The 495,017-nt window shown below is 46.8% G+C and overlaps 2 protein-coding genes, 2 long non-coding RNA genes and 1 other non-coding gene across 15 annotated transcripts; 3 read left to right on the top strand and 2 right to left on the bottom strand.

The window, feature by feature from the left end:
• Positions 1–80,645: 80,645 nt before the first annotated feature.
• DNAH9 (dynein axonemal heavy chain 9) lies at positions 80,646–450,702 on the bottom strand. Of its 10 annotated transcripts, XM_039501323.1 has the most exons (69): positions 450,546–450,702; positions 447,537–447,695; positions 443,640–443,770; positions 437,496–437,707; positions 435,719–435,952; positions 428,538–428,705; positions 425,102–425,218; positions 423,686–423,836; positions 417,394–417,508; positions 412,552–412,620; positions 410,059–410,185; positions 407,971–408,226; positions 404,817–405,058; positions 401,194–401,329; positions 395,993–396,189; positions 395,471–395,895; positions 394,486–394,708; positions 391,609–391,775; positions 388,435–389,305; positions 386,701–386,831; positions 385,207–385,333; positions 378,422–378,574; positions 377,343–377,468; positions 376,201–376,440; positions 375,239–375,399; positions 374,288–374,444; positions 361,312–361,416; positions 355,334–355,491; positions 352,958–353,096; positions 351,617–351,904; positions 350,709–350,919; positions 346,632–346,759; positions 343,132–343,240; positions 342,340–342,487; positions 340,184–340,358; positions 333,113–333,286; positions 331,269–331,476; positions 311,170–311,335; positions 307,109–307,211; positions 305,461–305,700; positions 294,423–294,584; positions 286,305–286,501; positions 282,436–282,598; positions 276,524–276,647; positions 272,066–272,208; positions 266,325–266,486; positions 265,156–265,389; positions 249,890–250,150; positions 241,984–242,409; positions 237,169–237,288; positions 227,164–227,352; positions 218,217–218,452; positions 216,002–216,124; positions 213,268–213,472; positions 183,805–183,969; positions 178,627–178,767; positions 174,885–175,055; positions 169,756–169,878; positions 144,567–144,760; positions 134,724–134,872; positions 128,807–128,934; positions 108,018–108,245; positions 100,881–101,072; positions 100,126–100,317; positions 99,149–99,319; positions 97,956–98,138; positions 89,682–90,071; positions 89,264–89,419; positions 81,717–81,804 (listed from the first exon to the last, which is right to left on the bottom strand). In XM_039501323.1, exons 1-68 carry the CDS (start codon positions 450,671–450,673, stop codon positions 89,411–89,413), a joined length of 12,756 nt encoding a protein of 4,251 aa, XP_039357257.1. In that variant the 5' UTR covers positions 450,674–450,702; the 3' UTR covers positions 81,717–81,804; positions 89,264–89,410. The 10 variants fall into 10 exon arrangements, with proteins under 10 accessions (XP_039357260.1, XP_039357258.1, XP_039357259.1 ...); XM_039501326.1 differs by lacking the exons at positions 89,264–89,419; positions 450,546–450,702 and adding an exon at positions 449,960–450,013 and having other exon boundaries at positions 80,646–81,804; XM_039501324.1 differs by lacking the exons at positions 89,264–89,419; positions 450,546–450,702 and adding an exon at positions 448,825–448,906 and having other exon boundaries at positions 80,646–81,804.
• LOC120383339 lies at positions 221,440–226,269 on the top strand. Its single transcript, XR_005588418.1, has 2 exons — positions 221,440–221,497; positions 225,943–226,269. It is a non-coding gene; the product is annotated as an uncharacterized LOC120383339 (long non-coding RNA).
• Positions 252,960–253,031, top strand: TRNAQ-CUG. The gene has a single exon. It is a non-coding gene; the product is annotated as a tRNA-Gln (tRNA).
• On the top strand, positions 363,429–371,954 carry LOC120383338. The gene is made up of 3 exons (XR_005588417.1): positions 363,429–363,542; positions 370,879–371,121; positions 371,494–371,954. It is a non-coding gene; the product is annotated as an uncharacterized LOC120383338 (long non-coding RNA).
• Positions 450,703–466,207: 15,505 nt separating the features above from the next.
• ELAC2 (elaC ribonuclease Z 2) lies at positions 466,208–494,785 on the bottom strand. Of its 2 annotated transcripts, none has more exons than XM_039501886.1 (24): positions 494,717–494,785; positions 493,876–493,926; positions 493,710–493,780; positions 492,204–492,268; positions 490,908–490,965; positions 487,024–487,092; positions 486,272–486,427; positions 485,449–485,507; positions 484,611–484,669; positions 484,441–484,513; positions 482,898–483,010; positions 480,734–480,832; positions 479,483–479,621; positions 479,313–479,398; positions 477,142–477,260; positions 476,114–476,210; positions 475,482–475,620; positions 474,277–474,315; positions 473,996–474,105; positions 470,389–470,488; positions 470,185–470,305; positions 469,462–469,540; positions 468,391–468,535; positions 466,208–466,987 (listed from the first exon to the last, which is right to left on the bottom strand). In XM_039501886.1, the coding sequence occupies exons 1-24, from the start codon at positions 494,767–494,769 to the stop codon at positions 466,733–466,735; spliced, it is 2,355 nt and encodes a 784-aa protein (XP_039357820.1). In that variant the 5' UTR covers positions 494,770–494,785; the 3' UTR covers positions 466,208–466,732. The 2 variants fall into 2 exon arrangements, with proteins under 2 accessions (XP_039357820.1, XP_039357819.1); XM_039501885.1 differs by lacking the exon at positions 494,717–494,785 and adding an exon at positions 494,346–494,687.
• Positions 494,786–495,017: the final 232 nt, after the last annotated feature.

Raw genomic sequence — 495,017 nt, 5'->3', positions numbered from 1 at the left:
CACAGAGCCCATGGTAGGTTTGCAGCATCCTAGCCTGGCACGGTGGGGCCCTGTCACCATCTCTCACACCAGCCCTTTTGGCCAGTACTGAATTTTTCAGTGACTACTTCTATTGCTCTTAGCTGCTAATAGTCACAGGCAAGCGTTAGATGCTAGGATGTCCCCCAGGTAGCTGTTGTTCTTCCTGATTTAAAAGTCAAAGCTTACTAGGGGACTGTCAGCTCTAGTGACACAATTAGCCTAGCTGATAAATGAAGTGTTGTTTATATTAAATATACTCATAAAACAGAAATATAATAGTGCCTACAAATTGCCTGCTCTCTCAGTGTAGGAAGTAGTGGGGTTGACGTGTCAATAAGCACAATTATGCTGAAATGCTCGTTAGGCCCTTTCTGCACTCATCCTAATTTCTGCAGTCTGTAAATAGAAAACAGGGGTGGGATTTCATTGGTTCAGCTTCTTGCCGACATGATGCCGGAGGCACCAAAACTCACCATAATTTCATTGCTAAAAAGCACTTTGGGTGAATCACTGGCTCTATTGAAATAGTAAAACTCCCATTGACTTCAGTGGAGCCACGATTTCACCATCCTATTAACATCTCATCCCAGTCCAATTCCTCAGCTCTGTTTCTGAGCCTAATTATTCCTCTCAGTGACAACTGAGGACTCACCATTTCAGAGGAATGGCAAGCTCTCTGCTAAATCTGTTTGAACAGAGACAGACAGAAAAGTTTGTCTATTAACCCAAATCTAGATGGATATTTTCCAATCATCATCTGAGCAGACAGTTACATTTCATGTGCATAAATTATATATCCAACATAATTATACTAAATGGGCATGTTGTATATCTGATGTATAATACTAATTAGATACAGAGTATTTGTAAATTCTTTCAAAAATAGACTCATGGGTCCAAAATTTGTGAAGTGTTTTGTATCTCAGTCTGTATTTACATTCTGTAGAACTAATTCAAACTAGGACATACCTCTGTGCACTGGGAAGAATCTCAGAGCTTTCAAAAGGCAGGTCAGCATCCCAGACCAAGTGATGGCGTCTGTGACCATGTTAACGACCCTTCAACAGTTGCTCAATATGGCACACATTCAGTTCCCATCACATGAGCACGTTTTCCCAACTGGCAGAATGGAGCCCTCTGCCTGGATAAGATAATGAATGACTTCAGATTTTAAATACACATCTTAATAATTACTAATTTAACTAGCCCATCTCTCTGCCTCTCCCCCACATACTCAGTAACTGTTCTTCCCTCTTATACCATACAAATGCCCCCCGCCATATCCCATAAATGGCCCCTCCTCTCTTACCCTGTAACTAGCTGTCTTTGCCCCTCCCCCACACTCCCCTTAAATGACCCTTCTCTGCCCCTCCCCCACAGACCCTGTAACTGGTCCCTCTCCTATTCACTTTAATTATCCCCACATACCCAGTAACTGCTGCTCCTCCTCATAATCCTCATACCTCATAAATGCCCCTTCCCCCTCGTATCCCATAAATGGCCCCTCCCACTTATATACTATAACTAGCTGTCTTTGCCCCTCCCCCACACTCTCCTTAAATGGCCCTCCTCCTACTCACTTTAACTAGCCCATTTCTCTGCCTCTCCCCCACATACCCTGTAACTGGCCCCTCTCCCACTCCCCTTAGCAAGCCCCTCTGTCTTCCCCCCCCAATTATCTCACCCCTCCTAACGCTGCTTTGACTCCCACCCTGCAGAGCAGGCGTGTGGTGTGAGATGATCCCTGGCTCTGTCTGGGCTCCGGGCCCAGGCTAATTCTGAGGCACTCTGGGTCCCGTGGTGCCAGGCTGGCAGTGGGAAGGGGTTCTCCTGGGGTAGGCTGTTAAAGGCAGACCCTAGTGATGAACCTGTTCCCATTTGACACTCATCATGCTGCAATGCTCAAGGGCCCCATTCTGGGCTGTGTTTGACCCAGTCTCTAGGTCCCAGGGCTCAGTACCTTGGGAAAGGAGTCAAGCTATTAGGAGTACAGGGCTTTGTTTGACAGAAACTGTGCTGGGATGGAACAAACGAGGGTCACCCTGGTCTAGGTGCCTGTATTATGTTCCCTCAGGGCTAAAACTTCTCTGGGTCATGTGATCAGAATGAATCCTCTCCCTGCTTGTATAGCGTTCTGCCATGCCCCCCGCAGGGGACAGAGGAACAGCCTCTCTGAGCAGCTCCTGGCTCCTTTCGCTCCACTGATGCTCCCCTCCCACCTCCTCAGCCCAGTCCCAGCCCTTCAGATGTGGACGCTTCTCAGAAACAGCCACGCCCCTGAGCCTTCACCCAGACTCCCCATGTCTTGAGGGCTGGGGCTAATTCTGAACAGAATGGAGCTGTTTGCAGCTGCCGCTATCTTTGATAGGGAGATGCTGATCACAGAGTCTGTGGAGCTCTGTGTTATGGACCAGGATGTAGGTGGTCTGGCCTAGTGGTCAGAGCAGGAGTCAGGACTAGTGGGTGGAGCAGGTATCCAGGTTGGGGAAATGAGATGAGAGTCAGCACCAGAGTAAACGGCCAGTTACCAGAGCCAGGAGTTGAAGCTGAGGGTCAAAACCAAGGTCAGATTCCAAATGCCAGAGCCAGGCCAGGGAAGGAGCCAATACTGTTAACTGATGATTGGAGGTGAGGCACAAGGGTAGGAACTGGAGGAGAGGCAAGGATCAAGCGCAGAGCAGGACCACGGTGGGAATGGGAGTGAAGGCGGCCATGAGGCAGGAATGGAGCAGGAATAGGGTTGGGTGCAGGAGGCAGGCACAAGTTAGGGCCAATGCAGCCACAACAGGAAATCGCCTTGCTGCTCAGACAAACTTCCTGTTCCTCCTCCTGCCTTAAATAGCATGGTTGGACCAATCAGTGGAGCCGGGCAATCCACCAATCAGGGTGCCCATGGTGGTGCCTTGGCTGAGGCTATATAGTCCTACTAGCTTCTTGGCCCACCAGGTTTCGGCAGACATTGGGTAGAAGCCAGGATACAGCAGCTGTCTGGGAAATCCCAGGACTTCCTTCAAGACCCAGGACATCACACCCTGATTCCCTTCTCACTCCAGTGTAAACCAGGAGCTATTCCACTGTGAACAGAGTGTGAGAAGAGATACAGGCCCGGTTTCCAGCAGTCCCGGGGGAAGAGCAGGGCTCAGTGTGGGATGCTCAGGCACAGGGTTAGGACACTCATTTCTCTTCTTCTATGGCCAAGCACAGCTCTCTGGATGGCTCTTTTCCCACAAACTCCATTCTTTGCTTCCACTTTCAGTCCATGAGTTAAGGAGCTACTGGACTCTTCTCCTAAGTACTCTGCACAGATGCTGTGTTGTGCTCCAGGCCATTTGATTGCAGAGTTTCACCTGTCCCGTTTCACAAAGGTTGCAGGTCTTCTGCCAGCCTGTCCTACTTGGGCAATAATCTTCCAAAGAAATTCTGGCCCCCCTTTCCCTGTCTCTTTCACCCATGCAGCTGGGTGAAGTTGATGTATCTCATAGGAGCAATCAACAGATCCTTCAATGCACACCCTCTTCAGGGAAGCAGTCGCCATCAAAGCGAGGTTTGGAAGTTTCTCTTGAAAATGCTTCTTGCACTGGATACTGCATATCTCTTCTGGACACCGCTCTGTTGTGTGACTTGCCTTGTGTGGTATGATAGGCAGGGAACTGGCACAGCAATGTTCAGCACAAGCCATTGTGTTTGATTGGATTGAGTTCCTCCTTGTTCCTCTTTCTGAGGGCTTGTCACTCAGAGGATGCATGGTCTGGGGCTGGGAATCACGATGATGCTGGAGGACTAGTCCCAGCTTTGCCAGTGACTGGCAGTGCAACCTCCCCGTGCTTTGTTCAGCTCCCCTTTAGCCAAAGGAGAATAATAATATGGGGGTGTGGTGGGGTTAATTCAGTAATGTCTATAAAGTGCGTTGAGAGCTGCCGAGTACACCACAGAAGAGCAAAGTATTATAATTAGTACTAGCATTGTTATTTGTTGGTTGGAAGGCCCTGTGCTAAATTACTGTGTCTGGACTGCCAAGAGTCCACATATGGTCACCCTATTCAGAGGGAGAGTGCGCTGGTTGGGGCAGCTTCACAGAATAACCCGCTGGTTTACGTCTCTCCTGTAACCTGTCCATTGTCTCTCTAGCCAGCTGCAGTCCCCATGGCAGTTCTCACACATCCTTCAACTTCCTTGCTTCATGCTGCCCAGGTCTGAGCCACCTTATGACCCTCTCCTCAGGAGAAAAGCACCACACAGTCCAGATTCCTCAGTACAGTAGATCTGGCTTATGATTAATCTTTTCTGTCCTAGCCGTGGGTGGCCATAAGCATCTGCAGAGTGCCAAGTTCCCAAAATGCATGTGGGGAGGAGAGAAGAGGGAGGTCCAACACAGTATGCCCTGGGTTTATAGCATTTCCTACACGCTGATATTGACTTTGCATGCCCCAGGCAGTGTTCTACAACAGTGGGTTCATAGGGGAACCCCGGAATTCAGACTGACCTTGGAGCAATCTTATCCCCTGAGATCTATAGACACAGTCTTTGAAATATGGAAACTATTTTTAATGAACCACATATCACATAAAAACTTCATCAGAGCTGATGGAAATGTTATCAAATCTATTTTAAAGGCACCAAATTGTGTTTTAATGAAAAATTACAATATTTTCCAATATTTTAATGTTCCTTTTTTAAACGACACTCTGATTCAGGGATGTGGAGAAGCGTGAGGTGGGAAATGGTTACTGAGATACAAGATGTCCTTTCCTTGCCCAGAGTTAATTTCTACTTACTGCTCTGCTTTCCTGACCACATGCAATGAGAGGCCCATGAAGCTGGGCTTCACAGCTGCAGATACATGATATTATATCAAACCAATCCACATCCAAAATGTGCAACACGATGGGATTTGGGCGCTGACTCTATACAAGCAGAATCATCCCAGGGAAAAGGGGGAGAGTTCCCAGCAGTTGGGAAAAGTCCTTCATAACAAACAAAGCTTCATGAAACAGGGTAACATTTAACTGTAATGGAAGTATATGTTCTAATTTTGACTGATTAGCCATTTTCAGTTTATGTAGCAGAGGACTAGCTCATCTTAGCTTTAGTTTCAGATTTATTCTATAGAGCTGGAAGGAGGAACTACACTGAAAGCTGGTGAATACATGTAGATTTCATGTGCTGGGGAGGTAAAACTATGGGAAAGTTTTGAAAAGTTGGATTAAATATTTTCATTAAAAAAAGTGTTGTTAGCAATAATTGTGTCCGGCTGTTTCTTAGAAAATAGCGACTTGTATGTTGTATGTTCACAAGCTGATCATAAAGGTGTAATTAGAAGGCTGTCTTTAGCTGGCTTAGGCTTACAACTGAGATATCCTTGTTAGTTCTAAATTTGACTGGCTAAAAAAACAAAATTAAAAAAAAAATCTACATTTGACCCACTGAAAGCCCGTAGGCTAGAACGGAGATGGATTATTCTGTTCCAATATATTTATGTAAATCTGAAAGTGATCTACTATCTCAATAGTTAAAGAAATGACATTTTGTGTCTCTTTTGTGCTCTTATGCGTAAAAATTCTCACGGTTGGTGCCATTCACGACAGCAGTGAAATGTGAGAGCCACGACATTCTGAAGTTCTGCCCATGTGCTTTGTAATAGCTTCTTACAACCTTCATTCCGTAAATCGGTTAGAAATTTTGTAGCGAGAATTTCTTGGCTCCAAGAAAGACATTTCTTACTGTAATATTTTTAGTTTGGGGGACAATATTTCCTAAGAGGGGTTAGGTGGACATTTTTGTGCTTTAGCCCAATTTATGGATTCCGTGTTTATTATTCAGTAGTCCTGATGAGAAAGTACATTTGTATCTGTAACTTTGCACAGACTCTTGGTTAACCATTAAATAAGCTTCAAAATGAGCAGTATTTGACTGTTTTTCTCTGTATTATTCTTGTTGTTATACTTACCAGTAAAAGCACATTCTATATGTACTGTAAACAAAAATATTATCAGTTTAGTAAAATTTAGAGTCTTAAGGATTTTTCCACTTTTGTCAGTAACAAATATTTATGGATTCCAAAATAAAGCAATTTAAACATATCAATTGTTTCCTTTTTTATATTGGGGGGGGACATCAAAGGCCATTCTGTTGGCAGCTTTTGCAACCTTTGTAAGCGCGAGTTTGAAAGGTGCATATCTCTATTTCCGTCCGTGTGCTTAAATAGCAACTATTAAAATGAATACTATGAGGTGTGGAGAGTCTTTATTTTTTATGTATTTATTTATTGCTTTTCATCATCATGCTAGGAAATAGAAAGGAGGTAGGAAATCATGCCATTTGCTGTAGAAGTTCTGTCCTAGATTACGGTAAATCATTTACCATTTATAAGACTATTTTTTAAATTTGTCCTATTTGATTTAGTATTAGAAAAAGGTGCTCTACTTTTTGCATTCAGAGTTTTACCTCTGCCCATTCACCACAACACTCTAGTACAGGGGTGGCCACCCTGTGGCTCCAGAGCCACATGCAGCTCTTCAGAAGATAAAATACGGCTCTTTGCATAGGCGCCAACTCCGGAACTGGAGCTACAGGCACCAACTTTCCAATGTGCTACAGGGTGCTTACTGCTCAACCCCTGGCTCTGCCCCAGGCCCCGCTCCACTCCTTCCCCCAAGGCCCCCGCCCCTTCCCCTGAGTCTGCCATGCCCTTGCTCTCCCCTCACCCTCCGAGCCACCTGCACACCACAAAACAGATGATCAAGGCAGACGGGAGGTGCAGGGATGGAGGGTTAGGTGCTGATCAGCGGTGCTGCTGGTGGGTGGGAGACAGTGGGGGCAAGGTGGAGCTGATGGGGCTGCTGACATGTTACGGTGGCTCTTTGCCAATGCACATTGGTAAATTTTGGCTCCTTCTCAGGCTCAGGTTGGCCATCTCTGCTCTAGTACACTGCAAGTGAACTGTGTGACAAAGCTCCGAGCCTGTACTGGTGGGTCCTGTGATTCTGGGCAGATTCAGTGGCCTCAGAAGCTTGCTAAGGCCTTCATTGTGACCTCCCTTTCCCAGTGTAGTGGCAAGGGTCACAGCCGATCAAGCTACTTTCATCACAGGCCAGTATGGGAGGTGGAAAGGGGGAATACCCCACAGTCTCTGTTGCTCCCTTGAGCTAGTAGGTGCAGTTTGGCCTCCTGCCTGGACCAAGGCCTGCTTCCCCTCTCAAGGGGATCTCTGTAGAGCAGAGAGGGCATGGGGGGACGGGACACCCTGACCCACCCTCTGCTCCAGGTTCCAGCCCAGGGACCCTAATGGTGGCAGCTGGTGGTGGCTTCCCCTTCACCACTGGAGATGCTTTGATTCCCTGGCCCACTTCCCCGTGGTCCCCTTTTCCTTGCTTCACCCTTACCTCAGGCTTCAGCAACACTTCCTCTCCTCTAGCTCCTTTCACTGAGGCTTTCCTGAGGGAACTGGAAGGAGAGCTTTTAAGCAGTATGAGTGAGACCTTGATTGGTTCCAGCGGTCTTCATTACCCTAATGGCCGTAACTGGTTAATTGGCATCAGGTGTCTCAATTGGCCTAGAGCAGCCCCTGTTTGGCTATCCAGGGAACAGGGACCTGCTCATCCTAAGGCTGATACCCTGCCTTCCCCCACATTCTTATCTCCTTCTGGTCTGAGTCCATCACAACTGTTACAGAAATTCTACACCTCTTGTGTTCTTCACTAGGTTATTAGTAGAACTTTGCATATAACATGTGCGCGCACACACAAAATTCCACAAATATTCATTCGTGGTTTTAGTCAAATTTGCTTTGGCAGCCTTTGTGACATGTTTGTAGCCATCTCTGCAAATAGAATGTTCACTGAAACAGAAGATCTTAAGTGAATATTAGAGAAAAGCCATGGAAACAAATTTTTAATTCATAAGGGCTTGTCTACATGAAAATTTAGTTCAAGGCAAGCTGGTATATAGATTTATTCTGCACCAACCTGTCATGCACAGAGGCTTGGTCCGCAGTAAGAGTTTAGGTCCGTATAAGTACATTATTCACGGACGTCAAAAATCCACACCCTTTAGTGACACAATTAACTGACCTAACCCGCAGCGTAGACAGTGATAGGTTGGCAGGAGAATTCTCCCGTTGACCTAGCTGCTGCCTCTCAGGGAAGTGGAGTACCTATGCCAGTGGGAGAACCCTTCCCATCAGCACAGGTAGCATCTTCACTGAAGCTACAGCTGCACCACTGCAGCGTTTTAAGTGTAGACAAGCCCTGAGTGTCTATGTGGACCTTGCTGAAGCACACTAACGGTTCCTTAGTGCACTTGGATCTACCCCACTATCAAATGGAAGTGGATCAAAGAGCACTGAGGAGCTATTAGGGCATGTCAGCAGGATCCGCCTGGACAGTTAGTGCACAGCAGGCTGGTGTGGGGTAGATTTACACCCCAGCCTGCTGCAAACTAAATGTTCATGTAGACACGTGCTCCCATTCACAGCAGGAATCTGAACCAAAGTGTCAGGCTCCTCCGCTCAAGGGCAAGAAACACACAACATGGTCTGTTTGCCCAAGTGAAACTGACTAGCACAGCTTGAATTTGGCTGTAGGAGCCTTGCAGAGAAGTGGTTGGAAGGCTGGTCTGGTGGACAGAGCACTGGCCGGGGATACAAGAGACAGGGCGGGAGGTAAAATTTTCAAAAGTGTCTAAGGCCTGTTGTCTACATCAGGTGTCTACACTACATGGTTAGGTTGGCATAAGCTGCCTTACATTGAGCTAGCTGTGGAAGTGTGATCACTTAAATTTGGCTCCCGCAGACATAAGTGCCTCTCTATGCTGATTTAGTAACACACCTCCCTGAGTGGTGTATGTAATTAGGTTGACACGGTGTCAGTGCAGACACTGCATTGCTTACGTTGACTGTTCCTGGCTTTCAGGAACCATCCCACAATGCCCCACACTGACAGTACAATCAATACAAGCGCTCCTGGTGAGGACGTGCACTGCTGACACAAGGAGCCAACTGTGCGCCCACACAAGTGATGTAATAACTACAGTGGCTAATGTAAATTAGGGTGACATAACTTTAGTGTGGACGTGGCCTGAGTGACTTGGAAGCCTTAGTCCCACTGACTTTCACTTTTGAAAATGGGACATAGGCATGTGACAGGTTCGGTCACAGAGACTCCCCTCCAGACCGTCACTCGATGAGCTGGGATACCACTGAGAACACCCCTCCTGCCAGAACAGGTGCCCCTCCACTCCTGTCTTGCTGAGTTAAACACTCCAGTCAGCTCCAGCACAGACCCAGAGGTTGGGCCACACCTCTCTGCAGTTCACTGAAACTGACATTCACTCAGCCCAGGGGCTTCTCAGTTAACAGGGACTTTCCCAGTGCCCAGTGTTCAGCCTTTCTGGGAGCCTGAACCCCAAATACATCCGTTTACTCTGTATAAACCTTATACAAGGTAAGTTCATAAATTGTGCACTCTCTATAACACTGATAGAGAGATGTGCACAGCTGTTTGCTTCCCCAGGTATTAATCACTTACTCTGGGCATATTAATAAACAAAAGTGATTTTATTAAGTGTAAAAAGTAGGATTTAAGTGGCTTCAAGTAATAACAGACAGAACAAAGTAAGTCACCAAGCAAAATAAAGCAAAAACACACAAGTCTAAGCTTAATAAATTAAGAAATTTGTTACAGATAATATTTCACCCTCAGAGATGTTCCAATAAGTTTCTTTCACAGACAAGACTCCTTCCTGATCTGGGCCCAATCCTTTCCCCTGGAACAGTCCTCGTTAGTTCCAGCAGACATCTCAGGTGGTAAAGGGGTTTTCTCATGACTGGCAATCGCTTTTGTCCTGCTCCACCCTCTTTTATAGCTTTGGCACAAAGTGTGAATCTTTTGACTCTCTAGGCCCCACCCCTCCTTCTAAATGGAAAAGTACCAGATTTAAGATGGATTTCATTATCATGTCACTGTAAGACCCCTACTCTCCATTCCCCATGGGCAGGCCCACAGGTACACGGGAAGGCTTTCAAGTAACTAAGGCCATTTACAACCGATTGTCCTAGTCAATGGGAGCCATCAAGATTCTAAACCACCATTTATGGCCCACCCTTTGCATAATTACAATAGGACCTCAGAATTAATACTTCATATTTCTAGTTTCAGATACAAGAATGATACATGCATACAAGTAGGAGGAATATATTCAGTAGGTTATAATCTTTGTTATGATACCTGTGATACAGCATGGCCAGAGGGCAGCAGGAGAGGGTTAGAAGGGAGCCTTATTCCTTGTAAGGGGAAGAAAGTTTGCTATAGATTAACTAGAGCACCTGAAGCCAATTAGAGCACCTGCAGTCAGTCACATGATAAAACCCCCCTGCTTCAATCAGACAGTGTGGGAGTTGGAGCAGAGAACAGTTTGAAGGAGCTGGAGCAGAGAGGATTGGTGTTGGAGCAGAGAACAGTTTGAAGGGAAGCAGAGGACAGTTTGGAGAAGTGCTGCAGTGGGCTAAGAAGTACAAGACCCTAGCTAAAGGGGCACCTGGCTTGTGCAGAGGGAGGGCAGGAAGCCCCCACAAGCTGAAGGGCAGGAGAGGGAAGTAGCCCAGGGGAAGGAACCATCAGTTCAAGTGGTTCACCACTATCCTCAGGGCCGGGACCTGCAGTAGAGGGCGGGCCCAGGTCCCTCCCTCTCCACTCCCCTCCTCTAGGACACTAGTGGGGCAGTTAATATTCAAATTCAGGGGCAAGAAATGGTGCCCTGAAACCCCCATCCCCCAAGAAGAGAAAGCGGGAGACCATCATAATAGTGCCAGCAATTTGCCACATACCTTACAAGAGACCTTTTGCATAAAGCATATTCCATTTACTTCATATTCACACTCATAAGCATATTTCCATAAAACATATGGAGTGCAACGTCACAGGCACCTAAGTCATTTTGGCACACTGGAATGTGTTACCCCTGGACCTATCCCTGGCTCAGCTGCAAGCTCCCTGTGAGAGCTGTGGCAAGCCATGTAATCTACCCTTTGTCTCTGTGCCCATCTGTACCAGGGGCTTTGTACCAGCTCTGCCATATCTCACAGGGTATTGTGGGGAGAAATACAGCAGTGATTGTGAGGAGCTCAGGAACTGTCCTGGTGAAGGCCAGGGGAGCAGATAGAAGCATCTACGCACCAGGAACTAGTCAGTGATTAAATGGGAGGAAATCATATGTTGCTCATGGAGAATTTACTGAAAGGAAAATCATTCGCTCAGCCCATTATTATTAGAGCTACAGCATTAGGGCCAGATTTTTAAAGAGCTTTATTTTGAAATCAGTGTAAGTGAAGTGCCTGCTCAGGAGCTCTTGACAATCCCACAAGGCACCTATCTGTATCTTTAGGTGCCTAAATCCCTTTGTAAATCTGGCCCTTACTCCTGACCTTATCATAGATGACAGGTCAGGTCAGACATTCTGCATCAGGCAGGCTGCATCCTGCTGGTCACCATGTTATCTGGCGCTCCCCCAGCGTGCAGCACGTGAAGCAGCGAAAAGCCTGATTTCCTGCAGGTGGGCAATGCAACAGACACAATTAATTAACAGACTTCCATGATTATCCTATTGTTCAACATTCCACACTGTTAACAGCCAGTGCCAGACTCAACAGCTTCCTCCCCCTTTGCTAGACATGTAAAAAACCAAATTGGGAATAAATAAGCATGTCCTGCAAGCTTGTGCATTTGCGAATGGAAGCAATTTGCCGCATGTCGCCGGTCAACGTCCCAGCGGCAGACATAGGGTGTATGCATGTGTAGAGGTCGGGGAAAAAATCACATTTTTCTCAAAAATGCAGAAGATTTTGTGGTTTCACTGGGAGTTCCTGCTCATCCTAAAGGCGGAAGACGCCTGGGATTATTTCAGGTTGAAGTTGCAGGAGCTGTCAGAGGCCTGTATCCCGAGAAAGGGAAAACGGTTCGTAGGTAGCAGTTTTAGACCAAGCTGGATGAGCAAGCGTCTCAGAGGGGTGATTAAGAAAAAACAGAAAGCGTACAGGGAGTGGAAGATGGGAGGGATCAGCAAAGAAACCTACCTTATTGAGGTCAGGGGGTGTAGGGATGCAGTGAGAAAAGCCAAAAGCCGGGTAGAGATGGACCTTGCGAAGGGAATTAATACCAACAGTAAAAGGTTTTTTAGCCATATAAATAGGAAGAAAACTAAGAAAGAAGAAGTGGGACCCCTTAAAACTGTAAACGGAGTGGAGATCAAGGATAAGCTAGGCATGGCACAATATCTAAACGAATATTTTGCCTCAGTCTTTAATAAGGATAATGAAGGGCTTAGGAATAGTGACTGATGGGAATGAAGGTACGGGGTTGGAAATTACAGTATCCGAAGTGGAAGCCAAACTTGAACAGCTTAACGGTAGTAAATCAGGTGGCCCGGATAATCTTCATCCTAGAATATTAAAGGAATTGGCGAGTGAAATTGCAAGCCCGTTAGCGATAATTTTTAATGAATCTCTGAACTCGGGGGTTGTTCCGTTTGACTGGAGATTAGCTAATATAGTTCCTATTTTCAAGAAGGGGAAAAAAAGTGACCCGGGTAACTACAGGCTTGTTAGTTTAACATCTGTAGTATGCAAAGTCATGGAAAAAATATTAAAGGAGAGAGTTGTTACGGACCTTGAGGTCAATGGCAATTGGGACAAATTACAACATGGTTTTACGAAAGGTAGATCGTGCCAAACCAACCTGATCTCCTTCTTTGAGAAAGTAAGAGACTTTTTAGACAAGGGAAATGTGGTGGATCTAATATATCTTGATTTCAGTAAGGCCTTTGATACGGTACTGCATGAAGAATTACTGGTTAAATTGGAAAAGATGGGGATTGAAATGAAAATTCAGAGGTGGATAAGGAACTGGTTAAAGGGGAGACTGCAGCGGGTCGTATTGAAAGGTGATCTGTCGGGTTGGAGGGAGGTTACCTCAAGGTTCTTTTTTGGGTCCGATCTTATTCAATCTATTTATCACTGACCTCGGAACCAAAAGTAGGAGTGGGCTGATAAAGTTTGCGGATGACACCAAGTTGGGAGGTATTGCCAATTCGGAGAAGGATCAAGATATCCTCCAGGGAGATTTGGATGACCTTGCAAACTGGAGTATTAGTAATAGGATGAAATTCAATAGTGAGAGATGCATTTAGGGATGACTAACAGGAATTTTAGTTATAAGCTGGGGACGCACTAGTTGGAAGTAACGGAAGAGGAGAAGGACCTCGGAGTCCTGGTTGATCGCAGGATGACTATGAGTCGGCAATGTGACGTGGCCGTTAAAAAAGCTAATGCGGTCTTGGGATGCATTAGGCGAGTTATTTCTAGAAGAGATAAGGAGGTGCTAGTCCCGTTATACAAGGCATTGGTGAGACCTCATTTGGAGTACTGTGTGCAGTTTTGGTCTCCCATGTTTAAGAAGGATGAATTCAAACTGGAACGGGTACAAAGAAGGGCCACTAGAATGATCCGAGGAATGGAAAGCCTGTCGTATGAAAAGAGACTTGAGGAGCTCGGTTTGTTTTCCTTAACCAAAAGAAGGTTGAGAGGAGATATGATTGCTCTCTTTAAATATATCAGAGGGATAAATACCAGGGAGGGAGAGGAATTATTTCAGCTCAGTACTAATGTGGACACGAGAACAAATGGATATAAATTGGCAGTTGGGAAGTTTAGGCTTGAAATTAGACGAAGGTTTCTAACCATCAGGGGAGTGAAATTCTGGAACAGCCTACCGAGGGAAACAGTGGGGGCGAAGGACCTCTCTGGCTTTAAGTTTAAGCTTGATAAGTTTATGGAGGGAATGGTTTGATAGGATAACACTATTTAGTCAATAGGTCAATAACGTGCCGCCACTGGTAATTAGTACCGAGGGTCAATGTTGGGATATTGAAAGTCTTTTTCCCGAGTGTCTGGCTGGAGAGTCTTGCCCGCATGCTCGGGGTTCAGCTGATCGCCATATTTGGGGTCAGGAAGGAATTTTCCTCCAGGGTAGATTGGCAGTGGCCCTGGAGGTTTTTCTCCTTCCTCCGCAGCATGGGGCAGGGGTCGCTTGCTGGACGATTACCTGCTACTTGAAGTCTTTAAACCAGGATTTGGGGACTGCAACAGCTGAGTCAAGGGAGAGAATTATTTCAAGAGTGGGTGGGTCAGCTTTTGTGACCTGCATTTTGCGGGAGGTCAGACTAGATGATCATAATGGTCCCTTCTGATCTTAAGTTCTATGATTCTATGATTCATCCTGGGAGAGCGAAAGCCCGTCACTAGAGCTGAGAATGCGCTCCCAACCCCACAGGGGGGGCTGGGATGACACCGAGCCCAGCTAGTGGCGCTGCACCATAAGGCTGGGTCTATGCTAGGAATGGGGCTGGGTCACAAACAGATCCCCTCCCTCCAAGAACTGTTCTTTGGTTGCTGATGCGGACAGGGGCCTAGATTCACAAGGGCACTTGGGCACCGTGATGCTCAGCATCATATCACCTAACTTAGGAACCTGGAATATCACAGGAACAATACTGCAATTCACCGAGCCTGAGTTAGGCACCTAGGCTCCTATACAACAAATGGGGAGAGACGGGGGCTGCAGACTTGGATCCACAAAAGCCAACGCGCTAGGCGGAGAGCCGCCAAAGCTAGCCAATGGGAGATGCTGACTGGGTGGGGGGTGCTAGTTACCAACAACCAGGAACCCTGTCCTGGGAAGTCAGGTGGCTTATGTGTTTCTTGTGTGAATGGGCCAGGCTGGCACCTTACAGCCAGGGGAGGGAGAGGTGCCCATCTTAGCACCCACCAGGCAGAAAAGGGATTTGAACAGGGGTCACCCCTCTCACATGGGAATTCTCTACCCATGGAGCTATAGGATAGCAGGATGTGGGGCTCCCTCTGTCTGTCCTGGTGAAGCTATTGCCCTGTGTACCAATAATTAAAGAGTCATTGGAGCAGGGAGACTAAATCCTGGGCTCCCAAGAAGGGACCAGGGACGGATTAAGGCAGGGGCTTTAGGAGCTGCATCCCAGGGCCCCGGCTCTGCTGCCCCTGGCAGGGGAGGGGGTGGCTCCGTGCACTGCCCCCGCCCCCAGGACCCTCCCCGCAGCTCCCATTAGCTGGAAACCGGCCAGTGGGAGCTACAGCGGTGGCACTTGTGGGCACGGGCTGCACACAGAGGCCCACTGACCCCTCCCCCCAGGGGCCACAGAGACGTGCTAGCAGCCAGCCGCTTCCAGGAGCAGTGTGGGGCCACGGCAGGCAGGCAGCCTGCCTGAGCCCTGCTGCGCCACCAGCCCAGGAGCTGCCTGTGATAAGCACCTCCCAGCTGGAGCCTGCACCTCACACCCCCTCCTCCATCCCAACCCCCTGCCCCAGATCAGAATCCCCCTCCTGCACCCACAATCCCTCCCAGACCCTGCATCCCCTCCTGCACCCCAATCCGCTGCCCCAGCCCCCTCCTGCACCCACAATCTCTCCCAGACCCTGCACCCCAATCCGCTGCCCCAGCCCCATCCTGCACCAAAATCCCTCCCAGGAAAAAGACTTGTATACAGGGGTCCCACAAAATCTAATAGCCCCGGGTCCATAGAAGAGTTAATCTGGCCCTGGCCCTGAGGTTGGGACTCACACTCCTCCACCACCGCTGGGAGAATCACAGTAAGGTTTAACCAAATCTACTCTGTCATTTCCCTTCCCTCTCCCCAGTCCAGTTTCCTGTTTAAAACCCTCTGGTCACTGTGCTTGCAACTGGGGAATAAACTGCCTGTCAATGGCACCAGAGTGATATACGTGTTTGTAGGTTACGCGGTTACCCAGGCGGGGCTCAAACCTAAGTGTTAGAAGAAACCCTAGGAAGTGAGATCCTGGCCCTGGATGGTGTGCAGAAAGGCTGCAGGAGCACTGCAGTATCGGTCTCACCAAGGCCAAATCCCTCCTCCACCTGCCTGCTCCCGTTTCTGCACCCAAGGATCACATGAGCCCTTTTTGCCCCAGTGTCGCACAGGGAGCTCATTCGTGGTGTTTGTCCTCTGTGACCCCTGAAGCCTTTCCAGAGGCCCTGCTTCCCAGGATCTCACTCAGGCCATGGAGATGTCAGCTGCAGAGCCGTCCTGTGGCTCTCAGCCATCACTTTGTTTAGTCTTACCTGGAGAAATGGATTTGTGTGAGAAATCGACTGGGGCTGCTGGCCCATGCTCATTAGACTTAAAAACGGCTATGTCCAGTGAAACCCAGGATGTTATAAGCAATTTCCCTCCCCCCTTTATTTGACATTATGAGGGCCAGTGTCCTGCACTTTCGTATGTGCCATCATGCTCCCTGCACACGCAGAGCTCACACCCTGACTCCAGTCACCTGTTCCCCTCACACAGACAACTGATGGCAGATGATGGCCAAGCCAGGAGAACAGCACACTGGAGTCCAGATCCTCTGTGCATATCCCACAGTGGAATTTTACCCAGTGAGTTAATTCTCCATGTCCATACACTGGGATAAATCCTGAAGTCTGTATTCAGGCAAACAGGCAGCCACTGGGGTGAGAGGACGTTTATCCAGAGAAGGTGGGTAAGGACTTCAGGATTTAGACCTGGCTGTGCATCCCTGGGGATGGAGAAGGGTCCCACCACAACAGTCTTTCCCACACTGCTCTCCCCATGGCCAGCCGGTGACGTCTCCGTTTGAACCACTCATTGTCAGTCAATGCTACAATTGGAGCAGAGAGAAAGAACCAGTATGGAGAGGTGCAGATTGCAGGCAAAGCATGGTTCACTGCCCAAGTTCTGCTCCAACCCTGACCTCCACACACTTCTGATGAGACTCATGGCTCATCATGCACCTCCTTGCAATATGACCATCTTTCTCTCTCCTGAGGGCTTTGCACGCAGTGATGTTGGCTGATAGTCATTAGCTCACACACCATGACCTGCTTCTCTGAATCAGACTCCAACCAATGGCCCAGCAAGTCTCAGATGTCAGTGCAGAAGGCCTGTTAACTACGATGATGGAGCAAACAGCATTTGTAGTATTTTTGATGGTTCTGGTAAGTGGTAATGGAAATCACGGCAGGCCCATGGGCACTTTGGTGCCCCCACAGTCTCAATGGGCTATGGAACCTAGCAGTGATTCCTTTGATGTGCATGACCTTTCCTGCAGCAGCTCCCCACAGTCTCTAGGAGTGTTTCCATCAGACACGACCAGCTCTCCAGGCCAACTGTTCCACGGGCAAGATGCTGATACCTTGGTTCACGCTGGAGTCAGTGCAACTGCTCAAGGACTATGGTACTAGGCAGCGCAAGTAAAGACAGCAAACGCCGGCCCAGAAGAAAAGCCCGCTAAATACTTTACATAGACTTGGGGCAGTGATCACCATCCTGTTTCCTGACAAACTCTCCTCAACGCATTTTCCATGGTGCAAAGAAACCCCACTCAGCCACTGGTGCCAGCATGAGATTGCACTGACATCAGCGTGTCAGCTGCTAGTGGTGTCCTCTCCTTTCTTTGCATCTCTCTTGGGTGCTCTCCCAGTCATGAAACAGAGTCAAACCTGAGCCCCAAATTGTGCTGGGGTCAGGATATTTCTGAGCCCAACTGGGCCATATTGTCTTGGATCTTGGGCTTTGTCTGTGAGGGTTTTACTGCAGTTTTTGCATAGAATGTATACTGCAGGGAGCTGTTATGGATCTCTGACCTGGTGCCTCATGGGAGACCAGCCAGGATCTAGCCAGTGACAATTGCCTGTATCTATACACTCAGTACAGTCCCCAGCCCATCCTCATTGTAGGGAGACAAGCTGCTTGTCAAAGAGCTCCTCCAGCTCATTCACTCCACTGGTGTCTCATAGCGCCTCCAGCAGCAAGCTCTGGTCTGTGGCTGCGCAGGTGTTGTATGAGGAGTTTGGGCTGAATTAACATGTGAGCTGCCACTCTGGACTGTTTCCCCAGCAAGATGGATGCCCCCCCAGCTTGAAAGGAAACCTGGCTGCTCTGCAGGAAGTGTTCAGTGCAGTGACTGCACCTCAGAGAAGCCAAAGCAGCCGCAGCTCTCATTGAGATGGAGGGACTGAACCTGGAGACAGTCCCACCACTCTCCCGTAGCGCAGTCAGGACTGCATGCTTGCTTAAGGCTGTGGACTCATCCACCATCACAGCATGCCCTGCCCTCTTCTCCTGTATAATTGTGATGCCTTTTCTCTTTGCATCCTGCCTAAATATGCAGTGATGCCCTCGGGCACCCTCTGATGGAAGAACTCACCCCTGGGGGAAGCCGCTCAGTTCTGTACATGAGTGCAAGCAGACAAGGCTCTGAGGTCATCTAACAGCACCATTTTGTGTGCTCTGTGGCGAATTTGGCAGGTGGCTCCCAGTTGGCAGATGCACTCTGGGACACTGTGTTTGAGGGCTAGTTTGGCTGCTTTTTCAAGTGCTTCCAGCTGGAGAATGTGCCTCCCATAGCTTGTGTTTGCAAATCTGTTTTTGTGGGGCCACCAACCTCCTAAGTAAAGAGATTCCACGGTTCGCCTGCTCCACAAACATAGACTCTCTGAGATTTGCTTCTTCTCCTCTTTCTGCAGAGAACAATCTGCCTTCCCCTTCTTTATTATGGGGCAAGGGCATCGGATTGGTACTGCACGTGTTGCTGGCGAGCCCAGCAATCCCAGCACCTGCTCCAGAAAGTGGAATCTGCAGCACACAAAGAGGCATAGGCCACAGACACACACACACACACACAGAGACAGCCTCTATTTATTGTCTTTTGCTCACAATATCCCTGCTGAGCTTTATATTCCAGAGGATGCTCCATACTCTCAAGAAAACTCATATTTTGGGGAAGGCAAGCTGAGGTCTCCCCCTGGCAATTAGAAACACAGAGCAGACAAATTAACCATGATAAAAACATGAAAGTAACAAGCCTGTGTCCACCCTAGATGTGGAGGTACCCAGCTGTGGCTGATCCATCTGCTCAGCTCTGCTTAGTGCTAGGAACTCGCTGGCTACACACCCATGTGAGACAGATATTGAGACAACAGAACTAGTTAGTCAGACTGAATGAACTTCACTAGGACACAGCTATTGTGGCCTGCACCGTTTCCACTGTTGCCCTATTCCCAGCTCATCCCATTGTTAGAGTCTTTCATTGCTAGTCTGCTCAGCGATACTCTTGCCTAGCTGAATGCTCCCTGCACCTCTTGCTGGGGCTTAACAGAGGGCTGGTGATTGCCGGTTAGGCTAGTGGTGTGGCTAGAAAAAGTCTTCTATTTACCCTACAGCTTGAGTTGTGTGCTGGTGGGAGAGAGGAGTTACTTTGCATGACTGTGATGGGGTGTATTCCCTAAACCGGCCCTCAGAGAGCTGAATTAGGCCAGCTGGGGCCAATCAACCAATTAAGCAACAAAGGAGGGAGATTTAGTGTGCGGAGAGAATGGGCCCCACCCCTTCCACCCGAGGCCCCACCCCTTCCATGCCCCCGACCTCTCTACCCGCCCCGGAGCACTGGGAGGGCGGGCGATGCAGCTGCAACCCCCCACCGCTGGGGCACCAGGAGGGTGGGTGGTGCAGGCACAGCCAGAGTCAGGGCCAAGGAGACTGGAGCCATGCTGAGCAGGAAGCAGGGGAGGCTTGGGGGGCGGAGCATGGACAGGGCCACACCTGGCTGTTTAGGGGGGCACAACCTCCCCCCAGCCTATGATACCTGCCATCCTTGGTGGAGAGCCTTGATTAGGTTGGTTTGTATTAAGGAGGCGTGTGTGGAATTGACACTGGGAGTGTCTGTGCACTGAGCCTGTTAATTACTGAAGCCTGGCAGGCCTGCCGTCTCCCAGGACTATGAGAAATCACCTCATGCTAAACGGAACACCCTTGAATTCCACTGCACCGGGGCCTGGACATTGACTAATAGGGTCTCCAAGAGGTGCTAATTTGAATTTACCTTGGGAAGGGGATCAGGTCGGGAAGGGGAATTAATCACAAGCCCTTACATTTTACGAAAGCCATTTCTGAGTGTCCTTGGCTCCGTCCAATCACCTGCCCTGGGGCTACCTCGAGAAAACAGCTTGAACTCATAACAGAGCCAGACGGAGATGATGCTCCAGTGCCCTTTGGCTTGAGGCTGGGCCAGGAGGAAGGCAGCAGGGCCACATGCTTTTAAGACCATCCTGGGAATAGATTTTTATCCCCATTCATTGTTGCCCCAGAGCTGCAGGGCAGGGGGAAGGGCCTCAAGGGAACAGCCTAGCACAGGGGACCCCAGAGCTATGCCAGCTCTGCACTGCCTCTGCAGGAGCCCCTGGTGCCGGCAGGATTCAGAGGTGGGGAGCGGGAGGATCCAAGGAGGAACAGCACCGGGGGGCATGGCTGAAGCATTCTTACCCCATCTCTTCAGCACTTTGCAAAGTCTCACAGGGGGCGCTGAAGCAGGAGCACAAATTAAGGTCACGTCAGAGTTGTGCCTGGGGCTGCAGCAGCCCCCCCCCCTCAGCGCTTTGGCAAGGAAGGTGCAAGCTGTCTTGCGCTGGCGGTTGCAACAGCACAAGGATGGATCTGGCAGTATGAGCCAAATGGTGCCCTCCAGGGGCCACGCTTGCAACCAGTGCCGGGCGGTGTTAGAGGGCTGGGGTTGCGGTGCCAAGGCCCAGGACAGGAGAAGGAGGGAGGGAAGGAGGAAATTTGTCTTTCATCCTGAAATGGCAGAGGAGCCAAAACCCACAAAGCCAGCGAACCAAAGGAAAATTAGCAAAGCCTAAACCCCAGAAGCAATGCTGCCCCTCCTCCCCCCGCCAGCACTATGGAATCCAAGCTGGTGGGGGCAGGGGCTGGTCTTTGCACATGGCGAGGAAGCAACCAGCACAGGTTGGGCTCCTGCTTGAATAATAACATACATCCTGAGAGCTACTGTGCCCCAAGGCAGAGCTCCCGCCTCCCACCTGCCAGCATAGGACCCCAGCAATCCAGAGGTGTGATGAGCGACTGGCATGCGGGCCACCTGTATCTTGCTGCTATCTCACCATAAATGACAGGTACACGTCTTTAAGGGTAACACCTGGCTCAAAGGGTGTTCTCTCACTGCGCGGATTAAATCAACCCGCTTTTAAAAGAAAAGCAAAGGAGTAAAACTGCTGCTCTGTGACTCACAAGCAGGAGTTGGACAGCAAACCCCAACACAGCTCCGTGCCACTTCAGCTACAGCACCAATCCCTGGCCTTCGCATGGACCGGCTACTGGAGGGGGACTGGAACCTACCTCCCCAATGCGTTACACAAGTATTTGCTAGCCAGCAGCACAGCCTATTGGAGATGAGAAGACTTGGGTACGACCTATCCCACACTCAATAGCTACAGCAGAACTTAGCAATCGGATACCCAAAGCCCAGTGTGGCTGTGGCTCGAGTCTAGTCTATCAGTGACCTTGGTTCTGTGTCGGCTTCTGCCTGCAGTGACCCTGTAACTAATTTACAAAGTGGGGGGGACGGGGGTTATTATTTGACTCTACCTTGTGCTAGAGGCAGATCAGCCCCTACCTGCCCCAGGATTGGGGAGGAGAGAAAGATGATGAACCCCTCCCCACGCCCAGCTGCAATGGGCACTCGCCAACGCGGTCTGAGTTGAGGTGGCTCGGCTGCTGGATGAGCTTCAATCTGCCCATGTCTGGCTTCCATTAGTGCTTGCTGCCGGATCCTTTGTGGTGCAGCTTTTCCAGAGTAAGCTGGCGGCTCCCTGGATATAGATTTTAAAAGAGATTCACGAGCAGAGCTCCCAAGAACACGGGCAAGGAGTGAACCTGATATGCCACGAAGCCCTCTGCACGTCTCAGACATCGGCCACCCACACGGTGCTTGGAGACCATAGCCAGGGCAGCTCTGCAAATCCCAACAGCCATGAGATGTTTCTGTGTAAACAGAGCCGGGAAGAATTGCTTTGTAAGTGCCTCTGTATTTTGCTCACAGCAGGATGCTCAATCTCTCTTTAATGAGTAGTAACATGCTCTCCTGCTATTTCTCAGAGCTATTACTTAGGACTCACTAGCTGAATATCTAAAGCTTGGGTGACTAGCTAACAGACTGCTCCGCATATTAATGTCTCTTGGTAGTAATTCTTCATAAACCTTGGGACACAGCTGTTGTGTGCAGGAGGATACGGCACTAAGCCGCTAGACTGACCCAGCAGCACGGCACAGGATGCTAAATATGTTGCCTAAGGTGAAAGGATATTTGTGGCCAAGCTGAGTAGAGATCAGCTCTCCTAGCACACAGCCCCTACCCAAACACCACATTGCTGGGTGCACTGTAACACCGTGGCTAGATAGCAGACAAGCTGGGGCCTCCTCAAAAACCAAGGCCTCAGCCACTTCTGCTATTTACTACTAAGGCTCTCAGCCTCTTTCTGCACCAGCCATTGGGGGTGACCTAACACCATAGGACTGTCCTGGATCATCAGCTATCCAGCCGCCAGCTATCTGGGACCCCGGGCATCCCTGTAGTCACCCCACATACATTTACAATGGTATTTGTACAAAATAGCCTTGTGAGGTATCATCCGAAAACTCATAACACAATGGATGATAATATCCTGGTGAAACGTGTGTGCCAGTGCTACATGGGGAGTTCTGGCTGCCCTCTGATACGCTGTCTTGAATGAAGTAGAGAGCAGGTCTGCCCAGGTCTTGAATACAAATGAAGCAGGGTGACCAGTGACGATGGGTTTGCAATGTACACGTGCCGTAAACAGAACCTTCAAAGCTCAGGTGGTGGCTGGAGATTCAACGTGCCTGGCTCACAAAGGAAGGCCAACTCCTAGTCCACTGGTGTCAGGAATTCCTATAGGGACATTCACATGGTAAAACTGCAGCAGGAAGCATGACACTGGAACATGCCAGGGGACACCTTAGTCAAGATGGAGTTGCCTCCCCATCAGAATGGCTGAACCCCAAAGGCTCAATTTGACCCCTGAAGCAAAGGAAGACATTGAGATATAAGGACACACAGACAGACTTTGGGTTATCCTTCACCTGAGGAGGCAAGGAAAGCCAGCGCCTCAGACACGAGGGGAACCTGGCCAAGAGCGAGAGAGCCATTGCTGGAAATGGAAGATTGGAGAGGAAACAAAGACTGTAGCTTGTTGAGTTAGGCCTTAGCCAGTAGAAAGCACATGTTTACCTGTTTGTTTGTATCCCTCTCCACCTGTATTCCTTATACTTGGTATCACTTACACCCATGACTTGTTGTTTAATAAACTTGTTTTATTTTTACTGCAAACTGATTCAGGGCTGTGACTGAAATCAGAGCGTTTGTCAAACCCCAGTTCAATGAACAAGCTGCAGTCTACTGACTCGCTAAAGGAGCAACAAGCTTAATATCATCTGTGACTGCGCAGTGACGGGGCTGTGCTTTACAGAGAGACAACTACGAGGAGCTCAGGGGCTGGAGTTCACTGGTTGTTACCTGCTAGGCGAGGTTTGGGCTGGCAGAGCCCTGAGGAGTTGGCTGGGGAGCCAGCCAGGCTGGGGTGGGAGGCAGCTGACACACCGGCTAATCGCTAGCAAAGCTCACGCTTGCTGAAACAGAGGCAACACAGTGGCTCACAGCTCTGGATGTCCCCAGCAGTGTATTATACTATCACAGGAAACCTCATCATATAATCCTGTTCCTAATGTATGGACTCCATCTTAAAACCGATTAAGCTGTTTGCCCACACTGCGTTTATTTGGGCGGGGGGGCTGCCTCAGAACCTCCTTCCTCTGATGGTTGAAAAATCTTCTCATTTCCAGCCTGAATTTACTCATGGTCAGGTCACATTTGTGCCAGCATTATCCTTTAGCTCAGTGTTTCTCAACTTATTTGATACCAGGGACTGGCTTGCTGCCTTCCTAAATGGTGTCAGGGAGATTTGAGGGACTGACGCTGGTCCACAGAGCGGTCATTGAGAAACACTGCTAACTTTACTAGCACTGCCCCTCCCTCATGCCCCCCCCCCACTTCTATTTATAGAGAGCAATCAGATCCCCTCAACCAAGTCTCCTCCTGCCAGATAGTCCCTCCATTCCCATGAGCAGCCCAGTAGCCTTGCCCTGCGTACTGGGCAGGTCTCACATTGCCTCTAGCAGCAGGCGGAGCTGAGACCCACCCACATTATGCTGCCTCTATGACAAATTCACAAAGCTCTCCCCTGGGGTTCAAGGTTCAGATCCTGCAGTCAGGTGCCTGTTTGCACAGATCCCTGCTGTACTGATGGCAGGGAGGTCTGTATGGATTTTATGGACTGGGGACCTTGGATTTGAACTCTTGTGAACCCTGGCCTCTCAGGCATGGGCTGGGGAAGAACATCTTGGCCCTGTGTGTATGACAGCTGGGAAATCATGAATAACTAAATATTTATTTACTGAATTTGAGTTCCGGACCCATCTGTGAGCAGACTGTGATTTACTCCGCATCACTGGTGGCTTGGCTTTATTCATAGAATCGTTTCTGCAAATACGTCGTGTTCTGTAGTTTGCTTGTGAGTAATTCTTTGAGAGTATTTGGTATTAGAGATTCAGGCTGTTTTGATTGGTCACAGAGGTTACATGGTTTTTCTCTGTTCCTGGACTGGAAAATTGGAGCTCTTCGAATTGGGTTTCCCATGTGAGTACCTGTGATTTAGAATCTAAAATTCACTTTTGGCTTTGTTGTTTAATTTGGCTGTTCTGGAGAACATGCATATGTAACCCACGCACCTCTTGGGTGTGGTGTTCTGTCCCATCTAGTGGCACAGAGACCACTTAGGGAGTGAGAGGTTAATGAGTTTTCTCTACAGCCTCAGCTAACAGCCACTTGTCTTTTAGCTCGTGCTGTAAAGGCTCATGCACTAAGCTCCAGAGGTCCCAGGTTCAACCCTGTCCGCCAACAACCGGGATCTGTCAGTGTTACACATAGATTCCAAGGCCAGAAGGGACCACTGTGATCATCTAGTCTGATCTCCCGTATAGCCCTGGGCACAGAATTGCCCCACAATAATTTCTAGAGCAGATCTTTTAGACAAACATTCACTCTTGATTTAAAAATTATCAGTGATGGAGAATCCACCACAGTCCTTGGTAAATTGTTCAGTGGTTAATTAATGGCTAATAGTCCCACTGTTAAAAAATTCTATCTTATTTTCAGTCTGAATTTGTCTAGCTTCAACTTCCAGCCATTGGATCATGTTATAACTTTCTCTGCTAGATTGACGAGGCCATTATTAAATATTTTTTCCTTATGTAGGTACCTATAGCCTTTGATCAAGTGACCCCAACCTTCTCTTTGTTAAGATAAATAGACTGAGCTCTTGAAATCTATCACCATAATGCAGGTTTTCTAATCCTTTAATCAATCTTGTGGCTCTTCTCTGAACCCTTTGCAATGTAGCAACATCCTTCTTGAATTGCGGGCACCAGAATTGGGCACAGGATTCCAGCAGTGGTCACGCCAGTGCCCAATACAGAGGTAAAATAACCTCTCTTCTCTTACTCCTGTTTATGCATCCCAGGATGACATTAGCTCTTTTGGCCACAGCATCACATTGGGAGTTCATTCCTCCCCGTAACCTCCCATGCTGGAACAGTGAACAGATGGCGTCTGAAAATGGTAAAAGTAAATTTATTTAAAAACTCAAACCTGTCTACAGTCATTGCCAGAAGCATTTGCCCAGTGATAATGTGTGAGAACCATGCCCACCACTTCTCCTTAGTGGGTGACGTGCGTGACATTGATCATAGCAGCCTGTAGTGACTACAAAAGATAGAAGTCTTACTACAGCAGCTCACAGGAATTCACCTCTAAGTCTCTGAGGTCTGTGCATAAGATCTGTGTTCTTGGCTAATGCCAGCAAAGCACATGTGTGCAGTAGCTCACACCTGTTATGTCCTTGTCTGCCTCCCTGGGTTCATTCTAATGCTAGTGTGTTGACCTCAGAGCTATTTACATGATCTGGCTTTTACCACCACCACCCATTGATTTTCCTTATCTAGACCGCTACACCCTCTCACAATGGGCATCAAGCCATGTGGAAACACCATGGGAATAGACATGAACATCCTCTTGCGGTGCCTGGGAACATACAATGCTACAACCATTTGAGCTGCATTGCCCAGAGGAAAGGAACTCCCCAGAAGGGTCGTGGAGGGGGATGTGGTCACTGCTGGGTTCTGTTCCCCTGGAGGCTTTATGTGTCAGGATCAAGGCCTTGAGCTGGCAATGGAAGCAGATGGAACCCAGTGGAGTGCGATCCTGGGCTGTCTTCTGCTTGATCCAAAAAAAGCCAGCATGCATCTGAGCTGACACTAGCTTCAGGCAGAGTTAAAAACAGCCCTTCCCTTGCTGAGTCTCTTGTAAATAGAATATGGTGCTTCAGTTTCACATTTCGCTCTTGCTCCCTGAACCTAAGGCATGGCACTTCATCTTCCCTTTCCCTATCAGTTCATCCTTCCTCCAGTTCCTATTTATAAACCCTCTTTAATGAGCCCCTAGTTAGCCCTTCCCTGCCTCTCTTAGCATGGGCTTTCACAAGCTGCTTTTATGATCGCTCTCTGTAATTCTCCCACTGACCCAACTCAGAAGAACTGAAAGACTTCTCAGTAAGGTCAGCACCAGCAATCTCAGTGGGGGCTTCCTGGACAAGCCGTGTGGGGATTTTTCAACCAGCCAAAAAATGAGGAAAATGTTCAGAAAGTGAATGCCAGATAAAATTCTGAATGGCTGCAGTTCTGATCCTCAGCTGGTGTAAAATCAGCATAGCTCCACTGAAGCGAAAAATAACTCAAAAGTATTCTAGTAGACATTGATATGTAATGAGAACATCTGCAGTTACATAAGACAGCTGAAATATAGAAGGGACATAAAACCTTAGGCATCATTCGGTATGGACCATGGTAGTGAAGGTACAAAACTGGACGAGATGCTCTGATCAGTCTTGTCTAGAGCTGGGTGGGAAATGGTTTTCTCATTCCATGAAAATATGGGAGATTTCAGCCAGAGAGAGACCGATGCTATAGCTGTGTGGTTAGGTTAGGTTACGCCCCGCGGATGTGGCAGAATGTGGTTCAAGTCACTGCCCAAATAAATATTCAAATAAAGTGGAACAGCTCCAGCAGGACGTATTGAGAGAGTTTGATATTCAGAGCAAGGACTTGATCCCAGGTCTTCAATACCTCAGGTGAGTGGCCTCAGCACTGAGCTGTCAGCAGTGGGTTGGCCTTCTGTGGAGCAGCATTCATCCTGGGCCTCAGAAACCATTTCATCAAACATTCCTGACCATCTGTAATCATGGTACTTTCTATATCCCTGTATGCCAAGGGAGGGCAGAGTTAAGGTTGTGCGCACAACCTTAACGTCTGTATTTTCTGATTTTGAAGTGCTTAACCACATAGCCTCAGTGTTCCTCAAACATAGTTTTATATATGAAAGTAGAAATGATTTTTGTCTTAAACACTGATGTGCTGTCACATCTGAGCACAAACCAACAGGTTAACACCAGCTCGCCTGCTAGACAATCAGGGATCCAAAGAATTTCTAGGTTACTCTGAATATTTATCATAGGTTCCAAAGGAGACTGAACAGGACAGCCACATGTCAAAGGCAGCAAAGTTAGAAGGAAGTACACTTGCAGTAGCTATGATAACTGACTGCACAATACTTGGAATAGAATGGCTGCTGCTGTGACAGAAAGACTTTTGGGTAAGTAATGGGTCTTTTGTGATTAATTAGATTATATTTTATATCAGAGAAATCCCAGAGCCATTAATTTAAAGTGAACATACTTAGTTTTTTGACTAGTCTTCCCTGCAAGTTATCTGAACAAATATGCATGGTATTAGGACAAGTGGGGCTGGTAGCACTGCCTATCATTATGGTCGAGAGAGACTATGTGTGTGAGGTAATATCTTTTATTGGACCAAATTCTGTTGGTGAGAGAGACACGCTTTGAAGAACGGAAGTTGATCCCAGAAAAGATATTACCTCACTCACCTTGTCTCTCTAATATCCTGGACCGACATGGCTACAACGACACTCTAATACAACATAGTATTATGATTGTCCACCATTCCTACTATAAGCACCTGTTTTCAGTTGCTTATAACTTTGCCAAACTTTAACCAATCAGGCTGAAATGTTCAGTGCTGGGTGCCAACATCAGACTGAATTGTTACTGGAAAATGCCAGCCTCGAGAATGAGGCTGGGGAAAATACTTTGTTTTTCTCATGTTAAAAAAATTCTGGTGACTTTTTCTTTGAGTGGCTCTAACGCCCCCAAGCTTTGGACGAGACCAGGAATTTGGAAGGTGGAGTGGGCTGTGTGTCAGGGATGTGCTTTTTGATGTCCTCATAAGAATTTGCCCAAGTTAAGCCAAGATATAAAAAATCCCAGTTTGCACCTGGTCAGTGAGACTTCGGCAACTTTAGCACCTAAAATCGCCACAGATTTCATCCTCACTGAGCATGATCCTAGTGCTGACTGGGCTGCACATACGCCATCCTCACAGCACGACTGAGCAAACTCCAGACCAAGGCTGTGGTATGAAGACTGAAGCCAGACTGTCCCTGAGATGGCTGCTGCTGGCTGCTCCAGGATGGCGTGGGGCCAAGCCCTAGAACTGAGAGCAGGGAGCCGGTCCCTTCTGTGCTCTCAGCCCCCGGCCCTCCCCCTTGCTGGCACCTGGGCATCATGGAGGAGCAAGTCATCTGCTGCAAATATAGAGAAGACAAGAACCAGACCAGGTGGGGGAAAGAAGGAGACTGGGATGAGGGGTCTGAGATTTGGACTTGATGGGGGAGATAAGTTGAGGCTGGGACTGGCTGGGCAAGGAGCCTGGGAGCTGGTGAGGGAGGGGGAGACCAAAAGCCTGTTGGCTGGCTGAGATTGGATAAGGAGCTGGGGGTGGGAGGAGACGGGGACTAGGAACCAGCATGGCAGGAATGGGGGAGGCAGAGACGGGAGACAGATCTGACAAGGAGCTGGGTGTGGGGAGAGACCTGGAACTGGACAGTCAAAGGGACTGGAACAAGGTGCCAGGGAAGAGAGGGCTGAGATTGGATGAGGAGCCCAGGGAGGGAGGGAGACTAAGATTGAGAACCATTTGCGGGGGAGGGAAGAGAGATCAGACGAAGAGTTGGGAGGGGAAAACTGGGATTGGTTGGGCCAGGAGACTGGGACTGGGAGTGGGCAGAGGGAGAGACAGGGAGTGGGGGGAGATTGAGACTTGACAGTGAGCTCAGAGGGGGAGACTAGGATTGGCTGGGCAGGGAGCCAGGCACTGGGATGAGAAGAATGAGGAAACTGGACTGTGACAAGGAGCCGGGGTGGGGAAGAGACAGGACTGGAACAGGGACAGCTGGGACTGGATGGAACAGAAGAGTTCAAGGTCGGGAGGAACAGGCAGAAGGGTCTGTGCCCACTAGAGCACACTCCTCCAGATTCCTGGGGCTCACCATTCCTCTGCCATGTGCAAATATCTGTGAAACCCACCCGCAAAGCATGCCTCTCAGCCTGTCATGCACAGTGGATGATAGCCTACTACAGCTATCCGTTGCTCTGTCAGCTTAAGTGGCAGAGGTCTGTGTGGTTGATCTAAAGGTTCCAAGCCAGCTGAAGACACATGTGGCTGTCAAATCATGTGACATGATGAAATTTCTGTTCTCCTCAGTTTGCTTTTTTAAAAAAACCTAGGAAATTACACACAAAAATCTAAAAGAATCTAATTAATGTTACAACTCATAAGTTAGGAAATGCCACTGACCTGTGCACTGAATGAGGAAGGAGTCCTGTGGAAAAAATTGTATGTGATCATGTAATTAAAGACTGTATCTTGCATATGCTCAAAGGGGTTAAATTAAGATTCCACTAGAAACCTTAATTCCGGCATTGCCTAATTATTGCCTGTTTGACTTTGCAATCTTCAGGATGTTCTTCTAAGGTAGGTTTTGTGTGTGTAATTTATGGATATAGCACTTTCACAAGCTCCAAAATGCTTTAGACACTTACAGGTTTACAAAGAGAGAGAGAAAGAAACAAATCAGTGCCCACCTATCAACTTCACAATCGTGACTATGATTCGCCCTCTGGCTGACCAGAATGTCACAGGAACAGCAGGACAGAGCCCAGATACCAGAGCCCAGATTGCTAGGCTATCACCAGCACAAGCCACCACCACTTCAGCTAAAGGAGACACTCCATCAACAATGCAGCGCTCATGACACACAGGTGAGCAATTCTGATTGCACCCAGAAGAGGGCAGTGGTTGACATACACACTCGCCCATTCATTGAAATGTTTGCACACACACACATGCTCTGTATGGGAGCAGAGGAACTCTGAGATTTGCAGAGGGGCTATTCAGGGTGTGGAGCCATTTAAACTCCCCTAAGTCCAGACAGCAGCAAAAATCTCTATACAGACCAGCAAGTGAAACTTTGAATGAACCAGTGCAGACAGGCACCTGCAGCGACAAAAGGAAAGATTCTGCTTTTATATGAATATTTTAACTTTTTTTCCCTTAGAAAAGGGTGTTTTCAAAAGTTGTTACTTTTGTTCAAGTACCTTCTTGCCAAAATGACTATTTATTATCACTGCACCAAAAATGGGCACAGTGTTTCAAGTGGGCAGTTGGTTCCAGGCAGCATGCTTTCTCCATGAGCATCCACGTGTGTGCATATTGACCTGTGTGACTCTGTCACACCCAGTGCCATGCACACAGAATCCTAGATTCTCTGCTGCCTGCAACACCAGTAACTTCAGCTGAAACGTATCAAATTCCTCAACGAAGCTTTCCCCCTTAGAGAGTTTCCTTAACAATCTCCCAATCAGCACTAATCATTTCCCAGCTATCTCCCCCATGCCAGTTTTGATGTAAAGAACCGCAAATGGTAGCTGTTACCGATTTGTATCATTGCCACAGTGACGCATTTTACCAAAGTGGACGCAGCTTCTGGGGAGTTGGATGCTGCTATGAATGGGAAGGGCACGCTCAGTCCGCAAATGATTCATTAAAAGAACTTCTGTCCCATCTGGCATCACTGCCATCACTATGCCATTTTACAATCTCCGCGGGTGGAGTAGCTGAGCCCTTCCAGAGAAAATGAACTTTGCATTGTCTTGAACAGAATATCTCCCACCGTGTCACAGCTCAGATGCACTTACTGTATCCAGACAGAATAAAGACACATAAGTAAGAGCCATGGAATCCAGACACGATCAAATGGCTGCCTCCCAGATAACCAGCCCAATCCGGTATGTATCCCACAGTGCGGAGCCGAGAGAAGTCACAAGCTAATGCTAAATGGCACAGATTGTGACCAAGTATGATTCTGTGATGCAGGCTGTAGGCACAGAGCAGAAGCTGATATTACTCAAATTGATCAATCACATTAATACAGAGATTGTCTCAATCCAGGGCATTGTCTACAACAAAATGAGACTCTCCCCCCCCCCCCCCGTGCAGTTACTGAATCTTCTTCCAGCTGTAGTTAATCAATATATTTGCCTGAATCTGAAGCTATGCTGCCAGCCAAACTATTTATATGCAGCATGGATTTGTCCCCACTGAGTAATAATGCAAAGTTTCTGGGGGTCTCTGTGTTGCCTGAAAGAAAACTCCACACAATCAGAGCATTAATTTTATTAGCATCTATTAATCAGCACAAATGCCAGCATCATGCCACAGTCATTTTAAGATAGATTCAACCTCTCGTTGCTCTTTAACAGCATGAACGTCTTGCCATAACAGGGCTCTCTCGGATTTCCTGGTGAAAAATTTCCCCCAGTATTTCTCCATGACGGAGTCACAGCCTCTAGCAAGCCATCTGTGAGGAAGAGTCTGCATTACACAGGTCACCAGGCAGTATAACTGCTGACGGCCTGGAAAGCTGCACTGCCCAGCCCACCCCCAGCTTACCAGAGGGACTGAAATAAGGTTGAAGGACCCAACTGCTACATAGTCAGCCACAGAGGCAGAAAGACTTATTCTCTGACTGAATCAGTGGTATAGCAATGCCCCGCATGCCTGATGCGGCCGTACAAGGAGTCAGGGCAGTAACAGCAATGATTGGCTGGGTGGGAAAGGTCAGAGAAGCATCCAAAGGTTTAAACATTGACAGGAATGGATCCAGACCTAATTGCCCTAGAAACTCATCAGAGCAAGACTCACAAGTCCCACAACTGCTTCCTTCAGAAACCTGCTCATGGTGTCCCATTGTCCTGCCAGGCCCAGCAGGTGCACAGACCATCCAAGCTAAATCAGGGTCCACAGCCCATCTTGACCTCAGAACACCAACCCCGGGCTCCAAAACTCCCCAACTCCTCCTGCTGCAGCCACACCAGCTGCTCACAAACCCAGCTTGTGATGACAGCGATCACTGAAAACCAGCAGCTTCCTACCCAGCAGCTCTGCTCCCTCCCACAAGAGGCCCCTCTGCTGGTGTTAATGTCATATGGGGAAAACTGGCAAAGGCACAGATGGGCGTGAGGTGCCCAGCTCCCTTGGGCTCTCACCTAACTGACGCTGGGCCTCCAACAAGTTACCATAACTTCTCCCTGCTTTTGACTCCAGAGCCCAAAGAGTGACAGTGCTAAGAGGTAGGGGGCTCGCATCCACTTCTTATGCAGCAGCAGCAGCACCATTTACTGGGGGCCAGGCTCTGTAAAGTATCTAAGCCCCTAAAGTAAGCATGGAGGCACTTTTAAAAATCCCACTACGCCTCTGTGCATCTTCAGGTGCCTAATAGCTTTCAAAGCCTGGCCCCTAGTCATGGAGAGACACTACAGAGGGGCTGCATGATGCCATCCATTGTCACAGTCCCTCTCCAAGGTGAAAACATGCTTACAAGACAGTGAGTGAGGAAACCTCTTGCTTCCTGCTTCCCGACTGAGAGTCCAGCTGTTCCCACAGCGCTGCTCTGCACCCAGCCTGTTCTCCCATGCAGAGGGTGGTAGGAGCTGTACCTCACTGAGCTTCATATGTCAGAGCTGCCAGTTGCCTGCACTTGTGAGCAACCCTGAGCTGTGTAAAAAACCTGGCATTCAGAGTAAAACAAGCCAAAATCGGTTCCTGAACATTGACAGGCACAAAGGAGGAAGTGGCCTCTTGTGTTTCACATAGTGCCATGAAAGCCAGTACTACTGGAGTCTCTTCCCCACTCTGCCACAGATTCATTGTGTGACCTTGGGTGAGTTACTTATTTAACTTCTCTGGGTCTCAGTTTCCCTTTCCCTGAATAGGGAACGTTAATGCTTCTGGAGCTAATGAGGTCTGATGCAAAGCTTGACTCATTAGTGAATGGTTGTGGAGGGTGTGAATGTGCTGGGAGGAAAATACCCAGCTCCCTCTCGCTTGGGGAGCTGCCAGGTGCTTTGCTTTGAGTGGGCGACACAGTTTGCTGAATGTATTTTTCACAGTAATAACTAATCAGAGATGAAAACTGTAGCAAACTGACAGACACTGCAAAATCCCACAAAAGGGGCTGACATCTGCCTCTGGAAAGATCTGCAACACTCCCCCCTCCCGTTTGGCTGCAGAATGACTGTAAAATGTCGTCCTCATGATGGGTCTTCATGACAGTGATAGAGTCAGAACGTTTAAGGCCAAGAGGGACCATTAGATCATCTAGCCTGAACTCCTGCATGTCTCAGACCCTGACATTTCACCCTATTATGCCTGTGAGAAAGTCCAACACATACCTGGCAACAAGGCATCCTTTCTTCACCTGAAGACATCCAGAGATGCAGGATCCACCACGTTCCTGGGCAGTTTGTTCCAATGGTTTCTTGCCCCCATGGTTCAAAATGTATGCCTTATTTCTAATGGGAATATCTTTGGCTTCAGCTTGTAGCCATTTGGTTCTTGTTCATGCCTTTCTCCACTAGCTTAAAGAGCCCAGTGTTTGCTCCCCAGGAGGGCACTTCTGCACTGTAATTCCATCACCGCTCAGTCCGCTTTACAAACTAAACAGTCTGAGCTGTCTGTGTCTCTCACTGCACAGCACTTTCTCCAGCCCTCAGATCATTTCTGTCTCTCTGTTCACATTCTTGCCAATTTTTCAGCATCCTTTTTAAAATGTGAACACCAGAACAGCAGGCAGGATTCCAGTATTGGTGTCACCAAGGCTGTACATGGAGCTTAAATCACTTCTCTGCTCCTATGTGTACTCCCCTGTTTATACATTTAGTCTGCAGAAATGAAGATTGAGGGGGGATTTGATAGCAACCTTCAACTACCTGAAGGGGGGGTCCAAAGAGGATGGAGCTTGGCTGTTCTCAGTGGTGGCAGATGACAGAACAAGGAGCAATGGTCTCAAGTTGCAGTCTAGGTTGGATACTAGGAAATACTATTTCACTAGGAGGGTGGTGAAGCACTGGAATGGGTTCCCTAGGGAGGTGGTGGAATCTCCAGCCTTAGAGGTTTTTAAGATCTGGCTTGACAAAGCCCTGGCTGGGATGATTTAGTTGGGAATTGGTCCTGCTTTGAGCAGGGGGTTGGACTAGATGACCTCCTCAGGTCCCTTCCAACCCTGATATTCTATGATTCTATGATCGCATTCGCTTTTTTTGCAGCAGCACCGCACTGGGCACTCATGTTAAGTTGCTTGTCCAGTACAACCCCTAAATCCTTTCCAGTGTCACTGCCTTTCAGGATACCCATCCCCCATTCTGTGGGTCTGGCTGCATCATTATTTACCACTCCACCAAACTTTGTGTCATCCACCAGTTGTATCAGCGGTAATCTATCTACTGCCAGAGCATTGAGGAAAACCTGAAACAGGGTCAAGCCTAGTACCAATCCTCGCAGAACCCCATTAGAAACACCCCCATTTGATGATAATTCCCCATTGACAACTGCTTGTTGACCTCTGTTGGTTAGCTAGTTCTTAATCCATATAACGTGTGCTCATTTAATATTGGATAGTGCTAAGCTTTTACTCACAATGTCATGTGGAGCTAAGTCAAACACCTTACAAAAGGCTAAGTATATCACACTTAGCCAGTTACCTTTATCAACCAAACCTGTAATCTCATCAAATAATGAAATTGGATTTGCTTGACAAGAGCTGTTTTCCAGAAAACTATGGCAACTGGCATTAATTATATTCCTAGCCTATAACTCTTTATAGTTCGTTAACATCCTCTTAAGGAAGCTGCTGGCGGGAATGGGGGGTGGGGGGGGCGATCCTCACATTTTGGAAATACTCTTGTTTGAGGACTTTTGTACTGGAGTATTTGGGCTATCAGACATTTATTGTGGAAATAATATGTAACCTGTGGGTTTGCTTGCCCTTTATATTCCTATCCCTGCTGCAGTTCTACCTCTGCAGCCAGCGGCCCTGCCCTCCTGTAGCAATTTTCAGAGTGCAGACTCCATCTTTATTGAGGCAAGGATTGTGGACACATCCCTGCCCATTGGTGGTCCTATGGAAAGCTCGTGTCTCATTGGTGGTCCTGTGGACAGATCCTCTCCTATTGGTGATCAAAGAACGTCCTTGTACCAGTAATTGCTTACATGGAAAAGTAACACTAGAATGATATTTAATGTATCTCATGGTGTTTGAGCAGCTGGAGATCAGGGAAGAGCCAGGACCGTGTGGCCATCCTGCTCAACACAGTCCACCAGCAAGTGCTCCATGAGCTATGCACTGACTCAAGTTTGGGAGCCATTAGTCTAGTGGAGAAAGCCAAGAGATCTGTGCTTTTTCTCTGTCACTATGGGGGAGTTCCCTCTCCTTGCTTTGTCTCAGTTAGCCTGGGCCAGATTTTCAAAGGCCTTTGGGCTCCTAGAGATACAGATTGGTGCTTTTGAAATCCAACTAGGCACCTAAGCAGGCCGTGACTATTGGGACTTAGGCACATAACCTGCTCAGGTGCTTTTGAAAATCTGAGTAGGCATCAGTGTCCAACTTTAGATGCCTGAAGACCTTTAAAAATCTCCACCCCGACCCTGAATAGGGATAATCATTCCTTACCCCCTGCACAAAGCATGCTGAGATCTAGGGATGAGGAAGCTGTATCCACAGAAGAGCTAGTGACCAGAGTAGGGAGATGCTGCTGCTCTTGGGACAGCAGTGGACGGGCAGGATTTCAGTGGTTGGGCTAGCAGCAAATTAACTTCCACTCTTGTGATCCCGAAGGTTCATTGGGTGAGGACCTCTCCCTGTCAGTTACCCTCCTTCTTTGCCATGAGTGCAGGGGACTGGACTAGACGACCTCCCAAGGTACCTTCCAGTCCTAAGATTCTATGATTCTATGTCCCTTCCTGGGGCTGCAGCAGCATGAGCCACCTCCATGCATAGATCTTGACTGACACATTTATCCACTGCCTGTGTACGGGGAGACTGGCAAACCAGTAAAGTGCCTAAAACCACTATGGCTTATTGTTAAAGGTGGCCTAGTCAGCAAACTGTAAATTGGCCATTCAGCAATCTCAGCTTGACCAAGGCAGGAGAGGAGGGGGTTTTGGGTGCCACAGCAAGGGCAGCTTGACCCCGCCTCCTTCCTGATAAGAATTGTGTTGAAGTTGCTGATACATGCATTTTAAAAGAGCAGGATGTACCCTCAGGAATGTCTATTTGGGGTCTCAAGGCTGCAGACTCTGGAAAAATCCACACCAGGTTAATCAATAATCAGAAGGAGCCTCTTGCTTGATCATTGAAATTGTTTACAAGGTTTCTTTAAGGGACATGTCATTCTATTACTAATGTATAAATAAGGGGAAAAAGCTTGTGATAGTTGGACTCATTTGGGGACTCTTTTGGGCTCTCCCTCTGGATACATCTTGTGGTCCCCATCGGCAGACGGAAGAGTTGGCCACCGGAAGCCTGCCGCTGTGTCACCCGAAAGCCACACTCAGCTTTGGTAATTGTCAAGGGTTGGGGGTGTTCTATTAATCTTGTTGCACACGTGTGTAAGTGCTTGAGACTAGTAAAGTTTAGCTTTAAGTGAAAGCACTCTTGTGTTGTCCTGTTTGTGCCAGCCATCTATCGGGCAGAGGGCCATGTCTCCCCTGCTTTATTTCCTGACACCACCTCACACACAGTAAAAGTTACCAAGCGCTTTGGGTTGAAAGAACCCCAGGTAACACCTGCTTGATACATCGTCCTTTCATTGTGATAATCCAAAGGGTGATTCCATAGGTCCTGGTTGACCCCCCAGACAAGGGTGGGGTAGAAAGAGGGATGCTGACTTCCAAATAGTACCGAAGAGTTGTCCCTTTTTTATTAAAAATGGTAAGATTCAAAATATTTTGCCCAACGCCACCCAGGCTCTGACTGATGATGCCCACTGTGCCAGCAGGGGCAGCCCAACCCACATGAGCAGAACCCTGAGGCCGTGCCGTTCGCCCGCTGTTCAGGTTCTGCTGCCTCCGTGGTGGGTGAGGCAGCAAAGCAAAGCCCATCACACATTTCCAGGGAGCTGGGAAGAGCAAATTCAAAGCAGATGGTGGAAAGCTCCAGTCAGGCCCAGGTCAGGGCTGTGCTTTGGCATGGTGACTGCACAGGAGGAGGGTGTGCGTGTGTGTGCGCACTGTCTGTGATGTGCTGGGAATCACCTTCATTCAAAAGCACTGGAAATCCACATTGTGGAGCATAACTTCCCCAGCCTTCCCTGCAGAAGGAATGGGCTAAATGCCGCAGATAATCAGCACGGTGACATTTAGTGCAAAGGCCCCTACTGCGATATCCAGGAATGTCTGTGTGATCTTATTGAGATGAACTGTGACCGTATTGATCATTGTTGCAACAAGGGTCCTCTGGCTGCACCAGGTCTTGTACAGAGGATGTCAAGTGGGGTGTCTATGGAAAGGTTGTAGTTTGCTGGCTATGATTATGCTGTCTGTCTGTATCAGTTTTGTATTTGAAGTTATGAATATTGGCTGTGTACCTGTATCTCAGTGTGTTTGATTCTAAGTAGCCTCAGTGAAGTATTTGGTCAGCTTCTTGAGAATGGGCACTTACTGAGAATAGTCCTGTCAAGAAACACTTAACTGACAATGGACTTTGGGAGACACCAATCCACAGCTGAGTTTTCCTGGGAACATTCAAACTAACATGTAAACAATGATGTCAGTCTGCAAAAAGCTGAATCGTTCATGGACATGTGACTTCCCCAGGGGGCTACAAACTCCATCTTGTTGCTGTGACTTTGCACAGAAGAACAAAGGGGTTTCCGCCCACAAGAGAGAGAATATAAAAGGCCCTGGAAGCCTCTCCATTTTGGCTTCAGCTCATTCATTAGATGGTCTCTCCACCCCAAAGAGATGCCTGAAAGAACCTGGAACAATGGACAGTAACTACGGGTGAATATTGACCTCAGCTTCACCCTCCATCATTATTTGCCTCTCAGCTCAATAAATCTCGATGTTTTCATTAATTGAAGTCAATAGCTGCTCCGGATCTTTTGATGTGATATGAACAAAATATCGGATTCCCAATTGTTTCCTCTCCACGTATTAGTGCTGTTAAGTGTTGTGTAATTTTGAGTAAAACTGCCAGTGCACAATGGAAGCCTCTGCCTTAAAAATGCTTTTCATTAGCCTTGCTAGGCTTATGCACTTCTGAGGAATTGCTGATACATGGTAGCAGTGGGAGATTGCTGCAGGCTCCACAGTTATGCAGAAAGAAGCCCTGGAGAACTAGCCGGGTAAGGAGAGCCCCATCTCCCTGGCAGTGGGGGAACCCACTCGGAACAGGGACCTGCTCTCTGTGGGGATTGTTTAATTAATGTTGAGCAGCAAGGGGGTGGGGGACAAAGTGCTGAGGACAGACTCTTGCACTTAACATGGGAGCTCAGGGCGTGAGCCTTGGCCTGGGGGCTGAGAGACTCACCTGGCTGTTAGCGTCTGCACTTTCGCTGGCACACAGGGCTCTGTGCTTTCCCGCCACAGGCGCCAGCCTAGCCCTGGCCAAAGGGTAAGGAGCAGAGGAAGGGGTGAAGCACAGGTGGGTGAGAACAGCTTCTCCCAAAGGCTGAGAAGCCCTTGGGCCCCACATGGCAGCAGCTTATGAGCTGGATGTGGGGCCCAGTCCTGCCAGCCCTGACTCAGATGAGCCTCTGCCACTTCAGCACAGGGTCAGTGCTGACACTCGCTGGTCTCACTGATCTCTGCTCGGGAATTTGCTCATGAGACTTTACTTACTGGATAGTGGCTTTTTTGAGGATACACATTTTCAGGGAGAAAATTCTGTTCCCATAAAAAATGTGCAGGTTTTCCAGGACTTGGGCATTTCCGGGCTGTCGATGACAAAGAGAAGCCCAAACTTAAAGGTTTATTCAACAAAAACCTCACCAAAACATGAGGAAAAAATGTTATGAAAAGGAATATTCATTATCATTGAATGTTTTTTACAGGGGAGGAGGGAGAACGGTTCAGGTATTTTCCCAAATGAAACAGCTGCAGCAGAAGAGATTGTGAGAAAGTGACAATGACTCTGTAGCCTGGTGGTTAGAGTCCCCTCTAGGACAGGATTAACTCTCCTATGGGCCCGGGGCTATTAGATTTTGTGGGGCTCCTGGATACAAGTCTTTTTTTCTGGGAGGGAATTTGGTGCGGGGGAGGGGGGCTGGGGACTGGGATGTGGGAGAAGGTGTGGGGTCTAGGAGGGAGTTTGGGTGCAGGAGTGGGATTCTGATCTGGGGCAGGGGGTTAGGTTGGAGGGGAGGTGGGTGTAAGGTGCAGACTCCAGCCAAGAGGCACTTACCACAGGCAGTTCCCGGCTGGCAGGGGCTGCAGCCCAGAGTCCCAGCTCAAGGGGGGCCATGCAAAAATAAATCACAGGCAACAATCTCCAACTCCAGGCCACTAAAAGTCCTGCAGTGCATGGTGCACTCAGGCAGGCTGCCTGTCCGGCAGCCATAGCCCCACGCTGCTCCTGGAAGCGGCTGGCTGCTAGCACATCTCTGCGGCCCCCTGGGACAAGGGAGACAGCATGTCTTCATGCGCTGCCCGTACCCACAAATGCCACCCCCGTAACTCCCATTGGCCAGGAACTGGCCAATGGGAGCTGCAGGGATGGTGTGGGGATCGGGAGCAGCACGCAGAGCCATCTCCCCGCCAGGTGCTGCAGAGATGTGCTAGCAGCCAGCCACTTCCGGGAGCAGCATGGGGCTATGGCTGGCGGGCAGGCTGCCTGCCTGAGTGCACCATGCACCGCGGGACTTTTAGCGGCCCGGAGTTGGAGATTGTTGCCTGTGATTTATTTTTGTGGCCCCCGCCCCTTGAGCTGGGACCCTGGGCTGCAGCCCCTAAATCCCCTGCCTTAATCTGGTCCTGCTCAGGGTAGACTTTTAAAAAACAGGACACAAGCCCAGGTTGGTCATGAGGTCTAAACTTAGATTTCAACCAGCTGCATCAAGTGCCAACTCTTCAGTCACATTAACAGCCTTAAAGAGAATCACAGACAGTCCCCTTGGGTACACTAGTCTCTCTTGTCATCCAGGTGAGCGTATCTGCGACAGGTGGCCCTTACAACCAAGAATCACAGCAATGTTCAGGTTACGCCTATTCCCAAAAGACCAGTCACTTACCCCAGGTCCATTATACCTTCGATCTCACACCAAGGACAGGGCTTGCAGCCAATCCTACCATAAATTAGATGAAGATTTATTCATTAGGAAAAGGAAGCTAGAGAAGTATTTACAAGGTTAAAGCAAAAGAATATAGACACACAAATGAGTTACAGTCTGAGGTTTAAAAGGGAATAGAAGTTTCTATAGTCAGCAAGCCCTTTGTCCTTTTGGGTTCACCCAGGCTAAGCTACTGGGGATCTCTTGCTTATGCCTAGGAAACTCCTTGCCCCCCAGAGTCCAAGTAGCATAAAGATCCCTAGTACCTTTTGTCTGGGGTGTTTATCCACCTCTGTCCATGTGCTCTCACCTGCTGTCCACCAGATGCCAGCAGAGAGCTCACTCAGCTCCCTTTTCTCATAGCCTTCAGGGCACAGGGCTCATGTGGCCAAGTTTTCAACCAGAACAGCAGAACGCTGTGCAGAGAGGAGCCACACAAGTGATTCGAGGGCTGGAGAAACTGCCGTACAGTGAGAGACAGAATACGTCTACACTGAGAAGAACAGCCACAGCTGCGAGGCTCAGACCCTGGGTCGATTGTTTCAAGCACGCGTGGTTCATGCTACAGGGCTAAAAATGGAGGAGTAGACATTCTCAGTGGGCCTGGAGTTCAAGACCTGAGTTCTGGTGAGGCGAGTGGGTCTCAGCGCTTGAGCTCCAGCCCTAGCAGGAATGTCTACACTGCTAGTTTTAGCCCTGTAGCATGAGCCCCAGTCATCAGAGTCAGTTAACCCTGGCTCTGAGACTTCTGCAGCAGGGTTTGGTGTTTTGCAGTGTAGACACATCTGCAGTGTAGCACTCAGTTAGTTTATCACAAAGAAGATGGAAAGATGACATAATTACAGGGAGAAAATACCAGGTTCCAGGGCTCTTTAATCTAGCTGAAAAAGACATAACAAGCGCCAATGGCTGGAAGCTGAAGCCAGACATTCTAATTACAAATTAGGCATATGCTTTTAGCAGTGAGAGTGATTAACCAGTGGAACAACCTGCCACAGGAAGTGATGGGCTTTCCATCGCTTGCTGTCTCCAAGTGAAATGGGGAGGCCATTCTGGAAGAGATCCAAACATGAATACAGGGGTAACTGAGGGAAATGTCCTGGCCTGTGCTATACAGGAGGTCAGAGTACATGATCTAATGGTCCCTTCTGCCCTGCGACTCCACAGAGTCTGTGAATACCCACTCTGGCATTGCTTTACACAGCCTCTTCCCCCATTCGTTTCACAGGAAAGTCAGTCACAGTCTGTTAAGCGTTTCTTTCAGATTTAAACTTTAGCCAGCTGTACCATTGTGATCACCCCAAGACTGAAGCAGACTAGATTATTACCATGCAGAGCACGTCTCTGTTATCAGCTGCCTTGTCAGTGTTACTAGACAATTTTTATTGCTATCCACATCAATTAACTTCTTCAGTGCCCTGGATCTGCTCCCAGCTGCAGTGGCTCCTTGGAAGCTGAGAGCTGCCAACTTCTGTCCAATTCTGGCAGGCAATCAAACAACTCGTTAGTGTGCAGAAGGTGATCACAGCAAGGGGAAGAACTTCTAAGATGTCTGCATCCTCAGTGGCGATGTCATCTGCTCTGGGGACCAATCACTTGGGATCTGGTTTTATTCCAGGATTAAATGAATTCTTGAACACACTCCACCTCCCTGTGAGGTACAGGCTGTCCTGTCGATCTGTCCGAGTACATCTGCTGCAGCTGGTTTTAGGCCAGATGTAATAGCTGGCTACTTCAGCTCTTCACTGACCAAACAGCTCTTGGGCTTAGTACAAATAAAAGGGAAAGTCTCCTGTGCAACTGCCATCCCGTGAACCGCAGCTGGGATGGGAGATGAGCGGAGTCTGGGTGAGAGAGTTGTTGGCGTGGACAGAGAGAAAGGAGTGGATCTGAGAGATGCTACGGAGGAAGGAACACCAAGTTTTGGGCAAGGCCTGGATGGGAAGGCCTAGAGAGGGCACAGTTGAGGCTAATGCCCAGGTTATATGCCTGAGGCACAAGGAGGATGTGGTGTCAGTCCATTTTCATTAGCACTAAAATCAGCCAGCAATGAACATAAGAACATAAGAACATAAGAAAGGCCGTACCGGGTCAGACCAAAGGTCCATCTAGCCCAGTATCTGTCTACCGACAGTGGCCAATGCCAGGTGCCCCTGAGGAGTGAACACACAGGCAATGATCAATCTCTCTCTCTCTCCATCATCATCCATCCTCTGACAAACAAAGGCAGGGGCATTCACCCCATCCTTCCCATCCTGGCTAATAAGCCATTATGGACTTAACCACCATCAATTATCCCCAGTCCTTAAACATTGTTATAGTCCTAGCCTTCACAACCTCCTCAGGTAAGGAGTTCCACAAGTTGACTGTGCACTGCGTGAAGAAGAACTTCCTTTTATTTGTTTTAAACCTGCTGCCTATTAATTTCATTTAATGAAACATCAAACCAGTTCTGATGATAGGAGCTGACCAGATCCCTCACCCTAAGCTGGCTTGACCCCAGCTAGACCGGTATTATGTGAAGTCAGGGATGTCGTGTTCTGCCCAGAGCCCCAGTAAAACATTTACTCGGTGTTGATGCTGCACAGACACTACCACCTTATTGCTCACAAAAGAAACACACAGACCTACACAAAGATGGTGAGTCCACTACATGTGCCCTGCCTCTGCCTCCTCACCTTTGACCTTGGCCAGTCTGTGCCCTTCTCCAGCTGCCTGATCATTCCATGTCTCTCTCTCTCTCTACCATCTCCATGAGAGTCCTCTTGGAGATGGTGGCTTGGTCACCTGGCTTCTTGGGCCTGGGCCTGAGTCTGGGCCTGGGCCTTTCCCACTCCCCCCAGACAGTAAGACTATAGATGGGCAAACTCATTTTCCACAGGTGCTTAACTGATGATCACTGAGGTCTGAGAACCCACTCCTGTCCCTGGCCTGACAGATGCCACAGCCCTGTCAGCTGGTGGTGGACACACATGCAGATGGACACTCATGCTACACCAATCTGCACAGTGACAACCTGAGAATAACCTCATCCTGTCAATGAGAATTCACAAAGTTGTACAGAGCCGCCACCTTGTCACATTCCGTCACTAGCTGTCTCGTCAGTCAGCATCATCCACTGAGGTACTTCCTTCCTCTTCAGACAGCAGGGCCGCTTCCCGCAAGAGCTCCCCAGGCTGCAGGGGCCTGTGGGCTGGCAGTGACGAGACCTCAGCTCAGTCTCCAGCTCTACCATTGGCTTGCTCTGTGGCCTTGGGTAAGTCACTTCACCTCCTTCTCTGGGGGGGAGCTGAACTGTTCCAGACTGGGGGTGGAGTTTGGGACAAGGATGGAGCTGCGAGGGGTAAGTTTTAAGCCAAATGTTTAATGTGCCGCCACTCCAGACTTTCCTTAGCATTAAAGCAGCTTCGAAGCTGGTTCAGCCCTGGGGCACGGGGCATCTACACAAGGACAGCAATTGATCCCACTTTGCAGGGCAGGAGCCAGAGCAGCACCAGCTCTAATGCCACCCCAGCACTTTGCACCATGTGGATTGGGCAAAATCAGGGTAAAAGTCTCACTAGTGCTGTCCCCGGGGGAATGGCACATCAGGATGTCCTGTCTGGTTCTTTGGCCGCTTTCGCTATCTCCCCAGGGGGCAGTTTTCCAAACCCCATTGTGCAGTGCAGCTCTGGTATTTTCTGCAGCAGCGGCTTTCCAGGGGAGGGAGCAACTCTGCACTCCTCTTTCCCCAGCCACACTTGCCATTCCCTCCTCAGGCTTTGATCTATAGAGCTGACGGTTCCGCCCCTCCAGGCTCTGAGTTGTACAGTCCAGAGTGTCTCTGTGCAGCTCCATTTGCTCACACACCTGCAGGTTTACATCCCCGGCAGCCAGTGGCGTAGCAAGGTTTTCAGTGTAGGGGGAGCAAACAAAAAAGGCGCCCTCCCTTGGCTCCTCCTCTGGCCACAACCCCCGACCGGACACACCCCCCCACGCTCACCTTTCGTCCTGCGCCGCCGCCTATCCCCGGCCTGCTCCCAGCGCTCGGTGTGCTCCACGCGGGGCTGGCCAGTCAGGCGGCCTTAAAGGCACAGGGGTCCTTTCGCCTCCCCGCGCCCGCCGCATTAGCAAGGGGGGGGGCGGGGAGCGCTTGGCTGCCGAGTCCTGAGCCGAGGAGCTGGCCTCCTCGCTCCTCCGGCCATGTGTGCCGCCCCCGCATGGCTCCTCTGGCCATGCTGTTGTCAGCGCCGGCCAGCAGGCGCCACGTCCGCGCCTGCCGCCCTGAGGAGAAGCGGCTGCTTCCACTGAACCCCGCTAGCTACGCTTTTGCCGGCAGCCCCCTTTGTGCCCTGATCTTGCTGGACACCCCCATGTGCTTTGAGAGCTGCCATGTATTACTTACCGTGTCCTAGGGACAGCCCTGGCCTCCCCCCGGGCACTGCAGGACAGGGAGGGCTGCAGAGCTGTAAAGCAGGAGAGGTCTGTTTGATCAGGATCCCTCTCACCTTTGCTGCTCCCTGCGCTGATTTCCTGGCAGGATGGCCGTAGTAGAGCCGGGCAGGCTGCCTGCTGGCTCTGGAGGAAAGCGCCTGCTTCTGTGAGCCAAGCAGAGACCGAACCAGCACGAGGCCAGCCAGCTCTGATCATTACATCAATACACAAAGACATGTCTGGGCCGTGAGCTCAGCCCACACCCTGCCCTGCTGAGCTCCAAGCGGGAGAATGGCAGCTCTGCAGAGGATGCTGCTCAGGGCAGCCAGCAGCATCCTGGGGCAAGAACTGATCTGGCTTTGCTGCCCCATTGCTCTGGGGGACCTGCCTGGAGACGCACCAGCTGATTCTGCCTGGGACACTGGGTTCTACCAGTGATGATGGGCGCCTGGTCCCTGGTGCTTCATGACTCGCCTCTGCCTCTGTGCTCCCACAGCCAGGTTCTATTTTCAGGGTTGGCCACTTGCAAAGGGAGCCCATTTGCCTGGTGCCAGGGAGAGCCCACCGGCATGGTACTCCTCACCGACATTCAGAGCCACAGCCGGGGCATCCCATGGCTGCTTTCCGCTAGTATTCGGGGTGGGACGGGGCAGCCTTAGCTCTCCTCTAACCTGCTCTCTCATGGCCTGCATGGGCCGCTCTGTGCCAACCCTAGGGCACAGCAGGCAATGAGCACAGGGCACCATTGGTGCCAGGCAGATGCTACATTCACCAGGCAGTGCCACCATGGCACAGGGTGGGAAATGAAGCCATCCCACCTGCCTGGTGAGCAATGCCCAGGCTGGTCACTCGCTGACAGGTTTATCTGTGCTCGCTTGTGATGAGCCGGCTTCATTTCCATCCCAGGAAGCTGCTCTTTAACTGACCATGAAAAGCATCATGAGCTGCAATTGCTCGGGGTCAATGTATGTAAGAGCAGCAGTGGGAAATCTCCCAGGTCAGAGAAGCAGAATCATGAGACTTCCTGTTCATGACCAACAGGACAGGGATTCAAAGGTCAGCCAGCTGCTCCTGCAGCCTTTCACAGAACAAACCGGCCCATGCACGCCCCCACCATGGGCCTGAGCACTTCACAATCCTGCACTGCAGCCGTGCTGCACCCTCAGGAATCACAGAAGACTAGGCAATGGCTCTAGGCTATGCCCTGACCTTCAGCAGAGCCCTTAAGGGCCGCACCAGGATTATCTCGCATTCCCAGAGCAGGTTTGGTGGTATGTTTCCTTCCCGCCTGGCTCCCCCAAGACTGCTCCTAAGTGATTTAGGAGCCCAAACCTCACTGACTGGTGCCTCTCGGTCACTCAGGTGGTTTTGAAAATCCCATCCCAGGTCCGTGGATCTACTGTTTCCTTCTTCTCATCTCATCCTCTCCCACCTCCTCCCTCCCCACTGCCATTTCTTCTTGTGCCTGTGGGTTTTACACCACATGCTAGAGGGGCAGATGTCAGCGCCACCTGCCCAGAAAGCTCCAGCAGCCATGCCACCCCAAAGGGCTGAGTTTGGTGAGTCTGGAGGGACGTTAGGTTCAAGGGAGCTTGTCCTTTCCAGAATCACATGGCATATGGACAGCACCTCCCGCCCTTGCCACTCTGCCCCTACTCCCCAGTGCCAGCATGGGTGTGGTCAGCACTCCAGATCCTGCCAACCTGCTTCTCTTCTCTTGCTCCTGTCTGTCAGCAAAACAGGGCCAAAGGGGCTGAATGAAGTCTGTCCACCCCTTTCTATCGAGAACCAGCTTCACAGCTTCTTTCATATTTAAACTCTTTGATCAGGTCATAATTCACCATGTCTAACCAATGCATCCTCAGTCCTCTTCTATTTCTAGTTCCTTGCTCTGTGCATGTATTGCTATGTAAGGAGTCCTGTCCAGGGTTAATCTTCTGTAACAGTTATTTCTTGCCCTAGCCATTTTCTTATCTCTTCCTTTTTAGATCTGCAATCTTGAAATTCTTAGTATTCCCCTCAGCCAGTTCATTTCTGCAGTCAGCGGCTTTTGTTCATTGGCTTTTCTCATACCCCAGCATTCCGACCCATACAACAGTACCATCACGACAACCATTGCATTTTAGTTTTTATCAAAATGTCTTTAGCCTTCCAGATCTTGCAGAGTTTTCCAACTGTGGTAGTTGCTATCCAATTCTTCTTTTTATGTCATATTCACAATTCCCATTTTTGATACTACCTCTCCATGGTACACAAATTATTCCACTTGTTCTAGTTCTTTGTCTCTGAGTTTGTTCCTTCCCTCTCTCTCATCTTCTAACTACCATCATTTTTGTCCTCTCTGTTCTTATCTTCAATCTGAATTTTCTGCTTTCCAGGTCTACCATGCCAGTTATGTTCTGTGAATCTTCCTTGGTCTGCAAATCTAAGGTTATATACTGTCTTATCACATAACATAATTCCTCACATTTCATCTCTCAGTGCTTTAGCCATTACAGCTTCCAGTACCTAGCTGAACAAAGCTAGCAACAGTGTGCATCCTAACACACGGAAAAGTGGTGCACAAGCCGTTCAACAAGATTTACAAACAAGAGCAAGTGCTGAATGAATGGAGAAAAGAGATAATAGTGCCAATCTAGGAAAAGGGAGATAAGAGTGAGTGCAAGAACTACAGAGTAATCAGCTTATTGAGTCTGCTGGGGAAAACATTCACCCAGCCATTGCAGAGAAGAATGAAGAGGTAAGTGGAAGTGGTGCCTGCTGGATTGGAAAGGCTGGATTGAGGCCAGGATTAAGTACAATAAATCAGTAATTTCTGATAAGACAGATATTGGAGAAGTACATAAAACACAATCAAATCTATTACAACAATGTCATGGACTTCAAACAGGCTTTTGATAGCATGTGGCAGAAAGGGTTATGCAAGTTATGAGAATCTATGGCATTTCTGAAAGCTTGATAAATCAGAAAACATCTACAGCAAGTCGATGAGTGCAGGACAAGTAGATAAAAACTGATGGAATGGTTCAAGATGACTGAAGGAGTGAGACGAATGCACTATAACCTGCCCCTACTCACCAGCATCACAGGGGGTATGGATGTCCCCTCCCAGACCCTGTTAATCCACCCCTATTCACCAGTGTCACTTTACATAGGGACAGCACCTCTGAAACCCTGCAAACCTGCCCCTACCCACCAGTATCACATGGTATATGGATGGGCCCACCTGACCCTGCCAACTTGTCTCTAGTCACCAGTATAATATGGGGTATGGACAGCACCTCCTGACCCTGCTAACCATACCCTACTCACACATAACACATGGGGTATGGATGGGACCTTCCAGACTCTATTAACCCAATCCTACTCCTTAGTGTCACATGGGAGATGATGGCACCTCCCGAACCTGTTGTCCAATCCCTACTCAGAAGTATCACATGGACTATGGACACTGCCTCCCGAACCCTACCAACCTGCCCCTAATCACCAGTATCACATGGGGTTTGGACCGCCCCTGCCAACCTGCCCCTAATCACCAGCATCACATGGGGTTTGGACGGCCCCTCTTAAACCCAGCAAACCTACCCTGACCACATGAGGGCCTAGAAGTTTCTTAAAATTTATTTCCTGCTGTGATGGGGTGGGACGGTCCCATTTTTCTGCCATATAACAGATGGCTGGGTCCTCCTGGAACACCTCCCTTCCTGGTGAGAGAAGGGAGGAGCCAGTGCCTCCCACTCATAGGGCTGCCGTGGGCCCAGAGCACAGACACCTACCCTAGGCTTACAGTAGCAGAGCCAAGTCAGGGATTTGCACCAGAAGTACACGAAGAGACAAATACAAGTTTCAAAGAGACACGTGAATCCCAGTGCATTCCCACAGCTTGGTGCATGCAGAACGCTCTCTCTTGAGTCTGCCAGGCTGGCCAGGCCACGTTCCCATCCACAGATCCGTGGTTCCCATGGACACACAGCAGGTTTCATCACTGCACTGTGGCCCCATGGCCCCTTGGCATGGAACACTCTCTGCCAGCGCAGCACCAGCTCTGCCAGCCTTACCCACCACCACAGAGACCCAGCAGGAGGAGGTATAACCCACACACCTCCTGGGTGTGGGGCTATGTCCCATCCAGTGGCACTGAGACCACTTAGAGAGAGATTAATGAGTCTGCTCTATAGCCACAGCTAAAAGCCATATGGCTTTTAGCTCATGCCGTAGAGACTCATGCACTAAGCTTCAGAGAGGCCCCAGGTTCGATCCCATCCACTGACAACTGGTGTCTGTCGGTGTTAGAGGCAGGGCATGAGGAGGCTGGAGTGGGGAGGGGACACGCTGGGGCAGACATGCACCCCACTGTCACAAGCCCCTTGTGGGGGTATGGATGGGGGAAGGGGGAAGTTGCCTGTGCTCAGTCCCTGCTCCAGCACAGGGTGGCTCTGGCCTGGTTTTGAGTGTCCTATATAAACTGACAAAGGAGACTCCATGGGAGCATGGAGGGGGCAATGGCTCAGCAGTCTCTGCCTCTAAATGGCCTCTCTTGCCTGTAGGTGCTGGGGACGACACTGTTCAAAGGGTCAAGAGCTGCAGCATTATTAGGTCCCTGGTGTTCCAGAGCCCAAGGGCCTGGAGAGAGGAGGGTTGAGTTCTGGTGGAAAAAGCAGCGACATCCCATTGCACCCCTCACTCCAGGCATCTCCACTGGCCCTGACATTCTCAAGCAATTCTAATTTGGAAATAAAATGACTATTGGCCTTTTTGACCACTATCCAGCTCCTTCGGATTAGACATTCGACATGCTCTCCAGTAAGTCAGCCATTGCACTGCATCACCCCCGCCATCCTCCAAGCAGGTGTGTGTGGGGGTGTGTGCTAAGGGCCCCTGCCATCCCCAGTACTCCCTCCTCATTAATCAATGACTCAATTAGCTTTTCAAAGTCAGACAGTCCACAGAACGCATTCAGTGAGACACCACAAACAGCAATTTATCTCTAATTATCTAATCCACCTCCTCTAAATCTGTTTCTTATTACCAATAATCTGATTAACTCCAGAGCTCATTAAGTACACAGAGCACAGTAAAAGGGTATACATCCCAACTACATGCAAATGCCATCGAAATCGGGTAAGAATGGGGGAATGGAGAAAGCTGAGGCAGGATTTCAGAAAATGACATTGTGCCGGGTAAACCCTATTCGGATCTCTATATGTTTTAATTGTTTCTCTTCACTGATCAATTGAGAGCTCATCGAAGAAAATAGTCTCTGACACTAACAATTTTTCTCCATTGATTTATCTGACAGGGAATCACGTCTAGTTTTCAAATGACGGTAATTCCTTAAACATTTGCGTATTTCTTCCTTTGAAAACTGCTTCTTGCATTGGCAACATCTACCTATGGATGTGTTGGAGAAACAGAAGGATACATAGGGTATAACTGCATTGCAATGGGAGATGTGATTGCAGCTGGGGCAGACGTTTCCACTCTAGCTTTACCTACGCGAGCATGGCTAAAAATAACAGGAGAGCTGTGGCGGCATGGGCTTTGACGCAGGCTGTACAAGTGTGCTTGAGACCCTGGCTAGCATTTGTACTAGAGTGGCAATCACACCTTTGTCTGCAGCGCAGACAGACCGAAATAAACATTTGACACTTTTTTGCAAAAATATCAGAAAGGAGTCACTTTAAAGTGTTTTCAGCTAAAAAAAAAAAACTCACTCTAATCAACATTTTTCAAACGCACTCTAGTTGTCAAGGAGACAAGAACCTCTCTTTTTAAAAGCATGGGGAGTTTTCATTTCTTATGCTTTGGAATCTCAAGAGGGATAGACAGGACAGTTTTATAACAGGGATGTGTTTGCTATTAGTTCTCCATACCAGCTAACACGTCTGCAAAACAAGACTAGAATTCTGGTCCTACATCTTTAAAAAAAAAAAATCCACAGGTCTCTGGTATGTAGGCTACAACAGAAACCCCATGTGCTTGCTAAGCTGCAGCCAGCCAGCACAAGACAAGGTGGTGCCTGATCCTGCTGTCACTGAAGTCAATGGTAAAAACCACCCATTGATAAGATAAGTCTCTGAACCAGACAACAAAAATCATTAAAAACTTTATATAGTTAAACAACTTATTTTTTACAAACAGGAGATTGAACATATGGAAAGTCTGACCAAACTAGTTTTGAGTTAGAAGGAGACAAAGAAATATGGAGAAAAGACATGTCCAATCATGATAATTTTTGATAACTTACAAATGAAGAACAATTTAATACATTTTCTTCAAACTCTGCAGAAATTCCCTCCTTTGCCTTCCAAATATATCTTATAATTTTCAGGTACAACAGATATTGCAAGCCGAAGATGGAGGGATGGGGAAGTAAAGTTGGCCTTTGCAATGGAAATTATGTGCAACCTTAACTTTGGAGAGGCTAATCGCTCTTCATGTTTTGCATTTTTAGAACACCTGCCAACTGAATGTCTGAAAGCACTTTGGACTGTTCACTTCATATTTCTGTTGTGGTGGGCTTGGCCTGCCTTAAATTTAGAACAATCCTTTTTTTGTGACCAATTTTGTCACAGTTCCAGAATTTAACGGAACCGTTTCCTTTAATTTTTGCATTATTGCTAATTTCCTTTGTTTCACAAACCAAATTTATCAGTTTTTCTAATTGTTCAATATGGTCTTGAACCAGATTAGAATCCTCTTTATCTTACATATTAGACACAGACCAATTGTACTTACAAGGATCATGGTGATCAGCAGCCATCCTCCTCACCAGTGGCTGCTTCCTCTTCTTATGCACTGCCACAAAGAAAGATTCAAGTTCTGTTGCAAATTCCACAGCTTCCCGGAATGTCTTTGGCCAATCTTGATCTGCAAGTCCAAGTCCAGATGAGTATCTATAGAATAGTCCATTGACAGTTTAGCCTGGAAGGCTCCATTGATATCTAGATGTGCCAGGAACACAAGTCTTCACAGGTCTTGTTTTAATTATTGCTGGCCATTTCTGATTTCTGCAAATAACTTGACTATTTGTTCCATCTTGCTAGCCGGGTATACCAGCTCATAGTCTCCCTCTTTGAAAACTGGATCCCATTCTCACACCAGTGTTGCCGCTTTTGTACCCGAGCCATTAGTTAAAGTTTGGGGCCCTGAGGATGGTCTAGTTAGGTGGAGAAATGTGTGATAAGTATTTACTTTGATGCAATCTTGTTAATTTAAGAGGAATGTACAAAGTCCTGCTTCTCTGAAGGCAGGAGGAACCAGGAACAAAACGAGCGGTTTCTTAGCTTGCCCCAAGCCTCTATGGCCAACAGACCCGAAAGCAGTCGCTCTAGCTTTTTCCAGGGTCGCCCTGGGCTCACAGGTTACTCCTTGGCTTTCTTGCTTTCTGTCTCTGCCTCTCTTCCTGTTCTTGTCCGTTCCTCATTTGTGTGTGTGTTTGGCTTTCCCCACACTCACCCCCACCCCTAAACTCACCCATCCTGAAAACAAAACTCAGCAAAACCCATCCACCCACTTAGTCCAAACTCTTGGGCAGGTTCACAATCCCCTTTTGCCCTAGATTGGTGCTTACCCTTACAGTTATGTTAATTGAAGGGTGAGTTCACACCTGTCACTCTCAATGAGGGGTTTATCCCAGTCCATATGTGATGGGGTTTACAGACCCCACCCTAAGAGCAAGGCATAGGACTGTACTGGGCCAGACATGCCCCACCCCTAAGCAGCTGCAGGGCATGCTCCAAGTGGAGGGACATTTTAAAAAGGCTCTGGTCTCCCAAGGGAAGGAGTTACAGACTGCACCAGATGCCTGGAACTGAAGACAAAGTGACTACAGTGTTGGTAAAGCCACTCTGGAAGTGGTGATCCATATCCAAATTTGCGGATGACACAAAGCTGGGGCGAGGGGGTGTGCCAAGACTTTGGAGGATAAGGCTGAAATTCAGAGGGATCTCGATAAATTGGAGAACTGGGCAATAGACAACAAAATGAAATTAAACAAAGACAAATTTAGGTGCTACACTTAGATAAGAAAACCAAATGCAGAATGGGGGATAACTGGCTTGCCAGCAGCATGGCTGAGAAGAAGCTGTGAGCTGTGATGGATCACAACCTCAGTACAGGTCAGCAATGCAATGCTGTGGGAAAAAAATAAAAATGCAATTTTAGGTTGCATTAACAGAGGCATAGCATGCAAGTCACAGGAGGTGATAGTACAGCTCTACTCTGCTCTGGGTAGGGCTCAGCAAGAGTACTGTGTCCAGTTTTGGTCACCAATGTATAGAAAATATGTAGAGAAACTGGAAAGGAGCCAGAGGTAAATGACACAGATGATCAAAGGGATGGAATGCAGCCATATGAGCAAAGGCTGAAGGAACTGGGTATGTTTAGTTTGGAAAAGAGAAGTGTGACGGGTTAGACACCCCCCCTCCAGGGTGCCACCAGATGTGCTGGGGTCCCACTCAGCCCTCCAGGCCTGCCAGTCTGGGTTTCCCTTGCGTTGGGTTGCGGTGCCAGGCTGTAACAGGGCAGGACTCACCCCTGCGGTGCCTCCTGTCAGTCATCTTGGGAATTAGCTCTTTGACCACGAGCATCCTCTGGAGGCCAATGTCCCGCTTGGTCCCGAGTCCCTCTTGGACCCCAGTGCCCCTTTCTCTGGGGTGCTGCCCCTCTGGCAGTAACCCCCAATCTCAAGGTCTCCCCTCCCAGGGAAACCCCCACCCCCTATCTCCACCTCACCTCAGTCTTGGCTACTGCCAGTCACCACTTAGCCCCCGTTCACTGGGGCAGACTGCAGTGTACCAGCCACTCATCACAGGCAAGGGGGGTCTGAACGTGCTGCCTCTGCCTTGCCTACCTGTGGGCTGCCTCCTGCAACCCCAAGTGCCCCATTGGCCTTACCCTAGGGTTTTCCTAGGCCAGAACTCCCCGGCTCCCTTGGCCTTTCCCCAGCCCTGCTCCACTCTAGGCACTTGGTTAAGCTCCCTGCAGCCAGGCCCTTCTCTCTCTGAACGCAGAGAGAGACTGTTTACTTGAGCTCCTGGCTCAAGCCTTTATAGGCCCAGCTGGGCCCTGATTGGGGTGTGGACCCAGCTGAGCCTCCTTCCCACTCAGCCTGGGCTGTTCTCCCAGCCCTCCAGCCCTCTCCCAGGGCTAGTTTTAACCCTGTCAGGGCTGGAGTGGGTAGCCACCCCGCTACACAGGCTCTCAAGCCCCTTTCCAGCACACACCCAGGCCAAACCACACCTAGCTGCAGACACAGACTGCAGTCAGCTCTGTGTGAGAGGATTCACCCAGCACTCATGTGCACACACACTGTGGGGAGGTAAACCCCAGCTAATATTGTCTTGCGCTGCGTAGAAAGATCTGCACAGTGCAAGCTCATAAAAATTCACCCTCTCCCTCAATGTGAAAGGAGATATGCACAACTTCTTGCCTCTTCCCCCCAGGTATGGATTGCACAAACTGGGTTGTGTTATAAACAAGAAATAAGTTTATTAACTAAAAAAGACAGATTTTAAGGGTTTATAAGGGATAGCAAACAGAACAAAGCAGATTATTAAGGAAATAAAACAAAACACACACACTAAGCTTAAGATCTTAAAGAGACTAGTTTCAAGAAGTAATTTCTCACCCTAAATGTTATTTTCTGCCAGTTGCAGAGTTTCTGTAGCTTATTTCTTCTTACAGACTGGGCCCCTCAGTCTGGATTCACCCCTGCCTTTCGCCTCAGGTTAGTTCCTTTGTCCCTTCAGGTATTTTCAACAGTCTTTCTTCTTGGGTAGGCAAAGGAGGAGAGTGTTTATGGCCTTGCCTCACAGCCTTAAATAAAATGTACATAAGGCAGGAAGCCTTTGTTTTCAGTGGAAAACTACCAGCAGTGTCCAACGTGGTATTTTGCATCAGGTGACATTATCACTGGACCTTGTAGTGTCAATGCAGCAACCCAGGAGACTCCTCAGGGAGGTGGCAGATTAGCATCTTCAGAGTTCGATTGTCCTTCTTAAATGGCTCATTCAGGAAGATTGCTTACTATCTGGTAGGCGTTTCCCCAAGTACACACACAGTTGTAATTGTTACATAGTCAATATTCCTAACTTCTGGTACAGAAACTATACATGCATACAAATGGGATAATCACATTCAGTAAATGATAACCTGTCCAATGATATCTTGCATGAGCGATCTTGCATAAAATATAGCTCAGTTATGACATATTCATATCTTAAGCATGTTTCTATGAAGTATATGGAGTGTCACGCCACAAGGAGATTAAGGAGGGAATGATGGTGGTTTTCAAATACTTGAAAAGCTGCCATAAAAAAGATGGAGAAAAGTTGTTCTGTCAGAGGGCAGGACAAGAGGCCTGGTTCAAACTACAGCATAGCAGATTTAATTTCAGGAAGAACGGGATAACTGTAAGACCAACAGGACAATAGAACAGACGCTTAGGGAGGTCACGGAAGCTCCTTCACTGGAGGTTTTCAAAAAGAGCCTGGACAGCCATCTGGCTCGGATGGTTTCAATACAACAAATCTGGCATCTTGGCTGGGTGTTATGCTAGATGACTCCTTGCAATCCCTTGGTTCTATGATCTGCCCCCACACACACTTTGGAGTTGGGATCCCTGGAGAGACCCCAAGGAAGAGAGTACTATCTCTCTGGCAGATTGTGACCATGCTCTGAATGGAGGAGTCAGAGCCTGGTAGGAAGTGATATACCTCTCGCATAGAACTGGAAGGGACCCTGAAGGGTTATTGAGTCCAGCCCCCTGCCTTCACTAGCAGGACCAAGTACTGATTTTGCCCCAGATCCCTAAGTGGTCCCCCTTAAGGATTGAACTCACAACCTTAGGTTTAAGCAAGCCAATGCTCAAACCACTGAGCTATTCTGCCCTGTAAGTAAGCTGGGGGGGCTGTAACTTGGAGTGGATCAGTGAGTGGTCCAGACACTGCAACACCCCTTTAGGGCCCTGGATCAGGAGCTGGTGGAGTGGGAGGACCCAGTGGCCTTCCCCTCCCCTCTTCTGCCTGAAATAAATATAAGAGCCATGGCACGGTGGCTGGCTATGCTACTGCAAAGTCTTAACATTCCAAGTGAGGAAGGAGCAGGATTCGAGCAGGTGGACTCTGTGATTGGTCAGATTTCTTTAGGTCTCAGACATCAGCTATCACCTCTCTATGGGGAGGGACCCTCTTTCCATGCCTGTAAACTGGCTATTGTTTTGATATGTTTTTTTTTCTTGTTCTGCTCTCTCCCAGGGACTATGATAGGGTTACCTGAGCAACAAGGGTGATGTTGTGGTGGGCGTGTGCTATAGACCACCAGATCAGAAGGATGAGTTAGACGAGGCTTTCTTCAGAAAACTAACTGTGGATAGCAACCTAGGCAGCAGCGAGCATGAGATGGTTTTGTTCAGGATCCTGACAAAAGGAAGAAAGGAGAGTAGCAAAATATGGACCCTGGACTTCAGAAAAGTAGACCTAGACTCCCTTAGGGAACTGATGGGCAGGATCCCCTGGGAGGCTAATATGTGGAGGCATGGAGTTCAGGAGAGCTGGCTGTATTTTAAATAAGCCTTATTGAGGGTGCAGGAACAAATCATCCTGATGTGCAGAAAGAACAACAAATATGGCAGGTGACCAGCTTGGCTTAACAGCTGTGAAAGTTACTAATGACCCCCCTTAACAACTAGCAGTCAGCCAGTAGGGGGAAGCAGAAGCCTCACGTACACAGTGACCTGAACTTTTGAACTGTCTTTCCTCCTCTGCCTTGAAGCAGAAGGAACTAGCTCCAAACTGGTTTTCACTGACCAGATAACAGAAACATGGGGTCTGGCAACCACCAATCAAGTGTTAACACGACAAGGGTCTTTGTCTGAATGTGTATAAAGGATCTGTAAAACTTGTATGAGGCAGAGTCTTCTGTATCTTATTACAGGGCTCTCCTTTCTTCTGCAGGATAAAGCAATCTTTTCCTTATCCCTGTCAGGCTGTTATTGGCTCTCAGCTAGATGGACCCGATATTTCGGTAACAGTTTCTGGTGACCTCAGACGGGACACTCCTAGCTCGGACATTGGACTCCGGACGGCTGCGGCGAACTGGGAACAGCGCCAACGGGGTGTTTAGCCCCTCTTTCTCTGCTTCACCACGGCCCCTGGGGTTCGTGTTCCGATAAGGTAAGTCCTAATAGAATAAGGAAACACTATCTGATTCTGGTTCTGGTTCTGATTCTGGTTCTGGTTCTGTTCTGGTTAACCGATTGCTGTTTTTCTGCTTTATACATTTGAGCGTTAGATGCGTGGGCGGAACTGAGCCTCTCGTTCGTAATTCCTCAAAGTGGAAGCCATAGCGTGCGATGAAGCTCTGAGGTCGGATTGAGATCCTTCTGTCCCATCCCCTGTAGCAGTCAGTGTAAGTAGAAGTAGAAAATCCTGAATTAGACGACCGTAATTCCCTCTGCTCTCTGTTTAATTCTCTGTGTAAGTGTCAGAAGACAAATGGATGAGTCTCAGAAAAAAACCTCTAAGAATAGCCCTTTAAATTATATGTTAGGTAAATGGCCTTTACCCGCTGTTCAGAAAAAAATGACTGTTCTGTGTTGCAGGAGGCTACTGTGGAAATCTCTGGTGTCTCAGCCTCCCATGCCTTTTTGCTAGCCCCTGACTCTCCAGTTAATCTGTTGGGCAAAGATCTGTTGTGTAAACTGCGTGCTCAGATTTTCTTTTCAGATGACAGAATCATCCCCTGGTTACCTCAAAACCAGCTTCCCCAGCTATGTGCTGTTCTGACCCAGGCTACTGAGGACCCAGTCCTGCCTGCGGGCCCGATGATCCTACCCGAGCAACTCAAACAAAAATATTCCCCTAAATCAAGACAGCTGTGGATAGCTTTAAATCCAGAAGCAAGCCAGAAAGCATCTATATTAATGCAAATTATCTAACTGATAAGATAGAAGCCACTGAAATCCTGGGCTGCCTATAAAACAAATGCAAAAAAATGGGGTTAAAAAAAGCCAAAAAAAACCAAACCAAAACAAAATAAATTAACTAAAAAAAATAGCTAGCAAGCTCAGGCTAAAAATAAAACACTGGCCCCATTCAAGGACACTGCTCACAGCTAAGACTTGGCTGACAGCCAAGAAAAGGGGCGGCTTAAATGTGCCCAAGCAGCTATAAAATTTGCAAAACACTGCCAGGCATTAATTAAATGTGTTAGGTTTCTTTTCTCACAGGTAAAGAAGCGCTACCCAAAGACCCTAGCAGCCCTGCCAGTCCTTAAAACCAAAAGACTGGATCTATGTAAAGGTCCACCAACAAAAGACTGCTTTGGCTCCATGCTGAAAAGGCCCTTACTAAGTCCTGCTAACTACCAACACTGCTATGAAGTGCCAAAGACTGACTGCCTGGACCCATAATTCTCACTGCATAATTCTCCCTCCACCTCGGGAGAAGTCTCCTACTAATAATTAGCCTGTTTCTCCTTCTAGCTATGCTGTGCCTTCTGGACAGCAGGAAAAAAGGACAAGGTGAAGTGCTAGTAACCTCTCCCTTGTCCACTGACAGATCTACTGTGCTTTTGAATTTTTCTAAAAGAATCAAAACCATTACAGGGTAATGTGCTGGTAACCTCTCCCCTGTAGAATGCTAAACCAAACTTTAAAGCTTAAGCTCTCCAAAATATGTGCACAGACTGGGTTAAAATGGCTTCAGGCTCTGCCTTTGGCCCTTTTGACAGTCCGAACTGCCCCTAGAGGCCGGCTCCATCTCTCACCTTTTGAACTCTTATTTGGCAGGCCATACACTGGATTTGCTGATCCAGGACCTGTGACTGATTTAGCCACTTGGAGTGACAAGGAGCTAACCAGATATGTTCTTTCCCTCCAAACCACTCTCATGTCTCTCCACAGGTACGCAGCTCAATTTCAGTCCTTATCCGCTGACGTCCCTGCCCATCGGATCACTCCGGGGGATTGGGTCTATGTGAAGGAGTGGAAACACGAGCCTCTCCAACCCCGGTGGGCTGCCCCTTTCCAAGTCCTTCTTACCTCCCACACTGCAATTCGAGTGAGAGAGCGAGACACTTGGATTCACCACACCCGAGTCAAACTAGCCCCTAGGCCAGGGCCAAAAGCAGACGACTCCAGACCTCAAGGGAGCACCGCCAGCTCTTCCCACCACGACCCGGAAGAGCCAGAAGCAAACGGTACCTAAAAAGCTGAACCTCTCGAGGGACTGAAACTCCTGTTCTGGTGGAATAAATCCTAAGACTTTATAACTATAAATTTCTGGGGGGTGGTACAATGGCTACTTCCTTTAAGTTTGCCCTTTATACATGCCATCCCCCACCCAGCGGTCGAGTCCTTGCAGCAACTGGCCACATTGAAACACCTGTCTGATTGCTGGCTGTGCCACCAAACCCGTTCTGAAGAAGGCATAGGGTTATGGGTTATACCTGCAAATCTCTCTGAAGTACTCTCCTTACAGGTAGTACGAAAAACTGAGTGGGGGTGGGTTGGGGAATATCAGTATAATAAATATGGAAGGGTGTCTGAGGTTTGGCATTATTTCTGGGCGGCTAAGGGGGTCCCTCTTTTTAATATCCTTGGGGTTGGGTATAACCTGCCCCTTTGCTAGGAAAATGCTGAAGGGATTGGGAAGGAAGTGGGCTACCTTCCCCTTAAGGCCTGTAATCAAACCCTTCAGTTTCATGTCAGAACTGAAGCCCTTTACCCTTCAATTACTCCTGAAAAAGCCCAGAAACCCCCTTGTCTCCTGCAAAGGGCCTTTACTATAAAATCAACAGGCATCCATTATCAAGGGCAGTGGTTTCCCTCATTCCTCCCATTAGGCCCCATAAATAAAACACATGCATATTATATGAATATTTACTCTGGCGTTCTGTTGCCTCACCCATCCCTTAAAAGGATGTCTGAATGTCCAAAATCCATGGGGTCGCTTGCAGGTTTCACAGCTAATATATTTGCTGTTATGTATTGTAAAGGCATCCTAAATGCTACCCATACCCTAGGACACTTAAATGTATCCCATTGAAGGTGTCAGGACTGCATAGTGGGTAACTCCAAACACTGGGATGTGCACGTGGGCTGGCGTTGTGCAGTCGCGGGTAATACCCTTACCCTCTATTTAGAGGCCCCGGGCTTGTATTTTATCTATGGCCATAGTGCCTACAAAGCTCTCCCTCCAGGTTAAAAAGGTTGGTGCGGTGTGGCCCGGGTACTACCAGATGTCCAAATAATCCACACATTAGATTCCAGTCAAATCCTCAACCTGGAAAGCTATTCTCACAAGCTCTTCACCCCCCCATAAAAACTCAAGCAAAACATGCCGAAAATCCTTTAGTAGTCAGACAAACAGGATTTCATTCCTTTGTTCGGGCGCTCAGTCCTGAACTGGGGGTAGCTGAGCTAAAAAAAGCAGTAGTTAACATTTCTGCAAAACTTAAAAAAGCAGCTAATGCCTCCTTAAATACTTTCCAAAAATTACAACAAAAAATTAATAAGGTAGCAGAAGTAGCTTTGCAAAATAAACGTGTGCTAAATGCCATAAATGCTAAAATAGGGGGGGGCTTGTGCTCGCATTAAAAAAAAAGTTGCTTCTATGTTAATCACTCTAGCTTAATTTAAAAAAATTTACAAGCTATTAAGAATGCTGCTGTTGTCTTTCATGCTGTATCTCTTAATCACACCTTTAGTTTTAAGAACCTCCTCCCAGACCTTGGGTCATGGTTTACGGGGTTCTTCCGAACAATCATTAAGTAAATTATTTTCCTTCTTTTCTTTCTATGTGTTATTTAAATAATAATACAATGTGAAAAATGTCTGTGTAATGCCATGACCAGAAGCTCTGCTATCCAAAAAAAACCCCAGATATCTGTCCCTCCAGCTCGATCGCAAATTGCGTAACGGGCCTGACAATTTGGGCTTGTCAGGCCCGAAGGGGGGGCTGTAAAAGTTACTGGTGACCCCCCTTAACAACTAGCAGTCAGCCAGTAGGGGGAAGCAGAAGCCTCACATACACAGTGACCTAAACTTTTGAACTGTCTTTCCTCCTCTGCCTTGAAACAGAAGGAACTAGCTCCAAACTGGTTTTCACTGACCAAATAACAAAAACATAGGGTCTGGCAACCACCAATCAAGTGTTAACACGGCAAGGGTCTTTGTCTGAATATGTATAAATATCTGTAAAACTTGTATGAGGCAAAGTCTTCTGTATCTTATTACAGGGCTCTCCTTTCTTCTGCAAAATAAAGCAATCTTTTCCTTATCCCTGTCAGGCTGTTATTGGCTCTCAGCTAAACGGACCGGATATTTCGGTAACACAGTGAAATCTTCTGTGAGCTTAAACTAAAAAGGACGATTACAAGAAGTGGAAATTCAGACAGATGACTAGGGAGGAGTATAAACATATTGCTAGAACATGCAGGGTGTAATCAGGAAGGCCAAGGCACAATTGGAGTTGCATATAGCAAGGGATGTGAAGGGTAACAAGAAGGGTTTCTACAGGTATGTTAGCAACAAGAAGAAAGTCAGGGAGAGTGTGGGACCCTTACTGAATGAGGGAGGCAACATAGTGACAGATGATGTGGAAAAAGCTGAAGTACTCAATGCTTTTATTGCCTCAGTCTTCACAGACAAGGTCAGTGCCCAGACTGCTGCACTGGGCAATACAATATAGGAAGGAGGTGAGCAGCCCTCAGTGATGAAAGAACAGTTTAAGGACTATTTAGAAAAGCTAGACCTGCCCTCAGTGATGAAAGAACAGTTTAAGGACTATTTAGAAAAGCTAGACATGCACAAGTGTATGGGTCCAGATATAATGCATCCAAGGGTGCTGAGGGAGTTGGCTGATGTGATTGCAGAGCCACTGGCCATTATCTTTGAAAATTTGTGGTGAACAGGGGAGGTCCCAGATGACTGAAAAAGGCAAATATAGTGCCCATATTTAAAAAGGGGAAGAAAGAGAATCCAGGGAACTACAGACTGGTCAGCCTCACTTCAGTCCCCGGCAAAATCATGGAGCAGGTCCTCAAGGAATCTATTTTGAAGCACTTTGAGGAGAGGAAGGTGATCAGGAACAGTCAACATGGATTCACCAAGGGCAAGTCATTCCCGATCAACCTGCTTGCCTTCTTTGATGAGATAACTGGCTCAGTGGATAAGGAGAAAGCAGTGGATGTGATATATCTTGACTTTAGCAAAGCTTTTGATACGCTCTCCCATGGTATTCTTGCCAGCAAGTTAAAAAAGTATGGATTGGATGAATGGACTATAAGGTGGATAGAAATCTGGCTAGATTGTCGGGCTCAACAGGTGGTGATCAACAGCTCGATGTCTCGTTGGCAGCTGGTATCAAGTGGAGTGCCCCAGGGGTTGGTCCTGGGGCCAGTTTTGTTGAACATCTTCATTAATGATCTGGGTGATGGGATGGATTGCACCCTCAGCAAGTTCTCAGATTACACTACGATGGAGGGAGAAGTAGATATGCTGGAGGGTAGGGATAGGGTCCAGAGTGACCTAGACAAATTGGAGGACTGGGCCAAAAGAAATCTGATGAAGGAACCAGGGAGAATATACAGAGAGAGGCCTGTGGTTCTTTGCATGGAGTCTGAGATCTGATGACTTTGAATTCAGCCTTCTCTGACATAAAAGCTGATATTCCATGCACCCACATTGTATTTACAGCTGACTCATCAACAGTGACTAGTCACCTCTTCCACTGGCAGCAGCAATTGAAATCAGTCCTTCATCTTCATAATAATCTCTATTTCTCATGTGATTGCTCAATGACCTGGAAGGAAGAATCCCATGCACCGCTACAGGTTGGGGACCGACTGGCTAAGCAGCAGTTCTGCTGAAACGGACCTGGGGATTACAGTGGATGAGAAGCTGGATATGAGTCAGCAGTGTGTCCTTGTTGCCAAGAAGGCCAACAGCATATTGGGCTGTATTAGTAGGAGCATTGCCAGCAAATTGAGGGAAGTGATTATTCCCTTTTATTCGGCACTGGTGAGGCCACAGCTGGAGTACTGAACCTAGTTTTGGTTCCCCCACTACAGAAGGGATGTGGACAAATTGGAGAGTCCAGCAGAGGGCAATGAAAATTATTAGGGGGCTGGGGCACATGACTGATGAGGAGAGGCTGAGGGAACTGGGGTTACTTAGTCTGCAGAAGAGAAAAGTATGGAGGGATTTGATAGCAGCCTTCAACTACCTGAAGGGGGGTTCCAAAGAGGATGGAGCTCGGCTGTTCTCAGTGGTGGCAGATGATAGAACAAGAAGCAGTGGTCTCAAGTTACAGTGGGAGAGGTCTAAGTTGGATATTAGGAAACATTATTTCACTAGGAGGGTGATGAAGCACTGGAATGAGTTACCTAGGGAGGTGGTGGAATCTCCATCCTTAGAAGTTTTTAAGGCCTGGCTTGAGAAAGCCCTGGCTGGGATGATTTAGTTGGTGTTGGTCCTGCTTTGAGCAGGGGATTGGACTAGATGACCTCCTGAGGTCTCTTCCAACCCTAATATTCTGATTCTACCAGCCAGCTTCCAGAGCACACAGTACATTTATTTTAGGATGAAAGTGTTACAGAGAAAACCTATCAAAACAATACAAACACAGGAGCTTTCCAGGAGCCACCCATCTTCTCCAGGAAGACCCTGGTGGGTTCCAGTTCTTCACACCCTTCCAGCAGGTTTTTGTCCTCTTGGTTACAATCTCACACCAGTATTTGGATCATAATAAGAAATTTTCAGCCAGTTCAGGCAGGCTCTTTATACCACAAGCTCTTCCTTTATCTGCTGGGTCCCTTGAACCCAGGCTGCACCAGTATATGCAATTCCCCCTGGGGGGTGGGGTACCTCTCTGGAGCAGTTTCCTGTCCCTGGTCTGCAGTAGTTACCTTCCACTGACTGCAGCTCCTGTGGGGGAAGCTCAGGAACCTTCCCCCATGGAGCTAGAATGCAATCTTTGGCTCACAGAGATGCAGATTGCAGTTCTAAAGTTGATACAATGGTCCCAAAGATATTGTATGTGTCTGTAACATCAGTGAGACACCCTGCGTCTGTTTCTGCAGTAACTACACCATGGTTAACATTGCAACATGGGTTCCCTATATAGGATCCCCTATAGGGATTTTGCATTCCTTACTATAATCCACGTGTAGAGTCAGATTGGCTTGAAAATTGGTCTGCCAAGTCAGGGAATGGGATAGGATTTGTGTGGCAAATTTGAGCTCACTTAATCTATGATTTCCTGGGATATATCCTTCCACCCATGACCTCAATATCAATTAAGCTCTTTCCTTTGATGAGCTGGTGACTCCTAAGAGCACTGTGGTGTCTCTGGCTGTGGCTATTTCTGGAGTGCTCCATCTCTTCCCTGATATGTTGGTGTGTAAATACTGTGCTACCTTACCTCACCAATGAGTGACACTGAAATGGAAAGCTGGACTGGTTTTGCAGCCCATTTGGAGCCTGGCTAGACAAGCTCAGTTGGAGGAAAATCAGACCCTCAGCTTAAATGTTACAGATGTTTAGACTCAGCATTTTGTTTCCTGTTCAGGGGAGGAAGGATATTCTGGTGTTCAATGCCATCACCTGGGATTTCTGAGCCCTGGGTGCTATTTTCTGCTTCCCCACAGACATCCTGTGTGGCTTTTGCACACAAGTGCTAGAAATCTAAATACTAAGATGGGTGTTAAATGAGGATATTGATATAACAGGCATCACAGAAACTTGGTGGAATGATGATACTCAATGGGAAACGGTATTACCAGGGTAGAAAATATATCAGAAGGACAGAGTAGGTCACACTGGCGGGGGAGTGGAACTATGTGTGAACGAAAGCATAGAGTCAAATGTAGTAAAAATCTTAAATGAATCAAACTCTACCACAGAATCTTTATGGATCTAAATTCCATGATTCAATAATAAGAATATAACAGTAGGAATATACCACCAATTACTTGACCAGGATGGTGATAGTGACTGTGAAGTGCTCAGGGAGATTAGAGAGGCTATAAAAATAGAAAACTCAATAATGGGAGATTTCAACTATCTCCATATTGATTGGTTACATATCACCTCAGGACAGGATGCAGAGATGAAGTTTCTAGACACCATAAATGACTGCTTCTTGGAGTAGCTAATCCTGGAACCCACAAGACGAGAGGCAATTATTTATTTAGTCCTAAGTGGAGCACAGGATCTGGTTCAAGAGGTGAATACAGCTGAACCACTCATTAAGAGTGACCATAATGTAATTAAATCGGAGGGAAGATATCAAAGAAGCCCACTACAGTAGCATTTAACTTCAGAAAGGGGAACTACACAAAAATGGGGAAGCCAGTTAAACAGAAATCGAAAGGTACAGTCACAAAAGTGAAATGCCTGAAAGCTGCATGGAAACTTTTTAAAAACACCACAATAGAGGCTCAGATGAAATGTATATCCCAAATTAAAAAACAGTGCCACCATGGCTAAACAGGGTAAAAGAAGTGGTTAGAGGCAAAAAGGCATCCTTTCAAAATTGGAAGCCAAATCCTACTAAGGAAACTAGAAAGGAGAATAAACTCTGGCAAGTCAAGTGTAAAAGTGTAATTAGTCAGGCCAAAAAAGAATTTGAAGAGCAATTAGCAAAAGACACAAAACCTAACAGCAATTTTTTTTAAGTACATCAGAAGCAGGAAGTCTGCCAAACCATCAGTGGGGACACTCGATCAAGGTGCTAAAAGAGCATCACGGAAGACAAGGATAAGCTTGTGGAGAAGCTAAATGAATTCTTTCCATTGGCTTTCGCTGCAGAGGATGTGAGGGAGAGTCTCACACCTGAGTCATTCTTCTTATGTGACAGATCTGAGGAACTGCCCTAGATTGAGGTGTCAAGAGAGGGGGTTTTGGAACAAATTGTCAAATTAAACAATAAGAAGTCACCAGGACCAGATGGTAATTCCCTAAGAGTTCTGAAGGAATTCAAATATGAAATTACAAAACTACTAACTGTGAAACATAAACAATCATTTAAATCAGATTCTGCACCAGATTACTGTGGGATAGCTAATTGATACCATTTTTTTCAAAAAGACTCAAGAAGCTATCTTGGTAATTACAGGCTGGTAAGCTCACTTCAGTATTAGACAAATTGGTTGAAACTATAGTAAAGAACAGAATTATCAGACACAGAAATGAACAAAATTTGTTGGGGAAGAGTCACACGGCTTTTGTAAAGGGAAATCATGCCTCACCAATCTATTAGAATTCTTTGAGAAGGTCAACAACATGTGACATGGGTGATCCAGTGGATATAGTTTATTTGGACTTTCAGAAAGCCTACGACAAGGTCCCTCATGAAAGGCTCTTAAGCAAATTAAGCTGTCATGGGATAAGAGGAAAGATCCTCTCATGGATCTGTAACTGGTTAAAGACAGGAAACAAAGAGTAGGAATAAATGGTCAGTTTTCAGAATGGAGAGAGGTAAATGGGGGGTCCCCCAGAGGTCTGTACTGGGATCAATGCTGTTCAACATAGTCACAAATTATCTGGGAAAAGGGTGAACATTGAACTGGCAACATTTGCCTACGATACAAAATTACTCAAAATAGTTAAGTGGAAAGCTGACTGCGAGGAGATGGCAGATGAAATTCAATGTTGATAAATGCAAAGTAATGCACATTGGAAAACATAATCCCAACTACACATACAAAATGATGGGGCCTAAATTAGCTGTTATCACTCAGGCAATAGATCTTGAAGCCACTGTGGACAGTTCTCTGAAAACATCCACTGAAAGCGCAGTGACCATGAAAAAAGCCATTAGAATGTTAGGAACCATTAGGAAAGGGATAGACAAGACAGTAAATATTGTAATGCCGCTATATAAATCCGTAGTAGCCCCGCACCTTGAATACTGCGTGCAGTTCTGGTTGTCCCAACTCAAAAAAAGATATTAGAATTAGAAAAGGTACAGAGAAGGGCAACAAAAATGATTAGGGGTATGGAACAGCTTCCATAGAAGGAGAGATTAAAAAGACTAGGACTGTTCAGCTTGGAAATGACTGAGGGGGTATATGATAGAGGTCTGTAAAATCATGCATGGTGTGGAGAAAGTAAATAAGGAAGTGTTATTTACCCCTTCACATAACAAAAGAACTATGGGTTACCCAATGAAATTAATAGGGAGCAGGTTTAAAACAAAGAAAAGGCAGTATTTCTTCACATAACACACAGTCAACCTGTGGAACTCATTGCCAGGGTATGTTGTGAAGCCCAAAATTAATACTAGGTCCAAAAAAGAATTAGATAAGCTCATGCGGGACAGGTCCATCAATGGCTATTAGCCAAGATGGTCAGGGATGCAAACCCATGCTCTGGGTAGCCCTAACCCTCTGACTGCCAAATGCTGGGACTGGATGACAGGGGATGGATCACTCAGTAATTGCCCTGTTCTGTTCATTCCTTCCGAAGCATCTGGTACCCACCACTGTTGAAAGACAGGGTACTGGGCTGGATGCACCATTGGTGTGACCCAATATGGCCATTCTCATATTTAGGGTTTGCTCAAATTGCAACACCAACTGACTCAGGGGTCTAAGTCTCACTGAAAGTCAGTGGCACTTAGGTTCCTAAGGCCCAGATCCTCAAAGATGGGTGTCTGGCACCTAAATCCATTTGAACATCTGGGCCACAGGAGCTAGATTCACTAAGTTGCCTAGCTGCCTCTCTAGGTGCCTAAGTCCAACATTTAAGCATCACTGACATTCTCAACTTCCAAGTAACCCACAGGCGGCTGAGATTCTGCTGGCGAGAATGTGCAGCCACCCAAATGCCGGTGCCCCAGCCAAGGCCCCAGTGGCCTGGAAGCAGGAGTCTCAGGCTAGTTCCTCCACCTCTCTCAGCAGCAGGCCTAGTCCTGTTGGCATGCTCAGGTCCTGCACAGAAGACAGCTGGGTGGGGGAAAGGTGCATGTGTCGTAACCAGCAGCCCAGTGATTGGAGCACTCACCTAGCACAGGGAAGGTGGAGGTTTGAATCCCCATTCTGCCCGATTGCAGCAGTGACTTCAGCGGAAGTGTCCCAGATGAGTACCCTAGCCATGGGTTACAGTCGCTCTCACCAGGGAATATCTCCATGTGTACAATGTAGAACAGTTTCAACAGGAGAGTCTGGGAAAGCACCACCCCAGCATACCCAGCAGCCCTGGGGGTTAAGGCGCTCTGCTGTGTTGTGGAGAGACCTGGGTTCACATCCTTGTGCTATCTCAGAGGGGCTCTAAACTCAAGTGTCCTGCATCCACTAGAAGCGCCCTGGCTAGTAGGTATCATGGGCTCACCCTAGCTCTGGCTTTCACAAGAACGGGCTGCCCGTGGCTTGGGTGCTGAACTCCAGCACAGGGTTCATAGAAGGGAATCCTAGTGGAGGAAGGTGCCCAGAGATCAATGGGAGTTAGGATTTGGGCCTGAGCCCCACCCCTTTCCTCTGCATGTCACTCCTGGCTGGCTTAGGCAACTCAGTGGGCTAGCGTGTGACGATCCCTTTCTGAGGCACTCAACTCTTCCCAGACAATGCGGGGGAAGCAGGGCTCAGGATGCCAACAGCAGCAGGGCACCTAGGTTGAGGATCGCCATGCCTGGCACCTTTCAACATCTGGGCCTTGATCTCCCGGCTCCTGCCTGTACAACCCGAGGGCCGTTGTGAGGCTGAACATATGACAGATTGTGAGGCACCTTGTCGCAGAGTTCGCTACTTACTGCTGCAGTCCCTATTCAAGCCCAAATTAATGGTGTTAAATTTGCAAGTGAATTTTAGTTCTGCAGTTTCTCTTTGAAGTCTGTTTTTGAAGTTTTTTGTTGTAGTATGGCTACTTTTAAATCTGTTATAGAACATCCAGGGAGATTGACGTGTTCTCCTACTGGCTTTTGTATGTTATCATTCCTGATGTCCGATTTGTGTCCATTTATTCTTTTATGTAGAGACTGTCCGGTTTGGCCAATGTACATGGCAGAGGGGCATTGGCTGGCGCATGATGGCATATATCCAGGGGCGGCTCTAGACATTTCACCGCCCCAAGCACGGCGGCATGCCGCGGGGGGCTCTCTGCTGGTCGCCGGTCCCGCGGCTCTGGTGGACCTTCCACAGGCGTGCCTGCGGAGGGTGCACTGGTCCCGCGGCTCCACCGAAGCCGTGGGACCAGCGGACCCTCCACAGACACGCCTGTGGGAGGTCCACCGGAGCCGCAGGACCAGCGGACCCTCCGCAGGCATGCCGCCCCAAGCATGCGCTTGGCGTGCTGGGGCCTGGAGCCGCCCCTGCATATATCACGTTAGTAGATGTGCAGGTGAATGAGTCCCTGATGGTGTGGCTCATGTGGTTGGGTCCTCTGATGGTGTCGCTAGAGTAGATATAGGGACAGAGTAGGCAACTCCTTTCTCTTCACGTGTCAGTATAATAATGCCTGGATCTGTCATTTTCACTCCATGCATCTGAAGAAGTGGGGTTTTTACCCACGAAAGTTTATGCCAAAATAAATTTGTTAGTCTTTAAGGTGCCACCAGACTCCTTATTAGTAACTTTGTTACCACTTCTTGAATACAACAATTGAAACAGATGTAGAAAAATCTACAATTACTTTCTATCATTTAGGCTACTTACTTTTTGCAGTTCACCAAGCTTGGAACAGAACATTTAACTTTAGGAAACATCCTTACAGCCCTTTCTTATCTTAATCACCCATTAATCACTCTGTTTATAAACAAAATTCTGACTCTCTGCCTCAGGGGTTCAGCAGCACATCTCCCCTCCTCTGCAAAACTCATTGCATTGTGCACTCAGGCTGCCTGACTATGAGGCTTGCAGTTTGGGGGGGCAATGCCCCCCCCCGAACTCTGTGTATGCCCAGGGCAGCCAGGAGAGGAGAAATAAGAAGAGGCTGAGACCCAGTACCCTGTTACACTCCCTGAGTATTAGCGCCCGCCCAGCCTGGGGCTGCTCTAACTTGTGCCAGCTGGCAGCAGACCCCCCAGAGACCATGCACCAGTGGGGGAAGAGCCAGAACACAGCAGGTACCAGCCATGCCCCCCCATCCCCAACTCCGCCAAGTACTAGGGGCTGGGGGAAGAGAGGGCAGGAGCCAGCCGTGCCGAGAGACCCAGTGTGGGTCTGTTTGTAGGCAGTTCTGCTCCCCTCACGTCACCTGAATGGTGCCAGTGGGGTGAAGCAAGGCAGAGAATCTTCCCCAACCTTGACTTTAGCTCCTTGTCCTTTATGAAGTAACATCTTCTACCCTCCCCCCACACCTGTTGTCGTAGACATTGCCCTGCCCGCACCTCAAACCCCTCCACCTCCATTTAGGAAGAAATGTTCCCTTGGGCAGGTTATGCCACTACTGTCTATTACAGTGGTTCATTCCTGGGCCATGGCTCATTTTAATTCATGCTGCACCCTGGTGGAGCCATTGCAGACACTGGGGCCTGGAGCGTCGGGAGGGACGTAGCTATTGCGATCCTTACACGTTACAACGCCTAACTAGAAAATCACAGGTACAAGAATGGGATCCCCAGAGCCTGAGCAGGGCTCCTACACAGTGAATGGGGCAAGACTGGCACCTCGCAGACTGCGCTGCACAAAAGCTAGCATGCTAGGCAGGGAGCCTCCTAAACTAGCCAATGGGAGATGCTAAGGGGATGGGTGAGTCCAAAACCCCACCCCTCTCTGTGACATAGGTGCCTAGGGCCCAGCTGCAGGGAGGTGCCTAGCTCTGCCAGCGATCCATGGCCAGGAGCCCATATCCTGGAGCCAGGCAGCTTTGGCACCTATGCCATTTTTAGTGGGAATGAGTTAGGCTCCTTTGTCATGCCACACAAAATGGCTGGAGGCAAAAACTTTGCCTAGCCTATCATGTCTATCCTAGCAGTTAGTACTTTTGCCTGGGGTATGGGAGCCCCAAGTTCGAGTCCCCCTTCTGCCTGGGGGAGAAAGGATTTTAACAAGGGCCTTCTGCCTCTCAGCAGGCCGCTCTAACCACTGAGTCATGAGATGTTCTGATGCAAGGCTCCCCAGTCTGTCAGGTTGAAACTCCTCTGGTGTGGAAAAATAATTAAAGAGTGAATGGAGCAGAGGGAGCGAATGCTGGGTCCTTCACCTCCAGGGCTCTACCCGACCCACCAGGCTACAGAGTTGTTCTTGTTGGGGGGGGGGGGGAATTGAACTTGGGTCTCCCATGATCCAGAGAAGTGCTCTCACCACTGAGCCAAAAGTTATAAGGTGGGCACCACCACCATTGCTTCCTCCTCCAGCAAGCTTTCAGATGGGACTCACTCCAGTAAGCAGCCTCCCAGTGTAACCCACAACCCTCCTGGGTGTGGTGCTATGTCCCATGTAGTGGCACTGAGACATGTAGAGAGAGATTAATGAGTCTGCTCTAAAGCCTAAGCTAAGAGGCACGTGGCTTTTAGCTCATGCAGTAGAGTGTCATGCATTTAGTTCCAGACATCCCAGGTTTGATCCTGCCTGCCGACGACTGGGGTCTGTCAGTGTTACATCAGCACACCTAGCAGCTTGGGCCCTGCACACAAGTTAGGCAAATGCCTCTCTTCCCCTGGTTTGTGGATTGCTCCAGACACCATGGGGCAGGCAGCAGTGCTCATCCCCAGAGGCAGAAACATAGGCACTGAGGGATTTTACCATGCAAATTTAAGCATGAGAGAGTTTTGGTGCCTCTGGGGTTTGGCAAGAATTTTGTGGATCACACTGGAGCCTAAAACTGGACTGAGGTGCCTAAATCCACACCTGAGTCTGAGATTTAGGCACCTCAGTAACTTTATGAATCCCACCTGGGATCCACTGCAACATATGGCTCCCCAGACCAGCTCTGCCCCACTCAATGCTTTAAAGGGCAATATTAGGCAGTTAGGAAGCTGATTCACTCACCCTGGACCAGACCACTCTCAATCCACCCCTTGAAGCTTTCTGTAACAATCTTGATGAATAGCCTGAGAGTTTCCAACAATGAACCCTGGAGACTTTGCATGTTGGTAAACAGACATGTGCTAATGCCTCACACATGCTTTATAGCCCCAAACGATTCCTCCACACAACAGGCACAGCCATTGCTTGTGTTCTGAGGGCTGCCTATGGCTCCTTGAAGGTCTTATCGCTGCCAGAAACCATTTCAAATGACGTGCACAATCCTTAAAGTAAATGCATTTGTCGAGTTGCTTGACCAATTATAGCCATTTCAGAAACCATTCATAATAAACTGCTCAAATCTAATAACCCAGTTCTAATTACGTGTGCTAATTCTGCCGTTCGGGTGCTAAAGGAAATGTATCTGGAGCTGATGAATTATGGCTGGTTTTGTGCTGTAAATAATCAGCAACTAATGTGCACATCCCTTATTTAAACATCACTGTGGGCTGACTACCAGTGGGATTTCTAAGTGTTCATTAAGCATTATGTTAAATTTGTCCCTAAACAAACCCACTGTCCATCAGTCTGTCATTCAACTGGGGTTGCTTCCCCGTTTCATACCCTCACCCATGCCTGTCGTCGCTGATCTATTGTACTGGCGGGGGAGGGAGGAAGGGAGGGCTCAGAGTGGCCCCTATATTTAGATTGTCTAATGCTTTCCATTATACAGGATTCTTGTAGCCTTTTCTTTGAAAAGTTCTCACACCGCCCTTGTTTGCAGCAGGTCTTCGAGATTTAGCAGGTGGAAAGCCCTCAGGCTAGAGAAGTACCTTTTCTTTAGCCTAGGATGTTTTGTTCAGCATTTGCTGAGATAAACGTTTGAAAACGACCATTTCCCAGCCCTTGCTTTCATTCCTTAGGGAAATTTTGGCAGCCTGTCAACATGTAATAATCGACTTGAACATTGTGAAGAGCCAGGCCCACGCTATGCCCAAAGCAGCTTGTAGATGAGTGGACTCACCCCTGTGGCGCCTCCTGCTGGTCTCTCAGGGAATTAGCTCGATTCCAGCTCCAGAGCGCCCTCTGCAGGCCAGTGATCCACCTGTCCTCTGGCCCCCATGTCCCTCCCTGAACCCTGGTGCCCTTTTAAATGGGGTGCTGCCCCCTGGCAGTAACCCCTTTCTCTCAGGGTCTCCCCTCCCTGGGAAACCCCCACCCTCTATCCCCACCTCACCTCAGTGTATGGCTACTGCCAGTCATCGTCTAGCCCCCACACCCTGGGGCAGACTGCAGTGTCAGCCTACTCATCACTGGCAAGGAGTGTTTGGACCTGCTGCCTTGGCCTACCCCTGGGCTGCCCTCTGCAACCCCTAGTATCCCTTGGCCTTCTGCTAGGCTGCAGCCTGGGGCTTTCCAGGCTAGAGCTCCCCAGCTCCTCAGCCTGTCCCCAGCCCTGCTTCACTCAGGTACCCTGTGTCTAGCTTCCTGCAGCCAGGCCCATCTCCCTCTACAGGCAGAGGAAGACTGTCTGGGCTCCTGGCTTCCCCGGCCTTCTTTTAAGGCCCTGTTGCTCAGTTTGGGGCATGGCCCCAGCTGCAGCCACTTCCCCCAATCAGCCAGGGTTTTACCTTGCCCTCTGCAGGGCTTTTCCCACCCCTTCCAGGCTGGAGCAGGTGGTCACCGCGCTACACAGCTCCATACATGGAAGCATACGCGGCACTGTGAACACCTGGGAGCTGCCAGTAGACGGGGAGAGCTGGGCTGGTCTGACCACTGGACCCCATGCATGGGTCCCGTGGCCAGTGGCACCACATGGGGCAGGAGCTCCCCCAACTCCTCGGCTAGGGAGAAAGAGAACACACTGGCCCCAGCAGTCCATCCCCACAGGGGGGTAACAGCTCTCCCCTGCGAGCAGTTAATGCCATTAGTGCTGCCAATGGTGTCAGCCTCTGCTGAAGACACAGGGTTCACACTCGGCTGATGCTATAGGAGCAGGGGTTGTACACAATAAGATTGGATTTTACCTTTTTCCTTAAAAAAGTCCCTAAGAAATCATGTTAGTTAGGCTGTAACCTAAAGCTCTCAAAAGTTAGGACATGCCAGACTTACAGATGTCATACAACTTTAATCCCCACCCCCGTGAATATGCACCCAGAGACAGCTTTAATGACATGATCACATACCAGTTTTTCCATAGGACCCCTGCCTCATTCAGTGCCCAGGCTGGATGCACGAGGGGACTGAATTGAAGTTGTTCGGGTAGCCTCAAATACGACATTCCCTCACTGTCAAGTGCTTGATGGGCTCTAAGGCTGTTCACAAGCCTTGCTTTGCCCGGGTAGCTGGAGCACAGGGGACTGGAACACTTGGCACTGTAGTGGATCTGTCATAGGCATGACAGTGAGGCAAATCAATTGAAACAGCTTTAGTGCTACATTCACTCAGCTTAGGGATTACAGGATGCCATAAAGGTGACATTGTACAAACCAGTATTAAATGGAGACACCCACACAGAGAATTGGTCCTTAGAATCAAAGGCACTGAAATTCATTTCCTCTGCACTTGAAAAACAAACCGAACAAAGCAGAGCACAATAAAACCTGCTTTAAACAACAGAAAGTCCTGTACCAAATGGGCACATGGGGCCTGTTGCTACCAGGCCTTTTAACAGGCCATGATGCAGGTCCTACAGCCCCTGGGGCACATAGGTACGTCTTAATTTTCATGTGGCAACAGACTCAAGCAGTTAACTTGTCTAACATTGTTCCAGTGCTGCCTGGCTGTGACAAGTGTCAGGTGCTTCAGTTATTTTGGCTGGCAGCTGGCTGATCCCCCTCTGAAAGCACCCTTCCCTTCAGGCAAAGGCTGTGTGCTTCTTTCATGGTGGTTCATAAAGGGACGGCACCCTCGGTTCCTCTTGGTCTCCAGTGGTGCCCAGAAGGCTCCAGGTGTGTTCTGACCCCGTGGCTCTGGGAATGCAGTAGGGATGGGTGAACTGAGCAGACCCTGAACTGAATCTTGGAGCAGGCTTGTAAATGTCTGTGTAAGGCCCTCAGCTCTGTGCAGTCTCCCCTGGGCCCGAGCCACATAGGCCACAGGCTTGCTGCAGAGCTGGGACCCTTAGCCCTGCTGGCCATCACCTTAGTAACTGGGCGCTGTCTATGTAAAATCAATAGCAAGAGCAAAGTCCTTAGGGCATGTCTTTTCAGTCTCCTCTCCATTTCTCATTTCAAACACTTCATGGGAGAGGATAGTTGGGTCTTTTGTCCTTTTTAAGAAATATTTTCTTACATTTTCTTTTTTTGTGTGGTTTGTTTTGGGGTAAAGGGGGGGGGGTCAGGCTTGGGGCTTGGGAGTGGAAGGAAGGTCAGGGCTGGGGGGTGAGAGGCGGTATCAGTATGTGGTTGCATTCTTATGGTGCAGCCTTGTCCAAGAGGAAGGTGTTTGCAGTGCTTCCTGGAGCCACTCGGATGCTGGACTGGCCTGATCTCCCCATGGAGGTGACTGCACAGTTAGATCCCTTCAACAGTGAACTTTGACGGGAAACACTCACCTCCCATGAGCACCTCCTGTTGGGTGGGTGTGAACCTGTACTCGCTCTCTTTTCACAGTGCCCTGTGGGCTACTGCCCTCATTAGGCGGGTCCTCAGTGGCTCCGCTCTCCGGCTAAATCACACAAAATCTAAAATGGAGGAACCCCTTCTGGGGTAACAAAGTCGAACATATGGTTGGCCCTCTTCAGCCCCATCTCTGGGCCTTCAGTACTGAGTATTATCCACTTCTGGGGCGTACTCACTTCCCTAGTGGCCATTGAGGGTCCAGGCCTGCCCGCAACTCCTGATCCCAACCCAGGGACCCTACAAATAGCAGCCACATGCTGCTTTCTTTAACAGTTGCTGTGACTGCATTCCCTGAGCTGCTTCTCACTCTGGCCCATCACTTTCCTGGGTCCTCTGTTTGTTTCCTGTTTGAGCAGGGTCTCTCCCAGGCATCCGTGCATGGACAGTTTCTCGGTCTCTGTCCTGATTTCTCAGGGGTCTTCTCCCAGGCCTCTGCCCCCTTTTAGTCAGGGTTCTCCCTCCCAGGCCTCTGCACCTGGAGAACTCCACAGTCCAGTCTCTGCTTAAGCACAGTTTCTCTGCAGTCTCTACCTGTGGTGTCTCACAGCCTTCCACTCCTCCTTCATCCTTCTGGTCACAACAAGCTGTCCTACTTCACCCCTGCAGCACCTTTTAACTGGGCCTGCTTCACTCTGATTGGCTGCTTCTCTGCAGCTTCTCTAGGCAGGCCTGGAGGACCCACCTTCACTGCTCCATTCTTGGGTGTGGTAGGCCTGTGAGGCCTCCAGCAAGGGGCCTCAAAGGGTCTGGTACACCCAGTCACAAGTTTCAGAGTGGTAGCCATGTTAGTCTGTATCAGCAAAAAGAACGAGGAGTACTTGTGGCACTGTAGGGCCTAACGCATGTATTTGAGCATAAGCTTTCGTGGGCTACAGCCCACTTCATCAGATGCATGCAGTGGAAAATATAATAGGAAGATATATATACAAAGAGAACATGAAAAAATGGGTGTTGCCATACCAACTGTAATGAGAGTAATTAATTAAGGTGAGCTATTAGGTGAGCTATTATCAGCAGCAGAAAAAAAACTTTTGTAGTGATAATCAGGACGGCCCATTTCCGACAGTTGACAAGAAGGTGTGAGTAACAGTAGGGGGAAATTAGAATAGGGAAATAGTTTTTACTTTGTATAATGACCCACCCACTCCCAGTCTTTATTCAAGCCCAATTTAATGGTGTCTAGTTTGCAAATTAATTCCAATTCTGCAGTTTCTCGTTGGAGTCTGTTTTTGAAGTTTTTTTTGTTGTTGGAGTATTGCAACTTTGATATCTATAATTGAGTGACCAGGGAGGTTGAAGTGTTCTCTGACTGGTTTTTGAATGTTATAATTCCTGACATCTGATTTGCGTCCATTTCTTTTGCATAGAGACTGTCCAGTTTGGCCAATGTACATGGCAGAGGGGCATTGCTGGCACATGATGTCATGTATCACATTGGTAGATGTGCAGGTGAACGAGCCTCTGATGGTGTGGCTGATGTGATTAGGTCCTATGATGGTGTCCCCTGAATAGATACGTGGACAAAGTTGGCAACGGGCTTTGTTGCAAGGATAGGTTCCTGGGTTGGTGTTTTTGTTGTGTGGTGTTGCTGGTGAGTATTTGCTTCAGGTTGGGAGACTGTCTGTAAGCGAGGGCAAGAATGCTTTGGCCCCGGCTCACCTGAGCTTTTGGGCTCTCTGATCCAGGCTGCCCTGGAGCACTGCTGTAGCTCAAGAGCCGAAGGCCTCTTTACCACAGCCAGGGCTTGAACCTCAGCTCTCCCTGATGTACCTGGGAGCAAGGGTCTAGCCACCACTCAGTTCTTTCCACTCCCATAAGGCTCCACAGAGTGGGGAAGGAGGTGGGCAGGATAGCTCCATGCAAGCAATTGCCTTAAAGAGCCATGCACCGCAGATGCCCACCTTAGACTAATGCATTGCTCCTAGTGAATAGCCTGGCCAGCTGCATTTAATTACCTATTTTAAACCCACACAGTTAGGAAAACACACAGTTTTTTCCCCTAAAGCACCAAATGATTTGTTCTCGAGTTTCTTGTACCATTTCTCACCTGAATCCTAGCTGCGATGGTTTTCAAAAGGATGAGGGATGAGCGCCTGGGTGACATTTCTAGTGTCTATAAATATCTCCCAAACACCCAGCTGGCCCAACTGGTGAATTATGCAGGAAGAGCTTTATCCATAATAAAACAATTGGAGCCGTTTTGGTGTCGGCATCCCATTTTTCTTCAGATGGCAGGAGAGCAGAACAGGCGATTTACTCTGGAAAGAGCAGTCGGTGCTTGGGGAATGTAATGAACTTTTCCCTTTCCTGCAGATAAGTGGGTATCTCAGAGGGCAGCACTGAGCAGAAAGAGGGGCTAGTCCGCTGAAGAAAGGATTTAAAATCAATGCAATACAATGGGCCCAGCATTTATACACACCCAGCCTCTATAACATGGTCCAGAGTTCCAGTAACGTGAATGTACAGCTCTCTGGCCTTGCAGTATTAAAGAGAGATGTCAGGCCAGGCAAAAGGTAAGGCAGCGGTCCCCAACGCAGTGCCCGTGGGCGCATGGCGCCCATGGGGGCATCTAAATGCGCCCGTGTCCTGGCCGGCGGTCGAAATTCAGCGGCATTTTGGCGGCTGCTCGACTGTCACCATGGTCCTTCGCTGAGTTAAGGGTTTTATAGCTACACCACTAGGCTCTAACCCCCACGCTACCGTCTTTGCACTCACTTTCTCTGGCCCAAATGACTCTAAGTGAAAAACAGACAGAGCTCACCCCATGAGCATGCCTGGTGGTAGGGTTGCCATAGGCAGGCAGTAGGGTTGCCAACTTTCTAATGGCACAAAACCAAATATCCTTGCCCCGCCCCTGCTCCGAGGCCCCACCCCGTCCCTCCGTCGCTCACTCTCCCACACCCTCACTCACTTTCACCAGGCTGGGGCTGGGGGTTGGGGTGTGGGAGGGGGTTTCAGGTGTGGGAGGGGATGAGCGTTCTGGGGTGGGGCCAGGCATGAGGGGTTTGGGTGCAGGAGGGGGCTCTGGGCTGCTGCTTCCGGGAGCTGCATGGACCCAGGGTACGCAGGGAGCCTGCTTTAGCCCCGCCAACTGGACTTTTAGTGTCCCAGTCAGCTGCGCTGTCTGGAGCCACCAGGGTCCCTTTTCAACCAGGCGTTTCTTAACTTTTGCATGGCCTGACCTTTCTCTGCATCATTGCAAGGCCACGGCCCGGAGCCCTAGGATCCAGGCCCCCTACTCCACTAGTTCTTTCACTATTTATCCAGCAGGCAACAGCTTCAACCAGTGAGACTGAGGGAGCCCCACAGAAGAATAGCCCAGAGCCTGATGCTTCGAGCACTTCTTGTGAGGGGTGTCAGATCCTTGTTCAAATCCCTTCTCCCATGTGATCACTGGTGAGGACCCTCACCACTGGGCTAAGCATTATGAGGGAAGTTGTCGCAGTGATTTGTGTGATGTTTCCTGAGGGGCCCACCCTGTCAGGCAGTCTCTGAACACACCCACCAGACCAGGCCTCACACGCAACAGGACTGAATACCTGGCTTACCCCAGTTTGAGACCTGCTCTGTGGCTCAGGCAGGAAATAAGCCCCGGGATGACTGCACTGCACACGCCCAGAGGCAGAAACATAGGGGCGGAGGGAACTTTTACTGCAAACATTTTAGGGGCCAAGTGAGTTTAGGGTCCACCAAGATTCAGCGGGAGTTTTATGCATCACACTGATCCCAAAACTGGGCCTTAGGCACCTAAAGCAGGGACATAGGCACCTACCTTCTTTGGTGCATCCAGGCCAAAGTCGTGAAGATTTGCAAGATACTCGAGCTGTGGTGAAGCATGCACAGAAATGCCCATAAGACAATTCAGCGGTCCGTGCAGGGTTTGGATAGTGGCAGAAAAGACAGCATAAAGCCACACACTGAATGATGCAGATAAAAAAAAATACTAAGCAGTGGAATTAGACAGGTTGCCTGAGGGGGAAAAGACCTTTCCTCGCCTCAGCGATCCTCTGGGAGGTGCCAAGCCCAGGGCAGTGCACCGAGCCCCACCCTTCCCCTCTCACGGAGTTTGGTGCCTATGTCTGGGCCACAGGGAGGCACCTCCCTCTGCTTGGGAAGCTCAGCTGTGAGCCTGCCCATGGGGTTAGGTGCCTACACCATTTGATTCACAGGCAGTGGTGGCCCATCTTTACAGCTTCTCAGGGACCCCCAGGTCAAGTCCTCTCGGCAGCTGCAGGGGAGAAAGGGTTTGACTATGGATCTGGTATCTCTCCGGTGAGTACGCTGGGCTCTGGGCTAGTCTGATGGGGAATCTCCCAGTCTCTCCTGTTGAATCAGTTGCACGCTGGATAAATAATTTAAACAAGGCATTGGAGCAGGAGGACTGGCTCCTGGGTCTCCCCGCTGAGTGCACTAACCCTCAGGCTAGAGTCAGGCTCATGTTGATGCTCTTTCTCTTTCATTATTAATCTACAGCAGGCCAAGGGAGCCCCACATCTGACTATCCCATAGCCCAGCAATTAGGGCAAGCCCCTGAAAGCTGGCAAATCACTCAGCCCCCTTTGGGGCTCCCCAGGTGAGTGCCCTGATCAATGGGCTAAACGTGATGAGGGAGCACCTGGTTGGCTCTTTTGTGTAAGCTTCCCTATAGGGGCCCGGCCCAGTAGGTGTGCTCTGAGCTCACGTTCCAGACCAGTTAGGCGGCGGAGCGCCTAGCTTCCCTCAGTTCCTGACTTGCTCTGGGGCTCTGGCTGCCTGGCGTGGGGCTGCAGTGCAGCACATGTGAACAGGCAGAACCATTTGCTGCAAAAATTAGGTGCTAAGCAAGTTTAGGTGCCTACAGGGTTCAGGGGTAGCTGGGGCAGAGCTTCTGGGATTTGGGCTCCTAAAGTGGCAGTAAGGTGCCTAAGTCCCTTTTGTGAATCAAGCCCTTGCAGTAGCGATCATGAGATATTTCTAAACTGCAACTACCTGCATACTTTCCCTGGTCCCTCATGTCATACACACGATTCATTCTCCCTGCGCAGTGGGGTAGTGTTGATATTTCAGACCAAAAGAAACAAATGGGAGATCTCGAGGCAAGTCCAAGAATAAAGATTTTATTAGGAAATGTACACCCTTCTGAAATGGTTTGCTTTACTTAAATAATCTGCATCTCCCTCATTCAGCTTCATTAATAGCCTGGCGGCGTTCTCTCTCCTTCCAGTGTTCCTAGAGTCTAAAGGGATATCAGTGAGGAATCCTAAATCATTTAAAATCATTTATTCCCCTAATGAGTACTGTGCTCCCTGGCTTTCCGAATTTTTCTTCACACTTCACTGAAACATTTGGTTGGATTAAAAAAAAACAGTGTAAAGAATTACAAAGCTTATTCAATTTAGCCAGATCCAAAGCGCATCTAAGTCAATGGAAAGACTCCCTCTGACTTTGACTGGCTTTGGCTCAGAACCTACACAGAGGAAAATATAGATTAGGTCAAATTTGAGTGTAACAGCCCTTTCATCCTCTGGATGTGATAGATATGGGGCCACTCCTTCAGCTGGTTTAAATCCACGTAGCTCCATTGAATGAATGGCAATCTCCTGATTTATAGCAGCTGAGGCTCTGGCCACAGTTTCCAGTCACATATATAAAAATACCTAGCTCTTACGCAGCACTTTTCATCAGCAGATTCCAAAGCACTTTACAAAGGTGGTCAATATTATATCCCCTTTTTACAGATGGGGAAACTGAGGCATGGAAGGATAAAATGATTTGCCTATGGTCATCCAGTAACCGAGCTGGGAACAGAACTTAGGCCCTCTGAGGCCTACATTGATAGTCCAGCCACTAGGCCACACCACCTCTCCCGTAGATGCATCTGCTACTGCATGCTACATCCTCTTAAGAATTCATTTGCCAAGCTTGCTAAATGCCTGCACTCAAAGAGTTAAGAAGACAAAGGGTTTTTTTTTTACTCTACGTATATTATTTTAGAAATTGCTTGAATGTGAAATGGTTCAAAGCTCCCATTGAGACATTCTCTGTTGGTGAAACTCTGTGTCAATCAGACCCTAAATTTGCAGAAGCAGCGCCACCCCAGCTAGGACCCATTTGGAAGGGTTTTCTTTAGTTTTCAGGTTAAAAGTCCACACATAGGTTGGCCCTCTCTGACGTGTTTTGTACACGGGACATGGGTACACGCTGCGAGTGTCCTGTTTGTCAGCAGGAATGGCCTTGATGAAAATAACGGGCATGGCTGGAGTCAGATCCTTCAGCCTGGCATCTGTCATCATCCCTGTCTGCAGAGGAAAGAAGAAAAGGTTTTAAATGCCTTTGAAGGATGCCAAGACTTACCACCAACTGGGTCCCCTATATGCACGATCATTTATAGCCTCCCGCGCCTTCCACAGCCTGTTTCCTGCCATGTATTACTTCCTGACTGTGCCCTTTGACAACTCTGCTGCTTGTGCCCTGGCCCAATGAAGATTATATTATATCAAAGTAAAGTATCAGACAGTTCTAACCTCTGGACATCTGACATCTCACCCTCCCTCACTCCTGCACCAATCACTTTCCCCAGGTTAGATCCCTGCTCCACTTGGACTCCTGCGGACACACAGCACTCCTCTGTGCAGACGCCCCCTGGCAGGACGTCCAGAGGGAAGAGATGATCCAATTTGCATGGCTGTACATTGAGCATCTCAAATACTACGTTTGGTCTGACTAGAAAAGACCTCAGGAATGATGCCCAGTGTCAGTTTGAGGGGTGACAGGCATGAATGTTTCAGTGCAAAGTAAACACGTGACTTCGGTCAGGTGAAAACATCTTCTGTTAGGGGTTAAAATATGCATGGAGGTGCCAAGATCATGTGTCCAGCCACTTTCATCAGCTGCCTCTCTCTAATGTAGCTTATTCAAAGGGAAAAGGTGCAGTTATATCCTGACTCTAGCTGTTCTTACATCACAGGGTCCCCAACCCCTCCTTCCCCCCGGACCAGGATTCTGACTCTAAGATTGGGAGACGAATCCTGAAGTCCCCATGCAGTGGTTTTTCAATCTTTGACCTCACTGGGCTCTTTGCTGGAGCAAAGACTAAGAGTGGCTTCAGGGATCAGGGTGTAAGATTGTAACCAATGGGCTTTTATTGGCTATTGCTCTTGAAATGCGCTACAAACGAACAATGGCAACACTCCAGTCACATCCTGGAGAACATGACCCCATCCTGCAAGGCTGTGTCCAGCAATGCCCCTGGCCTCGGAGAGTGAGGAAATCAGTCCTTCCCCCGCATCACCTACACCCCCCCTCCTCGGGCCAGGGGCAGCTCTAGCTTCTTTGCTACCCCAAGCACGGCAGGCAGGCTGCTTTCGGCGGCGCACCTGTGGGAGGTCCCCGGTCCCGCGGATTCGGCGGCTTGCCTGTGGGAGGTCCCTGGTCCCACGGCTTCAGCGTACCTGCCACTGAATTGCCGCCGAATCCGCAGGACTGGCGGACCTCCTGCAGGCAAGCCGCCAAAGGCTGCCTGACTGCCGCCCTTGCAGGGACCGGCAGGGTGCCCCCCGCGGCCTCTGGCTTGGAGCGCTGGTGCCTGGAGCCGCCATGAACACCTGATCTCAGACAGAGGATTTATGCACCAACATGAGCAAACTCCCCATGACAATGGGATCAACTGGGCTCTGCTCTCATACACTAAACTAGAAAAAACAATGTGTCAAATTACAGTGACTTTCACCCTGTGAAACCCATTGGGGTTGCACTGGGTATTTCCAGGGCAAAATCTGGCCCAGTGTTAAACATATCCTAATAAACTTGTATTTGACCAATGTGAAATGATGGCGCCTTCCAGAAATAGGAAGGGGGCAGCTTATTTATTGGCTCTGAGACAATGTCCATAGGGACCCACAGCTGAGCAGGCTGCTGCTGTTTGGTTTTTAATATAAACCCTGGCTGATTAGCTGTATACAAAGCACAACACTCAAAGGGGCAGAGAACAGATCATTAACAAGAAGGGAAGTACCAAGGGACCTGTGAGCTCGCTATGCCCTTGGCGATGAGAAGGGGCTTTGGGATGCTCATTCTGAACCCTGAATGGGGATTAGTTGAATGGCCCTGCCTACTAGAAAAGCCTGGGCTCCTACTACCAGGGATGCTAATGGAAAAGCGAGGATACGCATGGGCCATTCCGACGGAGAATCGTTTGTAGTGAGTGAGTCTCCGGTGTCCTCTGCACAGCACAGCTCTGCATCAGCAGGTTGCCATGACCCAGCAGAGGAAGCCAGATTATGTCAAACTGGCTGGTTTGCTTCCCCCACTTTGGTCTCTCAGGCAACTACTGTCCCTTCTTCCAACTGTAAAATGATTTATCTCTGAGTCCCCTTCTGGGAACAGCTTCTATAACTGCCTGATGCAGGCCAGAGAGAGGGAAATACAAACAAATATGGAGTAGGAACTCGTACCTCACTGTGCTACAGGGACTGCCTCTCCCTGAAGATTAGCTTCACAGATTATTTTATTTCAAATGTTCCCAAACCAGTATTGTGTGGTGAGACTGAACCTATCTAGTGATTTATTCAGTCCTGGCAATAAGCAAAGTAAAGTAATCACTCTTGCACATACCCCGCTATCTTAATTTAATGTTAACAATACCATTTGTTATAAGAAGATAGTAATGATAATACTGGACTCTTATATAGGACTTTATATTTTCAATGCTCTGTACAAACATTCACTAATCCTTGCAACTGCTCTTGAGGGTGCTACATGGCAAATGTTGTTATTGTGTATTATTTTTACACATATCCTTTTAATTTGTTGTGACTGGATTCTGATCAGATAGGTTGTTTATTGATGGCAATAATGGAAATAGATTTTCCATGAAATATTCCATCTGTTTCTAGGTTGACAAGGGTTTCAATCTCTCTGAGATATCTCAAAGGCACTTATCCTTGTTCTATCTCCGGGCTGGGTTTCATTTGCATTTTTATCTCCCTGACGATCAGAAATGAATTCTGCTTTGAAAACAACTGTCCCTAACTGCTAGCAAGGTGCACTTGTTACATAGCAGCCCTGGGTGTCCCCAGAGACCCAGACTCTCAGATCCCGATGGCGAACTCTTCTCCAAGAGCAGTTTGATCTGTTCTGCCTTCTCAAAAGCTAGCTGGAATGGTGGACAAATTATATTGCCACGTTACACGGGAATGGGAGCCCAAAGCAAGCTACAAACCAGGGGGTATTAGCAGTAGGATTAAATCTTTAGACCAGTGCCTGAGTCGCCTTTCTCCTGGATGTACCTAGAGGCTCTGCTAACATAGCACCATTTGCATGCCATCATGTTGGGGTATAATTGACTTGATATAATTTTCTTGGTTTCTTTACAACCCCATCCACACTGTTTTGCTGCCTTTTAATTGGACTTGCCTCTGACCTCAGGTTATACAGGTTGTGTGTGTGAGGGGTGAGATGATATGTTGGGTGCATGGGTTGGTGAGACATGGGCAGGGCAGAGGCAAGGGGAGAATCCCATTTCAAGTTGGGGCAGGTGAAAGTATTCAGCACCTGTTGGTTTAGGGTTCTGCAGGAGATGTACAGGGGGGAAGAGACCTGTCCCTTGGCCAGGAGCAGTCCTAGCCATTTTGCCAGCCAGAGTGGAAAACATTTTTGGTGACTCCCACCCCCCTACCCCCTGAGTGGCTGAGCCAAAAAAAGAAAAAAGAAAAAGAAACAGAGGGGAAAAGTGACTTCTCTGCTCGCCTGCTCGAGAATCAGCCGTGCCCTTGTGCTCATGTGTCTGTTCAACAGGCGGAATCCAGCAGTGGAGTGGATGCTTGATTTGTGCTACCCAAGTGGGCCATGTGGGAGGGAGAGTTTTGCCCTGGGTTGATTGTAGGGTTCAGGGATGGATAGAATGGGGTTACCAGGTTAACTCTACATCAGATTAACCACAAATAACAGCCCATGTATCAGCAGGGGATGACAAGTATTCCCTCTGAATTCACCCTGAGACTTTGGGGCTCTCAGCTGCAATGAGAGCACCTAGTGTGGGCGCTAGCACAGAGGCCATGGAAGTAGAGCAGCACTGTTGGTTGCTGGTATCTGGTGGACCAGGTATCTCATGATTAGCAGAGACACGAGCCTTCAGTTCATGCGATTCAATGCGCAGGCAGCTGCCCATAGGAATATATCATCCACGATTTACTGGGGAATGCGATTCCAGACATTGCTTGTATTACGGAAGCCTGGATTGGAATGCTCCTGGCCCTGTTTGACTAGCGTTTGTCTGGCTAGGGCCTCAAATAGGTGAGGAAGAGTTTGGCCGAGCTGTTTGTATCGGTCTTAGCCTTTGGGATGTGCCCCATTCGAAACATGCACTCGTCAGGAACTATGGAGGTGCATGGGCCACCTCACCATCCCCATGACTCCTCTCCAAGCTGACTATTAGAAGCATGTAGGCTAAATGCAGGCTGTGATTGTTCCTCTTCAGGGTGGACCCCACCACAGGGAGCCTTTGTAACCCCCAAGCTGGTTTACTGCTGTGTGCTTTACACGGAACTACTATGGAGGCATCAGCTGGTGCTGAATGCAGCAGTCTGTTTGTGAAGGCAATGGGGGCCATGAGCGCAGAACACCATTGCTCAGTGCACCCGCGTATTTGCTTCCAAGGGCAATTCAGTGTGTCACGTATGCTCTGCAAAGCACCAAATGGAGTAATGCCCAGTTATCAGAAAGATCACCTCTCCCGCTCTGTCCCATCGTGGTATCATTATTACAGTCCCCTGGGCTGGCATCACTGTTGGCTCCTAGGATTAAGCTCTGTATGGCTAGTTGCAGGGCATGCAGTGAGCAAACCAAAACTCTTAAAGCAGCCTTCCAAAGCATGCGTCTAATCAGCTTCATGGCACCATTAGCTAAATTCTCTGCAGAAACTCTGACTTCAGTGGAGCTACACCAGCAGGGAATTTTGTCCCCTGTACAATCTGGTAGGTTTGGCTTAGTTTAAAGCTGGCTGTTATTTATAATGATTGATTTATAAATGGAAGGTGCCCAGGTGCGAATACAAATAGATACAGTAAAAATCTATAGAGGAAGTTTTTATCTTCTTCTTCTGGACATAAAATTGGAGGTATCATCTTAAACATGAAATAGCTTTTCTAAAAGCAGCAAAACTCCTCAAAATACTTACTCTAAATACCAGTTGTCATTCTTATCAGAGGATAAATTTTCAGTGGATATATATCCCAGATGGGCTGTGCATCTGTGATACTAATTCTTCATTCATTAATTTATACTGGCCCCCACTAGGATGCAGGTAAATGAATAGCTCCATCAGATGTGGGATTGATGGTTCACTGTGAACTATGAAATACTCAGATGTTCTTTTTCTTTCTTAAAAAACGGAAGTGCAACGCTCTGAGATTGTGAATGGTTCTATCAATGTTCGTGTTCAGTGCTTTTCAACTACAGAAAACAAAATAACTGGAAACATACATTTGTAAAAGATGAGATCATTTTTGGAACACATCGCTAGAGCTGAGCAGAGTTACCTTGATGTGAGAATTAGCAGGAGCAGTTAGAACCATAGCATGATCCGTACATGATTGCAGGGGCTACACTAGCAAACTTCCCAGCTGTGATCCATCACTGCTGAAGCTCCAGCAGTGGTAGCAAAGGTGCAGGCTACAGTCCCAACAGGACTCAGGCATTTTGGTCACCATGTTATCTAACCCTGCAAAACTACCAGCAGCCATTTCACTAGGTTTTTAATAAGGCAGGATTAGAACATTCTTCCCATCTGAGCTGTTCTACAAGGAAGGATCCATTATTCTGTTTTATCCTTCCTGGTTGATATCATTAGTTGAAAAAATTAGTTCCTGCAGGCACTTGAAATCTAGTGGTGCTTACCATAGATTCAGGATCTCACGCCCTACAAAGGGGGCAGGGCTTTTCTGTGGACCCACCCTGTTGGCAGTGGTTAGAACCCTGCACACAGCTGCTGAGAATATTCCACAGATTCATCAGTGGCAGGTGTATCTTGTTAATCTCACCAGATGAGGAGGGAGGTGAGTGTGAATCTCTGGTCAGACAGAAAGGGGGGCAGAGAAAGCGAGGATGCAGGAAACCCTAGGAACAGCCAGATTCAGGAAGTGTGCTGTGGTTGGTATATGTTCAGTTACTGAGATTTCAGTTACCAGTAAGGCCAAACCCAGCGAGGAGGTAAATCTGAGCTTATGCAGTGTGTGAAGTCTTTATCTGGAGCAGGACAGGAACTCCACCTGCTCACAGTTTGTTTGTATTTCTGTTACTGTCAGAATTCCTGGGGTCTGTAGCATTCCAAACTCACTGCGCATCGCTACACACCCTGAGATGGAATGGGACCTGGAGCCTTATCTTTCCCGGTCCTCTTATAGTCACTTCAAGGAAGGAAGATTATAGATAAAAAGCCACCGCTCAGCTTCAGGGTAGGAGTTCTAAAATGTTCTAGTTCCAAGGATGGTGATCACATTTAGAGCCTTTCCTAATTTCCCATCCTCTGTGATAAACTATTTTAAAGAGAGAAAACTTAAAAGCTTAAAACTCTTCAGAATCCATTTGATTTGAATTGCAAGGTCAGGATGAGATTCAGCATTTGAGACTTCACCCTCTCTACACGGAATCCTAGTACCAAGTCCCGTCAGGGGGATGATCTTCAAGGTTGAGTCTATGAACCTTGACAAGAGCTGCTACTGAAAGAAAAACTTCCCCATGCCAGGGGGTGGAGGGGAGAACTCAGCATAGCTAAGTGAGAGACCCACTTTGATCAGAGCTCACTCGCAGATCACTGGCAGCAGAAGCATAACACAGGCTGCCTAGAGTAAGAGCTGCATGAATCACTGTCATTTAATTCCTGCAAACAGCACAAATTGTGAGTTATGCGACCACAGACGTGGCAACCTGCAGGAGCAGTCTTGGTGGGAATTCGTCATTCTAATAGCTTTCACTCTGCAGACTGAAATCCCAGCGGCTGACAACTGTCAATGGGAATGTCAGTGACAATTGTTCTTCAGGATTCTGGCTCCGATGCACTACACTGTAGGAGCAATGTGACTGGCTGTGTAGTCACCAAACAATGTCTGAACACTCCTGCGGGTAGGGAGTGTGCATACAGCCCTCCAGTCCTGCCTCCTACTGACTGATACCCCACCCTGGTCAGGCCAGCCGCTCCTCTGCACTAGGACCACTTTCAGATACCTCTGCACAAAGGCTGTAAAAGATCCCTCTGCACAAAGGCTCAATCCCTTGAAGTACTTTGGTGAAGGGTATGCCTGAAGACTGATGTATCTTTGGAGCCAAACCCAATCCCTTCTCTTGTGGGATCCACCATGGCAGCATTCAGACTAGATCTGTCACCTGGACTGAGGAGTCCATGGACACTTAGGTCCAAGCTAAATTGGTACCATCAGTGGGTCCTTGGGATCCTGGGTTCTGGCCACATGTGGAGTTGCATTTTGATCTGTGGGAATTCTCAGATCTGAGAAAGCTGGTTCCATCCCATTCTCTTTTTGCTACTCCCAGGGCTCCTAAATTGGGCACTAGAGCTTCTCTCCAGCCATTGTTTTCTGTTGAGTTGACAGGCTTATCTGGGGCAGGATCCACTCTAGGGTATTGCATCCCTGGTGTATTTTGGCTGCCTGGTTCTCCAACTCCTGCCTCTGTGACATTACTGAAAGTGAAGCTTCTGTGGGAGGGTGATAAGAGCCCTGGGTCCCCCTCCCCAGCTCCACTCACATCTTAGCTCTGTCTTCATCCTCCTAGCTCTGTGCTTTTACAAGCTGAGGTGTTGATATGTTCTCTGGGAAGGGGAGTGCATGTATATCTCAGGGCAGAACTCGACCCCTCGTCTGGTAAACTGGTACAAGTTATTTCAAATAAGTCCTAGAGTCCCTGGAGAGAGGAGATTGTAGCAAGCATATCAGCACCAGTACAATAACAGTTTGCCTTGTACATGTGTAGGTCATGTGTGAAGCAATACCATGGGCATGCAGAGACCCTGCAATATCCACATGTGCAGGGATGTCATGGTCACGCGGAGACTGTGGTCTCTATGAGACAGAATGTGGGCTTCGGTTGTAACCATAAACACCCCAAACAAATAGTGTATAAACTGCAGTGACTCATCTTCTCATCAAGTAATTGCTAAGCTTACCTGCATATCCCAGCGTGCACCTTCCATGAATAAACCATGTACGTAGGCACCCTCACGGGGAGGGCTGCTCAAATCTTCGCGGTTCCTCTTTGTCACATCGCACTGCAGAGTCATTTTATCCAAAGGCCACTCGTTCTTTCGGGCCATGGACTGCATGATGGCTGTCAGGAAAGACTGAGGGTTGAAGAATCCCGCTAGCCACACAACAGAGGGCAAGACAAAGTCTCCTGTCCATGTCTCAAGCTCCTTGATGCGGCTGAGCAGGTCAGCAAACCAGCCAGCCAGGCCAGCCATGGAAGGATAAGCCCTCCTAGTCCAAGACTCGGGCACAGTGTCCAGGAAGATGGCATTCTGTAGGTTCTCCATATCGCTTGTCATTGTCAGCTCTCCCTGGTGGAGAAGAAGAAAGAAGAGGATAATAGGCAGATACACACTACTGAAATGCAGCCACCTCTTGAGTGAAATTTGGCAGCTGTTTAACACTGAACACCAGCTACCTTTACACAACAGGTTAAGCTGGAAAGTGTAAAAGAATGCTGCACCCCAGGGGTTGTCACGTTTGCACACCGTGGGATCTCTTCATTAATTTAAGATTGTCTTGTGGACACTTCCTACTGCACCCTCCCAATTTCTCACCCTTCTTGCAATACAAATAATGCTTGGTGGAAAAGTACACAAAAGTAATATGCGGGCAGAATTGCTTTCAGCTAATGGCTATGTCCTCCATTTGCTCCCTGGGCTGTTTTTATTTCCTCTCCAAGGGTGAAGGTCTTTTAGGGCCAGATTTTCACAAGTGCTCTGCACTTCCCAGCGGCTCCCATTGTTCTATTTTGAAAATCTCACCAGACATTTGTCAGTACCAAATCACCCCTCGTTCCCCACAGCCTTCGCTGTTCTGAATAGTGCAGGTTACTCTGTAGTGTGGGTCTGTCCTCTCATCTTCTTGTGTTGTCAGATTTAATTATTTTAAAACAAAGAAACACCCAACAGGTTAAAATGTGATGCAGCCATGCAGGACTCCTAGATTGTAATACCAGATGGGACCACTGTGAGCATCTAGTCTGGAACTTCGCCAAAATAATTCCTGTTTGAATTGGAGCGGAAATTTTATAACTCTTGATTTTAAAATGGCAGTGGGATTCGGGCAGGCTCAGGCTTCAGTCCCCCCTCCTAGTCATGTAGTAATTTTTGTTGTCAGAAGCGGGTTGGGGTGCAATGCAATTTGAGAACCCCTAGTCTACACTGCACAAAAGTGGCCTGGATCAACTGACCTGGGCTTCAGGGCTATACAGTTGCAGAACCCGAGATCTGAGATCCTGCAATGGGGGAGGGTCTCAGGGCTCAGACTCCAGCCTGAGCCGGAACAGCTACTCTGCAATTTTACAGCCCCGCAGCCCAAATCAGCTGGCCCGAGCTGTGCTGCGTCTTTTATCGCAGTGTAGATATACCCTAAGGGTCTGATCCTGCAAACCCTCCTGTAGGTGTGTAGTGCCCACATTCCTCAGATTTCAGCTGCATAAATACGGCACATCATGTGAGTAAAGGTTTGCAGGAATGAGACCTGCAAAGGCAACTGGCCTTGAAGCTAAAGGCAACTGGCCAAGTTAAATTAAGGTATTAGAGGAGTCAGGGGCTATTTTCAATTAGTCCAAAATCAACAGGAACAATGTTTTTGCCTTTCAAAGCATATGTGGGCTTTGTTAGTTCCACAGGCACTAAGTGCCTGCGCATATCTCTGTAATGACAAGCTAACTTGCCCTACGTCTACACTACCCGCCGTATCGGCGGGTAGCGATCGATTTTTCAGGGATCGATATATCGCGTCTCATCTAGCGATATATATCCGATCGCGCTGCGCGCCTCTATCGACTTCTCCCACCGCTAACGGCGGTGTGGCGTGTGGCGGGAGAGCCCCGGACATCGATCCGATCCTGCCAGGGAGGAGATCGATATATATAATATATATTACTTCAGCAGCCACGTATTCACGCTAGCTGAAGATCTATCTTCGATTTTTTTTTTAGTAGACCTAAGTCTGTGTAAGTAACTGACATTAATTCATCTAGTTAGTTCTGTCCTGTGAGTGTATATTCTCCTGGACTCCAGAAATGACTAGTTATCCGGTAAGAAATCTTAGACGTGCCTGCTAATTTCAAATACAAGGCCCAAGCACAAATGACAAATCTCTCTTCCTTTGGTATTTGTCATGTAATTACAGAGGAGCAATAGGGCTGTGTGTGCTCTGTGAAATAAAGAGCAATTGTGTATTTCCCTTTTTATATTTCAGCTGTTTTCGCTTGCCAGTAGCTTGTGTTACTGCAATGTGCCGACCCACAATTTAAAAATTCAAAATAGAAAAAGAGGGACAAGGTCAGGAGGACTGATAATGGGGCTCACCAATGTGAACCTTTAAGATCAAAAATTTGGATCTGATCCAGACGAGTAGCGGCTAAAAGGCTTTACTATCTAATGTCTGTTTGGTGGAGTAGTCTGCCTCTCACCAATGATACTGGGGGCAGCCATCTCAGCAGAGGCCAAGGACTAAATGGACCACTTCCCTCAGCTCTTCAGGTAGATCCTTCAGCTCTGGGTTAAAGCCATTGGCAAAACAGTGTAGGCAATGAAGTCTGGGAGAGAGAGTAGTCTAGTGGTTACAGCAGGACACTAGGAATCAAGAGACCTTGGATAAAATGTCCAAAACATGTTAGTCACTTAAGAGTCTAAGGGCTAGATTCCCAAAAGGACGTAGGCACCTAAGTCCAACTACAGCCGTTAGGTACAGCACCACTGAAGTCAGCAGGAGTTTTGCAATTGATTTTAATGGGACCAGGATTAGGTCCCAGCAGTATGGCAGGAAGGGAGAAAATCAGTAAGGAGTTCACCTGCCTCCATAGTCAATCGTTACTCTGGGTGCAACACTATGCAGGAGCATTAGTCACATGGAAGCTATTCTGAACTAAAGCTTTTTAAACATGATGCACCAATTATTGTTGATGGTTACGATCCTAACTGGACGTCTCCTATTTCTGGACCAGACAATGGCTTTGTAGTTAGATGCACACAATGAACTATTCAAAGATTCAAATTAGTCTTGAAATATCCAAGTCACCCTCTGTTAGCAGATATTCAGTGGGCAGCAAAGAGGCATACTTTCTCCCCACAGTATTTATTCTACTACAAATCTAGGTCTCTGCTAAGTAAGCTTCCTTTTTCCTCTGCGTCCTGTCAGTATAGATCCCCAGTTGTGAGAGGTCAACAAGCATTAACAACTTGCCCACGAGGGGGTTTGGGGAGTAACAATTACACAAAGGTTTCACTCCTAAATTGGGCATGAGTCTGGAAGGAACTCCAGATAGTAGCCTTATACATCCTAATTGAGACATTCCGATCCTCAGACATGCAGCAGAGGCTGCTTTGAACCAGGGAGAATGAGAAGAGGCATGAGTCGATGATGAACATACCTGCCCAAAACCAGACAACTTCCTGGGATGGGGCAGAGAGAAAGCTCCCCATATTGGCTAAGATTGTCTAATATTATGGTATTGTCTCTACACTGCTTTCCTCCTGATTTGCGTGAGAGGTTCTGCCAGCTGAATTGTTGACTCAGCTCTAATTTACCTGCAGCTTGTTCTCTGAATTTCCAAAGATCTTGAATTGTGAGATGACCTGAGTGAGCTCCCCATGCTGCCTGGTGTATCTGTCACAATCACACCTGAGGGTAGAGGAGAGCTGAAGGATACATCTCTGCAGATGTTCTTCGGCACTGTCCACTGCTATCAAGTGTCCTGGATATTTTAGGGCATGGTCACAAGAGACTGAATGGGTGGGATTTAGTGCAGGAGGTCAGACAGGATGATCTGGTGGTCCGTTCTGACCGTAAGCTTTATCATCATTGTCGTGCTGAGGCTGATATACTGACCTTATCAAGCTGCAATATATCTCACTCTGAGTCTGACACACAGCATTTACACAGAAGAAGGAAAAAACAAAACTTGGAAAGTCTCATGAAAAATCACATGGTTGATTTATTAACTGAGTTCTCACAGAGTCGACTGACCTCTGCACCTCCAGAAACCTGCCATCTGGTGAGTGAAGTCCACAGTCTGAGTCAGAGAAATGGCAGTCTCCTTGCTGCAGGATCTACCGACTGAAGAGGGGACAGACACGATTCCTGGTGGAGGCTGTGGTCAACATTTCCAAATGTGAATGTCTAGTGTTAGGCACCTAAGCCCATATTTAGGCATCTAAATAAGTGATCTGATTTGCCGAGTTGCTGGGGACCTGCAGTTTCCATTTTCCATGCTGGGCAGTCAAGTGATATAACCTGAAGGATCAGACTGTCTGGGTCTCTTAACTTATCACACCTCTTCGTGTCTCTGAGATCATTCCTCACAGTCAGGATTATGACTCGGCTGCAGACAGTGACGTCACGTCTAGACTGCTGGGCCAAGTCGCACTGGGCAGTCTGAGCAGAGTGTACAGTCATTTCAACACTGTCTGGAGGCTTCTCTGCCATGGAGCCTTTCTATACATCTCTGAATCTCACTCAAAGGGTTGCATTACATCCTTGCTGTACTTTGTGGCAGCGTTTCTGGGGGACGTGCATGTTGTGTTACTGCCTAAACTCTGTTCAAAGCCTTTGTGCTTTAGTTCAGGGCCATCCTTCTCATTGTTTTCCCCGGACAATATGTAGTAGCTTGCATTTCTCCACATTAAATCTAATTGCTACACATTGTCCTGGTTACAACATCCTCTTGTTTGCGACTCAGAGATTGAAACATTAAATCACTTCTGTTTACCTGTCTCAAGAAACGGAATTTCCAATTCAACTGCCAAACACTGGTAAATGAAGTAAATCTGTTTAAAATAATTGGCAGCATAAACATCAGCCTATTTTAAAGTGGATTGTGTATATTGCAGAACTAGAAAGCACACACAACATTTTTATCTCTTTAGTCAACAGAACAAACACCAATTTTTCAGCAGTAGACAGATGTCACTTAAATGTTTGAATTTCAGTTTTTAGCACCTTCTAAGTGCAGGAAATGCATATGAAAAATGTGCTTTGTATTCACCACTTTGCTATTTAAAAAATAAGACACAAACTGATTAAAACAGATCCATTTTTCCATGCCATACTGATCCCACACTTTCACTTTCATGTGATTTTTCTAAATGGTTGGACAGCTGAATTATCTGCAGCATATTAATCAGTCCACAAAATTATGATAAAATAATATTTCTTAGCACTTTCTTCCACAGATTTCAAAGATCTGCACAAAAGTGGTTAAGCATCATTATCCCCATTTCACAGATGGTGAAACCAAGAGAGAGAGAGGGGGCTAAATAGACCAACATACCAGAGTCCAGCTGGAAGAGGTTACATCAACCATGTGTTTCAGAGTGTACTTATAATAAGCCTCTTTTAACCCAGCAAGCAGAGTGTTACTATGTAAGCAGGACATGATGCCAAAGAATTAAACAGAGATTTTCCCCCCCAATGTTAAATTTCTAGTACAGCAAGCTGGAACCCGGTTTAAGAAATACTTTGTCTGACTGGTCACTTTCTCTTCTTTGAGAAGGTGTATGTCTGCTGACCCTTTATTTGCCGGTCGAGTTCTCACTGCTGATTTGACTGGAGAAGCTACAGCTTTGCCTCTGAGCAAGCTTGGTAAGAAAGGGGCCAGTCCTCCACCTTCCCATTCGAATGAGCTGCTATAAACTCCAAGAATATGTCAGTTATCATAGATATCTGCAGAAGGGACCTTGCTGTAGGCAACAGAGTCTACTTATCGGGCTGTACATATGTTTCTCAGGAGACTTCCCTTCTGACGTGTCCTATCCATAAGAGCCAAGGGGAAGAACAGCATCTCCATCACCATATTGACCTCACAAAGTGACCGATGGGTGGGTTTCTCTGTTCTTTGAGTGACGGCATGTCTGCCGATCCTCTACTTGTAGGAAGCAGTCAGTAGTGAGAGGAGTAAAGGCAGGGCTGATGAGGATATGGAATTTAGGAGCTATCCAGACTATGCAGACAAACGGGCTAATTGTGCTTCCTGTGAATTGAAGACCCCTTTCCCAAAGGCTCTATCACCAGACCTGGAAGTTGAGATTATAATGGTTACAAAAAGTATGTGTCCTGGACCAGGCAGCTGCCTCATTGCTCACCTGCCAGTCCTTTCCACCCATAATACTGTGGTTATTCAGGACAAGTAACCTCCAGTTCCTTCAAGCACGGAATTCCTTTGGCTGTGCATGCCTCACTGACATAACTATAGATCCAAGTAGAGCTGCTATTCTGGTGGGTTTCCTGGCCCACATACCTCACATGATAGTTGCTAAACAGGACATTTGGCAGCCCTTCTTGATGTCTAATGGGCCACAGAAATGTCTTGACCAGGCTCGGGGGAGTGTCCATAGCTACCACTATGCGGGCTGCTTTGCTTTGGAAATATCTGAGTTGTGACACAGAGACAAAGCATGAGGATTATTACTGCAGCACCCTGGGCATTGCAAGCAGGCTGAGGAGTGGCTTAGTGACCCCGCTCCAGGGCATAGCTTCTTTGCTTCTGCAGTTGAAACAGCTGCATCACTTCCCTGTGGAACCCGGCTCCTGCCTCCCCTCCCCTCTGAGGTGGGGTGCTGCTCCAATCCATTCTTCCTTTGCTCTCAAAATCTCTGTCAGTAGGACTGTAAAGCTTTGCAGCTGGGGGAAAGTGAGCGGTGCCTGTGGTCTGTCTAGACAGGAGTGGGATCCATCAGTTCTTTGGCCTCTTGTTCCCAACAGATGACCCTACAATACCAGCTGTCCTGACAGCCTCTTATGGGATGGCAGCAGCCGTACAACAAAGGAATGTTAACTCCGTACATTTGCGTGTATCACAAGACACCAGACAACGCCCTGTTTCGGTGACCTGTAGCGTCCCACTGTTGGCAGTGCACTGAACTACACACAGGAGCTAGTGCCTGCCAGTCCAGCAGTCTCAACTCCTTGTCACTAATATCACTCAATCAAAGAATCCCACCTGTTTATGGGTCATCATCCATGCAGCCTGCTCACAGTTTTACATAAAATACCTTCCAAAGCAATAGCTCCTAGACACATGGGCTTTGCCATCCTGAATCAAACCAGTGCTCTGTCTCTGCAGCTTACAAGGAGGTGCAAGAAACCCTGCAGGAGGCAGTTATGGGATAAGCTGTCCATAGGGGCAGTTTCTTCCTGTCCCCCTTCATTGAGAGATTCGCTCATGCCCTGATGCAGAAGGTGTAATGTCCATTCCAAAACTCTTGGCTTTTGAAATCCATGCCATTGTTACTATCACTGTTATGTAAGAAAGATGTGGACAAATTGGAGAGAGTCCCAAGGACAGCAACTAAAACCATAAAAGGTTTAGAAAATATTGGCATGTTTAGTCTTGAGAAATGAACACTGAAGAGGGGGACCTGGTTAGTGTCTTCAAATAAGTTAAGGGCTGTTATAAAGTGGACATTTATCAATTGTTCTCCATCTCCACTGAGTGTAGGACAAGAAGTAATGGGTTTAATCTGAAGCAAGGGAAATTTAGGTTAGATATTAGGGGAAACTTTCTTACTATAAGGATAGTTAAGTGCTGGGATAGATTACCAAGGGAGGTTGTGGAATCTCTATCTTTGGAGATCTTTAAGAAAAGGCTCGACAAATACTTGCTAGGAATGGTCTAGGTGTACTTGGGTCTGCTTCAATGTGGGGGTATGGACTAGATGACCTGGTGGGTGCCTTACACTACTGTGATTCCAAATATGGATATTTTTTGTATCCTTATAAATGATTGAGCCTTTTTGAATCCTGCTAAGCTCTTGTCTTCAGTGATACCTTGTTGCAATGAGTGCCACAGGCTATTCAGGCACTGTGTAAAAGAGTACTTTCTCTTATCAGTTTTAAATTTGCTGCCTTTCAATTTCATAGAATGCCCCATTGTGTACCTGTAACTCCACAAAGGACCTATAGTGGGGTATGGGGGACCATGTGCATTTTTCATAGATTCCAAGGGAAGAGACCATTGTGATCATCCAGTCTGACCTGTGAAGAACAACTGTGAATTTTTCCTTATGGACTAAAGTTACCATTACAGCACACTGAGCTATTTGTTAGGTACCACTTTAAAATGCAACTGTTTAAAACGTGAGACACTTTTCATTTCTCTTCATGTCGTCATCACCTCTGCTTTCCAGTCATTCAATGTGCATATGAGATTTCACAAGACTGCAACCTCTAGCAGAGAGAGCACCTACCTTCAATCCCAGATCTAGCTCCTTAAGGGAGCGCTTTATCTCACTGGTGAGGATGTTCATGCGCTCACATTCCTGGAAGGCAACCACAATGTAGGGCGTCCTCTCCTCTACCTTTGCCATCAGCTCCAGGATGTTAAACTCATCTGTTAATTTCTCTAAAATCTCATCCAGAAGAGCCTTCACCTGTTTGCCAAAGGAAAGAGAGAGAGAGGAGTGAATGACCCATGTGCTTCCTCTACGGAATGGTGGAAGAGAGCTCCACCTGCCACTTACTGCATCGGAAAGTAATCAATGTCTTGCTGAATCACGCATGGCACCTTCCAAAACAGCTTGTCCCAACCTAGGAAAATTCAAATGCCTACCACACATCATGTCAAATGAGGCTCTTTTAAAAGGACTATTTATAAATGTCCACATGGCATGGCATACTCTATTCTGCATCCACGTTGGCATTACTCCTTTTTCCAAGGCCAGGTTCAATGCAGGAAGATGGATGAAGCTATGAAGATAAAATCAAATACTGGTGCCTCCAGGATTGCTGACTTTATGAACTATTCTTTAATGTTTTAGTGACAAAAATGGGAGATTATCTGAAATGGAATTTTAAACTGAATTTGGTATTCTGAATGACTACAACATGGGGAAAATGCATAACAAAGCAAGCTACTTCCTGTCTCCGTCACAGCTGGATTTGGAAATACGATCGTTAGTGTGTAACTGATAAACAGAAAATGCACCAGGAAAAACTCCAAAGCAACAGGCTGGCATTTTGTTTATGGTGCATTCTGGGAACCTGTACATATGCCAGCCAGACTGCCATCCCCTGTGGTTGATGGCTGTGTGCCAGCAGAGGCCACAGCCAGATTTATTCGCAATGTTCTCACATCATCTTCTTACGGTTTGGGTAGGTAGCAACAACTAAAAATGTGTATGTCCTCACATGGTGATAATGAAGGCACTGGAGCGCAGAGGACCAGTTAAAGTCAGGCCCTAGCACTGGCTATAGTACAATTACACTAATCATGGCGAGCGCCTGAAGAAGGCCAGACTGGTTATTTCTGTTCCTTGTACGCACTGTACAAAGGCTGACCAGGTTATAATAAAGGGTCATGAGAAAAAAACAGAGACTAAAATGCAGCCAAATTAAGCAAAGTCACTCAAGTGGCAATGGCTCCCTCCGCTGCCCATCTTACCTTTTCTTCCCTCGTAGCCCCTCCTCCTTCGCCAGCGTTAGTGTCACGAGGCTGCATCTCCAACACGGTGCGGAAGAGTTTCTCTGAGGTCTGGGTTAAGAAGCCGATTTCAGCATTCGGATGGAGACCGTACAGGTATGGAGACTCGGCAGGCAGGGCATCGTCTATGTACTACACAGGAAGATCACACCTCCCATTATTGTTACGTACAGGGCCAGGGATTTTACACATACTGATCGCATTGATGGACTGGACAGCCATCACACACAGTCAGCCCAATGCAGCGTATCCAGCTGGACTGCCCTGCGGTGCTAAGAAACTGCTAGGAAGCAGGAGGGTGTAATTAGTAAAGCCGCTGGAATAATAATAATTTCTGCCAGAAGAAAACAAGCCTGGCCATTGTTGCAGGATGTCTTGGCTACATATCTCAGAGCTGAGCTTCTTCTACCTTTTTGTTTGCTACACATTTGGGCATCAATACTCTGAACTCTTTGCTGGGAATTTCACTTCCAGGAGTAGAGATTGTTTCACCAGTTTTATGAACAAAAACGAACTAATGCGCCAGCCCCTGCTGTTGCCTCTGCACATAAAGAACGGATGAAATCAGTAAGTAAACATCCAAGAGTCTTGAGTGTTTCTCATCAGATCCAATGCTAAAAGGAGCTTGAAAGGGCCATTTTAGCAAACGGTATGCGGATGTAATTTTCCACTAGACCTGCTCAAGTCCCAATAACCAATACAGTTGTTCTATTCATGCATGAACAGAAGAGCTCATGATGAAGTATCAAATTACCATTAAACTTGGCTCATCCAAGGGGATGCTTAACAGTCTACAGAAAAAGAACATAACAGGAAATAATACAAGATGAGCTGGAACTCTGCAATCCTATTCACTGTCTCCTATGACAGATTAAAAGGTGATTATGGAGGACATTAAATTCAGCAATATAATTAATACCAGCAAACAAAGAGGCTACCTGGTGATAACCATTGTAGTCCATGTTCCCCGGGAGAGGGAATCCTGGAGCTAGGAAGAGCTCTCCCTCCAACATTTCTGACTTAATAAATTCCTCCAAGTAGGTTTTGCAAAGTCGTCTGTCCCAGTCATCTGTGATGTGGCCTCCATACATAATCTCACCGAAGAGGTAGCGCAAATCGTCATAAGGTACCTAAATAATGAACCAAGAGGGCATGAAAGAGTCTACGCAGATGCAGCTCCACTGACCTCATCATGGGGCTGCAGACTGGAAAGCAAAGAACTGATCTACAGGGTGAATGTTTTCATTTCACCAGTTCATTTTTCTAAGTAATTGAATATCATGTAGCAGTTAAATCACTACATGCAGGAGAGCGGCCCAGAGAAATCCAGCCTGCAGAACAGACTTTGTAGGGTTTCCCGATGAGAAGCGAATCTCTTTAAAGTTCCATACATTAAACATAGATGTCTAGGCAGCCAAACATTTCTAAATATTGTCCCTAAAACGACAGAGAGGAGACTCGCACATGCCAGAGCTGATATTTTATCTAAGTGTCGTTTGTAAGCTGCAACAGATGCAAGTGGAGCAGAGGCCGCTCTGTATCCCCCTAAGATACACTGAGTTCTGAAGCTAGAAAGCCTGATGATGCTGGGGAATTGGCACTTAGTGAAAAGGATTTCAGATGTTTCAACAGACGTGTAATAAGCATATGGGCTACAATCTGCACACAGAGCCGATTTCTTTGTTTCATGCACCTTTGAATTGGCCTCCAGGTAATTGTACAGCACGTTGACTGAAATAGTGAGGTCTCCAGTGTTAAAGGGGTAGGAGCGGTTCCAGCCCTGGGGCCCAAACTTGCGTCTTTCTGCCACCACGGCATGGAAATAACAGAGGGCGAACAGGATGCTTTTGAACTCGTTCTCCCGAGCACACATCTCCAGGGTGTCCTGAAATGGAAACAGAACAGCAATGTTGTGCATTTCCACCGCACTCTCCATCTCAGGGCTCTACCTGGGTCACAAACTCTATTGGATACAGGGCATGGCGAATCCTCTCACCCAGTGGCCCTGCATGGTGGAACCCTCATCTACTCATTTCAGCAGCAGCTAAGCAGTTTGGGGTTTTAAATCAAGGTTTTAGCCCATATAGTACTGAACAAACCTTCCAAATGTTCCCTGGGGCAGTGAGGAGTGTGCCCAAGTCTGCAGACAACAGAGCGCTGTGAGCTAACTGCGGTGCAAAGCTTGGGCAGAATGCATGGTCTGGGTGGCAGGGCTGAGCCCTGGTGAATTCCACCAAGGCCAGGGCAAGAACCTCACTTCACCACATACGTACACTTCACAGCCCTGCTCCAGCCTCAGCTAGCCAAGGGGGAGCCTCTCTGAGCTCTGATTAACTCATGAATCAAGGTAGGTCCCTGGTTTCTGTGGGACTGGACATGCTATGGGAGCTTTCTACGTTACTGCAATACCCCCTGAAGCACTGAGTGGGCAGGTCTGGCTATCGACTGCAGAGCTCTATTACTGAAGTTATCAAGGGGATGGCAGAAGGTTTGGACAACCAGGGATTTTGGCCCCTGGAAAGGTGAGGGGGTGGCTTTGGCTTTTGGCTCCCGGCTCCCACAGGGAGTTTAGACCTTTGACACTGAGAATAGACACATCTCCTCCCCCTCCCCCTTGTGCATAGTGATCGAGGGGACCTGATGTTCTTTGCTGTGCTTGAATTCCTTGTTCCTCATCTCACTAGCTCTTACAGCAGCTTAGCTGCCTTGCTCTCCTCTGCCCCCATATCTGCTGCTGCACCTAGCAATAACGGATGAGCACTTTAGCTGAATGTTTCCACTGAAATGATCAGCAGTGAACTGGCACCACATTGAGATCAACGGAGCAGTTCACATCTCTTCTACAGGCGTGCTTTAAGCAGACACTGCTGCCAAGGTTACATAGAGGTTTCTCTCCGAGGTTTCTTAACCATGGCAAGTGCTACACATTAAAGCTCTGGGTCTGGCAAATGATTCTTTGGTCACAGAATCATGGGACACGCAGGGTTCCGCTTTGACTCCTCAAAACTGCTGTCTTTCGGGGACTTCCACAATGCTTCAGCCTTCCCCTCCCCACCATCCCAAATCATGCATGCATTCGCCCACTGGCAGTCAGCTCACTGTAGACTGGCAGGATGAGTTGCCAAGGGCTCAATAAATGGATTAAAACCCAAGATATTTAGTACTGAGGGCTCCAAAGAATAGAGAACAACCCAGAGCCTTTCACCCCTGCCTCAGCCCCTGAGTCTGAGACTCCTGGCTTGTGAACTGGCATTGCCCACCTGCCATAACTATGGGCCTCTGTAGCAGGTGTGCCTACAGTACTGTCTCTGCCTGCTCTGACTAACATAATCTGCCACATAGACTGGCTGCCTCCAAAACCCCTTATGTTCTGAGCTCTACGGGTGACTAGTGCCCGCACAGCTGACTGGGAACGAGGGGTGCGACAGGCCAGAGCAGAAGTCTAAGTCTGGGACAGAGAACCAGCTGGGAGTCACGGTTGTAACAGAATCACTGTAGCACTGAGGCCTGAAAACTAACTCTTTGGTTCTCCGGGGTTTCATTAGCATTATTTACCCAGAGGGAGCTGAGGGCCAGGGGAAGGAGCAGTACATTACCTGAGAGGGGCTTCGTTTCCATTGATGATACATTCTGAGGAAAACAAGCCTAACTGCCCTCTCTCTTCTAGCATGTTCACCTGATAGATACGACCTTATTGTACTGAGCACCCACCCAGCATGTGCCAGTAGGAACTGCCAAGCAGTGGGGAGAATAACAAAACTGGACCTCTGACGCTACACACCGATGGCGGCTCTGCTGCCCATCTTCCAGGCTGCGCTCTGGATAGCGAGCAGGTAACGGTCAGCGTCAACCCGCCGGCAGGCTTGGAGGTGGAGGGGCGGAGAGCCTGAGTCATTTAGTCAATGAAGAGGAACAAAGGAAGCCAGCTTCCAGGGCTGAGCTGGGAGCAGGCAAGCGATAGTTAGGAGATAAGGCTTTGAGCGGGAGGCGAGCCGACTGCGTCCATCTCCAGTGGAGTGAGTCCCTCTCACAGCAAGGAGGGAATAAAACCAAAACACAGAGCCCCGCACTCCAGCAACACCTAAACGTGAGGGAATTGGAGCCCTCCCAGCAGGGAATGGTGAGCTCGACCCTACTCGGGGATGGGAGGCCCCGTTAGTTGAAAGTGGGAGCTGATTCCATTGTTCCCGGCCTGGCTGGGCACCCATTCCATTGTGACGGTCACCTTGTTTTCCCTTAAAAAGAACAGGAGCACTTGTGGCACCTTAGAGACTAACAGATTTATTTGAGCATAAGCTTTTGTGGGCTACAGCCCACAAAATCGGATGCATAAATTTGTTAGTCTCTAAGGTGTCACAAATACTCCTGTTCTTTTTGCGGATACCGACTAATACAGCTGCTACTCTGAAACTTGTTTCCCCTTGTGACTGTCATTGCAGTTTTTAACTTAAAGCCAGAGGAGCTCAGAGGTTTCTGCTGTAGCTAAGATGCCATCCCCGCACTGTGGCTTCTGGCACACCAGCACTAGAGGACGGCTCTACACTGCTTCTGAAAGCTGGTCTGTCTGTTGGTCTCCACTCCCTTCATGCATCCAGGTCATGGTAATGGCAGCCATGGGAGCTCTCTTTTTGGCATGGAACTCTGCATTGGAATCCAAGCTGCTATTTAAAAATATTTCATTTTTTGTGACTGGGGAGAAAACCTTACAATGCAACCCTGGTGTAAGCCAGTGCAGTAATGTCTGTCTGAGGCTGCAGTCAGCCTGAAACAATAGCTCAGGGAGGCGTGTATTACCCATTCACCTCATTGGGGCATTCACACGGAAAGCTAATGACAACTATTTTAGTGCCTGCCTTGTTAACTATTTCACTGCTGATTTTTTGGGCAGACACATCTAGCCCACGTTTTCATCCCACAATCCCAAATGGCCTTCCATGTCTCCTCGGTGCCAAAACTTCCAGCTTTGCACTGACAGCATCTCTGATACAGTTGTATGTTGCTGATACATTGAGAATTGAAGACGGGGGGTGAGGTTAGCATAAAATAAACAAAATTTAATAGCAAAATATGTAAAACAAAGGGTCACTGTACTGAGTATATGATTCAACTTCACACCCATTTGTTAACAGTTTCCATTTCTTAAGTTTCCCAACTCTGCAGCGGATTCCTAGGCTGCTGCACTGCCACACCACACCACTGCAGAATTCAGGGACCTTGCTAGAGAATGGAGGTCCCACTTGCCATGCAATGTGCTGATCCTTGTTTAATGGGAATCAGGCTTGGGCATCATGAGCAATCACTGCCCTGTTGTCCTCTCAGTTAGCGAGCAGCTTCTAAACCCCCTCGGTTTTTAGGGCGCTGCTTTGCAGATATTACGAAAGAACAGGGTCAAAGCACCCTACCATGCTTGGAGCCCATTCTTTCCTCCAGCAACCTCCCGGTGACTTCAAGGGGCCTTTATCTGAATGAAACCTGAGAAAGGATCTGGCTCGTAGCCTCATTTGGCCTCTCTCTCTATTTAATCCCGACCTTTCCTTTAGCTACAAAACCAGAACAATATTCCCCGTGTACAATAATAAGCCGCCTTTGTAGCTTTCAGCTGAGCTAAATTTGAACATCCATTCCGTACGCTGAGCAAGAATGGAACACAAAGCAGTGAAATGAGGTGTAAAGGTTCTCCTCCCACACACTGCAGGATTTTGTGATAAGAGGCATTTTATAATGCTCTAGCAATTTAGAAAATGTTAATTACTATCTGATTGAAATGAGCACAGGCAGGATGAAAACATTACTTTGGGGGAAGGTTCCCCCTCCCCTGATCTGTGGGACTTTCTGTGCAATTCAAAATGATGAATGGCAGTAGATAAAAATGGAATAATCTTCACTGACTGTTCACATTAACCCCTGCCTAGAACCTCCCACCTGCGCCTCCCTGGAGACTCCCTTCCTTACACCGCAGACGCCTTCAAAATCAGAGCATCTAACGGAGTACACATGACGCAGCACCTTTGCCTGACAGGACAGGCTCCCCTTGTGCCTCCCGGGCTGCAGGCTACACTGCAGCTACCCCTGAACTACTACAGGGGGGTGCAACCTGCAAAGCTTGATGCTTGTGCTCCTAGCGAGCAATGACTGGTCATGCCAACAGTAGCCTTAAAACCTCCTCTACTGGCCAGCAGCACCATGTGGGCACGGGGGGCCCCTTTTAAGGAGCATTCCACCTGCTGCACTGACATACATAGAAACAGCTGACAAGGCCAGACTGCCTCTAGGGACTACTCTGGGGCAGATGGCCTCTGTCCCCCTCACTTCCCACAACAGGGGCTCTAGCTGGGAGACCTCTGACATGGGTTAGTGTGACGTCACTGCCCAGCTGTGAGTGGAACAAGGCAGCTGCTCTGCACCAACTGGTGATCCAGGGCTGTCTTAGGGTAAGTGAAGAATAGCACGGAGATTTAGGGAGACAGAATACAGCTAGCCAGCTGGGATTCGGCTAAGCCTGGGGATAATGCCCCAGTCTCTAGGGAAAGATGCCATAGGATTTTTGATAAACATGAGTGGCCAGGGCCTTGGCTTTATCCCATCCACAAGAGAGGACAGGCAATAGCACAGCAGCCCCTAGCACTAGAAATGGCATTGCCCCAGTGCTGACTCGAAGCAAAGACGGCTTTCGACTGAATCTCCATATCAGTGCCCAGGGTTTTCCTTGTAGGTTCCCGTCCAAGCAGTGCCTAAGCAGAGCATATGTGATTTAGGTGGTTTGATCACTCACAGCTATCAAGTTGTTCCCTCTTTATTTAAATATGGAGCTGAAAAAGTAATCCAATTCAGAGACAGTCCCTATTCTCCGCACAGAGTGCTTACCAAAAAAAAGGACATTTGTGAACAGTTCCCACACTGTGGTCTCAGAGATACCAGTATTCCATGTACTTAGAATAAGAGACAAGTGGGGGTCCAGGCTGACTTTTAACGACTACTCTGTGTGCATGTCTATGAAGGGCTGCCTACCAACAACTGCTGCTGTTCTTATGGGGCTGGGATGTTGAAGTTGGCCTACTTTGTCCCTTGTTGATAATGGGTCCATGATCTGAAGACAGATCTGAGGGTCTCTCTCAGAGGGTCTGACCTCAGTGAGGCCTGCAGCTGAGCTTGCCTGCCTTTTTGGGCCAAGGCACAAAGCCTGATACTTTGAACAACAAACAAGAGCATGGCCTGCCCCAGGGCACAAGCGCGCATGTGCATCTGACTCCAGGTACATAGAGGGGCAAAAGATACCAGGCCTTCTTTTCCAGGTCTTTGGGCTCAGATCAGACCCAGCATCTGCCTTAGTTACTGTTGGAATGCAAAGTATTTCATATGAAACAAATACATCATCTGGCTTTTTCCTAAATATGGAACAGAAATATTTATTGAGCACTTCTGCCTTTTCTGCATTATTATGGACAATTCTACCATTTCCATCTAGTTACAGATCAATACGATTGTTAGGATTCTTTTTGTTCCTAACATACCTGAAAAACTCCTTCTCTCTGCTGGCCACAGATGTCTCCTCACATCCTTTTGCTTCCCTTTTCAATTTTGTACAATTCCTAGCTTCTGATTTATATTCCTTGCTATCCAATCCCACTTTCTTCCATTTGTTATGCACATTTTTTTTCTAAAGGGACTGCTAAGTGCTAATATGTACAAACCAGCTGGAGGAAAAACTACACAAACTGAAAAATCAAGTAAGGGGAGAAGATGAAGTATGACTCCAACCCATAAAACTCTGAGTAACTTAATTACCCCTTAGTGAACACTTTACTACAATATTATTTTTTTATTTTTTACACTGGCTTTCACTTTCCCTCTAAACCAGGTTGTTGTTTTTTTTAACCAATGTGGCCTTCTTTCTTGATTGTGGCTTTCTAGGCACCTAGTAAAATATCCTTAAACAGTTTTCAATTATCATTGGGTTTGGTGATTTTTTTGTTTGTTTGTTTTAATTCTCTCTCAACTGATCTGGATCATAATTCTTTTTAGCTTTTTGAAATTGGGCCTTTTAAAGCACCAAGTATATATTACTGATCTGGATTTTATTCTGTTGGCACTTAATAAATGGGATCAAGTCATGATCATTTTTACCTAAGTTAGCAGTAATTTTAGTTCTCTGATCAATTTCTCTTTATCTATTAACATTAGGTCTAATACATAATTCTCTCGAATTTGATGCAACCCTTTTTGAGTTAGGAAATTATCATTAAAATTTTTAGAAATCCCAAGGAGATTTTAGTACTGGCAGCATGAGACCTCCAGCGTATCACTCAGACTGAAGTCCCCATGATCACACAGCTTTTTCCCTACTCATTTATACATAGTTCTGTAAGGAGCTGGTCACCTCTAGAAGACACCATCTAGTACCCTTTCCTTGTGCTTTATCTGTTAAGACAGTGATCCATAAACATTCTAGATAATAACATAAGAGCGGCCGTACTGGGTCAGACCAAAGGTCCATCTAGCCCAGTATCCTGTCTTCTGACAGCGGCCAATGCCAGGTGCCCCAGATCACTTACTTCTGGACTGTCAGCGACTTGGAAACAGGTAACACTACTTTGGACACAGAGTGCCACTCCCCCGCCCCTTTTGCCCACACAGTGCTGCTTAAATAGATTGAAAGCAGACATTCTACAAGGTTATGCAGTGGCCACCTAGGAACAGAAAGTAGCAGATATGCCACATACATTGTGCTGTGCATCTGGATACATTAGTTCTGAACTAATCTGGCAACCTGTTTGGTTACTGTAGCTACCTCATGAAGGAAGCCAGTGATTCCTATGAAGTGTCACCCTACCTGGTTGAAGTTATCCAGGGCCTTGTGCAGGTTGGCATGCATCCCAGTTGGAGGTTCGTTGGTGATTTTGATGGAGTTCTCCAGGATGCCCTGAGGGATGATGTGGCCTTCAGGTGAAGGAGCAGGCTCTGCACTAATGAAGACACGGAACTCCTGGTGGCTGCCTTCACTGTGCTGCTCAAGTTTTTTCTCCAGAGAACCTAGCCACTTGGCCACCAGATGGATGTTCTAGTACGGAGAAATGGGACAATACTTTGTCAACTGCTGGCATTTACATCTGGAGTGAGCATTCATCAAATATAGCATCAAGATGAGGTCAAGGAGCCCCCTCATGCTCCAGAATCAGACCACAGCCTATATATAGCTGATTCCAGAGAGTGAACGGGGACACAGAAGTAAGGCTCCCTCCAACCTTGCTGATTAACTCAGTTAGAATACACATTTGCTATGCCCAGAAACCACTCCCTGAACCAGTTACCTTGCTAGTATCAGAAAATAGGAGCCATATTCTGTTCTCGTGTTACCTGGGGTAGCTCCACAGACTTCAGAGTAGCTTTCTGGATTTGCATCTTGCTATGTGAGAACCAGATATTCAAAAGTATTTAGGCACCCAAAGATAGGCACCTGGTGGGACTGTCAGAAATGCCTATGGAGGTTGGGCATGTAACTCCACAGATTTCAATAGGCATGTCCACTAGACGTGTTTGAAAATCACACTAAGTTCCAATCTGCATTTGTAGGCACCTAAATACCTTTGAAAATCTGGCCCTGAGTGTCTAATTACTTCCCAAGTCTTTTTAGTGCTACCGGCACCATGCTTTGCCTGCAGTTCAGAGTGGAATGTGCCACAGCAAAGCCATAGGGACTGTTTAAAATATCAGGAGGCAGGGAGAGGTGAAAAGAGGGAGGCAAAATGCAGAGACCACAGTAAAACCCATGGGAGCTGGCTGTGTTTAAATGGGTAACAGGTCAATGGGTATCTGTTTCTTTGACCCAGGCACCCTAATTTTCAAGGGAAAAGATCACTATCCTTGCAGCGTGGGGCTCTTCGTAGAAGGCATTCATCCAGGAGCTGGGACTGAATTCTCTCTTGGCAGGCAGCTGGCGATGCTGGTGCACTTCAGTCCAGTTTGCAAGGCAGCTAGTGTGCGTATTGTGTTTTTTATGTTAGGTAGATTTTTTATTGAGGCCTGTTATCCTACATACAAGGCAGCGTTTGCTCAATACAAAACGACACACAAAAATCTACATTAAAATGTTATGTTAAAGCTGCAAAGCCATGTACTTGGAAGCTAGGAAATGCCAGCATTTAGGTTGTCCATGAAACTTTAATTTGGCTCCCGTGTGCATATGCATCACAATGCAATCTATGATTATATGATCACATGATTTTTTTTTCACAGGACCTCTGCTGGAGCCTAGTCTGGGCCGGAATTGAGGTTTATGAATAAGGATGCAGCTTCCACAGTGGTGGCCCTTCAGGAATGCATGTAGTACTAAAGAGAAGAATAATTGTCCAGGGAATGAACAGGCACTGGATGGAGAGGTTAGATACTTCTCTCCCACAGGAAGTGGCTTGCATTCCTCAGTTCAAGTCAAATGGTACCCCAGAAGGAGAGGGTGTGGGTGTGGCTTTTGTTCATGTTGACAGGATGCAAGGTTTCTAGTTTAGAGCTTAAATACACAAAATAATAAATAAATAAATAAAATCACAGCTTTCCTTTCCTTTAATGATTTGGGAGCATGCTAGTATTAAGTGCAGCAGGAGGGACTCATGGGTCCCAAGGTGTCCTTTCTGTTGTAAAATATAACAGTGAGAAAAACAACAGACAAAATGCAATTATACCCTAAGTGTTAATGCAGCAGTTCTTTCCCACTGCAGTCAGGGCTAGAAATGGTAAGGAAATCCCACAGAGTCCAGGCAATCAACCTGCTCTAATATCACTAGTCCAATAACAAAACAAGAATTGAGAGACAGACACAACCAGCCATAAAGAGCTAACATTTTATGGATAAAGCTCAACACCACCAACAAAAATATTGTGCCTTGAGTATCAGAATATATAGAGAATACTTTATGAGGATTTTCATCTTTAAATGACACATTTTTTGTTTCTACATCCCCCCCCTTTTTTTTTAACAGAATCATGTGGTTGAAAAAATCTTTTGATTCAACTTGTGCTGATGTGATGCTACTGAATAATACTTGCTGGTATTGCTAGCCTTCTGAAGATTGATGCAAAGAGCATTTCTGATCTGATGGCTAATGGAGGGTCAGTGCTGGGGAAAACAACTCCAGACATTCTATTTATGCTTTATTCTTTTTTTTATATATAACTATTAAAATTTAAATAGTGTGAAGAGGGAAAAGGGAAAACAGATAGTATGCAATTTGTTGATATTAAGGATTTATGGCCTTGGTCAGATGAACAGTCCCTCAAAGGAAAGAAGTAAATAAGAAAATGGGGCAAATTTTCATAGAAAAAAAAGGACTGTAATATTGTGAAGATGATTTATAACTCCGAGGGGAACTCTGCAAATTGCTCCACTGCATGAGCCTTTCCCGCCAGCCAAACAACACTCTCCACCACACTTCTGAAAGCGTCTATTGCACCAGTTTTCTATCTTTTTCGCTTCCACAAATTAACTCTGGAGGCCCCACAGTAAATGGGGTTAAATAGTCATGTGATTGCTTTCCCATATATTTTTCTATGCCAGATTTGGAAGCCTGTGACAGAGCCCTTGTGAGAGTTAGGTCTGGATAAGTGCACATCAATAGGCATTGGAAAGTACCTCTGAACCCCCCATATATTTACAGCTAACATTTATGGCAGGCTGCATGCAGAGGGAGGCAAATCTCGCAGGCTGCGTGTGTGGAATTGTCTCAAGTGGAAGTGAAATTGAAGTTTCAAGTGCATTTTTCCTTATTTGTTTAGCTAGCCAGATCTTGGAGCTGGATCCATGCAGAAAGGCCAGCACCTGCTCCAAGCCCTGGTGAAGTCAAACTACTGGAAAGACAGAAAAAAAGGAAGCTAAAGAGAGAACTGCCACAAATTTACCCTTGCTGTAACGTCACTACTTTTGCAATTAAATGGTCATTTGTTCTACAGAGTGTGTGTGAGCCAGAACGAGTGTGCCTGTGTGAACGAGTGAACCTGAGTGTGCATGTGCAACATCGGAGTGCTTCTTCAGCCATATACTTCAAAGCAGCTTTACTCTGACAGAGGATGTATATAATATGATGCTGGGGTTGCCATAGTAATGATCAGAAATAGTAACACATACAAACCAGCATTTACTTCAGAATTCATTCCCTTCATATACAGTGTGAGAGTGTGTGAAGCACCTTCACATTTTGGGGAGTGCTGGGAATTTCTGATTCATGCCTTTTCCCAAATTGCCTTCCAAAGTAATGACAATTAGCCATTTTTACTAGATCTGATCGTCTCAAGAAACACATGGTGAAAACCATAACTTCAGGTACCCGGATCAGCAGGTAGTGATTGATCTATTGGGGAATCGATGTATCATGTCCAGTGTAGAGGCGGATAAATCGATCCCTGATCGCTCTGCCGTCGACTCCGGAACTCCACCATGGCGAGAGGCGGAAGCAAAGTCGATGGGGGAGCTATTCTCATAGCTGAAGTTGCGTATCTTCGATCGATCTCCCCCGCCCCCACCCCAAGTGTAGACCAGGCCTCAGTGTACAGTAAATCTGAGAACTAGGCTAGACAATGAGAACCCCTAGCACACAGTCCAGGGAGGGCTCCCTTCATCAGTTAAAGATGGTTACCTACCTGTACTGTAATTGTTGTTCTTCAAGGTGTGGGTGCAGACATGTATTCCACTCAGGTGTGCGTGTGCTCAGCACACCAAAGCCAGAGAACTTTGCTTAGCAGTACCAGTAGGGGCAGTGCTCAGGCCCTCTGGCCCCGTAGCCCCTCCCTGAGCTATTTAAGGGCACTGTTGCCCCAACCCACATTGGTTCCTTCGCACCAAATTTCAATGGGGCTCAGAGCCTAAAGAATGAGTGCAGAACTGCCTCCCCAAAATTTGCATCTGATCTAGATGCAGTCATAATAGCATACTTGGCAAAAGTACATATTGAAGAGAAAGTAGCAGCTGTGACCATCTGTATCCCCATGTGTACCCTTTTTACAAACCTACAATGGATTTTGTACAAAGTATGCCTTGTGAGGGATCATTTGAAAACTCATAATTTACTGATCATTATTGTCCTGGTAAAATGTGTGTGGCAACATTGTATGTAAAGTTATAAGAGTCTACTCTATAACATTATTGAGACATGCTTAAAGTTTAGAAAAGCAGGCACAAACCAATTCCTCAAAGACAAAAGATAAACTTGCACCTCAGCCAGGTGTCAACAAAATCAAATGGACTATCACCTGGTTAAGGGACCATTCCTTGGCAGAAAAAGGGTGTGAGTGAGAATTTTACATCTTGGCAAAGAAACAACTGGAGGTTCCTGTCCCACAGACTTTCTGTTCCCTGAACACCATCTGGTGAAGATTCTCAAAGAGGAGGAAACAATATAAAAATGGAGAACAGAGGCCCCAAATGATCTCTCCCTTCATCTATACTCATGGCAACAACAACACTTGAAGGACAAAGGAAACATTATTAGACTGAGGAGAGAGCCTGTTTGAACGGAGTTCAGCCAGTAAGACTCTAGAGCATGTGGTGAGAGAGATGTTTTGCTTTGAATTCATTTAGCTTGTTACGTTAGGTATTAGATGCCTTTTACCTTTTATTTACTTATAACCAATTATGACTTTTATGCCTCATTACTTGTAACCACTTAAAATCTTTCTTTCTGTAGTTAATAAACTTGTTTTATTGTTTTATCTAAACCAGTGTGGTTGGACTGAAGTGTTTGGGAAACTCCATTTGAGATAACAAAGTTTGTGCATATAATTTTCTATTAATTATATGACGGATTTTATATGCGCTTGTATTGTCCAGGTAGGTGCTGGGCAGTGTAATTCTTGGATGGATGGCTATAGCTGGGAGTGATTCACATGCTGGAGGCTGTGTGAGAGCGGATCAGGAGTGGTGGCTCTCACAGCACAGCAGTGTAAAACACTGCAGAGTTGAGGGGACACAGTTGTTCAACAGACTAGACTGAACCCTTGGGAATTTAACACCTGCTAATGTCCAATACCGAAACATTACTGAGAAATGAGATCGATGTCACTTCGGCCCTCATAACCTCTGTGGCGGCACAGTTCAAGCTATCCCTTACATCAGTGAAAAGCAGGATGTTATCCACCTGGAAACATTTGCATGGAGACTGCTTGACCCTTCACCCCATCCTCAAAGAAAATAAAAAGTCAAGGCAATGAAAAAGGCTGCAATTCTGTCATGGAGGTCGCAGAAGTCATGGATTCCATAGCTTTCCATGACCTCCATGACTTTTGCACCTGCAGCTGACCCCAGGACTTCCCGAGCAGCTGGCCCCAGGGAGCAACCAAAGAGCGGTCCTGGGTGCTGCAGGGTCAGCCACACCAGCCACTGCTGGAGCAGCCCCAGGGCCAGCCACACTAGTCACTGCTTGGGTGGCCCTGTGGCAAGTCACATCAGCCACTGCTGGAGGACTCTGAGGCCAGTCACATCTCCTGCTGCTGGACCAGCCCTGGGCAGCTGGCCCTGGGGCCGCCTGATCAGCGGCCGGTGCAACTGTTCCTGCAGAGCTACCGGAGCAGCAGTGGTCCCAGGGGCTGCCCCGGAGGCCTTCAGAACAGCAGCCCCTGGGGCCTCAGAGTAGCGGGTGACTGTGGGGCAATCAGCCTCCATTGCCAGTGCAGGGGCTAGCCGTCGGCCCCCTGGTGTCACTCACAGCAGCGGTGTCCTGGTGCCCTCCAGAGCAGCAGCGCGCCAGGGCCTCAGGAATTGCTAAATATTAGTCAGGGGTATTTATATAGTAAAAGTCATGGACAGGTCATGGGCCATGAATTTTTGTTTATTGCCTGTGATCTGTCCATGACTTTTACTAAAAATACCCTTGACTAAATCTTATTCTTAGTGATTAATGAAATGGCTTAACTGTTTCCAAATACAATGCTAAGTAATGTCTAACATCCAAGAATGAAGATGCTGTAGGTCTGTATTTGAATAAAGCTTTGGAAAAAATACAGGTGAGTGTATTGTCTGGTTAATATGAAATTGTGACATCATTTTAGACAAAGGGCTGAGGCCTCAAGGCCACCTTGTTTTTGAGTGTAGGGAAGGTCTGCCATTAAGGACTGCAGGTCACTGGCTCTCCTTGTGGAAGTTATGGCCACAAGAAATGCTATCTTTTGGATGAAATCCTCTTTTGTCTGAGCGAGGCTGCTACTACAGACATGCATTTGGTCGTACAGAGCTGAGGACAGGCCAAAGGGGTGCACAGTGTACTGACCGTGTTGACCTGCCACAACAAATCTCAGAAACCACTTGTGGCTTGGGAAAATTGCCACACGGAAATAAGTGTCCTGAACATCCAGTGAGGCAAGCCAGTCATTGTGATTCAATGTGGGAAGAACCGAAGCAATGGTGACTAGGTAGAATTTCATGTATGTGATGTACTTGTTGGGATTGGGGAGATCGAGGCTAGGTCTCGTTCCTCCCATGGACTTGGGGATCAAGAAGAGAAGGAGGAGAATCCCTTTCCCTCCTGCTGCAGGGGGACCTCCTCTCTAGCGCCTGAAGAATGCAAAATGGAACCTGCAGACGGAGCAGTGGCTCATGAGAGAGGTGCCTGAAGAGAGAAGGAGTGGGAAGGGGGAATCCACAGAAATTGGATTTCAGAACCCAATATCACAGTGCTTAGGATCCATTTGTCCATGGTTACTCTGTGCCAAACACTGTAAAAGTGAGACAGGCTATCCCCGAATTGAAGAGATGGAGATTGAGAGATCACAGCTGAAATGATATCCTGGATGTGCAAGTAAAAATGGTTGCTTGCTTGACATTGGAGGAGGGCGGGCTGGCTGGTTAAAGTTGGATCCAGAAGGCCTCCTCCTCTATGACCTATGAGGCTATGACTTGTTCTGGAGAAGTCTTGCTGTCTAAGAGTAAAGGACGACTGCTGGAAAACCCACTGTGAGCAATACTGCTGCTGTTGCTAAAAATGCCCATAATGACATACCGTAGCACAGTAGTCCTTAAAAGAATGTCAAGTCTTGTCAGTTTCCTCAGTAAACATAAAACAACCATCAAAAGGCAAGTCTTCTATGCACTGCTGAACCTCAGGAGCAATGTCGGAATTCTGCAACCATGAGGCCCTTCTGTTAGTCACAGCTGACACCATAATTCTGGGGGAAGCATCTGCAACATCCAGTGGTGACTGTAATAATGTTTTGGCCACCAGATGGCCCTTCACAATGAACAACAAACTCTTATCTGGATGATTCTGGCAGTTTATCAGTACATTTCAACACAGCGTCCCAACTGAGGAAGTCATATTTAGATAGCAACGCTTGTTGATTTGCAATGTGCATCTGTAACAATGGGGCTGAATAAATTTTCCTCTCCATCAATCCACACTCTTAGATTCCCTGTCCTTAGCGTGGACTTGTATCTCCCCTGCAATGATCTATCATTTACTGTCATTACAACGGGAGAGTTTAGGGGCTGGATGAGAATAGAAACACGCAAAACCCTGCATAGGGACATAATATTGTTAGAATGCCTGGCTGTAGGGGGCAATGAAGCTGAGGTATTGCAGGTTGAGGACTGGAGAATATGCAACAACTTATGGGTATTCTCCTGCATGAACTTGGCCTGCATGCCCAAGGTGGAAGCCTAACACCTCAGGAGGTCCTGGTATGACTTGAAATCCTCGAGCACAGGGAAGGAGAATCACCTAGTGAGGAGAAGGAAAGAGGAAGCAGGGCCAGTGGAGGCTCCCTGGGTTCAAAATGAAATGGACCAGGAGGAATGACCTCCGACTAAATCTGCAACAGAGGTGGCTCAGGAGAACAGGCTGCAGATTCAGTCGGCAACCTTATCCTGGACTGGGTCAAATAACAGGATCTTGTAGATCAAGGAAGGACCCAAATATTCCAAGGAGGCCACCGGGGAGAAGAATATGGCATTTATGGCCAGGAAGTATGGGGAAAGATGCCTATCTTAGTACTGATGGTGATCCAAGGATGGCCTCAAGGACTTCCGAGAGTGTTGCCTTGAAGGAAAGGGAGAGGAGAAAGATGTCCTCAAACATGGACCAAGCAAATGACTAGTCTCATCCAAATGCCAATATGGAAGTGGCATCAGGACCAAGGACGGAAGAGCAGTCAACAAGTTAAGTACTGCACCAAAATAGGCATCATACTTCCACTCAACACAGGAGCAGACAACAGTTCTGAAGCTGGAACTTGTACCAATCCCCAAAATGAGTTCTGCACTGAAGGTATTGTCGGTACTGAAGAGTGTGTCTGTGCTGACGGACCCCTCGGTACCAAAAAGGGGATTGACCTCAACTCTGCACCTTAGGTGGTGCGGAATATGGTGCTGCCGACTGAGACAATTCTGCAAACAGACCAGGCGGCACAGAGGACACAGCCAAAGCAGAAGAAGCCATAGCAGCTGAGTGCTCCTGAATTATTGATGAATCAGGAACAGAGAGGCAGAGCATGTCTGATGTAACCTGGTATGCCATAGTGTAGAGACAGTCGGTGCTGATGCCAACATTGTCAATGCCGGACTCAACAGATGCCCCATGACCAGTACCGAGGTCGATGGAACAATGTCCAACAGCTCTCGGTGTGGTACCGGGAAGTGGTTAGATGGGCCAACTCCATCCCACAAACCTGAAGAATCATGGTGCAAATGAGCACGCCTGTTCAAAGATGAAAAGGAACCTCTTGAGTCCTGGAATGGCCTTGTCTGTCTTGCAAGACCTCTTCTTCGGAGGACCAGAGGAAGGAGAATAATCCCCCTTCCTCTTAGGGGAAATATCAGACCTTGAGCCTGGAGCAACAACTTGAGTTGGGACTGGACGGTCTGTGGAAGTCCACAGTGCCAAAGCAGATCTCATGTCCTGTTTCAGAAGGTATTGCTTGAGGTAAAAATCTCTTTCCACCTGTGTTTTGTTGAACTATTTACAGATGGAGCACCTTTCCATAATGTGCCCTTCTCCAAGGCACAATAAACACTGAGTGTAGGGATCACTACTGGGGATAGCCACCCCACATGACAGATAGCGTTTAAAACCTGGTGAAGGCATCTCAGCAGGCTAAATCCTACTTAACTAACAAAAACTTAAGTGTATCACTATAATTAATTATATACACCAGAATCATGGAAACTCTGTGACAGAAAAAAAGTGAGGTAAAATACCACACATAATATTTCAACTTAAGCAGCAGGTGGCAAGAAGGAACTGAGTAGGGTTGGGGTCGTGCTGCTAGGGGAGGGGCTACAGGACAGAGGTACTGTGGGCAATGCTAAGAAAGGATTTCCAGCCTGGTTGCACTGGGTGCATGCACACCTGAGTGGAACACGTGTCTGCAACCACTTGAAGAAAAATGAGAGCTAAGCACAGATGGACAATGGAATCACTGGAATCCTATTCCCTCATTCATATTTACTATATAAGGCTGTGTAGCGTGTTGTCCCATGAGAAAAAGATACAATTATTTCAGAATGCCTCCATTAATCCCCACCTAGGATCATGGCCATGTCAGCATGGTCAGAGACATCTCACAGGTCTACAAAGATCAGCACAAACATTTGGTTCTCAGCCTGCAGCAGATCAACCATTGGGACCAGGACTGTCTCTGTGCAATACAGAGAACCAGACTGAAGGCCATCTGAGGGCTCCAGGAATTGTCAGATTACCACAACTGTGTCATAAACATCTCCCTAAAAGGTGAGATTAGAGACTGGGTGATAATTAGAGAGATTAACTATGTCCAAAACCTCAAAGTCAATTCCTTAAGTAAACAAGCCATGCTATGGGCAGCCATTCACAATCTCCTCCAATAATGGACACAATGTCTCCACTACTTGTCAGTAGCCTAGAGGGGCACAGATCCAATTTACCATTGGTGTCCTAAGGCTCCTCCGGAACTTGTCAGTAATACTGGCCCAAAGTCAGGCAGAGAAGAACCCGTGTTTGACCCCTGTGCTACCAGCTTTATCTATCTAGGTACATCAATGGCCCTCAAAACCATAGCATCTGAGCTCCTTCCAGACATGTATGGCTTTATCTTCGCAACCTCCTCTCAAATATAGAAGGATTATGGGGCATATGTGTAGTTCAAATATTCCTTTCCAATGTCTATTACTTTGTATTTGACACTAAACTGGGAGGAGTGGTAGATACGCTGGAGGGTAGGGATAGGATACAGAGGGACCTAGACAAATTAGAGGATTGGGCCAAAAGAAACCTGATGAGGTTCAACAAGGAGGCAGCAAACAGGGCTGCCAACAGGGGAGTTTGAGAGGGAGTTTGCAGGGGGAGGTGGAAGGGGGAGGCACCGTGTCCCCTGTGCTCCCCAGGTAAGAAAGCCGAGCGAGGCCGAGACAGCAGCAGCCATGAGCCAAGAAGCAGAGGACACACCGAGGATGAGAGCATGCAGCAGCTGCGGTATGTACCTGGTCCTAGCGGGGGACCCAGAACAGTACTATGTATGCATGAAGTGTCGCCTAATAGAGCTGCTGGAGGAAAAGATCCAGGGCCTAGAGCTGCAGGTAGAAACTCTGATAGAGAATAGAAGGGGGTTCGAGCAGCTGATGGAGCAATGGCAAGCAGTAACTGAAGGGGAACGCCCAGGGGCACAGGGGGGAGCAGGGGCTGAGGCCAATGAGGGGGGACCACCAGATGAGGCAGATGGGCAGTGGAAGCATGTGACCGTGAGAAGCAGGCCAAGGAAAAGGAGAGCCAGTGAGGGGGAAATTGAGCTAAGGAACAGGTTTGAAGGTTTGGAGAATGAGGAAGGGGTAAAGCAGGTGGTAGCTGACGGTGGGAGACCAAGGAAAAAGAGATGAGCGGCCAGTCCCATAGAAAAAGGGGAGGAGTCTATGGAGGTAGCACCAAGTTTGGGCCCAGGGAGGATACAGGATGGCTTAAGGGGAACCACAAGGGATGATAGGAATGGAAGGAGCTTGCAACCAGGGGGGACGGGGGATAGGTTAGAGGACCGCACTGTCCCCAGGCGAAGGCAGGTCTACGTGATTGGGGATTCCATACTGAGAAGGTTGGACAGGCCTGTGACCAGGGCCGATCCGGAGAACAGAAGGGTGTGCTGTCTACCGGGCGCTAAAATACGGGATGTGGACCTGAGGTTGAAAAGGATCCTAAGAGGAGCAGGTAAGAACCCTTTGGTCATCCTACATGTGGGAACGAATGACACGGCTAGATTCTCGCTAGAAAGGATCAAGGGGGACTATGCTAGGTTGGGTAAGACGCTCAAGGAAATTGAGGCTCAGGTGATCTTCAGTGGGATCCTACCTGTCCCTAGGGAAGGGCGCCAAAGGGGTGACAGGATCGTGACGATTAATAGTTGGCTGAGGGAGTGGTGTTACAAGGAGGGCTTTGGGATGTATGGGCACTGGGAGGCTTTTGGGGACAGACAACTGTTCTCACGGGATGGGCTCCACCTAAGTAGGGAAGGAAGTAGACTTCTAGGAGGGAGGCTGGCTCATCTGATTAAAAGAGCTTTAAACTAGACACTGGGGGGAGACGGTTGGGAGAGGTCCTGGTGCTCTCCACGCCAAATTTATACATTGGGAGTGAGAACAACAAGATAACAGATATAGCCAGAGAGGGACGGTTAGGTGTAAGGAAGAGGGGGGGGGACGGATACTAGATCTACAAGTCATACTGGAAGTACTGGGTCCCTACCAAGTTGGGTGAAAAGAGGGAGAGGAGCCCAACAGGAAAAATTAGGATGTTTGTTCACCAATGCGAGAAGCTTAGGTAACAAAATGGAGGAACTGGAGCTCCTGGTCCGAGAATTGAAACCGGATATCGTAGGAATAACCGAAACATGGTGGAACGGTAGCCATGACTGGAGTACAGGTATGGAAGGGTATGTGCTATTTAGGAAGGACCGATGCAAAGGTAAAGGTGGGGGAGTAGCATTGTATATCAATAATGAGGTGAAATGTAATGAAATAACTAGCAATGCAATGGATAATACGGAGTCTGTCTGGGCAATGGTCACATTGGGGAAGAAAACTACCAGAGCCTCACCCGGGATAGTGCTTGGGGTGTGCTATAGACCGCCGGGATCTAGCTTGGAGACAGATAGAGAGCTCTTTAATGTTTTTAAGGAAGTAAATACTAATAGGAACTGCTTGATCATGGGGGACTTTAACTTCCCGGATATAGATTGGGAAACAAATGCTAGTAATAATAATAGGGCTCAGCTTTTCCTAGACGTGATAGCTAATGAATTCCTTCATCAAGTGGTTGCTGAACAGACGAGGGGGGATGCCATTTTAGATTTGATTTTGGTGAGTAACGAGGACCTTGTTGAGGAAATTGTTGTAGGGGACAACCTTGGCTCGAGTGATCATGAGCTAATTCGTTTCAAAATAAATGGGAGGATAATCAATAGTGCATCTGAGACTAGGGTTTATGATTTCAAAAGGGCTAACTTTACTAAATTAAGGCGACTAGTCAGGGAAGTGGACTGGACTAACATACTTAGGGATCTAAAGGCAGATGACGCCTGGGGTTACTTCAGGTTGAAGTTGCAGGAGTTGTCAGAGGCATGTATCCCGAGAAGGGGAAAACGGCTCGTAGGTAGCAGTTTTAGACCGAGCTGGATGAGCAAGCGTCTTAGAGGGGTCATTAAGAAAAAACAGAAAGCGTACCAGGAGTGGAAAATGGGAGGGATCAGCAAAGAAACCTACCTTATTGAGGTCAGAGGGTGTAGGGAAGCAGTGAGAAAGGCAAAGCGATGGGTGGAGATGGACCTAGCGAAGGGGATTAAAACCAATAGCAAACGGTTTTTTAGCCATATAAATAGGAAGAAAACCAAGAAAGAAGAAGTGGGACCGCTTAAAACTTTAAACGGAGTGGAGATTAGGGATAATCTTGGCATGGCACAATATCTGAACGAATATTTTGCCTCGGTCTTTAATGAGGCTAATGAAGGGCTAAGGAATAGTGATAGAGGGACCAATGGGAATGAAAATATGGGGGTAGACATTACGGTATCTGAGGTAAAAGCCAAACTTGAACAGCTTAACGGAAGTAAATCAGGGGGCCCGGATAATCTTCATCCTAGAATATTAAGGGAATTGGCGAGTGATATTGCTAGCCCGTTAGCGATAATTTTTAATAAATCTCTAAATTCGGGGATTGTACTGTTTGACTGGAGATTAGCGAATGTAGTTCCTATATTCAAGAAGGGGGAAAAAAGTGACCCGGGTAACTACAGGCCTGTTAGTTTAACATCTGTAGTATGCAAAGTCATGGAAAAAATCTTAAAAGAGAGAGTGGTTCCGGAGCATGAGGCCGATGGCAACTGGGATAGATTACAGCATGGATTTACGAAAGGTAGATCGTGCCAAACCAACCTGATCTCCTTCTTTGAGAAAGTAACAGATTTTTTAGACAAGGGAAATGCGGTGGATCTAATATATCTGGATTTCAGTAAGGCGTTTGATACAGTACCGCATGAGGAATTACTGGTTAAATTGGAAAAGATGGGGATCGAAATGAAAATCCAGAGGTGGATAAGGAGCTGGTTAAAGGGGAGACTGCAGAGGGTCGTATTGAAGGGGGAACTGTCAGGTTGGAGGGGGGTTACCAGTGGAGTTCCTCAAGGTTCGGTTTTGGGTCCGATTTTATTCAATCTATTTATCGCTGACCTGGGAACCAAGAGTAGGAGTGGGCTGATAAAGTTTGCGGATGACACCAAGTTGGGAGGTATTGCCAATTCGGAAAAGGATCGGGATATCCTCCAGGGAGATTTGGATGACCTTGTAAACTGGAGTATTAGTAACAGGATGAAATTCAATAGTGAAAAGTGTAAGGTTATGCATTTAGGGATGACTAACATGAATTTTAGTTATAAGCTGGGGACGCACCAGTTGGAAGTAACAGAGGAGGAGAAGGACCTAGGAGTCCTGGTTGATCGTAGGATGACTATGAGTAGGCAATGTGATGTGGCCGTTAAAAAAGCTAATGCGATCTTGGGATGCATTAGGCGAGGTATTTCTAGTAGGGATAAGGAGGTGCTAGTCCCGTTATATAAGGCGTTGGTAAGACCTCATTTGGAGTATTGTGTGCAGTTTTGGTCTCCCATGTTTAAGAAGGATGAATTCAAACTGGAACGGGTACAAAGAAGGGCCACTAGAATGATCCGAGGAATGGAAGGCCTGTCGTATGAAAGGAGACTTGAGGAGCTCGGTTTGTTTTCCTTAACCAAAAGAAGGATAAGAGGAGATATGATTGCACTCTTTAAATATATCAGAGGATAAATACCAGGAAGGAGAGGAATTATTTCAGCTCAGTGCTAATGTGGACACGAGGACAAACGGATATAAATTGTCAGTCAGGAAATTTAGGCTTGAAATTAGACGAAGGTTTCTAACCATCAGAGGAGTGCAATTCTGGAACAGCCTACCAAAGGAAATAGTGAGGCGAAGGACCTCCATGACTTTAAGATTAAGCTAGATAAGTTTATGGAGGGGATGGTATGATAGGATAACTGGCTTAGTCAATAGGTCAATAAAGTGCCACACTGGTAATTAGTACAATGGGTCAATGATAGGATATTGTTAGCCTTTTTCCAGAGGGTCTGGCTGGAGAGTCTTGCCCGCATGCTCGGGGTTCAGCTGACCGCCATATTTGGGGTCGGGAAGGAATTTTCCTCCAGGGTAGATTGGCAGTGGCCCTGGAGGTTTTTCGCCTTCCTCCGAAGCATGGGGCAGGGGTCGCTTGCTTAAGGAGTGGGTGGATCGGCTTATGTGGCCTGCATCTTGCAGGAGGTCAGACTAGATGATCATAATGGTCCCTTCTGATCTTGAATTCTATGATTCTATGATTCTATGAAGGCAGGTGGGAAGAAAGGGGTGAGCTGGAGAGACAGGCTGCCCAAAGAAATGCTCTTGATGTATATATTTTACCTCAGCATGGTCTAGTGTTTCTAATTGCGCTCTCTCGAGTCCATAATTATTACTATTCTTCTGTGGTAGCGCCCAATTTGTAACAGATGCTTCCCAAACAGACAGAGGTCAGGGTAAAGGGAATCACAACAGGCAATGCAGATAGAAGTTAGACAGGAATCCATTTTGTAATAAGAACTCCACAGGCCTTGCAAGCAGAGCCTGCAGTGTGGCAATAGGACTGTTCTCTCTCACCCTTTTCTCCCCATTGCCCAGGGCAATGTGACGGACAGTTAGTCGTGTAGGGAAGGCCTTCAGGAGTACAGCCATTGACAGATACTGGGACAGCTTCCTTTCAAGGCCAGCCAAGGAGAACAGCTGGAGGTAGAAGGGCCTGTTGGATCACCCAGTCTATTTCCCAGGGGCCAGCACAGGACTACTACTTACTCTAGAGTTACCGGTCCAGTCTCAAATGATGGACTGACCATTAGTTCTAGATCCATTTAAGAATTAAATGTCACCTCTTCACACGTGCACAGAGAAATGGAGATGAGGGAGAATGCTGGAAAGATGCTCTCAGTGTGACTTCGGTGATAGATTATGTGGACTCCTCTGTGTGTATAACACAAATGGACCAGAGTCATCCATTTCCCCTATTTCTGTGCCCTAGCTTGCCTGATTTGGGGGCACTGTCTGTACAACCTAGGAGTCCTGGTTGATATTATGAAGTTATTCTGAAGTTGTTATCATGAAATTGCTGCATCATGGAAAGCATCATGTATGCAGTACTGTGGACAGGACCTGCAGCAGGTACACACCCGACTGAGGACAATGAGGAGTGCTAAGCTTTAATGTCTGTGCTTTGACCACACAATTATTATGCTAATGATAACTGCACACTAAGGGTACGTCTAGACTACCCGCCATATCGGCGGGTAGCGATCGATTTCTCGGGGATCGATATATCGCATCTCATCTAGACGCAATATATCGATCCACGAACGCACTCCCATCGACTCCGGAACTCCACCAGCGCAAACGGCAGTAGCGGAGTCGACAGGGGGAGCCGCGGATGTCGATCCCGCGTCGTGAGGACGAGAGGTAAATCGATCTAAGATACTTTGACTTCAGCTACGCTATTCACATAGCTGAAGTTGCGTATCTTAGATTGATCCCCCGCCCTAGTGTAAACCAACCCTAAGAGTAATCAGTTTTACCCTACCTCTCAGAGGGGAGCAGTGGAAAACACAGAACAAAGAAAGTCAGGTGCTGGTAGGGGATATAGAAATACATAGAGCCACACAGAAGGAGCTTGGGGTGTGACTCACAGAATGCTGGACAGGAGTAAGGTAGAGCATGGGCCAAGGTCAGAGGGGACAAGCTGAGGGGAGAAGACTCCATGTTTCAGCACACGTTTCAGCTCTGCAGCCAATGTACCTGGATGACACCAAAGGATCCCGACCCTGGTCCAAACAATGCTCTGGCATGATGAGGAAACTGAGGCAGGGAAATGTATGTAGGGTTTACTATTTTGTCTGATCTATATTCTATTGTGATTTATCCGTTAAGCGAAAGAGCAAATAAGGTGTTAGACTCTGTGCAAAGTGCATCTGTGCGTTATCTGCTTCACAACTGCCATCTCACCCTCTGAGAGGGTTAAAACTGTAACCCAGGAGGCTCTCGCCTTTGGTGGCATTCTGGAAGAGGGTGTCATTAAGGCTACGAGGGTATCTTGAGGGTCAGCACTGGTCCTGGGGGGCTCAAGCAAGTGGGCTGAGGAGTCCATTGTCATGAAGGGGCAGCAGACGACAAGTCACTGCCCAGGAAATGTGCTGGAAAGGCCTAGGGAAGAAACATTGCTGCAGCCTGCTGAGAACCAAGGGAGCTTAACACACCCAGGGACACGGCAGCTGAGTCCCCTCACCGCAGTCTAAAAGGCTAATGCAGTCCTAGGATGCACTGGACAAGATATTTCCAGCAGAGACAGGGAAGTGTTAGTACCATCACACAAAGTACTGATGAGACTTATCTGGAATACTGTGAGCAGTGCTGGTCTCCCATATTTAAGAAAGATGCAGATAAGGTCTACTAGGATGATCCAAGGAGGAGACTGACAGAGCTTGGCTTGTTCAGTCTAACCAAAAGAAGGCTGAGGGGAGATATGATTGTTCTCTGTAAAAACATCAGAAAGATAAATACCAGGGAGGGAGAGGAGTTATTTAAGTTAAGCACCAATATGAACACAAGAACAAATGGATATAAACTGGCCACCAACAAGTTTAGGCTTCAAATTAGATGCAGGTTTCTACCCATCAGAGGAGTGAAGTTCTGGAGCAGCCTTCCAAGGGGAGCAGTGGGGGCAAAAAAACTAACTGGCTCAAGACTGAGCTTGGTAAGTTTATGGAGGGGATGGTATGATGGGACTGTCTATGATGGCACGTAGCCGATCTGCGACTGCTAGCAGCAAATATGCCCCAACAGCATATTTGACTGGACACTAGATGGGGAGGTCTCTGAGTTACTACAGCAAATTCTTTCTCACATGCCTGCCTGGTGAGTCTTGCCCACATGCTCAGGGCCTAACTGATCACCATATTTGGGGTCGGGAAGGAATTTTCTCCTCAGTCAGATTGGCAGAAACCCTGGGGGATTTTCGCCTCCCCTGCAGCGTGGGGCCCAGGTCACTTGCAGGTTTAAACTGGTGTAAATAGTGTATTCTCTGTAACTTGAAGTCTTTACATCATGATTTGAGGACTTCAGTAACTCAGCCAGAGGTTTGGGGTCTATTACAGGAGGGGGAGGGGGAGGTTCTGTGGCCTGCGGTGTGCAGGAGGTCAGACTAAATGATCATGCTGGTCCTTTCTGGCACTAGAGTCTATGAGTCTAGAGAGTGGCCAAGGGGGAAGGGCAATTCAGCTGCAACCTGTGATGCCTCGTGATGATTAATTTTGTATTTTCTCTGTCAGGGCTGCACCGAGAACCCAGACTCCTGGGAGGGGGACAGGCACAGGCCCTGCAAAGGCACAGCTGAGATGTGAGAGGCAGGGAGTTCATCTGCATGAGTCTCCCTTCCCCCGGGCAGCTGCAGCAGCCCCTGCTGCAGGGCTCGTCTGCGGGCAGGAGGCTGGGGTGACTTGGCTTCGCTGTTGCACACTGTGAAATCCATGTTTTCTCACATCAGATGTTCACAGTGTTGTGGCCACTGGATCCTTAGCACCCATTTCAGGGAGCTCCATGACCAAGGACAAGCTATAAAAACGCTCAGTCCAGCTGCAAAGCCCACCCCATCTCACCGTATCTGGCCAGGCCTGTTTGGAGTGAGAGCCTGACCCCCGTCATTAGTGTGCCTCTGCCATTAGTCGGGGTGGAGGGGAGTGCTGCCTTCCCTGAATACTGATTGTTTAGTTCTGAGTCCTATAAAGCATATGGCGTAGGGGAAAGCAGCTGGTGTTCATCTCCCCAGCTCTGAGAAACGTAGCCTGTGTACATAAACAAATGGGAGGTGCGTATTACTTGCTGTCCAAGCTCATTATTTTCTTACAAGATGTCAGGAGCCCCCACTGAAAAGGGCTGCATGGCTGATGAATATGATTTCTACATGGATCTACAGTGAAGCTTGAGAACAGGATGTGCAGTTTGACTTTAATCAGGGCAGGAGACACAGGTGACACGCGGGAATTCTGAAAAGGAAAATCGTCTCATTAAGGGCTGCTACAACTCTTCACAAAACAGGAAATGACAGAACTTGCTTTTCCCTCTGTGCACAGGACTCCAAAGAATATTTTAAATTCCTGTTTGCTTCTTTCAGGTTCCTGGGCATCTGTAGAGACACATCAGAGGTGGGGAGGAATCTAGTATTCATATCTGTGTTTATGCAAAGTTATCAGGGTGGCGGGAGGGTGTAACGGAGAGGCAAAGCAGGCAGGTTGTATACTCAAAAGAAATGCAATAACAGCAGCATCACATCCTTCTCCTATCTCAGCTTGTAAATACTTTCTCAGAGAAGGAAAGAATGTTAAAATGAGAAGTCTGATTGTAAGATCTAGCTATGGAACAATCCTGAGCAAAGCATCCACTGCTGCCTGCTGGCAGAACTGTCAGGGCCACAAACGGAAATCAGTAACTCACATATAGCTAAGTTAGAGCCGATCAGGATGTTTGTGTCAGAAAATGCTGATTCATCAAACCTGAAACTGCTTGGGCGAAGGGCCAGTCTGATGAATTTCTTGTTTCAATATTTTTTGAAAATGACATTTTGAAATTGTCAGAATGTTGCATTTCAATATTTTTAAATGAAAAGCTCTATTTTTCCCTCCTATAGTCTCCATGGCATCCCATGTCACCAAAGTCAGACTAGGCCCATACACAACCAACCCAGCCAACCCACAGCCAGCTGAGACAGAAGGGTGCACTTAGAATAGGTGGTGGCTGCTGTATCTCACACACTGCTAGATGAGAACTGGAAGTAAACAGGAAGCTTTTTAACGGTACAAGTTAGGAGGTTTAATCCCACCAGAAACTGGTGAGTAAGTGCACAACCGGACCAAGATGTAGGTAGTCAGGCCTAGTGGTCAGAACAGGTGTGAAGTCTAGTGGGTGGAGCAGATACCCAGCGTAGGGAATGAAGCTGAAGATCAGCACCAGAGTCAACTGCCAGTTACCAGAGCCAGGTTTCAGCCAGAGTCACAACCAGGAATAGCAGCTGAGGGTCAGAGCCTGGGTCAGATACCAAATGCCAGAGCCAAAGGTCAAGCAAGAGTCAGGGTCAGAAGTTGGAGGCTGGAGTCGGAGCCAGGACTGGTCACTGAGGATTGGAGGTGAGGCATAATGGTAGGAGGAGAGGCAAGGTTCAAGCATGGAGCAGGAGCACGGTGGGAACAGTAGCGAAAGCAGCGTGAGGCAGGAGCCAGGAGTGGAGCAGGTGTCAGGAACAGGGCCGGGTGCAGGAAGCAGGCATAAGCAGGGTCCGATGCAGCCACAACTGGAAATCATCTTGTTACTCGGACAAACTTTCTGTTCCTTCTTCTGGCTTAAATAGCATGGCGGGAGCAATCGGTGGAGCCGGGCGATCCTCCAATCAGAGCTCCTGTGGGTGGCACTTTGGCTGGGGCTATAATCCTAACAGCTTCTCAGCTCACTCCATTTAAGTAGCCATTGCATGGTGGCCAGGACGTGGCAGCTGTCTAGGGGCTCGCAGGCTTGGGCTCAAGACCCGGGACATCACAGTATGTACTTGGCATGGTTAAGCCGTGCCTCTGCTGCTGCCGCCATCTGTGCGCAGAGCAGGTAAAGCATGGGCAGACGCAGCACAAACTTCCCGCAAAGGAATCCCCACAGATGTGCCTCTGGCCTGGAGAGGATACTCCATGACGGCAAAAGGACTTGAACCTTCATGCCCTTTTCACTGTTAGCCTTGCTGCTGAAACTGCCCACACTGCAAGCTGAAGGTGTGGCTGAGAGCATGTGGGCATCAGGCCACTTTGGGGATAGTGTAGGAAGCTCAGTTCCCACAGGCCACCTCTCATCTGCCATCTGATGGAAATTTGCAGTGCTGTAGCCACAGCTCGAAAGCTTCTCTCTCACCAACAGAAGCTGGTCCGATAAAAGCTATTACCTCGCCCACCATGTCTCTCTGTTCAATGGAATTCACTTCCAGTGTTCCTATTTATTTGGTCAATTTTGTAACAGGGGACTCAGAGGTGTTATTTTTAAAGTTAACTTACCTGAAGGATAACCCAGTGACCCTCCTTTGCAGCCATGTCTAGAGCTTGCTCTGCTACTACCTCTTGACCTTGTCCAAGGGAAACATTGTGGAAATTCCTGTTGTTAAATGTATAACCAAGTTTCTTCCCTATAAGGAGAAAGGAAACCTTTCAGCACTCTTTACCACAACAGCTCATGCAGCATTGCTGATCTCAAACAGTAATAACAAGGCAGAGCTCATGCTTATCAAAACTCCTTCACAAAACAGCTACCACATTTCTTATAATTATCTTATTTCTAACGCACTCCTTGCCTAGGCATTGAAAACAGCATTGGCTGCTTCCTAATTATTTCCAATTGCAGCACGACATCAACACAGAGGTACAGGGCCACAAAGTGCCTTTGTTTAAAGAACATTCCCCCATAACCTTGTGTGGAGATGCATTTTTAAATTATATGAAATTAAAGTCATTTCCAGCTGAATAAACAGGCTTTAAACCAGATGTCATTCAGTGGTGAAATTTATCCTGCCAATCCAGACCATAGTTAGCAAGGCATTTAGAAATACAGTCACTCTGGAAAAGGAAACTGAGATGCCTTTAAATATTGGAAATGGTTGATTGAAATCTGTTCTGGTGCCTTGTGCCCTTAGGTTATTTCCTTCTCTAGTTCCCTCGTAACAGCCAGTCCTTCCCGGCAGTGCTCAGGAGGAAGGAATCCTGCTATCTACTGGCTGTGTCTTTGTACCGCTCCCCCATCTCAAGAGGATAGAAATATATTTCCTAAAGGAGCGCTAGCCACCAAATTCCACAGCAGTTTGCAGTATCAATATGGCTTAGATCTAACCAAAGAACTTACTACTGGCAATTTACAGAAGAGAAAACAGAATGCATCACAGTGAACTCCTGACATGGAGGAGACATAACATTCCTTCAAACTCCACTGAAGAATTGCATTGTTTACTTTGTCCCTCACATGGCAGAAATCCCATTAGGCTCTGTTTCTACCCAAACTGTCAGAGCTGGCTGTGGGAGTGGTTCTCACTGACTGTGATGCAAAGTTTACACCATCTGTGACAGAGATGGCAATTTCCTGCAGTATCTTTGGGAGACCTCACTGCGTTAAGTTTATGTATCATTGTGGGTCAAGGATTGTATGTAATCCCATGGAGGAGGGTGACCACAGCTCCTCCAGGAGCTAAGCATCATGGGAGGTGATTAAGCAGATTCACACACCTCCAGAGAAGTACCCCCACATGGAAAGGTTCACATGAACTAGTTCAAACTGCATTCTCTGGAGACCAACAAACAAAGAAAAGACTTTTGGATAAATAGCCTGAATTTAAACTAACTCAGCACCTGCTTTCAGATCCAGCAAATGGACAGGACCTTCTGTCCAAGAGGCTAGGGGGGAGTCCAGTTCTTCCTGGGAAGGGTTGGAAGGACTTTAACTTATTGAATCCCCATCAGACTGATGAGTGTCCTCTGGCAAGCTTTTAGTATGTGTATAGGGACGTCTATTGTGTTTTATGTATTTTCTCTGTAATGCGTTCGCCTCAAGAATAAATGTGCTTGTTTACAAAGGGCTGTATGGGAACCTGTAACTGCTGCCAATTACAGCTGTTCATAGCCATCAGGGAGAGAAAAGCACACATACTGGCCTGGTTAGACAGTCTGGCTTGCTGGAGATATCACAATGCAGCCACGGAACTGTGCAGCCTGGAAAAACCCGTCAGGAAGGAGAGAGACATGGGCCTCCACCCACAAGAGGGGATGGCTGGGACTGGGAGCCAGAAGCCTGAAAGAGGTGCCCTTGGTGGACCACAGGTGCAGCTGCCCTGAACTGTGACTAGTCCACTAGCTTTTGGATTACCATATGATAGCAATAACTTATAACCAAGGCCCTGAAGGACGTGGTTATTTGAGGCCTTGATGGGGCCTGTGGTAATTTCTATAGGCTGGGGAGCTACAGAGAGGAAGGATGGTCTAATGGTTAGCATGCTAGCCTATGAGTGGGGCGACTTGGGTTCAAGTTCCTGATCTGCCATAGGCTTTCTGTGTGACCTGGGGGGAATCTCCTATATCCCGCATGGACAGGAACGCCATGGGAGTGAGGCGCCTAGGCACTGTTGGAAATCTCAAAAGGCACCAGTCTGGCAGAAGGGTTACATAGGAATATCTCAGAGACAATCTCTGCCTTAAAGACTCTCAGTCTGAGCAGGCAACAGAGGCACAGCTGCAGACGTAGCTAAAGCAGGTACTGGTGCACTGGGGGGAAGGAAGGTAAAACTGGGCCCTATTGGGGCCATCCCTCCTTCCAGCACCCGCTGGACATAGAGTTGTCCTCCCCCATCCCCTCCCCACCACATGGAAAAAAAAAAAGACAAAAAAAGAACAACAGAGGATCCAGATAGAGACCGAGGAGACAGAGGGGCGCAGGGCAGCTGCAGCTGAAGTCAGGCCTCAATCTTCATTTTTTTACTTTTTTTTTACTCTGATTTTTCTGGCTGTCCAATCCCCCCCATCCTTCACCCCTCTCATTCCTCCTCCCTCCCCACACCCCCCCTCACCCCACCACCCACCCCCCCTCCTCCCACCCATGTCCCTTTCCTTTCTTTTTCCTTCAGCTTCTTCCTTTAGCTGATGTAAACACACATACATGGAAAAAAACCATGGCACCAACATGACGTTTGCCACCATCCCATCATTCACTCTGCTGGTGTGTGCTACCTCATCCCCCATTCTGTGTCCATCTGGTCTGTGGAGACAGTCCGCTCTGTGGGGCAAGGACCATCTACTGCTTTGTGTCTATGTTGCGCGTAGCACAATGGGGCCATGTTCTCGGCTGGTTCTTCGGTGCTACCATAGGATTAATAATCATAAGTAACATTATTACTTCCACTTTACAGGTGGGGAGCTCAGGCACAGACAGCCTGGGCAATTTGCCCAATGTCACTCAGGGAGTCTGCAGTAAAGCAAGGAACTGTGCCCCACCTCCTGAGCCACAGGCCAGCCCCATCACTACAATGCCAGCCTTCCTTTCCAGCAGGCTTTAGAATCTCCCAGCTCAGAGAGAAGAGGAGAATGTGCTCTTGGGATCCTGTGGCTAGGGAACTGGGAAAGCATCTGGACTTAGAGTTAGAAACTTGTTGAGTAGAGAGTGGTGGGACTAGGACAGGACTCAGGAAAGGAGGGCACCTGGAAGAAGCTCTCTTCCATTTGCAAATATCTAGCCTGAATTTCAGAGAGATTTTAGTCTGCAGTAAAAGCTCATGGAGGACACACAAAATATTGAATAGAGAGATTGAACCAAAGTCCCAGTGGGCCAGGTTTAAGACTGGTGTAACTGCTTGGAAATAATGGCTTTGTTTTGTTTAATTTTTTCCACTTTTTTTCCATGCATAAACTTTGATGGCTGACGAAAGCCAGGTTCTCAATTACATGAGTCCTTTGCAATTCCAATTAAACCACTCATGTCGTAGGTCACAGTGCCTGACTCCCAGTGCAAGAACAGAACATAATGAAGACAATTTCACCTGCAGAACTATAAAAGTACAGCAACAATTTCTCATTTTCCAGCTACTGCCTTATCTTTTGAGGAAAATCATATAAAGGACAGGGCTCTCTTTGGGGTATGGCAAGCTCCACTTTCATGTAATTCAGTATTAATGGGACTTGATGACAGGAAAGGAATGGAATAAAATGTACAGAAATCTGTAGGGCATATAAGTGCAGACTCCTGGTCGCCATGCAATACACCATAGGTAGATCTACACCGGGGATGTAATTTCTACCTCGAAGAGATATACCCATGCTAGCTCTGATTGGGCTAGTGTGCTAAAAATAGAAGTGATACTATTGAGGCATGAGCAGAATGAACAGTGATCACAGCACCATGGCTATACCTCTATTCTTAGCATACATGCTCTGAGGGAGGTAGTATGGGTATGTCTCCTGGAGCTGGGAATCACACCCCCAGCTGGAAGTGCAGACATGCCCAGAGGGCCCTTTCCTCTCCCAGTACAATGAGAGCAGAGGCTCATCATGTGCCTCATGCTGCATTCCAGCCATTTTCTTTCTGCATCTTATTAACATTCTTGACATTTATTTGACTTTAGTGCTGGTGAGAGGGGCTGGGCAGACAGCCCTGGAAACTAAAGTCACTCTCTTCATACACGAAAAAAGGTGCATCACAGACAGAAGCAGAGGGAGCCCACTCCCCGCACACGAGTCTTAGCTCTGGCACTAAGGGATCACCTCTAGGGAGATAGGCTAGTTCAATTTAACTGTATTTGTGGTGCCTGGATTTTCTGCTGAGGCTATCAGCTGTGTTGGTGTTTGGTGTGGACAGTGACCCACTAAGAATGGAATGGAAACACATTGGCTTTGCACATACAGACCACTAAAGAGCTGATGGTTTTTTTGAATATTCCACCTCGCACTCCTAGGAGCCAAAGCCCCCCTGAACTGGTGAGGCCTGAAGTCAGGGTTAGAGAAGGGGAAAGCATATTGGATTAACATGACTGGGCTCCTGAGAAGAGCTGGAGCAGCGGCCAATGAACAAAGGATGTAGCCATACTTACAGGACGGGGAGGGGGGGTACTCTATCCTGGGAAGCAGTGAATCTGGAAAAGATTTGGGTTCATGGTGGATAATCAGCTTCTATGAGCTTCCATGTGATGCTGTGGCCAAAGGGGCTAATGTGATCCTGGGATGCATAAACAGAGGAACCACAAGTAAGAGCAGAGAGATTCTTTTAGTTCTGTATTTGTCACTGGTGTGACCGCTGCTGGAATTCTGTCCCCTGTTCAACTGCCCACAATTCAGAATGTTGATAAATCGGAAAGGGTTCAGAGATGAGCCACGAGAATGATTAAAGGATTAGAAAACCTGCCTTATTGTGACAGACTCAAAGATCTCAATCTGTTTTGCTTAACAAAGAGAAGGTTAAGGGGTGACTTGATCACGGACTATAATTACTTACATGGGGAACAAGTAATTAACCATTGGAACAATTCACCAAGGGTTCTGGTAAATTCCCATCATTGACAATTTTAAAATCAAGATTGGATGTTTTTCTAAAAATCTCTGCTCTAGCAATTTTTCCGGGGTCGGTCTCTGGCCTGTGTTATACAGGAGATCAGACTAGATGATCACAGTGGTCCCTTCTGGCCTTGGAATCTATGGATCTGTGAGATGCAGTGTGACAAAAGGAGCCTCTTTGCCAACGGCAGTCAAGAAGGAACTGGCTACAATGATCTGGGGGTGCAAAGAAAGGTCCTGCAGGGAGCTGGGCTCTGGCTCTACCTCATTATCACTACCTTCAAGGGGAAAGAAACCGTAAGGGTTAGGGGTGTTCCTGAAGCTCACACTATGGAGCTTAGCCCTTCAATGAGAATCCTGAATAGCTAGCAGCTTTGATGTAGAACATGTATTGACAACAGCAATTCAGTATGTCCCTGAAAGCAGTGCTTTACCGAACGCAGCACCCTTCTAGAAACCCCTTCTGCTTTGTGGTCAGCAGATCGCACTGGCCAAGGTGCTAGCACAGCAGAGTGAGGGAGAGGTCAAATACTGGAAATTCTGCTAGTCTTTGGGGGGAAATGTTATAGGAAAGTGGTTGCTATTTGTATTTAGCTGATAGCATACAAAAAACCTCTGATGTGGGTTATAAGTTGTATGACAAACTCAGAAACTACAGCCGTGTGAAGAGTGTTGGTATTCTAGGCAATACACAGAAGAGAGACGTTTAACTTAAGCTTTAGGTGAAAATTCACAAAACTCTGTAATGCACACTCTGGGCATTATCTATTTTTAACAGGTTGCTCTATTATCCATGGGGAGCCAAGAGCAAACCCAGGAGATTCATGCCAGGATAATGACATAGAAGATAACAAACCATGATGCTGTGGATTGTTCAGAGACTTGATATATTTACCTTGTTTCTCCACATCCTTCAGAGGGTCGACCCCTGGGGACAGGATAAAGAACATTGGGGTTGCAGGTCCTGACTCCTCAAATGATGTTGCAAAATCCAGAGATCTTCCTACCACATATTTACTTCCCAGCTTTTCTTCAACAAAATCTCTGCCAGAAAAACATTGCAAGACTGTTAATATTCAGAAAAGCCAGAAATACCCAGGGCAGACAGTATATTCCTAAACTGATGCACAATCTATTAAGTGTATTTATTGTATCTTGCAAACTCAGAGAAATAAGAAACCTCATGATAAACTGAATGCAAAATACAGAATCCTAATCAGGACTTGTAGCTTACCATTAGGAATTGCTATTTCAGTAGATGTATTTCTGAAGCCCCTGTGTGACATATACAAACAAACAGAATGAGAAAAAAGATGAGATAACCAGCCATAGCAGGGGCTTTTTGGGGGTGTTGTGGTGAGAAGAGATATGCTGCGGGGTTCTGGTGACTGCCTGGATCACAAACCAATTTGAGACTGGATGTGAACACACCATCGATTAACTGTCAGGATTAGCAAATCAGAAGCCCCCCACCTGAGACAAATGGGGGTTGTGAACCCACTCAGGAGTTCAGGTGGAGTGGAGGAAGGGGTTTTGTATTTTGTGGGGTGGAAGGTAGGTAGAACAGACAGAAACTGAGGACACATAAAACAGAGAAAGACTAAGAGGTAAAAAAGCAAGAAAGCCAAGCAGTAGCCGAGCACACTGTGACTCTGGGAAAAACTAGAGCCTTTGGGTCTGTTGCCTAAAAAGGCTTGGGGCTGTACATTGAGAAACTGCTCCTTTTGTTCCTAATTCCTTCTGCTCCTGGGTTCAGAGAACCAGGACTTCATAAATTCCTTGTAAATAAACAAGATGACATCAAAGAAATTACCAGCCTCCATCAATTTCTACTTCCACCTGGAACATCTCCAGGGTTCCAAAATCTGATTAGCTGCTTTTATCAAAACAATATAGGACATACAGAATGGCAGAACAGGAAGTCAAATAGAATCCCTATTTTCTGGAGTCCTTTACAAAGTTAATATTTTCAGCTGCCACTTATTTTCTCCCCTATCTCAGGTCAATGCCATTAACCGGCCTCTTGAAACTACAGCTGTTTCCTCCTCAAACTCTGTGAAGAACTCTGGGGTTCCCCAGTAATAATTATACTTCGCACTTCCCTCTCAGGGCAATGGGCAGTCCACAGTGATGAAGAAGGACAAGCTTCTGTTTCAAACCAATGGGGCTCATTTCAGTAATGATGAAGGGCAGGATGCAAAGACATGCATATGATAGCAGATGGCAACACAAAGCTGGAGACATCAGGAGAGCATCACACACACATACACAATTTGTATGTGACACTGTTGCTTTCTAGGCCAGGCTGACATACACCCAATGGGCTACTCTTTTAGATCCTGGTTGTAGAAGAAACTGCATCTTATTAGTCCATGCCCCTTGGCGGGGTACAGTTCCCATTTCTGACATATGAGGCTAATTTTAGGAGGAAACACCCAGAAAAAGTGCTTGAAAGGAACATGATCACATAGCATCTAAGCCATTTAAATGAGGTCATTCCTTGTCTCAATGTTGCCTGCAGTAGTTACCTAGAGAATGTGGGTGGGACAATTGAACTTAGCCTGTCTAGAAGTGATGTTCTCCACTCCTGGTAGGAATTCCCCATGTTCAGAGTTCTAAAGCCATTGGTTTCAGCTAGTCTGTCTCTTCCCTGCCTTGTAATGGAAGGCAGGGTCCTCCCACTATCCCAGCTGCCTTGCCAAGTCAGTAGTGAAATTGCTCCCATATGTGCAAATAACATTGGATAATAAATTAAAGAGGGAAGAGAAGGTGCAGAAATCTGGACTCTGTGGGGAGGAAGGCAAGTAGTGATCTGTTATGATGTTTACTTTCAGACAACAGTTAAAATAACCTCCATTTCTTTTCTGAAGACATGTGTCATAGATATTCCCACTCCTGAAGGCTAAAAGCTCCTCTAAATAGCCTACAGTGGGACAACAAAGAGAGGCCTCTTACCTTACTGTATGAGTTCTTTGAGATGCCTTTGTCCACATGGATCTCACCATAGGTCTGTGGCTTTGTATGTGTGAGCCTGGGATCTACTGGTGATCATAGAATATCAGGATTGGAAGGTCATCTAGTCCAACCCCCTACTCAAATCAGGACCAATCCCCAGACAGATTTTTGCCCCAGATCCCTAAATGGCCCCCTCAAGGATTGAACTGATAACCCTGGGTTTAGCAGGCCAATGCTCAAACCACTGAGTTATCCCTCCCTGTATACCATCCTGTCCCCTACCGTGAGGATATAAAGAATGGAACAGCCCCAACATCACTTAGTTTCTTCATTAATATAGAATATTCAGCTAAAGACTCCATATCAGTAGGCTAGGAGGATGGGCTGTGAGATCTGTGTGGACACAAGCCTTACAGAATTCCAGTTACTGTAAGGTAAGTAACCTTTGCTTCTAAAAGCATTTGTTCACACGTCTCCCACTATAGGTGGGTGACTAGCAGTTACCCCTCAAGAAGATGGGTGATTGGAGTTCTGTCTCAGTAATGACTATAGAAGCAGCCCTGCCACACTGGGCATCTGATCTAGAAGCTGCCACAAGGAAGTAGCAGTTGGTAAACGTATGAAGAGAAACCTAAGTAGCTGCCCCACAAGTCTCAGAAATAAGGGCTTCCCTGAAACAAGCTATAGCTGTTGACTGAGCCCAAATAGAGTGTGCCCTAACTCAGGAGGGAATAGGTAGTTTATTTAATGGAGTGGGAAAGCTTAATGCAGTTTGTAACCCACTTAGAGAGTCTTTCAGAGAAACAGCTTGCCCTTTAGACTTATCACCAAAAGCCATAAAGAGTCTGGCTGATTTACGAAATCGCTTTGTTCTGGAAAGATAAAAGGACATAGCTCTAAGAAAATCTAGTGTGTGGATTTTAACCTCTGCAGAGAATAATGAGGTTTAGGGAAAAACACCGGTAAGTATATAAATATTCAAAACCATTTTGGTAAAAACACTGGATGTGTCCTGAGAGTAACCCTGTCTTTATGAAACACAGTGCATGGATGGCTTGCCCTCAAAGCCTGAAATTTGCTCACCAGGTGAGCTGAGGTGATGGCTGTTTTAACAGAGCAGTGATATAATGAATGTAATGACATGGGTTCAAAGAGAGGGCCCATCAAAGGCAGGACAACCGCATTCAAGTCCCAGGTAGGGAATGTAACATACGTTCAGTTGTCACAGGGTGACTCACTCCTTTAAGAGGAGGTGGAGCCACCCTCACCTGTGGCTTAATTAGCTACTTCCCAGCCTGAGGGGGCAGGAACAAGGGAGGGTCAGGTGAGAGATTAATGGACCCCCAGGCCTCATAAAAGATCTGAGAGAGATCTGTCTGGGGTGTGGAACCACAAGGTGTGAGCAGGCCATATGGAAGGTCTGAGTCAGGGTCAGCAGAAAGCCAGGCACTCCACAGAAACCAGCCTGGGGGCCCAGTGCTCTAACCCAGAAAAGAAGGCAGAGGAACTTTTTCCTTTGTTGGGGCCCTTTAGTTTGACTTGTGCCACCTCGGAAGGGGTTAAGTCTGTGACTTGACTGGAGGGCTAAGCCACGTCTCTAGCCCTGTTTGTGGAGTTACTAGGGACTCTTAAAGAAGGAAACTGAGGAAGAACGTATCTGTGACTCCACACTTGGCCAGCAGGGATTGTTGCAGGGCAGGCATGTCCTATGACACCAGCCCATTACAAATTCTTTTAATGTGGGATAGGGAAAAAAAATCAAATGACCTTCAACAGATGACATCTGATAGAGCTAGTCAGGAGAGGACTCCAAGGATGACAAGTAGTCCAGGATAGCTGGAACTGAACAGCCGAAAGGCTGAATGTGTCTCTGAATAGATCACATCAAGAAACTCTTCCACATAGCTTTATATATCCTAGTATCAAGTATCAGAGAGGTAGCCGTGTTAGTCTGGTTCTGTAGAAGCAGCAAAGAATCCTGTGGCACCTTATAGACTAACAGATGTTTTGCAGCATGAGCTTTCGTGGGTGAATACCCACTTCTTCGGATGCAAGCATCTGTTAGTCCAGAAGGTGCCACAGTAGAAGGTGCACAGTAGTCTATGCAAGCATCCGAAGAAGTGGGTATTCACCCACGAAAGCTCATGCTGCAAAACATCTGTTAGTCTATAAGGTGCCACAGGATTCTTTGCTATATCCTAGTAGAGAGGCTTATCTGCTCTCTATCAAAACCTCGTGTCCACGCAGCTTAGTCAGCCAGCCTCCATATGGTCACATACAGAGTTGCCAGGACTGGGTGCCACAGTAGAATTTGGCTCTGCAAAATGATTTCCGGTAGGTTCGTAAGTGGAAGAGGTGGTCTGATGGACAGGTGCGTCACGCTGCAGTACCAGAACTGGTGCACCCAGGCTGGAACTATCATCATCCCCTGGGCTTATCCTGATGTATCTTTCTGAGGACATTGGGAATTAGCAGTATGGGAGGAAAGGCATAAAGCAGGTTCTCTTCACACCAAATCAGGAATGCATCTGCCATAGACTCTCAGCTTACTCTTCCTTAGGAGCAGAACACTGGACACTTCATGTTCCCATCACTAGCAAACAGGTTTATCGAGGGAACTCCCCATTTCAGGAATACCTGATCTAGAACTGAATCTTTCAGATACCAGGCATGAGTGATGGAGCTCTTTCTGCGTAGTCCATCTACAAATCGGTCTAGATACCTGGAAGATGGAGAACTATTAGGCTGATCTGATGTAGGATGCACCAGTCCCAATGTATCCTGTTTCCTGATATAAGAGGGATGATCTCACTCTCCCCTGCCTGTTTCTATAGTGCATAGCTGTTGCACTGACCATCAGGATTTGAGTCGTGGTGCCATGAAGGAGAGACAGAAAGATCTTGCAAGCTAGATACATGTACTAGAGTTCAGGGCCATTCATGTATAACAGAGACTCTGCTCAGGGCCACATGCCCAGTAGCTGGAGACAGTCCAAGTGTGCACCTCAGCTCAGTGTGGACGTATCCACCACCAGAGTCTTTGATGGGATAGGTGATGTTCTGAGGGTCTGTCCACCAAAGCAGAAATGTCTTCACTTTCAGAGGCACTTCGACAGGTACATACTTAGTGTGTTTGATTTGCTGATAAAATTATTTTAATCAGCCTGGAAGAGGGTGGAGGCATAACTGTGCCTATGGAGTCACATAAGTACAAAGCCTCCACACATGACCACTTAGCTTCAGGAGTAGCATCTGTTGTTGCCACCGCGCTGACTGAAACTGGTTTTAAAGCTGGAGCAGACTGCCGCCAAGGATGAGGAGCCTCTGAATCAGGAACACCTCTCATTGTCCTCTCCATAAAAAATATTTTCAGTCAGGCATCATAGACCTTTTCCTTTCCACTGCAGCATTTGAGTTTGTTTCTCCCAAAGAAAGGGAGACAAGGAGAGGGAAGAAGACATAGATAGGTGTGTTTTTCTCATCCTTTAATCATTCTTGTGACTCTTGAATTGTGGACAGCAGTGGTCACATCAGTGTCACATACACAGGTAAAATAACCTGTCTACTCCTACTCAAGATGCCCCTGTTTGGAATTCCAGGATAGCATTAGCTCTTGGGGTCACAGCATCACACTAGGAGCTAATGTTCAGCTGATTATCCATCATGATCTCAAATCATTTTCAGAGTCACTGCTTCCCAGAATAGAGTTTCCCATCTTGTAAGTATGGCTACATCCTTTGGTCCTACATGTACACATTTACAATTAGCAATATTAAAACCTATGTTGTTTGCTATAGCCTAGGTTATCAAGTATCAGAGGGGTAGCCGTGTTAGTCTGGATCTGTAAAAGCAGCAAAGATACCTGTGGCAGCTTATAGACTAACAGACGTATTGGAGCATGAGCTTTCGTGGGTGAATAACCACTTCGTCAGATGCATGTCAAGTGGGTATTCACCCACGAAAGCTCATGCTCCAATACGTCTGTTAGTTATAAGGTGCCACAGGACTCTTTGCTGCTTTTAGCTTATCAAGTAATCCAGATTGCTCTGTATCAGTGACCTTTCATCTTCATTATTTACAACTCTCTCAACTTCTGTTCATCTGCAAACATTATCAGTTATGATTTTTTATTCTTTTCCAAGTCCTTGGTAAAAATGTTAAATGGAGGAGGGCCAACTGTACAGGACCCTACTAGAAACACATCTGCACAGTAATGATTCCCAGTTTAAAATTACATTGTGAGACCTGATGGTTAGCCAGTTTTTAATCCATTTAATATCTCTAATATTAATGTTACATTGTTCTAGTTTTTTAGTCAAACGTCTTACAGAAGTCTAAGTATATTGCATCAACACTATTAGCTTCATCAACCAAACTTGTAGTCTTATCGAAGAAAGATATCAAGTTATCATATAACTGCTTTAAAATGGGGTCCTGTCTAAGCTAAAGAGAATGGGCCACAGCTATGAGGTGAGGGTCTGTAAATTCTTACCTGACTTAGCTAGACTAATGGGGAAAATATAGGGCCCCAGACTGAGAGCCTTTTACAGATCCAAGGAATGGATATTTTACATGCCCAATCCCTGCATCACTTTGAATACAGGCTACAGATTTCTGTTTCATCAGCAACTGAGGGGACCAGCAGCTCTTAGCCCAGGGGCTAGAATGCCACTAGCTGGGGAGATTCCCAGACTGTGTGTTTGCTGACAAGTTTCTGAAGGGTTTGAAAGGACTGAAGAGACCAGGTGACACACATGACATATTCTGACCATTCTACAAAAACTGAGAAATCATCTCTGAGAGAAGATCATAGGGGGATGTGTTTTGATGTGTGTTAAAGTACAGAAGTATAGATGCTGGAACTTTATATGTGAATATATGTAACAGCAGGGAAAGTCTGTATGAGGAACATGAGTAGATTTACTGTCTAATAACTTTTGTTTAAAAGTTATTCAGAGTATTATAAATACTATTTACCATGCTTTAAATTATTTATATGATTTTTCCTTTGCATTAAGGTTTGATTTACTCAGAAAGTGAATAGTACCACTCTCTTTGAGGTTGACTGGGAACAATTAACACATACTTATCAAGGTATTACACAATAGCCCTGAAGTTTAACTCTGTATGGACAAGGAGGGCATACTGGGCGCAGGTACAGCTCCAGTGGGCACATCTGGCAAAAAGATTCCAGATACACGCGCACATACCAAAAGTCAGATCCAGGTGGACAAATGCTTGAACAGAAGAACAGGCAGTTAGATGCACAGACAAATAACACAAATACCTCCAATAATTAGTCATCATGGATGTAATGGCACAAAACTACCCATTTGTTGTGGAATACATATAATCCCCACTCAAACATTTTGCAATCTTTACAGCAAACACACATGTAAAGAGAAATACATAAGAAGTGTAGGTCTGAGTGGTTGATCTAGATGGCGTAGGGATGCAGATATGAGAGCCAGGTGAGGACTGGATCCTTTCTGGAGCAGTTAGGTAGCTCTTGGGTGCTCTCATACTGAGCATGCAGAGTGTTTACCATGAGGAGAGAGGAACGGCTTCTCTAGAAAAACATGTCTGACTTCCATGAGAGTAGAGTGTTTCAGCCTCTGGAAGTCAGGCCACTTCTACCTAGCTACCTAAGTGTGGATTCAGGAGCCTAATTTTGGGTATCCAGGTTGGAAAATGTTGGGCATTAGCAGTACACTGGCTTCATGTTCATTTTGTATGTAATGTCCTTGGTTATTTTAGGGAACCCTACAGTCAAGCATCTATAATATGGAAGTCTTTAGTGAAGGCATCATGAATTATCCTTATTGTGCATGGCCAATGCTCTAAAACAACTCAATAATAAGTATAACATGTTTTAATGCATTTACATTAACATGTCAATTTTACATGCCCAGAACTGTACTCAACTGATTTCTTCCACTTTGGATTCTTTTTTCCTTATCATCAAGGAGTACTGTCATCAGAAGCAAAACTTCATATTTCTAGGTTCAGCCATTTTTGAGTAATGTGAGTACAAATATTTCCGTTGGAATGAACAGGGGAAGACTAGTAAAACATAATACCTAGTCACATAAACTCGGAAACAGTTTAGCTGATGTTAAACTTTCAAGAAAAAAAAATTATATTTGGGATGAGACAAGGCAGGAAAATCCAGCCCAAAAGGAGTTTGAGAAAGTTGTGAGCAATGGTGAGAAAAGGGTGGGTTAGAATTTGACTGTGGTATCTCCCAAAGGCCTCAGTCAGGATCTTGGAGAACAAGCACAAACAGAGATCTAGTTCCTGCATGGAGCAAGTTACAATGTGGACCTCAACCTATATATACACACATATAGGATTGTGTAGCTGTATAAAGCTATTCAACAACCTTTTCAGTAAAAGACTAATGTCTTACAGAAATGCCAGAAGCTGGAAGACAAGAACAATATACATGGAACAAGTCCTGATGAGTGAAAGACCTTTAGTTTTTCCTGGAACATCTGTTCTGTGTTGTCTGCCTACAGTTTGCCTATTTGCCTTCACTACATACACCTCTACCCCGATATAACGCTGTCCTCGGGAGCCAAAAAATCTTACCGTGTTATAGGTGAAACCGCGTTATACCGAACTTGCTTTGATCCGCCGGAGCGCGCACCCCCTATCCCCCCCTGGAGCGCTGCTTTACTGCAGTATATCCAAATTCGTGTTATATCAGGTCGCATTATATCGGGGTAGAGCTATAGTTTATAACTACAACTTTTAGAACCAGCATGATATATGTGTTATTTTTTCCACCATTAACCCAATGTATAAGACATCTCTTTACTCCAGCATCTAAGGAATAACAGCTATAAACAATTTAGTAACTAGTATCAATTATAATGAATTATACAGTTTGATTCTGCTAGAGTTATTTATTCTTAACTATTACAGACTGATGTGTAAAACCAGAGCATGCTAGGATGAAAGGGACAATTGCTGTGGAAGTCACAGCCTGTTCTTGTTTCTCTTCTTGAATCTACAGTTTGTGAAGCAAAACTTGAGTAATTATGGTAGATAGTATCCCACAGCCATTCATAGTAACTGTAGTGAGACTGCTGCTTATTCAAAGCAGTAAGACAAACCCATTAATAAGAAAATAGGCGAGTTTTCTGTTTGATTTGATTTTGTAAACAGCAAGGCACTGACACAACAATAATAATTGTGACGTATTCTGCTGCAGCTGTGCTTTATTTTTCATGTATAATAAAGCAGAGGTATTATAATGAAATCATGTCTGTTCAACAAGAGGTTCCATACAGCTCAATCTGTTCATCTCAGATTCTGTGGGTGTTTTTTTCATTCATTGCTGGAGAATTTATTGTGAAGTGGGAAAGCGTCTCTAAAGATTTAGGAATAAAAGACCATTTATGTACAAAAAGCTGCACAATTCCTGTTTGATATCACCCAATTTTTGACCATATATGTCCGCTCTTCAGACTGTTTTCTTTAAGCTGCTATTACGTATGATTAGGTTCCCTGGAAGTCATCCTGATGAAATGGATTTCCTGATTAAGAGGATCCTGATTAAGTGGAGTGGGTGCATTGCACTGCAGTTAGAGATGATTCATTTAGGGCCATTAACAAGAATCTTTTAGAAGAAGATTGTGTGAGATTCATATATTAAGGTTAAATAAATGTGAACACATTTTCTGAATCAGCTCTGCTTTCTTGAGCACACTGTTAAACAGTCTCCTCACTCCCCACCCCCAAATGAGAACATAACAGGGATGGCCACTGGGTACCCTTACCGGACAGCATAAGTCATGCGATCAGGCCGGATGGCTCTCAACATGCACAGACGCTGCAGAGCTGACTTGCTCTTCCATTCCTGAGGGAACTTCTCCTTTTCAGGGCATTCAGATTCTACAAATTTTTTCCAGCGTTTGGCAGATCCCTCAATATCTCGATCCAGGTTCCGGAATTCCTCCATAGATGACAGACTCTGGAAAAGTTTAGTGAACTCCATTTAGGACAGAAATATGACATGCCCCTGGGAATCATTTGTGACAGCTACTAGCTGCTACAGTTTTGCTATGTTGGAGTGGTTAAAGCAGAAGCCAAGGAGCCAGGCTCCTGCGTTCTATTCCCAGGTGGCTCACTTCCTTGTTGTCAGGCATCTAGCCTCTCTATGGCTCAGTTAAGCCATCTGTACAAGGTGAAGAATACAGTATTATCTCAGAGGTGTGTTGTGAGGCTTACTGAATTAGGCCCGGATTCAGGAAGGCATCCTACTCATGACAGCACTTGAGCATGTACTTAACTTTAAGGGCAATGGGACTTAAACCCATGGTTAAGCACTGTCCTGAATCAGGGCCACAATTAATATGTATAAAGTGCATGAGATCCCTAGAATCATAGAACCATAGGGTCATGAAGGGTTAGGGTGACCAGATCACCCAGGTCAAATATCGGGATGCGGGGGGGCGGGGCGGGGGCAGAGCAAAAAAAAAAAAATCCCCCACCCCCGATTCCTCCTCCCTCCGCAAGCGCTGGAGGGAGGCCCGGGAGACTCAGGGGAGCACAGGGCCGAGGTGAGTGTGAGTCCAGCCTGGCCCCGAGCAGGCAAGACTCAGGCGCGGTATCTAGAGGGAGAGTACGGGGTGGCCTGCGGGGCCAGGCAGCGGCTGTTCTCCTCACCTGGGCAGCAGGACTCGGGAGCAGCCGCTGCTGCAGCTCCCACTGCCGCGGGGGGAGGAAGCGGCCGCTGGCCAAGCTCGGCAGCTGCGGCTCTGGCGCCCACGAACCCCCCGAGCCCGGGCCTGCTGCGGGGACCCAGCGCGCACGCTGCGCATACCCAGCCCCTGGCCACTCGCGTCTGGGCTGGCTGCCCAGCTGGTGCAATCCTGCGGGCGGCCTCGGAGTGGGGGCAGCAGGCCCCAGCCCCCTGCATCCCGCTCGGGTCCTGCAGGGGAACAAACGGGACTGGGCTGCCGATGCCTCCGCCACGGGATTGCACCAGCTGGGCAGCCAGCCCAGACGCGACTGGCCAGGGGCTGAGCGCAGTGTGCGCACTGCCCCGCAGCAGGCCCGGGCTCGGGGGGTTCGGGCCTGGGCACCAAAGCCGCAGCCGCTGAGCGCCACGTGCTTGGCCACTTCCTCCCCCCGCGGCAGTGGGAGCTGCAGCAGCGGCTGCTCCCGAGTCCCCTGCCCAGATGGGGAGAACAGCCGCCGCCTGGCCCCACGGGCCGCCCCCCTACTCTCCCTCCAGGTACCGCGCCCGAGTCCTGCCTGCTCGGGGCAAGGCCAGACTCACACTCACCCCGGCCCCGCACTCCCCTGAGTCTCCTGGGCATGGCAGGCTTGGAAAGAGGCGGGGATTTGGGGAGGGAGACAATGGGGCAGTGAGGGGGCGGGGATGGGGGCGAGGATTTGGGGAAGGATCCAATGGAGGAAGGAGGGGGCGGAGTCGGGGCAGGGGAGGGCACGAGCCCTTCGGGCTCCGGAGCCTTTGCTTGTTTGTCCAGTGTCCCGACCTAACATTGGTCGGGACGCGGGACAAACAAGCAAATATCGGGACAGTCCCGATAAAATCGGGACGTCTGGTCACCCTATGTAGGGTGAAATTAACTCTGTAAATGCAAAGTATATTACATATCAGCCCAAAACAAATTCGGAACACCCTTGAACTATGGGGAAGTTCAGAATAAGAACTGTATTGCTCAGAGCCACTGCTAATTACTATGGGATACATCCTGCAAGATGCTGAGCAGCTATAACTCCCATTTACTTCACAGGTAATATAATTTGTCATCCCAAGCCACGTGAAATATGCACCAAAACAATAAATCAGCAAGTGGATCTTCACATACGCCACTAGAAATGCTACTTGATGTTTTGGCAAGTATGATTCCCTGCCGGATACCCAGGATTCTTGAGGTGATTGCACACAAACCGAATCACAACCTTTGGACTATGCACAATCAGCTGTGTGAGTCTCTAGAAAGCAGGGTTTACTAGATCCCAGTTGCCCTTGTAGGGTTTGAGGGTAAAAATGGGAGCATGGCCCGAACCACCCTTCAGCTCCTTCCGTAAAAAGCTTTAATCAGACTCCCAAGATGGGTGAGGAGAGTGGGTCCTGAGGGACAATCATTTTAAAGAAGCATAGTCCCCTCTTTCCCACCACACCCATCCATCTGGGTTGTGACCTCCTCCCAAGCACCAGACACATCAAACATGTGTCTATAACAGACATCACAGTGTCACATTATGCACAGGACTCGATGTCAACTTTCTTAGCCACCTCAGCCTGTATGATCCAAGGCCCTGAGGTGAGGAGAACATCTCAGCGGGGAAATCATCCTGGCAGAGTGACAGCAGGAGACAGGGATGCAGCCCCAGAGAGCTGAGCCCAGACCATGTCCACAATGGTGCAGGCCCTGACAAACACTGCTCTGTAAAGAGCAACCAAAGGGGCAGAAGCAGGGGAGCATTGACGGCTGGGGGTGAGGTCCCAGCCCGCTGCCAGACAGAACTGAGAGGCAGTTGGGGCCACTCCTGCTTTTTGCCCCTGGAAAACCTCTCCCTGGGAGGCGCAGGGGAGTGGGGGGCAGGAGGGGAAGGAAGAGGACTATTGTGTTCCAGAAGATTCTGAGCTGATGGCCGTCACATTATCCCGGCTGGGGAGAGTGAATATCTTCCCACATCAGCATGCACAGCGGAGTACAGAATTTGGCCCAGGTGGTTACTTTATACACAGTTCAGATTCAGACCCATGCCTGGCTTTGCAGCAGTCAGAAAGCGACACCTCTCCTCTAACTCTGCATACGATCTCAGGCTCTGTTACATGCACCTCCTCTCTAGTGATCCTGACCTTGACTGCTTCTTGGGGTACTAACTGGAAACCAAACTGCACCTCACTCCTCAGCCTTGCCTTTGGTGTCCTTGCCTGCACTCTATCCAGAGACACTGGGGAACCGATGCCCTCACCCACCAGAGGGGGTTAATGACTCTCCCTATCCCCAGCCAATATAGAGGTGATGTCCATGGACTGCATGAAGGCCTCTGTGGCTAAAATATGATCATTGCAACAGAGAGTCTGTAAGGAAAGGTGTAAGCCAGCAGAGAAAAAGATTACACATATCTACAGAGTATCTGCCCCAAATAAAGAGTTAAAATAAATCTGCATTCACATTTCCAAGAAGAGGATCTCTAAAGTGCCAGGCAAGAGACACTTCTCCCTGGGCACGCTGCTGTCAGCGACAGTGACACAAATGGCTAGGACTGGAATTTCTGGACCCGTGTCAAGCCAAAGGAATGGGGGCTCGGATTCACTCAATGAAGCCACACTAGGTGCATAAGTATAACCGGTTTTATTGCCAAAGTATAATAAGCTTCCCAGCCTTCACGCATTACTAAATATGTGCTTTCCAGCAACCAAGCAAGCATCAATGCTTACGCCCCTTCTGCTACGGACAGTCCCGGACCTGCCAGCCTTGTCCTTGAGGGCTTGTAGCAGGCGCTGCTCCAGCATGGGGAATTCCTGGGCACCCACAAGGCAAGGGTCCGCAGGTGAGACTGTTCATCTAAAGCAATTCTCCTAGCTGCTATCATCATCATCTCCTTCTGCGGGGGGGGGGGGGCATATTCACCCACAAGCAGGCTCTGGCAGGAAACACTACTGCTCTCTATTCCCACAGTCAACACTCTCCGGCCTTCCATATCTCTTTTCTTGTTAATCCAGTCGAGTGGCTGTAAGCCAGTCCAGCCGGTCAAAGCCAGTTCACTACTAGCCCCCCACCCCCTCCACCCCGCAACCATTCTGTAACAACAGCCCAAGGTAACTTGCGGTCAGCCCCACCATCCCAGTACTGGCAGGAGGTGCTGAGGGTGAGATCTCTGCAGAAAGTGCGTGTGGAAGCAATTCCCTTGTAGCATTAACAATCACAAAAAGAAATGGGAAATGGAAATGTTAACAGTACCATGAGCATCAGAAGGGAAATCTGATTAGCTCCAGCACTGAGAAATTCAAGAGCTGCAGCCAGCCACAGGCTCAGTAACACCATCTTCATCAACACGTGCAATTTCAAATATATTTGATAGCTGAAATCTGTCTCTTTCTATCCCCATACACACTTGCTATCTCTCCCCACATACACACTCTCTCTCTGCCTGTCCAGCTTCTCATGTTGGTGCTCATCACCATCGCATCTGAGTGCTTCCAACAGCCATAATACATTACTCTTCCCAGAAGGTAGAAGGAGCTCACGCACAGGCACCACTCCCCAAGCTGTGAAATGCAGCCATTCTGCACCAACATGCCATGACACCATTGAGGATGGGAAGTGGAGAATAACTTCTCCAAGTTAAGCCGCTGAGGCAATGGAGAGGACAGAATGTATTAACCAAGTGGGGATGTGGCCAGGAAGAGACCAGGGCTCTTGCTCCTTCTCTTGCAAAGGCGCCCGAGCATTGTTAACGGTTGCAAGTATGAAAGCCCTGAATTGTGTCTCACTCAAAAGGTGGCCCTAGAGCAGCACACGGCCACTAGCAGTGCAATGAAGCACCTAGAGTGACCAGAGAGCAAATGTGAAAAATCGAGACGGGGGTGGGGGTAATAGGAGCCTATATAAGAAAAAGACCCAAAAAATCAGACTGTCCCTATAAAATCGGGACATCTGGTCACCCCAGAAGCACCGCATCAGTGTTATCTCAGAGAGAAGAATTCCACCCACTGAATCACCAGCACAACTTGCTGTATTGCTTTTGTTTTCATCAGAAGTCTCACATCCGAGACGTGAATGGGTCCAAACCCTGATGGGGCGAGGCTCTAGGTCTGTGAATTTCACATATTCACATATGCAAAATAAAATCCTCCCCTGCCCTCGCTGTAGCAAATACAAGGGGCATGCTAACCTTTTCCTTAGAGACAGAATTACCATTTTCCATCACAATTCAATGTGGTTTATATTTACATTGTGTCCTTTATCTGCAGTATCGCAGAGAGTGGATCTGAGGGCAGAGAGAAAGGGAGAGCTTTACAGAGAGATGAGGATGTGAGAGTGTGGCTCAAAGGGATGAGGAGAAGCTCCAGGCAGACAGGGAAGCAACACACAATGCCTCACTGGGCTGCTACTTCTAGGGAATGGGTTGAATGTTTTATGCACAAGAAGAACTTCAAAGGGTTGGTGTCATTGTTACTTTATAGAACTTATCTTCCAGTGCCAGATACACAAAAGCCTACAGTAGTGTATTTATTGGAGAGAATACGTATTCTTATCACTGAATGCAGTCATTTTTAAGGACACTATCAGGTCAAATCTGCCCCAAAATGTAAGTGTTGCTAAAATGAGATTTTACACAACCTAAGACAAGTAGAAATAGGTCCATGGATTTTTTTTAAATCTTTAGCTTTAATGGAAATAGTTTTAAACAAACAACCCAAATAACCCTCCCCATGTATACTTTCAACCCAGACACTGCAGCATTGTTCTGTTGAGTCAGAATCTGAAAGTAAAAGTGACAAGTCTATTTTCTATGTCCCACCCTGAGGTTAATAATATAAACAAGTAAAATAGTATCAATAGCAAACTGCTTGCCATCCCCAAGTGTTTAAAAATCATGAATTGGGCCCTCCAAAATCCTGAGTGTTTAAACATGAGTTGTTTGTTTGTTTTTTAAATAATAAAATCTGGGGTCTTCTTATATGCCTTCTGCTTTTTGAGCCCTTTGGGTTCACTTGGTTTCAAGTTTTCAAGCTTTTCTCCCTAACCTTGAGCACTAGAAACTTCCTTTGGGGAAAAAAAGAAAGAGAAAGCTGAGAGTGTCACCTAATCCCAGGCTTCCAGCCTCTGCGGCTTTAAGAAACACCCCAAATGCCACAAGACTCATGACAGAATTGTGAGAATAAGCAACACTGTGAAAGCAAAGGAGATTTTAAACACTTTAGCAGTTTGAACAATCTAGGGTATTATTTGTGAGATGTGTTTTTATAAAGTATACTGTTTTTAACATGAGATTGCTCCTGTAGTGTCACTATTTTATATTGAGCACCTTTGAACAGTTTTTCGGAGTAACTGTAAGGTAGTAGCAGAGGCTCTCAGCACAGAGCACTATGGTCTCTATGATTACATTTAAGGAAAGATCCAATACACAAAGGTGAGGAGAAAGTAACAAGCAACACAAATATACGTAATTTATAGGCTTTACATTTGTTTTATTTAACCTTGCAAAATTCTGCTCACTCACTCCAGTAACTTGTCAGGTGACTAAAAATAGCCTTACTTTTTTCATCATTATTGTTATTATTGTGCCAAAGTGTCCCACTTTAGTAATAGATCCTGTATGAATAACACAAACAGTCCCAGAGAGCTCCCAATCTAAGATTTAAACAGTGCATGATAGATGAATAAACAGGCAAATGAGGAGGACAAGGTTATGGTGGACACAGATGTGTTTGCATGAATTGCTCATAACAGTGTTGCCAGTAGTCACGGATGGCCACCAGGCTAGCCAATGCCAGACAGTAGTAATGTACAGGCATCTTGGCAAAGGCTGACTTCAAGGAAGAAAAACTGGCAGTTTTGTGAATGTTGACAAGTAATTCTTTCTGAGTGGCAGGGGCAGCACACAGCGCAGTCTGTGAAAACTTACAGGGTCCTGGCTAGCTGTAACTGAAGCCAATGGCAAATCAAATTATTTCAGTGGGAGCAGCAGGATTATATCTGCGGTCTGGGAATGTTCATTTCTATTCCAAAGATCTAAAGGTTCAAGCTCTGCATGTAACTAGTCGTCTAAGCTATGGATTCTCCAAGTGTGCCGTAGTATTACTCCACCAATGTGCCAGAGATGCAGGCCTCCTCAATGGAAATAAGGTAAAGACTCCCCATAACCTTAGCATCCCATGATGTGTTTAGAGCAGTGCTTGGTGGAAGAACATGCAGTCAGTTCATTACGGTCCTTGTTTGAACTTTTAGAACTTGGTAAAAGCAGAACTGCTGAGTTAATGTTCAGTGTTTGATATTCAATTTAACTAGCTTGGATATTATAAGGCTCTTCTTACCACTGCATTGCTATCTTGGGCACTGGGCACTCAATCCCTTCTATACTGTGCCTGTGTAGTCTCCCAGGGGCTGTAATACTTTGGTCTAATTTCAGTTAAAAAATTTAGTCTTCAATTTAGCAGGTGCTGGGTGGTGGTGGTGGCCTGCGATATCAAGAGGTCTGACTAGATGATCTGATGACCCCTTCTGGCCTTAAACTCTATGGCCTTATACCTTCCATATGCATTAGAAAGGTCTTTTTTCTTGAGTGTAAATGTATTTTTCCCATTTCTCTCCTCCATTTGCTGTGGGTTTGCTCATGGCTCCTCAGGGAAGCCAGCATCCTCAGAGCCCGAGATACACCGCTCCACGGAGGATGGTAAAGCCATGCCTATGTCCAGCTAAGATTGATAAATTGGGTCGTGCTGGAAGCTGACACATTGGCAAATGAACTATTCCATTTGAATAATGTTAACTAGAAGGATTAGAGAATGATGGATTATTTGCCATCTTCCCAGACTAGGTTTTGTTTTGTATTATTCATTTGCCAGAGGTGTTGTTTTTGTTTAGCTGCACTACCTGAATTATTCAGCTCAGGAGTACAAAACTAATGAAGGTAAAAATAAAGACATGATGCGTTTGTCAAACTTCAATCAGCACTCAAGACAAGAGGTACATTTTAATCATCCTCGTTACTTTTATAGAGGCTGACAAGCTCACTGCACCTTATGCCCCCGTCTTCCTTCAAAACTGTCACCACTTTCTCCCCTTGACTAAGTTATTACTGTTATATTGGGATTAAAGTGTGCATAGCACCATTAATTTACGTGACCCTGTACAAACACCTCCTTCAGCTCATGCACACACCCCTTTCTAGGCTACCATCTGCTGCCATTTTAGCTGGCCAGTAGTGGGTGTTCTAGAAGTGATGGACCTCATCATGAAACTCCCAGCGAAGCCTGAGTAAGGAGTTAGGAAGTAAGGACTCCAGGATTGAGGCTGTTAGTATTAGTATATTTGTGTGGATATCTCCATTTAACAAAAAAAAGTCAAGAATGAAAAATTATCCATAAAAAAATCATCTGACCTGAGATCACAATGTTGCCATCATATAGTCATTGCATGGTGCCACTCAAGGGCGAAGTTAAGGGTGTGGTAGTGTGTGTGAACTTTGTATTTCCATCATCTAACATGTCTGGATTGCTTTTAAATTTACCCTTAACTCCAGAATGGGATTAAGGCACTGGCATTATAGGCCCATCTCTCAGGCCCCATTTCCTGGAGTCATGTGATTATATCAGAACCTGGGGTTCTATTTTAAAGGGAGTCACTAGTTCTCATGGTTGAAAAGAAAATCCTGAAATCCTGAAAACATGCCCTGAGTGTAATCAGTTCAGGGGTATTTGCCCGAGTCTGCAGACTACCTGAAACTATAGCTCAGAAAGGCAAGAACTGTGCCACCCCAAATGACCTGCTGCCCTGCCAACACCTCCCCTGCAGACGACTCTGTATGTGGCAGGCCCTGCCCATGTACCCGCCCAAGCAGTTACACTCCAGCTGCTGGGGTAAGTACTGAAGAGGCCCACTCCTGCCACTTCTGTGGGTGAGGTGATCCCGTGCCACTTCCCCTGCTTCGGGGGGAGGAGGGGGACAGAAAGCGGTGTACATTTGAGGATATGCTGTATTCTTCATATATAATAAGCTGAATTCTTCCTTCAAGAACAAAACTGATCATTCTTAACACTCTGTGGCTGTGACCAGCACCTCCATAAATTACAATCTGCTATTTGTCCAGTGTCCATACTTTGGTGTCACAGGGTTTCTGGCCCCTTAAGGGGAGTTGCTCCTCAGTCCCACTTGTGATAAGTTTAGCTCTTCTCCTCAGATGGGGAGGATGAGTAACAATGAATTATGTCATGTGACAGATGGGTCAGGTGGCTGAATCAGGCCTAAGGTAAATAAGGAAGAGGCCTAGAGAGAAAAGGTGTGTGTTAGTAGATGTCTGCAGCCACTGCAGAAAGTGAGTTCTCCTGCAAGGCCCTGCATCAGCAGGAGAGAAGACACAAAGGGAAAGGAGGCTGTCGAAGAAGGCAGACAAGGCCTTGGGTCCTCTCCAGGACCAGAAAGCTTAACTCCAGTCAAGAAGGCCGGGGAGTTACTGCTGGGAGAGCAGGAAGGCAGATCCTCAGGAAGGAAGGGCTGGGCCCAGCTTGGGACTGGGATGAAGACTGTTGTTTGAGTTTTATTTTGAGAGACTCTGCAAGATTTAATAATTTGGACCCCAGAAGGGGAACACTTTGAATGTTTCGACTGTATGGAGTGACTAAAGTGCCCTGAACAGAAGGTGAAATTAAGGCAGGGCACCATAGAGCCATCCAAGGTCGTGAGGGGGAGCTTGTGCAGCCGGTGACCCAATTACACTTGGGATAAATGCTAATCTTGAGCTGATAGCACATAGCTCTGGAACCTGGGATGTGTTAACCTTCTGACGGACTGCAAACAGAATCTCTATGGAACTTTTGATCCTTCTAGTTTGTCATCCTTCTAAAAGTGCGGCTCTCCAGCTCTGCCTGTCTTTCATGTTTAAGAGCAGATATCCAAAAAGGGGAAAATCTTGGCCCCAGCTGGGTGTGTTAAGCCAAATGTCTCCGTCCCTCCCCACCTGCCCCCCACCCCCACCCCCCGACTCCATACACAGACTGGAGCAGAGAGATCTGGTTGGCAAAGTTATTACCAAGCTTAGCTAACATAGCATGTGCACTTGAGCCTTTTCCTGTGAATTGCCAATTAGGAGCTTGTGGTGTTTAGATGTTGCCTGTAATTATCAGAACTGGGAGCACTGGCTGTTGGCAGTCTGAAAGGACAGGAAACAGGAAGGAGGGGGAAGGAGTTGAGGAGGCAGAGTGAGAGTTACAGAGGGTGTAGCAGCAGCTTGGTAAAGAGGTTTCCACTTTAAAAATAAAGTCCTATTGAAGTTTGTTAGTACCTTGCCTGGTTGATACAACAGAGCTGTCTTACTAAACGGCTTAGTACAAACTGAAGATCATACTGTAGAATCAGCACTTATGGATATCGTGTGGATCTGTAACCCCTCCTGAAGGACTTTGGGTCGGTAACCCACTGAACAGATCATACTCATCCTCCCAGGTAACTTCATTAACATTTATATTAATCTTTGTATAATAATGAAGCCGATTACAATTACAAACATATTTAGCGTATAACTCAAAATTCAAATAATGATACTTGATTAAAATATTGCACTGATTCCAAGTACCACACAGGCGTGCTCACAACAAAATGAGAATGGCTCCTATAAAGATGTTGCAATATATTCTACAGTGGTGAGCTACAGAATCTGACTGGGCAGAAGTAGTCTTGGCACATCAATTGGCAGTTCCCAAGGGGGTTTCTGTGATCCAACCCATCACATGTATTTCTTATTTTAAAACCCTAGGAAATTAATCTGCCCATCACACCCCCCCAAAAAAACCCTACATCTGATGTGCCTGCCTACATTGTGACGTTTTGCACCATTCCCTCCATCTAGAGAGTGGATTAATATTTCTAGAGAATGGATATGACCTTTGCATCAACAAATCCCAAGATAGTAGAATCCATATTTGTGATGGTGGGTTAGAAATAACCCCCAACTCTGGGCAGGTTATGTCCTTGTTTGGAGAGCACAAAGGCTTGTTTGAGGCACAAAGGCTTCAGGAATCATTGTAAGAGGCATGGAAGCATCTGGAGAAGCCATATTTCTATGCTGCCAGCCAGGCAAGAAGTCACCACTTCAGAGGTTCATCTCTGATCTGCCCAGCAGCAAACCTTAAGATGGAGACCAGTGTCAGTCTGCCAATAGGAACAGTTCAATCAGATATAAAAATTCTTTCAGTTAACAGGTTAAAATGAATAACTAAATGTTCCCATGCAGCACAGAACATTTCAGTCAGATGGGTCCATCAATGGCTATTAGCCAAGATGGTAAGGGACACAAGCACATGGTCCAGCTGTCCCTAAACCCCTCCCAGCTTGGAATCAGCTATAAACTTTAAAAGTGTGCCCGCTATGCAATTTTCTAAATCATTAATGAAGATATTGAACAGAACCAGACCCAAAACAGATCCCTGGGAGACCACACTCAATATGCCCTTCCAGCTTGATTGTGAACCACTGATAACTAATCTCCTGGGACAGTTTTCCAACCAGTTATGCATCCACTTTATAGTAGCTCCACCTAGGTTGTATTTCCCTAGTTTGTTTATGAGGAGGTCATGAGAGACAGTATCAAAAGCCTTACTAAAGTCAAGATATACATCATCTACCACTGCCCCCTGCCACAACCACAAGGCTTGTTATCCTGTTGAAGAAAGCTATCAGGTTGGTTTGTCATGATTTGTTCTTGACAAATCCATGCTGACTGTTACTTATCACCTTATTATCTTCTACGTGTCTGCAAACTGATTGCTTAATTATTTGCTCCAATATCTTTCCAGGTACTGAAGTTAAGCTGACTTGTCTAATTTCCCAGGTTGATCCTAGATAGCCTCCATGCCACAGCAGCACATTGAGCCACTGCCTCTGACCAACAGCCTTAGTGCTAAAGGCTTACAGCCCCACAGCAGCCACACTCCAGGCCCCTGTTTGGCTGCACAGACATCACTCTCATTGGATATATGGATCATACAAAGATCCCAACAGGAAGAGGAAGCTGTCTGAGCTACAGGCTGTTGCATAGACCACCGTGCCTGGCTGCCTCACCTGACCTCACATCCCTAACTCACTGACCTGGCCCCTTGGATTGGATCTTCTGGCTACCGACCCCTGCGAGAACTCTGATGATTGCACTGGACGCATCTGATACTGATTGACCTCTCGGCTACCTGATCACCCACACACATCTGACCACTACTCTGGACTGCCCCTTAGCCTGCGTCGGCCACTGGGCTTTACAGTGTTCTGTCAAAGATATTCCAATAAATACCCTTACATATTTAAAATGGAGTAAATGGAACGGATTTAATTAAGACTGTGATATTCTGTCATTAATATTTTGAACATACAATGTAGCCAATGAGCTGCAAGCCTTTTATATCTGACCCACTTGATCAAAAGGCCGTGGCAGTTTTTCAAAGAACACAATGTGCATTATATATATGCAGCAGTTTGTGTCAAAATGAATCTTTGCAAAGAATGGATAATTTAAGTGACTAAAAAGTACTCAGAGGGAGAAGCAAAGAAGAGAGTCTTCAGTTCCTTTGTCAAGAAAGCAGTTTTTTCTTAAATGCAAAATATATGATTCAGTATTTTATCTCATAAACCACATGTACAATCTTATCATCTGCATTTTGCAAAATTATAAATATGGAGTTGATATGCTACTTTGTCTACTGCTGTTCTCCTCGAAAGCTGAATTCAGTACTTAGAGCTTATTATTTGACATCACATTTATTAAACTATGTCCTTTCAGTTCCTTTTTCATATCTACATAATGAAAATTCTTCCTTTTCAGAAAGAGATGATGGGAGTGATTGGGATGAAAAAGTAATCCTAGTTGGCCAGGTGTATTCTTACTTATTATAATAAGTTTTACTTATCTTATGGGATGCATTTGCATTCAGTAAGAAATAGAGGCTGCAGAAAATATCACAAAAGAAATCAGACTTGGAAAATGGGCATCTACATAAAGAAGACCAAAAACTGCCTGGGTAGAGTCAACAGGCACAGGATTGCATAGGTGGAGAAAGGGTTAAAAGAGGAGAGTTCAGAGCCAAACAACATTTATTACAGCCCTAGCACAGGGTGATGGTGGCACAGAGTCCACCTGGGGCTGACAATGATGGAGAGAGGGAAGAATTGAGATGGGAGAAAAATGGGTGTTGTTTCCCCAAAAAAGGGATGTGGCAGCTGGAGCATGAGGTAATTCAGCACCTTCACCCAGGAAGACCAAGGTAGGACTTAAAGGTGTCCCCTCCCACCATCAGAACACATGAAGGGGAGCAGCAGTGGACACAGCACAGGTGGGATTTCTCCACTGTGGGTACACAAAGGCCAATTTCCACCATCCTGTCCCAGGCTGAGCGCATGTCTACACTGCAGTCAGATGTGAGTGCAGCACATGTAGACATACCTGAGCTAGCTTTGATCTGCTAGCTCAGACATCAGTAACAGTGAAGGTGTTACAGCACAGGCTAGCCCCTAGAGTACATATCCAGGGTCCTGGCTGGCTTGTACCCTGCTGCTGCCTGTGCTGTGGTGGCTTCACTGCTATTGTTACTTAAGTTAGCTGGAACAAAGCTAGCTGAGGTATGCACATACTGCAATCACATCTCTTACTACAATATATACGTACCCTGAGTGGCTCTGGTCTGCGACCTACAATCAAGTTATTCTAAAAGGAGCTGATTTCGATCCACTGCACCATGAAAATGGAGGACATATATACATTTTTATCCTAAGCCATAGAATAATCTGAATTGTAAGAAGCCACATTAACAGGGGATCACAGGTTTCCTATGATTTGGCTGTTGTGGAGAAATACTAATCTCTCTCTAGTTCAGTTGAAGAAAAGACAGTTATCTCTTCCATAACTGGTGTTCTTCGAGATGTGTTGCTCATGTCTGTTCCACAATAGGCGTGTGTGCTCGCCACGTGCACCAGTGCCGGAAGTTTTTCCCCTAGCAGTACCCATAGGGGAGCGCCCCAGTGACCCCTGGAGTGGCGCCTCCATGGTGCAGTATAAGGGGCGCTGCGCCCTCCCCCCACCTTCAGATCCTTCTTGCCAGACAACTCCGACAGAGGGGAAGGAGGGCAGGATGTGGAATGGACATGGAGCAACACATCTCGAAGAACACCAGTTACGGAAAAGGTAACTGTCTTCTCGTCTTCGAGTGATTGCTCATGTGTATTCCACAATAGGTGATTCCAAGCTATATCTGTTGGAGGTAGGTAGAAGTTCACAAATTCTCGAGATGGAGCACAGCTCTGGTCTGGGAGACGATCTCATAGTGGAAGGTGAACGTGTGAACTAAAGACCACGTGGCAGCCCTAGAAATGTCCTGAATGGGGACATAGGCCAAAAAGGCAGTTGACGCGGCCTGCGCCCAAGTCGAGTGCGCCTTCACAATTGGTGGTGGATGGATTCCCGCCACGTCATAACACCAACGGATGCAGGAGGTGATCCAGTTGGAGACCCGCTGAGTGGAGATTGTCTGACGTTTCATGCGCTCGGCCAAGGCAACGAACAGTTGCGAGGACTTCCTGAATGACTTAGTCTGTTCCAGGTAAAAGGCCAGAGCCCATCTTACATCCAGCGTGTGGAGGCGGCGCTCCTCACTGGATGCATGGGGCTTGGGGCAGAGGACCGGCAAAAAACGTCCTGACCCACGTGATAGGCGGAGACCACCTTTGGGAGTAACGAGGGGTGTGGGAGGAGCTGGACCTTATCCTTATGAAACACTGTGTACGGGGGCTCGGAGGTCAGGGCCCTGAGCTCTGAGACCCGCCTAGCCAATTGCAACCAGGAAGGCCACCTTCCATGAGAGGTGTGACCAGGAGCACGTGGCTAGCAGCTCAAACGGGGGCCCCATGAGATGGGCCAACACCAAGTTTAGGTTCCATTGCGGGACTGGGGGCCTAACATATGGGAAGAGATGATCCAAACCCTTAAGGAATCGGCCAGTCATAGCATGGGAGAATACGGTGTGGTCCTGCACTGGCAGATGCAAGGTCAATATGGCCGCCAGGTGCACCTTGACTGATGAGGGCACCAGGCCCTGGGCTCTAAGGTGAAGGAGATAGTCCAGGATAAGCTGGATCGGGGTGGCCACCCAGGAAACACCCCGCTTGTCTGCCCATCTGGAAAACGAGACCACTTTGCCAAGAAGGCTCGCACGTGGAGGACCGCCTGCTTTCTAGGAGGATGCGCTGAACCCCTTCAGAGCATGTCCTTTCCTTCCTACCTAACTATTGAGCAGCCACGATGGCTGAGTGGCCCTGGTCCAGGGCCTATGGGTACTGCTAGGGGGAGATCGGGTCTGGGCTGGACAGCAACAGCATGGCGACCCATGAGGGTCCCATACCAATGCTGTCAGGACCATGCCTCGGCAATCAGAAGGATCTGGGCCTTGTCCATCTTCATCTTTTCCAGGACCTTGCCTGCTAGGGGGAAAACTTCCAGCACCAGTGCACGTGGCGAGCACACACACCTATTGTGGAATACACATTAGCAATCACTCGAATAAGAACGGCCACAATGGGTCAGACCAAAGGTCCATCTAGCCCAGTATACTGTCTTCTGACAGCAGCCAATGCCAGGTGACCCAGAGGGAATGAACAGAACAGGTATCAAGGGATCCATCCCCTGTCACTCATCCCCAGCTTCTGGCAAACAGAGGCTAGGGACACCATCCCTGCCCATCCTGGCTAATAGCCATTGATGGACCTACTCTCCATGAACTTAGGGCAGGTCTACACTAAGAGCGGGGGTCGAACTAGGGTACGCAAGTTCAGCTACGTGAATAGCATAGCTGAATTCGAAGTACCCTAGCTCGAACTACTCACCCGTCCAGACGCCGTGGAATCGAAGTCCACGGCTCCAAGGTCGACTCCGCCACTGCCTTTTGCAGTGGTAGAGTACCGAAGTCGACCCCGGCACTTCCGGAGTTCGAACTATCTCGTCCAGATTAGACGCGATAGTTCGAACTCCGAGAAGTCGAACTCACCGCGTCGACCCGGCTGGTAAGTGTAGACTAGCCCTTATCTAGTTCTTTTTTGCACCCTGTTATAGCTAGCTTCTTTCCATCATAAGACTGATTTTGCCCCATTCCCCCTTATTTCACCCAAGTCAGACTGATTCATCTATTATTTCAAAAGGATGTTTTATGCAGAAAGATTAGCATTTCCTCTTAACTCCTTCTTAATAAAGTTTCTTGCCTAATTATTCATATTTAAAGCTAACTACAGAGACATGCAAAAATCAAGAAATTTTCTAATAAACTCTGCACTACAGATTCCAATCCCTTTTCTTCTTGATCCAGACCCAGACTGGGCTTCAGGGCGTGTGACCATTGGGACTATAACTGAAGCAGTTTTATTACCAGTTCTGATGCTTGAGAACTTCAGCATCAGCTGGGTCCCTGCAAAACACTGTAACAGTTGCTAAAGGCAATCTGGAGTCTGATCTGCATTTCTTTGTCATTGAAATCCTTTACTGCTATAACACTCTTTTTGTTCATCTTTGTGATCTTTTTTGAGTTTAAGTTGTAATGTGGCCACTGAAGATAATTATCTGAGCCAACACCTGCTCCTCTGCTGGCTCTGACATCCCTCAAAGAAGGTGCTATCTCTGAGATATACATATGGTCTATTTGGTTGACAGTCACTGTGACCATATAGATGATTGTTGCAACCAGGGTCCTATGGTTGCACCAGAACTTGTACAGAGGAGGCCAAGTGGTATGGAAAGGTTGTAGTTTGCTGGTTAGGATTATGCTGTCTGTGTGTATCATTTTTGTATCTGAAGTTATGAATATTGGCTGTGTATTTGTATCTCAATGTGTTTGATTCTAAGTAGCCTCAGTGAAGCATTTGGTCAGCTTCTTGAGAAGGGCACTTACTGAGAATAGTCCTAATCAAGAAACCGTTAACTGACAAAGGACATTGGGAGATACCAATCCACATCTGAGCTTTCCTGTGAACGTTCAAGCTAACATGTAAACAATGGCATCGGCCTGCAAAAAGCTGACTCATTCATGGTCATGTGACTTGCCCAGGTGGCTAGAAACTCCATCTTGTTGCTGTGATTTTGCACAGGAGAACAAAGGGGTTTCCGCCCACAAGAAAGAGAATATAAAAGGTCCTGGAAACTCCTCCATTTTGTCTTCAACTGGCTCAGGAGATCGCCTCTCCACCCCCAAGAAATGCCTAAAAGAAACGGGAACAAAGGGCAGTACTACGAGGGTGTGAGTGATTGCTGGACCCAGACTAGGAAGGAGTCCAGTCTGTGAAAGAAGCTTATTGGAATATCTCTGGGGGTGAGATTTCATCTGTAATCAGTTTCTTAATGTATTAGGCTTAGATTTGCATGTTCTGTTTTGTCTTGTTTGGTAACTTACTTTGTTCTAAGAAGAACAGGAGTACTTGTGGCTCCTTGGAGACTAACAAATTTATTTCAGCATAAGTTTTTGTGGGCTACTGCTCACTTCTTCGGATGCATAGAATGGAACCAGCATCTGAAGAAGTGAGCAGTAGCCCATGAAAGCTTATGCTGAAATAAATGTGTTAGTCTCTAAGGTGCCACAAGTACTCCTGTTATTTTTGCAGATACAGACTAACATGGCTGCTACTCTGAAACCTTACTTTGTTCTGTTATTACTTAACCACTTAAATCCTACTTTTTATACTTAATAAAATCACTTGTTGCTTATTAATTAACCCAGAGTAAGTAATTAATACCCGGGGGAGCAAACAGCTGTGCATGTCTCTCTATCAGTGTTATAGAGGGTGGACAATTTATGAGTTTACCCTGTATAACCTTTATACAGAGTAAAACAGATTTATTCAGGGTTTGGCTCCCAGAAGGACTGAATATGGATGCTGGGAAAGTCCCTGTTAAGTAAGAAGCCCCTGAGCTGAGTGGATCTCAGTTTCAGTGAACTGAAGATAGGTGTGGCCCAATCCCTGGGTCTGTGCTAAAGCTGACTGAAGTGTCTAACTCAGCAAGACAGGAGTGAAGAGAAGCCTCTTCTGGCAGGAGGGTTTGTTCTCAATGGTATCCCAGCACATCTAGTGACAGTCTTGAGGGAGTTTCTGTGACCAAACCCGTCACACTCACATTGTCTGGTGATCTCCATGTGGGCTTCTGATTCCTCTTGTTCTGGAATAGACTGCCTCCTATGTTTGTGCCACAGAGATTCAAGAGCCATTTGCCATGATCAGTTCAGATGCCTTCCACTGCTGTACCCATGACTCCTTCCCAGACAGTGCAGTTGTTGCACACCTATCATCAACTTGGTGTCAAGTTTAGGCACATGAGTCAATATTTGCTGCATCTGCTTGCAAAATGTGTCCTTTTCAATGTCACCTGCTGCATTTGTTTGCAGCCTGGCTATTGTTATTCTGTTGTTAACTGGCTTCCAAAACAGCAGGGTCTTCAATGTGATGTTATCCTGCATAATTCCTACACTTATTTCATGCATTCCTCCTCCTGAGTATAAGAACGTAGCATCATCAGACACCATCTTGCCAATCCCTACCCATCTCGTCTCAGCAACACCAAGTATATTCAGATGGTATTTTTTCATTTCTCATGTAACCTGTGCCAGATTACATATTAAAGTATGTATGCTCCACATGCCTGCTCTTTTACAATTTACTCATCAGGATTCAATGTCTCAAGATCTTTGCATTCATTTGGCTTTTGCTGAGATCTGTCATACTTAGGTTTTGAGCTCCCTCTGCACCTACGGTCCTCAAGGCTTGGTTTAACTTAACTGAACAGTTTCTGTTGCAGTAAGGTTTCACCTACATGAAAGAAGTGGAAGTGGAAAGAAAAGTGGGAGGAAAACGTGGAAGAAGATGGTAGTTGAGACAGCAGAGAAGGAAGTGGGCCAATAAAGAGGGTGGAAGAAAGATGCATGGATTACATCTGGAAAAGAGGTAGTGACTGATGAGCTGTTAGCTCTGAAGGTAAAAAAGGAACAGTGCAAGACACAGGCAGAACTCTTATGGGTGGATGCAAGATACAGAGAAAATGAGCAAGATAAAGAAGAGATATAGGCAAGATAGAAATGCCTGGACTCAGGAGAAGGCTGCAGAGGCAGAAGCAGCAACACAGAGAAGAGACTTCAAAAAGTTCTATAGAATAATGAAGGACCACTAAGAAAGAACCAAACCAATGCAGATGACGCCCACCAGGGACTCTCATGGACAAACATTGAAAATGCATGAAGAACAAGTCAGATCATGGAAAGAACATTTCCATTCTATATTGAACAGTCCAGAGCCAATGATCATGGACAGATTTGAGAGAAATGCCAATGCTAAATTAGAAATAGAAGAGGAACCAATAACACCTGATGAAATTAAAACAGCCAACACTCTTCCCTCTCAGGGTGATGGCACCTCCTTCCAGCCGCATCAAGAAGTTGGCACAGAAATTCATTGGGTGGGGTCCTGACCTGCAATTGTACAAGTTGGGCTAGGAGCAGTTCAGGTCTCTCACAGGAGAATTCAGCACACTTCCAGTCAGCTGGTAGCGTCAGCCTCCCGGTCTGACCCCTGGGCGTGGGCTAAGCACTTAACCAGTCTATAGCCCTCTGCCTCCCGGCTGGGGCAAGCAACCACAGTCTGTGGCTCTGACAGGTGAGCATGAGCGGAACACTTAAACAGTCTATAGCCCTCAGCTTCCAGACCAGGGCAAACAGCAACAGTCTATGCTTCAGGCCTTCTGGCCTAAGGTGAGTGCACAGCCAGCACCACGTGTGGAACTGGCATCAAGGGTAGGGGGACCCGGGTCCACCCTACTCCACTGGGTGCCAGCCCAGGGCCCTAGAAGTGATTGGCAATCCTGCCATAGGGTCAGCATGGAAACGTGTTGCTGCTGCTTCATGTCTCGGCAGCACAACTGGACCAACATCTTGCTTCCCTGGGTTATTTCCTACCAGCTGCTGCTTGCACTGCTCTGTCGCCCCTGAGACTTGGCTCTCAGTCTCAGTGTCAGGCGGCCCTTCCTCCAGTCTCTCTCCATAGTCTTCTGTCTCCTGTGGCAGTGGTTTGCCTGTTCTCTCCACTGTTGATCGTAGGTTCTGCTGAGGGCTCAGCTCCCTGGGAATGACATCTGCCTCCTTCCCTAGTCCAGCCCCAACTGAGCTGCAGGGCTCTGCTTTTATATTTTCTGCCCTGCCTCTGTGCTTCCTATGAGGAGGTCGGGATGGGGTTAGCTGTGCCCACCAAGGGGAGTTAACCATCTCCATACTGGAGGGAGACTACACTGCCTCACTAGACACCATCAAAGGCCTCAAACAGGAGAAAGCCCCTGGGGTTGACAGAATGCAAGCAGAACATGTTCCTCAGAAATGGAAAGATGGTATTATTAAGGCATTACCCAAAAAAGGGTGATCTTACTCAGTGCAGGAACTGGACAAGTATTGTAAAGCAAAGTATTCGCTACTGTTACGCTGAACAGCATGAAGGAGTTAGTGAATGAAATATTACGAGAAGAACGGGCTGGGTTCTATCCAGGTAGATTATGTTGTGAACAGATATTCACTCTGACAGATCTTCAAAAATCCATCTTAATCAACTTTAAGAAAGTGTTCAATGGTGTCTACACAGAGAACCTGTGTAATATGGCTAGAAACTATGGAATACCAGATACATTGACCAACGTAATAAGGAGTTTATATGATGGAAGTACATGAGCAGTAAGATCAGATACAGGCTTGACTGAGTGGTTTGATAGTGTGACTGGACAAGGGTGTGTGCTATGACCAATTCGCTGTGCATTAGCTGAAAACAAAAGACATAGTGGACAGGGTAAAATGCATTAGCCAAAATGAGTTACATGACCTTGAGTTGCCAACCACATTGCTTTACTAAATATGACATGGAATGGAATTATTGCCCTTACATCAGAGGTAGAAAAGGAACCAACAAAAATTGGATTGAAAGTAAATGCAGAGAAAACCAAGATTATGTATGTAGGAAAGTGGACAACAGATGCAAAGTTGTACATGGATAGAAAAGAAATCAAACAGGTAGACGAGTTCTGCTACCTGGGGAATGTGATGACATTCAAAGGTGACTCTGATAAAGATATTCATATGAGATAAGGAGACGCAAACACCATTTTTGGAAGGATGAACAACAACATCTGGTCAGAGTTCTCCACACCAAACTAAAGTTCCAATTATACCATGCGATTGTACTAAGCGTGCTGCTGTACAGAGCAGAGACATGGCTGATGACAATGGCTAACAAAAAAAGACTGGATGTTGCCCATCACAGATGGCTGAGGAAGATATTACAAATATCACAGAAATACAAAATAACAAGTACAAGAGTAAGGGAGCTGTCAGAACAGGACATGCTACAAAGTATCAAAGAAAGACTGCTCAGGTGGTTGGGACGTGTACACCATATGGAAGATGGGAGACATGATAAGAGAGCATTGAATTGGGTACCAAAGCAAGGAAAGAGAAAGCAAGGAAGGCTAAACAGGAACTGGCAGAAGACAGTAACAGAAGGTACTGAATGAACTGGCATTGCCTAGGAAGAACTACCACAACTAGTGAGCAACCATAAGTAATGGAGGAACTGGATAGCTCAATGTATTAGTGGCACAGGTCTATTGTATTAATGGCTCAATGTATTAGCGGCACTTTCTTTCTCAAGCATCTTTGAGAAGGAAAGTGCTCAGAAGGATGCTTGAGAAGGAAAGTGCTCAGCTTGACTCTTGGATCCCAGGCTAAGTGTGAAACATGTGCAATTAGAAAAAAAACATTTTTATTATAAACTAAGCTAACTTGCTCTAGAATCAATGAGACACAATGACCAATGACCCTCCTGGTGTCATTTTTACATCTCTTTTCCAAGTAGAATTGTGAACAGTAGGTTTTGGATGGGTGAAGTACCTGGGGAACAGATGAGCAATCAGACTACATTTTGAACTGTGTCTGATGGGCTGGGAGCACTTCTGGCAACTGCAGCACTTAGCACAGTGACTTTTCAATGTTCCCATAAAAAATTAAATAGAAACCTAAATTCTATTTAGAATTTGAAATATGAATCTGAAATATACTTTATTCAAGCTTTATTGAAGAAACAATTTATTACAGCATTAATCGTCCTGATAAAAGGAAAGGAAAGTTTAGCCATGACTAATTAACCTAATTATAGCAGACTATGACAAAATGGTTGTACGAGAACTGTTCCTTAAGTAACCACAACTGCCAAAACCTCAAAAGCTAATAAATCAACACACAATAATGAAACATAAACACTAATAAAGTTTACATCGTGCCTATAATTTGTAGTAGAATCAATACTGCAAACAATGATCACAAAGGACAATCAAATGGCTATTTAGTATTTGGTAACAAAGAGTTCATGAGCTCGACTAAGACTCTTTTATTGAGATATTTACACAACATAACATTTTGGTACAAAAGGGTGAATTTGCTATGCTCAGAAACTGACCTGTTTTTATTTGTGCACTAACCTTAAATATTCATTGAATTTGTTTTTAAAAAGGTCAAAAATAAAATGCTGCTGCCTGAACATGTAAAACACCCCACTGAACCATGGAAGAACAGACGAAGTGTGTTTATTTTTAAGAAATTCATTCATTATTATGCGACATCTCTGCAAGAATGAGCATGGCTAGTTTGGCCTCAAAGTTCCAACAACATTTTGCACGGCACTGCCAATTAAAACTCAGAGCAGTGAGGACAACACTGACAACTTGTAAAGAGTTCAATACATATGTAAAATGGAGCAGATTTCAGCCACCCACATCTTTAATATAGAGGTACAGCCCATGGAGATGACAGGTCTCAGTCTGTGACCATCTTCATACTAGGACCTGAAGTCCCTGGGGGCCCCACCTTCTGTATTAACAATGAGGGGAGTGGGGCACATTAGCTGCCTGGTCCATGAGTCCATGGTCCCTTTGAATCTTGAAGCTTTGATCCAATGGTCTCCCAAAAATGGAAAATGGGGGTGGGGGTAATCAAGATGGAAGCAGGGTTCTCTGTTTTTTAACAGCAGCAAAGAATCCTGTGGCACCTTATAGACTAACTGACGTTTTGCAGCATGAGATCTGCTCTGCTCTATGTACACAGATCTGCTCTAACCCCACAGACAGAGACCAACACCTACAAAATCTCCACCAAGCATTCTCAAAACTACAGTACCCGCACGAGGAAATAAGGAGACAGATCAACAGAGCCAGACGTGTACCCAGAAGCCTCCTACTGCAAGACAAACCCAAGAAAGAAACCAACAGGACTCCACTGGCCATCACATACAGTCCCCAGCTAAAACCCCTCCAGCGCATCATCAGGGATCTACAACCCATCCTGGACAATGATCCCACACTTTCACAGGCCTTGGGTGGCAGGCCAGTCCTCGCCCGCAGACACCCTGCCAACCTGAAGCATATTCTCACCAGTAACTGCACACCGCACCATAGTAACTCTAGCTCAGGAACCAATCCATGCAACAAACCTCGATGCCAACTCTGCCCACATATTTACACCAGCGACACCATCACAGGACCTAACCAGATCAGCCATATCATCACCGGTTCATTCACCTGCACGTCCACCAATGTAATATACGCCATCATATGCCAACAATGCCCCTCTGCTATGTACATCGGCCAAACTGGACAGTCTCTAAGGAAAAGGATAAATGGACGCAAATCAGATATTAGGAATGGCAATATACAAAAACCTGTAGGAGAACACTTCAACCTCCCTGGCCACACAATAGCAGATCCTAAGGTGGCCATCCTGCAGCAAAAAAACTTCAGGACCAGACTTCAAAGAGAAACTGCTGAACTCCAGTTCATCTGCAAATTTGACACCATCAGCTCAGGATTAAACAAAGACTGTGAATGGCTTGCCAACTCAGAACCAGTTTCTCCTCCCTTGGTTTTCACTCAACTGCTAGAACAGGGCCTCATCCTCCCTGATTGAACTAACCTCGTTATCTCTAGCTTGCTTCTTGCTTGCATATATAAACCTGCCCCTGGAAATTTCCACTACTTGCATCCGAAGAAGTGGGTATTCACCCACGAAAGCTCATGCTGCAAAACGTCAGTTAGTCTATAAGGTGCCACAGGATTCTTTGCTGCTTTTACAGATCCAGACTAACACGGCTACCCCTCTGATACTGTTTTTTAACAACAGTCTAGTTTGAGTCTGTCTTGGTTCATAAGAGTGTTTGATCTCAGAAGCAGTGGTTCCCACACTACATTGTACAACCTCACCCCAGCACAGAAATTCATTAATATGTGAGATAGCAGGTCCAGAACCCACTGTAGTGCAGCAAAGCCCAATGGCCATGCCCCAGAACGCTTTAAACTAACACCTGTATGGGCTTCAGTAGAGATGTGTCATAAAGTACCATAAACAAACACCTTCATCACATTCCTGGATTACAACAGTTACCAGAGATTGTTCATCAGCAGCAGTGCAACTACAGATATGGCTCCCAATTCAGCAAGATACTTAAAATACATGTGTAACTGTAAGCAGAGGAGTCACCTACTGATGTCAGTGGACTAGTCATATGCTTGAAGTTAGGCATATGTTTAAGCACTCTGCTGAAGCAGGAAGTACGTTCCATGCTGGTAGACTGGCAAGCAGTCAGGTAGTCCAGAAGGGTCATTCCTTCACCCTCCCTCCCCCCAGTGCAGCAGCTCTTAGACCGTTCCATTATGTCCCTGTGCACAAGCCTTGCTAAGGTCATATCAGCTGGTATTGTCGGGGCTACAGCCTCCTGCAGTAGTCTCTGCACCACAAGTCTCTGCACCACAGCCGGAGATACTTGTCTCAGCCTTATATTGCCCATATCATCCTGACCATGCATAGCACCTGGCCAGCAAAGATCCTGAAGTGCTTTACAGATTGTAACTGCTCAGCATCTGCTGAGTGTTACAGAGGGGGAAACTGATGCACGGAGAGGGAAAGTGACTTCCCCAAGGTCGCAGAGGGAGCCAGTGGCAGAGTGAGGAACAGAACCGATTGCTTTCACCACCAGAGAAAACTGCTTTCCTAAAACAACACTTTGTGCTAGCTCTAGACTGTGGTTGATGTTCCATCTATTGACTGATAGAGGAACTGATCCAAAGCCTATTGAATTAACACAAAGATTCCCATTGACTTCACTGGACTTTGATTCAGAGATATCGATAAGAGATATTGATGACATTTATTTTAAGTTAAACAGTTACCTTGATGCCACCCCATGAGTGATTAGACAGGAACTCCACTGGACTTGTGACTCCTGGCTGTGCTGGATATCGAAGCAGGAAGTCCAGCTCCACCATGTTAATTTCATTGTTCATCAGAAGTATCTGCAATGTCCAACAAATGATATACCTTAGCAGTGCTGTTCGGATTCCCGGAGTGTAGCAGAACAGATTAGAACATTCATTGTAAGAGACATCACATGCCAGAATGTGTGACTAAAATGTATAAACTGCCACCAGCCAAATGGGGCTGGCAAAATATACATCACAGAGGTGTGGAGTAGAAAACTAAGGAGCTGGAACAAACACATGGAGTCCACTGACTCATCTAGTCCACTGACCCAACATTGCTAAGGTCCTAAAACAGGACTTGGGAGGGGCTGTGGACCAGGTCCAAAGGGGGCACAGAGAGCAGCTGGGAATATCTTGTGGCACGGAGGAAGCCTTAGGGATGCGGTTGGTTCTCCATCACTTGCAGTCCAAGTCAAGACTGAGATCTTTCTCAAAGATATTCTATAGATCAAACAGAATGTATGGGGCTTGCTGTAAAAATTGCAAGGTAAGCTTCTATGGCCTGTGCTATGCAGGAGGTTAAAGAGTTATATTCATAAACACAATGGTTCCTTCTAGCCTTAAAATGCATGACCTTAGGGACAATGAGGTACAGTAAACATCTGTTGCATAAACAAAGCAACTACTTGCAAGCATCCTTATTCCACTACAGAAATTAAAGTATTTGCCCTTCTTTTTTCCAAGGGCTAATACATTTGGTACACAGGAATCATAAACTAATGTCAGAACTTTAACAATGTACAGTCAGTAAACTGGCATCCAACCCAGAACATCTCAAAGTGAGGTGTTGGGTTTTCACATGTTCCACTGCAAAGAATTTTCAGTTCCCCAAAATACCACAAAAATTTAAACCTGAGTTGGTGTGAGTGTATGGTGGGGAGGTGGTGAACACAAAATCACATGAAAGGAATTGGCCAAAAATTTTGCATCATTTTTCACACAGATGATGTCACTGCAATTTGCCAGTTTTGGCCAGCTCTAACCATTTTGTCCATGTGGGATCACTCAGTGATAGGAGAGAGGCATTCAGAGTGTGATGAGAGCCTGTGGAGTCTGAGCAAATAGCTCACATTTTCTGAGAGGGGTCTGCAGCAGCTTGGGCTGGAGATGGTCTGCAACATGTACCCATTATTATTGTTCACATGTTGTCAGGGGATGATTGGTGACTTTTCCTCATTTCTTTATTGCAGCATCGCTGACTCTACCTCTCTATCAACCTATGGAGCAATAGCTTTGGCAGTATCATGGAGTCATGTTTAGCATCTCTACAATTAAAGGGATGGGTGAGTTTTCCAACTGACGTAGGAATTATCTTATTTTGACATGGATAAAAATAACATGCGTCTTACCACCAACCTCACTCCACCTCTTGTTGAGTGCAGAGATTTCATTGCCTGAAGTAAACCCATTCAATATTTTCAACAGATAATACCTACTTACAAACTCAATATGTGCTACTTGTACACTTTACCTAACAAAGCTAGGCGTATATTTCCTGAAAGAGTATGTGTGCGTTGTGGATCAGAGTTAAGGCTCTTTGTGTAATGTATAAGGTGACATTTTACATGCCAATAATTTTACTAACAAAGTGTACCAACTTAAAGATAATGGAATATTTATATAAATCACCTTTCCTGGTAATGTCTATACTTTTTAGTGCCTAGGCTTTTTAAAGTGTAATGTTTTTGTTATATAATATGGACAAAGATTATATTACTCACTGGAGTGAGTTAACTATAAATTAACTATTTGTGTGGAGGGATCACCCACAGTCAAGTCAGATCTGTGTTCCATACTGTTCATTGCATGTTATACAGAAACATCTATCAAACTGCCACTCACTGCACATACTTTATAGCAGGGGTCAGCAAACTATGGAACGTGAGCCGATTTTTAATGGCACGCTGCTACCTGCCGGAGTCCCGGCCCGCTCTTCTCCATTCCCCCCGCCCTTGCGGGGGCAGGGGGCAGACACATACGTGTGTGCAAGGGATGTGCCCAGGCACACCCTAATGCAGGGGTGGGCAAATGGCCCCACTCTCCCAGGCCGGAGCGCCGGGCCGAGCGCAGCAAGCTGCCGGCCCCTCCCCCCGCCTTCTCCCCTCCCCTGGAGCAGGGTTTGGCTCTATGGGGTCACAAACATGCTCCCCCCTTGCCGGGAGCCATGCCGCCACATGAAGCGCTCTGGGGGCCGGGGCTGTGCACTCCCACGGGGCAGTGTTTGGCTTTGCAGGGAGGCAGACACACTCCCCCCTCCCCTGGAGCCATGCTGCTATGCGCAGCGCTCTGGGGGCCGGGGCTGTGCGCTCCCACGGGGCAGTGCTTGGCTCTGCAGGGAGGCAGACACGCTCCCCCCTCCCCTGGAGCCATGCCACCGCATGTGCAGCATTCTGAGGGATGGGGCTGCCCACTCCCATGGGGCAGCATATCTGGCTCTGCGCGGAGCAGAACATGCTGCTAGGAGCCTCATGGTAAGGGGTCCGGGGCCGGGGGGAGGGGTTGGATAAGGAGTGAGGGCAGTCAGGGGACAGGTAGGGGGTAGGGTCCTAAGGGGGCAGTCAGGGGAAAAGGAGCAGGGAGGCTTAGATAGGGGGTGGGGTCCTGGGGGGCTTTAGGGGCAGGGGTCCCAGGAGGGGGTAGTCAAGGGACAAGGAGTGGGGGGTTGGGGGTTCTGAGGGGGGCAGTCAGGGGGCAGGAAGTATGAGGGAGTGGATGGGGGCAGGGCAGGGGCGGGGCTAGGGCCAGGGGCGGCTCTACATATTCCACCGCCCCAAGCAGTCATGCGCGGGAGGCGCCCCGGAGCCCCGGGAGCAGCGGACCTCCCGCGGGCTTGACTGGTGAGGGTCCGCTAGTCGCGCGGCTCGGCTGGAGCTCCCGCAGCTGCGGGCGGTTTCCTGGTCCGGGGGCTGTGGTTGAGCTGCCGCAGTCATGCCTGCGGGAGGTCCAGCCGACCCGTGCGACCAGCGAACCGTCCGCAGTGACGCCTGCGGGAGGTCCACTGTAGCCGCGGGAGGAGCGCCCCTTCCGCAGTCATGCCTGCGGCAGGTCCGGTCGTCCCGGAGCTCCGGTGGACCTCCCGCAGGCGTGACTGCGGCAGGTCCGCCGGCCCAATCTGCCGCCCCTGCCGGCAAATGCTGCCCCACGCGCGTGCTTGTCGCGCTGGGGTCTGGAGCCGGCCCTGGCTAGGGCAGAGCTCCCTGGGTGCACACCCTAATGAAATGTGCTGCGCACGCCTATGGGCAGAAGCTTGATCCTGCCGGCTCCCCTGCCTCTTCCTGTAGTGTGGTGGGTTCATGCCCCTCCTCCGCCTCTCCGTCCCTCCCTCCCTGCCGGCCGATCAGCTGATGGCCCTTGCGAGGGAGCGGGTAGGGAAGGAGCAGACTCAGCATGCTTACTGCTCCTGGCGGAGACAGAGAAGAAGCGGGGGCAGGGTTTTGGGAAAGGATGGGTGGGTGGAATAGGGGCATATCCCCTCCAGCCCCCTGCCCTGACCCCCACACACACATCCCAGCCCTCTGCCCTGACCCCCCGCACACACATACACAGCCCTCTGCCCTGAGCCCTGCAGCCCAGCACACGGCCTAGGCCCATGCCCTGCAGCCCAGTACCCCCTCAGGCTCCTGCCCTGAGCCCCACACACACCCCATGCCTCTGCCCTGAGTCCTGTACCCCCCCATACACACCCAGCCCTCTACTTGACTCCTCCACCCCTCCCCCCCACAATCCCAGCCCTGACTCTGGCACCCCCACACATACCCAGCCCCCCCTGCCCTGACACCTGCACCACCCTCACATGCTCCCAACGCTCTGCCCTGACTCTTGCACCCCCTCCACATACCCAGCCCCCCCACACCCCATGCACCTCCCACATCCTGATTCTTGCACCCCCCACATCCCCCCGCAGCACCAAACGGGAGCTCCTGCACACCCACATTCCCACCTGCACCCCTCGCACCAAATGGGAGCTGCCCAGGTAAGTGCCCCACACTCAAACCTCCTGCCTCAACCCTGAGCCCCCTCCCTCATTCTAGCTCCTGGCCAGACCCTTCACCCCCAGGCCTGTGCTCAGCGCACTCCCACCCTCAGCTCAGTGCAGAGAGAGGAAGAGAATGGGCCAGAACCAGGGAGAAGGTAGGTACCGACTGTATGTGGGCAGGGCTGGGACCCCAGACCGGCAGCGGGCTGGCAGGAGCCGGCGGATGGAACCCCTGAGCGGCACTCTGCCAGACTGGGGTTCTGGCTGCCGGACCCTTGCCAGCCAGGGTCCTGGCCGCAGGCCCTGCTCAGCCCGCTGCCGGCCTAGGTGAACAGAACCCCAGACCAGCAGTAGGCTGAGCGGGCCGGCAGCATAAGGTCAACATTTTAATTTAATTTTAAATGAAGCTTCTTAAACATTTTGAAAACCTTGTTTATTTTACAATATAACACTAGTTTAGTTATATAATATATAGACTTATAGAGAGAGACCTTCTAAAAAAACATTAAAATGTATTACCGGCACGCGAAACCTTAAAGTAAAGTGAATAAATGAAGACTCAGCACACCACTTCTGAAAGGTTGCCGACCCCTGCTTTATAGCAATTTTACAGCATAATGGCAGTCACTATTTATTTACTTATTTTCATTTCAATATGTAGGCATAAAAAGGACTTGCACTCTGGGCTGCTGACATACCAACAGATCATTACAAATACAGTTAAGATGAAAACAGCAGCAGCAGCAAACCAACTACTCTTTCTCCACATACAAGCAGCCTGTCCCCAAAGGCCACCTTCCCCATCACTTCCTTGGGTTCCACAACAGGCATCACTGCTCAAACCGTAATTTGCAAACTTAATGCGAACCAAAGCATCTGTGATTGTTAGCAGTGAGAGAAGCAGAAGGGGAAAGAACTTTCCCAGACCACATACCTGAGCTGCACATATGCTGAAGGGCAGGAATGGGGATTGGGTTTTCTCCTGGAGGACAGTGTGCAATGCCAAGACCTTGACTTATCACACATATTATTCCAGCTAAATGATGCTGCTCCTGTTCTTTACCTGGAAGGTCACTTGGGCGGTGTAGGTCAGTTTGTCACACTCAAACAGCCCCCGGGTGGTGTACTGGAACACGGAGAAGGTGATGCTGTCGATCAGGTTTAGAACTCGCTCTTTGAGGCTCTCGTCTGGAGAGGCCCTCTCCACCGCCTTCTGAAACACGACACTGAACGCCTGGATGGGGGGACAGGAGGAAGATCTTTGATGCTTTACAATTACTCTTTTAATGCCCTGAATATTGTATGTAACATTGCCACAGTTGAAACGGACTCAGTTTTTTCTATCTCATAAACAAAGCAAACAGCCATGTGGTATGAACTGCCAGCTCTAGACAGCTGTGTAATGGGACTGGACACTAGGACTTGGACCAGCTTCTCTCTCCCTCTCGCTCTCTCTCCCCCCCACCCCCCCCAAGGCAAAAAACATTTACTTGCTGCTCTTTTGAGAAGTATTCAGCCATAAAACAATGACATTCTCCATGAAATTATGCTTATTTGGGTCCAGGAAGGTAGTACACAGGCAGGCTCACTGAATTAGAATGTCTAATGGAAATATTTCACATGATCTGTCATAGGGATTACACAGCTCTGTCTTGCAAACATTGAGCTGAAAGGCACTGGAGTCCCCGAGGAGAACATACCTCCCACAGCACATGTCTCATTGCAATTTAAAGGTAACAAATTCCCTTAAGTGCAAACCCTCCTCCCCAAAAAACAAACAAACAAAAATGACTTTTTACTTCCTGGATTCAGCAGAAATGACAAGAGAGGAAGGGTAGATGATACCCAATGATCTGGGAATTAGATTAACCCAATAAGGTCCCCTCAGGACATCCATTGAAGAGGAAGCTATTATGTAAAATATGAAACACTTCTGATGTAAATGAGAAAAGACTCAAAAGCCTTCAGAGCATGCTGGAGAAAACACATTAGCAAATTACCAAATTCTACTGAAGAAAACCCCAACCACAGCTTGGTTAAAAACAGGAAGACTCCATAAAGTGGAAACTAGCTAATCTGAAATAACCAGGCCAGTGCAAATTAATAATACTAAACAAGCCAGATATGGTTGTGCAGATAGAGTTATATTTAGGGTTTTATAGGCCCAAGCAAAGAGAAAACAATACAGTTGTAAATTAGAGTAATATTGGTGCATATTTTATTGCTCAATTATTTGTAGAATGTATATTTTCCTGCATAAATTTCTTGTTAGAACATGTGCAGAGACCCATGTAAATCTTACGTACACCAATTTATAATGGGCTTTGTAGCTAAAGTTACAACATCATTTGTGAAGTACTTTGCAATCATCGCTGCACATCTCTACAAGATAAATTATAATGAGAGATTATAAAGTATTCGTTAAAAACATTTTAGGAATCATTTTCTAGGTATTTATACACACTGTTCATGTTACTGAAAAAACTCCCAAGGTACAGAAGAAGTGGATGAAGGGTGAAACCTCAGATGTTCCTGTACCTGTTATGTGTGGAATGGATGTACTAAAGTGTATACTTGTAAGGAAGATACTCTGCACATTTCCCTGACAAAATAATCTCAGCATGTGAATCAGCCCCATATATTGCAGGAGAAAACCTCTTCAAGGTTCTAAGGGGTGTTTCAAGCTCACTTAGCAGGGTTTACAAACTGTCTGGAAGAAGTCCTAGACTAGGAGGCAGACTCCCCTTCACCCTCATACAGCTGGACTCCAAACAACATCTCCTGTCCTTTGTGAGCATGTAGCATTGTTATATTTACACTGGAACCGCTTATCATCTGAGAGACCTATGCAGTAATTGCTTCGAAGCTGCCATGGCCCAAACGTGTGTCCTTCTCTGATGGACTCCTTTGCGGGAAAAGACCCAGAAGAGCCTCTCGGCACCATGTGACTGACCATGAAGAAGACTCTGGAGGGTTATATCATCAAGGCAAAATGATTATTATTATTTGTTTTGCAGTAGCAGGTAGGAGCCCTGGTTATGACCTAGGGCCCCATTATGCTAGGTGCTGCACAAACACAGAACACAACGATAATTACTGCCCCAAGGAGCTTACTGACCAAGCAGACATCCTGAAAGTTAACCTCCTTCCCCACCAGTCAAAGTAGGGAAACCTGCTGGTGAAACAATGTCCAGACTTGAAACCAAGAAACAATTAACTATGAATTTACGGCTAGCCACACATTTTAACCTATACCAAGAAACTAAGTCTCCTACTCTAAATCCCAGTGTAGAGCAAAGATTCGATTCTGTGTCCATTCAGGCTGGCAAAAAAAGGGAACTTAAGGATAGAAAAAAACAGATGAGTTCAACAAATTAGCAGCTGGCCTGGAGGGCTGTGATCTGGAGCTGACCTTTTGGTTCTCAGATGAGGGGGTTTAGGCTGTGGAGACTTGAGAGGTTCTCTTTTTTTGTCTGTATGCTGTCTCTTTTGTGACTTTGATTTCTGGTTATTGCCATCAGACGAGTGAATTCTGGAACAGCCATCCAAGCGGAGGGCAGGGAGGGGAGGGACAGGACTGAGCTTGGTAATTTTATGGAAGAAATGGTATGATGAGATTGCCTACAATGGCATGTAGCCAATCTGCGACTGCTAACAGCAAATATCTCCAAGGGCCAGAGATGGGACACTAGAGGAGAAGGCCTCTGAGTTACTACAGAGAATTCTTTCCCATGTGTCTGGCTCACGGGTCTTGCCCACATGCCCAGGGTCTAACAGATCGCCATATTTGGGGTCAGGAAAGAATTTCCCCCAGTCAGATTAGTAGAGCTACCTTGGGGGTTGTTGCTTTCCTCTGAAGCATGGGGAATGGGCCACTAGTGTAAATGGTGGATTTGCTATACCCTGAAGTCTTTAAATGAAGATTTGAAGACTTCAGTAACTCAGCCAGAGATTAGGCATCTATTACAGGAGTGGGTGGGTGAGGTCCTATGACCTGCAATGTGAGGGTTGCACCCCGCCCTTACCCCTGTCTGCGCCCCCTGTCCCCTACTCCCCCTCCCCAGTGCCAGGGCCGGGCATGGGTCTGTGGCTCCAGGGGGGAATGCGCAGGGGCGGCTCCAGGCCACAGCACGCCAAGCGCATGCTTGGGGCGGCATGCCGCAGGGGGCACTGTGCCGGTCGCTGGGAGGGCGGCAGGCGGCTCCGGTGGACCTCCCGCAGGCACGCTTGTGGGAGGTCCACCAGAGCCGCGGGATCAGCAGACCGTCCACAGGCACGTCTGAGGGAGGGCCACCAGAGCCGTGGGACTGGCGACCGGCAGAGCGCCCCCCGCAGCATGCCACTGTGCTTGGGGCAGCGAAATGGCTAGAGCCGCCCCTGGGAACGCGGAAAACTGGGGGTGGTTTTGGGACCAGGGATGGAGCTGTATCCAGGGGCCGAGGCTGGGGGCGGGGTCAGGAGCCAGGCCCCTGGCTCGGTGAGGAGCCACACCGAGGTTGGGGATGGGGCCAGGCATGGATCAGGAGCCGGGTCTGCATTCAAGAAGGATGTTGATAAATAGAAGAGGGTTCAGAGAAGAGCCACGAGAATGATTAAAGGGTTAGAAAACAGCAACCTCCATGAAAACCAAGCAATAGAAGGGATTAGGTTATACCTACGTTTATAGTGGAAGTTAAACTACCCTCCCCTCCACCTGGCCCAAGAAAACAGATTTCATTCCACCTTAGTATATTAATGAGGTAACTAAACTGTCAAGCAGAACTCTGGGGAGCTGGGAGAGCTCCTGTCAGTCACGGGGGCAGTACCTTCAAAGAGAACTGGTACATGGGGTGAATGGCATTGAGGTCGTTCATGATGAAGTACAGCAGAGAGGCCCGTGCTGCTGCAGGCCGGTAGTGCTCCCTTGCCTCATTAATCTTTGTTTCTGTCACCTTGGACTCCTGGACCTGTGAGGAAATTAAAGACCAAAACAATCATGAAACTGTTTTAATTGTGTGACTCTCTCTCACCTCAGAAAATGTGGGAGAGCAGAGCTCTTCTGCAGCCCCTGTGTGAGGTTAACACCTATCACAAAACTGGGTGACTAAAGAGAGGGTATAAGCCCCTCTGATGACGACTACAGAGCAATTTCTCTGCACTGCCAAGCAGTAAGAATTGGCTGCTGTGATTTCACACAGACTGCAGAGTGAGAACTTGAGCTGTTAGCTATTCAAATATTCCCCTCTGAGCCAGGTAGGTTTGTTTTCTGGGTGGTATGCAATTACAGTTAGACCTGGACAGTGCTTATACTGGGAACAGCTGGCCTTGGCTAATTGCTTTGGGTTGAGTTCTGTGAGGCAGGTTATGGTACATGTTTGTGTCGGCTCCTTCCCTGCCTGTCTCTTTCTGGAACTGAAAAGTGCTGTCACAACACGGTTGAGAAAACCCAAGATCTGCCAGCTGCAGGAAAGCACGCTGCTGTATTTCATTTCACGATGCCAAATTATCTGCTGGCCCCTCTGAAGTTCCCCACAATACACCCTACTCCTGATGAGCCTTAATCATTTTTGTCATCAGCTAATTTTTCCACGCTAATCGCCCCCCACATGTGGGTCATTAATGAATGAAAGGTACCAAGCAATTCTAGGCCTAGCTAGCACTGCTTCCAGGATGACTCTGCTATTAACTCCACTCCAAGCTCAGAATTGGTCATTTCAGGGCTGGCTCCAGGGTTTTTGCTGCCTCAAGTGGCGGGGGAAAGGCCGCGATCATGATCGGCAGCAGCTCCACTGTGCTGCTTTCTTCTTCGGCGGCAATTCAGCGGCTGGTCCCTTGGTCCCTCTCGGAGGGAAGGACCTGCCGCCAAATTGCCGCCGAAGAGCCTGACGTGCTGCCCCTTCCCCTTGGCCGCCCAAAGCACCTGCTTGCTGAGTTGGTGCCTGGAGCCAGCAATCCAGGACAGGACCATATCTCTTGCCCGTGTGGCTACCAAGCCATCTTCACAGCCTGTTGTAAGGAACTTTAGGAAAACTCTTTGGAAGTCTATTAAACCCACCTGTTCTCTACATCCCTTGTTCTAATTAACTCTTTCACAGCACTCTGATAGGTTGAAGAGGCATGACTGAGCCCTACAGAAGCTATTTTAGTTTATCCCCCTCACCATACATGTATCTAAGGATTTGCTTGACTAATTCATTCCATTTCCTCATATTCAAATAAGGCTCATTGGTCTGTACTGTCCAGGATCACCCTTAGCACCACATTTAAAGGTGAGTACAATCTGATATGGTCACTTGGTACAAAGCAGAGGTCACTCATAATGTGGTCTATTTTAATAAATGAAGATGTGAGCCAGTGAGGGGTTGTCCTGAGAGGAGGCAGGGCGCTGACTGGCAAGGAGAACGGATTAATGCTACAGACAAAACTTTGAGGCCTGATCAATACAGGCTGCCTGTGTAGGGTTCCAACAAGCAAGGTGCTGGGAGGCAAAATACTCCCGTACTGTCTTGCACAGCTGGCTTAATGTCGCATTTATTTTTCTTTACCTTTACCCTGCCAGTTTTAAGGTGCAGCTAGGTTACAGATTGACAATCGAGAGCTGCAGCATGAGGCTCTGTGCAAGCAGCTTGCTGCAGAAAAGATTACAACGAAGTTGCTAAATGTCACTTTTACCCCCAGGCTGCAGGACTTTTATTGCAGTTCCACCTTTACCTGACAGCAGATGCATGACTCAGAGGGAATTTGCAGCACACAAAAGAGGGAATCCATGAACTGCTATGAGAACTCCCATGACGGTGTTTGCATTTGAAGATGCATAGAATTTAATAAGTGCCACAAGTGTATGGGGTCAGATACAAAAATAAATCTTTCCATTGTTAAGAATTAAAGTGAGAGACAAAGTTTGATTTACAGATTTGTAGAAACTTTAGGCCTTGTCAGCACAAGTAAGTTGCACCAGTTTAATTGAAAGCAGTTTTTAAACCAGTGCAAGCCCCCATATGGACATCCTGATTTTGGTTGAACAGCAGCTGATTTTGGTTTAGCGATTCCTAATCAACTTCAGCTAACCCAACATAAGCCATTCTGAAACTGAAGTAGGAGTGTCTGCACGGGGACTTGCGTCAGTTTAACTATACTGGTTTAAACTCACACTTTCAGTTAAACTGGTGTCAGTGTCCTGGGAAGAGTTAAAATGCTTTTAAATAATGAAGGTGATGTGTCTCTGCTCCTAGGGTTGCCACTTCAGAGGTAAAAAAACAACAACGGGATATCTGCCTGCCCCCACCCGGGGCACTGTTTGCCCTTCCCTGCTCCAGGGGCTGTCCTGGGCATTGATCTTGGCAAGCATGATGTGGCACTAGCTGGAGCCACCCTGCTCACACCCAGAGGTGAACCCCATAGCTGGTTTCTGTATGGAAGTGACTGGATGCTGCCAGCCTCAAGCGCAAACTGTGCCACTCTCTGCTCCCAAGCTGCTCTGTCCCCACAGCTCCCAGACACTCTGCAGCCAGAGCTCCCTCTGCGCAGGTGCTGCCACCCTACAGCTCCCCAAGTACAGCCAGTAGGAGCTGGGGGATCCAGCGGGGGCATGACTGACAGAAACAGGGATTTTTAATGTCCCAGGAGGATGTACAATTTCCTGAGAGAGTTACCTAGAAAAAAGGATGATCCCAGACAAACCCGGACAGGTGTATTCTGTCTCCATGGGGGAGGGTCACTGAGCTTCCCTCCAGGAGCTACAACCAGTGGGAGGTGATTACAGCACAGCCTAGGACAGGTAAACAACTCCAAAGAACACCCCGGCACCCCCTGGGGATTTTTACATATACTGGGTCAGGTCCAAGGAACAAAGAAAGGCTTTTGGCATAAGGCTAGTCTGGTTCTTGTTCATGATCTGCATACTGGCACGAGCCTTTGTCCAAGAGGGCAAGCTCTGCTGGAAGGGTCTGAAGGACCTTGTCATCTACCTGACCGCCATGTGGAAGATGGGGGATCTCTGGTAAGTACAGCATGTGGTTAGACCTTTTATTGTTTTATCTATTTACTCTGTAAATAAATGTACTGCGCTCTGTGAAGGCTGGCTGGTCACTGGTACTCCACTAGTATGGAACCTGCAGGAGCTGAGCTACATCAGATGTGCTGGGATAACCACAGGGAATGGCAGGGGAACTGCAAACCTAAATCCCCAGTCTGGAGGGAGACAGTTGTGGGCTCTGCCTATTGGGTAGTTCTACACTTACTGCGGTGTGTAGAATACAGACACTGGCATAACCAGCCAAGTAGTTGATGGGGCCTGGCTCAGGGAAGTAGAACAGAGAACCCTATGCACCTGAACCCCAGAGTATATACCCTACACTGGCTTTCTACATGTCCAGGGAGTGTCTTCCACATCTACCCTGCTGTTTTTAGCAGCATAGTGTCCTCCTGCTGGAGCCTTTCAATACAGCTAGTAGCTTCACACGGTGGTGAAAAATGTGGGCATGGCCTGTGTGGTCTACACACCACCATAAGAGTAGACATAGCCATAGAGAGGGGGATAGCTAGTGGCGTGAGACCTAAGGGGGCATCTCTGGAGCAGAACATGAAGGGGTCCAAAACTCTGAAAGGTGGCATGGAAATTATCCTCGCAGCTCTTGCATTGCCAGCTCCATTGCCAGATATCAAAGGGCTCTTAAGCCTCACATTCTGTTAGCATTGTCTTTCCAGAATGAGCATGGAGTTGACCTGCAGCATGTTACTCAAGAGTCCTGCCAGTAAAGCAACTCAAAAGGCCACAAAGACTGGATCCCAAGTGAGGTCTAATTCCAACATTCAGCCCCAGTACAACAGGGTGGGTGGTGACCCATTTCACAATTTGAATTTGATTGTTCTTGTTTTAGAAGCTAAAACTGCTGGAAACTTGCATTCCAAATGGAAAAGAAAAATGCTGAAAGAACATTGCATCCTCTCCACTGGAGCTTGATTCAGCCCCACAGCAAAGGCTGGTTCCCATGCCCAGTGGTTTGTGAGGAAGTTTCAGCCACATGAAACGTTGCAAAGCTGAGGATGGAGGTACGTAAATATTTCAATGGGCGTAAGCAACTGAGAAGGCAAACCACCCACAAAACAGAGTCAGCGGGAAATACACTGCTGGCTTTGGCTTCCCCGGACACCATCAATCAATGGCTCAGTCTTAAGGCTATGAGGACAATTATTTCTGGAATTCACACAGCCTTGCTAAAATGTCCTCTGTGTTCTTCTTTGTGACTGAGTCAGACCTGGAGTAGTTCAAACAAAATATCTTTGTCAAGCAGAATAAATATGATTTCACATTCAGAGCTGTTAGAAACAGCCTAAGAGTGGAGGGGAAACTGTTAGCCTCTCAGCGAGGTGGGGGTCCCACGCTGAGAAATGAGAGCTGTTGTTCATGCTTGAACCCCCAGCAAAATGATAGGGAAGGGATGACTTGTGTCTGACAGATACAGGGGAAATGTGCAAACAGTCAGACAAGCTGTGTAAATAATAATGGTGACAGTGCAGACTGGTTTAAAAACCAAATTTACACCCAGGGGAACTGCATGGGTTTCCGCAGATTGAACATCTGAGTTTCCGCAGATTGAATCTGGATCACATAAACACCAATGGATTCCAGCTTGCACCTGGGCTAAAATTCTGGCTTAACTGAGGAAGTGCAATGTATTCAGAATTAATCAAATAAGTAAGTAAGTAAATAAATAAATAAAGCCACAGTATTAAGCTGCAGCAGTGTAACCCATCTCGATGCAGTGTTTAAGTTTTATTGTTTTACATCAGGCACTACCATTTTCTCCTCTTCCTAAATAGGCCATTTAACATATACACGCTCTTAAGAATTGAACTGCTCAGAGCCAGCCAGATTAGAGAGCACAGGAATTTATACTGATTTCGATTCTTTATGCAGCAGAAGGGGCAAGAGGAACATATTCATCTTTAAGATGAATAACATCACCCATGTTCCCTTCTTCTGGCCCGGACTTTGCTTTTACCTTTTCTTCAATTTCCGCAGCTGTCTGTTTGGTGGTCTCCAGGTTTTCCACCAAGGCCGTGTCCCCGAGGAAGTTCCCAGATGCTGAGGAGAGCCGGGACAGCAAATTGTCCTCCAAAGTTTTTAAGGTGATTTTGAATCCATTCTGCTGCTTTGTGAGGTCTGACTGCAAATAAACAATGAGGGAAGTTTTAGCCACAGACCAGTGTCAAGGGCAATGCATCGGCGTTAGATTGAAATTTTCACAACCCACTTGCACAGGCCAATGTTTATCATGGCCTTTTGCAGCAGAAATCAATCCAATCCCTACTATGCTGCTCTCTCCAAGAAACACTGAACATGTACAGACTGAGAAGGGACAGGAGATGTATGCCCCGCAGCTAGGAATGTATTCAAAATAAGAGAGCACAAACTGGTTTGGAGAAAAAGAATTGATCTCACAAGCACACACACCCTGCACCCTCCCCACTGACACCTCCCGTTTCATGCTTGAGTCAGTCTGGATAAGGATGGCCCTTGGTGCAGTCCACCACTGCTAGCATGGCCACCACTCTCTCCCATCCCCAAAGGTCCCAGTACCCCTGCCCATGACACATCAACACACATCATCTCAGAACTGAGAGCAAAACAGGTAAAAGGCTGACAACTAGAAGCAAAAATGGCCAAAAAGCAGAAAGTTCACTTCTATTCAAAGAGATTAGTGCAAGACACATTGCCAGATAGTTCAGTTTCATAACTCAAGGCACAATAATGTCTCCACTTAGCTGTTACTATGGTTTGTATTCGAGTAGTCCCCAGAGATAGAGCCCCATTGTGCCAGAGAATCTAAGACAGTCCCTGACACAGAGTTCACAATCTAAAAGACAAGACAATCAAACAGATATAAACAACTAAATAGCCACTTGCTTAAGTACAGACCTTGTAAATTACAGGGCAATTACAGTTTTCCTTCATACAACAAATCCCTCCATAACAACCTGTTCTGTGTCCAGCTGCCACTCAGTTATCTTTCCTCTGTAAATAATGGTTAATAGAAGACACAGTTTATGGTGAAATGAAGGCATCTCTTCCTCAGTTTGGTGACCCTCCACAAGTAGATTCTGCCCTTGCACAAGTGATTGCATCTATTGCTCAGCCTTTGCCGTGGGCACAGTGCCTGTACTGGGATAAAGCTACAGTATCCAAGAGGGTGGTTGTTTTACAAATTCTCATTTTTTAACATTGTAGTGAGGCAGACTGGCCTCCCATGGACTCAGGGGAGGAACCCTCACTGAGCCCTGGTGGGCGGAGCCAGGCCACACTCACCCTCCTGCCGGCAGTCAGTGGGCGGGTCAGAAAGGTGGGTCTGAAAGCTCAGTTGGGGCTGCAGCTGCAGGAGGAGCCAGACACCTCCTGCTTGATCCCGAGCTTGGAGACTGCTGCTGACCCCTGGGGAGCTGAGGACTGGCCAGAGCCACCAGAGCCGTTCACTGACCCGACAGCGGAGGAGCTGCCAACACTACCACAGGTCTTCTACCCGGACGATCTGGACGACCCTCTACAGGACCAGGTACATCCTGAGAGGGAGTCAGGAAGTGGCCCAGGAGCAGCCAACCCTAGTCTGACTGCAGCACCACCTGAGCACAAGTCAGTGTGTTCCGGTCAGGATCCCCGCTGACCCAGTGGCAAATCCCGCTGCCACTGTTAGGCCCTGGGCCAGGGTGCAGTGGAGTGGATGGGCCTGCGCCCCGCCCTGCCGCCCCAACCCTGGGGTGGCTGTCTCCCCCTCTTGAGGCCAAGAAGCCACCACTTGTCGGCCATCTGTCAGAGCCAGGATGCGCGAAGCCCTTGCTGCTCGGCCCTGACCGCAGACCAAAGCTATAGACTTATTGCCCTGCCCTGACTGAGGGCCTGGGCTACCTGTCTGCCTTTTTTGCTCAGCCCCTGACTGCAGGCCTGAGCTATGGACTTCCCTTGCCCTGCCCTGACTAAGGGTCCAGTCTACTTAACTGTGTTTGTTGCTCGGCCCCTGACTATGGGCCTGAGCTACAGACTCTTGCCACGCCACTAGCTCCCCATGACAGGTGACGCCCAGAGACGTAGTGAGGCGGACTGGCCTCCTACAGACCCGGAGTGCGAGGAACCCCGCTGCTGAACCACTACAAACATTATCAGAGAAAACATCCCATGGCAAACCATGCACCTGTCTTGTGCACTGCTGGGTATAATATAAGCTTGGCCTTTCTGCTACTGTGCCGTCAAAAGGAAATAATCACAAATATTTTAGCACATAGAGAAGCCCTTTGAAAGATGAAGGCATTTAAATCCCCAGCCTGTATTGAAGTAACATCGCTTTGTGGCTCAGAGAACTGGCAACAGACAAGGAGCTTTTCAGCACTAAGGATCCAACCCAATTCTCACTAAAGACAGAGAGATTTCAAATGCACTTGGAGCAAGCCTGAGGTCAAAGCTGCCATCAGATGGCAATTCAGTGTCAGTATGAAATGATCTGGTTCTCTGAGCTCGTTTCAGGCACACAGGCATCCATGCCACCAGAAAGCAGCATTTCTACCCTCTCTCTGGTTGATAATCTCATTTATGAGACAAGAGACAGAATGGTCCATGGAAACAAAACCTTCCTCTTATTCTTAAACCCCTCTCAGTCCAGGGCTGAGGAGTTATGTACCAGGAGCCCCCAACTTCTCCCCAAGTGGTATTTGTTTTGTATATCGAGGAGTTCAGGCTGTCGCTTCTGAACCTTTCATTGATAATAAATCAACTTTAAATCTTCCAAAATACTGGACTGAAATATTGCATATGCCACACACACACACACACACACACACGTTCCATATCAATGCAGCACCTACAGTATGTAGGACAGCTAATGCACTGAAGAGTGCAGGTTGTTGGCATTCCAACTCGAAATCCTTGTTTTCAGGGACTTATTTCTTGGGCATTACATGCAGGACTTTGCACAAGGAAGTAAATATTTTATAAGTTTTTTTGACACAGAAAATTGATTTGGCTATAATTTTACATGTTCCTGTCATTCCAACATGGCCTGCATTTAAAATGACATTTTGCAGGCTATTAGTAGTCTAGAATGTGAGCTGGAGGCCCTGTAGTTATGAAAAAGGATGGATGTTTTTTTTTTTCTCTCTCTCTCTCTAATAGCTCATAATTCCTATGTAATGCCCTTAAGTGCAAACAATGAACTGCACATGATGCTGTATTCCCCACAGATGTCTATACCTGATTACTGGTCCGTTATGCTATTGTTTTTAATGTCACTCAGACTATGGCTAGTTATTTGTACAATGGAATTGTCGGTTGTTTGATATTTCATATACTACAATGGAAACAGAATTTCTGGGGGGGGAAAGGTTATCATGGGGCATTTCATGTTTTGTCCCACTACCAAAAGTTAATCCCTTCTCTGGGCTAGCTCTCCTTAGGGCTCACCAACTGCCACCCCCTCAAGCCTCACTGATAGATGAAGGAATTGGATTTCTCTATATGTGCAACTATTGTCAGAGATCAAAGCTGCTGTGCCTGCCTAGCTGGGCCGGCAAACAGCAGCCTTTCCCAAGAGTCTAAAAAGCTCATTCTATTCAGTGATCCTGCTGCTCTAGTTCTTTTGTCAAGGCCTCTCTCTCCAACCCTGCCAGGAGCAGCCCACCTCCTCGTCCTGTTCAGGGGAACGGTTTTCCAATATATCTGTAAAGATAAAGGTCAATTTTTGGAGTAAAGTGTCTGTATAGCTCAACACCCTTGGGAAGTACATCCCTACCTGGCATCTAGCTGGGACCCCGTTAACAATGGGAGCCTCCCCGTAGCCTTTCACATATCAATACTCAGGCCTATGGGCAGTAGGGGATCATAGTCGCAGTGAATTGTTGCCTCCTAGAGCATACTCCTGGGTCTCTGGAAGCATTCAGATGATAGCTATGCTCGATCCTTTCTTTCATAATGGAAACCCATCTTTGACCTTGTAGGGGGTTGATACAGATCCGAAATCTTAAGGTTGATCTAGAATCTGTGGCTGTCTCCGTTGTAATAGCATTATATTCCACAAAGTCCTGACACCTCCTGACATCCAGACACAACCACTTGGCTTCTTCTATTCATTTCCTCTGGAAACTGGTTTCCTTATGCAATAACTCTGTCCCAAGCCAAGGGTTTGTACCATGCCAGTTCCATGCCTATATCCCCAATGCCAAATGAATCCCTCTCATGGCAGAGGAATATAATTTTCTCCCAAGCAGACTGATATTTCTTCTTGTGTTTGGGGGAGGAATACTGAAACTTTCTTTGCTTCAATTTCTCATTAGCCACCACAACTCAAATCCTATGGCAGGACTTGGTAAAGTCCATCAGCATATTAAGACACTGCCAGGACAGAGATGGGGTGAGCAAAAGGTCTTGGGATGGCTTAAACAGACCATCAATTCAGGAGATGAGCCACCTTGCCTTCCGCTGGAATTTGGATGTGAGACTTCTCATAAACTGTCGATAGCTGCCGATTTCAGGAGTTCTCATGAGTTAGGATCTGTTCCGACCCCATTGAAATCAATGGTAGCCTTTCAATTGACTTCAGTGGGAGCTGGATCAGGCCCTAACTCAGGAAGATGGCAGTAGCAGACATATCTGACCTTCACATAGCCTGCTCTTGTGAAGAAAAGAATGGAGCAGTAACATGACTCTGAGTGCCCTCCTCAACTACACCTACTATAAATAAAAAATAAACAAGCCTTTTAGGGTTACTAATTTTAGAATTAAACTTTCTCCTGATCCCACCCATGCAGTTCATAAGTACCCAATCTAATCCAGTAGCTCTGGAATTGTACTGCCTTACTCGTTTTCTTCTAACACACTCTTTAGAGACAATGGCAGAACTATTATCTCTCAACTTTGTGCCTCTTAACAGTAATGAATAGTAATGAATCAGCTAATGGTGCTAGGCTAGTCCAATACACTGCAAGTAGAGCATTCTAGGTCATTCTGAATCAATGACTTGGACTTTTTATCTGAATGTAACAGTTTATCTACATTTTTCAATTATTTTCCACCAGTTTTTGAATAATTTTGATCTTTTCTTAATAGGATTACACACAAAAAGCTAAGTTAAATGGAACGTCCAAGAGGAAATAGTTCTGTATTGAGAGCAGGGTTTGAATAATGTGCAATAAATAAGGTCTGGGGCCACACAGGGAACAAGGAGGATACAACAAAATATTCCATAACTGCTCACTCAGAGCAGTTTTTGAGTGCTTGAATGAGCTGATAATTCATTAGAACAATTAAAGGATTAGAAGAGGGTTTGCCCTAACGTGATAATTTCAAAGGAGCTCAATCTATTTATCTTAACAAAGAGAAAGTAAAGGGGTGACTTGATTGCCTTGACTTGTAAGTACCTTTATGGGAAACAAATATTTGATAATGGGCTCTTCAATCTAGCAGAGAAAGATCTAACACAGGGGTCAGCAACCTTTCAGAAGTGGCGTGCAAAGTCTTCATTTATTCACTCTAATTTCAGATTTTGCGTGCCAGTAATACATTTTAACGTTTTTAGAAGGTCTCTTTCTATATGTCTATAATATATAACTAAACTATTGTTGCATGTGAAGTAAATAAAGTTTTTAAAATGTTTAAGAAGCTTAATTTAAAATTAAATTAAAATGAAGAACCCCCCTCCCCCAGACTGGTGTCCAGGACCCGGGCAGTGTGAGTGCCACTGAAAATCAGCTCATGTGCCGCCTTTGGCACGCATGCCACAGATTGCCTACCCCTGCTCTAACATGATCCAATGGCTGAAAGTTGATGATAGACAGATTCAGATTGCAAATAAGGCATACATTTTAAACAGTGTGAATAATTAACCATTAGAACAATTTACCAAGTGGCATGGTGGATTGTCCATCACTCTTGATTTTTAAATCAAGATTAGATGTTTTCTAAAAAATCTGCTCTAGAAATTATTTCAGGAAAATTCCGTGGCCTGTATCAGAAGTCAGAGCTGATGATCACAATGGTCCCTTCTGGCCTTGGAGTCTGTGAATCTATGGAATCTATGATTCTGTGACTTTTTTTTAAATATAACCTAAAAATTACACCCAAAAAATCTTTTTATAAAAGGAAACTGAAAGTGCAGAAATTCCATCATGTGGAATATCACTGACACCCAAATGGGTCATCAGCATGGCTGAAAGAAATGATTACTTACTATAACTGTGGTTCTTCTTCGAGTAGATGAAGACATGAATTCTATTTAGGTGACTCGTAAGCAGTACCCCAGTCTGGAGGCAGGGCTCCAAGTCTACTGGAATGGAGATTCCAGGACCACCCTTCCAAGTCCTGGGTCTGCTCTGGAAGATGTGATAATAGCATAATGGTCCATAAACGTATCTGTGGACGACCACATGGCTGCCATGCAAATGTCCAGTATAGAAATGTCACTGAGAAACGCTATGAATGTTGCTTGCTCCTTCATGGAGTAAGCCCAGTATCTGTTGAGCTATCTCATATGCAGTCTTGATATAGGATGTTATCTATCTAGAGATGGTCGATGTAGAGACAACTTGCCCCTTCATGTGGTCTGCGTATGACACAACAGATGAGGTGAAAGATGAAACAGTTAAGACCTGTGTAGATAAAAGAGTACATATTGTCTGATGTCCAGGGTATGGAGATGCTGGATCTCCGGGGAAGAATGCATCATAAGGAAATAACACAGGTAAATACACCAACTGATTCAGATGAAACTGAAAGACCACCTTGGACAAAAGCTTTGGGTGTTATCGCAGCGTCACATTGTCCTTGGAAAACTGAGGGTATAGTATCTCAGCCATGAAGGCCTGCAACTCACACACACTTCCTGCAGGTATGATAGATATCAGGAACACAGTTTTCTGAGACAGGAGGGGCAGTGGACAGGATACAAGGGGCTCGAAAACAGGGCCAATTACAGTAGCTAGGACTGTGTTTAGGTCCCAAAAAGGAACCGGTTCTCAGACTGGAGCATGTAAGCGGAGAAGCCCATTCAGAAATCTTGTCATCATGGCACTGGAAAAACCTGACTTTCCTTGAATATGGGGATGAAACGCTGATATTGCTGCCAAATGCTCTCTTAGTGAACTGAGTGCAAGGCCCAATTTCTGAAGATGTAGCAGGCACTCCAAGATGTCCTGGATGGAAGCCCCGGTCAGTTGGGTCCTGCTGGCCAAAAACCACACCAAGAACCAAGCAGATGTGATTGCAGAGCCATTGGCTATTATCTTTGAAATCTCATGGCGATCCAAGGAGGTCCCGGATGATTGGAAAAAGGCTAATGTAGTGCCCATCCTTAAAAAAAGGGAAGGAGGAGGATCCGGGAAATTACAGGCCAGTCAGCCTCACCTCGGTCCCTGGAAAAATCATGGAGCAAGTCCTCAAAGAATCAATTCTGAAGCACTTAGAGAAGAGGAAAGTGATCAGGAACAGTCAACACGGATTCACCAAGGGCAAGTCATGCCTGAGTAACCTAATTGCCTTCTGTGATGAGATAACTGGCTCTGTGGATGAGGGGAAAGCAGTGGATGTGTTATTCCTTGACTTTAGCAAAGCTTTTGATATGGTCTCCCACAGTATTCTTGCCAGCAAGGTAAAGAAGTATGGGCTGGATGAATGGACTATAAGGTGGATAGAAAGCTGGCCTGATCGTCGGTCTCAATGGGTAGTGATCAATGGCTCCATGTCTAGTTGGCAGCCGGTATCAAGCAGAGTGCCCCAAAGGTTGGTCCTGGGGCTGGTTTTGTTCAATATCTTCATTCATTGTATGTAAGAGAGCAGTATGACTGCTCAGAGCTCCGGTATGAAACTGCAGAAAAACCTGAGAGTCTCTGGATTAAATTTAGAAGTATGAACAACAAGGGTAATGTTGTGGTGGGAGTCTGCTACAGACCACCAGACCAGGGGGATGAGGTGGACGAGGCTTTCTTCCAGCAACTAACAGAAGTTGCTAGATCACAGGCCCTGGTTCTCATGGGTGACTTTAATCATCCTGATATCTGCTGGGAGAGCAATACAGTGGTGCACAGACAATCCAGGAAGTTTCTGGAAAGTGTAGGGGACAATTTCCTGGTGCAAGTGCTGGAGGAACCAACTAGGGGAAAAGCTCTTCTTGACCTGCTGCTCACAAACAGGGAAGAAATAGTAGAGGAAGCAATAGTGGATGGGAACCTGGGAGGCAGTGACCATGAGATGGTCGAGTTCAGGATCCTGACACAAGGAAAAAAGGAAAGCAGTAGAACAGAGACCCTGGACTTCAGAAAAGCAGACTTCGACTCCCTCAGGGAACTGATGGGCAAGGTCCCCTGGGAGAATAACATGACGGGGAAAGGAGTCGAGGAAAACTGGCTGTATTTTAAAGAAACCTTATTGAGGTTGCAGGAACAAACCATCCCGATGTGTAGGAAGAAAAGTAAATATGGCAGGCGACCAGCTTGGCTTAACAGTGAAATCCTTGCTCATCTTAAACACAAAAAAACAGCTTACAAGAAGTGGAAGATTGGACAAATAACCAGGGAGGAGTATAAAAGTATTGCTCAGGCATGCAGGTGTGAAATTAGGAAGGCCAAATCACACTTGGAGTGGCAGCTAGCCGGAGATGTTAGGAGTAACAAGAAGGGTTTCTTTAGGTATGTTAGCAACAGGAAGAAAGTCAAGGAAAGTGTGGGCCCCTTGCTGAATGAGGGAGAGAACCTAGTGACGGAGGATGTGGAGAAAGCTAGTGTACTCAATGCTTTTTTTGCCTCTGTCTTCACAGACAAGGTCAGCTCCCAGACAGCTGCACTCTGCAGCACGGTATGGGGAGGAGGTGACCAGCTCTCTGTGGAGAAAGAAGTAGTTCGGGGCTATTTAGGAAAGCTGGACGAGCACAAGTCCATGGGGCTGGATGCGCTGCATCCGAGGGTGCTAAAGGAGTTGGCTGATGAGATTGCAGAGCCATTGGCCATTATCTTTGAAAAATCATGGCGATCGGGGGAGGTCCCGGACGACTGGAAAAAAGCTAATGTAGTGCCCATCTTTAAAAAAGGGAAGAAGGAAGATCCAGGGAACTACAGGCCAGTCAGTCTCACCTCAGTCCCTGGAAAAATCATGGAACAGGTCCTCAAGGAATCAATCCTGAACCACTTAAAGGAGGGGAAAGTGATCAGGAACAGTCAGCATGGATTCACCAAGGGCAAGTCATGCCTGACTAACCTAATTGTCTTCTATGATGAGATAACTGGCTCTGTGGATGAGGGGAAAGCAGTGGATGTGCTATTTCTGGACTTTAGCAAAGCTTTTGATACAATCTCCCACAGTATTCTTGCCAGCAAGTTAAAGAAGTATGGGCTGGACGAATGGACGGTAAGGTGGATAGAAAACTGGCTAGATGGTCGGGCTCAACGGGTAGTGATCAATGGTTCCATGTCTAGTTGGCAGCCAGTATCAAGTGGAGTGCCCCAAGGGTCGGTGCTGGGGCCGGTTTTATTCAATATCTTCATTAACGATCTGGAGGATGGTGTGGACTGCACCCTTAGCAAGTTTGCAGATGACACTAAACTGGGAGGAGTGGTTGATACGCTGGAGGGTAGGGATAGGATACAGAGGGACCTAGACAAATTAGAGGATTGGGCCAAAAGAAATATGATGAGGTTCAACAAGGACAAGTGCAGAGTCCTGCACTTAGGACGGAAGAATCCCATGCACTGTTACAGACTAGGGACCGAATGGCTGGGCAGCAGTTCTGCAGAAAAGGACCTAGGGGTTACAGTGGACGAGAAGCTGGATATGAGTCAACAGTGTGCCCTTGTTGCCAAGAAGGCTAATGGCATTTTGGGTTGTATAAGTAGGGGCATTTCCAGCAGATCAAGGGATGTGCTCATTCCCCTCTACTCAGCACTGGTGAGGCCTCATTTGGAGTATTGTGTCCAGTTTTGGGCCCCACACTACAAGAAGGATGTGGATAAATTGGAGAGAGTCCAGCGGAGGGCAACAAAAATGATTAGGGGGCTGGAGCACATGACTTATGAGGAGAGGCTGAGGGAACTGGGATTGTTTAGTCTGCAAAAGAGAAGAATGAGGGGGGATTTGATAGCTGCTTTCAACTACCTGAAAGGGGGTTCCAAAGAGGATGGATCTAGACTGTTCTCAGTGGTAGAAGATGACAGAACAAGGAGTAATGGTCTCAAGTTGCAGAGGGGGAGGTTTAGGTTGGACATTAGGAAAAACTTTTTCACTAGTAGGGTGGTGAAGAACTGGAATGGGTTACCTAGGGAGGTAGTGGAACCTTCCTTAGAGGTTTTTAAGGTCAGGATTGAGAAAGCCGTGGCTGGGATGAGTTAGTTGGGTTTGGTCCTGCTTTGAGCAGGGGGTTGGACTAGATGACCTCCTGAGGTCCCTTCCAACCCTGAGATTCTATGATTCTATGATTAATGATCTAAAGGCTGGCATGGACTGCACTTTCAGCCAGTTTGCAGATGACAGTAAACTGGGAGGAGCGGTAGATATGCTGGAAGGTAGGGATAGCATACAGAGGGACCTAGACAAATTAGAAGATTGGGTCAAAAGAAATCTGAAGAGGTTCAACAAGGACAAGTGCAGAGTCCTGCACTTAGGATGGAAGAATCCCATGCATTGCTACAGACTAGGGATCAAATGGCTAGACAGCAGATTCTGCAGAAAAGGACCTAGGGGTTACAGTGGACGAGAAGCCGGATATGAGTCGACAATGTGCCCTTGTTGCCAAGAAGGCTAACGGCATTTTGGGCTGTATAAGTAGGGGTATTGCCAGCAGATCGAGGGATGTGATCATTCCCCTCTATTCGACATTGGTGAGGCCTCATCTGGAGTACCATGTCCAGTTTTGGGCTCCACACTCCAAGAAGGATGTGGAAAAACTGGAAAGAGTCCAGCGGAGGGCAACAAAAATGATTAGGAGGCTGGAGCACATGACTTATGAGGAGAGGCTGAGGCAACTGGGATTGTTTAGTCTGCAGAAGAGAAGAATGAGGGGGGATTTGATAGCTGCTTTCAACTACCTGAAAGGGGGTTCCAAAGAGGATGGATCTAGACTGTTCGCAGTGGTACCAGATGACAGAACAAGGAGTAACGGTCTCAAGTTGCAGTGGGGGAGGTTTAGGTTGGATATTAAGAAAAAACTTTTTCACTGGGAGGGTGGTGAAGCACTGGAATGGGTTACCTAGGGAGGTGGTGGAATCTCCTTCCTTAGAGGTTTTTAAGGTCAGGCTTGACAAAGCCCTGGCTGGGATGATTTAGTTGGGGATTGGTCCTGCATTGAGCAGGGGGTTGGACTAGATGACCTCCTCGGGCCCCTTCCAACCCTGATATTCTATGATTCCATGAACCTTTTCCATTTTGCTAAGTAGGCCATCCTAGTAGAGGACTTCCTATTGTTGAGTAAGACTCGTTGGACAGCTTCAGAGCACTGTTCTTCCTCCTCATTCAGCCACATCATAAGGTGGAAGGAGATGACTGCAGAATGGAGGATGTGGCCTGTAGAGGGCCATTTCAGCAACCAGCCCAGTGTCCTAGCCACTTCAATTATTGGGATGGACTAGTTTTTTATTTTTTATTTGCTTGTTGCATTTAGTTATACTAAGTTCCAGCAAAGGCCTGCTAAGGCAAGCTGGGGGTGGGGGATAGCTATCACATGAAGTGAGCTTGACTCTACCCTAGCACGTCAGAGAGGATGGGGTGTAAGTGTCTATGAAAAACAGGAAGTCTGTATATATTCAGGACTGTTGTTACCGGAAAATATGACTGCTAGACTATCTGCTCAGAAATTGCTTGCTTAACAATTTTTTTGTGACATATTTTTGTAACACCAGCTTTTTGCCTAGTGATCGATTTGTTTTTTTGATTGACAGATCTTTGTAACTTTTTTGAGTGTAAGAGGGGAATTGTGGGTTTGGGTCAAGCGGATCACTTTGTGGGCACATCAAGAAGATCTCAAGCCACCGACGGTAGGCCAGCCACTGGAAATCTGTGGCTGAATCACCCAAATACCACTCTAAACTCCTGAGGCATAATCCTGAAGGGGTAATTATCAGTTTGGGGTGCTCTATAACCTATTATGTTTGTGTGTGCTTGATACTAAACAAAGCAGTGATTTTCAGTAAAGGTATTCTAATGGGAATACTGGAGACTAATAAATACTGGCTTTAAGTGAAAACACGTGGTTTTGATTTGTTTGTGTCAGCCCTATAGCAGACAGAAGTGCTGCATCTCCCTTGGTCTGTCCTGATATCTCCTTGTGGAGAGTAAATTTACCAAGAACTTTGGGTTTGGGGGAACTCTGGGTAACATGACCGTAGCTCTGAGTGAGCAGGTCAGGATGAAGACAAAGTGGTATGGAAGGCTGAACTGACACTGTCTCAGCTATGCTGGAGCAACAAGAATAGCTTGGCCTGATCTGCCTTGAGTGTGAGGATGACCTGAGGAATGACTGGAACAGGTGGAAAGGCATACAGAAAAGTCGACTGCCAGCTGCAGTAGAAGGTGGTGGAGAGGGAGCCTAGACTGAGGTCTCCTCGAAAGCAGAAGTTGAAACTTTCTGTTTTCCCTCTGTGACAAAGCTCTGAGCCTGTAATTGTTGGGTCTCGTGCTTCTGGCAGATTCAGTGGCCTCAGAAGCTCGCTAAGACCCTCAATATGACCTCCCTTTCCCAGTACAGTGGTAAAGGTCACAGTTTATTGAGCTACTTTCATCACAGGCCAATATGGGAGGTGCGAAGGTGGAATACCCACAATCTCTGTTGCTCCTTAGAACTCAGTTGGTGCAGTTTGGCCTCCTACCTGGACCAAAGTCTGCTTCCCCTCTCAAGGGGATCTCTGTAGCGCATGGGGGAAAGGGGGGAACCTGGGCCCACCTTTTACTCCGAGTTCCAGCCCAGGGACCCTAATGGTAGCAGCTGTTGGTGGTTTTCCCTTCACGACTGATGCTGCTTTGATTCTCTTGGCCACTTCCCCGTGGTCCCCTTTTTCCAAGCTTCACTCTTACCTCAGGATTCAACAATGCTTCCTCTCCTCCAGCTCTTTTCACCTGGGCTTCTCCCGAGAGAACTGGCAAAGAGAGCTTTTAAGCAGTAGGAGTGGGACCTTAATTCCATTAGCCTAACGACCTTAACAGACCCTTTGTCAGTTGATTGAGGTCAGGTGCCGGTATTAGCCTAATGACCTTAACTGGTTAAATTGGCATTAAGTCTCTTGATTGGCCAGGAGTAGCCTTTGTTTGTCTATCCAGGGAACAGGGACCTGCTCATTCAGAGGCTGATATACCTGCCTTCCACTACTCTCTTATATCCTTCTGGCCTGAATCCGTCACACCTCATTGCAAACAGATCGATCATGGGGATACCCCATGTTGCAAAGACAACCTGGAGGGACCATGAGTGACTCGAAGAGAAAACTTTGCTGAGATGGTCTGTGAGATGATTTTGTAACTCCAGCAAGTGGACTGTTACCAGAATGATGTCATATATGATGAGAAATTGCCTCCAGAATGCACATCCCCCGTGTTTGTTCACACATACATTGTGGTGGTATAGCCAGTGAGTACGTGGAGCACTGAGTGCCTGATGTGATCCCAAAAGGCATGGCATGCATTGTGGATGGCCCAAAGTTCCAGAGCGTTGATATGAAATGAGGCTTCCTGTTCCGACCATAGGCTCTCCACCCTCAATAAAACCAGATGCACATCCCAACACAGAAGGGAAGCACTGGTAACCACTGATGGTTGGAGAGGACTGAATGAAGGGGACTCCTTGGCACACATCCAGTGGGGACTTCCACCAGCACAAGGAATCTAGGACTGGTGGAGGAAGAACATAAGAACGGCCATACTGGGCCAGACCAAAGGTACATCTAGCCCACTATCCTGTCTTCTGACAGTGGCCAATGCCAGCTGCTCCAGAGGGAATGAACAGAACAGGTAACCAACAGGTGATCCATCCCCTGTTGCCATCTCCCAGCTTCTGGCAAACAGAGGCTAGGGAAACCATCCATGCCCATCCTGGTTAATAGCCATTGATGGACCTATCCTCCATGAACTTATCTAGTTCTTTTTTTAACCCTGTTATAGTCTTGGCCTTCAAAACATCAGTGAACCAACCTGTCCAGAGAATGCAGGGCAGGGTAGTAAAGTGTCCTTAGCCACATCTGAAGAGGGAGAAGGCACAGTGAACTGGACCACTTTTGTGCAAGCGGACGTGTGACGCAACAGGCTTAGACACACCCAGAATGTCATAGAGGGCTGAGATTGCAGACTGAGACATAGCTGTTAAATCACCTGGAAGTGATCAGTTGTCAGGAATGCCCTCAACCTCGTGGAATCTAACAGGGCCCCAGTGAACTCGATTTTCTGAGAGGGAGCCAAGTGGTGTTTAAAATGATTCCCAGACTCCCACCATCATGCATTTGGTGAAGAGTAGAGGGGCAGAAGAGAGGTCAAGTGGGAGAACCATATATTGAAAGTGGCATTCCCCTACCACAAAATGAAGAAACATCCTGTGGCTCAGTGGAATCGCCACATGAAAGTAAGCATCCTGAAGGTCCAGAGCAGTGAACCAGTCATTCTGAGACAGTATGGGGAGGATAGCTGATATCTCATGTACTTTATGAATTTGTTGAGGCTGTGAAGGTTGAGAATGGGTCTCATCCCAACCTTGGATTTTGGTATCAGGAAGTACCAGGAGTGAAAGCTGTGGCCCTGGTATTCCAGCAGAACTTCCTCTACCGCCCACGCCCCATGTCAACAGAAAGCTGGCCTGCTTGATGAGCAGTGCTTTGTGAGGGGGGTGAGGAAGCGGGGAAGCAGAGGGCATGGAGACAAACTTGAATTGTGTAGCCTGATCTGAGAGTGTCTAGGACCAGCTATTGATGGTAATCAAGTCCCATGCATTGTAAAAGCAGGTCAGACTGTCCCCAAAGGGACAGGCAGATAGAGAGGATGGAGTAACGACTGGGCCATAGGAGTCAAAATGGATGCTTAGCTGGCGCCAAAGGAGGAAATGTGGACTGTCCAAAGACTGAGCCCAACTACTTCCTCTTGTGAGATCTACCCCTCTTTCTAGAGTAGTCCTGCTGTTTCAGGGGAAAGGCTGAGCAAAGGAATGCTGCCGGTGATAGTGTTGCTGCCGCTGTGCCCAAGAGTGGCATCTTTGCACAGACAGCATGTATGTGCCCAAGGACCTCAAAGTAGTCCTGGAATCCTTAAAGGAGTGCAAGTGTCATCAGTCTTGTCTGAGAACAAGACTCAGTCATCAAAGGTAACTCCTCGATGGCTTGTTGGACGTCCAAAGTGCTCCCAGAGTTTTGCAACCAGCAAGCCCATCTCATAATAACTGCCGAGGCCATAACCCTGGCCAAGGTGTCCGCAATGTCAAGGGCGGACTGCAGGGATATTTTGGCCACCAAGCAGCCTCTCTCAATGAATGCCTGGAACTCCTCACACAAGGCCTTGGGCAACTGGTCCTCGAATTTAGATATAGCTGACCAGTTGAGAAAATCACACTTGGACAGCAAAGCTTGTTGATTTGTGAGCCTCATCTGCAGGGACAATGAGGTCTATAGATCTTCTGGCCCAGAAGATCCAATCACTTGGAGTCCCTATCCTTGGAGATAGACTTGAACTACCTTGCCAAGCCATGTTGTTTACTGCCATTACAATCAGGGAATTTGGGCTGGGTGGGAATAGAACACCTCAAATCCCTCCATGGGAAAAAAGTAGGGCTTTTCCATGCACTTAGCCACTGTGGTAGCAAGGTCAGTGTACTCCACAGGACTCTTGTGGGCTTGAGAAGATGTGGCTATATAGTGTTAAATCTCGTGGTATGCCTTGAAGTCCTGCAGAATAGCAGGGGAGAATGAACCAGGCAACATGACATCATTTGGTGATGAGGACAAAGGTCTTGTCTGAGCCAAAACTGGCTCTCAGTTCTCGGAAGATATACCAAGGACTCTGGCAGCTCTGTGGGGAGGAAGACAGCCAATGCCTGGATTTGTGACTAATCCAAAGCCACCATCATTGACCTGGTGGGTGACTTCAGCTTTGAATGGGATGAAGAGTGGGATCTCCACAAGAAAGGAGCATCTGACTGAGTCCAAGGAGGCCACTGACATGGGTAGGGCATTGGTGACCAGAAGAGGCCAGGCCCAGGGATTTCTGTACCAACCACAGTGCACACACCAACCCTGGGAACCATACTGATCCATTGCGGCCTGCAGAGTTCATCAGGTGATGTGGAGTGGGAGGATGAAGACTCTGACTGGGAATCAGAGCCCTGGGATTTCAGAAATATGGGCAGAGGGAGCCAATAGATGGTCCAATTCATCTGTTACCCAGAGCGAGGCAGGGATTGGTGCCCCCAATTATGGTGGTATCATCAGTTCCAAGCATGCAGGTGTCAATGTTAAGGATGATGAGAGCCTCAGCATTGAATGCAGCAGGGCCAAACAGGCTCTTGCTGCCAAGGTTTTCCTCACCAATACCGGTACCGGCTCCGTGCCCACCATGGGGAGGGGAGCATCTTGGTGCAGTGCTGAAGTGCAAGTCCTGGACCAGCAGTGAGGATATAGTCGGTATGGCTTCACTCTTGTCAGTGCTGAAGTCATCGGACACCTGGAGGCCAGAACTGGAATCAATGGTATTGGGCACCTGCCCTTGCCACTCCGTACTGGGGAAGAGTCAGAGGTACCCGCACCATCCCGCATGCAGGAACCGATCCTGTGCTGGTCTGCACTTTTTCTGTGATCTGGAGCAGTTGGTCATATGAGATCTCTTCCTTGGTGCTGATGATGGAGAACAGCTCCTCTTCCTCTTGGAAGAGACACCTGCCCCTAGGAGGGCCTTGGTACCAGATCAGGCCACATGGCTTGTTCAAGCAGACGCTGCTTGAGGCAAAGATCCCATGCTATCTGAATTTGCTACTTAAGCAATATACAGATCGAATTACACTCTTTAAGGTGAGCCTCACTGAGGCCAAGCAAGCACTGCATGTGGGAGTCACGTTGGGGATCACCCCTCTGCATGAAGGGCAATGTTTAAACCCTGGTGAGGGCATCACTGGGGAACACTAACACTATCTTTTAACTACTAACTAACTATGTACAATAAACTAGGCTAAGACTAACTGTGAGGTTGTGACACAACCACCACACAGAACTCCGCCAGCCTCTGAGACTTTTGTCTCTTCTTAGAGAAGTTACATTGTCTAGCAGGGTATGTTGGCTGCCTGTAGAACAGCTGACCATACCATTGATGTTGTTGCTCTTGAGGTCTGTACTACCACCTTTTAGTGACTGGAGGATAGACTCCTAATGGTTATATTGTAGCTCTGGAATCTTTGAATTATTTAAGGTCTCATCAATCTTATCACAAAAGAGGGAGTGACCATCAAGACAAGTCCTTTAAAGCCTTCAGAATGTCTGGGACTATACCAGAGTTCAGCAGCCATGAGGCCCTTTTCATTGCTATTGCAGAAGGCATGACTCTGGAGGAAACATCTGTGATGTCAAGCACCAGCTGGAGTGACTTTTTGATGAGCCTCTGCAAGAAAGGTTTTTAACTCATTTCATGCATCCTCAGGGAGTTTATTAACAAATTTTGATGAGGCCAATTTAGAAAATCATACTTCAGCAGAAGCACTGGTTGATTAGCTACGTGCATCTGTAATAACAGAGTCGAACAAATCTTTCTCCCAACAAATCAAGTCTTTTGGACTCTTTTCCTTGTGTGTAGACTTGTACCTGCCCTGACAAGATCTTTAATTGGCAGCAGCGACCACCAGGGTGTTGGGAGGTGAGTAGGAATAAAAACACTCACAGTCACGAATAGGAACATGGTAGTGTTTTTCAGTATGCTTAGCAGTGGGAGCTATGGAAGCTGATGTATTCCACTAAGTTATCGTGGGCTCCAAAAGCACTTCATTTTTTGGGAGAGCAAGCCTCCCAGGGGCTGATAATTGCAAGATGTCCAGAAACTAGGGCTGTCAAGCGATTTAAAAAATTAATCACGATTAATTGAATGATTAAAAAAAAATTGTGCGATTTAATCACACTGATAAATAATAGAATACCATTTATTTAAATATTTTTGGATGTTTCTACATTTTCAATTATAACACAGAATACAAAGTATACTGCTCACTTTATTTATTTTTATTATAAATATTTGCACTGTAAAAAATAAAAGAAATAGTATTTTTCAATTTCCATTACAAGCACTGTAGTAAAATCTCTTTATCATGAACATTGAACTTACAAATGTAGAATTATGTAAAAACAAACAAACACTGCATTCAAACACAAAACAATCTAAAACTTTAGAGCCTACAATTCCACTCAGTCCTACTTCTTGTTCCCCAATAGCTCAGACAAATTTGTTTATATTTGCAACAGATAATGCTGCCCACTTCTTGTTTACATCACCTGAAACTGAGAACAGGCATTTGCATTGCACTGCTGTAGCTGGCATCACAAGATATTTACGTACCCGATGCGCTAAAGATTCACGTCCCTTCATGCTTCAACCAATATTTCAGAGGACTTTCATCCATGCTGTTGACAGGTTCTACTCAATAATGATCCAAGACAGTGCCGATCAATGTATGTTCATTTTCATCATCATGAGTCAGATGCCACCAACAGAAGCTTGATTTTCTTTTTTGGTGGTTTGGGTTCTGTAGTTTCTGCATCAGAGTGTAGCTCTTTTAAGACTTCTGAGCATGGTTCCACATCTCATCCCTCTCAGATTTTGGAAGGCACTTCAAATTCTTAAACCTTGAGTCGAGTGCTGTAGCTTTCTTTCGAAATCTCATATTGGTACCTCCTTTGCGTTCTGTCAAATCTGCAGTGAAAGTGTTCTTGAAATGAACATGTGCTGAGTCATCATCTGAAACAGCTATAACATCAAGTATATGGCAGAATGCAGGTAAAACAGAGCAGGAGACATACAATTCTCCCCCAAGGAGTTCAGTCACAAATTTAATTAACACATTATTATTTTTTTAACAAGCGTCATCAGCATGGAAGCATGTCCTCTGGAATGGTGGCCAAAGCACGAAGGGCATATGAATGTTTAGCATATCTGGGATGTAAATACCTTGCAATGCCGACTACAAAAGTGCCATGTGTATGCCTGTTCTTACTTTCATGTGACATTGTAAATAAGAAGCAGGCAGTATTATGTCCCGTAAATATAACCAAACTCGTTTGTCTTAGCAATTGGCTTCATAAGAAGTAGGACTGAGTGGACGTGTAGGCACTAAAGTTTTATATTGTTTTGTTTTTTAATGCAGTTATGTAACAAAAAAATTTCTACATTTGTAAGTTGCACTTTCACGATAAAGAGATTGCAGTACAGTACTTGTATGAGGACTTGAAAAATACTATTTCTTTTGTTTATCATTTTCACAGTGCAAATATTTGTAATAAAAAATATAAAGTGAGCAGGGTACACTTTGAATTCTGTGTTGTAACTGCAATCAATATATTTGAAAATGTAGAAAAACATCCACAAATATTTAATACATTTCAATTGATTTTCTATTGTTTAACCATACAATTAAAACTGCAATTAATTGCAATTAATTTTTTTAGTTAATCACATATGTTAATTGCGATTAATCGACAGCACTACCAGAAATTTATGTGTTCTGTCTTGGACATACTCAGTATGAATGCCTAATGCTGCTGTCATACCTCTTAAAAGGTCCTGGAAAAACTTGAAGTCCCCTGGTATGAGAGAGGAGGAATCTGGTACTGAAGAGTCATCAGGCAAAGAGGAAGACAGTAGCACAGAAAGCTCCTCCGGTAACATGACTGGAACATGGGTCACAGGTTCAGGATGATGCTGTGGTGGGTCAGTCGAAAGTGCCTGAGAGTGCTGCCCTGAAACCAACAGCTCCGGAGGGTGGTTTACTGGGAGCAGCATCCTCTGGAGCAGGTTGAAGATCTGGCCCCTCAACAGTCAAGGACACTTCCAACCAAAGTTTCCAATAGGTCCACTCAGGCAATGAATATGAAATTGGAGGCCAATATGGACTCAGCCAAGATGTCCTGTGTCTGTTACCAGAGCGATCCCATTCTCAGTATCCATGATTCCTTTCCACAGATAACTTAGCGGCTCTTATTGAGTTTTGAGTAGCAAGGGAAGATGATGATGATGAGGAGGATTCTGAGTTAAAATGTGAAGAACTTTCTGTAGAGGCTGCATGTGGTGGAAGGGCTATGCATGGAGGAGATATCAGTTGTCCTGATGAGTCTGTAGCCCAGAGGTAGATGGAAACGTCAGTGCCAAGATTGGTACCCAAGATGCACCCTGAGATGTTGAAGGGGAATCTCAAAAGTTGGTGCTGGCCTCATAATAGATGAATGAATCAGTGTTGTAGCTGGAGGTCCTGGACAATCCATTGGCACAGAAATCAAAGTCAGGCATGGTACCAATCTGGCAAATGGTGGAACCAAAGTCAGTTCCAGGGAAGCATTCTTATTGTCTCCTCACTTGGAAGCCAGTACCTATATCCATCCATGGATTCAGTACCAGGTTACAGAACTGGACAGACCCAGAATGGCTGAAGGCAGATCCTCAACTAAAAAGTCTTGTGCCATCAGGGAACCCAGGACAGAAAGGCTAAGCAGGTCAGATGCCGCTTGAAAAGCCTGCAGGATTGAAAGGACCTAAAAGGCCGGTACTGGAGTTGAGTCTGTTGGTATTGACCTCAGTGACCGTCCCTGTTACAGTGATGGAGTTGACAGGATAATACCAGTAAGGTCCCATCTCAGTACAGGGAGCCACAGGACAAAGGCCAGACTCTACCCTGGGCACTGGAGGAATCCTGGCAATGTTTGGAGTTCCTCCTGGACATAGAGAGGGAGTCTCTTGGGGACTTGGAATGGCTCCTGTCCACTTTATGGGTTCTCTTTTGTGGACAGCATCTTGAGGAGGATCTATCCCTTCTTTGCAGAAAGGAATCTGAGTCCAAGGGCGTGTCTGAGATTGCTGTTCCCTCAGAGGCTAGTTGTGGGGCTGGATGATTGGCCAAAGGCCCTGGTGCTGAAGCAGGTCGCAATTCTTGCTCCATGAGGTGCTGTTTGAGGCATAAGTCTCTGGAGATCTATGTTCTCTTTTTAAAAGAATGATAGATACTGCCCCTCTCTTTGATATGCCCCTCACTGAGGCACACAAGGCAGCGTGTGGGGATTGCTGTTTGGGATAGCGACCCCACATGACGGGCAGCGCCGGTGTTTGAAGCCTGGTGTCAAATGCCACTGGGCTCTATCCTGAAATGATCTAAACTATAACTAACTAGTGGGTACTATAACTACAAAAAAACAGACATAGGAAAGAACCCTCTACCTGCATAGCAATTCTGAAGTAAACCACACGGTGAGCTCTGACTCAGGCAGTGAGAAGGAACTAAGAGGGATCAGGATAGCATCTCCCTTAAATTGCCCTGGAAGGGGGCACAAGGAGGCATAGTGTGTGCATGCCCCCCCACGACAAGTACTGTATGGAAAACTCTCTCGCTCCAGACACACTGGGTGCACACACACCTGAGTGTAATTACAGGCGTGAATTTCTCAGCAAACAACTTCTGATATGTCCCTGCATCCCTGGGCTGGTGCATGCTCAGTGCAGATGGAATCTTCAGGGAATTTAGCTGCCAAATGTAACAGGTCTCTACTGAGCATACGCAAAGTGATTTTCCAAGGCTTATATCTTAATCAAACTGGGTGGTTCTACATGGGAACAGTAAAAAGAACATTCCTGATATGCAAGCAACTCCTTTGCCAAATTTCAAATCCTTGCTGAAAGCACCTGAGCTGCACACTGAAACAGTTGTAAGAAATTTATTAACATCAACAAACCAAAGTATTTTCCCCTAGTTTTTTTCAGTTGAACTATTTTTGCTGAAACTTTCTAGAAATATTCACGGGAATTGTCAGCTCAACCAGTTAGTTTGGCAAAGTTAGAAGCAGCTGGAAACAGGGCCTTACAATGGGAAGTGTTGAGCAACGTTAACTATAGGCAATCCTACAGGCTCCACTTATAATTATGCAATCTGAGGATGCTGCAGGCACTCTGTCCTGATGTGCTGTTTATACCCTTGCAAAGCAGCGCCAATCATTAACAGCTTCATTCTTGTTTCACGGTCTTTTTCCTCCACTCTGATTGTCTAGCTCCCTAGTTTTGATGAGAGATTTCAGAGAGGTATCAGGTACAAAGCGTACACCCTGGAGTAGGCAGACATCATTGAAAAGGTTAATTGTGAGTGAGGCCTCCCAACACTGGATATTTGTAACACAAGGATAAATTACCTGTCTGCCTGTGGCTAAAGAGAACAAATTCCATATACAAAAACTCATAAAGCACTCCCTGGATTCTCCAGGTTGTGCCAACATGATGGCTTTATTTAAATTTTACATGGCTATCCTTTCCAAAACTATATAAAATGTCATCAGTGATAGATTTGCTATAGAGATACCATGAAGCTGTCTCTGCAAATTGTATATAAACTTTAAATATTAAATAACCAATGAGGTCACAGATTTTCAGAGTCAAACATCTCTCAGTAAGGTTTGTGCTCAGTGAAATGCCTTAACTCTTTGGTTTCAATGTCAAACTCTTTTCCCTTTAGGCCAATGAAGTTGACGCTTTTATAACTTGATATCATGTTCCACACAGAGGCCTGGGCTACACTAGTGGGGGGGTTCAAACTAAGAGACGCAACTTCAGCTATGCTATTTGCGTAGCTGAAGTCGAAGTATCTTAGTTCGACTTACCTGGCCATCCTCACGGCGGCGAGTCGACTGCCGCGGCTCCCCCATCGACTCTGCTTACTCCTCCTGCTGAGGTGGAGTACAGGCGTCCATTCGCGGATCGATTTATCGTGTCCAGATGAGATGTGATAAATCGATCCCCGATACATCAAACACTACTTGCTGATCCGGCGCGTAATATGGACATACCCTGACACTTGTTCAATTCTCTTTCTGATAATGTGAAACAGGCTGGGAGGTTCCCCCAGTCTTTTTGCTTGGCTCTGTCAGAGTGACATGGGAGGGCTCAACAGCCGCCCACCTGACATGTGCAGTAATTAAAAACTATTTAGCTGTTATTTGCATACTCCAGCTTTTATCAAGAAGTGGAATTTGTTCAGCAATCATCTTGGCGTTTATTTCTAACCCAAACACACCTGGAGAAAATATCTCTACACCCTCACGAATAATATGTTCAGTGATCAAGTCAGATTTTTCTTTTGCTGAATCAACTGATTCTGAGCCTCATGCAGGGCCTTAGACTTTAAAGGGATGTGCACAGATTTAGAAGTTTTTGTAGACTTGTGAGAAAAAGGGTTAGGACAGCACAAAACAGTCCTAACTGGTTAGTTGGGGATTCCCCCAGTCCTGAGGACACTGGAGGGCGGATAGGGGGACATTCTTCTGGCATGTGCCCTAAGGGTATTGTGCTCCAGTGACCTGGGGCTGTTACTGCTGGTGGAAATTATAGCAGCTCTGAGTTTACTATAAATTGTAAAGGAGACCAAACTGCCTCTAAGAGCCCACGGGCCTACAGTTGGGGTCTGTGGGGTTTCAGGCAGGCATTGCTTCCTCATAACCACCAGGGGCCCAGATGGGTTTGCCACCAGGAGGAACTGAGATGCCCCGCAGTAAATCCCACCCTAAGGGGCATGAGTGACAGCCCTCTGGGGTTTCCTGATTTGCTGGCACTTCCCACATAAATCAGGAAGCCATTTCTGGGAGTTGTTTGAATAATGCAGACCTCTGGCGTGCCTCAGACCCTGCTCACCACCCCTCGCTGTGACTCACCGTGATTCCTGGTGCTCAATCTAGGCTTGGCCCCTGACCCTGATCATGGGTTACTATGTCTGGCTTAAGACCACTGCTGACCCCTGTGAAAGAGTCTGGCCCAGCCCCACCCCAATTCTCGCCTCATAGTCTCATTTTGGTAACAGACTCGGACTCTGCGGTTTGGACCTGGCCTGGCCCCGGACTGATCCCTGACCTTCAGCCCTGATACTGAGCAGCTTGCTCCATGCCAACCAGTTGCCTGTGATCTGGCCCTAACACTGGCCCCCAGAAGCCCAAGCATGGGGTGCAGATATGGAGGTGGCATACAGCCACCTCTCTTTCCCCCTTGGGGACTGTAGCAAGTGCAATGGGGCCAAGGAGCATGGAGAAAATATCCTAAGAAATTAGGACCTGACTTTGCAAAATAAACCGCTTGATTTGTCTTGTGCACCCTGTGGCCAGCAGAAGTGCTTGGAAGTTTAGTTTGTGGAGCACTCACTAACATTTTTCTTCCCCTCCATTGGAACTTGAGCCCAAAAGTTTCAAAGCAAATAAGTGCCCTGCTTTCTGAGGTGCTGAGCACCCACAGCTCACATTGGAAATCAGGCCACTTTTCCATAGGCGCCTAGCTGCAGATTTAACATTAGGGATCTGAGTTTGAAAATGCTAGCCTGTGTGCTTATCTGAAACTCTAGCAATGGAAGATGAATTCCCAACAGAGGAGTGGAGAGAAGTTTGTGGCATCCCAAGCATTAAAATGCTCCTCATGCATTTTCACTTAACCTGATTCAAAAGCTAGCCTAGCAATCCTGTGACTTGATCCCTCACTCCCCACACCAGAGGCAGCTCTGACAGCAGTGACCCCTTCTGGTCAGTCTACAAGCTGCGCTGAGGAACTGCCTTCCAATCCTCCTCCTTAAGCATCCACTCCCCTCAATCACCAGGAGCTTAAAAAGACCTGACCTCTAATTCACATCATTTTCACTTCTCTCTCACTAATACAGGCAGCTTCTCTTTTAAAGCAGAGATGTAAATACCACAGAATCCGACTGAGCTAATAATCCCCAAAGCATAATATTGCATTTGAGAGTTGCACGGTGTACTGGATTTGCCTTTCCCATTGTGTCATTATTTCATTAAAACGACTTTGAAGCTGGGCGGAATAGGCCTAGTTAGTGGCACAACTATGTTAATCAGGCGCACCCTACATCAACCCAGTCCCATATGAATCAGTGAAGAGGAGTGTGTTGACTGCATTTGTAACCCACTGGCCAGGGTGTGTTCCAGACCACTCTCTGTGCCCGATGTACACAGGATATGGATTTGTTAGAGCCCCATCTGGATAGCATTGGCTTGCACTTTACAGTACACCAGTGGGTTACACATTTCCATACCATTGCTGCTATCTGGGTTTCCTCCTGTATTACAAAGGCCAGAGAATTTCATCCTGTTATATTTTGGGCTCAACGCAGGGGTTTTATTTAACTGTAAAACTAATGTATCATTAAGGCTGTACAGCTAAAATATTTTACAAAGTTATTAAAATAAAAAAAGTTAGAACCCCTACAGATGTGAAATGAATATGTAATATGTAAAATATGAATTTTTTTATTTCTGTTTTAGGTGAACATTTAGTAGTACATATTTCTGAATTGCTAAATGTGTATAATGACCATTATTTACCTCTCTCCTGAAAACTGACCATTTATTCCTACCCTTTGGTTCCTGTCTTTTAACCATCCACGAGAGGGCCTTGCCTCTTAGCCCATGACTGCTTACTTTGCTTTAAGAGCCTTTGGTAAGGGACCTTAACAAAGACTTTCTGAAAGTCCAGGTATACTATACCCACTGGGTCGCCCTTGTCCACATGCTTGTTGACCCCCACAAAGAATTCTAATAGATTGGTGAGGCACGACTTCCCTTTATAAAAGCTGAGTTGGCTCTTTCCCGACAAATCATGTTCATCTGTGTCTCTGATCATTCTGTTCTTTACTATAGTTTCAGCCAATCTGTCTGGTACTGAAGTTATGCTTACTGGCCTGTAATTGGCAGGATTGCCTCAAACATTCTTTTTAAAAACTGGGTTACATTAGCAATCTTCCAGTCATCTGGTACAGAAGCTGATTTAAGTGGTAGGTTACATACCATAGTTAGTAGTTCTGCAATTTGATATTTGAGTTCCTTCAAAACTCTTGGGTGAATACATCTGATCCTGGTTACTTAATACTGTTTATCAATTTGGTGCAAAACCTCCCCTCTTGACACCTCAATCTGGGACAGTTCTTCAGATTTGCCTCCTAAAAAGAATGGCTCAGGTGTGGGAATCTCCCTCATATCCTCTGCAGTGAAGACAGATGCAAAGAATTAATTTAGCTTCTCTGCAACAGTTTGTCTGCCTTGAGTGCTTCTTTAGCATCTCGACAGTCCAGTGGCCCCCACCGATAGTTTGCTGGACTTCCTGCTTCTGACTCTTTTTTTGCTGTTAGTTTGAGTCTTTTGCTAGTTGCTCTTCAAATTGTTTTTTGGGCTGTCTAATTACACTTTTGCACTTGACTTGCCAGAGTCTATACTCCTTTGTATTTTCCTCAATAGGATTTGGCTTCCAATTTTTAAAGGACTCCTTTTTGCCTCTAACTGCTTCTTTGACTTTGTTGTTTAGCCATGGTGGCATTTTATTTTGGTCCTCTTACTATATTTTTATTTGAGGTATACATTTAATTTGACTTCTATACATTTAAATATTTGAATTTCAGTGGCCCTGCTTAGGTTTTGAAACATCCTTGATTGAGGAGAATCAGACGAAGGAGGCATTGCTCAAATTTGTGCTGCTGCTCTTTTTTTTACTTGAGACATTTTTTTAGAAAGACTGGGTTCAACGGACAGCTGCATATTTGTGTACATTGGAATGGCAACTTATGGCAACTTTAAACATAGTTTTTTAAATAATGCTTAATATTTGGCAAATATTACAGAATGCAGAAAAATTGCAAAAGGACTCTAAAACAGCATGTTTGGTAAATTTTTCTCATGCCTATGACTTTCCTCATTGCCTGATGGGAGGCATGTTTTCCTGGGACACATGTAACAATTATATCATATACATCTCTTCCATAGCACTTGTCAGCCACAGATCTCAGAGCACTTTAAAAATGAGGTGAGTATCATTTTCTCCATTTCACAGATAGGGAAAGCAAGGCACAGGAGATGAAGTGACTCATATGAGCAAACTAGTAGCAGAGGTGGGACTAGGGGTACGTCTACACTACGGGACTATTCCGAATTTGCATAAACCGGTTTTGTAAAACAGATTTTATAAAATCGAGTGCGCGCGGCCACACTAAACACATTAAATCGGTGGTGTGCGTCCATGGTCCGAGGCTAGCGTCGATTTCTGGAGCGTTGCACTGTGGGTAGCTATTCCCTAGCTATCCCATAGTTCCCGCAGCCTCCCCCGCCCCTTGGAACTTCCGGGTTGAGATCCCAGTGCCTGATGGGGCAAAAATCATTGTCGCGGGTGGTTCTGGGTAAATGTCGTCAGTCACTCCTTCGTCTGGGAAAGCAACGGCAGACAAGCATTTCGCGCCTTTTTTCCCTAATATAGGCAAGTGTGCTAGAGAACCACCTGCTCTGTGTCAGAGCCCGCAGAAATTATCTGTATGCTATTCACAGGGGGTGCTCCTGTAACAACCCCACCTGTTGATTCCGTTCTTCCCCCAGCCTTTCTTGGCTACCGTAGCATTGTCCCCCCACTTGTGTGATGAATTAATAAAGAATGCAGGAATAAGACACACTGACTTGTTAGTGAGAAATGAGTGGAAGGCAGCCTCCAGCTGCTATGATAGTCCAGACAGGACATTAAGCAGTGTGTAGGAGAGAAGCCCAGCATCCCACTGCTAGTCCAGGGGCAACTGAATCTTTTCTTTACACATGAAGGGTGGGGGCTGATGGAGCTCAGCCCCCTGTTGCTATGATGAGGATGGTTACCAGCCATATTGCACCATCCATCCACCAGAAAAAATTAGGGCCAATAGGCTGATGACGAGGATGGTTACCAGTCCTTTTGTACCATCAGCTGAGGCTGATGATGAGGATAGATTTCCATCATTTTGCACGATCAGCTTATGCTGATGATGAGGATGGATTTCCATCTTTTTGTACCATCAGCCGCCCATGACGGGGGGGGGGAGCAAGGATGTTGGTGTTGAGTGCTGCACTATCGCGTCTATCTGCAGCATTCAGTAAAGATAGGGTGACATGTAAAAGAGTCAGAGGATTGTTTTACCTTTCGCTTCTGGGGTGGGTGGGGGGTGGGTGAGTAGATTGCCAAGCTATGCCCTGACCCGCGGGCACTGTGTTTGACCCTAGAAGCATTTGGAGCTCAGCCAAGAATGCAAATAATTTTAGGAGGCTGCAGGAACTGTGGGATAGCTTCAGTCCTCCAGTCCATGCACATCCATTTGATTCTTTGGCTTTCCGTTACGCTTGTCACGCTGCAGTGCGCTGAGTCCCTGCTATGGCGTCTGTCTGGAGATTTTTAAAAAAGGATTCTAACGGAGCGCTGATAGAACGGATAGAACGGATTTGCCTGCCCTTACAGCGATCACATCCGCATGGTCCATGCGGGAGCTCTTTTTTTTATTTTGATTTCGGACTGCATCGCCACCCGTGCTGATCGGAGCTCCACGCTGGGCAAACAGGAAATATTCAAAAGTTCGCGGGGCTTTTCCTGTTTACCTGACCACTGCATCCGAGTTCAGATTGCGGTCCAGAGCGGTCACTGGTGCACTGTGGGATAGCTCCCGGAGGCCAATACCGTCGATCAGCGTCCACACTAACCCTAATCCGATATGTTAATACCGATACTAGCGTTACTCCTCTCGTTAGGGAGGAGTACAGAAACCGGTTTAAAGAGCCATTAAAATCGATATAAGGTGCCTGCTAGTGTGGACGGTTTCGGCGTTAAATCGGTTTTACGCTCCTAAAACCGATTTAAACGCCTAGTGTAGACCAGGCCTAGAACCCACCAAATCTTTGGCCTGGGTGCTATCCCAGCAGCCACACTAACTTCTGTTAAGCCGCCCCTGCAAAAATTTGCCATCAGGATTTCCTGAGGCCTGTTAGGCTGAAAAGGGAGAAAGTACAAAGCTGTCCCAAAGAGAGCTTGGCTTTTAAAAAAATGAGAGAAAAGGTGTGGCAATAATATTCTGTGATGTGTATGTTGTTTTATTCAACCTCATATCAATGAAAAATGACTAAGTGGAATCTCCTGAAGCCTTTTTCACAAATTACCTTTAAGCTGAAGCCTGTGAAGTCTGAGCTCCAAAGGAGAACTTCTGAGCAAGTTAGGAGCAAGTGGGAGCAAGAGTTATAACTGAATTCCATCCTTAGCAGCATTCCAGCTCTCGTGATTTTATTGCAAACTGCACAATCTTTGATATTTTAATCAAAGCCCGAGCAACTGGAGATGTGGCTCCGAACCCAGAAGGCAAAGAAAAAGAACCAATATTTATTATTTTATTAATATCTCATTATTTTAACGCCAATCTTATGATTTGGGGTCCTGACTCAGAAGTTTTGAATGTTTATCAATAGTGCCTTAATTACAGTGCTTGCTACCAGCACCTTACCTTTAGTTCTTCCAGGTCAGGCCGCTCCATGCTCACTACAGCTGCTAGCAGCTGGTCTTCCAAGCCATCTCGAGTTACAGTGAAGTTGATCAGGGTGCACTGTGCCTGCATCTCAGGTTGGTAATGGGGGTTTGCTAGCTTTGTGTGGAGGATGAGACGGAAACTGGGGTTATATTCACATTCTTTATCTCCAATTTTAATATACCTGAAATAGATGCAAATGTTCATGTGGCTTCCAAAGCTCTTTTAGCTCACTTACCAATGTCATTCATGTCTAATAGCATTTCACAACGTGACATTATATATGCTCACTATACACAGATATCAATTTCAAGTTAAGAACAATTATGGCTAGATGGCATTTGAGACACCCCCACGCTTGAGATAGTCTAGACTTTCAGGCCGTCTCCATTTGAGGTGCTCGATCTCAAATGTAAGCCATTCCTAGTTTTGAAGCAGCCCAATAGTCTGTCTTTAAAAAAATAAAAATTAAAAAAAATTCAACTTGATGACTATGGAGCCTATTTTCTTCAGACTAGGCTGGGTCCGTAGATCTCACTGAGATTTAAAAACGAAGCCAAGGCTGGAGACAGACTGTGCTGCACTGTCGCCTGTGAGAAGTAAGATAACAGACAAAATTCCAATTTGTTTTATATATTGCACAATTTGACAAATAGATTATGGTTTATAACGACCGGAGAGGGACGGTGCAGAAGGAATATCAGAGCACAGCAAACCTAGGCATGAATGCACCAGCAGGAATCAGAGCCGAATTCCCAGATGAATGTGGGGTATAGTGATGTTATGTCCTGAGAAGAATGTACATTTATCTTAGGCGTGCTCTACACAGAACTTTGTACTGGTATCACTATTTCAGTTCGGGATATGATTTTTTTTACTGATATACTAGTACATGCTCTAGTTTGGATGCAGTTATACTGGGATAAAAGTGCCTTATACCAATATAGTTTATTTCCCTGCCTTATGGGGACAGATATACTGGTATAAGCCCCTTTATACTGGTATGACGGTGTCCTCAGTAGGAGGGTTGTGGTGTTTTAACTACGTCTGGTACAGAAGCTGATTTGAGCAATAGGTTACATACTTTCATATACATAGATACATATACACATACATACATATGCATAGATAGTGAGAGATAGTTCTTGCATCAAAGACCTTACAGTCTAAATAGATGGAGTGGGAGAAAGGGAGTATTATCATCTTCAATACCAATAGGTATTGGAGAGAGAGAGAAATCACATGACTTATTTACAGTCACAGAAAGAGCCTGTAACATAGCCCAGAACTGACCCCGGATATGCAGAAGTCCCCATCCAAAACCTTGACCACAAAACTATCCTTTCTCTTGACATCAATAGGACATCTGTCCATGTGGATCAGCTTGCAGGATTGTTGCCTTGGTGTGGAGTTTCTGAATATGAAAGTAAGTCCCTTTCCCCAGGATGCCCAAGAGAACCTCCCAAAGACCAAGGAGCAAGCTAGACATTTGGATGGCCAACATCCCCTTTTTCACATAGTAACTGTTATTACCTCACAGTGACTTTCTAGAACTGAGCTATACACCACTGACAAGGGAGTGTTTTAGTTTTGCCATTGTCAGAAGAGATTCTAGTTTCGTGTCACATCCATTACAATCTTGTCTCCTTTTTCAAAACATTCTGCTCTAGCTGTCACTTTTGGTACTGAAACAGCCATCTTGGTTTTGATGCTTTACTTTCACAATAAGGAGAGCCTAGTTTTCCCAGAAGTTTACATCATTCAATTATATTTTAAGTGTGTTCAACAGTAAAGGAATAATCTCTGAGGATCTTAAGGAATGTGCAATCCAAAGCTTAACAGGCTCTTTGTTGTTTACCATTCAAAGCCACAAGTGAGATTGCATCTACAGCTGTTGCAGAAGCAGCTGAGGTCACACAAATGCTGTGATCCTGTTAAGCTAGATGTAAAGAGCGTTAAAAGTCTGAATGACACAGATGTATTGAAAGAAATATGACTCCATTGTGTGAAAGCTAGTGAGATAGCATCCAAAGAATCCCAAAGTTAAGTTCACCACATAGCTCTGCACACACACTTCTATTTGTTGCTATTATTTGAACACGGGTCTAAGAACACAGTCATTTTAATCCCACTCAAAAAGAAGCAAAAAAGGAAACACGGCTCTCCTGCCTCTTTGTATGAATATTTTCATGCTGAAAGGCACCTGGTCATTACCCCAAGAGCCATCTCCCAGTATGTACTGCTCCCTGTATTCCTGATACTTAAAGCTGCAACTTTATTCCCAAATAGCCAATATCAAGGATGGACAACATGAGGGCATCTTTTCTTCACAATCTGTGTGATAATAACTTGAAGGAAAATTACCCAACCTATAGACATTAGGAATGTCCAGAGGTGTCTTTGCCACATAAGGGGAGAGAGATATTTGTTTCTATACAGGGAGCCAAGAGATTAAGGGTACTGACTAATTAAGAGAGCTAAAGGTTTATTTCAACTCCAAGTGACTATGTATGTTTGCCATGATTTAAAATCTCACCCCTAGTCCCAAAGGCAGAACACGAGTGAAGTGAGAAACATACACACACACACCAAGGTTGGGCAAAGGCAAGATATTAGCATAAAGAGCCCATCTCTTCTCCTGCTGACACTGGGAAAAGGCTAGACAGTGAGATGGCCACAGACACATATTTCATTCAATCTCCCAGACTCTCACCTTCCTTTCTTGATTGTTTCTCGGCCAAGTAATGCTCCCAAAACTGGATCCACAGATTCCTCCAAGTTTTCAATCAAAACAACTTCACCTGCAGCAAGGGCTTGTTCCATGGTGTCCAAATACCTAGCACAGATGGTATTGGTACAATATCAGCATTCAGCACAGACTCTACTCACAGCAGCAAGGACCATGAGCCCAGAAGGATGCCAGAGAAAGCTGTGGAACACCACTGAATAATGAAAACAGCACAAAAATGATGAGGGGCAGGAGTGGGGGAGTCAATTGGCCTCCTGTAGAAAAACCAATGGGGTTTCTACTACATTTCATAGAGAGCTTGCTGACCAAGGTGTCTGTGTATCCACACAGCCTTAGATGGTTAGGCAGAGAGTATGTCTACACTGCAAACACCAGTCATGGCTGCAGTTGTGTGGACATACCCACACTAGCTCGAATCTAGCTAGCTCAGATACCGGAGCAGTGAAGCCACAGCAGCAAAGGCTTCATTGTGGGCTAGCCACTTGAGTTACCCAGGGTTTCACAGCCCCCAGTACCCAAACTAGCCAGATTACAGGTAGCTCAGGTATATCTACATGAGCTGCAATCCTACCCCATGACTGCAGTGTAGACAGACCCAGAGGGTGGGTCAGATCTAAGAATTCCCTATGGGAACACACAATAATAAAGGAAAAATGGTTTGCCAAAGCAAGCACCTTCTCTGGTAGTGCAGATTTTCCCAGCATGTCCTCAGTATGACTTGGATTTCAGCTGACTATGTGTAGTGCTAACTAGCTGGTTCACTACCACTCCCCACTGACGCTGCCTGCACATAGGGCCCTTACTGACAGCTAAGAGAAACAAACCATTCCTACTCAGAAATAGCTCCCTTAAGATGAGAACAAAGGCCTCACTGGCTACACACAGAGAAGAGTATGTATTATGAAGCTGAACTCGGGAGGTCTGGGATTTGCTGGTAATCACTACCTCCAAGAATTAACACCAGGCCAATGGGAATATAGTGATACAAGTCCTCTGTACAGTACGGTGTATACATAGCCTCCCTCTCAACCAGCCCTTCTTAATGCCCTCTTAGACACCTGCACAGGATCATTCTGTTTTGGAATGGCATGATGTTACCTTATGCTTCCCCAGCATCCTGTGCCAGCCAGCCAAAGGTGGGGGTGAATGGAGGTATTTGATTCTTCTCATTGCACCTCCAAATAAAGTGTCCTTCTGTGCATAACTGACACCCTGGCATGCAGCTGGAGATGGGGAAAGGAGGGACTGCACCACAGGGCAGGCAGTGATGGCAGACAGAGTGGACCTTATGGGATTTTTTCTGTTCCCACCTAGATGTCGAGATGCCACCTTCACTTTCATCACTTCACATTTTACTGCTTTAAACAATTAAAACTCATGATGAGCAGCCAGGAGCACCCTCCAGGGGCTCTTACAACCCTTTCAAACCCCCATCTGATTGACCTGTTTCCAGGACTGGAATTCCAACCAGCCAATCACCTTGATCCCCTTTGAAACCAATGTTTCAGCACTGAGTGGTCAGTCTGGCCCATTTGACAAGCCCCTTGCCCAGCCAATGAGCAGCAGAAACAGTAGATGGGAGTTCTTTCCATATACACCTTGTCCCTACTCCTCCTTTGTCTTTAACCCTGAATTCTTTGCAAGGCCCCGTTAAATGGCAGAGGGAGTGGGACTGGCAGTTTCCTTAACCCCCTGATGAATATGGCAACTCTATTCTATTTGCTTTGGCTGTCCTCCTTTCTAGGACCTGTAGAAGTGAGATCTGTTCTGCCTTTGCCCCACTGTGGAATGGAGTCAGCTGGGGCAGAATATAAGGCACATGCTAACACAACGGGAGCCTGTAATTCACTAAGGCCACAGGGTGGAGAGTTACCATCCCAAGTGCAGAAAACTGGTATCCAAGTGGGCCCACATACATCTTTTTTCTTCTCCTTTTCCGTTTTAAGGCAGTTTCTATTGCAGCTAGGCCAAACATTGAACAACCCCACTTATGTTTAAACAGAAATCATCTTGGTAATGAAAAAAACAGGTTAGTACACAAACAAGTTTGGGAGCTTTCCCAGCCACTCTAGTTTGCTCCAGTAGTCCTTACACTGAAGATAAACACACACAGTACCTCAAGTTTGACACTGTAGCTAGCAATTAAAATACATGATTCTGTACGGTGGCTTGCATTTACCCCTTCTGCCCGATTCTGATCACTCTGAGATCTTCGCCATACTTGGTTTTGATCCATTTGATACCCTGGAGTTGGGGATCAACCATAAGGGGCCAGCGTTCACAGTTTGTGAGGATTGTGGCATTTTCCGTGGACATCCGATCAGCTGGAAGGCCTTCGTTCTGCCAGGCTGCTATATCAGCATCATCCGTCAGCATTGTCAGGGGGTCTAACGATGGAGTTACAGGGACTGGAACCTGAAAGCAAAGGAGGTATGTCCCCCGGCACATTGTTAAAAACTTGTGGAAGAAGCTGCTACATATTCCAAGAATGGGCAAGCAGAGCCAAATCTAGCAATTTAGCTTAAGCATTATTTGTTGGTGGCCTACAGTTTTACAGGATGGTTTTGTTCTAGCATTAAAAGCCTCACTCATCCCTGTTATATAGAAAAAAACAAAGAATAATGCCTGCAGCACGCTAAGCACACCAAGTCATCACAGCTAAGCAGAGCAGGTTCAGATCACAAATTTCCATGTACAAACTCCTTGAAACAACAGTTTTGAAGAGTATAATTAACATCCTCATAGGCCTGCTGTTGTGTTGCAAAATGACATTAGCAGTTCTAGAAACGCTTCTGCGACAGGGAAGCCCCTTTGTTTACCTAGGAAACCTGGACGTGACAACTGATAAGCAAGCATTACCAGCTATGGGAAATGGAGGTGCCATCACTTTTAGTGAAGCTCTATGGTTTGTCTCTTTACATCTCTAGCAGGAAGTCAGGCAGCAGGAGGGAAATTCTAGGAGAAGTTCTGCAGTAAAGCAGAGAGACAGGATGGCTTTAGGGATAATACTGGCTTTCTTATTCTAACAGAGTTCCTTGTTCAGTGTTACAGAAAGAGGGAGTTACTTACCTGTAACTGGAGATTTTTCAAGATGAGTGGTCCCTTTCTGTATTCCACTGTGCGTTTACATATGTGCACCATGCACCCAGAGCCGGAGAATTTGAAAGTAGCATCCATTGGTACGCGCATGCACCCTGGCTTACGTTGTGCCTCTGACTAAGGGTAGGTCTACATTTACCGCGCAGGTCGACGCGGTGAGTTCGACTTCTCAGAGTTCGAACTATCGCGTCTAATCTAGACACGATAGTTTGAACTCCCCGCGCGCTCCGGTCGACTCCGGAACTCCACCACTGCAAACGGCGGTGGCGGAGTCGACCTTGGAGCCGCGGACTTCGATCCCGCGGCGTCTGGACGGGTAAGTAGTTCGAACTAGGGTACTTCGAGTTCAGCTATGCTATTCCCGTAGCTGAACTTGCGTACCCTAGTTCGACCCCCGCCCTTAGTGTAGACCAGGCCTAAGAGGATAAAGGGCAGGATGGACTCTCCAGTTCCTTCTCTACCGTGAACCAGAAAAGATCTGAAGCGGAGGGGAAGGAAGGTGGATAGTGGAATACAGATATGGACCACACATTTCAAAGAACCTCCACTTACAGGTTAGTAACTTCCTCTTTTTCTTCAAGTGACGGTCCCTATTGTATTCCACTGTGGGTGTCTGACAAGCAGTACTTAAGCAGGAGGAGGGTGCGAGGATGCAGATGGTAGAGCTTAGCAGAGGACCACTGTCCCAAAAGAGGCATCATCAGAGGAGTCCTGCACCAGGGCATAATGTCTTGCTAATGTATGAACCAAGCCCCATGTGGCCACTTTACAGATACCAAGGATACTTACTTCCTGAAGTGATGCCAAAGTTATTGCTTGTTATCTTGTCGAATGAGTTCTTAACCCCCTGGTGGCTGGGACAAGGGCTGCCCAGAGGATTCAGAGGGCCTGGGGAAAAGCGGGGGAGTGGGCATAAAAAGGCACCACCAGCTGCGGGGCTTGTACTCACCGGGTGGCGCTCCGAGTCTTCGGCGGCGGTGGGTCCTTCACTCGCTCCGCGTCTTCGGCAGCACTGAAGGACCTGATGCCAAAGTGCCGCTGAAGACCCAGACCGCCGCCGGGTGAGTAAAAATTAAAAAGGTCCCCTACTTGCCTCCCCCACCCTGTGTGGCCCTGGCTGGGGGGAAGGTTCAATAGCTGGTAGCAGAACAGAATGCAGCCAGAGATTCATTAGTAGATTCTCTGGGTGGAGATGGTGCACCCCCTGATTCTTTCTGCCATAGAGATGAATAGTCTCCGGGACTTCCTAATTGGCTTTGCTCTTTGCAGGGAAAAGGCCAAGGCCTGCTGAACATTGAGGGAATGGAGTCTTTGTTCCTCCATGAAAGTGTGCAGTTTTGGAAAGAACACAGGTAAGTGAATCGATTGGTTAAGGTCAAATTCTGAAACTACTTTGGGGTGAATTTGGAGTGTAGATGCAAAGAAACCAAATCCTTCCGGAATATACTATAAGGAGGATTCATCATCATTGCTCCAAGCTTGCCAGCCCTTCCAGCTGAGGTGATGGCTATGAGGAAAGCCACCTTCATGAAAAGGAGAAACATGGAACAAGAAGCTAAAGGTTCAAAGGTCGGTCTTGTGAGTGTTGAGAACAAAGTTCAGGTTCCCCTGGAGAGCACACTTCTGAATAGGCAGGAAGGTTGTGATTAGGCCTTTCCAGTATCTCGTAGTTGGATGTGTGAAGACCAAGTAGCCCTGAGACGATGGATGGTACATTCTGCTTTTTTCCTAGATGAGAGGAGTATCTGCGGTTTCTGGGAGAATGTTCCTTTGATGTGCCCAAGAAGAAAGTGCCTCTATTTAAGTAACATCTTTCTACTATTAGAAAGGATGTCACATGGCTGTGGAGCATGAATGTTCTAAGGATGATGCCCATCCAAATACCAAGCCCTGCAGTGTAGTTGATACAGATCAAGGGGCTTGATCTTGTCATTCCACAGGGTCAGGAGCTCAGGCAACATTGGGAGGATGATTGGTAGTCAAGATGACATGCACAGGAGGTTGGGAAATCAAAAATGTCTGGGCCAGTAGGGGGCCATCAGGATGACCTGTGCCTGTCTTGCTGGATTTTGCGCATAACTCATGGCAGGAGAAGTAGAGAACAGAAGGCATAGTTTGAACTAGTTCAACCAAGGAAGAAGTAGAGGGTCACCCTGGGAATGGTAATATGGTCCTGTCTGATGAGGAAAGGAGAAAGAATACGCCCATGCATGCCTGATGAGGATTTGTGCACCATAGGAGGGAAGACACTGCCTTGGCTGGAACTGTTACCATTGTGATCATGGGATGGCAGTTTGGAAAGTATACCATTGCCTTCAAACATGGCTGCAGTCAAAGGTGGAGCTGTAGAAACAGGGTGATGTAAGTGCATGAGGCCATATGACCTATGTGAGACTGACATGTCTTGACTGGTACTCAGCGGTTGTCTGTGATCTGAGTTATATTATTACTCATAGTCTGGAACCTGTCCTTGGGCAAGTTTGCTCTTGTGGTGATAGAATTGAAGGTGTCCCCAATTAAGTCCAGAGATTGTAAGAGTAGATTTTTTGTTGTTTATGCTGACTCCTAGTGAGGAGAAGAGGTGCAGCATTACAGAAGTTGAAACATAGGCTTCCTGGCAGGACTTGGTGACAAGGAGCCAGTCGTCGAGGTAGGGGAAGACAAAGAGACTGCAACATCTGACGTGAGCTACTACTACCAAGAATAGCTTGGTAAAGATTCCAGGGGTGGTTGCTATGCTGAAAGGGAGAACTCTGTATTGAAAATGGCCGGAGCCCACTATGAATCTGAGGAATCATCTGTGAGCGGGATGAATGTCTACATAAAGTAGGTGTCCTTCAGATCTAGGGCTGTAAACCACATGCCCTTTTCTAAAGATGGAATTATAGATGGCAACGTGACCATGCAACACTTGAGTTTCTGAATGAAGTAGTTGAGATGGTGCAGGCAGAGGTCTCTATCCATGCTTCTTTTTGAGTACCAGGAAGAAAGTCAAGTAAAACCCACTCCCATGTTCTAGTGCTCCTCATTCTAATAGGGAGCCCACGTCTTGTTTGAGAATACTCTTGTGAGAGCAATCCCCGGAGCGGGGTTTTGGAGGAGGTGGGCATGCAAATTCTATCATATAGCCAGAGTGGATGAAGTTCAGCATCTGTCTGTCTGTTGCTATTGCACTCCAGATGTTGAAAAAGTGTGCTATATGACCCCCAATTGTGTGTGGGGGTTGGGAGGTGTTGAGCTTAGTGGTTCTCAGCTCTCAAGCTCCCATAAAAAATAATGTCAAGTCAGGAGCAGAGATTGAGACAGAGCCTATTGTCGAGGGTGTGAGGAAGCAGCTCTTGTGAACCTTCTGCCTCTTGTGTGGTGGTTCAGAGGGCCTCTGGTGGAAAATCTTCCTCTTTGGGGGAGGCATATATCTCCCTGGGGAGCAGATGGTAGCCCTAGAGTCCTTCAGGGTATGGAGGGACTTGTCTGCTTTTTGGTTGAAGAGCTGTGGTTCACTAAAGGGGAGATCCTTGATGATATAATGGACCTCCCTAGGGAACTCTGATGCATGGAGCTATGACTCCCTGAACATAACAATGGCAGTAGCAATAGATCTACAGGAGGTATCAATTGCATTTACTGTGGATTGGCAAATAGAATTGGCTACCAGTTTGCCTTAATCTATCAGAGCTTGGAAAAGAGCTCTGTCCAGGTGAGGAAGGCTGTCAGTAAATTCTGAAAACCTGGCATAGTTTAGGAAGTCGTATTTAGCCATTACATAAGAACGGCCATACTGAGTCAGACCAAAGATCCATCTATGCCAGTATCCTGTCTTCCGACAGTGGCCAATCCCAGGTGCCCCAGAGGGAATGAACAGAACTGATAATCATCAAGTGATACATCCCCTGATGCCCACTCCCAGCTTCTGGCAAACAGAGGCTAGGGACACCATCCTTGCCCATCCTGGCTAATAGCTGGATCTGGTGCATAATGCTCCTCTTCCTCTGTAGGATCCAGGGGCAGATCTGAGTGTCCTCTCAGAGGGGCGGCAAGGAGTGACTCCCTGGCAAATTGGCCCAATTCTGCAGGATGGTACTGGTCCCAACGCCCCAAATATGGCCAGTAGTAGGGGTCAATAGGGAGTACGGAGGCCCCCATGGCATGAGGTACTCCATCTCCTAGTAAGATGAGGCAAAGATTGGTCCCAAATTGGTGCAGGTCCTTTGGGTAGCGGAGGATACGTAGAATGGGGGAAAAGGGTTCATTGGGTGGCTTGGAATCTCCCGATGAAGAGAAGGCCTATTCCAGTTCCAGTGGCAATATTATCGCTGCTTCTGGATCAGAGTTGTATTCTGTATATGGGACGGGTGACAAACTCCTTCAGTGATGTTATTTCCTCTTTGGAGGCAGAAGGACTCGATGGAGGAGGGGATTCCAGATCTGGGAGAGTGAAAATGTCTTGTGGCACAGTAATGGATTCAGATCTCTATGATCTGAGAGGGAGTCTACTTGTCTGAGCTCCTGGAGCCAGAGGAGATTGTGTAACTGCTGAGGAAGATGATCACGTGGATAGACAAAGCTGATGATGATCAGTCTTCATCAGTGCTGTTTTGGAGATGATGAGGATGACAGTCTCAATGGATTGTAATAGCATACCAATGTATCCCAGTGCTTATGGGCTTTCATTTCATGCCTTTGGGATGCAAGAACATAAGAACCATACTGGGTCAGACCAAAGGTCCATCTAGCCCAATATCCTGTCTTCCAACAGTGGCCAATCCCAGGTGCCCAAGAGGGAATGAACAGAACAGGTAATCATCAAGTGATCCATCCCCTGCTGCCCACTCCCAGCTTCTGGCAAACAGAGGCTAGGGACACCATCCTTGCCCATCCTGGCTAATAGCCATTTATGGACCTATCCTCCATGAATTTATCTAGACTTGGGACATACTAACTCCTCCTGGGCCAAGCTGATGGGCTTGTTCAGCACTAAATCCAACTTTTGGAAGTGGATTTAGAGGAAGACAGTCTCATACTTATGAGAGTGCTTCCTGGATTCCTGACAAGACCCCGCCAGGGGTTCTGTGGGGATAGACCCTGCCACACCAGAGTCAGACTTCGCTCCAGAAGGAGCATCCTTGATGAATCAGTTCAATATACAGAGGGTACTCCATAGCCTGGATCTGTTTGAGGCCTCATAGCCTTCTCCACAAGGTGTCTCCAGTGGATATAGTGTATTTAGATTTTCAGAAAGCCTTTGACAAGGTCCCTCATCAAATGTTCTTAAGCAAAATAAGCAGTCATGGGATAAGAGGGAAGGTTCTCTCATGGACTGGTAACTGGTTAAAAGATAGGAAACAAAGGTTAGGAATAAATAGTCAGTTTTCAGAATGGAGAGAAGTAAATAGTGGTGTCCCCCAGAGATCTGTAGTGGGCCCAGTTCTATTTAACATACTCACAAACGATCTGGAATAAGGGGTAAACAGTGAGGTGGCAAAATTTGCAGATGATACAAAACTACTCAAGATAGTTAAGTCTGAGGCAGACTGTGAAGAGCTACAAAAGGATCTCACAAAACTGGGTGACTGGTCAACAAAATGGCAAATTAAATTTAATGTTGATAAATGCAAAGTAATGCAAATTGGAAAACATAATTCTAACTATACATATACAATGATGGGGTCTAAATTAGCTGTTACCACTCAAGAAAGAGATCTTGGAGTCATTGTGGATAGTTCTCTGAAATCATCCACTCAATGTGCAGCGGCAGTCAAAAAGGCGAACATAATGTTGGGAATCATCAAGAAAGGGATATATAAGAAGACAGAAAATATCATATTGCCTCTATATAAATCCATGGTACGCCCACACCTTGAATACTGCATGCAGATGTGGTCGCCCCATCTTAAAAAAGATATCTTGGAATTGGAAAAGGTTCAGAAAAGGGCAACAAAAATGATTAGGGGTATAGAACGGCTTCTGTATGAAGAGAGATTAATAAGACTGGAACTTTTCAGCTTGGAAAAGAGGCAACTAAGGGGAGATCTGATAGAGGTCTATAAAATCATGAGTGATATAGAGAAAGTAAATAAGGAAGTGTTATTTACTCCTTCTCATAATACAAGAACAAGGGGCCACCAAATGAAATGAATAGGTAGCAGGTTTAAAACAAACACAAAAATATTTTTTCACACGACACACTGTCAACCTCTGGAACTCCTTGCCAGAGGGTGTTGTGAAGACCAATACTATAATGGGGTTCAAAAGGGAGCTAGATAGATTCATGGAGGATAGGTCCATCAATGGCTATTAGCCAGGATGGGCAGAAATGGTGTCCCTAGCCTCTATTTGCCAGAAGCTGGGATTGAGTGACAGGGCATGGATCACTTGATGGTATCCTGTCTGTTCATTCCCTTTGGGGCACCTGCCATTGGCCACCATCACAGGACAGGATACTGGGCTTGATGGACCTTTGGTCTGACCCAGTGTGGCTGGTCTTATGACCAAGTTCCCACCCTTCCAGGGTATGGCTGGAGAATGATCGGTAGATACTGCACCTCGCTGTGATGTGGGCTTGCCCAAGGGAGTCCAGGCAGTACTGGTGGTTATCGCTGACCGAGAAGGATCACTGGCAGGAAACTCAGAGTTTAAAACCCAGAGTCCTGGGCATAGTCCAGTACCCAAACGGGTATGTGGGGAAGGGAGGTGTCCCCCCCAAAGAGATTAAATCTAAACACTAAGAGATCTATAAAACACTAAATTAAAAAAATGTACAAGCTGTTAAAACATTTACAAAGCTAAATGTAAATCTTATCTCGTAGGATGAAGCTGAAGCTAGTTCCGTCCCGGATCACATGGTGGTGAGAAGGAACTGGAGAGATGGTTGGTCCCCCACCCTGCCCTCTATCCCCCCTGTCAGAGGCACGAGGAGAGTCAGGCGAGCATGCACAGACCAACAGACACTACTTTCAGATTTTCCATCCCCAGGCCATGATGTGCATGTGGAAGAGGGATCATCTCTTGAAGAAGAAGGGACATATCATGATTTTTTGCCATCATCACTTGGCACCTGTTGCTTTCTCAAACTTCCAAGTATGGGGATCACACCACTCAGTTTTTCCTATATTAAAAAGCCTCTAAGCATTTCACTTCTGCTTGTAATGTTCACTAAGTTACTGCTGCACAAAGGCTCAACCCTGCAAGTTGCTGAACACTCTGGTTCCGATTCAGCACTGCACGAGTGGCTTCACTGAAAACACTTTGTGACAAAGCCACCAATTATGTCTGACTTGCTCCTGCCTGCATCAGGTCACTGATGGGGTGACGTGGGCAACACACGCTGGCAAGCCAGTCCACCTGAACCATGAAGTGAAGGCAGGACTTCTGACACATCAGGGCAGCCCCAAATCCAGACAAAGCAAAGGGCTCGTCCGTATTTCCCGTGAGATACACATAGAAACATGCAGCAAAGTATTCATGAAGCCAGCATCAACTCCCTGCACAAGAATATGGAGCTCTCATGCCTACCTGCCAGCCTAGAATAGGGCTAGACCTCTGGATCTGCCCCACCCTCATGGGGCCCAGTCTCTTGCTATGTTCTTCCCTCCAGTCTCTTTTCCCTTTGGGAGCATCTCTCTTACTCATGGCCAAAATTCTATAGGGCTAATACTGAGGCCACCTCCAGAGCAGCCTCAGCTCCCAGTGGCTCAGTGCATGCTGCAGATGCGCTGCACCTCTGAAAACCAGTCACTTTTATAACTAAATTGCTAGGAGGGAGGAGGGGTAGCAACCCCATTGAGAAAGAGGACAGATTACTGCCCCTGCCCAGAGCAAGGTGGGACCAGGGACCGGACGGTGAGCTCCAGAATCACCATCTGGTTACTTGTGTGCATGTAGAGCAGTACAACTATGTGTTTCCTCTTACTCAGGCCTGTGGCAAACTCTCAATGGAAGCCACTGTTCGTCAGCGATTCCTTGGGTGTCAGACATTATGCTCCTGTAAGAGACAGGGACAATGGTTATCCTAAGTAGTCAGTGCTTACTTTTAGTTGGCGCAAGTATGGCCTCCAGACTCCATCCATCAGGTCTTGTCTGTATTTCTTCGTAAAGTAACCCAGGTAGGAGACGAAGGCTGTGATTAGTAAGACATCTCCACACAACGTGCTCTCCTGCTCTTTGAAGTCTTTTACAGCCTCTGCCCATCTCACGTTTTCAGAGGCAAGTCCCCCAACCTAAAATTCCAACATAAAATTAACCATTAGATGGACTCCTTGAGCATTTTTTCTATGCACAAGCACTTTAACAAGTCTTGTCACTCTTTGACTTCAAATAATATTTGATATGTTTTTAAAAACAAAGATGGAAAGATTTGTTAGGCATTTTGCCCATTCCTCCCCATCCACTGAAAGACCACCCCCTACAGTACATCCCTAGACCATTTGCCAGTCTAGCTGTACATGACCCAAGAAAAGGATCCGCCACTTTGTTGGCAAGAATATTCCTCTCTCTCTAAAGAAGTTTTACTGAGTACACTGTCAAAAATGTTAATTTCCACAGTTTCATCCATTCACTCCTAGTTACACCCCTTTGGACCACACTCAGTAATTCCTCTCCCTCTTTGAGATTTAGATCCTTCAGTTATTTCAGACAGTTATAATTACCCCAATTCATGCCTCATTTGGCCAAGATATACTCAGGATTATTTTAATTGCATCTAATTTCTAATCTTCATAAACCACTTGGTCTTCATCTTGCTCTTTGCCAAGGCCTCAGTCCTGCAAACACTTAACTTTAAACCCATCACTAGTCCACTAAAGCAAATCTCTGCACATGTTGCTGGTGTTAGATTGCTGAGGAATGTAAATGCACTCGAGCTGTGATCTTACCAGTCGCGCAGAAAGGGACTAGCATGAGCAGGATGTCTCCATCAGTCAGCAGTGTTGCCAACTCCTGTGGCTTTATTACAAGACTCATGAAATTTGGTGCTTTTCTTAAAGCTTCAGCTCCTTGTATGATTACAAGAGACTCTCGGCTTCCGAGAAATTAACATTTTTTTATTTTTTTGTTAAAGGTTTTCAACCTCCCGGTCATGGAGAAAAGCTTGAAAACCTGAACTGAATGTGCCCCCCAGATTCAAGAAGCAAAAGGTACAGAAAAAGAGCCCAAATATATTACTTGTAAAAAATCCCATGATTTTAAGCCAAGCTTGTGATTTCTGAATGCCTAGAGTTGGCAATACCGGAGGTTGCAGCCCCAAATCACATTCCCTTTCCCTGCTGCAATGGTGCTCTGAAACCCTATATCTAAATCCCAGGTCATCCTCAGCAGTGGTGCTTTGTGTTGCTTTTGCTCACTGAATGGCCTGCCTCTATTTGGGATGATTTTCCCCTACATATATTCCCTTTCACTTTTCTAGACTGAATCTGTTATCTGTCCATTTTTCAAAAGCCTCCAAGGCCCTTTGTGTGATTTTTCTCCCTTACTTGGTATTTGCAAAGTCTCTCCAACTAAGGAGCTCATGAAAATGTCATTCATATGCTGCTTTCTCAGTCTTCAGGTCACTAATAAGGTTTTAAATAAAGCCAGACCTAACATGGATCCTTATCATGCCCCTGGCAGACATCTTTCCAACTAAGCACACTACAGTTCTTGGTCCTTCAGCCAATTGGAGATCCATGGAACAGTACTTCCATCCAAGCCAATTTGAATTAATTCTGTGAGTTTCTTTACTAAAATTCGGATATACTAAAAGTAACAGCATTCTGTTCATCCACAGGTTTGTCTTTCAATCCAGAACAGCAGGATGTATTCTTTATAAGTCCTCAAAACCGTTTGTGCAGGACTTAGGGTGACCAGATATCCCAATTAAGGACAGTCCCAACATTTGGGGCTTTTTTTTTTTAAATATGGGCTCCTCTTACCCCCCACACCCTGTCCTGATTTTTCACACTTGCTGGCTGGTCACCCTAGCAGGGTTCTGCTATCTGCTGTGGGCTTAGTTCTGCTCTCAATCACATGGGTGGAAGTCCCACTGAAGCCACATGTGAGTAACTGGGGGCAAGACCAAGACCTAGATGTTTGCATTACTGGGTTAGATTCACTGTGCCACATTCAGAGGCCTAGGTGTTGGAATGAGGGGTGGGGGTGGGGGGCACTTGAAATGGTTTCCAGTATATACAGAGTTTACAGTTTGGTTCAACGGCTCTTAGCACCCCCACTATACAATTTTTTCCAGCACCCCTGCTCGGAGGTGATGGGGAAGGAAGTTTGAATTACCTGCTGAGAAGTGGGTGTGAGTTTAGGACCTTGTCTGCACTGTAAAACTGAACTCTTCCAGCCAGCAGCTGCTGATAGCACTGGTAGAACTGGCACCAGCACTGTCTGTCCTTGTCGGCACCCTCAGATAAACTGTGCTCAGCACCACTTCAGCTGCAACTGTTGTTAAGAGCCACGGTCTGCACCAGCTCCATTCTGTAATATAGCCAAGGCTAATAGGACTCTAACTGAGCTTTAAGGATCTAAACCAGGGGTGTCCAAAGTTTATTTGGTGAGGGCCAAATACAGAAAAATAAGCAAAGGCCCGGGCCACACACAAGAGGTGTACCGGAGCCCGGGGCGAGCGGACCTGCCGCAGGCATGACTGCGGCGGGTCCCGTCTTCCCGCGGCTCCGGTTGAGCTCCCGCAGGCATGCCTGCGGCAGGTCGACCGGAGCCCGGGACGAGTGACTGCGGCGGGTGCCGTGGTCCCGCGGCTCCGCTTGACCTGCCGCAGTCATGCCTGCGGGAGGTCCAGCCCAGCCGCGGACGAGCGCCTCGCAGTCATGCCTGCGGCAGGTCCACTCGTCCCGGGCTCCGGTTGAGCTCCCGCAGGCATGCCGGCGGGAGCTCAAACGAATTTGCTGCGGGCCAATAAAAACTGACCCGCGGGCCGCAGTTGGCCCGCGGGCCATAGTTTGGACACCCTTCCAACTTAAATCATCATGGGAAGGCCTTTCCCTATTGTCATTTGCACTGACCCTGCTGTCAGCCCTTCCTCAGGTCCCAAATTATCCTGGATTCTGTCCATCTCCTTTTGCTCCTGCCAGTGGTTCCCACATGCTCGACGGCAAGTGGAGAATCCTGGTGGTTGTCCTTTGCCCTTGGGTCACACCCTTCTGGCACCAGGAGGCAGCAGCAAGTCAGTCATTGTTTCATATCTGAATCACAGCTGGCCAAGGCTACGGCATCTCCACTACAAGAGGCCAACCAAGATCACGGGCTTCTTTATCTACGCTGGTGGCTCCCAGTGCCCTTGGATCACTCAGCTCCCTTGTTCTCATCCTCCTGCAGCTCCTCAAAGACTGAAAACTGCAGGGGTAGTTTGAATGGCTTGATGTGAAGACAGCTGCTGCAGCCTGCAGTTGCTCAGAGGGATTTCATGCATGGAGCTGAATGGTGAGCCCCAGAGTGCTGCTTTCCAATGGATTTCCCATTGTGGGTCTTCCTTGTGACCAAGAGCCCTTTAAGGTCTGAGTTCTGAGCATGGTAACAAGTCATGAAACATATGACTCTGTGTGACAGATCACCTCCTCCTGGTGCCACCCATACCTCTGCAATCTGGTTGCAAGGGGATCTCCACTGGAACTGCGTCTCACATTGGTCTGAAGCTGCCTGACCTTGCTGCCCTTCTGGGCAAGCTACAAGGCCTCTCTGTCTGTTCTGGCTTTTCCAGAGAGGTGTGAAGAGTGGGAAGGGCTCTCAGGAGTGGTTGGGGGCGTTCTTAGCCCCATATCTGATGTTATGTGACTTCTGAGGATTACCGAGGTATCTGTTTTCAAATCTTTCCTTACTGCACCAAGAGACATTGCAGCAGCACACTGTGTACAGCAAAAGGAACAGTTTTGTTCCTTGCCACATCCTCCCATCCATTCCAGGATGCACATTCTGTGGGGCAGGTGATGTGTCTGTATATATCCCCTGAGGTAATCTAAAGAACAATATTAATGGATAATCCTCTTTCTCCCTATCAAAGCACAGGGGCAGTACATGCTTCTCTAAATACTCTGATCTCTTAGCCAAATATGTGACTGTCAGGGCTGGAAAATGTGCCCAGCGCCAAGAGATGGAAGACTCTGTCCCCTGGCCAGACACCAACATGGAAGATGCTGTCCTTCTCAGTAGAGTCCAGGGACGTCACCCAGCACACTCCACCTTCCTGGCTGCTTGGGAGGGGGTGCTGGATTCCTGGGGCCTCACATTTATGTACAGCTCCGGCTGGCAGGTGTCTGACAATTGAGACAGCTCCTCAGTCAGTTTCTCTCTCCTCCTCTCACTCCCTAGGATGTAGGCCTTGCTGGAGCCCGAGGCATAACTAATGGCGTGAACCAAAGCAGGCCTGGCCTTGGCATAACAACAACACATTAGGTATTGGCTAACCAACTAAGCACATTCCTGACCAGAGAGGATGTGCAAGAACACCCAGAGTTCTCAAGTAACTATGTAAACACATTCTTAAGAGATGGTACCGGGACACACTGACCCCTTCTAAGTCAAGGATGGCATGGCAGGATAATGGCTAAGGATGTTTTGTTCAAACTAGCAGGTACAAGGAGAAGGGTGGTAACTAGCCATGTCTGGAGAGTAACACGTAACTTGCTTGTATCAGTGCATAAAGGAAGTCATAGGAGGGCAATCTTTATCAAGCCAAGGAGGCAGTGTCTTGGTGCAGCCAAAAGGGCATGCAGGTCACAGGGAAGAGAGTAGTGGGAGCTAACTTTCTTTTAAAGGGATGGGAGGCCACAATCTAGTGGCTTCACAGGGGGGTTAAATTTCCTATTTCCAGCCCTTCCTGAGGACATGGCTTTGACAGGCTCTGGCGGGGCTGGAGCTCAGCTCTTTCAGCCAGAAGGATGGACAGACATGGTCCAGAGGAATTCTTAGGGATTCTGGAAAGGACAGAAGAGCCTTATGCCCAGGAAAGTTAAGTCCTCTGGGTTTCTAGGCTGAGAGTCCAGATTTACATCCCCTTCTCACTTTCATTGTGTGTTGTTATTTTACAGACAAGGCAAAGCTAGTTTCCAAGTGGGGCTGTATTTCTCTTGGCAAACATGGGAGGCTAGGACAACCTGTGTTCCTCAACACAACAACATGCTGTACTGGGGCAGGGACCATTTTCATCTCAATTGTATTAGTCCTAATGCCATGTAAATCTCAATGATGACTGGCAGGATAAAAAATCCTGGTTAGAAATATAATGCCTGAAGTCAAAAAATGTCCTGCATATGGCCACTAAACAAAGCCCTGCACTCTACCAGCTCTCTCTTAATTACAAGACTATTCTACATGCTAATTCACTGTTCCTGTTCTCTTCTTACACGTTTTAATTGGCTTCACTATGATTGACTTCGACAAGCGCCTTGAAACCTAACCATCTATAAACTTTTTTTCTCTTTATAAATAAAATACTGAAATGGATTTAGAAATTACTAGTGACACCCACTGGTGAAAAGATGGAACTGTACAACATTTATGCTAGTTTAAATAACGCCAAAGAAGGATGATGGGGAAAGTGTCTAGTACCTTCTGTTCACTGTTTGTTTTAATTATTTCACTTACTTGGCATGCATGAACTCTGAAAGCGAATTTTCCTAGTATGGATAGTTATGGTTCTCTGATGTTTTAAATGAATTGTTACCAGTGCTACTACTCAGTCCCACCCGCGGAGCGACGATCAGCAGGAGCGGGAGCACCTGGACCATAAAGGATTGCTGCCCATACAGAATCTGAGATAATGCCAAGTGTCCCGGGCCCGACCACAGATCCTTGGAGCTGAGATTCCAGAGCCAATCCTGTCAGCTGAAGGAGAAATTAAAGATGCCAAAGTCTCCATGCGGCGCTGGAATGTAGGATGTCCCTATGGCAGGAGATCTCATGTCTTTTTGGAAATATTCCTTTGTCTCCAATATTTCCTAATAAAAATAGTGAGACTAGAATTGCCCCTTCCCAGTACTGCTGACGCACCTCTTCTCTGCTCCCAGTTTGACAAGGAAGGCACTATTTCTATGCCCTCTTTACAACACAACAGCCAAAGTAACTCATTCACAGACATGAAGTTTTCACAGAGCTGTATGAATCTAATGATTAACTATTTTAAGCTTAGTAAAATCCCAACCCAAAACCTTCATTTACAATTACAGTTGATGAGAGAGAGCAATGTTATTATCTTTCATATCACTTAAAAAAACCCTATGCAACAAACACATTACTATCAAGTATTGAGGAGATGCACACTTCATAACAACCACCTTACCTCTGACCCAAGGATAGGATTATTTCTTAATTGCTTTTTAAAAATGTATTATTTGTGTTTCCTTGATTTCAGAAGCAAAATGTTTCCTTTCAAGTCATTTTGCTAAACTGAAAATATTACCAGTTAACATATTCAACAAGAGAGATAATTTTGTTAAAGCATTTATAATTGTTGGTTCTTGAGACTAATTCTGCGCAGTTTAACAGGAAAGGTGTATAACATTATTCCCGATTACAGTTATGTATGATTGTAGACTTGCACTTCAAGCTGATCAGTATATGCAATTGATTGCACGTGTAGGAGGCCAGATTCTGTTCTCAATCACATTGGTAGAAATCAGGATTACTCAGCTGAAGTCAATGTACAACACGTGTAAGTAAAGGCAGAGATGGAGCCAGGATTTTTAGGTTTCTTTTCTGGAAGGTTTTTTTCTTGTGTTCACATTTTGAGTTTATTGAGGAAAGAACTGTACGTAGTTTTGGATTCCAGTGAAGCTTGGGTTGAAGGGCTGTGCAATTCTTTATACTTGAAAGGAATAACGTGTTAGTTTTGTATGTGGGCGGTGAATAATTGTATCACTCCTGCCTTCAAAAACTGAATCTTGCATGAGCCCCCGTCACAATCTGCCCACGTTTCAAATGCTACAGTGTAACATGACTTCAGTGGGGAGATGGAGGGTGTCACAGCTCTGGTCGAGCTCTTGGCTGCTCACTAGACTGCTGTGAGGGAACCCAGCCGCTTTACGCCCCTGGGGCCTGAACAGAGTCAAACCACTATCCTACGTGGGGTCCCTAGGCACCTTTGAGGTACAGACTCTCTGGCAAGCACCACTCCTCAGAGCTGGAACCCACTGTCCAGCCGCTTCACCTCTGGACTCAGTGCTGGCTCTTGAGACACCCCCACAGCTTCAATATCCCCTCACAGAACTCCACCCTGAGATGTGAGCCTTCAGGGTTACCTCTTCCAGGGGCCCCACGTAGGTGTAAATGCTTAACACATCCAGGCTTTGCACAGACAGCCAACAGATTCTTGCTCTTCAAAGCACAAGACGCACTCAAAGAGCACAGAGCATTTAGAAAACAGCAAACATCCTAACTGCAGTGCCCCTCACTAGCTCTCAGCTCCCTGGGGAGGCCTTGGGGACCATCTGTGTTTTAGGCAGGGTTCCCTCATCAGACTCCTACATGCTGGGCTGCTTCTCCTTCCTCTTGAGCTACAGAAAAAGGGCATTCAGAAGAGCAGCTCCTCCCTTTTATACCTTCCAGCCCCCTTTGTCAGGGGACATCCCACTCAGCCTCCTCAGGTGATCACAGTCCCCTGCCAGCTCACTTTGTTGCCAAGCTGATCCCATCCCTCCTTTGACAAACCAGTTCTCCTTTTGTCTAGGTGCATCCTTTGTGAATAGGGGAGCAGCAAGGTTTAACAGCTCTGTTGTGAGGCCTCTGCCACTACCCCTGTTGGAATTTCAATCCAACATGGAGGTGAAAGAACAACAGAAAAGAAAAAGGCTGCACCTTCCAAATGGAGTTTGCCGCTTGGTAAAGATACATCGAGATCCCATAACTGCATGCAGAATTCACAGCTTGTACAACTAGACCTCCCAATCCTCACAGAGGGACACAAAGAAACAGTCACGTTGCAAAAGCTCCCAGAGGAGCTCTGTTAAAGTCTTTTCATTTCAAAACATACTTACTAGATTTAAACAAAATGTTCAGAAAACCTTCTAGCTGCCAGTGAGATTTAACCCTAGAACTCTGGAAGTGTGAGATGTTCTCTTTCTTCAGAAAGAAAGGAATCAGCATCAGCCTGAGAATGGGACTGTCTGTTTCAGGTGCTCATCTGCCCCCTGGCCCTTGCCACAGTATCCAAGCACCTCACAGTCTTCAATGCAGTTACCCTCACAACACCCCCAGGAGAGGGGGAAATGCTGCTATTCCCATTGGACAAATATGGCACAGAGATATGCAGGCACCTAAAGATGCAAGCATTTTCCAAAGCACCTAGGTACCTGAAACCAATTGATTTCCATGGGATTTAGGCAACCAGCAGCTTTTGAAAACCCTACTTGGTGCCTATCTACATCTGTAGGTGCCTGAAGACCTTTACAAACCTGGGTTTAAATGGCTCGCACAGGCAGGTGTATGGTGGAGCAGAGAACTGAGTGCAAGTCTTCTGCATCTCAGGCTAGCCCCCTAAACCGTCTCCTCTCTGCTGCTGCGAAATGAAGCCTGGAGTGAACACCACCTCTGAGGCACAGCCAGGACTGGGGTCCTCACAGTTTAGCAGCTCCGGCCTCCAGTCATTTGAACTACAGAACAATCTGTTTCAGATCTCCCCTACAGAAACACCTGCATGTCAAGCAGCCACACCTATAGAGCTCAGTCCCAATGATGTCCACAGGCGTCTTTCCAGTGACTTCCAAGGGCTTTGGATCAGGTCCATAGTGCCCAGTCCTGCTTCCACAGAAGTCAATAGCAACAAAATGTATATTGACCTCCAGGGGAACAGGAACAGGCCCCCAAATCACCACATCCAAAATCATTAACAGCTTTGCTGAATTACAATGTATCTTCTTCAAATAACACATACCTGAGTTGAAAAGGAAATTTAACTATATGAAGCAGTAGTGACCAGCTGCTTTTCAGCAAGGGTGAACAAAGAGGCATGAGACAAAAGCCAACGTTTCAAATCAGGATAATTTTTAAACGATTTGTAACTCAAGAACAATGTAATGATTTTTCTTCCACGTTGAACCCACATTCCCCTTTGCCTTCAGAGTCAATCTGGCAATTTTCAGCACAAACGAGCTTTCTAACCCAAAGTTATAGGGCCTAAAAATAGAGCTTAATAATAGCAGCTGTTGCACTGTTAGGACTAGATTGTCACTGTGCACTGCAACCTGCATAAGAGAGAGCATGTAGCTGGTTCCCCCTTGCTCCAGAATGGGGGAAGAAGGGAAGTGATTTGTGCCATCCCTTTACCACCCGTTTAGTTCCCTCTCCCCTCTGCGAAACATGGTCCTTGTGAGTGAGTGCTCCGGGTGGTCCTGTGCTTAGGGCAGTGATTTAGGAAGCCAGGGTTCAAGTTTCTGCTTTGCCATATACTTCCTGTGTGATCCTGGGCAGGCCACTTACTCTTTCTTTCCCTCAGTTCCCCATCTGTGCAATGGGGATAACAGCACTGCCCTGCCTCCCAGGGGTGCTGTGAAGATAAACGAAACCCAGACTGCAGGTGCTCAGACATGACTGTAGCAGGGGGCCACACAGCACCTTTATGCTTTGCCACTTTCTTCCTCTTATTACTCTTTATTAATAATTTTTATTAATTTTAGAACTGGAAAAAATATAAAAATGTTCATGAGCTTTTCAGTACATCATTACATGGAGAAACAAATACAGCTCTTGTCTTATTAGCGTCTTGTCTTTAGTCCTGCGGTTCTGATCTATCACTAACTTCTCAGAAAATTAAGTAACAGAGATAAGAGGCTGTGCCTCTATCATTGTATATGTTCAGTATATTGGAAATGTAAATGTGCATCGAACATACTCAGATGTATACAGAGAGTTATGGGAATGGCCACATCATTAGCACTGGAAGCATTGTATAATTGTTTTCATGACTAAAGTTTGCAGCAATGCAGGAAATATCATGCATTCTGAAATGTCAGAAGGTGCAATGCACTGTGTTCTCATGGTATACATCTCCATAGCACCTGACAACTTCAATTCCTATGATTAAAGTTCAAGCTGTTGATACTCACCAGTCGATTTGCAAGCGAGATGGTGCATGCCGTAGCTTCAGCTTCCTGCTGACATTTCAGTTTGTCTGAAGTAGCCCTCTCAAATTTGGCTGTGAGTTTTGCTAGGTTTTCATTAAGGTGCTGTTAATGAAAAAATCAGAACATCTTCAGCAAAACCCTTTTCATCATATAAGACTCCTACAAAAATTGCTGTCACTGCGTGTGTCTCTGCAGTGGCGACCCCCTAGCTAGCCTCTCTCACTGCTATTCTGAATGGCCAGTGCGATGAGAGAAGGCAGGATTCCTGCACAGAGCACTTATGTCCAGGGCCGGCTCCAGGCACCAGCATTCCAAGCTGGTGCTTGGGGCGGCAATCTGCAATCAGCAGTCCCTGTTGTTTTGCCCCCGAGCAGCGCGCTGAATTGCCGCCGCAGACGGCGGGGGCAGTCCATGTGCCCTTAGCGCGGCAGGCGCGTTTCCGTGGTGGCGACAGTTCGGCAGCAGCTTCTATGTTTAGCTGTCCGCAGCGGCTTCAGCTAAACATAGAAGCTGCCACCGAATTGCCGCCGCCGCAGAAACGCGCCTGCCGCCCTAAGGGCACACGGACTGCCCCCGCCGTCTGTGGCGGCAATTCGGTGCGCTGCTTGGGATGGCGAAAACTGTAGAGCCAGCCCTGCTCATGTCTGGGTCTCAGCCTGCAAGACTGTGAGCACGGCCTGCAACGTGCTGACCACTTGTAGGAGACCCTCAGCACCAGCAGGAGACCTCTCTTAGGCTCTAATTAGGGTTGCCAACCCTCCAGAATTGGCCTGGAGTCTCCCGAAATCATAGAATCATAGAATATCAGGGTTGGAAGGGACCTCAGGAGGTCATCTAGTCCAACTCCCTGCTCCAAGCAGGACCAATCCCCAGACAGATTTTTGCCCCAGATGCCTAAATAGCCCCCTCAAGGATTGAGCTCACAACCCTGGGTTTAACAGGCCAATGCTCAAACCACTGAGCTCTCCCTCCCCCGTAAAAGAAACGAGAGAAAAGAATCAGTTTTAAGGGCTCTACCACAGAGCTATAGTAAACTTGCATAAAACATTAACACTTTGGAGCTAATACAATAATTACCTATGCATGTATACACACAAAATATATATACATGTAAATATTTGTGTGTATTATTTATAATTGCATATGTATTTATGTATATAAATACAGAGCCAAATCCTGAATTCTTTATGCTATCTCTCCTCCGCCTACCAATCAGACAAAACTCAGGATAGATTTTTTTTCTTGAAAAATCGGATGCATATGGTAGTGGCCATGTATACTTAACCAATATTTCCATACCATTTCAGAAAATAAAAATAAATACAACCACTACATTGGAAGGGGTGATAATTTTTTAGCTTCCTTAATTGCTTATAGCAAATATTGTTTGGCAGGAGTCACCAGGTGGTGCCATTACACATAGTTTTATCAGTTCTTAGCAGGTTCGGTCTTTGAAGAAATGCTGCATTGTTAATTTTGTGCAACAGTTCCTTTTACAGAGAGCTGTTGCAAGCAGCACAAGAGTTTGTTTTCTGCCTCTCTAATCTTTCTAATAAGTCGGCATCAATCTCCCAGTGACTACTGAAAAGAATCTGGGAGATTTTAATAGGATATTTTAAGAAAATGACATTATGTCATGTTGTAAAAAAAACCCTCCCAGAATAGCTTCAGTCAGAGTTGGCAAACCTAGATCCAACCCAATGTCCACTGAAGTCAAGTTGGGGTCCTTCCATTGACTTCCAGGGGCATTGGCTCAGGCCTTTGTAAAACAGCGTTAGAGGGCATGGGAGAAGCAGCATGCTAGGGAACTCTGTTTACATGATAGGCCACATAATATGCAAAGGACTATGGACAAACAGTGCAAAGGCTGTTTATCTTGGACACTGCTCTGACATGATTTTGGACTAAGGGAGGGGATCATAGGCTGACTAAAGATGGTGGCCGGAGCTCTGGCCAAGCAATGATTATTGCAGCTCAGGAGGAAGAAGTGCAAAATTGGCTTTTAGCAACCTTTGAATTTTTCTTAGGTGTGCATCCTAGTGCTGGCCTGCTCCTGAAGGCCTGTTGTTCACAGCCCCAAGGGACCATTCTAAATGCTGGATGTCAGTCGGACACAAGGGAGTATAAACCATCTGGACTAGATGACCTCCTGAGGTCTCTTCCAACCCTAATCTTCTATGATTCTGTGATCCGGCAGCCAGGAGTGAGAGTGACCAAGGAGCTGCTACAATTGCCCTTCTCCTACTGAGGGAGGTCCTTCCTGTGAGTGCCTGAGGACTTTCCATTCCAGAGTGGGGTGCCAACCCTCCCCGCGGTACTGGAGAATGGGGCCAATACACACAGGTCCAGCTGGGCTGTTTCTATACTTGGGCCACATCCAAGGAGAGCCAACATTTTGGAAAAAGAACAGAGGGAACCAAAGTCTGCAGGGCCACATTGCAGCCATGCTGCTAGCTGAGGAGGACTCATTGCATGAACAGATTTGGTCACACTTTGCTGTAAGAGAAACTCTAACGGTTCCCAAAGTTCTTGGAACATTTCACTTCTGAGATAAGAGAACCAGAGTTAATAATTGATTTTATCTGCACCCGCACAAACATCTTAAGGCTAAATCCCTTTAAATCACTTTAACACTGTTTGAACAATGCACTAGAAATAAACTTGAACATGGAATAGGGATTATTGTAGTGGCCTCTGTAACTATGCTCTCAGTTGCCAGTGCCCAATATAAAATACAGACTCTTTCAAACCAGCTTGGCATTAAGTCATATAACTAAAATATTGTTAGAATATTTAAATATACATATATATACATACACACACACATATATATATATATATATATATATATATATACACACACCCACACCCCATATAGATTTTCATATTTATATGTGTATATCTCTGTATAAATACACACACATATATGCTACACTATTAAATGTTTTATAATGACAGATTATATATACACACACACACACACGTGTGTGTGAATATGCATCATATATTTTTTTCAGAAATTCTGAGCACTGCAGCACATGGGAGCTACATGTACTCTGTATTTTTGAAAATCAAGTCCCTTTAATTCATGACCAAAATATGGATTTAAGCACCATACCACTAGCAGCTACACTTGAAAATGTTAGTCCTGTGTTACAGTTTGGAGGCCAGATTCTCAGCAGGCATAATTCTACTTAAATCTATGGAGCTACACCAATTTATGCCAGCTGAAAGTCTAGTAAAATATCAACATTCACATAACAACATGACTGTATACGTATATTTTACTATACTACATATTTAATAGCACAGCATTGTACATATGCAAATGAAAAGTAATTCAAAAAGTTAAGGTTGAAAGCATGTTTCAATGGAGTATTACTAATACCCCAACACAGCTGCACTTTCTCTGCAAAAATCTTACGTCTTTAAAAAAGCTCAAACATGAAAAAGTGTAATTAAAACAACAGTGAAGGGATTCAAACAGTTCTCCACTGCCATATAATCCTTCATCACTTAGTAGCACCTATTCAGTCTTAAGGGTGCTCCTTGTTTTGATCTGCAGGCAGTGGAATTATCGGAGATGGCTCTAGATTGTATATACTTTGAATTGAATGGGTAGCAAGGATTTCAAAGGTATGAATCCCCTAGATGCATTAAGTAATGTCAGAGTATTATGTTTTCTAACAGTGTGATGTTTTGATTAAACAAAAATATTTGTATTAATTAAACTAGAATAATTTTTCTGTTTGGTGTTATGAGGTGTCTCCATTACAAGGGACTGTGGGTTGGCACACCTTGCAAGTTTGTATTTTTATCTCAATTAACTATTGGATGTAGCAACTAGCACACACAGCTTTATTGTAATGAATTATGGTGTAGTATTATAGCATATTGAAGATGCATCTTTTGAACAAGAAATAGGATTCCATAATTGCCCGGGAACATGTTCTTTTGAAATTTGCAGACTTGTGTTGTATGGTGTAGACTGGATGGGGTGATGAGTGATGCAGGGTTATAGTAGCCAGGGAACTGGCCATATACTTTACCTTCTAGGCCCACTTCCAGACTTTTCAATTATAAGGAATTTTAAAGTGTATGGAATTTTTGGAATGGAAGGATAATTCTGAGGAAGCAGTGGGTGGGAGCTGCTCTCTATTGAAACATATTTTTAACCATCTCTCTTAACAGAGTTTTTTGCTCAGGGATTTTCCTGGATTTTTAATGAGTGACAAAAGTTTCAATGGAGGAGCAGTATAAGATATGCCAGATAGAATCCCTGCTTTGACAGTTCTTTTGAGTCTTACTAAAATGGAGTTGACTTCCTGCAAAATTTAACAAGTGTGCAGAAGGTGTGTTGGAGACAAGAGAAGACAAACAGTCCTAGTACATTTTTTTAAAAAGCTCTCTAAAACTTTATCTCGTTTTTGTTTTCTGTAACATATATGGTACATACAGAACATATGTGGTGTGGTGTGTGATAAAAGGGCATCCCAAATTCATGCTTGATGATATTTCTAACAGTTTAGGTGGGAATAATGAGAGGTAAATACCGAGCCTTTCTATTAAGGAAGAAGCAAATCTGAAATAGAGCTAAGTGCACTTCTCTAGAAAGCAGGGAAGTCTCCAAAAGTCTAGCAAGACCAGATAAAGAACCACAATCTGCCCACCCCTAGAATCCACTCTTTCAAAAATACATGGTACCATAAAGAAGCCCTTCCAGATGCTGAGGGTTTCCCACTAAGCAGTGGCAACTCCCAGTGAAGTGCATGCATGAGTCATGTGTCTTAAACTTACAGCAATTTTGGCTTTGATATTAGCCAGCTTCTCTTGAGCAGCAGCCAGTTCTGCGTTGGCTTTGTTCAGAGCCTGCCGCTTGGGCTCCACATCACAGTACACCTGGTAGAACCTCACAATATTTATGACCCAAGAACAGAGACCAGCAGCTGCATAGGACTTGGAGGTCACAAACTCGGGGTTAAATTTTGGATCCTGTAAGTATGGCTGAATAGCTTTGAGACAGTTCTCGTGGATATTCTCCTTATCAAAGTGAATTAAGGAGTCCAGGAAACCATCTACTCTGGCCATGGAAACCTTAGCTGCTTTCCAGCTCCTGTCCTTGGGAACCTTTCCACCTGGAGCCATGAGCACCATCACAGCAGCAGTGACATTGCTGACAGCAGAAGGCGGAGATCCAAATGACTTCAGTTCTGTCAGATTGTTCTGAAAAGGGAAAACAAGGTTGTTAGATGAAAATGAATGGGTTTTCTTTTTACTTAGCCACTAATGGAGTCAGGCTTCCGAGTTATCAATCTGAGGGAGTAGCTTTGAAGCCTGAAGCAGCACTCTGAATTTTAAATATTATGACTCATCCAGTGTAAAGCACTGAAACCCCCTAGTGGCACCACAGCCTCCACTGGTTTGTTGTATGTGCATCAGTCGTGTCCCTTCAGCATTTCAACCAATTCTCAGGCCATTAAAAATGCACAATTATTGCAGATTCATCCAGTACGCAAATGACAACAAAAAGCTTCATGAAATTAGCCAAGTATCTTCATCTAGAGATGGGCTTCAAAAACAACTTTTAATTCAGAATGCAGATCAATGGGGCTGCGAGCCAAGTGAAACTCACTAATTTTATTTCAGTGTTATATCAACTGTGTTGAATTCTGTTTATCTTGCTAATATCAATTCCTCATCAGAAATAGAAAAAAAAAATAGGGAAATGGCAGTCCCTAGGTTGAAAACCAAAATGTTTTTGATTTGGAAGTGGCACTGTGGTACCTCATCAAAGTTGTATTTCTGGTACCTCCTGTCCCCACTCTCCTCTATGGGCTGAGGCCCCCAGCCAGACATAAGCTCCCCCTTTTTTTTTTTTTTTTTTAAAGGTTAGCTTGTAGCCATTTTGAGTATAGAAGAAATCTTGGGAATGTGAAGCAAGTGTGACCAAAAGCTCAGAAAGCAGATGGCAAAGAGTAAGAATCCAAAAATATTATTTCAAAATTATTTTTACTTGATTATTAACTAATTATTATGAATAATTATGAATGTTAGGCTTCTGACTCACCATTTTTGAATGCTTTGAGTTAGAATACTGTAAATTGTAAGGGGGGAGGTGCACCATAACTAAAAAAAATGCTCAACTCAGCTCGTTTGAAGCTCAGAAAAGGTCCTGGTTTTGTGAGAGCACTGTGGGAGAGTGTGATGCTGGTTCTCCTTGTATCTGAAAGATCCAACCCATTCAGATACAGAGAAAAACTGACAATAAGATTTCCAAAGTCGCCTAATTCTGATGGGAACTGGGAGCCCACGTCCATTCGATGGCATTGAAAGTTTGAGCCTGAAACGATCACTGCACAACCACTCTGTGCTGCTAGTGTCCAAGGGATCATTCTGTACAGAGTTGCTGCTTGTCATAGTATAGACACCATGGGGGAGGCATGTACTCAGCAGGGCCTGGAGTTAGGCGTAATTAGCTATGCTGCCAAGGATCTGTCATAGCTAGCAAAGAAAACACAGGCTTTGTGCTGACACCCCCCAAACACGGAATCCCTGGCAGGATGAGCTGTGCTCTACAGCAGAGTTGCCTGCTCTGCTAGCTTATTTGTACGTTTGCTCGGTTTATACACTCCAACTGCAAAGACATCTAAAATCCGTGGAGAAAATTCACTTTGTATGTGAACTGGAGCCAGAGGCACGTGTGGGAGATACAAAGAGGCTGAGAGATGGGCTTCCCATTGAGAAGCTCTTCGCTCAGATTCAACAAACCAGCTCCTAAATTGGCACCCACAGCTGCATTCTGTCATTTGCAGCAGCATGGCAGGCACAGCAGCGGGAGAGAGCCATGCTGGGGGTTTGACGTGAACTAGATACCGTTGTTTTTCTGCACTCCCAACAGCCATGAATCAGTGAAGGAGCAAGGCTGCTCCAACTAGAGCTGTACCTATCTTTACACTGAGCCCCTGAATATGCCAATTTCCAGATGTACCATTTTCCTATGCACCGGAGGGGCCCAAGTGTTAGCTACCAGCCAGGATCACCACAAATCTGTACACACTGGAGCAGACTGTCTGCACAGACTGCAGCTCCCAGCATGTACACTCCATTTTGATCCAGGTGGTTCTCTGCTCAAATCAAGATGGGATTATATGGAGGGACCTACAGGCCTTTCCCAGAACTAAAGGTGGCTCATAGACTCACAGTGGCTGCTGCTATGGACTGCACGACACAAGCCTCCAGGTGAAATTTGGTGCATGGATGGCACTTTGGCCACCCATGTTCTGAAATCACCATTTTATTGGCGCTTGCGGCAGTCTAGAAGCTGGGGGTAGTTACTGCATAGGCTGCAATAAGACCAACACTGTCCTTTCAGCAGCCCCTGTCATTGCTGCAATCGGCCATTATGAGGTAACACGTAAGACCATGGTAGGATGTGATGACAGCTGGGTGTTTGCTGTATGTGGGGGTGTTGCCAGGGCCGGCTTTAGGCCAATTCGCCCAATTCCCCAGAATCGGGCCCTGCACCTAAGAGAGCCCTGTGCCAGGGCCCCACGCCTTAGGCACCTTTTACATTTTTTTTTTACTCACCCAGCGGCGGTCCGCTCCGGGGTCTTCGGCAGCATTTCGGCAGTGGAGGGGTCTGCTCGGGGTCTTCGGCAGCATTTCGGCAGTGGAGGGGTCTGCTCGGGGTCTTCAGCAGCATTTCAGCAGCAGGGGGTCCTTCGGTGCTGCGGAAGACCCGGAAGGACCCCCCCACTGCCAAAGTCCCAGACCACCGTCAGGTATTCGAATCGGGCCCCGCAGTTAATAAAGCCGGCCCTGGGTGTAGCCCCTTGGCGAAGGGCATGAGTGCCATTTCCTTCTGAACACAGAAAGCCTTGGTACCAGCTACTCTCTGCCAGCAAGGAGCTCCACAGACAGAGGCTGCCCCAATGGTGCCTCTGGGGGTGCTCAGTGAGCACCTCCCCCATATAGAGACAGGCCACTGCTGAGCTTCAGACTTTATGACATGTCTGACTTGGAGTGATTTAGTTATAAATAGACACTACTGCAAAGACCTCCACATTCTTCGGAGAGGTGGGAATAGTTTAGCTTGATAATTCACTAATAATAAGATACTGCCTGAATCATCCACAATAATGTGGGTTTTGCCCCCAGAACCACCCATCAACTCGATACCTTACAAATCTATCCTGTTTGTAATAGACACTGCCAATGGCAAAAGTGCAAAAAAGCAGCAGGGACAAGGGACAGCACCTTGCTTAGTGCCTACATATGACCGGGCACGAGTCTATTGTAAATTCATCTCACCACTTAACAGGGACAAAAATAAAAGCTTCAAATACTTAAATTACAGAGTTAAATCCTTTTGGTAGCATGTACGCTAAATGCTCTCAGAGCTGGTTGGTCACCTGAAGAAAACAGCATGGTTAGAAATTTGTTCAATGGCAACAAAGGGGATTATTTTAAGCTCTGGAATGATAATTCTTCAATAACAGAACAGGAAGGGAAATCTAGCTTGACTTAAGTGACACCCTGTGAGAGGGGAATACACAGACATACAGAGATCTTATTTGATAGTATACGGAAGACATTCATGGACTATATTCAGGTCGATGAGCATGATTTATAAACTCAAGGGTAAAATGTATAATTGTTATATACAATATTATGTGTTTGGGACGTACCTGTCAAATAGTGAATGATACAATAAAATACAATTAATCATTATTTATTATTAATTAATTTATTAATTATTATTATTATTATTATATTCACGTTGGTATCATCTAGTTAAAACTCTCTTTATGAATTAATGATAGCATAATTCTGCTATGGACTTTGCTATAGCCAATTTAGTTTACCTGGACACAATTCAGATACAGTGGTCATAGGCAGTAGTAAAAAAACCCTAAAATAAATAGATAAAGACCATATGCTGTCTGTGATTTTGTGAGAAACAACCTCTGGCAACAATGAGAGATGCTCTGCGGACTGAGGGGTCTATAGAGACCTACACTTATACCCCAGCCCATAGATCATATTTAAAATGGAATTTATTCCCCACCCCCTGCCCAGTCAGTTTGATCCCTGGATGAAATCCTCCTAACAACACTTCCACATTCATGAGAGTTGAATGATCCCTTTTCTAGCAAAGTCCTTCTGAAGTCAAATGCTTTTGTTTATTCGCTTGATAGGAACAAAGACATCAGTTTCGAGACCACAAACACACAGGATTCAGGTTTTTTAACTCTAAATAAGTGAAAATATTCCACAGCTGGAGTAGAAATGCGAGGATGTGAGAGCACATGCAATCATGTTCAGCCACAGAACATTCCCGTCGCCTGGGACGTGCATCCTGCAGCTGAGTTAATTAACACTGAGTTACTAGGGAATAATATGGGCTGTAATGTTGTTGCACTGTAGAGGTTAACAAGTCTGTTACCATCTTAATTGTCTTCCCATTTTTGCCTGTGAGTTCCCCATGGTCCTAGAAAGTCATCATCGTCATCACGGCAAATCCCAAAGGGACAGCCTCCTTGCCCACTGATCACCACCCACATTGGTCTCTAGCTAGGGCTGTAAGGTGGGTTAGACTGGATAGTCCATTTCTGTCCATCACTGGTGATCTTATCACATTGCTGATGCTTTTGGCAGCCACATGATCGCCAGCCATGCAGGAGGGTTCCTTGCTAAATACATTTCTTAATTTGTTGGTCTTCCATTCTAACAGCATGTCCACACTAAGAAAGCCTCCAAAATCAATGGAGACAGTTGCAACACAAATATCCTCAATTCTGACCTTCCCTTAAGGTTTCTAACTCTCCCACTTCCCACCTCTCTTGCTGCCACATACTTTACTGAGCTCCCTGTCCTGCCAGGAGAGTGGGACTCATGGCTTATGCAAAGGTACTGATGGTGCCTCCCTACCAGTTCCCAGTAAAGGACATGTGACACCATACAGCATGGGGCGGGTGCCTCTTTCCAGAAAGATGCTGTAATGCACCTGATGCCCATCATCCAGTGAACAGGGAATCCCACTCGTTGGCCACTCGAGCCCACTTCTCCCACAGAGCAATAGAAGAGGCTGGAATGTGCCTCTGGAATAATTGGGCTGGTTTGTGGGGATCGGCTCTTTTGTGGAGCTCTTCCCAGAAAGAGATGCCAGTTACAGGCTGGGTGATGTCACACATCCTTTGCTGCGGGTTAATGGGGAGGCTTCATCTGTAGCTTGGCCTTTCTGAACTCATCCCCTGTGCTTCACGGCACTGTCTGTGTACAGCAAGACACAGGCATTGAGCAGACGGGGATAGTTCTCCTGTAGATATTTGCTGACTGAAAATGAGCCATGGGCACCTGGCCAGAAAGGGAAAAGAAATGTGTCCAAACAATTACTATTAGCCTCTCACTATCAGACCACCTATATTTCTTATTGCCTTCTACTCGACAGTGTTACTTATGGCTTCATCCATTACTGCTGCATTTAACAGTAGAACATAAATACATGTATATTACTGGCTGCTATGAACACATCAGGAGAGTTGATTATTCATGTCAGCAGACAGATCAAGCTCTCAAAACTCAGTGTTGAATGAAATACGGGCAGCATTCCTGACAGCCACGGTTACCCCCCAGGCAAGACTGTTTTATGAATTTTGTGCAAAATTTTACCATGATAAGAAGAGTTTGAAACTCCAGCTAAAATGTTCTGTTTTAAGTGAACTGGAGAAAAATCACACAAAGTAGATGGATTATAAAACACATCTAATCGGTATTTCAGGTGTCTTACAGCTCCTGCTGCGCTGACTGTGCACTTGCATAGAAATAACCTGGGAGCGAACAGCTAGAGCTGATAACATCTTTTCAATTAAATGAGATGTTACAGCTATTGCAACAAGATCAGGCCTGATCTCTTGCCAGCAGCCTGATCCATGAGAGTCGTCATGGAGCAAACCAAGACAAGGATTGGCAGAAATGGTGACAAAAGAAGCTTGCCTTGGGAGAAAGCAAGACCAGTGTGCCCAAGGGTGCTCTGTCCCACAGGTGAGGATGTGTTCCAGGTCCCTCTCTGTGCACAATCCGTGGAGGATCTGCATCTGTTACAGCCCTAGCTAGAGAGCCATGGTGCAGGCTGTAGCAACTTATGTTTTTAGCTCTGGAGGTTGGTGGCCCAATCTCTGGTGTGTCAGCCAAAGTGGAGGCCATCCCACCTGCTGACCGCTATGGTTACTGATTTGCATGGCAGCTCCCATGAAGGAGTTCTGCAGACACAATGCTATGTGTTCCTAGGTGCTACGATAATATAAACAATAACGGTATAAAATGCTCAGTGGCAGAGGACAGTAACTAGGGGCTGATTTCTGCTGTTAGTCTCCAGGTACACAGTAGGTGGTACCTCCCACACGGATAGCCTCCCTCCCTCCCTCATGATCAATTGCCAGGCCAGACCTTTCTTTGCTAGCAACCCTCTGAACTGCTGATGTACAATCAGCTGGCCAGCAGGACCTGCACTCTTCTGCACCCCGCTGCTCCTGACAACCATGCTTCTGCCCACTGCCTCCTGGCTGCACTCCTGAAGACTCAGGTACAAGTTAGCCCTTGGAAGCTCTGCAGCAAGAAGACCATGCCTGGCCCTCCTCACCCCTGACAAATCCAGGCCCTGATGCTTGGCCCATTCAGATGCAGACCTAGCCCCATTTCCCTCCATTATGTACATCACTCCACATCTGCAAACACAGGGACAGTTCTTTGTTGCATTCGGCTCCATTATGCTGATGGGCCACGGAGAGGAGAGAAATATTAGCCCCTGAGGAGTACCCCTCCCTTCTCAGGGGACCCTGGCACTGGTGCCAATTGGGGACGCTGGCGTGTGTGTGAATGTCCCTGTCCCCTTGCTGCCCCCCGGGGCTTTAGCACCATGGCCCGAGTACTTTAAAGGAGTATGGCTGCTGTGGGAGTGGTCCAGTGCATCGGTCCAGCTGCATGACTGCACTGCCACTGAAATCTAACTCAGCAAACCCTCTGTACAGATATGGGGCAGCTAGGCCAAATTTCAGTGAGTGGTTTTGTGCCCTGGTGCCCAGGGAATTTGTTACTGTATGGCAGAGCACAGGGAGTCCTCTGAGAACTCAATTCCTGGCAGCACCTGCAGCATGGGTAAGAGAAAGGAGAGACTGCCCTGCCAATGGAGACCGGGGTCCCTATGGGAGGAGGGGTGGATGAGTGGGGACCACTACCAGGGAGGGGAGACTGGAATTTCCCCTCTGCCCAAGAAGTATCTGAATTGGTACCACCAGATCCTAGTGGAGCGGCCGTGCGCCGGCTCCGCTCCCAGCCCTGGTGGGGCAGGGAGAGCAAAAGGGAGTGGGCCAAATGTAGAGGGGTGTGTGGTCAGAACACAAGAACTCCAGCCATACTCTGCTTCCCATGGCCCATAAGCAGGTGTAACGGAGAGCAGCCTGCAGATGGCTCTTAGTTACACCAGGAACCAAACAGCCCCAGAACAAGGAGCACATAGCACAGAAGCAAAGGAACTTGGGCTTCAGCACGTGTACACCTGCTTGTGATTCCCTTGCATGGTGGGCTGTGATGGCTGACCTCAGAGGCAAGGCCCTTATGGGGCTACGTCTCCTACAATCCAGCTGTAACTGTGCTTGCCCAGGCAGCAGGAGATACTGTGAGTGCCCTGATGACTGTCCCATACCTTATTGAGTGTGTTAAGAGCCGCCTGGGCAGCAGCAAGGGCTGGTTCAGCTTTAGCCAGGTCTTCCTCACAGTCCTTTTGCTTCTGCTTGACCTCCTGAGTTATCAGCGCCACCTTCTGCTCCTCCTCATCAGCGATGGCTTTCTCCGTGCTCACCTTCTCCGTCTCCACACCAACCACCTGAATCAGCTTGTCAGCATCTTCATTCTTCTGCTTCAGCTCTACTTCCTGGGCTGCCAGCTTGGTCTTCAGGCCATCTACCTACAGTGGGAGAAGCACACAGGAGGGGCATGAACCCAGCAGGCAAGAGAAGAGGTGAAGCATGTGGAGAAGAGTTATATAAGCAGGAGAGTGCAGTAAATTGATGGTGGATGGGCCGCAGCCAGGGAAAGGGCAATGCAGGGATTGCCATGTGGCTCATCCAGTCGCATAGCCTGTCTCCCGCAGTGGCCAGCCCCAGCTGCTTCAGAGGAAGGTGCGAGAAACCTTGCAGCTCTTTGCAGGAGGAACAGGTAAGTCACTGCCCCACTGAGGCCGAGAGATGAGCAGCCCCACCTACCCACAAGGATTGGAGGAGCCCAAGCTTTAGGTGAACACCCTAAAGTTCAAATGCTTCACTAAACAGGTCACCGGACTCTCGCCACACAGCCAAATGGCCCTGGTTCCCCTGCCTCTTGCTGTGTGCTCGTGGCCCTCTCCCTGGGGACTGTCGGAGAATGGCCAGCAGCCCTCCCCAGAGTGTTTGGGGAAAGGAGGATTGGGCCTGTTCTCCTGATGGTGTTCTGTAAGGGCACCTCGTTTGGCCTCTCGGAGAGGTTACCCCATTGACACGCTCTCCCTGAGGCATCACTCCCCATGGTTTTGGGTCTCCCTCTCACTGGGTGTCTCCCACTAATAATAATAAATTGCTGCCTTCCCGCCTGGGACTCCCATTCTCCAAGGGCTACCACCACCATGGCCGTAGAGAGAGCAGGCAGGTAAGGCTCCTCCTCAGCTCTCCCCACTCCTCCCTCCTCTGCCCTGACTCCCTGAGAAGGGAGATCAAGAGCAGAGAAACACAAGGAGGCACCATCTGCAAAGGGAGCGAAGCCCAAGAAGCTCAGAACAAGAGCCCCTGGTGCTAGCAGGACAGTGCTGTTGGGCAATCCTTTATCCTTTACTACAAGCTGCCTGGGGCACAGACTTGGGGCAGTCCTGGCCACCCTGGGCTGCTGGCATGTGAGTGGTGTCAAACTCAGGAAAGATACAGCCAGCAGGGTGCTCTTGCTAACCCTGGCTCCTTTCACCATCCTGTGGACATGGAATACACAACTGAAAACCAATGCCCACATCATAAGGTCTAGTTGCTGTTCTGAGCAGGATCCTACTGGGAGGTGACTGAAAACTTACATTGTATTATTAATTTATTATTATTATAGCATCTAGGATCCCTGGTTCTGAATCAGTACCCTGTTGTGCTAGGAGCTGTGCAAACACCTAACAAACAGACAGCTCCCATCCAAAGAGTTTACAATCTAAGTCTGAGATAAGAGCTGATAGGTGGAGACAGACAGAAGAGGGAGCACAAGAAAACGACAGGACAATGCACCGTGACAGGCAATGGTCTCAGCACTCCAGCGGCCTAACCACTGTCACGGTTTTTGTAAGCACCGTCACAGGAGGGGCAAGTTTTGAGGAGGAAAATGAGGTGATTTTGCAGATATGCTCCCCCCATTGCAGAACCAAATATATACCCAATTCGATGCCCTAATCTACCCGTGAACACAACTTATGATCAGCTCTCTCTTTCAGCAGCTTATCCCACTGCATTCCTGGGAAATACAGCATGTCTCTGCGGTGCACGTGTGCTTCATGACGGAGGCAGTGTGCACTGCAACTCCCACAGCGCATGCTAGGTGCGACCATTTCAGTCTGGACATTTACAGACCAGAACACAAAACACTTTTCAGCCTTAGTGATTAATATTCACTCATTTTCTCTCTGAATTACCAACTTCAATGAATATACATAGTCACTTACTCCCAAGACCTCAGAGACCAGTTTGTCATGCAATTTACCCAATGAAAGACTGTTCATAACACTTGGGGTACCTCTTGACCTATGTAACAGTACTTAATACAACAAAAGTTAGACCTTAGCTTTTGCTAATAATTCTGGGGTTCTCAAACTGGGGGTTCGGACCCTTCAGGGGGTCACAAGGTTATTACATGTCGGGTTGCAAGTTGTCAGCCTCCACCCCTAAATCCTACTTTGCCTCCAGCATTTATAACGGTGTTAAAAATATTAAAAAGTGTTTTTAATTTATATGGTGGGGGTCAAACTCAGAGGCTTGCTATGTGAACAGGGTCACCAGTAAAAAAGTTTGAGAACCACTGTAAGAATTCCATTTTTATAACAGAAAAGGGAGCACAATTTTAACGCAATGTAATCACATAAGCTGCAGCTATTGGCATTTTGGATTAGCTTCAAGCAGAGGCTGTTCCTAGAACAGTCTTTGTATTCCCATGCTGAGCAGTTGATCCATTTTCACCTCCTGTTGTTCTGTTGTAGAAGTCTATTTCCACCAGCACAAAGAGGAGATTGTAAATCAAAATGACTCTGAGCTTGCTGGGGTATGGAATCGCTTCAAGCAGCAAACTGAGCAGCATCTTTTTGTTCGTTGTTTAAATCTTCTGAGATTTGGAAAAATTGAAGTGTGAGGTTTCACTGATTGCAGATATGGCCTATGACCTCCTGCCCAAGATAAGTAACACTATACTGGATACATGTGTGAATAGAAGCTTTATGCGGTTTAAATGGCTATGACAAGACAAACAAGGGATTAACCTGCCAGCTCTACACAAGTCTTACAACAGTTATATAAAAGGAGCGGCTGTATACTCAGTTACAGCATCTCTTGGGAGAACATTTCCAGACAAAATCTGCCTTAAACTGGAGTTAAGGCTGAAAGCACATAGAACTAATTGAAGGGCAAAAGTTTTGCAATAATGAAGGCAAGCAGTAGAAACCCAGGAAATTCAGAGTTATGATTATACTCAAAAGAAACACAAATAGTTGAAAGCATGAAGGTGGTTCCATGGTGTAATGGTTAGCACGCTGGACTCTGAATCCAGTGATCTGAGTTCAAATCTCAGTGGAACCTAGATTTGGGAGGGAGAGATAGCTCAGTGGTTTGAGTATTGGCCTCTTAAACCCAGGATTGTGAGTTCAATCCTTGAGGGGGCCATTTAGGGAACGGGGGTAAAAATTTGGTGATTGGCCCTGCTTTGAGCAGGGGGTTGGACTAGATGACCTCCTGAGGTCCCTTCCAACCCTAATATTCTATGAAAGGCCATTCTACTTAAGGTGAAGGGTGTGTTTTAACATGTTAGCTAATGTTGTTAAATTCCTAGCATAGACAAGGCAAGTTGTTGTTTTAATGTCTTAACTGGTTGTAGTGAACCCTCAGTCTTCTCATAGAGTTTACCTTGCCTGGCTAACACAGGGGGTCGGCAACCTGCGGCTCCGGAGCTGCATGCAGCTCTTTGGCAGCCCCCTTGCTGGCAGTCATTTTTTGAGGACGTGTGAGGTGCGGCTCCCGGCCGACGGTGCAGCAGGGCTCTGACCCCACACCACTGCTGGAAGCGGCTGCCTGCTGGCACGGCTCGGCGCGCCCCTTGTGGGGAGGGGGGCAGCGGGTCTCTGGGCGCTGCCCGCACCCGCAAGAACTGCCCCCACAGCTCCCATTGTCTGGGAACCAGCCAATGGGAGCTGTGAGGACAGTGCTGGGGGTGGGAGCAGCACGCAGACCCGTGCCCCCGCCCCCCGCCAGGGGCGTGCAGAGATGTGCCAGCAGCCAGCCACTTTTGGGAGTGGGTGTGGGGGCAGAGTCCTACTGTACAGCTGGCCAGGAGCTGCCTGTGGTAAGCGCCTCCCAGCCAGAGCCTGCACCTTGCACCTCACACCCCCTCCTGCACCCCAACCCCCTGCCCCAGGTCATAATACCCTCCTGCACCCCAATCCCCTGTCCCAACCTGGAGCTCCCTCCTGTTTACATTCAAATTCAAATGGCAGAAGTCACATTACAAGTATTGGTGAGTAGTAATAACTTTAATATGTTCAAGTATTATTAGCTGATAAATTCTAGCTCTAGAGGTAGCTTTGTGTGTGATGCAGCTCTCAAAATATTTTGATCAAAGACAAAAACAAAAAAAATGGCTCTTCTTTGAAAGGTTGCCGACCCCTGGGTGCTAATGTGTTAAAATGACACCTTGCGTTGTCTACACTAGGATTTTGGCACATGTTAAAAATATACCTTTTTTCCTAGTGACAACACGGCTGAAATGTACAGTTTAACAATGAATGTTTAACTGTGAAATGTTCAGTTTGTTCAGTGGAAACCATAATAGGAAAATGCACCAAAATAACTTCACTCTTCCCCTGCAGTGAAGCCCTGGGTGAAAAAAAAAAACAAAACAAATGGAGACAGCCTTATCCATACATAACAAACAGTTTTATCTCCTCAGGACTGGAAATGCTGGAATGCAGCACTCTTAATCCTATACTGGTTGGGCAAACTCCAGCCTTTGGCGTTACAATGCCCATAGAAATATTATTGATCTTCTCAGGCTATCCACTTCTCTTGCCTCCATTACTGCAATAGCCAAGCTTTACAAAATCCTGATTAGACCAGTAGTCTCCAAACTTTTTTGATCGCGCACCCCTATCAGTAAAAATTTTTTGAGCATGCACCCCCAATATATGTATATTTATTTATGTATAAATTATATACATGTACTTCTATACTAATATATTATGTACATTATAAAACATAGAAAAAATAGAAATTAAAAAAGGATGAGATAAAGATGAAATAAATATTTAAAAAATATTTTATTAACGGTACAAAAAACCTTTTTGCTCTCACAAAAAGATGATTATTAATAGTAATATTTTTAGTGAGAGCAATGTGATTGAATATGCTTCATTACTTCTGAACATCTTGGTTTAACACTTTGTGATACAGCGATTCGAAGGTCTGGATTAGGGTTAGGGTGTGGGAAGGGGCTCAGGATGGGGTCCGGGGTCTGGGAGGGAGTTAGGGTATGGGAGGGGGCTCACGGTGTGGTGTGGGGTCTGGGAGGGAGTTAGGTCTGGGAAGGCACTCAGGGTGGGGGTGCGGAAGGAGGCTTGGGGCTGGGGCAGGCAGGAGGTGCAGAGCACTTACCTGGGGCAGCTCCTGTTTGGTGGAGGGTGGGTGTAGGTGGCTCTGGCCTGCAGCTCTAAAGCCCCTTTCAGAATGCGGCCCTGCGAGCACGGGCCGGAGGACTCAGGAGGAGCAGGGGCAGCCGCACGGCCAGCGGCTGGAGAGACGTGGCACTTTCCCCTTCAAAGCGTCACTTCTTTCCAGCTGGCTTTGACGGGGAAAGCACCACTTCTTTCCGGCTGCCGGCTGCGCGGCTGCCCCTGCTCCTCCATGGGCCAGAGGACTCAGGGCCGCATTCCGAAAGGGGCTTTAGAGCTGCAGGCCAGGGCCCCGGGGACCCCTTAGCACAGGACCCTGCAGCTCTTAAAGCCCCTGCGTTCCGGGTGGCCCTATCTGGCGGGGGTGGAGGGGGGAAGGCAAAGCAGCTTCCCTGCGTGCTCCCTCCTCCAGCCGCCCCTTCCCCCCCCACCCCCTTGCAGCACTCCTCCTGCTGCACTGCCCTTTTGCTCCGGTGGCGCTCCTCCTGCCGCGCCCCCCAATGGATTGTCGTGCGCGCACCCCACTTTGGAGACCACTGGATTAGACCACAGCAGACTGAAGGGTGTCGTTCACATTCTTCATTAAGGCCTGATTAACAAAGAACTTTAAGCACATGAGTAACCACAAGTGAATAGCACGAGTGATATCAATAGGACTGCTTATGTAACCCACACACCTCTTTGGTGTGGTGTTCTGTCCCCTCTAGTGGCACCGTGACCACTTAGAGATTAATGAGTCTGCTACAACCTTAGCTAAGAACCATGTTACTTTTAGCTCATACATTTTGCTGCAGAGGTCCCAGGTTTGATCCTGCCCACTGATGACCGGGGTCTGTCAGTGTTACACTCATGTGTTTAAGTACCTTGCTGAATCAGGGTTTAGGGTACCATATGTCACCACATACACAAGTTGTGTGATGCATCTACAGTGATAATGCATCTGCTAAATGGCCCAAAACTTTGTCAATGCTGAGTTCAGGTTGCCAGTGGTGCCTTGTGCCATTCCAGAATGTGGAGAGAGGCTAAACATAAACCTCTGAGAACCAAGAAATAGGAAGGTAAGGGACACATCACCCCGATAGCGCAATCTTAGTTTTGCCCTCTTTGAGCAATGCCCCAGCATGCTAGTAACACCCATATTTTACCCTTGCTGATGCATGGAACACTCTGGGGACAGCTCCCTGTGGGACACAGTCTAACACCTTCTTTTTGCTCATGCAAAGCTTGTGGTTAGGTCAGGCATAATGATTAGGTGCTACCTACTCCTGGCCTACATTCAGCCATCACCCAAACCACCCCGGAGTTCCTAAATGTTACCTCTCCTTCACCCTTGCCCTGAAGATTCCTTCTGAGTTATTGCCTTCACTTAAACCCTACAGGCCACTGTCACGTCTGCCATCAGATTGCTGACAAGCTCCATGCCAGTAAGACCCCTGTGCACTGCAACTGACACAACCTACAGAACACTGCACTGAAATCAGGCAGCCTGGATCCCTCAAGGTACATGTGCACCTCTCCTCATATCACAGTGATGGCTCTGCCAAACTGTTTCAAATAATCTCTCCGCCATTTAACATAGTCACAGCTACCACAGTGAACACAGCTGGAGTGCATGCAGATAAGTGATGCAATTCAAATCTGGGACAAAACACAATGACACCTTCCCACAGTCCTTCTCCAGGACTATTTATGATGGCATCAACACTACTGAACCATTCCAGTGGCTACTGCCAGCTCCAGGGGGCAGAGTTAAGGTTGTCTGGGGGAAGCATGTACCTTGACTCTTCATTTTCTGGTTTTCAGTGGTCTATGTTTAGCCACTCACCACATTCTGGAAGGGCATACGGCAGCACTGGGCAACCTTAACTCTGCTTTAATGATATTTTGGGGCATTTAATTTCTTTGGCTTTTCTCAGCATCCCCGCTCTCACCTTCCAGTGCCTCTGGCTCGTCAACAATAATTACCCCAGCCAAAGAATGCACTGCAGCATGGTAGTCCCTTTACTGCCCCTGCAACGTCTTCTCATCTCCCATCCCTCTGGCTGTCCAGCACAGCCTGGTTCTCTCTACTCAGACCTCCTCCCCACGGAGAGGCAGGTCTTGGGATAGGACCGGCAGGTTGAGGAACTGGGGAGACAGGACAGGAACAGTGCAGGGACTCACATGGTGTCAGTGGGGGCATTTCTAGGAGAAAGGGGGACAGAATGGGGTGCATGGATGTGCAGGATTCTGAGTGGAAGATCTGAAGTTATCCGAGTTATCAGTGACTCCTTTTAAGAACCTTTCTACCCTGGAGTTTGAAAACACGGACATGAAAACACTGACTAAAATGTCTTGGCTACCATACAGCCTTCTGCAACTAACGCCTTAAACTCTTCCCTGGGGGCTTCTGGCAATTGGTCCACAAACTTATGCCGCCCAGTTAACAAAATTGTAGTTACAGAGCAATGCCTGCTGGTTCACAATGCCCATATGCTTGGAAGAAGAGGTATAAATCTTGCTCCCCATCAAGTCCATCCTTTTGGACTCTTTGTCCTAAGACACAGATTTATACCTTCCCCGTTGTGCCTTGTCATTCACTGCAGTTACCTCAGAGAGTTAGGGCCCGAGTGGGAGCAAAGGCCCTCAAAGCCCTGCGTGTGGATGAAATACCGCTTCACTGCAAGCATTGCCTTGGGAGGCAATGAAGCAGGAATATTCCAGAGGGGCTCTGAAGGCTCCAAGACAGCCTGGTTTATTGAGAGGGCTACTCTCCCAGGAGCTAATGATTGGAGAATACCCTGCATCTTATTCATACTCTCTTGCAGAAATTCAGCCTGGATGCCTAAAGGTAGTGGTCATATGCCTAAGGTGGTCCTGATATGCCTTAAAGTGATCAGGCATTGAGGCAGAGGAGGAGCCCAGCCCAGAGTGGTTGGAGAGGACAAAGAAGCAGTTTGCTGTGCCAGTGATGGATCCTGTTCTTGAACCACAAGATCTGGTCAGGATAACCCTGGAAGCCCACAGGGAACAGACTCAGCGGTTGCTTATAGCTGCGGTGGTTCAGGAATGGGAGCCACCAATGGGACCGATGATCTTGCTCTGGAGTGATCTTGCTCAAGAATTCCAAGGAGGCCACTAGAAAAATGGATATGACACTGGTGGCCAGTCGGTACCAGGCCAAGAGCCCTTCTCCTTTCTGCGGGAACAATGCCGACCTTGGAAGCAATATTGATTTGAGGATGGTCTCTGCTGCCTATCAGGAGACAACAAAGGAGAAGACGACCCTGACCTGGATCTCTAGGAGTCCCAGAGAGTCTCTGGTGACGACGGGGCGAACAAACAATCAGACTCAGCCGAAGCCCAACATGGGAGTGGCATCAGTGCTGAAGAGGAACAGGGAATTGGCACAGGTGGTCCCAAGCAAGACACACTTCAACCTAGTACAGGAGGAGGTGCTGGCACCAAGGCCAAGGACTGTATTGAGCTCAACGATGGGATCTGCTAGCAGGGCAATGACGGTGATGAGGGATGGATCAATGTTGAGGGTCCCTCGGTGCCAGGCACGGCATCGGTCTCAGTTCCACAGCCTGAGACATGGGGAGTGCGAGCTGCAGTGACCATGAATCCAGCAGCTCTGCAACATGGTCAGAAGGTGCCAAGGGCACAATAGAGGATGAAGCAGCAGAAACCTTGGCACTGGAAAACTCCTGAATTAGTGGAGAATCAGGGACTGAGAAGCCAGACAGGTCTGACACCATCTGATACACCACTAGCATTGAGACAGGCAGTGCTGGTACTAACGTCATCAGTACTGACTCAACCGACGACCCATGGCCAGAACCGGAGTTGACAGTACAGGCTGATGCTGATCTTTGTGCAGTAGTGGGCTGCAGTTAGATGGACCTGCTCCATCCCATGTGCTGGAGGGAGCATGGTGCTGGTCTGAACTCTTCTTAAAAGATGAGGAAGAGTCTCTCTGAGTTCTGGATCTGTCCCGATTAATCTTATGGGACCACTGCCTCACTGCACCAGAGGAGGGAAAATGACTCTTGTCCCTATTGGGGGAGACAGAGGGCTCCAAATGTGGAGCAGCATCACTTGCTGGTTCCAAAGGTGACCGCTGATCAGACCAGGGCCTCAGTGCCAAAGCGGGCCTCGAGACCTGCTCCAGAAGGTGCTGCTTCAATCCTAAGTTTCTTGCCACCTGAGTCCTCCTCTTGATGGACTTAGAGAGGGAGTATCGTTCCTCAATGTGTCCCTCACAACAAGCACCTAGATGACTTCCTGAGGTCCCTTCCAACCCTGATATTCTGTGATCACTGTTGGGGATGTCCCACCCCCACACGACAGACAATGCTTGAACTCTGCTGAGGGCATCACAAAGGGCAGCCAACTACCTTAACTGACACTCAACTAGACCTAAGGTACTACTATTATCTAGAGGAAAACAAAAAAACTCTTAGAAAACTGAGACTGAAAATATGAGGTGAAAACCTGATGCCGAGCTCAGACTCTAGCTGCCTGCGGTGAGAAGGAACTGAGAGGTTTCGAGGCAGCACCATCCTCATACAGCTGGTGCATGGCTAGGGCCACAGGGCACAAGCACCGCCCCTAAGGGTACTGTTAGGCAAAGTTATCCAACGTAGGTGTGCTGGGCGTGTGCACCCTACATGAACGCCTGGCTGCATCTACTCAAAGAAGAACTTCTCTACCTGTCTTGCTTGGCTAGAGGCAACTCACTGGACTCTTGTGAGGCAGTCAAGGGCACAGAGGTGTTTTACTCATAACACCCCAGAAGTGACACAGAAGAGTTAGCGCTGCTTCTGGGTACAGTGAGACCTACAACATTAACCCTTCATGTGCCTGCCAGCACTAATGCAAGCATAAGATACATTTTTACCAGAAGATGGCAGAATGGCAATGGGTGGAGGAAACGGGAGAACAGCCCTCTAAGGTCATGTCTGGTATGAGAAAGAACGAGGTGTTGAGAAATGACTGTAAGTGAACACCCCAAGGAAATCTGAAAATTTTAGCATGCATCTTCCCGATTATCATTTCAAGACTGATTAGATCAGGGTGTTAGCAAAAAGATCCAAGAGTGCCTCAGCATAGATAATGAGATTATCAACCAACAGCAATACAGAGTGTGCAATCACCAACTGGGCTAAGAAATAGGAAGATTCTGTGAGACGCTTCTATGTGTTCTGGTTAGGCAGATAAGCAATGTCTAAGGTGGAGGAGAAAGGAAAAGAACAAAGCAAGCCAGCCATTCAAGGGAAATGCACTGTGACTCCAACTGGGAGATAGGAAAGACTTGACTATGACCAGGAATACAGCAAGAAGAATTATTAAATAACAGAAAACCTGGAGGGCAGGCTCCCAGCAGGCACATTTAATCTGAATGCCCATGCTGCGTTTCAAGAACACAAACACTGCATCACAAAGGTCAGCAATTAATTGGTACAGCAGGCGAGACCTGGATCTAGAATTCAACAATGCAATTTTAACAAAAGTCATATTAAAAGTTAACTCAGCAACAGGGCTTTAAACAGACTTCTTTTTATTGAACATAGCTCTGAAAAATAAATTACTCAACCAGCAGACTTCTCCAATTTAATTAAGGTCTTCCTACCCTGGGAGCTAGCCTGTGACTTGTCTGGAAATGGAGGACAGCCATTGTCTGAAGTTTTGTTTAGTACATAAGCTAATGAAAGACAGCTACCTGAAACAGAAGCTAATCATGAATGCCAAGATTTCCAAATCCCAAAAGGGGAGGGGGGGAGATTTTGAAATTAGAATGGCTAATTCAAGAAAAGATTGCAAGTGCCCAGGTTAAAATCAGTGTCCTAAGGTGCCACAATGTCTTCAATACCTATAATTAACTGCCAGGCACCAAGAGCAGTGAGAACTATGTTGGGAATGGGAGCACAGGCCTGGATCCACAAAGGTACTTAGGCACTGAAGATCCAATTTTAGGCACCACTGTGGTCCACAAAACTCCTGCTCAGCTGCTGCCTAACTCTGCAGGCATCTACAGTCACTCGGCACCTAAGTTTTCAAGGTAAAAGTTCTTGGCACTGATGTGTCCATCTTTGGGCAGGTGCACTGCTGACTGACACTAGGTCTCCAGATGCGTCTCTCCCACATGAGCCCCAGAGCGATCCATAAAGTGGGGAAGGATCAGTAGAGGAGCACTAGCTCTCCTGTGAGGCTCAATCCGGTAGGCATGCTCAGAGCCCATACAGATTAAGTCCCATTCAAAATCTGTCCAGAGAAAGAGGGAGTGGCCAATTTATAGCTTTTAGCCAAGTGGTTAGCGCACTCACCTGGGACGGGGGAGATCCAGGTTCAATTCCCCACTCTGCCTGTGGAGGAGAAAGGATCTGAATAGGGGTCTCTCACCTCCCAGCTGAGTGATCTTACCACTGGGATAAAGCAATAATGTAGGCGGCACCACCACCTCCTCTTCTGGCCATTTTGGGTGCCACTAAGCAGCTGCCTAAATCATTCTCACAAGAAATGGCTTAGGCACCTAAGCTGCCTGACTCCAGGAGAGGGACACTCAGTGTCACAAAGCTTAAGTCCCTTTGTGGATCAGGACCATCACCCTTAGCCTTGAGGCACAGCTTGTTCCCTACGTAGAGGTTAAAATTATTTTTCCCTGCTAAAAAAAAAAAAAGGCTTCAAAATCCCATTTAATAAAAAAACACCAGGCTACACACTTGAGAGGGACAGATCATCTGTCCCTTTGCACTTGCAGTCCACTCTGCACAATAGAACTCATGTAATTTCCATTGAGGTCAGGCTGACATTTCCCAACCAGGCTGTTTGCAGTTGGCATCTACGTCCATCTCCAGGCATCTAAATAAGTGGACTGGTTGTCATCAGTGTTAAGTATCCAGAACTTGTTCTGAAGTCAGTGGCAGCTGTGACTGCTCAGCACCTCTGAAAATCAGGTCATTTTTAGCTTGGTGCTTAATTTTGCACATCCAAGTTTGAAAGCTGTGGTTTTAATGTCAGTCAACTCTATGAACAATCACTACTTGCTTCAGTTCTAGTCCAATGTGACATCAACTGCAAGCTTAATGATAGCCTATCCCACAACACCAGAAAAATCACAAGGAAAAGAGAAGGCAGGAGAAAGCCATGCTGATCATTAAAAGCTTTACATTTCATCCCAGACTCCTGGGACACTGCTGATATTGTGTTTGACCTTGTAAATAAATGCCTACTGAGACGTCTAGGAAACCATTCCTAAAGTAGTAGGGGCTTTGGTGTTTGTTTTAGTATTAGAGTCTGCTGCCAGTAAGAAACACAGATGCGAGCCATCTTCTCCATCATTAAATGTCATAAAAACTGCAAGCTGTGGATTACAGAAGATGCTTTGTCCCCAGATTGAGCAAGCTACACATAGGGCCCAATGTGTAAAAGGTGCTGAGTGCTCGCAGCTCCCTTTGACTTCCTTTGCAGTTATGGCTACTCAGCAGTACTGAAGATATAGCCCATAGCCTGTCTGCAGCAATCTCCATTCTCCATTGGGCACCAGAGGGAATGCTTCCATCACCAATATTGTCCAGTTAGTTCAAATGGAAAAGATTAAGCCTGCTGGTCCCTACTGGGGTTCTCTCAGTATCTCCCTCTTCCCCTTGTTCTACATTCTGGTTCGGGTGGCATCAAGTTGGGCCCATTTTCCTCAGCACAAAAAGGTAAATAAGAGATTCCTTACCTAGGTTAATACCTGGAAAATTTGATGGACATAATATTCCTGGAGTTTAACAAGGCTTTTGACACAGTCCCACATGACAATCTCATAAGTAAGCTGGAGAAATGTGGGCTTGGCAAAACTACCGTTAAGTGGATCCATAATTAGTTAAACAACCACAAAATGAGTAACTATTAATGGAACCATGTCAGATTGGAAGGAGGTCTCGAGTGGGGTTCCACAGGGATCTGTTCCAGTTCCAGTGTCATTTAACATCTTTATTAATTATCAGGATTTAGGAATAGAGAGCATACTGATCATATTGGAAGATTACATAATGCTATGGGGAGGCTGCCAACACTTTAGAGGATAGAACTAAAATTCAGAGGGATTTTGATATATTGGAGAACTGGGCTATAGATAAAATTAAATTCAAGAAAGACAAATGTAAGGTGCTACACTTAGGGAAGAAAAATCAAATGCAGAAATACAGAATGGGGGATAACTGGCTTGGCAGCAGCACTGCTCAGAAGGATCTGGGAGTTGTGGAGGATCACAACCTCAACATGAGTCAGCAATGTGATACTGCTTCACAAAAACGCAAATGCAATTTTAGGTTGCATTAGCAGAGGCATAGCATGCAAGTCACGGAAGGTGACAGTACAGCTCTACTTGACAATGGTTAGGCCTCAGCTGGAGTACTATGTCCAGTTTTGGTCACCAATGTATAGAAAGGATATAGAGAAACTGGGAAGGTTACAGAGGTGAGTGCCAAAGATGATCAAAGGGATGGAATGCAGCCATATGAGCAAAGGCTGAAGGAACTGGACATGTTTAGTTTAGAAAAGAGGAGATTAAGGGGGCACATGATAGTGGTTTTCAAATACTAGAAAAGCTGCCATAAAAAAAGGAGAAAAGTTGTTCTCTCTTGCCACAGAGGGCAGGACAAGAGGCAATGGGTTCAAACTACAGCATGGCAGATTTAGATTGAATCTCAGGAAAAACTTCCTAACTGTAAGAACAGTAGGACAATGGAACAGACTACGTAGGGAAGTCATGGAAGCTCCTTCACTGGAGGTTTTCAAAAGGAGGAGCCATCTGTCTTGGATGGTTTAGTCACAACAAATCCTGCATCTTGGCAGGGGGTTAAACTAGATGACCCTTGTGGTCCCTTCTAACCCTATGGATCTATGATTATAATGAAGTGTAAAACAGAGTGGGTGGGAGGGATTTAGCAAGAAAGGTAGAACTGATGATGAAGTGGTTCCAAAGGAACACTGGGCATTTGATTGAAATGCAGTGCCAATTTCTGCAGAGTCGAGAGAGTTGCCAAATACCCAGAACAATATACAGCCAGTCATCATGTTAGCAGTTTACCCAGCTAGGTTCTTTACAAGTGGATTTCAGCCTACTGGGTTATTCAGGAATGCTCATTAACTAGGGCTTCTTAAAAACATGTATCCTGATTTGTAAGGGAAAATGATCCCATCATTATCCATTTTTATCACACATCCATGGCAGTATGACAAGACACAATGTGTAGCTGAAGCTGTACAGATGCAGATCTGGTGTAAGCAGTTGCAAAATCATTGACCTAGCTCCCTTGACCTTACTCCAGGTCTCACTCTGGCCCAGACTATGCAAAGATACTATATTATGTGTAGCTGAGAAACAATTACCATAATTACATAAACCTACTTATCAAATTGATCTCTACTTGATTCTCTGATTGTGCAGTGATTAGTTTAGAACCACAGCAGCTGGCTTTACACACACACACACACACACCCTCACTCTCCCTCTCCCCCCCCCCAGCATCCCTCCACATGGAATAGAACAGGGGTCAGCAACCTTTCAGAAGTGGTGTGCTGAGTCTTCATTTATTCACTCTAATTTAAGGTTTTGTGCACCAGTAATACATTTTAACATTTTTAGAAGGTCTCTTTCTATAGATCTATAATATATAACTAAACTATTGTTGTATGTAAAGTAAATAAGGTTTTTAAAATGTTTAAGAAACTTCATTTAAAATTAAATTAAAATGCAGAGCCCCCCGGATCAGTGGCCAGGACCCGGGTAGTGTGAGTGCCACTGAAAATCAGCTCACGTGCTGCCTTCAGCACACGTGCCATAGGTTGCCTACCCCGGAATAGAAGGTTGTCTCATCTGAGAATTGAGCCCAAGCCCTGGATGGGAGAGGTGAGGATTCTAAGACCAGGATCCAGCACAGACATTCACTACTTGCATCCCACTTTTAATTTGCAGTTTTTCTTCCAAACTGGAGCATAGTATGCACTGAGGTGAGAAACAACTAAACAAATCAGCATTCATACCAGAGACAAGAGAAGGGTCTTCTCACCTGTGCAGATGTGCTGCTGAGTTTCTGCAGGCCATTCTCCAGTCGCTCCATTTTTGCTGTCAGCTCCTTGCCCTTTTTAAATAACAAATTTTGGTAGAGTTTGATTTGCTCGAGGAATGACTTGGGTGTGGTGTAGTTATAGCGACGTTCATTGCTCAGATAAGACCGGGACATCTCATTGACACTTGTATGGACATAGGCCATAAACTTGCTTATTGAGACTTTCACTGAAAGCTGAAATGAAAGATGATATTTTAAACAAAACAAAAAGTAAGGAAATCTATTAATCATTGCCTTCTACTACAGCACAATTGACTGTGTAGCATCTCATTTGGGCTCTTCATTAATTTACTCTCCCTAGAATTTCTCCATTTGCTGTTACTTGTGCTCTACATTTGAACATACTGTACTGAGTAATTTTTATACCATTCATTTGTGTATAATAACTCTCTTTTACTAATTAAATAAGAACAGTTCTGTACAGACAGGAAAATACATGCTCATTAAAAGAGACATTCTAGACAATATAACTCAACTAAATACTATGCAGAAAAGCTAAATGAATAAATCCATTTAGCTGTTAGTTGAGCAGAAGTCAAACTGAGCTTCAAATGTATTTGCTCTTGAGAATACCTAAAAATTCTCAGACACATATGCAGCAAAAGAAGTATATTGCAGGGAATAATTATGCAAGTGTCAGCAGAAAGGAACCCAGTCTGGCTACTGTCCAGATTGATTTGTAAACCTCAGTTTACACTACCTGAGCCACCAACACAATCCTGAACCCTGAATGTGTGTGTGTGTGTGTGTGTGTGTGTGTGTGTGTAAAGCTGTCTCTTTTGGTAGAACAGAGGCTCTACTATAACATTACTGGGAATTCAGTCTGAATGTACTGCTTACAGTAATAGCAGGTTGCTGCGGAAGCTGGGTGCTGACTGCACCACTGTGACTGAGTTACAGCCCTTTCTTGCAGAGGACTTCAGGCTGGGCTTGGATGCAGCAGCTTCTCACTTCTGCTAATGAAGCCAAGGCTACAGCAGCTCATGACTAGCTGATGAGATCACGGTGAGTGCACTGGGGCACTCAGGGTCCATCTTGGGCTGGAAGGACTCACAGCTGACAGACCAGGAGCTGCAGAGTCAGCGGGGTTACCTCTGCGGGAACCTCACCTCAATGTTCTCAGTTTCTTGCAGGAAGCGCAGGCTGACAGACTCCAATGCCTCTTGAGGCCACTCGTGGAACCAGTCTATCGCTGTGCAGTTCACCACAGCTGGGAATTTCCTGCTGCGAACTCTCAGCTTGTTACCAACGGGTGAGAAACAAAGAGCAACCTGAGGAGTAAAAAGAGGCAGGGCAGCAGGCGGGGAGGCACCTGACATAGCTGCAGTTTTTGGTTTTCCCTGTTGGGAGAATGACTCCCCAGGAGGATTTCAGAGTAAGATCAGGAGCTGCACCCAGAATGATCTCTTGAGCTTTGAGCCTTTGCATCTTGGGCCAGTGCGTCTGCAGTTGGAAATTCCACATAAAACAACATAACCGAACAGCGAGCACTCCTTTCTCTCTGAAATAAAAGCAAACCGCTCCCCTGACGTGCTGCTATTTTAATGCCAACAGATCCCAGTTGTCGGTGGGCGGGATTGAACCTGGGACCTTTGGAGTTAAATACATGAGCCTCTATTGCATGAGCTAAAAGCCATATGGCTGTTACCTAAGGCGGTAGAGCAGACTCACTAATCTCTAAGTGGTCTCAGTGTCACTAGAGGGGACAGAGCACCACACCCAGGAGTTGTGGATTACACTATGGCCACAAATGGGCCAGAATCACTCTGCTGGAGGAACCTAGCAAACTTTCACTGTTACTCAATGCTGCATATTTAGGGCCTGGCTCTCATTTATGCACCACTCTGGCAGTATAAAGGGGCCTTGAAATGGCTGCAAATAGCTATAGACCTAAGGTGTGGAGTGGTGGAAAGGGGCACGAAACCAAGTCTCAATGAATCAAAACAATCCTCCCTTTGTGGAAAATCCACCTATCCTTTGACCATAGGGTACATTTCCAGTGCGGGGCACTGGTCATGAGGGGATTCAGGTGGCCCGAAGGAGCCATAACCTTGCCACAGATGCCCAGCATAGATTCCTGTACCAGAGGGGAACATTCTGCTGATGCAGCTGTTCCCCTACCTCCCACTTTCCTGGCCTAGGGGACGTGTCTGGGAGAGGGGGCCATGGAGCTATGCTCTACCATAGCAACCCTGCACTAGGGGCAGTTAAGGACCTCAAGCAGTGGCACTATTTGATGATGCCTGTCAGGAGCTTCACATTGCAGACAGGCTGGGGCTGGCCCTCAGGCATCTATGAGCTCTCTGATACTCCCCTTTCTGCTCCCCAACCAACTGGATTGAGCCTACATGCACAGCTGCCATTGACAAGGTGGGTGCCCAGTTCTCAAGCACCTCGCTGAGCACGTCACTCAGACACAAGCACAATGGTACAATACAGCCAAGGAGCTGGTTTACACCAACACACGTCAGGAAGCTCCTCTCTCCCAGCCCTGTTTCACTGCCCTAGGAATGCTGCTGTACTCTAGCCTGGCTGTGTTCTCTGTCTCACTCTCTACCGTTGCTACCGGGGTGTCATAGAATCATAGAATCTCAGGGTTGGAAGGGACCTCAGGAGGTCATCTAGTCCAACCCCCTGCTCAAAGCAGGACCAAACCCAACTAAATCATCCCAGCCAGGGCTTTGTCAAGCCTGACCTTAAAAACCTCTAAGGAAGGAGATTCCACTGCCTCCCTAGGTAACCCATTCCAGTTCTTCACCACCCTACTAGTGAAAAAGATTTTCCTAATATCCAGCCTAAACCTCCCCCTCTGCAACTTGAGACCATTACTCCTTGTTCTGTCATCTTCTACAACTGAGAACAGTCTAGATCCATCCTCTTTGGAACCCCCTTTCAGGTAGTTGAAAGCAGCTATCAAATCCCCCCTCATTCTTCTCTTCTGCAGACTAAACAATCCCAGTTCCCTCAGCCTCTCCTCATAAGTCATGTGCTCCAGCCCCCTAATCATTTTTGTTGCCCTCCGCTGGACTCTCTCCAATTTATCCACATCCTTCTTGTAGTGTGGGGCTCAAAACTGGACACAGTACTCCAAATGAGGCCTCACCAGTGCTGAGTAGAGGGGAATGATCACATCCCTCGATCTGCTGGAAATGCCCCTACTTATACAACCCAAAATGCCATTAGCCTTCTTGGCAACAAGGGCACACTGTTGACTCATATTCAGCTTTTCGTCCACCGTAACCCCTAGGTCCTTTTCTGCAGAACTGCTGCCCAGCCATTCGGTCCCTAGTCTGTAGCAGTGCATGGGATTCTTCCGTCCTAAGTGCAGGACTCTGCATTTGTCCTTGTTGAACCTCATCATATTTCTTTTGGCCCAATCCTCTAATTTGTCTAGGTCCCTCTGTATCCTAGCCCTACCCTCCAGCGTATCAACCACCCCTCCCAGTTTAGTGTCATCTGCAAACTTGCTAAGGGTGCAGTCCACACCATCCTCCAGATCGTTAATGAAGATATTGAATAAAACCGGCCCCAGCACCGACCCTTGGGGCACTCCACTTGATACCGGCTGCCAACTAGACATGGAACCATTGATCACTACCCGCTGAGCCCGACCATCTAGCCAGTTTTCTATCCACCTTACTGTCCATTCATCCAGCCCATACTTCTTTAACTTGCTGGCAAGAATACTGTGGGAGACTGTATCAAAAGCTTTGCTAAAGTCCAGAAATAGCACATCCACTGCTTTCCCCTCATCCACAGAGCCGGTTATCTCGTCATAGAAGGCAATTAGGTTAGTCAGGCATGACTTGCCCTTGGTGAATCCATGCTGACTGTTCCTGATCACTTTCCCTTCCTTTAAGTGGTTCAGGATTGATTCCTTGAGGACCTGTTCCATGATTTTTCCAGGGACTGAGGTGAGACTGACTGCCTGTAGTTCCCTGGATTTTCCTTCTTCCCTTTTTTAAAGATGGGCACTACATTAGCTTTTTTCCAATCATCCGGGACCTCCCCCGATCACCATGATTTTTCAAAGATAATGGCCAATGGCTCTGCAATCTCATCGGCCAACTCCTTTAGCACCTTCGGATGCAGCGCATCCGGCCCCATGGACTTGTGCTCGTCCAGCTTTCCTAAATAGCCCCGAACTACTTCTTTCTCCACAGAGAGCTGGTCACCTCCTCCCCATACCGTGCTGCAGAGTGCAGCTGTCTGGGAGCTGACCTTGTCTGTGAAGACAGATGCAAAAAAAGCATTGAGTACACTAGCTTTCTCCACATCCTCTGTCAGTAGGTTCCCTCCCTCATTCAGCAAGGGGCCCACACTTTCCTTGACTTTCTTCCTGTTGCTAACATACCTAAAGAAACCCTTCTTGTTACTCCTAACATCTCCGGCTAGCTGCAACTCCAAGTGTGATTTGGCCTTCCTGATTTCACACCTGCATGCCTGAGCAATACTTTTATACTCCTCCCTGGTTATTTGTCCAATCTTCCACTTCTTGTAAGCTGTTCTTTTGTGTTTAAGACGAGCAAGGATTTCACTGTTAAGCCAAGCTGGTCGCCTGCCATATTTACTTTTCTTCCTACACATCGGGATGGTTTGTTCCTGCAACCTCAATAAGGTTTCTTTGAAATACAGCCAGCTTTCCTCGACTCCTTTCCCCGTCATGTTATTCTCCCAAGGGACCTTGCCCATCAGTTCCCTGAGGGAGTTGAAGTCTGCTTTTCTGAAGTCCAGGGTCTCTGTTCTACTGCTTTCCCTTTTTCCTTGTGTCAGGATCCTGAACTCGACCATCTCATGGTCACTGCCTCCCAGGTTCCCATCCACTATTGCTTCCTCTATTATTTCTTCCCTGTTTGTGAGCAGCAGGTCAAGAAGAGCTTTTCCCCTAGTTGGTTCCTCCAGCACTTGCACCAGGAAATTGTCCCCTACACTTTCCAGAAACTTCCTAGATTGTCTGTGCACTGCTGTATTGCTCTCCCAGCAGATATCGGGGTGATTAAAGTCACCCATGAGAACCAGGGCCTGTGATCTAGCAACTTCTGTTAGTTGCTGGAAGAAAGCCTCGTCCACCTCATCCCCCTGGTGATATCATTATTATTATTTATTAATATTACATCTGATGAAGTGGATATTCACCCACAAAAGCTTATGCTCCAATACATTTGTTAGTCTATAAGGTGCCACAGGACTCCTTGTCATTTTTTACAGATTCAGACTAACACGGCTACCCCTCTGATACATTACTATGACTGTTTCTGCAGAAGCACCAGATGCCCCAAGCTGAGATGGAGGTTTTATTGCATCAGGCGTGGTGCAAACACCTAGCAAGAGACACAGTCCCCACCCCAGAGAGAGAGTTTGTGTGTAGGAGTGACACAGAGTGAGTCTCAACAGGAAGTGGGGCATTGAGTGGTTCCTGCAGGAGGTGTGCTTGCTTTCAACTTCCTGCTGCCGCTTAGCTCCTTATCCCACAGTGCTTTCTCTGGCAACTAGGAGGGCCCACCCTTTGGAAAGTCTTTAAACTGTTTTTTATGTATTTTAGCAAGTTCAAATAACATGTGAGTGAGCTTCCAGCGGCATGTCTCTGTGCTGTGCATGTTCTAGGATCCCCTGAGCTCCCAATGTCTTTACCACCTGTCCTCTCCAAGGCTGATAGCTTAAACAAAGCCATAGCCAAAATTAGGCATATTTCCAAAAGATCTTCCACAAACTTCTCAGGAACCATGTCTCCTACCGCAGGATGCAGTGTGTGAAATGCTGAGTGTGTTTGTTTAGTTGTAGCAAAGTCAATACCACACTTGTAACGTAAGGGTAGCCTCGTCCTGACAAGGAAAAGACTCGCTTCTCCAGACAATAACACTATTTAGCACTGATGCAACCGCTGCAGATGTAAAGTGATAATGAGTTGGAGTGAAACAAATTAATAAAAAAAGAAAGAAGCCTTCCTATTGGGTAATAATTGGATTTATTGTATGATGACCTAATGTCCAACTGGCAGGCACAAAGGTTAAGGAAGCTGCCTGATACTCTAGCAGGAGTAATTTTCCTATGCAATTCTACATCCCAATCAAATAAGAAACCTAGGGACATTAAAACCCAAAGAGTCTCAAAATGAATATAAGATTCCCACCCCACCCCCCATGTCAGACTGGGGTCTCTTTATTTATAAGACCTTCCAGATTTGAGAAGTTGTGCTGTAGGTAGAAGCAACACTTTAGCACTGAAATGTCAAAACTCATCTCTAGTCTAGATGCCACGACTCTCATGACTGAAGACAAATGATTTGAGTTCTCATAGCTGCAAAGCATCAAGTTACCAGGCTTATATGTGGTTAAGATGGACCCCTTGGCCTAGATTTTCCAAGAAGCAGTCAAGGATTTAGCCATGTGACTCCAGGGCTAAAATCCCAATGTACCACCTAAAAAATGGAAAGGTCTATGGTATTTTAGCAGAGGTCTGTGGGGAAAAATCACCATTTTGGGGGAGTGAGAGATTGTGTTTAAGTAAATATGGAGAAATGTAAAAAAAATATGTTTAAGGAAATGTTATAAGTCACTGTTTGTCTTCTTACTAGTTCAATATGTTAAAAATATTGGACAGAAATTCCTAATCATCATATTACTATACAAAGGTATGGGGTGCAATGATCAGAGGTGGTATGTTCCTTCAATTGAAGTGCTGTGTGGTGATGTTGGACAATTCAGGTATTCATAGACTTTAAGGCCAGAAGGGACTATTAGATCACCTAGTCTGACGCCTGTATACACAGGCCATGAAATTTCACTCTGTAGGGTTACCCCTGCATTGAGCCCAAGGGTAGGGATGCGAATTCTCCTGGGAATAGTCTTACCTTTAGCTGTCGTCGAACGCGGTCTATGAAGAATTTCCAGCAGGTTTCCCTGGTGTCCACCAGTCCTTGGCTTTTGACTTCGTTTCTCACACTGCTGATGATGTTTTCAACTTCATCATCAGGGAAAAGATCGGGAATTTCACCTGGGAAAAACAGGATCACACTTTTACAAACTAACAGGCAAACTGAAATTTTTATCTTGATGGTATAAGTCGTGTGTGGAGCAGAGCTCTCATACAGACTAGGTCACAGGATTCCATAGCACAGATCCAAGCAAGCCTCTCATCAGATTGGAGATGATATAGGAGCAGGCCACATCTGCCCAGGAACAGCTGATTTACTGGCAATTAATTAAACCAATATTCCCACAACCTTAAAACAAGCAGAAGTTGAAAGTACTTTCTAATCTCAGAATCAGGATATAGCAAATTTCTGATTTACTCTACTATTTAGATTTCAGTAAATCTAATTCCCAATATGCCTTACACAACAGTGAATCATTTCAGTTTTGCAAAGTAATTTGTTACATAGGCAAGTTCCGCAGCTCTTCAAAAATGCCATCTGCAGCTGTATTCAAATAAATGACAGATCACTATGGTTAAAAAGCTAATGGTACATTCAGTTAATTGCCAACAATGTATGCATGCAAACAGAATTGTAGTGATTCCTCACTTTACTACTCCCTAATTTATCTCCTTCTGACCCCTGTCTGGACTGAAATGATCATTATCTTATCAGATAAAATCTGAGCTTTATATGGTATTAACAACTGAGAGGGAAAACAGCAGGTGATCAGAAACCAGCAAAATGTTACTCCTCTTTATTAAGTTATGATGATAAATACAACAAATAAAACAAACAAACATACATAAAACATGCAACCAATTAGAAGCAAGCAGCCAAGTCAACCAATCAGAAAACATCCTTTCCCACTGAGCTGCTACAGACATTGCCATGAAAAGTCACAAGTTACCTACAGTTATTGCCTCATTTAAGGTTGCCAGGTGTCCGGTTTTCGACCAGAACGCCAGGTTGAAAAGAGACCCTGGTGGCTCTGGTCAGCACCGCTGACCGGGCCATTAAACGTCCAGTCAGCGGCGCAGCGGGGCTAAGGCTGGCTCCGCACAGCTCCTGGTAGCCGCCGGCAAGTCCTTGCTGCCCCAAGGCACAGGTGTGATCAGGGAAGCGCTGCGCGCTGCCCCAGCCCTGAGCACTGGCTCCGCAGCTCCCACTTGTTAGGAACCACAGCCAATAGGAGCTGTGGTGGCAGTGCCTGTGAGCACGTGCAGCGCACACCGTGCAGAGCTGCCTGGCTGCACCTGCACCTAGGAAACGGACATGCCAGTCACTTCTGGAAGTAACGCAGAGCCAGGGCAGGCAGGAAGCCTGCCTTAGCTCTGCTGCCCCTGTAACCGGTAGCTACCTGAGGTAAGCACTGCCCGGCCGGAGCCTGAACACCCACCCCAACCCCCTGCCCCAGGTCGGAACCCCCTCCCGCATCCTAACTTCCTCCCAGAGCCCACACCCAAACCCCCTACCCCAGTCCTGAGATCCCCGGAGCCCACACCCTGCACCCCAACCCCCTACCCCAGTCCCGAGCCCCCTCCTACACCCAAACTCCCTCCTGGAGCCCGTACCCCCTCCTGCACCTCAACCCCCTGCCCCACCCGTGAGCCCCCTCCTGCACCCCAAACCCCTCATCTGGCCCCACCCCAGAGCCCACTCCCCCAGCCAGAGCCCATTTCCACACGCAAAACCCCTTGGTCCCAGCCCAGAGCCCCCTCCTGCATCCAAAACCCCTCAGCCCCTGCCCCAGACCACAGCCCATAACCCCAGCTGAAGCCGTCACCCCCTCCTGCATCCCAAACCCCTGGCCCAGCCCGGAGCCTGCTCCTGCACTCTGAACATCTAATTTCAGGTCTCACCTCAGCCCAGTGAAAGTGAGTGAGGGTGGAGGAGAGCGAGCAATGGAGGGGGGCTGGACTGAGTGAAGGCGGGGCCTCAGAGAAGGGGTGGGGCAGGAGCAGGGCCTCGGGGAAGGAGCATGGCAAGGACAGGGCAGGGGTGTTTGGTTTTGTGCGATTATAAAGTTGGCAGCTCTAACCTCATGGGGTCTGAGATACCAAGGTATTTCCTTGTACCTAGAATGGGGGATACCCCTGCATCCCCATTACCACATGAGATAACTCTGGGGAAATACAGGCCTTCAAAAGCAAATATAATATCATCCTAATGCCACAGAAACAGGATCTACCCCTTCTCCAGTCACTGGGGCCAGCAGGCCTTCTAAGCCAGTGACACATAACCATGGACCAGAGGGGAGAAAAGGTTAAGTACAGGTAGTCCTCTGACGAACGACACAATCAGTTCCTGAAAATTGTGTCGTAAGTCGAAACATCGTAACTCGGAACCGCAATCCACTCTATCACGGGACCAAGCATCGTAAAGTTGAAACCAACTGTTGTAAGTCGAATCAGGGTGTCAATTCGGAAACATCATAAGTGCTGTTCATCCTAAGTTGAATGTTGTAAAGTCGAGGACTGCCTGTATACACTTCGAGCTGGACGCATATCTGCACTAGCTCTCATTGAATAGTGTGCTAGAAATAGAAGTTTAGCTGCTGCTGCAGCGCATGCACCAGGATGGGCCAGCCACCTGAGCAGGTACCTAGGGTCCCAGCCGGGACTGTATTTAGGGGGGCTAGCCCCTCCCTCCGATCATGCCTCTGTGGCTACACTGCTATTTTTAGCACGTTAGCTTGATCAAAGTTAGTGCGGGTATGTCTATCTGAGCTGGGAATGACACCCCCACACCCTTAGGTAGCCTGGCCCTCCTTGGTCGTAACCATCTCCAGGATCGCAGGCAGCTTTCTCATACATGTATAAAGACAGAAAGACAAACACACACACACACACACACACTCAAAAGGAAGACAAAGAAAGCTCCACTTTGACTAAGGCAGAGAATAAGCAGGAAAGCACCAGGCCTTCCTCTTCCTTCTATGTACTTCCAGTGGATGGCCACAACATCTGTCCTTCCTCACCTATCCTCCCCTGTTTTAAGCAAGGAAGGGTGAAACAGACATGGGCAAGCAAAGGGGGAAAAGGAGAAGGGGGATAGAATCAAGATCACCACCTTAGACAGATGGTGAATGGCAGAAGGAGCCCCCTCTGCCCTACCTGGGGCTGATGGAGAGGGAGTCTCATGGGTCCTTCTAAGCAAATAAAAATAATTCCATGTAAGGAGCCAGAGGACCTCATAAGCCCATTATATCACCCCATCAAAGTCCTCACTGATCAGATAGCTCTGACTTGCTGTCAAAAAGATCATGTCTTCATTTAAGAGCAGACCCACTGAAGCAAACGGGCAGCCCTCTGGTGACTGGAAGGGAAACAGAAAACTGTAAGAGAGGCTGTGTGGGCCTCCTCCATGCTGACAGGCACCTATAGTGCTGTAATTAGGGCTGGGGAATGCTCATGTTGGCCCCACAGAAGTGCAGCACATGGGGTTGCTGGGGGAACTACACACAACACACAATTTACCCAGCAAATTAAACCCCTCTTCCTGGTTGGGAATTATCCACACACAGTCTCTGGCATCTTCAAATTCATTTGCTGTTCAGATTGTTTGAACACGATATGAACATACTTCAGCCAGTGGGCTGTTCACAAACTTCGCTTCAGCTATGAATGCAATATTAATATTCTATGTCAACTCTTGGTTATTCACTATTTGTGCTGTATCATTGGTCATCTGAGTCCATTGTATTGCTTCTGTGCCCTGCTAAGCTAACTGGGAGTGAGATGAAATGCAAATGATGAATTCACATGCAAATGCCGTGGTCTGCATAGAAATCAGGGTATTCATGGGAAGAACAGCTATTCTCCAAGCACACAAAACCCAGCCACACTAATGTGTCTAGAAAAATTAACAAGAAAGGAACGTGATTGGACTGAACAGCTATCTGACATTCGAACACGTGGTCTTTCAATGGCTTTGCATTAGTCACCCAGCTCTGGCAAACAGTGAAGCTGTAACCAGGACTAGTGGGAGTTATGTCATACGACTAAACTGCCTCTCATTGGGATGGACACTGCACATCCTTCAATGAAACACTTCCTCTGACTCCACACCCCACTAGCACATTGCCCCACACAGAAGTGACTTAACAATTATAAGTAGAATTAAAGGGCTATGAAAGTAGGGCGCAAACTAACTGACTGGGTCACAGATGTCTGAGAAGGCGAAAATCTACTAGCTGGTGGAGTCCTTCTCCGCTAAGAAGACCTGAGCACTGCTTTCTTCCTTGGGGGTTAATTTACAAATTGTGGAGCTTACTTTGTTTAGTTGTCATTTTTAGCAAATGTTAGAATCTCTTCCATGGAACAGCTGCAGACTTTACTATGTGCACATTTATATGGGAACGGAGAATGGAAATAAAGTCAATGAGATGCATACCTGAAGCTAACAAGTCATTTACCAGCACTAAGAACCTTTCATCAGCCACCTGGGCATCGGTCATAAGGAATACAGTGCCAACATTCTTCACTCCAGTTTTAATATACTGGTTTGCCAAGTCTGCCTGTAGATTGAAAAGAAAATAAGTAAGAAGTTTGTGTTCATGTACTGCAAAGTCTCAGTCACACCGTGTGTTTTCATTGGGGACATTTCAGGCAGGATGTTGCCTATTCAAAATCTTCTGATGAACTGAAAACAAAACAATCAGAATTAATTAGCATGAAGCTTGCTCTTTATATCTTTTCCACTTTATGGCAGAACATTTCCAAGGATACTGCTAGTATTAATTATTATTATTACTTGCTAAGCATTGACAACTTGCTCTGTGCTGTACAAAAAGACAAATAAAAAGACAGACCCTGAGAAAACTGAGACACAAAATACAACATCATTTTCTGAATCATTTTATTCAGGAAATGATCTTTTTAAAACTTTCGGATTGGAGACAGGGCATTTAAAAACCACAGATTATTGCTGGAGATGGAGCACTTGCTATTTCTGTTAAACTTGGAAGGTAGAATCCCTGATTCGTTTGAAGTGTAGATCATGCCAGATTGCAGAGACCTTTCTACACAGTGATCTGCTGCTGGTGGCTGCTGCCACAATATTTAAAGTCTTATGTTGCACAATTAAGGAATACATTGAATCAGATATGTGATGGGACAGAGGTATTTTGGAGATGATCTTAGTGGCTGGATATGCTGTTCTTTCTGTCTCTATTCTCTACTTCTCCCTTCTTATTTCAGTATTTCAGCATGGTATGTTCCCAACACACTGTGCAGCTGAGGGAAGAAGCTTTAGTTAAGGACTTATTTTCTTCCCACAGAGTAGCGAGACCATAAGAATGTTGTGAAAAAATTTCTTTTCCACTGCATCATTTCTTCTCCCCTGTGGAGGGCATGCTGGGAATATTTTTGATAGGACTAGTTAACTGTGCTGTTTTCCTTCCTTCATCCCTTTCTTTCAGAAAGCGAACAAGTGCAAATAGATTCTGCCAAGCATTTCTGATTGCATTCATGAGAAGGGCTCAATTACTATCACAAAGTCACATGAGCCCTCTATCAGACTCATAGACTTTAAGGCCAGAAGGGATCATCATGATCATCTAGTCCAGGGGTAGGCAACCTATGGCACGCGTGCCGAAGGCGGCACGCGAGCTGAATTTCAGCGGCATTCACACTGCCTGGGTCCTGGCCACCGGTCAGGGAGGCTCTGCATTTTAATTTAATTTGAAAAGAATCTTCTCAAACATTTTAAAAAACTTACTTACTTTACATACAACAATAGTTTAGTTATATATTATAGACTTAGAGAAAGAGACCTTCTAAAAACGTTAAAATGTATTACTGGCATGCGAAACCTTAAATTAGAGTGAATAAATGAAGACTCAGCACACCACTTCTGAAAGGTTGCCAACCCCTGATCTAGTCTGACCTCCTGCAGATTGCAGGCCACAGAACTTCATCCACTCGCTCCTGTAATAGATCCCTAACTTTTGGCTGAGTTACTGAAATCCTCAAATCATGGTTTAATGACTTAAAGTTAGAGAAAATACATCATTTACTCTAGTTTAAACCTGCAAGTGACTCAGGCCACATGCTGCAGAGGAAGGTGAAAAAGCCCCAGGGTCTCTGCCACTCTGACCCAGGAGAAAATTCTTTCCCAATCCAAAATGTGGTGATCAGTTAGACCCTGAGCATATGGACAAGACCCACCAGGCAGACAGCTGGGACGGATTTCTCTATAATAACTCAGAGCCCTCCCTATCTAGTGTCCTTTCTCCAGCCATTGGGGATTTTTGCTACTGGCAGTCGCCAATGGGCCACATGCTATTACAGGCAGTCTCATCATACCCCTCCATAAACTTAGCAAGCTCAGTCTTGAAGCCAGTTAGGTTTTTTTTGTCCTCGCTGCTCCCCTTGGAAAACAGTTCCAGAACTTCACTCCTCTGATGGTTAGAAACCATCACCTAATTTCAAGCCTATACTTCTTGATGGCCAGTTTATATCCATTTGTTCTTGTGTCAACACCCTCCCTGGTATTTATCCCTTAGATGTATTTATAGAGAGCAATCATATCTCCCCTCAACCTTCTTTTGGTTAGGCTAAGCTGCACTTCAGTGGTGGCCAAATTGGTTGAAACTATCATAAAGAACAAAATTGTCAGACACATAGATGGACATAATTTGTTGGGAAATAGTCAACATGTTTTCTGTAAAGGGAAATCATGCCTCACCAATCTACCAGAATTCTTTGAGGGGGTCAACAAGCATGCGGACAAAGGAGATCCAGTGGATATAGTGTATTTAGATTTTCAGAAAGCCTTTGACAAGGTACCTCACCAAAGACTCTTAAGCAAAATAAGCAGTCATGGGATAAGAGAGATGGTTCTCTTATGGATTGGTAACTGGTTAAAAGATAGGAAACAAATGGTAGGAATAAATGGTCAGCTTTCAGAATGGAGAAAGGTAAATAGTGATGTCCGCCAGGGGTCTGTACTGGGACTAGTCCTATACAACATATTCATAAATGATCTGGAAAAAGGGGTAAACAGTGAGGTGGCAAAATTTGCAGATGTTACAAAACTACTCAAGATAGTTAATTCCCTGGCAGACTGCGAAGAGCTACAAATGGATCTCACAAAACTGGGTGACTGGGCAACAAAATGGCAGATGAAATTTAATGTTGATAAATGCAAAGTAATGCACATTGTAAAACATAATTCTAACTATACATACACAATGATGAGATCTAAATTAGCTGTTAACACGCAAGAAAGAGATCTTGGAGTCATTGTGGATAGTTCTCTGAAATCATCCACTCAATGTGCAGCGGCAGTCAAAAAGGCAAACAGAATGTTGGGAATCATCAAGAAAGGGATATATAAGAAGACAGAAAATATCATATTGCCTCTATATATTGCCTCTATCCATGGTATGCCCACACCTTGAATATTGCATGCAGATGTGGTCGCCCCATCTCAAAAAAATTATCTTGGAATTGGAAAAGGTTGAGGAAAGGGCAACAAAAATGATTAGGGGTATAGAACGGCTTCAGTATGAGGAGAGATTAATAAGACTGGGACTTTTCAGCTTGGAAAAAAGGCAACTAAGGTGGGGGATCTGATAGAGGTCTATAAAATCATGAGTGGTATAAAGAAAGCAAATAAAGAAGTGTTATTTACTCCTTCTCATAATATAAGAACAAGGGGCCACCAAATGAAATTAATAGGTAGCAGGTTTAAAACAAACACAAAAAAGTATGTTTTCACACAATGCACTGTCAACCTCTGGAACTCCTTGCCAGAGGGTGTTGTGAAGGCCAATACTATAATGGGGTTCAAAAGGAAGCTAGATAGATTCATGGAAGATAGGTCCATCAATGGCTATTAGCCAGAATGAGCAGAAATGGTGTCCCTAGTCTCTGTTTGACAGAAGCTGAGATTGGGTGACAGGGGATGGATCACTTGATGATAATCTGTCTGTTCATTCCCTTTGGGGCACCTGCCATTGGCCACTGTCAGAGGACAGGATACTGGTCTTGATGGACCTTTGGTCTGACCCAGTATGGCTGTTCTCATGTAAACAAGCCAAGCTCTTTGAGTCTTCTCTTATAAGACAGGGTGATCAGAGGAATGGAAAACCTATTAGCACTTCTCTGCACCTGTTCCAGTTTTAATTCATCTTTCTTAAACATGGGAGACCAGCACTGCATGCAGTATTCCAGATGAGGTCTCACCAGTGCCTGGTGTAATGGTACTAACACTTCCCTGTCTCTGCTGGAAATACCTTGTCTAGGACTGCATTAGCCTTTTCCACAGCAGCATCACACTGACAGATTTATGGTCATCCTGTGATCTCCTATTCATGTACATGTATTCATGCTAGCTCTCATCAAGCTTGTGTGAGTACAAATAGCAGTGCAGCCACAGTAGGACAGGAAGCAGCAGCAGTGCCGTGACGGGTACTAAAGCCGTGGGGATATACTCAGCATGCCTCTGCTGCTGCTACCCGTGCTACTGCAGCTACGTTGCTATTTATACTTGCACTAGCTCAATCAGAGCTAGCGCACATGTGTGTACACGAGTTGGAGTATCACACCCTTAGCTTGTACTGTAGACACAGCCTAAGGTACAGGGTGGCCCCCATTACCATGGTACCTGAGCACCGCACAATCTTCAATGTATGTATCCTCCCAAACCCCACGATGCAGCGCATGGATATTATCCCTGTTGTACAGAGTGGGAACTGAGGCACAGAGAGACTATCTGACTTACACAAGCTCTCACAGGGAGGTTGTGGTAGGGCAGGGACCTGAACCCAGGTGTCCTAGCCCTAGGCTAGTGCCCCAAACACTGGACTATCCTTCCTCCCCTTTTCAGAGTGTCTGCCTCACAATTATGAACATAAAATAACACTATTATTTAAAACACAGTAATAGCAAAAACTGTCACTGTGATTCTAGTTTTTTCTTCCTACCACCTCAGCTGGCCTTTCCCATTAGTTCATGTGAACAGAATACAGTGGGAATAGAAAGGCGCTCAGGATAATACATTGACCCTTGCTTCTGAAATGCGTTTAGAACTTCAGTAGGCAAATATGGTTCTACCAAACACAGTCAGTTGTTACATTTGCTATAGAACACCTAGAATAAGTGATTTAGAACAATGTTAAGGGTCAATGGCAGACTGAGCCATCTTGCTCTTCTAGACCCAAGAAAAAATAATCAACCAGTATTTCATAAATTCCTGTAGAATGGGTACAGAGTGAAGGGAATGTCAAACAACCTTCCACCATCACAGAACCTAAAACAAGAACGTGCTTTGGAAACAAGCTTCTGAATGTAAGAATCAGAGTACACTCTTTGTGGGAAGAGTAGGCTATCTAACAAATAGGAGGAGGTCAGCATCAGATTATCCCAGGAACCTTTTCATGGGTAGAACTGAATGGGTGAGAATAGATAGGCTCAGGATGATTACACAGGCATGTCAGAAAGCAAGACAAACAAACTGATCAGAGCTGCAAAGTTATCTGAAGGGAGAAGATGATGTAACATTAAATAAAAACTCCAGTGATTCCTCATAATACATTTGATTATTAAATAAACATTGTCGAAAAGCCAAATCTTGCAGTCCCCACTAAAGTCAATGACTCTAAATAAGAAAGCAAATGCATTTAAATATGAGCTTTCAAAACTTGGTAGAGATTTGCTGATGATTTGCTATCGCCAGAGCTATAACTGGCCTCTCAGTGGACGCTGTTCATGCCAGCAGGAGACCCAGTCTGAAGATGCAGGACAGGACTTGGACAATGTAGCTCCAGTTTGCCTTGGTGGGAAAGCAAGGAGACATTGCAAACCCAAGTCCTACATCATTTACCAGCAACTAAAACATTTATAAATCATTCCATTTGCATGAAACAAAACTGTCTCACGGCTTCCAATTCACAGTTTACTAGAAAATGTATTGTCAGGATCCATTGCTGTTTCCAACTCTTATAGCCTCCAGGAAGTGGGAGATGGACTGGATATGACTTAATAAATCTCTCCCACCTCTAGCTACATCATTCCATAGCAGGTTATTCCTGGGTGGATTAAGTATTCTTTTTATTGTCTTAAAAATAGTAATAATTTATTATATTAATCATTATCATCGACTCTCTATAGCCCTTTACAGGTACAAAGCCGTGAGCAAACATTAACTGATGAATTTTGGAGACTGTTCTTTGCGATCCGATTGGAATCTCTTTTCATTTACACTGGAGGTTTCTCAAACACACAGAAAAGACAAAGCTCTGTGTGAAAGAAGTACAAGTTTCTGTTTCCTCTCCCTTCCCACCATTCAACGCCACCTACCTTCAGGTCAGGGATTCCATAGCCTTTCCTCAGAGTGATCTGGAAAACCTCCAGTGAGCTAATGAAAGCCGCAAGTCTTGTCAGGCTCTGCTTGCCGCTTCCACCTACACCAACCAATAGGGCATTTCCTCTGGGTGATTCTAAGATACGATTGATGCGGCAACTAAATTGAAGCATACAGAATCTCTGGTCAAGAAGACTTTTTTCCATATGGAGCATTTCAATACATATTTTACAGAGTAACAAATTAGATTGAGAATAGTAGCAGAATCACAGCAGCGCTGCCAATCTAAGGGGCACGTTTGCAAACGGTGCTCTTCACGTGAGATCTGTAGTAAACAACACAACCAACCAGTAAATGCTTCTATGGCAATTCAGAGCTTCCCATCTCAGTTATTTCTGGATTCGTATGCTGTGTTATGGTGTTCAGGAACATCTTACAGTAAAGGTCAGTCCTCCATTTACATGGAACATGGGTCAAACCAGACTAAATTGCTGTGTAAATGTGCCCTAATTAGTCCCGCTAGTAGATATTTCCTCTCAGAAAATGTCCAGGGATCCACATTAACTGTGGGCTTGATGACATTGGTGAGCTATTAGTCACATGAAGAGTCAGATTATGTATTATTAATATCTTCATGTATCTAGATCAGTGTAAATCCCTTCTAGGAAAGCTCTGTCAATATTTCTTCCTCATCAAAACTACTAATTCTTTAAGAGCCAGATTCTGTCACCCTTGCTCACACTGACACATGGAGTAGTCTCACCAATGACATGCACAAGGATGGGGGCACTAAATAAAGATTCATTGATTATAAGGGCAGATCACTGTGATCTGAGCACCAGTGTAACAAAGGCCAGAGGTCATCCTTGAGTTAATTCCTGTTTGCACTAGACTATATCCTTCAGAAAAAGTGTGCTAACAAAGAAGAGTGAGCTAATCGTGTGAAGATAACACATTTCTGAGAACATTCAACAGGAAATATTGTAGAAGTAAATCACTCCCAGCAGGGGAGGGGAAAATCTCACTCACTAGCCAGAGTTTAGATCCCAGTGCAGTGATTAACATGGCCATGGGGCCTGCAATTTCACGATTTCACTGAAAGCAAAACGACACAAGCTGCTTTGGGGCATGTCCAAGAAGCTAACTTCAAGGAGGTACGGGAAAACGGCAGAAAAGGGTTTGTTTACTTTTTGGAACTATAAGGAGGACTTTAAAACTTACATGAAACTTGTGGTAGCAGTTAGAGAAATTCAAAAACTACTGCAGGTCACCTTTAAAAAACATTAGGGTAGTGGCAGATTGACCCCCTGCAGACTGAAGTCTCCTCTCCACAACAGTGGCTCAGCAAAGACAGTGGCAATGCAAGCTCCACCCAAAACTAGCACTCCTTGCTTCAACTACCGCCTAGGGAGGCCATCATGGAAGGCATCATCGTGCCCAGGCTCATCGGTATATAGCCTCTCCGCTGACACTGCCAACAACGAAGGGCAAGTGGGATAAGGGGTTTTTAGACACCTGACCTGAGATCTGAACTGAGATCAGCACCTCAGTATTCCAGAATAACCCACATGCTTCTCCATTAGCTAACTTCACAGCATGGCAGATTTTGCCAGCAATAAAAAGTATGAAAGCATGATCTGGTAGCAAGGGTCCAGAGGCATGCCTATCCCACCTGGCATGCACAGTGAGAAACAGTAGAGAGATTCTCTGGAAACAGTTCCATTGTCTGCCTACATATATGTCTGGGCCTTAATTTCCATACAACAAAGCCAACAGGATAAAATACTGATTTCTAACTGTTTGCAATCAGTTGGGACCTTTCTTTTGACTTGTTGTTATCCCACTTTTCATTCAAGTAGCTAAGAACACAATGAAAGCACCAGCCATTTTTGTTTGTCTCCAAAGAAACTTTAACTACTTGTAGTTCATATTCCATCAGTTCTCTCTCCCAGACACATCTTGAATAAGAGAATAATTCATTTGCATTTTAAATAAGGTCGGGATGTCATGAGACGCCCTCACTGGACTCAGCTGGTCTACTTGTTTAATTTCATTTCTCATCAGGTTTTTCAGACCAATAAGCAAACCACCGATAAAAATCAGTAATTATGGAAGTATAGGTGTGTGGGTAAGGCCACAGAAATATTTAGTGATTAGCACAGATGGATTTGAACTCTTGAACAACTTGGTGATTTAGCCACTAACTGTATTTAACTCCTGAAGTTGAGGAATTAAATCTTGGGTCAGGACTACCAGCTCATATCTGTGGTCCTGTCCGACCGTCTGCGTGTATAAAGGAGGAGGGGAGCAAGGTGGAATGTGAAAACAAACGTTAAAATTCAGAGCTTTTTCTCTTGATCTTTTACAATATTTAGGGGGAAGCTGCAATCAGATTTGGTCCAGCAAGTCCTCTCTGGAGCACAGGGAGCACACAAGAGAAAATGACAGAGACAACATTTACATCACAATCTGAAAAAATTCTAATACTCAGAGTGCTTGTGTGTGTGTCTGCCTTATGCATGGAATATAAAATCAAGTACAGTTTGATGATCCAAGCATGCCTTTGCTGAAGATAAACTGCTACTTAATAACTGAATGGAATAAAAGCAGCATAGCATGAAGCAATATTATGGTTTTATTAAATATCAAGGCACTACGCTGCAGGAAATGAAAGGATGGTGAGCTCCTAGGACTCAAAGGAGTAACTGGGTAGCTCAAAGGATTGTATCTGTTGTTCTTTTCTATGATAGTAATTGGATTGGTTTCCTGGTACTTAAGGAACGGTGAGATCAACCTTTCCTAATGAAAAAGTACTGCTTCAGTGTAGCTAATGGGGCTCTAGGGCTCTGTTAGTTCAGAGATTCATATATACAGTATATATAGTCACCAGATAACATTTTCAAAAGAACCTAGGCTGCCAACTCCCATTGATTTCACTTAGACAAACCTAATTCACTTAGGTGCTTCTGGCAATCTCACTAGGCACCTATCTGCATTTTTAGGTGCCTAAAAGTCTTTAAAAATCTGACCACAGGAGCCTAAATTCCATTGACTTGCAGTGAGACTTAATTGCTAAGGGCCACATTTTCAAAGGTATTCAGTGCCTACAGGTGCAGACATGTGCCTAGTGGGATTGTCAAAAGGGCTTAAGCATTTTAGGTGATTAAGTTTCATTGAAATCAATGGAGGCAGGCACCATATCTGCTTAGAAACTTTTAACCATCTGCCCAGGCACCACCCAGCAGCTTTAGGCACCTAACACCTTTGAAAGTCACTTGAAAGTGTGACACAGGCTCCTATGTGACTTACAGGCTTTCAAAAATGTTACACATACCAATTTTCCAAGTTTTTCTTGCACACTGACACAATCAAACTTGTATTTAAAACACATATTAGGGCACCTATGTACTGAGGGCTGGCAAGCAAAATTGTGTGCCCTACTTAGACAGCCCCATTTGAAAATTGAAACCTCTGTGTAATTCGTCTTTGTACTACTACTGTGCCCTCTGCCTGAAGGTTTCAACATGCTTGCTAAACATCAATGAGAAAAGGCTTCCAAAACCCCCTGGGAGATAGGAAAGAGATGAGAAGCTGAGGAGAGATTAATGTCCACTTTTTCGAAAGTGGCCGCTAATTGGAAGAGCCCCTAGTTTCATGTCCAATTTGAGATACCCAGGGTCTGACTCTTCAGAAGTGCTGCACTCCTACAGCTCCTCCTGACATCATCTGTGATTATGGCTGCTCATCCCCTCTGAAAACGTTAACAGAAATGCATTACACAGACCAGCTCCGAAGACATTTAGGCTGATGACTCTGTGAGAGTATAACAACTCTATGAGAGAACAAAGATGAAAAATCCCCTTACACATGGCACATGGCATCTTCAAAGAGCACCAGATTCATGGCAGCATTGACCTCATTGTGGTTATCCAAGGCTTCCACAAGGATGTGATTCAGTGACTCCCAGGTCTGAACAGGCATGTATTTGGGTTCCCCAACGCCTCTAGCAAAATGGCAGTACATGTTCATCTTCTTGGTTTCCTCTAGAGCCTCCTCGATTTCCTGCCAATGAAATGCAAAAGGGAAATACAGAGTGTCTTGTTCCTATTGCAACAAAGGGAAAGCTCTTTTCCGGGGAACAGATCAATGCAATTCCTCAGCAGGTGAGATGGGGGACAAGCCTAGTTTGAAGATCCCACTTGGTTTAGGTGTAAGACAGGTGCCTGGTGCCTAGACTGAGGTAGCTGTGTACATGCTCATTGGCAGAAACTCAGACACCATGGGGACTTCAATGGTGAAAATGTAGGTGCCTAGGAAATTTAGACACCAATAGAGATAAGCAGCAGCTGAGTGGAGATTCTGAGGATCTCAGTGATGTCTAAATCTTGGGCTAATGTGCCTAAGTCCTTGTCTACATCTGGACCTTATGGCTAGATTTATAACATAGTGAGGCACCTAATGATGCAGTTAGGCTGCTACTGGGATTATCCAAAGTGCCTAGGCACCTACCTCACAATGATTTAAAAAGCAAAGGGACTTAGACTCCTAACTCACTTATAGAATCATAGAGTGTCAGGGTTGGAAGGGACCTCAGAAGGTCATCTAGTCTAACCCCCTGCTCAAAGCAGGACCAATTCCCAACTAAATCATCCCAGCCAGGGCTTTATCAAGCCTGGCCTTAGAAATCTCTAAGAAAGGAGATTTCACCATCTCCCTTGGTAACTTCCAGTGCTTCACCACCTTCCTAGTGAAAAAGCTTTTCCTAATATCCAACCTAAACCTCCCGCACTGCAACTTGAGACCATTACTCCTTGTTCTGTCATCTGCTACCATTGAGAAGAACAGCCTAGCTCCATCCTCTTTGGAACCCTCTTTTCAGGTAGTTGAAAGCAGCTATTTAATCCCCCACACTCTTCTCTTCTGCAGACTAAACAATCCCAGTTCCCTCAGCCTCTCCTCATAAATCATGTGCTCCAGCCCCCTAATCATTCTTGTTGCCCTCTGCTGGACTCTCCAATTTTTCCACGTCCTTCCTTTAGTGTGGGGCCCAAAACTGGACACAGTACTCCAGATGAGACCTCACCAATGCCGAATAGAGGGGAATGATCACGTCCCTCGATCTGCTGGCAATGCCCCTATTTATACAGCTCAAAATGCCATTAGCCTTCTTGGCAACAAGGGAACTTGTGCACTTTTGTAAGTGTTGCCCCAAATCTCTGGCATAGTGAACACACAGTATTTCTCAGATGATACAATGGTTTTCTACACCTGAGCTTTAAATTTGTATCTAAGCATAATCACGGCTCACAGATTCCAAACCAGCATTTCAAAGCATCTATGTAGCGGTGCAGAGTAAAAGGGGCTCAGCAAACCTTCGCTTTTGTGTTTCCTGACTTTGGGGTGTTTCATTATAAGCTCAGAGGCACTTACAGGAGCCACAATATAATTTTACGACGTTCAGCCACCTAATGGCAAGGATCATAATGACAGCTAGCACTGGGACGTTACACTTTAAAACGGGAGGGTTTTCTGTAAAAGGTCCCTGTAGCACGGTAGACACCTGCTCCTGCCCTGAGGGGCTTAAAACAGCCTAGGAACGGGGTGTGGCAAGAGAAGGCAGCCACTGGGCTGATTGGGGGAAACAGGCAGAGCTGTGGCCACGCTCCAAACAGAGCCCAGCTGGCCCCTATAAGAGGCTGCAAGCCAGGCGCCCAAACAGTCTCCCTCTGAAGGCAGAGAGAGAGGGGCTTGGCTGCTGGGAAGCGCAGGGTACCTAGAATAAGGCAGGGCTGAGGAAAGGCCAGAGGGGCTGGAGAGCTCTAGGTTGGCAACTACCCAGGCTGCAGGGCCTCGTCCAAGGCCCCATAGAGGTACTGGTTTGCAGAGAAAGGCAGCAGGTCTAAACCCCCCTTGCCAGTGATGAGTGGCTTACACTGCAGTCTGCCCCAGGGAATGGGGACTAGTTGGTGACTGGCAGTAGCCTTACACTGAGGCAAGGTGGGGATGGGGGTGGGGGTTCCCCTAGGTGGGGAGACCCCAAGACTGAAGGGTTACTACGAGAGGGGCAGCACCCCAGAGAAAGGGGCACTGGGGTCCTGGGAGGGATATGGGGGCCAGCAGTAAGGCTGATCACCGGCCTACAGAGGGTGCTCTAGAAGCTGGATGAGCTCATTCCTGACAGAGACCAGCAGGAGGTGCCGCAGGGGTTAGTCCTGCATTGCTACAGTCCCAAAAACGTTAACATCAAAAATGAGGAAATTAAAATCCTTTGGATTCAACATGGTGGCTGCTCAAGCATACCATGGCAGCGTTGTGGAAGGTAGATCTATGCCCCTGAACTCAAAAGAGAAGCAGGAAGGTTGAGTGACAAGGTACAGGAGGTTACTGAAGCCAAACAGGTATCTTTCAAAAAACTCAAAAGTCAGCCCAAGTGAAATGAATAAAAAGGAACCTCATCTACAGTGAGTGAAAATGTAAAATTGAAATTAGGATGGTTAAGAAGGAATTTGAAAAGTAAATAACCAATGTCATAGAAACAGTGAGGAACACAGCAATTGCCAGACTGGATCAGATAGTGGCCAGCATAGGTGCTGGAACTAGGGGTGCTGCTGTTCCCCCTGGCTTAAAGTGGTTTCTATCATATACAGGGTTTACAGTTTGGGTCAATAGCTCTCAGCACCCCACTATATAAACTGTTCCAGCACACCTGGTGGTTGGTGCCAGATTTATCAGAGGAAGGTGTAAGTAGGCAGGTGTGGGGTAATCTGCCATGCACATAGGTCTGAAATGCTTAGGATGAAGGGTTAATCTTCCTTCTTATTTTTTATTATTTATTAATTATGATCACCCTGGATATTCTTGTGAGCCATCTCAATGTCCAATCTCTTTTTGAATCTTGCTAAATTATTTGACTCAATGACTTTCTGCAAGTGAGTTCTACAGTCTACTTAAATGTGTGAAAAAGGATTTCCTTTTACCAGTTTGAACTTCCAACTTCATTACTTCAATTGGCTTTCCCCCTGTTCTTGGGCTGTGAGATAGAGAACAAAAGCTTCTCATCTCCTCTCTAGAGCATCCATTATTTGATAGACTGTAACATGTCCCCTCTTATTTCTCTCCTTAGCAAAGTGACAATCCCAAACTTTTCAATTTATCTTCATATGAGGGTTTTTCCAGGCCTTTCTCATTGCTCTTCACTGAACCCCTTCAGTTCTATTATATCCTTTTTTGAGATGGGATGACCAGGAGAGCCACAGTATTGTGAGATAACTGGTGCCTCTGCTGTACCTCAAGAGGGCAGAGGAAGCACTTAAGGAGAATAAGGACACTGCAAGGAAGCTATACTGAAGGTTGTGGTAGAGTCTATATATCACTAAGAAATATTTAATCAAGAGTGGATGTCTTTCATAGAATATCAGGGTTGGAAGGTCATCTAGTCTAACTCCCTTGCTCAAAGCAGGACTAATCCCCAGACAGATTTTTGCCCCAGATAGCCCCCTCAAGGATTGAACTCATAACCCTGGGTTTAGCAGGCCAATGCTCAAACCACTGAGCTATCCCTCTCCCAGTTTGCTGAAAGCACTGCTCTAGGAATTATTGTGGGGAAGTTCTATAGCCCGTGTTATGCAGGAGGTCAGACTAAATGATCACACTGGTCCCTTCTGGCCTTGGAATCTATACTATTTCTCTGGCATCAGTTGTCACGAGAGGGGGCTCAAGGAGGCCCCTATCCTTTTCAGGGATTAGAAATGAGGCCCTGACACAGGTGGAGCTATAAAAAGAGCTGATGCTGAAACAAGTTAGCAATGATCAAGAAAAAGGGCAAGCAGTGAGGTGGCAAAGCTTACAGAAGACACCAGATTATTTAGACTAGGCCAGACTAGAGAAAGCACTGAGGAACTTCTAACAGCCCTGACAGTTGGGTAGCACTAGTGGAGATGAAATTCAGTCATGATAAATGCAATGTTATGCACATTGGAAGGAATAATGTTAAGTATCCACACCCCTCACTGGGCTCTAAATTAACTCTCCCCAGGCAGGAACCAGAGCTGGACATTGCTGTGGACAGCTCCATGGAAACCTCTCTTCTATAGGCAGTGATGGCTGTAAAGCAAACAAAGTGTGAGGGCACTACAGGAAAGGAATAAAATATAAAACTGATATATTATAATGCCATTATATAAATCCATGGTTCACCCTCTCCTGTAGAACTGTATTTAATTCTGGTCACTCTATTGAAAAGGATATAGCGAAAATAGAGGAGGTTCAGAGAATGATTAGAGGCCTGGCTAAACTTCCCTAGGGAGAGGGAATGAAAAGATTGGGACTGTTTAGCAAACAAAAGTACATGTCAAAATACAGTTAAGCCTATTAAAGACTAAAATGTGCACAAAAAGGAGAAATTTGCATGTGGTACTTACAACATCATGTTTTTAAGAACATGGTATATGGACCAATAAAGTTTGGAAACCACTGGCTTAGTGAGAAGATGAGTAGGGAAGCCTGCCAAACAATCAGTGGGGCCCCTGGACAACTGAGGTGCAAATGGAGCACTCAAGAAAGATAAGGCCATTCCGAAGAAGCTAAATGAATTCTTTGCATCAGTCTTCATTGCAGAGGATGTGAGGGAGATTCCCACATCTGAGACATTCTTTAAGCCTGCTAAACCCAGGGTTGAGTTCAATCCTTGAGGGGGCCACTTAGGGATCTGGGGCAAAATCAGTACTTGGTCCTGCTAGTGAAGGCAGGGGGCTGGACTTTATGACCTTTGGGGGTCCCTTACAGTTCTATGAGATAAGTATATTTCCATATATTTCTGGGTGACAAATCTGAGGAACTGTCCCAGATTGAGGTGTAGATAGAGTAGGTTTTGGAACAAATTGATAAATTAAACAGTAATAAGTCCCCAGGACTAGATGGTATTCACCCAAGAGTTCTGAAGGAACTCAAATATGAAATTGCAGAACTACTAACTGTGGTATGCAACCTATCACTTAAATCAGCTTCTGTGTCAGATGACTGCAGGATACCTAATTGACATCAATTCTTAAAAAAGGTTCCAGAGGAGACCCTGGCAATTACAGGCTGGTAAGTCTAACTCCAGTACAACAGAATTATCAGACACACAGATGAACGTGATTGGGTGGTCAAGGGTCAACACGGCTTTTGGAAAGGAAATCATGCCTCACCAATCTATCAGAATTCTTAGAGAGGGTCAACAAACATGTGGACAACGTTGATCCAGTTGATAATAGTGCATTTGGACATTCAGAAAGTCTTGACAAAGTCCCTAACCAAAGGCTCTTAAGCCAAGTCAGCAGTCACGGGATATGAAGGAAGGTCCTCTCACAGATCACTAACTGGTTAAAAGACAGGAAACAAGCATAGGAATAAATGATCATTTTTCGGAATGAAGTGAGGTAAATAGTGGGATCCCACAGGGATCTGTACTGAGACCTGTGCTATTCAACATATTCAGACATGATCTGGAAAAAAGGTAAATGGCAAAATTGGCAGATGATACAAAATTATTAAGATAGTTAAGTCCAAAGCAGACTGTGAATAATTACATAGGGATCTCACAAAACTGGGTGACTGGGCAACAAAATGGCAGATGAAATTCAATGTTGATAAATACGAAGTCAAAAAAGCTAACAATGTTAGGAACCATTAGGAAAAGGATAGATAATAAGACATAAATATCATAATGGCACTACATAAATCCACGGTAGGCTCACACCTTGAATACTGTGTGCAGTTCTGGTTACCGCATCTCAAAGAAGATATATTAGAATTGGAAAAGGTACAGAGAAGTGCACCAAAAATGATTAGAGGTATGGAACAGCTTCCATATGAGGTGAGTTAAAAAGACTGAGACTTTGAAGCTTGGGAAGAAAGGCTAAAGGTAGCTATGATATAGAGATCTATAACATCATGAATGGTGTGGAGAAAATGCAAACAGAAGTGTTATTTACCTCTGCACATGACACAAGAACCAGAGGTCACCCAATGAAATTAATAGGTAGCAGGTTTAAAACAAACAAAAAGGGAGTACTTCTTCACACAAAACACAGCCAATCTGTGTAACTTGTTGCCAGGGGATGTTGTGAAGGCCAAAACTATAACAGGGCTCAAAAAAGAATTAGATAAGTTCCTGGAGGGCAGGTCCATCAATAGCTATTAGCCATGATGGACAGGGATGCAACCCCATGCTCGGGTCTCCCTAGCCTCTGATTGCCAGAAGCAGGAAGTAAACAATAGGGGATGGATCACTCCATGATTGCCTGTTCTGTTCATTCCCTCTAAAGCACCTGACATTTGCCTCTGTCAGAAGACAGGATACTGAGCTGGATGGACCATGGGTCTGACCCAGTATGGCTGTTCTTCTAAGTAAAAGGGGACATGATAACAGAACACAAACTGTTACAGAGCAAGTACATCGGGTGCTCCTATTAACCCTCCTTCATATTACAGAGCAAAGGGGCAGTCGCTGAAAATGAAAGGCAACAAATTTCAATCTGGTAAAAAGAAATTTTTTATGCAATGCATAATTCAGCCACGAAGCTGATTGCCACACAGTATTGCTGAGAACGAGTGCTCCATCAGATTCACCCCAGGATCAGGCAGTTATATGGAAGGGGAGAACATGTGCAGATAGCACAGTTATGAGAGAGAAGCTCTGATGTGATCCACTATTCCTAATACTGGGTGCCTCATTGGGGACAGGAAGCACTGCAGGGAAAGCAGGTTGGATGAAGCTGTCAGGACAAGGAGTGCCCAGTGTGTGGTGAGGGCTGGAGGCCGAACAGTGCATGGCTGCGGGGTGTGTGTATTGGGTCAGCTACCAGTGTCCAGGATGAAGGGCAGGGGGGGTATGAGGGTTCTTGTTCAGTTCAGGGGAGGGAGGGAGCAGTAAAAGAGGGTGGGGCCCACTCATGTGCACAGGGAGGGCACAGCACTAGAGAAGCCCCCTCACCTTCAGTACCGCTGGGATCTCTTAGGCTGGATCCCTCCGAGCTCTAAGGCCTGGCCTACACGCAGCGTTGGTACTGGTTTAACTATGGCAGTTGAGTGTGTTACTTTATACTGGGGTAATTAAATGAGTACAAGCCCTAGTGTGGACACAGTTATGCCTGTGTAAAAGGACTTATCCAAGTAGAAGCACCTTTAACTGCATCCACACTAGGAGGAGCATACCATAGTAATGCTACTGGTACAGTTAAAGGGGTGTCACTGTGTGCAGACCAGCCCAAAGGGCGTAGGGTACAGAGCTTTCCTTGGAAAGATATTGTTGGACCAAGAAGGAGAGCCAAGGACTCAATACTGCGTCTTGACCCCAGTCTCCTCCTGCTGAGACCAGGGAACTCAGCCCAAGCTTGACTCTTGTCTAGCACCTATCATTGGAGACTCCTGAAGCTCTTTACTTACATTAGTTAATTGAGCCCCTCAGCCCCCTGTGAGTCAGGGATCCACTACTTTACCCATTTGACTGACTGGGGCCTGGTCTACACTAGGAATAATCCACACTCCTGAGTGACATAGTTCAACTGACCTAACCACTGGCGTAGACAGCGCTAGGTCGATGGGAGAATTCTCCTGTCAACTTAGCTACCGCCTCTTGGGGAAGTGGAGAACCCCTCCCATCAGCATAAGTAGTGTCTTCATTGAAGCGCGGCAGTGGCTCAACTGCTGTGTTTTAAGTGTAGACAGTCCTTGGGAAACTGAGACACAGAGAAAGGTGCAGTGACTGGTCAGGAATCCTACAGCCAGCCAGTGGCAGAACTGAGGAGAGACCACAAAAGCCCGGACACCCTGCCCTGTGTTCTCCCCAGCAGTGTCCATCGTCAAACACATAAGAAGTCTTGAGCAGACTTTGGGTCCAGTTATTTTTTTTTTCCTAAATCCACCTCTGCCTCCTGTGCAGCCAGCCCGAGAGGATATCCCAGGGCACGTTAATCTGACAAACACCAACTGCAATACTTACATCATAGAACTTCTTTACCGTCTCGGTCTGCATTTTATCAAATGTGCTGAAATCTGTCTCATCAACCATCTTATCCCGGTACACACGGTTTGACTCATGCAGGTAGAGCTTCACCAAGTCTTGGGGAGCCTTCAGACACTCCGGGGTAGAAAACAGAATGCCCTGTAGAGAACATATACACACACACACACATCAACTACACACAGCACACACGGCTTCTCCTGTATCTGCACTAACATGCCAGGTTTGGGGGTGAAGCGTGACAAATGCAGAGCTACTGAAGTAAGCATGCAGCAGGATTACTGAGTAACTCCCTACCCAGATAGCCCCTGGAGAATGCAGACTGTGTTCCCCATGGCTTCCCAGTGTGCCTGCAGCAAAGCAGCTTGTGCTGCTTTTGCTTTGTTCTGTGCATGAAGGACTCCAAAATTGGTACAAAATATAATGGCAAAGAAGCACAGAAGGTCACAGGCCATGAAAGAACTGACCTAATTGCTTCGGCACCATCCTGCACCGCAGGTAACCACTGGGCTCTGCACTGCTCAGGCCAGCATACTAATAACCCCTTCTTACAAAGAGCAGCTCACCAGTAGATCTCAAAGCGCTTTACAAAGGAGCTGTGTATCATCATCCCCATTCCACAGCTGGGGAAACTAAAGCAGAGGAAGGTGTGTGACCTTGGGGGAGTCACTTCAATAGGCCAATGCTGTAGCCAGGAATAGAACCCAGGCCACCCGAGTCCCAGTACAGCACTCTATCCACTAGGCAGCACTGCCTCCCTGTACCCAGCCCCAGGAAGATCACCCCAGTTCCCCTCTGGTTTGGCTGCCAGGACAACGTGTGCAGCTGGGAGGAAGAGGGTGTGGTTGGAGTTTCCTACCAAGAGAAGATTAGCAGGTGCAGTGAGCCTGGCCCACCCACCCAAGCAGATATACTGTGCCCAGCAGCTGGGGTGTTAGTGCTCTCTGGACCCTGATGCTCTTGAGGGGAGAGGCACGGCAGCAGCCACTACTCCTGGGGGCAAAGGGGTCCCCTGCTGCTGTTGCTGCCTCTCTGGGAGGAAAAGGTGGCCCCCTGGCATCACCACACCAAGTGAGCAGCAGAGCCATGGGGGCTCTGGAGTGTCTAAACCAGGCCCTGCAAAGGTCTTGGCCCAGTGCACTGTGACTGCGGCTCAGGAGACCTCTCCAAGCTGAACTGAGTGCTCCTCAGCCCAGAATCAGGGCCCTTCACCTCCCCACAGCTTCCCAGTATCTCCCTTGTGCTCCCAGCAAAGAGAGAAAAGCAGTTTGGAAATCTCGAGTGAGCAGACTTAAAAAAAAAAACATAAAATAAGTGATTTTAATTAGGCATGTGCTGTCTAGAGTAAGTATTAGCTGCTGTCAGCTTACAGTGGTGTGTTTACAATGCACCCTATTAAAATGCACAAAAGAATGATATTTCAAAGAGATGTCGCCTATAACTAAGCCTATTAACAATACATAAGGTTTTTAATGACATGAATTAAATATAAAGCTTTATTCCTTATGTCTAATTATTTATACATAAAATATAAAACACACTAAAATGCAATCTAAAATGCTCTTGCTCATCAAGTGCCCATGGCTTGATTGGGGTTTTTTACATTTGAGAACTGGCAAATTGGCATATTTTTTCCTGAACCAAACTGTGTTTTGAAAACAGCTGACACCTGAAAGTTTGGAAGTTTGGAAAGTTTGAAAGTCTGTCCAGCACGTCAGCCTTGGGATGACAGGGATCACTGGGCCTCTCTGAAACCATCAGCTCTGGTGATACCTCCTGGTCTTAGACAAGGTGGGTGAGGTAATATTTTTTTATTGAACCAACTTCTGTTGGTGAGAGAGACAAGCTTCCGAGCTTATGCAAAGCTCTTCTTCACATCTGGGGAAGGTCCTCCCAGCATCACAGCAAAATGCAAGGTGGGACAGATTGTTTAGCATAAGTAGTTAGCAGGTATTGTAATGTAAGGGACCCTTCAAGATAGAGAGGCCCGTTAACACCTCTGCTGTAATAGGACAAAAAGGGGGTTTAGCGGGTTATAGATGGTTGTGACAAGCCATAAATCCAGTGTCTCTGTTCAGTCCATAATTTTTACTGTTTAGCAAAGTTATTAATTTAAGCTCCCATGCCTGTCTTTTGCAAGTGTTTGTGTAAGTTTTCTTTGAGGATAAGGACTGAGAGGACAGACATAGGGTGATCGCTTTGTGAAAGAAGTGTTCACCCGCAGGTGATGGGGTGGCTTTGTCTTTTATCATTTTCCTGGGTGAATTCACTTGAGAGCATAGTGATTGTCTGGATGGACGGAGCTGCCAATATGTTTCACTGCTCTGTCTAGCACATGCAGCTGGTTTAATAGGACTTGGCAAAGACTGTGTGTGTAGCATCCAAGCCCTTCTCTGAATGAGCTGCTTACTTCTGAGCATTGACGTTAGCCTTACAAACCATATAACATGATTATCTCTACACAATGAGACAAATCACTGCAACAGTGCAGTTCAGTCCATCTTATCCCTCTGCGCTTCCACAGCAGGTTACACCTGCCTCTAATAGTCCTCAGCAGCAGATCCCCACACTCGCAAGCTGTTTTGCCACCACTACACTCATTAATACCTCCGTTGGTCTGGAAGCAGATGCCTTCATAGCCTGTGGCGGCACATAGCATGATAACAAACATCAGTCAAATCGTATTTACATGTCAGCACATCTCTCTGGCTCCCAGTGCCAGGATGCAGGCAGGCAGGATGGGAGAATCCCCATGGATGGATTTACAGCACAGAAACCTTGACTTCATTACTGGGTCCAGACCTTGGTCTGAGATATATTAACTAACCAGGCAAGGCCCAAAGAAAGCAGTTCAGATAGGCTGCAGCATGCACTTAGCCCCGCCCATCAACAATGTGAATTGATGAGGGTGCTGGACAAGACTCAGCTCCCAATGGAAAGGAGCCCTGCATGGAAAACCAATCATTGCACTTTTCTTGGTTTATAACAGTGGTTCTCAACTCATGGGCCACTTGTGGCCTAATCAACACACAGCTGCGGCCCATATGCCATCCTCAGAGCCATTCAGATAGTATATATACTGTGTAGATGTGGCCCACGTAACACACAGAGAACTGCATATGAGGCCCACAATGGTAAATAGGTTGAGAACTACTGGTTTATGTTTACAAGTTCAGCCATTCGTATCATCTGGGACCAAGAGTGCAGCCCCGGAATTACTGTCTAGTATGGCCCGAGATACCTCGTGGCTCTGTGTTACACCGCTAAAGGAGCAATCTTTCTATACCCATGGGCTCCCCTGAGCAGACATACATTCAGTGCTACATGGCTACAAGGGGTTTGTGTGGTGGAAGACACCGTGAAGTTCCTTCTGCTGCCACCACGGCACACCTGAAATACATTGCATCATCTTTACATGGAAATATTGCTGCCCTAGACAGCAGAACTAGGAACAGTAAAGGCCTCTGTTGGGAATGTGCATGCAGTACAGCCTTGGAGCAGTCTGGACCTCCATCGGCCTTTCCTTTGCATACTGCCATATGCTAGGAATAAATATACTGGGAATAAATGGATGATTTGCAATCTTGTTTTTCAACTATTTGATGTTTAATAATTCAACATTCCAAGCATTCATCCAAAACCTGAAATATTATCACACTCATTCCGGACTTGAAGTGCAAAAAGGTATAAAATGAACCACGAATGCTGGGTTTATTTTGTTTTGCTCATGGTTCCTATCTCCCGAGCACTGCAACCTGTAAAACAAAGTAATTGGCTCACTGGGGCTTTCTGGACAGGCAATCAAAAGTTTGTGGAGGAAATGGAGAAAACAGGACAGATGGCTCCTAGCCTCCATTATCATAACTATGCCCTGCTGAGATGATGGTCAGTAATGCCATGCCAAGGGTCACAGCACAGCCTTCCCTGCTTGCTAGGGGTATGGATGGAGTCCAGGATTACCATACTCTGGGCTGATGAGAGGCGCAAAGGGGGCTGCGAGGAGTAAACGCTGAAGCTGCCCTAGTACAAGGGTTATAACAAGGGGGTAAAAATCACAGCTTATCCTATATAAAAATGTCCCAGAAATAAATGACTTTTAATCCTCTTAGTTCAATTACAAATTAAAATAATTTTTAAAAATAGCTGGCTCTGTTAAGCGACCCTTTTGCAGCGGCGGCTCCAGGCACCAGCGCTCCAAGCGCATGCCTGGGACAGCAAGCCACGGGGGGCATCCTGCTGATCGCTGTGAGGGCGACAATGAGACCGCCTTCATACCCGCCACCGAATTGCCGCCGAATCCGTGGGACCGGGGACCTCCCGCAGGCAAGTCGCCGAAGGCAGCCTGCCTGCTGTGCTTGGGGCGGCAAAAAAACTACAGCCGCCCCTGCCCTTGTCCATGAGATCAACATGGAAGGAATGATTCTAAGTACTGTTATTAACGCAGCAGCGGGGTGGGTGTTTACAAGCTACTCCTCCAAGGCTACTGTTGTGTCCTTAGTGCACACAACAGGAAGAAATCACATAGGCACCGTCAGGTTCCAAGTCAATAGTGAGTGAGCCCTCTAGTGGTGCTCTCTTTAAAGAGACACTCCCAGTTCCTATACACAACAGCTACAATTCTGGGGTGTGCAATGGGAGAACAATGACATGGAGGGCCAGGGAAAGAGAGGGGCAAAGCAGCCAGCCAAACTGTGTGTATGGAGAGTCAGAACACATACACCCAGCCTCCATATGGCCAGCCACCAAGAATAGGCTGTTGGGGTTTTGGTGGGGATTGTTCCCAGCTCAAGCAAATGCAGTGTGTCACCATGTCTGGGAAAGCGTGTGGACAGCGTTCCTTTAGGAGTCCTTTGGCACAGCACCGTAAGGCAGAATAGCCTTCCTCCTATTGACAAAAACAGAGCACAAGCCATTTCCAGTGCATTGCCCTGGCGCTGCTTCGGAAGAGCTGGAAAGGAATTCTGGGAATGGCAGGCAAGTCACGCAGTCGCAGTCCCACAACAGAGAGGGACATGAAGTGGAATAGGGATTCCCTGAGCTGAGATAGCTGGGATCGAGGGACAATGGAGGAGGCAAGACGGATATGAGGCCTGCCGGTCTGTAAGAGACTATGTAGTTGAGCAGGGCTGATTTGCTAGTGTGTGTTTGTCAAAGGTACTCGTTATATGGCCCCAATTCCCACAGGATCAGAGCACCTCCCAACCTTTAGTGTTGTTATCCTTACAACACCCCTGGGAGGTGGGGAAGTACTGTTCTACATGGCAAACAGAGCTACAGAGCCTCTAAGGTATTTAGACTCCTAATTTCTGTTGAAATCCATGGGAGTTTGGTGCCTAACGACTTCTGAGGATTTGGGCAAAAGGCTAAGAGACTTGCTGAAGGTCACAGAGGAACTCTGTGGTAGAGCAGGGACTTGAACCCAGCTCTCCTAACTCTAGCCTAGCATTTAACCATGGGCCATTCTTCCTCCCAGCCGATGAGCATCTGTGTTGATAGGTGATGTATGTAGGTACACAGCTTTACACTGTATCTCCTAGGTTTTGTGGATTTGAGTTTTGCATTGTTGTCTCTTGGCTCACAGACAGCAGCTGCACCCTCCTGCCAGCAGTTTGGGAAACATTCTCATTATTCCTATTCAAAACCATAAAGGAATGCCCATAAGTACAGACCTGACTTGCAGCTTTTCCATTCCGTAGCAGCTCTAAATGTACTTGCCTATTGGCCAAAGAAAGTCCTGTCTCTCCACTGGTTCAGTACTTCCAGGTGCAACTTTCTCCCAGTCTTCCTGTTTCTATCCAAAGCAATTGTCAGTTTCTCTTCTGCTTTATCAAAGCCAATCCCCAACTCATCTCCCTACCACTTGGCAATTTGTCCAATGTGCTCCTGTGGAGACTAGAGCAATTCTAAAGCAAACCTGGTACCGGGCAATAGTCTGCAGGGTCACCTTCTGATCTGACAGGCTGTTTCCAGTGTCACTTTGGCATGCCAAGTGTAACAAGTATAGCAAACCACCCCGAAAACATATTTTGACCTAATAATATAATGCTGACTCATCACCTAGCAACTGGACCATTGTGGTTCATCCTGGCCTGGCCAAAGGGAGAAGAGCAGTTGAACAGTGGAGGAAATCACATTCAATAGCAATGTTCGGGACCTGCCACCACTGTTCTAGAATAGCTCGTAGGTGCTCCAAGTCCCAAAAGGAGGGCATGGAACATTCTTGTCTAATCAAGGCGAATTTGAGCACCATTTGACACAGTTTACGCAGTACTGCCAGAAGACCCTCCAGCCACTAGGTTTGTGTCAGGTTCCTTCACATTCAGCTACGTCATTTATTTGTCTAGCCTAAACCCTCTAGCGTTTTGGAGGAAAATGGAGTGAATTCCACTAGGATTCACCTTCAGTGCAATCCATAGTGAGTCACTCTCACTGTGCAACGCAGGCCATTAGCCTGCCAATCAAGCTGGCATTGAGTATTATATATACAGGCACTCGGAAAGTCTGAACAACATAAAAGCAACAAGTCAGCAGATCGCTGTCAGAAACAATTTCTGCAGATGGCTACTTTGGAGCATACTCTTCTGGGTAATATTCACACACACAGGTAGATTTTCATTCACTCATTCTCCATTAGCAGCAGCAACTAAGCCTGGAGTGAGACAATTAGCACAGTCCTTGTAATAAGGACTGTCAGCCTGTTTTGACAAAGGGAATCAGGCAGGGATTGTAAGTCACTGATTCAATATTTAGCTACAGCTAAGATAATGTCATAATGACAGATTCTTTGAGCAGATCAAAAGTGGAACAGCAGTTAACCATCTGTGCAGAGTCAGCAGTAAAACATCACAAAGGCAGAAAGTTAAAAGGTGGACCCCTCCGGAGTTTCAATTTGCATAGGTTTTGTGCCACATACCTGTTACCATGAGCTGCTCCTGCAGTTAGAAAATAGCTGGTGGGAGAACATTCACTGAAGGCCCTTTATATATGAAGCTATTATATGCTCAAGCACTTGATTGTTTATTCAGGATTAAACTGAATTTTAAAAGGCCTTAATACTATTATCTACAGTACTGGCATCTGCACATTTCTTTATCCATCCAAAGGATAAGGCAAGTGAGATTTCTCTATCTGCTTTTTCTGATGACTGAGGATTCCACGCTATGGCACAACAATGCTTTTTGCATTTTCTGTTTTTCAGTTTGAAAATGTGATGCGTTTACCGTAACTCAGTGTGACTGGAAAGGCAAAGAGAGCTCAGTGCTGATTTCAGTGCTCTCCACATCAGCTTCCACAAACAGGGCAAACTAGATGGGAAATTGAGACATCTCAGTAAAGGAGGAGATGATGGTCTGCTGAGGAAGGGTGTCAAGGAAAACCGAACCACAACCTAAACAAACAGCTACAACAGGAAACATGATTTCTTTCCTTTTGCAACCGATAACCAGAAGCAACCTGCAGCTCTTATCACTTCACCTGCTCTCTGCCCTGTAATGCAGCTCTGTGAGGACAACTCCTACCACTCCACGCCTTTGAGCGCCTTTCAAACAGACCTCATTTTAAAAAATAAAACAACTTGCCATAAAAATGTTTCTTCTTCCCTAGTCACCCCTTCAAAATACAGTTTGGCTAAATGCAGGGATTTGAAGTGACCCTAATCTGAAGCCAAGGCCTGATGACACTCAGCCTTCCACCACTGACAGTTTTTAAGGTCTGATACTCCCTGACCCAGGGGAGTTATAAGCTCCTGCTCCAGCCTGCAGCAGAGCTGAGATTCTTGGCTTTCTATTAGTTTCTAAAAGGTTTTTACTTAGTTCTGATGGGTTACAAGATCCTGACCTTAAAGACATGCACTTTTAAAACAGTGACAGCAAAAGTGACAGCAAGGGCTATAGTCAGGGTGTGTAACAGTTCCCATTCTCAGCTTCCACGGTAAGCTGTTAATGACTATCCAAAACTTTTCTCCTCTAGGCTTCTAGTTGTGATCTCTGCCTCAGGACTCTTTGAGCAAAACTGTGTGGCTATTTTGGAATATGAGAAGAGTGAAAAAAATAACTTTTCCCATTATAAAAGAAAAATCTTGCAACCTCTTTTTGGTGCTGAGACAACGGAGTCAAAAGCTCATGTTTAGCAGGGGACTTGGTCTCCTTAAGGAGAATCACCTTTCAGTGATCCAGTGGGAATTGGTTTGGATTTGAGTTAGTTACAGCCCTTTACAAATTGCCACTTGGACATCCACCATACACCTGGTATGATGTTACTATGACATTTAGAAGCATGTGGCAGCTGAGCATATGTGTGTGTGTGTCTGTCTGTGTGTGTGTGGGGGGGTTAATGTAACTCTGGAGGAGCCCTTGCCTCACTCAGTACACTGATGTATGGTGTGTAGTGAATGATGCAAGGGGGGGCTGGAGATAGGTGCTTTCAAGAAGCTGACCAATAGCTAGACAGGCTGGTACAAACACACAGTGCCCTGGTGGCCAGAGGAAGGGATTATTTCATGGGTTCGCTGGAGTTGCACTGTGCTGCAGGAGGAGTTTCAGGAGAGATGGAAATGATCATCTTGAGCATCAAGGGCTGGAGGAAGGTCCAGGACTGAGCATGTGAGAAGACAGCAGAGGTGAAATGGGAGAAGGCTTCAGACTGGAGAGGTAAGAGGCTTGAGCTGAGCAAGGGAAGGGCAATGCTTTCACCAAGAGGTAAGGGAGGAGGACTAGGGGAGCAGAACAATGGCATAAGAAGTAGAGGTCTGTCCTCGAGGGCGTGGGTGTTGCTTTGCAGTCGCTATTTCTGAGATGTGCAGAAAGCAAATATTTAAACAAATGTCTGTAGAGGTAGAGACTTAACCAGAAATAACAATCAACATGATCAACCAGTTCCCCGACTAGTATCAGCCTCACCACAGACTGGGGCTCGGCAGAGGCAGAACAATGATTTGTTTCCATGTATTTGTAATGAATTCTGATCTGGGGGCAAGTTACAACATGGTTTTCTCTGCTGCTATTTCTGCTCCTTCTTTCATCACCCCTGCAGGACTGGAGAGTTCTTCTCCTTCCCTGTTATTTCTGGTGAGCAGAGTCTGTCTCGGCAGCCAGTGAGTGCCATGGAAAGCACAGTGCCACTGTGTTTCACTCAGCCCATTCACAAAGCCTGGCCTTCATCATGGGCTTGTTTTAATTTGTTTCTGTCATCTACTCCCACTACGGGGCTGTGACTGATCCTACATTTGAGAAACAACTGCTCATCCGTTCTCCTCTCTCATAGAAATCACCCTCACTCATACTTCCCAACAGTCTGCACCTTCCCTAGCAACCCTTCCATAACATGAGTGCCTCACAACCTTCAGTGTATTTATCCCCCAGCCCTCCTGTGCGGGAGGGCAGGTTATCCTCTCCATTTACATGTGGGCAGCTGAGGCCTAGAGAGACTAGATTGTTAAAGGTATTTAGGCACCGGCACTCAACGTTGCAACACCTAACTGATTTAGGATCCTTAATATCATTTTAGGGGATTTAGGCACTTAGGAGCCTAAACCCCATTACCTATGAATGAGATTTTGGTTCCTGAGTCCCTAAATCCCTTCTGAAAATGAGCTTTAGGATCCTAATTCTGTTAGGCATTGCAACACTGAGTGTAACAACACCTAAATATCATTAAAAATCTAGGCCTAGGTGACCTGGCCACGGTCATACAGGAAATCTGTGCATGAGCAAGGAAATCAAACCTCTCTCTCTTAAGATCTAGGCTAGAACCCCTAAACACTGGACCTCTTTTGGGGTTGCCAACTTTCTACGAGCACAAAACCAAACACCCTTGCCCCGCCCCCTGCCCCGCCCTTTCCCTGAGGCCCCACCTCTGCTCACTCTATCCCCCCTCCCTCAGTTGCTCACTCTCCCCACCCTCACGCACTTGCTCATTTTCACCAGGCTGGGGATGGGACTTGGGGTCCAGGAGAGGGTGAAGTCTCTGCTTGGGGGTGTGGGTTCTGAGGTGGGACCAGAAATGAGGAGTTCAGGGTGCAGGAGGGGGCTCCAGGCTGGGGCAGGAGCAGGGGCCTGGGGTGCGGGGGAGGGATGAGGGCTCTGGCTGGGGGTGCAAGCTCTGGTGTGGGGCCGTGAATGAGGAATCTGGGGTGCAGAAGGGTGCTCTGGGCTGGGACAGAGGGGTTTGGAGGGTGGGAGGGGGATCAGGGCCAGGGAAGGGGAGGTGGGGCATGGGAGAGGGTCAGGGGTGCAGGCTCTGGACAGTGCTTAGCTCAGGCAGCTCCTGGAAGTAGTGACATGTCCCCCTTCCAGCTCCTATGCGTAGGCATGGCCAGGTGGCTCTACGCGCTGTCCTGTTCGCAGGTGCTGCCCCCACAGCTCCCATTGGCCATGGTTCCCAGCTAATGGGAGCTGCAGAGCCGGCATTTGGGGTGGGGGCAGCGTGCAGAACCACCAGGCTGCCCCTACACGTAAGAGCTGGAGGGGGAACATGTTGCTGTTTCCAGGAGCTGCGCAGAGCCACAGTAGACAGGGAGCCTGCCTTACCCCACTGCGCCGCTGACCGGACTTTTAACAGACTGGTCAGCGTTGCTGACTTGAGCCGCCAGTGTCCCTTTTTGACTGGGCGTTCTGGACAAAAACCAGACACCTGGCAACCCTAACCGTTTTCCTCACTCCTCAGCTGATCTCACAGGCTTGAATGTCTAACAAAGAGGAAACCACATGGGCAACAGGGGAAGGAACTTCAGGCCCAGAGATCCTCCAAAGTACCTAGGTGCCTAAGTATCCTGGAGGATCTGGGTCTTAGTTACTATGTGAAAAAATATTTTACTCCAAAAAAAATGTGTGTTGTCATTTTCTTGGCAGACTGGGCTGAACGCCACATGGAGCATACGGAGCCCCAGTGAGCCTGCATACCTCCCATTAATGTTAATTTGTTCTGGACTGGCACAGAGAGGGGACCACACACCCATAAGTTCCACATCCTACCTCTAGTCAACCTTTGAGTGCCCCAGGAGGAAAGCTACTGCACTTACTTGAAAGATATTGGAGAAGTCTCTGAGGTTGAAAATATAATGGAATTTGATAGCTGTTGGCAGGAAAGTAGTAGCTACTTTCTGGTGCAGGCCCAGTGCCAGGTGTATCAGCTGCTGAGAGGATTTCTGCACAGGCCCAGAAAAATTCCCCCGTTTCAGATGCTGAGTTAGAATGACACTGTAGATGGTGGACAAAGCTTCCGATCCAGGGAAGGAGAGAGCAAACACACTGAAGTGGCGCTGAGGGAGGGAAGGAAAACAAAGAAAGGTTTCAGACTGGGTTGGCCTCCTTTCTTGCTGAATGGGAGTTTGGGCTCATTGAGCTGATCAGAAAGCAATCAGTTTTCCTACTGTGATTTCTCATCCCAATAGCTCAAGCTGATGAGCCACTTCTGAGGCATCCGCTCCCAAAGTGTGGAATTGTCAATTGCATTTCATGGTCATTATGTTACAGTTTTTAAGTCAAAATGGCAAATAAACAAGCTCAGATAAGAGAACACTTTTCACAAGTTAAATAGGAGAACATAAGAACGGCCATACTGGGTCAGAGCAATGGTCCATCTAGCCCAGTATCCTCTCTTCCTACAGTGATCAGTGCCAGATATTTCAGAGGGAATGACAAGAACAGGGAGATTATTGTGTGATTCACCCCATGCTGTCCAGTCCCAGCTTCTGGGAGTCAGAGGCTTAGGGACACCCAGATCATGGGGTTATATCCCTGGCCATTTTGAATAATAGCCATTGATAGATTTATCCTCCATAAACTTATCTAATTCTGATGTGAACCCCATTACATTTCTGGGCTTCACAACACTTCCTGGCAATGAGTTCCACAGGTTGACTATGCATTGTGTGAAGAAGTACTTCCTTAAATTTGTTTTAAACCTGCTGCCTATTAAACGAAGCAATTGCCAGACTGGTTCAGAGCTGAGATCCAGCTAGTGCACTACCCTCTCTCTGACATTGGCCAGAACCAGATGCTTTGGACGATGGAACAAGCAACCTGGCACAAAGCAGATGTGGTATCATCTGCCTCCTATGTTAGGTCTCCTCCTAATCCCTGACAGTCAGTGGCTGTCTTAAGCCCTGAAGCATGAGGTTTAATATCTTTTCCAAATTCATGTTAGCATTAGCTATTATAATTCTGGATCATCTTCTTTCCTATTTTCATTGTATTTCATCTCTTTGGCAAAGGAAAATGCAGTTAGTCGCATGAGGATTTTTACAACCCAAACCAGAGAAAGTGAGTAACTACATTCCCGGGATAACACTAGATAAATAAAAGCAAACTCAATCTGCATTACCGTGAAGGCTGTTGGCTGGCTGGCAAAAGTGAGAGTCCATCTCAAACTGTGAGCAGTAATGTGTTAGGAAATATGGTGGGAAAGGGGCCAAAAATGAGGACTAAGGGACAGTTCTGCTTTCTGTTCCACCAGTGTAAATTAGAGTAACTCCATTGATTTAAATGAATTTACATTGATGTAAGTGATAGCAGAATTTGGTCACATTTCTTGAGGCTGGAGTATTAACTACAGCGTCATGGCCATAATCTGCCCCTCTATGTTATTCTTTTAAAGACCATTCTGATAATATTCTAACTCCTCCAGTGATTTAATAGATTAGCAGCGTGTCGATTAATTGACCCTACCTGAAGCCGTGGGTTGATGGTGAAACTCCCTGCAGTGGGGTTCATACATGACACATACTGCACATTCATGATCTCCTTCAGGGACAGTTTGTTTCTGTCGTACCTGTGGCAAACAAAACAACGCAATAATTGCAGCCTATTAGCAACAGACTTGTAGCAGCACATCCTCCCGTCAGGGCCAGGTCTGGAGCAGTGGTAACACACTTGTGTAACCCAGATGACTTCAGTTCATGCACCAAGACCCAGAATCTTTGCTCTTTGGGACAAGACCATGCCTTCCTGTGTGTCTGTACAGGGACTAGCTCAACGGGGTCCTGATTTCAGTTGACGGCTTTTAGGCACAACAAGTACTATTGTTATTATCCCTCAGTATCACATCATGGGGATTTTTTTTTAAACAAACAGTCTTCACAACATACAAGATCTTTAAGCATAAAAAGTGGAAAGTTATTGTCTAAAATTTATGCCCATGAGTTACCAATAAATCCTAACCATGAACCAACTCTAAGATTGAATAGTCAGGATTTTTGTTAAACTCTGCAGAATTCCTGTACTTTAGATGCTCAAATGCACTCATTTTCCTTTGAGTTTCCTTAAAATTCTTGCAGTGCCCAACAGCGCTGTCCTCTGGAGGCACTGATCATGATGTCTTGCAATCTAACGTGTTCTGGAGCTGCCCATTATTACCCTTACCGATTGTTCCAAGTGGTCACTGAGATTGTATTTGTTGTAGCTTTTCATTGTTTTCCTCTTCATGGCAGAGTTCTTCATACTTCACCATCTTCTCTTCTTGTTTCTTTTTTATCTTTCTGTCTGCTGGGATGGCAATAGGAATTAACAGGGTCTTGTTTGTCTTCTTTTCTACTACAACTCTGTCCAGCCTGTTTGCCTGCACCATTCGGTCTGTGACAACTACCAGATCCCATAAAATCTGAGCCTCTGCATTCTCTGGAGCACTTTCAAATTGGTGGTCATAATACCACATGGCTCTTTTACATCAATACTTGCCACAGTGGCTCTAATGAAGACACTTGGTGATTTCATCGTGTCTATCCTGTATTCTCTCCCAGCCAGGCTCCTGGAAGTGCTCAATATATGCTCCACCACCTCTTCCTTTTCAAAACACACACACTGCAGTTCGGGGAGCAGTTCTGTCAGTCAATTTTGTTTCAAACATAGTTAAGTCTTAACAACTGTTCTTGTGCACTCACACTGAGGCTCTTGGTCTCTCTTTTCAGGTATCCTCCTACAAGACATGAATCTGTTAATCTTTGATCACTAATGGGTTCGAGCTCTTCACCGCTGTCTGTGCATTGATTTCTGTGTAAATCTTTCCAAGTCTTTCTTTGGCAGTTTGCTTTCTCCTTTCCTTTATGCTTTCTTGGGCTGGGATGCACTCTGCCTTAGCTTGTTATCGCAACTAGATAATCTTTTACTCTGGCTGACTTCTTACATAGTTTGAGATTATATTCTTCATTGTCAATTGCTACCTCTACCTATAGCACACCTTTTGCTCCATTGCATCGTTGGATGTACATCCTGTCCATGTCTTGATATAGATTCATTATTCTGTGTATCACCAGGAGGTTTCTTGTTTGGACATCAATTTTTTGCTTCTCCTCTTGACTCCACTTGATCACGCCGGCAGTTAACTGGTTAGTCAACTGACTATAGCTTCACCAAACTTTCCTACACACGTCATCGTTCTCTGCATCTCCTTTTGTGACAGTCCATATAATTCCAGATCATTCATGTAAAACAAATGGTTAACTGGTTGTTGCTCTTTGCTGATTTAATAACCGCAATTTAGCTCACGGAGAATTCATGTCAGTGGGGGCATCAATACCATGGACAGCACTGGTGATAAGTGCTTGCAAGATTCCTCTTTTAATCTGGATGCCATCAATGAGAGTCCCTTCCTGGCTGAGCTAAGTGTTCAAGTTAGCTGTAGATTGGGGCACAAAGGAAATGAACTTTGGATGAACCTATTGCATTTTCAGTGTCTCAATGATCCACGAATATGGGACCCTGTCATGTGCTTTTTGATCATATATCCACATCATCTCTCAATTTTTCTTTTTCTGTTTTGCATCTTCTATGATCCTCCTGTTCACCCTGAGGCAGTCTTTATTCCCTTTCATGTCACTGTGAAGCCAAATTGTTACTACTAAGCACTAACTAAAGACTGCAAGCTACCCCTCTCCACATATAGAGATGGGAAGGGAATTGTGCCTTATGTAATTGTTTCAGCTTCCTGACTGGGAACGTGGAGGGAATCTGACACATATGCATGTATAGGTGACGGTGCTGTATCTGAGTGCATCAGTGATAGTCTTGCAGTTGTGCACGTCCATCTAGCCCCTGGGTAGCACACCACAGTGCCAGGGCTGGAGTATTGGATGTATGTGTCTGAGGAGCATGCACACAACAGAGTAAGTGTGCTATACACTCACCAGCCCTAGAGTATCTTCTATGAATAAGGGCAATGCAGTTCAGCTTCCAAACACAATTGCACGGATTTGACACCAGGTCCTCCCTTGGCAAGTAATTTTTCCTCTTTAAGAAACCATTTTCCAACACTGAGTCTAGGCACATGAATCTAGGGCTTATCTGCAACTATTTCAATATGAACTAGCAAGGAATCATTAAAACTACACAAACAAATGAACTATGAGCACCTATGAACAGGAGACAACAGGGAACTCTACAGATTTTTGGACACCAAAACAATTCACAGTTAATATGGACACACTAAATGTTGTTAGTGACTCCGCTTCTGATAATATTAAACTCAACAAGAGCATGTGGGAATAAGTGTCCAGTGCTGCGGTAGCTCACAATAGAGACAGAGCTGAGGCCCATCTCCAGTTCCAAGTAAGGCACATAACGGTTCAGACATAAACTGACTGTGGTTAGGCCATGGGTGTGTTGAAGCCACTGCCTCTCACATCAACCAATATTGTCTCATTGTTTCCTTGTACTCTCCTGCCGGTCTATAGCCATCTGTTGTCTCTTGTAAGCTCTTTGAGGCAGAGACTTGTTCTGTGTCTGCACAGCACCTAGCACAATCGGGCCATGGTCCCAGGCTGGGCCTCATAGGTAATTATTATAATAATAATAATTATAGAGAGAGGTAGAACCCACACAGTCCAGATCTGGATACACATTGCCCCAAGGCACAGGGGGGTTCGGAACCATTCTCTACTTTTCATCCACAGTTTCTATGAAACCTTGATAAAAGACAAAAACACCCTGTCACCTGTGGGTGAACACTTTCCACACAGCGATCACTCTATATCTGACCTATCAGTCCTCACCCTCAAAGGAAACCTGCACAACACTTTCAAAAGATGAGCCTGGGAGCTTAAATTCATAACTTTGCTAGACACTAACAATCATGGACTGAACAGAGACACTGGATTTATGGCTTATTACAACTATCTGTAACCCACTAACAACCCTGGATGCTTCCCCCAGCCGCCCGCCCTCCACTCCTTTCCTCCCCCTAACTGGAGAGGTGTTAACGGGCCACTTTACCTTGAATGGTTCCTTGAAATGTGTTAACTACTTATGCTAAACAATCTGTTCCACTTCCTATTTAGCTGTGATGCTGTGAGTTAATTTCCCAGACCTGAAGAAGAGCTTTGTGTTACCTCAGGCTGTGGCTACACTTAGCACTTCAAAGCGCTGCCGTGGTAGCGCTTTGAAGCGCTAAGTGTAGTCAAAGCGCCAGCACTGGGAGAGAGCTCTCCCAGCGCTGTCCGTACTCCACCTCCCTGTGGGGAATAACGGACAGCGCTGGGAGCCGCGCTCCCAGCGCTGGGGCTTTGACCACACTGGCGCTTTGCAGCGCTGGAGAGGGTGTGTTTTCACACCCTGCTGCAGCGCTGCAAATTTGTAAGTGTAGCCAAGCCCTCAGAAGAAGAAGTGGGTCCAATAATAGATATTACCTCACACTTCTTATGTCTCTAATATCATGAGACCAAGATGGCTACAGCAATACTGCATGCTTAGTGCCAGATTAACAGCATGAATAGCACGGTGCAGGGGAAGGCACCTACCAGTGGCCATAGTCCATGTGTTGTCTGATCAGTGTGTGGGGCTGCACTGTTCCATATGTGTCCACTTCAGGCATGTTCATATCGTCAATGAAGTAAATGAGTTTCTTGGTGCCAGGTGGGCCATAATTTCTACCAGCCTTTTTATCCAGAGGCTTCTCAAGTACAGCTGTATGGGAACAAAGGCGGATCATTACAAACATTAGGCTGCATTCACAGAGGATGTAAATAGTGGTATGAACAGTACGATTGGTGCACGCCAGTCATCAGACATGTACACGGACAAACCCCAGAGCAGGAAGGGGTTAATGGTCTGTGTTAGAGGGGAGGGCTGTAGTGAGTTCTACTTGCAACATCAAGCCTGCAGGGGATAAAGAGGAAGGAAGCAGGTTTTAGAGGTGGGTTTTCCTGACAGACGTATCTTGGGTCTGAGGCAAAAGAAGTAGGAGTTAGACGGAGCAGCCCAGAACTAGGACCTCAAAGTGTAGCCAAGCTTAGGAAATGTGTGGACTGGCCATCATGTTACCTGAGTGTCTGTCACCTCATCTCATAAACACATTGTTTGTTAATTAAGTCAAACCCCAGGATGGGGGTGATTTTTGACCCCACACAGGATATGTGGATTTGTCTTGTCTCAGAACAGGTAGAAAAAAGTGTCCCTCACTATTGCCTGCATTAGGGGAGCTAGTAATTTGCCTTGTCTGAAGAGGAATTGCTGATCTTCATTAGAGGAAGGCTGAGGCACTCTCCACTGGCTTCCACCAGCTAGGAGAGGCAGAGGTGGTGGCCAGATGTCTTTCAAAACCTCCAAGGCTTCACGTTGTGTGACCAGGCCAAATTCCAGCAAGAGCTGGCAAATGGGGAAATGTTTCTGTCTTCTGGCTGGGGAAGACCATTTCTTATCAGTTGTTTTGGGTCCTGTGAAGGAGGACAGAGCTTTTTGCCATGAGCCTAGGAGGTGGTGAAGGGTTTGGGTTTTTTCTGTGCTTGTTTGTTTTTCCTGTAAAGCACCATGCAAATGTATAGTTCTATACAAATATTTAATTAAAAAATCACAGCCATATTGTCCAACAAAGGATCCTGCGTTGTCCTAAGTTATCATTTTGTTGAACGCCAATGTGAGCCAAACTTTATTGCACTCAACTGGTGCAAAACCAACCAGACAAAGCCATATTCTATACCCCTTCCCCCCCCCCCCTTGTACGTTATTTTGGGAATGCTTTCTGTCTCAAGGTGTACTATTTTTCAGTACATGCCAACTAAATTTGTTAGTTGTTAGTCTATAAGGTGCCACAGGATTCTTTGCTGCTTTAACTACATTTATACAGTTTTTAGTCTTCAGTGGACTTACAGCAGTGCTATAAAAACATCACAATAAATAGCAATTATTTATAATTACAGAGGATTGGACAAAATAAAGGACACTGGGTATTTTAAAATAGCCATTTGTTAGAATATACATTTAATACATGCATTATCACGTGGAAAAAGTTATTAACTGACTTTTTTTCAGAATACCAATTATTGGTTTATATGTTTAAAAATGCCTTTTCTTCACTGCACTTCAAATGCCTTTTCTTCACCATTGCTCAGAATCCAAAGGATTTCTCATCTTTTGGACAGCTTGCTGCAAAAAAACATTTAAAACTCTAGGAAAAAAATGATGAACCTCCTTTCAGTGAAGTAGCTTCCCACCAACCCCCCTCCACAAAACCACAATATCTGAGGTTTCTGGTAGCAAGTTAAATTAAGTGTTTCAACTAAGCATTTACTTTACATTTAATTAGTGTTTAATTAACATATAAAATCAGCCATTCTTGAGGTTTAACAAATATTTAAGAGATATATCAAATTGAAATGCAATTACTGGGAATCAAATGACAAGTCTGGGAAAATAGCCTTTTAATTTGAAACAATATCTCATAATACTAGTAAAAGGGGATGTTTCGATATCTTTGAAATCCTGACCTATTCAAATTAGTGTCTGAAATAAACATTCACAGTAAATGAGATTTATAGAGAGTTCTTTGTGTTTTCCAGTGGCTGTCCGTCAAAGAAAGCCAGGTTGCATGCAACCCTCTAAGGGCAAATTTATACTGTGCAGAGAGCCTGCACAAGGCCTATACGCTACTTAAAATGCTTATGGTTCAGAAGGGGAACTAAGTGGCCTTGTGTAGGATTTCTCACAGTTTACAAGCATTAAACTCCGTACATAATGGCATCAGAAAGCTCACGGGGCTCTATGGCCAGTCAAGCTAGTACAAGAGACTGAGCTAAAAACTTTGGGATGCAATGTCAGCCTTCCCCATAGTGTACCTGTTAGGAGTGCTAGTGATAATATAGGATTCAGGCCTCTATTTTTGCCTGAGACAGAATTCTATGTCGTTTGCCCGTTTGATTCTTGATACACTTATATTCTTACTAATATTTGTGAACTGAGGACAAAGACACTGTGTATGTTGCTTCTGCCTAGCCAGACGGGTTTGTTAGTATAATGGGAACAGCTAAGAACAGTTAAAGTGTTACTGGGCATGGTGGGAGTATAATATACACGTGCACACTTTAAGACTGCCTCAACTCCTATCTCAAGGCAAGGTCAAGCAACCTATCAGGAGGGGCAATGGGGGACTGTGGGGAAGGTATAAAACACTAAAAAGCCAAAGAAATGTGTGTCCCTGACCGTAGCACAACCTCACTCCTTACCCCTCCCATGGGATACAAAAGAGATGGGATGAAGACCCCAGAGTCACAACCCCCCCAGAACAGAACATGACCATAAGTTGTAAGGGGTGGGACTGAGGGCATGCATTTCACATATAATTATGCCTGCTAAGAAGGGGGGAGAATGGGACACTGGGAAACAAGGCTCTGCGGCATCAGAGTTGTGGACATGCTTGCTTGTCCACAACTCTGTGGACAAGCAAGCATTGTGTTGCCTGCACTTCAGACTTCTGGTCTTCTGCTTTTTGCCTGTGTGACAAGAACCAGGGGAGAGGGTGAAGGGAAATCCCTCTAACATACCCTCTCCAGTGTGGAGTCACTGCCTCCACCCAGCATGATTTGCATTACTAATCCTTATTACTTTAGTCTCTCATTGGCAGATGTCTAGCACAAAGCTCTTCTTTGCCCAGTCAGTCCTTTAGGGAAGAACATTATGATGGTAGCTCACTGTCGTAGAGCAGAACTGCACAAAGCCACTAAAGGAAAGGACCTCTCCTTCCATTAGTCTGGGCACAACACTGCAGCCCACCAATGGGCCACCAAATTACAGGAAGAGAATGAGTGAGTGGGAGGGAGAATGGGAGTGAAAAGTGTGGGATAGAATGGGGAGAGAGGGGCGAGGGAACAAGCAAAGGTTGAAGTGAGGAGAAAAAAGAAGAAAGGGAAATAGACTAAAAAAAAAACCAGGCGGATTGGAGGAGAGATGAAGATGAGCCCAAAGTGCAGAATCTGTAGTTCCAAGGCTTGCCGGTTGAGGTTGTCAGGCTAGGCCTCAGATGCACACCCACAACTGGCTGCTGGCTCGGTATACAATTTCCTATACATTTACATTCATATAAGAGCTCTAAAAATCATTGACTGCAAATTGGGGGCATGAAGCTGAGTGGGCAGGAGAATCAGCATGTCTCTCTTCAGATAGTTAGGCATGTAAGAGTAGATCCTCTGCTGGTGGAAAATGTCATAGCTCCATTGTGGGCAGTTTCCATCAGCTGAGGGTCTACTCCATGGAGTTCCCAAAAACACTTGCTCTATTTCTTATAAATCCATGTTCTGAAGGATACTCGACTGTAAAAATGAAGGGTACTTGTAACCTAGGCTCTTGGAGATGGACTCTGCATAGTCCCACTCTTGGGATATGTGCCAACTGGTGCCGATGAACAGTGCGGCCTTTTACTAGTAGTGCCTCCTGAAGTGCTTACGCCCCCCCCCCCGCCCCTCCTCTCAGTGGTACCACAAGCGGAGTCCGCGCAATGACCTGGAATGGTGCTAAGATGGACTGTGCCAGGACCAGGACCTGCTGCGTGACGGTGATCGACGCCGCGAAAGGGAGTGCTGACGACACCTGGAGTGGTGCTGTGAATCAGACTGGCACTGTGAGTGGAACCAGTGCCACAAGTCTGATCACCACAAGTGTGATCGGCCCTGAGACTCCAAGTGGCGCTGGGACTCCAAGTGGTGTCTTGTCCCTGACGGCACCAAGGGGCAGAGCATTGCAGGCTTTCCGCGGGACAGTGCCGCATGCTGTGGCATCAGGGGCTTTGCACAAAGGGCTGGGGACCATGATGCCGTCATGTCTATGAGGTCTCTCGCGGCCTCAAATGTGTCTGGGTTGGAAGGCAGTTGTGCCTCCTCCACCACCTGTCGCAGTGATCCAATTGCACCGGACTCAAAAGCCCTCCTTTGAGGACCGAAGTCGACGGTGCTGGCTCTGCAGTTTTCAGCACTGGGGCTCCTCCCTGGGTTTTACAGCTCCTCTCATTGGCTGGTTCCGAGGGGTTGGGTCCCAAATTTGGGGAACCACTCCTCCTTTGTGTCTGGTGCTGCTTCTGACCTGAGGAATGGAACTGGTGCTAAGTCATCTCTGACAGTTTCAGCACCGGAGCTGCTGCCGGGGTACTACACACTGATACACTTGGTGTTGGGTCCTGCTACTCCGATGCTGGCTGTGGTCTAAGTGCTGCCTCCATGAGTAGCTACTTCCGTCTAAATTCCCGCTCCTTCTTCATTCTCGGGCAAAACCCTTTGCAAATCCTGAACTTATCTGCCTGATGTGTTTCACCCAGACACTTCAAGCAAGAGCCGCGGGGGTCTCTCATTGGCATAGACTTGTTGACTTACAGAGTTTGAACCCCTGGGACTTAGGCATGCCCTGAGTTCCCAGGGAGAGAGCGGTCGGGTTGAAGGGGAACTCCCCACTCCCGACAGCGAATTAATAACACTGTACTAACTAATAACTAACTTTAACTAAGGAAAACAAACACTAAATATATAGAACTAGGGAAATGTGGAGAGCCTGCTGAGCAAGAAGCCACAGTTCCACCAATGGTCACGGGCGGTAAGAAGGAACTGAGGAGGCACCAGGTTGGCAGGGTCATATATAGAGCACTGTCATAAACAGACAGTTAAGGGTTAATGCCTCTTTTACCTGTAAAGGGTTAAGAAGTTCACCTAGCCTAGATGACACCTGACCAGAGGAACCAATGAGGGGGACAAGATTTTTCAAGAGGAAGGAGGGAAGTTTTCCTTTGTCTCAAAGTTTCTTAAGTTTTGTTCTGGAAAGGAAAGATCCAGGAATCAGCCTCCTATCAGAGTAGGTTTATGTTTATGTTTATTTGTTTTTGTAACTTGTCTTGTGCATTAAAAAGGATAATCAAATTGGGTATTCTTTTGTGTAACTAACATTTTGCCCAGGGGAACATCCTCTGTGTTTTTTAATCTGTTATCTGTGAGATCAGCTTGTATGCTATCTTCCAGAGGTTTTTCTTTTACCTTTCTTTTCTTTAATTAAAAGCCTTCTTTTTAAGAACCCGATTGATTTATTCTTGTTTTAAGATCCAAGGGGATTGGATCTGGACTCACCAGGGATTGGTGTGGGGAAAGTTGGGGGGAATGATTAATTCCTCCTTGTTTTAAGATCCAAGGGTTTGGATCGGTGTTCACCAGAGAATTGGTGGAGGAGTCTCTCAAGGCTACCCGGGGAAGGGTTATAGTACTTGGGAGGGAGAGATATTCTGGGGAGAAGATAGAGAGAGTTTCCCAAATGACTCATTAACAATTTGGGTGGTGGCAGCAACCAGATCTAAGCTGGTAATTAAGCTTAGGAGTTCTCATGCAGGTCCCCATATCTGTACCCTAAAGTTCAGAGTCGGGGTGAAACCTATGACAAGCACTATGGAGGTGCCACTCCAGGGGGCTCCACAGCCAACCCGATGGATGCTGCTGGGGAAAAACTTTCCAACTACTGTGCACGTGGTGCACACACACCTAATTGGAATCAATATGAGCAATCACTCGAAGAAGAACTACTTTATGAAAATAAAGGGTCAGTCATTAAGGCTTGAAGTTCACTAACCCGCCTGGCTGATATTATTGCTATAATAAATGCAGTTTGAACTGAAAGATGAACTAGAGAATAAGATGATAAAGGTCCAAAGAGTGCAGACATAAGCTGTGTTAGCACTAAATTAAAATTCCATAGGGGAACAGACTCTCTCACAGGGGGATAAATATTCAGTAAATCTCTCAGAAACCTGTTAATATCATGCAAGAACATAGATTTACCACATATTGGTATATCATAGAATCATAGAATTCAAGATCAGAAGGGACCATTATGATCATCTAGTCTGATCTCCTGCAAGATGCAGGCCACATAAGCCGATCCACCCACTCCTGAACTAATTCTCTCCCTTGACTCTGCTGTTGAATGCTCCAAATCATGATTTAAAGACTTCAAGTAGCAGATAATCCACCAGCAAGCGACCCCTGCCCCATGCTTCGGAGGAAGGCAAAAAACCTCCAGGGCCACTGCCAATCTACCCTGGAGGAAAATTCCTTCCCGACCCCAAATATGGCGATCAGCTGAACCCCGAGCATGTGGGCAAGACTCTCCAGCCCAGAGAGTCTGGAAAAGGCTAACAATATCCCAACATTGACCCTTTGTACTAATTACCAGTGTGGCACGTTATTGACCTATTGACTAAACCCGTTCTCCTATCATACCATCCCCTCCATAAACTTATCCAGCTTAATCTTAAAGTCATGGAGGTCCTTCGCCCCCACTGTTTCCCTCGGTAGGCTGTTCCAGAATTGCACTCCTCTGATGGTTAGAAACCTTCGTCTAATTTCAAGCCTAAATTTCCTGACTGACAATTTATATCCGTTTGTCCTCGTGTCCACATTAGCACTGAGCTGAAATAATTCCTCTCCTTCCCTGGTATTTATCCCTCTGATATATTTAAAGAGTGCAATCATATCTCCTCTTATCCTTCTTTTGGTTAAGGAAAACAAACCGAGCTCCTCAAGTCTCCTTTCATACGACAGGCTTTCCATTCCTCGGATCATTCTAGTGGCCCTTCTTTGTACCCGTTCCAGTTTGAATTCATCCTTCTTAAACATGGGAGACCAAAACTGCACACAATACTCCAAATGACGTCTCACCAATGCCTTATATAACGGGACTAGCACCTCCTTATCTCTACTAGAAATACCTCGCCTAATGCATCCCAAGACCACATTAGCTTTTTTTACGGCCACATCACATTGCCTACTCATAGTCATCCTACGATCAACCAGGACTCCTAGGTCCTTCTCCTCCTCCGTTACTTCCAACTGGTGCGTCCCCAGCTTATAACTAAAATTCTTGTTAGTCATCCCTAAATGCATAACCTTACACTTCTCATTATTGAATTTCATCCTGTTACTAATACTCCAGTTTACAAGGTCATCCAAATCTCCCTGGAGGATATCCCGATCCTTTTCCGAATTGGCAATACCTCCCAACTTGGTGTCATCCGCAAACTTTATCAGCCCACTCCTACTTTTGGTTCCGAGGTCAGCGATAAATAGATTAAATAAAATCGGACCCAAAACCGAACCTTGAGGAACTCCACTGGTAACCCCCCTCCAACCCGACAGATCACCCTTCAATACGACCCTCTGCAGTCTCCCTTTTAACCAGCTCCTTATCCACCTCTGGATTTTCATTTCGATCCCCATCTTTTCCAATTTAACCAGTAATTCCTCATGCGGTACCGTATCAAACGCCTTACTGAAATCAAGATATATTAGATCCACCGCATTTCCCTTGTCTAAAAAATCTGTTACTTTCTCAAAGAAGGAGATCAGGTTGGTTTGGCACGATCTACCTTTCGTAAAACCATGCTGTAATTTGTCCCAGTTGCCATCGGCCTCAAGGTCCGTAACCACTCTCTCCTTTAAAAATTTTTCCATGACTTTGCATACTACAGATGTTAAACTAACAGGCCTGTAGTTACCTGGGTCACTTTTTTTCCCCTTCTTGAATATAGGAACTATATTAGCTAATCTCCAGTCAAACGGTACAACCCCCGAGTTTAGAGATTTATTAAAAATCATCGCTAACAGGCTTGCAATTTCACTCGCCAATTCCCTTAATATTCTAGGATGAAGATTATCCGGGCCCCCTGATTTACTTCCGTTAAGCTGTTCAAGTTTGGCTTCTACCTCAGATACCATAATGTCTACCCCCATATCTTCATTCCCGTCAGTCCCTCTACCACTATTCCTTAGCCCTTCATTAGCCTCATTAAAGACCGAGGCAAAATATTCGTTTAGATATTGTGCCATGCCAAGATTATCCCTAATCTCCACTCCGTTTAAAGTTTTAAGCGGTCCCACTTCTTCCTTCTTGGTTTTCTTCCTATTTATATGGCTAAAAAACCTTTTGCTATTGGTTTTAATCCCCTTCGCTAGGTCCATCTCCACCCGGCTCTTTGCCTTTCTCACTGCTTCCCTACACCCTCTGACCTCAATAAGGTAGGTTTCTTTGCTGATCCCTCCCATTTTCCAGTCCTTGTACGCTTTCTGTTTTTTCTTAATCACCCCTCTGAGACGCTTGCTCATCCAGCTCAGTCTAAAACTGCTACCTACGAACTGTTTTCCCTTTCTCGGGATACAGGCCTCTGACAGCTCCTGCAACTTCAACCTGAAGTAACCCCAGGCGTCTTCCGCCTTTAGATCCCTAAATATGTTAGTCCAATCTACTTCCCTAACTAGTCACCTTAATTTAGTAAAGTTAGCCCTTTTGAAATCGTAAACCTTAGTCACACATGCAATTTTGTTTATCCTTCCATTTATTTTGAAACGAATTAGCTCATGATCACTCGAGCCAAGGTTGTCCCCTACAACTATTTCCTCAACAAGGTCCTCGTTACTCACCAAAATCAGATCTAAAATGGCATCCCCCCTCATCGGTTCAGCAACTACTTGATGAAGGAATTCATCAGCTATCACGTCTAGGAAAAGCTGAGCCCTATTATTATTACTAGCATTTGTTTCCCAATCTATATCCGGGAAGTTAAAGTCTCCCATGATCATACAGTTCCTATTATTATTTACCTCCTTAAAAACATTAAAGAGCTCTCTATCCATATCCAGGCTAGATCCCGGCGGTCTATAGCACACCCCAATCACTATCCCAGGGGACGCTCTAGTAGTTTTCTTCCCCAATGTCACCATTGCCCAAACAGACTCCGTATTATCCATTGCATTGCTAGTTATTTCATTACATTTCACCTCATTATTGACATACAATGCTACTCCATACTTGTACTTCATACAATGCTATATGAAAAGCCGCAACTGCAGCTAAATGTACCCTAAGCGATGTAACAGATAAACTCATTTTATTCAGAAACAGCCAAACACTCTGGATTGAATAGGAGCTGACACAGGATCAATACCCTTATCAGCTACCCATAGTGAAAATCTTTTCCATTCAAAATCACATTTCCTAGTTGATTGTCTTCTAGCATTAAGTAAAACAACATACAGCTACAAAGAAAGATTTCTCTAATTCTGTCAGAGTCCTACTGCCTATGCTATCAGGTGCAGTGAAAGTGGATCTGGATGGTATGCTTTCCCTTGCTGCTGTGACAGAAGGTCCGGTGACACATTGGAAAGAAGCAGCAAGTCTGTGTACCATCGCTGTCTCGGCCAGCCTGGAGTGATAAGTATCATCCTGGCTGAGTCCTGTGTAACCTTCTTCACAAGCATCAACACTAAAGAGCTCCTGCTCCTGAACAAAAACAATGACACTTGGGTTTTATCTTGTGGCAAATTTCTATACGATATAAAATTTCATATATACTACATATGTGGAGTATCCCAAAGAGCAAATTTGTCCCAATTGTCTTGGATCACAAAACCTTTCAAGGACCCTTCATACATCTCGGAAGAGTCTCTGATTAATTGGGCCACTAACTGATTGAGAGGTTCTGCCACGTGCAGAGCTACTGGATAAATCTCGTGAATTATACACAAATCCCCAAAGGTTCACTGCCTCCTTGCAAAACTCTGAGGAATGGGCTCCTCCATGTTTGTTTACATAGTACATTGCTCTTATATTGTCTCTGGCAGCTTGAACCACAGATCCTTGCACCTGAGGGAGGAATGATCTCAGTGCCAAATGAATCGCTGTTAGCTCTAGAAGACTGATATAAAGGTGACGGTCTTGTAGATTCGAGAGACTTCTTGTTAAAAGTTGTTGAGGTGTGCACCTCAGCCCATTTTTAAGGCATCTATTCTAATGATCATGAAAGGAAAGGGATAGTTGAACTTTGCTCCCCTCCATATATGCTCCTGGTCCATTCACCATAAGATTGTTTTCTGGATTTTCTTGGGAATGGTATTAAGTTTGTGTCATGTACTGCAGGCCCAGGTTTCTTGCAAACAGTGTTGAAGAGGGTCTCCGCCTTTGTCCTATATAAGTTGTGATATACTTGGGTGATGCCATAAGACTCAGCAGAGAGAGGAAGAACTTTACGTTCTGAATGGTAGATTTCCTCTTCAGGAATTTCTCCTCCAGAAGTTCAGCTCTTGCCATTCTGGAGTCAAGATGTACTCCTATGAAAAGGATATTTTGTGAAGGCTTCAACAGAGATTTCTTTTCAGTGATCAAAAATCCCAACCTTTGGAACATAGAGCATCTGAACTGAGTGACACCCTTTGGTTCACCTTCAGAAGTTCCTTTTAGGAGCCAATCATCTAAATATCAGAGGGGTAGCCGTGTTAGTCTGGATCTGTAAAAGCAGCAAAGAGTCCTGTGGCACCTTATAGACTAACAGGCGTTTTGGAGCATGAGCTTTCGTGGGTGAATACCCACTTCGTCGGATGCACGCGACGAAGTGGGTATTCACCCATGAAAGCTCACGCTCCAAAACGTCTGTTAGTCTATAAGGTGCCACAGGACTCTTTGGAATCATCTAAATATGGACAAATATGGTCTCAGAAAAGCTGCCAATACAGCTAGGCATTTTGTAAAGATTTTAATGCAATAGAAAGTCCAAAGTGGAGGAGCCTGTATTGGAAGTGGTGCCCTATGGCAAAATAAGGGTACTTCCTGTGTGATCATCTTATTGAAATATGAAAGCAGCTTCTTTGAGATTGGGAGCAGTAAAACCTGTTTAGACAGGAGAGGGAGGGGATAATGGATCTTAGAGTTGATATTCTGAAGGGAAATCTTTGGATGTACCTATTTAACTTCCTCAGATCCAGCAGTAGAAGAAGTCCCCCATCTTTCTTTGGAATTAGGAAATAGTGTGAGTAGAAACCCCAATTTCTTAGATTTATTGGGACCTCTTCTACTACTCCTTCCCTTAGCAGGGAGTTGATTTCTGTGCTTAGCATTAATTTGTGAGAGGAGTCCCTGAATAGGGAAGAAGGTCTTGAACTGGATGGTATAACCATCTTTTATTGTGTCCAAAACCCATCTGTCCATGGTGATCTTTTGCCACTCAGTGTAAAAAAATGGCATAACAGTCTCCAAATGTGAGGGGAACAGATTTCAAGGCTGGCTTGCTGCTCTTGAACTTCGTATCAAACCTGAGGTTTAACTGCAGTGTCATGGGGTGCTCCACTCACCATTGGGCTGCCGCCTCCTCCTGGCTCTCTTCTTACTACAGCACCTATCACACTTGCCCAGAATCTTGAATCCGACAAAGGCTCACATCCATCTGTAGTCAGTGGCTGGAAGGAACTGAAGTGGCAACCACTGCTTTTATATGTAAGTGGCACATTATATTTTTATTGTGCTACCCTCAGAACATGCCCGAATGCTGAGGGGAGAGGTGGGAGGGGATGCATGAGCACTCTTATAGGCACTACTAGTAGAAGGTTGCATCATTCACCGGCACCAGTCAGCTCATATCCCAGGAGTGGGAATGTACAGAGGACACTCCAAGAGGAATTTATTTATATTATATTATATACACATACACACACACCCCTCTACCCCGATATAATGCGACCCGATATAACACAAATTCGGATATAACGCAGAAAAGCAGTGCTCTGGGGAGGGGGCCTGCGCACTCCGGAGAATCAAAGCAAGTTCAATATAACGCGGTTTCACCTATAACGTGGTAAGATTTTATATTATATATAAAATCTGTGTTGTATTTAAGTTTTACAAAGTTAAATAGGTACCTGCTGGAAACAGCAGCCAACTAACAAACTACACAAAAAAGAGCAAATTAACTCTAAAATATGAGCAGTGGAGAACAATATAGAGCAATATAAATCATGCCTAACAAACACAATCATTGCAGTCATAGCTGAAATCTTTCACACACATTTGTTCACATAGCAGATGACTTATTCATATGCTTAGAGAAGAGAGCCCCAAACTCAAACCATAGCTCACAATCCAAGGAAATATGAAAAGGCTGCCCAGATCTGTCCATATAAATCTCAACAACTGCACATCACTATTGAGATAAATGAGCGAGAGAAGGTTCTTTTACCCTGCTAGGAAGGCTTGAAGACAGAGTGTTTGAGTTTGTTTTTCAATCTTCCAGAAGACCTGTATTGACAAACTATGCTCTAGGAAAAATTAAAAGGGCATTTGGAGAGGAAAATGTATTAATATTTGAAGATCATTCACAATTTGGACCAGATACCAAGGAAGGTTTGTTTCACCCGAGTTTTGCAGGAAAGACGTACTGTTTAAGTTGTTCACGTAGTGTAAAATTCACCCCCACGCACAGGGCCAGTGGGATTTCAGGGGCATTTTGGCTGCATGCCTAGCCTTCTGCATTTGATCCATAGTGTAAATGAGGGCACTAACGGGTGGCGGTGTGGGGGCCAGTGAGGGGGCTGTGAAAGCAATTTTATGAACACAGAAGAATCCCATTGCTGTGTTGGAGCAGAGCTGAACATTAGAGCCTAGGATCAAATATAGCATTGGGCAAGCAGCTCCCTAATGTCATACATGAGGCTCTTGCATGGATTTGTGAAAGTATCCCACCTTGCATTCACATGCACTTGCATGTGTAAAAGGCATTCTGTTAAAAGTGGCCCTTGTTGTCCAGCTCATTCCATCTGACCTGCTCACAACATGCAATTTCAAGCTCACCTGTACAGATCTTACACAGCAGTTAAAACAGCTGGATGTTAATAATTTGACTGTGCTTTGTGGGTATATAATAACCATCCAAACCGTTTAAATATAAGCTAAATGCTTATCTGAGTCATTTAATTTAAACTGTGATCAAATTTCTAGCTGGCCTCATGCAGCTCTGCAAGCCATGGCATTTTATTCTGCTGCAGCAGAGTTATGAATTATTTGTATGCTAACATTACCATAAGCTCTTTTCCCCTTTCATAAATGATATAGGGCCATGTGCAGGGGAAGCCAAATAGAACTGAGATATATAATAATTTGCATGGGCTGATGCAGGAGCAACAATGAGCATGGGCATGCCTGTCATGGAGAAGGGAAGTTGAGAAGGCAGTGCCCAAATGTGGGGGATACAGGAAAAGGGCTGCTCCCCTTTTCTTTTCTCCTACATGTTGTCACCAACACCGCCAAGCTCCCACCCCACCCAATAAATAAATGACTGACCCCTCTCCCACCCAGCCTGGACTCAGCCCTGCTCTGAACCAATGGGAATAGATGGCATAAACCAGGCCTCTCTCACCACACAGGGCAGCCCTGTGTCCCTGTCCCAGCACCTGCCCCTCTGCGTATTACGGGAAGCAGGTCTTTTTTCCTGGGCTTTGGTAGCCCCAGGAGACTGGGCCCCTGAAGGAGCTGCTGGATGGTTGAGCTGGTAACACAGGCCGGGAGAGCATATACCTACCCCAAGTCTGTCAGACATTAATGCTGCTCCTGACCCTCTAGGGAGCCTCCCAATGAGTGTTCCCTCGAACCACTTACACCCGCACATGCTGTCAGATCTGGGGGAGTCGGAGGGTGAAAATCCGGGCCGCACTGAAGTCACCTGGCCTCACTGAAGTCAATGGCAAAACTCCTTTTGACTCCAACAGAGCGAGGATTTCACCCTGAGACCACAGGCCCTGATGTGAGCAGCAAGTCTACACACCTATGCTTCTGCTCACCCAGACCTGCACCATAAAAGCACATTGGGCTGGGGCAGGGCACTGAGGTTAGGGACTATCTCTCCCTTCGTGTATGTACAACTCCCAGCGCAATCGGGTCCTCATTGTGACTGGGCCTTCTAGGTGCCATACTACAAACAACAACATAATCCACATGGTTGGATTCAGGCCTGTCCCTATTCAGCAAAACTTTTCAGCCTGGTCTTAACTTTAGAGATATTAAACACATGCTTCAAGTTAAACACATGCTTATGTGTTTTGCTGAACAGGGATAAATTTAAGCATATGCTGAAATGGAGCCTTGATGTTTAATTTTAGGCTCTGGAGGTTGAAAATCTGGTCCTCTCCCAAATCCAACCCTATGGCCCAGGTTTTCCAGACTCCCTGGGTGGCTGCAAGGAGACTGTGATTCATCTGTGACCTTGAGGGGAGAAAGAAATACATAGGACTTGTAGCCTAGTTGGGCCAACAGATACGTAGATGTGCCCCTTTTGATACAAAATTCCACCGTGAAAGCCAAAGGCTGAGGCAGTCTGGGCATTGGCACTGTGTAGGGCTTGGTCGATATGACTTGTGAAGGGATCACTGGACAACAGAAAACGTATGGAGGGTAGCGGGTCACAGACTGTGGTACTGGAAGTGAAATTTGATGGTTTGAGGATTGTGGATGGACCCTCTTGGTCATGTTCACAGCACTCCCCCATCTAGAGAAACGCATCCACCTTCCCATTCCTGGTCCCAGGGTGGTAGGTCACCACAAAGTAAAATCATGTAAAGAACAGGGATCAGTGGGCCTGTCACTGATTTAGGTGCTGAGCCATCTTCAGGAATTCCAAGTTCTTGTGGTTGGTAAGGACTTGGATCGGAAACCTGGAGACCTCCAGGAGATGTTGCCACTCCTCAGAGGCTGCTTTGATGGCCAGAAGCTCTTTACTGTCATAGTTTTGCTCCACTGGTGTAAGCCTGCCTGAAGAAGGCACATGGGTGAAACTGACCATTCAAGGCTGTCATTTGAGCTCCAAGCACAAAGTTTGAGGCATCCACCTATACTGTAAATTGCAGCCCGAGTTGGGGTGAATCAACCTGGGTAGGGGCTGTGATGAATTTCTACTTTAGATATTCAAAAGCCAGTTTCATCTCTGGGGACAAAGAAAGATGGGCTCCCTTCTGCAGGAGGGCTGTGATTGGGGTGACCACCTCTCAGAAACATTTGGTGAACTGTCTACAGAAACTGGTAAAGCTTAAAAAGCGTTGCACCCACAGACATCCCTGAGCACCACCAGTCGATGATGGCTGTTAATTTATGTGGGTCGATGATGTGATGGGCTTTACGGACTCCTCACAAGGCTAAAGGACTAAAGGAAAGATAGAGCAGCACTGGGTCAAGAAGGCCCCGCCCCTCAGCAGCTGCAGAGCATGCTCCAAATGGAGGACATACTTAAAATGGGACTCTGGCAATCAAGCAGGTGAAGACTGAAGGAGAGGCTGTCTGCAGGAAGGAAGCCAGTTAGTACCTTTTGGAACATAGAAATCCACAGGGGAAGGGCCTGGACTGTGGGTAAGGCCTGACCAAGCAGCCAGGGATCTGATCCCTTTTTCTTTCCCCTTCTCCCTGACAAAGAGGAATCACTGAACACTGAGAAGGGAACGGGGAACCCTCCACTGACTAACTGAATTGCTGAGACTGCTTGAGCAACCCTCCACAGGGAGGAAAACAGAGTGTTGTGACCACACCCCAAACTGAGGAGAGCACCGGGGAGGTAGGAAGTGGAGGCTGGTCTGGGACCACTGAAACACTGCTCAACCTTCCCCCTTGGGCCCTGTGCCCCGCTCCCCTTCCCTCCTCCCCTTGTCTGATCCGGGAAACACGGAGGAGGAGGAGACTGTAACTTCACTTCCAGGTCCCCACGTCGCTTGACAAGCCTGGCCCCAGGACTTTGGGGGATGTTGAGTCATGGTCCGCCCACCAGGCCTGCTGGCCCCTACGTGCACCACAGTACACATGGCCAGTCCTTCTGGGGTAGGGTGGCCAGATGCCTGTTTTTTTGACTGGAAAGTCCAGTTTTAAAAGGGACCTGATTGCGTCTGGTCAGATCTACTGACCGGACACCCAAAGTCCGGTTACTGCGGGCGGGGAGGTGCTGAGTCATCACTCATGCCAGCCCCTACTTAGCTAGGCCACTTCCTGCCTGCACCGGGCAGCTGCAGCTCCCAGCCGCAAGTCCCTCCCGACCTGGGCAGAGGTGGGGGAGAGAGGGGAAGAGCAGCAGGTGATGCAAGGAGGGGGAAAGAGGAGCAAACAGGGGTGGGACCTCAGGGAGCAGGTCCTCAGGGGAAGAGGCGGGGAAGGAGAGGTTCCAGCACTCCTGCTGGAGTGTCCAGGTTTTAAATATTACAAAGTTGGCAACCCTATTCTGGGGAGATGATATAACCAAAACCCTCTACTGTGCCACAGTCAAACTGTCATACAGGCGGTGTTGGTAAAGCCTCTCTAAGGGCTGGTCCACACTAAGAAGCAGGGTCGAACTAGGGTACGCAAATTCAGCTACGTGAATAGCGTAGCTGAATTCGAAGTACCCTAGTTCGAACTACTCACCCGTCCAGACGCCGCGGAATCGAAGTCCGCGGCTCCAAGGTCGACTCCACCACCGCCTTTTGCAGTGGTGGAGTACCGGAGTCGACCGCGGCGCTTCCGGAGTTCGAACTATCGCGTCCAGATTAGACGCGATAGTTCGAACTCCGAGAAGTCGAACTCACCGGGTCGACCCGGCTCGTAAGTGTAGACTAGCCCTAAGACTCTCTGTACGTGTTGGTTGTGCTGTGCTCGGTCATTTATAAAAATAAGGGTGTCATTGAGACAGATAATAATCAACTGATCCAGCGTGTCCTGAAAAATGTTATTGATAAAATGCTGGAAGGTCATGGGAGCATTACACAGACCGAACAGCATGCCCAGGTATTCAAAGCATCCATACAGGTTGTGGAAGACGTTTTTCCTCTCATCTCTTTTTCTCACCCACATCAGGTTAAAGACCACACATAGATATCTAAGTTGGTAAAAAAACTGGGCAGAGTGTAATTGGTTTAGGAGTTCAAGAATGAGGGGAAATAGGTAACTTTTCTGAACCATCATCTTGTTGTGGGACCAGTACACAATGCAGGGCCTCAGGGAACCATCCTACTTTTTAACAAAGAAGATTGTGGCCGCTGTTGGAGAGGTGGATGGCCAGATAAACCCCTTATGCAGATTTTCCCCCATGGAGCACAGATGTGGCTAAAGGGGATTTGAGTGCCAGCCGGAAGGTGAATTAGGCAGTCGTATTTGTGGTGCAGGGTCAGGGTGTCCACAGTTCCCTTGTTGATTATGTCTGCATGGTGATGGTACTTGCAATGTATTTTGGCGGCAGCCAGTGGAATGGTTGGGAGTGTGCCAAGCTCCCGTTAGCCCATTGCCTTGCAGGAAGGGGTTCCCCAGATGATGACATGAGCTCCAGAGGACACCCTTTCTCTCTTGGCCTTGGGAAGGAAGAATTGTTGGCAGTATTGGGAGCAAAAAAGTGTAATGTCCCTTTCCACCGACTCATACAGGGGTCATGGGCAGCGAGCCAGGACATTCCCATGATGACTAGAGAGTGGGGGGCCCAAATCAACCCAAACTGAAGGGTATCCCAGTGCTGCTGGAGGGTAACAACCCTTAAGGAGGTCCATCTGGTGGGTGACCAGCCCTGAGGCCAGAAGCAACCAATCAATGGTTTCCCCCAGATCCAGGGAATTCTTACACACAGTAGGGATCCCATAGGACTTAGCCACATCCTGGTCCATAAAATTGCCTGAGATTCCCAAGTAAACCAGAGCCTCCAGGTGCACCGCTGGGCTTATCAGGAGTAGGAGCTGCAATGGCAGTCAGAGCTGCAACAAGGGTGGGTTTGCAGTTGCTGTTGTCTCAACAGAGGTGCATGGAGGTCAAGAGTCTCTGTAGGAGGAAAGGGACCAGCCTGGACCCTCTTATCAGGGCTGAGGATTGGCATTTTCCAACCTCAGTCAGACACAGTCCTGAGGTTTGGCATTAGTGTTTCTCAGCCTCACACAGGCATGGGCGGGCCTGGCCAATGTGCATGGGTTCTGGGTCCTGGATTGATGTGCGCAGTTGAGAGGCTGGACCACATTTATGGAGCTGCACCAGTTCTTCGTGTATTTTGTAACGCAGTCCAAGTCGAAACAGATACTGCTGCATAGCCTCATTCCACTCAGTGTCTGCAGAGAGGTGATGGAATTCAGCCACTGATCGATGTCCTTGCTGTAGCATTTGCAGCATGGCTTCAGTAGTTCGGGTTTGGTGTGGATCACTGAAGATAACCGACATGGCCTGAATGAACTGTTCCAGCTGGCCCAGGAGGGGCTGGACTGTTCCAAGCAGTGGGAGGCCCAAGCCCAGGCCTCCTCAGTGAACAGACTAATGATGAGCCCTACTTGGGCCTGGCATGTGTGGAACGACAGGGGTATAGCAGGAAAGGGAGTCAGCACTGGTTTAGGAAACCTCAGAACTGACTATGAGCACTAGTACATAAGACTGGGACTTTTCAGCTTGGAAAAGAGATGACTAAGAGGGGATATGATAGAGGCCTATAAAATCTTGACTGGTGTGGAGAAAAGTAAATAAGGAAGTCTTATTTACTCCTCATAACACAAGAACTAGGGATCACCAAATGAAGCTAATAGGCAGGAGGTTTAAAACAAATAAAAGGAAGTATTTTTTCACACAATGCACAGTCAACCTGTGGGACTCTTTGCCAGAGGATGTTGTGAAGGCCAAGACTATTACAGGATTCAAAAAAGAACTAGATAAGTTCATGGAGGATAGGTCCATCAATGGCTATTAGCCAGGATGGGCAGGGATGGTGTCCCTAGCCTGTTTGCCAGAAGCTGGGAATGGGCGACAGGGGAATGGATCACTCGATGATTACCTGTTCTGTTCATTCCCTCTGGAGCACCTGGCATTGGCCACTGTCAGTAGACAGGACACTGGGCTAGATGGACCTTTGGTCTGACTCAGTATGGCCATTCTTATGTTCTTATGTCTGGGAGTGGCACTTTTGGTTCCCGGAAAGGCAGAGCCAGGATTGCTGGTGATGATCTGTGTTATGCATCTGCAGGATGGAGACCTGCATGATCTGTATGGGTCCCATCTGCTTCTGAGTGGAGTCTATGCCAGTGAGGTGGGCTCCTACCCTTTGTATTGGGCTGCTCAAACTGTAACCAACCAGGCCTAGTGACTGAAATGAGAGTTCAGCCTATTGGTTAGAGCTGGGTCCAGGGGGACAGAATCCAGGAACAAGCTGGGGGCCAGTATCGGAGGGACAGAAGCCAAATGCCAGAGCAGGAGGGTTCACCAGAGTCATAGGCTGGAGCCTGAGCCAATAACTGAAGCCAGAAGTCAGAAGCTGGAGGGGAACAGAGGATAGAGCTGAAGTGGGCAGTAGGTGGAGCAGAAGTAGGTTCAGAAACAAGGCTGGGACAGGGACTGGAACAGAGCAAGGGCAGGAACTGGAAGCAGGTGGGGACGGCACTGGAATCAGGCTGGAGCAGGACTGGAAGCAAGAGCTGCAAGCAGGAGCAAGGCAACCACAGCAGCAGGCGTGGTAAGCGTTGAGCAGCTACTGATCTGTGGGTGCCAGTTTTATGAGCAGGGCTGGGGCTACTCTGTCAGTTCCAAGGCAGTGCAGCTGGGCTTCCTGATTGCCCAGCAGTGCAATTAGTTAAGAAGCAGGCCAGGAGTTGGTCTGGCCCCTGACAGGATTTCACCAGGTATCTTTCTGGAGGATTTAGAGTCCACGGTTCCCTCTGAGGCAGTTATATAATAAAACCAGATACAGCTTGCCAATAGCACATACGCTGGGGTTTCCAGCCACCCATACCCCCTGAAAATTCCATTATACACACCAGAGGGAAAAATCATCACTCATCCCCTACCCCCAAGGACTCCTAACCCTCTGCCGCTTTACCTTGCAGCATGGCGGAGCTGGTGTAGTAGTTGAAAGGTACATTCTTCACCATGTACTCGTCGGCATCTAGGGAAGAGAGTTTGTCTCCGACGAGCACAGATTTCCCAGTGCCGGCATTTCCCACTAGCATGACTGGCCTCCTTCGCTCCAGGAGCCTATCCATGAAGTATCGCACTCGGATGGTTTCACTGGTGGGCACCAGACAAGCCTAAGGGGGGAATGATGGGGACATGCAATGAGCCTCAGTGCACCCCCTTTCAGCCACGCTCACATGGGGTGGGGGAATACTGATCCAGCTGGAGATATGTGAGGAGGCAGTGTCCACAGCAAGCACCAGAGAAGAGTCGGACAGACCTCTGCCTGACAGTAAATTAGAGTAGGGGGAGAGAGAGCTCAGTGGTTTGAGCATTGGTCTGCTAAACCCAGGATTGTAAGTTCAATCCTTGAGAGAGAGCCACTTAGGGATCTGAGGCAAAATCAGTACTTGGTCCTGCTAGTGAAGGCAGGGGGCTGGACTCAATGACCTTTCAAGGTCCCTTCCAGTTCTATGAGATAGGTATATCTACACCAGCTAAAGTCTTCAGTAACTAACTAGTTGTCTGGTAGCATCTGTGTGTCCTCAATACAAGGTATTTCCCTAGGGCTGGTCACAATTTTTCCACAACAATTGTTTTTTGATGGAAAATTGGGGTTTTTACCAAACAAAATTTTTCACTGTAAGTGTCAGCTACTCACAAAAAACACTGATCTTTTTGTCAAAAAATACAAACACCGCAAAACTGATTTTTTTCCAGTTGTCAGCCAACAACCAAAATATTTCAGTGCCAGCACGGTGCCTCTTAGGTGTTGCAGTTAAGTTGTCCCCATTCTCCTCTATGGACCAGCCTCCCCAGCCAAACTCCATGTCCCATGATGCACTATGAGCACAACTCCCATGATGCACTATCTCCCTTCACCAAGAAAAGACAGGTGTATCATGGTAGATATAGGTCAACCAGAAAGAGCCCAGCCTATGACGGAGAGTATGAACATGAAGCACGCAAACTACAACTCCCATGAGGCACCAGGGCAGCATTTCAGAATCAAAATATTTTGTTTTTCACAACTTAAATATTTCTGGTTTATGACCCGATTTTTGACAAAAAAAATGATTTTTTCCATGGAAAAATCTCCATTTTATGACCAGCTCTAATTATCACCTACAGTGATGATAAGCTGGTGGTGAATTTGTGACCCCTTTGCAGGTTGAAATCAGACATGTGTGCATTCTGCTCTGCTGGCATTCACTAGATGGAATCAGACCACTACATCCCACCTATGTATGAGACTTTCATATTAAAGAACCGAATCAGTCATTAAAATAAGGCATTGGTTTGCTTGCACAGAGCAAGTGTGATCTCTCTCTTCTCCACACTACCCCTTCTGGTTTAACTGGTGCCCTGTTTTACATTTCAGACAGAAGTTATCAGGACAACAATGGACTGGCACTGCGGAGATGCATGCAGCTTGAGAGTGGATATCTGACTGGTAATTGAGATGGCACTGTGTTTTGTGCACGGCTTTGATTCAGTCCATTGGGTGTCTGTCATTGCCCCACTCACCAATCATATTCCAGCGCACTGTAACAAGAGTACCACTTTCTTAATGAACCTTATCTTCATAATCAAACTCAGGTCACTTAATCACTTTAGAGTGAATGTTTGTCTCTTAGATGGAACGTCACCATTACTAACAAACCTTCATTTTCTCACGCCAGTGCTAACAAATCTTATTAGACAGAGACAAAGCACACACCACACACACCTATGTATTCTTTTGTGGCAATGAAACAAAGATTCACGTACCTGTAATGGCATTTCGGGATCAAATTCAAACTTGGGGATGAGTTTGGACCAAGGTTCAAACTTTTTTGTTTCTGGATCAATGTAAAAGTCGAAGACAGTTCCTTGAGAAGGAAACTTGATGGTCTTGAACTCAGTCACCCACCACTTACTGAATTCTACTCGGTAGTCTACAAGCTGCAAGACAAAATGGACAGCAAAGATGCTAACCTGCAGAAAATCTCCAGTGATCAAAAAGGTTATGTACACCATGTCCCTAGCCAGTTTGGAACCATCCCCTGCAGTATATTCCCCTGGGCTCTGCCCTGACCATTCACTCAGGACACTATTCCACAGCCTAAGAGTACTTACTGTCAGGAGTTATTTCCTCATGTTAAAACTAATCTTAATTTAATCTCATTACTCCTGTTTATAATCCTAAATAAATCCTTTCTCATGATGGCCATTTTAGATATGCCTTAGATTAGATAGAGAGATCCATCTGGCAGAATTAAGTACGTGTCTCAGATTAACCAGGCCAAGTAATTGATCCGGAGTGCATACATGCCTCCAATAGTAGTTGTGGATGGCTTTCACGTCCCCACCTCCAGCCACGATTAGCCAAGGCATGCAGATTAAAGTTCTTCCTCAAAAATCACAACAGCCCATTAACTTTTGATTTCCGGATTCTTTCCCCGTCACAGCACTCTGGTATTGAGGAGCCCAGACTGAATGAAGTATTCCAAGTGCAATTGCACCAGACTTCTAGAAAGGGACAATCACCTTTCAGCTCTGACACCTTTGCATTAACCTTTATTTGCTGCTATACTACATCAGAAGCACATATTGAATTTGGTCTCTGCTAGCTTCCCTATGTCTCTTCCCCCACAGTATCCTACACCATCCACTAGTCCTCACAGTGACTGTGAAATTTGGGGGAAGGAAGGAGGGCGATTGGACTGGGCACTCAGGAGGTCTACGTTTAGTTGCCTGCTCTTCCACAGATTCACGGGTGACCTTGGGCAAGACACTTAATCTCTCTGAGTCTGTTCCCCATCTGTACAATGGAGACATTATCCCTTCTCTTCCTCACAGGGGTGTAGTGAGAAGTTCATTGATGCTGGAGATGCATTCAGAGACCATGGTGATGAAAGACCATGTAAGCAGTGAATGCAACATTACAGCTTGCCCAGATTCTCAGTACATTTCTCATAAGGCTTATTTTTCCCCACATCCATTCGCTGTGCACTCTTGTCCAATACAGCAAGTCAGCTGGGACTGCCAGCTCATTTCATGTACGCCACTAAAGCTCCACAAGAAAGCCAGGATTTTCACCAACTGCTGCATTTCAACTGGTGCCCTCTGTGAAAGGCTCCGTAGGGCTTTGCTATCCTGAAGCAGCCACCCCCTTAACAGTAGACCAGAGTATTCTTAAAACACACTATTATTATCCAGGATTCTGCAGTCTGGTGCTGCTCACTGAGGCAAAAATCACTAATTCCCCATTTCCCTGTTGCTATAATTCCTCAGCAGTGGCTGTAGTAGCCTTCAATGGGGGTGAAAGTGCATCACTGCTAAAAGCTTTCTCACTAGGGCGCCCTCACCACTGCACAGAAGAGCTGCTTCCAGCTGCACTGTAATGTGTCATCCACCCTCCCTAATATGCCATTTAACCAGCGCAATTTGGTCCCAACCCACACTGCCAGAGCGATGTTAAATTTGAGCTTCTTCCTTAATAAAACCCCACATGGAATTTTACTAATTTCAGAGCCTTTATCTTGAAATGGAAAATCTATCAACTGTTTTCCTACAGGGAGCCCACTCCCTTCCAGTGCGCACATCAGAGTGGAAAGGCTCTAAAGATTGTTTATCCTGACATTTCTGCAGCAAAAGGTCAGAGTGAAGGGCACCATCAATGGAGAGCAATAGACAGATTTTATATTGGATCATTTTTCACCAGACTCTTGTTCAGCCTGCTGTACCCTCGGCTCCCCTGCTCTGACATTTACAGAGCAGCAAAGGAAGAACCACAGCCAGCATCAAAAGCAAAATCTTGGGGAGAAATTCTGTGGCTGCAAAGGGCTTCTACTGCACCTGGTGCAATCTGCTAAAGCACACCCTCCCCACCACATGTTCAGCACACACTGCAGGTGTGTCCACACCACCACTGGGAGGTGTGACTGCAGCACGTGCTGACATTCCAGCTGGCTGTGAACTAGCTAGGTCAAGGCTAGCTTGAGTTATAATAGTGGTGAAACTGTGGCAATGTGGGCAGCCGTTGCTTGGGCACCCGGGTCCTGGCTAGGCCCTGGGCAGGGCTAGCCCATGCATCTGCCCACGCTTCACAGCTTTACTAGCTCAAAGCTAGCTTGGATATGTCTACATGTGCTGCAGTCACACCTCCCAGTGGCAGCCTACGCATACCCTGAGTAGTGCTTAGGGGAGCTGGGATGCATTCTTGCTTCACTAGTGGAGGTACTCATTGAACAAGCTGCAGTGGTGGGAACTAAATGTGAGGAGTCTTGGAGACCATACAATTCCAAGGAGCACAAGCACTACTAACCACTTAGGAAGTTTGGGGGGATGTTTCTTTAGACCCTGATGTGCTAGGACTGGGCCTTTAGGCAACAAGGAACACAGGAAAGGAACCTGCACCTGAGCACCTTGGCTGGGGATGAAGCATTCTGAGTTGAAGGGATCCGGCTATGGAACAAATGTCAGCATAGTATTTCATTGTCTGTAGGTTCATCTAGTCAGAAGCAAATTTCGTGCAGATGAACCAAGGCACAGGAGCAGCTCTAACACTTTCCACTGATCCCTAAACCAGGCACCACATGGAGACACAGCACAGCTGTCCTCTCCCTGCCCCAGGGGACCACTTCTCTGGTGAGATGCACGACTTCTCTGCTGAGATTGTCAGCAAAAGAGCCAATCAGTGTCCAGTTGGAAGTGGACACTGTTCAATAGAAAGGAGACGGAGAGCACCAGATGATCTCACCAAGGCCACTGGTTAGCCACCGGAGGGAACAGCCATGGGTCACTACTGAGGCTAACATGAACTAGATCCAAGCCTGGGATTGAGAGGTGCACTAATTACCCTGGCTGTGGCAGACATTGCTATTGTTATCAGGGCGTAGGAAGGGCAGAGTAGGGAAGCGTCTCTCCTCTCCCTCCTGGGCATCTTAGGAGGTCTGAAGGTGAGGAGCTCTTCTACCCTAAACCCCAGCTGTCAGTCACTCATAACGTTGCCAATGGTTTGCCTTTTTCTCTGAAATGACCCACAACCAGTCTCTTCCCAAGGGTGAATATTTCTGGTAAGAAAAATGTTTTGTCTCTTCCTGTGCATGAGGAGTATGACAGAACCATAGACTTCCCCCTTCATCAGAGTCCTCCTGGGACCTTCCTGGAACAGCCCTACAGCTAACATAGCTGGGGTGGAAAGCGGAAACTTGGCACAGGGAGAAAAGCCTGGAGTGTTCCAAGAAAAATGGAGCTTGATTTAATGGATGACTGGATCAAGCCCCAGCTACGCCAGAGACCACATTTTGATCTAAGAATCCCTGTGACAGCTGCCCTGCTCTGTGGCAACACAGATCACAGGACGAATCCCAGGAGAGTGGGAGACAAACCACTGAGGCTTGAAGGGACTGGGTAACTCCCGGAGGAGATCAGGCCAATCCAGGGTCTGACCAGCTTTAGGAAATGCTGCAAAACCTTGCTCTTTGAAAAGTCTTTTCTACCATAAAACAATACACACACAGTCACCCCCTTTGACCTCCAAAGCCCAGTACTGAACCTCTCCTTCCTCTCCCCAAATGACAACACTGACCCCACCTTCCACCCAGTAAACCCCAACACTGGCCCCACTTCTACCTCCAAGCCCAACCACTGACCTCCCAACCCAATCAACCCCAACACTGACTGCCCTTCTACCCAAACAACGCCCTCCTCAAAAAAATCACCCTACCCCAAGCAGAGTTTTTACCCCCAAGAAGTGAGAAGTGCCAGGGGCTCCATGAAGACCACTAAGGACTTTGCTATTGCTATCACTTGTAAGTGGAAGGCGCCAGGATACTCTGGTGATGGGTGGTACATTTTGCAGGGGGTGCTTGTTATATATTCTTTCAGGTGCTTGGCGGAGGCCTCGCTGCCCATTTGAACGTGGCTGATTAGCCACACACTAAAAATGGCAATGTGGAGCTCAGGAGCTGAGCTAAGAGCTCCAGCTGTCATGCACAGGAGCTCCTCTGCTATGAACTTCCTAAGCTTGGCAGTAGAAGAGCTCCTCACCTTCAGACCTCCTAAGATGCCCAGGAGGGAGAGGAGAGACGCTTCCCTACTCTGCCCTTCCTACACCCGGAAACCCCTGCCCTCTGTGCACCAGAGGCAGCCTGCAGAGGGTGATGGAGCTGGCCAGAACTGAGCAGCAGTGGATGAGATCTACTTATGGAGGGAATTGATTTCAGTTACTTCAGTGGGAACTGCAGCTGCTAACACCTCCAGAAATCAGGCCACTTAATTAGATGACCAGGTATAGATTTAGGGGCTTGATCTTAGGCCCCCAAGTTGGAGTTGCTGGCCATTGTGTTGATAATTTCCCTGCTGGTGCTGGCCAGGGAGGTTTCCTCCACAGGGTGTCATCTCTCTGCTGGGACTTCAGATTTCTCCTGCTTGGCATCTGGTTTTACTAAAAATGACCTGGAATATATGTTCACAAGCAGTATGATTACAGTAACTAAGTCCAGGCAGCTAGCCTGAAAAACAAAGCACCCATCAGAGCAGAGGGTGTCCCCAGGGCTGGCAGTACCTCTGCAGGGCTATTACTAACTGGATGTCGTAAAATAATAGCAGTTTCTACAGCTACTGGGAAATCAGGAAACAACCACCTTGCCCCAAGACATGTGGGAGGAGCATGGACAAGCAAGGCCAACATGCTCTGGGCCTGTGCTGGAGTGAAATACCCACCCCCCTCTCCTCCACAAACAGTGTCAGATGGAGGGAGGCAGGGACTGGGTGAGCTGCATGAGAGGCAGCTAAATGAGGAAGGAAGCGTGATGTAGCATTCAAGCCCCTGCAGTTCCAGCGACTCGGAGGACAGGGAAGATAAGGGGAGAAGGTCTTTCGGAGTCCTGGCACCAGTACCTGTGTTCAGGTAACAATATGGGTTTCCCAACAGTTGGGTACAGTGTTTCAGCTCAGTGGGGAAAAGCTCAGTGGCCTGGGAGGCTGACATCCTCTGTTAATCCACAGAACAGGCACAGCACGGGCAGCAGCACATGGCCTCTGTGGTTGCGACTGAGCTGTGAACTGAAGGCACTGCCTCTAGGGATGAGACCTGATTTATCCACATGGTCCATTCGGGGTTTCTGTTGTGCCCACAGGAACAGCAGTCTGATATGGACACCTGTCCATCAAAGCCTGATTGAGACCCACCAGCTCACTCCAGAGAGCACCCAACAGCTGATAGGATGGTCAGACCCCAAGCTCCATTCCCAGCTTTCTTTATTTCCCAGTGGAGCAGAGCCTGTGCAGCTACATTTCTGCACAGCAGCAGTGGCATCCAGCACTAACTTTTCAAGAGCTCAGCCATCATTTAAGCCGGGGTGGGCAAACTACAGCCCATGGGCCACATCCAGCTCACCAGCCGTTTTAGGCTGGCCCTCGAGCTCCCACTGGGGAGCGGGGTCTTGCCCTGCTCCAGCCAGGGAGCAGAGTCAGGGGCTGCTCCACACAGATCCTGGAAGCCATGGCATGGCCCTGCTCTTGCACTCCAGCTGGACAGCAGGATTGGGGGCCGCTCCATGTGGCTCTCAGAAGCAGCGGCATGGCCCTGCTCTGGCTCCTATGCACTCCAATGGCCCCTCTCCAAAGGCTCCTTCTGGTGCTCCATTGGGAGTTGCAGGGGCGATGCCTGCGGACGGGGCAGCGTGCAGAGCTGCCTGGTTGCACCTCCGCATAGCAGCCAGAGAAGGGACATGTCGCTGTTTCCGGGAGCTGCTTGAGATAAGTGCTGCCCGGAGCCTGCACCCCTGAGCCTCTCCCCATGCCCCAACCCCCTGCCCGAGCCCTGATCCCCCTCCCACTCTCCAAACACCTCGATCCCATCCCAGAGCACCCTCCTGCACCCCAAACCCTTCATCCCCAGCCCCAGCCCAGAGCCCATACCCCCAGTCGGAGCCCTCACCCCACTCCCGCACCTCACTCCCACTCAGCCTGGAACCCCCTCCTGCACCCTGAACTCATTTCTGGCCCCACCCTGAAGCCTGAACCCCAATTTTGTGAGCATTCGCGGTTCTCCATACAATTTCTATTCCCAGATGTGGCCCTCAGGCCAAAAAGTTTGCCCACCCCTGATTTAAGCACTTTAAGAACAATTGTATTTTCAAAAGTGCTTGGCACCCAGAAAATCCAATTTTGACATTTATGACCAGATTTTCAGACATGCACTCAGCGTCCTGCATGCTTGTGAACAAAGAGCAACTGTTCACCTCTGCTATTTCAAATGGATCAAATTAAACCAAGTGCGTCAATCCTCGGTTCAGCTCATTGCTACTATTTCTTTGTTATTCTTCTTAGAAACCTTAGAAAGCTGATACCCTAAGTCCAGTGGTAACAAAACATTGCCTGATCTATGTCATTGCAATGGCACTCCTACCTATAAACACACAGTGAGATGGCAAACGTTGGTATCTCTTACCGAGCTCCAATGATGTATTCATTACTACCACATTCTGTAAGGTGTTACTGCTTCAATCAGTCACCTTACTGTTGCAGAATGAAATGTTTGTACATAAGTTAATGTGTCTCTCATCTTTGTTGCTTTAATCCTTGACCCTTCCGTTCTTATATTGTCTCTTGTGTAATGATGCCTTTCACAAACTACCATGTTTTCTCTGTAAACAAGGTAGAGAAACAGCACCGCTCATTGCTGCAGAGGTTTCTATCCCATTGACAATTGTATTTTAGCCCCAGGAATGCAACACTATACTAGAGAATCACACTGAATAAGTATAATAATAATCAGAATAATAAAGAGGCTACTGTCTAAATGGGATACTACATTAATGAGCCCTACACTTATAGCTCTCATCTTACCTGATCCTGGAACATTGCTCCACCAAAGGCCCAGACAGCAGCAAACACAAAGTAAAGCTCATAGAGTTCCTTGGGGCAGTCTGGAGGAGTGTTCTCCGTAGTTAGGAGACACTCAAGGAGGTAACACAACATCTGAACCATACTCTGTTCGGGAACTGGAATAATCTTCTTAAATCTATGGGAGGGAAATTGAAAACATATGAAGTATAATTAGATTCAGCATGATGGTCGTTAGCAATACAGAGAAATGTGCATATAAATCCTCTTTCAGAACATTAACATTTTACTTTTCTGCAGTGTGTATCTTCCTTATGCAGGGATACAGCGAGAAATAAAACACCAGCTTTCATCCCTAGGCCTAGAAGCGCAGGCACATGCACAAGTAATAACAGTCATAAGAAGTTTCAGACATTTAAAAACTTTGATCCTCTTGAAAGTAGTAAAATGGAGACTCGCTAAGGGCAATGATTTCCTGTGAACACGATGAGTTAGGAGCGGTCAAATAGAATAAATCCTTTCATCTCGCTGTTTTAAACCAACTTAGGAATTCTGTAAATGTAGCTGAACTAATATTGTGGCTGGCGGGATAACACTGAAGTCTTCCATAAAATAATTATAGTTATTTGAAAGGTTGGTCCTACAATTTCTGAATTAAGCAATCTACAAAAATACCTGGTTTACAACTGTCGGCAGCTAATCCCTGCGATTTCATGCTCTGTCACAAATCTCAGGAAACAGAGTGAGGACCATCCTACGTGTTGTGCTGCTGATGGCTATAATCAGACTGGTCACACAGGCAGCAATCTTATTGCAAAACTCCTTTCATTACAAACCCCCATTTTCACTACCTCAGGCCTTTCTGCATATCTGCCTTTTGGGCTGACATTTCTCAGGCCTGGTCTCTGCCCCAGCGTGCATGTCTTTCTGCCAGGACTCTTGTTCATGTATAAGGACTGGGGTGGAGGATGCAAGAAGCTGTGTCCCGATGCTGCTCACTAAGTGGACAGAGGAAGTGCCCTCAGAGCCATTCTTCAGAGCTGCACAGCTGACATTCTGAGCCTCTTGGCTGTCCAGATCATCCTTCTCCATGGCAGTTGTGTGAGCTCAGCCTCATGGAGGCTCTGTGCAGGCATAACAGTTAATAAAATGGGGTCCCACAGGCCTCATCATTGATTACTGCTGCCAGAGCCTATAAGCCAGTTGGACATCAAAAGGATAACAATCTAACCTGGCCAATGAGGCAGCTTAATGAGTCACTGAAACCCTTATTTATAGCAAAGGAAAAACTACCACTATTGATTTAACTGGTGCCCAGCAGTGAACTGTGCTGGACTTGAAAGGGACGCAGACACAATTTCTTCTGCAGCTGTCATGAAAAGAATCATAGAATCTCAGGGTTGGAAGGGACCTCAGGAGGTCATCTAGTCCAACCCCCTGCTCAAATTAGGGCCAATCCCCAGACAGATTTTTGCCCCAGATCCCTAAATGGCCCCTTCAAGGATTGAACTCGCAACCCTGGGTTTAGCAGGCCAATGCTCAAACCACGTAGAGAAGAACTGGCGAGGGAGAGATCTCAACCCTTCTCATCAGGGAGGTTCCCCGGTGACAGCTGGAAGCCTGTTACAGCTGAACTATATAGTCCAAGAGGGCATGGGCACAGGGCCTGAGGAGGGAGAGGGTGACGTGTCCCTCAACTTTACTTCTTAAAGGCTAAAAGCCTTTCCCCCGAGCAACTATTTGAAATCCACCTTGTTGAGTGAAGCGCTCTGACCCAACTGACTTAACCTTTTCTATGTTCTTTCCTGTTCCCTCTCCAACTGACAGATAATTGGCTCCTGCATCATACAACATCCCAGCATGCCTTGCACTAATGAGCCCACACTTACTACAGACACAAATTAACAGTAAAATGTCAAATTACAATTAAGTGAAACCTGGGCTGCAGCCAAGCAAGAGTGTGAATTTGGGAGCCAGCATCCGCTCCTCCTTCCCCACAAACACTACACTGAAGGAAAGCCAACACTGCTCTGTCAATGGGGCCTTTCAGAGGCAGGGCAGCAATTTGCTTGGCAGTGGCCCAGGTAGCTGCATCACCCAACAGAGCCACAACATGGTGGGTGTCACTCACATACATGTTACGTCCCGTTATACTGTACCTAGTTCTAAGAGTGTCCAGGCAAAGCGGCAGGTACTTATCAAACAAGATGGTCAGATTAGCTCGTTCTGACTGGATTTCTCGTCGGTCAATCCAGCTGCTCACGGGGGGATTCCAGCCCAAGTCTGCTGGGTTGATGTACAGAATGCCTAGAGACACAGTGCAAGAGAGAGAGATACAGAAAGGACACAGCGGAGACTGGTACCTTTCTCCATAAGAACTGTTCACCTTCCCTCACTAAGATCATAGTTTAATAAGTGCAGCAGTGTACCATGCTGCACAGCCTGTTGCTCTTACACAATTGTAATTTAGTCCAGATTTGTAAAGGTGTTTAGGTGCCTAACACCTATTGAAATCAGGCCCTTTTCTCTTGGGCCTCAGCTCCCATCCATAGACAGGGGAGAACAATCCTTCCATTCTCCCACGCTGTCTCTGCCCTGGCTATTTCAGCTGTAAGCTCTCCTAAACAGGGACCGTCTCTCACTCTGTTTGCACAGTGCCCCGATCTCAACAGAGCCCTCTATGCACTACCCTCATCACCACCTTTGTCGTCAGCCATTCACCAGTGAGTGCTGGGTTTCTAGGTTCTGCTGCCTGCTTCTCGGTCACATGCCCTGTCAGCCAGTGGCACTGTGAATTAAGGCTGTCACTTTCAAAAGGCCTAAGGAAGTTGGGCACTGAATGCCAGTGGGAGTCAGGTGCCAAAATCTCCTGAGCCCTCTGAAAATCTCAATCCTAAACTTCACTTTGTGCAAGTGGAAAGGGAATGACCTCTTATTCCCCCTTGACCTACCTGCTCTGGATACAGTGGCTGGAGTTGCTGTGCGTAGGTGACTGATCTCAAAGAGCAGCCTCATGGTTGGGTTAAGGGGAATTCTTTCATTGCTTGCTAGTGTCAGCACCTGAAAAGGACAGACACATTCAGAATATAAGCCTCATGGCAGCGGCATTCCTCAATCCTGCTGGTGAGAATTGTTCATTCCCGTGTTATCGCCGTATGACTCAGGCATGGTCTTGCTGACAGGACCTCTGCACTGCTTGATTAGGATGGTATCCAGCTCCTCAATGCGATGCGTATGCAAAGGAAGCCATGTCCTTCCATTTTGCTCACATACTGTGCAAACCCTTCTAGTCTATCCTCAGATATCATGGATTATGTGATTTGCCATCTTGCTGCTCAGCACCTATTTAATTTTTTCCTCCAAATATCCCACCTCCAGTTTAGCGAAGAGGCTTTCAGGAAGTCTCCAAGACTCCCCAAGATACACAAACCTCCTCACATACATTCTAGGATATGTTGTTTTGTGGTTATATCCTTCAAGCCTTCTACTCTCCAAGAGCAGGAAAATCACATCCTGGGGGGACCTCACACTTTCCCTACAACAACACACCTGGAAACACCTGAGGAATAAAGACTGAAGTGAAAACAAGGCCTTAAGAATCTGCCAGCCTGTTTATCACTCAGGGTGAGGAGTATGTTAAACTCAGTTTGCAGTTTTGTTTATTTACTAGGTAACCTGCTTTGATCTGTTTTCTATCACTTAAGATCTATCCTTTTGTAGTTAATAAACTTATTTTATGCTTTAATCCAAACCAGTGTGCATTTGACTAAGGTGTCTGGATAAATTCCCTACAACAACACACCTGGAAACACCTGAGGAATAAAGACTGAACAGGGGGGAAGACTGAACAGGAGCCCCACCACCAGCCCAGCCCAGGCCCACCGGAGCTGCTGGGGAGAGGAGCCCCTCCCACAGCCTGGCTCGACCTGGTCCAGACCCGTCCCAGCCCTGCCAGAGTTGCCAAGGAGAACAGCCCCTCCCCTGACCTGGCCCAGCCCAGCCCCACCGGAACAGCTGCATCCCAGGACAGACACCCCTCCCCCAGCCCGGCCCAGCCCAGTCCAGCCCTGCCAGAGCTGCCACAGCCGGGGAGAGGCACCTCTCACCCAGCGCAGAGCTGCTGTGCCAAGAGAGGGCTGGAGGGCGTCCTCTCTCCCTGCCGCAGCCCTGGGGCAGCCTGCACCCTAAGCCCCTCATCACCAGTCCCACCCCAGAGCCTGCATCCCAACCGTCTGCCCCAGCCAAGCTCCCTGAACCCCTCATCCCCAGCTCCACCCCAGAGCCTTCACCCCTAGCCAGAGCCCTCGTCCCCTGGAACTTCAATCCTCAGCCCCAGCCCTGAGCCCCCTCCCACACTCCAAACCTCTTGACCCCACCCTCGCCACACGTCACCTCCATATTGGTGCACATAACAAAATGAATTCCTCATATGGATGTAAAAAATTAGAGGGAACACTGGTGTCTGAGGAAAATCTCAGCTTGGTTACCACAAGTGTCCATGGTCCTCTTCACACTGAGGGAGAAGCAGACCGGGTGTTAAACCCATATACTGGCCAGATTTGACCAGGGCAGGACAGTACTGCTCGGGGGTCGTAGGCTGGGAGGCTGGTGGCTAGACAGCCTGCATGTGACTGCAGCTGGGTGTGTCCCTACCTGTGTGAATGCTGGTGAAAATGCAAGCTTGGAGGGTTTTGCAACTTGTCACAGCAGCACAGTGAGTGGGATCCCAGGCTGGTGGGTCAGAGGGCTCAGTGGTACCCATGTTCCAGGGGGCAGTCCGTGGGGAACCCATCACAGCGGGGCCCCCCTATGATGTCATTTTCCCCCTTTTATATCTTCTTCCCATTTGCTGTAAAGCTCTTATGCTCTGACCTGGGTCAAACAGTTCCCATTGTGTAGTGCTCTCTCTGAGAGGTTTCTATTGTACACAGTTCCTGGGATAATTCTTGTGTGCATTTCCTCAATAAAAGCCATTAACATTGTTTGGCCTTTTTACTGTTGTATCGGAAAGGCTGCTTATGGGTGTTTTCAACCTCACAACATGTTTCAGTAACACATACATAGCCAAACTTCATACCTTCACATACGACGATAGCACATACAATCCAACAAGATATTAATGTCTAGCAGATTGAGACTTTTAGAAAGATACTTCACAAGGCATTCTTTGTACAAAACATATCCTAATTACATGACAGTGGTGAATATTGGGGTGCCAGGGTGTCACAACAACAGAAGCATGGTGGAATAGTAGCCATGCCTGGAATACAGGGATTGAAGAGTATGTGCTGTTCAGGAAAGACTGAAATAAAGGTAAAGGTGGTGGAGTAGCATTGTATATTAATGGTGAGATAGACTGTAAAGAAATTAGAAGTGATGTAGTGGGTGAAATGGAATCTGTTTAGGTCAAAATCACTTTGGGGAAGAAAGGTAACAGAGGCTCCACTGGAATAGTGCTTGAGGTACGCTACAAATCCCTTGAATCTAATTTGAATATGGATAGAGACCTCTTTAATATTTTAATTAAATAAGTACTACTGGAAATTGTGTGATTATGGGAGACTTCAATTTCCCAGATACAGATTGGAGGACAAGTGCTACTCATAATGGTCAGGACCAGATATTCCTGGATGTGATAGCTGAAAGATTTATTCACCAAACAGTCACCAAACCAACAAGAGGCAATGCCATTTTAAATTTAGTACTGGTAAGTAGTGAGGACCTCATAGAAGAGCTGGTTGTAGAGGACAACCTTGGTTCGAGTGATCATGAGCTAATTCAGTTTAAATGAAATGGGAGAATAAACAAAAATAGATCTGCAACTAAAGTCCTTGATGTCAAAACTGCAAATTTTATAAAATTAAGGGAAGTGGACTGAAGAACTCAAGGATCTGAATGTGGAGCAGGCTTGGAATTACTTTAAGTAAAAGTTGCAAAAACTATCTGAAGCCTGCATCCTAAGCAAGGGGGAAAAGCCTAGGGAAGGGTTGCAGACCATGCTGGATTAAGCATCTCAAGCAGCAAGTGATTAAGAGAAAGCAGAAAGCCTACAAAGAATGGAAGGTAGGATGGATCAGCAAGGAAAGTTACCTCTTGGAGGTTAGAAAGTGTAGGTACAAAGTGAGAACTGCTAAAAGCCTAGTAGAGTTGGACTTTGAAAAGGAAATTAAAACCAACAGTAAAAGGCTCTAAAGCCCTTCTGGCCTTAAAGTCTATGAGTCTATGAGATTTCAATGTACTGACTGCAGCAGAACAACGTTACCCGCACCACTCCAATTCAATAACATGTTCCTGAAAATTAATGCCTGTGCTGTTTTCCAGATGTAACATTTTCTTTGCGTGATGATTTTTGTTTTTATTTGAAGAAACACAGTAACAACTCTTTCATACTATGAGCTATTGTCTCAACCTATGTATTTCTCCTATGGGTTGATCAAAGAATATCTATTACCTTATTATCATCCATAACTGTATTAAGAGACTCAATCCACATTGGATCAATATCACCATCCAGCACCATCCACTTGGGACCATCATGTGTGACATTGGCCAGCTCTCGCATGATTGATGAAAACAGTCCTAGAAAGATGACACATACTCCTTCATGATCACGGAATCTGCAACTTCCCCAACTAGTTTTCTGCAACATCTTTCTTAAATGCCAAAATAAAATCTCAGTGCATTTTATGATTCAAGTCATAAAAACCATGTAACAGGATATCAGGCTAACCTGCTTTGGGGGAAAAATGAATGTTATCAATTAATATCAATGAAAAAGATGGCAGGCCGGCATGTAACTCATTACTACCGGGGAGCGTTGAGGGCAAGAAAACAGTGATGAGTGGACACTCTACACTAACAGGGAAAGGAGGAAGTATATTTAACAATATAAAGGTTTGGAAAACTGTTTGAATATAACTTGGAATTTCTTATGACTGCTTCCTCAGCTGGAAGTACTGCCAGGGAACTCAAGGTGCATTAAGCATTGGGTCATGGCTTTGAATTAGAGAGACGGGGGGTGAGAACAAGAACAGAATGAATGAATGACAGAACCACATGCTAGTGAAATCAAGGAGACTGAGGAAATAAAATGTCTCAAGGGAAGCAAATAATTAATGATAAGAACAAGAATGCTGGGAACATAGCAGCAATGCTGTAGAACAGAACAAAATGCCTCAAAACTATCATTTGTCAGTGCACAAATCCTTTCACATTAAAACACCAAGAGAGACTTTGGGCTGCATGAAAAGTATCAGGCAAGCAGAAAAAATGTCTCTCTTTTGGCAAATGCTCAAAGCGGTGGCTTTTGCCCAGGGTGAGTATTTTCTTGCACAATCCAGAGTAGAGGAAGTGGAGGCAGGCAAAAAACAAAGAGGAGGAAGAAAAGGGTCTCAGCTGGAACTGGAGTTCTTGGAGCAGGTCCCTCTGCTCTTGGACTACACCTACACATTGCGCCAAAGCCAGAAACCACTGGAAAGCTTTGACCCTTGATTACGTCCCGAGCCATGGAGAGTTGCAGAGAAAAGCTGTAATGCCTGAAGGAGGTGTGGCTACCATGCACACTCAGTTTATTCCACTTCCTCCCAATCCAACATGGACTCCAAAAACATGGAGATGGGAGTTGAGAATGTCCATCGGCTTGGGCACTCTGCTCCAACACAGAGATGGGTTTGAGGTAAGGCAACTTACACAATGCGAAGAAGGCATCAGATTTTGAGGTCAGGTTAAGAGAATAACGCTTCATAAAGGTACGAGCTGAACTCCCACTATGCACAAATTCCACCACTGGGACGTTATGGATGCATGCTCCAGAAACTACCTCAGATTGAGTTGTTTGTTCTGATACCATTGGGGATGGAGACGCATAGCATCTCACAGTGCAGATCTCAATCCATTATGACAGCGATTGAGAAGAAACCACCCCTCCACTAACCTTGTCTCTATATTCCATAAACTGGAGAGAGAGTGAAATCAACAGACAATTTTGTTTGTACTAAGGGTATGTCTGTACTACCCGCCAGATCGGCGGGTAGTGTTCGATGTATCAGGGATCGACTTATCGCATCTCGTCTGGATGCGATAAATCGATCCGCTAATCAACGCCCGTACTCCACCTCAGCAGAAGGAGTAAGCGGAGTCAATGGGGGAGCCACGGCAGTCGACTCGCCGCCATGAGGTTGTCCAGGTAAGTCAAACTAAGATACTTCGACTTCAGCTATGCAAATAACATAGCTGAAGTTGCGTATCTTAGTTCGAACCCCGCCCTGCTAGTGTAGCCCAGGCCTAAGAGTCCTTTTAGAGTCCTATTAAGGGACCTTTTAGTAGGCAATGTGTGAAACCTGCCCTCCCCTAGCAACGAATGTAATTTAGGAAAGAAAACAGGCAAACAGTCTGATTCAGAAGAAAATCAGTGACTGGGTGGGGGTCAATTTAGCATGAGAATGCAGGCTTTTGTTAGGCTGTGTAAGGAGAGTGAGCCATGGGAGCTCTCTGACTCTCCTCACTGATGTTACAGCTACAAGAAACACAGTTGTCAGGGGCAGCTGATGAAAAAAACATTGCAGTGGGGAGTCCCTAAGCCTGGGTAGAATGAGGACGAGCTCCCACAAAAGCACTGGTTCAGGAAACATCAGCCAGTCTCTTTACAATGTCCCTAAAAGCAGAGGCCTCTTGAACTGGAATGTGATTTGCTGCTCTGTCTGGCTTGGGTTCACTCCAGGCACTGTTTGATCAAAGTTAGCCCTGGCCTTCACTCAGGTCAGACTCCACAGCCTCATCTGTGACCTGCACTTCGTTTCTGACACTTGTAATGTAAGGTCTGTAGTTACAATCAGATGAAATTAGCACTGTAGGAGGTCAAAGGCAGTATATGTTCTAAGGATGAATGGGCAGTTTATCTCTTGGAAGGAGGACAGCTGGGTATGATTTATTGGCGGCCTCTTATTTCGTCTTCCTCTGTTTAAGGGACCACGGCATAGGCAGTCTGGCCTAGTGGTCACAACTGGGCTGAGGTCTGCCCACCAGGGCTGGTAGTCATGGGCAGGGGTTGGAGGGATTGCAAGGGCCCGGTTCCGTAAGCAGAAGTCAGAGTCAGGCCAGGGTTGGAAACCAGAGATCAGAGGGAGTACTACATTAATACTGAGAGGTAGGAGTCAGGGTCAGAGTTCGGCTGGAGTCGGAGGCCGGAGATCAAGCAAAGTCTGGCGCTGCAGAAGGCCAAAGTCTGTGTGGTTGCCCAGACAACTTCTTAGGCCAACCCCTGGGGTTAAATAGGGTACTTGGACAATCAGTGGACTGCAGGGTACCATCACTCTAGGTCGCTTGGGCAGTACTTCCTGCAGCACTTACTTCCACAGTGCTCCCTGGCTGTGCCTTTACATGGCCTCCCAGTGGCACTAAAGGACTCTTAGCCATCACAGGCTCTACAGACATAGGTTCTAATCCCCAGGGCCTTACACTCTGCACCTCCCAAACTGCAATCACCATTAAAAACTAGCACCAATGTGCATAACAAAAAAGAATTGTCTTAATTTAAGCTTCACGCAGCCTTTTAGCAAACTTTTAACTTGTGCCTGTTTTCCCCAGACCCTGGGAAGATGCGTCTCTCTTACCGTTAGCCAGTAAAGAGAGCATGTGGCAAGCAAAAGTAATTTCTGAAGCAGGGGAAACCTTTCCATCAGTGCTGTTGTGGCTGTGCTATTAATGGTGAGAACATGGTGAAATGTGTGCACGGAGAAGGTGAGATGGAGTGGAACATGGTGCCCAGCTCATTCTCACCATAGTTACATCATTCCTGGTTTGAAAGTACACTTCTACCACGCTAAAACACGACCCGATATAACACGGGTTCGCATATAGCGCGGTGGCAGCGGGGCTCCAGCAGCACTTTAAAGGGTCCAGGGCTCCGGCTGCTGCAGGGAACCCAGGGCTCTTTAAATCACTGCCAGAGCCCTGTTGCTGCTACCCCAAGGCTGCGGCAGCAGGGCTCGGGCAGCACTTTAAAGGGCCAGGGGCTCTGCCGGTGATTTAAAGGGCCTGGGGCTCCCCTTGGCTGGAGCCCCGGGCTCTTTAAATCACCGCTGCAGCCCTGCCACCACTACCCCGATATAACGGCGTTTCAGGTATAATGCAGTAGGGATTTTTGGCTCCCCACAACCGTGTTATATTGGGGTAGAGGTGTACTCAGCGCTTTCTAGTTCAGCCAATCATTAGCGGCAGCCTGTCCAGGTTAGGAACTTTGAGTCTCTTCTATATGGGCAGGACAGCTGATTCTTAGGGTAGCTAGGTTAAAACAAGATTTATTCCAGAGCAATTCTCATCTGAAAGTCAGACTGGCTAAAGAATCCCACGTGCCCCATCAGCAATAAAGCATTAATACACTGTAGATGTTAGACGTGTGTTTGTGCTTTGAGATCTATGGAAAACCACCACATAAGAGTAATGAACTATTAATATTATTATTGTTGTTGTTTAGAAAGTTTACAGAAATACCCTTCCTGGTCAGTGGTTTATGTGAAAACACACCTACCGTCTTTCCATTCTCTTGTGGCTGGGTTGATGATGCCAAAAAGTTCGTCATTGGTGACTGCTTTGGGGTTGAGGTCTGTCCAGACAGGACGTCGTTTCATTATCTGGTAAGTCTTATTCAGAGATTTCAGTACCTGAGATTTGCCGGTGCCAGCATTACCCACCACAAAGACAGAGTGCCGCACAGCCAGCAACTCCTCCAGCTGCACCACCTGCAAGAGAAGTCAACTAGAAAGCCCACCAAATCTCAGACCAAATTAACAACCAAAAGTCCTGCTTTATTGAGCAGCCACAAGGGACTATTAAACCCGTTGCTCTCATAACAGTGTCTTCTTGCAAAGCGGAACAGAATCACTGCATTATTGTTAAGGATACAATTTAGTCATGGAGGTCACAGAAATCACAGATTCCACGTCTTTACTGGACCTCCGTGACTTCTTTGGCTTCAGCTGTCAGGAGCTGCAGCTGGGGCTAGAGGTGGGGCTGTATGCCCCCACCCTGCAGCTCTAGCCGGGGCTGAAGCCCGAGCTGTGCCCCCACCCAGTGGTGGTGGGGCTTGGATTGTCAGTCCCCCCACCTCCCGCAGCAGGGCTTGGGCTGTCAGTCCCCCGCACCCCTGGGGCCCCAGCAGTCATTCCTTCCCCCACACCCAGTCATTATTAGTAAGTCACAGGCAGGATGCAGGCTCCCGTGAATTTTTGTTTATTGCCCATGACCTGTCTGTGACTTTCACTAAAAATAATGGCCCTTGGGTCGGCCACACAGGCCGCTGCAGAAGTCCCGGAAAGTCACAGAATCTGTGACTTCCCTGACTTCCGTGACAGACTCTCAGCCTTACTTGTAAGTTAAGAGAATACTGAAGGTTAAGTAAAGGTTTGAAGGTGGGACGAAAGAATCCCTCACTCTTACTTTGAGCACAAAGTTGTCTTCAGCCTGCAGTTTGTGGTCTAACACAGCCTGTTTCACAAACGATTCAAAACTCAGGTCTCGCTTTCTGGGGACATCCAAAGCAGGAAAAAGATCCCCGATCAGTCCCATAAACACTGGCATGTCGTCTGTCACAATCTTAGGGATGTTGAAGTCACGAAGAGAGCGCATAAGAACCTGGTCTTCGGGACGATCGGGGTCCCCTCTCTTAAGGGAGCCAGCAACAACCAGCACTGACTTAATTGCACGCAGGCCCCAGTCATAGTGATCCTAAACAGAGCAGAGTGAAAGGAGTCATTTACGCTTAGCTGGCTTGCCAGAATACAAAACAAGGAAGCAGGCAGTTCCAAATGGCCACGCAACCCAACCACAGAAATTCATCTGAATCTTCTTCCATCTGCACAGTCCTTGCTATAGAATGCAGTACCAGTCTGGCTGCTAGGACTTCCACTCCATCTTCCTTAGGTGGGATTCAGCTAATATAGGATTCAGTAGGTACAGCAGCACTGGAAGGAGTGGAGGAGATCAATCCTAACCCTCCAGTGTTCCCCTGGACCCCAGCTACAGGAGCACTAGGCCCCATGCAATTTTATCCTTCCCCCAGTCGTATGGGTCCAGAGAAGGAAGAAACACTAGGGTGGAGCCAACCCATGGGCAGAGACTCAGCCAGCAGGAGCCAACACAGAAGCAGTAACAGCAGCAGGCATCTTGCCACACTGATGATGTCATCAGGCTGCTGGCTAGAGCATCCCTCTCTGCTGACTGGCTTCTGGCCCACCCTCTTTATCCCCCTCTCAAAGTCTCTCCATCCTCACTCCAGCTGACCTCCAGTCTTCCAGCCCTCCACCCCCCTCTCCTGAGACCGACCAATTCATTTCATATACATTCCAAGGAGGCCATCATATGGCCATGAAGTCCTGTCGCTACAAACCTGCGCTGGATTTGAACCACCTGCCAAAATATGAGAGGCTCCTTCTTCCATTACTAAACCTGAGACACCCATTATGATTATGATTCAGCATATTTATTATGGTAGGAGAAGCTGCTGGCTGTGGGGCAACCAAGAACAAGGCCCATTGTGCTAGCACTGTACAAACACAGAGTAGCAGACAGACCCATATTTCCCCCCAGTTTACCCAACGTGCCAATTACAGTTTCCCTGTGCACATTTTCCCTTAATCAGCAGTGCCTGCGTGCAGGGAATCTTGTGGATCTGCACTTACACATGCCAGTCAAGTTGGTCACAGAGCTTAGGGTAGTGTTACTGGTCATTAGGAGACTGACATATTTAACTGTGCTTTATAGCTCATGAAATAGACTCACCTGTTTGGACAGGAGCTCTTTGCATAATTGGTAAAGGGTAATGAATTTCCTGGCTAACAACCGGGCCTCAATGAACCCCTCAGCCACCAACATGATTTCACAGATCAGCTCAAAGTCTGGCACAACCATTGCACATGGCCTAAAAGCGAGGATGGGAAAAATTATTACAGAGCTACATTTCCGCTTCATCCAAGGAACAGACACAACTTTGTTGGCAAACGTTTCAGCGCTGTGACTGAGAGGGACAGCTGAGGTTGAGGCTGGTTTCGATTCTGAGGAGGCACGTAAAACAAAAAGTCCACAAAGCTACAATTGTAGAATCAGAGAGATGTAGGGCTGGAAGGGACTGAAAGGTGATCTAGCCCATGCCCCAGGATTAAGTACACCTAGACTATCCCCAACAGAGGTTTCTCCAACCTGCTCTTAAAAACCTCCTGTGATGAGGATTCCTCAATAATGTCTCCTACACCAGTTACAAAACACAATTTCCTATCCCGGCTACAGAATGAATCTTCGAAACAAGCAGCAGCTCTGTGCACTCATCCTATCTCAAGCACTAACTGATACAGACCGATGTCAACACAGGCAACATGTGTGATGTGGGGGGAAGGGAGAGAAACACTGACTCCACCTCGGAAGTCTAAGCGCCCCCCAGACTAAGGCTTTTCCTTTCAGAAGGCTGGGATGGATGGCTCCCAACACAATGCCAGTGCCCACGCTCGGGGACAAAGGAGGACAAGCTGGCTCGGGTCTCTTCACATGCTAACAGGATGGGAGGGTGGGGGAGAGAGAGCCTGAGGCACAGGGAAAGTCAAAGACAGAGAGGCTCATGCTGCTGGCATGTGGGTCTCTCTGGCACCCACTGCTCATTGCAGGACATGGCTGGAAATCACTAATTGATACAGTCACCCTCGTTCAGAACCCCAGCCCTCTTTAAGCCCAGGGCTGTAGCTCCAGGTGTTCCCCCCTCCCATCCGACAATACTCTGGTGGCAGCTGTTTGTCAAACACTTTGGCATGTTTGCAAAGAAACAAAAGGGCCTACAAAGCAGGCAATAGGGTTCTACAGAGGGGATGGCCTAGGAGCAGGGTGATGCTGACAGCAGATGTGACTGTCAGATAGTGAGGGTGTTTGGCCAATACCTGCAATGAAAGGTGCTTACCGAGCTCTGGACACACAGGTATGTCTTCTACACCTGTAGTTGGCCCAAGTCAGGTAACTTGGGCTCATAAAATTGTGGTGTAGATGTTTGGGCTCTAACCCAATGCCAAACGGCTACACTGAGGTCAAACAGCCCCTTAGCCTGATCCCCGCGAGCCCAAGTCAGCTGATATGGGCCAAACATGGGTGTTTAAATGCAGTGCAGACATACCCTAAGGGACAGATTTCAAAGGTATTCAGGAACCTGAAGATGCAGATAGGTACCTACCTGCATCTTTAAGTGCCTAAATATCCTTAAAGAACTGGCCCTGAGTCTTCTCTGTGTCTAGAAGAGGTATGGCGTGGGCCATGCTGAGGCAAGCCTCCCAGGACTTACTGCCCTCCAGGGTGGAAGGGGTCACAGCAGGGTCTGTTCCATACTAGGCCTCTCTGCTGAGACAGACATTGGGCTAATTAGAGTCGGACAAGACGTTCTGGACAAACAGTAAGTTCACCAAAAAAAGCATTTTGGGGGCATGAATGGAGGGCTGAATTTGGGAAACAGTTTTGGCTGAAAAACAAATAAAAAATAAAATTGGAAATGTCAAACAGTTCAATTTGACATTTACACCATGAACCATTTCGACATTTTGTTTCAATCGGTATTTTGTTTAGAAAGTGTCACTTTGAATAAACAATAGAAACATTTTGTTTGATCTAACAAAATGTTTTCAGTTTTTTGTTTCAGAAAAAAAAATTTACTTGCTTAGAAAAACTGATTTTTTCCCCATCTGTTCAGGTCATCCACCAAATGACCAATTATTTGCTCAGCTCTGTGACCAATGAATACAAACTGACGGTGGGGTTTGTAATGTGTCACACTAGGAACTGGACTGGGAATGCCAATCCATTTCACAGAGGCCACTGAATAACCATGAGGTGGCAACAACCTTTGGCCATCACCAGCCTGGGGCAGATTTGAACTTGTGATGAAAGGATTCCATCACCATGCCCCTGAGCCAGCCAGCTGCCAAAAGCTGCTTTTAACATCTCAGAGACTTGTGCCTGTCTCTCTTCCCTGAATGTTCATAAACCAAGACTTTTTGTCCAAGATCTGAGCTATCTATTAATAAAAGTGAATGGAAAGGCAGCTGTGTTCTGAGTCCCCTGACAACACTGACAAAAGTAAAGGAATTAGTTTATTAAACAGGGCACAAAAGCTGATCTGCACCTTACCTGAAAAGAGCTTTCAAGTTCTCAGGTAGTTCAGTTCGTCCAGCATAGCCAGGGTTCATTGTAATGAAAATGCCAACAGAAGGAATCAAATTAATGTCTTCTCCAAGGAAATTGAAACGTTGTTTTTTGTCTCTTATGGCATCCTGTATACTTTTCACCTGAGAACAGGAGTCACTGTTTTAGTTTGAGCATTCAGCTATAAAGAACAGACCACAGTATAGTATCTGTGCTGACTTATTTCTGCTGGGTCCCCCTGAGAAGTCTGTGGTCTAGAACTGTTCTTTTACTAACAACTTTGTACACAGTTTGGTGGGGGAAAACCTATGTGACATTGGAATACAAACTAAAATATGGACAAAAAGTCCCAGGTATCATAGCTTCATAGACTTCAAAGCCTGAAGGGACTGGCTCTGATCATCTAGTTTGACCTCCTGCATAACCACAGGCCGGAGGACTGCCCCAAAGTAATTTCTAGAGCAGATCTTTCAGAAAAACATCCAAGCTTGATTTTAAAATTGTCGGTGACGGCGCATCCACCAGGGCCCTTGGTAAATTGATCCAATGGTTAATTACTCTCACCGTTAAAAACGTACAGTATGTCTTCTTTCCCATCTGAATTAGTCTAGCTTCAACTTTCAGACATTGGCTTGTTCTATACTGAAGAACTCATTACTAAATATTTGTTCCCCATGTAGGTACTTACAGACTGTGATCAAGTCACCTCTTAACTTTCTCTTTGTTAAGCTAGATAGACTGAGCTCTTTGAGTCTGTCACTATAAGGCAGGTTTTCCAATCCTTTAATCCCTCTTGTGGCTCTTCTCTGAATCCTCTGCAATTTATTAACATCCTTCTTGAACTGTGGGCACCAGAACTGGACACAGGATTCCAGCAGTGATTAATACATCAATGTATAATGTACAAATGTACCTGTTCTATGGACTAGACCAAAGGCTCCCAAACTGTGGTTCACAGAGGCCTGGTGCAATCCCAAATATCAGAGGACGTGGCTGTGAGACAATCAATGTATTAAAAACATGCTCTGTGCTATGGTAAAGTTTGAGATCCCCTGCCCTAGGCAGATGTAGTCCAAAAATACTTTCCAATAGGACAAGTTGCATGACATTAAACATACACCTTCCCTTCATTTTCTTGTGCTCCAATGCAAATAAATGAAACACAGAAGCAGTGTTCCATATTCTCCCTGGGAGTTTCATAAAGGCACAACCATTTCATGTAAAAGCTGGTGCTATTGTATGATACTATAATGTTATTTATTTCTTTACTGCTTCCAATTTTTACAATACAATTTCAGGAGCCCATCTAGTGCTCTGGGCGCCTATCCCATAAATGAGAAATCACCACACAAACAAAAGCATTGCCCTTAAGTCTCTCTCAGCCCACACTAAACCTCCACAGCCTGACCCCGGGAGGGGGGGGATCTGGGCTTTGCAGCATGCCCAGAAGGCTCACCACTCCAGGCTCTGGCACACCAAGGCATGGGAGAGAGTTCCAAACCCATGGCCCCTTCCAGAGAATACCGACAGCCACTCCTTCTCATTCATACTCAGGGGGCTCCCAGCTTGGGCACTGCTGCTGATCTCCACTGTGGTGGTATGTCACAGAGAGGTGATCTCTCGTAACAAATGCACATTACAGAATTTGGGTCCAATGTGCTGTACAGTATCCAGGGCCTTGCCTACAGAGACCTCCTTCTCTCGCCACCTTTATGCTCCATAGCAGGAAAACTGCTACCAGGTAAAGATAAGGATAAGAACAGCCCTACTGGATTAGACCAATGGTCCATCTAGCCCAGTACCCTGCCTTCCAACAGTGGCCAGTGCCAGATGCTTTCAAAGGAATGAACAGAACAGGACAATTTATCGAGTGATCCATCCCCTGTCACCCAGTCCGAGCTTCTGGCAGGTGGAGGTTCAGGGATACTCAGAGCGTGAGATTGCGTCCCTGACCATCTTGGCTAAGAGCCATTGATAGACCTATCCTCCAGGAAAGTATCTACCGGTAATTCTTTTTTGAAACCAGTTATACATTTAGGATGATACAGCTCTGTCTAAGATCCCACTATTTTAGGATAGCGTCTGTATTTTCACATCCAGCCTTACTCTCCTGGTAGGCAGGACCATTTGAAGGCTACTAAAACTACAGGAGAGACACAAATCATCTGATGGATGAATTCAATTGACACACAGCAGGAATCTAAGTAATCTGCAGGCAACCCAAAAGCTCCACGAGTTTCTTCTCAGAGCTAATGGAGATAATCTGATGGCACTTCTGACCCACTAATCTAGGAACCATCATCTTTCAGGACAGCTAGGGAACTCTCCCAAAGTAGCCATTTGTCCCAGTCACACAGCTGGACACACTCTTGACTTAAACTTTGCCTGTGACACTGTTTATCAACCTCCAACCATTACAGCAGAGAACTGATACACAGAATAACTTACAAGTGGTTCATAGAAGCAGCAAAGAATCCTGTGGCACCTTATAGACTAACAGACGTTTTGCAGCATGAGCTTTCATGGGTGAATACCCACTTCTTCGGATGCAAGTAGTGGAAATTTCCAGGAAATTTACCTGGCCCCTGGAAATTTCCACTACTTGCATCCGAAGAAGTGGGTATTCACCCACGAAAGCTCATGCTGCAAAACGTCTGTTAGTCTATAAGGTGCCACAGGATTCTTTGCTGCTTCTGCAGAACCAGACTAACACGGCTACCCCTCTGATAAGTGGTTCATAAAAACTTGAGCCATCACTATACAGGAAGGCGGACTCTCCAACAACCGCAACCACAGAATCCCTTGTCAGAACCGCTGCAGAGATTACAGCAGCTCACTAGCTCAGCTTAGCCCATCCAGAGTGCTGGTACCTGACCTCAGCCCTGAACCCATGGATGGTCTGAAGAGATGATAATTGAATTATCATCACACTTCACACTAGGATGAAGTACCCACCCACCCTCATTGTCTAACACTGGGCCAGACACAGTGGCAGAGGCAGGAAAGGCCGGAGGGTTGTCCATAGCACCATCTGTAATTCACAATTCACAAGGCAGTGTCACCAGCCTGACAGAAGTACTACAACCCCTCCCCCGCAACCTGCTATCTGATGCCCCCTATCCAGTACTGCTCATAGGTGCCTGGGGTGCAACCAGAATTTTCCTAAGAAGGGAGCCCTGGTTACCTGCCAGGTGGCATGGGCACGGAACAGATGGAGGAGGAAGCATGAGGAGATGGCAGCTCACTGGTTCTGGGAAGCAGGAAGCCAGGTGAGAGAGACCAGCTGGGACTTCTCCCCTCTACTCCTCTCCCACCAGAGAGACCAGGACCAACTGGGACCTCCCCTCCTACCGGGCAGTGTCTATGGCCAAGTGGGAGAACCTGGGGCCCCCTCATTACATTCCTGCAAGATGCTGTAGGGAAGTTTTATTATTCCCAAGCAAAGTGGCATCTATCTTGCTGAGCACTTGAGTGAGATCACTTACATAATATCTGGTGAGACACTGTATCAAATACTATATAACAAATATAGCTATGTGCCACCTACTCTGTTCCTTCTATTAATTTTTTGTTTCTCTTTTTTTCTCATTTTATTGATCACATCTCTATACGTCTCATTTATCAAGTTCACAGCAGATTTGAATCTTCCAATGCTAACTAATGTTTTACTTAACATTATTTTCAGTGAGGGAAAGTATCTCCACATTTTTTCCACTAGTGGAATCAGAACATCACTGAGCTGTCTTAAATTGTAACCAATTGCCTTTCTTCTGCAAGAAACCACACTGACATTAGCAATATGAATAAGACAACCCATGACATATTGCTATGGATGCTCCTAATGGCAGCTAGCAAACAGGGTGACAGAACAGCACTAGTGTCGCTTATTCAGCTACAGCATTCTAACTCCTGGAGAAAAAACCATTCAAAGCTGAGTCATCTCTGGGTTCCTTTGCTCAAGCTTCCTTTTTTGTCTGTACTCATCTAAGCAGTCAGGTGCTTCTTTGGGGATGTCAGGTGATGTAATGCTTATGACATGCTAATATTATCAAAACTGTCCCAATATTATGGCCTTTGTTTTATAGACACAACTGTACCCTCATCTCCTGAAAATGTGTGTCCCGATTTTTCACACTTGCTTACAAAATGTAATGTGATGTAAGAGGTCAAAGGTGATGTAAGAGAAACCCAGCCAGTTAGAGTGACCTTGTCCATTTAGGCTATGGGTTCTCAGCTTGGGGTCAGGGGGTTGTGACATCATTGTCCTTCCCATAAAGCCAAATCATGGCTACACCCCCAGCTACACTGGAGGAGGGTCTCAGGGGGTTCTTGTTCTTGGTGTGGAAAAGCAGACCCCAGTATGAAGAGACTGGGTACCAGTGACATAATGAAATGGGCACTTATAGCTCAGCCAGTTTGGCCTCACCAAACTTCTCAGGTGCTGCTTGCAGGTTTCACAGCCTCCGTGTTTTGTTCTGAGTTTGGAGTCATATGCTCTCGACACTCAAAGCACAACTCAGATGAATTTCCTTGGGGAACCAGCAAGGAAATTCACTACTTTGGGGCACACCTTTCAGTAACACCCCTTTTCCTGCCCAGGGTGAATGTGAAAAGAATGTTCAGCAAAGATTTGTGTGGACCTGGGCTAGTTTTGCCAAGGGGGCAAAAATGCTTGTTTCACCCAAAACTAGCACAGCTCTAACCTCCTTATTGGTTACTATTTCCTGATTCACTTTTATCTTATTATGACATTGAAGCATGTAATGCAAGCCTTAGTATGCAACTTCTGGAATGAAAATTCAAACTTTCAGACTAGGGAGCATGAGAAAAGGACCAGAAACATGCTGGAAGGAAGAAAAGCAAGAGGCAAAGCAGAGAAGATTTAATACCTCTTTCCCATCTCTGTTTTCCATGGTTCTGTGCTATCAATGTATCCTCAAGATATACATGCATAAAGGCTGTAGCTCTCCCTGAGAGATCCAATGGAATGACTCCCACTGACTTCAGTGGGCTTTGAATCAGCCTCAGAATACCTCTTCCCCACATAAAAACCTATTTCCATCTGGTCTCCATATGGAAAGAGAAACAGATTTACTGGCCATGATAAGCATGTAGGTTACAGTAAAGTCAGTTCTTAGCACTAAAATTAAGCTTTGTAATTGTTGCACAAGGGGTTAATAATACAAACGCTCATCATCCTAGTAGAGTAATTTTGCATATAGATCTGTGAAAAGTTGTCATAAGAAATTCCCTCAAAATGATCAAGCATTGGTCTGCTCGGTTCCACTTTTTTGTCTGATGGAGAAAAATAAGGTGCCTACAATGGTGGGTGTATGAAGGGTCTGGGCTATTCTAGCTATGAGGTACCAATTTCATCCGCACCATCATACAAAAGCACGTATTTGGGGTAACCCAGACGTGCAAACTGGAGAAAAAATCTGTAATTTGGAAGAACTGGCTGAGCAAAGGCATCATATGGCTCTCCCAACTGGTCAAGAATGAGGGCTGTATCTCTTTTCTAACCCTAAAACAAGGATATGACCTGCCACCCTCAGCAGAGTGCAAGTACTTTGTGGGAAGAGGAGTAATCACAGCCCGTGAAAGAACCCCAATGGCAGAGCATGTTACAGCATGTTAACAATGCTTCTGTGGCTCTCGGGCCACACCTGATATAGCAAACAAGCCTATCCAAAATGTACTGGACACACAGGGATTGTGCAAGAAGTGGCCTGGTCATCTGATGTTTGTTGGTGCTGTATAAAGAAAAAGGAACCCTGACGCATATGCTATTGGACAGTCCAACAATCAGGCAGCTGTGGGAAGTGGTGGACACAAATGCACTTAACTTCAGCAATCAAACTTCAGCTGAAAATTACATCTGGGTTTAACTTCACCACAAAGACTTTGGTGCTTGATGGCTGCAGTGCTCACCAAGCACATGACTGTGAGTACTCTTCACTTACCTGTACAGCCACCACTGAAAGGACTTCCACTGAGATTCTATTAAATTCATCAAAACAGCCCCAGGCACCCGTCTGGGAAAGGCCTTTGTAAATATTTCCACAAGACTGCAACAAAAGAAGTACAAGAGCAAAATTACCAATGCCATTAGTTTCAGAGAAAAATGGATAATCCATTTTCCACACTATTTATTTATAACAATCTCCGGTATACTGTGGGCGTTCAGAAAAGTGCACCAAAACAGCAGGCACAATAAATTATAATCTTTATAGCTCTCCATAGTTTGCTACATGATTTGTTAATTGCACATTTTCAATATACATGCACAAGAATCCCCTTTAAAGGTCACTGGTATTGAATTACTGATGCCCTGCTTCCTGGGAGGCCCACAAACTGAATAAAAGATGATTTAAGGATGTCAGAGTCACTCTACTGCACCAGATGAACAGAGATAAAAATACGTTTGAACAGCTTAGCTTGATGCAGCGATTGAAGGTGCGGGGAGGTTTCACAGGACCCCATCAAGGCCAATGACCAGATCCCCACACTAGAGAGAGCAGTCAGTGTTCACAAACAGCACTGAGATGGGACATGAGCTCTCAGGCCTTAGCTGAAGGAAACCAGAACAGAATGAGAGAGGCAATCTCAGCAAAGAAGGGAGCAATGTTGTTCCTGGCGAGGCGGAAGGATCACTCAGTGACTGGGGTGCTAAGCTGGGACCTAGGGGATGCGGGTTCAATTCTCTGCCTCACCACAGACTTTGACCTTGGGCTACTAACTTAGTGCCAGATTTCCACAAGTAGTTTGGTGCAGATAGGTGCCAAGCTGGATTTTCAAAAATGCCTGATCAGGTGTCTAACTCACTTAGGTGGCTGTGTCCATCCCACTAGGAACCTAAACACCTTTTGAAATTTGGCCCTTAACCTTTTTGGGTATTGTCTACCCTGCACACTAAGGCGTGAGACCTGGGCCCAGCAATTGTAAGGCCAGGTTTACAGTGTAATATGGATGCTCAAGTGCAGTCTTGGAAACACTGAGTCCAGAAGCTGGGGTCCCACAGACCCAAGTTTGCAATGCAGTGTAGACAGACCCTGTCTGACTCAGTTCCCATCAGTTCAATGGGGATAACCACCCTGCCTCACAGGGGCATGAAGAAAAATGAAAATGGTGCCATCTCAGCACCCATAGAGCTAGTGTTAAGGACCAACTGCTACCTGGCTATGAACTCAGAGAATGAAATAAACCTGGTAAGGAGAATGCATCGGGGGGATCGGTTTTATGTAGGTTTCTTAAGGAAAGTCATGCTGTTCAGGTGGCCACTTAATACTGGCCATCTTAAGATGGATGGCTATGCTGATATAAGGTCTCAGAGATGACTGAACATATCAGCTCGGTGACATATACTATTTACTGAGTAGGAGGAAGGCTTAGATTGGCAGTGACACCAGCTGGTCGATGTCATTTTCAGACGTGTTCTCTGGAGTGATGGACCATTATGCAGCAGCTGACAAGGGCATCATATAGCATGCTCCAAAAAGCACACTGGGTTAGCTTGTGTCCTCAGTGCAAAGTGGGCACGTTATCAGACCAAAGTAAGCATGTCTTGAGCTTTAGCTTACACTCCAGCCAGGCCAGAGAGCTTGGCTATAAAGCAGCAGCAGCAGCACGCTTGGGTGAGGGGGTCTTGTGTGTGGAAGGGAACAGCACTAGAAGAAACATGGGACAAGCCCAAATTAATGCCACAATGAAGACAAGTCCTAAGAGTCAGACCCTGCAGTGACAATGGGGCTACAAAGGGTGGAAGCCAGTGCAGAGTTTGGCCCTAAGAGGATATTGTAGCTAGTAGTTGAGGTATAGCAACACTCACCAAAGCTAGCTGCATTGCTCTGAAAATAACTGTTCCTTTGGGTGGAGCAAATCTCAACCTAGGGTCAGGGCCATGCACCACGCCCAAACTGTTCAGAGTGAAATCTAGTTGGGTGTCAGACAAGATCTCTCCCTTACAGTCCAGTTTATCCTTCTCTTTGTCCCTGCTGTGAAGTCATAATGCTGAATTTATGACATCACAGGCATTTCCAAGGGAATAGATATCATAAATCCATGATTTTTACTTTTCTGTGGGATGAATAACAACAACACTTTGTGAGCAGGAGGGAAAGCTGGACTGCAATGGAGGAAGATCTACAGACAGAAAGAGAGGTTACAGACCTTCCAGTTACTGGAGTTCTTCAAGGTATTTTGTCTCTATGGGTGCTCCACCATAGGATGTGTGCACGCCTGTGCACTCTCAACTGATATCTGGAAAGTAACATCCGCAGGCTTGCACCTGCGCAGAACTGAGCCTCATGCTCTGAGTGAGGGCAGACAGGGAGGCACGAGCCTGCTACCACTCAGTTCCTTCTCAACAGTGATGCCTAACTCCACAGCAGAAGGGAAGGAGGGTGGGCAGGAGGTAGAGTACCTATCGGGACAAAATACTTTGAAAAACTTGAGTTACTATAAGGTAAGTAACCTCCTTCTTCTTTGAGTATCTGTCTCTATGGATGCTCCACCCTGGAGACTCCCAAGCAGCCACTCATTGGGTGCTGAGAGAGAAGTCCAAGACAGTTTGAAGGACAGCATCACCGACGGTGGCATCATCTCTGGAAGCAGGTAAGATGGTGTCATGTTTGGCAAAGGCATGGACAGAAGATGAAGCAGCAGTCCTGCAGAATTCTGCTAGGGGAGCATCCTTCAGTGGAGCCATAGATGTGGACTGAGCTCCAGCATAACACACTGTTACTCTGTGAAGGAGTTGTGCCACAGCATTATAACAGCTGGTCATGAGGCAACCCGAAACCCATTTAGACCGTCTGTGTGTGGAAATCAGTTGGTCTTTTGTCCTGCCTGGAAATGATACAAATACTCTAGGAGAAGCCCCAAATGGTTTAATCCTGCTCAGATAGAAAGCATGGGCCCTCCTAACATCCAGTGCACGAAGGCTTGATTCTTCTCTGAAGGCATGAGGCTTTAGGTAGAAAACTGGTAGGTGAATCTCCTGGTTAATGTTATGTTCTGAGGAGACCTTTGGGAGGAAGCACAGGTAAGGAACCAGAAAAACTTTCTCTTTGTAAAAGGTAGTGTATGGTGGGTCTGTCATGGATGCTCCCAGCTCCCCCATTCACCTTGCTGAGATTATGACAATTAGAGAATATCTGTACTCCTTGGGGAATCAGGCTCAATTCATCTGCATCTACTCCTAGACTTTCAAGGGGAGGAGGCTGAATAACTTTTGTGTAGTAGTCCTCTCAAACTGATGAAAACTCCCCAGAGTCTGTACCATAACATACAGTATAGTGTCCATTAATAGCTTGAGGAGTATACACAGGAGGAGCTTCATGTGGTAGAGAGAGAGCTTTTGGAGATGAAGAACTCACAGCTGGAAGTTGCCCTTTGCTTGTAGTTGCAACGTTTTCATTTGCTGCAGGTGGCCCAGATGGTGGAATCAGAGAATTGGGTGCAGGGGGCCTTGCTGGCTTTTCATTAGTGGGAATCACTAGGTATAACTTGTGGCACATTCATTGTGATGGCATTAGTTTGCATAGCAGGGGTATTTTGTTCTAGAATATTCAGTCGAGTTCTAACATTTTGTCAAGTCTCTTGCATCTTTTGCGGCATTTGTCTGGCAGAATCCCATTGTGATCCTGTACATTCAGGACCTCGCGATGGAATGCTAACTCCTCTAAGCAAGTGGTCAAGTCCTTGCTTGTAGTAGTTCCTTGCTTCTTCCTTTTGACCCAATTCATCTGTATTCAGTCCTTTACTGACAAACATAAAGGCTTTCCTGAACTCTTCTTTAATAGCTTTAATGTTTGCATCTTCTAGAATAGCAGGATCCTGTTCTTGTTCCATTTCTTTTTCCAAATGACAGTCTTTCCGTCTCTGTTGTACTTTTGGGTTAATTACTTTTATTTTCAGTTTTGCAGACTATTCATCAGTCATCTAGCATTTTTCAGAGTGTAGCCTCTCCTGGCTTTGGATAACTTGGCTTTCTGCAGTGTCGAGGCATCACAACTCCCATGGGGACACTTAGGAGAAGGGTCTGGCAAAGTCAGGAACTGGAGCTGCCCGCAGGCAGCCTGATCCCTCTGCGCCACTGTCTCAGCAATCCCCGCTGCCCTGCAAACCACGTGACTGCCTGTCTCCTATTCAACTTATTCATAAATGATCTGGAGAAAGGGGTAAACAGTGAGGTGGCAAACTTTGCAGATGATACTAAACTATTCAAGATAGTTAAGACCAAAGCAGACTGTGAAGAACTTCAAAAAGATCTCACAAAACTAAGTGATTGGGCAACAAAATGGCAAATGACATTTAATGTGGATAAATGTAAAGTAATGCACACTGGAAAAAATAATCCCAACTATACATACAATATGATGGGGACTAATTTAGCTACAACTAATCAGGAAAGAGATCTTGGCGTCATCATGGATAGTTCTCTGAAGACGTCCACGCAGTGTGCAGCATCAGTCAAAAAAGCAAACAGGATGTTAGGAATCATTAAAAAAGGGATGGAGAATAAAACGGAGAAAATCTTATTGTCCTTATATAAATCCATGGTATGCCCACATCTTAAATACTGTGTACGGATGTGGTCTCCTCATCTCAAAAAAGATATACTGGCATTAGAAAAGGTTCAGAGAAGGGCAACTAAAAGGATTAGGGGTTTGGAACGGGTCACATATGAGGAGAGATTAGAGAAACTAGGACTTTTCATCTTGGAAAAGAGGTGACTAAGGGGGGATATGATAGAGATATATAAAATCATGAGTGGTGTGGAGAAAGTGAATAAGGAAAAGTTATTTACTTGTTCCCATAATACAAGAACTAGGGGCCACCAAATGAAATTAATGGGCACCAGGTTTAAAACAAATAAAAGGAAGTTCTTCTTCACACAGTGCACAGTCAACCTGTGGAACTCCTTGTTTGAGGAGGTTGTGAAGGCTAGAACTACAACAGGGTTTAAAAGAGAACTGGATAAATTCATGGAGGTTAAGTCCATTACTGGCTATTAGCCAGGATGGGTTAGGAATGGCGTCCCTAGCCTCTGTTTGTCAGAGGGTGGAGATGGATGGCAGGAGAGAGATCACTTGATCATTACCTGTTAGGTTCACTCCCTCTGGGGCACCTGGCATTGGCCACTGTCGGCAGACAGGATACTAGGCTGCATGGACCTTTGGTCTGACCCAATATGGCCATTCTTATGAGAAATTTTGAGGAAGAGTTGCAAGGCGGAGTAGGTCACCGTTGGTTCAAATGTGGGGGAGGGGTTCCCTGGGATGTTCAAACCCAAGTTGAGGTCTCATTGGAGGGGGGTTGACAAACTGGAGGAAGCAAGTTGTATAGGCCTTGAAGAAATCTGGTTGCTGCCGGGCGGGCAAAGATTGAGAAGGCCTGGATGGGAAAATGGAGGCTGTGGTGGTGGCCAGATGTACTCAATACAGCTCACTGAGAGACCCTGTGTCTTTAGTGCTAACAGATAGTCCAAAATCATGGAGATTGGAACTTCTGAAGCTTGAGAAGATGGGAGGGAGCACCAGGGTTGGAAGCACTTCCACTTTCGCAGGTTCATCTTGCACAAGTACTGGGCTTTCTACTGGATAGGAGGACTGACTGAACTCTATCCAAGCAGATCAGTTCCATGCCTGAGAGCCATTGAGGAGCCATGCTCTCAGACTTAGGGAGGAGGGGCTGGGATGAGTAAGGGACCCTGAGTTATGTGGCAATAGGTCCTTAGTGTTAGGAAGTTTGAGGGGTGTTGTCTCCAAAAGGTGGATGAGGTGTGAGTAGCACACCTGTCTCGGCCAAGCAGGTGCTATGGGAATGGCCCTCACTCCTTCTCAGCACAGCTTGAGCAAGGTCTAAGGGAGTCTGCAGAGAGGCTTTTGCAACCATGTGTTCTTCAATGATAATAGACTGGAAATGACCTTTCTGATATTATGGAAAGTGATCAATAATGTGTGTAAATTTAGAGTATGTGCGAAATCATTGTGCTATCAAGACCTGGTAGTTGGCAATGTGAAACTGGAGAGCGGGTGATGCGTAACTCTTTCTTCCTAGCAAGTCCTACCATTTGGATTCCTTATCTGATGGAGAGGGCCTAGAGCGAGCTTGACAGTTCCTCTCACTGGTGGCATCCAGTGCAAGGGAACTGGGGCTAGGGATGGGAGAAGTAGTACTCCATTTCCTTTGGTGGGATGTAGTATTTCTGCTCTGCCCCCTTACAGGTCAGTGGGATTTTGGCAGGTGTTTGCCTTAGTGGATGTGTGGCAGGGCAATCTTTCCCTGGGGACTGATGTTCAGGGTGTCCACCAAGAAATGTTTACATTCTTGCACTTCCTCCAGCGGGATTTGAAGTGAGTCCATTAATCTTTTCATAAGGTTCTGGAAGGTCTTAAAGTCATCAGCATAGGAGGGAGGTGGTGGCATTACCACATCGTCTGAAGATGAACGTACCTTTACAGAAATCTCCTCAACTTGAAACTCTCGTTCCTCCTGTACATTGGCCGGTACCAGAGAAGTATGCGGTTCCAAGGTGTGCAGTACCTTAGGACAGTCTGTGGGTGCTGGGGGTGCCAGTGCTTTGTCTTAGGTCCCTGATGGAATTAGTCACCATAGTGGTCCCACAGGTCCCACTAATCCCACCAGGGAGGGGGATAAAGGAAGGGACCCCAGGGATAGTCATAATCTCTGGGCCTACAAAGCTACAATATCTGGTAGGTTCCACAGGATCCTCTTCATGAAAAAAGACACATGGGGGTAGGCTAGCACAGTACTGAGATGTCCTGTACTCCTGATCTAAGGAATCTTCCCCTGACCTAAGGTGTGTGTGGGGGGGGTGTCTCTGATGTCCTACTTGGTACCAAAGGTTGGAGACTTAAGCAAGTCTCAACTTGTTGCTCTTGCAGCAGTGTCAGGAAGTGGCTCTGATATATCTTCCCTGCACTGGTGAGTCAGGTTCATCAGAGATGATGGGATCCACAGAAGAAAGGAACCTGGAAGAGGGTGGAGGGCTATGATAACCTTCACACAAAGTTAGTCCCAGTAACTGACCTAGTGGTAGGTATAACTGAGCGGGTTTCTTCCACAGTACTGATGCCTCAGTACCAGACTCAGTTGGAGTCTCTGCCGCAACCTTAGAGGGATGAAAAGTCTCTTGAGTCTTAGGAGCTGATGCTCCTTGCTCAGAGAGGTAGGTTGCTTTGCCCAGGGCTGCAACTGAAGCAGCCAATGTGGCCAAGGTGCTCTGCAATGTGAATGCTGATGTATGGAGGAGGAAGCAGACCCCTCCAGAGCTGGCCATGCTCCATTAATAGGTGCTTAAGTCTAGCCTCCCTGTCCTCCTTAGCTCTGCCTTTGAAACTCACACAGACCGTGCATTTAGAAGACTTGTGAGAATTCCCTAAACATCACAGGCAACTGGAGTGTCCATCACTGCGGGGAAAGGACCAGTGGCAAGTCTGACAGGTCTTAAACCTTGGGGACTGGGGCATAACAAATTATACTCTAACACAAACCAAAAGATCAAAGAAGAAGAGGAGGGGAAGGAGCTCCCACCCCGACCACACACAGAGAAGATAAAATAAAATAAAAGCATCAGAAACGGGTAACTAAAAGAAACTCTTAAAAGAAACAAATGAAGTAAAGAATTCACTAGTTAAGGTGGGAAGCTGAGGGGAGCAGACAGCAGAACTCTTCATCTCAAGCTGCAGGCAGCTGAGAGGGAACTGAGTGGTGTCAGGCTTTGCTTCCCTATCTGCCCTTGTTCAGACCACGAAGCACTGCTCTCCGCAGGCGTGGGACTGCGGACACTACTCTGCAGTCTCCAATTGAGGGCGCATGCACATCCTACGCTACGGTGGAGCACCCACAGGGACGTATACTCAAAGGAGAACACTAACCACGTCAGAGCAAATACAGAAAGTGAACAGCAGAGTAATCTGGGTTTTGTAATCACTCTCTCCTTCAGACCCAACCCAATATGAAAATCCTTAGTTGCATTGCTTACCAGTAAAGTGTGCTATGTTGTTGTTGTTGATTTGAATAATTGTAGCACATAGGAGCTGTAGTCATGGCCCAGGTCCCCACTGAGCTAGGTGCTGAGCATTATTTATGGCGTGAATTACAGTACTGCCCAGGAGCCCGGTGATGGACCAGAACCCTGTTGTACTGGGCACTACACAAATAACAGGGCTCCTGGATGGTTATGTATTTGTCTTAACCAAAATTGGCAAGTCTGGGGTGACTGCTGTAACCCTCATGCTGGGTCAGCCTCAAGCCTCTTGCAGCCAGCCCCACCAGAGGCCAGGAGTCCCACAGGGAGGATGATCCTCAGGGACAGCAGAGGGCTGACTTCTGCCTCACTAAGAGCACTTCCTTGGCTCCTCAGGATCTAATGCACATGTATGCAGCTCATGCTGGAGGAGGAGGAGCCTGACAGCTGGCAGAGTGGCAGATAACCAAAGGGACATCACGCTGACCCATCAGCTGTGTTAGGATATAGATATTCAGGCCTGTCTGCAAAGGCCTATACTTTAAGAACGTAGGTGTATTTTTATTACTTAGCTAGTTTTAGAGGTACAAAAGAAAAAAATAAATTACTGTTTGCCTGTATAGGGCCTTTTTTTTTTACTGCGACAGTCTAAGGCCCTGTTCTTAGGCTAGGTAAGGCTTTTGGCTAAGCAGCAGAGGAAGCCATAGGCTGGAAAGTGAACAGTCACATTCTTACATTTTAAACTAGTTACATTAAAATAAGGCAATCTGGGGCTGTTAGAAAAGTGATCCGATTTATTACCTCCAGAGAAAGGAAAGAGCCTAAAAGATTTAAAGAAAACTTAGTTTGATAGCATCCTGTCTGGCAAGAACTCACTTATCAATAGCTGGGGTATAAAATTCTTATTTCTGTGTTGTTCTATCACTGTAGCAGGTGGAGAGATAATCTCATCAAAATTATTTAACTATTGGGTAATGTAATCAAAATCACTAAAGGAATGTCAGGGGTTTCTATTGAAACTTAACGTGGCTGCCCCTGGCTGTCTCTAGTTGTACAAAATGTAATCGGGTTACAGTTGTGTAAAAAAGAGTAATCGCAGTGCAAGGGATGTTAGGCAAAAGAGAATTTTGTGTGTGCGCATAGGAAAAGGAAAAGGGGAGCAATGATGGAAACACTAAGCCTTGGGGTGGCTCTGGGGGATCGGACTGTCGCTTTGGTGGGTGTGCAGGAAAACTCTGTGGGCACAGGGGAGGCAGTTACACCTTCTGTAAAATTAATATGTCTAACATAATGTTATAAAGGTTAAACTATGAAAGAAATGTGCATTTTCCCAGGATGTGTGCAGTGTATATTAAAAAAGGTGTAAAAAAAAATGCAAACAAAACATGGTACTTAAAATCCTGTTAGGCCTCCAAAAAAAAGCCACAATAGGTCGTGCTTTCTTTTTCAAATCTTTGTGTGTTTTGAAGCAAAAAATAAATGTAAAAAGTAATCAAAACTCTGGTGAAAGTAAAATGTTTCTCTTTTAAAACAGGCTCTAAGCTGCTAATAGCTTTGAATCCAAAAGCAAGCCAAAAAGCCTCTGTGTAAATGCAAATTACCTAGCTGATGGGGGAAGAAAAAAACTGCCCATAAGTAGCAGCACAAAAAAGCTGCAAATAATAAATACATCTGGTCAACAAACAAGCTACTAGAAGACTCAGATTATGGCCCTCCAGAAAAGGAAGGTGAAAAAACAAGTCAAGCCTGAAAATGAGGGGGACAAGTTAACCCTAAGGTAGGTAGAGTGTGTGTGTGTGTGTGTGTGTGTGTGTGTGTGTGTGTGTGTGTGTGTGTGTGTGTGTGTGTGCGCAGTGCAAAAATCTAAAGCTGTCTCTCAGCTATTACCTAAAAATAAATTTAAAGCTTGGTACAGCAAAAAAACTATTGCAAACCTGGTCTGTTGTACAAGAGAGGAAACTGAGGTACACCACCTCAGGAATTTCATAAATGACCAATGAGTGGGATAATTCACTACCCTAACTATAAAACAAAATAAGAACAGCCTAAAGGTAATTCTTGTGTTTTTCCTGCAATTAGCAAAACAAATTTTTAATAAAGTGGTATTATTATTAAGCAATAATCTGTCCCCACCAGGGGTGTTTTTCAGGCACTCTACAAGCAAGCTGGCGCCAGCGAAAAAATAACCCAAAATACCAGAAATCTATGTTTTGTGTTGTTTGTCTGTGGTGTTTGTCTTGTTGCTAGCATTGTTGTGTTGCAATAAACAAAAACCCTTATGACGTGGGTGGGGATGGCTTCAAAAGGCTGACCTGGGGGGAAAATGTGTATAAAAATGCAAAATGCTCAATTAAAAGCCCAGCACCTGTGTAATAGCACCGTGGTACCTAAAAATGGAACAGCAACTAAGGTGCTCTCCACAAGCCCTATGAAAATAATAAAAAGGGGAGGAGCTCACAGGGAATCAATGGAGGGGTGTGTAAAATGGTGTAAATAAAAAAAATGTGTAAATGTGCCCCTCTCCTATAACTATGAAGAAGCAGAATCAGTGGCCTGTGGCAAAGGGTGAACAATTGGGTGTATTATGTATAAGGTGTTTTGCTGGGAATGTACATGTTACTATCTAAACTTAGTGCACAAATAAATCTGTAAATCTTATTGCTGTAAATAATCGAACCCAGGTCTGGTTCCATACCAAGTGGTTAAGTTGGTTTGCACAATAACCCAACGTTTCTCTGTGAACGTTCAATGAACTTATAATATAAACAAAAGCACGCAAAACCTGCAGGGGCAGCTTGTTGCAACTGCCAGCAACTGAACACATTAAAATCTTGACACTGTCGAAGGAAAAGAGGCAGTGTGTTGGTGGTGGTTCGAATGTTGAACCATACTGCAGTGGTCAGAACTCAGTGTTGCTGTAAATTATCATAGCAGCTGGTGTATTGTTAACTGTACTTGTGTTACGTTGCATATGCAGATAACCTATAAGTAATGTATCATAGAATCATAGAATCATAGAATTCAAGATCAGAAGGGACCATTATGATCATCTAGTCTGACCTCCTGCAAGATGCAGGCCACATAAGCCGATCCACCCACTCCTTAAGCAAGCGACCCCTGCCCCATGCTTCGGAGGAAGGCGAAAAACCTCCAGGGCCACTGCCAATCTACCCAGGAGGAAAATTCCTTCCCGACCCCAAATATGGCGGTCAGCTGAACCCCGAGTAGTAAGTAGTAAGCTCTCCCCCTGCCACAGTGTACTAAACAACCTGAACCCAACCTTCTCGGGCCCACTGTAATGGGAAGTCTGGAACGCTAATTGGAACAGGTGTGGTATGCCCATATGAGAGGAGGTGCAGGGCACGGTACTACACAAAGGGGCAGTGGGACAAATAAAATAGCAACACTTTCCACCTTAATGCCCGGCCCTATCAGGAAATGTGTTGCCATATGTCCTATGCTTTTCCAGGGATACCTGGGCAGAAGGATCCCAAAAGAAAAAGAAAAAAAAGGGGTGGAGTGTTAGGATTTAGATATTCAGGCCTGTCTGCAAAGGCCTATACTTTAAGAATGTAGGTGTACTCTTATCACTTAGCTAGTTATAGAGGTATAAAAGAAAGAATAAAAAATCACTGTCTGCCTGTATATGGCCTTTTCTCACTGTGACAGTCTAAGGCAGTGGTCCCCAACCTTTTCGTCTGGCGGGTGCCAGACGAAGGACCATGGCGGCGGTGGAGCACCTGCCGAAATGCTGCCGAATTTCTGTGGCATTTCGGTGGCGACGCCTCTCGATGATGTCACTTGTCGGTGGCAAGCAGCATCATCTAGAGGCGTTGCCGCCAAAATGCCGCAGAAATTCGGGGGCGACGCCTCTCGATGACGTCACTTGTCAGCGGCAAGCGGCGTCATCGAGAGGTGTCGCCGCCGAAATGCCACCGAAATTCAGCAGCATTTCGGCAGATGCTCCACCACCGGCCAGGATGCGGGCGCATTTAGATGCCCCCGTGGGCACCATGGCGCCCGCGGGCACCGCGTTGGGGACCCCTGGTCTAAGGCCCTGTTCTTAGGCTAAGTAAGGCCTTTGGCTAAGCAGCAGAGACAGCCATAAGCAGGAAAGTGAATGGTCACATTCTTACATTTTAAACTAGTCACATTAAAATAAGGCAATCTGGGGCTGTTAGCAAGGTGATCTGATCTATCACCTCCAGAGAAAGGGAAGAGCATAAAAGATGTAAAGAAAACTTAGTTGAATAGCATCCTGTCTGGCAAGAACTCACTTATCAATAGCTGAGGTGTAAAATCCTCATTTCTGTATTGTTCTATCACAGTCGTCTCCACTTCCCTATTGTTTGTCTGTATAATCTCTGTCTGGTTCAATGATTGTTTCTGTCTGCTGTATAATTAATTTTGCTGGGTGTAAACCAATTAAGTTGGTGGGATATAATTGGTTAAATAATCACGTTACAATATGTTAGGATTGGTTAGTTAAATTTCAGTAAAATAATTGGGTATGGTATAGCTAAGCAGAACTCAAGTTTTACTATATCGTCTGCAGTCAATCAGGAAGTAAAGGGGGGGAATGGGAACAGGGACTGGGGGTGGGGGAACTGGAATCATGTTTCGCTAAGGGGGGGAATGGGAACAGGGACACAGGCAAGGCTCTGAGGTGTCAGAGCTGGGAAGGGGGACACTGAGGAAGGAAACTGGAATCATGCTTGCTGAAAGTTCACCCCAATAAATGTCAAATTGTTTGCACCTTTGGACTTCGGGTATTGTTGCTCTCTGTTCATGCGAGAAGGACCAGGGAAGTGAGCGGGTGAAGGAATAAGCCCTCTAACAAGATGTTACTTAGTGCCTTAGGCTTTTGAGACGTTTCAGCCCTGTCCCTCCCCCTGGATGCTCCCCTGACACAACCTGACCCTGGAACACGTCAGACCCAGTACCTTGTAGTCCATTTGTTCAGAGCAGTTAAACACATACACCATGATGCCAAGGGCACGCCCCAAGTCTTTGGTTGTCTCGGTCTTGCCAGTCCCTGCTGGCCCAGCTGGGGCCCCGCTCATGGTCAGGTGCAGAGATTGGGTGAGGGTGATGTAACATCTTCCAGCAGCAAAGAGAAAAGAGATTTGGATGAGTCAGAGCGCCCAAGCACACAGTCACAACATCAACGTGACCTACAGGAAGGCTGCTATGGTTTATTGGGCCAGCGTGTACTCGGGTAGAGCTCACTCAACAGGCCACTGACAACGTAGGGTAATGGGACTAAACTCATGCGTGCTGAGGGAGCCCTTACTCTGCAGAATTGAGTCTGCACATGTAGAGTGAGTTTGCAAGCTGAAAATCCTCCTGAGCAAGTTACTGCCTCTGCCTTGCTGTGCTTGCTCTAGGGTATACCCAGCATCCTTTACAGCAGGGCTGCCCAAACTCTTCAAGCCAAGGCTGGATTTTCACAGCAGTCTGATGACTCTATGCCCCCTGTGACTGATCACTGAGAGGTGGCTGTGGGGCCAGGCTAGCTTAGCTGCAGAGGAAACCCAGCAACCTGCTTAGTGTTTCACACCAGCACCTGTCAGTCCCGGGTTCAGAGCACTCTGCTTCACATTACTGTGCAGCGACCCCCTTTGACAGGCCTGGGGATGACACTAGTGGATTCTGAAGACCCCCTTGAGCTCTGCAAGCAGCGCTGGACACCGACAGAGGAGGTACAGGGAGATAGTGTGTGAGCTGCGCTGTGCAGGGCAGCTGGAACATGGAGAGAAGGAAAACACTTGTGAACTATTCTGATGTCTTAACCAACCCTTCTATGCCACGGACAGTGGTTTCTTACTCCCACGTGGGAAGCTCTGATGCTGCAGTATGCCAGGAGAAGGGTTCTAGACATGCCAGTGACCCACCTGTCCGTAAGGGGAGTGATCACAAGCCGCGGCGTATTGCCCAGGTATTCGTAGGAGTACAGAAACTGGGCATCACAAATGTTTGCAAAGCAGTGCTTCTCCTCATCAGCCCATCTGTGCCGAAGCTGCGACAGCCAAATGAACGCCTGGGCACTGTCAACCTGCAAATGCACCCACATGTTCACTGACATTCAACGTGTAGTACAGGGAGGAGGACCGGGACACGCATGATATAGAGGGGACGTGTAGTACAAGGAGGAGGACCGGGACACGCGTGCTATAGCAGGGATTTATGTTACAGGGAGGAGGACCAGGACACGTGTGATTATAGAGGGAACATATGTTACAGGGAGGAGGACCGGGACACGCGTGATATAGAGGGGACGTGTAGTACAGGGAGGAGGACCAGGACACACGTGATATAGAGGGGACGTATGTTACAGGGAGGAGGACCGGGACACACGTGATATAGAGGGGACGTGTAGTACAGGGAGGAGGACCGGGACACACGTGATATAGAGGGGACGTATGTTACAGGGAGGAGGACTGGGACACGTGTGATATAGAGGGGACGTGTAGTACAGGGAGGAGGACCGGGACACACGTGATATAGAGGGGACGTATGTTACAGGGAGGAGGACCGGGACACACATGATATAGAGGGGATGTGTAGTACAGGGAGGAGGACCGGGACACACGTGATATAGAGGGGACATATGTTACAGGGAGGAGGACCGGGACACGTGTGATATAGAGGGGACGTGTAGTACAGGGAGGAGGACTGGGACATGGGAAGCTACTGGGACAACAACACATTTTCATATTTCAGGAAGATCAAAGATGGCGCTGTTTCCTTACTCCATTAACTCGTTGGGAGGTTTGCACTCTAATATCAGACACTGCTAGGACACAGTAAATGACAGTGCTGAAAAGGCATAATGTCTTGTGGTATATTGGCAAACCTTTTGAGCTATCATCTTAGCTACGACATCCCGAGCATGTACATCAATAGTACATATGGTCATGATTTTCTGTCTGTCGCCCTTGGAGAGCTGACCGATGAGCATGGTGATGAGGGTATTCAGCTGGGTCACTTGCTTCTTGTAATAATCCTTCATTGCATTCTCATATCCTTCTTCCAATCTGGCAAAGGCAATTCCAACTTCCGTGGTCCACCAGATCTGGGTACAGGTCAGTGCCACCTTAGAGAAGGGAATTAGTTCATCATCCATTGCATAATAGCTCTGACACCATGTGTTAGATTTAACAGCATGCTCTCGGCAAAGCTGTGGGGTTGTGAAAAATCAAGCAGCTGCAGCATAAAATGAAAGTATTTCTCAAAGTGGTAATAACAACAGCCACTGCAACAGAGAGCTGCATTGAACTCACACCCTGGGACACCAACATCAGAGACAAGGCCAAATTCAGCAGCTATTCATCAGTATAGTACATCAGTGTCTTTTACATGCCACAGGGTAGCAGGGGAGAGGGGGTAGCAGGAAAAGCAATTCACAGGAGGGGATGAGAACCTCCAAGATAAAGGAGGGGAAGGGTTGCTTTATTTCATTCCCTCCTGTAGGTTTCTTTTTCCTGCTGCATTCCTCACTCAGCCGCTAAGCAGGTAAAGTACTAACTCCCTCTGGCATGGGACTAACCCCTTCCAAGATAATGAACTCTAACACCTATCAGAGTCTAAGTCCATGTAATCCTGCCTAAGCACAGGAGGATGGACTAGAGGACCCGTAAGGTCCCTTCCAGACCTACATTTTTATGATTCTATATATGCAGCACTGACACTTCTGCGTGCTGATCTCATTCTACAGCACCCTGTCATTAAACACAGAGATAATGTACCTGCACTGAGCTCACAGAACCAAACCATTGGACTCTGCCTGAAACCCCAACTCAGGAATCTCCTATGACCAATGGAAAGCATGTCCTTCGGGCAGGTGGCACCTCTGGGGTCCAGGAGCAGTGGCCAGACAGAGCTTCCCCCCTCCTCCCCCTCAGGGACTGGCTAGAGGCCCTGTACTAGAATAGCGACCCAAGAGGCTTTCTCTAGAGGGCCAGTCGAAGAGGAGATAAGTGTGGTGTAATCAAATACCTGAGCAGGGTAGTCAAAGAGCCACTGTTCTCTTGGTTTCTCTTCATAAGCAGTCACTCCTTCTGTCATCTCATGTCTCACAGTAGCCCTCATGCTGTCCAGCACATGATTCAGCCAAATTTCAACCTAGCAAAGGTATTAAAACACAGTGACACGTCTGGTCCACTGAAGAACTTTGTGCAATAGGTAAATATATGGGACATCTTCCATCCACAAGGCCATGAGGAGAATCACGCATGTGACTTGGGCACAATCTGCCAGCACTGGCATAAGGTCAGTGCTGGACATGGGGCGGAATTCTTGCTGTGATGAACATATCACAGTAGAAGCTCTCTCCCCAGGCCAGTTCTCTGGGAATTCAGTGTATATTGAAATACAAAGTATCATTCTGTGCCCATCAACTGCTGAATTCTAAGGCCAAAATTAGAGCTTGTCAACAGGTTTCAATGAAAAAAAAAATCACAGTTAACAAACAGCTTTAATGGAAATGCCTGTGGATATTTTTTTCCAAAATTGTGCCTTTTTTCCCCAACACACACACACACACACACACACACACACACACACACACACACACACACACACACACACACACACGGATCCTTGGTTTTCAGTTTACATTTTGTCAGGTTTAGTTTTACTTGACCCTTCACTGCTTGACAGAGAACAAGAGGAGAAAAACCACCGTTGTCACTACCGTGGGCAGACAGGCCTCAAACAACACAAAGGGGGGTGACCTGTGCAGTAGGGAGGTGCCATTTTTATACAGCACCTTTTCCGACCATTACCACTCTTTAATGATAGCTCCGCTGGCGGCCTGGGTCAGACAGACCATCTCATTGTTTCCTTGTGCTCCCTTCTGTCTCCATCATTGTCTCTTGTCTGATGTATAAATTCCATAAATTGTAAGGTCTCTGGGGCAGGGACCAATGTTGTGGTCTGCACCTGTATAGCACCAGTGCAATGTGGCCCTGGGCCATGACTGGGGGTTCCTAGGCACTACAACAACAACTAACAGAGATAAAAGCACCAGCCGCAATCTAATTCTGACGATAGGAAATGAAGCAGCTTCACCTCACCTGCCCGCTACAGTCACAGGGCTCACTGAAGCTGACATATTCCTCCTCTTTACTGTACATCCCCAGGCCAGTTTTGGTCGGCTTTTGTTCAGAGTCCAGCTGGAATTTCATCTTGGCCATGTTGTCAAACAGTTTGGAGAGATGGCGCTGCACCTGCACAGGGAATGGTAGTAGAGAGGTCATTCAGGTGAGAGGATCTGTGTGTGCTCATCAGCAGGGAAGCTCCCTCATCAGTCAGGGTCCCAAAAGTTTGCTCTCCTCTCATCCCACTTTGACCAGACCTATCATATGATGGGCTGGTCACATACTTCTGATACAGCAGGACTAACTCTGTAGCTCTGGAACAGACACAAGCACCGTCTACTTCTTCTTCACTTAGAAAACAGAAATACCTTTCAATGGCAATGCTCTAGTAATAAATGATACATTTTATTCTTTATATTGCAGTTACCTGGCCAGGTACCTTTTGTACAGCACAAACACAACCACACCCCTATGTACACACGTGTGCACACACATGCACGTGCACACACAAAGGAAACATTCAGAACATTAAGTGATCAGTCGCAGGTCAGCCTCCCCAAGTACAATGAGCGATGGTGAGGAACCTATGTAGTCCTACTCTCAGGAGTGCTCTAGGTTTTTGCTGAGCATTGCTGGGGAAGTATTTAGAACCCAGCTATCTCAGCCTGTGGACCAAAAGAGTTGTTACTGGAAGTCAGTTTTGTTCTAGTGAAAGGAACAGCCTTGGAGACTGAAGGCCTCTGCTCTTCCCCGGGAAAGGAACACTATGAAGAGCAGCAGTGCAAGCTTACCACGCTATAACCCACCACGATGCCTCCATCTTGCCCTAGAAGGATCATCTCTACCAGTGAAAGACCAAATCAGACTCCATGGCCTGTTCAAAGCTTGTTCAGCTCAGGGGCTCAAAAGGAGCAATCAGTTAGAATTGCTCGGGAGGGTTTTTTCAACGTGAACAGCTGTCTGCTGGAAGATGAACAGACCACCAGAGCTTTTTCCAGCCTTCAGACAATACAAATTTTAGTCACTGACCAACATGGGTTACAAGCAAACTAATACCAGAAGTAAAGGCTCAGTAACCTCCCACCCAACACATGTGTTCTCAACCAGGGTCACACCACCCTGGAAGTCATGAACTGATGTTCAGCTGGTCACTCAGACCTGCCCTCCCCCTACTGCTACAGGAGAGGAGCTCTCTGCTAAATCACAGTAAGATGGAAAGGTTGAGAACCCCCATCCTAAGGCACCCAGTCCTCTGCTACAAGCACTGACTTTCTAGAAAACCATATAAAACACATGGATTTCTCCAATCTATCACAGGTCACTGACTCAGAAAGAGAAAGGATTAAAAACTTTTCAAGCAGCATTGCAGAGATAGACCTTTATTATTAATATGTTTTGCTGTTTGGTTCCACTTACATTCATACTGGGCCCAATCCTGGAAGGTGATGGGCTGCAAGTGGCAATTGGCACTTAGCTCATGGCAGGATTGGCCCCTTGGCTTTCACGATCTTACAAAAAGGTTTCTGTGATTTATTTAATGTGCAGAACTTTCCTCTTAGCGAATCATCCAATCAGATTCCTACGCCTAGCCAGTCTAGACAGACTCTCTATAGAACATTCTGACACTCAGTTCAACACCCCCAGAAAAACCTTGGATACACCTGAATCTTTACAAGTTCAATGCCAGATCTGTTATGATAATATTGTTGTGCATTTAATCCTCTGTTAGGAATGAACAGACAGGCTCAGAGACTACAATGGAAAGGTCAGGAGTTTATCCATATTTGAACCTGCTTGACATTTACTTGATTTTATTGTAAACAGTTTTAAACAGGTATAACAGACAATGCTCACAGAATTCCTTCATATACCACTGAGCATTTCAAGGTGGTATTTTTTCTGTTTCTCTCCTGTTTTTTCCCTCTGTGTTTGTGGTATTGATCAAATGCACAACTGTAAGGTTTCAAGGGTTGAAAAGCCAAGGAGCACAGAGGAACTATAAGAAATATTATATGTTAGCAGAAAATAATGGCATTTCTACATATGCACTGAGCCCTGACTAACCTGAATTTCATATAATCATATATCTCCTTATCTGAAAGGTTTCTTAATTGGAAGAGATTCTCCACTAGCTAACAAAAAAAAATAGAAATGCTAATACATTCTGGATTGAGTAAAGCTCAGCATTCACTATGAAAACGTCTGTCAATTTTACAAACCAATTTCAAGATGAATCAGAACATGGCAGCACAGCCCTGTTATTCAATTGCTAAAGAAAATAGGTTTAGCTGGAGCTTCCCAACTGACGGGAGGTATGTCTACACTGGAACTATATGGTTACGTTTCTGCTCACGTAGATGTACACAGGCTAGCTCCAACACAGCTAGCACACTAACAATAGCAACGCAGTTGCAGAGGCACAGGAGGGGCTAGCCACTTGAGTATGATTCCCATCCGAGACGGTAGGTACATACTCAGGCACTACCCCATCCTGCCACCTGCACCACCACGGCTACCCAGCTAGATTTAGTGTGCTAGTGCAATCACAGCTAGCACGTGTACACCTCCAGCTTCAGTGTAGACATACCCTGGGTGCACACAGCTATCCCACCAATATCCTGCTGTGCCTGCCAGGTGCTTTGACTTAGCTGTGTCATGGTATAGACATCCAGGTATTACAATGATGACAAACTCCTATAATAGTAATAATCAACCTCACCTACATTGGTGGTATATTCAGTAACGAAAAAGTGAGCTAAGGTGAAGCTGAGATTTTTCTACAGAACTTCTTACCACACACTTCCAGAACACAGGGATTCCAAAGCACAAACTGTAACAACGAAGGTAATGCCTCTCATACAATGCACCCTGACAACTCCCATACAATGCCTCCCATACAACTCTTCCCCGCTGGGGACAGGAAAAGGAAACAAAACCTAGGAACCCTGGGAAATGCAGTTAAGGGAATTTCTTTAAACAGAAATATTGTTGCAACTTTCTATACAGTGCAGTTCCTTCCCACCCCATCCCATAATCCAATCAATCATGTGGATGTCATTCCTTGTAGCAGTACCTTTAGAATGACGTGATTGCATTGGCAAGTCCCTAGAAATACTGCTTCTGGAAGAGGCATTTCCTGAATTAGAACCTCCAGAACTGATACCCTGATGGTGACACATCCACTCTCTATTAGCCTAGGTCTGCATACACAAGAACTGGAACTCACTAGAGCTTGATTTGCATTTGCTTTAGCTAGGGTCATCATTTGACTGAACCCCTGGATGGCCCATATTTTATAGTTTATACTGTTCTCCATTGTGTGTAATGGGTCTTCTGTGGCTGCCTGTAAGGGAGAAACACCTGCTACATGTGCACTGCTTTCTAGTCAACGTCATCATTCACGGAGCAGAGATTATTGGGAGTCTTGTTCAAACTGAAATATGCCACAGAGAAGTCACTTTAAACAGCACTGAGCTTTCCTGAAGGCCTTTGAAAAAAACTTGCCCTAGAATCTGCCAACCACTGTCAGCCATATCCCCTCATAAATAGACATCCATTTACAAGCTTGGCCTTTCAAATACAGATTTTGTTTCATTTTCAACCACAACCACCATAACCACTGCACTTTTTCTCACTATCAGCTCCATCCAGAAGCATAATTGGCCAAACCACCCCAGTGCATCCTTGTCAGAGTGCAAAACCCTTCTCAAGAGCTGCTGCTTAATGGTAACCCACACTGAGAAAATACATTCTCCATGGAAGGTCAAATGAGTTCAAATGGGAACGTTGTTGTGTTGCAAGCCTGCTTCTTTGAAGAGAGCATCCTGCCAAGATTCTGTCTTGGCTCCCAGCTCCTCAGAGCCCAGCTGTTGGGAATCCCCTAAGTATTCACTTTTGTTACCCTTGCAGGCAGTGGGGGTAGAGTGCAGGCCAGGCCTCCTATTGAACATGGCATGCCAATGTGTCTTGAGTATTACTGCTGGCCTCCATTCATTCTTGCCAGCCCTCGGACTGTGCAAAGGCAGAGGTCCCAGAAAGAAAAGTCAGGACTGAGACAACAATGTGAGGAGGGGCCTGCCATACCTGCACCAGAGGCTAGTCCAGAAAAGTGTAAAAGAACAGAGCAACCTTGCTGGATGGGTTTCCTGGCCCAGGTACCTCTTAACTGTTGATCCCACAAACAGTGCTTAATGTGTAGTGAAAGAGGTGCCGGGGCTCAAGCAATTTTTTTTTACAATCATAATGGATGCAGCCAGCCCAGAGGTGCTGGGAGTATGAACTGCCAAGCCTAAAGGTGCCCTGGCACAAATTAAGCCCTGCTTGCGAATCCCTGGAGCAGGTCCAACTGGAAATGTTGATTGTACTTACAAAGTAAGCTCTTCAGAGCTGGGACCATCCTGTACTCCACGCGTGCGCACTAGTACAGCACAAAACAAGGAATGATAACGACAGCATCAGCTGTCTGGGGCACCTTTGGTGGGGATTGGGGAAAGGTCAGGTCCTCCCGTGCCCTGCAGTCACTGTGCTGATGCTTCTCTGGAGTCGAGATGCATTTGGCCTCAGAGAAGCTCTCCAGATAACTTGAGCCATCATCAGCCTGCCCCTCCACCTGCCCCTTCCCGCTTGGCACCTCCTGCCTTGGTCCTGTCTCCTGTGTGGAGATTCCAGCCCATCCGGAGCCAGAGATCATTGCCATCAACCTCAGATGCCAAGGACACTGAGGAGCCATCAATTAGCAGGGGCCTTGGCTTCCACTGGATGGAGCCCTGCCTGGCACAGGCACTGCTATCACTGAGCTCTGTGCTCAGAGATCAAGGCTGACTCAGATTTAGATTTGAGGATTTCCCCTTTGAAGCACTCTCAGTACGGCAGCAAGGGTGGCACGTACTGTGGTGTCCCTTCTCCTCTACAGGATCAAACAATGCAAGAGCATCAGGATTGTCACCAGTATCACACTAAGGTGCCCAAACCCAGGGTGAGAATTCTGCAAGATGGAGCCTTCTGAAATTAGTTATTTTAGGTGCCTCAATTTTTGGGTGCCCAGCTTGAGACTCTTTCAAGGGCAGGTGCTTGGCATTTTCTGAAAATGGCCCAAAACTGAGCCATCCAAATTCACCAGTCATTGTTGCAAGCTTTTGCTGAGATCTTTAGAGAAAATATGTTCCTTCAAACCTCAGAGCCTCCGAGCACAAAGTCCGTTCCTCGTACAGTATCAAAAACATACACTAATCAGACTTAAAGGAGCTTTATTAGAACAATCAGTAATGTTTTCCAACATTTAGAGAGGAGAATATGAAGTACATACTGCCATCTAGTGGAAAGTTATATACTAATAACTCTATAGAAATTAAAAACAACGAGGAGTCCTTGTGGCACCTTAGAGACTAACAAATTTATTTGGGCATAAGCTTTCGTGGGCTATAACCCACTTCATCAGATGCATGGATTGGAAAATACAGTAAGCGTTTATAAATATACAGCACATGAAAAGATGTAGCCCATTCTCAACAGTTAACAAGAAGGGGTGAATATCAACAAAGGGAAAATTATTTTTTGCAGTGACCCAGCCATGCCCAGTCTTTATTCAGGCCTAATTTGATGATTAGTGGTGTTCTGTCAGCAAGAAGGGTACCCAGAAGTCACCTACTACAGGACAGGCCCAACAAAGAAGGTAACAGAATGCCACTAGTCATCACCTACAGCCCTCAACTAAAACCTCTCCAGCGCATCATCAAGGATCTACAACCTATCCTGAAGGACGATCCCACACTCTCACAGACCTTGGGAGACAGGCCAGTCCTCGCTTACAGACAGCCTCCTAACCTGAAGCAAATACTCACCAGCAACTACACACCACACAACAGAAACACTAACCCAGGAACCAACCCCTGCAACAAACCCCATTGCCAACTCTGTCCGCATATCATTCTAGCGACACCATCAGAGGACCCAAACACATCAGCCACACCATCAAGGGCTCATTCACCTGCATATCTACCAATGTGACATATGCCATCATGTGCCAGCAATGCCCCTCTGCCACGTACATTGGCCAAACTGGACAGTCTCTATGCAAAAGAATAAATGGACACAAATCAGAAATCAAGCATTGTAATATTCAAAAACCAGTAGGAGAGCATTTCAGTCTCCCTGGACCACTCTGAAACTTGTGAATCTCCCTGGACACTCAATAACAGACTTAAAAGTCTCCATTCTTCAACAAAACTTAAAAACAGACTTCAACGAGAAACTACAGAACTGGAATTAATTTGCAAACTTGACACCATCAAACTAGGACTGAGTAAAGACTGGGAGTGGCTGGGTCACTACAAAAATATTTTTTTCCTCTGTTGATATTCACCCCTTCTTGTTAACTGTTGAGAATGGGCCACATCCACACTAATTAAATTGGCCTCATTAGCACTGACCCCTCCACTTGGTAAGGCAACTCCCATCTTTTCCTGTGCAGTATATTTATACATGCTTACTGTATTTTCCAATCCATGCATCTGATGAAGTGGGTTATATCCCACGAAAGCTTATGCCAAAATAAATTTGTTAGTCTCTAGGGTGCCACAAGGACTCGTTGTTGTTTTTACTGATACAGACTCTGAAATCTACAGAAATTATTGTTAATGGTACTACTGGTGAGGAACAGAAAAACATTACTTTCTAGAACAAGCTACAGGAATGTTCTGGGTTTGTCAGTCTATAAGCCACTCCACTGTTCAAAGGCAAAGGCAATAATGTGTGAGACTTACTAGCTGCGGGTTGGTGCCATTGGAAAGAATGTCCAGTAAATCCGCAGAAGAAATGAAGTAAAATCTGGGAAAGGCCAACCTCTTGGTATCCAAGTATTCAGCCAAGGCCTTCTCACACAGAGCCAATCTGGGGCAACAAAGCAGAGATACGAGGTCCGGAATTAACAGACACATATTCTCCTTAGCAACTAATATTGCAGTTCACGTTCAGATGCAGAGTTTTGACCCCAAAAAGTAAGAAGTGACAGAGGCCTTGTCTACACCTAACATTTACTTTGCCCTAGCTACATCACTCAGGCCTGAGAAAAATTGTGCATACTTAATGCCATAGTTAGGACAGCTTAACCCCTGGGATAGACCTTGGTCAAGGAAAGATTCTTCCGTTGACCTAGCTACCACCTCTAGAACAGGTGGATTACCTATGTTGATGGAAAAACCCCTTCTGTCGATGCACAAAGCGTCTCACTATTGCAGTTCAGCAAGAGTGCTGTAGCACTGGGGTGTCTGTAGCATAGACATGACTACAGACTCCAGGTACTTCACTAGGGACATATCCAGTGTTATTGATTTTATGTGGAAGGTGCCCAGAAACTATGGGATGGGCAGAAGTATAAAGCCCTCAGAGAGATACGTTGAGAAGACTCCTGCAATCTGACCCAGCTTTTTGTAACTACTCACAACTCCCACAACCATGTTCATGTTGGGATGAAATTTCTCAGGCTTGGTCTGGCCTAAATCTGTTCAGCTGTTTGAGTTTATGAGATCCCAAACTTCCAATTTAAATCTTGTGACTTTTTTGCACTCAAAACTACAAATGGCTAAAATTATAAATTTCACAGACAGCACTTAACTACTCCTCAGTGAGGAATATGGGCCTGGTACAACTGAAAGGTTTGTTTTAAATTAAAATGTTGTTAGTAGTGGAATATTACTGACCAAAACAGCCTTCACTCTGAGTTTTTAATGTGCACTTCCCAGTCAAATTAGCAAACATAGTAACTGAAAAGTGTTTATTTATCTGCCTCAGTGCAACAGGGCATTCCTCAAAGTACCTAGCACTGTCATGTGGCAAGGCTACCTCTGCAGCACTGAGGGGCTGAATTTAAACACACCATAGTTAAAGGTCTCAAAAGAACATTGACGCAGCTATGCTGCAAATGGTTTGTATTTTTTATGACTTTTTACACTGCTCTATATAGACACAATGTACATGTGAGGTGGGTGAGCTCACATTACACCTAATGCACTCAGCACCTTATGTTTTGAGTGTCTGGACTTCTGTATACAGAACTTCTCCGCCTGAACATTGTGATAACAAGTGTGGGGTTACAGATTGGTGGATCACAAACACAAAGTCTAAATAAAGTGTAGTGTTGTTGTGACTGGCTGAACGGAGACGGCCACCACCACCCCATAGAGAGATCTGAGAACACAGTAAGTAAACTTATCACAGCTAATTGCAGTGTCCCTCAAAGTCCCCGAAGTGTCACTCACCTGCACTGAATATCCTCCAGTTGTTCATAAAGACCTGGCTTGTTAGTAGCCTCAACGACATTCGGTGTTTTCTCTGCATCATAGGCCAGTTCTTTGAAATCAACATCAATTCCTTCAAAGCGCTTGGAGTCCTACAAATGGCAAGAGAGAAGCTACAGCCACCCAGTCAAACACTCATTTTTTTACTGAAAAGACTCCATCGTCTGGCCACAGCCCCACCCCAGCAGCCGGGGCAGGTGCTAGGTAGGAGGAATCCCACAGAGCAGCCTTGGCACCATTTCATAGAGGCTCCTCCGTCCCAATGGCTGGAGCAGACACCATGACCCATTACATTCCCCCCACCCCACCTAGGAAGGGTGCAGATGGATCAGTTAGTGGCTGATCCCTAGTATGGCCCATTTCCTGTGCAGGGGGTTCCTGAGGACCCGACCTCCCCTCAAATAGGCCCTGGAATCCATCCATGTTTCCCTGGCCACAGAGGCAGGATTTGCCTACTCTGCATAGTTAGTGCCATGCACAATGATAGACAACAGACCTCAGGAGACTTTGCTTCCAGCCCAGGATGGTCATTTCCCAGCCTCTGCTGAAGAGTGAAGAGATCTAGTCCCCCATGAGCACTCCCACTTCGCTTACAGAGAAGTTCTCCCCTTAGCAAGGCTCATGTGCTTCTAGTGCACTTCAGCGAAGAACAGATAAAGCCACATTCAAAATCCTGGCCTCACTGAAGTCAACGGTGAACCACAACCAGCCCTGGACTTCAAAGGGGTCAGGATTCCTCCCCAACCACTCGATGAAATGCTCAGAGCTTTCTTTGTAAACAAAACCAAAAGCATTTATTTGCCTTTAATGCTGGTGAAAAGGGCCTGAACAGGGGTTGTCTGCACAGAGCAAGTACAGCAAGCTCCACACAGACATCCCACCCCGGACAATGTGCTCTCACCTTCGATTGTGGTTTCAAACCCCCGTGTCTGCTGGTAGCTGGTGTAAGTCAGAGCAATGCTCAGGGCTGCTCACGCTTATAACAGGGGACTGGCCCTGCACACAGAAACCAGTCTAGCAGAGTGCAAAGGTGAACTTTACACCCTGACACATTGGCACACACAGAGCTCTAAACTGTCTACACTGGGGGCGTGCAGTTCGGCTGGAACCTGGGGTGGATCCTGGATATTTCCCCATATACCTGCATTTACATGAATCAAATAATAGGACAGGAAACCAATAGTAATTTGGATTTTCCTCTACAGGCCACCAAAGGAGAGTGAAATCCTGGTATAATTAATTTGTTCTGCTTTTCAGAGAATGAGCAGTGGAATGGCTGGCCCAGCTCTCTGTTAAACACTTTTACAGGGATACTGCCAGGGATGGTTGGCCCACACTTTATATCTGCAAATTCTGCACAATGATCTGTATTTCCTCTGCCAGCACAACCAGCCAATCCTATGATAAACAATGCCAGCAGCCCTACAATAACAAACTCTGTATATGCTGCGTAGAGGGGAGATCAGTGAGGGCTTTCAGCCTCCTGGGATAACCCAAGAAAGAGACAAAGCACAACCTCCTTTATCCAAATGTCCTGGGGATGCTGAATAAGCCCAGGCAACTGAGGGAATTTCCAGTGTGACAAGTAGCCATCAAAGGATTTGTTGCATTTCATACAGCTTTGGTTGGGATAATGGAGGTTGTCCCACATTCCTTTCTCACTGAGAACATGACCTCTGTCGTTCTGCTGTGTACCTCAGGAAGCTGTGCCCGGATATCTTCTGAGCCAATGAATATGCTCTCCAGGTGAGTCCATGTCCGCTGCACTTCAAACCAGATAGAAATGATTGAGTCTGCTGTGGACAGCTTCTTTTGCCATCCAGATACTTCCTCTAAGAAGAAGGCAATATACTTGGATGTCATCAGATTCTGCAGCTGCACCTGGTTGTCTTCTAAAGTTTCAATGAGCTCCTCGTCAGATTTCAGCAGAGGGATATTTGTCCGGGGATGCAGTTCATACTGGAATTCCATGCTGCTCCAAGTGCTTTTTAGCTCTTTCAAGACTTTCTCCATGCTCATTTCCTTAACTGCTTTATCCACTATGCCCCGAACCTCGTCCTCAAAGTTATGCAGGTTGAGTGTCAGGAGGTCAGCCAGTGTGGTCTCTGCATCCATGGTGAATATCACACCTGTTGCCTGCATCAACTGGTTCCAGTGCCTTTCCCTGATGGCGGGATTCTGAAGCTCCGCCACAGCCCTCAGAGATGTCAGGATGTTCTTCACCCTGTTGTCCAGCCCAGCGAATGCGTCCCACACCCTCATTTCTTTATCCAGGTTCCGAATATCCTTTGCAAACTTTTTGCATTCAAGGTCCATGTTTTCCACATTAATATCCTTCCATTTCGTGGTCTGCCAGTCATTCATGCTAGATGTCACCACAGAGATCATATCCCAAAGTTCCTTGAGAAGACAAACTTCCTTCCTGCATTGCTTTAGCTGTTTATAATCTGGAACATTGACTTCAAACAAACCAGCTGATTCATAAAGTGAGGCCATGGTTGACTCCATTTGTTTTATCTCAATGTGGTTTGCATCCAGCATTAGGTAAGGATTTTCAGTGTCAAACCTATAAAGCAATTTTCATACTTCATAAGTAAGATTATAAGCACTTCAAATAAAATATAATGCAAAGAGTCTTGTACAAGAGACATATGCTCTAATGGTTTTTCCACATTGCAGAACTGATGCCATTTTAAAGTCCCATTTGTACCCTCATTCTCTTCTTCAGAGCATAGTCATCTTTCTGCCTGTAGTCTCTACTAAAATGGAGTTACATGTTAAATAATGGCTAAATGGGAGGTAAAATTGTCAGAAACACTGCTACTTTTAAAAAGGAAACAAAAAGCCATTTTTCCTCTTTGTGCCGCAGATTCACACGCTCGCTGTCAGCCCAAGGTACGAGCGAATGGCAAGACAACTCAAAAAGCTAAGTGGCTCACCTACTGAAGGGCCAGTACAGCCGATCTAGTCAATGTAGCTGATTCTTCCCCAACCTCCAGAGAGTGACATTTACAGAAGCTTGCAAGGGAGCCCAGTTCAGTGGGCTAGAGTTATTCCTCTCTCATGTACACAGGGGGGATTTTATGAACGTATTTTATCACACTGCTACATGAGTGCAAAGTAGTGCACTTTAAAGGAGAGTCACTTTCACTGAGGAGGGAGAACACAGCTCGAAGGGAACTCTCATTCATTTACACAAGGTTTCTAAGAGCATTTCCTTTCATAAGCCTTTGTGTTTCTGGCCAAGCAGGCCTCTGGATATAAAAACCGTACAACTATTGGAAGAATGTTCTTTATTCAATGTTCAGTGCAGGAATCATCAGGAAAAGGTTAAAACAATGCTTGGACATGGAGCCTGGGAAAGCCTCACTCCAGGTTCAAAGCTGCTCTGCTGGAGACAGGGAGCTGGTCTACGCTACAAAGTTATGAAAGTGGCTAGGGGTGTGATAAATCATCCCATCAAACAAAATGATGGGGTCTAAATTGGCTGTTATCACTCAAGAAAAAGATCTTGGAGTCATCATGGATAGGTCTCTGAAAACATCTGTTCAATGTGCAGCAGCAGTCAGAAAAGCTAACAAAATGTTAGGAACCATTAGGAAAGGGATATATAATAAGACAGAAAATATAATGCCACTATATAAGGCACTTTGAATACTGCATGCAGTTCTGGCTGCCCCATCTCAAAAAGATATATTAGAATTGGAGAAGGGCAACAAAAATGATTATGGGTATGGAACAGCTTCCATATATGGGAGATTAAAAAGACTAGGATTGTTCAGCTTGGAAAACTCTCTGCAGTCAGTGTTGGACTTAACTATCTTGAAAAATTTTGTATCATCTGCAAACTTTGCACTTCACTGTTCACTCCCTTTTCCATATCATTTATGAATACGTTGAACAGCATAGGTTTCAATACAGATCCTTGGAGGGACCCCACTGTTTAACTCACTCCTTTCTGAAAACTGACCATTTATTCCTACCCTTTGTCTCCCATCTTTTAACCAGTTACTGATCCATGAGAGGACCTTTCCTCTTATCCCATGACAGTTTACTTTGCTTCAGAGCCTTTGGTGGTCCTGCATCAGTGAAGGGAATGGACTAGGTGACCTCTCAAGGTCCCTTTCAACCATACATTTCTATGATTCTATGATACTCTGACACAGCATGACAGTACTGTGTTGTGACATGTCAGCACAACATCAAAACCATTGTGATAAACAGGTTACACTGGTGACACTGGCAACCCCAGGTATTTAACACTGATCATTTGCAAGTCTGTACCTGGAATGCTCTTCCATCCTGCAACTCTCTGATGGCAGCCCTGGACACTGAGTCCTGGGGATGCATGGAATGGTTCTTTGTCCTGGGTTATTGTCTATGCACAATCCTGGAATCATGGGACTAAGAGAAGGGTTTGGCCATTTTAGGGTGCTTATAGTTAGACACATAAAAGACCCAATGTAAAAATGTCAAAAGTGCCTAAGTCAGTTGAAATCCTAAGTCCCACTTTCAAAAGAGACTTAGGCACTCAAACATTTCTTACAACCTGGACCTATCTCCCAGGGAAATCAATGGGAATGAGGCACCCCAAGAGCTTTAAAAATCTGGGCCTTAGACACTTTTGGTCATGCTTAGGCTCTCATGCACCTAAGTCACTTTTGAAAATGTTAACTCTACTCTCGCTGAATCCACTCCCTACCCACTACATCGTAGAGGCCCCAGAAAAATGCCATATCAGATATTATACCTGGTCTTTTGACCAATTGGGAAAGATAAGTGGATGTTAGACAATATGCCTAGCAGAGCACAAATGATCTAGTAAGCCCTTTTCTCCCTTATTGCTGTGGTGCTATAATTAGTCTGTACCTGAATGGTGCTTCTTTGCGAAATCTCTCTCTGAATTTCTGCTGTTCCACATCAAAGGCTGCACAGTTCTTGCGAATCACTGTCACTTCATTGGCCTGCAAAGAAGCCACTTGCTGTTTCACAGTTATCGCCAGCTTCTTTATATTGTTCCATTTTTCTGGCAGCTCCTGCAAGCAAGCATTAAATGTTGGCCGACGGTATGTGCCACTTGACATAACATGTATCTGACTTGTTTATGGATAGTCCCATGCTGGAAAAATACCAGATTTTCTCTCTTACACAATCAAGAGGGTTTTGCCATGATATAAAGCGCAAACACATGACTGGGGGTAAAATAGGAAATGAATTTTCAGCTTGGAAGATAAATGAAGATTTTTACCCCTTTTGAAGGTGTAAACCCTCTTCCCTCCTGAAATGTCCTGCCACATTTTCTATACACACCCGAATCCTGTGGAATGTGGACAGCCCAGACAGAGGTGACTCTAAATCTCGCTCCTAGGGTACATGAAGGCTGATGTACAAAACCTCTTGCTCCTAGGGTACAAAAAATACTAATCCTGATTCAAAGTCCAGCTGGCTCTTGTGCATCCCCTGAGAGTGGATGGAAGCAGGAAGATGCGCTCAACAGGTAAGCTGACCTTTTCAACTTAGTTAAAAATGAAGACTGGATGGTTCTATAATAGATGCTGTCCCGTCCCCTCTTAGAACACAAGAGGGAAAGGTGGTTATAGTCAAAGGACCTGTCTGGAGAGGTTCCTAGGGTAACATTTTCAAACTTGGGTACTTAATGTTACCGTCTAAATAAAAATGGCCCAATTTTCAGAGCTCCCACGAACATCACGGGAAGTTGTGGATGCTCAGAACCTCTGAAGTCCAAGACACTTTCATTTAGGTGCCAAGGAAAGAAGCTTCACAGGGCAGGCTCTTCATAAGCTGTGTATTTGTCCTGGGAAGGGACTTCCTTTGTCTTTCATTAAAAACTACAGGTCAGAGCCTCTGCCAGCATACGGATCAGTGTTGTGACCTGAGTCGTCCACATATTTCAATTCCTCTCTTCCCTACCAGTGCTCTCAGAAGAGTGGTTTCTTCCCCTAGACCATTCACAGTCTGTAACAAAAGAAACTTTTCAGCTTGTTTTTGTGGCTGTTCACTTGGGTCAGAAGAGTAACTGAAAGTCGCCAGTGCTTGCCAGGAGAGAAAAAAATGTCTGGGATGAAACTCAACACGTTCAGAGGTTGCATTCAGTTTGGATAGTTACCCAGACCTTCCAAATGGGAAAATCTCCTGGCAACTGGCTTGCCCACCACAGCAGTCCCAAAGCTTCCTACTTTCAGCTCTGAAAGAATCCTTGAAGAGTTCCATCTCTTATGAGGATACTTCGCTCTTTCCACTTCCTTTCCCAACTGAAACCACAAGGGGGGAAGTAGCAAGAAAAAGGCAAAATTCAAGCAGAGCTTCAGCCCACTTCTTACTTTATCAGAAACAGCTGTCTGCCCTCTCCTTCAGTTAGACTCTATCCATTTATATGGACTGTTCATGCATCAAAAAGCATAAGATCTAGGTTCCTCAAGACAGCAGAAGAGAGCATTATATAAAGGATCTTATTTGCCTCTATTTCTCTTGCTGTATGTGGAAATAAAGATACTGAGTGGATCTCTATGTAACTGCATGGAGCTGATAAGTTGCTGGACAGAAAAAATGCTTCCCCAGTTCTACTCCTAAGGATAGCCTTGGTGTTTTAACTCCCCTGCAACAAATTTCGTTGCTCAAATTTACTTACAAAATCAGAAGCGCTAAAATCCAAGGAATTCCCAAGGTAAGGCAACTGTCACACCCAACAAAACTCCACCTATAATGCTTAACTGAAATCCTCCTTCCACAAAGGCACATTATGAGGAAGGTCGGCTTTAACCTAAAAACCTGCACCGGGGCCCCAGGAATATTAACAACTGGACTTTGTAATATGCCTCTGATTTTGTATTTTTTCCATTTTAACAGGATCTAAAATATTTCTCATGCCCCCATTACCCTGGTAACTGAGCACCTCACACCTCAATGTACTTCGCCTCACAACATCCCTGTGAGGTATGGAAGGATGACACAGAGGGAACTGAGGCCCAGAGACTAAGGGCCAGACTTTTAAAGGTATTTAGGCATCAAAAGATGCAGCTCAGTGCCTAGTGAGATTTTCAAAAGCACTCGCTGCCTAATGCCAAGGTCTTTTGCCCAAGGTCACACAGGAATCGTGTGGCAGAGGTAGGAATTGAATGCCAGTTTCCTGACTCTTAGGCTAGTTCCCTAAACAAGGGACTACCCTTTGTAACAAGAACATAAGAATCGCCACACTGGGTCAGACCAATGGTCCATCCAGCCCAATACCTCATCTTCCAATGGTGGTGAATGCCAGATGCTTCAGAGGAAATGAACTGACCGGGGCAATTACTGAGTGACCCATCCCATGTTGTCCAGTCCCAGTATCTGACAGTCAGAGGCTTAGGGACACCCAGCACATGAGGTTGCATCCAAGCACTAACACCCTAAACACTCCATAAAGTAATTAACAGATCTAGCTGAACACGTGTTCTGTTCTTACAGAGCGTGTGCTGTCCATCTGGGGAGGGGCACTGCATCGTTCACACATAACAATGGGCTAAATCTCTGCTGTAATTGACAATCTTGATGTAGCTTTATTCAAGGAATTGTGATGGAACATCCACAATAGATGTTCAGCCACTCAGCTATCAAAATAATCTGCCCACTGAGGCCTATTGATTACTGAGCCCTGGTACTTAACATTCGTTAATAGACACTGATCACTTTCTTTTTAGGTGTCTAATATTTTGCGGTTTTGTGTATTGATCATAAGTTTTCACCAACCTCTAGTTGCTTATACACTTCATCTGTAAGTTCTTGCTCATATATCTTCAGTAGCTCAATTGTTTGCTTCAAGGGTTCAAACATCTCATCCGTGCTGCTCTGTCTTTCTTTAACAGCCATAAGCTGACCCATAATCTCCACCAAACCATCATAATCTCCTTTTTCAACCTCTTTGTTCAAACCTCTATCAGCAATTTTTATAAATTCTTCAAGATCAGCCAAGCTAAATAATACAAAACAGGAAAACACACAGTGAGAGCAGTTTATATAAAACGATTACTCACCTTCTCATAACTGTTATTCAAGATGTGTTGTTCCCGTCCATTCTAACCAGGTGTGCACATGCTGCATGCACGACAGCCAGAAGATTTTCCCCCTAGCAGTATCCATAGGATCAGCCTGGGTGCCCCCTAGAATCGTGCCTTCATAGCGCCCAATATAGGGCCCTGCCGACCCAACCCGCCTCCCCTCTCCACACACACAGTTCCTTCTTGATGGATACTCCGACAGAGGGGTAGGAGAGAGGGTATTGGAATGGACACGAACAACACGACTCAAAGAACAACAGTTACAAGAAGGTGAGTAACCGTTTTTTCTTCTTCAAGTGCTTATTCATGTCAATTCCAGTCAGGTGAATCACAAGCCCAAGTTCAGGAGGCAGGGTCGGAGTTGTCCTCTGATTGGAGTACTGCTCTACCAAAGGCCATGTCGTCTCTGGCCTGCTATGTAATCGCATAATGTGCGGTGAGAGTGTGTATGGAGGACCATGTCGCTGCCCTGCATATATCCTGGATAGGAACCTGAGCCAGGAAAGCTGCTAAACAGGCCTGTGCCCTAGTGGAGTGTGCAGTGATTGGAGGGGCAGGCACTCCTGCCAGGTTATAGCACTCTCGGATGAGGTGGATGGAGAAAACAAATCCCACATTGCTCAGTGTAACCACCTGGATGGAGCCCAATGGAGATGGGGCAGACAAGCCTTTGTTACCTGTGTGTCACACGGTCAATGAGATGCTGTTTAAACATCAGGCTCCACCGTTTGATGACATTCAGCAGGGATGCTTTGAAGGGCCGAGCATCGATTTTCATCCAACTGTCAAAGATGTTCACTGGTTCCAGGCGGTTGACTTCATCATAGATTCTCTCGTAGGAGTCAATTTGCTCCCTGAACTGCTGTAACGTAGGTGGGCTCTCTGGGACTCCACTGTCCGCATGGGCTTCAATTTCTGCTGCAGTCAGGACGTGCCCATACAACAGGAACTGGCGTATGAATTCCTTCCTGTCATCCCCATAGAGGTAAGAGTAGTGGTCAAAGGAGTTGCGGTAATCACTGCAGGTTGACATCGTGTTCTGCACACGCTCCAGGAGGCTGTGGCGCATGTCAGCTAAGTCACCCATGTCCTCCATATCAGCCTGGGAAATGACAGAGAGGCTTTGTGAGTGGATGCTGATCCAGCGCACACTTTCCACATTACTGCACAATAGGAGAACATGCACTGGGGCAAGAGACCTGATAGTGAGGGAAAACACTGTGCTCAGCCAGCCTGGGCACCAGGGACGAGATCCGGTAGATGTCATTGAGGAGTCCTTCGACCATGTCATAGAAGCCGTCGTTAGCACCAGGATCCAGCGAGGGATGGAATACCAAATCAGGGATCACCAGATCCAGCCGCACCTCAAACAGGGGAGCCAGGGCTGCCTTGGAATCTGACAGAGAGCAAAAGAGATGATGGGGTCCGGGCTTGGGTAAGACAAGAAGTGACTCTACTCCATCACCACGCCCCTCACCCAAGGGACACTAGAGCTGAATGAACAATTGATTTGTCAGTTCTGTGACCAAACAGAAAAATCTGAAAGAATTTTCAATTTGGATTGAGTCAAAACAGAAATTTTTCCATTTTCTTGCTAAAATGAAAAACCACATAACATATCCCATTTTGGGTCAAACAAAACATTTAAACTGACAAACGAGCTATTTTTCTTTTTTTTAAATTAATCTAGGCTGATACTTTTAACAAAAAAATCATTTTTCTCACATGAAACAATTTGCCAAATCCAGCCTGTGTTTCACAAATCATTTTGGTTGACCTGAACCTGTGTTGTTCAGCGGATAAACTATTAGTCTGAACAATTTTGCCCAGTCCTGCGGGACGCACACAGTGAGGAGCAGCCATTCCATCCACATGGGATGATTTGCAGGATTGGAATGTTAGAATCTCTGCTTATAACCTGTTCAGAAAGGGAAGAGTGAGCACAAGAGATGCGGGAGGCGGCATGCTACATTACAGACCATTACCTGGTTTAGAGTCATTGACAACTCAGAACCACAGGCTTTTGAGTGCGTATTGATCTATATACCAAACCCCAGGAGGAGACACTGGTAGGAGTCTTTACAGACCAACCAATCATGCCAGAGAACAGAATGAGTCACTTCTGAAACATCTGTCTGGAATGGGTGGAAAGAAACATTATGTTGTCAGGTATGTGACAAACCCCACACCAGACAGGGTTCAAGAGCAACCCCAGGTCCAACAGTAGCCAGTGCCAGGTGCCCCAGAGGGAATGAACAGAACAGGTAATCATCAGGTGATCCATCTCCTGTTGCCCACTCCCAGCTTCTGGCAAACAGAGGCTAGGGACACCATCCCTGCCCATCCTGGCTCATAGCCGTTGATGGACCTATCCTCCAGGAACTTATCTAGTTCTTTTTTTAACCCTATTAGTGTCTTGGCCTTCACAACATCCTCTGGCAAAGAGTTCCACAGGTTGACTGTGTGTTGTGTGAAGAAATACTTATTTTGGTTTGTTTTAAACCTGTTGCCTATTAATTTCATTTGGTGACCTCTAGTTCTTGTGTTATGAGCAGTTGAGGGTTGCTGTGGAAGGACAGCACACAGGCTGCTCCTATGAGGGGCAAGAAATCTGCCTCAGACCAGTGATTGTATGGGGACTGTGGCCTGCTGGAGCCCTTGAGAAGAGGGTAGCCCTGGACTGGGTGGTTCTTACACAAGAGCCTGGGCACCAGTTGCTAAGCATGAGGACAGGCCGTCATAGCTGGGGGCCTGCCTGCATGGAAGGGGCATGAGGCAGAGCCCAGCTGGACTGAGGATTCTTTTGCTCAGTGCATTTATTGGATTTGGACTAAGGGACTCTGTAACCTCAGAAGGGATTAGATACATTCAAGGGGCTGGGCTCTCTGGGGCTGAGTAGGCTGATGATTGTTGTGAGGAAACTGAGGCAGATCTGCCACATCACCACATCCAACCACAAAGGGGTGCACTGGAACAGCACTTCTGTGCCAGGGAACTTCAGTTGGGGAGATATATGATGATGGTCTCTTGCAGCCAGTAGTAAAACATCACTGGAGTTTCTCCACAAAAAGTGTTGATCCCAACATGATGTAACTCTATTTTGAATATCATTATAAAGGATAAAGATAAATGAATCACTGAACGGGAAGTTGGTGGTTTCCCAAGGACCAGTGATCATGACCTGATTACATGCATTATGGGCAAACAGAGGACAGTTCCAACCAGTAAAATGAATAGCTGATGCTTCAAAACACCTAATTTCCCCATGCTGAGAAAATTTAGAAGTGAAACTGACTGGAAGAAAACATTTAGACAGAAAAATGTGAATGAAAATTGGGCATTCTTAAAAAAAGAGTTTATTAGGTTCCACAATCAAGAAAAGTTTCACAAAACTGTGGCTAACAGCCCATCCTCTCCAGTGATGAATTGACGATGGCAGCAATTATTAATAAAAAAGCAACAAATAAATATAAAAAAGCAAATATACAGCAATTAGTATAAATTACAAGTTATGAAGTGTAGAATATTGATAAGGGAAACTAAAAACATCAGGGAAAAAATCCATGGCTGGAAAGACCAAGGACAAAAAGGAGGTTTTTAAATAAGTATATCAGGAACAAAAGAAATCCTAACAATGGCATAGACTCATTACTAGAAGGTGATGGCAAAATTATTAATGATGCAGAAAAGGCAGAAGTGTTTGTTCTGTACTTGGAAAAAAGCAGGATGATGTACTCATATCAAATGAGGATGATGAAGAATTTACCAGCCAATTAGTAACTAAGGAGGATGTTAAGAAACACCTACTAGGGATAAACATTTTTAAATCAGTAGGCTCAGATAACTTGCACCCAGGAGTCTGAAAAGAGTAAGATGAGGAGATTTCTGGCCCACTGACATTAATCTTGAATAAATATTGGAACACTGGGGAAATTCTAGAAGACTGGCAGAGTGCTAATGTTGTGTCAATATCCAAAAAGGGCAATTGGGATGACTGGGGCAACCATACGCTGGTTAGTCTGATATCAATCCTGGGCAAAGTAATGGAAAAGATGATACAGGATTCAATTGATAAAGAATTAAAGGATAGAAATATACTTAATGCCAGTCAACATGGTTTTATGGAAAATTCTTCAAGTCAAACAAATCTAATTTCACTTTTTGATGAGATTACAAGTTTGGCTGATCAAGGTAACTGAGTAGACTTTGACATTCTTAGACTTTTATAAGACATATGACTTAGTACCGCATGCCATTCCGATTAAAAAAATTGCACTATACATCATCAGGAGAGCACACTGAATAGGGGTGTTTCTAGTGGGGCTCTGCGGGGATCGATACTAGGCCTGATACTGTTCCAGATTTTCATCAACAATATGGAAATAAATATAAAATCATTGCTAATAAAATGTGTGGATGACACAAAGCCTGGCAATGTGGTAAAGAATAATGAGGACAGTGCAGAAATACAGAGTGATCTGAGTCACTTAAAAAATGGGCCCATTCAAACAAACTGTGTTTTAATACAGCCAAATGCAAGCTTGCACGTCTAGGAACAAGGAATGCAGCCATCCCTGCTCAATGAGGGAACTGCATCCTGGAACACAGTAACACTGAAAGGATTCAGGGTCATGATGCACAAGCAACTGAACATGAGTTCCTAGTGTGACGCTGTTGCAAAAAGAGTTCATGCAATCTTTGGATGTATAAACAGGGCAGTAGCACGTAGGAGTAGAAAGATGATTTTTACTTCTTCATACGGCACTGTTAAGACCAATACTGGAATACAGTATCTAGTTCTGGTGTCCACATTTTTAAAAGGATGTTGAAAAATTGGAGAGGGTGCAGAAAAGAGCCACATAAAGGATTTGAGGCCTGAAGAAAATGCCGTGCAGTGAGAGACAGAGAGCTCAGGCTGTTTAGTTTACCAAAAAGAAAACTGAGAAGTGACTAGATTACAGTATAGAAGTGCCCTCCCGGGAAGGAAATACCAGGTACTTAAGGGCTCTTTAATCAGGCGGAGAAAGGCAGAACACGAGCCAATGGCTGGAAGCAGAAGCCAGACAAAGTCCAATTAGAAATAAGGCACCTTATTTTAACCGTAAAGGTGATTAACCATTGGAACAAACCGCCCAGGGAAGTGGTGGATTCTCCATCGCTTCAAATCCCATCTGTAAGAGATGCTTTAGCCAAACACAAGTTACTGGGCTCAATACAGGGTGATTGGGTGGAATATAATGGCCTGTATTATGCAGGAGGTTAGAAAAGATGATCTAATGATCCCTTATTAATCACAGAGAGGAAAGTACCTGGCATGGCAAACGCTGTGAAGAGATGAACAGAATTCACCATATGTTCATAGCAGGCAGAAGAAATACACTTTACTTGTGTCATCTCTGTGCAGCACAGGTTCTGGGTTGGGTGACTGGGACCAGTCCCCCTTGTGGGCCAGGTCCCTTATTCCATTTGACCAGTCACAAATTGGGCCCTTGAGCCACTCCTGGATGTGAAAGAGGGTGTCACGCAGTGCCTGGGTCCTTTGCAGATGGGAGAGAGGCTCTAACTGGTGCCAGCACCACTCAGCAGAGCTGGGATCAGGACTCTAAATTACATTGTCCATCATCTCGTTAATATTTGGTGTGGTGCTCTCCACCCCCAGCCCGTTAGCACTGATCTGCTCCACAGATTTACCTGCCTCCATTCAGCTTATGTGAGGGCTCCACACGTTATTGGGCTTCTCAAACACGTGCTGTGACTAGCCAGCCCATGGTGATGCCAATGGTACACTGTAAGCACAGAGGCAGACAGAAAAAGAGCATCTACTGGCTTCCAGGGAGAGTGTGGAACAGAAATCAAGCAACACAGTGCTATTACTCTTCCTCCCTCTGTGCTGTGTTCCTCCAGATGTGAGCCACAGCCCGGTCATGCCTGGGTCTCTTAGGGTCACAAAGGATATGCTACACTGCAATTAAACATCTGCAGCTGGCCCATGCCAGCTGCTCGGGCTGAATGCCAAGCCTGAATAGCTATACAGCAATCTTATAGTCCCACAGCCTGAGCCCCGCGAGCCTGAGTCACTGACATGGGCCAGCCGCAGGTGTTATGTGGCAGCGTCGGCATACCTGTAGCTAACAGAAACCACGTACATGTGAAGACTCTCAGTGCAGCCTGGAGTCATTCCCAGGAGCTCTGACAGGGCAGCTCAGCACACAATGACGTCTGCTCTTGCTGCACAGCAAAACTGCACTCCTTGTCCAGCTGCCTCCCTTCTGCCCAGACACAAACATCTCCTAGCCATGGACCGCAGGTCAGGACATTCCGGCTACACACAAGCAATGGAAACCTCGCTGAGAGCAGAGAGGGGAAACCAGCCTGGCCTGAGAAAGGACAGCTCTGTTACCTGTGTTTTCCAGGAGGTATTTGAGGGAGCACTCAATAGCATTAAAGAATCCATCCAAGATAATTTCATCCACATAATCAACGTACGCTTTCCAAACTTCGGAGGTGGGGTCTGCGGCGAACAGACTCAGGTTTTCCTGAAAAAAAATGGAACTCACCATCAAACACAGCCAGACTGAATTCGTCTCATGGTAGAATGACCCACTGGACCATTATTAAAAATGATACAAATTAATACAGCGAGATTAAGCAGGTTGATAGTGTTTAGAAAGTTAGAGAGCAGAGAGGAAGGATGGTCTAGCAGTGAAGGTGATAACCTAGCATACAGGTCCCCTGGGTTCTGTTCCCTCCTCTAATATAAGACTTGTGTGTGACCTTGAATAAATCATTTAGTCTCTCTGGACCGGAGTTCCCATCTGCATGATGGGGCTAATAGCACTGCCCTGCCTCACAGGGGTGATTCAGATTGCTCTGTCTGACTGCACTGTCACACCCCACCCCACCCCAACACACCTTGCAGGATCCCTGGGTCCTACACACACCTATCACAACATGTTCCAGCGCATTACATGCCCCAATAACAACTATATGGGTGAAGTCAGACAATCACTCTACTGTCAAATGAACTCACACAGAAAAATGATAAAAGACAAAAACACCATGTCACCCATGGGCGAACACAATTCACAAAATGATCACTCTATACCTGACCTCTCAGTCCTCATCCTTACAGGAAACTTGAACAGCACCTTCAAAAGCTGAGCCTAGGAGTTTAAATTCATAACTTTGCTAGACAGTAAGAATCATGCTCTTCATAAAGACACTGAATTTATGGTTTATTAAAACAATGTGTAACCCCCTAACTCCCCTTTTTGTCCTATGACTGCAGAGGTGTTAATGGGCCAATTCACCTTGAATGGTCTCTTAGAAAATGTGCTAACTACTTATGGGAAGCAATCTGTTCCACCATTTATTTAGCTAGGACACTAGTACCTTTCCCAGAGCTAAAGAAGAGCTCTGTGTAACTTGCAAGGTTCTCTCTCTCATCAACAGAAGTTGGTCCTATAAAAGATTTTACCTCACCCACTGTCTCTCTAACCCTACGGTTCTCAAACTATGGGTCAGGACCCTATTTTAATGGGGTCACAAGAGCTGGTCTTAGACTTGCTGGAGCCTGGGGCTGAAGCTGAAGCCTGAGCCTCACCGCCCAGGGCAGTCAGGCTCAGGCATGCTCAGGCTTCGGTCTCCCCTCATATAGTAGTTCTTGTTGTCAGAAGGGGTTGCGGTGCAAGTCCGAGAACCCCTGACCAAAAGCACAGTGTTGCATTTGCTACAGAGGGAAATAAGGGAAGCTAAAATCGACACAGGTGACTTCCAGTAGAATTACTCAGGGGAAGGGACCTTTGTTTCATGTTTTCTATTTTACTGCCATATCACGCTCTGTGCCTTTTTCTCCATGTTATTAGTGCCTTGATTTTAATGCTGCCGCTTTTGAATCTGCAACAGATTTATGAGCAGTGAAGAATATTTCAGCCAATATAAAGACTCCTAGCAAATATCCAAAGGAGGATCATAGGGATGCAGGCACATTAGAGGAATTCCTTGCCACAGGCTCAGTGTTCGGATGGGGAGGTGATGAAAAGAGAGGGGCTTAGCACTGAAAACTTCCCTTACGCATTTATATACCTGAACTGGGCCCACATCATAGAATCGTAGGACTGGAAGGAACCTCGAGAGGTCATCTAGTCCAGTCCCCTGCACTCAAGGTAGGATTAAGTAGTATCTAGACCATTCCTGACAGGTGTGTCTCTAACCTGCTCTTAAAAACCTCCACTGATGCAGATTCCACAACCTCCCTAGGCAATTTATTCCAGTGCTTAACCACCCTGAAGGTCAGGAAGTTTTTCCTAATGTCCAACCTAAACAGCCATTGCTGCCAGTTAAGTCCACTGCTTCTTGTCCTATCCTCAGAGGTTAAGGAGAACAATTTTTCTCCTCCCTCCTTATAACAAACTTTTTTGTACTTGAAAACTGTCCGCTCTCAGTCTTCTCTTCTCCAGACTAAACAAATCCAACTTTTTTCAATCTTCCCTCACAGAACATATTTTCTAGACCTTTAATTATTTTTGTTGCTCTTCTCTGGATATTCTCCAATTTCTCTACATCTTTCCTGAAAGGTGATGCCCAGAACTGGACACAATACTCCAGTTGAGGTCTAATCTGTGAGGAGTAGAGTGGAAGAATTACTTCTTGTGTCTTGCTTCCAACACGCCTGCTAATATATCTCAGAATTATGTTTGCTTTTTTTGCAAGTGTTACACTGTTGATTCATATTTAGCTTGTGATCCACTATGACAGCCAGATCCCTTTCCACAGTACTCCTTCCTAGGCAGTCATTTCCCATTTTGTATGTGTGCATCTGATTGTTGCTTCCTAAGTGGAGTACTTTGCATTTGTCCTTATTAGAGTTGCTAAGTGTCTGGTTTTTGACCGGAACACCCAGTCAAAAAGGGACCCTGGCAGCTCCGGTCAGCACCAGAGTGGAACTCCAAGCGATTCCCAGAAGCAGCAGCATATCCCCCACTCCAGCTCCTAGGCACAAGGGCAGCCAGGAAGCTCTGCGCACTGTCCCCAGCACCGGCTCTGTAACTCCCATTGACCGGGAACTGTGGCCAATGGGAGCTACGGAGGCAGTGCCTGTGGATGGGGCAACGTGCCAAGCCACCTGGCCATGCCTCCACCTAGGAGGCAGAGGGGGGGACATGCTGCCACTTCCAGGAGCTGCCTAAGGTAAAGCACTGCCCAGAGCCTGCACCCCTCAAGTCTCCTGCTAGCATTTTAACCAATGGACTAAAACCACAATGTAGGCAACCTCCTCTGGTCAAAGGAGCAGAGACTATTCTGGTTCTGGGAACTGCAATTACAAATTCTAGGGAAGTAATTCAAAATGTGCAAGTCAAACAGTTGATTAAACAGCTCAACAGCACTACATAGAGATTCAGAGTAACAGAAAATATAACATTTAGAAAAGCAGAACAAAGACTTTGGACTGTCTTTCAGCAGACTTGCCAGAAGGAGTGGGGGCTGTTCCACTTGCATTAATTTAGTAGTTAAATCTGAGTCGATTTGACACTTGAAATGCGAGCCTCCTCCCTGAGCCATAAAATCATTTAAAGTGCCTGCTCTGAAATCTAATCACCAGGTGCCAACAGAATTTCTGACCTCAGAACAAACTCTGCTTATTGTATGTTTATTGTTACTGCTTTTAATGCTTGGAGAGCAAGTGAGGGCAGAATTCGGGAAGGCAATGGAAATGATGGATTTGGGGTTGTGGAGCCACATGCTCACTGAGCGGACGGGGCATAAAACCGACTGCAGTATTGCCAACAGTAAGCATCCAAAACCAGGAGTCAGGCCCCCCACAATCATGAGAATGGCTGAAAACTCATGAGATTCTTTATATCGGCTTTCTGGATTTTGGTCTTTACTCAAACTTTTCTCCAGAATCATGAATACTAGAAACTTAGTGGGAAGAGAAGCAGGCTCTATGGACAACCAATAGCCCCCAGCAGCATTCTCTATCTGCTCTGTAGCATGGTAAAGCTATGCCAATACTCTCTTCACCTTCACCAGTGTATGGATTCTCAGCCCCGACTCTTTGATGAGGTTGTAGCGCTTTTCTAGCCGTTCAGGCCGGTCCTCCAGACTGAGTACGTTTTCCCTTTTTCCATCTTTCCTCTCAAAAATTGGTGAGACCCACGACCTCATGATGCTTTGAATCTCCTCGACATTGTCCTTGGCTTTCTGGATCCTTCGCTCAAGGTCATGAACGCTCTCGATCACCGTGGAGATGTGATCCCACAGGCCTTTTCAACAAATAAAGAGGGTTTGCTCAGGTTGTCAATGCTACAGATGTCTGCCGACATAGCTAGGTGGGTGAAAAGAGGTGTGATCCCTGCCTGACACAGGTGTTCTGGTGGAAGCCCCTAGTGTAGACACAGCTGTGCCGGCAGAAGCTGCACTTTTACTGGCATAGCTTGTTTCATGTGGGGCATTGGAATAAGCAGTACCAATCGAAGTGCAGCTTTGCTGATACAAGCTGCATCCACTCCAGGAGTGCTTAGCTGGTACCATAGACAGGTGTCACTCTAGCAGCGAAGTGCTCCTAGTCAAGACACTGCCTCAGCATTTTCATAGCAATTCACCTGGACTTGCTGATATTCTCAGTTTGGATTCTGTTAGGAAATGCTTCTGAATTTCCCTTATGGTCACACAAGTCCCCCAGGACCACTGCATAGGTCCCAATGTGGGGCAGAGCTAGTCCTGAATGCCAGGCACCACCAAGCCTCTTGTCACAAGCAAGAGGGTCGTTGGTCTCCCCTCAAGAACTCACAATAAAGGCACCCTGTTACCCCTGGTTTCTGCCAACAGCACTGTCCACGTTCCAGCCAGCCAGGCCCTGCTTCCCAGGAGTGGGAATGCCCCTCTGACCAGAGCTCTGCTGGAGAAGCAGTGAGGCATGGGGGACAGAGTATCTTCTGTGTGCAGGGTGTCACTGAAGTATCAAAGACAGGGCAAACCCCAGAGCCATGAGGCCAGGCCAGATGTACAGGGGAGAAGAGGCTTAACAATGGTTCTCCTACCCCAACACTGCCCCTCCCCAGGCTCACTCTTGCTGTGCTCCCTCCTGCCCACATCACAGCCCCTCAAAATTCCCCCCTCTCCCATCCCTCGCACAGAGGAGCCAGTTAGGATTGCCAACTTTCTAATCACAGAAAACTGAACATCCTTGCCCACCCCCTGCCCCAAGGCCCCGTCCCTGCCCCATTCCTTCTCTGAGGCCCCGCCCCCACTCACTCCATCCCCCCTCCCTCCATCACTCGCTCTCCCACCCTCACTCACTCATTTTCACCGGGCTGGAGCTGGGGTGTGAGAGGGGTTGAGGGCTCCAGCTGGGAGTGTGGGCTCTGGGGTGGGGCTGGGGATGAGGGGCTTGGGGTGCAGGAAGGGGCTCCAGGCTGAAGGCTCCAGGAGAAGGCTCTGGCGTGAGGCAGTGGGTTGAGGTGCGGTAGGGGGTGAGGGCTCCGGCTGGGGGTGCAGGCTCTGGGGAGGGGCCGGGGATGATCGGTTTGCGATGCAGGAGGGGGCTCTGGGCTTGGGGTGGGGGTGAGGGATTTGGAGTTTGGGAGGGGGACCCAAGCTGAGACATGGGGGTTGAGTGTGGAAAGGGGTGTGGGCTCCAGGCTGGGGGTGCGGGCTCCAGGGTGGGGCCAGAAATGAGGGGTTCAGGGTATAGGAGCGGGCTCTGGGCTGGGGCTGAGGGGTTTGGAGTTTGGGAGGGGGCTCTGGGCTGGGGCAAAGGGTTGGGTTGTGGGAAGGGTTACGGGCTCAGAGCTGGGGATGCTGGCTCTGGGGTGGGGCCAGAAATGAGGGGTTCAGAGTGAGGGAGTGGGCTCCAGGCTGAGGGTTTGGGTGAGGGAGGGTGTTGGGTCACAGGCTCCGGATGGCGCTTACCTCAGGTGGCTCCCAGAAGTGACCGGTATGTCCCTCTGGGAGCCGCACAGGGAGCCTGCCAGCCCTGCTGCACTGGCAGTGATGCCAGCCACACTTTTAATGTCCAGTCAGCGGTGCTGACCAGAGCCGCCAGGGTCCCTTTTTGACCAGGTATTCCGGTTGAAAACCAGACACCTGGAAACCCTAGAGCCAGTTCCACTGCCAGGGGATCCTGCACAGCCCCAGAAGTAGGGCTGGATTTGCCCCATGAGGCCCTCTGGTCACCACCATTGCCGCCAGCACATGGAACGCCCAGCACATGCTCAGCCCAGCATGCGGGCTTCTCCATCCCAGTCATCAGCAAGTACTTGCGTTTAGAGGCAGGTGACACAGGGGCTGACATGGGGAAGAAGCCATCCCAGGCTTTATGTTCTGTCTGAAGTGAGGCAATTTCTCAGCACCTGATCATCCCCCAAAGGTGGTTCTGCTTTGCAGAGTCATAAAAGCAAAAGTGCTTCTGGTCACCCCATGGATTTTTGGAAGAAAACCAAAGGGCATCTTCCACCAGTTCATCTTCAGTGGGAATATTCACCACCAGGAAACTGTTCTATTTGCACTTAAAATTAATGAGGTAAGAACCCAGGTAAAAGAATCCTGAGGTAATGGTGCATATGAACAGCCTGTGCATTATTAATCGCACTCTTTATTTCACTCTTCTAGAAAAAAATCTATTTGCTGCAGTGACCTTTCCTGGGAATAATCAGGCATCAGCGCTGCACAGGCTTTCCTGGCTCTAGAGGGGTTCAATCACTTTCCATTCTGGTGTCAGAGCACCATTGGGAGAGTGACCAACTGCCCCAGAAACCACCACTCTGGTATCCCCGAAAGCAGCACCTCCCCATAGCCATGGTTATCAGCACTGGGGAGAGCATACAGCAGGGTCTTGCTTTTCTTGTGTTTCAGCCACCAAACTGCTTTATATTTAGCAAATTAAAGAGGTCAGTCACAACAGCCCGTAAAACGGACCTCCTCCAATAGTAACATTGCTTTTCTCATGAGCTTTTAAATGTCCTTAAACACAAATCTATCAGTCTCCAGATCAGTCCCAGCTCCTTCTCCTCCTCCAGAAGCCACGGTGCCCAAGAAGGGAATGGATGGCCATAGTGGAAGAATGTGAGCACATGTCCATTTGAACACATCTGACCTCAGAATCCCAGCTGAGGAGCAGGAAGGCAATCTGCATGATTCACCTGCACCTCCCCAATCAGTGGGTTTGTGGACTTACCTTCTGTCTTCCAGTTCAGTGTCTCTTCTGCCTCTTTCAGCCTGGAGTCAATATCCTGCAGTTGCCTCTGTACCAGAGGGTATTCTACCTCGAGGACTGTCCTCAGGATCTTATTGTACGCATTTACCATCAGCTCCAAGTTAGCCACCAGCTGCCGGTACAACTCCTTGGAGGAGTAGATTTCTGCTGCTGTCTCAGGGATGCTCTCCACCTGGTTTGCCTCCAGATAACTCACTTCCCTGAGCACTGAAATCAGCTAGAAAACAACCAGTGCAGAGAGACTCATTGTGATGGGGTGTCCACCCCTACACAGGGCCTGAAGGGGTTAAGGTGGCCAGGTGGGCCAATTAACTGCCCAGGCTGCACTTGGAGGAGGAGCCAGGGAGCAGGGATTGATTAAAGGAGGCTCAGCTAGACAGAAGGAGGAGGGGCCTATATAAAGCCCAGGAGCTGAGGGCAGCAGGAGGCTGCAGAGTAGTCTGGAGTCACTCGCTGGGAGAAGGGAGATGTATTTGGAGCAATAGAGGCAAGTAGCCTACAGTTCTCCCTGGGAGGAGGCAGTTGTGTGACTGGAAAACTCAGAGAAGGGGAAAGAGCCAGAAGTTATGGCAAGGCTCAGGGAAAAGCCAGTAAGGGCCAGGATAGAACAGGCTTTTGCTGCTGACTAGAGGGCCCCTGAGCTGGAACCTGGAGTACAGGGCGGGCCCTGGTTCCCCGGACAGCCACTGGGGAAGTGGTGCAGACCAGACAGTGGAGAGCAGACGGCCTGGGACAGTTTGCCCAGGACAACTTTGATACCCCAGGAGGGGAAGACCATAGTGACCTGGCCAGAGGGCTGAGTAACGAAGAAGAAGTTGCAGCTCCTGGAGTGAGAGGGGCTACAGGTGAGAGAGAACAGGCGAATAGGCTGCCAGACTGTGCAGCACCTGGAAAACATTAATCCCCAGAGTGGCCAGAAGGAGGCACCCTAGTGGTGAGCAGACTCCATGGATTAATTGTTTCTTCTGATGACACCTACAGAACTGCAGTCCAGGGGCTGACACACTCACCTTCTCTCATTTAGCTGCCACTTTTCTAATTCTGAACATTTTATAGTTTTCAAAAGCAATAATTTTGGGGTGGCTTTTTACTTATATGGGAGCTCTTCTCTGACAAGTGACCCACAAAGCACCATGCTGAATGTCTCCTACCAATCTCTAAAAAATGTGCTTCGAGACCAATTAGAAAGATGTTTTTTCTAGCTGTCATCCCAGCAAATTCTTTGCAGCCCCTGAAAGCCATGCTGGGCTTTTTCCTTGTCAAACATCAACCCGGTGACACCTGTGCAACCTTCTCACCTTCAGAGAATTTGCACAGGTGTAACTCACTGGAACTTAGCAAACAATTTTCTTAATGATGCACAAAAAGGAATGGACTTGCGCTCCCGTCTTTGAGCTATGTGGGCTCTCTGATGCTAATGGGAATATCAGAAAACCAATGATAAAAACTGAGTTTTTTTTACCAGCAGATACAACTGTGAATGTCCAGAGAGAGCAGAACCCAAAACCTCTGCTTAGCCACATGGCCAGATTCAACACAAACTCAGTCCTCCCTGTAAACAAAATCCTCTTTCCCCTACCCCCAACTAAAAATACATCAGAGCCAGAGCCCCTTTTTGTACTTCATGGACCCTACCTGGATTTTCTGTTGAATCCATTCCCAGGGATATATCCTGTTTTGTACCACTGAAGAAACAGGTCACCCTAACACAGGGACAGTGAGTTCTTACAGTATGAAGCATGCGGGTTCCAAAACAGCTGAATTAGGATTTGTGTGTGAGGTACACAGGAATTTCCACTGGAAGGTTTCACTCTGAATGTGCTATTTAACAGGAGACATGGCCCAGGAGGAGGAGAGTAAATCCAAGTTGTCTGTCAGGGAATATGCTGCATGGTGCTGGGAATGCACTTTTAGCAGAGTGGGTCCAACACATTTTCTTAAACTGTCTTGAGCCCAGGGTAGCCCCAGTGAAATACAGTCATGTGACAGGGTGCAATATGCAGATCAAGGAAGAGTCTTGCAGTGAGATTAATTATCTTCATGTTTTACCTGTGGATCAAAATTGACTGCGATCAGCTTGGTCTCTGGATCTCGTCTGATAACTGGCTGGGTGAGGTTGTACTGTGATTTTTCGGACACTGTCTGGGACCAATCCTTATAGAGCTTCTCCTGATACCTAACAGAGACAACATTCATCAGGCATCTGCCAGCCAGCCACAGAGGCAGGTCTGAATGAACGATAAACCTACTTCACAACTCAGAAATATGAATGCATTTTAAGAGAAAATATCCCACAGCATTCCACAAAGACCAACCCACAAATACATGCATGAGGAAACTGAGGAAAATGCAAATCAGAAAGTCAAAAATTTCAGGTAAGATTTTTCAAAAGCACCTGAGTGATTTAGGAGACTAAGTCTCATTTTCAAAAGTGCCTCAGCACCAGATTTTCAAAGCTGCAGATCGGTGCCTGGTGGGATTTTCAAAAATGCCTAAGGATGTTGGGTGTTTAACTACCATCGATGTCACTATTGACAATCCCACTAGGTGCCTATCTGCATCTTTAGGCACCTAATACCTATGAAAATCTGGCTCTTGGGCACTTAGGAGCCTATGGGTATGTCTACACTTTGAGATGGGGGGATAATTCCCAGCCCAAGTACTACATGTACTAGTTCTGAATGAGCAAAAACAGCAGAGTAGCCACGACAGCGTGAACGGTGGGATGAGCTAGCCTCCCTGAGTACAATCCCATCAGAAGCGCTAGGTAGGCATGCACATAGCTAGCCCTTCCCACCTAGGGTGACCAGATGTCCCAATTTTATAGGGACAGTCCTGATTTTGGGGTCTTTTTCTTATATAGGCTCCTATTACCCCCAACCCCCTCTCCCGATTTTTCACATTTGCTATCTGGTCACCCTACTCCCACCACTCGTGCAGCCATGGCTACGCTCCTATTTTAGCATGTGCCGGTATGTCTCCTTGAGCTGGGAACCACATCCCCAGCTCAAAGTGTAGCTGCACACTACATTTCTTTGAAACCAATGGGACCTAGGCTCCTAAATGTTTAAGTTGCTTTTGAAATAGGGACTTGGGATCCTGGACTGTTCTGAGAGTTCTATCCCACATCATGACAGCTGGCATGGTTGAACCATTATTTGAACATTTCTACCTTAGGAGTAGGACACTGAAATCTGGAGTAGTCCTGAAGTCAGACAGCTGCTTTTCACTGTCCCATGAAACTCTATCTAGATTATGCCAAATTATATGCCATACAGTCTCATCATCTATGTATGTGCAGTTTGCACACCTACTGAAAGTCTATAGAAACACTTCAGCTTCTGCTAGGCCGTACTGCACATGCTCTTTGGCCCCAAGGAGACTCCTGCAGCATTCCCAAGACATCAAAGGGAGGCTGTAATTCCATACAAGGCACAGTCAAAAAGTTTCTTCCTCCTCCTTTCACCACCAAACCAAGGTTTGGCCTAGAAGCTTGGAGCATGGTGGGTGGCACCTTGATGGAATGAGCGTTCCACCAGTGAGAATTTCTTAATTTGGCCAAGGCTGGATTCTCAGTTAATTGCATTGCCAATTAACACATTTTTAAATGGTGAAATTTCACCCCAGTAACAAACAGCAAATCTTCATATTCTTGTCCCACATGAAAAGTCACAATTTTTGCAGAAAAATAGCCGGTTTTTATCCATAGTTAAAATTAATTTGTGTGGGAATCACTCCACAACTGGGGCAAAACCACAAGGTATTCTGAGTTTCGGGAAGCCGCTAAGGGAATGTTTTTTCCACATGGCTGAATTTCTAGTCCTTAGTTATCTGGGAAGTTGCTATGCCTGTCCCATCTGTCTGGAAGGTAAACATGGCAGGTGTACACACCTGGTTTTATTTGCACAATCCCAGGACTTGGGAATCTGTCACTAGCTAGACAGTAATGCGTGAAGGACTGGGCCAGGATAATGAGACATTGTGTGTGTTCAATGTCTAAGAGGAGAATGTAATGTCTGCTACCTGTACACTGGAGTGGACTCAACAGTGCTACCATGGCAGAGCTGTGCTGGGAAACATTGTCAAGAGATCCACACTCACTGCATCCGTCCTGAAGGGTCTTATTGGGATTCTTCACTACATTGATTTCATGTTGTAATTAAAACATCCACCCTTTTCATCATCCATTTAGGAGCCAGCTCTTCTAATAAGTCTGTATCAGGAGAGATCCTCCAAGGAGGCTAGCCCTGTATTTCCCCTTAGCTGATTAACGTCAGAAAGCGATTCTGTGATACACACCTGCCAAGTGAAAACCTCCGGAAAACAAGGCAATGCAGAGCAAAATAATACAATCACAGAAAAACAAAACCAAAGGCATCAGATTTAGAGATTACATGTGCTCAATGCAAGCTATAAAGTAACATTTTGGCTTGAAGCTAGGGCTCTGCTCCAATGCCCACTGGAGTCAACAGGCATTGCAGAAAAATGTGATGTCCAGCTGCATCAACCTCTTATAAGATCAGGCTAAGTGAACAGACTTACCTTTCCAGCAACTGTACCATGTCTTTGTACTTCTGTATCATTCGTTTTCCTTCAGGGGACTCCAGGCAGCTATCAGTGGAACAGAGGCAGCGTTACACAATGGATGGAAACTGTAGATTACTTCCTTGTTTCAAAACACATTTTTTAAGAGCATTTCATGCCATGGGCAGGTGCCTTTTTAACAATCCTGGAGTTTTAGATTCTATACATGTGCCTTCATTTAAGACTAAATCTGAGTGTATTTGAACTCTTCATGGCAGGGACAGTCTTTGTTCTGCATAACGGGGCCCTGGTCTTTGACAGAGGTCTCTAGGTGCTACAGTAATACAAATAATAATCACAGAAGATTTATCTGCCTTCTCTTCAATGTTTTTATACTGCTAACAGCTCAGGTTAAGTGCAATACCCGTGCCAATCTTAATGGAAGGTTCAGCACCCTTTTTTTGTTTGTTTGCTACTTTCTTTGTTTTTTTTAAAATACTCCACGTGGCCAATATGACACTTAGGAGCTCCCTGTGGCTGCCAGCATTGCAATTCTGCAATTCCCCCGTTTCCTGATTCTCCCCTTGACCTCTACCTAGCCTTATGCAGCACTATTGAGCACGGCAATGACCCTACCTCACCCCAGATGCCAGTGCCTCATGGAGCTCATGAGTGCCACAGCTCCTTGGCTCTCCTGCCTCCCTTTGCCCAGCAGAGCTGGACGGATTGCAGGCTCATGTCCCCAGCTTGGATTGCTCTGTACAATGTAGGACAGAGCTGTAGCCAGGGCCAGTGCAACCATTTAGGCGACCTAGGCGGTCGCCTAGGGTGCTGGGATTTGGGGGGGGGGGCGTCATTTTCTTTGGCAGCGACCGTGGCGGCCGGATCTTCAGCCGCCCCGGTTACCACCGGCATTTAGGTGGAGGGAGCTGGGGCAGGGGAGCGTGGGGAGGGCCGCCTGCAGCAAGCGGGTGATGGGGCACGCAGGGGAACTCCCCACCCTCGCTCACCCCTGCCCCGCCTCCTCCCCAAGCACGCCGTGACTGCTTCACTTCTCCCGCCTCCCAGGCTTGCGGCGCCTAAGCTGATTGGCACCGCAAGCCTGGGAGGCGGGAGAAGTGAAGCAGCGATGGCGTGCTCGGGGTGCTCGTGCGTGGAGCAGGGGTGAGCTGGGGCAGAGGGGGTGCCTCAGGGCGGAGGAGGGTAGCTGCTGCCAGGGCGGGTGCAAGGTGGAAGTTTCGCCTAGGGCACGAAACATCCTTGCACCGGCCCTGGCTGCAGCATTCCCATTTCTTCAGCTGCACTTTTGGTGGCTATGGGTTTTGCAGAGCACTCCCACAGCTGTTCTCTCTTTGTGATGCCTGGATCACTGTACTAACCAATGGCAGGTTTAGTACATAAGTCTTCACAGTTGGGACTTTTTAATTCACCTTTGTCCATGTTTTAGTTTTATTTAAATCCATGTGAAGTTTGAAAATCAAGATATTTTGTTAAACTAGAGAGAACCAAAGTAGTAAAATACTGAGCAAAATGTCCCAAGTCTCAGACTGAAGCGCTGATGGCTTGCAAATGGCCTTCAGACTTTAAAAAACCTTTGATTGTACCCTGGATGTAAACCCCAACCTCAACTCCTCAGCAGTCAGGATCGGGGAGAAAACCGAGCTCAGGAGCAGCTGCCTGGGTCCTGACTCGCCCTTCGGGATTGGGTGGGGGACAGGTGGGGGGCTGGGCAAAGCTGAGACTGAGAGGGCTGCGTAGGGGGCTCTCAGGAGTGCATGTAACTGAGGAGGGTGGGATGACCTGTGATACAGCCCTTGTTCCAAGCTGTCAGGACCGTGGCCCAGAGCACTGTGGGATTGCACTGGGCAGATTTTGTGCAACTACAGTGCCTGTGCTTTCCATGCACAACAGCTAGCACTGAAATGTCTTAAAGTGAACCACTGAGGGCTCAGGCATGTCATACAGCTATTGTATGGGACACACCTGGGACACGCTGGACGCACAGACGTGATGTGTTTCATGCAGTGTCCATGTGAATGCTCTCTAATGTAGATAGCCTGAGGGTACCAGTTCAGTGCTGTGCTGCAAAGTGACTGAATTCAGAGGGAGATTTTTTTCTTTACAAATATTCAGGTTTATCATCAAAAAATTTGAGATTTGTTTTTTTGATGAAAATCTGAAATTTTTTAAACAAAAAATATTTTTTTTCACAGAAGTTTGCATTGAGTTGAAAGGCCAGTGTCTGTCAAACAAAAGGTTTGGACCAGCTGTAAGTAAGGCCCAGAACTCCTTCACACAGATCACTGCGCAGTCACCATACAGGAAAAATATTCACCTATCATGTCAGGGCCAGACATGAACAAGGCTTCCTCACCCCAACATCAATGCCCTGAGCTAGTCAGTCCTCATCTTCCCTTTTTATTTTACCCTTATGAGCTGCAAGTTTGATACCACAGCCTCTCACCTACAGCTGGAGGGCAGGTTATAGCTGAGCTAAATGGAGTGAATGGAATCTGTATAAAATGCAGATCTGGCTTTTCTTCACGGTGTCTAGCATTTGCTGTGAAAGCTCCCAGGGAATGCAATGGATTTGGGTTATGTGTTTGGGGCAGTGGGTATGGGCTCCCATTCTCACCATGTTACTGTCTTTATTACTACAAACTAGTAGTATAGTTAGGATGGCAGCACACAGGCAACTGATACCAAAACACTGGCTGGAGCAATGGGAATGACTTTTATTAGAGGACTGTTTCCAAAATGCAGAATCATCACAGTTTACAATCCCTTCTAGCAAGAACCAGCAGCCAGAGTCACTCCACGCTCCAAGGTAATGCCGATGGAGTTCTTACAACCGTCATGAACCAAAACCATCTAACTCAGGGGTGGGCAAACTACGGCCCGCGGGCCACATCCGGCCCGCGGGACTGTCCTGCCCGGCCCCCGAGCTCCTGACCCAGGAGGCTCACCCTTGGCCCTTCCCTTGCCATCCCCCATCCCCCGCAGCCTCAGCTCGCTTGCTCCGCCGCTGGCACAATGCTCTGGGCGGCGGGGCTGCGAGCTCCTGGGGCAGCGAGCTGCGGAGCCCGGCCTGACCCAGTCTCTGTGCTGCACGGTGGCGGTGGCTGCGTGGCTGTAGCGCCGCCAGCCAGCGGTGCTCCAGGCAGTGTGGTAAGGGGGCAGGGGACAGGGGGCATTGGATAGAGGGCAGAGGAGTTCGGGGTGGTGGTCAGAGGGCGGGGGTGTGGATAGGGCAGAGGTGGGCAAATTACGGACCGCGAGCCACATCTGGCCTGCGGGGCCATCCTGCCCAGCCCCTGAGCTCCCAGCTGGCCCCGGCCCCTCCCCGGCTGTCCTTCCTCCCCCACAGCCTCAGCTTGCTGTGCTGGCAGCGCGGCATCCTGGCTGGCTCCAGGGCTGGGCGGCACGGTGCAGGGGCAGATTTACAAGTGAACACAGGGTGCCCTGGTAAAGGCCCCCCAACAACAGGGGGACCCAGGGCCGGGCACTCAGGCAACTCAACACTGGCTGCACTGAAATCATATGCAGGCGGGCGGTGCAGATGGCGGGAGCGCAGGGAACGCAGGCGGAGGACTCAGGGGGAGCACTGGGAGGCCACGCAGCCGGCCAGAGAGAAGCGGCCCTTTGAAGGGGAAACCGCCGCTTCTCTCTGGCTGTGCGGCTGCCCCTGCTCCTGTTGAGTCCTCCGCCCATGTTTGCGGGGCCACATTCCGAAAGGGGTTGGGGGGGGAAGATGGATAAGGGGTCGAGTCCTGGAAGGGGGCGGTCAGGGGCAGGGGGTCCTGGAAGGGGGTGGTCAGGGGGTGGGGGGGGGGTGGATGGAGGGGGGTTGGTTGGGGACAAGGAGCAGAGGGGTTGGATGGGTTTGGAGGTTCTTAGGGGGGCAGTCAGGAGGCAGGAAGTGGGAGGGGGTGGATAAGGGGTGGGGGGCAGGCTGTTTGGGAGGGGGCACAGTCTTCCCTACCTGTCCCTCCATACTGTTTTGCAACCCCAATGTGGCCCTTGGGCCAAAAAGTTTGCCCACCCCTGATCTAACTCCATTGCTCTTATTTGCTTTCTGCTTCCTTTGGATTTATTAGGTGTGCCTAGGGCCAGTAAGAGAGAAAAGCAGCCAATGCGTGGGACTGTTTTTACAAGATGACCCATAATAACAAAAAAGAAATGTTCTGATGGAAAAAAATCTCAATATCTTCCAGATTTGCCCCTTAACCTAGGGCGCAATTGTTTTCAATCCTTCTCATTTGTGGAACAAGCAGCACCCCTACCGACCTCTGCCAGTGCACTTCAATCCTGACCTACAGCCCTCCTGCTATTTCAACTCTGGAAACTCCACACAGTTCTGCCAATGCTGCTCAGTCTATTTACTCTAGTACGATAGCTTCCCCTGCTGCAGCAGTTCTAAACCCCCTGCCCTTCACAGCTCTGCAAAGGTACCTTAATCATGGCCTGCAGCATCCCTAGTGTTCTAGTCCTGGGCTCCTCTTGAGCAGAGGCTGCTATCTATGCAGGATTGTTGAGTGGTGGGGAAAAGGTCCAATAGATTTAAGTTTGAAGTGAAGGAGTTATGTTTGAAAGCTGATAAGCCCTGTGCATCTGCTCACTGTGCCTCTTAATCATTTCACAACAAATCCAATTAAGGAACTTATTAAAAAATGATTTCAGGAAAGCTGAAAACACAATTGTAATTACTTCTCCATGACAAACACACTTTACCTTTCTGGCTAAAAAGGATTTTTAGCTCTAACTAGAATATAGTAGATAACACCGGATGAAACTCAGATTCATCGAGAAAAGGGATCAAGATAGTTAAAACAATAACTTATCTGTGATAAAGGTACGCACGGATGTGTGATGTGCCTAAAATGACTGAATGGGATCTGGATCCGCTCTCTCAGCTCCTGAGCCCAGCGCAAAGCCCCAGCTACCAAGGACATGTTCCTGTGCACGGGAGGGTAGCCTGGATGAAGACAAATATAACTTAAAGTGAGGATTTGAAGGTATTTACTACTCAGCTCTGCACTGTATATCATCCCCAACAGCAGAGATCCCACTGACGATAACATGTCCATTTAACATTCCCCTGATTTCCTAGGATTTCTCTTGGAACCGAGCATTCTGGAATCATGATATAATCCTGGAGCAAAGGCAGGTTCTAACTGCCTACTTGATGGGGGATCCCAGCCAAGGTCTGTCTCAATCTCTTTGCTCTGCTTCGTGAGTCATTAATGAATTGGGAACAACGCTTCACAGCAAAGTCAACAGGTCCTGAAAGAATTGCAGCAGCATCTGGCAAGGCAACTTAATGGCATGTTGTGATTCTATGTAACACTAGTGCCTCATGGAACATACGGTCTTTGATTAAATGGGGTGCCTGATCCCCTGCCTTGCAGAACCAGTGCACTCCAGACTAAGAAATCTGCAGAGCTTGCCAGTGCCTGAGGACCTTGCTGTGCCATCAGTCAGACTGCAATAGCAGCAGTGGTGTTGCTGGGAGCTGTGTGTGCAGAGCAAGAGCAGCACAGAGCTGAGAATGTTCACATCTTTTACACAATTCAACAGATTATTTCTACTGACTTAGAACAACTTGCAAAGCAAACATGGCCAGTGATGTCCTGGCCCCATTAACATCAATGAGAGTTTTGCTGTTTGCTTCAAACAAGCCAGGATTTCACCTCACATATTTAACCTAGTGCCAAATAACCTTTTTCACCTGATTCCTTCAAGAAGTTTAGGATGATTTATTACATCTTTGCAATCATCAAACTAGGGGTGGCAAGTGTTTCTAACTCACGCATCTTTAAATGTGTTTACTTAGGATTAAAATATTTTAAGCCATAAATATTTTCAACCACAGTGCATTAAAAGCAGAATAAAACAATAACTGCAGCACCAATATAGCAGAGCCCACAGTGACACAATGTGGATCACGGTCCCCGTCTAGTGGCAGCCCATATATAGACAGGTTCCTGAGTCAGTTTCAGCAGCTGAGTTACAGAGCCTGCTTCTTTAACTCAGGCACTAGAAGCTCATACTTTAAAGTCCTGAGGTCCAGGTTCATTCCCTGCAGGTGGTGTGATCTGGGCATCATTCAAATAGCTAGTGTTTGATTCTGATAGGAGCCTGTCTTTTCTGTCCTGTGTCATTGTTCATGGATTGAGTAAATCCATAGTTAAGATTTTCTGCTAATGCACTTTGCATTTACAGGTTTCAGGGGAAATGCTATAAACTCACATCCAGCCACTGATCAAGTCTCTCTGTGCAGACATGCAAGTCCCATTAACTAGGAGGGGCAGTTACATGAGCATGTGGTTATGGGAAAAACTCCTTCCTCTCACAGGCTCGTTGGATGTAAAACTAAGCATGTGTTACCAATCCCAATCTAAATTTCAGGTAAAGTGGATAAAAAAATCATGATTTTAAAAAGAATCTGATGACTTTTAAAACAAATTTGAATCAGTTTTTTTTTATTTCAATTAGATTTTTATTTATATGTTGCTAGTTCTTTAATTTCTTCTCATTTTGTAGACCTTGGCTGATAAAGTGATGCTTTTCAGAGTTGGTCAAAAAATTTCCACTGAAACCTTTTTGCAATGGAAAATGACTTTTTGACAAAACAATTATTTTTTTCCAAAACATTTTTGCTTTCATCAAAAATTTTCAGCAACTGAACACACGTACAAGAAGCAAGGAGAATAATCAGAAAGAACTGGAATTAATATACAAGCTAAATTATTATTTAATTGGTGTCACAGAGACTTGGTGGGAAAGGTCTCATGACTGGAAAATTGCTATAGGGGGATACAGCATGTTCAGGCAGGACAGGCAGAATAAAAAGAGAGGAGGTGTGACATTATAAGTCAAAATATATACACTTGTTCTGAGGTCCAGAAAGAGATGAGACTCAGACCAGCTGAAAGTCTCTGAGTAAAGATAAAAGGGTTAAAAAGAATAGGAGTGACATGATGGTAGGGGCCTACAAATCAGAAAGAGGAAATGGATGAGGAACAAACAACAGAAATATCCAAAACATAAGACCTGGTAGTAATGGGGGACCTTAACTACCCAGCCATCTGTTGGAAAAGTGATACTGCAAAATGCAAAATGTCCCATAAGTCCTTGGAATGTATTAGGGACAAATTTTTGTTTCAGAAAGTGGAGGAAGTAACCAGGGAGACAGACATTTTAGACTTGATTCCGACCAACAGGGAAGAATTGGTTGTAAATCTGAAGGTGGAAGTCATCTGGGTGAAAGTGAACATGAAATGATAGATTTCATGAATCTAAGGAAAGGGTGAGAGCAGCAGACAAAGACAATGCTCAAAAAAAGCAGACTTTAACAAACTCAGTGGACTACTGTGTAAGGGCCCATGGGGGAAAAAAAATCTAAGGGTTTGAAAAGGAGTTCAGGAAAGCTAGTAGGTTCTCAAGATGACAATATTAAAAGCACAAGTGATGACTATCCTGATGCAAAGGAAAATTAAGAAGAATAGTAAGAGGTCATTATGGCTCCCGCAGGTGCTCTTTAATGACCTGAAAATCAAAAACAAATCCTACAAAAAATGGAAACATGGGGTAATTGCTAAGGAGGAGAACACAAGAACAGCACAAGCATGTAGGAAAAAATCAGAAAGGCTAAGGCGCAAAATGAGTTACACCAAGCAAGGGACATAAAAGGCAATAAGAAGACGTTCTTTAAATACATTAGGAGCAAAAGAAAGTTAAAGGAAAGTGTAGGTCCACTACTTAGCAGGAAGGAGCGCTAATAACAGATGACATCAAGAAGGCTGAGGTGTTTAAAGCCTATTTTGCTTCCTTGTCTTCACTAAAAAGTTTAATGGTGACCAATACCCAACACAATTAATATTAACAATGGGAGGGGCCACACCCTCACTCTTGTTGACAAGAGGCAAGTGAGTTCTTATGGGCTCAGCCAGCACTAACCAGACACACCTGTAATGTTTACTCTGCCTGGGGGGAGGGAGGCTGAAACAGGAAAGCCTGCCACACACTAGAGGAACATTGCTGTGCTTCAGAGACAGCTGACTACAGGGACAGATCAGCAAAGAGGAAGCCAGTCACAAACCCTGCCACCCCCAAGACTGCACTGACCAGGTACAAAGCAGGGGTTACCAAAGGAGGACCTGGAAGCAGACCCTAACCCTGATCAACTCTAGAGCCTGCAGATAAGCCAGGCCCCAAAGGGATGACCACAAAATTGCCGAAGAGTCTGATGACCTTTGTCATTTTCTTTTACTCTGATTCTCCTTCTCCCAGAGGAGAGAGAGGGAAAGGAACCTTTTTATTTGTCATGTTTGAAGAATCTCTTGTGTAAGCAGCCCACACCGTTATCTGGCTGGGACTCAAGGGGGCCCTCACCCACCACAAACAACAAGGGGGAAGGAACACAAGCCAAACCAGGGTAAGAATAGGTTAAAGACAAAGGGCTTGGCTACACTTACAAATTTGCAGTGCTGCAGCAGGGTGTGAAAACACACCCTCTCCAGCGCTGCAAATTGCGGCGCTGCAAAGCACCAGTGTGGTCAAAGACACAGCGCTGGGAGCGCGGCTCCCAGCGCTGTCCGTTATTCCCCACAGGGAGGTGGAGTACGGACAGCGCTGGGAGAGCTCTCTCCCAGCGCTGGCGCTTTGACTACACTAAGCGCTAAGTGTAGCCACAGCCTGACTATTTAGATAAGATGAAGGTATTCAAGTTGGCAGGGCCTGATGAAATTCACCCTAGGATACTAGGATAAGGAACTAGCTGAAGCAATCTCAGAACCGTTAGCAAGTATCTTCAAGAACTTAAGGAGGATGGTTGGGGTCTCAGGGGACTGGAGAAGGGGAACCCAGTACCTATGTTTGACAAGGGGAACAAAGAGGACCCAGTTAATGATAGACCAGTCAACCTAACTATGATACCTGGAAAGATACTGGAAAAAATATTAAACAATCAATGCATAAACATCTAGAGGTTATAAGGAATAGCTAATACAGATGTCAAGAACAAATCATGACAAACCAACTGAATTCCCTTCTTTAACAGCCTAGTTGATATAGGGGAAGCAGCAGATATGATATATCATGATTTTAGCAAGGCTTTTGACACAGTCCCACATGACATTCTCATAAGCAAACTAGGGAAGTGTGGTCTAGAGGAAATAACTATAAGGTGAGTGCACAACTGGTTGAGAGACTGTACTCAAAGAGTAGTTATCAGTGGTTTGCTGTGGAACTGGGAGTGTGCATCTAGTGGGGTCCCACAAGAGTCAGTCCTGGGTTCAGCACTATTCAAAAATTTCATTAATGCCATGGATAATTGAGTGGGGAATATGTTACAAAATTTGCAGGATGTCACTAAGCTGGGAAGGGACTGTAAATTCTTTGGAGGACAGGATTAGAATTCAAAACAACCTCAACAAATTGGAGAATTAGTCTGAAATCAACAAGATGCAATTCAATAAAGATAAGTGAAATACTTTGCACTTAGGAGGGATAAATCAAATCCACAACTACAAAATGGAGAATAACTGACTAATACTGCAGAAAAAAATCTGGGGATTAGAGTGGATCACAACTGAATATATGCCAACAATATGATGCAGTTGCCAAAAAGGCTAAAATCATTCGGGGTATATTAACACGAGTGTTGTATGTAAGACACGGGAAGTAACTGTCCCATTCTACTTGGTATTGGTGAGGCATCAGCTGGGATACTGCGTGCAGCTCTGGCCACCACACTTAAGGAAAGATGTGGACAAATGGAAAAGAGTCCAGAGGAGAGCAACAAAACTGATCAAAGGTTTAGAAAACCTGACCTCTGAGGAAAGGTTTAAAAAACTGGGCATGTTTAGTCTTGAGAAAAGACTACTGAGGGGGGACCTGACAAGTCTTCAAATATGCTATGGGCTGTTCTAAAGAGGACAGTCATCAGTTGTTCTCCATGTCCACTGAAGGCAGGACAAGAAGCAATGGACTTAGTCTGCAGCAAGGGAGATTTAGGTTAGATATTAGGAAAAACTTTCTAACTCTAAGGGTAGTTAAGCTCTGGAACAGGCTTCCAGGAGAGGTTGTGGAGTCCCCATCATTGGAGGTTTTTAAGAACAGGTTGGCCAAACACCTGTCAGGGACAGTCTAGGTTTACTCTGTCCTGCCTCAGGTGGATGTGAGGACTTCTCAAGATCCCTTCCAGCCCCATATTTCTATGATTTTTATGGTTTTGCGGTTTTCATTTTTCTGATCAAATATTTTGCAGCCATCATTCCCTGATCAGCTTTAATGTTCTTGTTGCTTTATTTAGAGTTTCCTAATTGTTAGCAGAATTTCAGATTTTACACACAGACTTTTTCTACTAAGAAGTTTAATCTTTTTGTAGTTTATATTTTTGGTTGAATGCAGAATATTCTGGAAAAGTATCAAGTGAGGGAAAGAACTATTGTTTTTAATGTCTGAGAACATACAGGAGAGTTTTATACCTAGCTGAAGTGTTGATCTCACTTCTACATCTGATTGGTTAAATTACATGCCTGGGGTGTCCTTTCACTCCCCCAGAACTCATACCAATCACAGCTCACAGATTAGACTCTTCTAGCAAATACTCTGTGGTTCATAAGATTATTAACTACAGGTCTACACATGTATTTTGTATTATTATAAGGGAATTGAATAGTTATTTAAAATATTTAAATTATTTAATATTAATATTTGAGTAAATATGAGATTAAGTACATTTAGCACACTAAGAATAATTTATAATTTTAAGAGTGATCATGTTTAAGAGTAAAGAGGAACGGTAAGTGGGGAAAAATCACATTTGATAAGAGTTTGTAGCAAAATAATGTTAAGATTTTCAATATTTTGTTCTTTAGCAATCCGTAAAATGCTCTAATATGGTGAAATTGAAATAAATTAGTTGAAAAACATGCATTCATAATTTTTATTATAATAATTATATATTTTAATCTAAAACTGCACTAGTACATATTTTCAAATTAGTCTGAGGATTTGTAAAACTGATTTAAGAATATGATTTTAAAAAAATATCAGATTTATATCTTGATTAAAATCAATTCAAATCATCTTGATTGCTCTGCTCTTGTTTCTGGTCAAACAATTTTGCACAATTACTAACACGAACCTAGCTCCATCTCCTCCTGAATATGCCTTGAGTAGATCAATTTAGCGTCATCCAGGTCTCTGTCTAACATGGTGATAAGCCGAGGATATTTGTCAGAGGCACTGGCAGCTATCACTGGCCGTTCCAGAAGGCTCCCAAATATGTCCAGCAACTAGGGAGAGGAACAAACAGAAAAGAAAAGAAAAAAATCACAGCCCCAGCTTCTCCAGCAGCCCCTGGTTGCTATGATCCTCTTTAAAGGCCATGAACTCTCAATACTGTATTCAATAAGGGACGGTTTTGAGAAAGAAAAAACTGCACTGATCACACTCATTTTTCCAGAAAATCCCATCTCTCGTTCACAAGCATTTCTCAAGCTTTCTCCATAATATGCAGTGCATCTCAATCATCAGAGCTGGTCAAAATTTGTCAAATGAAAATTATTTTAATTAAAAAAATAGCTTTTTTTTCCCAAAAATAATTTTTTTTACCCCCCCCCAAAAGTTGACTTTTTTCCATTTTTCACAACATTTATCATCAACTTTTTTATCCAAATGTTAGTGAAATCATTAGTGACATTTTCACTCACCGAAAACCATGTTTTTTCATAAACAAAAGATTTTTATTTAACAAAACCTTGGGGTTTTTTTTGTAAACACCACATTTCAGGAGCCATAAAAATATCAATAAAATCATTTCATGAAATAGTCTTGAAAATGAAAAACGGGTCCATGTGGAACCCTGCTAAATGGGACCAACATTGACCTTTTGAACTTCCTCACCAAATGTTTTGCCATTGTTCTGCCAGCCCCAGGAGGACTGAGAGTGGGAGTGTCTTGTGGACTAGCTCCCTTCCCAGTTCACCTCCCAACTCTTTTGTTCCTCTCTCTGCCTCTACTTCTCCAGCTGGTCCTCGCCTGCCACACTGCCCTGGAATAGCTGCCTGGCTCCTTATTTCCTTTCTATCCCAACTGTTCCGGTCCCTGGAGGCCGCTGGCCGTTCTAGTCCCTGAAGGCAACTCCTGTTTCCTCCCCTCAGAAATGAGACGCCTGGAAACCAAAATAAGCAGCTGCAAACAGGGAGGAGAGCCAGCAAGTTATTCATGCACCACAAACAAGTGCTCTGCGGACTAACACTAGCCCACAGGCTGCAGTGTGGGAATCACTACTCTGTTGGCTTGTATAGCAGCACAAATACGCAATGCATCTCCCTGGGCATCCAAGCTGTCACCTTATTAACCCTTCACAAACAAAGCAACAAACAAGAAACCAAATGGTGTATTTTAGCTAGAGAAATGCTTTGCGTTTAGAAAAGCCGTCTGCGTGTCCGGAACATGGCACTGTCAGAGCACAGCTATGGGACAGGCAGTTAGTTTGGGAGAGGATGGGGGGACCTGTACAAAAAAGAGCTTCATTTCTTTGGCAAGAATCACAGACCTTGAAGGCATGCTCCAAGCCAGCTGCATCATCAAAAGCCTGGCTGAAAATAGTCCCCAGCCTTCTGTCCATATCTTCCACTTTCTGCTTAAAGTCAGAGGCATCATGTTCGAACTCCTAGGGAAATGGAGCACATCAAGCTGTTATACAATGTTAGAGTGAGGAACGTTGTCCTTGACAAGAATCACTCTGCTTTGGACACTGTCCTCCACCCTTTTCCTGCATGTCAGGAGCGGGAAAGGGCAGATCCTCAGCTGGCGTAAATCAATGAAGCTCCACTGACTTCAATAAAGCATCACCATTTTACCCCAGCTGAGGATCTGTCCCTAAGTATCTACAAGCCCATTTGTCCTGTGCACGTTCATGACTTGAGTGCTGTTATTTTCCAGTCATGCAGACTGTAAAAATGTTTCTTTTGGGGAGTGCACTGTAAGTCACATCTCTAGGTCAGAAATCTTGCAAATGCACTTTTGCTCTGATCACAAGCTTACTGTAAATGGGACCGTGTTGAGGCAATTCCATTATCTTTCAACCTATTCTTCATGCATCAATTTTAATAAATGCTTTGAAGTTTGAGAGAGAAAACTAGGTGGTGGTGGGTTTTTTTTTTTAAAGGTAAATAATTTTGAACCACGCACAAAATCACAGGGACTTGGCAATCGGTCAGTCAGATTTCAGGCTTCTTAACCTGGACAAAACTTCTTAGCCTGCATCAGCAAGGGTCCTGGCATTTTGGGTCTCAGATTTTCTCTAGATTCCCTTCCAGCACTAGCTCATGGCTGGCACAGCTGTATAGGGGCCATAGCTGATTCATTAACAAATGTGGTTCGGAAAATCCCGTGAGAGGCAGGAGAGAACAGGATCCAAATCCAGCCTCTTCCAGAGGCAGATTTCTGATCCTAGCAGCCACTTTTGTGACTTCCCTCCCCAAGTAAGAACTGTCTGGAACAATATCAGTCAGACAGCTGAGCTCAACTGTAAAACCCCGACAGCTATCACAGATGTTAGACATACCATAGAGACTCTACTGCTGTGGATTGCAGATGGCAAGACACAGCCAGTGACCAGAGGGGAGTCCTTCTATTACCTCATTGGCCACAGCCCCAAACTGGACAGTTCCATTTACTAATACTCAGGGAGGGAACGGTTATTTTAGCTTGTCTGTAATGCACCATTACATACCTATATCACAGTACAAGAAATAAATATAATTCCATACAATAACCATGTCAAAAGAATATCAAGCTCACTGAGGGACTGAACAATAAAAAAAATGTCATCTGCAAGGTGGCCTGTGCAACCTTAACTCTGCCCTTTGTACATATGCATAACACAGTCTTTAATTACATGAGCATACAGTGTAATTCCACAGGACCCATGCCTCCTTGAGTGAGCAGGGAAAGAAGCAGACACCCAAGATATTTTTATCCTCATTGTTCAATGTGTAGATTGCCCCACGCACACACGCACACATGCACACACATGTTGCCTCGTTCATGTCAGCCATCCCTCCCTTCCTTCTTCACTACATGCTATCCAGCTTCTGCAGTGCATGAGACGGGGGGACCTATGGAATCTTGGAGGACTTTTGCTACTGTGATCTAAGCCTGTATCACCTCGAGGTTAGGTTATGCAGTATGCTCCATGTGCACCTAGACCTTAAATCAGCTTGGTGACTGAAGCTGGCATAGAATGCAGCTGCTTGCTCATTAAGCAGTGCATCTCCCTGGCAGCACACGGCACTCATGCTTCAGGATCGGCACTGGCTGCCTTTTGGTTTCCAGGTGGAGTTTAAGGTTTTAATCTAGAACGTGCCAAACCATCTGCGACCTGCTTTGAGATCTACTGATGAAAAGCACCACAGGTACCGGCTTCCTCCTTGCCCTGGGGGTGCTCAACCCCTGCTCTTCCCCAGGCCCCGCCCCCACTCCACTCCTTCCCCTATGCCCCACCCCACCTCTTCCCACCCCCATCCTGCCTCTTCCCATCCAGTTCCGCCTCTTCCCCCGAATACGCCCCAGCCCTCATTTCTCCTCCTCCCCCCAGCACCTCCTGAATGCCACTGAACAGCTACAAATTCATTATTAATTAATATTACTAGTAGTACTTTTATCTGGAACCGTACCTCTCTCCCATGCAATACCACGGATCATCACTGTGGCAGTTTAGAGCTTTTATAATTCCTTCCTTTGCACACTGGGACAGACCTGGAAGTGTGCTGCTAACTAGCTACAGTGAACAAGCAAACCAGTCAGTGAAGACACCAACCATCATGACTGCAATCGCAGGATGAGGTGAATGATGGAAGTAATCAAAATCAGGAGTTCCCTTTGCATGATATTGAACGGGGGTCGGCAACCTTTGGCACGCGGCTCGCCAGCGTAAGCACCCTGGCGGGCCGGGCCGGTTTGTTTACCTGCGGCATCCGCAGGTTCGGCCAATCGCAGCTCCCACTGGCCGCGGTTTGCCGCTCCTGGCCAATGGGGGTGGCAGGAATCGGCGAGGGCCGAGGGATGAACCAAAGTAGTGGTCAAAACTTTGCTACTATAAAGCAAAATCAGGCTGTGAACAAGAGGCAGGCCCTGCTCAGAGAATCTGGCAAGAACAGGACTGATATTGCAAAAACGCACATGCCTAAGAGGTGCTAGGCACAGAGCATTCACGCAAACACATTCCAGAAGGGTAGTACCAGAACACCCCATACTAAAAATGGTATAAACACATTCCCCAAAGAGAACAGGAACACACTGACCCATCCTAAAGATAAGGCCAGGATGACAGTTTGATGGATAAAGATGTACAAGGTAATGGGTGGTAACTGGCTACGTCACAGGGCATCAACTAGTTAAGTCAGAGGGGCAGTACATAACTTGTTTGTATTAATGTATAAAAAGATATCTCAGAGGGAGTGTCTTTGGCTGGCCTAGGGGATAATGGAAAGTCCCGCCATTAACTAAGCTAGTCCATTGCAACAGGCATACATGTGTTAGTGTACCTGAAACCGTTGAGCCAGGACATTAGAACCGTGCTTCATTGACAATAAACCTGACCAAGTGCCTTTGCTACGAACCGAGTCTGTGATTATAGGACAGTTTGATGGGAGCCTGCTATACAGGCTATCTGGCCAAAGTCAGTACAGCACGCAGACAGAACACACACATGGCCAAACATCTAACCACAATTCTGCTATAAGTGTGTAAAAACGTACCCACTGTGGAAACCCAGGTTAGAATACAGCCTTTTCATGCAACCTGCCAGGGCCAAAAGCACCCTTCAATCCATGGGCAAAAAAATCAGGAAATGATGCACTGAGGGAGGAAGAGGCTGGAAACAAAGCTAGAGAATTTCAAGTGGATTTGGGATTTTTCTAGAATGAACATGCTTCTTTGAAAGCATTTACACACAGTTAGTTCTCCTGGAGTCCAGTACCACCTACCATGTTGTTTGTGTCGAGACAGTCATAACTTTGGTCTGAAAGTACTTTGTACACCTCCTGGAACTCTTCATACATGCTCAGGACCTGCTGGCTCAGCGCCTTTCCTCTTATCCCACTAAACTCTAGCTTTTCCAGCTTCATTATGTCCAAGGCTGTTGCTAGGAGATCCTTCAGAGTCAATTAATAGAGGAACAAGTTAAGATGTTGACAAATGAAGATGTAAGTGATCAGCAAGTGCTTAGTGCCTGATATGGACTGACATAGGGCTGGCTACAGCACAAGCCCGTGCATCTCACAGGGGCTCTGTAACTCATGGGCTGGTCATATCTTCTCCTTCTCCAACCCTGCTGCTAGAGCTGGAAGCATCTACACCCTTTCCACCAGTGGTGATGCAAAGGGAGGCAACTTGAGGAATGGTTTAGTCCTTTCCTATTTCTTCTCAGAGACTTTGCAAATTGTGAAGTCAGTCTTGGGCTGAAGATTAGCCAGAGGGAAGGAAATGAGATACAGGGGGGAGAGAGAGGGATAGCTCAGTGGTTTGAGCATTGGCTTGCTAAACCCAGGGTTGTGAGTTCAATCCTTGAGGGGGCCATTTAGGGATCTGGGGTAAAAATCTCTTTGGGAATGGTCCCACTTTGTGCAGGCAGTTAGACTAGATGACCTCCTGAGGTCCCCTCCAACCCTGGTACTCTATGTAATGTAGGGGGTGGGGGCATCTATTAGATCTTCTGCAAAATTTCAAAAACATCTAAGGCCTGGGTGCACAAAGGGATTTAGGCACCTACAAACCTGTTTTGGAGACCAATGTCATGTACAAAACTGCCACCAAACCCTTCAGGTGCCTAAACTCACTCAGAGCCTAAGATCTTGCAGTAAATGTTCCCTAACACCTATGTCCCTACCTCTGACCATATGCCCTGCTGCCTCCCTGTGGGCATCTTGCCACCTAATTCCTACCTAAGCCGCAGAGTGATTCACAAACCATGGGAAGAGATGGAGATAAGAACCAACGTAGCCACCTAGGACCAGATTTTCAAAGGTATTTAGGCACCTAAAAATGCAGATAGGTGCTTTGTGGGATTTTCAAAAGCAGCTAGGTGCAGACTCCTGAGATCAAGGGGAGTTCTGCACCTGGGGTTGAATGCTGCCCATTAATTTCATTTGGTGGCCCCTAGTTCTTATGTTATGGGAACAAGTACATAACGTTTCCTTATTCACTTTCTCCACACCACTCATGATTTTATATACTTCTATCATATCCCTTAGTCTCCTCTTTTCCAAGCTGAAAAGTCCTAGCCTCTGTGACAAACTGGGGGTTTTTCTTGGGTTTTCTGTGTTTTCCAGTGGGTTGCATGCAGAGACAGTAGGACTCACTGTCTCCAGGTGTTACTTGTTTAACGAGGTGAGGGGAGAGGGAGTTTGTTGTTACAGAGGACCAGAGAGGGAACTTGGGACCCCGGCCGATGGCCTGGAGGATGGAGACCCCAGCGACTGGTGACCTGGTGCCCTGGGGACGCAGCTCAGGAGTCACAGCCGGTTCTGGCCAGTGGGAGGACAATGGACTGTGAAGAGAGGACCCCGGTGACCTGACCAGACAGTTCTAGCCAGAGGGGGCCAGAGGAGGGCTGAGAGGAGAGGAGACCCAGGCCATCCTGTTTACAACCCTGGTTACCTGGAGAGAAGATAATGGGCAGAGGCGGGGCTTGGGGCCCGGGATATTGGAAGCCCAGCTGGGAAGCATTGGGGCTCTGGGCTGGAGAGGGGGAGCAGGCAGAGCCCACCTGGCTGCAGGGGAACTGGGATATGCTGTGCTGAGGGAGGCCAGGCCTGAGGCCCTGAGAGTTTCCTGTGCTGTGTTCAATTCTCAATAAACCCTCCTGTTTTATGCTGGCTGAGAGTCACTCCGGTCTAGAAAGCAGGGTTGCATCAACCCCTTCGGGGGTGAGGAGGCCCGGGGGGTCCAGAGCACGTGGACAACCTGAGGGGGCCCACGGCGAGAAACAGGTGTGCTAAGGCTCAGAGAGGTGCGGCTCCAGGAGGTGGAAGGGCCTGACCCCGAGAGAGAGTGGACCCCCGAGAAGGGCTGTCTCACTGAAAGGGGCACCCCCCACAGACCGCACGGGGCCATGCGTGGGCACGATCTGTGAGTCCGAGACAGCCTCTTTAATCTCTCCTCATGTCGGACAAGTTCCAAACCCCTAATCATTATAGTCTCCCTTCTCTGAACCTTTTCTAATGCCAGTATATCTTTTTTGAGACGAGGAGACCACATCTGTACGCAGTATTCAAGATGTGGGCATTTCATGGATTTATATAAGGTAAATAAGATATTCTCCATCCCTTTTTAAATGATTCCTAACATCCCGTTTGCGTTTTTGACTGCCACTGCACACTGCGTGGATGTCTTCAGAAAACTATCCACGATGACTCCAAGATCTCTTTCCTGATTAGTTGTAGCTAAATTAGCCCCCATCATATTGAATGTATAGTTGGGGTTATTTTTTCCAATGTGCATTACTTTACATTTATCCACATTAAATTTAATTTGCCATTTTGTTGCCCAATCACTTAGTTTTGTGAGATCTTTTCAAAGTTCTTCACAGTCTGCTTTAGTCTTAACTATCTTGAGCGGTTTAGTATCATCTGTAAACTTTGCCACCTCACTGTTTACCCCTTTCTCCAGATCATTTATGAATAAGTTGAATAGGATTGGTCCTAGGACTGATCTTTGGGGAACACCACTAGTTACCCCTCTCCATTCTGAGAATTTACCATTAATTCCTACCCTTTGTTCCCTGTCTTTTAACCAGTTCTCAATCCATGAAAGGATCTTTCCTCTTATCCCATGACAACTTAATTTACATAAGAGCCTTTGGTGAGGGACCTTGTCAAAGGCTTTCTGGAAATCTAAGTACACTATGTCCACTGGATCCTCCTTGTCCACATGTTTGTTGACCCCTTCAAAGAACTCTAATAGATTAGTAAGACATGATTTCCCGTTACAGAAACCATGTTGACTTTTGCCCAACAATTTATATCCTTCTATGCATCTGACAATTTTATTCTTTACTATTGTTTCAACTAATTTGCCCAGTACTGATGTTAGACTTACTGGTCTGTAATTGCCAGGATCACCTCTAGAGCCTTTTTTTAAATATTGGCATTACATTAGCTATCTTCCAGTCACTGGGTTCAGAAGCTGATTTACAGGACAGGTTACAAACCATAGTTAATAGTTCCGCAATTTCACATTTGAGTTCTTTCAGAACTCTTGGGTGAATGCCATCTGGTCCCAGTGACTTGTTACTGTTAAGTTTATCAATTAATTCCAAAACCTCCTCTAATGACACTTCAATCTGTGACAATTCCTCAGATCTGTCACCTACAAAAGACGAATCAGGTTTGGGAATCTCCCTAACGTCCTCAGCCTAGAAGACTGACGCAAATAATTCATTTAGTTTCTCCACAATGACTTAACTAAACTGGATCTTTCAAAGATCCCTCCTGCACTGCCTGCAGAATGCATGCTATCGGAGTGCTATTTCAGTGAGAGAGCAGATTCGTTAGATTGGTACAATTTAAAACAGGACAAAGACAAAGTGGAAGGGAAGGGAAAGAAATGAGCCTCTCTCCCAGGACATCTATCTGCCAACCCACATTTAATAGCTATTACAGCTGTTGTGCAATCTATTTTAATTTTGTCAAATATCTTCAAGGTAAAAATAATAATACACAGACAAAAGTCCTATCTCACACTGTTCTAGTAGGGTTGCTTGGGAATGAAAGGAAAAAAAACGGAAGGAAGGAAGAAAAAAGAAACGCTGGAGTTTCCTGTGGATTTCCTCATGAAGAGGCTGGAGATCATTATGTTTTTAATTATGATGAGGCCTAGGACAAATTTAATTGCACCTCACAATGCATGCAAAGCTGAGTATAATTGGGAAGGGTGCTCACCCAGATCACAGATCCCATGCCACTTTCGCTGCACCTTGAAGGGTATATTATGAGGCACACGTTGGTAACTATTGCCCAACTTTAAACCAAAAAAACCTAAGTTATCTGCAGCCACAAAATGAAAATTGCAGCTGAAAAATCTGTTTTCTTTCTAGCTCCCACCTTCCTAGCATCTAAGCAACGAGCAAATGGTGCACCAGATCCTTAGCACAGTTACGTTGCATAATTACTTCATTGTTCCTATTGTTCTCATTATGAATTGTAATTACTAACGTCTTTATTTATGTTTGTCTTGTTAGAATGACCAGGGTAATTTGGTTTACTGCATACCAGCACTTAGTGGAAAACATCATTCTGAAAAGCTTTAAAATAGACATTAGTGATTGCGGAGTTTTCTGCAGTGTTAATTAAATGGGGTGCATAAAAAAAATGCAGTGAGCTCAGCTGCAATCAATAGTACTTTGTATTCAGTTGCAGTATATCCTCTGAGAGGTAGTGAGAACAAAATGTTCTAATTTAAACTGTCCTTTAGCTAAAATGAGGCAAATGCTAACCTCGGGCTGGGGCAGCAATGAAAGAAGAGAGTCCCCTTAAAAGTGAAGTGAAAAGTTTCTTAATATACATATGTGTGTCAAAGAATGAAAATCCTTAACAGAATGGCATCTCCGTTCAGCTCCTAGCACACTGGGCCCTGATCCCAGGCTAGAGCTTCCAGGCACTACCACAACACAGGTAAAGGCAGAATGAATATATACAGTGTAGGCCTGGCAGAGCCAAGAGCTAGATACATGTCATGCACTGTTCCAGGAGCCCACCATCAAGTTTGAAGCTGGCAGGTGATAGTGCATTGCAGTGGTGGAAATCTCCCTCCCCTGAAGGCCCTCTCATTTTGTTTCTCCCGACTTGTATCGAGCACTGTAACGTGCAGTTAGCATACCTTTGTCCCTACCACCAGGGGTGAAAGTAATTTACAGGACTTACCGGTACTGCTGGAGTCCTGAGGGGAGAATGGCCTCATCCGGAAGAGGTGTTGCCTCTCAAGTTTTAAAGGCCCTGGGGAACCAGCTGTGGCTGGGAGACCCAGAGCCTTTAAATCAACCAGGGGCTCCCAGCTGCAGAGGGGGCTGGGAGCCCCCCGGGGCTCAGGGGCAAATTAAAGGGCCCGGGGCTCTGGCTGCCAGGGGGAACCCCGAGCTTTGCGGGGCTGGGGCAGGGATTTAAAGGGCCCAGAGCTCCTGCTGCTGAGGGAAGCCCAGAGCCCTTTAAATCCTGGCCCCAGCCCGGCCGCCAGAGCCATGGCCGGGATTCAAAGAGCTCTGGGCTGCCTGCAGCCAAGGACAGCCCAGAGCCCTTTCAATCCCCGCTGTGGAAGTCGATGCAGTCCAGCACGGCGTACTGGCTCTTGCCGGTACGCCGGACCGGACCGGCTTACTTTCACCTCTGCCTACCACACTTTGAAAACGCATGACTGTAGCTGGGTGGTTACTCCGCTCCTGCCCTGAAGGGCTTAAAACAGCCCTGGCAGGGGGCTGGGGCAGGGGAAAATCTGGGCTGATTGGCAGAGCAGCCGCAGCTGGGCCATGCCCCAATCTGGCCACAGCTGGCCTGTATAAAAAGGCTGTGAGCCAGAGGCCCAGGATAAGTCTCTCCAGGCTGGGGGAGAGCAGGGCCTGGCTGCCTGCAGTAAGGGTACTGGAAGTGAAGCAAGGCTGGAGAGAGCCAGACGAGCAGGGGAGCTCCAGGCTGGCAACTCCCCAGGCTGAAGGGCCTGGTCCAAGGCCCATAGAGGTACTGGGAGGCAGAAGAAAGCCTATGATGAGTGGCTTTTACACTGCAGTCTGCCCCAGGGAGCGGAGGCTAGATGGTGACTGGCAGTAGCCCAGACTGAGACAAGGTGGGGATAGAGGGTTGGGGGTTCCCCTGGGTGGGGAGACCCTGAGACTGCCGGGTATTGCCAGGGGGCAGCACCCCAAACACAAGGAGCACCGGGTCCTGGGAGGGACATGGGGGCCAGTGGCAGCGGGACACTGGCCTGCAGAGGGCGCTCCAGAGGCTGGAAGAGCTAATTCCCTGGACAACCAGCAGGAGGTGCCTCAGGGGTGAGTCACGCACCATCACAGTGACGCTATTGAGCCACAGTATCATCAGTTGGTCGGGTTGCCAGGCATCCAGTCGAAAAGGGGACCTGGCAGCGTCCACATCAGTCTTCTTGCCGGGAGCATGGGAAGAGCAGCAGCTGCTGCTGGAGCCTGGAAGAGCTGCTCAGCTGCTGATGAAGAGAACTGACTGGCTCCCGGACCCAGCTCCAGCCTCTCCAGAGGCCATTGCCTGGCAGCTGCAGCTCTGGGCTCTCTTAGCAGCAGTGTGATGGGGGGCTGCCTACCATCCCCAACTGAGCCCATACAGAATTTCAGGGGGTACTAACTCCTGCCTAGCACCCTCTGACTCAATGCTGTGAAGCGCAGGCCAAGGACACCAGCAGGGGATTAGCACTGTGTGGGGACATGGGGCACAAGGCTTGTGGGGTCCTCCACAGACTGGATGGATTTAGACAAAAACATCTCACCTAAATTTAGATTATACACAGCTAATGTGGGGCTATGCGGGGCTGGAACAGGCAGTTTCTTGGTCAGGGGGGAGAGCCGGCTGGGGCTGTAGCAGGGGGCTTGGCTAAGGGGCTGGGGCTGTAGCAGGGGGTTTGGCTCTTGAATTGGGTTGCACCTTTGAAGTACCAAAACCAGGACATCTGGGACGATCCCAAGCCCACAGACCTGGCCAGTTGGCAGTGTGTACTGAGCACCGTAAGATTTCCCGGGACAGCTACCTTAAATAAAGGGACGATCCTGGGAACACTCAGACAGATGGCAGCCCTGCTGTTGAGGGGCACCTACAGCCCCAGGACTGAGATTGGGCTGATGGATTTCTAGCTCCTGTGTGCCGGGAAGCCCAGTACGTGCCACACATTTCCCTTTAGAGGGCTCTGCTTCTTTGGAGTGAATAAAACACCAACACCAGCCCAGAGATAGGGACCCAGGTGTGTATTCCGCATGTTCTTTAGCCAGGATATGGTGCAACCAATGCCCCTGCCGCACTTAGCAGAAAATTGACTGGAAAAATGAGAAGGCTCCTTACCTACAAGGTGGATGAAGGGGTTTGTTGTCGTAAGTGGATTTATCTCTGCAAAGTGCTGTCTCGGGTTTCACTGTATTTCAAGACCAAATACTCACCTCCACCATCTTAAGTCTTCTTAGGAATCTGTCCAGCCGTGCAAACACCATGAGGGATTGGAAGTCCCATTCTTTCACTCCTTGGCCTGGTTTAAAGTATGTGTGGAGATTTTCCCGTCTATCTTCAAACGTCTGCTTGAAATAACTCAGGATGGCGAGCACCTCCCGCACTTTGCCCAGACTTTCTTCTGCTTCCCCCTTCAGAATGTCTTCTGGGGTCAGGTAATTCCAGGCCTATGATGACAGAGCCAGAGTTGAAGTTCTGCTGCCCCGAGGGTCAGGTTGGGTTTTTGGGCTGGCTACATTTTTTCTCAAGCCAAACAATGTTTTTAAAAAAATCATTATATGGGGGAGCCTCAGGGGATGAGGAGATGACATGCCTTTTTTAAAAAGCTTTCCTGAGCAAATCTAAAGATCTGGGGATGAAATCCAGGGACACCTTTTCACAACTCCTGCCTGCCATGAACACAGATGCCAGAACTCCAACTCCACGGACTATTCCCAGAGCCCAGAACCCAGTCCTAGCATGAGAGAGCTAGAAGGCCTTTCTAGGTGATGCTCTGACACCTAGCCTCTCACTTGGTTTCAGGACTGATGGCTCCACAACGGGGTGGAAAGGCAAACCTTACTTAGCCTCTGACTGCTAAAGGGGGAGGGGAGCTCCTTCCCCCTCTGGAGAAGCAGCAGCCTTCCCCTCAGGCTGTAGAGTCCAGGAAGCCTGTGGAGAGCCAACGGGCCAGCTACCATTTTGTTTTACAAAACTGTGTAATGAACTCTGTGATGCCATAAGCTTTGTTTTCACCTGGCTTTTTCATTGCAATCTGCTGGGGGCTTGATCATTATTATTTATACAACACCAAGCAGAGCTCTGAGCACTTCACTGTGCTCTGAGCTGCAGACTCTACAAACTGGGGTGTGTGCAAATGCCATAATCAGAAACTCCCAGATTCCCTCAGCATTCCTCTGTTGAACACATGGGAGAGTTTGTGCCCCATAGAGGCCGGAGATTCTGCTCTTAAACCATCAGATCTTGAAGAGATCCACAGGAGGCAAGGGGTATCGTCACAGAACTCCCCCAGCTGCTGCTGCCTCTGGAATCCCCTGGGGGGCAGGTGCAGAGGGGAAAGGCAAGCATTACTGGGGACTATCTGCAGTGATTGTGTGGTTTCCTGTGGCTGAGAATCCAGCAGAAACCCGCTAGCCCTGCTCATGGCCTCCTGCCAAAGCTCGGACCACATGGAACCCCAGAGAGAGGCTTCCATGTGACCTGGGTGACCATGCTATGGAAGTGCCACCACCCATTAATAAGAGGCTTGGGATTGTGGGTGTTCATGGAAGTGCAGGGAGCATATGTCTAAGTGGATAAAAACGCAGCTGAAGGACAGATGGGATGCAAGATAAAAGCCAAATGACTGAGCAACTCTCTTTGGTGCAAAGCATTAGCACTGCAGTATTGACATTTCTCTAAACTGTTCTAAGCAAACGTGAGCTCTGGCACGGGGGGGCACAGTGGTTTGTGATGGCTTTCATGTCTAACATGGATGGATGTGCAGCCCAGACACTACATGGCTGGCAGAATCAAGTGCCTGCGTGAAAGAAATCCCAGACACGTCTAGTGGAAGATGTGAAAGCGCTGATACCTAGGGCCAAGGTGCAGTGTTGCAAATGGGGCGTATCCTGACCCTGACACCTACCCCATCTGTGGAAGCCTTGAGATAGAAATTTCTAACTGAGTTCTGGGGTTCGGGGAGTGGTTTAAAGGGTCCAGGCCACCTACTTGTTGGATGAGAAGATTGCAGATTTCCTGAAGCAGCACTATGATCCGTGCAGGCGTGTTGTAGTAATTGGATGTGGCCCAAATTAAACAAACCATGTGGAGCAAGGGACTGATCAATGGCTTCACCTCATTAAACTCAACATTCTCTATCTCCTCCAAGCCGCGCTGGAGAGGTGTCAGGTGCAGGTTAATATCCTGGGCCTCAGTCAAAGCTGTGAAAATAAACAGCACACATGAAAGGTGAGGTCTGTCCCTCCCTAGCATGCAGCTATTGCCTGGGCTCTGATTATCTCTGATGTCATTTCACACCCACAGGCAAAAACTCAGCTCCCAAAATAAATTAAGCCAATTTATTTGGAAAAATGAACAGCAAAGGGAAACAGAAAACACAGCCAAAAAAACCCAACACGCTGTTACTCCTTAGGACTCTGAATAGAGCCAACTTCTGTCTGTTTCTGCATCAGTTTTACCAGTGTAAAATACACAAAAGCTGCTTATGAAGTAGTTAGGATCGCTATGCACCTAACATACCCCAAAGCCTGGAAGCCATAACTGTTGTGCCTTTGAATGTTACTAACCTAGGTTAGTCTAGAGCAGTGGCTCTCAACCTTTCCAGATTACCGTACCCCTTTCAGGTGTCTAACTTGACTGTGTATTCCAAGTTTCACCTCACTTAAAAACTACTTGCTTACAAAATAAGACTTAGCGAAGAAGCCTCTACAAAAAACAGTTCTGCAGGCTATAAATCTGATTGCCAATGGATACAAGAGTGTTAGTTCTTCAAGTATTACTCTCCTAAACAACTAATTTAGAACAGCCAGCTTGTCTCTCTAACACAGGGGTCCCCAACGCAGTGCCCGCGGGTGCCATGGTGCCCGCGGGGACATCTAAATGCGCCCACGTCCTGGCCAGCGGTCGAGCATCCGCCAAAATGCCGTTGAATTTCTGCAGCATTTCGGCGGCGACGCCTCTCGATGACGCCGCTTGCCGCCAACAAGTGACATCATCAAGAGGCGTCGCTGCCGAATTTCTGCGGCATATCGGCAGATGCTCGATGGCCGCCACTGTCCTTCGTCTGGCCCTGCCAGACGAAAAGATTGGGGATCACTGCTCTAACATTATTAACAGTTAGAATCATTATGAAGGAGTGAGAGATACTGGCTGTGATTCTGGCAGACCTCACTGAACACTGACAAATGCATAGCCAGAAACCAGTCTGGTTCACCTGTGAGTTAATATAGTTAAAATAGATATTAGCACGATAAGAAAGTGTTTAGACTTTATGGAATGCTTTTAGGATGCTGCATGTATTAATCCTACTTATAATATCTGTATGCCATGGTATGAAGTTATATTGAGCGTTTGCATTGTAAACCTCACCAAACAGGAAAAGCAGCATTAATTAAGGTAAAGTGCTCGTCCTGCACACAAGGTGGCCCACTGAAGGCAAGTGAGGCATTGTGCAGCATCAAGGGACAGAGACCTTGTTTACTGCATTCCTGACTCCCTCTGGGAAGGGGAGCCCTGCACATGAACTCATCCCTTCAGATGGATTCTGGGGGGAAGGGGATAAAAATCTCTGACAAGGAGAAACTGAGTCTCTCTCTATGCTGTCTGGACTCTAAGGGGCAAAGATTCCTAACCATAAGCAAGAGATCCCCATGCTGCTTGGCCTGGGTCAGCCCTAAACGACATACCCAGCAGCTTATTAGAGAAGCATCTACTCATAACTCATAACTCATTTGTGTGTGTACATTTCCTGTTTTAACCCTATAAATAACTCTCATTTCTTTTCTTTGTTAATAAATCTTTAGTTTATTACAGGATTAGCTATGGGCATTGTCTTCGGTTTGAGATTTGAGTACAATTGACCTGGGGTAAGTGACTGGTCCTTTGGGACTGGGAGTATCCTGAATATTGCTGTGTTTTTTGGTGTAAAGTGACCATCTATCACATAGTCCAGCTTGCCTGGATCGCAAGTGAGACTGGAAAGCTCAAGGGGACTGTCTGTGACTCCATGGTAAGGCTGTTACAGTGCTTTAAAAGTTCACATTGGTTACTGGGTTGGTGAAATCTAACTATAGAACGTGCAGCCAGTTTGGGGTTTCTGCACTGCTTTTTAACAGTCTGCCCTGAGGCTGGCACATACAGACGTGAGCCACTCCAGACAGTGTAACACTGGCACTGACTAGAAAGAAAAGAGAATTCAAAATCAAAAAAAAAAAATCCCTCCTCTATTCAACTTCAGGGGAGTTACCCAAGGCAAATAGCAAGTCTCTGTCCTTATGAAGAAGGCTGTGGTGGGAGGTGGAGTGGAATGTAGTGCTGTCTCATCCACACTAAAGATGCTTTCAAAGAACAGGACTTCTCTTTTGCAGAGTTGCATTTTGCTACGAACTTAAAAAGAAACCTCTACAGATGGGAGCCCACTTTCTGCAGCAGCAGCAGCTGCTGAGGAGAAAAGTGCCTTGGCTTTGGTGAGCTGATAGGGTTAGTGACACCGAAGTTCTCAGAAGGTACTGGTTGTTTTGGTTGAAAAGGGCTATAGATTACTGTTGGTCTCGAAACAGGTGGTGTATCAGGGCCAGATTCACAGGGGGAACTTAGGTACCTAACTGCCTCTTTAGCTGGCAAAGTCCAACCTTTAAGCACTACTGACATTCACAATATCCTGCTCAGCCACCACCTAACTCCAAAGGTGCCTAATTGACTAGGCACCTATGTTTACACTGGTAAAGTCTCCAAGGTACCTACATTTTGGCAGCTGGGCATGTACATAGCTGCCTCAGTCCGGGAATTGCCCAGCATCTCTGTGCCGCACTCTCACTTAATCCCCTAGTCTTCCCACCTATCTCACTCATGGGGCCCAACCTGGCCAATGTGCTCAGAGGCTGCCTTCAAACACATCGACCAGGTCAGGCCCCACACAAAGCACAGCTGGAGCACCAGCCCCCTTTTATCCAACAGCCCCATGGTGAGGGCACACACAGTGATGAGCTGCCAAAATCTTAACAACCAGTTCCCTATAAAAAGTTCTGATTTAAGTGGGGGAGGGGCCTGGGCAAGGGGAGACATACCCGTGGGGCCGGAAGCCCCTGCAGAGCCTGGGGCAAATTGCTCCACTGGCCCCCGCGGCAACCCTAGAGCTTGCAGCCCCCTCCCCCTTACTTTGCCTGCAGCTCAAAGCAGCAGGACAACTCAGGAGCTCAGCTGAGCTGCCCAGCTGCTGGCCACCCTGCAGCTCTGCGGGGTGGGGAAAGAGGGGGAGGGCCTGGAGGAGACATCCTTATGGGGCCAGGGGCCCCTGCAGGGACTGAGCCAATTGCCCCACTTGCCCCCTCCCCTCCCCTCTGGCCAGCCCTGGAGCTTGCAGCAGGACCCCACCCATACCTTGCCGGGCCTCTCAAAAAGCAGCAGTAGGACAACTCGGGAGCTCAGCTGAGCTGCCCAGCTGATGCCGGCGGCTGGCCACGCTGCAGCTGGGGGGAAGCAGGGAAGGGCCGGGGGAGCCTCAGCCTCCCCAGCTAGGAATCCTGGGAGCAACAGGATGGTCCGGCCCGCGGACCGGAGTTCTTTGCCCACCCCTTGGCCCTTTAACAACCGGTTCTCCACGGAGGTCTAATTTTAGCAACCAGTTCTTGGGAACCTGTGGGAACCAGCTCCAGCTCACCACTGGGCACACACACAGGATGGGGATCAAATTCCACTCTATGGGCTTGTCTTCACATACAGCACTGCAGCTGTGCAGCCAACGTGCTTTACTGAAGACACTACTATGCCGACGGGACGTTAATCCACCTCCTGAAAGGCGGTAGCCATGTCAATGGAAGCAGCTCTCCCAGTGACCTAGCACTGTTTGCATGGGGGGGTTAGGTTGGTATAACTACTTTGCTCAGGGGGTGGATTTTTCACACCCCTGAGTGACATAGTTATACCAATATACAGATCTGTAATGTAGATCTGGCCTATGGCTCTCTAATACTTTCACTGTTGGAACTGTTCCACCTTGTATAAAATGCTTAACTAGACATTAAAGCAGGGACTGGGACTTGAGACTCCCACATCCCAGGTGAGTGTTCTAAGCATTGGGTCAATCTCCTGTTCTCTCTCTCTCTCTTTGGCCCAAATGAATATTTAAATATTTTGTACAAAGTGGCACAACTTTAACAGAAGTTCTCATCCCAGAGGTTTGGGCACTCAGCTGGGATGTGGGAGACTTGGGTTCAAATCCCTACTCTGCAGGGAGTTGATCAATTTGAGCACTGATTTCCCTACTGAAACCAGGTATCCCACAATCTGAGAGAGTGCTCAAACTATTGGGTATGGTGGGAGAGGTACCAACCACACCTCCTCATTTTTTCTTGACAAAGGTGCTTAAGAAAGGTCATCCTAACTCCAGGAGCAGATTGAATAGCAGTGAATCCCAAGCAGAGGGAAGCCCCTACCTCTGGTCCAGACTTAGGCACTGAAGCTCCTTTGAGGGGGCGGGGCTTAAGCGCTGTAACACACAGTCTAAATCCCCCTTATCAAGCTAGCCCTCACGGCCTTCTCAGAGATTCCTCCTTCCCCGATAATGAAAGCGGGGCGGCTCTAGGCATTTTGCCGCCCCAAGCAAGGCAGGCAGGCTGCCTTTGGCAGCTTGCCTGCGGAGGGTCTGCCGAAGCCGCAGGACCAGCGGACCCTCCGCAGGCGTGCTGGGGCCTAGAGCCGCCCCTGAATGAAGGAAACCACAGTAAATTCTCAGGATTTTGTTTGGGCTGGATTGAATTCCACTGGGCATAGCTTACTTGAGAAGACTGAACTTCTGCAGAGTTGAGAAGACTGAACTTCTGCATTGCTTGGCTGTAATTTTGCTTCTCAAAGACACACAGTAGAAAACTTCTTAGAAACTACTCTCTTTTTTTTCTGTAAAATGACAACATTTCCGAATAAATGTGTCAACATGCTTATAATTCTGATTTAAATAGGGAGGCAAAGGTCCTTTGTCTGGGCAAAGGTCCTTTGTCTGCCCAAAGGAGTAATTCCTCTTGTTCCAGTGTTAATGCACCGGGAGGGCAAAATAAGGAGGAGAAAGGCTGGAACGTTAATCCCCTGCATCACCTAGAGGACACTAACCCAGGCTTTAATCTTTCATGTCTTCTTTAGAAGTGATACCAATCAGGACAATGGTCTTGTCAGATCTTATGACCTAAGTAGGTCAGTACTGGGTGGAAGATCTTGAAGGAGATCCCAGGAGCTGTATGGAGGGATTCTACGGATGTTCCCTCTGATCCAGTCCAACATAATGCTAGAAGACACTCTTTTCAGATGAAACATAAAACCAAGGACCCGACCATTTATTGCACTCAGACCCATTGCATTTTCCTGGAGATTGTGCAGGAGCAGAGGACTCTACTCAGCCAAGCCACTGACCTGCTGTGTGACCCTGGGCATGTCACATCAGCTTTCCACATCTGCGATGATGCCTCAGGAAACCAGGAAGAACAATATTTTCCCACCTTTATCAAGTGCCTTAATATCCTCAGACCAAAGGGTGCTCTGCCCACAGCAGTTGCAAACTATTATTTTCACAAGACTGGGGTGTGAACCCTGGTGTCCAGACTAAATTCCAGTTTGGGCAATAAGTAGTCTAATGAAAACTCCCCTTGTAGTTCCAGTTGGATGCAGTATTCAACATTTCCTGCCCTAAACTGTTGTGAAGGGTTGTGGCTTGCTGTAAAGCAGCCACCACGATTATACTGTAGTAGAAGGTGACATTAATCCATCAGGATGAGGCACTCTGGATTAATAGGAGATTATTATTAAAGGTGGCACAAATCCCAAAATTCCTCTCCATGACTTTGGGGACGTTTCTGGATCCACAGACCAGTAACCAAACTGGTCCCAGTATGGTACCAAAACTGCAGGGTCATCTACAATCCCAAACCTCTAACCCTTCTGCCCCTTCCTCCTCCCAGATGCCCCTCCTAACAATCCCCTCCCTGCACCCCTCTCCCACAGGCTCCAAGGCTTCACTAGGACATCAAGGACCAATGTCACTGCAGACCAGTTGTGTTGGGACTGTAGGTATAAAAATCAGGGGATGGGGAAAAGACCAACCATGAAATCAGCATAGGTAAAGCAAAGAGGGTGCCCAAATCTCACCTTCTACGACATCTCTGAACATCGCTTTGAAGGCTGGGAAGTAGCTGCTCTGCACTCTGTCTAGCAGTTCGGCCATTTTCCTCACCTTCTGAGTTTTCAGCTGATTGTAAATGCATTCCAGGTCCTCGTACCTACAGCAAAGCAAGAGAGATGAGAGCTCTAGGTAGAGATCACAGCAGCTGAACCCAGGCAAATAAATGTCCATCTCCACTCCATCTGCACTGAGCAATTCACACCTAGCCTGCGTGGCTGCTGGCTCATAGGAGTTCCTCGGCTCTCATGGGCTTCAGCACTGTGAGGGCTAATCCTTATTCCAAGGGGAAGCCCAGTTCAGGGGCCAAAGTCAGTGACTGCCCGCAGTCCAACTGCCAGGTGCCCCTCCTGAAGTACCAGACAGGAGGGGCGGAGGACAGGAAATTAGCTCTGCATTTTTTTAACTGAGTTGGCTGAGCATGACTGGAGTTTATTGTAAATAAAAACAGCTTGTAGCAAGTCTGATTCCTGAGTCAGGGTCTGTCACTGCTACTGGAGCCTCTAACCCCTCACTGCAAGCAGAGAAACGGATTCCTTTTTGTCAGAAAATGTAACATGTTCTGGGCTTCAAAAACCGGCTTTGAGTTTCTTGGAGAGAGGGGAAGAAGTCCAGTGAGAGGCTTCCATTAGCTTTTACTGGTGTCTGTGACACACTTTACCTCAAAGTAGCACCCTGTAACCCCCATACTCATCATTTGTATATGGTTGTGATATTTCATACAAGGCATGCCTTGTAAGGTGCCATATGAAAGGTCATGATCTGCTGAAACCCATTGTCCTGTCAAAACATGTATATTGTTAGTGTGTATGAATACACTATATGTATGAATACACTGCTATATGGTTGTTACTGAAATACATTGTGTGTCCGGGAGATGCCCACAGCTAACTCTCCAGTGTCAACAAAGGAGGTGACCCTCACCCAGGCGGGCGTTAAGTGACCATCGTGAGTCATTGACTAGCCAGGGAAATGTAAACAAGAGATTTATAATTTTGCAAGAGACAGTTGTACAAGCACCGCACAATGGGGACTGCTCAACTCTGAGACTCATCAAGGCCCACCAGGACATGCCTGGCCAGTATCATTCCTGGGACATGAACTGAAAGTATCATAGAATCATAGAATCCAAGATCAGAAGGGACCATTATGATCATCTAGTCTGACCTCCTGCAAGATGCAGGCCACATAAGCCGATCCACCCACTCCTTTTTAGCGCCCCCCCCCCCCCCTTTCGAGGAGGGAAAAAAAAACAGGCAGGGCACCCAATCTTCTTCCTGAAAAAATTCCTTCCCCCCAAATGGCGGCTCAGCTGAACCCCGAGCATGCGCAAGGACTCTCTCTCCAGCTCCCTCTGAAAAAGGTTATCATGTCATATTGACCCATTGTTGTATTTACCAGTGTGGCAATTGATAATTGACTTGATGAAGCCCGTTATCCTATCATCATCTCTCCATCCATAAACTTCTCTTATCTATTAATCTTAAGAGTCTTTCCTCCCCACTTTCTTCCTTCTTGGTGTGTTGTCAGTATTGCACTCCTGAGAACCCTGACCTTTTGCCTTCAAGCTCTCTTTTCCTGACTGACCTTGACTCCGTATGTCCTTGTGTGTCCCTTGTGCACACATTAGCACTGAGCCCTCTCCTTCCCTCTTCCTGATATTTATTTATATATTTATATAGTGCAATCATATCTCCTCTCTCCCTTCTTTTTATCCTTCTAAACAAAAAAACAAACTCTCTCTCCTTCACTCTCCTTTCATCTTCCACTCCTCATTCTCCGATCATTTCTCTTTTTTGTCTTCTTGAATTTTTCATTCTTCTTCTTCCTTCTAAACATGAGACCAAAACACTGCAAACAATACTCCAAATGAGGTCTCACCAACGCTTATATATAGCACCCCTTTCCTTGTCCCTACCACCTAATGCATCCCCTAACCGCAATGCATTTTTAGACCCACATTTTTTTTGCCACATCATATACATCCTCTCATCTCATCATCCTCTAGGTCCCTCTCCTCCCTCCTCCCTCCTCCCTCTCCTCCTTCCTACTCTAAAAAAAAGCTATAATTATTAGTCAATATATTCATAATTTATTATATCCATTACTACACTCATCTCATACTTTCACAATATTTCAGTTTACCAGGTCATCCAAATCTCCCCCTCCCCTCTCCTGATCCTGATATCCCCTGATCCAATACCTTCCTGTCATCCAAATTTTATCCAGCCCCATCCTCAAACTTCCCTCTCCAGCAGCAAAATAAATATAATAAATAATAAAAAAAAAAAACCCCAAAAGGAACCTTGAACTGTAACCCCTCCCCCTCTGACACCCCCCCCCCCCCAATACTACCCCTCCTCTCCCCCTTTTCCTTGCTCCCTCCCCTCTGCCATTTTCTTTTCCACCCCCTCCTTTTCATTTTTATCCCCAATTCTTCATATCTCTAGTATCATTCAACGCTTACTAAAATCATAGATATATTCTCCACACCCCTTTAAAAATCTAAAAAAAAAACTCACTAAAAATCTAAAATCCAGGTTGGATTCTACTGGATCTACCTCTCGTAAATCCATGCTGTAATTTATCATCCTTGCATCCCCCGTCACCACCATCCACTCTCTCTCTTTTTATTTTTTTTTTTTTTCTTTTTTTTTTTTGTTAAAGCAAACTAGGACAGTAGTGCACACTTTTTTTTCTTTCTTAGGCTTAATATACTACTTTTCCATTTTTCCCTAATAGCTACAATCCCATTATTTATTTTAAATTTTTAATTATTTTAATTCTAAAAATTATAATATTATATTTCCCAATTAATATTCTAGGGATAAAATAGGGAACAGCAGCATCATACAATTACCTCTCTCCTCCCCCACCTACACTGAAGGCACCAGGAACACTGAGAAGACAAAGACTTCAAACTGATGAGATTGGTCCTAGGCTGAAAAGGAAATTCAGCCTGTGTATTAAGAACTGTAACCTGCCTGCAACATCCGGTGGGGTGAAAAAAGCTGTTTGATTCAAATCTTGCTTAGACTAATGGAGTTTAGGATTTAGACTGCGATTTTACTTTTATTTCTTAGGTAACTAACTCTGACCTTTATGCCTACCACTTATAAACACTTCAAATCTATCTTTCTGTAGTTAATAAGCCTATTTTAATGGTTTATCTTTACCAGTGAGTTTATCTAAAGTGCTTGGGGAATCTGCTCAGATTACAAAGGCTGGTGCATGGTCCACTATCCTTTGACGAAGTGGCGAACTAATTAATACGTTTGCACTGTTCAAGAAAAGGTCTTGAGCAGTGTAAGATGGTACATTGTCTGGGTGCAAGACTGGGTGCTGGAGGGATTTGCTGGTGTCTCCCACTTTACAGTTCACGAGTAGCTTAGAGAGCACTCATGCAACTTACTTGGGTGTGTCTCTATGCTGGTGGCTGAGTGATAACAGCACCAGCTGCTTGTCACTAGCAAAGTATTGAGAGAGATAGTCCAGGCTGGAGAGTTTAGGGGGCAGAGCAGTCTCACGGTTCCAGGCTGTACCCTGGGGTCCCCATCACAGTGTCGCCTGTTCTTAGCTGTGATGGAAGGGGGATTTTAGAAAAGATCACTTAGGTTTGGAGTCCCTATGCTGGTGGTCAGTTGAAATACTGCCAGTTGCACCAGCAGTGACTTCCTATGTATTTCACAGCTCATGGTTATTTTATGAGCTTGAATAAACTTCTCTATCTTGAGTCTTTATATAAACTTTAAACTGCTTAGTCTTTATATCTTCTCTGAGTAGTGCTGGCTGCTTGCAGCATTTCCCTTCCATGCAACATGAGCTTCGACTGACAAACATACACTGCCAGGCTGCCTGCAACTCACCTGTTTTTCCAGAATTCTAACTCCACCTTTGGATTGGGGTTGCTGCCTTGCAGAAGTGGCTCTGATGACTCTCTTTTCAACGCTCCCTGGATCTGGTAACTCCATTCTATCACTGTTGACTCAATGGCGTGCACGAGAGATTTATCCACCAGTTCCACACTGCAGAAAGTAAATACAACGTCTCCCTGTGAAGTTTGGTTTTTGTTTGACAATGCACAAGATATGCCTGTGCAAAATAATCAGATGCCAACATTTATTTCACAAGGTGCTGTGTATCTTAAATCCCCACACTTTTTTTATAGTACAGTAAATTCATTCTGGAGAAAGTTTCTAAAATGCCTTTATAGTGGATAACATCATCTAAGCCAACATCCTGCCACCAGCAGTGACCAGTACCTGATCATTCAAGGGAAGGCAGTCAGAAACAATAATGCACCCAAACATCTTACTTTCTGACCCCCTGAGGCACATGTGAATGCCCTTGGCACGAGACTTGCTCATGTTTAGTATCTGAACTTGCACAGCATGGACAAGATTGTGGCATGTATGCCACTTCCCCAGTTGGGGGTGCTGTGGAGCCCCCCATCCCAGGAGGAGCATTGGGGAGACTATGCCTCAAGCAGAATCATCTCTCCCAATGCTGCTCTTTGCACAACCTGCTCCATCTTGCCTCCAGTGATTTACTAGACTCAGTTAGGAGAGAAACCATGCAAGGTGGCTGCTAAGCTGAAGGAGCAGAGGAGGTGCCAGCTTGCTGCCCAAAAGGGTGGAAATGGGGAGCACAGCTCCTGATAATTGTTGGATGTCACAATGCTCCTCTGCCTGCAGCACCAAACGGGCTTATTCTTCAAAGGTCTTTGTGTAGCAGACAGACAGAAAGACAGCCAAAGAAATGCCATAGAGCAGAGTTGGGCTTCCCTTTGCTTGGCCAGCTCTGGGGATCAGCTTCTCTCAGGGCCTGTCTATCCTGGGTTTCTCTGTAGCGCCTTGTCACTGCAGTATTCAATCAATGAACTTCTCAGTTACAATCTTTGGCTTGATCCTGCCCCTCTGAAGTCAACATGAGTGGGAACAGGCCCCTAGGCAGGGAGATGCATCATCTCAAGACAGGCAGCAGCACCATGGTGAGGCAAAGAAAATGATAAAGAGGAACAGGATTTGTTTCCACTAGTCTAGAGGGTTACACACTCCATTGCTGCTACCAGCTGAGCTGGCAGGTGGGGGGAATGGCAGGGACCACAGTCTCTATCCCTGACCCTGTAGCCATTTCACCTACATTTAATGTTACCTAATCTAAGCCACTCCTCTTCCTCTCCTTGTTGCTTCAGCAGTTTCACATCAGCAACTTCCAGTGGCAGCCCATATGGTGCTGCAGGCAGAGGAGCCTCAACAGTAGCACTGTGACATCATAGATAACTCACCCAATCAGCACTCCCTTCTTTGAGAAACCCAAACCCTAGACTTAAACCTTAACCCCTAACCCTGCTGCTTGCCTTGGTCATCTCTCCCCTTCACAGTCCCCCCTGGCTGCCGCAGGCAAAGGAATCTCTCTACCTGTGGCACCAAATGGGCACTGTCTAGCTAAATTACAAGTTTTGACTGGACAAAGGTAAAATGATCTTGCCTGAGCCAGGCTTAGCGGGGCGGGAGGGACAGTGCAAAGCTCCAGCCTCACTCCAATAAAGCTCCTGATCTGAAGCAGCTCCCACTATTCCAGCCCTGAACCCACACGCATCCCCATTCTGTCAGAGCACCTCAGTTCTGAGGGTTTTTTTTGCTGGTGCATTTCAACCAATAGGATTGAAGTATGTAAATGAACTAGAGCAGGGGTGGGCAAACTATGGCCCGCAGGCCGAGTCCAGCCCACCAGCCATTTTAATTGAGGCCTCAAGCTCCCTCTGGGGAACAGGGTCTGGGGCTTGCCCCGCTCCAGTGCTCCAGCCAGGGAGTAGGGTTGGGGGCCACTCTGCACAGCTCCCGGAAGCAGCGGCATGTCCCATCTCTGGCTCCTACACATAGGAGCAGCCAGGAGGCTCCACTCCACATGCTGTCCATGCCCCAAGCGCTGCCCCCGCAGCTCCCATTGGCCAGGAACCATGGCCAATGGGAACTGCAGGGGAGGCATCTGCAGATGAGGCAGTGCACAGCAGAGACGTGTGACCACGCAGGAGCTGGAGAGTGGACATACCGCTGCTTCCAGGAACCTCTTGAGGTAAGTGCCCCCCGGAGCCTGCACCCCTGAGCCACCCCCCACACCTCAGCCCTGATCCCCCTCCCACCCTCTTGATCCCAGCCAGAGCATGCTCCTGCACCACAAACACCTCATTCCCAGCCCCGCACCCCCTCCTATATCCCAATCTCCATCCCGTTCTACACCCACCTTACAATTTCTACACTCAGATAATTATAATATGGAGATATACCTATCTCATAGAACTGAAAGGGACCTTGAAAGGTCATTGAGCCCAGTCCCCTGCCTTCACTGGCAGAACCAAGTACCATCCCTGACAGATTTTTGCCCCAGATGCCTAAATGGCCCCTTCAAGGGCTGAACTCACAACCCTGGGTTTAGCAGGCCAATGCTCAAACCACTGAGCTATCCCTTGGGCCAAAAAGTTTGCCCACCCCTGAACTAGAGGGTGTGAATGATGACTGGCTGCGTTACCTGTGATGTCACAATCCCCATCTGCCTAGAGCATCAAATGGACACAGTAAGGAAATGAGGCTTTTCCAGTATTTTGGTTTCCTGACTACCCCCAAAATCAATGGGGTTCTTCCCACTGATACTTCAAATGTTCCCAGAAATTGTGGAACTGATTGGATGTGATCTTCAAAAGTTATCATGAAATGCCATCAGCTTGAGTATTAGGCCTCACTTCCTTGGCTGACTAGCAAGGAGAATGGACAGTGAATGAGGAAAGTCCTGCTTATTTTTGCATGGGATTCCTAACAGAAATAAAAACAAACACGCAGCAAGCAAAGTAGATGAAAACTCAAAACTTCACTTACGTTTTTTCATTTTCACAATCGATATACTCCATTCTCTCAGAGCCTGCTGGAAGAGGGAGCAGGGTCTTCCCTTTTACTTGACCAATAACCACAAAAATGTTACTTTTCAGGCTGTGGACATGACGCATAATGTCCTGTGACACCACATGTGGCCAGCTGTGGTGATTCTTCTGGTTTGCCAGGACTGGTGCTACTACCTGTAATATAAACCATTAAACCAGTTTACAGCAGATAACTAATAAAGAAGAAAAAGCCAAATGGGACTGAATAGCTCCCGGGCCCTGGAGCCTTTCATCAGCCAGCCACCAAACTGGATCCCATGTGTTCACATGAAATGAGCATGGAGGGGGTTCAGGCTGGTTCCTAATGGACCCATTATAATTGTCAGCCCTGTTGGCAGTCGGAGCAGTCTCCAAGGACTGAATGAGCCACAGCAAGTTACTTCTTCTCTACCCCACAGTAGCAGTCCTTGCCGTTTATATTTGGGACACCTATGAAGAAGCCTGCACCTCTGCCCTCAACACTCCACCTGTTTTGTGGATAATTAGAGGGTTTGTAGGCTCAGTACCTTTCAAAAGGACACAATTTAGCTATAAAACCCCAGAACTCACTTGTAGGCAGTATTTGCTCCTTGCTTCTGCATTTATCAGTGTCTAGAACAAAGAGCTCAGAAATCAAAAGATTATTCCCAAATAAAAAGCTACTCGTTCAGCAGGAGTTATGCTGGAAAGTCTGTGATGTTGGAATCCCACCACACCCCAAAACAGTATTTCTTACTTATATTCTACACCTTTCAAACCCCCAAACATTTGAGAGTCTGGAAAGGAACAGAAAAGGGACCCAGCCAATTCCACACAGCCCTTCATCACTCACGATCTGCCCGCCTGCTTTACACCCACATGGCTCTAACTAGGAGTGGGTGAACGGATGACTCTAGCCTCTTGTCCTTTTACTAGTCATTTTAAAATGTTCCTTGTCTCTACTGGATTTGGGATTGGTTTCCAACTCCTCCGTGCAAGAGGGCTCAGTCTGTGGGCAGCCGTTAAAAAAGAGCATGTTAAAGGTCTGAGCACCGGGTATGTTAAAAACCACAAACTGTGACTCTATGGAACTGAAATCCAACTTCATCTAGGCTATGGGGGATCCTTCAGTGCCTCTTGGTGTCTGCTCCTTTCACCTGTCATTGGAGATTCCTTCCTGCAGGCTCTCTCATATGCCAGGAGAGTGGCAGCTGCAGGCCTTGATGACAGTTTTCTTAAGGGGGAAGCCATCCTAACATCCCATCCCAAAGCCTGGACTGTGGTCCCATCTTTTGATTGAAATAAGATAGTTCCTGTGTCACTATTGTTCTTAAGCCTCATGATCTTCCATGCTAAACTCAGTTGCACACCTCAGGTGTTCAGACGGCTGTGGGGACAGTGCCTTTCATGACCTCCCCAATACTGCCTGTGGCTTTTGCTGAAAAGCTAAAGGCCAGTTCCATTCAGTCCAGAAGTGATCCAATGGGATCATATTCTGTATCCACCCATGCTGTGTGCTCAGTGAAGTTCCTCCACCAGAACAACTTTCTACTGAAGGGTGGGTGGTGGTCACTTCCACAGCATGTATTCATCCTGTGCTGATTGAGAGCTGCAAATATGCTACTTGGAGCTCAGCTAAAGCATTATTGTCTTGATGCTGTGTCAAGATTGGACTGGATCTTCTGTTGCTAGTAGAGATAGCCAACGCCTAGGGAGCACAGCATGCCAGTTTCTCTTACGGAAGCTGTTGTGTCTCCTTTGTTCAAAAAACCAACGCTTAACTTTGACACTCTGGCTAACAATTGCCCAGCGTCTAATCTTCTGGTTCTGGTTAAGATTATAGACACAGAACAACTTGCAGAACACCTAGATGTCTCAGGTCTCTTTGACCCTTGTCAATAAGGGCACAGAGCAGAAACTGCTCTAGCAGAAATTATCTCACCCTAGGGATGGAAGGAGACTGGGTTTCCAGGCTAATATGACTAAATCTACCAGCTGCTTTCAATATCATTGGTCCTAAACTGCAGAATGTAACAGGAGCAGATGGGGTTGTTCTCCGGTGACTCCTTTCCCTCCAGAAGGTGGCTTTAGGGGACTTTTCTTCATCACTGAGGGCACTCATCTGGAGCCCAGCAAGATCCCTGCGTCTTTACTCTTGTTCCACTTGTGTGCAAGGCCATTAGAAAGGTTAATGAGGATATGGGAGACCAGTGCTTTCAGTATGCTGACAGCCAGCAGTGTATCTGTCTGATTCAAACCAGCCCTCTGTTCTGTGATGTCTGGGTGAGATTGGGACTTCAATGAGAGCTAACTGGCTGAAGCTCAGTCCAAATAAGACAGAGGTAATGTTTATTGGTTGGAGAAAACAACCAGAAGATATGGCAGGGATTGTATTAGCCACTGTGACTGAGGTGATATTGGATCCTAGCTCTTGCTAGATGATCATAATCATATAGCAGCAGCTTCTAGGAAGGCTCTTGTCCATCTTCATCTGTACTGAGGTTGTGCGTTTCTTTCAGATGAGGACGTTGTGTAGGTCAACAATGCAGTGTATCTTGGCAGCAGCACATGACATCACTGCTCTGGGACCTCTGCTGGCTGCCTATTGGTTTCTAGGTGAAGTCCAAAGAGTTGGTTTCACCCTTGGTTAAGATGGCCTTCTCAAAATAGTCACCATCTCAAATTGTTCTCAATAGGATTGAAGTCATCAGTTGCCCTTACCAAAGATGGACACTTCTTCCCACTGTTCCCAACTGGAGGGAAGCTATGCTGGAGGCAGAGAGGCGCAGCAGAATGCAGGGGTTGGCTATCTTTGCTATGGGCAGCCTGTGGCTTCAGTCCCGATGAGAAGAGATGGCAGCCATTTGATAAGTTTTTCTAGAGCAGAACTTTATTCCTCAGCCTCTGCTGAAGGGGAAACTTTCAATTATGAGAAATAATTGATAAAGTTACCATTAATCCTAAATATCTATATATTCATCTATCTATATCTTCAAAAACAACTAATTATTGCACCAGATTTTCTCAAGATTCACCTTTCTGCCAATTTCTCTGTTAATAGACAATGACTGAGCAGAGTCTAACAAGCTGCTAAAGTTCTTAAAGGACCCATTTTAAAATTAATTTTAATTCATAAACTAAAGAAAAAAAGAAAGAAAAATCCCCAATAAAACAGTGAACTTAATTGCGTGACATCCCAACTGCCAGGGCCATACATGTTACTGCAGCAGAAAATATGTCGCTACACTGGGCTCTGGTCAGGTGCCCTGGTCAGCAAAAGGAGAGGCTCTTCAGACTCCTTCAAGTCCTCCTTGCAGGTCATTGAAGACAGTCTAGCCAGCAAGACCAGTGTTCATTCCACTTGGGTACCGCTCTCCTTCAGAGAAGCAAGGGCTTGGGTGACAGGGCAGAGTAGGAGAATGGGAAGATTGAGAGAATCACATGAAGATCTTCAGCAGAGGGTGCGTGCAGCCTGCTCAGCAGCTCTGCTTGCAGCTCTGCACTGCTCCTGCACTGCCTTCAGGCCCAGCTCCATCCCTCTGCCAAAGAGCAGCACATGTGACACAAGCAGAGGCGTTCCCATAGGAGGCATCACCACAGAGCTGGGGGCTCATCTAGTGGAAGGGCCTGCTCCTGTCCCCAGTGTGAGTGACTGATTCACCCCAATAGTGCAGTTTGTTCACATCAGAGAAGAGTCATTCGTGTGGATTTTCTATAGCACCTTGGGTTCCTGAGTCAGTGCAGGGACTGAGAGGGGAGGCTTTGCATCTCCCTGATGTGATGCTGGGGCAGGCAGGGGACAGAGAGGCCACAGTAGCAGGTTAGAGCAAGCAGCCCTGCAGACAGCCCTAGCTTGCCCTCCCTAGCTCCCACTGCCGTAGTCCCTATGGGCATCACTGTACCAGGGGATCCCTGGGGTGCAGGCCTGTCTCTTCCTGCCCTCCATCTGCCCTGAAACATCCCCTGTGCCAGAAGAATCTATGGGGTTGGCACTGAGCCCCTGGTGCAATTCACCCAGGGGAGCCATGCAGCCCCTTGGTGCCAGCCCAGCTTCACCCTACTCTGCACACACAGCAGGTGCAAAGTGACTGCACAGGGGAGGAGAAGGAGCCTCCTTGGTTGAGTCCTCTTGAGCCTGCCTCTCTCTATTTTCAAGAAAACCAGGAAATTCAAACACAAAAGACACTTTGTGAAAAACAGTTCAGATGGCTGAGAGACAGTGATGCAAAACCCAAATGCACAATGCCAGGAAACACAGCACAAAGCCATTCACCTACATCCCTCCTCTTCTCTCTCTCATTCACACACTGCCCATTCCCCCAGCCAACCAGTCCTACTCAGTTAGTCACCACAGTCAGACCCTTAACTCTACCCTCCGTGGAATGCCACAAAACAATGCTTACATCTCCCGGACAAAAAGCTACATAAAGAAATATGCGTCGCAGAGATCAGCACATGCACTCTGCTCAGGACACATGACCAAAGGAGCCCCAGCGACATCAATCTAAAACTATTCATTACACCCAAAAAATTCTACGTAACAGCTGGAGTTTACAAGTCCTCTCATATGCTACCTGTCACCATTTACAAACAAAGTCACAGCACACAAACACTGCAATCTGTGTAATTACGACTTACCAAATTGCAGAACCCATAAAATAGACTGAGATGTAATATTGCTCCACATAAACAAATATGCTACCCCACAAAATCAAAACAATTTGGTTAGTAGCCTACAACTGTGAGCTGAAGGTTCAATGTCTTAATATAACAATGCCAACTCCAAAATACTGCCACATTCACACCTACTTCCACATACACTCTTATCATTGTGTAGATTTCCCATCTTAAATTCATACTGAACACATTAAAAATAAATGTTTATTTTTTAAAAAATTCATTAGGTGACACCTCTATTGGGAAAAATACTGGTAACATATTCTAGTTCACAATATTAAGATTTCAAATTAGTTGTGATTCTTGACAAGTCCTAAACGGGAAATAACCCAGATTCAAGCTAATCATGAGAAACACAGATTAATCCCATAGGAACACTGGCATTAAACAGGCCCTGTCTACAGGTGTGTTTTGATTTTGTAAACACTTCCCTTCTGGGCTAGCCTGGGGCTTACAGATGGCAGAGTTAAGGGAATCTGGGTGGCCTGTGAGTGTGGATGAGTAGAGCAGCTTTTCTCTGGGAATGGATGGTATCTGGGAACAGGGATGTGTGAGGCTGATGTACCGAGACGTTACACTGTGTTGTGTGTGTTCCAGTTTTGCATTGTTGTCCCTTAGCAACTTGTTCTCCTTGATGTTACCTTAACATTGCACACAACCCCTTAGCAACTTGTTTTTTACCACTGTGACTTGTGTCCCTGGGGACACCCCTGGGTGAGTCACCACAGCAGGGACTGACCCTGAAATCTCTGCTTCCCCAAGCATGAGCTGCTGCTCCCTGAGCTAAAAGACCCCACTGCTTGGCCAGGCTACAGCTCCTCAGCCTCCACCTCTGGCTCAGCCAGGCGGAGGGGAGAGAGCCTGGAGGGTGGGGATGGGTCACAGACTCTGAACTAAGGTGGGAACCAGAGAGGTTCCCTCCTGGTGCCAGGCCCGCCCAGGGACCTGGGGCCCTAGCACAGCCAGGCTGGGCACCTCGCTGGCTCCCTGGGCTGCTAGAGACTGGGAGCCAGGCCAGAAGGGGGGCAGCCGCCAGGACCCAGAACCGCGGAGGGGAAGGGGCTGCTCCTGGGCTCCCATCCAGCCGCCCCCGCGCTGGGGCTCCCCGCGGCGCGGCCCCCTTACCTCCTCCACCAGGGCGGCGAAGTGCTCCAGGGAGGAGGCGGGCAGGTCCCCGTAGAGCAGCTGCCCGGGGCCGGGCGGGGCGCTCAGCGGCCCGGGCCCCCTGCGCAGGAAGAACAGCGCCTTGCCGCGGCCGGGGCTGGCGGGGAGCTCGGTGCTGAGCGCCAGCTGCCCCGCCGGGCTCAGCGTCACCAGCAGCAGCGGCGGCTGCCCCGCGGCGCCCTCCAGGAAGCCCCGCAGCAGGGGCTGCGCCTCGGGGCTGCCCGCACAGCGCTCCCAGCGCTCCGGCTTCAGCCGCAGGCTCCGCACCACGCGCTCCCCGAGCAGTCGGACGCGGGGATCCGAGGTGGGGGCGTCCTCCGCGGGGGACCCCTCCTCCTCCTCCGGGCCGGCCATGGCGCTGCAGGCAGGACGCCCCGGAGCGGGGGCTGCGTCCAGGTCCCGGAGCTGGGGCTGCGCTGGGGGCAGGGTCCGGGGAGGGGGCTGCGCTGGGGTCCCGGGGCTGGGGGCTGCGCTGGGGGCAGGGTCCGGGACTGGGGGCTGCGTCCTTGGGGGCTGCGCTGGGGCAGGGTCCGGGAGGGGGCTGCGCTGGGGGTCCCGGGCTGGGGGCTGCGCGGGGGGCAGGGGCCGGGGCTGCGCTGGGGTCCCGGGGCTGGGGCAGGGTCCGGGGAGGGGGCTGCGCTGGGGTCCCGGAGCTGGAGCTGGGGCTGCGCTGGGGCAGGGTCCGGGGAGGGGGCTGCGCTGGGGGCCCGGGGCTGCGCTTGATGCTCCGCGCCGGCTGCCCGCGGAGGCTCCTTGGCGACCGTGTGTACAGGGCGGAGCTGCGGTTGCTCTGGGGACTGGACGCGGCTCCTCCCCCGCCAGAGGCAGCCGCCGGGGCTGCTCCGGTTCCCTCCGGCTGGCCGAGCCTTGAGCGGCAGGAGGCGAAGGTTTGTGGCTCCACCCGGGGTGGGTGTTTCGCGATGAGTGCGAGGGACTGTGGCACATGCCACCCCCACCTACCCCCCGCTGGCCCAGGGCCACAGAGGCACCCCCCCGCACCCTTTTGGACCCCGCTGTGCGTGTCCTAGTGCCATCACTCTGCCAGCCACCTGCACCTGGCTCACCTGGGGTTTCACTTGTCTCTCCCAGCATGACCAGATGTCCCGATTCTATAGGGTCAGTCCCAATATTTGGGGCTTTTTCATTTATAGGCACCTGTTGCCCTCCCACCCCTGTTCTGATTGTTCACACTTGCTATCTGGTCACCCTAAGTGTGCATGGGCGCTAGAACTGGGGTGCTGGAAGTAGAGGGGGGGACCACCACACCCCCTGGCTTGAAGTAGTTTCCATCATATCCAGGGTTTACCATTTGGTTCAATGGTGCACACGCACGCACACACACACCAGCACTCCTGCCAGTGTGGGGGGCTGGCTTGTTCTGTGGGGTTCCATGGCCTGCCCCTGCCAGCTACAGCTTTGGAGGTGACACAAAGGAGTGGACTGTGCTTGCACTTGGATTTCAACCTGTGGTCCATGAACCCTGGCAGTCTGCAGACTAAGATTCCCAAAGGGGTCTGCAAATAAAACAAGGTTGAAACCCCCTGCTCTAGTGCTTTGTGCCTGAGGGAGCATTTGCAGCATTGGGATGTCACCAGAAGCTGAATGTCCTTCCAAGGGGGTTGACTGGAAGGGGGAATTGGCCTGGTTCTGCTGGGCACCATTGGTGCTAGAGTGCCTCTGCACAGCTTTGTTTGCAGAACTGCAGGGATAGGGTTTCTGTCAGGGTTTGTCCCAGGCAGTGCAAACCCCAAGATCACATTCCTGCCTTCTAGCAGAGTGGGCTGTATGCAGCTGGGCAATAGTTTTAGCAACTTCTTGTGCAGGATGCAGTTTTCTTTGTGGCATAGAAGCCTGCAGAGCTTTTTCTTGTGCTTTGAGAGCCAGTGTGATGCCCCCTGCTGCATTTATTGTGACCTACTGGGAAGGTGTGTGTGATAGGTTCAGTCACAAAGACCCCCCATGGGACTGTTACCTGATGTGCTGAAATGACCTCTGAGCCCATTTTCCCTGCCAGCTTGGGGCTCCAGAACCCTGCCTTGTTGAGCCAGACACCTTAGCCTGCTGCAACACAGTCCCAGGGTCTGAACCACGCCCCCAAAGCAGCAGGCTTTAAGTGAAAACTGCTCAGCAGGTTACCTACCTCCAGCACCCAGTTCCCAATGGGATCCAAACCTCAGATAAATCCGTTTTATTCTGTATAAAGCTTATACTGGGTAAACTCATAAATTGTCCACCCTCTATGACACTGATAGAGAGATGTGCACAGCTGTTTGCTCCCCCAGGTATTAATCACTTACTCTGGGCATATTAATAAAAGTGATTTTATTAAGTATAAGAAGTAGGATTTAAGTGGTTTCAAGTAATAACAGACAGAACAAAGTAAGTCACCAAGCAAAATAAAACAAAACACACAAGTCTATGCCTAATACATTAAGAAACTAATTACAGGTAAGATCTCACCCTGATAGTCCAATAAACTTCTTTCACAGACTAGACTCCTTCCTAGTCTGGGCCCAATCCTTTCCCCTGGTGCAGTCCTTGTTAGTTCCAGCAGACATCTTAGGTGGTAAACAGGAGTATTCTCATGACTGGGACCCTTTGTCCTGCTCCACCCCCTTTTATAGCTTTGGCACAAGGCGGGAATCTTTTGTCTCTCTGGGTCCCCACCCCTCCATCTAAATGGAAAAGTACCATATTTAAGATGGATTCCAGTATCAGGTGACATGATCACATGTCCTGTGAGACCCCAGCCTCCATTATTCCTGAGCTGGCCCACAGGTAGATGGGAAGGTTCTCAGGTAAACAGAGCCATTTACAGTTCATTGATTCTGAAGCACCCTTAATGGCCTCCACTTAATATATTTACATCAGTAATACAAGTTTATATCTTATTCTCCTAACTCCAGACATAGAAATAACACATGCAAACAAATAGGATGAACACACACAGTAGAATATAGGCTTTGTAATGATACCTTACAAGAGACCCTTTGCATAAAGCATATTCCAGTTATATCATATTCAGATTCATAAGCATATTTTCATAAAGAATGTGGAGTGCAATGGCACAGTGTGTTCAGTCTCCATGGCTCTGTAGCACAGTTCTACTCTTGTTTGGTTGATGTGGGGCTCATTCAGAAATGTCTGTGTTCTAAGTTTTCCCAGAGTGACCTGTAGGGTCCAGCTATGGCAGAGTTTCTCTGGACTGGCTGGCTAGATAGTGTGGCCACATCAGCCACATATAGCAGCACTTTATCCTTTATCTCAGAGTTGTGCAGTGGGACTCCTAGCTTTGGGGGACTGTTCCAGTAGGGCTGGCAGGTCACCCATGTGTAGATTGAAGAGAATGGAGCTGAGATTCCTCCTTTATTCCTCTTTCTTGCTTGAAAGGCCTCCATTAGCCTGCTGTTATTTTTAGCCTGCATTGGATGCATGGCACATGATTTAATGTCCTATGTTTTCCCACCAGTTCTATTTTATAGAAATTGAAGATTCCATCCTGGGTGCCTGACTGAGCTAAAGGCTTTTCTTGGCCCTCGGAAGCAGGCAAGCATCTCCCATGTTTTTTTTTTAATACATGTTGTTACATGTTTGTTTGGTTAAAAGGTAGGAATCAATGGTCACTTTTCTGAATAGAGAGAGGTAAACAGTGGTGTCCCCCAGGGATCTGTACTGGGACCAGTCAACATATTCATAAATGATCTGGAAAAGGGGGTAAACAGTGAGGTGGCAAAATTTGCAGATGTTACAAAACTACTCAAGATAGTTACGTCCCGGGCAGGCTGCAAAGAGCTACAAAAGGATCTCTCAAAACTGGGTGACTGGGCAACATCATAGCAGATGAAAATCAATGTTGATAAATGCAAAGTAATGTACATTGGAAAACATAATCCCAACTATACATATATAATGATGGGGTATAAATTAGCTGTTACCACTCAAGAGACAGATCTTGGAGTGATTATGGATAGTTCTCTGAAAACATCCACTCAATGTGCAGCAGCAGTCAAAAAAGCGAGCAGAATGTTGGTAATCATTAAGGGATAGATAATAAGACAGAAAATATCATGCTGCCTCTATATAAATGCATGGTACGCCTACATCTTGAATGCTATGTGCAGATGTGGTCACCCCATCTCGAAAAAGATGTATTAGAATTGGAAAAGGTTCAGAAAAGGGCAACAAAAACGATTAGGGGTATAGAATGGCTGCCATATGAGAAGAGATTAATAAAACTGGGACTTTTCAGCTTGGAAAAGAAATGACTAAGAGGGGATATGAGAGAGGTCTATAAAATCCTGACTGGTGCAGAGAAAGTAAATAAGGAAGTATTATTTACTCCTCATAAGACAAGAACTAGGGGTTAACAAATGAAATTAACAGGCAGCAGATTTAAAACAAATGAAAGGAAGTATTTTTTCACACAACGCACAGTCAACCTGTGGAACTATTTGCCAGAAGATGTTGTGAAGGCCAAGACTATAACACGGTTCAAAAAAGAACTAGATAAATTCATGGAGGATAGGTCCATCAATGGCTATTAGCCAGAATGGGCAGGGATGGTGCCCCTAGTCTGTTTGCCAGAAGCTGGGAATGGGAGACAGGATCGATCACTTGATGATTACCTGTTCATTCCCTCAGGGGCTCCTGGCACTGGCCACCGTCAGTATGAGCTAGCATGTGTCTGTCTACCCAAGCTGGGAATGACATCTATCTACCCCAGGCTGAGCTTCCTCCTCCCAGAGGCCGACGTGGCTAGTGCAAGGAGGGTGGTTCTGGGCTCCTTAGGGCCACAGCCAGGGAGGTGAAAATGAACAGGAGCAGGCTCAGGCTTTATGCTATTTTTACCCCCCCCCTCCCCATCTTGAACCTTCAGATCCACAGCACAGCCACCTACCGCACTAACAGCTTGCACAGTTAGGATTAGAGGCAGGGACTCTGGGTTTGCAGAGTGGGTAGCAGAGGGTGACCAGATCACCACACGAAAATATCAGGACACACTGGGGTGCCATCAGCCCTGCCCGCATTCCACCCCCACTCCTCGCAGGCTCTGCCCCAGGTCCCGCTCCCTCCCCGCTCAGCCCCCCACTCACCTCTTCACCCTCCGGCCTGCCACCCACTTGCCTCTTCACTCTCCCCACCCGCCACTCACCCCTGGGCACCGAGTTCCCCTCTGCTGGGTGGCTGCTTGCCTCTTCCTGCCCTCGCCCCACCCCTATTCCACCCCCTTCCCCCAAGTCCCACCCCTGCCCTGCCTCTTCTCCACCTCCTCCCCATAGCACACCACGTCCCCGCTCCTCTCCCTCCCTCCCAGAAAGCGCTGTTAGGCAGCGGGAAGTGCTGGAGGAGGGGAGGAGCGGGGATGCAGCCCTGGGGGAGAAGGCAGCGAGGATGAGGGAGCTTGACTGCAATTTTTCCCCATGGATGCCCCAGCCCCGGAGCACCCATGGAGTCAGTGCCTCCCTCCCACTTGCCTCCGTACCTGAATATTGTGACAAACGTCATCCCGATCATACATTGATGGGGACACAGGACAAAGGGTTAAATATTGGAACAGTCCTGATTTTATCGGGACATCTAGTCACCCTAGTAGCACAGTGAGCTCTCAGGCACTACCACAATACAAGTAATATCAGAAAAACTGCAGGTGAAGCCTTGCTATTATCCTCTGTGAGGAGCAGCCCATAGAGGGAGCTACAATACACTTTTTACCACTGGGTGACAACTTGCAACTATTTGTGAACTAGTGCTAGAAATCTGGGCGTGAGGATCACTGAGTTCTCCCCCTGGCTCCGGGAGCTCTGTATGGTCTAGCAGCAGAACAGCCCAGTGTAACAGGACCCCGGGGGGAGGGTCATCTTCAGGGGCTGAACTTGGATTCTCTGGGTCTAAATGCATGTCCCTCGGTTACTTGAGCTGAACTACACCCAATAGCATGCAAGCAGCAACAGGCTCTTAAAAGCTAAAGCCAGAACGGAGATTTGTGGTGGGTTTCACAAGATTGAGTCCAACCTTTCCAAAAGAGAGTGTGACAAAGAAAGCGAGCCTTGAGGTGGTCACATTACAGAGCTGCATTCTAGTCTCTGCTTTGAACTCATGCACCCCTCCGCCCCCAGCTGTGAAGCAGAGAATTATAGCTATTCTCTCCTCAAAAGGGCTGTGAGCATGAAGGGCACAGAAACTTGAAGAGTAGGGATTATAACCAAGGGGCTCTTGTCTCTGCCAGTAGCCAAACATCCCTTCTACCAAGCACTCTGTGGGGCAATGCTCTCTCAAGGCAATCAGCATGGATAGTTTGCTGGTTGTGGGGGAATATGTGACAGACCTGCAGACTGTGTGAGTGCCACAAGAGGCATAGTGCTTTGCAGGTTTGGGTGAGTGGAAAGGCAAAAGCAAGCCCCACATCTAGACCAGTAGCCACCTGCTTATGGCCTTCATGGCATATCCCCACCCCATCGTCTCATTCAGTATCAAGATGTCTAATTCCACTTCTGATCACCCCCTTGTTATTTTTAAAATAAGCCCCTTGGTGCTTTCTCACACTGCCCCACAAGCTTGGAAAAGCTCCCCATAAATACCTGCAAAACTAAGAGTAGGGATACACGATGGTGTACAGCTATAGCCCCATAGGGTAGATGGTTCCTACATCAACAGAAGGGGTTTTCTGTCCATGTAATTAATGCCTCAGATGCCGTAGCTAGGTTGACGGAAGAATTCTTGGGCATGACATTTTTCAAAACAGCCCTCAGTGATGTAACTAGCTCAAAGTTGGAAGTGTAGACCAGGCCTAACTACTACACTCCTTCAAATTGTCCTGGCCTACAAAAGTTTGACAAGTCAGGCTGCTGGTGTGCTGAGACCACTGCCCTTCACACTGCTCACCATTGTCTCCTTGTCTTGTCTTAGAGACTGTAAACATTTTGGCAGCAGGAACTGTTTTGTTGTGTTCGGACAGCACCTAGCACTATGGGTACTACAAATCATGCTGGGGTCAATACGGCTAAACTGGCTGTAGACATGCTACTCACCACAGGGCCAAGAGGCTCAGGGTGAAACCCTGGGCCATTGACTTAAGAGGCCAAGATTGTCACCCTCCAACTGCCCTGGATCTGACTCTGTAGGTGTGGGTGGGACTGGCCCACGCAGATACTTCCTCTTGTTGAGGGAAGCAACACTATATTGGAACCGGAAAAGGTACAGAAAAGGGCAACAAATGTTTAGTGGCATGAAACAGCTTCTCTATGAGGGGAGATTAATAAAATTGACTTTAAGGAAGTGTTATTTACTCCTTCTCATAACACAAGGACTTAGGGCTTACCACATGAAATAGTCTGCATATTTAAAACAAAGGGAAGTTTTTTCATACAACACAGTTAACTTGTGAAACACCTTGCTAGGGGATGTTGTGAAGGCCAAAAGCATACCTGGGTTTAAAAAAAGAACGAGAAGTTCTTGGTGGATAAGGTCCATCAATGGCTATGAGCCAGGATGGGCAGGAATGGTGTCCCTAGCCTTTGGTTGCCAGAAGCTGGGAGTGGATGACAGAGGATGGATCAGGTGATTATCTGGTCTGTTCATTCCCTCTAGGGTAACCTGGCATGTGTCGCTGTCAGAAGACAGGATAGTGGGCTAGATGGACCTTTGGTTGTGGCTCTTATGTAATGCTGTCCACTGGGGCTGGTCCCTACTGTGCACGTGCTCACTCTACCTGGGGCAGTGGTACCACCTCGTTGTGGGGCATATTGCTAGGTCTTCCAAAACCAGCACAAAGCCCCAGTTCCTGTAAAAACTCCCAGAGCCAGAGGGCAGCTCTGGGACATGCAGCCCCTGGCTGGGAGGAACACAGGGCTTCCCAGCCTAGTGAGAGGAGCCTAGATTTTGCCAGCCATTGCTGCACAGCAGTGCAGAGCATGGGGAAATGAAGGCAGCGGGTTTCTTTATGTGAGCAGCATGGACAAAAGCCAGCTGTGCTTCTAGATAAGGGCTGCTGCATGTTGGGCAGAAGTGACACGTGTAGCAGCAGGGAGAAAATGTTCCACAGGCATATCAGTTACTTTTGTATCTGGGTGGAGGTAACAGCCCCCCTTTCAAAGTGAGGAACAAGAGGACAATCTCACACTGGGGAAGCAGTTAGCCCTGGCCAAGCTCCAGCCAGAGCAATTCACCTGTGCACCACACAACATGCCCCTGACTTTGCAATTAGAATGACAATACTGTACATATCTTTGGCCCTACCCACCCCTGCACAGCTTCCCAAAGGATACTGAATAACTTTTCCATTAATTCACTAATTAATTAGGATCGGTAAAGAGCCAGGATTGCTGTTGCCTCAGTGTGGAAGACTAGTACAGCACATAGGTTTTTTTTCCTATTCTTATTCACTCTCCATTTATCCATGACTTGTTGGCAATGGCTCAGAGTTGTGAAAATTCCTACCCTCATCTGGAGACGGGTTCAGATTTTCCAACTACTACTTTGCCTGCATTTTAGTAATAGCTTTATCTAGAACAGTTCTGTGAGACTTCTTACTAGTGTGTTGTCACCGTGCCTTGTTAAACAGCAGCTATTTTACACTACATAGGGCTGCATTCCTAGGAGATAAATAAATGATAACAGGGATTAGGTTATATCAGACAATTCAGACCAATGAACAAAGACACTAAGCGTCACAGGGTCTCAAAACCTCGTGACTTTTTGCGGTATTGAATTGCACTTGTCATTATAGCTTCGCTCTGTAGACTATGTTACAGCCCTGCTAAACCACAAATGATTTGTTATTTAGCCAATTTGTCTCAATTTTCACTCTGACTGAAGATTTAACATTCTTAAAGCTCTGCTACCACCATTTCTTGAGCAAACCTTTCATGTAGGATTAGTTGCTTAAAATTAGTTTTTGGTACAAGAAAAAACCTTCTGATTAAGCCAGACAGTTAAACAGGGTCTCCATAAATGCACTTGCAACTGTTGCAATAACCACACAGCTGAGCTGAGTAAGGAACACCACTAGTTTGACGCATCAGATTCAGAAATCCAAGGTCAGAAGAAGCCAGTGATCATCTAGTCTGACCTCCCGTAGAGCACAGGTCACAGAACCAACCCCCTCCCCCGAATAATTCCTTTTGAACTAAAGAATCATTTTTAAAAAAAGCCAATCTTGATTTAAAAGTTGTCAGTGATGGAAAATCCTTCATGGCCCTTGGTAAACTGTTCCACTGGTTAGCAGAGGAGTGCTGTTCTCTCAGCAGCACACCCTCTGTTATGTTAGTTCACTTGTGAACCTTCCCTTTCCCCTTATCCAGTACTTGATCAGCTGGATGGGACTCAGTCCTTTGGTGTCTAACCACCCACGTGGCCCTCTGACTGAAAAAGCTTTACAGCAATGCTGTCCTATTTAGCACTTCAGTCTCTACCCCAGAGCAGTAGAGGAGGAGAAGCATCCAACATTGGTATCAGCTCCTTAGTTACACTAACAAAATGAGCTGATTGTGTGGCAAAGGAAGATTATTTTCCCTGAACTCAAGTGATACAGAGTAATGCTAGAGGGGGCATAAATCCCTACCCATAGCTCAAGAACTTGAGAGATTCTAGTCTTTCCAGCAGGGCTACGATACCAATTTAGGATCAGGGTCATACTCAGCTATTCCCAGTTTGTTTTGTTCATATCAGCACTATGAAGAGATCAGATCTGCTCACTAGCAGAACTTGTAGAATCAAACTGAGAAAGCCATAATAATAAAGATGAACCCTGCAAAATTACTCAAGATTCCGGTGTTCAAGCCCAGTGAAGCTCAAGCTCCAAAATAAACTTAATCGGGTCTCATTTTATTGTGGAATTACCTCATATCATCTGGGATCAGACCCTTATTTACACTGTTACATTCCCACAATTGTAAGCAGGGGCTTTCCTAATGTACTCTGGGAGATTCCATAGCCCCATGGGGGTTTTGTGGACCTCACCTTCAGCGACTTCCTGTCATCACAACTGCTGTTACACACAACAGCTTCCAGTCTAAAACCAAAAAATAAATAAAAACACTTGGGGGAAGAAAGGCAGCTGGAAGTTGACAGATGGCTGGTAGCACCAGCAAGAAACATGAATTTGAATTGCATGTGCTGACATGGGCCAGAGACCTTGTCACTGCTTATTGTATACTTGGTAATATGTCAGCACAAGGGGGAATCCCGCTCATGTAGCAGTTGCAGGCATTGCCAGCCCATCACCACAGGCACCCCATACCCTCACTTGGGGGTGGGGGGTATGCAGCACTCCACACTCCCCAAAGCTGCTCAGAGCTACTTTCTTTCAAAGGCCGTATGCTGCTTGGCTCAGTTTGCTGTTTTAAGCTTCTTGCTCGGCCCTTCCTGATGGTTCTCTGCATGTTCCCGTTTCTTTGAGACCGGGGTCGACTTGCTAGCCTTGTTCTCGCTGTTCGCCAGCTTCTCTGAAGCTATAATAGCCTCTTTCAACAGGCGCAGCTCCCGCTTCTCCTTCCGCTCCTCCATTTCCACAATCTCATCAGCAAACAGAGCCTTCAGGGGCTGGATCAGCTTAGGGATTGTCACAAAGTCCCCAAAACACACCTGAAAGGCAATTAGTTTCAGATTGACATTCACTGGGAGGGGAGATGGCAGAGGAATAGCATTTTGCTCTGTGCCTCTGTTTCCCCTTACACCCTTTGTCTCATCCATTTACACCTCAAGCTCTTTAGACCAGGGACACTCATTATGTCTGTCTAGCACCCAGCCCAGTGGGGTCCAGATCGCAATACAGGGGCAGTGGGTGTTTCCTTTTCTATTTATCTCCGAATCCCCAGAGAAGGCACTGTGTAAAAAGATCTCTTCTGAGCACAAGGCAGGGAATACACAATATAAGAGTTAACGGGCACCAATCCTTCACCTAGTACTTGTTCAGTTCAATAAGTGCAACAAGTTTGTGTTTAGTAGCCTTTTGCCATGTAAAGACACACCCAGAAAGAATGCAGTGAGGTGAGGGGAAGGGGAGGATGGCACTCAGTGCACGGATTATACCTAAGGTAGCAATAATGCTTTGACACCCAGGGGCACTTTGGAGAGGACACAGTGGCCCACAGACAGGCAACCCCCCTGGATCGCACACCGGGGAGCATATCTAGAACACCGATTTAGAGAGGGCCAATGCATACAAAGGCATCTTTCTGGGAGACAACTTGACCCATTTAGATGTGGTAATTGCTATGTAAGTGCTGTGGTGGCAGCAGAAAGCACTGGAAGGGTGGGCAGGAGGGAGAGGCGCTGCTCTCTCAGAAGTCAGTGTTAGGGGCGCCTTGCTATGCTATTGGAGACCAGAGAGCTCTAATCCTCAGCCTGCAGAGGATTAGGTTAGTGCCAAGGGGAATTCAGATACTAGAAGTGTACGCCCATCAGTCTGTTAGTCCTGAAAACGCATGCACCTGACTCACACAGAGGGAGGGTTCCAGCATTGCCTGGGAGCGGCTGCTCTAACATTGCCCCACAAGGTTCCCTCTGGACAAGTGGCTTTTCAGTTCTTACTGTGCAAGTGGCACAGAAAGCCCTCTCCTTTCACACTCATCCTCTTGGCCTCTACACCAGTGGAACCAGGCAAGGCAGGCTCCTGGGCACAAAGCCAGCAGCCAGTGAATATTGTAGGCATGAACTCCCCTATGTTTGCAGCAAGGCCATGAAAGGACAATAGCTGCAAAACTAGCCTTCTTCAGAAGAGCTACCTCTGGACACCTCCCCAGCTGGCAAGTTCACCCAAGCATATTCATTGTGGCAACTGAAGACTTCACCTCCAGCTGGTGAGCTAACAGTCCACCTCTAGCAGAGATTCCCTGTACCCAAGGAAGCGCTGCCAGTGGAACGCATTGTGCCCGGGAAGCTCAATGAAAGTCTCCTATTCTGGGTTCAGCAACAGATCTGCAAACAACCCGAGTTTCAGCCCAGTCCAGCTCTCTTGAGAGCCTGGCTTCAAGTTCCCAACTTACCCTCATGTGATCAAATGCGATTCCAACCTTGTCAGAGAAGTCTGCACTGAAGAGCGGGATCTTGGCGTACCGCTGGCTGAAGTGATTGAGTATGATGAATTCTGCATTCATCTTCATCCCAACCCCAATCGCCTGGGACGTCGTGCTGCAAGGGGAGCAAGACTGAATGGTTAGTGGAACTCTGGTGACCACACGGAGAGGCCAGACAGCACAGCCCTCTCCATGAGGGGATCTGGAGGCAGCGTTACCAAGTGCTAATGCCCCAGGCTTTACCCAACACAGGCAAAACGTGCCAGCTGGAGCTCAAGTGCACGAGAACTTGAATTGCTCTTATTTTAATCAGCCAGTGCAGGAAGACAGCTTGCTCATCAGCAGATGTGGCATACAGTGAGCGAGTCACACTTGCCCCTCCAGCAATGAGGAGGGGGCAAGCAAGGCTGCAGTGAGCTGGGTGTTCACCATTTTTTAGAAGAATTCTGGGAGCATGGAGTTTACTTGCATGCTTGTCCCTGGTGGTGCCAGCTTGTTATTCCCACCCCCCTCCACCCCCCCATCCCATGTACCAGAACCACACCCACATCCCTCCCCCTTACCCATGAGCTGTGCTTGGGTCTTCTCTGCACCCATGTAGGGCACAGTGCTCCCCTTCTTACCCCCTTTGAATTGGGCATTCACAAGGCACATACCAGTCCTGAAACACGCAGCTCAGATCGGTCCCAAAGTGAATTCAAGAGTGAGAGGGGTGCCAAAATGATCCAAGTCCTCACCCCAATACCAATGGGTAACCAGCTAAGGGCCCCTCTAGCAGAGCACATTTCTCCAGCTACCCAGCTGTATAGTAACAGCTCCCTACCCTGAGGGGATGCCCCCTGTGTCCAGGTTACAGAACCAGTTAGTTCACCATCAATAAGAGGTCGAACTCTCAAACTGGGATCCTCCAGAGCCTGGAGATCTGCGTGCACCCAGGACATCCTGGGCAACAGAAACTGCTTTCATCACCAGCTCTGAGGGCCAAGCCCAGTTCTGTATCTCACTCCTAGGAAGACAACCAGTTTCCCAGAAATACCCTACCTGTGTGTCTTCTCTATTGCCTCTTCTTCCAAGCCATCCTCTAACGTTGCTTCATGGATCAGCAGTGTAGCATCTTTTCCTGCGTAAGACCGTATATTCATTCCGTACTTCTGGTGGAACATACCACGTTGGGCGGGGGGGGGGGGGGCGCGTCGGGGGGGTCATCAACTAGGACACGTTCTACATTTATTAGAAAAAACAAGGAGTCTGGTGGCACCTTAAAGACTAATGGATTTATTTGGGCAAAAGCTTTTGTGGGTAAAAACACATCACTTCTTCTTCTTACCCACAAAAGCTTATGCCCAAATAAATCCATTAGTCTTTAAGGTGCCACCAGACTCCTTGTTGTTTTTGTGGATACAGACTAACTGGACACCCCCAATACTTGACACTATGTTTATTAGGGGACAAGTGTGCTTCTCTACCCCCCAGTACTTCCAGCAGTGAACCAGAAAGAGAGGCAAAGATAATGCATCCCAATCCTTGTCCCACCTGATCAGTGTAGCTAGGGTTAGTTATAATACTTGTAGCACACAAGTTAACATACAGAGCTGTTCTGCACTCAGTTTCTACTCAGAGCCCAAGACTGCCTCCCTGCAGCATTTGAGATGAGACACCCCAACACTTGCAAGAGCTGATTATGGAGGATTTATCGACATCCGTTTCACTCACTAACAGGCCAACAACTGTTGGCAAAGTGATTACAGCGTGTTTTCAACTCACCCATTCGGACCAAGGCCTCGCAGGGCATCGTGTCACCAGAATAGACGATTTTCCAGCCAGATGTGTGTTCCATCGAACAAGCAAAGGCATTTTTACAGTGCCGGACCTCGCATGTCTGGAACTGAACAGGACCACAAGTGTTATCCACCATAGGTTACCCCTACACTCTTCTTGCTGCCTTCTCCTGGCTGCCAGCCAGCTTACCTCAGCAAAGTCAAACTTCTCCAGCAGTGAGCTAATGAGAGCTTTGGCTTTAGGTCCAACGACATTTGCCCCTTCCACCAGAAACCTGGCAGGAATCATACTGCAGAAGAAAACGGGGAGACATTTAGGAAGTCAAGGCTTCACTGAAAAAACTGTTCATGTGAGCAGAGCAACACGTTCCATTTGAGAAACGTAGACCTGTCCTGGGGAAATCTCACCTAGGTCTGTGCTGGGGCATTCACGTTTTATTTTTCCAACTTCAGATTGTTCATCCTCAAACCCTTCCAAGTCCCAGGGCAGGTGCCTTTCCCATGAGAACACCCTCCCCCTCCACGCCCTTTTGCACAGCTCTCCTCTCATTCTCTCTTCCCCCACCCTTCCTCCATAAGCAGGGAAGACTCATCCACCAAGTACCCTCTTCCCATCATCAAATTAATTTCCCCTCCTGGAATCTTTGCTCCCTTGTTCCCCCACTCTCTTGCCTGGGCTGTTGCTTCATGCCTGTTTTATCTCTGCTCAAGGTCTTGCTAGGTTGCTGGAGTGCCATGCAAGTTTTGCATCATCGCATAAATGGCTAGTACAATTCAGCAATGTCAAGCCACATCCACCCTTTTCAAACTATAAAGTATGGAAACACGCACTGGGGAGAAGTCAGAGCATCCTCCGCTGCATTAGTGGAACTGCCTGCAAAGCACCCTGGATTGAGATGTTACTGCCTGACATTCTGAGCTATTAGTGCTCTAGTCCAAGCGCAGCAGCACTAACAGCTGGAGTGCCACGTCTGAACAATACCAAAGAGATCACAGGCCTAGAAGGAGCCTATTCTGAGCAGATCTCAGCAACTTCCAAAGCCATACAGTGCTGGACTGCTTCCCCCCAGTTGGGTCACATGGCCCTGTAACTCCAGACACAGTGTAACACAGAAGGAGCCTGGCTACCGAAAGGTCAAGTCTAGCTAGTGGTATGCAACTGCAAAACCTAAAGTGATCCTTTGACATAAGGCCTCAGCATTCATGCCTCCTACAAACAAACAAGCAGGAGCTTTTCCAAGTGCTCAGCATTGGGCTGACTCTGCCCCTACTGAAGCAAATGGGAGTTCGGCCATACACTTTGACAAGAGCAGGGGTAGGCCAACATTGACAGTCTGAAAAGCCCACACAGTAGAACAGGACACTGGTTTTAATGGTCTGCCATCAGAGGCTACTGGGAACAGAACTTTCTAATGGGTGCCAGGGAAGGCAATAGGATTTCCCCCAGAGAACCTCTGCATTGATGCTTGGTAGGAGTTTATAATGATCTGAGAGTCAACAATTAACAGAGTGCCCACTGGGGCCACCTTCCCCCTCAAGGATCGCCCTGCTAAGCACATGTGACCTATAACAACTCAAAGAGGAGTGCAAGTTTCATGCCAAAAGCTGCTGGAGTGCATCGAAGTTCCTTTGTGCTTATGCAGTAGCCAAAAGAAAGAAACTGGGTTGTTGCCTGCAGAGTCCTGATCTGTTCCAAGGGGTATGCAGCCTGGCCAGTCTGAGCTGGGTCTGCCTGGTGGCTGATTACAGAGCCTCACGTCCTAGAGAAGTTTTGTCGTTACTATGAGAGTTTGAATTGCAAGGATTTAGACTAGATTCTGCTGTGCATGCTCACAGGGAAAGCTCTCAATGCCCAGCCTTCTCAGCTTGTGTTTTGGCCAGTGGTGCTCAGAGTACTGGAGTTGCTGGAGGAATTCTGTTCCATTCTCAATGCTTTGGCCCCCGATACTGGCTTGTTACCACCCATCATGAGGTGTTGACTTGACTAGCAGCAGCAAGGGCTGCTCTTAAGCGAATCTATTTCCTTCCTGTCGGAGTTCTCAGAGCAGTTTTGGACAATGGCTCTCCATCTAAGGAGGAATGCCCCAGAGTTCTATCAGTCCCCCTCAATGCATATCACGCTGTGGAGGAGGGGTGCGGAAGAGAAGAGACTGGTGGCTTCGGCTTGCAGATGAGAGTCAGTGGCTGAGGCTTGGTCCTGACAAAGACGAGGTGACATGACTGTCATGACAACCATCACATGTGCCACCATCAGCTATGTCTTTGTCAGCTTGGGATCAGACACAGCAATGGCCTCTATCTTGGGAGATCTAACTCTCCCCCCCCCCCCCCCGAGGAACTGACACAGGACACGGCAGCTCACTGCTGGGAGCACACTATGCCACTTCTCCAGAACCTGCCTCTCCTAAGAGGCACTCAAAACGGAAGGCTCATTTTTACAAGATAACCTGTCACCAGTCCTTCAAGTACCCAGTAAGCCTGCCTAGACCCTGGGGGGCTGCTTTCTACCTCTTCCCTCAGGATTTAGTGGGCAGAGTTGGGTGATTATAGCTCAAGAGTACACACCTGGGAGGAAGGGACTATCATCCAGAACCAGTAACAACTAGCAGGTTAGCCCATTAAGGCAACAGGAGATTGGGCAAGTGGGATCATGGCAAGGAAGGAGGTGGGGGCTAGTCAGCAGATACTGACTGGGACTTGGCTAGTCAACTGTTAAAGCTGACAACCCCTGGGTGAGTCCTGGTTGGCTTGTTCGTCATCATGCTGGCCCTGTGACATCCCCAAGTAGGGCAGAGCAGAATCCCTACAGGAACAGCAATCACCACCTGTCTGGAGCCGCGAGTCAGAAGCCAGCCTGCCCACTCAGGCTCTGACACAGGATATGGCTACACTGCAGCTGGGAATTGAACACCCCATCTCGGGTAGACATACAAGCTCTAGCTTTGAATGAGCCAGCGTGCTAAAAAATAGCAGCGTGGCTGTAAGGATGAGCCACCCGAGCACAAGCCGGTCCACGATCCTAGGTGTGGACATGGGTGGCTAGCCCGAGCCACTGTGACCACAATGCTATTTTTAGCGTGTTAGCTGGATCAGTGCTAGTTTGTGTTTTCACGTGGGCTGGGCAGCATGCTCCCCAACTGCAGCTTAAATGTACCCGAAGTGTCAGGGATGGGGTGCCTAGCCCAGGAACAAGAACAGCTCTCCCTTCAGCCCTGGGATCCCTGGCCTCAGGGCTGGGGAACAAACATCACCCTATGGGGCAAGGTCAGCGCTCTCCTGCCCCCAACTGCTGCAGTCATTAGCAGCCACTGCTAATGCCTGGCTCCCAAGCACGTGCCTTGGAATACAATCACCTGATCCTACACACTGAGTCCCAAGGGAAGACTAAGGAGAAACCAGCATCTCCAAGTACTCTACCAGCCTGCCACAAGGCTTGTGATTTGAAGCTGTACTCCAGCTCCACCAGTGCATGCTGCAAACCCCACCTGTGCGCTCAGGCTCCAGGGGAGAAAGGAGCAAGAAGGCAGTGTCTGAAGTGGGATATTTGAGATCAGCCCTTTTGGCTGGTTAGTTTTTGCAGTGAGGTGACATTTCGCTGCTAAGATTCTCTGATCAGCTGCATTTAAGTGCTCATCAATTGCAGAGATCAACTGAAATACAGCAGACAGGGCCTGTACAGCATACTGCACTGCAGCATAGGCAAGGCAGTGGTTTGCCCTGGCCCATGAATGACAAGGACACAGTGAGAGTATTTCCCACTAATTCAACTACCTGCGACTAGCCAGGGAGACACTCACTTGACGTGACCAAGAATCTTTTGGCAGTTGTCGTGGTACTGGTGTAGCCATGACATGATCTGCGTGGGCGCTATCAGCAGCAGCGGGCTTGATGGCTGACCAAGGGACGCCTGAAAGAGCAGAACAGGCAAGGAAGAGTCAGTACCAGGGAAATTGCTTCAGAAATAGTCAAGGGAGAGGCAGGTGTTGCTCCATTGATGTCAGTGGAACCACATCCACTGGCACCAGTGGTGAACTTGGCCCCAAGGTTTAAATGGCAGTGAAATAGCTGAGGTACTTACGAATGCGCGCTGTCTCTCCAGCAGAATGTTCAACAAGCCCTAGAAGGGAGAATATGGTGTCAGTTACTGTGTAATAAACCCACATCAGTGAAGCAGGGCAGCACTAACAGAGCTGATTTCACAGCCATTCCATCAGCTCAGTGAAGTGTGGGGCACCTCTTGAGGGACAAACCGAGGGACAAACTAGAGAAGGTCGCACATAAACTGGACCACTGCTCCTAGGCCTCCTCACCGATGCTGCCTCTGCCCAGATGTCTTTTGCCCTCCAGAGGAGTGAGAGAAGACAATCCTGTAGCCCAAACCCTTGTAAATCTGTGTCCTAAAACCTCACGTCTGAAAGCTGCAACCCTTATAAAGACTTGGGGCGGGGGGGGTGGGGGGAGGGAGAGAAGAGGGCATGGGGAGGAGAAACACTGCAGCTGAGGCAATGTCAGCCAGGAAGGAGAAAACCCTAACCTCCTTTCTGAGTTCTGTGCCATGGCTGCATTAGCGAGTAGCAGAGAACGCTCAGATCCAACACCCGCTGGTTCAGAAGAGCTAGTGACTAACCACTAAAGACCTTACCTGGATTCTGCCAAGGATGCAGCTGCCCCTTTCCCCACAACCCTTGGAGAAGGAAGCCCTTCTGTGAAGTGCAAGCCATCGGGGCACGAAACGCAGCCTGCCTGGATCAAGCCACCATGAAACAGGGAGCCTGCTTGTTTGCTGAAGCTTCTTGTGAAAGCACATTCCAAGTGGTGAGGAGTGCTGAATTTATACCCCTGGGAGCTCAAGAACCCCCAGAAACAGGTACTGTAAAAATCCAAGTTTATTCACCCAGCCCCAGCAACAGGCCTGAACCCAGGCTTGCAGGGACCAGTGCTAGGAAGAGACAGGATTAGTAGCAGAACAGAATTCAGCAAGGCTTGGGGATTCCACAGTGGGAAGAACAGCTTTGAGATACAGCTGGGAGGCTACAACCAATATTACATTTCAGGAACATCTAAAAACAAGGGCAACAGAATTGCATGCAGCAGAGCAGGGCGGGACATTTGATGGAGACACTGGAATGGTTAAAGAGCCAAGCAGGAGTGAAACATTCACAGGAGAGAATGAGTAGCACACAACAGAACTTTGTGACAAGAGCCACCACTGAAGTGGATACAGCCCACACCCAGCTGGGAACTTGCCTTCTCTAACCCACCCTCCTGCCCCACGACACTCACCGTGTGATGATCGGCATGGATGTGAGACACAAACACAGCTGCTGTGTTGCACAGGATTTTGTCCACCTGGTCCCCGTAGTGGCGACAGAGCTGGCCAAATGTTCCCTCCCCACAGTCCAGGAGCAGCGACTGGGTAGAGCTGGCGAGAGGAAAGAGCGAGTGTATTGCTGGCAGAATGGATAACAAATGAATGCTGCCCAGCACGCCAGCTCAGGGTGTGATCTGGAAAGGCAGCAAACAGCACGTCTGCCACTAGTGCTGTCTCTCCATAGAAAGGACCTGGAGGGGCTAACTCTGAAAGTTCAGTCTCCATAGTGGCTTCAGCTCTTGTTCTCTGACCTGATGCAGACAGGAATGGGGACACCTGATGTCCAGCAGAGTGGTGCTCTGAAGGCAGTCACAAGACCACCTTCCCCACCTACAATGAGAATCTTGAGTATGTTTGAACTAGTGACCAAGGTTCAACATTCCCAGGCCCATTCCCAATCCCTTCAGCATCTGGTCCATGATCTCCAAGTGAAGCACATCAGTATGCTGGCACATCTGTATAGCCATCCACATGACAAACCACTTCCCTCCCCTGGCAATTCCACACGTACTGGAAGGGAAAAGTACAGAGTGCCAGCATTTACCTGCTATTTATCAGGGTGGAGCTGACATTCCGGATTTTCATTGGAATTGCAGAGCCTGTTCCTAGGAAAACGATTTCTGGGTAATGCTCAGTTTTACCTAGAGAAAATATACAACATGCTTTGCATTAATACTGGCAAGAGCCCACTGCATTGTGGTATGATCAGCTCCCAGCCAGGTTAGAAGTTCAATATCGAAGCATAAGATCTCCAGATCCCACCTCAGGCTAGTCAGCTTGTCCAACTGGGTCTTGACCCCTAGCCTCCAAGCTAATGGAGTGGGGATGGGGAAAAAGGGACAAAAATCTTCTAAAATGATAGCAGGACACCTTGCTGCATGTCCGCCCAGAATGGAGGCAGGCGAGTCAGGACTGGGCTTCGTAGTGACCGACATACACTGCCATTCAATGAGAAGGGACATGGGCCTCATGGCAAGATTGCGGACAGGCTGTGCTGGCTTTTCCTGCAGTCATGATTTAGATGTTGATTCACTGCCCCTGTGTCACACAGTGGCATCAGTGCATAGCCAGATGACCAGAGCTGGGTTCCAGAGGGAGCCGGCTGTGGATTAGATGCTGTTCTTCGCATACTCCACCATATGGACAGCATGTTAGAGGAACACTGACTGTTTGGGATCACAATTTTAAAAACCCAAAGCAACCAGCGATAAGCAGAGCACTGCAGTAGAATGCAATGCTGGGGGTTTGCTGGCGATTAAACTCTCCCCTTACAGTGCTGGAGCCTCAAACCCAGCACCCTCAAGAGCTAAGAATGCGAACTGGCTTGTGCCATGTTGAATGACAAAGACCAAGTGGGAATGAGCCCATCCCATGCTCTGCTGGGCACTCACAGCGACCCTAACAATACGCTGAGTTCATTAGCTTGCAGAGCGATGGGAATATTTCACCTGGACAGTGTCCCCTTAGAACGCAAGTCCCCAGTTTGTTTCTATCCAACAACTCAACCCACCTCCCTGGTCAAGCCAGATTTATCTGCTACTTCAATCAAAGGGCCCTGCACACTCTCCTCACCTGACCTGACTGGCCCAGCCTGCAGGCGCTCTCTGCACTCCTTCACACGGTCCTGGAAGCCAGGGAGCTCCAGGGCTTCAGCCACAAATTCACTGGAATTGCAGACAGCAACCATATCCCTGAAAGGATCCACAGGCCACAGATCAGGATGTGGCTGGGGAGGGAGGGGGCAGCTGAAGAGCGTTTAATTTATGGGGCAAAGTGTCAAATTACTGCATAGATACTAGCCTAGTATGAAAGTTTCCTTAACAGTCCCCAGATGTGCCTGCTTTAAAACTACCATCCACCAGAGGGCAGTAAAACGCCACATACCCACGATTGCCAGCAGACTGCAGGAGGCGCATGGGCTCATGGAAACGGGTAACTAACTCCAGCAAGAGGGAATCATTGCATGACCTCAGGATTTAAGGCAGTGGTCCCCAACATTTTTCATCTGGTGGACACCAGATGAAGGACTGTGGCAGCGGTCGAGCATCTGCCGAAATGCCACCTCTGGATGACGCTGCTTGTCAGCAGCAAGCGGCATCATCCAGAGGCATCGCCACCGAATTTCGGCGGATGCTCATCTGCTGGCCAGTATGCGGGCACATTTAGATGGGGACCCCTGATTTAAGGGCTACATAGTGCACTGGGTCCCAGCGAGTCCTGCACAGCTCAGGGGCAGCGTACGGCACCATGTACCAAAAACTTCACTCACCATACTAGTTTTAGAGCCAATCTTCTTGCATGTACAGGAATATCCTGAGAAGGTTTCAGGACCATTGTCACACGCAAGTAGAGTGAAGCCTTAATGTTTAAACACAATCCATTCCCCTTCCTCACAACTGAATTTGAGACTTCCCTCTTCCTCTGAAGCCATCAGCCACAGCTGGAGACAGAACACTGGACAGGGAGGACCAGTGGTACAGAGACCTTTCTTAGATGGCTGGCGGGCAGGTCTTGCTCACTCAGGGTCGCAACAATGTGGGGTTTGGAAGGAATTCTGTCCCCCCTTCCCCATCAGACTAGCAGGTACAACAGTGTGTTCTGTTTTCACTTCTGCAGCATGGGGCCTCTCTCACCTGCTGGAATCATCTGGGCATGTCTCCCAGAATCAGTTCCCTGCCATTGCAGGGGTCTTGGGCACTGGTATCCCCTAGGTCTCTCCTGTTCTCGGCCTGGGGCACACCACCATTTAGTATCCGGAGGACAAATGTTTTAGTCTAACACAAGCCATGGGAATTGATACAGGGGTAACAGAGTGTAATGTTATGGCCTGTGATATACAGGTTGGACTAGATCAGTGGTTCTCAACCAGGGGTATGCATATCCCCAAGGGCACACAGAGGTCTTCCGGGGGTACAATCAACTCATCTAGGCATTTGCCTAGTTTTACAACAGGCTACATAAAAAGCACTAGCTAAGCAGTACAAACTAACATCTCATACAGACAATGGGCTTGTTTATCCTGCTCTATACACTGAAATGTAAGTGAGATATTTCTATTCCAGTTGGCTTATTTTATAATTAGATGGTAAAAAATGAGAAAGTCAGCAACTTTTCAGTTAGTGTGCTCTGACACTTCTGTATTATGTCATGTCTGATTTTGTAAGTAAGTCGTTTTTAAAGTGAGGTGAGCCATGGGCTATGCAAGACAAATCAGACTTGTGAAAGAGGTACAGTAGTCTGGAAACATTGAGAACCATGAGATTAGATCTAATGATTCCTTCTTGCCTTAAAACGATGAAATCTCTGACAGAAGACATACATTTAGGCATCCACTTGTACATTACACCTACAGGTCCAGTCAAACGTAGAGTCTAAGTGCTCTGGAGCACAGAGTCTTAGTAGAGATTTGTGCGACATTCAACAAAACGGGCCTTGGATTTCTTTGGCGACCACACAATGCAACCCCCCTCCACATCCCAACACACACACACACACACACACCCCACCCCCCTAGCTGTTAAAAAAAGTTTCTCCAGCGGTCCGATCCTGCACAAACTGGCCCAGAATCAGAGTGCAAAGGTGACTTCAAGCCACCTTTGCTGCATTACCATCATTTAGATGCTGAATGCTCCTTGATTTCAGCTCATCATCTGATCCTCTAAAATGACTTCTGCTCCCATGCAGGTGCCCCCCAAGGCAGGAGGCCAGATCTCTCTTCAGTTTATATATAACAGAGTACCAACCTCTGCCACTGCGGTTTGGGTCTCAGCTGATATTTCAGGAGGCATTCTCCCCGCACAACAGGAACGCTGAAAGTGGCCTCTTCTTCCTGGAGAGGAGGACAGAAGGAGCAACATGGAAACGTGCACGAGCTCACCTCTGCAGACATCTGCAGCTAGGCGTAGCCTCTTACCTGACTCTGGTAGCTGGTTAGCAGTGGGAAGATTTCTGAGTGAATAAGGTTCAGCTGAGTTTGGATCTTGTGGCTGCGGAGACAGTGCACAGTGTTTGCATTTTCATTAAGTATCAGATGTTCAGTTGTGGGTCCAAACCTGGAGAAAGACAGAAGGAATAGTAAGATACGCGTCCAGAAACCAGACTACTTCAGCTCCAACCCACTGCCGGGCACCTGATGCCGTTAACTAACCACTGCTCTCTGAACTGACACATGCCCTGACCCACAGCTGTTATAGTCTCAGACTTTAAGGTCAGAAGGGACCATTATGATCATCTAGTCTGACCTCCTGCACAATGCAGGCCACAGAATCTCACCCACCCACTCCTGTAACAAACCCCTAACCTATGTCTGAGTTATTAAAATATTCAAGTTGTGGTTTAAAGACCTCAAGGTGCCGAGAATCCTCTAGCAAGTGACCCGTTCCCCACACTGCAGAGGAAGGTGAAAAACCTCCAGGGCCTCTGCCAATCTTCCCTGGAGGAAAATTCCTTCCCGATCCGAAATATGGCAATTAGCTAAACCCTGAGCAAGTGGACAAGACTCACCAGCCAGCACCCAGGAAAGAATTCTCTGTAGTAACTCAGATCCCACCCCATCTAACATCCCATCACAGACCACTGGGCATATTTACCTGCTAATAATCAAAGACCAATTAATTGCCAAAATTAGGCTATCCCATCATACCATCCCCTCCATAAACTTATCAAGCTTAGTCTTGAAGCCAGATATGTCTTTTGCCCCCACTACTCCCCTTGGAAGGCTGTTCCAGAACTTCGGTCCTCTAATGGTTAGAAACCTTCGTTTAATTTCAAGTCTAAACTTCCTAGTGCCCAGTTTATATCCATTTGTTCTTGTGTCCACATTGGTACTAAGCTTAAATAATGCCTCTCCCTCCCTGATATTTATCCCTCTGATCTATTTATAAAGAGCAATCATCTCCCCCCTCAGTCTTCTTTTGGTTAGGCTAAAAGTCCAGGGGGTTGGACTAGATGACCTCCTGAGGTCCCTTCCAACCCTGAGATTATATGATTCTATGATAAACAAACCAAGCTCTTTGAGTCTCTTTTCATAAGACAGGTTTTCCATTCCTCGGATCATCCTAGTAGCCCTTCGCTGTACCTGTTCCAGTCTGGGATCACTGAGTTTGTGGGTTATACTTCCTTCAAGGTTATTTTAAGTCAACGTAATTAAATAAAAGCCATGTACCTTTCCAGCCACTGTTTGTACCGGCTGTCTTGAAGCACTGACTCTGGGGCCATGTGAATAACCAAGGCTACGTGACCCTCAGCCTTCCCTTCTTGGTACCTAGAATAGACATTTAAGATCAAAGATTACAACAAGCTTGGCTCCTATTATATAGAGATCTCACCTAAGATGACAAGGCTGCTCTCCAGAATCTATTTACTACCAAGGACATGATAGAGCATAGATGATTTCCTCCAGGAAGGAAGTCTAGCAGAATGGTTAAAGCTCAGATCTGAGAGTCAAGGAGTTCTGGGTTCTACTCCACACTCGCCAAGATCCACAGTGGCCTTGGGCCTCTGATCCCACTGCCTCCATCTATACAAGGGGGACAATTCCTCACAAGCAAGAGGGAGACTAAGGACAGGGTAGGCCCATTACTCAGTGAGCAGTTTTAGCCCCCACCACCACCACCGCTCCTGGCTTGGGTGGGGGAGTTTTGCCAGCTTTAGCCTCACATGCCACTCCTGGCTGGGGTGGGGGGCACAGCAGCCATATGCCAGCTTCAGCCCCGCGCGCTGCTGCCAGCTTCAGCCCTGGGGCTTGGGGCACCCCTGGTTGAGAACTGCTGGTCTAGATAATACTTAGCCCTGCCATGAGTGCAGGGGACTAGACAAGATGGCCTCTCGAGGTCTCTTCCAGTCCTACAATTCTATGATTCCATCTCTGCGAGGTAGGTGTGATATTAAGAACAGCCATTGTCCATTCAATTGCAACGGGGGGAGGGTGCAGAAACTAAGTAATTTGCATTTTGGCAGATAACTCCAGTGGGGAAAGCAGCAGCAGGACACTTCGTGCAAGACAGACTCCACGTTGCCTACCCCTCAGCTAGAAACTGACTTATCTGGAGATATCTTCAAAGATTCAATGGACTACAGAAGAGAAGGGTACAGAATCCCAAATTATCAGCCTAGAACAAAGGTACCAGGGTGCCTTTTGACTTTGGAGGACAGATCCTAAGCCAAGAGCTTGGTCAGTGATACTGATGGAAACGTGCTGAAGGGGTTTTACCTTGAACCCAGTCTAGTCTGGGAGATTTTAGTGTCCAGAAAATGTTTCTCTCTCTCTCGTAACCATTTCGGACTTTAATCCTTATGCTCATTTCAAATCTCTCTGGAATTCAATGAACTTAAGTTAAACCAATCCAGTGCTGTGTTTGAACTGAACTGTTTGGTAACTCCAGTTACAGCAACAAACTGCTAGATATTGACTCTTTAAAGGAGCAACAAACCTTAACCTCCCTCTGATTGTTCCAGGACAGGGCTGAACATTTCAGAACACTTTTTGCAGAAATGCAGGGCTGGGGAGAGTGTGGAGTCATCTTACCAGTTATTAACCAAGGCTGGTGAAGACTAGCAGAAGTTTGATGTTGCTGGTAGGCTCCTGGATCCCAAGTGTTGGGCCAGGCCTGCTCAGTACATAGACCAAGTGCATGCTTGTTGCTGACTGTGGGCATCCCAGACAGAACTACAGTAGCAAAGCATTAAGGCGCTTAAGAGTTACGGGGTAAGAGATAACTCTTCACACATTCTGGGGTGAGATCCAGACTGAACAGTGAGTAAGCTCATCATATGCAAAGACCTTTGAAGTCTCAGCTACTTAGATGTAAGAACCCACTAAAAGATGCATATCATGCAGTCCAGTCACGTGACTACTTAAAACTAAGATAGCGGCAACCTCATGAAATATAGTAACTTACTAAGTGCATCAGAGAGAAATACCTTCACCTCCCCCCCAGAAAGTCCATTCTCCCAAGTAAGATGGGCCTTGCAAGGTGCCCTGACGGTAACAAATCCAGGCTACTCCAAGCCCTGGGGACGCAAGTTCTGGAGTCAAGTGCCCTGCACAGAGCACACCCCGTCACAGCCCTGCCTCTCATACTCCAGCTTCTGTGGATCCTTTTTTGGTGGCTCTCTCTCTCTCAGTGCACTATCTGCAGGTTTCCTTAACCAGGCCATTCAGGATGACTTTGCTGTCTGTGGCTCTGGCATTAGCCCACGAAGCATATCAGAGTCCATTTGTAACCAGGCTAACAGGAGATTTTCATAAAGTGCTCAAACCTTGGACCCCTCCCCCACCAACCCTGTATTCTAGGGAGCACCTTTCCCTCCATCCACCCCCACTATACCTGCGGAATGTGTCATTTTCACAGACAGCATCCACAAAGCCTTCATGAGGACATTCCACTACAATGAACACAGAGCCTGGATCACGAGGGGTACAGACCTCTTCGGGCAGGATCTGCAATGAAGCACACAAGGGTTACACCCTGGTCGGTCCATGGCACATGTTCTCCGAACATGCTCGAGTACGCGGCTCCCTTTTGGCAACATAACCAACAGCACATGCTGCCCAATCACCAGCCTCACTTCATTGCTCTTCCACAGCCGGCTGGCAACCTCACAGAACTTGCTCGCTCATCAACTGGGTGCCAGGGTGCTCTGCTCAATGGTCAGCGAGTCCAAGGATTCATGCTCCAGTTACCAGCCTGGCATTGGAGCCATTCATATTCTCTCTTCCCCCCCCCGCCGCCCCAATGTTGCTGGGTCACACAGCCTAATGGATCCTGGCAATGGCCTCAACAAAGCAAGAAGCATCTCAGCTGCAGCTGAGGAAAGTTCAGCTACTTTCTCTCTCATGCTCCCATGAGCTCCTTTGGGGAGCAGGTCCAGTTGTCCCTCACTCGTGTCTCCTGGGGGGCAGTGATTTTATTTATGGATCCACTAGAAACACCCATGGTTAGGGTCTCTCCCTCTTACAAGGCACTAGCCTTGGAGATTAAAGTCTTTATCTGGCCCCCAACATCAGAGCCTTTTAACCGCCTGCAGGGGGTGTGACAGGATAATGAACGAGCTTAATCAGTGAGTGGGGTCTCCTGCTTACAGTGGGTCAGGTGTGGGCACTCCTCTGGATCTGAAAGCATAAGCGCCTCTACTGCTTGAGCTAACGGACCAGCTGTGTTAGCTCACAGGCTGTCACAGACTCAAATCACTATAACTGAGCCAGCCACTGAAGCTGAGAAACAAAACACCCCATTTTTGGCATGGGATACACAGTCATTTCCATGTGTCTCACCAACCCTTCTCCTGTGATGGCAGATACTGAACGGATCCCATCTGCAGTGACAGGCACCCTGGGACAACCCGTTACAGAAGGAATGAGGCTGGGAAAGCTTGAAATTGAAACAAGCTGCCAAGGAATGTTATGGAATCCAAGGAAACATGCAAGGCTGGTACCTGCCACTAAGAGGCATAGTTCAGGGACAGTTCACTCAATCCTACCACACAACAGGAGCAATGAGAGGACTAGACTGGTTACAGCTGAAGTCCCTTCTGACCCAAGAGAGGGGATGATTGTGATTGGCATAGAGGTAATAATAATTGGAGATATACCAATCTCCTAGAACTGGAAGGGACCTTGAAAGGTCATTGAGTACAGCCCCCTGCCTTCACTAGCAGGACCAATTTTTGCCCCAGATCCCTAGGTGGCCCCCTCAAGGATTGAACTCACAACCCTGGGTTTAGCAGGCCAATGCTCAAACCACTGAGCTATCACTCCCCCCCAGCAGCATTTAGTTACTACAATGTTCTGAGTGAGATGGGTCCCATGAGGAGCACCGGTTACAAACCCAGCGTGCAGCATGGCTGGGATAGCCTAGAGTGCAGTCATACCTCTCTGCCTTCGAACGTGACACTCTTCCCATCTTTGAGAGCCGCAATGATGGGGCCAATGGCTGCTGTACCACTAAGGATGAGAACACAAAGACAGCATTAGACTGACAGCATCCGTACAACAGGATCCTCCCACCTCCCAAGCACACAGGCAGGGCTCTCGTACTTACACTGGCAGGCCCAGCTCCTTCGCTTTGGCCACCAAGAAGTTTCCCTTCTTTGGGTGAAGCTGAAAATAATTTAAAAGAAAAGTTTTTCCTCAAAAGTTCCCATGTAACAAGTCACCAACTCTTTATAATGTTTAAACATGGATGGAAAGGCGGGGGGAGCAAAAATGGGGTTCATGCCCTTACTGGCTCTGAAATGAGCCATGAAGAGGGACTGCAGGAGATTTTCCTCCGGAATTTTTTTTTTTTTTTTTTTTTTTTTTTTAAGTCTCAGGCACATCAAGTCCTCTCTGTCCTGCTTCAGTGGCTGATCTGCCCAGAGGTATGGATCTGGAGCTCCAACCTGTAGAGGTGGAGAGTCTAAGGTTTTCTTTTGAGAGTTCAGCAGCTGACTTACAGAAGTGTTACAAAAATAAAGCACTACCTAAAGTATTTTAAACAGCTACTAAAAGTCTTTCTACTCTCCATGAGCTTTCACTGCTGTTATACGTCCAGTCTCATAACCCTGCTAGTTCTTCAGTCGCCCATAGAGTCTTCTAGGAAGAGCAGGGTAGACAAGACCTGAATTTGTAGAGTAATAGACAAGCAGAAATAAAAATCTTTCTAGCCTTCATTAAAAAAAACTTTCCCTTTTGTCGGTCAATTCTAAGTGTGAAGCGCCAGACAGCATTCTAACCTTCCCGATGCTCCATCGCTAGATTTGAGTACAGTGTTACTGGATACAAAGGTTGGCATAGAATAAATGTCCAAAAAACCCTACCCTGCTATTTGGTGCTATATGTAATTAAAGTGGTCTAGATTAAAGGAGGCAGGGGCTCCTATTCCATACGACATTTCTTACTTTACAGATGAAAGCCACCACCAGGGTTGGGTCTCTGCTGCCAACTCTCCTGTTGCCATCTTTAAAGAAAAAAAAGTTAAACAGGATGATGTAGTTTCAGCATCTTTTTCCTTACAGCAAAAGGTGCCAACTTCCTGCAGTGTCCTAGAAAGCTAGGATTTAATCAGGAGTATTTTTAGTAAAACTCATGGACAGATCATGGGCAATAAACAAAAAAAGTCACAGCCTGTGACCTGTCCATGACCTTTACTATAAATACCGACTAAATCTTAGCTGCCCAGGGCCACCCGAGCAGCGGCTGACTGTGGGACTGCTTGAGCCCCACACTGGCCGCTGCAGAAGCCATAGAAGTTGTGGAAAGCCATGGAATCCGTGACTTCTCCAACCTCCATGACAGATATGCAGCCTTAGCCATAAGTGGCCATTATGATCATTTAAGTCTAACCTGTTGTCTAGAATTCCAACCCAGGGATTCCTCCATCAAACCCAAAACATCTGAAAGACACCCAGATTGATTTCACAACTTGCGGGGTCAGAGAATCCACCTGGTACCAAGGTAAGTTGTTCCAATGGTTAATAACCATCAATGTTTTAAAAAACCTGTCTCATTTCTAGTTTGAATTAATCTAGCTTCAGCATCCAACCACTGGGATCTTGTTTTGCCTCACGTTCTCTGTCTGCTCAAATTACCCCTAAGCAATATTTCAGCAAAGAGGACCTGCACTTTCTTATCTGCACCAAGAATATCTATGTAGGGGAGAAATTATACCAACATTTTAGAGTTTTTGTTCCAATTACACTAAGAAAATACAAGTTCATGCACCTGTTTTCTTCGGGGCTTCTCTATTCTTGTCACCTTCTGGACACTGCTGCGCAGCGGTGGGAGATCCAGGCTCTGAGACACATTTGGGGCTGACTCCACCATGGACTGACCTTTCAGGACTCTGATGCAGCCTGTACTCACTGGCTAAATGCCTTCCTGTTCCAAACCCAAGGGAAAAAAACAGGCTTGCTCAGAAGGCAGGAATGAGAAAACACAAATGGAGCCTTACTCAAAGTTTCTTCAAAAATGCCCTGAGCGACTTAAAAAGGGACAAGAGAGCCTGCGTCCTTGTTTCTCCATACTGCACTTCACTCATTTCAAGAGCTCTCCTCAGCAGATTCTCCAAAAGCAACAAAAATCTTATCAAACTCAAGCATGTGCTCTGAGAACAGCTGCTCGTATGAGCGTACCTAGTAACATGGAAAGCCAGTTAGGGAAGTACAAATCACAGTAACTTCCCATTTCTCTTCCATGGACTATCACCTGACAGAAGATACCAGAGTTCTTAGAGGAGGCAACATCCTTTTACCTTAAGGTCTGGCACAGGCTCAGGTTTCTTTGAAAGCTATTTTCTCACCACAGGAGAGGTAACCTAACACAACCCTATAGTTACTATGTCTCAGGTTTACAAACAGCAACCAGATACCATAACCAGTTCAAGGAAGCCCTTACTGCAACAAGTAACCCTGCTCCTCCCTCTCCAACTGCAGCTCGATAGCTTCCTACCATTCCAATCAGATGTCCGTACTCACCCACAAGAGGTACCTGATAGACGGTCATCGTCTCATCCTTATACTCGGATTCTGTATGGGGCCGCACAGCTAGCGACAAGATAGTTAAAACATTAGACATCAGCATGGCTATTAACCCCTCCAAAACAAGTATACAAGTATTAACCAGTTACTACAAACAGATGCCTCAGACTCCAGGATTGTTGACAAAGCAGCCTGGAAATTAGAGACATGTTTTAACAAGCATTCAGGAGCATGCATCTCACAGGAGATGCTCATCAGGCAGTTTCCTCAAGCCAGATGCTGAAATTCTCCACTACTACAGAGACAAATATATAGGACTTCAAGAGAAAGCAATTATACTCACAACTGCTCTAAGCAGCAGAGATTAAAACAATTCATCACTGCACATTTCTGAACAGGCCAGGGTTTCTGTGGCCTCTGTTCTTTTTACAAGTTTCCAGTCTGCTTTTATACAATCCCAAGGTGGTGCTTAAAGCAGGGGCAGTCCTACATCTGGCTCTGTAGATAGCAGAGGTATTATATATTTATGAACAGCTACTTACACTCTGAAGAATAAAACAAGCACTCACATAATTGCAAGTTGTTTTTGGTATGAAGTCAGTAAATGGCAAATGCTACACTGCAGCACCCAAAAGGTTGGATTTATTATAATCAGACCACATCTTATTTACTTTGAATAGTAAATTAGGAAGTTGTACCTGAGTTTGTAACACATGTAATGAATTAACAGCAATGGGATCAGGAGTGGATCTGTCACAAGTCTGTATCCAAAACAATAGCAGAAATCTGCATTGCATTCCCCACCGACAGGGTAGTGCAAGAAACCTGCTCAGTATGTTATAGCTCAGAAATGATGCTCCTTTTAAATCAGCTGCCTGCTCACAATGGAGAAATCCCAGTGGCACAGGACCTCAGGCACACACATGCCTTTGCTGCTAAGCTTGCTATGCATTTGCTCATTAAATCAATTACTGCATTAGAAGATGGGAGGGGGACAAATGCCATCACTTACTATTTTTAAAAGGTGATGCGGTTGGTCCTGGAATTTAATACAACTGAAGGGATTTAAATCCTCCAGCATCAGGGCATAAGCCAGCCATTGATCTTTCCCTACATGCAAGTTAGTTTTTCTGTAGCTGTCCAGGTGGTTTTGTGCACCTTAAAAGTCTCGCATTGGCCTCTGTCAGAGACAAGATAACGCAACAGTCAGACCAAGAGCTGATCCATGATGGCAATTCGTGTGTTGTATTCTTCTCTACCCTCCCCTGGAGGAGCTACCCCATAGCAAGAGTAAGAAAGAGATTACTCTTTGGGCCCAGTCAACCCTTGGCCTTCAGTTTCCAAAGATGCCCAACAATAACAGCTGAGATAGTGTTTGAGATACATAGAGAGCGGTCTACCAGAAAGTGGACTGGAAACCATTCATTTCACACAGGTCATCAGACAGCATGCTGGTTTTGAGCCAGTGACTTGGATGGGATAGGATCTGTTGCCCATTCTCAATCCGAGTCAGGCAGCTTGGCACTTTCTTTTAAAACTAAGCTCTCATTAAGACATTACCAATGTGTTCCTGATCCTGGAAAATGAGGTGCTAAGACAACCAAGCATTACAGTGACTCCTGTGTTTTCTGATATGTGGGGGAACTAAGTGCATCTCCACTTTGTCACCTGAAGCAGCCTGGAAACCAGATCCCAGAGGGACTCCAAAATAAACAGTTGGAAGAAGTCATTCTCTTTTCATTTCTCAGAGGCTGCAGCTTGGCACTTTGCCTCATAAGAACACAGGAATGGCCATACTGGGTCAGACAAATAATCCAGCTAGCCCTGTATTGTGTCTCTAACAGTGGCAAATCACAGAGCTACAGTTGAGTGATGCACCTAGTCTTCTCCTAGCTTCTGGCAATCAATTTAGGGTTGCACCAAACATAGGGTTGCATCCCTGACCATTTTGGCTAACACCCATTGCTGGAACCATCTTCCATGAACTTATCTAGGTCCTTTTTAACCTAGTTATACTTTTGGCCATCACTACATCCCCTGGCAATGAGTTCCAAAGGTTAATAATGTGCCATATAAAAAAAATACTTCTACTTCTTTGTATTAAATCTGCTGCTTATTAATGTAATTTGGTGACCCCTGTATTTTGTATTGTGGGAGAAGGTAACTTCTCTATTCACTTTTTCCATACCATTCATGGTTATGTAGACCTCTATTGTATGCCTCCTTAATCATCTCTTTTGTAAGCACAACAGCCCTAATCTTTTTAGTCTCTCCTCCTCTGGAAACCGTTCCATTCCCTCAATCATCTTTGTTGCCCTTTTCAAAACTTTTTCCAGTTGCATTACTTTTGAGATGCAGCAACAGAACTGGACACAGCAGTCAAGGGGTGGGTGCACCATGGATTGATACAGTAGCTTTAAGACACTGTTATATTTTCTATTCTCTTCCTAATAGTTCCTAACATACTTAGCCCTTTTGACTGCTACTGGGCATTGAGCTAAAATTTTCAGAAAACTATCCACAGTGACTCCAAAATCTTTCTTAAGTGGTCACAGATAATTGAGAACCCATAGCTGTATGTGTGTAGTTAGGATTATTTTTTCCAATGTTCGTTACTTTGCACTTATCAACCCTGAATTTCATCTTGTTGCCCAGTCACCTTGTTTAGTGAGATCCCCCGTAACTCTCTACGGCCAGCTTTGGACTTAACTATCTTGAATATTTTTGTATCATCTGCAAACCTTGCCACTTCAACATAATCATAAGTGATCTGGAAAGGAGCGGACAGTGAACAGAACAGGTCCCAGTACAGACCTCGGGGGACCTCACTTCATTGTGAAAAGTGACCATTTATTCCTACTCTTTGTTTCTTATCTTTTAAGAAGTTAGTGATCCATGAGAGAACCCTCCCTCTTATCCCATGACTGCTTGTTTTCCTTAAGAGCCATTAGAGGGGGATAATGTCAAAGGCTTTCTGTACTGTTGGCATCATCCTTGGCCACATGCTTGTTGACTCCCCTCAGCGAATTCTATTAAATTAGTGAGGTGTGATTTCCCTTTACAAAAGTCATGTTAACTCTTTCCCAACACATCATGTTTATTTATGTGTCTGATCATTCTGTTTTTTTACTATAGTTTCTGCCAATTTGCCCAATATTGAAGTTAGGCTTACCAGCTTGTAATTGCCAGGATCACCTCTGGAGTCAGTATTACATTAGCTACCTTCCAGTCATCGGGTACAGAGGTTTGTTTCAGCAATAGGTTATATACTAATTAGTAGTTCTGCAATTTCACATTTGAGTTCCTTCAGAACTCTTGGGTGATACCATCTGCTCCTGGTGACTAATCAAACAGTCATTTTTTTTTTCCTAAAACCTCTTCTATGAGGCATTTAAGAACCAATGGTCTTAAATTACAGCAAGGGTGGTTTTGGTTGGACCTTAGGAAAAACTTCCTGTCAGGTTGGTGAAGCACTGGAATAAACTGCCCAGGGAGGGTGTGGAATCTCCATCATTGTCTAACCTCTTAAAAAAATCTCCAAACACCTGTCAGGGATGATCTAGATAATACTTAGTCCTGCCATGAGTGCAGAGGTCTGGACTAGATGATCTCTCAGGGTCCCTTCCAGTCCTACAAATACTATGATCAATGTGGGACAGTACTTCGGATGTCTCCCCCGAAAAGGACAGCTGTAATGTGGGTATTTCCCCCACATTCTCTGCAGCGAAGATTGATTAAATGAATTCTCTGCAATGATCTTGTCGTCCTCCAGAGCTCCTTTAACACCTCGCACATAGCGAGGCAGCTGTTCAGACAGACATGCAACAATAACGTGTAGACACTGGAGACAGTAAGTGCAATCGGAGGAGTGTTGTACATACCCAGGTCTATTCCTTTCAGTGGCCCAGAAAACACTTTGATAGCTTCCAGGTAATTTTGCTGAGAGGAAGGGAAAAAAAAAAAACAAGGTAAAAATCATTACCTAAAGAAGGGTCATTGACTGCTTACTACTCAGATTAGGTAACTTTTTCAAGCAAAGGTTCACATCTAATGAAATAAGATTCTCTCTGAGGTGCAGAGAAGCTCATAAGCTCAACTCTGAGCTAGGAGAAAAATGGACCCCACTCTATACCTTGTACCTGTTAGTTTCACCAAAATATCTCTGTTCATCACCCGGACCTTATCTTTAAGATAAGTTACTAAGTCCTGGTATCATATTCGGGGAGTGTGTTTATACCTAACTTGGTTTTGGGGTGTTCTGCCACCATCCTTCTGGAATATGTTTATGCAAGTATCCAGTGCTTTGCACTTGGCTGATTTTGCAAAAACACAAAACACTCCTATGTTCTTGCCAAGTTTACGTACCAAACAGTGAATCGGCAAACCAGGCATCTGCTTTGTAACAGAGCCTGACACCATGCCCCAAGCTTCAGACTCTTTCTACTACAGGGAGAAAAATGGACACTATTTCTTCTTACTATATTAGTCCGCCACAGAAGTACATTCAGTTGTGTACATTAGTTTAGGACTGTGTCTCCCTGGAACTGACATATGGTCCTAACAGCAGCAGAATGAGCAAGCTGGCCAGAGATCTCTAGAGTTCTCCCTCCTAGCAAGCGCTCTCTTTTTGGGACAGGGTTTAGGAAAACGAATATGAAGGTCAAAGAGAAGAGCATCCCGATGAGTGGGCAATCACTAAATACCCAGATACTGTAAGAAAAATTCAATTCTGATAAGAGGAGACAAGATACTGAGACCAGCACTGGATCTATGTAGCCAATACCTCCTGCCAGCACAACAGATTTAGAACTTGTTCAGATACTTGCAGAAAAAGGCACATCCAGAAGACCTGCCCCATCATACTGTTTAGGGAGACAGGTGGAGAAAGGCTGTTCCATCTACTAGTGAGCCATTAGCAGACAAGAGCATTCCAAGTTTGCTGCTGCCTAGAGCTGTTTTCAATTGGCACAACTCACAAGCAAGCTGCACATACTGTGAAGCCACCCTGTAATTGTTTGGTTCTGCTTTTGGGGCTGTCACTTCTTCAGTTAGAGAAGTACCTCATAGAAGGAGCATTTTACAAGGTCATGCTGCACCTAGCAACTGCTCTTCGCTCACAGATTAAGGTCTGGGACTCTTAAGAGGGGCCCCACTTTCCAAAGAAAACAGCTACTCACCAGCTGTGGTGGCCCCGAGAGAACACACTTTGGGAGCCCCGTTTCCTTTAAGGTGAGAATCATTCCTGGAAGAGAGCAGGGAGAGTGCGGCTTTGGAAACAGCCTTCATCACAAACCCACAGAAGTGCCTCCACAGCAAAGACTGTGATTCACTTTCCACTATCTGTCCAATTTCCACCCTTCCTCACAAGGAGATGTCGTACCCAGTGATTAAGGTCCTGGTCTGAGACCCAGGAGATCTGTGTCAAGTCCTTGGCTCTGCTTTGTGTGACCTTGAGCAAGTCACTTCTCTTTACACCCAGATCCCCATCTGTAAAACAAGGACCACCTCACAGGGATGCTGGGAGGATAAATCATAAATGTTGGGAAGGCACACAGGTATATGGGGATAGGAATTACACTAGAGGAATGTGCTGTAGTGTAAGTAATTCAGAGTCCCAGTTTTGGGAATTTTACAGTCATTTACTTCTGAAACACCTTTCCACTCTCCTCTGATGCAAAGAAACCCACCAACAAAGGGGAAATTGGCTACTAAAGGGAAACAGAATCGGACTATATGCAAAGCGCTAACACACAAAGTAAATCGACAGAGTAGAAAGATAATTTCCCCCTATCTTTTCCTGTTAGGAGAACCTTTGGTATTTCTAGCAACTAAAGTGGGGAACTTAAGACAGGCAGGACATTTTGAGAACAATTTACCACCTTAGTTGGTCTCGTACGAGCATGAAAGCTACATTACAAGAACAGATTTAAACCATATTGCAGTTGGGTGCTGGATAAGAAAACAAACCAATATGTACAGGCTGGTAGCAACTCAGTTTAATAACAGACTCCACCAAGATATTAATTGGCCAAGCTTGTGAGTCCATCTTATTAACTTAAAAGCCTTTTTCTCTCTGTAAGGAAACTTCCAGGAATGTTCTAGGCATCAGTGAGTGGGCAAGACTTTGTGTGTGTGTGTGTGGGGGGGGGGGGCGCCTCACGTGGGGTGGGGCGGAGGGAATTTAATTAATGTTACAGGGAGAAGGGGCACCGATGATGTGTCAAGGACATACAGAACTCCTGGCATAGGGCGAGAATAGGGGATCCTGGAATGGGTGAAGGGAAAAATGGGAGGCACACAGAATCCCTGGTGGGGGTGGGGTGACTGGGGGACCCTGCAACAGGGAAAAGAGGAAAATGGGGTGCACATAGAACCTCTGCAATGGTGGTGCACACAGATCTGCTGTCAGGGGGGAGAATGGGAGGGAACACAATCTGTGGTGGGAGGGAGACTGGAAGAACCCAGTATGGGGGACAGAGTACATAGAGGCCTTGCTATGGCGGGAAAGGAAAATGAAGGCACACACAGAGCATAGGGGAAGGAACCCCTGAAATAGAGGGAGCTGTGAGGGAGGCACATGGGGAGTTTGCTGTAGGGATATGGAGGGAAGCAAGGAGCCCTTGGTGTATGCAATAAACCCTGTCTAAATAAGCCACAAAGTGTGCACCTCCAATCCCACTTACCAGACAAACCACCAACATTCGCCCAGTTCATTCTGGTCAGAAAGATGTTATCTAAACGAGCCACTTTTAACCTGAGGAGAGAAAGGGCTGGATTATGAAATAACCAAAACGCAGCCTGTACATTGTTACAACTTGTTTTCTTTAAGAACACAGTAAGGACACTTACTTGTGTTCCTGCATAAGGCGCTGGACCCCTTCCCCGCAGTTAAAGAGGTACCTGGAATGGGATTAGAACTCTTATTAGAGGAAACATCACAATTTTATATCAAAGCAGCATACTTTTATTTGCCCGCTTTAAGAGGGAAGCTCAGCACAAGGTGGTGTATAAATCCTGCAGCACCGAAAGGGCAGTGCAGACACCTGGCTGGTCACAGTGTCGTGTCCTGTTTTGAGAGCCAGCAACCTCCACAGGGGCAGGGGGACTTCATCTGAGGGCAGGTTAGTTTGCAGCTGCCCACAGGGGGACCTAGAGGGGCCAAGTCTGAGCCAGCCCGGCCGGGCTGTAGGGCCAGGTAGCGCTACCGGCAGGGTGCCCAGGGCACTGCCGGCAGGAAGCGCCGGGGCCGGGCGCCACACGCTGTTGGGTGGGGTGGGGAGCGGCTCCTCAATGCCCCCGGTGGGCCCCCCCGCACTGACCGGTTGTACTCGGAGAAGACGTAGAGCGCGGAGCCCGAGTCCCGGCTCCCAGCCGCCGCCACCTGCACGTAGACGATGCTGGGACCGGGCGCGCCCGACTCCGAGCTCTGCCGCTTCTCCCGGGCCCGCAGGTGCCGCAAAGGGTCCTTGGGCGGCCGGGGCCGGCGCGGCGGAGCGGGGCCGCTGGACATGGCGCGGCGGAGCGGAGCCCAGCGGCAACCTAGCCGCAGCCCCAGCGAACAGCCCCACATTCAGCAGCCGCGGCGCCCCCGGCCCGGCCTCCTCCACACGTGCCGCCCGGCCGGCGTCACTCCCCTCACACGTGACACACATGGACCAATCCCGCAGCGCTCGCTTCAACCATAGCGCACCTGCAGCCAATAAACATTCGGCATCGGAGCCAAGCTTGCCTCTCATGTGACATCGCCGCCCAATCGAAACCGAGCATTACTTTCCCTATTTCCCTCACCTAACACCACTCAGCTAATGAGACTTCAGCATCCGTGTGTCACATCCCAACCAATGGGATTTCAGTAGCCAGTCACGCGCCCCTCTCATATGACACAGACTGGCCAATAGGACGCGCTATTTGACGTCTCGAGGGTCGTCACACGCTAAGGGATTATTGAGAGGAATTAGCCGCCTGTCTATCTGTGGGTGTCTCTTGACAGC

Source organism: Mauremys reevesii, linkage group 15 (genome assembly GCF_016161935.1).
Source record: "Mauremys reevesii isolate NIE-2019 linkage group 15, ASM1616193v1, whole genome shotgun sequence".
NCBI lineage: Eukaryota > Metazoa > Chordata > Testudines > Geoemydidae > Mauremys > Mauremys reevesii.
Note: the sequence above shows the minus strand (reverse complement) of the source record. Positions and strands in the feature narration are given on the sequence as shown.

Bases quoted from the DNA above. Each gene is read 5' to 3' on its own strand.
- DNAH9 (XM_039501323.1), bottom strand. From the start codon at position 450,673: ATGCGTCATGTCCACAGCCTGAAAAGTAACATTTTTGTGGTTATTGGT. The intron at 428,706-435,718 runs GTGAGTATTTGG...TTGACTCTGAAG, and splicing joins GAAGACTTAAGATGGTGGAG to GATCTCCTAGCAACAGCCTT. The intron at 307,212-311,169 runs GTAGGTGCCTTC...TGTTTGCCACAG, and splicing joins CACATGGACTATGGCCACTG to GTACGACAGAAACAAACTGT.
- ELAC2 (XM_039501885.1), bottom strand. From the start codon at position 494,596: ATGTGGGGCTGTTCGCTGGGGCTGCGGCTAGGTTGCCGCTGGGCTCCG. The intron at 476,211-477,141 runs GTGAGGAGAGTG...TATTTTCTCTAG, and splicing joins GGCTGGGCCAGTCAGGTCAG to GTAAAACTGAGCATTACCCA. The intron at 470,489-473,995 runs GTGAGTGTCTCC...TTTCTTCTGCAG, and splicing joins AAGATTCTTGGTCACGTCAA to TATGATTCCTGCCAGGTTTC.